The sequence below is a fragment of the Cydia fagiglandana genome, chromosome 3, assembly GCF_963556715.1.
Source record: "Cydia fagiglandana chromosome 3, ilCydFagi1.1, whole genome shotgun sequence".
In the NCBI taxonomy this organism is placed as follows: Eukaryota; Metazoa; Arthropoda; class Insecta; order Lepidoptera; family Tortricidae; genus Cydia; species Cydia fagiglandana.
The window spans coordinates 9,168,625-9,745,340 of record NC_085934.1 but is presented as its reverse complement, the minus strand read 5'-3'; the positions used below and the strand labels follow the sequence as shown (position 1 = coordinate 9,745,340).

The 576,716-nt window shown below is 38.1% G+C and overlaps 18 protein-coding genes across 25 annotated transcripts; 10 read left to right on the top strand and 8 right to left on the bottom strand.

Annotated features, from left to right (window-relative positions):
* Positions 1 to 46,442: 46,442 nt before the first annotated feature.
* LOC134680004 (integrator complex subunit 6) lies at positions 46,443 to 72,880 on the bottom strand. The gene is made up of 16 exons (XM_063538974.1): positions 72,599 to 72,880; positions 72,428 to 72,505; positions 71,543 to 71,782; positions 68,607 to 68,787; positions 59,592 to 59,812; positions 59,172 to 59,354; positions 58,236 to 58,388; positions 57,322 to 57,552; positions 56,795 to 56,989; positions 55,941 to 56,150; positions 53,241 to 53,441; positions 52,340 to 52,672; positions 51,311 to 51,473; positions 50,058 to 50,236; positions 48,397 to 48,523; positions 46,443 to 47,804 (listed from the first exon to the last, which is right to left on the bottom strand). The coding sequence occupies exons 1-16, from the start codon at positions 72,713 to 72,715 to the stop codon at positions 47,575 to 47,577; spliced, it is 3,042 nt and encodes a 1,013-aa protein (XP_063395044.1). The 5' UTR covers positions 72,716 to 72,880; the 3' UTR covers positions 46,443 to 47,574.
* A 2,550-nt stretch (positions 72,881 to 75,430) lies between these two features.
* Positions 75,431 to 85,929, top strand: LOC134680003 (snurportin-1). The gene is made up of 8 exons (XM_063538973.1): positions 75,431 to 75,742; positions 75,997 to 76,087; positions 76,560 to 76,730; positions 77,518 to 77,709; positions 80,447 to 80,577; positions 81,820 to 81,968; positions 84,242 to 84,393; positions 84,984 to 85,929. The coding sequence occupies exons 1-8, from the start codon at positions 75,591 to 75,593 to the stop codon at positions 85,182 to 85,184; spliced, it is 1,239 nt and encodes a 412-aa protein (XP_063395043.1). The 5' UTR covers positions 75,431 to 75,590; the 3' UTR covers positions 85,185 to 85,929.
* Positions 85,930 to 110,486: 24,557 nt separating this feature from the next.
* LOC134680099 (sialic acid synthase) lies at positions 110,487 to 410,760 on the top strand. 2 transcript variants are annotated; one of them, XM_063539144.1, is made up of 6 exons: positions 110,487 to 110,492; positions 400,915 to 401,072; positions 402,421 to 402,636; positions 402,769 to 403,116; positions 403,388 to 403,538; positions 409,346 to 410,760. In XM_063539144.1, exons 2-6 carry the CDS (start codon positions 400,935 to 400,937, stop codon positions 409,549 to 409,551), a joined length of 1,059 nt encoding a protein of 352 aa, XP_063395214.1. In that variant the 5' UTR covers positions 110,487 to 110,492; positions 400,915 to 400,934; the 3' UTR covers positions 409,552 to 410,760. The 2 variants fall into 2 exon arrangements, with proteins under 2 accessions (XP_063395214.1, XP_063395213.1); XM_063539143.1 differs by lacking the exon at positions 110,487 to 110,492 and having other exon boundaries at positions 400,772 to 401,072.
* LOC134680105 (uncharacterized) lies at positions 214,688 to 349,011 on the top strand. Of its 2 annotated transcripts, none has more exons than XM_063539151.1 (5): positions 214,688 to 215,031; positions 334,935 to 335,101; positions 338,490 to 338,623; positions 345,238 to 345,420; positions 346,236 to 349,011. In XM_063539151.1, the coding sequence occupies exons 1-5, from the start codon at positions 214,912 to 214,914 to the stop codon at positions 346,352 to 346,354; spliced, it is 723 nt and encodes a 240-aa protein (XP_063395221.1). In that variant the 5' UTR covers positions 214,688 to 214,911; the 3' UTR covers positions 346,355 to 349,011. The 2 variants fall into 2 exon arrangements, with proteins under 2 accessions (XP_063395221.1, XP_063395222.1); XM_063539152.1 differs by lacking the exon at positions 214,688 to 215,031 and adding an exon at positions 308,958 to 309,300.
* LOC134680104 (uncharacterized) lies at positions 349,733 to 353,250 on the bottom strand. The gene is made up of 4 exons (XM_063539150.1): positions 353,195 to 353,250; positions 352,445 to 352,925; positions 351,941 to 352,059; positions 349,733 to 349,869 (listed from the first exon to the last, which is right to left on the bottom strand). Exons 1-4 carry the CDS (start codon positions 353,220 to 353,222, stop codon positions 349,751 to 349,753), a joined length of 747 nt encoding a protein of 248 aa, XP_063395220.1. The 5' UTR covers positions 353,223 to 353,250; the 3' UTR covers positions 349,733 to 349,750.
* Positions 368,081 to 370,415, bottom strand: LOC134680522 (uncharacterized). Its single transcript, XM_063539645.1, has 3 exons — positions 370,309 to 370,415; positions 368,858 to 369,055; positions 368,081 to 368,192 (listed from the first exon to the last, which is right to left on the bottom strand). The coding sequence occupies exons 1-3, from the start codon at positions 370,378 to 370,380 to the stop codon at positions 368,121 to 368,123; spliced, it is 342 nt and encodes a 113-aa protein (XP_063395715.1). The 5' UTR covers positions 370,381 to 370,415; the 3' UTR covers positions 368,081 to 368,120.
* LOC134680088 (rab11 family-interacting protein 2) lies at positions 391,359 to 394,548 on the top strand. The gene has a single exon (XM_063539127.1). It carries the CDS (start codon positions 391,474 to 391,476, stop codon positions 392,911 to 392,913), a length of 1,440 nt encoding a protein of 479 aa, XP_063395197.1. The 5' UTR covers positions 391,359 to 391,473; the 3' UTR covers positions 392,914 to 394,548.
* LOC134680116 (protein KRTCAP2 homolog) lies at positions 394,609 to 396,394 on the bottom strand. The gene is made up of 4 exons (XM_063539164.1): positions 396,265 to 396,394; positions 396,017 to 396,171; positions 395,484 to 395,611; positions 394,609 to 394,770 (listed from the first exon to the last, which is right to left on the bottom strand). The coding sequence occupies exons 1-4, from the start codon at positions 396,266 to 396,268 to the stop codon at positions 394,662 to 394,664; spliced, it is 396 nt and encodes a 131-aa protein (XP_063395234.1). The 5' UTR covers positions 396,269 to 396,394; the 3' UTR covers positions 394,609 to 394,661.
* Positions 396,655 to 400,646, top strand: LOC134680101 (hydroxymethylglutaryl-CoA lyase, mitochondrial). The gene is made up of 6 exons (XM_063539147.1): positions 396,655 to 396,879; positions 397,055 to 397,200; positions 397,840 to 397,963; positions 398,570 to 398,782; positions 399,367 to 399,555; positions 400,274 to 400,646. Exons 1-6 carry the CDS (start codon positions 396,832 to 396,834, stop codon positions 400,544 to 400,546), a joined length of 993 nt encoding a protein of 330 aa, XP_063395217.1. The 5' UTR covers positions 396,655 to 396,831; the 3' UTR covers positions 400,547 to 400,646.
* A 364-nt stretch (positions 410,761 to 411,124) lies between the features above and the next one.
* On the top strand, positions 411,125 to 465,223 carry LOC134680056 (myosin-11). 5 transcript variants are annotated; one of them, XM_063539061.1, is made up of 41 exons: positions 411,125 to 411,988; positions 422,344 to 422,450; positions 423,072 to 423,224; positions 426,361 to 426,458; positions 427,336 to 427,506; positions 427,602 to 427,754; positions 428,206 to 428,460; positions 435,541 to 435,704; positions 436,076 to 436,229; positions 436,632 to 436,808; positions 440,574 to 440,705; positions 441,567 to 442,377; positions 443,059 to 443,189; positions 443,263 to 443,451; positions 443,563 to 443,687; positions 443,772 to 443,919; positions 444,064 to 444,309; positions 444,867 to 445,020; positions 445,098 to 445,421; positions 445,494 to 445,654; positions 445,776 to 445,901; positions 446,147 to 446,371; positions 447,105 to 447,422; positions 447,500 to 447,671; positions 447,757 to 447,883; positions 447,975 to 448,089; positions 448,962 to 449,120; positions 449,322 to 449,543; positions 450,974 to 451,105; positions 451,459 to 451,623; positions 452,061 to 452,216; positions 452,309 to 452,407; positions 452,608 to 452,760; positions 453,147 to 453,284; positions 454,236 to 454,396; positions 455,168 to 455,285; positions 457,961 to 458,070; positions 458,260 to 458,422; positions 458,503 to 458,603; positions 463,431 to 463,548; positions 464,656 to 465,223. In XM_063539061.1, the coding sequence occupies exons 1-41, from the start codon at positions 411,783 to 411,785 to the stop codon at positions 464,716 to 464,718; spliced, it is 7,200 nt and encodes a 2,399-aa protein (XP_063395131.1). In that variant the 5' UTR covers positions 411,125 to 411,782; the 3' UTR covers positions 464,719 to 465,223. The 5 variants fall into 5 exon arrangements, with proteins under 5 accessions (XP_063395131.1, XP_063395130.1, XP_063395132.1 ...); XM_063539060.1 differs by having other exon boundaries at positions 458,500 to 458,603; XM_063539063.1 differs by lacking the exon at positions 441,567 to 442,377 and adding an exon at positions 442,528 to 442,618 and having other exon boundaries at positions 411,129 to 411,988; positions 458,500 to 458,603.
* Positions 465,224 to 465,449: 226 nt separating this feature from the next.
* On the bottom strand, positions 465,450 to 484,965 carry LOC134680121 (cullin-associated NEDD8-dissociated protein 1). Of its 2 annotated transcripts, none has more exons than XM_063539171.1 (24): positions 484,672 to 484,965; positions 484,419 to 484,588; positions 484,059 to 484,272; positions 482,850 to 482,984; positions 482,031 to 482,188; positions 481,155 to 481,317; positions 480,720 to 480,893; positions 480,119 to 480,227; positions 479,667 to 479,797; positions 478,703 to 478,863; positions 476,460 to 476,674; positions 475,629 to 475,813; positions 474,829 to 474,957; positions 474,331 to 474,462; positions 470,474 to 470,645; positions 470,000 to 470,148; positions 469,410 to 469,570; positions 468,486 to 468,684; positions 467,998 to 468,117; positions 467,732 to 467,869; positions 467,143 to 467,331; positions 466,601 to 466,844; positions 466,246 to 466,392; positions 465,450 to 465,732 (listed from the first exon to the last, which is right to left on the bottom strand). In XM_063539171.1, the coding sequence occupies exons 1-24, from the start codon at positions 484,711 to 484,713 to the stop codon at positions 465,599 to 465,601; spliced, it is 3,771 nt and encodes a 1,256-aa protein (XP_063395241.1). In that variant the 5' UTR covers positions 484,714 to 484,965; the 3' UTR covers positions 465,450 to 465,598. The 2 variants fall into 2 exon arrangements, with proteins under 2 accessions (XP_063395241.1, XP_063395242.1); XM_063539172.1 differs by having other exon boundaries at positions 476,469 to 476,674.
* Positions 484,966 to 486,010: 1,045 nt separating this feature from the next.
* On the top strand, positions 486,011 to 490,496 carry LOC134680002 (probable ATP-dependent RNA helicase Dbp73D). The gene is made up of 7 exons (XM_063538972.1): positions 486,011 to 486,159; positions 486,249 to 486,579; positions 486,869 to 487,150; positions 487,734 to 487,911; positions 488,381 to 489,035; positions 489,293 to 489,473; positions 490,288 to 490,496. Exons 1-7 carry the CDS (start codon positions 486,137 to 486,139, stop codon positions 490,477 to 490,479), a joined length of 1,842 nt encoding a protein of 613 aa, XP_063395042.1. The 5' UTR covers positions 486,011 to 486,136; the 3' UTR covers positions 490,480 to 490,496.
* Positions 490,497 to 491,642: 1,146 nt separating this feature from the next.
* On the top strand, positions 491,643 to 493,360 carry LOC134680001 (ankyrin repeat domain-containing protein 49-like). The gene is made up of 3 exons (XM_063538971.1): positions 491,643 to 491,923; positions 492,247 to 492,552; positions 492,954 to 493,360. The coding sequence occupies exons 1-3, from the start codon at positions 491,755 to 491,757 to the stop codon at positions 493,208 to 493,210; spliced, it is 732 nt and encodes a 243-aa protein (XP_063395041.1). The 5' UTR covers positions 491,643 to 491,754; the 3' UTR covers positions 493,211 to 493,360.
* LOC134680000 (uncharacterized) lies at positions 493,241 to 500,190 on the bottom strand. Its single transcript, XM_063538969.1, has 2 exons — positions 499,386 to 500,190; positions 493,241 to 498,532 (listed from the first exon to the last, which is right to left on the bottom strand). Exons 1-2 carry the CDS (start codon positions 500,136 to 500,138, stop codon positions 493,820 to 493,822), a joined length of 5,466 nt encoding a protein of 1,821 aa, XP_063395039.1. The 5' UTR covers positions 500,139 to 500,190; the 3' UTR covers positions 493,241 to 493,819.
* An 866-nt stretch (positions 500,191 to 501,056) lies between these two features.
* Positions 501,057 to 546,384, top strand: LOC134680061 (histone-lysine N-methyltransferase, H3 lysine-79 specific). The gene is made up of 17 exons (XM_063539069.1): positions 501,057 to 501,283; positions 504,165 to 504,205; positions 517,743 to 517,881; positions 527,076 to 527,216; positions 527,506 to 527,691; positions 528,565 to 528,993; positions 530,439 to 530,584; positions 533,911 to 534,080; positions 535,349 to 535,509; positions 536,036 to 536,263; positions 537,090 to 537,296; positions 537,746 to 538,183; positions 538,739 to 538,972; positions 539,640 to 539,948; positions 540,723 to 540,918; positions 542,140 to 542,319; positions 542,761 to 546,384. The coding sequence occupies exons 1-17, from the start codon at positions 501,200 to 501,202 to the stop codon at positions 543,198 to 543,200; spliced, it is 3,729 nt and encodes a 1,242-aa protein (XP_063395139.1). The 5' UTR covers positions 501,057 to 501,199; the 3' UTR covers positions 543,201 to 546,384.
* LOC134680521 (uncharacterized) lies at positions 506,733 to 510,882 on the bottom strand. The gene has a single exon (XM_063539644.1). It carries the CDS (start codon positions 508,508 to 508,510, stop codon positions 507,251 to 507,253), a length of 1,260 nt encoding a protein of 419 aa, XP_063395714.1. The 5' UTR covers positions 508,511 to 510,882; the 3' UTR covers positions 506,733 to 507,250.
* An 806-nt stretch (positions 546,385 to 547,190) lies between the features above and the next one.
* On the top strand, positions 547,191 to 551,564 carry LOC134679999 (uncharacterized). Its single transcript, XM_063538968.1, has 4 exons — positions 547,191 to 547,484; positions 547,775 to 547,946; positions 548,193 to 548,340; positions 548,985 to 551,564. The coding sequence occupies exons 1-4, from the start codon at positions 547,376 to 547,378 to the stop codon at positions 549,549 to 549,551; spliced, it is 996 nt and encodes a 331-aa protein (XP_063395038.1). The 5' UTR covers positions 547,191 to 547,375; the 3' UTR covers positions 549,552 to 551,564.
* A 1,153-nt stretch (positions 551,565 to 552,717) lies between these two features.
* On the bottom strand, positions 552,718 to 575,370 carry LOC134679998 (carbonic anhydrase 1). Its single transcript, XM_063538967.1, has 5 exons — positions 575,056 to 575,370; positions 562,260 to 562,451; positions 560,096 to 560,313; positions 556,204 to 556,425; positions 552,718 to 554,679 (listed from the first exon to the last, which is right to left on the bottom strand). The coding sequence occupies exons 1-5, from the start codon at positions 575,090 to 575,092 to the stop codon at positions 554,551 to 554,553; spliced, it is 798 nt and encodes a 265-aa protein (XP_063395037.1). The 5' UTR covers positions 575,093 to 575,370; the 3' UTR covers positions 552,718 to 554,550.
* Between the last annotated feature and the right edge of the window lie 1,346 nt (positions 575,371 to 576,716).

The following is a 576,716-nucleotide window of genomic DNA, read 5'->3' as shown; positions in this document are numbered from 1 at the left end:
TCTTAAAAATATTTTCAATGTTATATTAACAACCAATATAATGTTCGCTTGAAAATAATGGGAGTCAAATCGGTAGCTCATAAGGTCCTCTGCCTTCGTCTAACCATAGTGGAGACACCGTGTAGTCCGTGTATGTAGGTACTCAATCACTTGCATATACTGTTGTTATTCGACTTACTAAGTGCCAGTTGCACCTACCACATTTGACAGACTGATCAACGTCGGCCGGCGCGCCCCGGCGCCTTACTATGAAACTTTCCATACATAAAAATTTTGCGAACTCTTTAACGATACGAACAGTTTGGTGCAACCGACCCTAAGATAGTTAATCTTCGCCATTTACTAAGTATTCGTTAATCTTAATGCGTATTAGAATTGGCGGTTTACCGGCCGTAATGTGCGCTTACCCCAAGGTGTATTTACCCCAGAATGTCGCGTCAATCAGCCGTGTAGACTGAGCGTAAATAGCTAATGAGCTCTCAGAACGGTAAACTGGGAATTGTGATCAGTAATTATTTACTAAACTTGTTGTCTGATATTTAGAACTATCCGTGTTTGCGTACAGTTAGTTCCAATATTAAGGTATTGATATATAAAATCAAACTTTCTATTCGAAAGGGAAGTACTAAGAAAGATGTAGTAATAAATAAAAAGCTATTTGCCCATTTAAAAAAAATGCTGCATTGCTGTTCCGATTAGAACGTTCAAACCGGCACACAATTTTATCAAAGCCTGGCGAGCAGTAACGTTGCAATGGTAACGCGGCTTTAGTCGCTATCCTAATGTAAGCTTTTTGCAGTTTTGCATCCGAATGGAACCTTAACATACATTAATTTACAGTTAATATGATTATTTTATGTATAAACATAAGCGGACAACACAAAACAATATTACCTACTTATTTACTCGACATGTTTTCTTTGACATGTTTGATCTAATTAGTGTCCATTTCATTTCCACTCATTACGTAGCTACCGACTTAATGGTATAATGTAATTGAATAAAACAATAGTAGGCTTCTTTATTAGTTACTTCTAGGCGAGCCCGTAGGTACAAACCGGACTCCCACAATCAAACGGCAAAGCGCTGAGACCACCTTTTTTATCTTCCTCTTTTCGCATGGCCGACTCCTGTGAGAAAGGAAATTATTGCTTCGTAGAAAAACTCTCAAGCAAAAGAATTAGTGGCGGTTCACAAATGAGCATACAAAGAGGGGTGGCAAATTCACTGAGTTTAAACATATCGAATTAGGTCGATAATGTTCCCCGATGGTTTTCACTGTTCATGTTTAACAGTTGCTGGAAACGAATAAAATTCAGAAAGTTTGTTTGCGAAATTTTGAATTGCGTTATTTTGTATTGTGTTGGACGTTGCCTGTGTTTTAAAATTGAAATGGATGTGACATGGATGTGAATAAAATGTGCTGACAGTTGATGACGTGAAGGGTCCGTGCGCCTGAAACTACCCTTGCATTAAATAAGTTCCGTATCCTGGAATTGCTGTGTCATAACGAAACTTAACTTTACATTCACTCGAATAGAGACTCAATCTCGAATGTTCTGTTTGGTTATACGTTATAAAGGATGACTCAGGCTAGACCGGGCCAGGGCAGGGCCGGAGCTTCCTATGAAAAGACGCGCCAGACTATCAACCGTCATAGAAAATGACTGAATGATACTTGTAGCGTAATAATTATGTGCAAATTTTACATAAATACCTTCGTAGTCATATTTTATTGTTTTTTATTGGATTACTGGCACGATATACCCAATAAGAAAACCAATTATTTTTAACACAACACTACTTTCAGCCTAGGCATACACATATATTACATATTAATACAACACAAATAATTGACTTATGAGATCCTGAACCCATCATAGCTAATTAGATAGTAGCTCTGCTTCTCTGATATCAACTAAACTAGCCTAACCGGTCGATAGTCAAAAGGATCCCGAATTGAATGGTAGAAATTGACAGGCAATGCTTCTAGGTCTCGCGCCGCAGATCTCAGCGCAGCGCCGAATGAGGGTTAATGGCCCGATGATAATGCGGCCTGGCGCTCGTACGGGGCTTTGCACTAGAAATACGGAGAGTGCATAGGTATGCACGTACGTAGGTACGTACCTACCTATACTAAGTTTTGTTTGTGTTATTCTATTTGCTAATCAATATTTCGATATAATCCCAATTGGTTATAATTACGTTACGGCCATCATTTGTTTTCTTACAAGCTAAAAGACCAATGATATACCGGGTGTGGCCTGTAACATGAGCAAAAAATTAAAACATAGATTGCACTCCTCAAACGGTGACACTTTTGTTCAACAACTTTTAAAACTTATGAAGTATTTAGACTCCCTATATTTCATACAAAATAAATATTATCTTCAATGGACGCCATCGCCACGCCATTTCATTGTGATTGACGTTGCTTGTCACGCCTTAAACATAACAAAATTCGTAATACATTGCGTCTTAGAATAAACTTTAAAGTGTATTTAAAATCAAACCAAAAGTTATTTTAAAAAGTCGCTGAACAAATGTTGGTCAGTATGAGGAGTACAGCCTACAGTTTAAATTTTTGCTCATATTACAGGCCACACCCGGTATAAACCCTATATCGTTTCAATAAGTTTCACTAATTTAATAGTCTTAGGTTTCGGCACCTGGCATACTAGCTTAGGAAAAATTTGGATAATGTTGAAAAATAAACTCACAGGTTTAGGTCAAACACATAGGTCTTTTCGTACGAAATCATAGAAAATTAAGAATATTAATATCCTCTATATTACTTAAGTCTTGTCTCCAAAGGCACATATTTACGCCTGCTGGCGTCAGGAGATAGAGATATTTCCATAAAAATCTGGCGTCTACGAGTAACACGCCCTCTGTATTACTCTTTTAAGGAACGCCTTTTGTTATTAAATATTGTCAGTTATCAATAGCATAATAATGTGAAACAACACATTTCCTACAAGTGTGCACTGTTTTAGGTGCTTATACATTATGCACGCATAAGACACGTAGCACCGACAAAAGCGCATTTCACGGTATAACGTTGCCAGTGTCTGATTGCAAACGCCCAACGCCAGCGTCGCAGCCCTTGACACTCATTCACATGCACGTCGGCAAGCATATTCTGTAATTGCGCCAAACTTTATGTAAATACACGTCGGAACAGCTACGTCGCACCTGAGGTCCGACTAGCACCAGCTTACTAATTAACGGCGAAACTTTCAGAATACACGCTATTAGAATTGTACGGTGCAAAAACGACGGCACAACTCTCTTTTAGATGTTAATTTTGTTTAATGAGAACTGATAATTAAAGCCTTTGTTAGGGAAGTGATAGGCAGCAGAGTTTCCATTGCTAGGAAATCCGTTACTTTACACAGAATTACTTTATGTACAGTCCGCTGCAGCGAAAAGTCAAAACGAATGGTCTAGCTTGATCTAAGTTGAGATTCGACCAGTGATCTAGAAGTCGTACGTCGTAATTCGCTATATTACCACCGTCCTCCTATCCTGTAAAACGTTTATCAACATACTTTAATGTAATACGAGACATAATGATTTATCTGCCGTGCCCCCGCCAAGTCGATTAGTATTACTGGCTTAAAGATGAATCAAATCGTTTTTGGTTTAAATATCATATCAGTTATTTGGAGTCAATATGATAGTATCTCTAGATAAGTTAGTTGTAATTAAGTATCGCTGTAGCGACTAATTATTACATAAATAAACATTAAGTACATCTATCGGACACAACACAATTAACCCATACCCTGAAAAACTTCGTACTGAAACGTCCTGACCAACTTTATACGAATAGCGAGAACTGTACTCGGACAAAAAGAATTATGTAGCTTTTGTCACGTTTGTGCAAGTGTTATACGTAATTTAAAATGTACAAAGTTTCTTTATTAAGCACGTTGCATTTCCGCAAGCAGAAAATGGTTACATATGTACTAACTAGGTTATACATATAGCTAATTTTACACGTGATGTTACATACTGGTTGTGATAATATTGCTGCATGGAATTGCAGTCAAATAAAAAAAAATACGTTGTGGTTTTCCCTTTACGAAGCATTTCCGCTACATACAGGAAACCCGTGCTATCGACTACAACGTAGCGCTACAACCGTTAGCTCAGCGGTGAATGTGTTAAAACATATCGTCAACCTTATAGCACCTACTTACCTATAATGGTTTGAATGTTTGTAGGTGTGCAAACTTAAACTTAGTCGAAATTCCATATGAATCTTCAACATCCTGTGCTTGTTTTAGAAGACATGCAATATCAATAGTTGGAATCTACCTAAGTTTGATGCAAGTAACGTGCATGCCAAACTCGCGGCCAGCAGTTGGTTCCGCGCGTATTGACTCTGTAGAATACAATAGGGCAAGTTTGAGGTTCCTCGACTATGGAGGTCCTCTTTAAGATATGAGAATGAATGATTGTATTGTTTAAGGATAAATAAATGAAATTTAATGAATTGCCAGGAAATGATAGCTTTCTATTTTTAAAAATTTTTAATTGTAAGTAGTAATAATAATAGTTACCTAACGACAAACACCAAGACAAATATTTATACGTACATATGGTGCTACTTTACCGCTCTAGGGCGGGATTTAGGACAATACGTGCCTATGACAAAAATTAAAAAGTCCATATGTACTGTAAAACGTTGTACAATAAGTACACGTGCGAAAAGGTAATTCGCAACTCGTATCGATTTAAAGCATTCCCTTCGGTCGTGTTTCATTTAATCGCCACTCCTTTCGAATTTCCTACATTTCGCACTTGTATCGTATTACACGCCCCTTCATTTATAGACAAAATTCGATATGAAAGTGCTACGAGTAAATACATAAGACGAATGTTCAGTATGCATGAACGATAATGAAAATAGCAACACTAAATCGTAAACATGGAGTTAATTGAGACCATATATTATAACATACTACATACCTACATAAGAGTCACTAATTGTTTGCTACGGTTTCATTAGGAACATTGTGAAAGCATGTTAGTAGCAGTTCTCAATGATATCATACGCTAATTACCGGCAAAATTGTCTGGTACCCTTACTAACGTACTCGTGAATTCCCGTTGGTTTCGCGAGTGCGGACGAACCAGTGTAAAGGTTTGGATACACCGTGGGAAAATTCTCGTAATCGGCGTTGCCAAGGAGGAGAATTCAGAGAGCAGCCCCCTCTAGATGTAAAAATCCCAGCCAAATGAAAGGCAACTTTTACATTGCCGATTACTGGTTATGTGTCATCAATTCAATACAAATATATGTCCATACATCCGCTATATCCATACATTCGATACTAGCATGCGAGTTTTCTCATTGTCTGCTCTAAAAAGTGTTAAGGCAAATCCTCACACACATACACGATTGGTACGATTGGCTCGAATTTATGTGCTTGACACGGCTGTACTGGTCCCATTCTTATTTCCCGTAAGGCCCGTCCTTAGATAGGATAATTCGCCAGTAACTTTACTGGCCGGTTTTAGTAACGGGCCGCCGCCCAAACCTAAAATTAATTCTATTCACATATAAACAGAATTCATTTTAGTATAAGGCGGCTAGTTATTGAAGGCTGGTCAGTTATTGAAAACTTATACTAAAATGAAGTCGGTTTATAGGTGAATAGAATTCATTTGGTGGCCACTTACTAAAAAAACCGGGCAAGTGCGAGTCGGACTCGCGCACGAAGGGTTCCGTACCAAAATGCAAAAAAAGGCAAAAAACGGCCACCCATCCAAGTACTGATCCCGCCCGACGTTGCTTAACTTCGGTCAAAAATCATGTTTGTTGTTTTTTTTTTATTTTTTGTGTAATTGAGTAATTGATTTGAGTCAAACGGTCCTCGCTAGAGATATGGGCGGCCGTTTGCTCTTTGATTCAGTAAGAGCTGTGTTGGTAGTGGATTGCGGTGTCTGTTTAGTGGTTTTGAACAGGTTCCCACAATAGTACGGGTGAACCTGCCCCAAATGTTTGTTGTATGGGAGCTAGGGATTGCAATCCGGTCCGGCGGATCCGGTAATCCGGCCGGATCCGGCTCATTTTTCATGATACCGGATCCGGCAAAATTCACCGGATCCGGTCCCGGATCCGGTAAAGTGAAATAAAGCGCTAAAATATAAAATAACAGCTTAAAACACTACTAAAATTTAAAAGTTCTCGCCAGGATTCGAATTTTCTCGCTCGCAAACAGCAACACAACAACTTGTTTGTTAGTTGACGCCAGTCTTCTAGCCGACGAAATATGTGTCGTGAGATTTCCGTGCACCGTAAGTACTGGATTGGTTTATATTCAATTTATTGTGTTGTTACATTGTAATTTAATGTACATGTTCTTTCGTTTTATTTTGTACAAACCATTTTAGCCCACTTATAATAAGTGTTACCTGCATTTAAAATATAATGAATAAATATTTATAAAATTAAATAGAGAAATATATGTTGACTTTTGACGACCGGTCTGACCTAGCCAGTGGGTAGTGATCCTGCCTGTGGAGCCGCGATCCTGGGTTTTCGAATCCCGGTAAGGACAATTATTTGTGTGATGAGCACAGATATTTGTTCCTGAGTCATGGTTGCTTTCTATGTATTTAATTTTAAGTATTTGTATATTATATATCGTTGTCTGAGTACCAACAACACAAGCTTTCTTGAGCTTACCGTGGGGCTTAGTCAATTTGTGTAAAAATGTCCTATAATATTTATTTATTATTATTATTTATATCATTTTATTTTGTTATTATTATGCTACTAAATGTACTTGTATAGGTATACACGTTTATTGATTTTGTTTGCTAAAAGTAAAATGGTTGAATTGAGAGCACCTTTTTGTTGGAAATGTGGGTTGGGCTATAGATATTTTAAGAGAAAAAGAAGGAAGATTTTATTTGTGGTTAAGTAATGAAAACGTTGATTTTTGAAACTTAAAACAGCCGTCATCAAATTAAACTGTTGTGAGACATACTAACATTGAATAATTTACGGTTTAGACTCACTTGTTTTTAGTCACTCGCGCGACATGTTTCGGAGAGCCTAGGTCTCCTGTTAAGACACCCGTTTTATTAATCCATTAAAAATATCCTTCACTTCGCATATAACGCTAAAAACATGATAAAATACGTGACTTGATGATTTTTTTTATCCGCAATACCAATCCGGCCGGATCCGGCCGGATCCGGCCGGATTCAAAACCAGTCCGGATTGCAATCCCTAATGGGAGCCCCACTTAAATCTTTATTTTATTCTGTTTTTAGTATTTGTTGTTATAGCGGCAACAGAAATACATCATCTGTGAAAATTTCAACTGTCTAGCTAAGTATCACGGTTCGTGAGATACAGCCTGGTGACAGACGGACGGACGGACAGACGGACGGACGGACGGACAGCAGAGTCTTAGTAATAGGGTCCCGTTTTACCCTTTGGGTACGGAATCCTAAAAATGGCCAGTTACTGGGGAATTACCCTATATGTTAAAGCGTGTAACCGGAATATTCTTGGTGGTCTGAGCCTCCGACTCGCCTAAGCTCGGTAAGCAATTTAGATGACACCACTATACATGGCCGCAATACACTATTACTGCCTCCAACTTATGTTGCTGTACAATTTTAAACCCTCGTACAAAGATATAAGAGTGACAATATAATTTTTCTTGAAATTGCTTGTTAGTTCTCCTACCGCGACGCTATGTATGGTCGTTAGTGGTTCGTATATGAACAGTGATATTAAATGATACTGCTTAATAGTAGCAGTAATTGCTTAAATAGTGGAGGCTTCGCCAGTTGTAGCAAAACTTTAAAATCGGACGGGACTAGTATCATAAGCCAAAGGCTCTTTATTATTTTTGTATTCCATGTTAACTGTGTTAATACCGTTTATAGTACCTATCGTCTGACTTAACGTTGGTATTTTATTGTGTGACGTGTAATGAATTCGCAGAATTCGATAGAAAAGAAAAAAAACTGCACCTGAATAAAAAATAAATTTCGAACCGCTGTCAGTTTTCTCTTTTGAATTCTGGATACCTATCAGTATAAACAAAATTGTGTGTGTATCTTTTTCCATTTATAACCTGCCGAGCTAGCACATGATTGGCGCAACCGTATCTCGCGGCGAGACAGACTACCCATCCCTCTTTAATTAACATAGAAAGTAAGAAAAGGGTAGTCTATCTCACCGCGAGATACTGTCGCGTCAGGCCTGGCATTTCAAAGGGTCCATATTGGGTCGCATAATAATTGATTGTCCTAATGTACGCATAAAACTCATTTCGCATAATTTTTATTGTACTGAAAATATTAATATTTCTGAAAAATTATAACACAAACCTAGTCTACACAACCTATGTAAAATATTTTCTAAAATACTTTCTGTTTCAGCTGGAGAAAAAATATGCGAAAAAAGTTTTATGCGTAACATTACATTATGACAATCAATTATTATGCGACGAGATAGAATCCCCATTTCAACATATCGATATTTTACTTGTCACCCGAAATTGTTTAATGACACGCCATTTTGCGCTGAACTTATTGTTAGTGCCTCAGTGCTCAAAGTTACAAAACTCAAATCTCTATAATTATAGCCTTTTACCTTTTTGCTTATTTAACTTAATTGATCTACTCGAAATCTTAATATAATCATGAATGCCTTTTGGTTCCTATATAAATATTCACTGGTGATAGATATCTAATCCAAAGTTCGGCTATTATTTGTTAAGCCCAAACCTTGGGCAATATGTAAAGCAATCTCAATCATATAACAAGGTGTACCCCTAATGGGAACGACCCAATTTAGTTATGTACAAGTTTATTTGGGTATCTATCCGTAGGGCATTATAATAAATGGGGACAAATCCGCGACCTTATTGAAATTTTATTAAGTTTGTGAAATGTATATTTTGACCTAATAAGTGAACATGGTAAGTATGAAGTTCCTGGAGATATTATCGATTAAAACAACACAGTAGGTATGACCTTGATATTAGTTTATTACCTTCCTGAATCCGAGGACTTATTATCAAAACTAATGTTTTATTTTTGTTAGTACATGAAATGAATACCTACTTTGCTCCGAAATTTAAATTTATTTTAAATTATAATAGTTATTTACGATACAAGAGCGGAAAAGAGGAAATTCGAAACGAGTGGCGATAAATTAAAACACGACCGAAGAGAGTGTTTTAAATCGACACGAGTTGCGAATTACCTATTCGCACGTGTATCATACAACGTTTTACAGTACATATGGTCCTTTAAACTTTTGACATATTACGCACGGAAAGTGTCCTTTCCCGCGCTAGTTTGGGAAAGTAGCACCATTTTGTTCTGTAAAAGTATTTTATTGTGATATGTAGATATAAATGCCAATTTAAAGTGAAGAGTCACTTCTATCATGTTGTAATACTTAAAACTGTTTGAGTGCAATTCCCCAGCAGGGCAGGGGAGCAAAGTATTACAAAACACCATCATCGCAATACAAGTAGGTACGGCAGAAACAATACCGCAATAAAGCAGGCAATAATGAACAATTCGTTAATCCGGCTCACGGCTCTATTACCGCCCGCAGAAAACAACGGATCAGAATTAAAGAAAAGATTACTAATTCGCCGACGAGCGGCGCTGAAGTGAAGTGGCGCAAACGATAAATCTTGGCCGTTCTTACGGATTCTGGCCGTTTTCTTACGGATTCTGTTCTTCGGCCGCCATTGCAAAAACGGCCACGCGTAATTAATTACCAACCCGGTCGGGTCAGCTTTGCAAAATCCTATCCCTGCTTGTGACTTTTTTGGGATTACAGGAAAGTTAGCTGTAGGTAGTTCGTTAATTGATTGTGCGCCAAATTAGGCACGAAGTACGTCGTTATCATGTCGGCACCTTGGCAAGTATAATAATATTGAAGTAAGGTCAGTGTGGGAAAGACCAGCATATACCAACCTTCCGACTGAACACCTAGCGACCTTCACCAAGGAGGAGTTTTGGCCGAAGAGTGTCAAGTTCCGGCGGTTCCGCGGCCGGCTCCCTGACACTGCGGGGCTGCGAACTGCATCCCAGTCATAATTGTGTGTTTTTAGTTTTAAGATACAGGTTTTTTTATAATAATATGTGTGCTAGTTTTATTAGTATTAATTGGCCAATATTTACATGCCCATTAAATTAAAGTTTTTCATTTAATTTATACATAATTTATACATTAAGTACTGATAATTATAATATTAGACACCTACAATTATAAATAATGAAAAGCATACAACTTCATTCAGCGAAATATCTGTTGAAAAAATATGTTAATCGATCCCAAGAAAACTCTTATTATATTTATTTAATAGCTCCGAAGAAAAATATTTCAGCAAGTAGACATCGCAAACAGTCAACGTGCCTTATTAATTTCCATCGAAGCAAGAAAGAAAAACGTGTTTCTCTACAAATTACTCCGTAGCTTCTACAGATACAAAAAACATTAAACGTCTTTGAAGTCGAAGATCTCAGTAATGATCTGTAGAGAAGGATCGCTCAGAAATTGTTTTCATTTAGTTTCCGTGCGGCGTCCGGGTATTTCACCTCACCTAACCACCTAATGTACCAATAATGAACTGTAATAATAATATATGTAATGTCTAATGGTGTTAGTCACCTAATAGACTTAACTCATACCCTAATGGAGTCAACTCAACTCAAACTAAAGCTTTAATTAGGTACTTATCTGTCAATAATCTATTAGATATATTGAGCGGAGTTTCAAATTAAATAGTACCTACCCTCCAAACAAATTTTAACAGGGGTATTAAGTTAATTAAAAGCTATTTTAGAACCATCGCTGGTGTTTCATAAATCCTTAATAAAAAAGGTACTCAAATCGGTTCACCCGTTTTGAGAGCTACGACGCCATAGACGGACAGATACACATGTTAAACTTATCCACTCCAGTTTTTGCGTAACTATGTGGGGTTAAAAACCGTTTACTTATTTAGGCAAACAACCTTGTGGTTAAGAGACCAGCCTACTAGGCTATTCCTCAGAATAATAAACATTATGGCTTACCCTTGTCGAGTCATCTGTTCTAAAGTCAGTTAAATACCTGGCCCCTATTTCACCACGGTGACAGGTGCGGCAATTGTCGACATCACTGTTACTGACGTCACAGGCCTCCATAGATTACGGTAACCGCTTACCATCGGACGGGCGGTGTGCTTATTTGCCACCAATATTTTAATTTAAAAAACTTAATATTGTCACAAAAACACGACAATTGTCACGAAATTCCGACACAGACAGAACTCAACTCATTTCCTGTCAAGAATTACCGAAAGTTCTTTTGACGGCCCGATTCAAACTTTAAGATACGTCAAATATTACGTCTAGTAACGATATGGATTATGTCAAAAGTGACTTATCTTCAAACAAAAATGTCACCTTTGACACTGACATAATAATATCTGATTCATATCGTATCTAGACGTAATATTTTACGTATCTTAAAGTTCGGATCGAGCAGTGTGACAATTGTCATCATCATAAATTTCGCAAGAGAAATAGGTACTTACCTGTTTTTTGCCGATATAATATAGGTTTTTTTTTAAATAATACAATGATGGTGGCAAACAAGAATACGGCCCACCCGATGGTAAGCGGTAACCGTAGCCCATGGCTGACTATGACGTCAGCCAACAGTGACATTTTATAATTGTCGCACCTGTCACCGTGGTGAAATAGGGGCCCGGTGTTTCTCTTTGCGATATATATGTGCTAAAGTCGTTTTCCCAACTGGTGTCTCTCGTTTATTATGCCTAAGAAAAATAAGTGTTAATGAAAGATTTTTAGCGATAGTATCATCGGCTAATCATTAAATAGAGACAGTCCAAGATAACTATGTGGTAATTTTTATAACACAGACGTGCAAGTGTTATTTTAAACGTCAATTTTCTATGAAATTATGACATTATCTTGGTTTGACTCTGTGCACGTATGTAATAAAATATGAAATTAAAAAAATTACACGCTAATCTTTTCTTGCAATATTAAATAACAGTATTAAACATTTTAAATGGCACTATCCGCCCACCATAATTTTGGCAACTTCATACCTACATGATACCCATGTTACGTTACATATGTTACATAGTATTGAACAATTATCCAAAATGCAGTAAATCCCAAACGCAGCTCCCAAGTGAATAGTCAAACAGAATCGTTAATAATAATTATGAAAGTTACTCGACTGTGCTCGGTAACACCCGTCCAGGTAATATCCTAGTTCATAATTTGTTTAAAACACTGCTTCGCGAAATTAAGCTCGCGAATATGGTGAAACGTACGTTGAATCATGGGATTATACGTTTCCTGATTCTTCCTGAAACTCGTACTGGTGTGAATTTAATAGTAGTACTCACGGCTTTGTTAAAAAAATATATTTCAAAAACTTAGAATGTGCATCCGACATAGGTATTGTATCTATATCGACGTATACCTACAGGGTGTAATCCACACCCTGTATACATGTACCTAAATAATTGTATCATCACGGTCCGCGATTGTTGTGCCATTTAGGGTTCTAAGCTAAATTGGTTTGTCAATACTTACGCTATAGAATTTCCATAATTGATGGTGTTACAAAACATCAAGTGGTTTGGCAATCCAAAGAAAAATCTTCTAAAGGACCCAAAATGTAGGTATGCACACATGTAGGATTGCTCAAACTTGGATTTTACATTACACGCATTTAAAACCAAATGAAGGTATTAAAATGACTTCCAGCTCGCTGGAAATTAATTTCTCAAAACGCTTTTTATGTAGGTGTCTAATTTGATTGGCCTATACCTGCCTATACTGAGCTCCCGACCAGTTGACAGAATATTTCCACCAAATCCTTCACATGCCTCTTAAGAAGGCAGTGAGTTTTTTCACTTTGCCTTTATTTCTAAGCATTGTGATATCGTTTGCAGACGTTTCTGCTAAATACATATTAATTATTTGTTTTACAAGGGAGCAAAGTTGTTGTTTAACCACTCGTGACAATATTGATACTCGAGGAAGCGAAAATTGGTTCGAAAAATTTCATATTGGCGGTGTTCGGGGTACCTATTAGGTACCTAATCAAAAACAACAGCCTGTGAGCCGCATGCATTGTCATAGCACGTCTCCCGTGATTGTCAACTAATTCTGCGCACTCGGCTGAAGGCTGTACAACGCAATAAATTCTTGGCATTCAGACGAAGCAGCCAAGCGAGAGAGCTCTGATAAAAACGAGATGACGTGGCTTCTGACACATTTTTTCCTTAGAAAGACAATTCTCGAGACCTCTGAGGCGTAAACGACAGGAGTTGAGAAGTGAAACTAGAGGTTTGTCCTGATTGATATGTACACATTTGATTTTTACACATATTACACACTGCTTTACAAAAAAATTGCATACAAGTTTTATTTTACAAATTGACTTTGTATTTCTCTAAAGGTTACATTTCGATTGCGACTTGAATTCGACAGTACCATAGCTCATTTTTCTGCTACAACACTGCTGTGAGCTTGCTGTATGAGCAATGGTAGGTACAGCAGTCGCTAACATAATGTCACCTTTACGAGATGAGATTTTAACGGGTCGGCTGCTGACAAACCCACGAAAAACTAAGGTCATGGCCTGTTTTTCGATAGGTACTGCGATACAGTACAGCCGCATGGTTGTGAGTGCTATAGGTACCGAACGCACAACCGAAATATAACCTCTAGGTAACGACGCCGCGACGGACGCTAGTGTCTGTCTCGGTAGGTACGATTCAGCATGAGATCACTTTAAACAGGCTCAATGAAATTAAATTTATATTTACTTTTAGTTCCATATTATTTTACTACAATAACAAGACAATGGAGTCTTTAAATCAAAACCAGCCAAGCTAGTAGATAATGTGGCACTCGTTAATATGACAACAACTACAGCTCCGATAGCACTATTTCTGAAAGCCGAAAGCGCTCCAATTTTATTTTCACGCCTGCAGCTCGGCGATACGATGAAACTTTCATCGCAGGCTTTCACTAGACGCGAGCGAAACATAAATTGTGGAGCCAGTCGCGGTCGCCGCCCTTATTTCGTTACCATACTATTCAAACCGCGTACCTTACTCATTAATATTACAGGAAAAAAATCCTTGCCCCGATCATAACAAAGTTCATTTTCGAATACAATAGAAACGTGAGATGTGCGCTGGATAGAGTTATATTTTCAACAATGTACGCCATTTTTCAGCGATCCTAAGTATTGCCAACAATGAACACAATTTCATGGAGACAGTTAATCTTGACGCGATGCAAAAGATGATGGGTTCGGTTTAATATGAACGGCTCAACTTGGCGATTCTTATTTAAACCGCAATGAATAAGCATAATGGATTTTAAACAATCTACTACTGTAGTTCACCGATAAATACTGGTAAAGATATAATGACTGATTGGCCGTCCAATAATTCCAATATTCGGTAACCTACTATCCTAATGAATAAAAATTAATATTAACGGCAGCAAATACTCGGACAGTGCCAATTTGCACATCAACGTAATAATCACTACAAAGACCCCGGGATCCATTAATAGATTAAATTTTTGGGAGTTTAGACATATCCAGAAATTACACCGACTTTATTGCAGTAGGAAAAGCAAACGCAATGAAATCATCTCTCTAACCGAATTAATTCGAAATTCGATCACCAAAACACACACGGCGTGAATTAAGTGGTTTGCTTATTTAACAACGAACATTATAACGTTCATAATGCTCGACCACGCTCGACTAACCGTACTCGCACGCCGAACATGTGTTTACAGGACAGATTACATGTACGCTAGATGGAGCATACAACAGAACACGGCGGTCGTGTTCAACACTCATCTTCATTCCTATAGTGATAAAGTAAGGGAGTGCGACCGCTTATTTCAGTAACGTTTTTAGCATGCATTCTTGGCATTAGAACTTGAAAAAGTTATATTGTTAAGATATTGCTGTCAATATCTAATCCGCGCCTACGCTTCAGCTTGTGGAAAAATGCTTTCGTACATTCGGCTATTCTCCTCTGCGGGTCGCATTTCTTAACCGTTTCTTGTGAAAATTTGTAAGCAAATTTAATATTATAGTTATAACACTTATAACATAACATATGTGGTGAACATGTGGCTTCAAAATTAACAAATATACCGGGTGTGGCCTGTAACACGAGCAAATAATTAAAACATAGATTGTACTCCTCAAACGGTGACACCTTTGTTCAACAACTTTTATAAATTATGAAGTATTTAGACTCCCTATTTTTCATACAAAATAAATATGATCTCCGAAAGTCAAGAGATATCTACTGCCACTGAATGAGGAAACTGGCATAGGTCCCATTAAGTCAGTATGAATCAGACCAAGTTTCTCAGTAGCTCTGGTATAAGACCTTTTAGGGAATGGTAATCGACTTTGTTTCCCTTCAAGACATGCTACACAGGGAGTATTTTTTACTTGAGTCAATCTCATGCCCAATACATGCGTAGCACGACCAAGATCCTTCATCTCAAATATTCTCATCAGTTCTTCCTTCAGCTTTTTCTTCTCCGGCGTATCTTTACTGAAAATCAGAATGTCATCAACATATAGTGCCAATATAATGATGTTACCACTATCATTCGATTTTATGTAAACACAGGGCTCGCTGAGTGATTTTCTGAACTTGAGAACCTTCAGGGCATTATCAATTTTGTCATACCAGGCCTTCGATGCCTGTTTCAGACCATAGACTGCTTTGTTAAGCTTGAATACGTAGTTTTCTTTACCTTTTACTTTATACCCATCTGGCTGTTCCATATACACAGTCTCCTTTAGATCACCATTAAGAAAGGCTGTCTTCACATCCATGTGATCAACTTTCATGTCTAAGTTGACTGCCAGGGCAAGTAAAGTACGTATGGTTGAGTATCTTACCACAGGAGAGTAGGTCTCATTGTAGTCTACGCCATATTCCTGGGTAAATCCTTTAGCTACAAGTCTAGCTTTGTAACGAAGTAGCTGACCTTCCAGTCCAAGTTTCTTTTTGAAAATCCATTTGCATTTTACAGCTTTCTTTCCAGCAGGCAATGTTGTCAATGTCCAGGCTCTGTTCTTTTCAAATGACTTGTACTCATCCACAATTGCTTCCTTCCAATGTTCTTTTTCGGGTCCTGACAGCGCTTCATGAATTGTCTTTGGTTCAGCACCTTGGCAAGCAGCTGTCATTGCAATCACAGCATTAGCGGAGTCTGTCATTTCTTCATACTCACTGGAGCCTTGATCCGTAGTCATATCAGGATTCCAAGTGACATCGTTAGGATTATCCACAAAACTGGAACTAGAAGTGCTCGATTCATTTTCAGATACTTCAGGTACTTCCTCAATAGGATCAGCTGGCAAAGGATCTGCCGGTAAAGATTCTGCATTTCTAGTAGTATTATCCATGCCATCACTAAGTAAATGTAACTGACCGTCAGTAGTAGAATTTTGCTGATTCAGTTTTATATCTTTATACATTTTCTCTTCAAAGAACTGTACATCTCGAGACTTAATACATTTAGACGGGTTTTCAGGGTCAATCAATCTATATCCTTTTGATCCATCGCAATATCCCACAAATACATACATTTTGCTCTTTGCATCTAATTTCTTACGTTTTTCACTAGGGATCATTGCATAGGCAACACAGCCAAATACTCTCAAATTGGATAAATTAACTTTATTACCTGACCATAGCTCTTCAGGTGTGGTCCCTCTTACCGCCTTACTTGGTGACTTATTCTTGATGTATATTGCTGTATTCAACGCCTCGGCCCAGAACCTCGGGTCCATTCCAGCATCCTGCAGCATGCAGCGTCCTGCCTGCATAATTGTGCGGTTGGCGCGTTCCGCGACTCCATTCTGGGCTGCAGAATATGGTATGGTTGTCTGGTGCTGGATGCCGTGCTCTCTCAGAAACATCTGGAACTGTTTATTCACATATTCAGTGCCGTTATCTGAACGAATTGCTTTTATCTTTAAGTCAGTTTGATTCTCAACAAAACTCTTAAAGGTTTTAAATACAGACAATACTTCATCTTTACTTTTAATAAAATATCCGAAAGTCATTCTAGAATAATCATCAATGAAAGTCAAGAGATATCTACTGCCACTGAATGAGGAAACTGGCATAGGTCCCATTAAGTCAGTATGAATCAGACCATTTTCTCAGTAGCTCTGGTATAAGACCTTTTAGGGAATGGTAATCGACTTTGTTTCCCTTCAAGACATGCTACACAGGGAGTATTTTTATCATTAGTGTAATCAATTCCACTAGCCATACCTTTTTTCAGTAAATCCATACTCCTTCTGTTCAGATGTGAAAGTCTGCGGTGCCACAACTCCTGGGATGGCTTCGTTTCACACAGATTAGCAGCTTCCGGATCCCTTGAAAGAACCTCAGGCACTCGCTCACCCAAATCCTTAGAGTGACATGCCGCAGCTTGCTTGCATCCACGTGACGGTTGACTCGCCATGTCCAGTTCATAGACGCCATTCACCATTCATCAGATTCACTGGCAATTACGTCTTTGCCACAGTAAATATAGCACTTTTGCTTCTTAAAAAGCACCTCAAGTCCTTTGTCTACCATCTTGCCAACAAAAATAAGATTTGTTGACAATCCCGGCACGTAAACAACGTCGCTTAGTTTCGTAGTTTCACTGTGTCCTTTTAACAACAATTCCACGGTTCCATGTCCCTCACTATGCAACTTTTCTTTATTCGCCACTGTTATTGAACGCGGAGTTTCCAAAACATAATTTTGCAATAAAGTTTTGTCGTTTGACATATGGCTTGTTGACCCGCTGTCAACGTAGAATGAGTTTGACTTGACGTCAACTGTCAAAGCGGTTAGCAACGTTCCGTTCCACGCTTTTTCACTCTTCTCACTGCGTTTCTCACTTTTATTGGCTTTGTTCGGACAGTTTTTCGCATACTGATTCGGTTTCTTACATATGAAGCACTTAACCTTCGATGGATGTTTGTTGACACTTTTTGTACTAGAACCCCGGTTTGTAAACATAGAACTTTCTTCGGTCTTATCGTCTCTTCGTAAATTTTCTTGTAGTAATTTACTTCTTACTGTTTCACTGCACAATGTAACGTTCGAGTTTTCCAATGCCATAATAAGTGGATCATAGTCTGGTGGTAGACCACTTAACATGATTACTGACAGGAAATCATCATCTAATGGAGAATTTATGTCTCGTAGTTGTTGATCGATATCCATGATCTTCAAGAGATACGCCTCCATATCTTTACATTTCTCTAGTTTCAATCCAAATAAAGTACGTAGCAGGCCTAGTTTTCTACATAGCCCTTTATCTTCGTAGGCCTTTTTCAAATTGTTCCAAGCTTCGAATCCAGTCTTTGCGTTACGTACATGTGAAAACGATGACGGTTGCACCATCAGGCATATTTTTGCAAGCGTTCTCTGTTGTCGACGCTCATCGCTGATCTTGGGAACGCCAGGTGACGCTTCCTCTGTGCAATCCCATAGATTCTCGTGAATCAAATACATACGCATCGAAAACTTCCAGTTTCCATAGTTAGCTATGCCACTGAGCTTTTCGAAATTGACAGCGATCCCGGAACTCGACCCGGAAGACGAGGTCGTCGTCGGCAAATTTTCATTCGACATTTTCGAATTAATTTTGTACTTTTTGCCGAAAACTATTTACGTACTAATTAATCGCGTATCCTGGGCCCAAACCTATTGGGTTTGTAGTGGAATTCTACCAGGATTGATAGAGTAAAACATTATTTTGTGCAGACAGAAAGAAACGATATATATTCATTTGTTCATGTATACTGACAAAATAAAAAACCACAGACAAAACAAAATAGTCGCCAGCTCATGGCATAAGGTTTACAACCTGTTTGGTTTATAAGTTCCAACACATTGCCACGCCATATCATTGTGATTGACGTTGCTTGTCACGCCTTAAACATCAAAATTCGCAATACATTCCGTCTTAGAATATACTTTAAAGTGTACATATTAAAAATCAAACCGCAAGTTATTTTTAAAAGTCGCTGAACAAATATTGGTCAGTATGAGGAATACAGCCTGTAATATGAGCAAAAAATTAACTGTATTAATTTTTTGCTCATATTACAGGCAACACCCGGTATAACCAATTCATAATGTGGAGCCTAAGGGTCGTTGTCTAGAGCGTACAGGTAACGAGTATACTCGTATTCATTTAGAACAGCTACCCTTTAGGTTGCTTCATTAAATTTTAATCATAGATAGAACAATAATAATTGTTCTGTTGTTGCTCTGGCTTGTATGTATATTATATATTAGTGTTTATTTGTTCTGTTGACTTAATAACACTTGCCCGTCGTCTATTTGATGACTGTCTATAATAATGCGTTATATATTATAACAACTGGGTTGTGTCAACAATTTTGTATTTTAGATACCTCTACCTAACCTACCTCTACCTTAGTAAGCCCATTTCATTCTAGGGTTCATTGGTTTTTTTTTAGATTTCACTAGATTCACCCACGACTTCGCTCATTTTGGTCTGGCGTGTTCGCTTCATAGTAGTGATAATAGCTATAATTCGTTTTTTTAGCATTAAAAATAAGGTATACAATCTTTATATGTCTTTAATAATTGAAAAACACATTTTAAAAATAAGTTACGGCAAATATGTAACAACTATGAATCTAATACAATCATTTATATTGTTCTGCTCTCAGAAGTAATAGTGATTGATTTTTAAAAAGCGTTTTTTAATTAAAAGACATGACAAGATCGCTTACCTTCTTTCAAGTTCTTTCTAATGCTAAAAAAACGAACTATAGGTATATAGTTAAGCTTTCAAACTATTTCTTCAATACAGTAATTTAACAGGAAAAAGCTGTCAGACAAGTGTTTACAATGCCGAATCTCATTTGAAGTTTGTGCTTAGATAAGCTAGTTAATAGTTTTCACTCTTTAACGGTTCGGCGTTATGGTTTATTTAAAGTAACTTGTTGAATTTTGTGCACTTGTTTGGGATCTTTACCGCCAAAAATCAAAAAATACAGGATCCTAAAATATAAAAAAACAGGCCAAGTGCGAGTCGGACTCGCGTTCCAAGGGTTCCGTATATTACACAATTTTTAACAACAGTGCCGGTTTAAGATATTGATGCCCTAAGCATTTCTAGGTGCCCCCTCTCCCTAGGGTCATCAAGATTACATTGATTTTTTGGTAAATTGAGAAAAATTTATTGCCGCATTAATACAGCTGAGAATGGAAATCAGTCACATCATTTTATCACGAAAATTGACAGTGCCACAGCAGTAATGTTGCAACAGAGTAGCTAATGCTGTTGCAGTCGCCACTCGAATGTCACCTTTATCATAGCTTAGAAAGTAATAGAAACGCGAGCGAAGCGAGCGCGGAAATTTTTCGATATAAAAACGCAATTTTACTTTTAGTCCCAACCAGGCGCGAATCCAGGATTTCATACAGAAAAGGGATGGGACAGTTTTCTATCAGCCTAGCTTCGCATAGGGCAAGTATCGAGCCCTATGCGAAGCTAGGCTGATAGAAAGGGTCTCAGCGAGGTTGTTTTCATGCATAAAATATGCAGCAGCAGAGCTTGGAATTGAATTGGCGAAGTGTGAGAAAGGCAGTAGGCCCAGCTGCGAAAGAGGAAAGCTTGGATTTGGATCCACGCCCAAGTGTAATTAAGGCAGAAGATCAACTTTGCCGTAAGGCAGAAGGCCTCGCATAAAGACCTAACGCCGAACCGCAAAAGAGTGGGTTGAAATCGAATCTATGCATGTAATCACGACTCTTCTACTGCTACCGATTGTTTCCCAAAGAATTACGCGCCATTATTTTTGCAAATTAGCTTTTGGACAGCTAAAATAAATCGTGTGGTAAAAACGATGTGTCTGTCCCTTATTTTAAAATTTGTTCACCTTTTTCAATCCGGCATTTTGGTGCCCCCCCCCCCCCCCCCTGAACGTGGTTGCACGCGAGGCACGTGCTTGTTTTGCTTATTGGTTACAAAGTCTTTATTAATTCAACCATTAAAGTCGACGAGTACAAAAATCTTTAAGCTCTCAATTTAACTTTTTTTTAAAACATTATTTTTAATTTGACCTTACAATTACTCGTAAGTAGGTAAGACCGTTAAATATTTAAAATGATTATCTTATCAGAAAATTATCACCAATTACTCTAAGAAAACTACTACTCTAAGTAATCCGGCACTGTTAACAATGTATTTTTTATGTGAAACGTGAGTGAAATCTCTTTAAAAAATCCGTAGGGGTCGGATCAAAAACTGTAATTAAGTCCAACTCACGCTTGACTGTACATTTCTAATAGGTTTTCCTGTCATCTATAGGTATAGACCTATTTTATGTATTTTTTTCAAAATTTTAGTCCTAGTAGTTTCGGAGATAAGGGGGGGGGGGAATGGTCATTTTTTGCCTATTTTCTTGAATAACTTCTAAACTGTTATTCGAAAATTATAAAAAAAAAATATTTGAGATCCTTACAATAAGCTCTTTCATTTGACATGTAACATGATATGGTTTGAAAAATTTATTTTTTTCTTTTTTTCATTTACCCCCAAAAGTGGCCCCCATTTTTAAAATTCATTTGTTTACGTTACATGTCCATATTTGGGTCACAAACTTACATATGTGTACCGAATTTCAACTTGATTGGTCCAGTAGTTCCGGAGAAAATCGGCTGTGACAGACGGACAGACAGACAGACAGACAGACAGACGCACGAGTGATCCTATAAGGGTTCCGTTTTTTCCTTTTGAGGTACGGAACCCTAAAAATACTTTCTGCTTACGATCAGGCGGACAGGCGGCATGTATGCTTGTTTGCTACCGACGTGGTAAAAATAATAATGTTATTAAAGGACTTTATTACGGTATAAGTTTAAAAGCTTAAAGGTTAGGTTTATAAGAATTGTTGTAGTAAACTAAAGACTAGGCCCTATTCTAATTGGTGAACACGCATTAAAGATCCAGGGGGTAAGAAATAAGAACAGAGAGGCTTAATTCCTAATACTCGTATCGTTAGTTGTGTATTTCCTACAATTAACAAATTGTAGGAAATATACTATGTACACATACTGCATGAATTTACCTAAAATAACTAGGTACCTACATACATAGTAACTCGATATTACGTCCGAGCTGCGCAGATCTCAAGTACTTGTTTGCATAGTTTTCAATTAGGTTAGAGAAGGCAAACTATTTACCTATGAAAATTCTCGTACTTTTACACTATATTGTCAAGAGATATTTCAATATATTCATTTTCATTTATTAAATCCTTTCATAACAACATCCTGTTCACGTCTAAGGTAAAATACCCTTTTATCAGCACTCAAACTAACTATACTTTGTATGCATGTAATATACGTAAATATTTATTACATGCATACAAAGTACTTAGGAATGATTGGTACTTTTCAGTAACATTTTACCGGTTTTTGTCATGATGCCCAGAGCCTGGACACAAATCGAGCTTAAAAATAGACCAGTTTCAGTGTACTAAGTTTGGAACGGAAATATAACAACTATCATTGCTTTTAAAAGTAGATTTATATCAGTTTTAAGCTGCATAAATATTATGCCATCTTAATCAAAAGACTATCATTAGTCTGCCAGATATTACTTTAAGCAAATCTTCCCAGATCTAGGATTATTAGTTATTACGTCGTCAATTTACCCCATCGGCCGATTGTGTTTTATCAATTTGATATGGCTGCTTCTTAATTTGATACGACCTAGAGTCGTGTAAGAGCAGTTTCACACTGTCCGATCCGTTATCGGGTATCGTATAAGACCACCAAGTATAAAAAATGTATTAAATGTATCAGTAAAATGTATTAAGTGTATTTTCATATCTTTTTATCCACGAACCGCGAACCACGTTCGACGTGTTGCCTCTTGGTCGCACTTGTAAATTCGTACGTAGTGTGACAGGGAGGCACCGCATCAAACGTGGTTCGCGGTAGGCCCTTTCGCACCAATGAGCGCAAGCGAAATGCCTTCACTATTATGGGATTACTGATCGCATTTCGTCAGCACAACAAAGCAAGAGCCGTTAACACTGTGCACTGCTTGTTGCTCAAGGTGAGAATCGTACAAAAATATCAAAACCATATCATACTGTTTAAACAGAATCGACCTTCTGATGTAATAATTATATTGAGGACCTTCGCCCAGATGATTATTTGTCACTCCCTATTTGCATAGAGCCGGTGAATCAAATCACGTAATGGCATTATGGATATTAGTAGATAGAATAATAGTACATTTAATTATACCTATAGGTATGTAAAGCATGTGGTAACAGTGTATATTTAAATAATTAATTATTCATTTATTTGCTGGGTGATATTCAATCCTTAAAACCTTTAACCAGTTATGATTAAAGGAGCAGTATGCACTGATATTCAAATGGAATCAATATATTTCTGTTTTTAAAATTGTACACAGTCACAGCCTCTGATTGAGCATATCGCTTCTCTCAGTTGACACTACAGTGAAAACGTACCAAGTGACATACCTACTATGTTATTTCGTAAGTAGTGACTTTATCCAAGGTATCGAATTTCTTATAATCTTGTTATTTAAAAAGGTTTTCTTGCAAGAAACATCAAATATTATGTTTATATTTCTGTCGCTGTTAATATAATTTTAACAAAGTTTGTTTAACATTATTTTATGTTGTAGGGGAGATAGGGGACTATTGGGCAGTCGGAAGGCTCGGGCACCCGAGGGACCCTTAGAAGAATCAGGACGATTTACAAGGGTAAGGATTTTCCTTACCTCCCCTCCCATAAAATTTAGACACACAGAGACCTGTCATTACAGGCCACATGAAAATTTAAGCCCGAAAGCGCCCTCTGCAATGAACAATTGGCAGTTTTAGCAAGCCACAAGCAACGGTATCAATAACAGCAACACAATTTATCAAGAAAATAGACAGTGACATCGCCCATCCCTCGCTCCCGCAACGTTGCACCTGCAATGTTGCTGCAGTCGGCATCCAAAAATCATCTTTAGGGTTACATTCCATTTCTGATCGCAGCTGCACTACTGGTACAAACGCGTCTGTTATTGTCAATTTCCATAGTAAAATGAATGGTAGTTCTGCTGTCGTTGGAAATGGACTGTCTCGGACTTTAGATGTGACCCAACTCCATTACCAGATACAGCAAATACCTATAAACCATCAATAAGAATCTAATTATAATGGGCCGGACACTGTCATGAATAATGACATTACTTTTAAGGAATGCCATTTTTAGTGATAGTGTAGGGATTGTCTTGAAAGAATGACGGCAAGTAATGAAGTTTATTTAAATATTGCATTGGAGTTCTTCAATATTGGAGTTATGTCAAAGTAGTGACACTAGAAATTACATTACTACTGTACTGTAGTGAATTGATTAGAATGATGGAATCTCAAATGACGGAAAGAATAACGGAAGATAATGAAGTTATTAAAATATTTTGATATTTTTGAAGTAATGACAAAGTAATAACATTATACTGATAGTGACTGGAGCGCATATAGGAGCTGTAATAGGTATCTACTCCGTTTATATATAAAGAAGCCATTTATCTAAACGTTAAGGCAGGCTGCGCCTAATGATACCCGGCGCTCAGTAAACAGCGATAGGAATTGATTCCTGCCTCGTTTTCTCTAATTGAACCATGTTACACAGCGTATGTAATGTATTTACATACAAAGTCTTAACCTTAAATTTGTCTTTGATATCGTCGATTCCCTCATTACACCGGCTTTATAGCCGTTCCTAACAATATAACCGTTGAATTTACATTGATATGAGGAGAATCGATGTTGTTATGCTGCGATTTCTTGATTATGGTGTAATGTAATAAAATGTGATAGTATTTCTGACAGTTTGCATGTTGTCACAGTATTATTGGTGTATTTATTGGTAATATTGGTAAGATGACTAGTGCATTGTTGGGTTCAAATAGATACTAAATAAACATACCGTCATAATTTTGTAATTCTTCTTCCTCGCGTTATCCCGGCATTTTGCCACGGCTCACATAGGAGCCTGGGGTCCGCTTGAGAACTAATCCCATGATTTGACGTAGGCACTAGTTTTTACGAAAGCGACTGCCATCTGACCTTCCAACCCAAAGGGGAAACTAGGTCTTATTGGGATTAGTCCGATTTCCTCACGATGTTTTCCTTCACCGAAAAGCGACTAGTAAATATCAAATGATATTTCGTACATAAGTTCCGAAAAACTCATTGGTACGAGACAGGGTTTGAACCCGCGACCTCCGGATTGCAAGTCGCATGCTTTACCCGCTAGGCCACCAGCGCTTCTTCATAATTTTGTAATTCATAACATAAATTAAGCAAATTTTTGTTATGATATGATCATGATACATGTATTTTAATGTACCTCTAGTTACCTACTCCTATATAATTAATAATGCTCGGAAGTGGACCTGAGGGACGCTAGGGCTGTCAACACTGCTGCCTACTGGGCATCCATCGTAAGTATAAAAAAGGAAAGGAAGAAGAATTGAATCCTTGATTTTATATACATCCAAAACATTGTGTGCAAATGTCAGGACATTATAAATATTACATTCTAACAACATTGAGTACCTATGCCACTCGTAACTGACTAAGAACTAATTTAATATGTGTTAAATGCATTTATACATAATTAAAACATATTAAACATATAAAACACGTACCTATGTTTTGCTATTTATTTTTTCATATAATGGTTTGGATAAATTGATGAAGCTATTGACTGATAAAAGCTATTACAGTGTAAAAGATTTCCTCTCTGAAGATATACAGCCAGATTTGTAGTAGTTTTAAGATTTTTGCATGCTAAGTACAACCTGTATAGTACAAATAGCAGAATAAGCAACCAATTGCCACTTACCACCTAAGACACTATTGTACCTATTTATTCTTTGCAAATAAATACTTACTTACGCACGAGATAGTACAGGATCCGATCCTATTTTTCCGTACCTAATTACACAAGACTCCTGCACGAGTCACGAGCACTATTTAAGTGCAGACGTAGTCGGGACAAGTGGCTTTACACGTCGCTGCCTTCGTTAACTATGTACCTGCGTTAATTATTTACCTACTCCGGTATTGCTAAGGTGTGTTCTTATTATATTATGTATTCAACTTGATATCTGAAGATACAGTTATTCCGTTATGCTAGGCTGCAAATTTGTTTTTTGATGAGAGTTCTGCATAAAATACATATCAACATCCGAGCAAGTGGAGAGTTGCACGGAAAAATCAACGCAGTTAGTAAAAGTAGTTTCATTTAATCCACGTTATGCAAAAAAAACTTTTTCACCTCATCAGCATACCCCGGCCGGCGAGAGCAAAAATGCGTCTGCTCCTAGTGCTTAATTAAATATCGACTATTCTATCGACATATGGATGTCGATAGAATAGTCGACTTTTAATTAAGCACAATTTTTTTTTTAACTGAGCCATTAGTATTTGTTATTTATTTCAACTTGATACCTCCACGCGTTTCTAAGAATAACCCTAAAACAATTTTCTATCAACATAAAATTATTATTATTATAAAATTATTCACAATAAGTATCAGAATATGTTGAAGAAGAACGTTGGCATTTTAACTTTAAACAATTTAAATAAATTGATATCTGGCAGAGAAGTGGAACTACCTAATACAGAACAAATTCATAATCACTATGAATTATTTCGTTTTGCTCCGATTACTACAGTAGATTTAGAACGGTCCTTTAGTTGGATGAAATGGATTTTATCGGCAAGGCAAGTTTAAAATCAGAAAATTTAGAAAAAATGCTAATTGTATATTACGAAAATTACATAAAATACTGAATAAATACAAACACTTGGTTTTAATTTTGTTTACAACAATAATTAATACTTCTGCATATCATAACAGTGGTCCAGTACATCGTGTTGTTTTTATCGACATCGACCAAAGTGTGTGTCCTCGCACTATTAAGCTGTCAACGCATTTTTGCTCTCGCCGGCCGGGGTATGCTCATCAGCACGAACAAGGGCACTTTGCTTCTTAAAAACAGTGAGCAAAATGCGATTTTTGAAGACAAAATGACATTCAAGTGACCTTTATAGTCAAATGTCATTTCAACATGCGGGGCCTAATACAAGTTCGAAATACTTGGGTTCTATTATCTCTGTCCCTTTCACACTGTTAGCAAAAATAAACAGACAAAAAAAATTTAAACGACATTCAACGGTATATTGACGGTTTATAATAGACCCCCGAAAACATCAGACCGCATCGTTTCAAACCACGTACGAGTATGAATTCTTAATAATTAATTAATAAAAATAGTTTAAGATTTTAAAAAACACTGATAAAATACTATATTTTAGGTATTTTAGTGTACAATTAAAACAATGAAATCAAAAAATACACAGATTATCACCCCAAATTAATTATTTTACTTTTAAGAATTTCTACCATAGTTGACAAATAGTACGTATCCGCAATTCGGACCGTATCTTACAAAGTTTTTTTTACAAAAACAGTAAAGTTGTCGATTGAATTGTTAGTTGATGTTCGTTATTTCCATATTAATTTACTGAAATGTATTATTACGTTTTATTTTTGTGTTGGATTGCGGTAATTAAACTTAATTGTATATCTAAGGAAAACATGAATGCAGGTATTAAGTGATGAAGAAGAATTACATTTTTCAAATTGTCTAATAGGTATGTTCTCACTGCTTAGAGTGAAAAATTTTGTGTACTACACGAGATCAAAGTTATTTACATCTCGTGCGCTTTTGAGTCCCTTACTACGCTCAATATCCTAAATTAGATTATAGAATCTTTCGCTTGCACGGGACTCAAAATAAGCACTCGAAGAAATATCAAACTTTGATGTCTTGTTGTACAAATAGCTATGGCGCCAAGCGAATATTGCAAAACACAGTTCACTTCGCCATAAAATTTTAAAAAGTCTGTATTTTAACTGATATTTTAGTGCAAACCAGACTAGAACGTTCGATCAACTTTTAGTTTATGCTAGCAAATTGCTTTGGCGCATATATTTTCATGAATGATAAAAAACCCTCTCTGCATTTTTTTAAGTTAAAATACCTACATGTCCGCATAGTCTAATACTACAAATATGTTGATTTTATGATGACTTAATATAATATAATTATAATACCTACATTAGGTACCTATACTGTTTGCGTAATATTTGTAAGCATAATATGTAAAGTTCATAATGCATATGAACCTTCATTACTTACACCAACTTATGTTAGCTAACTTTCCCCAAAAACTGTCTGAGCTTTCAGCCACGCACGAATAGAAGTCGAATAAGTGTCTTCATAAATCAAAGGTGTAATACCTGATGAAAGCCTGACGAACTGTGCTCGGCTTCGCATTGAAGACGACTCCATTGGGGGATAAAAGGATTATGGCGTTCGATCCGAGGCCATTATTACTCCCGGTTGTATAAACAATGAACTTCCGCCCTCGCACACCGATCAACTTGAGTGACCACTTAAACTTGTTTTCTGGTCTGATCTTGGACCATAGGGAATACTTAACTTCTTTGTAGGGATAAAATACATGTCCTTGATTGCCTTACTTTAGAAGATGGCTATAAAACTAAGTAACTACGATTTTTAAGTACGTACGTTTGAGTCTTTTAAATTTAACTAATGTCAAAAACGTGCAAATATCGGCTTTATTTTCATGATAATACTCGTAGACCATAAATCGTTTAATTCAAGCCATGTAACGAAATATTAGCAATCGATTTTTATAGGTATAAATAAGTAATATATCTAATCCTATAAATTCCGTGCGTGCTGCTTATTAAACACCACGCTAGTTGCATTAAACATTAACCCTTAATCGAATTTTTCTTTATGCCTGATATATCATAATATATCTGTGATACCTACGAAATTAATTACTAATTCCTTCAAAAATAAAACTATTTTCACCGCTAAATCCGTGTTAGTAAGTAATAAGCTTAAGCTAATCCTGTTTATGTAAATGAAAAATCTTACCACCAGAACAGTAGGTAGTAGGTCCCTACACTTACACTATTTGTTATATTATTGCGTATAATAAAGTGCATATTATTGAATAGAAACTGAATATATGTCCCATGGAAATAATATAGGTATAAAAACGAATTAGAGGTTTTAGTTATGTACTTAGGCTGCATCCTACAGTACCTAAGGTCTGAAGTTAAATTTAAAAGTGTTTGTTATATTTTGATCTGTCTCGTCTTTTCTCAGAAAAGCCTCGATCGGACAGGAAGCAGGTAATTGCCTATCTTGTACTCGCACATAAGTACTGAACGAGCTAGCTTACGCTCCACCATCTACAGCAAACTCGGCAGTCAATTCTATAATACTCTTTTCCTAAAACTATTGAATTGCCTGTTCTTTTATTGTTTTGCAATTCGTTTAATACTTTCATAACTTGCGATATCATAATATTCCCCGTCCAATATAGTAGTAAACGCCGAATTTATGGCCAAATCAAGTTATTATTGAGTCAAAAGTCTTTCTTAGGCCGGTGAATAATGTTGCGTCGACGAAAACGCCAGTTTGGGGTCGACGCTTGGAGGTAATATCGAATCTAACGGTCAATAAAACTGAGAGATATGATCGCTTTCAAATTTATCCGCTACCCATCAAATATCCCTAAAAATTACACGGGAGGCTGGCTAAGAAATATTATTTATAAGGAATTTGGGTTGGCATTGTTGTGGAATAATTGATTTATGACATGACATGACTTAGGCCGACAGGGCCTATAGATTTTACTTTACTGAATATCGTAGAAATATTTAGTTCAATATGACTTAAATGTTCAATAAGGTGAACTTTTTCACTTATTCGAATATTAACATGTGAAAAATAGATCGAGTCTACATTTGCTACCCAAAGTTCAAAAATTAGATGCTTGACAGTTAAATTAATTTGTAATTCGCAATGTAGGTACTACTTATCTACCTTGACATGTCGTTTTGAATACATGATTCATTACGAAATTGAACTTACATATAAATGTCAAAATTATCATTTTATTATAAGTATTATCACTCGCCTGTGCGTCTCACTCAGGTGGCGAACGGTTAGCTGCTAGCAAAGTTAATACACAATAAGGTCGATGACTATTAAATATTTTAATACCTAGGTACCTACTAGATTTCTGGGCGTGTCAAGGTATGCATAATACAGTACAATACAGTGGGATACCTTACCTAAAACACTTCAAAATGTCTTCAACATATTTATCAATTTTTAATGAATTAATAATAATTACATACATTAGTTTTATGAATTTTAATAAATTAATAATAATTCATTCATTAAAAAATCATAAAACTAATAAGTAGGTATGTATGACATTTCATAGTCCTAGTCCTAAATAGTTGTAATAGTTTTTAAAATATAGCAAAGCCCTCCACAAAGATCCACCTGTATTAAGGAGCTATGGCGCTCATACCCCTTAGATAACATATTAAGAAACTAGAAGCGAAGATCAAACAAGAAAATTGTCTAAGGGCCTTTACCTAAATAAATACCTATTTTTCCTCTAGACGGCTAGTTGGTCAACTGACTGACAGCTTTATCTCACCCCAGAATCTTTGACGTTAATCCGTAGGCGTAAGCCACAAGGAACTTAGAAATCAAGTATCTGTACTTGGTATACGTGTCAGTGCATGAGCATAGAACTTCTGTTCTACGTAATAGTAGGGCACACAAAGATCAGATGCAAAATATAAAATGATTTGACGTAGGCAATGTTCCAATACCTTATAGCGCTCTCATACTGAAGATGTAGGTATTATTCGGCCGAGCTCCGAAGCACTCACTCGAGCGAAAGTCTCCGTCAAAAATGCTTTCGTATATCTGTCCGGTCTGACTCTCCGGTTGTTCACATCTATATATCCCTGGTTCCATATCTTTGGATGAGGAGGATTTCACTATGGTTGAGTACGTACACCAAAAGACCGGTTACACGCTGAGGGCGTTCACTCGATCGCACCACTACGTGCACTTCCACTCTTTTGTGGTGCGCGTGCCGCGACCGCTGCAGAAGAAGCCCATCGTCGTGTATTGTGTTTCTGGGGTTCCGGAGCAAACTGCCGAATCCGGGAAAAGAGCAGACGATTCAACGGCGCCATGCCCTTTTGTAACCTAAATTAAAAATTAAGTACCTACCTATAAAATGCAATACGACAGATGCCTAAAAATACAGAGAAAAGGTGTTATAATATTTATTCTCTTATCTAAAGTCAAGATACTGCAATGAGTTCGTCTGTGCGTCCCGGAGAGGATAGCTATCTGTCTTCAATGACAAGTGCAGATAGCGTTACGTAGCCAGCCCGAGTTAAAAAATATCCCGATGGAATTGTAAGTCCTTCCGTTGTGTCTATTCCACTGGTTGAAGAGATGTCAATTTTGCCACTGATAGATCATATCAATAACAAATCCAGATCAAATTCATAACCTGTTATTATCATGCCGCGATCAGAAAGGGATTAGAAATAACAGATTTCCATACACTTACGTCAAAATCAATATGGATTGACAGCTATCTCAATCCCTTTCTAATCGCGATTCAGTAATACTACAATCAGGCCCCTATTTCACCAACGTGACAGGTGCGACAATTCGACAAGTTTCATTGTTGCTGTCGTCACAGGCATCCATGGGCTACGGTTATTGCATCGGGCGGGCTGTATTCCTGTTTGTCACCATCATTGTATTATTAAAAAAACTTTTCACCACACCAGCTCGGAAAGAATTACTTTGCACTTCAAAAACGAATAGCAAAGTTGCATTTTATCCACATGTGAGGCAAAGTAATCAAATGCAAATTTTGAGTTGTTTTCTTATGTTTGCTGATAGAATTGACTTTTAAATGATGATTTTGGATGATAAATATTTAATAACATTCATTTGGATTTGATTTGGTTTGATTTTGTTTATATTTTACATTTAATATTTGCTTCAGGTTGGTGTGGTGAAAAATGTTGTGTTTCACTCGGGGGCAAATTTTGTTTAACCCTCGTGCTTTGAAACCCTCGCAACGCTCAAGATTCAATTTTTCGAACCACTCGCTACGCTCGTGGTTCAATTTTGGAAACTTTCGCTTGCTCTTTGCCCCCTTGTAAAACAAATAACTATTATTATATCGGCAAAAAACAGGTATTTGTCTTGTGATGTTTATGATGATAATGATGACAATTGTCACAAGATTTCAAAGAACTTTCAGTAATTCTTGACAGCAAATGAGTTCTGTGTCGGAATTTTGTGACAATTGTCGTATTTCTTGTGACAATTGTCATTAGCTTCGCAAAATAAATACTTATTTACTGGCGATATAGTGGAGTTTTATTTTAATTAACATGTTGGTGGCAAACAACCACACCGTCCGTCTGATGGTAAGCGGTTACCGTAGCCTATGGAGGCCTGTGACGTCAGTAACAGTGATATCGACAAATGCGACATTTGTCACGTTGATGAAATAGGGCCCAAAAGCGCCTCCTTGTTGACAAAAATCTTCAATGTGTTCTCGTCCCGATATTTGCGTTACAGCACCTGTAGCCACATCTATGTATGTAGGTGCATACAAGATTATTATTATTAGTACGCAAAATCATTTAATGACAATCAAATAGGTAGGCCTAAATAATTACCACTAATAGTATTTATTAAATTAACATAAATTCAATTTTTACATGAAACAATTACATTTAACGACTGTGCATTTAACGAATTAAGTATGCTTCTAATTCTAATTATGATTCAAACTCGTTTCACTGGTTCCACTAATAATATTATTTGTAATAATATCGAATTACTTATTGAATTACTTGTAATTATATTTGTTTATGCTAATACACAGCAAAATTAATATGTATAACTGGTACATTAGTTAAATGGTAATATCTAGTCATGGTTATGATATGAGTACCTATCCCTATTATACAATAGAATGCGAATGCGAAATGTAGGTACCCAGAGTAGTAGGTATACCGTTAACTAGGAATCTCGCTTCAATGAAGGAGCTGCCTTATTGACCTCCTTCACTCCTGTCAAAGGCGCCTAACTAATAAACTCCCACAGATCTTACAAGAACAGCGTGATAGGTAGTTATCATAATATTACATACATGTACCGGGTGTGGCCTGTAACACGAGCAAATAATTAAAACATAGATTGTACTCTTCAAACGGTGACACTTTTGTTCAACAACTTTTAAAAATTATGAAGTATTTAGAGTCCCTATTTTTCATACAAAACGAATATTATCTTCAATGGACGCCATCGTCACGCCATATCATTGTGATTGACGTTGCTTGTCACGCCTTAAACATAACAAAATTCGCAATACATTGCGTCTTACAATAAACTTTAAAGTGTATTAAAAATCATACCACAAGTTATTTTTAAAAGTTTCTGAACAAATGTTGGTCAGTGTGAGGAGTACAGCCTATAGTTTAATTTTTTGCTCGTATTACAGGCCACACCCGGTATATAATTTTGGGTGCCCATGAGTGGAATGCCACGACTTCTGATGTAGCGTTTATTTAACCGACGTAAACACTGCGAAGGAGAAGACTTTTAATTTGTCTGTCCTTTTCTATGTTCCCCGATTTCTCCATTATTTCTTGTTTTAAACCTAGATTAGGACAGGTGATTTCGTTTTATCCATAGTGCCGGTTATCAGTCCACTAACATCTCAACCGAAAGTTCCTAATGTATCCATTCCTTGCAATAATCCTACACTAAACGGGATTTCTTATTGGTTACACTACAATATTAAATTACAAAAAAAAGATTTTGCTTCTTTCCAATATATGCTTAGACCTAGATGTGTCTAAGCATAAGTAGAAAAAAAATTTTTTTTACTAAATACGCGCTTTTACTAAAATTTATTCTGGACAGTAATTACTTAATAAATTAATTACACTCATAAATTTAATTTACTTAACAAAAAAAAAATTGCATTTCGGAAAACTTTTTTAGTTAGGAAAGTAGTTTTAATTAGGAAAACATTTTTACCTAAATATTAACGGGTAACTCATATAAAATTGAACACACCGCTTATATGCAAACGAAAATACGATATGTATTTGTTTTATTTTTAAGACATATCTGATAACTGCTGCCCTCCTAAGCCGAATAGCGCTATATCAATAACAAAAGATTTTGAATATTGAATTATCAGTAATAGTAACTAAAGTATATAATAAGTTAGCTATGAATTTTCTTATGAGATAGCGCTCTTTTAGCTTAGCAGGGCAAAGCCTGTTGACTGAATAGACTACCGTATTCGAACTTCAAGATATTCACAAGAGACGACACGTATATACTAGATCCATTCAAGATACGTTATAGTTTAGATATCAACTAGTTCCCTTTTGCAGCGCAATTCGGGCAACCAATGACACTTTTACGTTAGATAGAGTAAGATATCTATTAGATGTGAATTGGATCTCTAAGTCATATCCTGTGGAAATCGTTCAAGAGTAGATACTCTTGACAATTGCGCATTTGACATTTGCGCGATTCTGGAGATCCAGAATCGCGTAAATGTCAAATTTGACAGATTAGATCTTAAACATATAGTTATCGTATCTTGGTGATGTCTAAAAGATATCTAATGGATGTCTATTTCAAAATCCGAATCGGGCCGAAAACCTGTTGGCTGAATAGAATGTTAGATCTGTCGGTTGCCAAGCTGTGCGCTGGGCCGTCTGTGCCGGGAGATAAAAGGACTAACCACTTTGTATAGGTCGCTAAGCGCACAAGATTATTTTGATTGCCCCCTTATTAACAAGGCTTGGCAACGAGTATTGTCACCTCTCGTGCTATCAAGCAATTGATTTCGGCCCCTCGTGTAGGTATTTAAATTTTTTCATGACCTGCACAAATGAACGGCAGAAAAGATTGAGCAGAGTTGTAAAGGAAATATGTAAGCAAAATTAACCCCGGCTTGCCTATGGATATGTTTGACGCGCCGCCACTGATATCTAGTGTATCTTCTACAAACATTCCAATAAATAAAATAAATGATTTTATGGCTCCAAACATTTTTAATAAAATACCGAATGAATTAAAAATGGATAGGGGAAAATGATTATTTTTTAAAGTTTCTAAGCTTTCGATACATCATAATTTTCTTGTTGACAAAGCATATACATATGTAGTATCTGAATTTGTGTTGGTATAATTAATGATAACTGTGCACAGCATGTAGTCACGGTCAATTACCTAATGACAATGAAATTGTACGCCTTACGTAAAATAAAAATACATTTTTACCACTAAATGATAAATAATATTTAGAACCATTTCCAACAACAATAGACCTTTTTTCATTTATTTTACTGGAGCCGACTGGAACAAACATTAGCAAAGGAATACAATTTTAATATCGACACCTAATGTGTTGCAGAGAGCTACTTGTTCCATTTAACCTAGTTCTAATGAAAACGCCTTATTAAGTACGAAATTAAATGCTGCTCTTAAGAAATAAGACCGGCCAACTTAGTGCGAACTTCTAGGAAATAAGCAAGTGTTTAGGCATCTAGAATATTGCCAGACAAGACTTAATTAAAATAATTAATAGTGCAGGATCCAACGAGAGCAATTTGAAAGCGATGCCGTTACTTTCATTAAATTATACTAGGTAAAATAGGTAATATGTATTATTATTTCCGAAACCGAAGTTAGCATTTTTTAAATCCGTAGTCAACTAGGAACCCTTAGGGTCTCCCCAAATATATCGACGCGCATTCGGCAAAAGCCGATAGGAAAAAGCTTTATGTCCGTGCAATAAGAGCGAAAAAGTCGTCGTTCGGCTCGGCTCGCATCGGCCGGCGCCGGCCGACGCGTCGTCGGCTTCTTCGCTCTTATTGCGTGGACATAAAGCTTTTTCCTATCGGCTTTTGCCGAATGCGCGTCGATATATTTGGGGAGACCCTTACAGTTTCTTCATGTCTGCATGTTTGTCTGTCCGTCTGTTATCATGCCAAGAAAGGAATGATTTCGGAACGGAGGTTTACCGACCGAAAAATAAATGTGTAGAATTACCGAAAAGCAAGTTAAGTAAAAACTCTACAATAGATCTTAGACTATAGGTATAAACAGATACTCGTCATGAGCTCCTCCATACAAAACGTTTACTGATACTTTTAATACTTAGCTCTTACTTACCTATAGGTCGTTTTTTTTAGCATTAGAAAGAAGATAAACAATCGTGACGTGTCTTTTTATTGAAAAACGCTTTAAAAAATTAGTTTAGGTATATTACTTATATAAGAAAGAATGTAAAAGATCGTATAAGATTTAAAATTCTAACATATTTGCTGTGACTTATTTTTCGAGGGTGATTTTTAATAAATAGACCTATCAACATCGCTTACCTTCTTTGCTAATGCTAAAAAAATACCTACGTATAATAAAATGAAAGTTAACTGCATAGAGTGAAAGATAATGTTTCGGTAAAACTTTCAACATAGTTCGTCAAAGGCGGCAGTTTGGCACGGCACTGAAAACAGTGAACTTTTATAATTTTTAAGAAAAAAAAACCGACTTCTATGGGGCCCGGTGAAAGATTATGGTAGATGGTGTAGAAAAGGAGGTAAAACCAGTACTTTCTAGTAGCATTTCGTTTCCGTAAGGGTCGTAGTTCTAGCCTAACTTGACCCACTTCTCTGATAGCAGTTCGGTTCTGTGAGGATCGCAGTTCGAACCTAATCAAACCCACTTTTCTAGTAGCATTTCGTTTCTGTAAGACTCGCAGTTCTAACCAAACCTAACCCACTTTTGTTCGGTTCTGTGAGGATCGCAGTTCAAACCTAACCTAACCCACTTAACGGCGCATGCGGTGCGGTGTACGAGAGTTTGAGCGGGAGGGGTTTGGCATCATCATACCTACATTTTATGGTAGGTAATCATAGTGGTTTATTTAGTTTAGGTATCATAGTGGTTTTCCGGGTCAAGGTCCGGGTCTCTGAGTGAGAGTCCGGGTCCGAGTCCCGGTCCGAGTCCGGGTCCGGGTCCGAGTCCGGGTCCGAGTCCGGGTCCGAGTCCGGGTCCGAGTCCGGGTCCAAGTCCGAGTCCGAGTCCGGGTCCGAACCGGATCCGGGTATGAGTCCGGGTCCCAGTCCAAGTCAAAATCGAAATTCGAAATCACCAAACATGTACTATGCGTCGTTGAAGAGTTCTGTTCTGATCATCATCAGCAGTTCCACTTCATCAAATGCGACAGTTTTTAATGTAAATGCTTGATTTTATGATGAAAATACAAAAAATTCTATACGTATGCCTTTAAGATTTGAGGAGTTCCCTCGATTCCTTATGGATCCCATCATCAGAACTCGAGCTTGACAGAAATGTGGCTTAAAAACTAAAATTGCTTAACAAACATAACGAAGAGGACAAATCGCCAAACGTGAACCATGCGTCGTTGAAGAGTTCCGTTCTGATCATCATCAGCAGTTCCACTTCATCAAATGCGACAGTTTTTAATGAAAATGCTTGATTTTCTGATGAAAATACAAAAATCTCTATACGCATGCCTTTAAAATTTGAGGTGTTCCCTCGATTTCTCATGGATCCCATCATCAGAACTCAAGCTTGACAAGATTGTGGCTTAACACGTTCGCGGACGCTCAGTCACACCGTTTGGACACCTAAATTTTGTATGGAGATTTTGGGACTGTTATAGCATTCCTGTCACTGCAAATATATATTTTAGGTTTGTATATGACGCGTAATGCTATGCAAGGCGAATGCTATGCAATCCGCGTCAATATGAAGTATATTTTTTATACGCTATATGACAACAAATGCTCTACAATTCGGATGCATAAGCATGTCTGTCACATGACGTAGTCAAGATGTGATCTTATGTGACATCGCATGTTATAGCATTCATTCATCGTGGTCGATGACCTTGATGGCTGAGAATCCTGACTGCCTAGAGTCAAGATCTTTGCTCTAAAGACTCATTGCTGGCGTCTTCAAACATTTTTCTACTTCTGTTTTGTTCCCTCATTGCTTATCATTGTCATATTGTATCCATCTCATACATGCCCCATCCCAAGCACGTTCGCTATTCATTCGACCTAAAATTATGTGATACTACACATCCTGCGTTGGAGACCGCATCATATGTCTGAAGAATCTAAAGGCCCACTCATGGCATATTGCAGAGAGCCGAAAGGGCAATGTTGAGCTCTCTAAAATAGAGTGGTTTGTTTTTCTAGCTGTTCAAGGTATACGCAGCATTTTACGCCAACACCACTTCTCAAAAGCGTCAATCTCGTCCGCATTACACTTTTAGAGTTCCCTGTAAGGCACCGCCGCGTTAAGTTCTGGACGTAAAGCGTCCACCACTTTTCCTGCCAGGCGATGATTCACCCAACTTTATATTATTTTTCGAATGCATCTGCACCAAACATAAGGCGTGAAATATACAAGAATTATACCACAATACTTGTCAGAAAGGTTTTTACCTTGTAAGAGGTGATGATCGAGCGCCAGCAGGCTTATAATTCACAATTATACCATCAAAACTATGACTAGTAACGTAATTACTTGAATGATAGGTATACACATTCATGCCTCACTTTTTCACATTCACCGTTATCAAAATTTGATTGTAGCACAATAAACCACTAGTAAATATGTTCGTTTATTAAAACACATTGAAAAACTTAAAGAAATTGTAAGAAAAACATTAATTACGATTTTATAAAAATCCGTCAAAATCGCTATCGCGCACGAAAATCACCCAAATTTCATGTGTCTACTCCCAGACGCACCTGCCGGGCTACTAAGGGAGCTCCCATACAAAGACGAATGCTATAACAGGTGCGTCACAGAAAGGGGGGCCCAGTTGGAGACGTCACAGGATAATTTTTAACTTCGATAAAACTATGTAATATGGCAGTATGCAAACTTTGATTCTGGTGACTAGTAGAGGAAAAGTTGGTGAATAATATTATACTGTGGCAAAGCGGATTGATAAGCATTTCAACGCAGAAATTTAAAACGAATAACGGATGCTATAGCATACGCGTCACCAGGAGTAGTGCAAAAACGGATGCTATGCAATCCGCGTCCGCGAACGTGTTAAAAACTTAACTTGCTTAACAAACAGAACGAAGAGGACAAATCGCCAAAGGTGAACTATGCGTCGTTGAAGAGTTCCGTTCTGATCATCATCAGCAGTTCCACTTCATCAAATGTCACGTTTTTGAATGTATATGCTTGATTTGTTGATAAAAACACAAAAATCACCATATGTATGCCTTTAATATTTGAGGAGTTCCGTCGATTCCTCATAGATCCCATCATCAGAACTGGATTTTGACAAAAACGGGACCAATCTGTATGCATATACATACAATCAAAAAAATAATTTTCAAAATCGGTCCAGTAATGACGGAGATATGGAGTAACAAACATAAAAAATAAAAAAAATAAAAAACATACAACCGAATTGATAACCTCCTCCTTTGGGATTTGGAAGTCGGTTAAAAAATAATTTTTAAGAAAAAAAAACCGACTTCTATGGGGCCCGGTGAAAGATTATGGTAGATGGTGCACTATGTAGAAAAGGAGGTAAAACCAGTACCTACTTTCTAGTAGCATTTCGTTTCCGTAAGGATCGTAGTTATCTAGCCTAACCTAACCCACTTCTCTGATAGCAGTTCGGTTCTGTGAGGATCGCAGTTCGAACCTAATCAAACCCACTTTTCTAGTAGCATTTCATTTCTGTCAGACTCGCAGTTCTAACCAAACCTAACCCACTTTTGTTCGGTTCTGTGAGGATCGCAGTTCAAACCTAACCTAACCCACTTAACGGCGCATGCGGTGCGGTGTACGGGAGTTTGAGCGGGAGGGGTTTGGCATCATCATACCCACATTTTATGGTAGGTAATCATAGTGGTTTATTTAGTTTAGGTATCATAGTGGTTTTCCGGGTCAAGGTCCGGGTCTCTGAGTCAGAGTCCGGGTCCGAGTCCCGGTCCAAGTCCGGGTCCGGGTCCGAGTCCGGGTCCGAGTCCGGGTCCGAGTCCGGGTCCGAGTCCGGGTCCGAGTCCGATTCCGAGTCCGGGTCCGAGTCCGGGTCCGAGTCCGAGTCCGAGTCCGGGTCCGAACCGGATCCGGGTATGAGTCCGGGTCCCAGTCCAAGTCAAAATCGAAATTCGAAATCACCAAACATGTACTATGCGTCGTTGAAGAGTTCTGTTCTGATCATCATCAGCAGTTCCACTTCATCAAATGCGACAGTTTTTAATGTAAATGCTTGATTTTATGATGAAAATACAAAAAATTATATACGTATGCCTTTAAGATTTGAGGAGTTCCCTCGATTTCTCATGGATCCCATCATCAGAACTCAAGCTTGATAAAATTGTGGCTTAAAAACTTAACTTGCTTAACAAACATAACGAAGAGGACAAATCGCCAAAGGTGAACTATGCGTCGTTGAAGAGTTCCGTTCTGATCATCATCAGCAGTTCCACTTCATCAAATGTCACGTTTTTGAATGTATATGCTTGATTTGTTGATAAAAACACAAAAATCACCATATGTATGGCTTTAAGATTTGAGGAGTTCCGTCGATTCCTCATGGATCCCATCATCAGAACTGGATTTTGACAAAAACGGGACCAATCTGTATGCATATACATACAATCAAAAAAATAATTTTCAAAATCGGTCCAGTAATGACGGAGATATGGAGTAACAAACATAAAAAATAAAAAAAAAAATAAAAAAAATAAAAAACATACAACCGAATTGATAACCTCCTCCTTTGGGATTTGGAAGTCGGTTAACAATCTCCGATTGAAACATGAATGACATGATACGATGGTCACTCGACCAAACTTTAACTGACGAACCATTTTTCGAAAATAAAGCTGATTTGAATTGTTATCAAATTCCTAGCTAACATAATTTAGGTATTTTTAGGGTTCCGTATCCAAAGGGTAAAACGGGACCCTATTACTAAGACTTCGCTGTCCGTCCATCCGTCCGTCCGTCCGTCCGTCCGTCCGTCCGTCCGTCTGTCACCAGGCTGTATCTCACGAACCGTGATAGCTAGACAGTTGAAATTTGCACAGATGATGTATTTCTGTTGCTGCTATAACAACAAATACTAAAAACAGAATAAAATAAAGATTTAAATGGGGCTCCCATACAACAAACGTGATTTTTGACCAAAGTTAAGCAACGTCGGGAGTGGTCAGTACTTGGATTGGTGACCGTTTTTTTTTGCTTTTTTTTGTTTTTTTTTTGCATTATGGTACGGAACCCTTCGTGCGCGAGTCCGACTCGCACTTGCCCGGTTTTTTTTAGAGTAACGTTCCAAAATGACTTATCAATATGTGCATGTATTTCCTTGGGTACATAGCGGTAAAGAGTGAAAAATATCTTTATAAGCATTTTCCAGAGCTGCAGTTAACACAAGCCGTAAAATTTTCATAGGCCCCGTCCTGAAACTGCGCGGGAACATAAATTGTAGGCGTGTTAATACACTGGAGGCGGTGTGTCACGGAACTAGCGAGTGTTGACTCGGGTGCGACTAGTGTATGCTCGGGTGTGACTAATCTCTATAAACATACCTAACAGGTTTTTGCCAAAATGCGTTTTTTGATACAAGCTTTTATCACCGACTTTTTGATGAGGATGTTACCGAAGATTTTAATGAGGCCAAATTGAATAAAGCGTTTTGTTTTACAGAATACCATCCACTTGCGAATTCGTCCCCGTAGAAATCATTATTAATAACTTTCAACCCTATTTCACCCCTCAGGGGTAGAATTAAAACAATATTTAATAAAATATATTTGTCTCTGTATATCATTTCAAGCTCATATACTTTAGATTGTGTTTTCTGACAGTGTCTAAGGGTGGTATTTATCCTCTAGCCGCCCATAATGTCAAACTTTGCCAAGCAAAATTAAATTTTATTTTGTCAACACAAAGTTCAAATTAGAATGGAATCGGAGACCTTTTTATAGGACTCTGGGCGGCTAGAGGTTATCACCTGTCCAATTTCTTTGTCCAATGTGTATTTTGTCTCACATTTTTTCTTAATGAGAGAGTGAGACGCAATGACATTGGACCAAGATATTGGACAGATGGACTACCACCCTAAGTAACTCATTTTTAGATTCTTTATGGCCGACGATATACTGCATGCAGCAAGCTCATAGCACTCTATTGTCTTCTATAAGTTTGGGTGGTGCTTACAGCTTCATACTGTTCTACACACTCCGCCATATAAGTACCTAGATTCTCAATATAGGTAGAGCAAATATGCACATGCGTGAATCACTCGTAAGTGAATACTTTACGACACTTTAAAAATACTCTTGCAAATGTTACATTTTAAGACCTTACTTACTTTAAACTGATGTGTGAGGGCAAGAACTTTAGACATGGCTTAGTTTAGCTTGTTGAATAAAATAGACTCTGAAAAAAGACAAATATTTATGTAGGTAAAGGCAATTATCACCTTCACCCAGGTTATCTCTTTATCTCTGTTCACCCAGGTTAACGGTGCATGTATTTATGTAGTAGTTAAGTACAATTGTTATAAAAACAAAACATGATCTTCGTCAAGGGGTTACTAGTTTTTGTTCAATTTTCTTATTGAATAAGCGGCAACAGCTTCTTCTTCCTCGCGTTATCCCGGCATCCTGCCACGGCTCATGGGAGCCTGGGGTCCGCTTGACAACTAATCCCATGATTTGACGTAGGCACCAGTTTTACGAAAGCGACTGCCATCTGACCTTCCAACCCAGAGGGTAAACTAGGCCTTATTGGAATCAGTCCGGTTTCCTCACGATGTTTTCCTTCACCCAAAAGCGACTGGTAAATATCAAATGATATTTCGTACATAAGTTCCGAAAAACTCATTGGTACGAGCCGGGGTTTGAACCCGCGACCTCCAGATTGCAAGTCGCACGCTCTTACCGCTAGGCCACCAGCGCTCCCGAATAAGCGGCAACAGCGGGCAGTAAAAATCACATTAACCGGACAAGCGCGATAAAGCACGTCATTTAGATACTGGAATGGATACAAAACGTAAATAAATCTCTCGCCGCAGTAAATAACAGACGCCATAGAACGCGCCTAATAATGAAATGTGGAGGTTGCAGTAGTAGGTACCTAGCCATAATCGAAATAGGCATAATGCTTTTAGGTAGGTATTGTTGATCACTTAGTTAAAGGATAACTTACCTACGTTAGACCGGGCCGGAGCTTCATGGCTCCTCTACAAGTCTACACGATAGGCCAACGCCGGCCAATCCAAGGGACGCATTTATGCGTTAGAGGGAGCAAGTGATATTGCTATCTCATCCAACCGCATGGCTGCGTCCCTTGGAGTGGCTGGCGTTGGCTCATCGTGTAGAGGAGCCATTAGGCGCATTGTTTTCTATGGAAAGCATCACGTGATCACCTGTCATGTCATAGAAAAGTAAGCCCCGGAAGCTGCGGCCCGGTCTAACGTGAGTCATCCTTAACGGCTCCTTTACACGATGGGCCGGCCACTCCAAGGGACGCAGCCATGTGGTAGAATGAGATAGCAATATCACTTGCTCCCTCTAAAATATTCTAACGCATAAATGTGTCCCTTGGAGTGGCCGGCGCTGGCTCATCGTGTAGACGAACCAACATGTGTGATGTTCAGTAAAGTGAAACCTACTAATTTAATAACGAGCTGATTAGTAACTAATGGTAAAAGAAATCATGATGAAAAACCCCTCACACATGAACGCCCCCTAACGGTATTACTATTTTCTAACTGCTTTGAAAATAGAACACTCAACCTAAGCAGCTCTAAGTTTAAACTGATAATATCATTGACATAGATATAATAATATGTATAGGGACTGGCTTTACGGACAATAATAATGAGGCATGACAGGGGCCAGTACAGCGGTGTGACACCGGTACAACGCGATTGGTTGATGAGTTCGCATCACGCGCGCAATTGGTTGATGAGTTTGCATCACGCGCGCTATTGGTCGCAACTAGTTGCGTTAGACTTCACGATTGGCGGGAATTCGTGAGTCACACCGCTAAACTAGTACCATTTTTAGTGCCCGTAAGGCCAGTCCATACATATATACGTTAATGGATAATATAATACCTACATGGCCGATAACGATCAACTCGTGTGTGTACTTACCTAGGCCGACGTAAAAAAACTAGATAATTTTTGAAATAGACCTGGAAGCGGCTCCAAATGGTTTCCGAAATAGGTGAATGGAATGGACCCGAATGGATATCGTTACCTGTGGTGTGGAGTATGGATGCATGTCTACATAATGTATTAACTTATTTATTTGTGTCAAAGTGGGCTCCTTGGCGTAGCCCGTTGTTATATATTAGGGTTCCGTACCCAAAGGATAAAACGGGACCCTATTACTAAGACTTCGCTGTCCGTCCGTCCGTCCGTCCGTCCGTCCGTCTGTCACCAGGCTGTATCTCACGAACCGTGATAGCTAGACAGTTGAAATTTTCACAGATGATGTATTTCTGTTGCCGCTATAACAACAAATACTAAATACAGAATAAAATAAAGATTTAAATGGGGCTCCCATACAACAATCGTGATTTTTGACCAAAGTTAAGCAACGTCGGGAGTGGTCAGTACTTGGATGGGAGACCGTTTTTTTTTGCTTTTTTTGTTTTTTTTTTTGCATTATGGTACGGAACCCTTCGTGCGCGAGTCCGACTCGCACTTGCCCGGTTTTTGCTACCTAACTAGTGGGTTTTCTGGCATCTGAGTGGTGAAAAGCGCCCGTTACGAGCGCCCACTAAACTGGTTTCTGGCAGTGAATGATCAACAGAGGTTTTATGTTGTTAAGTTTATGGTGTGTGTTGTATGTCCTACTCACAAAACTTTACAAGAATCATTTCAGAGGATCACTTTAGTTATAGGAGTGCGACCTATGAAGGAAAACAGCCGAACGAACGAAAACATTTTGCCTTTGCCTTGCCTACGCTGAACGGAGCCACTTCGCGCTCATTCGATCAATAAGTTCTTAATTACCTATCTAAACTAAATTGTCTATATGTTTTTAGCTCAGAATCCAATATTATTTTACGCTTCATTTAGTACCCGTCCATACATGAAATTAATTAACGACTAGGAGGCGTATTCAGATAATAATAACAGGATATGAATTTGATCTGTATTTGTTAAGGTATGTTAAGGAGATGATCGGTCAATATCAAAAGTGACGTTTCTGGTTGAAGAACATATGTAACTTTTAACACTGACTGATCATATCCACAACAAATCCAGAAGATCCACATCAATACATACACATAACCCGTTATTACAATCAAAATGTCACGCGTATTCGGGAAACGAGATAATCACAAGATCTAGAGACGATATAGTGATCAACTAGATTTACATTAGATATCGACTAGATGTGACTTGAATGTCTAAGTCATAACTTGTCGAAATCGTTTCAGAGAATCTCCAGAATCGCGGAAACGTCAAATTTGACATATCTATCTTACAAATATCTTTGAATTATCCATATCGTAACTTGTTGAGGTCTAGTACAGATCTAATTCATTTTCCGAATCGAGCCGTGTGCCTCCACGACTATAATTAGTTGATCGACATATAAAACGCACAATTTCATTATCCTGTTTATTGTCTATGTACCTACCGCAAATTGTAGAATACAGTGAACGGAAATTTCCGTTCACTGGTAGAATGTCGTTCAAATTATCACTAACTGATGTTTCCGAAATATGCTAATCAGTATTAACATACCATTACCGGGTGTGGCCTGTAATACGAGCAAATAATTAAAACATAGATTGTACTCCTCAAACGGTGACACTTTTGTTCAACAACTTTTAAAAATTATGAAGTATTTAGACTCCTTATTTTTCATACAAAATAAATATTATCTTCAATGGACGCCATCGCCACGCCATATCATTGTGATTGATGTTGCTTGTCATGCCTTAAACATAACAAAATTCGCAATACATTGCGTCTTAGAAGAAACTTTAAAGTGTATTAAAAATCAAACCACATGTTATTTTTAAAAGTCGCTGAACAAATGTTGGTCAGTAAGAGGAGTACAGCCTACAGTTTAATTTTTTGCTCATATTACAGGCCACACCCGGTATATCTATGCTTATGACGTCCCTTGTATTTGATTTCGGAAAACAAAAGACCTAGCCTTGATCGTATCGAACAGATGGAATTACATTGCGTCTCGTCTCTCGTACGACAAATATGGTGTACAAATAAAAACTCGTAATGTAAAAATCCAATAAGGATTATAATTTATTTAGAAAAGATATATACACTTTACAATTGACCAATGCATTGAAGCATCCTACACAGATATTATCATTGGTATAATACATTATATTTATTATATACAATATTTTTACAAATCTCTGAACACTATCTTAGTGTCATTTTGTGCTTTAAAATTCACAATAAAAGAGGATTTAATTAAATGTATAGAAGTTAATATCGAGCTGAATTCATCAAACGAATTAAGTACTTATTGCAAGGTATTTATTTTAAATGATCCCACAAACGAATCACGTCTTAAACTTACATATTGCTTCTTCAATACAACTAGCATTGTGAACACAAAATGACAATAAAATGCGTCCAATTTGATCAAAACTCAGACTGACACATGTTTAAAATGAAGTTCAATGCAATTAATTAAAATAAATGCTTTGGACATCATGCTTAAGTGGTAATTTAATTACTGATGAGACTAGGAAGACAAGGCACGTCTTCCGATGTACTAAGAGTTACTTAGTGATATTAATGGTAAAAGGCGGAAACGTCGTCGTAGGGACCCAACTATACAGTCGTTAACACTGATTGATACCTTTAGTAAAAATAAATAGGTAAATGAAGAGGACTAGAGGTCCATACATCGGAGGATATCTCAATCCAGAGACTGTATTCTACGACCTATTACATCTATTTAATATCATTATTTTTGTGAGCCCGATTTCACTTATGCGTCATAGCAAGATTCACGTTTTTATAAGTACCAAATAGATAGAAAAAGTAGGTCACAGAATACGGCCCGGCAGAACATTCAGAGTGATACATTTTGACGACCACAGAACGCTTAAAGTATTATGGTATACACATTAGGATATTTAAACAAGAACACATTTTAAGTAAATATTATTGCATGTATCACATTATATTACTTCTCACTGTGTAAGCGTTTTGTTCTGTTGCTTATATCACTATTAAGTGTTAAGGCAAAACATACGGTGTACGACGACATTGTCCGATAACCAGGTATCCGATATCTTGTCAGAGATAACCGGGGTTTAAAGTACCCACGTTATGGCTCCAGATTTAGTACGGCGTGTTTCCAAGTCCCGAACGTCCGTCAATATCACGTAACACTAGCTGTAGTTGTTAGTGGAGTTACTATACACGGAATTTGTTAATCTCTTCATGTTAACTGAAGCACTGTTACCGTTCTTCTCTAGGCCCGCTAAAAAGTCTTCCAATAGTTTCGCTAAGGCCTTTCTTTTGAACCTTAACGATTCGTTTATCACTTCACGTATTAGTTCTTTTTTAACGTCAACACTGCCTTTTAATTGTTTTAAATGTTCAAACAATTTTGCGAAATCTGAAACAAAACAGTGTGTATTAGAATATAAAAAAATGATTTTTCAAAAACTTACTAAATATTTAAGTTATTATCAGAAAACGTAATTGATTAAGCGGCCATATTAATACATATTGAATATGACGCTTACGTTAAATATTATAAAATTTTACAGAACAATAAAGAAAACTTATACATGTACATAATATAAGAATAGTGTAACTGCTCTGCGCGCAACCTATTAAGATCACGACTATCACTTATTGTTAGACATCTGAGACGACAATGTTAGTCTTCGAGTAGTGGTTTTCTAGTAGAACGCAGTTTATTTGGTCACTAATTTGTTAATCAAATGAAACCTGAATTTAATACAAAATAGTCGGATGCAGCAAAACCTTTGACCACATCGTACTAATAAACTATATGATTTTCACTAAGCGATGGATTTCACTAAGTTAGGATGGTATATTCCATCTGTCTTGGTCCAATGTGTATTTGCGTCTCAAATTTTGCTCAATGAGAGAGTGAGATGCAATTCACATTGGACATAGAAATTGGACAGGTGGGATACCACCCCAACGCACTAAAATTATGTCAATGCTGATATACTAACCTCTGCCCGGCCGACGCACGGCTCGATACACTTCCGATCTCACGGTGAGGTTGTGTTTCCTGATGTCTGCGAGCTCTTTCCGAGTCGGTTGGGTAGGTGCAGGTGGTGGCGGAGAAGGTTTCTCTACCTAAAAACGAACAAAACAAATGCAATCATTTTTAACGCATTAATATTGGATATAATATAAGTTATAATATTTAATAATATTGGAATTACATTGTATGTATAAATTAAACACAATCTGAAGAAAACAGAGCTAATGGTTCTTTAGTTAGGTAAAGTAGTCTTGAATTCACTGATCCAGAGTTATGGCTTTATTCATAAACACGTTACTGGCCTTAATTAACTATGTATCCTTTGTCTTTAGGGGTCATCCATTAATTAAGTCACACGAATTTCTAGGTTTTTTGACCCCTCCCCCCTCCTTGTCACACTTGGTCACATTTGGCAAACCCCTCCCCCCCTAGTGTGACGTCACATTTTTTTTACGAAATCGCCAAATCGAATTAAGTAAGTACCTAAGTATTATTAATATTTTATCAAAATATTTTTGACGATATAAATATTAGTAATTTTATAACCCAAAACTGCTTAGGAAAGAAAATTAACGAATAAAAATGATTATCGTTTTAAAAACTTGTTATTTAAATGTACAGCGAATAAAATAATTTAAATAAATTTTCGGCTACTGATTAAGTTAAAGTGACGTCACAAAGTTTGTGTCTCCCCCTCCCCCATGTCACAATATGTCACATTTTCTTGACCCCCTCCCTCCCCCTAAACGTGTGATGTAATTAATGGATGACCCTGTGATTTTGACTTATGAATTTGTAAGAAATGGATAAAACATAATTTAACTAAATCGGGCCCGTAAAATTTTATGAATAAGGGCTGATTTAGACGGCGCACGAACTCGTAAGCGATTTTAGTTACATTGAGAACTATTCTGCCCTCCTAACCTAAAAGGCCGTACATATTTTCAAAGAAAACCAAAATGCAAATAAATTGGTTAGTACATCCAATTCAGCCGACCAATCAAATACCGCAATGTAATGAAACTCGCATGCGAGTTCTCGCACCGTCTAATAGTACATAACTGTCGAGGCTCGGAAGTAGCTACTTGCAGGCTGAGGATTCGTTTTAAACGGATGACCTTGGGAGTCCGTTTAATTGAATCCGAAGCCAGCAAGTAGCCTTCCAGCCGAGTCATATATGGTGCTTTTCTCAAAAATGGTGCAAGAAATATAAATATCATATAAATATTACAAAAGCAACGTTCTTAAGTATATATTTTCACAGAAAAAAGCCCTTGCCGCCTTTTTATTTTTTTTTTAATAAAAAAAATTGAAGTGTATTTTTCTGCCAAAAATACGCCAACCTATTTGAGTTCATCAACTAATCATCTGTTTGGCTGTTTAATTGGCCTGTGCCTTCATTTGATATGGTCATTTCAACTTTTAAAAAGTTTGGAACTCGACAAATAAAAGAATTTGTATGCAACATTGCAGTCCCAAAATCGAGACTGCAATGTTTTTAACTTTTTGACTGACCATAAACTACGCGCTTCGCGACCTATTTTTTAGACGGCAAAGTCGACTTTGCCGTCCATTTTTGAGGAAATGAGCCTTAAGGGGGTTATACTATTCATGGTTGAGTTTTACCTTCTTCCGGGGCCGCTTCCTAGGGCGTGCCAGCGTGTTGGTGCCGGCGGCGATGCCCTGTATGATGGCGTTGATCTGCAGCTCCTGCGAGTCGTGCGCGGGCGCCGCCGGGGCCGGGACCGGCGCCGCCTCCGGCGACGGCGAGCGCGGCAGCTTGCCGCCCATCGTCGTGTACGCGTCTGAAGATACATTATACGGTCAATGTTTTACTTACAAGAATGCTGTATTTGTTAACCTTTTGACCGCCAAAGACGTCAACTGACGCGCGCGGTTACAGCCCAATATCAACCCTCGTGCATTCCAGCAAGGTTCACGATGACGTGACGCGCGGCATTCTAAAGGTTAATCCAGCTCAAAAACTAAGTATTCTAAAGATCATTTTTATTCATAAAACATGTATTTATATACATACAATCAAAGTGATTCTATTTTAATTGTCTTTTGTTCAGTCTTTTTTTATAAATATTTCTGCTAGTTAATTTTTCAGTAAAAAGTTAATGTATTCAATTATGTGGTTTAAAAAAATCCCGTTTTGAATTTATAATACCCAGGTTATTTAAAAAAAAGTTGTATTTCGCAAATCTAACACAGAGATCAGACAGGTCAGACGAAACGTTGAACCGTTATTAATAATAATAATGCAAAGTATACGCGACGGCGGCTCCGTACACCGATTTACGTATATGCTCGCAGCTTGTGTAATGAGCTCTGGGCCGACACAATGAATGTGTTATGTAATATATATGTACATAGTTTATAAGCATATTGGTTTGCTTTTATTATTTATTGATGTTTTTCTCTCTGTAGTAATTTTAAGTGTTTTTGTTTGGCCCTATGGTTGACTTGATTTGTACATTGTTGTATATATTTTGTGCAATAAAATTTAACCCCCTTATTCATAAACGTTTACTAAAGTTGACAAGCCGATAATCATCGTTTGTCCCTTTCCGACGTATCGGTATGTAAAGGGACAAACGATTATTATCGGCTTGTCAACTTTTACAAAGTTTATGAATAAGGAGGTTAATAAATAACTAAGGGCCAGTTGCACCAACCACATTTGACAGACTGATCAGCGTCAGCCGGCGCCCCCCGGCGCGCCACTATGAAACTTCCCATACATAAAAATTTAGCGAACTCTTCAACGATACGAACAGTTTGGTTGTCGGCCGGGGCGCGCCGGCTGACGTTGATCAGTCTGTCAAATGTGGTTGGTGCAACTGGCCCTAAATGTCGCATAATAAAGTAGTGACCTCCATTGAGGAAGGGTTTGACGACGGGCGGCAGGTTGGGCGGCGCGAGGGGCGCTACAGGTGCCGCGGGCGCGGCGGGCGCGGCGGGCGGCAGCAGGGCCGGCGGCGGCGGCTCGCACGGCGCCGGCGCGCCCGGCCCGCCCGGCTCCAGGTGGGGAGGCTCCTGCAATATCAAAACAGTATATTATAGTACGTTTTTTTAGCATTAGAAAGAGTTTGAAAGAAGGTAAGCGATATTGACATGTCTTTTAATTGAAAAACGCTTTTTTTAAAATCAGTAACTATTACATAAGTAATAGTTACTGATTTTTAACACTTAAGAAAGCAGAAGAATATAAATAAATGGTCGTATTAGATTCATAATTGTTACATATTTGCCGTAACTTATTTTTAAAATGTGTTTTTTCAATTAAAAGACACATCAAGATTGTTTACCTTCTTTCTACAGTAACAGTAACTAACTATAGTAACAGTTACTGTCTTGATGTTTACATATACCGGGTGTGGCACAGGCCACACCCGGCCCATATTACAAAATATGAGCAAAAAATTAAACTATAGGCTGTACTCCTCATACTGACCAACATTTTTTCAGCGACTTTTAAAAATAACTTGTGGTTTAATTTTTAATACACTTTAAAGTTTATTCTAAGACGCAATGTATTGCGAATTTTGTTATGTTTAAGGCGTGACAAGCAACGTCAATCACAATGATATGGCGTGGCGATGGCGTCCATTGAAGATAATATTTATTTTGTATGAAAAATAGGGAGTTAGTATCTAAGTACCTACTTCATAATTTTTAAAAGTTGTTGAACAAAAGTGTCACCTTTTGAGGAGTACAATCTATGTTTTAATTATTTGCTCGTTGCAGGCCACACCCGGTATAACAAATAGAATATATGAGTAACTATTGCCGTAAATAGCAACATTTCTGAACCACTGTTGGCAGGTGACAATATTTGAGAACAAAAAAAATAAATTGCCGTTATACACGTTGATGTATAGGTACTGTTCTACTGTACGTACCTCAGGCGGGCGGCCGGAAGGCAGGTCGGCGGGCACGGGCGCCAGCGGCGAGGCGGGGCGGCGCGGCGGCTCGGGCGCGGCGGGCGCGGGGGCGAGGGAGGGGGCGGGCGAGGCGGGCGGCGAGGGGGCGGGCGAGGGCGCGGGCGAGGGGCAGGGCGACAGCGGCTCGGAGGGGCGGCGCGCGGTGAAGTCGTGCGGCAGGGGCCCGGCCTTGCGCTTGGGCGGCGCGGCGCGCGGGGGCTCGGCGCCGCGCTTGCCGCCCGCGCCGCCGCCGCCGCCCGCCCCGCGCACGCCGCCCAGCCCGTCGATGTCCGCCTCGTCCACCATCATGCGCTGCAATACACATACGGTATGTGTTAGATACCTCGTAAGGTACACGGACGAAACGAAGCGTAACTTTCAAGAAATAGATTATGAAAATATAAATAATACAGGCCACATAGACCTACGATCTGAAAATTATAGCAGTTCCGACTAAAGATGACCATAATTTTTTTTCAATCACCAATTCGACACCAGTTCCTTTTAGTAATGTTCGTTCCTCTACATTAAAAAATGGTGGAACACAGAAAATATAGGTGTAAACAACTTACTCAAAAATATGTCCCATCGTTTTTAATTCACTAATATAAAAGCTGTAAAACATATTTTTGAGATGATGAGTGCACCCATATTTTTACCACCAAATCGTCTGTTAAGTGTTCGTATCATTTTACTCACCTATGGGAAATTTTAAATTATTATAGTTTACTGTTATGTCACAAATGTCACTTCAGAAATAAAAGTGCAGAGTGGTGTCATGCGCTTGAAGTACTACTGATAGTTGCCCATCTACGCCACCACATAGAGTGCAAGTTGTCATATAACAAGTCCCGTCAAAATGTTTATTAAATAACCGTACCTTATCTATCTTGAATGGATTCCCGAACATATGTTGTCGCACGGGCTGCGTCTCGATCTCGCGCAGCTGCGGCGTCATGCGCTTGAGGTACTCCTGGTAGTTGCCCATCTGCGCCACCGGCATCGAGTGCAGGCTGTCCTCGTCCACCAACCGCGTGTGCGCCAGAGACGGCTGCAGGAAGTTGGCGCGCATTCGGACCACCTGCAAATCAATATCACACTGTAAGAGAATGGAATCCGGGATTTTATGTACGTAAGAATTAGACAGGCGCAGACGTGGCTCACTCCGCGATTTAGTCGCGTCGCAACAAGTACATCCGTTCCACACCAATTTTAGTGGCTACTGCAAATTAATATCACACTGTAAGAGGATGTAGTCCGGGATTTTATGTAAGAATTAGACAGGCGCAGACGTGGCTCACTCCGCGATTTAGTCGCGTCGCAAGTCGCAACCCGTCCCACACCAATTTTAGTGGCTAGCCATAAGCCGCGCGTGGCGCTTGCGCCACCTAGCGGTCATATCTGTCCTAATCGTAACATACGCGTTTTGCTAGAGAGTGAATCTTCTGTACTTAATACTATTATTTATTCTGTGACAGGAGGCAAAGCCACTAGAGCAACCGAAATGGCATTATTCTATTTTACACATTGATTTTTCATTCGAATATTACATATAAGAAAACAGAATATTGTTTTAGGCCGCCTTTACACCTGTAAGTTTTACTTACGGAAGTCACTTACGTAAGCGACTTACGATATTTTTTCAAGTGTAAACAGTTATTGTAAGTGACTTATTGTAATTTCTCACAGCTTACGTAAATTGGAAAATTACAGGTCTAAACACGTTTGAGTTTGTTTACGGAAGCGACTCACAGCTTATCGAACTAAATTGATAAGTTGAGAATGTGACCATAAGTTTCTCAGCTGATGAAATAGCCGGTCGAAAATGTGTATCATTTTTTTATGATTGGTGCAACTTTTTCCAAAAGATATTCAAAATTCGTAGAATTCATTCTTATAAAATTGATAAATTGGTCTCGGTCTTCCAGTCTTAACTCCTTCAAAAGATTTTCAAATACACCTCTTGCCATTCTTCTTTCTAGCCATGGTTTTATTCAGCATTTTCTTTTCTTTTGCTTTCGACTATTGGATAAAATTATGTATGCAGCAGCTGCTTGAACGTGGCGACTGTGAGAAGGCATTTTATTACTGATTTGGGAAGTATAATGTAAATGGGCGTGTAATAATTTTTGCAAGTTTAAACTTACACAACTTAAAAGACTTACGTAAGCATTATTTACGTAAGCATTTATTGCAAGTGTAAATGCAACCGTAAGTAAATTATGTAAATATTACGCAAGTAACTTACAGGTGTAAAGGCGGCCTTACAGTAAGGCCGCCTTTACACCTGTAAGTTACTTGCGTAATATTGCATTAAATGGTTACGTAAATAATGCTTACGTAAGTTGTGTAAGTTTAAACTTGCAAAAATTATTAGACACCCATTTACATTATGCTTCCCAAATCAGTAATAATATGCCTTCTCACAGTCGCCACGTTCAAGCAGCTGCTGCATACATAATTTTATCCAATAGTCGAAAGCAAAAGAAAAGAAAATGCTGGATAAAACCATGGCTAGAAAGAAGAATGGCAAGAGGTGCATTTGAAAATCTTTTGAAGGAGTTAAGACTGGAAGACCGAGACCAATTTTTCAATTTTATAAGAATGAATTCTACGACTTTTGAATATCTTTTGGAAAAAGTTGCACCAAACATAAAAAAAATGATACACAATTTCGACCGGCTATTTCATCAGCTGAGAAACTTATGGTCACATTCTCAACTTATCAATTTAGTTCGATAAGCTGTGAGTCGCTTCCGTAAACAAACTCGAACGTGTTTAGACCTGTAATTTTCCAATTTACGTAAGCTGTGAGAAATTACAATAAGTCACTTACAATAACTGTTTACACTTGAAAAAATATCGTAAGTCGCTTACGTAAGTGACTTCCGTAAGTAAAACTTACAGGTGTAAAGGCGGCCTAAGTAAATTAGTAGAAGTTGGATTTAATGCTCAAAAAGGTCGGAAGATCAATATGACCTTGGCAGCATGTTTACGAATAATATGCAGGATTGATAGTGCACGCACTTAAAAATATCGCTTGCGCACATCCTTATCTACAGGGTATAGTGTAATATTTTAAGCCGCATAATACGCCCAATAGTTTTAATAATCGTAATAATCGTTTGTCTTTATCTATAATTTCGACTTATGTATTTGAAGGAAAGGGATTAAACATAATTTTAACTAAGTAACTCAGGCCCGTAAAGTTTTATGAATAAGGGAGTATGTATTTAAGTATTTATATATTATATTAGCCGAGTGGATATCACGTCCGGCTTTCAACCCAGAGCTCGCGGGTTGAAATCCTGGCTCGTACCAATGAGTTTTTCAAAACTTACGTACGAAATATCATTTGATATTCGCCACTAGCTTTTCGGTGAAGGATAAACCTCCTGAGGAAACTTTCATACATCTGCGAAGAAATTCAAATGTGTATGTGAAATCCCCTATTGGGCTAGCGTGGGGACTATAGGCTGAATTATATATTATATAATATATATCGTTGTCTGAGTACCCACAACAAAAGTCTTCTTAAGCCGAGTCAATTTGTGTAATAATGTCCTATATTTATCCATACCTGATCCAACAGATCCCTCCGCTGTATATCAAAAGGGTTCCTATACGTATGCGCCTGATTCTTGTTCCGTCCACGTGAGAGGCCGACTACGAAGCCCCCGAATTCGTTGAGCTGGTCGCGGAGCGCCGAGAGCTTGTCCTGGAGGCACGGGTGCGTCGTCAGGTCCTTCTTGAGCGGGGAGCGCGGCATCACGCGGACGCTTTCGGCCACCTGCAAGTTTCAAGCAATATTGTTATTTTCAAACACTGAAAAAAAAAATTGTAAAAGATATTTCCTCTGAGTTTCCACAGACACGAACTCAATCCAAGAGGATTTTTTTAGGGTTCCGTACCCAAAGGGTAAAACGGGCCCCTATTACTAAGACTCTGCTGTCCGTCCGTCCGTCTGTCACCAGGCTGTATCTCACGAACCGTGATAGCTAGACAGTTGATATTTTCACAGATGATGTATTTCTGTTGCCGCTATAACAACAAATACTAAAAACAGAATAGAATAAAGATTTAAGTGGGGCTCCCATACAACAAACGTGATTTTTGACCGAAGTTAAGCAACGTCGGGCGGGGTCAGTATTTGGATGGGTGAGCGTTTTCTTTTTGCCTTTTTTTGCATTATGGTACGGAACCCTTCGTGCGCGAGTCCGACTCGCACTTGCCCGGTTTTTTCGGATGTGACGACTACCAACCAATCTGCTGCTGTAGCACACGATCGACAACAGTACCAACCAATAACTAACTCAAATTATTTAGTTGAAAGTTAAATATTGGTCGATCAAAATATTATTTTACAGATTCGCAAGTACCTAGTTGTTAAGACACTATAAACTCGTAAAAAGGTCTAAATGAAACGATTCTTACCTTTTGACTGTTATTCGAAGAAGCCTTATTAATAACATCCGCACACAGCTTCTCAAATTCTATTTTAGCTTGGTTTTTCAGTCTTTTGAGGTAATTCAGTACGGAGAAGCTGAGTGAGTTGTCCTGCGTGTCAGGGATGAGACTTTGGACCAACGGCGCCGAGGCGCCCATCTTCGCCAGTGCTCTTCGTAATGGCTGAAACGTAAAACGTAAGTATGAATTACATGTTGTTTTGCTACTAAGTATTACTAAGTGTTAGAAGCCATTTTTAGAAAACAATTGATTCTTTGCTTAGTTAGAACATAATTTCAAGTCAATTTAAGCAGCAATAAATAAGTTTCGTATTTAAATACTAAAATAAAAATCTTTAAGTTATACGAAGTCAAGTTATTAAACATTGTCCGAAGGTTTTCTTAAGACTTAATTATAAGCCAGTCAGTAAGTTATTCAATTGTTTAAAAGCAATGCATGACTGCTTATGACGCATGATGACCCACTTGCATAACAAAACAGCAGAAGCAGCTTACCGTGACATAATATGAGGGCATCCTATCTAGATACTGCTGGAAAGCCAACTTCCACTCCGGAGTGGGCTTACACCGATGCACTTTGAAGAGGTCATCGAGAAGCGGTAGCAGCACCGGATAGTTATATGGTAGCACAAACAAATTCACACACGTGAGATTCGTTGACGCCTTCAGGTAGCCAAACGGGTGGGTCACTTCGGAGTTCTTGCAACCACTGTTTGCTACGAACACCTGGAATTAGTAAGATGACAATAAATAAAAAATTTAACAGAAATTAATACTATTTGACTCATGATAAGTACACAGAAAAAAAAAGCGTATAATAATATCTGCTTTTACTTTGTACAGCACGAAATTACAATATAGAACATGCTTGCTGCTAGAACTCTTTCAAACAGCGCCATTACAGTAAAATCACAAGATGTCTTTTCGTCAAAGCGTAAGGCAATAAAGTAGAGCTGTCGGTTTTATGGCTCCTCTATACGATGGGCCAACGCCGGCTACTCCAAGGGACGCATTTATATTGTTATCTCATTCTACCGCATGGCTGCGTCCCTTGGAGTGGCCGGCGTTGGCCCATCGTGTAGAGGAGCCATTATAACTGTAACGCTAATACCTAGCTATAAACGAAGCACTGTACACTCTATATAAGACATGTATCGACCTGTATTAAACGCAGTTCGTAACGTAAGGGCCCATTTAGACGATGCGAGAACTCGAATGCGAGTTTGATTACATTGCAGGTTTTGATCGGTCGGTTGAATTGGACGTAACCGACAGTCCGCAGTGTAACTAAAATCGGATGCGAGTTCGCGCGCCGTGTAAATCAGCCCTAAGTGTGTCAATATGTGAACTCCCGTCCTTTCAGGGCAACGTCAACAAGAAGGAGAATTAAAGCCAAAGGTTGCACTGACCTGCCAGCAAATGGTAGGTTGTTTCCTGGCGAGAATGAACTGCGTGAGCGGGCTTGGCTCGAGCTCGTACTTGTCGAACGGCAGGTTGTCGATCACCATCGGCTCCTGGCTCGAGCAGGTGAACTTGACCGCGGGGTGCGCGGACCGCGGCGGCTGAAAACGTACAATACACATCAGTATGTGCCCTCGGGAAGATTTCAACATTGAAAAATTACCACATGGAATAATTTCGGAAACTCCCATATTTTTATGGGGAACGATATTTTCCATTTCCAAAACGGAAACATTTTTTATTTTTTGTGCGTTGCTTCCTGAAATTACCGAGTAAGTACTTTTCTATCTTCTAGAAGCTTTTCGCAACTTGCACATGTGTAAATACAGATGTAGTGTATAATTTGGTTTCCATCGTATTTTCTCTGAAACGTTTGTATTAGTCATGCTACTTCAGTGAGTCTCGGTACAAAAAGTACCGAGGTTATAATAGCAAGGTATAATAGCGAGGTTATAATAGAAATAGCAAGATACGTTCGTACGTTTCCGTGAAAAAACATTAGAAATAATTATGCACTACATCTGGAATATCTGTATACATTATGACACGTATTTCCCATAGATATCATATCAATAACTCTACGCATGATTCATTGTTATTAAATTTAATCAAACAATAATCGGAAACACTGATAAGGCTTTATTAATATGTAAAATAACTAAGCCTACCAAAGTAGGCGCATTGGGGTAAGGTAAGGTCTAAAGATGAAACAAAAAAATCTTAATTCTAAAGGTCGCAGGAATTCGTCAGAATTCGATAGCGAAACCTTTTGCTAGATTAGGGGTTGCCGACTCGGATCAGAAGACCACGCCTAGGATTAGAGTATGTAACATTTGGAACCCCAGTTTACGTTGCTTGACTGGTCTTAAAATAGTAATGCTTACCAAAGTAGGCGCGTTAGGGTCGGGCCGGAAAGACTCTGGGATCGGCCAGAAGCCGACAGCGAAGCCCTTCTGCGAGACGGTCCGCGGCACGTAGATCAGCCGGCGGCAGGAGTGCCACGCCTGGGGTGCGCTCGGACCTTGGTTGGTGGTCATGCTGCTTTGGTACGGCCCGCCGTTCCATCGCTAAAACATTATTTGATTTAGAAATTTTGCTATTTATGTGTTAGGGCTCATTTAGACGATGCGAGAACTCGCATGCGAGTTTCATCACATTGCGGTTTTTAATCGGTCAGTTGAATTGAACGTAACCAATAACCAACCGTCCGCAATGTAACTAAAATCGAATGAGAGTTCGCGCGATAGTAGAGGGGAAACTACGACTATTTGATTTTACGGTAAATTATATTAATCACAACTTACCCCATTCCTTTCATTGTCCCCTTCAATCTCCTTCTCCTGTTCCCCATGAGTAACCTCAGGTTCTGCCGGTTCAGTCCCATCTTTCACTGTCCCTCCATCGATCGGCGGGGGATCGGGGCCGATCTTCTCGAAATTGATCACCACGCCGCTTTGGACCTTTTGGACCAAGCTGTCGATGCATTGCATCAACATTCGGTGTGACGTGATGCAGTAGGACCGACCTGTAACAATCAATTTAGTTAATAAACACATTTAGTAAACTGGGAGGCGTGACGGCGCTTCAAGTACTAAAGGGAAACGACTTCCCTCTTCCCGAATTACCCGATGCACAAGGTGGCGTAATAGAAAACATATTTATTAAGAATTTAGGAAGTATTTTAAGCTGACAAATCAGCAAGTTCTTATAAGCCTTTAAACTCCGACAACACGCTTGTGACACCCCTGGCAGGCGTGGCTCACTGCGCGATTCGTCGATTTGCAATAGGTAGCTACAAGTACATCAGATCCACACCAATTTTAGTGGGTTGCCACCTAGCGGCTATATCTGTCCTAATCGTAACAGACGCATTTTGTTAGCGAGTGATTCTTCTGTACTTAGTACTATTATAATTATTTATTCTGTGCCCCTGAAGTAAAAGTTTAAAAGAAAATACCAAACGCGCGGGACGCACGCTTGTTTACCAGTGCCATTGCAAAAAAGATAACTATACGTATTATAAAACAGTGAGGTAGAGGTCGGGTCAATTGTTAACACAATTTATAACCCATTTATAACAATAAGCATAATTGAATTCCACACCGACTCCACTCCTGATTCCTTAGGGGGTTTCTTGTTTAACGTCGCTTTATTGCGTATAGGTCAGAAACGTACCTAATTATTTATTCAAACACGACCATTTAATGTGGCTGGTATAAGTGATGACATACGTAATTGTTTTTATAGACATATGACGTTATTGGGCTCGCCAAGTATTTTTTGCGCATGTTTATATCGGGTTATATCCAACAGTACCCGCACAAACAGCAACACTCCTACCTTATTACAAAAGGCATAAGGTTCACCAGTGTGGGCGATGGTCCCATGAGTCATTGACAGTGTCAAAACGGACATATACACTAACTTCTCTCACACTAATATGCGAGTACAAGCGAGATGCATAGAAAGTATGTTACATTCTCGATATCGTATATGTGACGTCCCACGGGTAAAGGTATCTTATGGCGGTTGGCGCTTACGCTATTAATAACGCCACTCCAATAGTATTGCGGCGCTATGCGACGTAAGCGCCAGCCGCCATAAGGTACCTTTTGCCGTGGAACGTCACATATTTATGTCAGTGCCAAACTGATGGTAGCCACACAGAACAGCAAAAATTCTAAGGTGAACTTCAGGCCACGTGTCGCAATGGTTTTCATATTTAAATACAAGAGTTTATTTAAATACGAAACAACTTTAAACATGTGTGATTGTTCAGTCTTAAAAGCAACGAATGTTCAAAACTTTGAATAAATAGGCAAGTTTAAACAAAGCTTTTGTTGTTTATTTTTATGTTACTTAAGATTGCTGGCTTGAAGTGAAAGTAAGTATTGAAACAGCATGCAAACTTTTGCACAAACACGGCATTTTAATATTCATCTATGCGCATTTACATAGAAGCTTTCAAACTCGCGTAATATAATGGATGAATCATAATAAAAGTCTAAAAAAGGTAAAAAAATCACAATGTTTATGTGACACAGATCACCTTGACACTAAATGAACCGTATACACATGCAACCACAAAAACTAGTTGGACAGGTTTAGCGTAGAGGTGGCCACTGACGAGCCTTCCAACAGTCCAAATAGCGTGGCTGCAATCCAAAATCGGTCCGTGAATGTCAAAAACGTACAATGTTTAATATTAGGATGCCTTCCATTTGGATGAATCCATTGTAACGGCATCCATTTGGAAGGCTCGTCAGTGGCCTGCTTAGGGCTCTCACTATCCCCTTTTTCGCACGGAGCGCATTTGTTTTAAATAATTGACGTGAGAATCATGCTCATAGGCCCTTCTTTTAGGGTTCAGTGTGAAAGGATCTCTATGAATGCTTATTGAATTTATCTGTCCGTCTGTTTGACTGTCCGTGGTGAGAATGCAACTAATAAATAAGTCTCTCTTTCTAAACCGCTGTAGTATAGTTCGTTTTTTTTTAGCATTAGAAATTAGGTAAACAATCTTGATGTGTCTTTTAATTGAAAAACACATTTTAAATATAAGTTACGGCAAATATGTAACAATTATGAATCTAATACGATCATTTATATTCTTCTGCTTTCATAAGTAATAGTTTTTGAATTTTAAAAAGTGTTTTTCAATTAAATGACATGTCAAGATCGCTTACCTTCTTGCAAGTTCTTTCTAATGCTAAAAAAAACGAACTATAGTTATTTAAATACTGAATTTAAAAATACAAAATTGGTTCAGACATTGAAACACATAGGTTCCTATATACATAGGAACAGACATACGTCTGGTTCAAATATATGAATGTATCAAAAATATGGATTATATTTAGTGTTTTATGTATACACGTCAGTCATGGTTTATTATTTTATTTATATACAATACATCAGCGAAATATGTAACAAAACCGGGTCTAGTATACAAAATAATAAGTCCTTGAGTAAACAAAAACCGGCCAAGTGCGAATCGGACTCGCGTTTCTAGGGTTCCGTACATAAGTCCGACTCTCGCTTGACTGCACATATTTGTAATAGGTTTTCCTGACATCTATAGGTAAAGAACTATTTTGTGCATTTTTTTTTCAAAATTGTTGACCCAGTAGTTTAGGAGATAAAGAGGCCCCCCCCCTCGGGAAATGGTAATTTTTTTGCTATTTTCTTAAATAGCTTCGAACCTATGTATATTAAAATTTAAAAAAAAACATGTTCATATTTCGGTCACTAATTTACATATGTGTACCAAATTTCAACTTAAATGGTCCATTAGTTTCCGAGAAAATAGCCTGTGACAGACGGACAGACAGACAGACGCACGAGTGATCCTACGAGTATAAGGGTTCCGTTTTTTCCTTTTGAGGTACGGAACCCTAAAAATACCTAAATGAATGGCATTAAGAGCCAACAGGAGTGGTCATTTCTCCATACAAACGTACTCGACTGTTTCCTCCGTGGATTTTGATGCTAGAGCAATGATTTTTTCAACACATATTAATAATTATTGTCAATATCTGTGTCGGACCGTTTTGCTTTTTTTTATATTTTTGTTTTTTAAGGCGCTAGAGCCCTTCAAAAATGGCCAAAATGGCCTAATTGACTATGCCGCAATGAGAGGCGTAGTGTTCAAAACTGATATCAATGAGCCAAAAAAGCAAAACGGTCCGACACAGATAATTTCATAATCATTTACTTAGATTTCCAAATTTGGTTACGATTGCTTAAGTTTTGGAGGAGGAAACAGTCGAGTACGAAACCTTGATTTATTAGAGATTTTTACGCAGGATTTTTCGCCTTGTCCTTATCGCACTAGTTTTAGGAGCCGCTTCCGTTAGCGAGACGGGTATATTTACCTAAAATATTTAAAACTCAGCTCCTGTTTCGTCTTTAACACATACGGTACGGAACCCTCGGACGTAAATACGATCCGATGTTAAATATATATTCAGTAATCACTTTTAATAATGTAACTAATTTATGCTTTGTATCTATTTAAATATTTGTATGAATGTTCCGATTACGATCGGGGGCTATTGAAATATAAGATGTAATAGTAGCTTGGTGAATATGCACTAAGGGTATGTGATGAACAGATGTGATGATCATTAGCGTATTATAATTTTTAGGGTTCCGTACCCAAAGGGTAAAACGGGACCCTATTACTAAGACTTCGCTGTCCGTCCGTCCGTCCGTCCGTCCGTCTGTCACCAGGCTGTATCTCACGAACCGTGATAGCTAGACAGTTGAAATTTTCACAGATGATGTATTTCTGTTGCCGCTATAACAACAAATAGTAAAAACAGAATAAAATAAAGATTTAAATGGGGCTCCCATACAACAAACGTGATTTTTGACCAATAGGTCAGGAAATGAATGCTCAAAAAACGTTGTAGAGGGAAATGCTAGGAACACAATTTTTGACTCCGTAACTTTGTTTAGACTAGTTAGGAGGTGAACATATCAAAAGTCCCCGGCTGTAGCCCCGGTGCTGCGGGGTAGAGGGGGGTAAGAAGGTCGAATTTTTCGGTTTTTCATTCATATCTTGGAAACTTTGCATCTTAGCGACATGACTACTAAGACAAACCGAAAGCTCATAAAATTAGTTACAAGTTTTATCCAGTCAAGTTTTTCGATATCTTGAATAGTTTTTGAGATAGACGCTCTTGAAAGTTTATTTAGGGATTTTAATGTTATCTTGATATCTACATCAGTGATGCTGTTAGGCCATGTTTGGCATCATTTTCGTATAAATCGGAGGTGCTGAATTCATTTATGGTATCACATTGACACTATTCCGAAGTAAAAACAAAATTAAAAAAATATATATTTTTTAAAATCCCTCTTCACGCTTAAACCGCTGAACCAATTTCTTTGAAATTTGGTACAGAAATAGTTTCAGTCTCGACACAGGACATAGGATAGTTTTTATAACCAAAAGCATCTTTTGAGGATGTGAAAAGTGGGGTGTAAGTTTGTATGGGGAGTCAGTAACCGCTGAACCGGTTTAGGTGAAATTTAGGATGGTATACATCTGTGATTTAGATGAAAATGATACCTAACATGACTTCAAACCTTACCTTAAGCAGTATGAACCTCAGGAATTCAGTTTCGTCGATGAAGTTGAATTCCCCCCATACTCCATTTCACAACTTTAAAGGATGATTATTGAGATAAAAAGTATCTTATGTCCTGTCTTGGGACTCGAAATATCTATATACCAAATTACAATTAAATCGGTTGAGCGGTTTAAGCGTGAAGAGGAATTTAAAAAAAAAGTTATTTGTTTAAAGTTTATATGTTTTTTCTTAGGAATGGTGTCAATGTGATACCAAAAATGAATTCAGCATCCCCAATTTATACGAAAATGATACCAAACACGGCCTAGCAGCTTCACTAATGTAGATATCAAGATAAAATTTAAAGCCCTAAATAAACTTTCAAGAGCGGATATCTCAAAAACTATTCAAGATATCGAAAAACTTGACTGAATAAAACTTGTAACAATTTTTATCAGCTTTTGGTTTGTCTCAGTAGTCATGTCGCTAAGACGCATAGTTTCCAAGATATTAGTGAAAAACCGAAAAATGAGACCTTCTTTCCCCCTCTCCCCCCCAGCACCGGGGCTACGGCCGGGGACTTTTGATATGTTCACCTCCTAACTAGTCCAAACAAAGTTACGGAGTCAAAAATTGTGTTCCTAGCATTTCCCTCTATAACTTCTTATTTCTTGGCCTACAAAGTTAAGCAACGTCGGGAGTGGTCAGTACTTGGATGGGCGACCGTTTTTTTTGTTGCTTTTTTTTGTTTTTTTTTTTTTTCATTATGGTACGGAACCCTTCGTGCGCGAGTCCGACTCGCACTTGCCCGGTTTTTATCCTGGTAGTTCAGACTGACTTGAAAATGGTATTCTTGGAATTTCAATAAAATGCATGTTTATTTACAATGCTTATTTATACCTCATGAAATAGAAGTCCCACAAACGCATTAATGCGAGCTAAGTATACGGTACTTGGTTGGTAGGTAATCATTGATAATTTAGGTAACGATAGGTGACGTGTCTTAACCCTTTGATTGGCAGAAACGGTCACAGACGTGCGCGGTTTCAATTTAATATTAACCATCATGCATTACAATAAGGCGTCATAGACGTAGCGAAGGGTTAAAGCGGGTGGCCGGAATCCCTCACGGCAGTGGGGAGACACTACTGACTTCGTGCAAACTCGGCTCCGTTCGGCTCAGCATTGCTCCGAGCGATTATTAGGGTTGACAAAACTTGACGTCCCTTTGCGTGCACGACCACAGATAAGATAATGACTTCAATTTTGACAACCCTAAATAGCCGAAAGGGTTAGTGCCATAAATTAGAAAGGGATATCATGATTTGACCCTGAATCGCTGTCGAACTTTGGTTTTGTGGGAAGTGTCCTTTCTGTACGATAGTACTATTACTTATTATGTGCCCACGGTAACCTGGATGCTAGCTAATAGTTACCAATGAGGATAATGGTTGGTCTCAGCAGAATGGTTCTCACAACTCAATGATTTTAATTATATAGCCGTTTTTCCTAGATTAAACATTGATCACTTAAGTTAAACATTGATCACTTACCACCGGTAACTTCATACATGATAGGCCAAGCAATAAGAAGTTATAGAGGGAAATGCTAGGAACACAATTTTTGACTCCGTAGCTTTGTTTGGACTAGTTAAGAGGTGAACATATTAAAAGTCCCCGGCCGTAGCCCCGGTGCTGGGGGGTAGAGGGGGGAAAGAAGCTCTCATTTTTCGGTTTTTCACTTATATCTTGGAAACTTTGCGTCTTAGCGACATGACTACTAAGACAAACAAAAAGCTGATAAAATTTGTTACAAGTTTTATTCAGTCAAGTTTTTCGATATCTTGAATAGTTCTTGAGATATCCGCTCTTCAAAGTTTATTTAGGACTTTCAATTTTATCTTGATATCTACATTAGTGAAGCTCTTACGCCGTGTTTGGTATCATTTCCGTATAAATCGGGGGTGCTGAATTCATTTTTGGTATCACATTGACACCATTCCTAAGAAAAAACATATAAACTTTAAACAAATACCTTTTTTTTTAAATTCGTCTTCACGCTTAAACCGCTCAACCCATTTAATTGAAATTTGGTATACAGATATTTCAAGTCCCAAGACAGGACATACGATACTTTTTATCTCAATAATCATCCTTTAAAGTTGTGAAATGGAGTATGGGAGGAATTCAACTTCGTCGACGAAACTGAATTCCTGAGGTTAATACTGCTTAAGGTAAGGTTTGAAGTCATGTTTGGTATCATTTTCATCTAAATCACAGATGTATACCATCCTAAATTTCATCTAAACCGGTTCAGCGGTTATTGACTCCCCACACAAACTTCCACCCCACTTTTCACACCCTCAAAAGATGTTTTTGGTTATAAAAACTATCTTATGTCCTGTGTCGAGACTGACACTATTTCTATACCAAATTTCAACGAAATTGGTTCAGCGGTTTGAGCGTGAAGAGGTATTTAAAAAAGTATGTTTTTTTAAATTTTGGTTTTACTTCGAAATAGTGTCAATGTGATACCATAAATGAATTCAGCAACCCCGATTTATACGAAAATGATACCAAACATGGCCTAACAGCTTCACTGATGTAGATATCAAGATAAAATTAAAATCCCTAAATAAACTTTCAAGAGCGGGTATCTCAAAAACTATTCAAGATATCGAAAAACTTGACTGGATAAAACTTGTAACTAATTTTATCAGCTTTCGGTTTGTCTTAGTAGTCATGTCGCTAAGATGCAAAGTTTCCAAGATATCAATGAAAAACCGAAAAATTCGACCTTCTTACCGCCCTCTACCCCCCAGCACCGGGGCTAGAGCCGGGGACTTTTGATATGTTCACCTCCTAACTAGTCCAAACAAAGTTACGAAGTCAAAAATTGTGTTCCTAGCATTTCCCTCTACAACGTTTTTTGAGCATTCATTTCCTGACCTAATGCCATCAATAGGCGACATGTCAGAGGGCACGAGATCCGTCCCTCTCAACTGCAGGAGTAGATCAATGAGAACAATCTCTGGTCTCTGGTGTCAGCTTTTAGCCAGTGACATTTGTTGGCAGGTCAAACATAATCACTTACCATCGGTATTTTCGCACATGGCATCAATAGACGACGCTAGACACGTCCCCAACGACGAGTCCCAAGTCCGTCTCAACTGCAGGAGTAACATTGAGAACAATCTCTGGTCTCAGCGGATTGGCTCCCGTGTCAGCTTTTAGCCAAAAACATAGCAGCTTGTTGGCAGGTCAAACATATCACTTACCACCGGTAATTTCGCACATAACATAATTGAAGCGACGTGTCTAGGGCACGAGCCCCGAGTCCGTCTCGACTGCAGGAGTAACAATGAGAACAATTTCTGGTCCTAACAAAACGGCTCGCATGTCAGCTTTGAGTCGATTACATCGTAGTTTGTTGGCAGATTAAACTGATCACTTACCACCAGTTCACACATGGCATCAATAGGCGACTTGTCTGAGGGCATGAGGCCAGTGTCCGTCTCGACTACAGGAGTACATATGACAACAATTTCTGGTCCTAATAAAATAGCTCCCGTGTCATCTTTGAGTTGATTACATCGTAGTTTGTTGGTAGATTAAACTGACCACATACCACCAGTAACTTCGCACATGGCATCAATACGCGACGTGTCTGAGGGCATGAGCCACGAGTCCGTCTCGACTACAGGAGTACCAATGACAACAATTTCTGGTCCTAATAAAACAGCTCCCGTGTCATCTTTGAGTTGATTACATCGTAGTTTGTTGGTAGATTAAACTGACCACATACCACCAGTAACTTCGCACATGGCATCAATAGGCGACGTGTCTGAGGGCATGAGCCTCGAGTCCGTCTCGACTGCAGGAGTAAATGAGAACAATTTCTGGTCCCAACAAAACGGCTCGCGTGTCATCTTTGAGTTAATTACATCGTAGTTTGTTAAACTGACCACTTACCACCAGTAACTTCGACTTCGCACATGGATCAATAGGCGACGTGTCTGAGGGCGTGAGGCCAGAGTCCATCTCTACTACAGGAGTACCAATGACAACAATTTCTGGTCCTAATAAAACGGCTCCCGTGTCAGCTTCGGAGTTAATTACATAGTAGTTTGCTGGCTGGTTAAATATGATGAGAACAATCTCTGGTCTCAACAGAATGGCTCCCATGTTAGCTCTAAGCCTATTACGCTAGCAGATCGTTTGTAGGTTAAAGATAATCACTTACCACCAGTAACTTCACACATGGCATCAATAGGCGACGTGTCCGATGGCACGAGGCCCGAGTCCCTCTCGACTGCAGGAGTACCAGCCAATCTAAGTACCAATGAGAACAATCGCTGGTCCCAACGGAATGGCTCCCGGGTCAGCTCAGAGCCAGGTATAGGGCAGTTCATTGGTAGGTTGAACTGTAAAGAAAGATAAGTTTCCGTTATTCATAAACGCTCATCCACACTAATTTTAAGCTTTTAGCTAATAACTGGTTTGTCCTTATTCAAGTCTCTTTGGCAAGAGACAAAACATATTTTAAACTATGTGAGACATTTTACGTTTTATGAATGAGGGAAGAATATTAATGAAATAAATTGTCTAATTTTCCCCAATTGTAAATAATTTGTTGGCATTTGTTAAAAAAAGAGACAAACATATTTTAAACTATGTGAGACATTTTACGTTTTATGAATGAGGAGGGAAGAATATTAATTTAATAGTCTCATTTTCCCCAATGATATCCTCTAATAATCTCAATTAGTTTGGTAAAATTGACCTAAACTCATATAATTTTTTTTTCTCTTGGCCTCAGAAATGCGTGGTTAAAAGCTCTCGGGTTCCTTGTGGGCACCTAGTAGGTATTGTATATATGTATGTCACTTTATTGCACATAAGAAGGTTTACATAAACCGGACAAAACAAAACAAAAATAAAAATGTTATGTACAAAGGCTAGGGTTTATGTATTGTATACTGCTATCTGAATAAAAGTGGTTTCTGCATATTGCATCACACATACATACGAAATTTTATTTTGTAACCACAGTAGATATGGTGTGGTTGAACCTTCGTAAAACCAACTTCTGATAAGAGAGCTATTACTATAGCCACTACATAGGTAGTAGTAGGTAGGTATAGGTATTAAAATTTGAGGTAAATTTCATTTTTGAAATGAGGACACCTCATTTAAATCACAAGAGATCTGGGTCAAATCAATTAAGGCAATCTTGACTTAAATTAATATTCATCTGTCTGTGAATAACTACCTAAATAAGCTAAAACAATATTGTGTATTAATTTAATATATGTATACTGATAATGGCAATAGTTAATTTTGTATTTTCTGCTGTACCTATTGTATTCCTGATGATAAGTAAAAAAAAAACATGGACAATGTTACTGGCAAAGCTAACCAATAAGTACCAATAAAAACCGGGCAAGTGCGAGTCGGACTCGCGCACGAAGGGTTCCGTACCATAAAGCAAAAAAAAAACGGAAAAAATGCAAAAAAAAAACGGTCACCCATCCAAGTACTGACCACGCCTGACGTTGCTTAACTTTGGTCAAAACTCACGTTTGCTGTATGGGAGTTATTTTATTCTGTTTTTAGTATTTGTTGTTATAGCGGCAACAGAAATACATCATCTGTGAAAATTTCAACTGTCTAGCTATCACGGTTCGTGAGATACAGCCTGGTGACAGACAGACGGACAGACGGACGGACGGACAGCGAAGTCTTAGTAATAGGGTCCCGTTTTACCCTTTGGGTACGGAACCCTAATAAAAACATTGTCAGCTAGGTATAGGGTAAATTGCCAGCAAATTGGCCACTTAAAGAAATGTCAGTCAGATTCAGGTCACTATTTAATTTCTATTACAGAAATCATTATTAAGTTTATTTTAAGCATGGTCAAGTGTATTTCTTGTTGTTGTATGTGTTCTCAGGAATCCTAGAAATTTTAGGTCATTATGGGACTAAGGATTTAATTTTATCAGGACAGGGGTAGACAAACTTTTGAAGAGAAGAGCCAACCACAGTAAAAATCTCAGTTTTAAAGTTTCAAACAGGCACAAAAGTTAATTTGATTGGTCTAAGTCCTACAAGCTTTTATTGTTGACAACCAATCTGGCCTAGTGGTTAGTGACCCTGCTTAAGCCGACGGTTCTGGGTTTGAATCCCGGTAAGGGTATTTATTTGTGTAGTGAGCACAGATATTCATTCCTAAGTCATGGATGTTTTGTATGTAATTAAGTATTTATAAATATAGTATGTGTATCATTGTCCGAGTACCCACAATACTAGCCTTCTTGAGCTTACTGTGGGGCTAAGTCAATTAATTAATGTAAGAATCTCCAATTTTTTTTTGTGTCATAAAAGGCACAATTGAGATTGCAATTTTCACTTTCAAAAGCTGCCTGTGGCTTGCGACCTGCAGTTTGCTATCCCTAGTAATTAGAGGAAAAAAAATGTCTCAATTTATTCATATTATTTTCGAGTTTTTATTGTCACCTGCCGATAGAAAAAGTGTTAGGGGATACTGAAAAGTTAGATTCTGAGAATAAATAACACACAAAGAATACCTGTGATGGTTCCTCTACGATGAGCCAACGCCGGCCACTCCAAGGGACGCAGCCATGATGTAGAATGAGATAGCAATATCACTTGCTCCCTCTAATGCATAAATGCGTCCCTTGGAGTGGCCGGCGTTGGCCCATCGTGTAGAGGAGCCAAGAGAGGTCATTTCACAGGAAAGAGGTTCACATGTCTTTGTGGACATTGCCACGATTGAGGGCCCTAGCATGATATTTTTATTGAACCCTTAAACCACCATAAAGCAGTACTAATGCTCTATTAACCTGTGTGATAAAATCATACTTATATGCACACAAGTTGGCATTATTTAATAAATTTACGGTTAGACTCACTTGTTTTAAGTCACTCGCTATTCACTGTCATTATTGTCTACCGGAGTGTTAACTTTTGTTTTGCACCTAATTGTTTAAAAACTAATAGTAGATTTGGTTTGGATGGGCAATTGTAATTGTAGACACTGTGACACCTCTGGAGTACTCTAGACTCTCCAGAGTTGTAAGTGCTGTAGGCTATAGCTTTTATTATTTAATAAGACAGCTAATATGGTATAAACAATAACAAAAAAATAAGAATACTAACTTCTTCTTGAATGCCAGCATTGCTTGATAGTTTCCCTCCATCAGTTATAACAACAATGACTGAAGGCTCCAAGTAGAAGGGGCACCGCCCCTGGCCATATGTGTCTATGCCCGTCTGCATGCGGTTTATGTTCAACACGTCAAATGCATGTTTTAATGCAGCGCCCATTGTTGTCAGTCCTAGGCATTGCAAGTTTTTCAGCTCATTTATAAATGTTGCCAAATTTTCCTTCCATCCAGCCTGGAACAGCAAAAAACAACAATTAAATATCATCTCACTTCCAAGATCTAGCGGTACTAAAGGTATATATTGTAATTAAGGGAGCTAGTACATCATTATGGTATTTATGAGATTTACCATGGAATCCCAGAAGGCAATGCCTGATACTATATGATAAAATACTTATAGGACCTAATATTACTTTGACCACATAAAGATGATCATTTAAGCAAGCACTTTTGAAATCCAATATGATTTTATGACATTTAAAAGCATAAAAAGAAATACTAATTAGGACTACTCTATTCAAAGAGTACTGAATAACACGATTCACTGCTAAGTGCGTGAAGTACACCGTGGTACAAATTCATATTTCCCTCTCTTATCGCCATTTTCGTCGAGTACCGGATTGGCCAATAGGATTGTGCGACGAGAGCGCAGTCGCGAACGCTATCGCGGACGCAGCAACGGTGGCGGCAGCGGCTTGTCCTGTTTACGTCGTTCTGTCTATTTCAGTAAAATTCGCACCTTCAAAGTATGGACATGAACTGGACTGCAGATCATAGTGGTTCTACTAAGGATGCTAAAAAACCGGCGTCACTATGCCCCTTTATGCACATGATAAAGAAAATAATTTGAAAACGTGTTTACTTCGATAATACTAACCTTGATGTTCGCGGGTGGCTCTTCGAAAGTTAGAAGCATATACCTGTCACCTCTGCTTTCAGGGGAACGTTGACGTACCTATGAAGTAAAATTATGCAGTTTTAGCAATCACGCGATAAACAAATAAATCACAAAACGAGGCGGTTGACGAGTCGATGACACTGCACGTACCTTTACGAACGTTTCCACAGCGCCCTTGGCTACATCGAGCAATGTTGGGCGTCCGCCCAAATAAGCTCTTTGGTTCATAGAGGCTGATGTATCTATTAGAAAAACTATTATAGTCATCGTGAAAATTGCCTAAATATTCTTCTAAATACATTAAAATATGCGCACTGTAATGAACTAAGAACAAAAATGGCCGCTACATCGTACGCAGACTCGTTGAGAGGCGACCGTCCGACAGCCGCTTCGACGAGCAGCTGAACAAGCTACGCCACGAAGACTCCAAAAGTACCACGTGACCTAATCATACGTTCGGCTATTTTCGGTTTCCAATAGAAAAACGTTCGGGTTTGCTCGGAAACTCGGCAGCTTAGCTTTTATGTTGCCATAATATGTAACACATTTTCCTTTTTAATTATATTTAATTATCCTCACGACTTACTTATCGCCGCTGTGCGTAAATGTACATTACTTTCGAGTTTATGATATTATAGAATGAAATACAACACGTATATGTAGGTAAATAATAGTGGTAAGGTAAAGCCCTCGCTAAGTTGATATACTCTGGCACACCCAGCTTGTCAGTAGAAAAATTCGGCAAATTTAAAATTTTGTCTGTTTTTAGGGTTCCGTACCCATAGACTAGGAATCCTCTAGACGGAGTTTAAAGCAATTATTTCATGCAACCGATGCTGCCAAAAATGCGGGGGTGCGCGGGACGAGGTGAGCGAAGTCCCGTGCCGTGATTGGTCCGTTCAAACGACGAACGAGTTCACGGACGTCACACAAAGACACTTTCGACTCTGTAGAGCCGCTACAGGAGGTCTCTGGAGGATTTTATTAATCACTGGAAGGCACTTTAGTTTGTAAACATCTTGTTTATTAATTTAATTATATTCACAACATATGACTTATCATTACGGATGATGGAAGTAGAGTGATTGACAATTCTCAAGTTTCTAATTTGAACATACTTCAAACTTGAGCTTTCTATATTCAAAGAGAATGTCTCAAGCCAGTGTCGATTGCTATATACAGCCTCTACAAACCAACAGACTCGAACATGGAGTAAAATTACCGTATGCGTGGCAGCGGGGGTAGCGCGACTATACTCAGTCTAGAGGATGTTTTGTCTGTGTCCGTACCTAAAGGGTAAACGGGACCCTATTACTAAGATTCCGCGGTCCGCCCGTCCGTCTGTCACCAGGCTGTATCTTACGAACAGTGCTAGCTATTAACAGTTGAAATTTGTATGAGTGTGATGTATTTATGTTGCCACTATAACAACAAATACTAAAAAGTACGGAACCCTCGGTGAGCGAGTCCGACTCGCACTTGTCCGCTTTTTCTACTACCAAGGTGGTAGACCGCGAGCCACGACTAGATTTCCATGATCACCTCCTTATAGTGATTATAGTTGTTAACGGCTATGTATGAGATTTCCATGATCACCTCCTTATAGTGATTATAGTGGTTAACGGCTATGTATGATGAACCCTCGTGAACGTCAGCTGCCGCTCTGTCGGTGGGCTGAGGAATGGCAGCCACCAAAACATGTAAAAAATAAAATAAATTTTGTCATCGCCTCCCGTTTGATACTATGTCAGGATAGTTTAGATGCTATTATTATAAATAAAAAACCGTCAGCCGGTTGTATAGCGGTGGAAAGACCGTCAGCAACTTGCATAAACATATAAAAAATAAGCGCTTTACTTTACCTTTTTATTGTAATGATAACTGTAATGATGAAACTTTGCATGTAGCATTTATTTTTAGAGTTTATTGGAAAACACCAAACAGTGGATTCCAATTTAACTTAACTGTAGACTATTGTTCAAAATAGTGCTAGTGGAATAAGCAACTATACTGTCAAATACAACGTAACTTGATAGAGTTAGATCTAGAAGTGACGTCACGTGATCAATTGTTAATCAAACGTCAAACATCTATGAAATGTGTGGACTATCAAGATCGTCGCAGACGTTTCTAGGTCTACGTTAGTTGCATCTCTTTTTTTAATAAGTACCTAATTCAAAATAAACACTATTTTTTTTCTTTTATGCAGCGCGGATAGCTGCCAAATCATCCTAATCCTATTTCTATGATTCTAATTCATCTAACAACCCCTTCGAAGATAAAGCGTTTTGCTATTTCAGTATTTTTTACCTGAGTGTGGGTGGTCGATTGTCTTACATTATGTAAACATGTTATCTCCAAATGTTACGTGAATTTGAACCATATAAGTAAAATTGCGGTTGAAAGTTTAAACGGACTATTCCTTCTTTATGGTTGAAGCCGAAAAACACACCTCCAAATTTTTTACGATACAATACATTACGATACAAGTGCGTAATTCGCAATGAGTTGCGATCTACCTTTTCGCACGTGTATTGTACAACGTTTTATAATATATATGGCGCTTAAAATTTTTGACATAGGCACGTATTGTCCTTAATCACGCGCTGGGGCGGCAAAGTAGCACCATATGTACTGTAAACTTTATTTTTACACTTACTGCTTTTTTGATTATTATTACTTTACCCTCATCTCAATTTTCCCGATTCGAGGGGTAATCATTAATAATTAGACAACACTATCAAGTGATGGCCGGTAAGTTGAAGGTTTCAAAGTAAAATTATATTTTAGAAAATTTTAATAATCCAATATCGTATTAAAATTTATTAAAGGATTAGTATAGGTTTATAAAACATAAATTATTGAGTTTTGATGAATCCTATTGAAAACAATGAAAATGTAAAACGCCTTTTTTAGCTCTTGCAACATTTTAGGGAACTGTCACTGTCAATGTCACGCTTTCGTTTTTATACAGTAGGCAGACAGACCGGGAATATCAATAGGCATATTGGAATAGAAAAGTGAAATAAAAAAAGAATATCATCTCTAAAATTACCGGTCCATTACTCAACCCTTTCCATTTTATAATTTATCAGGTTTGAACGTCCAAACTCGTACATTTTATTCCTTTACCAAACACAACATGGACGAAGTTTTAGAAAAATTGGAATCTACAATTATAAGTCCGGAAACTACAGAACAAGGAACTAACGATTACCAGGCTCTCTACAAAAATTGGGGCAGATTGGGAAATCAAGAAGAGAGGCGTAAAGAATTACTAGAACAACAAAAAACGTAAATAACTTTGACTGTTAAATATTTCTTTATTCAGGTTTTGCCAATTTTTAATAACCTAATTTCTTATAACATTATTTCTTATAATAAATTATGAACTTAATGAATGCATTATTGAAAAGTATCTTCAAATGTTACTTTACTTATTAGATCTAAAATAAAATAAAAATCATAATATTATAATATGTACACATAAAACACATAAAATATTTTAGCACTTTGTACCTGTCTAGTAAACTTAATATTTATTTCAGTAATCGCAATGACAAGATTGATGCATTTCGAGGTATACTGGAACTTGTGAAAGTGGTAGAAGAGAGAAATATTTTCAAGCCTTATAACCGGGTAATAAATTTTAACTTTATTCCTCATCCAATAAACTTTACAAGCCTCTATTAGTTAATTTATGTTTTATTCCATATAAGGCATAATAACAGCTTTAGGCCCACTTGCACCATCTCAATAACCCGCGGCTAAGCGGTTAAACCGTTAACCCAGTGTCAAATTGTACTGGTAATCATGGTAACTCCAGGTTTAACCGGTTAACCCCAGGTTAGTAAAATGGTGCAAGCGGGTCTAAGACAAACAAGTAACAGCTAATTGAGGCTTCAACAGCTTTTATATAAATAAAGATTTTTGTACATTGATCCACCTGTTGCTATCTCTATTGCACATGCATAATTAATTAATTATATTACTGTCCTACCCATAACATCACTGTGCGAGCGTGACAGCAATATAAATGAGTATACACTAAACAGACAAACAAAAGTAAAAAATATGTGCAAAAACAAACTTATCCAACATTATTTCAAAGGTACATTACCGGCCTAGCATATATGTTGCGGGCTTCAACAGGACCTCTGCCACCTATAGCAATGTTCTTATGTTGTCGGAATGGATAATAGAGAAACCGGCGGACTTCAGTGAGAACTGGATGGTGGTGCCGTGCCCTAAAGGTGTCCGGATGCTTATTGTAGCAAATCAGGTAAGAGCCATTGACCGAATGAGATGCACTTATGGAAATTTCAGTAGGAGTAGCAGAGAAAGCGGTATTATTGCTTGTCCTTGTCACAGTCTCACTATTTGTTTGTTCCCCACCAAAAATTTAGTATGGTTTATGGTGGGCAACAAATAACCCGACCGAATTACGTAGATAGTTTTTGGTATGTTGTCAGAACTGTTAAAACGTTAAAACGTGTTTTTAATATTGTCGCTTTGCGTATGTTTTGTCCCTCACGGAGGCACGCGTATAGCTCATCTATGTAATACTAGGTCTATGGTAAGAGCACACTATCAATATCAATTATTGCTGCAGTCTATTGGTAGTTTGTTCTGTTTCCAGTGCTGGTATCATGGGTACGTTAAGTTAGCAAGTTCCTGTTTGAAATAACTATATTTTTGCAATGTACACTTACAAGAACATAGGTCCTTAACTGCATCAATCAAAGAGGGGTATGAAACAGCCAGGTTTTGAACTACCAACATGCACTTAAAACCTAGAATTGCGTGCATCTTTCTCTGTCATTTTAATTATATTCATATTTAATTGCCTGAATTGGAGTAAAAGAGAAAGATGCCCGCAATGTATGAACTTCGGTGATTGCAGCAGCAGCAATCTGAGCAGGAAATGGGTCAGTTTGGGAAACACATCCAATTATTTGTTTGAAGTTGAACAGACGATGATGATGATGACCTAAAATAGATGTGAATCCCAAGTTTAGCCCTTAGATAATGTTGATAATACTAAAATCGTCATTACATATATTTTACAGGGAAAAACTAGAGCCTACACAAAATACGGGCATTTCAAGATGGAGTTCCGATCTGTTCTCCCCGGTGGCAATGGCAGTGAATACTCGAAAAGTCGCTGCTGTGTGTTGGACTGCTTCTATGCTGAGAAAAAGAAGATAATGTACATACTAGATATCTTGGCCTGGAACAATCAGCCCATGACAGATGGAGAGGTATACATGAATTGCTTTATGTATTATAATTATAAAAAAAAAAATACGTAGTTTACTCACTTGAGTCAAAATTATGAATGAGGCAGTTAAAGAAAAGAGATATCAGGACATAGTTACACAAGTGCGAGCGAAAACTCCGATGTATTAGTTTCATTGGTTTCAATGGACAGATGATATGATGTATACTTCGTTTTTTTTAGCATTAGAAATTAGGTAAACAATCTTGATGTGTCTTTTAATTGAAAAACACATTTTTAAAATAAGTTACGGCAATTATGTAACAATTATGAATCTAATACGATCATTTATATTTGAAGAAACTTCCTACAAAACCGAGGTTTGACAGCGGTTCAGTGTCGAATCATGCTATCCCTTTCTAATATATGGCACTATCCCTTTCGGCTATTTAATAATAATAATAATAAGGCAGGTGTCCGGACCTCTTTTACAATAGCCCAGTCTCATTGTCCACCCAAACATCAATCCATAGACCGGAATACTGTTCACTTTTTCTACAATAGTCCCAATGCCTGCTGCGACCGGTTCATGGGTGTCTATTGTTGCGCCTGTGAACGGGTTCCAGCAGGCGTTCTACATGACATTAAAACTCTCCAAGGGGCCTCTACGTGTTGGATCTATATCCCCACGCAAGCCTATCAAAAGACCGGGATTTATAGGCCCGTGAAATCCAAAAGGAGACACAAAATAATAATAATAATAAAAGCCTTTTATTTCCCAAATATAAATGTTACAATTAAATTAAGAGTTTAAGTATTATTTTGGGTTTACTAACGAATGGGCCAAAATCGTTTCCCAAAGTATCACATCCCAAACTATGTTTCCCAAATTATCATTTCCCAAAAAAATGTTTGGCAAAACAACTTATCGCAAATTTTCAGTTAGCAATAGTCTTTTTTGGCAAGTTATTGTTTAGCAAATAATTACTTGGACAAGTTTCATTTTACCAAATATTATTGAGTCAAATGTATCATTAAGCATAACTTACATGTCCCAAAATATTGCTGGCATACAATTTACATACCAATAAAGTGGAGGCTGCAGAATTTTATTTGTCTGGTATTTAACTGATCATTACATATACATAGTAAAATGTACTTAACGTCAAAAAAACATCCTTACTGCCAAAAATATGTAAAAACTAAAACTCTATTTTAATGTAAAATTATAACCAAATTTGTTACATCTCGCTATTCTATTAAAGCAAATAACACCAAAGTAATCGTTGTAACCCAAAAATAGTAAAAAACCACCAATATTTAAACCACATTTTAGTTTAAAATGTCATGCAAATTTTTTACATCTCGTTATTCAATTAAATTAATTATTCCACTTCGATGACCTTTTTCTAGTACATAGTATTTCGTTTCTGTAAGGATCGCAGTTCTAACCTAACCTAACCCACATTTCTAATAGCATTTCGATTCTGTGAGAGTCACAGTTCTAACCTAACCTAACCCAATTTTCTGATAGCGGTTCCGTTTTGTGAGGATCGCAGTTCAAACCTAACCCAACCCACCCAAATTACGTAGAATTTAACGAACCTATATTAACATAACAAAGAGTACACATTTAAATAGAGATGCCTATTTGTCAAATTTGCGAAGTGACAATTTTGACCAAACATCTTTTTGGAATATAATATTAGACAATAAAAAACGTTTGCTAAATAAGTTTTTGTCCTAATAACATTTGACAAAGTAAAATCATGCCAAATGATAATTTGACCAAATAAATTATATGCGAAGTGTAACTTTGCTAAAGGTTCCTTTGGGAAATGAAACTATTGCGATAAGTTTGTTGGGAAGTGAAATTTGGCGAAATGTATTTGGCCGAAACGAAAGTACACCATTATTTTGAAATAAAGTTACAAAGAAAAGAATTTAAAAACTACTAAGTATTTTTATGTGGGTTTGTCCATTTTTGGACGTAGGCCTCCTCCATGTCACACCATAGTTTTCTGTCGGCGGCCAGACTGGCCCAGGCTATGCCTGCCTGCTCGGTTATGTCGTCTCGCCAGCGGCGGAGCGGATGACCTTGCCCTCGCCCGCCATCTGGTGGGTACCAGTGTAAAACTCTTTTGCTCCACCGGTCGTCTTTCGCTCTCGCCGTGTGTCCGGCCCATCGCCACTTGAGGCGGCATGCCATTTCCGCTGCGTCCATTATATTTGTCTTCTTACGAATATCGGTGTTTCTTACTGTCTTTTATTTTTATACCGAGTAGGCTTCGTTCTATGGCTCTTTGAAATTTCTGAATTTTGTCGATAATTTCTTTGTTTATTGCCCATGTTTGGCATCCGTAAAGAAGGGTCGGTGTCACTACAGTGTCGATAGCTGTTTTTTTCAGTGTGATGCCTAGTTTGGATTTAAAAATATGTTTGTGTGACCAATATGAGTTCCAAGCTTTCTGAATTCTACGTTCCACTTCATTTACATAGCGACCACTAAATGAGATAACTTGTCCCAAGTATTTATATTCAGTCACGTATTCGATACTGGTATTTTCTACGTGTATACTCTCCTTCTTCCTATTTGTCATGACGCATGTTTTTTCGGCTATTTAGGGTTGTCAAAATTCAAGTGATTATCTTATCTGTGGTCGTCCACACAAAAGGAAGTCAAGTGGTGCCAACCCTAATAATTGCTCGGAGCAATGCTGATCCGAGCGGAGCGGTATAAGGTAATATATGTATCTCAAACACATTTTATAAACTTTCAGTTGGAGTTCAGACAGTACTGGATCAAATCACAGCTAATGGAACTGCCCCAGCTGACCACTGTAAGCAAGAAGAACCAAATAGTGTTCCAACTACTTCCGATGGTGCCTTGTACTCCAGAATCATTTAATAAGTATGTTGAATTAGTTATTTTCAATATTCAAAAGCTCATGTTGCAATGATTTACTGTTTTGTGAAACTTATTCCAGGGCTCATTATTGTTTGTTTTTCATGTTGTTTGTCGTGTTCCTATACATGAAACGAAATGTAATTCGAATATTCTATAAAATCACGTATCAGTCGGTATACATTTTAAAACTTGGATGTTTCACATAATAAAGGTACTTACCAAAAAAAAAAAAACCGGCCAAGTGCGAGTTGGACTCAATGGTCATTTTTTGGTGGTAATTTTTTGGCTATTTTCTTAAATAACTTCGTACCTATGTATTTTAAAATTCTAAAAAAAACATGACCATCTTTGGGTTACTAATTTACATATGTGTACCAAATTTCAACTTAATTGGTCCAGTAATACCCGAGAAAATAGGCTGTGACAGACGGACAGACAGACGGACGCATGAGTGATCCTATAAGGGTTCCGTTTTTTCCTTTTGAGGTACGGAACCCTAATAAATTAGGGAAGTAGACATACTCTCACAACGTTTCAAATACACCTAAAGCTTTATAAATATGCAATGTCCTTAACCAAATACAGCGTCACAAGCCACGGGCCACTTGCACCATTCACTAACCTAACCGGTTAAACCTGGATTTACCATGGTTACCTGTACAATTTGACACTGGGTTAGCGGTTTAACGGGTTAACTCCGGGTTAGTGGGATGGAGCAAGTGGCTCTAGGTTGGATAAATGTTTAGTAAATCTGTGTGTAAAATGTCTAAATATATAAAATAAATATAAATATTATAGGACATTCTTACACAGATTGACTAAGTCCCACAGTAAGCTCAAGAAGGCTTGTGTTGTGGGTACTCAGACAACGATATATATAATGTATAAACATGTATTTAAATACATAGAAAACAACCATGACTCAGGAACAAATATCTGTGCCATCACACAAATAAATGCCCTTACTGGGATTCGAACCCAGGACCATCGGCTTCACAGGCAGGGTCATGAGACCCACTAGGCCAGACTGGTCGTCAATCTGGTCTGGTCGTAATCTGTTTTTTTTTATGTAATAGTCAGCAAACGAGCAGACGAGCCGCCTGATGGGAAGCGGTCATCGTCGCCCATGGACATAAGCAACACCACAGGAGCCACTTAAGCGTTGCCGACCCTTGAGAACCCTAAATACCCGCTTCTTGAAGAATCCCATGTCGTAGCGCGTTATTTATCACACTCGTTTTCCAGTTTCATGATGACGTATCCCCCATTCGAAGACAACAACCCCGCACTGGACGGCCTGCTGTTCTACCACAAGAAGGCGCATTACGTCTCCGGCGAGACGCCCCTAGTGGGGTGGCTGTTCCCTTACATGGTGCCAGAGGTGCTGGGATCTGGTGGGTATCAATTATGTATTAGCTATTTATTGGTGCCTCGTCAAATAGGAGTCGAAGACAACAACCCCGCACTGGACGGCTTGCTGTTCTACCACAAGAAGGCGCATTACGTCTCCGGCGAGACGCCTCTGGTGGGGTGGCTGTTCCCTTACATGGTGCCAGAGGTGCTGGGATCTGGTGGGTATCGATTATTAGCTATTTATTGGTGCCTCGTCAAATAGGAGTCGAAGACAACAACCCCGCACTGGACGGCTTGCTGTTCTACCACAAGAAGGCGCATTACGTCTCCGGCGAGACGCCTCTGGTGGGGTGGCTGTTCCCTTACATGGTGCCAGAGGTGCTGGGATCTGGTGGGTATCAATTATTAGCTATTTATTGGTGCCTCGTCAAATAGGAGTCGAAGACAACAACCCCGCACTGGACGGCTTGCTGTTCTACCACAAGAAGGCGCATTACGTCTCCGGCGAGACGCCTCTGGTGGGGTGGCTGTTCCCTTACATGGTGCCAGAGGTGCTGGGGTCTGGTGGGTATCAATTATTAGCTATTTATTGGTGCCACGTCTAATAGGAGTAGCATACTTCCAGAGATACTGATCCACGGATAGCACACAAATCAAATTATTTACGTGTACAGTCAGCAGCAGAAGTTGCTAAGCGGGCCAGGTATTAAAAATGATATTGACCGGACTTTGTTGTTAAGAGAATAAGAGCGCGTCAAGGTAATTTTGAACACCTCGCCCGCTTAGCAACTTCTGCTGCTGACTGTACTAGTGGCTCTGTGAGATGTAGATTTAACAAGCCAATTTCTAAACTATGTAAAACCAGGCGTGTCTCACTCCGCGATTTCGTCGCTTTGCTACAGGTAGCTAAAAGTACATCCGTTCGACCCCAATTTTGGGGTTTGTCATAAGCCGCGCGTGGCGCTGTCGCCACCTAGCGGCCATATCTGTGCTCATCGTAACAGACGCGTTTTGTTAGAGAGTGAGTCTTCTGTACTCAGTACTGGGTCATTCCATAAGAAACGCTACCAAAGGGTTGAAAAATGAAAACTGGTTTAAGAAGTCAAAACTAACCTATTTCCATAGAAAACATACCGAACCTTCATGTCACAAAAAAAAACCGAAAAAAAATGTTTTTTTATGGTAGCTCCTGTACAAAAAAAATATTTTTAATTTTTTTTGCATTTAATCCTGTGATGTGGGGTGTCGTTGGATAGATCTTTCAAAATGAATAGGTGTCACCATCAACAACTTTTTGATTAAGTGAATATTTTCGGAAATATTCGCATCGAAAGAAAAATAATTATGATATCTTCGAGAAACAGTTTTTATTGTTAAGATAATGTATTTTAAAATAATTCAGCATTTATTACTTATATTTCTAATCGAGTTTATTAAAAAGACAATAATTTCAATAAAATGAGCCATAATTTCGTATAAATCTGTCTTAATTTCGTACTCGTAACACCCGAAACGAACCATGAGTAACACCCGAAACAGGTAATTTATTTTATTAAAATTAAATAAGAAGTGATACTAAGTGTTACTTCAGTGTTTCAATAGACTATACTAACTATTATTACTTGACATAAATAAAACTGGAGCTTACTTGATAAAATTCGCTTAATTATACATTTTGGTACTGATGGTCAGAAGTCAGAAGGTATAGGCCAATTCGCGTAACGCCCGAAACAGCTACTTTTTAGTGATTCTCTCGTTATTTCTCTTATACTTTAATAATGTGCGTACAGGAAAGGAAAATATTATCAAAGTAGTAGATGAATCAATAGTTATAATCTCCTAGTTCCTGTTACAATATCGAATAAAACCTTATTTTATGAGTTCAAGTGTAACACCCGAAACGGTGGAATGACCCTACTATTATTTATTCTGTGGTAAAACCTGAATCGATAAAAAATAATTGAAAAATGCGACATGTCGACGAGAACATCCGTCCCATACGAAATAATTTTTGGTCAAGCTGAAACTGACCGTCGCTTTCGCAATTTTACGGCCTCCTCCACTGGAAGATTTGGTCACTTTTGCTTTAGTAGTAGCATTACGGTAGTATAATATGAGTTTACACGTTTTACAAAACTACAGTTTGTAGACGTGGATGCAAGATGCAACTGAAATAAGTGGTCGCGCTCCTGAACTCAATTATTACATTACAGGACTAATTATGACCGCGACTTGTCTGATCCAATCCAATATTTAAATCATATTATCATATATATGTTTAATGTCAATATTATAATGTATTTTTTTCTTTTAGATATAACTGTACACCCACAGTTCCTGAGCGCAAAACCGGCGGGTTACGTAGACCAAGCCCAGTTTATACAAGCATTTGAGGCTAAAATGGACAAGAAGAAGAACCGAGGCAGGAGGTCTAGTTGCTCGATGGATACCAGTGGCAGCACAGAGGTATGAAAACGTATTTTTGACTTACAGCCAGTAATACAAAAAAATTCCTAGGGTGGTAGCATAAGTTACTCGTACATACTAACTTAAGATTTTTATATTTCAAAGGTAAAATGGGAAATTTTTAGTATCGCTCGCAGACGTATGTGCTTGATAAAAATTAGTTTATCTTTACATTGAATGGTGGACACATTTTTAACACTTCTTGATTAACTAGTTTTGCTGTCGACATTATAAGTGACATGATGTTATAATTTAGTGCAGTGAAAAAGAGATGGGTAGTTTATTCCGCATGTGGCAAGACTTTCACCTATGCTTTGAATTCTGTAATCCTTTTAATCTTCTTCTTTTAATTCTTTTTTCTTTTTTTTTTCTTTCTTTTTTTTACTTCTTTTAATCTTTTTTTTATTTTTTATCTAATACTTTTTCTTTTTTTAATGCTATTTGTTAAACTGTAAAACCGTGATTATTTTTGTAAAAAAGCGAGACACATTGATCACTGATAACTAAATTGTATATCGCTTTATCGTTATTCTAAATGGTCTTCCTAGTGTGACAGATTTTTTTATTGTTTTGCTTACTTACCTTTTCAGACTGATCCCAAAGAAAATCCATTACATAGTCCTAAAACTGAGAATGGATCCAAAGATACTGAAGAAATGGAAGCTGAAGTAAAACCAGATGCGGTCATAGACAATAAGCCAGAAGTTATGGACGCGGAAGAAAAAACAACCTTAGGCAAAGATAATATAGACCCAGAATCAGATCTTATAACAGACGAAAAAGAAAAATAGACATTTAAGGTATTTGGATTTACTGAATTAAATAAAACATTTGCTAAAGATACGGCATGATTTTGTATTTTATATTTTGTACTTCATTATAAAACTAAAGTATAACTCGGTAGGTATAAATCAATTTCAGACTGACAGACAGCTGAAAGGAATGTTTAAGGTCACCTACCGGGACGATAACTTTTCCTGTACCTACGATTTGATGTACGTAAATTAAATGTATATCTGATAACATTATACATATTTAATTTGTAATATGAAAGTATCAAGTAGTTTTTTTGTCTTCGTAAGTTTTTGTTGTGTCATTTTTAAACGTAAAACTTATCAGAGTATATTATATTAACCTGGATTTACCATATTATTGTTAAACTTTTTACATATGGCTGCATGTGATCATTGTTAAAAGCAAATTCCTTAAATTGAAGTTTGTATTAATAGGTAAGCTATGAAACTTATGTTATGGTTTTGTATAAAATATCTGTTACTGTTTAAAATTATCCTCCTAAAGAAATCAATAAAAAAGATATGCGCATTCCTTTCGAATAGATCAACGACGTCAGTTTGAAGCCTTACAAGCTTTTACATCTAACGTGGAATATCACACTGATGCGGATCCGCGTTTCGTTCCGGTGTGTGAACAAGACAGCTCTATTCTATGGTCTATAGCGAGGTCCCGCTCCCACACTGGAGCGGCGTGCTGAGTGCCGATCTATATTCAATGTGAAGACCACCAGGGTTTTATTCCATGAAGTACTTTATCTATTTCGAGTGAAAGACAACATGTACCTAATCAAAGACTATCTGTCTCCTCTGATAATAAACGAATGAACCACAAGAAATGTCTATTAACATTACCAAAAAGAACAGATAGTATAGAGGGGTCCTGTCATAGTAAATTTTGTAGTCACAGTAAATTTACTGCCATCCATCGACACACGACTAAAACTCAAAACGAAAACATAAAATTATCAAAAAAAATTATGTATATGGATAAATGATTTTATTATTTTTATATCATTTTGATCCATGTTCATTCACTGATATCCATGTGTTAAATATGCAACGGTATCGTCACGCCATCTAGCCGAGCATAGGCTAAAGGTGTGTGCGGCATCTATCCGAGAATGAGTTTTTCTTGATTTCCGAGGCACGTTGTTTCCTTAGACTTTATTCATCTTATACGAAGTTACATATGTCTTTGACATTACTCATAAAATGTTTATTGGAATTTCAACTCCATTGCCTAATATAAAGGATTTTCTTTTGAAGATAATGTTGTTAGAAATCGAGTAATTGGGCTTATAAAGACTGTACTTGGTATTTTTCTTTTTTCGTATTGACATAACATGTATTTATTGTAAACTCAGCGATATTAAACCCAATTATAGCAAAAGATTTCGTAAACTAAGGTTCATATTTTTCCGAGTGTACAACATACAGAATTTGCTGGCTAATATAATTCAGAGTGTTTAGTAACCATATTGTTAATATAACCTATGATTGATTCCATATTACATATATTAACCATCACAGCAAGATATATTAAAATTCATTACCCGTTTTCTTAAATAAAATTCATAAACCAGACATACAACTTAATTGATGCACCTACCAAGTGGTAAATATGTGTAGAATGTTAAAACATTTGGGTAATCGTTGACAAGTTGGCATGCATCCTTTATATATTGCCATAGAAGTGGTAGTGCATTGAATTTATTTAAACAACGGTTTGCAGCTTTCAAAAGACAAAGTAGAAGTAAATCTTTTTTGTAGTTTGAAAATTCGTCAACTGAGTTCCCACATAACACTAAACCACATCTTATCACTAAAGTCACGTGTGCCTAATACGAAAGTAACTCTTGTCTCTCGAGCTAGTTCGAGCCAGCCTCAGCCAGCGACACAGCCACACACAAAAACCGCCATATTGACCGTTAGCCATATTGTGCGAGGTGATTAGGTAGGTCATACTGAACAACTTTTTCTATGGGACCAACCCCGAAATCCCAAAATAAAAATTAGGCCTTCCCATAGAAAACGTCGACATCCAACCGACCAAAATCTATGAAACGGCCAAAAAAAATTTTGTGATTTCGGAGTTGGTCCCATAGAATAAGTTGTTAAGTATGGCCTACCTAATCACCTCGTACCTACAATATGGCTACAGGGCCAAACATGACCTGTATATCTTGGATCTTATATATTATGCTTCCACTTTTATGTTATGAATTTATGATGTTTGCGAAGTGAGATTTTCATAGCAACTCGTTAAGTAAGTATACCAATAGTAATAAAACCTCCATAGGTTATTTGCTGTCCGTAAAATTATTAATGGCGCAAACATATTGACTGAATTATGTCACAAAAAATAGGTATTAACTGAATTGATCAGGAACTCGGATCAAAGGGTCTGGCCGCAATCCTATAGCACAGTAGGTACTATCGTACAGAAAGGAATCTTCCTATGAAAACGAAGTTTGACAGCGGTTCAGGGTCGAATCATGCTCATCTTTCTAATATATGGCACTATCCCTTTCGGCTATTTAGGGTTGTCAAAAATCAAAAGGTGCACGCAAAAGGAAGTCAAGTGGTGCCAACCCTAATAATTGCTCGGAGCAATGCTGGGCCGAGCGGAGCCGAGTTTGACCGAAGTCAGGAGTTTCGCACCCCATGCCTATAGTAAAACTGCCTCTGGCTGAAGTGTATACCTTGGGTGCGTTTACCAAATTCCAAGCCTAGAATAGAAACCCCTTGGATTGGCTAATACTTAAACGTACATACCTAAGAAAGGTATACACTTCAGCCAGGGCCTTCGCTATAGGATTGCGGTCAGAGCCTTTTCGGCGCATTGTTTTACTAAAAAGGTCGATTTAACATATAGTTAATTACGAGTATGTGCCTATATTTTATACAGTTGTGCCCCTACAAGGCCTTGGAGGTATGAGTGGTATGATGGTAATTGACTTAGGTACCTACCCAAGTAGCTCCTCCTTGTCTAAGCCGTGATACTTTATATAAGTAGGTTCCAAAATATATTTCAAAAATTCGTATTCTCAACTTGTATTCGAAAACCAACTGGCAACATCTGCCCGGATGTTATTCCGAGCACTTGCATTTTTCGCATTGCACTAGACAACAGAACAACACAGGAATTTGAAATGTTTTAGCCGGCTTCCTTGGTGAGCCTTCGACGACAGGGGTCGTTCCCATCGCTGGCCTAGCGCAGACGAGTTGTGGCGAACCCCTACTCCATTATTTTTATTAGGTACCTACTGAACTATACCTATAGGTAAGTACTATCCGCAGATCAAACTGTAAAGTGACCTTATATTGCTGCATACAACTCAGAAATTTTACGACAACGTCACCAGATTGGTCTAGTAACAGTATTATTACCATTAGGTACGTATGGAAGATTGTATTTATAGAAGCATGTATATCAAATACATACCTACTTCTTCCGCCACGCAACGAATCGCAGTCGCAATATACTTAAATTTTAAAATGAGATATCGATTTGATATAGCTCACATTTCACCACGCTCGTGCTTATAATTAATATTGGTGTGTGTAAAATGCACTGCGTGATAGGTCATACAATGAGAACCATTTTTAAAGTGCGTTTCTGTTTCTGGTTGCATCAGACGAGTATTTCGGAAGCCGTTGGAATAATACTAGACTCGAGACGCGCGGCCTAGAAAAGTAGAGAGTAAAAAGAAGTATTTCTTCGTATTTGATCTACAAATTGGTTGTTTACGACTGTTACGAATAACTTACAGTTAGATGGAGGTACACTATGTATTGATAGAAAAATAGACGATAAAATACCGGAATACACTATTTTAAATATAAAATGTGCTTATTTTAATGACATTATCCCGTAGTACCTACTTACACAACTATTTTGACTAGTTAAGCTTCTACGCTATATTATACTACTCTTTGATTCTACCTACGAGTACACACTGGTAGTATTTTGCTCAATCTAACCATATCGCCGACGTGCAATACCTGCGTAAATCATTCAACCCTTGTCTGAATTTTGATTTAATTCCTGCGAGGGATTCTATTCTGAATCGAACCGTGAAACTGATAAGTTCTGAAATATATTATCATGGTAATATTTACCACGAACCCAGCATTTAATCGCAGGGCTTATTTGACTAGACTTAGTTTATATTTGTAGGTATTATTTTTGTTTCTGAGTAGTAAGTATTCTTAAATCATACCTATGTCATTAAATTTTATCGAACAATACGAGTAAATTAAATATAACCTTGTAGATAGAATATACCTACCTACAAAACATGCTAGTCTAAATAGGTAATTGGTGAGATTCATTTGAAAATACTTAAACAAATTTCAAGGCGCGCACCCCAAAAACCCAAATCGCTGATGCGAAACCACTACACCTATCCTATATACTTAAGGCAACTAAAAAAATAGGCAATTCAATCCATTCCAAACGGGACATTCAAACATATCTACGCTCCTATAGGCAATATGTTACGAAGATTTACGATGGAGATTTTATATATTAAATCGGGCACCCCAAAGTAGAGTGAATATACACCGTAGGTACCTACACTACATGAGCTATAGGTAAATTCATAAGAGCTGGAATTTTCATAGAAAATCCGCCCCAGTTTTCGTGCTCTGATCATCAAAAGTTGACGTTTGACAGTACAGTTACCTACTTATGGCACCCGTGTAGCGACATTTATATAGTTCAGTTGTAAAATTCGAGGCACACCTCAGGTATGCCTATTATTCTACGATCATTCACTCTATAGATCAGAGCATAACATATATGGATCACCAAAACATACGAGTTGGCAATGTTGCACCGAAAAGTGGAGTTTCACTAGCTTAGTTGTGTATTAAGCAAGTTGCTTTGGCGAGTGGCCAGTACGAGGTACTTTTGATCCCTCTGGGCTGAAAGTTCAACGGAAATGACAAATGATCGCTGGGAAAAAGCTATCAAGTTGAATGAAGAGAAATTGGTAGAAAGGGATTTATGGTTTAGACGAGTTGTTATTGTCAGTTTTAACTGTGCTTTCTGCGGCTTGGCTTATAAACAGCGATGGGATATATTATGTATGACCAAGCTTAAACTTAGTACATTTTCGACTTTAAAAAACGGTCCACTTGACTGACACTCGTATCACTGACAGTTATCCCTTCTCCATAAAGATACCCCGTCCGCAGCTTTGAATACTTATAGGTGCTTACCCAATATAGTTACACAATCTCCCGCCATTAAAAAAAAGTTGTGATTCAAAAAGTCTAACATTTTGCGCACCATTTAAGAACAATATTTTGATAATAATCGCTCGCGACACAATACACGTGGGGGTAATGTTTGAGCTCTAGTCAAACTTGTACTATATTCTAGTTCGTTTTAGTAGGTACATACTTACATTTGAGAACTTCAGAGTCCTTTAGTAGGTATTAGTTTGTTAAGACTCTCAAGCCCGAACAATATCGCAGCAAATACGAGTAACATTTCACCTAAGTACCTATCTATTGACCTAGTTTAATCTCCCTTAGGTACCTACCCCTAAACTAATGCAACAAACAATATATCCTGCTACTGCACCCTGCCGATGCATTTTGTCTGGGACCGTATCCTATTTTATTTAAAGATAAGAAAAAACTATTTATTTAAAGGATCGGACGGTATTTATTTGTTCTCCGCTTGTTGGCTTTTGGATAATCCTATTGGTTTTACTTTTACCAAAGCAAAACAACGATACCCACTCTAGAATCTATAAGTATAGTGTGTCTGGAAACCCAAAAGAAAGCTGTTAGGTATTACTATCGCGCATTGACCGCTAACGAGCGCTCGACTCATATTTTCCAGTACTTAATTATACATTAGTTTACGCATATAAAAGTAAGTAAGTAAATATTCTTTAAGTATTGCACCAATAATTATACATTTTACATACATGTAAAACTACAAAGAAATAGTTATAGTTGTTATTGTTACGGTGGATCGCTTGAGTTCAACGATGTCCAGCACTCTGTAAGCGATAGGAATCCGATCTCGTTTCAATTTGATCTGGGAGTAGATACTACTTCGTTATTGAGCTTGGATTTAACGTTTTATGTATTTGAACAATCCACCAATTCTGTGACGCGGTTGTGGTTCGATTTGTTTCTAAATTGGAATAACTCATTCACTTCCCAGCAACAAAGTCGCCAGTAGCATTATATTTCTGGTACTTGGGTCAATTTTCAAATAGGCATTTTTTGCTGTCCCACGGCTAAAACTCGAAGTCCATAGGACTAAAAGACTGGGTATGTATATATTTTCATTCAGTGTATTATAAGCTTTAAAAATCATGCACAACTGTATCAAAAATATTATTTGGTCCTGACAAAATCGCATTTGAAGTTCCAAAAACGGCGAAATTTGCCGTTTTTCGCGTGTCCCAGTGGCGGCATCGCGCAATAAAAAAAATCATAACTTTGGATGTAGACAACGTATTATAAACAACTTTGTATTTCTATAAAGAGCATTTTCTAGAGAATTGATTTAATCATATTGATAAATTAATGCGTTATTTAATAAAACAAGGGAAGCCTTTTTATCACTGTCCCGCGCGGCACCTGTTTTGTTATGACTTAAATATACCCCCTATAATCTTCTTGTCTATTGAATAACGGTTAGATTAAATTTACAACGCAATCGTGCGGTTAGTTGGGCATCGATTGACATCAAATGTAAACCCGGAAACAGTTTAATTTATTTAAAAACAGATAAAAATCTCTTTCGATATATTTTGGTACGACTACAACGACATTTGTATGGACGCTGGTTACATTGGTACATAGTTGGAATAAAAATATGTCTTTTATAATAATAGTTGCAAATATAGTGTTAAAATATATAGTAAAATAAATAAGTGAATCTGTTGTATTGTGTAGGAAATATCGCTAAAAAATATTATTGGCGACATGTCGCGACATTTGTATGGCGACATTTATACGGCTATTTTGACCGTATAAATGTCGATTGTGGCATACAAATGTCGACATAGTGCCATACAGATGTCGAGAAGGTGTTATACATATGTGGTCAGGGTCTTATAAATGCAACAAAAATAATAAATAGTGGCATATACATGTTGATACTGCCATATAATGTCGAAAAAATGCCGTATATATGTCAAAAGCGCCTTACAAATGGCTAAATAGTGTCATACAAATGTCGATCTTTAAACGTCCATATCTAGCTAACTATAAAAAGTACAGAGGTGCCTCCTACAGTATATTTTTTGTTGTTAAGAACCCTTCCTAAAACGATGATTATAAATCAGATTTTTCAAAAATAAAAAATTGCCATACAAATGTCGAAAAAACACCCTCTTCAAAAATTGACCCACTTATACCTAGTTAGTGTAAGGGGCAATTTAAGTAAGCCAAGTAACTATATATTTAAGAAATTTCCTTAATTACGTAAATAACGTCTGTTTATTTTAGGATTCAGTGCAAATTTCCACACAAAAAAGAGTTATTTTATATACAAAATAAAATCGTATAAAGTGTTTAAGACGTGCAATTTGAAACGAGTGCCAAATACACGAATTAATAAACAGGCTAAATATTACACGAAATAAATTTAGACATGTAGGTACCTAAATGTAACTTATAACCTACATAATAGGTAAGTATAGTTGCTGTTTCAGTTTCTCAAGTGCCTAACATATTTATAAGTCAGATGCCACATCACCGTATTAACTTATAGCATAGAATAAATAATAGTACTAGGTACAGAAGACTCACTCTCTAACAAACGCGTCTGTCACGATCAGCACAGATATGGCCGCTAGGTGGAGACAGCGCCACGCGCGGCTTATGGCAAACCCCAAAATTGGGGTCGAACGGATGTACTTTTAGCTATCTGTAGCAAAGCGACGAAATCGCGGAGTGAGTCACGCCTGCTTATAGTTAACTACTGAACGCCTAAAAGGATTTCAAGCCTAGAAAATAAGCAGGTATCAGTCATTAGGTTCGTTGTGTTCTTGTGTAGGTTCCTTGTATTCGTTGTATATTTCCTGTTTACCCATCGACGGAACCTGACTATTTCCTCGCCACCGCTTGTCGTTTTTCTCCGCGTCTTGCCTCAGGTGTTGTTTTAACCTAATTTCATTTTATGTGCACAATATAACCCATTTTGTGATTGTGCATGGAAATGAAATTCCGCCTAACAAATTGGGCATAATAACTGGGCACCTCCACAATACGTAAAGGGCGCGAGTGTCACCTATGTACCTACTCTAACACTTTAGATACTTTAGGTACATGAAACTTACCTAAACTTGTTTGTACAGAGTGAAACAACGTCTACCTACTAAACATTTTAAACTATTTTTCGAAATCGAGGGTAGAACGACAAAGTAGAATTATTTATCTCAAAATGCACATTTTGAAACAAGATAGAAATTGATGAGAACAAAAGCGAACAATTTAAACTAAGAATGAATTCTTCCAAACCGATCGGCATCAGTAGAAGAAAGTTGTGTAACGGGCCATCACCGAGTACAGTGACCAGGCCGCGTAGCCAAGATGCCGATCGCTTACGCTCCGTAGCGATCGAAACGCAACTGTCACTATCGCACTAATATGGAAAAGTGATAGAGAGACATAATGCTTTTCGTTGTCGAAGCGATAGTGATTGTAACCTTGGCTAGGCCGGCAGGACAGCTTTGGTAAGAGAATAGCATTTAATTTGTTGATACATGAATAGTTAATTTATTTAGGTACACATTGTTTATTTGTTCAGAATAATTTATGTAGAGTCAACTCATCTCAACACTTTGAATTAAGCATTACCCAATCTTAGTTGAATGGTGCAAATTGATCCATCGCAACATAAAAGGGACGTTTGCCCTACGTATAGCGAAGCGAAAGAGCATTATTCATAGCCCTTCTGAGGTTATTACCATAATAAAATCTGCGGAAATAAAAAGCGTAATTTGACACAAGCGTCTTGCGGCGTATCCAACAGTTAGCCACGCTATATGGTCGCGATAAAAACGTACTTGTTTTTATTATTTAAGCGAAACCATGATGTTTTTATGATAACTCGGTAAAAGAGTTTATTGGCCTTGCATCTGAGTTATGGTGTATGGGTACTCAATAGTCATTGCTTGTTTTTCGTTTTCTTATATAAGTACGTAATAAAGTTAAGGCTAAACAAATCTTTGAAAAACAAATGTACTTCATTATAAAGTACCAGCTTGTCCCACAAAAACTTAACACACCTTAGGAGAAAATATCTGGAATTAAAAAAATAAATAGGTATCCCAAAAAGTAAGAAAATACAGTAAATAAAAGTGTGTGTCAAATTTTATATAAATCCGTTTAGCAGTTTGCACTGCACATACAATCTTCTAGAAAGAAATATATATCTCAAACTAAAGGTGATCGTGGTAAGTGAGTTGTTCAATTAAACTGCCAGGCAAATTCTTCAAACCACGAGACAGGTACTAGTGCTACATCGTTGGGCACTTAAATCGACTCGAATTTGAAGCAGGTGCAATTGGGTGCAGTCTGTAAGACCGTCGAATTACTCATTGAGAGGTGAATTTAGTGCCTGAGAAATGTATCACTTTGTAAATACTATCGGTAGAGTAAGACCAAGAATAGTCTGCAGCGGATTTGATAGCCCACGCAGTGAAAGTGTTATTTTAAACGTCAAACTTCTATGAAAATATGACTTACACTTGCACTGTGTGGGCTATCAAATCCGCTGCAGATTTATTTGGTCCGACTCTAGGTAAGGGGGTGCCTTACCAATTAGTATCCGCAAAATGATACCTACCTTTGACTTTTAATTTATTCTATTGCTAAACTAAAGCTGTACTGAGTTTTAAATATGTAACTAACTACTAGTAGAAAGCCCCTATGTCACTCAAAACAGTCTGCAGTTGTTGGTCATGATCAAAATCATGAAACGGATTTTAGAACATGAGTAAGACTAGCAAAACTCATTATTTACTATTTTACTTCAGTACCTGTAAAACTTAAAACTGGTAACTAGGTAAGCAATTGGATTTGTAAATTATATTTGTATATTTACTCGTTATTAGAGGCAGTAGTATGAGAAACATTAAAAATAATACGTAACGGTACTTACTATTTATTCTGTGAAGCCAAATAATATACCAAGAATAAAAGTAAATTTAATAAAATCTTTAGGTTACATTTGAAATCCGCGTTCAGAGTCGCTCTGCATAGGATAGCTTCATTAGGTTACAGACATCGGGCAAAATTGGTTTTATTATTGTCGCACTAATAAGCTTGAATTTTATAATAAGTTTAATAGAATCTGTGCATCATTCATTTCAAGAGTCATTGAATCTAAGTATGGGTTCCCTTACATTCTGCGACTCTTGTCTTTCCGCACAAAATCTAGCAGGGTGACTCTGCAGTTACTACATATTTTAATACCTAATAGATACATAAAATTATCACTAAGTCCATACCCGCTTCTTGCCTTTGTGTATATGGGTAAGGTTATATGAACCTAAAAACTTAAAAAGAAGTTGACAAACACATATTATAATTGGTATATTATGTACGTGAAACTTGAGAATAATCTTACGTTTTATTCACCTTAATTTTCTACTTAACCGTGCAGCACTTCCACATTTCTCAAGTGGTTTACTTACCTCACTTTATGATACTTAGTTAACAGTGAAAAATGAGCTTTTCCCGCTTTGATGCAGCAAAATTATAATAAATGAGCAGCTAATAATCAGACAAAGTGATCTGCATGCCTGTGTTCAGATAATTTTAAGCTGATCGGCCGCGTAAGGCGTATCTACATTGCTACTGACTGTACCTACTTATATTTAACATAGGTATCTATATCGTAAATTCAAGACAGGATGCGAAAGTTGAGCCAGCGCTTGCGAAAGTGTTTGGCAAATATTTGTCAGCTTTCCTTCGAGAATTTTTGTCCACAAAATAAATACGAAGTGACTTTGCGTCGGTTTGCTCCACAAAGGATGACAACAATGGCGCGTGTCCCCAATAGACGGTGAAAATTAAAGTGTAATGGATTTTATGAGGATATAGCTTGTAATAATATGTTTAGTGTGGACGTCGGAGATCTAGGGTAATGATGCTGGGAATAATAATGTCCTGAGGGGCAGCGGAGGCGCTAGGAAAATGATCAATGTGGCGAGACTCGTGCGTAATTTGTTATGCTGTCATTTTTTCTTAGCAAGGATTAAGGCAGGCTTTATATAAGAGAATAACGTGGTTATTTACTAACCATACGCTATATTTATGAACATGATGAACACATGCTTGCAACATAATTTAGTAGGAGCAAGAAATAACCCGAGAGCATAAAGGTCAATATAATCCCATCGTTACCTTAAATAGGTTCAGTAACCATAGGTACCTAGTTTTCTTTAGTGGATACGGTGAAGCAATAGTATTTAATCTCGGGGCAGCGTGAAAACCGATTTTTATACGATGGAGCGTCGCCTGTCTAGAAGTAACAAATGGCGTAATTTTCTCACAGCCAACACTCTAGTCCGGGCCCATTTCTCAGGATACAAGTTATCGTGCTTTCACAAACTTGCGGAGAGCACCATTTGCATTAAGCTATTTTTATTTTCCGGTGGAATGTGATGTGACAACGAGTTGAATGATGGATGGGACGTGGAAATATGCAACCCATATATTCCAATTTGTAGGTGAATCCCTGGTATAGCTTTTAGTGTAGGTACATTTATTTTTAACTGAACACATATATACCGTACGTTTTTTGGGTCCCTTTTCCTACGCATTTCAATAAATTTCATTCATAAATTTACTATACATACGAGTAACTGCACTTTGGTTAGGTGTGGTTGGATTTTTTATCACCGTGGTAAGAAGTATCAAAGTAAAATGTTAGTTAAGCAAGCCTTTGATTACGCAAACCAAGTGATCTACACTATTTCGTAGCTTGTAGCATACGAATTTCGATAATGTAACAATAATTTATCGTAGCTCATTGCCATCTATCTAAATATAAGACGTAAGTACCTATACAAATATGATAAGATCAATTCGCATTACTTTTCAGTTTTGAGAAATGATTTATTCATAAAGCCGTATAAAACTTAGCACACCTCTGTTCAATTTTGTCCCTTTGCAACAAACACCAATATGACAGATAAGGACAAATGATTATGTATGTATGTATGTATGTAAACACTTTATTGTACATAAGACAGGTTAAATTACAATGGAACAAAAAATATATATAATGTACAAAGGCGAACTTATCCCTATAAGGGATCTCTTCCAGTCAACCTTTGAGCAATTGAGAGTAAATTAAAACAAACATGATAGACAAACGAACACTATGTACAAAAAAGTAAACTAAGGTTCAATTATTACGCAAGTAAATAATTAAAACCTATCAATCAATTATCAAGGGCTCTTTAGACTTGCGTTGTAGGAATAACGTCATTACACTCATTACATATTATAATGTAATCGAATAGGCTTTATTGCTGTTACCATAAAGCATGAGTGCTTCAGATTATATTCAGAGAAATCTTAAAAGTATCACAGTTTTTTTTAGTTTATTCCATTGTCTTACTTCACAGTCATACTGTTACATTTAGACTAAAAAAACAACTTATTCGCTTAAGAATACTTAGGGCTTTATTGCTGGCTCTCGCTGAAACCGTAGAATTATACGTAAACCGGAGACAACTCTCCCTCGACTCAATTAACTAAAAGTAAATCTAAGCGCGCGAAGAATTTTCTTTGTAATCTCGAAGGGGATTAGTATTGCTTGAAGTATGTTTTTCTGTATTCAAATTCATCGTGTATTATATAGTATTACTATACAATCTCTCGATGCAGTAATACATACCTTAATTTAAAACAACCATTAATCAACGAGATAGGTAATCATTAAAATTATCAAAGTAGTTTTTAAATACAAATGGTCATCGAAAGCTTTAAAATAAAACGTTATATTTCTTCTCTCTTCTAAGTCGGTCCCTCACTGCTGAGGATCGTGACTCCGCTTACTAATTTTTCCTATGGCAGCTCTCCACTTCTCCCTGTCGGTTGCTTTGTGGAAAGCGTTGCTTAGTGTGATGTCCATCTAGGCGGATATTTGGTCACACCATCTCGTTGGACTTGGTCCTCTAGGCCGTCTGCCGTCCACCTTTCCCATCACCACAAGTCTCTCCAAGTTGTCAGGGTCTCTGCGAGCTATGTGACCGAAGTATCTTAGTACTCGTTGAAGACAGATGGTGGATAGTCTAGGTTCCTTTTCCAATTTGAGCTGCGCTAATATGGATACATTAGTGCGGCGTGCCGTCCAGGGTATTCGGAGCATGCGTTATATATCAAAACGTTATATATCAACTAAAGTTTTAAGACAATAAAACAGACTTCGCATGAAAGAAATAAGAAATAGAATTGAGAAGATTTTTCCAGGATTCGATCATCAGTATCTGATTACTACTATTAATTAAACACTGTCGAAATAGTTTTAAACTTTGTTGAAGAACTATTTAGAACCTAGTAAGGACTGTATCGTTTATTATAAATACAACTTTACTTAGCCGTTTTTTCTGGTATTATGTTTTTATTAAAAAATTACACATATAGTTTAATTAGTGCTTTAATAATAAGTAACATTTCGTCCTGGGAGATCACGTAAAGCATATGGTTTGGACAATATTTACCCAATCCTCCCGAGTAACTACAACGATTTCGGACAAATACTACAAGAAAATTTACGGTTTGCGAACAAGATAAGTATTACACAAAAAAAATCGTACTATGTAAACAGCAATTACATATGATTCGTAAAGCGAAACATCTGGGCATAGTCTAATCATTTCTTTTAGTTGGAAAAAAAGTTTTGGATCTGTGCTTGGTGGCCTTTTTGAAAATATGGCATGTTACTTACGACAACCCCGACTTTGGTATACAATATAACCATCATGGAGCGTTTCTATCGACCTGTTCTAGCCATGGTTCAACGCCATGAATGTCCGTTAGGCTTTGGATTTCGGTAGATTCTTTTAGCTGTTTCCGTCATTTCCCTGGCGTCAGAAATTGACGGGAATCCAAAATGTTGCATAAAAAGTCGTTTTCATGTAAAGATAAAATACACCACATTTATTCTGTGGATGTTCAATTGAGCAATCATGAAAAGGACACTTAGATGGCATATTTTGGCAGCATATTAACCTTTTGTTTCTTTAAATCGTACTAAGGAATCGGTGAAATAGTCTCAAATTAAGCTCGATAGGCTTGTCCGAATTACATTTGCTAGAAGGTATTAAAATCATCATAAAGTCCCTAAAATAAAATAAATGTAAAACATTCTTATATCAGATATGTCTTAAAAATACCCCCAGATTATACCTTAAGAACATAGTAATACAAAATAATACACACGTCAACAGTTAGACCAGGTTTTATCTGTATTTATAATAAACGATACAGTCCTTACGAATTGTAATTACCTTATATTTCACCTAATAGATAAAGAAGGATTGAATAATCGTAAACAAAACCGTTAATTAAGATCCAGTTGCGCGAGTCTCTGCAGGTAGGTAAATAAGTATTCAGATTTTATAAAACCCGTTTTTGTTTACCCGTCAAGTCTTTGTTTTGAAAACAGCCCGCCATGTTTGATGGGAGCCACTGCGAACTCGAAATTTAATATTCTATTAACTTGGTGCGATTCTCTTTGAATGGCAAAACATTTTTTGGTGTGGACGTTTCCAACAAATTACATTGTTTGACTTCCTCGCCCGTAACAGTTTCCTTTAATAAAGTTCTTAGCAGCAATTTTATATTCTCCGTAAACCGCAATGTGCGAGAATTTATATTGTTGTCGCATAACGGGAGAAAATTTCATTTTTACAGAAATTGCCGTACCCTTGCCGTACCATGTTGCGGAAGTGCGTCACAATCAACATTATTTTCTTTAACGTACTCGTAATTTTGGCTGGCTACAAATTTATAGATACTACCCTAATAGATTATTAATACGCAGGGATTTAACCCGTCTTCCGTGGTTATTACTATGTTATGACTGTTATGAGGCTGCGACAGCTGAAGCGACCACAGCTCCGGCTTATAGCTGGGGCCATGACTGGCCACGCCTCATTTAACAAGCACCTATATACTTAGTTTTTGATCGTCCCTTACGGGTCTTTTTTAAACATTTCACTCACGTTTCACATCAAAATATACATTGTTGAAAGTTGTGTAATGTACGGAACCCTTGGAAGGCGAGTCCGACTCGCACTTGGCCGGTTTTCTTTAAATGTCCCGGTCTGAGCCCCCACACTTATGGCAACCCTATTCTAAAGTCATCGTACCGACATCAGCTGCCGGTGGGCAGGTATATTCCATCGCCCACAGTGTTAACTGAACATCGGTGGACCTTATGCCTTTAGTAATAAGGTCCACCGATGTACAGTCAGGAGTGTTGCTGTTTAATGCAATCACTTTTCGCGAACTGAATTAACATACCTGGCCGCGTAGCCAAGATGTCAATCGCTTACGCTTCGTAGCGATCGAAACGCAATTGTCACTGTCACACTAATATGGAAGAGTGATAGAGAGACATAACGCTTTTCGTTGTCGAAGCGATAGCGATTGTAACCTTGGCTAGGCCGGCTGTTCGGATATGATGGTCGTTCTTGTCTACGTGACAGCGTGATAAAACGGTGTCCGTCACGTACTATAGTAACAGCACCAGTCATGGGACATTTAAGAGGAAATTTGGAGTATTTATGATAAAATGGTCTACCGCTTAGCGTGTTAAAAGATGAAAGTCCTATCCGTCTTTCTTGTTTTAGGCGTGTTGTATCAAAGATACTGCAATTAATTTCCACATATTTAACAAATTAAAACAATGCTTTTTTTCTCCAGTCATGGACACCAATGCTCCAGTAATGGGCCCCCGGTAATGGACGTGGATCCAGTAATGGGCCCCCTATAATGGACATGAAATAGGGAATAAGTTACGGCAAAAAAATCAATTTTTGGTATAAGCTTTTATCGCTGAATGTATTTTTCGTTCCACAGCCAATTATTATTGTATTAGATCCATCGATACAATTCTAATATACCCAAACACAATTAGTTAGGGTTTATTGAAATAAAGTTCCCATGGCCACCTCCTGTCTCCATCATCAGATCAGGTCCATGTTATCATAATATTGCATTATCATCCGATTTGCATACTTAATTACGTATTTACACAAAATTTTAACTGAATCGGAAATCGAAAAGTGGCTCAAATTCAGCAACAGGGCAAGTTAAATAAAAGTTTGGAAAAACGATATTAATTTATCCGAAGTCCGAGAATACCTCCTGATTGACATATTTCGTAACTACATTTTACTTCTGTATTGTTTAAACATGAAATTATGGCATGGCAAGCATCATTCTGTCAATTATCCCATCATAGGAGGTACGCAGTTTTACAGCTCCTATAATGGGATTGGGCCAAATACCACTATTTTTTTTACATCTGTGGAGTCACAACATAGTGTGTTGTGTACCTTATCTCATGGTAAATGCAATTAACAAAACACGTTCTAGTTTTCATCAAGTATTAATTAATTAAAATTTAATAAATTAACTCACCTCTCTTAGCAAAGTTGTTAAGAATTCGTAGTGGTATTTTTTTTCAGTGACACGACAACTTTTGGGTTGACGCCAATTTCTTAAAAAACAACCAAATTTAATGAAACTTAAAACTGAGACAGCTCTAGGACTCTTATTTATGATAATATACAGCCAGTGTTTATAAACTACTTTTAGATTCTTATTTTAGAGGAATTATGTTTTTTTGTCCCATTACTGGTTCCACGTCCATTATAGGGTATACTACTATATTAACCCTAAGTGTTACAGATAGCCCCCTCTGCAGAGCATGCATGAAGGCAGAGGAGACAGCCGCCCACGTCATTCTCGAATGCCCAGGGGTGGCAGAATACCGGGCACAACGCCTCGGTTGACCGGGGTCTTTCCCAGAAGTCGTCGGCAACGTCAAGGGTCTGCTAGGCTTCTTGGTAGAGTTGGGTTGACAAGAATAGTGCCGCCAACCTGCAACGCAAAATAGGCGCATTAATATGACGTCGAGTTGGGGAAACCAAGCCCGTAGAACCTATAACATAACCTATAACCTACCTATGTTATGACCGAACTGCTTATACGCTTACAGTTCTTGCTTTACCAGGCAACTACTTATACCTTTTATTGCAATTATATTTAGTAAAATAAAAATATGTCGGTACCTAACGGTGTTGCCAAGCTTCCAATTCAGGGTGTTAAATTTATTTTATACCGACTTCACGGTCACTCAAGTGTCCCTAAATTCTAAAGCGTGCCGTCAGTCCATCATCTAGTGCCTAAGAGGTTTTGTTCAATTTCGCCTCATGCATATTTCATCTGTGAGTGGTTTTCGTCTATTGTAGACGCGACCCTAAGAGCTGAAGCCGTAAAATCTAAGAATCCTTTTCAGAGAGCTTATTCCGGATACCGTTTAGTTAGTCTAGCTAGAGTCTAGACTTAAATTATATATCCAATTTAAGTTCCTTCGTTTTATTACTGTTATACTCTTAAGTATAGTTGTTTGTTTGATATGCGTTTATGTACCTGCACAAACGTAACGGTGGTGTAATATATATTTTATTATAATTCAGAAAGAGAGAGTTGAGACAAGACTAATAGAAAAAAATATTCAGAAAAAAAAATTGTTCAGAACGCGCGTTTGTGTAGTTTTGTCGTTATTGTGGTAAAACGTCTAATACTGGCCACCTTCCAATAACTGGACACATTATACTAAAATAAAAATTCTATTTATTTATTCACACAATTCAAGTAGGTAAAACAAATAACCTTAATTCTGAAATTTTACTTAGATTGTGTGAATATTAAACAATCTTTTTTAGGTGTAGGTATATATGTCCAGTTATTGGAAGGCGCCTATAATAGACGTCACCATACATGCACATTATATATTTAGATAAAATCATACACATACATATAGACTGCTGAAATCACAACTCTTCCTGTAGTCGGATAAAAATAAAGCGGTGTAGAAATGTAACAACATTTTCATTCTTTGTAGTCACTTTTACCCTTTACGCGTGTCAACGCGCGTTGAATGAATAAGTAGAACACTCGCCTTGGAGCACCATTCAAATAAAAAAATCTGAACTTGATTAATATGAGATGTTGATTTGATTTGAAATTAGTCGATGTATCGCTCTTGCATTCATTTACGAATGAGATGCAAATCATTATCATAAGTGTACTTATATCGAATGATTTTTAAGAAACGTGAGGGGCTATCCGATGTATAAAATGTGTATTTTTTCCTCTAATAAAGCATTTCCAAACAGTGGTACAGTAGTGTAGAGTTATGTTAAAGGTTATCGGTTGTCAAGTGATATGTGGAAGGTGCGAAACTACAATGACATTCCAAGCATTATAAGACCTTTAGGCAACCCTAATAAAATAGTTAGTGGGCCCTCGAGTTACGCGGCAGCACATAAGACAAAAATAACATGCCTATAAACGTAATGGCCGTTTAATTTGAGAGTTAGCCGCTCAATTTGGACTCCCACGCAGCGTAAATGAATGCGAATGCGTAACACATGTCGCGCATGCTCGGTGCACATCTTGATTGCAGCGTTTTCGAAGAAGAAAGAAGTATGTACCATCACGCTCCGTGTTTGTTACGCCACGGTCCTAGCTAAATTGGTTGTCCCATACTTACGCTATGGAATGGCCAATTTAGGTAGAACCCTAAATGGCGTATCACTGCCGTGGACAGTATTTTAAACAATACGAAAATGATATATTACTTGCCGTAGTTGCTAAGAACAAGAAGAAATATAGCATAGATTGGACCTGGGGAGCCGACAATTTCACCCCTCTCCCCTTTTTGGGGGGTACGCACGGTACGAACTTTTGGCTACCGGGGCAAATCAGCTTTGTTTGACCTAAGGAACAATCGTGATAAGCGGCATCGCCTGAGACTAAAGTGCATGCTGTTCCATACATTTGTGTTCCTTACTAACCTACTATAATGGAAGCGGCACCGTCATATAACATACGTGTCTATGGCACCGCCATGAGGGCGACGACTGATGTGACAGGTGGCGGACACTTCAAACATTGGACAGTGGCCAACACCCTCATGTTCACGAGATGAATAGACGGGTAAGTTTACGGAAATTTAGAATTTCAGTGCCCCGTTTATCAAAATCTTGTAGCTTGTAATACAAGTGGAAGTCCCTTTTTGACAGCTTTTGTTAGAAAGGAGCTTCCACTTGTATTACAAGTTACAAGCTAGATAAACGGGGCACATCAGGTAGTGAGAAAATTGTTTGGCGCGGGTCAGGTGAAAGGTAATTTTAATTTTTTTATTTCCTTCATAAATATTTTGGGTGACTTTAACAGTGTCACGAGTGTCACGATACAGAATCCCAAACATAATAGGAATTTTTAAATTAAAGATGAAGTTGTTCTATATAATCTTTAATTGTGCGACTTTTTATTCCTAAGTTATGACTTTTATTATATTCGAGAGGTCAACTCAAGCAAGTGAGCACTTTTCAGGCGATAAAGCTAAGGAGACGTTAACGTTGGTTTTTATTGAGTTTTTTCGCACGGCACATTTGAGCGGCGCGACGCCATACTCGTCAGGGTTAAAAGCTTTCGATAACATTGTTTTTGATGTCGACGGCGATGGCGTAGATGCAAGTGTACAAATGTTGACATATAGTACAATGTACCGCGGTTGACATTTTGTATGTTTTGCGATGCTTACAAGCATTAAATCTATGCTTACAAATATGGTGGAGTGGATCCATAGTTATATCATAGCATAATTAACATAGAGCTTTAAATAAATAAGTAAATAATGCATCTTGAACTTGATTGGTGAAATCCTCCCAACAAGAAGAAAGATAAAAACTTTTTACAAAAAAAAGAAAACCGACTTCAAAAAGGATGAAATAAAATATTATCCTTTTTAAGTCTATGCGTTACCAACTGATATGTTTGAAGTCGGTGCCAAGCCAACTTTTGAAGCATACCATAATTTTGGTGCGATTCGATAAGGATGTACGTTGGATTGCCTTCACGATGATAATTAACGTACTTTCTGTAGGTACAGTCGACGTTAAAAATATGTTTACACTTTTCGTCTTATTACAAAGGAGTAAGGTACAAAAGTGTAAACATATCTTTGACGTCAACTGTACCTAAGAACACACCTCAGAACACACGATCAAACCTTCTTGGCACAGTCCGTATCATGTTTGTCGGCACGCAAGCGTGGGATTGGGACTAAAGTTATTTCCCGCCCCTTATTCAGAGGACTACATTTCAAAATATAAAACAATTCAAGGAATTTACTTTCTTGCCAAATTTCACCTAAAGCGATCCAGTTGTTTAGCCATGAAATGGCGACAAAGTGGCAGACAGAATTACTTACACATTTATAATAGTTATTAGTACAGTTCTAATGGGATTTATAGTCATAAAGCTAATGATTATTTTTGACGGGTATTGTTACTACTTGGCTTGGCACCGACTTCAAACATATCAGTTGGTAACGCATAGACTTAAAAAGGATAATATTTTATTGATCCTTTTTGAAGTCGGTTTTCTTTTTTTTGTAAAAAGTTTTTATTTTTCCATTTTTAGTTTTAACGCATTGTTAAGAGCGCGACGCATGAATGAAGAACAACATCATGATTAACACTAATTTCGTGTACCTACTTTAATAAATATGTAATCAGGAATTTTCTCGAGTCGCGGCGCGATTCTGGAAATGAATTAGAGATTAACTAAATACGATATAGTAAAGATATGGTGTCGTCCCAGGGGTAAAGGTACCTTATGGCGGTTGGCACTTGCGCTATTATTAACGCCGCTCCGGCTCCAATATTATTGCGGCGCTATGCGACGTATGCGCCGGCCACCATAAGGTACCTTTTTCCGTGGAACGTCACATATCTTCACTATTTCATATCTAGTGACTCTCTAATTCATTTCCCGAATCGCGGCGCCAACCACAATAAGGTACCTTTTACAGTGGAATGACACATATCTTTACTATTTCATATCTAATAAGTGTCTAATTCATTTCTCGAATCGAGCCGTTCGTCTGAAAAATTATAATTCCTGTCACTACACTAAATCCATCCTCCGCCCCGCCACTGACCCAATCCCTCAACCCCCCGATCACTCTACCTCACAGCGCATCAATCCCTGATCCATGTACCCCTCGGCCCTGAACCAGCCGCCCTTCAACCACCATTACCCGACCCCTTAATCCCCGACCCCTTAACTCCTAACGCCTACCCCCGATCAGTAGCCTTACCAGCTTACCAAGAGTTTGACATTGATTTATTCGCTAGCGTGTGTGTAACTTACTTTCTTTGCATCTCGCTCATACTGGCATATTAGTGCGAGAGAGATGCATAACAAGTATGTTACGAAGACGTTAGCGTCGCTAAATTAGCGAATATGTCAATGTCAAACTCGTGGTAAGGCTACACTTGCACTACATCAAATTGACGGTGTTAGGAATCAAATGCTCGAGTTACTTTAGAAAACACCGAAATCACTTAACACGTCCCTTTAAAAACTGAGGAGTTCCCTCAGTTCCTCATGGATTCCATCATCAGACCAGAACCAAAAATAATACGAAAACACCTTGGAGGCAACTCCTTCCAAACAAAAAAAGATTTACTCAAATCGGATCACAGGTGCCGGAGTAATCGCTGAACATACTACATTTAAAAATCATCATCATTATCAACAAAACAATCATCATCATCAGGTCCACTTCATCAAAGTGGTGGTTTTCGGGAGAAAATGCTCGAGTTGCTTAAGAAAACACCCAAATCACCATGCATGTGCCTTTAAAAATTGAGGAGTTCCCTCAATTCCTCATGAATCCCATCATCAGAACAGAACCAAATTAAAATGGGACTAACTCGGAGGTAACTCCTTTCAAACAAAAAAAGAATTACTCAAATCGGACTACGGATGTCGGAGTAATCGGTGAACGTAATTAGAAAAAAAAAAATAGCCACAACCGAATACAGAACCTCCTCCTTCTATGAAATGGAAGTCGGTTAATAAATAATGTTAAATGAGCTTTTGACGAGTTCTTTAAAAAAAATTGGTGCCGCTGTTTTGCTTTTACTCACAGCTTTCGCGTAATACGTCTCTTGTATTGTGTATAGGCACCGAACCATCGGATGAGTCAGGCACGGATGACGAAACTCTATTTTTCGTGGTCCAAGACGCTTGGCCTTGTTTTGGTGAGGAATAAATAATATTTCAATTGTATTCGACAAAGCTCATTATGACAACAAGCATAAAGGGTATTTTGAACTTGGGAACCCTCGACCTTAATAAGAGTGCAACAATTAGTGAGACAGCGGCCGAGGTTCATTACTGCTGCAACTTTAATGACCGCCCGAAATTATTCCACAACACTATTGTACTTACAACATTTGTTTTATTTCGGTCTTACGAGGTTTATTCAAGGTATTGTTATATTAACATATTTGAAAGCGGCCCGATTCGAACTTTAAGATACGTCAGTTAATAGATCTAGAAACGGTTTCTTAACCCTTAAACAGGCCTGACGCATTTTTTACTTTTGATTACAGATTCGGGTAGGTAATAGCTTTATAAGAAAAGTAATTTCTTTTTTTTAATTATCACTAATTCATTAAAAAAAAATTGTGGTTTTTATATGCCCACTGCCCGTTACCAATGGTGTTAAAATTTAAGGGTAAGTCACGAGCACATCACATTTACACTTGCGTTACAAAATGCACTAACTCCCAGCACTTCCATGGCTCGCGTGGATATCGTGGCTCATAAGATTGACCGTTGAATAAATATTTAATTTAAAATTCAAAAGAAAATATATTACTTTTGCACCATGAGGGCTCATTCATACTAATAAATCTTTCCCTTAAATTTCATGTAAACTCCCTCCAGGGCAGGGGTCACATAGAAACCACTTGAACGTGCCCAAGACGGGCATAGGGTTCATACGAACCACAAACTTTTAAAGCGCGTATTTTATCAGAAAATAATAACTAAGGTAAATTATGACTTACTACACATACATTATCTAATAATCTACCAAAAAATACAACACAAAAAACGTACAGAATTTCTTTTCGGTGTAATAAACGTTTATAGCAGGGGAACTGCCATTTGTGGTCGATTTGAACTTGACAACTAAAATGTCAAGGAAATTTGTATTGACACCTCCCATTTTTTTACGTTCGGATATCATCCATTTTATAGACTTTATGACAATGACATTTTGCGGTCGTTGTATTTACTCAGCTCGCCAAAAAAAAAAAATTTGCTATGTGGTACTTATAGATACACAACCTGTTTAAGGGTTAAAACAAAAACGTCACTTTTGACCCTGACACATCTAATCCATATAGTTTCTACATTATTTTAATTGACCTACTTATCTTAAAGTTCGAATCGGGCAGTCGGTTAGTTTCACTAGACTTATGTCGACCGGGATATGGACCGTGACCTTTCTGCTTACAACAGCAGCAGAGCAGCAGAGATAGAGAGAGCAAAATAATGGAGAGAAAATTGCTATTATTATATTGTAAGACGGCCTTAGTAATGTAGATAAATGTTACTGATGATGATAATGATGATGATTGATAAAACTGACCGATCTCCTTCCGCGGTCTTCAAACTATTACCGTACCTACTAAGTTACATCGGAATCGGTCGGTTCAGCGGTTTTAGCGTGACGTAACAGTAACAGGGCGACATATTACGGCGCGATTCGGGAAATGAATTAGAGATTCACTAGATGTGAAATAGTAAAGATATGTGACGTTCCACGGCAAAAGGTACCTTATGGCGGCTGGCGGTTACGCTATTATTAACGCCGCTCCAATAGTCAGCGGGGTAATGGTACCTTTTGCCGTGGAACGTCACATATCTTTACTATTTCATATCTAGTGAATCTCTAATTCATTTCCCGACTCGCGCCGTTATTTTTAAGTTACTTTTGTATTTATAAAATACTATAGTAGCGATAGATGACACTGGCCCTGTAGTGCCCCAGAACTCTTCAAGTAAGTCGAAGGGCACGGGGCACGCACGCCACTTTGAATGGAGTTTTTCAAACAGTCTCTATTATTTATGTGGTCGTAAAATAAACGTATTCGGCAAAAGGTGTTCACACATTCAATAAGGTCTCTTTGTATGCATTGGACGACTTACTCAATGAACAGTATGTAAATTTGTGTTTAGATATCGCATTTTCGGCCCGGTATTCAATGCCATTGAAAGAGGAAATTTTATTTCTTGGGCCTTCGTAATATTTAAGCTATTTGCTTTTGGGCATGCAAATGAGAATTTTATGGGAAAATGTTATAGTGTTATAATAGCCATAATTACCTAAAGCCTAGTTGGCAGAGTAGATGTCTTTTGGAAAGCTTTTGATTAGGTATAGGATGACTCATGCACGCTAGACCGGGCCGTGCCCGGGCCGGGGCGTCCGACATGTAATTTTCTATGACGGCTGATCGGTGATCACGTGGTGCTTTCCATAGAAAACGCAGCTACGGAAGCTCCGGCCCGGCCACGGGCCGGTCTATAAGGGTGCTTACACCTACTGCGTAAGAGATGCCTAATGCACGACTCGTAGTACAGTCGAAGTCAAAGATATGTTTACACGTTTGAACCTTATGCCTTTGTAATAAGGCGAAAAATGTAAACATATCTTTGACGTCGACTGTACCTATATTTTGCGCTCACTAATCAGCATGGACCCGTCATCAAGGTCGTATCATTACAGAATTTTACATTTACAAATTGTAAAATCAAATTGTGCCGCTCCTGTTTTATATTTGTGCTAACGAAAGCTGATACTGAGGATTAATTATAACTTTAAATGGCAACTCTAGAAAATACGATTTGTTTTGCTATTTTCAGCGACTAAGGGCCCGATTCGGATTTTGAAATAGACATCTACTAGAGTCTGGCTACTGAAATTTTACCTAATTTTTTGGCGGGAAATTAAAAAAAATTTGGGCTGGTCACACTTTGTGTAGTAGGAATTATAGTTTTGATACTCGACAATATTTATGATATTCTGTGTACAAGTAAGGTACCTAAGGAAATAAGTTAAATAAACGTTTACGTGCACTCAAAGTCAGCTCACATAATTTCTACCACTATTTAAAGTACAGTCAACGACAAACACCTAGTGTTTACGTTCCAATATTTAGATTTTATAGATATTTTTCAGAACTTTTAGTTTATCCGTTTCTTTGTACACTTGTCATATTTATGAGATTCAGGCATTAATAAATTCACGTACTTAATCAAAGTAATACGCAAATGTTAGAACTAGTACTTAAAGTATCAAAATATTTATAGAGGACCAAGCTCCTAATTTGTTTACATTTGGTTAGGAGTTGTAAACATTGCAGTTTTTCGTTATACAACGCTACACGTCGACTTCGCACATTGTCGTAATTATTTACGAGCTTAAATAATAGTTAGCGAACCTCACTCAGTATAGAAATTATTAATATTATTTAAAATAAACCGCAAACTATTTGAATGAATGACATAAATTGACAACTGACTTTTAGCTTTTTTTTAAATCATAGACAATTGGTGATACAACAACAAAATATCTGTCAACAATTTTTGGTTAGCCAGACTCTAGATATCTTTTAGACATCACCAAGATACGATAACGATATGTTTAAGGTCTAACCTGTCAAATTTGACATTTGCGCGATTCTGGAGATACTTTTGAACGATTTCCACAGGATATGACTGAGCAATCCAATTCATATCTAATAGATATCTTACTCTATCCAACGTAAAAGTGACATTGGTTGCCCGAATTGCGCTGCAAAAGAGAACTAGTTGATATCTAAACTATAACGTATCTAGAATGGATCTAGTACGTGTCGTCTGTTGTGAATATCTTGAAGTTCGAATACGGCAGTAATATGGAGTTTGTACAGATTGTACGTACGTACGTACCTACCACGTACGATTAATGTCACACAATATTCGTCAAGGGAATACATTACAAATCTCGCATGAACAATCCTGTTCGAAGATATTCTTTCATCAAAATCTCTTTATCGGAAATAGGAAAATTATCATCATCTTCTTCGCGTTGTCCCGGCATTTTGCCACGGCTCATGGGAGCCTGGGGTCAGCTTGGCAACTAATCCCAAGAATTGGCGTAGGCATTAGTCTTTACGAAAGCGACTGTCATCTGACCTTCCAACCCAGAGGGTAAACTATAGGCCTTATTAGGAGTAGTCCGGTTTCCTCACGATGTTTCGGAAATATTGCAGGAAAAAAAGAGTCTATTCCGCAAGTCTAATATGTATTGAACTGAAAGAAGAAATGTGTTCAATTATCATTATCAATCATTTTTTTTTTTCTTAGGTTAGGTCGTTTATAAAATGAATACAAAAGTAAAATACAAAAACAATAAAAAATAAGTATAAACACATTATAAAAAACTAACCTATGGTGCCGCCCGCAGCGGGCAGGGCCCAAGCTGCCGGTGGTCACGGCCGCATTATTATCATTATATTGTTCTATCCCCTTATTTTTTTTGCCGTCATTTTCTATTGTCTTCTTTTGCTAGCCAAAAACGTCTCTGTACATTATATGTGTCACTATGAGAAGCAAAGGCACATTATGTGTCATCATCATCATCATCATCTCAGCCATAAGACGTCCACTGCTGAACATAGGTCTCCCCCTTATGGGGGGTGAATGCCATAATCGCCACGCTTGGCAAGCGGGTTGGCGATCGCAGTCGAGTACACCAAATTTGAGGGACGCTGCTGCCCGTCCACCGGTGGTCTTGGACGTAGTTTAAGGACATACCCGGGTCCCAAACATTATGTGTGTTACCTACAATTAGAAGCAAAGGTCAGGGGCGTAGCTAGAGGATATGGCGCCCGGGGCAGACACCAAATTTGCGCCCCCGCCCCCCCCCCCCCAAACGAAATGAACTTAAGGTGGCCACTGACAAGCCTTCCAACAGTCCAAATAGCGTGGCTGCAATCCAAAATCGGTCCGTGAATGTCAAAAACGTACAACGTTTAATATTAGGATGCCGTCCATTTGGATGAATCCATTGTAACGGCATCCATTTGGAAGGCTCGTCAGTGGCCTGCTTAACGAAACGAAAGGGTTATTTTTTGCTTTAATAAGTTTACTTTTAATGTAGACAAATACAGTGTAGGTACCTATGTTTTTTTAGTACATCGGTGGCCAACAAGCTTACGACCCACCTGATGGTAAGCGGTCACCGCATTCTATGGACGTCTACACTCCACTACACTACACTACACATGCGCGTTGCCGACCGTTTTAAAACGTATAAACTTCTTTTTTGGAGATCTCTATTCATAGGTACAGCGCGGCTTTGGACTGATTTGAAGGACCCAAGGTGGCATCCAGGTGCTCCTGTCCAAAGGTGACAGCAGTACTCAATATATGGGATCAGTCTACCCCAGAGTAAAGTATGGCGGTGGCCTCCCTTTATTGAGCACACCGAGTTTTTTTTGATACGAGCGCAGCCTACCCAGCAAGGTGGCTACGAAATTATTGGACGTCACTGATGGAGATGTCAACACCGATCGAGGCTCCCAATTAGGGTTTGCACGACGGATCTGAAATGTATGAGAAGATCCGTGGATTCGGATCCAGATCCGGATAATTTCATACATTTCGGATCCGGATTGCAAACCTTACTCCCAATACTCCCTGACATGGGAAGGGTTGTGCCTTGAAAAATGAGGTTTTCTTAGCGGTAAACGCGCAAATTTGAGTCATGGTAGGATTGAATCGGATTAAATTGTCCTGATCCCACACCGAAACTCTGGATAGAATGCCTCGATACCTGACACAGTTATTTCTACTATTATTTTATGGGGTCACTTCCCCATCGCTATTTCAGTTCAGTCCAGTTCAGTTATCAGTGCAAATACCACGAACAATTATTAGAAGGCAGAAAAGCAAAGCAAAGCTTCACTCCAGAATTTCTTAACAAAAGTTATAAGTCTCGAAAACTACGAAAAATCGGCTAACATCTGGTACATGGGGTATATTCTGATAACCCACGACGAGGATTCTAAAAAAAAATTATGGGCGTCAAGGTTTGGACCAGCCTGTAGGTATACAGGGTGGCTAAAAAATAACTGCATTTTCGTTGCCAGGCAGGTTTTTGGATTATACTGAGCAACTTTTACTATTAGTCCAACCCCTAAGTCGCGAAAAAAATTTGGCTGTTTCCTACATTTTGGCTGGTCCATTTTCTATGGGAGGGTAAACTTTTTTTTCGCGATTTCGGGGTTAGTCCCGTAGTAAAAGTTGCTCAGTCCCAAAACCCAAAACCTCCCTGGCAACGGGAATTTAGTTATTTTTTAGCCATCCTTGTATAGTACTGTCGTCCGCATATCGATGAATGTCGTCGATAGACAACATGTCACAGATATGCAGCAGCTATTGAAGCAGCCGGCCTAGCCAAGGTTACAATCGCTATCGCTTCGACAACGAAAAGCATTATGTCTCTCTATCACTCTTCCTTATTAGTGTGACAGTGACAGTTGCGTTTCGATCGCTACAGAGCGTAAGCGATTGACATCTTGGCTACGCGGCCAGGTTCCGTCTACTACGGCTCATATGCGCCTGCCGGACAAAGGGCTAGCGATCCATTTGCATAGGTAGTCTCTTGGAGAGTCCATAAGATGGTAACTTCGACAGGAGACCCCTAACGGAAAAGACGCGCTAACACGGGACACAACTCTGAAGCACTCGGCCCGCTCGCCTTATAAAACGAAAGCATAGCAACTCCCGCCTTGATGGAAGTTTCTTGCATAGAGTATTCGCACTGCGGGATGGTGGGCGGTAGGGCGCTACCGTCGTCTGTCAAGGTCGAGTTCGAGGCAAAAAGAGTAAGAGTAAAAGATCGGCTTTCTCTTTTGCGCTGTGGGCCAGAATACCATCCGCATTTCACACTTCACAGTGGTGGTAAATATGACTGACAAAAGTTTCCCTGCTGCCTTTTAGCAAGGCGGAGAGGTACAGGTCTTTTGCTCATTTTGGCGCCCCCCCTTGGACGGTGCCCGGGGCACGTGCCCCCTCCAACCCCCCCCCTAGTTACGCCTCTGGCAAAGGTGACTGAAGCAATTAATTTAAGCAATTACTCCAAGACCTCGATCTAAGTCAACCGTAGATTACGATTGAGTCGTTTCGTAAGGCGTCTTCATTAACTTCCCGCGACGTTACTACTGGTGTAAGGGGATAAAAGTAATTACCGGAACCTTTTTCCTTAGCAATGTGCTATAGGTTTTAATTTAATGTATTTTTTTCTGTGTACGAGTGTACAAAACAATTGAAAGAATACCTACCCAAGTACCCACTTCTTACCCATGTATATCCCACACACGCACGACACACACGCACGATCCCACAACAATATGGGTGCAGTGCACGATCCCACAGTCAAACCATGTAAACTGTTTTGTGGGACACTGTAATTGTATAAGATGTATATTTTTATGTTAATAAATAAAATAATAAAATATAATAATATGAGTATTACTAAAGATTCCTTGAAAAATTCGTGCTTCGAGTTTGATAGATAGAGGTCGCTGTACGGTTCCGTTAATTATGTGGCAACTCTGGTTGGTGTGGTACAGCCCCATCTTTTTCAGCAGTCTAACTTGGCGGCACGATATTTTCTAAGACTTTACACAAATGTTATACATTCTAATCGTTCTATGACTCTTTGATATTACAAAATATATACCTATTGTAAAAAAAATATTAGTGATCACCGCTTACTTTTTCCAGGATATTTTATACAGGCACTGATAGTATTTGTTTGTTATAAAATCAACGTCAAAGAGTTAGTTACATAACATGCAATTGCATGAATTTTGTCAATGAAATTTATATGTTACACGAAGAAATAGGCTAATTTCAATCGATCTGAGAATACCCAGCATTAAAGTGGATAAAGTTTCTTGCAATAAAAATGTCGGTTAACGACCACGAACGCTGGGATTGCTTTTTTTAACCGTTTTCCAATAAACCCTCTTGATTAATCCTCGCATGTACTTAACGACCATGGCTCAAAATACTCTATTGATTTAAGGTACCGTTCGGATTTTGACGGTTTTGCAACAGTAGGTACTATACTGCAGTATTGCGGCTTGTAATTGCATTGTTGGCTCTTGATTCCAAAACATCACTTTAGTTATAATATAAATCGTAAGCCTTTGATAACTTATATTTAGCCTAAAGTGTCGTACATTTTTAGCCCCTTGGTTATAATTATGACTAACTAAATTTAATGGAATAGGTAGGTAAGTAGCCCGTTGCCAAAAAGTTTAGAAAGCTCGAATTATGTAGTTTTCATTTAATTAGTAGGGTACAATACCATTAATCAGCAGCAATAGTTGCTAAGCGGGCGAGGTGTTCAAAATGGAGAATAAAAGTGACATTCCATTTCCAACTGCAGCTGCAATACTGTTCATTTTACTATGGAAACGCGTCGCTGTCACTGTCAATTTCCATAGTAAAATGAACAGTATTGCAGCTGCAGTTGGAAATGGAATGTCACTCTAAGAGCGCGTCAAGGTAATTTTGAACACTACAACCACTTAGCAACTTCTGCTGCTGACTGTACTATTACTTAGAGTCGGATAAAGCTAGGTAACACTGCATGCGGCGTAGCACGGTCGCGTTTTTATCCCTTGTCATCATGCCTGTCACGTTCTAACAAGTATGTAAGTGCGAAAGGGACGCGCATAGTGATAGTCGATAAAAATGGATCCGTGCTGCGCCCGCATGACCTGAATTCGCTAAGACAAAAGTGTCGTGTCATCATAGACGTGAAATTACTATGAAAATATAATGACACTGCACACTTTGTCCTGTCAAAGTTGGTGCAGAGTTAGATAAGGTTTAGATAATACCTAACAGATCAGTTTAATTTCAAAAGAACCAAAAACTACGTTTATATTGTAGGCATTTGTAGGTACAAGTGTAATATCAACGATGATTTGCATTGTTATTGTAAATTATCGATGAGCCTTCATCGGAGCCTGGGCTTGTGCCGATTGATTACTTTTTAATGAGCGTTTGATGGGAACTCTCTGTTATTGGACTACTCCAAGGAGCTCCTAGTCAGATATTCTTCTAGATTGCATGAAAACGAGCGAGTCCAGTGCTTAAAAGAACTAGTATAATGCAACATCGAGAATCGTTACAATTATTATAATCAGAGAAAGCATTTACGTCGGGTTGCCATAATATTAGACTCGCCCTTGGACGGCAAGCGAAGGGAATGATACCTACCTGTTATTAAGATTTCGTACTAATGAGAAACGAAAACATTCCCACCAATACTTTTGCAATTTAAATGATCGTTAACATGCAAAAATTGTCACCTCCTGTTAAAAGAAAACTTAGTTGATTCTTATTTTGGTTTTTGATATATATTCCTAAGTTAGGTGCATAAGGTAGGTACTTATACTTACATAACTATTAGGTCTATCCTATGTAGGTATCACTACACCTTATAAAACAAAGTCCTCCGTCTCGTCTGTCTGTGTGTATGTATGTTTTTCACCTATCAATAGAATGATTCTTAAAGAAGGTTTAGGACGGTGTAGATAAATTTGTTAAGATTTTGTGTAACCTGTGCGAAGCCGGGGCGGGTCTCTAGTGTAAGTACTTATAAATTTGGTGCTGCCTATATTTACCTATAGCCCACAGCGGACACAGGCTACTTCGAGATAGCTCAGTCCGATCCCGCGGCCCTGAGATACCTTTCAAAATTTTCCTTAATCTTGATTTGGTTACCTACTTCTCAGAACATTATACTTAATTATAATTTAGTTAGATGGAAACTTCAAAGTTAAAATTATTATGCTTGAAACTCGTACCTTTAATGAAAAGCTAATTTGACAGTCGATGAATTTTGACTACCTTTTAGTGGAACGTTTAAATGTTAATCCGCGCTTCAGTAGCCTCATATTACTTACGGGAATTAAATATCTAGTTTGTTCTCGTATAATTACCCCTTTAGGAACAAGTACTTTATGTACTCCGTCGGCTAGCGACTAGAAGTGGGCCCTGCCGGCCTAGCCAAGGTGACAATCGCTATCGCTTCGCCAACGAAACGCTTTGTGTCTCCCTATCACTCTTTCATATTAGTGCGACAGTAACAGTTGCGTTTCGATCGCTACGGAGCGTAAGCGATTGGCATGTTGGCTACGCGGCCCCGTGTCTCCCTGCCCGATTCGAACTTTAAGATGCGTTAAATATTACGGCTAGATACGATATGGATTAGATATGTCAGTGTCAAAAGTGACGTTTTTGTTTGAAGAAACGTCACATTTGACACTGACATATCTAATCCATATCGTATCTAGCTGTAATATTATAATAATAATAAAATACTTTATTGCACACTACAAAACAAAAGATACAGAAAAAACATTGGAGTTTAACGGTGTAGGTAACAACAGGCGGACTTATCGCTAAACAGCGATCTCTTCCAGACAACCTTCAGATAGCTAAACGGCGAACATACTGAGCGTACGGGTGGTGCAATAATAAAAATAGCAAATATAATAAAATACATAAACTACAACTATACAGTAAAACATACACTACACAAATTACTACATACATTATATATAACTAATACCTATAAATGTCAAGGTAGCCATAACAACCGTGGGTTTCAGGGAGAGCACGAAAGGATTAGGACTTAGACAAATAATGTTCCTTTAGACGAGTTTTAAATATAGAGAGCGATTTTGCACGTCTAATATCGACGGGCAGAGCATTCCACAACCGAACTGCGCGAAAACTAAACGAATTGTTGTAGACTTTTGAAGAAGAAGGAGGGGGGAAAAGTAGAAAATTTTGAGAGCACCTGACAGAGTTAAGAAATTTAAAACGCACTTTGAGATAGCAGGGAGTGTTTGGGAGAAACAGTACGGAATAAAGAAGATGAAGAATATGAGAGTCGCGACGGAACCGGATAGGCAACCACTTGAGCTGCGTACGAAAGCTCGAGACGTGGTCAAATTTACGTAATCCGAAAATAAACCTAATGCAAACATTTTGAAGCCGCTCGAGTTTATTCAATTGTTCTTCTGTTAGGTCTAGGTAACTAATATCGGCATAGTCCAAAATGGGCAGTAGGAGAGACTGGGCAAGCGCAATTTTAGTGGCAAAAGGCAGAAAATTACGAACTCGTCGTAGGGAACCCACAGCAGCGAAGACCTTTCTGCTCACCTCATTGACCTGCGGTATCCATGAGAGCGTACGATCAAAGACTACGCCCAGGTTCTTAACCTGGGAAGAGAAAGGTATCAGTACCCCATCAAAAGAGACACCTGGTAAATTATCAAAATCTACTCTTGCTATGGTTCTTGGGCTACCAATTACGATAACTTGAGTTTTTGATGGATTCAACTTTAAACCATAAAAAGAGCTCCAGTTCGAAATGCGTTCCAAGTCAGTGTTAATGGTGTGAATAGCAGAAGGTAAATCATCAAGCTCGCTTTGTGAGTATATTTGTAGGTCATCAGCATAGAGATGGTAAGCAGAAAGGAGATTTGAAGTGATAGAATTGATAAAAATTGAAAAAAGGAGAGGGGACAGCACGCCACCCTGCGGAACGCCAGCCAGCGTGCTGCACCAAGGTGAACGAGAGTTATCAACTTTAACACGTTGCCGACGACCCACTAAATAACTATGAAACCACACAACAGCTTCAGGAGAAATGTTGATAGAGCGTAATATCCCCAACAGAATGTCGAAATCTACGGTGTTGAAAGCGTTGCTGAAGTCTAGCAACGTCAACACCGTAAGCTTTCGGTTATCCATGGCCGAACGGATATCGTCTGAAATCTTGACAAGTGCGGTAACCGTGCTATGACCGGAACGAAACCCAGACTGGAGAGGATTTAGGAGTGAGTTTCTGTTCAGGAAGGAAGTTAGTTGTTGTTGCACAAGCCGCTCTAGTACTTTAGAAAGGAAAGGAAGGATAGATATTGGCCTATAATCAGAGAAAGAAGACGGGTTGGACTTTTTTGGAAGAGGTATGATATCAGCGTCTTTCCAGGAATTTGGGAAACTACAGAGCGAAATTGAATAATTAAAGATACTGGTAATAATAGGAACGAGAAAGTCAAGGAGAGGGATGATCATATTGCGACCCACACAGTCGACGCCGATAGCATTAGATGTAATAGCCAAAATATTCTTCTCGACGTAATATTTGACGTATCTTAAAATCGAATCGAATCGGGCCGTCCATTATGAGTAGGCGCCTGTGTGCCCGCCCGACCCTGTCTGATTTCCTCCTATACCATGGACCTATACCTTAAATACCACATCCGTAATGACACTCTTGGTACTTCTTGTATGTTTTTAATTTTGAATTTTTGTGTCGCTAGTGGAGAGAGATTAACGCCATTAGTAGATTTCTGGTCATAGCTGAATTGTTTCAGACGATCGTCTGTAAAGTTAGATAGACATTAAGTATTAATTTTTATTGATATCAGCAAACGGAAAGAATACTACACTATTGACGAATAACCTTTTCGCTATTTTTATAATAACTCTGAAAAAGTTGTTTTTTGCGTAAAAAGTTGAAACAGGAATAAACAGCCGAGTGGGCGTTCGCGTATTACTCACCACGGGTGTCATTGTAATCGCTTACCAAGCATTGCATCTGCAAAGGGAGGCGAACCAGCCTAAGATCATGCGAATAAGTTCTACGGAGCTCACGATCTTGTTTCATTGGTTCGCCTGAGTACTCCACTCGTCCGCGCGCGTATTGGAAATACCCAGGAGACTTCGGCGACTATTAGGTCAATTTGTTTGACCATTTAGAGGGTTTCTTTTATTGCAGCTACAGATTTGTAGCTAAGATAGGCAATATCTGGGCTATAAATCGGATTAATGATATGAGTGTGCCATTAAATCACTCTATGCTTGCATCCACTGTGTAAGAAATGCATAAATAAATATAAATGAGTAGGTATTAGGTACAGTAGGTATTAATTTGCGACTAATTTGACCAAGTAAAAAAACAACGGGTTGCACTCCGGGAGTGCCGGCAGAAGTGAAAACTCTATGACATTGTAACAGTTTTTCGATCAGGTCACGTCCGTCTTATGAATTCTCAATCTGTCGAATCTGTCGGTCACGTGACCTGTCGCGAGTTAAACATTTTTTCTCCATCACAAAAAGTGCACAGCGCCGCTAAAGAAGTTTTCACTTCAAATGGGTTAGTGTCCGACCATGCGTAATGGAGAGTTCTGTATACCTTTAACGAATACAATACAAATACACGCAAAAGGGTGAATTTTAGCGGCACTAACGCCGTTTTACTCCTCAAAAAAGTCAAATCTAACCTACTTTAAGATCTCACATTTTTTTAAATAACAGCAATTGTTATAGGTATCCAATAAAGCAAAGAAATAGAGTTTAATACTTGTTTATAATGTTATTTTGTTCCTATAAATACATATTTGGATTTTGCATAGAACTTGGTAGTGGCACTCATTTAGATCTCCATTCTTTTTGCGGCGAGCCCCACAGCCAAGCATAATTTTTGTATTGAACTTGGCTCTCCTTTTTTACATTTATGTTTTTGGTGGGATTATGGATAGCTTTATCCATATTTATCCACGTGATAAAATAACTGTCACTTTTTAACACCGTCACGCTGTCACGCTGTCACGTAGACAAGAATGACCATCATATCCGTAGGTACTGAACTGAAGTGGCCTCTAATTTCATTGAGCGTTCATACTACTTGTATAAACAATATTTGTTTGAACTGTTGGGTAGTTCTATCTCTCAAGTGGCGGAAAATAAAACACACGTAAACAGTATTGTGGATATTTTTAGATGTCGAAATCATACGCCTTGGTAAATAAAGCTAAAGCTGAGCCGTGTTTAGTGACGAGCGGTTGCCATGATTCCTATTCCCGAGAATTTCCTAGAAATAATATTATTATCTTTACAAAGCTTCTTTTGTTGCCGTAATAAATGTTTCTTTATTTAAATTTAGGATATCTGGAAGATCGAGATTAGCTCGGGAAACATAAAAACTCAAAGATGCGCGTTTTCCCAGAGATAAGACTTAACTTTGACCCCGAAAACCCCCATATAGCAAATTTCATCGAAATCGTTAGAGCCGTTAGATCGGCCAAATAGGTATAAATAAAATAGGTAATTTAGTGTAGTTTGCATTTGTTTAATTTTTAAATGTTTAGTTTATAGTTTTAATGTTTTTTTTACAAAAATTTACATATCTTGTAATTGGGTAGGTATATTATAAACCTAATATAAATACAGCTTATTTTGATTGTTTTCATTTTTGGATATTTTCATGGATTAAATTTCATCTTATCTGGGCTAGGCCCCCTGGCATTTTATCTGTAACGCTTGTTTTCCTATAGACGTATTTCATCTTCCAATTTTGAAGTGGGCAATGGTACATCAATCTACTCGATGAAATAATACCTGCCCTTACTTTCTTAATACCTATCTGAAACAAAAACAAGACCGAAGTGATCCCATAAGTGTTCAGTAAACAAAGTTTTGTACGGAACACTAAAAATGTCCAAAGTATACCAAATGTCCAAAGAATCATTTTAACAAACATTGCCGCTACCGCTATCCGGAACTCAACTTAAGTTTTAAACTATAATATTGCCTTATTGCGGTAACGTAGACGGGCGCTAGTTGCCAATTCTCGGCCGCAGCACTACTGTGTGCCTCCATAGTTCCGTTCTCCCCAGGGCTCAAGCAGACGTCAACTTCTGTATTTGCTATTTCGACCCGATGCACGAATATGATTACGTTCGTTTGGTTTTATGTACATATTTTCGATGCGATTTTGTTACAGTTATTGATCATATCTTATGTCGAGTGTATTTTACTACAACATGGGCACTTTGACAGAAAGGTTCTTAAAGCGGACAAGTGCGAGTCAGACTCGCCCACCGAGTGTTCCGCACTTTTTTAAGTACCTATTTATTGTTATAGCGGCGTTAGAAATAATACATAATGTGTGAATATTTCAACTGTCTACCTATCATGGATCATGAGGTACAGCCTGGTGACAGACAGACGGATGGACAGCGGAGTCTTAGTAACAGGATCCCGTTTTTACCCTTTGCGTAGCGAGTGGCGAGGTGCCTGCCGTAGAACACTGCTGGTTTATAAGTAATTTGAGATAGTTGAAAACTTATTAGGCCTAAAAAAAAACATTGTTGAGATCTTTGACCAGGATCATGTTTAACTGGTGCGGTATTCAACTCCCTAGCAAATCAAATTATTTAATTAAATATTTTAATTTGTGTTTGGAAGACGCTGGTTCGATCTTAACCTGGGTATCGGAGGCCTTGGTCACTTTCGTATATGACGTTTTTTACAGTTTATTTTCAGGTATTGTGAAATTTTTGGATTTTATTTCAGTGTATTATGTGAAATCTACTATCTAATGAATCTGGAACCTATGCAGGCGAACGCGCTAAATATGCAGAACTGACATAACCATAATTCTGGCAAAGTTTTTCTACCACCAGACCGAGTGATGAACCATTTTATATTACAGGTTTTGATGATGCCAACTCTGACTATAGGTATCATATACCTAATATCGGAGGACACTTTGTTAAACACATTGGCAAAGTGTAAATTTTACTTTATTAGGACGACCCGTGTCAAATATCTACCTCTGTACCACCTCTCAAATTCTACTTTCCAGCCACCAATTTTCTTTGTGATCCAATAACTCTGGAACCTTTCCAAAGTCAACTCCGTAAAATTCTAATATTTCGGCTCTGTCAAGACAAAGCCTGAATTTCGGAATATCTCTTCGTACATAACGCTGCAGCACCCGACGCGGGAGCGATGACATTATCACCGCCTACAGAACAGGGCACGGTAAGGTGAAGACCCAGAATTACCACAAAAAAAATTAAACTGTCCATAGAATAAAATTACTATTAAAAGTTAGCACTAATTTTATATTTCTAACTAAATATTTGGCAGATTACATAATTGCCGGCTTGTTATCTTTGTGAATTCACTCAGAGTGCAGTTAAATATATCTAATGGACTGAGGGACATGGGGATGCAACCCCTATTTAAATAACAATTAATTACAATTAATTTTTTTACACGCTACTGAGGCTTTGTACATTTATCTCTATTAATACCTTTTTAACAATAGACTTATATTACTAGGGTTCTTATGTATGTTTTCAATTACATACAAGGAAAACTGTTTAGAGCTTTTGGAACATAAAACATACGAGGGCCAAATCCTATTACCATGCTCATTATTATTTTTAATAGTGTAACACTGTAACAGCGTTCTCTGATTACGCTTACTGTTACGAATCTTGACCTCACATTATACTGGTTCACCCGAAAACTAAATTCGTCCGCGCTTGAGAAACCTACTGGAATACACTGTCAGATTTAGCAAGTCAAATCGTTCCACAATGCATTTGTATAAAATCCCGCCGGGACTCCTTTGTTTAAATCCCGAACTTCCAATTTACCCTTAATTTTTATGATACAGATCTTTTTTAATGAATTCTCGGAGACGATGGAAGATAGCTTTTAGTACTTTACAGGCGTTTTACTTACGTGTTACAATGGGATTTTTAGGATAAAATTGTGAACTAGGTGAATCTCTCAATACTTGAATGTTGGTTCCAGTTACAATATAATGTTATTAAACTCTTTTTCCAATCCAAATTTCTGAAATAATAGGCCCAAACAAAATTCCATGATTATATATTTTCAAATGGATATGAGAAGTTTCGATGCCATTATAAGGATGACTCACGTTAGACCGAGCCGTGGCCGGGCCGGAGCTCCCGTAGCTTCGTCTCCTATGGAAAGAACCACGTGATCACCGATGCCATAGAAAATGATATGTCGGACGTCGGACGCCTCGGCCGGGTACGGCCCATACTAGCGTGAGTCTTCCTTTGAGTGACATTCCATTTTTAACTGCAGCTGCAATACTGTTCATTTTGCTATGGAAACGCGTCGCTGTCATTGTCAATTTCCATAGAAAATGAACAGTATTGCAGCTGCAGTTGGAAATGGAATGTCACTTTTTGTGCCGCATTGACCTACGTTTACGCCTAGTTGATGGTTGTGAATTAAGCCCCTCACGTCAGCCGAAAGCTCTCTGATTTCCCACATTGACCGCTTGTGTTCTGCAGTTAATCCGCGAATCCCCACTAGTATTTAATCTATGACCAGATCGTCAATCCATCTCATTGACCTTATACGTACCTAATTTAATTACATTTGGTTCATTTAATTAGGCATTTATATAAGCAAAACTATTAACTGCGTACATATTCGTATGCTAAGCTAAGTTTCGCTAACTGGACCTACACTGATATTAGGCTCGTATATGTACATGCCTGATGCCAAATCATGCGATATACATATAGTCTCTAGTACATTCTAATTAACGATCTCACTAATTAGTTGGCCCATTAGCTGCAGCAACGACATAGTTTACCCAAGGAGACGTGTTAAACATAAAAAAAACCGGGCAAGTGCGAGTCGGACTCGCGCACGAAGGGTTCCGTACCATAATGCAAAAAAAACGGAAAAAAATGCAAAAAAAAACAGTCACCCATCCAAGTACTGACCACGCCCGACGTTGTTTAACTTTGGTCAAAAATCACGTTTGTTGTATGGGAGCCCCACTTTAATCTTTATTTTATTCTGTTTTTAGTATTTGTTGTTATAGCGGCAACAGAAATACATCATCTGTGAAAATTGCAACTGTCTAGCTATCACGGTTCGTGAGATACAGCCTGGTGACAGACGGACGGACGGACAGCGAAGTCTTAGTAATAGGGTCCCGTTTTACCCTTTGGGTACGGAACCCTAAAAAACTACATGGAATACAGTCTTGAGATTTAATAGTTTTGTTACAAGCCAAGTTTCGTGCAGAATGCTTCACTTCATAAGTAAAAACTTTGTTTCTTTGTGAGCTCTTCTAATTAAATTCTTAAGACGACACCCGTTTTGCAGGATGATTAACCCTTTAACCGCCAGAGTCTGATATATAAGACATTACATATCCAGCTCATTTCGCCACAGTCTGATAAATAAGACAAATATCTGATTTGGTTTTTACAGCACATTTATAACTCCCGTAACTATGCCAACCTTACTCTGCGTGGTACATATACTGTCGGTGGCGACACGAGCACGCTCGATCAAAAATTGCTGGCGGTTAAAAGGTTAATTTTATTCAACTCAAACCATAGAGAGTACAATAATATAGAGAGGAAACGGGGGAGGGGCCAAATGACCGAACGAGATGCACTTATTACTTTCAGTAGGAGTAGCAGAGAAAGCGGTATTATTGCTTGTCCTTGTCACAGTCTCACTTTTTGTTTGATCCCCACCATAAATAACCCGACCAAATTACGTAGATTGTTTTTGTTATGTTGTCAGGAATGTTAAAACGTGTTTTTAATAGTGTCGCATTGCGTGTGTTTTGTCCCTCGCGGAGGCACCTTCTATGACTCAAACACTAGGTGTGAGTGCGTCTCAAAAGAATGCTTGTAAATATTTAATCTTTTCTTGCTCTGTGTCAGGTGCACAAAGGACGGTTGAACACCTTTTTTGTATCCTTTTGGCAAGATGAGATTACCCTACCAAACCTAACCTTAACCCGGATCTTAGATAAACTTAAATAAATATTAAGGAAGGGATTTTCGTGCTTAAAAACGGAACAAATATATCTAATAGGTAGGTGTCGTAGGTAAGTATTCAGAGGTGCAGTCGTCGCCATGGTGTATCGGAGCGACAGAAGTATTTACAAATAGGTATCTGAATAACATCTCTATTCGGCTTCACATATTTTTGAGTAACTTGAACACTTCCATATATCTGACGATGACTGTACCAAAGTTTTACAATGCTTTAATTATCCTTAGTTTGTACCGTAGAGTTTCGTAGCTTCGCCTGGGTTTTGACACTTTTCCCAAAAAATCTCTCAAATTTGAACGCATTTTAATCCTTTAAGGCGAAAAAACGTTTTTTAGTATTCCTGACTATCAGTACACACCACTAAAACTTTGATTTTCATTGGTTAAGTTGGTAATAAATGGCCCCAAAGGCAATAGGCGATGTTTGGGTATTTTTACCAAACTTCGCCTATGGCATGCCTTGCCGCTAATACTTACTTTTCTGTGACTTACACATGTTAAGTCGTATCTCCTTGGAATGTGCTATTATGCTATGAACCTTAACTACACCAGACTAGGTATATATTTAAAAAACGGGGTAGTAGGCGAAGTTTGGTAACAGTTTGAAGTTGTTTTCATACATTTTCTATAATGAAGCTAGGGCTGCCAAAAATTAGCCAACATGCCAAATAAAGGGGAGTAGGTAATGGTTTATAAGTTAAAAAAATAATTATTTTTAACAAAATTGTTTAATTGTTGCAAAATTGTTGTTATTATCGTAATCGACATCAAATCAACCTTATTTACAAAAAGTGAGACATAAAAATACCTATTTGGTACCTATTCAATATCGGTAAGAGTAGAAGTAAACATTTGCATATAGCGTAAACTAAAATAACCAAACATAAGAAAATATTTAAATTTAGGAACAAGTAATGTCATCCACCAATGAATGTGGTACAAAAAATTTGTCAACCCTAGGGGTAGGCGAAATTTGGCAACAAGATGGACGCAAAGTACCCTCACCAATGTTTTATCCAATTGTGACTTCTAAACGTAAGCTAGCCATTAAATAATAGTTTCATATGAAAAAGAAATAGTTATAGGATATAATCATGTAAAAAGTATACCATTACTGGGTCCGTATAACCATTTAAAATTGAAGTTAAAACACTGGTTTGAAAACGTGTGGTCGACGTCGCGAAAAAACCTCACTAAAGGACAACTGTGTGAAGTTAGCCGCAGAATGTTCGAAGAATCTTGACACCCGTAAAAAATACTTTGTAGTTAGCAGTTATATGTAAGGCTTACATTAGAAACATTTTGTTAATGGCAACTTATGTAAAACTAGGCGAAAATAGGTAGCGCAGGCAAAGATACGAAACTCTACGGTACTTCACAAAAGGTACGTGTGATAATTGGCCATTTTGTATTACTCGTAGTACAGCGCGAGTATTAGTAGGCTATAACCTAACCTACACAAAGTCAACGTTCAACATTGTCGGTCCAATTAGACGCATTCACATTTTATTAGGCAATTATTGAATACTCCATTGGTTACCCATTATAAAAAGCCAATAAACACAGCCATTTAGAAGTTAATGTCAGAGTTGTAACGACAGAGCCACTCATTGTAAAAACAGCGATATTTATCTCCACAGCTCAAGCCCAAGATAAAGTACTAGGAGGTTTCGACAAACCTCCTAGTACTTTTTCTTTGTAAAATTGGGCCTCAGAAACGATTTATCCCAGTTACAGACACGTAATTAGCTTTTTTCTACTATCAGGGAATTTAAATTCTCGTTTAAAATCGGTAGGGTCAAGGTTAAGCGGTAGCAGAGGGGCTACCGCAAAAACCGAAATTCGCAAATTTCGGGGATCTTTCTCTTTTACTCCAATGAAGGTGTAATTAGAGTGACAGAGAAAAATGCTCGCAATTTGCGAACTTTGATTTTCGCGGTTATAGCCCTGCTCAGAATCAGATCGGACGTGCGGTCTGGCGGGACACGGGCCGGTAATTTGCGTCCGAAGAAACGGAACCGTAACACGTGCGTGGGACTGATAAACTGAAGAATGTAATTCTAAAGGAATTCCCTTAATGAGAAAACAAGGAGATAATGTTAATTACTAGCTGCATGTGATTGCTAGAAGTTACAATTAGATATAAAGTTCAAAATTTTATTATAGTGCTTATTTATTGGAATTATTGTACATATTTGAAAATTGACCACATGAATACATAATTATATTTATACCTATAGAGAATATTTTAGTGACAGCTCTAATTTCGGTATATTGCCGACTGATTTCAAATAAAGGTAAAACGCTATTAAAATAACATTTAACTTTGAAAAAGCCTTGTAATAACCGTTTGTTTTTATTTAATTTTTTAACGCTATATATTATATCATAGGAGTATGTAACAATATGGCATAAACTCCAAAATGTGTATGTGGTAAGCATACAAATTTGGGAGGGTTAATATAAGTATAGGTACCTACTTACATACGCTCCAGACGATCACGTGATGCTTTCTATAGAAAACGATGCGCCGGAAGGTCCGGTCCGGTCACGGCCCGGTCTAACGTGAGTCATCCTTAATACATGTCTTGATAAACAGGCTTCCTCATGTAATGAATCGAACGGTAGGTAATATCCTGAATCCTCACCCTTTAACGATCAACCCTGCCCATTTAGTTGGTGAGATTTAATTGTTGCGTGGTTGTTATTTACAGTAACCTACCGAATGCGTATTGTACTTTTTCCTGATCAATACGATCTAGGTCTTAATAACAAAACTTCCGTGGGACATATTATTAAATATCTCAAAACAGATTACTCACGTATATTAAGTCGTAGAGAGCTCGACATGTTTCGCTCCATATCGAGAAGGTTCAACGGGAGCACGTGTTGGCGGATCGACGCAGAATGGGCAACAGCTTTCAGGAAAAGCGACAAACTACTCTCGTTTTCGGTAAGTGTCAGATGGGTTGCTCACAACACTCACTACGTCATTTGCTTTGTTCGTCTAAACCAGCGGTCGGCAACCTTTTAGCAGCCAAGGGCCACATAGTAGTTAACGGAGGTGACGCGGGCCGTACTTTGTTAATATTTATGACTTTATGAGACATTGTCGCTTGTCACTATTACATACAAAATAGCCAAGGCGGCACTCGGGCCGCAAGTGACAGTTTCACGAGCCGCATGCGGCCCGCGGGCCGCAGGTAGCCGACCGCTGGTCTAAACTGACCAAGTGACCACCGATGCAGTATTTTATCACGCTGTAACTGTGTTTCTCTTATATTTTTATTCATATGTAAGTACAATAAAGTATACCTATACATAATTACATACATACGTCGCGCCCAAAAAAGTTTTCCAGTTAGGAGGCACTGACGGTTAAAATTCGGATGACGACAAATTTCAATAACCTCCTGTACTTTTAGCAAGCAATAGCAATTTTCGCCTTGAACTGCGTTTTAAATGTGTAGTGCATATTTAAAACCATGCGAATAGGCTATTACTGAATTACAATGCTACATAAAATAGTAGAAATTAAATAAAATAGAACTAAAAAATTTTTATTCTAAATTGTTGCCATGTTTAAGCATTTTACGTCAAAAATGTCTCAGTTACGTGGAAAGTGGCGCCCTCATTTATTTTCTACCATTTTATGCTGTCGCACTATAGTGAGCCACACATCTCAGGGTCGGTCGTCGCTTTATACCAGGTGGGACCATGGTGGGACTAGGTCAACCGCAGATCAGTTAACATTGCAACAATAATAAATAAACAATGTTATTATGTTTTAATTTCAATTATCTTACGATTATTTATTACCTTTCAAGTATCTACATGTCACACAATTCTTCCAAAATATACATAATATTTATACTGTTTGACTGAAGAGGTCCCCACAGCGGCTGCTTTGCAATTCAATGTATTGAAATAAAGCCTCCGCAGAGTAGGCCGCAAAGTTTCCACAAATCTCCAGTGGAGTTCTCTTGAACAAACTACTTACTGTTTCTCACGTCGTGCGACTCAATAAAATGTTCGTAGAAGTAATTAAAGCGAGGAGTGGGCTTAATCCTTCGACAGACTTTGTCATTCCAACGGTTTGTCGATCGTTTTGCGGGGCCTTGAACTGCCATAAAATTGAAACAATGTTTTGAGATTAATGCGAACATTGTAGTTATAATTGACGCGTTGGTTCGCCTCGTGGAAGCTTAGAGAATATATTATAACCAAACGGAGTGGTCACTAACAGGCGTTCCCCTCTGTCGAAAATAGGCGGCCAATGGTCAACTGCATGTCAACCACATGTATGGACTGACGTTTATCTGACATGGCTATGTTTACGTTACGTATACATTTGATGTGCCCCTCCCCCGCAAAAAAAGGAAGACTATTTTGTACCGAAAATTATAGACATGGCGTCTCCGTTGGTTATATCTTCTAAGCGTGGAAGTCATAAGAAATATTAATTTTATTGATACCTTTTCGATCATTGACTAAGTATGATGTTTCGAGTAGGTATATAATAACTATAATCAAGCTCATACCTATGTATATGCAGGTTGCATGTCACGTATGCCAATTTACATACGTGTGTAGCTATTTCTACTAGGGTCCCGGCCCATGATTAATTAGGTAGGTACTTAACATAAATTATGTAGGAGAACTCCAGATCCATTTTACGTGACATAACTTCAAATATGTGATCATTACTACGCGTTTGAAGGGTGAATTGTACGTTTTTTGTACGAATATCCCTAAAGTTTTTTAAGGGCCGGTCATGGGATTGGCCCATTTGTTACTCCGACAATCTGCTTAGCCAATGCTCTACTGCCTCCTGAGCCTGGGATATTGTATTTTCGTGTAATAGGCTTTTTCATGTAACCGCACCGCTGCTCTGCTTTAAATGAATGACTATTTGTTTTAAGCAGCGGTTTTGCTGTATACCTAATTAAATCGAACCCCGGGGTATTTTTTCAGACGGCAATACCGCTGAATTTTTTTACTATAGGTTTATACTTGGTATGTGCAAAAGAAGATATCTCAAGTGTTGAAAGAAAAACGGTGGAAAGTAACCGTGAGTACTTGTGATTAACGAGCGAGTCGCTTTTAGCGAAGTGTTCCGCACTGTAGTATGAAGAAAAATAGTTCCTACGAACGTAAAGTGGCCTATCAACCCGCAAGTTGTAACGAAAACAGATGAAAAATCATGGCCGACCAAAATAAAGTAATGAATTCCTATCCAGTGTTTTAAAGATAGATTTGAAAAGCGTTTACTTTAAAGAAAGACGTTCTAATAATATTGCCCTACTTAAGTAGATGAGATTATATGGTCAAATGTTTTCGAATAAAAAATAATAAGGAGGAGGAATAAGTATTGGCTGCTTTCTATTCAAACCTATTTTTATTGTTAAGTGAGGTTTAAATTAGCAAGATCTTTCATGCAATCGGGTCAGAGTAACAGTTTCAAAGTTTAAACATCATTATCGATGTTTAGAACGAATGACAATCACAGATAAATGATTACTTATTCAGTTTAGACGGAAACTCAGTGAAACGGAAGTCAGCTGTCGTGTCGCAATGTTCCGGTACACAGTGGCTGTGGAATTATTCAACGCTTTCAGTGGGCTTAATTTGAGTGCTAATGGAGTCGTATTACGAGTTCAAAAACATGATGTAGGTACCACTAAAATATGAGTGCGAGTTATATGAAATAAAACTATTATATACCTATCAAACAATATAACCACCAAGTCTACCCCGGAAGAAGTGCGTGGGCGGGGTAGGCCCAAGTGGAAATGGCCGGGCGACTTGGACACCTTCTTTAACAACTAGCCAAAATAATCATACCAATATTAGGTATATTAAGGAAATTTAAATACGCCTCCAGGATAGCAACCCACCTGATAGCCAGAATTCAGATTGGTTTATTGAAGTTATTTGTAAGCAATCATAACTTTACAGATTTGCGAATCCTTACAAATATCGTCGCTGTGTCTGATAAAAAAAAACGTTTGATCATTACGTAAATTTATATTTATTATAATTTGTTTGACATACTTACTACTTACCTATAGTAACAAAAAGGTATTTTTAGCCGCCGAATTTCTAATCAAAAAGTTATATACCGTAAAACGGGGTGAGTAGGTTTCGCGGGGGGAGTTGGATTGCGAATCCAGAATTTCATTTTTGAGTAGCTACTTTAATTTTTGGGCTTAGGTTGCTCTCAAAGTAATTTGATTATATTTTTAGACATATTTTTTCTTCTTTTCGCAACACTAAGCTGCCAAATCATACAATTTTGAAACACAAATTCACTGTCAAAGTTGATGCTCGAAATCGGCGGATTTTTAGTTGAATTTAACTTTGTTTTTAAGTGATGTTTACCAAAGTAAGTGTTCTTCCACCTTTCGGATATCGTTTATATACTTAAATGGCTTATTGGAAACAGAAAAACTTAAGTTATATTTTCTTTGTTTATAATGGTTTTAACATAGAAAACGATCCAACCGCATTTGAGGATTTTTATAGGGAGAGCAGGATTGTACTGAGGGGTGAGTTGGCTCGACAACGGGGACAGTTGGGTCATGAATGGGGAGAGTTGGTGTTACGAACGGGGTGTACCGGTTTGATAGAGGGGGGGAGTTGGTGTTCGTAGTTCAGGGTTGTCGATTTACATAAGTAGTCAAAAGTGATATAATGGTAAATATCACTATGATATATCATTATGATAAAATGGTAAATATTATCAAAAAAAATATTGAAGTAGTGAAAGAATTAAATAAATTGCAAATTAAATAAATATGTTAAAATTAAAATTTACATTTTATTTATTTCATACAGTAATTATGGAAGCCGGTAGTCGATATTTGACCATGATTTAATGTCAATGTGCAATGTGCTGTGCTGATCATGCGTTTGCATACCTAAATACGACACTACGTCGAAAGACGTCCCTTCTGACAACGCAGTGTCATGCTAGTCATGTGTTTGCACACAAAATTGTGACACTACGGCGATAGACGTTTCTGTCTGTCGACGTGTCATAATGTGTCATGCAGGTCATTAATTTCATATTAATGTTTTGATGGGATTCACCTTACTAATTCCATATAGATCAAAATATATTTTTATAAATTGATCTAAAAACTATTTATATGTCATAAAAATAAGGGTCACTACTTACAGAAAACATTAAACTGGTTTAAATAGGAGCATAAATAAAACATAATTTTGCTATATTAATAAAAAAATCTCTTAACAAGTCGAGCTATTGTCTTGATCCGAAAGTGTCAACCCTAACAATTTTTCCATCTCACCCCATTGCTAGGTCTTACAACCACGGGGTGAGCTGGCTTTGCCTACTATTATGAATTTTCCATTGAAACTATGCAATGAAGCAACAAACTATCATTGACAAACTAAAATTCATACCTCAATGTGCCACATATAAAAATAAACTTTTATCCAGGTTTGAACTTCGATTTCGAGCCAACTCACCCCGTTTTACGGTACTATAACTAATATAATATATCCATCTCTAGACCGTCACATCACCATAGCATGATATAGGTACATATATCAACATAATTTTACGAACGAATCCTTAAAAGTACAAACCTTTATACTTTTGCATTGGTAGGAAGCACCGTCCTACCTAAGTATTCACTGATATGAAACATGCGCTACAATGGCGGCGCATGAAAAATATTTCTAGACAAGTCGCAGTTAACTTGGTTTCCTGAACTGTATGAAATTTTCCCAACTGGCTGAAAAGCCAGACAAGCCGGTTTCCGGTGGGTTCTATGAACGCCTCGCCACGGGTAGGTACTTACTTGCTACCTGTACGGTTACCATCAGTTTGTCACTGACATAAACGCCGTCGAGAACGTAATTTACTTTCTATACATCTCGCTCGCACTCGCATATTAGTGCAAACGGGATGTATAGAAAGTAAATTACGTTCTCGACGGCGTTTATGTCAGTGACAAACTGATGGTAACCGTACTGTATTAATACTTCACATCGTCAATCATCATCAATTCCATAAAAAACCGGCCAAGTGCGAGTAGGATTCGCGTTTCTAGGGTTTCGTACATAAGTCCAACTCACGCTTGACTGCACAGTTCTAATAGGTTTTCCTGTCATCTATAGGTAAAGAAGTATTTTGAGTATTTTTTTCAAAATTTTAGACTCGGTAGTTTCGGAGATAAAGGGGGGAATGGTCATTTTTGGCTATTTTCTTAAATAACTTCGAACCTATGTATTTTAAAATTCTAAAAAAATATGCCCATTTTGGGTCACTAATTTACATATGTGTACCAAATTTCAACTTAATTGGTCCAGTAGTTTCCGAGAAAATAGGCTGTGACAGACGGGCAGACAGACAGACGCACGAGTGATCCTATAAGGGTTCCGTTTTTTCCTTTTGAAGTTTTGAGATACGGAACGATAAAAATATAAATCTGACACCATATATTGCTTAAAACTATGCCACGTTATTTGAATAGCTAACCGCTAATCTATGTGCATTCTCGACCACGACCAGGGAATGGTAGGGGAACCTCGCTTTTCACACCCTCGCCCTCGGTACACGGCGCAGCGCATACCCTTACGATTCATCAGCTTAGAAAATGCCCTAAAGGAGGACTCACGTTAGACCGGGCCGTCACCGGGCCGGAGTTCCAGCGCATCGTTTCCTATGGTGCATGACGTGATCGCCTGTCATGTTATAGAAAAGTAAGCACCGGAAGCTCCGCGGCCCGGACACGGCCCGGTCTAACGTGCGTCATCCTTAATTCTCGGGCCGAGTGTGCAATGTCCACCGTGTTCCAGGAATTACAACCGGTGTGAATACGACGGCAAGGGAGCACTAGGGATCAAATTGGATGGACGCGGGCCCACGTTATCCTAATAAAAATTTATGAAAATTTACCTCCCTTGGGAAATCCCTCGATGATGTTTTTTGCAACATGATTTGATTGTAAAATTAGAGATCAGTGAATTTTTCACAGAGTATGCCTACTCGTAGTTCAAGAAAAAACTCAGTTTGTCACGATTGTTTTCTCGAATATGATCCATTTTTAACCGACTTCCAAATCCCAAAGGAGGAGGTTATCAATTCGGTTGTATGTTTTTTTTTTTTTTTTTTTTTTTTTTTTTTTTTTTTTTTTTTTTTTTTTTTTTTTTTTTTTTTTTTTTTTTTTTTTTTTTGACCGATTTTGAAAATTATTTTTTTGATTGAATGTATATGCATACAGATTGGTCCCGTTTCTGTCAAAACCCAGTTCTGATGATGGGTTCCATGAGGAATCGAGGGAACTCCTCAAATGTTAAAGGCATACATATAGTGTTTTTTGGGTTTTTATCATCAAATCAAGCATATACATCCAAAAGAGTGACATTTGATGAAGTGGAACTGCTGATGATGATCAGAATGGAACTCCTCAACGACGCATAGTTCACGGTTTGCGATTTGTCCTCTTCGTTATGTTTGTTAAGCAAGTTCGGTTTTTAATGCACATTTTTGTCAAGCTCGAGGTCTGATGATGGGATCCATGAGGAATCGAGAGAACTCCTCAAATCTTAAAGGCATGCGTATAGAGATTTTTGTATTTACATCAGAAAATTAAGCATTTTCATTAAAAACTGTCGCATTTGATGAAGTGGAACTGCTGATGATGATCAGAACAGAACTCTTCAACGACTCATAGTTCACGTTTCGAGATTTTTCCTCTTCGTTATGTTTGTTAAGCAAGTTAAGTTTTTAAGCCACATTTTTGTCAAGCTCGAGTTCTGATGATGGGATCCATAAGGAATCGATGGAACTCCTCAAATATTAAAGGCATGCGTATAGAGATTTTTGTATTTACATCAGAAAATTAAGCATTTTCATGAAAAACTGTCGCATTTGATGAAGTGGAACTGCTGATGATGATCAGAACAGAACTCTTCAACGACGCATAGTTCACGTTTCGAGATTTTTCCTCTTCGTTATGTTTGTTAAGCAAGTTAAGTTTTTAATGCACATTTTTGTCAAGCTCGAGTTCTGATGATGGGATCCATAAGGAATCGAGGGAACTCCTCAAATATTAAAGGCATGCGTATAGAGATTTTTGTATTTACATCAGAAAATAAAGCATTTTCATTAAAAACTGTCGCATTTGATGAAGTGGAACTGCTGATGATGATCAGAACAGAACTCTTCAACGACGCATAGTTCACGTTTGGCGATTTTTCCTCTTCGTTATGTTTGTTAAGCAAGTTAAGTTTTTAAGCCACATTTTTGTCAAGCTCGAGTTCTGATGATGGGATCCATAAGGAATCGAGGGAACTCCTCAAATATTAAAGGCATACGCATAGATTTTTTTGTATTTTCATCATAAAATCAAGCACTGATTTAAACTTTCACGATTATTAAACATTATCAAACTGCACAACGGGACTTAATCGCGTATTTAAGTTTTAAGATTTACCTCCGACGTTTCGAGGACGGCGTTGTCCCGCGTGTGGCGTTGTTGACAGTCGATAAATCGAATATCGTTAGTGTTGTGTGTCGACAGAGTGACATCCCTAGTGCGCAAAACGTTCAAACTGATAAACAAGACCAAGTGCGGGTAGTTCGAAAAACTCGCGCGGCTAGAAGATGTTGATGTCAACTTGAGCCAGTCTTCTCCGAGACCACGGGGACAACGCCGTCCTCGAAACGTCGGAGGTAAATCTTAAAACTTAAATACGCGATTAAGTCCCGTTGTGCAGTTTGATAATATAAAATCAAGCATTTACATTAAAAACTGTCGCATTTGATGAAATGGAACTGCTGATGATGACCAGAATAGAACTCTTCAACAACGCATAGTACACATTTGGTGATTACGAATTTCGATTTTGACTTGGACTGGGTCCCGGACTCGGACCCAGAACCGGACTCATACCCGGATCCGGTTCGGACCCGGACCCGGACCTGGACTCGAACCCGGGCTCGGACCCGGACTCGGACCCGGACTCAGACCCGGACTCGGACCCAGACCTTGACCCGGAAAACCACTAGGATACCTTAACTAAATAAACCACTATGATTACCTACCATAAAATGTGTAAGTATATAAGTATGATGATGCCAATCTTACTAGCCCCTCCCGCTTAAACCCCCGTACACCGCACCGCATGGGCCGTTAAGTGGGTTAGGTTAGGTTTGAACTGCGATCCTCACAGAACTGAACTGCTATCAGAGAAGTGGGTTAGGTTAGGCTAGAACTACGACCCTTACAGAAGCGAAATGCTAGTAAAAAAGTGGGTGGTTTTACCTCCTTTTCTACATAGTGTACCATCTACAATAATCTTTTACCGGCCCCCATAGAAGTCGGTTTTTTTTTTCTTAAAAATTATTTTAAGTAAAAAAAAGTACCTATATACGTATCACAGACATGACACCAGTTCATCTTGAAAAACATTCTAAACAAATAATCTTCCACGTTTTCATTCTAGTAAATAAATTGATCCGTTATTATTATAAATTGTAAATACGTTGATTGGATACCTAGTATTGATTTAAGAAATTAAAAACATTGATTATTTATTTAGTCGTATGGCATGCACAAAGAAGCCATTCTCTGATTGTCCAATCAGAGACTGGAGCCATTCTCTGATTGTCCAATCAGAGACTGGCTTTGAGGTTGATTAATAATTTTTAATTAACCTATTAAATATTTTTAGATTTTCACACACACACACACGGTCTATTAAAATGTTATAACAAATCATTGGTCAGAATTATAAAAACACGCAGCGGGCCTTACGCAAGAACAGAGCTGAGAGGTTTATTTTTCATTTCACTTGCCTGCAGCGTATGATAGGAATAACATGAACTGTATATTGTTCATATGTTAAAGGTAGCCAAAGTAAAAGTAGCCAAAGAAATATAAGCCATATTACCATTGGAAAAAGTCAATTATTGTTTGCGATTCTGAATTGTATGTTTTCAATACCGCTTTGAAATAATTGAGGTGCCTTCTCGGTCGACTGCAGACATTTATTATTTCATTAGCCCCTTTTATTCCTCTTGAATGAAGGTAGGGTCTTCTGGAAAAAGAAAACGATTGTCGATAATTGAGTTGAAACATTAAAAGCGACTGCAAACATCCCATCGCTCGCTTCGATAGAACGTTCGAAGAAAAAGTAACCTGATTATGAATAAAAACTTTAGTTAACTGTTGATTATGATGTTTGCTGTATGGATATGATGGTCGTTTTTGTCTATGCGACAGCGTGATAAAACGGTGTCCGTCACGTTCTATCCCGCGGAGTTAAAAAGTGACAGTTAGTTTTATCACGTGGCTAAAGCGATCCATAATACGCCTGCTGATCATGTTTTCTGACATAGTTTATAGAAACTTTTTACTTGAGTACTTCAAAGTTGTGCATGATTCCAAACATCCAGATAACTTCAGAGGAATTCCCATTATCCAAAAAAATAAACATGGATATTGGATATTAAACTAGGTATCCAATATCCATCGTTTATTTTTCATTCTTTATCCAGCAATAAAATACTATAGCTTGATAAGATCGCAAGGTTCTATATAATAAATCACTACCTAATCAGTGTTCCAATCTCTGAAGATTAGTGAAGATTCTACATTTGCATCGTCGCCAATTGATATCTATTCGATTCACCGAGTCAAAAGCGTTCAATAGGGACATTGCTTAATTGTGTACCGTGCCAATCTACGGTGTTCAAAGTATTCAACTGTAACATTTCTTACAATGGGTCCATTTAAACGACCGAGGAAATACAAGAGGCGATTGAAATAATCAGAGCGCGGCAGTAGGTGAGAACGAGTGCCGCGAACCGTCACTAATACAATATATCTATCGAACACGTCAAGGTAGAATAAAACGCGGTGACAGAAAATAACATTGCCACGGAAAAACATCAACAGAGACAGAATTTGGAGCATTTAGTAAGTGTTTTTCTTAGAGTAGGTGTTTTTCTTCATTACTTAGATGGACGGAAAATCGTTTATTACTAGAAGACAAGTAGCATACAACAATAATATTTAGGTTGTTTGTTTTTTGTGTTAATAACTAGTAGAAAAAAGTTGCGCAACAGAGGAATAGAACTGAAGATCAATGCGATATTAGGTCGTGTAAATCTTATAAGTAAAAACTATGGTTCTGACTGAATGGCGTGTGCGTCAATACATTACTACATTCGTCAGTGCAGTCATCTGCAATAATATGTTACTCTTCGAAAGCCGCAAAAATATGTGACGCGCTCCTATGGCTCTACAAATAAGATCGTGTCAGATATTTATGCGGCCGCGGCCTTCGTTGTGTAGCATACTATTGCAGGTGACTGTACCAAATTACATTGTCGGCGGCAGTACGTCGACACTCAACTCAACTCACCAAAGTGTATCCTTGGCCACTCGCTTAAATTCTACTCGTATTTCTCTGACACATATTTCTATGATGGCCCAGAATTTCGTCCACCCCGTCGAGCATTTCTAGAAATAGGTACATAAAAATGTTATAATAGTACTTTTTCTGTTTCAGATGGATCCAAACGGCAATAAAATGTCATTAGATTGCGCTCTTCAGCGTGCACAAATCCAATTTTGTACAAACAATATAGTAGAAGAGCCGGCCGCAAATTTTCTAACCGACTTGATACCACGATGAAATGCACAATGGTTTCCCATAAAAGTGATGCTAAGTCCGAATTCGATAGTCTGCCACGGCGGAACTTGCCGAAAGTACGAAAAAGAAGGCCACTTCCGGTGCGAAAAAAGGGGGCTGATTTAACCCATCTGATACCGAAATAATAGTTATGGCAGCAGTTAGAAATTTACATGTAGACACATAAAAGCGAAGTCTGCCAGTAGTTTTTTTGCCGGAAGTGCTTGGCAGACGCTCTCAAAGGTGGCCAACGGGACCCCTAATTTAACCCATCTGATACCACCATGAAACCAATTCCAGTCGGTAGGTATGAACCCTCATGTCAGGAATATATAAGTCTGCCAAGGCTTTTCCTGCCGAAACACCTTGGCAGACGAGATTATGTAAGCAAGGTCGGCATTGGTTACCCTACACTAACCCATCTGATACCACCATGAAACCAATTCCAGTCGGTAGGTACGAACCCCCATTTTAGGAATATATAAGTCTGCCAAGGTTTTTCCTGCCGAAACACCTTGGCAGACGAGATTATAAACAAGATGACCATCGGTTACCGTACACTAACCCATCTGATACCGCCATGAAACCAATTCCAGTCGGTAGGTATGAACCCTCATTTCAGGAATATATAAGTCTGCCAAGGCTTTTCCTGCCGTAACACCATGGCAGACGAGATTATGTAAGCAAGGTCGGCATCGGTTACCCTACACTAACCCATCTGATACCACCATGAAAACAATTCCAGTCGGTAGGTATGAACCCCCATTTTAGAAATATATAAGTCTGCCAAGGTTTTTCCTGCCGAAACACCTTGACAGACAAGATTATGTAAGCAGCATCCACATACGAGGGATCCGTATTTTGGGATTATACAGATTACGGACATTATTAATAGCTGTAGGCTTATTTATTACTTTATGCTTATACATATTTGTATATAATTATGTTACTAATAAAATATATTTATAATTTATTAAACCTAAACTTAATACATTGGGAATTCATTACCTGCTTACGGCAGTAGTAGGGATAAGTGGGTGAGTTCTGGCTCACTGAGACAGGCCAACAGTCCCTCCCCCTTTTTTCCCTTGTTGAGGCCCTGCAACCTTGCCTTGAACCCAAACTAATGTCATTGTAGCTCGAATCTAACCTAATCTATTTTTATTGCTTTTAGAATATTTCAATTATCTACTTTTGAAAAGTTAAAGGTTGAAATCTCTATTTCGCAAAATGGAATTTTAATGTGACTTTAATGTATGTGTAGTCTACTTAGTAATTGGGTTTAAAGATATAAAAACACACATTTTATTTCCTATCCTAAGTATCCTATCATAAGTTTATTCAAATAATATTCTGAACATATATAGTAATTAGACTGGTCATATTTTTCATAAAATCGATTTCGACTGGCAAAGCATATTACTTTTTGGCAACCGGGTTTTTTAACCTAATTAGACCCCGCTGAATTCGAATTTGCCGGTTGCTCGATCGAAATCTTGACCGGAAGTGAGATAGGTATTTGACATTAAAGGTCCCTTTTTTTCGTTTTTCGTAAATAACTCTTAAACGGTGGCACATAGCAAAAAATGTTCTATTACATAAGTATTCTGCATAAAATTGCCTACAAGAAAGATTCAGTACAATTTTTCGCTAGGATCAATATTAAAAGAGATTTTAACGCGGGAAATTTAATTATAATCACTTCTAAGGTCCCGTTTTTTAGGTTTTCGTAAATAACTCATAAACGGTGGCCACTATCAAAAAATGCTGTAAGGCGTTAATAATCTAAACAAAATTTTGAACAAAAAAGATTGAGTACACTTTTTGCAGGGATCAATATTTAAAAAGATAATAAAGAGGGAAAATTAATTATAATAAATTCTAAGGTTCCTTGTTTTTATTTTTTCGTTAATAATTTGAAAAGTATGACTCATAGCAAAAAAAATCTTATACATAAATAAATAATAAACGTAAAATTTCCTACAAGAAACATGCAGAACACTTTTCGCTAGGATCAATATTTAAAAAGACAAAGCAGCGGGTAATAAAGTTAATTATAATCAATTTTAAAGTCCCGTTTTAGTTTTTTGTAAATAACTCGTAAACGGTGTCCCAGTAGTAGTTAATAATAAAATATTACGAATGTTATACCATGCACTGGCTGACGCTGTAATTGGATACGGCTTGATAGCTTATGGACGCACTTTTAAAACCTATTTGGACAAAATATTAAACTTACAACTGCGGTTATTAAAAAATATAATAGATAAAAAAACTAAAGCTAACTGTAGTAACGATTATATGGTCTTATTTAAGAAATTGAACATCCTGCCAGTGCATGATAAAGTTAAGTACTTAATAGCAACCGATCAATTTAATAATCCCGAATTCAAAACTCCGCGAGTATATACCCGAGCGCCAAGAGGATTAAAGCGTCGTAAATACGTGGAACCTACCGCTAGCAACTACTATGGTAAAAGAACGCGCAGCTATATTACACCGCGAATATTTAACAGTTTATCAATTATTGAAGACGAATGCGGTAGTAAAAACATATTTAAATCAAAAATTAAGAAGTTGCTAATAGGTACAACGCATGATTAACCCTTCGGGTGGCAGCACCTCCGGTTGAACGGCAGGAGAAATGGCGCGGCCATTTTTTAAATATGCCTTTGCGTGGCAGAGGCCGCGAGAAGGTTCGGTCATAACAAGCCCGTAATTGGCAGAGACCGTCTCGCGGCATCTGTGCGACGCTGCATTTCGCGCCTAAAATAAAACCGTTAAAACTATGCCTTGCTTGCTCACTCTTGCAAGATGCATTCGTCAATAAACAAAGATAGTATTCCCTAACGGTCGAATTCCCGCGTAAAACAAAGTCACGCGCCAAATTCGCGATGATCACCCATTGAGGCCCCGCCACTTGACGTATATTTTTCCAAAATGGCTGCGCCACTCAACGGGCTTGTTATGTCTGTCCTCCTCGCGGCCACCGCCACTTACCGTAGAGACCTCGAGGAGGACAATGCCACTCGAAGGGTTAAATAAATAGGTTAGGTAAATATTATATAAAGACAGCTTATACTGTGCTCATATGTTATCATTATGTATTAACCTTAGTAATGTAAGTTAGATTAAGGTACTAACGTTGAAAATGAGTGCATCATGTCGCCGTTAAACGTAAGTTTGGCGAACCTAATATAAGTCTAAAATGTACCATACTTTTCTGAAAAATAAATTAAAAAAATAATAATAGCGAAATAGGTTTTTAAGAATAAATTATCTACATAAAATTTCCTCCAAAAAACATCTAGAACACTTTTCTCTAGGATCAATATTTCAAGCGATATTAAAGGAAGAAAGTTAATTACAATCAGTTCACAGGTCACTTTTTTTAGTTTTTCGTAAATAACTCGTAAACGGTGGCCCGTTGCAAAACAATATTCTACATAAATATTAAACATAAAATTGTCCACAAAAAAGGTTCTGTACACTTTTTCGCTACGATCAATATTTAAAGAGATATTAAAGGGGGTAAGTTAATTATAATCAATTTCCAGGTCCCTATTTTTAGGATTTCGCAAATGACTCGTAAAATAAGGCTCATAGCAAAATAAGTTCTTAATGTTCTTGTAAATAAATAGTCGATATAAAATTTTCTACGAAAGACATATGGAACACTTTCCTCTTTTTAGGGTTCCGTACCTCAAAATGAATAAAAACCGGCCAAGCGCGAGTCGGACTCGCGTTGCAAGGGTTCCGTACATTACCCAATTTTTAACAGTGTATTTTATATATGTGAAACGCGAGTGAATTGCCTTTAAAAAACCTGTAGGGATCGGTTCAAAAACTATAAGTAATGTCCGACTCGCGCTTGACTGCATAATTCTAATAGGTTTTCCTGTCATCTATAGATTCTATTCTGTGTATCTTTTCAAAATTTTAGACCCAGTAGTTTCGGAGATAAAGCCCCCTTCCCCAAAATAAAACATTAAAATACAAAAAAATACCACCCCCCCCTTTATCTCCGAAACTACTGGGTCTAAATTTTGAAAATAAAATAAAATAAAATAGTTCTTTACCTATATAGGTAGACGTAAACCTAAAAATAGGGACCTGGAAATTGATTATAATTAACTTACCCCCTTTAATACCTCTTTAAATATTGATCGTAGCGAAAAAGTGTACAGAATCTTTTTTGTGGACAATTTTATGTTTAATATTTATGTAGAATATTGTTTTGCAACGGGCCACCGTTTACGAGTTATTTACGAAAAACTAAAAAAAAGTGACCTGTGAACTGATTGTAATTAACTTTCTTCCTTTAATATCGCTTGAAATATTGATCCTAGAGAAAAGTGTTCTAGATGTTTTTTGGAGGAAATTTTATGTAGATAATTTATTCTTAAAAATCTATTTCGCTATGGGACACAGTTTACGAGTTATTTACAAAAAACTAAAACGGGACTTTAAAATTTATTATAATTAACTTTATTACCCGCTGCTTTGTCTTTTTAAATATTGATCCTAGCGAAAAGTGTTCTGCATGTTTCTTGTAGGAAATTTTACGTTTATTATTTATTTATGTATAAGATTTTTTTTGCTATGAGTCATACTTTTCAAATTATTAACGATAAAATAAAAACAAGGAACCTTAGAATTTAGTATAATTAACTTTCCCTCTTTATTATCTTCTTAAATATTGATCCCTGCAAAAAGTGTACTGAATCTTTTTTGTTCAAAATTTTGTGTAGATTATTAACGTCTAATAACATTTTTTGATATTGGCCACCGTTTATGAGTTATTTACGAAAACCTAAAAAACGGGACCTTAGAAGTGATTATAATTAAATTTCCCACGTTAAAATCTCTTTTAATATTGATCCTAGCGAAAAATTGTACTGAATCTTTGACCGTTAATGTCAAATATCTCACTTCCGGTCAAGATTTCGATCGAGCAACCGGCAAATTCGGATTCAGCGGGGTCTAATTAGGTTAAAAAATCGGTTGCCAAAAAGTAATATGATTTGCCAGTCGCATCAAGAAGGAGAGCGATTTTGATTTTTTTTGTCTAGTCTAAATATCATTACTTATTCTGTGTACAGTGGAGAAAACGAATAAAATCATGCAATTTGATTTTGTTATTTTTAAATAAAGAGTAACTAAACAGTATTTTCCACAGTTGTTGGTAATGATACCATCTCTTACAATTTCTCTTCATGAACATTTTATGATACCTAAGCTTCCAGTTTTCGCTCGAATTAATCAAAAAATTCACCAACTCCATTTACACCAACCAAATAGAAAACGGGTCCGTGTCCGAATTCGCGATCTCGAGTTCGGGTCCGCGTCCGGGTCCAGGTTCAGGTAGAAGTCGAATTCAAAATCTTGCTTGTTTTGCCAGTGGGGTAACTTGCTTAACAATCAATTAGAAAAAGACAAGTCGTCGAGGAGTTCCGTTCTGATCACCATCAGCAATACCACTTCATCAAATGCCACTGTTCTTAATGTAAATCCTTGTTTGCCTGATGAAAATACAAGAGTCACTATACAATGCCATTAAGATTTGTAGAGTTCCCTCGATTCCTTATGGATCCCATCATCAGAACTTGAGCTTCACGATAATATGACTTATAAATCTAACGTGCTTAACAAACATAACGAAGAGGACAAATCCCCAAACATGAGCTATGCGTCGTTGAAGAGTTCCATTCTGATCATCAGCAGTTTCACTTCATCAAATGTCACAATTCTGAATGTAAATGCTTGGTTTGTTTAAAATACACCAGTATCACTATATGTTAGGGTGGTTCAAAAAACATTTTTTTTCCTAAGGGGCACCCCCTTATTTTGTTACACTTATTATGTTGATAAAATACACCAAGTTTCTTAATTTATCTCAACTATACTTCGTTTTTTTTAGCATTAGAAATTAGGTAAACAATCTTGATGTGTCTTTTAATTGAAAAACACATTTTAAAAATAAGTTACGGCAAATACACTCGCGTGCAAAAGTATTGCATCACTTTGCATTTTTTCGTCCGCACCCAATATCTTTGTAATTCTAGAGCCGATTCTGAAAATTTTGGTATCAACTGAAAGCTTATAATCTAACGCATTAGAAAATTGGGAAATTTAATGAAATTTCAAATCTGAAGACTAAAAAAAATCAGAAACTGAAAGTAGCGACATAATGGTCGAGAAATAAATTTAGGAAAGTTAAGAATAAAAGTCATTTATTTAATACAAAATAAATTATTATTATTAAATTAATACCTGGTGTTGCCACCCCCAGCCCTCCTCACACAAATCAAGCGGTTTTCATAGACCTAATTCATTTTCTAATGAAATCTTGTGGAATAGCGTCTCACTCCTCCAGCAAGGCTCCCTTCAGCTCCTCAACATTGGCCGGGGCAGGATTCCGCTTCCGAATCCTCCTTTTCAGGTAGTCCCACACGTGTTCAATGGGGTTAAGGTCCGGGCTCATCGCTGGCCAGTCCATGGTGTCGATGCCCACTTCGAGAAGGTAGGCTGCGGTGGCCCTAGCGGTATGACACGGGCATTATCCTGCATTTGCAGCGGTCAATCCACCGCCACGGCCCCCGCCAGGCACGAAAACCAGCTCTGTTCGCGCGTCATAGGAAACACCGCCCCAGAACATCACGGATCCACCGCCATAGGCGACCCTTTCGGAGAAGCAACATTGGGCGAACCGTTCTTCTGGCCTTCTGTAGACTCTTCCTCTTCGGTCACATCCATTCAAACATATTCTGCACTCGTCCGAGAAGAGAACTGGGGTCCATTGCTCAATGGTCCAGTCCATATGATTTTCTGCAAACTATCTTCGGGCTGTACGGTGTCGCGCCAGCAATCTGGGCCCTGTTGCAGGCCTCCTGGGTGTCAAGTTCGCTTTCTTGAGTCTTCTTATTGTCCACTCACTGGCAGCCACTCCTCGTATCTCACGCAGACGCTGCTGGATGGCAACGCTTGTCAGGTGTCGTTCTCGGAGAGATGTTGTGACAATGAAGCGGTCGTCCCTCTCTGATGTACACTTTTTGCGGCCGCTTCTTGGTCTTGAAGTAAAGGATCCAGTCCGTTGGAACCTCTGGTAAACTCTGCAAACTGTAGATTGACTTAAATTCAGCGTGGCAGCTACTGAACGTTGGCTACGCCCCTCTTGCAGGAGCTGGACGACTTGGCGGACTTCAGCTTCAGTGGTTTCCATTTTTCACAGGTCTTCTTCACGGGAAAATATGCGGAGATGTGTACCGGTCAACTTTTGATAAGTGACTGATAACAACCCCTCCCCTACCCCCCGTTTTATAGGGGTCAAGGGTAGCGCAACTCGTGCGCGTGATAACGCGAAACCGCTCACAAATCGGGAAAATGCCGATAATTTGAAAAATACTGAGCCGTTTTCCATGTTTTTTAACTTTTCGTAAAGCTAAAACTTCAAGGGACATGATCCCATTAAAATAATTAATGGAAAATAACCGGTTTACAAAATTATTGGGTGCAGTTGAAAAAATGCAAAGTGATGCAATACTTTTGCACGCGAGTGTATGTAATAATTATTAATCTAGTACGATCATTTATATTCGTCTGCTTTCATAAGTAATAGTTTTTGAATTTTGAAAAGCGTTTTTCAATTAAAAGATATGCTAAGATCGCTTACCTTCTTGCAAGTTCTTTCTAATGCTAAAAAAAAACGAACTATACAAGGGGGTGCTTAACCACGTTGAAATTTTGTATGTTGTTTGAAACCCAACAAAAAGAGTATTTATGATTCAGAATTTTATTTAAATATCTGGTTTCACACTATTTGCACATGTGATGTATAAGTTTTGAAGTAGAAAAACATTTTCTTTCAAAATAATATCTTTTAAATCACACTTTCAAATAATGTGAAAACTACTACTTACATAAAAATAAAAAAAATAGTAACTTATTTTTTTTTCATACAATTTGAAAAATTTCAAAGTGTTTTGTGCACCCCCTTGTAGTTAAGATTGTAAGATTACAAACTTGGCGTATTTTGTCAACATAATAAGTGTAACAAAATGAGGGGGTGCCGCTTCTTCTAGCTAGAGTTTGAATTTTCCCATACAAACGTGAACCACCCTTACAAGATTTGAAGAGTGCCCTCGATTCCTCATGAATCTCACCATCAGAACTGGGTTTTGACAAAGACGGAACCAATCTGTATGTATATACTTACAAGTTACAACTCAACTAAAAAAATAATTTTCAAAATCGATCCCGAAATGACGGAGATATCAAACATTAAAAAACCGATTTAATACCTCCTTTTTAGGGTTCCGTAGCCAAATGGCAAAAAACGGAACCCTTATAGATTCGTCATGTCTGTCTGTCTGTCCGTCCGTATGTCACAGCCACTTTTTTCCGAAACTATAAGAACTGTTGAAACTTTGTAAGTAGATGTATTCTGTGAACCGCATTAAGATTTCAACACAAAAATAAAAAAATAAAAAAACAAAAAATTTTGGGGGTCCCCCATACTTAGAACTGAAACTTAAAATGTCTTTTTCATTAAACCCATACGTGTGGGGTATCTATGGATAGGTCTTCAAAAATGATACAATACAATACAATACTCTTTATTGCACGCCTCACATACACTTAGTTTACAATAAATGGACAATAACATAAACAAAGACAATAGAGGTAACAACAAGCGGTCTTATCGCTTATGATATTGAGGTTTCTAATATCATTTATTTCTAAACTGAATAGTTTGCGCGAGAGACACTTCCAAAGTGGTAAAATGTGTGCACCCTCCCCTCCCCCTTTAACTTCTAAAATAAATTTAACTTCGCACTGAATGATGACATCGTACGGGGCTTAAAGCCCCCGTAACGCAGTGAACGTGTTAAAGTCACATTAAAATTCCATTTTTCGAAATAGAGATTTCAACATTTAACTTTGCAAAATATTCTAAAAGCAATAAAAATAAATTAGGTTAGATTCGAGCTACAATGACATTAGTTTGGGTTCAAGGCAAGGTTGCAGGGCCTCAACAAGGGAAAAAAGGGGGAGGGACTGTTGGCCTGGCTCAGTGAGCCAGAACTCACCCACTTATCCCTACTACTGCCGTAAGCAGGTAATGAATTCCCAATGTATTGAGTTTAGGTTTAATAAATTATAAATATATTTTATTAATAACATAATAATATACAAATATGTATAAGCATAAAGTAATAAATAAGCCTACAGCTATTAATAATGTCCGTAATCTGTATAATCCCAAAATACGGATCCCTCGTATGTGGATGCTGCTTACATCATCTCGTCTGTCAAGGTGTTTCGGCAGGAAAGGCCTTGGCAGACTTATAAATTCCTGAAATGAGGGTTCATACCTACCGACTAGAATCGGTTTCATGGTGGTATCAGATGGGTTAGTGTACGGTAACCGATGGTCATCTTGCTTATAATCTCGTCTGCCAAGGTGTTTCGGCAGGAAAAACCTTGGCAGACTTATATATTTCTAAAATGGGGGTTCATACCTACCGACTGGAATTGGTTTCATGGTGGTATCAGATGGGTTAGTGTAGGGTAACCGATGCCGACCTTGCTTACATAATCTCGTCTGCCGTGGTGTTACGGCAGGAAAAGCCTTGGCAGACTTATATATTCCTGAAATGAGGGTTCATACCTACCGACTGGAATTGGTTTCATGGCGGTATCAGATGGGTTAGTGTACGGTAACCGATGGTCATCTTGTTTATAATCTCGTCTGCCAAGGTGTTTCGGCAGGAAAAACCTTGGCAGACTTATATATTCCTAAAATGGGGGTTCGTACCTACCGACTGGAATTGGTTTCATGGTGGTATCAGATGGGTTAGTGTAGGGTAACCGATGCCGACCTTGCTTACATAATCTCGTCTGCCAAGGTGTTTCGGCAGGAAAAGCCTTGGCAGACTTATATATTCCTGACATGAGGGTTCATACCTATCGACTGGAATTGGTTTCATGGTGGTATCAGATGGGTTAAATTAGGGGTCCCGTTGGCCACCTTTGAGAGCGTCTGCCAAGCACTTCCGGCAAAAAAAATACTGGCAGACTTCGCTTTTATGTGTCTACATGTAAATTTCTAACTGCTGCCATAACTATTATTTCGGTATCAGATAGGTTAAATCAGCCCCCTTTTTTCGCACCGGAAGTGGCCTTCTTTTTCGTACTTTCGGCAAGTTCCGCCGTGGCAGACTATCGAATTCGGACTTAGCATCACTTTTATGGGAAACCATTGTGCATTTCATCGTGGTATCAAGTCGGTTAGAAAATTTGCGGCCGGCTCTTCTACTAATAACAGACGAATAATCTAAGGAACGTATAGTGCATCAAACTCGTATGAAATTGTCATATCCATCCCGATATTGCTCCATTCCGCTCAGAACGGAACAGCCAGGTATTCTGATTGTTAACAGATAACAAAGGCAAATCAAAGGATAAGGCTAACCAGTGTAAGTACTAATTCATTACGAAGAAGATTCTTCTTCTTACTGGTTAAGTATACTCTTTGCAGAGTGTCGTGGTCAACTACTGACATCACTGACATCAGGCACAGATGTTGCTTGCCGTACGATTTCTCCCCATTTTCCGCGGTTGGAGGTAATGACCTCCTATGCACCACCTATGTCACCTATGCTATGGAATGCCATAGCATAGGTGGCCTTTTAAGTATACCTGTGTATTATTGACCTTGAGGTCAATGCTATGCTGGTTTGTCTGAGAATTTAATTGGCCTGAACTCGGTAAGCGATTGAAAATATGTCCGGACCTACCCGTCAGACCATTCGGACGGAAAACTGCGAGTGGGAATAAAGGTCGCGATGATATTGGACTGGCCAGACAATATGGATTATGCCATGTGCAGCCGTCAAGTGAAATTACGAATTGATACCGGCGCATTTGTGGCGATAGCAATTTTCTGTTTTATTAGTATTGAACTGTTTATGGGTGATTGAAACAAAGAAAACTTTGTGTTTCAGAAAATATTGTAATATTTTTATTATGCTTAAACCATAAGTAAAAAATTACGGTTTTTTTATCGTACTATGCTTCCTTACGCTTTACAAAAAAACTAATATTTATGCTCATACGAAGAAACTGGCCTGGCCAGCCACATAAGAGCTCATAAGAGGAAAAACCCTTGATTGCCGAGGTCGCCGTCATCGAAATCGATGTGTCCTCCACATTTTCACGGTTTATATATCACGGTCATTTATATATATATAAATATAAGAAACTGGCTTGGATTTGGATTTGGCGACAGTAAAACTTTTTATAAGCATTTAAAAGACATATGATAATCGATCTATGCCTTTGAAACTTTCCCAACTTTTGTGTAATCGACGCTAAAGTGAGACCACACCAAGTTTTCATGCCAAGTCCTACGTCAAGTATGGAGCGTTCTGTAAAGTTAACATCGTCAGGTCAGAATAACCTTTTAACCCAATTTGACATAATACATTTTACAAAACAATTCCTCTATATGTATACGAATCCTTTATAATCTCCAACTTGTTCAGTCGTACGCTTTATAGGTATACGCCGCTAACTAGCACCCGGCCATTTCTCTTTTAAATCAACGAGCAGTAAACAACTATTGAGCCTTCTGCGAAAGGGTCAAGAGAGAAGTGGTTATAAAGAAAATATATGGGCAGCTATACGAGGTCCGAAACGTGTGGAGTAAAGAACTGAGTACACCCACACGGTCGTATGGCAAGAAAAAAAAGTATTGTATACATCATTAATCACATATTAGATTAGTAAGGTAAACGTCCTAGTGCTCGATATGCTAATGCCCAATAGATGACACCTTGCTGTCACCTCGATTGACAATGACTTAAGTTTCATTATGACATGTGGTGGGATCGCGTCGAGCACCAGTACGTATAAGTACCCATGCAATTTTTTTTAAGCAGAGCACCTGAGATATTTCATAAATGATCATTTCTACAGAGTTTACTTATAACTTACTATATTACAAATAATTGACGTACGCGCTTAATGTACCCATGGTTACTTAGGCCATATTTTTAACACGCACCGCCACTGGGCCTTGTAGGTGTGCACAATCTTCTAAGCACGTTCCTTTGCGCCGGACTCCTTGTAAAAGGTTTAATAGCAAATGGTACTGGCTAAATTGTTTCCAAAGGGTTAGGTGCCAATCCTGCCGATTTACACCTTATTGCGACGCCGTTACGAAGCGTACGATATGGGCAAGTCAATGTGCAATGAAATTGGGATACCTACGCCACTGGACAAGTTCGATATTTCGGAACGGGTGTGTGGACTTGTTACTTAAGGCACGTTATATGGGGCACACTGCGGACTATGCGTAGTATCTCATATAAAAGCTATTTTACGGCTACTGTTTACCATAAAAATATCTACTAGTGTATGCTTGTATGTGTGCGGGTGTGTATTTTACTACTACTAACTATTGTTATACATATAAAGTACTATTGTTATACTTATGCAGGACTGTGTGATTCACTGTGAAGGCTGAATCATAAAAACTATCAGGACCATTCGAACGTACCTACACTGACATCAAAATGACATCGTGCATTTCGCTCGTACTTGTACGTACATATACTGACATCATTATGATGTCAGTGAATATTCGAATTGGCCTGTATGTTTTATAAAATTGCATCGAGTCTAAGTATAGTCCGAGTCTCAAGCACTAACTTAGCAGTCCCTGTCCAAACATGAATTCAATAAATATTTTTAAGATGGTCAAGACCAAGAATAAACAAGAACTTATTATTTTTGTAATATCTACGTTATCAGACCATTTAACCGCACCGCCGTGTTCCTTGATATTTTTAAAAGTATCGTTAAACGTCAGTACGTGCGGTGTCTGCTGAGTTCAAATAGCCCTCTGCGGGCAGTCACGTTTGCTGTCGACCACAGATAATTTTCCAATTATATGGAGAATATGAGCATTTCTCAAATAGTTTGTACATTTCATTCTTTCCTACATAATTATTGAGTTACTCGTAGGTACGTGTTGTTTGAGATGCTTCCTCCCATATGCAGGTATATGTGCACGGGTAATTGAATATAAACCGCCCAAGTGCGAGTCATACTCGCCCACGAACGGTTCCGTACCATTACGCTAAAAACGGCAACAAAATCACGTTTGTTGTATGAGAGCCCAACTTAAATATTTATTTTATTTTGTTTTTAGTATTTGTTGTTATAGCGGCAACAGAAAATGTGAAATATTTAACTGTCTATCTATCATGGTTAATGAGATACAGCCTGGTGACAGACAAACAGAGAGACAGACAGACGGACAGTGGATTCTTAGTAATAGGGTTTTTACCCTTGGTTACGGAACCCTAAAAATATGAATAAATCTTAAGACGGACTGTAGTATAAAATGGAGTGTGATGCAATACCAATACACCACAAGGAAAGTATCTCTGCCCAAGCTGAAACAAAGATCTTCGCTAAACGCTCGGTCAATAATAGCTAATTTTTATCCCGAATTTACGAGTATTCCTGCGATGGTGAAATAGTGGTTTATACGGGAATACGATCGACAACTCCATGTAGACAAAATCGCGGGCAAGAATTATCGCAATGCAGCACAATGTGGAGTCTATGGATACGAAGTCCATGTTATCGACCAACCCAACGCCTCGGCTGCTTGGCTTCAAAGATAAGGCATTTTGAGCCTTATCAGCACCGATGAGAGCTCACGTTCGCGGCCATTTTGAACTGTCGCGTAGCACGTGTAAACACAGATAAGAAACGGTTATCCGATGTCATTAGAACGCATTTAGGAAAGGCATTTCTTAAATTAATGCTGGCGAAGCTTAAAAGGCCATTCAAGATATCAGTGGGGAATTAAACTTAAGTGATGAGTAGGTACTTAAGTTACGGTTTGTTCTCTTTATATTCGTTTGTAAGAAAAATAACAATTAAGTACAGTAGATATTTTTAACACCGTGGCAGTCAACACAAGAACTTTGTAGGAATTGTAGGCCACCAAACGAACGTAAAATAGGAGAAATAATTTGTGTATAAGCAAATTTTGGCAGAATTAGGTGGACTAGCAAAGAGGTATGTCAGGATCGTAGCAAGTGGAAATCCGTGGTCTCTGCCTACCCCTCCGGGAAAAAGGCGTGATTATATGTATGTATGTAAATTTTGGCAAAATTGTAGGGAATGGTGCAGTAGTGCTTAGACTTTTGCCGCTTGCGTTCTATGCCCCCGTGGTCGTTCCATTGCAGGGATCGTACTCCGGACCGTAGGGACTTTTGAACAACAAGAAGAGGCAATCAAACTTTTAAATTGATACCTATATTTTTACCTACTCATAACGCACACTGCTATTCCGTTTCTATGACATCTTAATTTGTCTTTTAGGTGTTTCGATTTTTATTTCGTCGATCTCAGCCTCACGTGCGCTATAGAAACTAACATGTTATTCAATAAAAAAACGATGTTAACAGTTTGTATCCCGTTCCTCCCCATACAACCATTTCCAGTCGCCGTTACGACGCGGTGTAGACACATCTTGTGTCGACACCGTCTGTTTCGGTCACAATTCCAGTCGCAGAGTCGTCGCCGTGTCGACACAGTTACCAGAAATGGGGAAGGGTCGACACATGACACAAAGTGACATAAAGTGTGGTCGCCGTGTGCACACATTGTTACTAGTTTGCGACTACTTTATGCCAAAATCATTCGTTCATTCGTTCATTTTGTTCCTGTCAAATGGAAACTGTCAGATGGAAAAATAGTTAAATAAAAATAAGTGACATTAATACGCCATCTCTAAAACGGATTACAAGACGTAATTATATATTGTTTGCATTTATATTACAATAGTACTTAAATTATTATGGGGAATTAAACTGCTCGAGTGATTTCATAAACTAAGTGTAATATAATCAACGCGCCACCACATTGTTTTAGTTTAGCCGGAAATGAAATTGTTTACTTCTCAGTGCCTGTGTTCATAAATATATTATTTGATTCATTTTTAGTACTTCGATGCGTATACTATACTTAAATAACAGAAATAACGCTTTACATACTACGAAACTTGTTAATTATGATGTATAAATATGGTTTAAGGCTGAGAAATATTGCAGTCACAAAGTAGTCGCAAATGTTTCGACTTTGTGTCGACTCTGTGTAGACACATGACACGCGCTGTCAAAAGTAATAACAAAGTTACTGGATTTGCAAAATGGCTCCTTGTGTTCATTTGTTTTTAGATATTCTCAAAGTGTAAAAATGCCGTGGTCAGAGATGGGACTTAATAAATTAACTGTTTATTCGACTAATTAATGGAATAAAAAAAGTTAATCCTCAAATTTTAATCACGATTAGTTTAGTCGACCTAACATAGATTGAAATTGAATTAATCTGAACATTAATCGAATAAATTATCGATTAAATCTCGGTTGGAAGTTGACAGGAGGCCATTTTTGTACGTAAAAATAATAGAAATGTCTTGCATGCAGATGGTAGCCAAACACTTTGTCATAAAAGTCGAGATGGGTGTCGATTTATAGGTTTTAGGGAGTGCCGATTACGAAAATGATGACCATTTTGGAATCCAAAATGGCGGCCATGCGCTGTGTCATAAAAGTCGTCATGGATGTCGTTTTATACGTTTTAGGGGGCCCCAATTTTGAAAATGATGACCATTTTGGAATCCAAAATGGCGGCCATGCACTATGCCATAAAAGTCGTCATGGGTGTCGTTTTATAGGTTTTAGGAGGCGCAGATTTCAAAAATGATGACCAATTTGGATTCCAAGATGGCGGCCATGCAGTATGTCATAAAAGTCGTCATGGATGTCGTTATATAGGTTTTAGGGGGCCCCGATTTAGAAAATGATGACCATTTTGAAATCCAAAATGGCGGCCATGTACTATGTCATAAAAGTCGTCATGGGTGTCGTTTTATAGGTTTTAGGGGGCGCAGATTTCGAAAACGATGACCAATTTGGATTCCAAGATGGCGGCCATGCACTATGTCATAAAAGTCGTCATGGATGTCGTTTTATAGCTTTTAGGGGGCCCCGCTTTCGAAAATGATGACCATTTTGGAATCCAGAATGGCGGCCATGCACTATGTCATAAAAGTCGTCATGGGTGTCAGTTTATAGGTTTTGGGGGGCGCAGATTTCGAAAATGATAACCATTTTCGATTCCAAAATGGCGGCCATGCACTATGTCATAAAAGTCGTCATGGATGTCGTTTTATAGGTTTTAGGGGGCCCCGATTTAGAAAATGATGACCATTTAGAAATCCAAAATGGCGGCCATGCACTATGTCATAAAAGTTGTCATGGGTGTCGTTTTATAGGTTTTGGGGGACGCAGATTTAGAAAATGATGACCATTTTGGATTCCAAAATGGTGGCCATGCACTATGTCATAAAAGTCGTCATGGGTGTCGTTGTATAGGTTTTAGGGGGCGCAGATTTCGAAAACGATGACCATTTTGGATTCCAAGATGGCGGCCATGCACTATGTCATAAAAGTCGTCATGGATGTCGTTTTATAGGTTTTAGGGGGCCCCGCTTTCGAAAATGATGACCATTTTGTAATCCAGAATGGCGGCCATGCACTATGTCATAAAAGTCGTCATGGGTGTCGTTTTATAGGTTTTGGGGGGCGCAGATTTCGAAAATGATAACCATTTTCGATTCCAAAATGGCGGCCATGCACTATGTCATAAAAGTCGTCATGGATGTCGTTTTATAGGTTTTGGGGGGCGCAGATTTCGAAAATGATGACCATTCGGCGATATTCATGACGACTTTTATGACAAAATACGTAGCCGCCATCTTGGTTTATAAAATGATCATCGTTTTCGAATTCTGCACTCCCTAAAACCTATAAATCGACATCCGTGACGACGCAAGTTATCATTATTTTCAGATCTAACAAATTGCTACAGAATACAAAGGACAAAAAAAGAAGCGAGGAGGTAATGAAACAAGCAAAAATACAGATGATTCCTCGACGCAATTGGATGCTTCTTAAATTGTGTCCAGATTTTTTTGTCAAAAATGTTTTTATTTTTCACATATTACTCTCACAAGTTCCGTGACATTTCGACCTTGTAATTTTGAAGGAAATGTTTTTGTTTATCTATGAGGATCTCACTAGAATAATATAATCAAGGTATGTTTATATTTGATGATTGAAATAGTAACGCAAAAAAAAATTATATTTGTGTCTTATATTCCTGCCGAAGACTTTTATTTTTCCTTTTCCTTCTACACAAGTTTGGCCAAGTAATAAGAATTTAGGGCTCTCAATTTTATTTTGACTTCTACAACAGTAAAGCTACGAGGCCATGTTTGGTATCGTTTTCGTATAAATTCGCAGTACCAAATTTAGTTATGGTATCACATTGACACAATTCCAAAGTAAAAACATATAAACTTATTAAAATACTTTCTTTTAAACTCCTCTTCACGCTTAAACTGCTGAACAGTTTTAATTTAAATTTAGTACACATATATTTTGAGTCCCGAGACAAAACATAATAAGTTATCTCAAAAATCATCCTTTAAAGGTGTGAAATGAGGTGTAGTGGGGAATTCAGAATTGACTTCTTCAAGTTAATACTGTTTAAGTTTAGGTTTGAAGTCATGTTTTTTTATCATTTTTAACTAAATCAATGATGTAGACCATCCCAAATTTAATATAAATCGGTTCAGCGGTTATTGATTTCCCGTACAAATTTCCACGCCACTTTTCACACCTTCAAAAGATGATTTTGCTTATAAGATCTATCCTATGTCCTGCTCCTGTTCCGGGACGCAAACTATTTCTATACCAAATTTCAACGAAATCGGTTCAGCGGTTAAGCGTCAAGAGGAGTTTAAAAAAAACCGGCCAAGTGCGAGTCGGACTCGCGTATTAAGGGTTCCGTACATTAAGTCCGACTCGCGCTTGACTGCACATTTCTAATAGGTTTTCCTGTCATCTATAGGTAAAGAACTATTTTGTGTATTCAGACGGACAGACATACAGACGCACGAGTGATCCTATAAGGATTCCGTTTTTTGCTTTTGAGGTACGGAACCCTAAAAAGATTTTTTTTAATTTTGTGGAATGGTATCAATGTGATACCTTAAATGGATTCAGCAACCCAGATTTATACGAAAACGATACCATACACGGCCTAGCACCTTCACTGATGTAGATATATCAAGATAAAATTGAGAGCCCTAAATAAACTTTCAAGAGCGGATATCTCAAAAACTATTCAACATATCGAAAAAATTGACTGAATAAACTTGCAACAAATTAAATTAACTTTCATTTTGTATAAGTGGCCATGTCGCTAAGATGCATAGTTTCCGAGATATAATCGAAAAACCGGAAAATGGGACCTTCAAAGCCCCCTCTCTTCCCCCCGCTCAAGGGCTACGGCCGGGGACTTTTGATATGTTCACCTCCTAACTTGTCCAAACCAAGTTACGGAGTCAAAAATTGTGTTCCGAGCAACACAACTTTTTGGAGCATTCGTTGGCTGACCTAAGTAGCTTATTGCATTTCTTTAAAAACTTTTCCGTAAAAGGTTGACGGGTGTTGGCTGTTTATATGGTTTTGGTCGATTATTATCATTTGGATCGCCCATGATGACTTACTAGAATTACGAGCACACGAGACACTAATAGTAGTTTGACAAACTTTGGTTTTCAAGAGGTATTTTATATTGACATTTGCTGTCACAAATTTGCTGTCAGATTTAGTCGCAAACCGCACGCAAAGTGCACACAAATGTGTCGACACCTTGTTACGGAAAAGTGTACACACGGCGACGACACTTTGTTTCGAAACAATTCTAGACACATTGTGTGGACTCTGTTACGACACATCTGACATTTAGTTACCACTTTGATGATTCTGCGACTGGAATGGTTATATGGGTCCATTAATGGTCATCTCGACTTTTCAAGCATTCCTTCAGCCCCACTCCTGTCTCTGTTTACCTAAGCAGCGATGAAATGCTGTCAGCACCTTCGGTTTCATACCACAGGAAACAACTTTAGAAATCGATTTTTAGTTTTACCTAAATGTATTTTTACCTAATTTTCGGCTACAGACGTAAAGGATGACTCACGTTAGACCGGACCGCTTCCGGAGCTTCGTTTCTATGAAAAGCATCACGTGATCACCGATCACTGATCAGTCGTCAGAAAATTACATGTCGGATGCCTCGGCTCGGGCACGGCCCGGTCACATCGCATGACCGTCAATGAACTCATAAGATGACAGTTCATTTCCAACAACAGCATTCATTTTACTATGGAAATTGACAATAACACCGACGCGTTCGTACTATACAGCTGCGGTCAGAAATGGAATGTTACCATTACAATATATTGAAATAAAGAAAATGTCAACACAGTCATATTTATCAAGCTAGAGAAAATGATTATAGATATTGCTTCAATATCTTTGTTTATTGAAGCCTTGAACTGTAATCATTCCTAAGCCGCGTCATCTTATCACATACATTGTTGCGTAGACATGGTAACTACTTACAAGGGTGGCACTTCTATTTGCATATTGATTGAGAATATACGTCAAGAATATTAATTATATAAACGGCATACATGCCTTAATGCAAGGTGTGTCATTTTACACTTTAAATTGTGTATTTATTTTGTTGACAAACAAATAGATCCCTGCAAACTGTATTTATTTACTTGTCTCCCCTACACATAAAAATTGTTAGTAGATAGGTATAGCATTTCCATTTAATGTAAACACGTGCACATGTGCAATTGTTACTTAAATGTTTGCAGTAGGTAAAGTTTTAAAAAGCGCTTTAAAAAAAATCATATTTTGATTTCTCTTCTCTTAATTCTCTTAACCTTATTTTTAATCTGTTACCTAAGAAGCATAAAGATGTATGTAAAGATAACATGAAACGAGTCAAAGATTTTATTTGTATAGTCTCTGTGGGGGCAAAAGTCGGATTTATATATCGAATCTCATGTAGATGCAACCGCAGACACAGCCAGTTAAATAAAGCATGTTAAAAACATATTAATTTAATTTAATTTAATATAAAATGGCAAGTCAACGGCTTTAAAATATGTATAAGTATATAACTGCGGCCAGAAAGCTGGGCGTCCTAAATAAGGTGAAGCGATACTTCACACCTGGACAGCTTCTAACACTTTACAAAGCTCAAGTCCGGTCGTGTATGGAGTATTGCAGCCACCTGTGGGAGGGCTCAGCTAAATACCAACTCACCGCTTTGGACTCAGTGGAGCGCAGAGCCAGGAGGATGATTGGCGACAAGAAGCTAACGGCTAAGCTTCAGTCTTTGGCCCATCGGCGGAAAGTCGCCAGCCTGTCGGTATTCTACAGGCTGCACTTCGGGGAGTGTGCCCAAGAGCTACACGAGCTTATACCACCGTCCCCATTCTACCATCGGACTTTTAGACGCACGGCCGGTTTCCATCCTTACATGGTAGATATTCCACCAATTCGCACGAAGCGCTTTGCTTCTACTTTCCTTATGCGCACTGCCAAGGAATGGAATTCCCTGCCGGCGTCTATATTTCCGTGTTCTTATAACCCGGCAACCTTCAAATCAAGAGTGAACAGGCACCTTCTGGGCGAGCTCGCTCCATCGTAGGCCACGTCTACGCCTCGGCTAGTCTGTGGCCATGAGTAAGCCCATTCATAATTTAAAAAAAAAAAAAAGGTACCGTAAAACGGGGTGAGTAGGTTTCGCGGGGAGAGTTGGGTTATGAATGGGGAAAGAAGGTTTGAGCCCCCCTTTCAAGAAGGGAATTTAAGGGATTTTAAGGCTACTGCTACAAAAATAATGTATCCCAATTTAAAATGGGGCTATAGTAATACGCATAATAAAAAAAATCGATCCAACAATCTTCCAAAATCACCTTTGTATGAAAAACCCTCTCACCCCAAATACGAGGCACTACGGGGTGAGGTGGGTTTTCCTACTTTTCCTCTTTATCGTCAACGTTATGAAATGGAACTACCCAAAATAAAATACAAACGTCCGAACCACTTATTTTATACACCATTCAGTTTTCACATGTAAAAATAAAATTTTATCGAGGTTTGAAAGTCAAATTTCACCCAACTCACCCCATTTTACGGTAGTTAGTAGTTGCTGCACACCAACCGCGTATGTAACTACGCTTAATTTGTTCAGAGTAATGTTTTTGCATAAATTAAGGATATTTTTTTACTTTCCATTGTTCTTGCAAACATTCTGAAACAAAGGTAAGTGACACAGAATATACGCCGCGATTCGGGAAATGAATTAGAGACTCACTAGATATGAAATAGTAAAGATATGTGACGTTCCGCGGAAAAAGGTACCTTATGGCGGCCAGCGCTTACGTCGCATAGCGCCGCAATAATAATGGAGCAACGTTAATAATAGCGTAAGCGCCAACCGCCATAAGGTACCTATTTTCGTGGGACGTCACATATCTTTACTATATCGTGTCTATAGTTCGTTTTTTTTAGCATTAGAAAGAACTCCACAGAAGCAAGCGTGCAGTTTTTATCAGGCTCTTTAATTGTCAATAATTATTGAATTATCTAATGTAACTTGGTCAATACATATAATTTACTTCAAATTATTACCGCTAAAAGTGCTGGATTTGGAACCACACGCTTACTTCTGCGAAGTTCTTTCTAATGCTAAAAAAACGGACTATAGTTAATCTCTAATTCATTTTCCGAATAGAGCCGATAGTATTGCGTGCAATGCTGGGTGAGAATATTCTTCGGAGGTGGACTAGCATCTAGCGTCTACAGATGACGAAATATGGACCCTGTTTTGACTGTTTGTTTCAATCCGCTTTAGTTTCCTCTACTTATATGGATAACTAACAAAAGAAGCCTAGAGGGAAGATGCCCTCTGAATAAATAGCACTTTATATTTATTCAAAGGGCATTTTCCCGGCATAGTTCACACTTCTGTAAGAACTTTCAATTCCAGATATACCAAAAAGTTATTTCAAAAGAATAACTAACCCTAGTAACCCTCATCTTGATTCTCGACATGCGTGAGTTTTTGAGATAGCACGTTGTATTGTATTTTAGGTCGGTTCAGAAAACATGATACATGAAGCCACTTCGTCATTTCAAACGATAATCGCCTGCTTTGGTTATTCGGATGCAAGCTTTCATACTGATATAATACCAACCCCGAAAAACTAACTTTATTAGTCAAAGCCGCACAAAAGCGTTCTAATGTCAGGCCCGCTACCACCACTACCACCAGTTGCTCCAAATATACCATAACTCCTAAAGGTCTATCTTTTCTATTTCTTTGTCTACAGTCCAAGACAGAATCGCATGGAAGTACTTAATCAAAAACAGTAGCAGAACCAGCAATGAAGAATAAAGTCAATATTTAATACAATTTATGTAGCGTATGAGTACCTACCTAAGCAAGCGATGTACCTAACTAAGCGAATATGACATTTTTCTTCTTCAGTACATGACATCTCTTTCATGTTTACAAGAATTACAAGTCAGCGATATATTGATATCTATACGGAGCAAGTTAGTTGAGTACCAATGTGTTTTTATTATAATTCTGATACATCAAACGGATATCTAAGAATGACGCAGCATGTACAGCCTCTGTTCATTCATGAGACGTGAATTTCACATCATTCCGCATCCGAATGGGTGGCTTAACCCGTTCCTGTGTGATATATTATGAATACTGCGCGTCTTACGCCTATTGTGGCAGTATTTAAACGGCTGTGAGAGAGCGGAGTCGGCAAACGCATAAAGGTTTCGTGTAATTTTTGCGAGTCATACTACAACTATACTAACAACGTTACGGGTTTAACCTTATAGGTATATTTTAGCCGACTTCACTGACTGACGTTTACTTGAGCTGAACCGTCCTCATTGCTTGAGAATGTACGCTTAAGTTGTCCAAATCATATTGGATGTAACTATTCGTCAGTAAAACATTGATACAGTGCATTTAGGGGGGGTACTTAGGTGTTAAAATCATAATATATGGCTACATAGTCACAACACATTTTGTAACAATCGTGACATCGCTAATCCTTCGTGACCTTATTCGACGAAACGCTTATATCTGAATGGTAAGAATTGTGTAATTATATAAGAGTTTTTTGGGACGTATGTACTTATGAATTATTATTAGATATACTAAGTAGTTTCTTGACGGTATAGCTAATCGAACACCTGAAAAGAAGTTTGTTACCTAACTTTCTGCTAACTTTCCACTTCACTTTTGTGTAGATTTTAATTAATTTTCCATGCTTGAATAAACTTAACAAGCGCACAAAAGGGTACCACTGATATTATTTCCAATTTATTTTACCACGCCGGTAATGGCATTCGTTTTAAGGATCTGTGCTTGTTCCTTCTAGTATTGTTTGTGTCTGAAAATTGGAAAATTCCTCAGAATTGAACAAAGCTCCCGCGGGTTAATTTAAGTTAAGTTCTGAACATGGACGCGTATACGTAAAGTTCGCAAGCTATAATAGGTAACTGCAAGTCCTTTTTACTCGTAGTATGAAAATTTGCATAGAGAAGTAAAATGTATATGTGACTCATGGCCGTTTCTCAAAAGCTTATAACTTGTAATACAAGTGGAAGTCCCTTTCTAACAAAAGCTGTTAAAAAGTGACACCCGTACATACAGTACGAACTCTGAGTGAAAACACGATCAGATTTCTAATAAGTTCGGATGCCACATGTACCAAATCCGGGGTTACTGCTGAAAGTAGCAGGCCACGTAGCCAAGATGCCAATCGCTTACGCTCCGTAGCGATCGAAACGCAACTGTCACTGTCGCACTAATAAGGAAGAGTGATAGAGAGACATAAAGCTTTTCGTTCGAAGAAATCGGCTGAGTCGTTAAGGCTCTTGATAAAGATAAGCATTTCCGATCCTCTCATCATTTACCATTAAAGAGTAGATACAAAATTGAAATTCAAGGTGAACTGGGACCGGGGACGACTCAACACTATCAATCAATCTGTTCTATTTGACCGCAGTCACATTCTTTGCAAAAATTTCCATGCGTATGCCACATCTCCGTATCCCTTAGGGCCCCCACATCTAGCGTCTTTCGAGCGTCGGCGTCTGGTCAGCGCTATGGAAAATGATGTCGCTGCGCAGTTGCGTCGACGTTGCGTCGAGCAGCGGCCATAGAGTTGTAGACGCCGACGCTCGAAAGACGCTAGGTGTGGGGGGGCCCTTATGTTGGACTTTACTTGGGTAAGTACATAACCGTATTCACTTTAGACCACAGAATCCTATTAGTAAAGTAAGGCAACATACAATATTCATTCTAAAAGTAAATACAAGTAGTTATAACGAGTAAATCTAAAGTGATCATGCGTATATATTTCTTTAATTTAATCATTTTGCATACCTATTCATGTTACATGATTTTGCGAGCACTTGTAAGTCACGAAGGAATCTCAATATCAATTGGAAGGAATCCGTGTCAAGATTTATAAACGTTATTACCTACCCAAGTGTCTCAAGTCCTTTTAATAAAGCCATCGCTCGAGGCAATGTACGGACATCGCGCGACGGGACAAGACATCCCGGGCATGCCCCGGGATATACACGGTGTAACATGAGGAAACCGAATAATTTTAACCACGCATTTCTGAGGTCAAAAGAAGGAAAAAATGTAATATGAGTTTAGGTCAATTTCGCCAAAAAATAATATTTTTTTGTTTTGTTTTATCAATTTTTTTTAATTTATTTGTACATAAAATATAAATGTTATTGGTAAACTTGTTACTTAAAATTGATTTTCTCAAACATGCAATGAAATATTGATGTTATGTTCCTTATAATAGGCTGCGAAGTATGACGTTTCAGGTTCGGCTAGGACAAGAGGTATTTAATGGAATTTCATACAAATCTTGCAGGCCTAGGCCGGCAAAGTCCTCTTTTTTAATTTCCATTTCACAGATATTTGTGACACAGCATCGTGACATTCAGCCATTAAAAAAAACTAGAGGCAGTATTTGCTTTATGGTTCGTAATGACACTCTGCCACTACGCCTATAAAAAAAAACAAAAAACAATGTTTGCTACAATTTGCAGTTTTATTTGTATGAAATCAACATGAACATAATAAATAATACATTATTAACCAAATTCTATAATTTTAAATTAAAAATTTAACTACACAAATAAATACATTTAAAATATTTCATCTAAACGTTAGCGGTAAAAAGGTCTACTCAAACACGCGTAGTTATTTTTTTAAATTGTTATGGAGGCAAGGTTGAAAAATTTTCATTCTGTTTTATTGGATTTATGGTGCGTTGTTGATTTTTTTACTTTAATATGAGTCCCGACGAAACAATGAAATTAATTTTAATTGTAATCGTAGGAGTTGGAATTGGCAGCGTAACCAGAATTGATTTTAAATAACTTGCTGCCTCTGCCGCCAAGTCAAAGACGAAGTATCTATATGGTTGCTTATGGCAATTTTATTATTTTAGAATCTAAGAAAAATGGCTTACAGTTTATAAGAAACAGTTTTGTGCCATATTTTAAAGAAATGAAAGTAACTACAAAATCGTGAACACTGTGGAAATTATACTTATTTTCTCCATGCATAAAGCAACGATGTATGTGAAACATGATATCAACATGAAAGACTATGTAAACTTATGTGACGAAAACGACAGTCGGACGGATACAAGGCGAAAAATCAAAGATACATGAAAATATACGGGTAGTAAAAATACACGACTCGTGTAAAACATACGCGTGATATAGGTACGTGTTAGTTATATTTTGGGTGTAGTTTACTTTTAGTTTTTTCTATAAATAAAACTTGGGTTTCGTGGATTTTTTATTTTATTTATTTCATTGCATGTTTGAGAAAAGCACTATACATACCTCGGCGGGAAATGGGGTTGCCCGCGCTCAGATCTATCCGGCCTCGCTTCGCTCGGCCGTCTATATGTCTTCGGCCGGCAACCCCTTTTGTCCCGGCCTCTGTAGTAATGTACTATTTTACATTTTTTTTCGTAAAACCTTCATTTTGCAAAGTGTTACTTGTCACTTTTTGACATCTATCAATAAGGATATTTAGACTACGTCCCATAGCAGCAACATTACCATCAATAAAGCCTTTTACATTATGTAACAACAAAAACTTGTTGATTTTTAAATTAATATTATCTCTGAAACTAGGCGTTTTTTAAAAAAGTTTATAGGACATTTTTCTCTCTAAATATGATCAGGAATACGCTGTTAAAATTATTCGGTTTACTCATGTTACACCGTGTATGACGGGATGGAGCGCGGGATGATGGATAGAAGATATAACGTACACGCGATGTATTTCATCCCCTCAACAGGATATGAGTATATAAACTTGTACATACGGAGTCCCTTTCCTAAAACGATTTGCAGAACGTGTCCTGTGCTTTACTTTTTGATTTGAAAGTAAATTTGGTACAATACGTTTTCTTAAGTTGAAATTTATGTGCCAATATATACGTGAGCTATAATTGAAATTTATGTAGGTATAATTAAGTTTGTAGTACCCAAAATAGTAGATAAATACCAAGTGTCAAAAGACATCAAAGAAATTCTCCGTCGGGTAACGTTTGAAAAATATTGGATAGCAGCCGACTAGTCGACGATTTATGATTATAAATTGCAATACAAATTTGCCTGAGCCAAAATTATAAGAATTCACATCACGATCGCGAATACAAAGCACATACCTAGGTAACTAAAAATCATATATTCATTACATAGTTTATGGAAACAGTAGATAAGTTGCATCATTAGGCTGCTGCTGAGACTACTGGAGCAGAGAGCCTACCGCGAACCACATTCGACGTGTTGCCTCCCTGTTACACTTACGTACGAATTTACAAGTGCAACAGAGAGGCAACACGAAGAACGTGGTTCGCGGTAGCCCCTCAGGCCATCACATTTGCTCTAAACTCTGCTCGTCGAGCAGTGACTCCAGCAGTCATCGCTAATCTCGTTTTAGGGTAACATTCCATTTCCAACGACAGCTGCACTACTGTCAATTTTACTATGGAAATTGACAATGACAGCGACGCGTTCAGTACCGGTAGTGCAGCTACGGTTAGAAATGGAATGTTACCATTACTTTCATGGCAGCATTAGGGATTATTTAGACGATGCGAGAACGCGCATGCGAGTTTCATTACATTGCGGTTTTTGATCGGTCGGTTGAATTGGACGTCACCAGCAGTCCGCAATGTAACTAAAATCGCATGCGCTTTCGCGCGCCGTCTATATCAGCCCTTATTGTCTTAATGGAGTGGGTATATACAACTTCAAGGGAGATGGTCAATTAAGGTCCATATAATAGTACATTATTGCAGAGGCCGGGAAAGGGCAATTCGTGGATGAGTTTCGATTTCGACAAAGAAGACGAATCCACGAATTGCTATTCCTGCCGAGGCATATATAGTGCTTTTCTCCAAACATGCGAGGAAATAAGCTAAAATAATTATTATTTAAGCATCAAGCATCACTCAAATCAAACCTTCACATCCAAAATGTCAAAAACAATTTCCCTCTTTAATTAATTTTTAAAAGTTAAAGGCACAAACTTATTCTGCCATTCAGTACCATTCAATATTCGTTCATTCAATATAATTGCGCAATATAGTTTGTCAAACCAACTTTTCAGTCAGTAAGAACCATGAAAACTACACCCATCCTTTTCTTTTGGGTGCTAGTACAAGTGTAAGACAAAGATAGTATGATTCTCTTTGTCTATGTTTGAAATGAGAAAGTCCTTTGACAAACTATGTAAGCTTTATGAACACGGATGAGATTTAAAAAAAATATAAAAATAATCTTTGATTTTATTAAGCAGTATTCGCACGATCATACACGTGAAATGATAGCTGATCGGGTCGTGTAAAAGCGGCTCGCGGCAATAATAATTGGCTGTTTGCGTTTTTTATTATTAAAAAGTAAAAAACACTACAGTAATAAGTTATTACAGTAGTGTTTTTTTACTTCCCGTCCGCTAGAACATGACAGCGATAGTTTGATGTTTTTTAGTTAGAGTTTGACATTAACGAAGAACTTCCCGTACTATTTTTGCTACAGTAAGGTGTACATTTCCGAGCATATTGGAGAAAACGTTATTAACTCTAATTAACCTTCCAGCTAACAATGGCTTTATCGATTCTTTAACTCAGCTATGCTGCCATGATAATATAACGTAATTACCGGTCACTACTATGGACGACCTCCGTTGTTCCATCATATTCACATTCATTTAATTAAGCTTCCATTTTACTGTCTTTTATGCTAATAGGACTAGCCTTCTTGAGCTTACCGTGGGGCTTAGTCAATTTGTGTAAAAATGTCCTATAACTAACTAACTATTTTGGCTCAGCGATCCAAAGAGAAACTTGGCCTCCGAAACGAGAGCGCAATATCCTATAATAAAAATGTCCTATAATATTTATTTTTATTTTTTTATTTTAATAGGACTACAACGGCCTCCTAGCCCAGTCGGTATTGACCATGACCCTTCCTACGAAGCAGGTCCCGGGTTCGAATCCTGGTAAGGGCATATTTATTTGTGTGTTCATCACAAATATTTGTTCCTGAGTTATTGATGTTTTCTATGTACAGTCGACGTCAAAGATATGTTTATTCTTTTGGACCTTACGTCTTTTTAATAAGGCGAAAAATTTAATCATATCTTTGACGTAGACCGTACATATTTAAGTATATATCTACCTATTATACATATCGTGGTGCAGTATCCTCAACATAAGTCTTATTAAGAATACTGTGGGGCTAGGTCGATTTGTGTAAGTAAGATTTTCCCATAATATTTATGTATCATTCCTTATTACACATATATTATTAGAACTTCCATAGCTGTCCAACTTGACTCGCAGCGCATATATTTTCATCTTATCACAGATATCGTCTTTACCATGCTAAATTAGTGCCATGTAGTCTTATCTAAATTGGTCACAGCAAAAAATATGTACAGGTCGTTGTATGGAGATTAAAGGATGACTCACGCTAGACCGGGCCGTGCCCGGGCCGAGGTGTCCGACGTGTAACTTTTTATGACGACTGATCGGTGATCACGTGGTGCTCTCCATAGAAAACGAAGCGCCGGAAGCTCCAGCCAGGCCGGCATGGTCTAGCGTGAATCATCCTAGCTTCTGCTAAATTGCACTTTCATTTTATAACATTTTATTCATCTTTAAAAATTTAAACCCGTTCTCACTTCTCATATATATATTATACTACTCTTTGTTCTCACTAGTACCCATAGTATTTTAACATAATCTTATTAATACACTATACGGCAGCGCATTAGGTTTGACGGTGTTTTAGCGCGCACATTTTTCAGCACATGAACGGGCTGAGATGATAGTGGGATTTGAAAGCGCTTTTGCAAAGAATTATGGGCTAAATTTTAGCCTAAGATAAATGTAAGAAAATTATACTACATATCACCCCTAAGAGAGGGGTGGTGTTATTACGAGTATACTATACTTTGGATGGAGTATAGTTTATTCTAGAGTTAGACCAAGAAAAGTCTGCAGCGATTTTGATAGCCCACGCAGTGCAAGTGTTATTTACATGTCATAATTTCATAGAAGTATGACGTTTAAAATGATACTTGCACTGCGTGAGCTATCAAAATCGCTGCAGACTTTCCTCGGTCTGACTCTACCGTTTCAGGCAAAATTAGTTTGCCAGACTACTCTCTTCAGTGAATCTATATCTTACTTGGAGCCGCCATTAACAGGCGTTCCCCTCTGTCGAAAATAGGCGGCCAATGGTCAACCATATGTCAACCATATGTATGGACTGACGTTTATCTGACATGACGTACCTATACATTTGATGTGCCCCTCCCCCGCAAAAAACGGCAGACTATTTTGTACCGAAAATTTTAGACATGGCGTCTCCATTGGTTATATCCTCTAAGATATCTTACAATCATCGCATATAATAATAAAACTGGCCGCTTGGCAATGGTTTTTATTTTAAACGTCATTCAGTCATTCAATGGCGCGTCAAGTTGTCATGTTATGTTGTTCTAGTTTTACACAGTTCTTAATTTACAATTTTGCATGCAACGTTGAGTGTTTAATCTAATTCTGACTTCCGTGTGTCTAGATTAAATAGGTATTATCAAAACTACTGCAACTAAAGAATAGTGAATTGGACGTCTAGTTTTCTACAAAATAGTTTATTTTTCACGGTAAGCTCTTGGCTTGTGTGGTAAATAGTGGCCACGCCTCGGTCAACATGTTCAACAATTGATTATCGCCACGTGTTTGTCGTTCAACATAAACCGAGCTGAAAGAAAAACTTTGAAGATTGTAAAAATTAAGAAGACAGGTAAGTCAGAATTGTCAGAAACTATTTGACAAACACTACTCTGTAACTATCTGATTTAAATTCGCCGACGAGAACGGTAGATGGTAGCACTTGCTTTGGCAATGTACATGACTGTGCACAAATGTTTCCGATTCTGGCCACAAGATGGCAGACCCTCCAACGCGCACGGTCCCTATTATGATTCTTAAATTATACTAATATAACGTAATATCTTTTAATCCTTAATAATTATATCTATAAGACGCTTTTGGTAGTAATTACCGCAATGTCTTCCGCTTCCCACCATCTCAGACGTAGCCTTACCGTAGGTTTCGTAGCGCGTAGCCCGTAGCACGTAGCCAGTCAGCGATCGCGGTCCGTAGCAGCCGGCCGCGGCTCCGCGCGCTCCCCCGTCTTCCGTGCAACTTCATTCACGAATGAATGACTCGCAAGTGAATGAAAACAAAGACCTCATTGTAAATTAACTTATGCATAATTAAAAAGTTTTCGCGTGTTGAATGAACTTTTAATTGTCCGGTGTTGAATGTGAGTATGAATTAGTTTAAAAGTTAAACTTAGTTAGGTACGCATGGTAGTAATTTAAACTTGGGCGTGAGGCTGTTGGTGCTGATGTATAATACAAACTTTGTTTATTTTTGCAACATCATTTTCTGCGCGGTTATTTTGAATGCGATTATTTATGAATATCGTTTATATATATATAAAAAAACGCCTGATTTTATAATATTTCCATTAAATTTGACATCAAACATTTTTGCTCATTTTATCAATTAAATTTGATATGAAATAAAAAAAGTTATAAATTACCCAGAATGCTACATAATTTAAATATAGCATAAATAAATCAGTGTAACCCATACTAGATACACTAGAGGCCGCTGAGGGCCTTGAAGGGCAGAGTATCATTTTATCTGAATGAGCGATATCAAATATAGATTCTCGTATATCAGTGATGTGTTTCATACAGTCATAGTCTTGTCATCGATACAGAAACAAACAGCAATATTTTGGTAAGGTGCGTTGAGGTAAGATTAAATAGACTGTTGGTGGGATGAACAGTCAACGGTAAAAATATGGGTGTAGACAACTTATTCAAAAATATGTCCCATAGTTCTTAATTCACTGACATTTGTATACCCATATTTTTACCGTTGACTGAACAGTGGTGCATTTTGTTATCGGCTTTATCTATAGTTAGGTATAAACTAGAGATGCCCCGAATAGTGAATTTGGCTGAATACCGAATACCTAATATTCGGCCCCTATCTCGGCCGAAGATCGAATATTCGGCATGACATGTAAACCTATTGAGTAACAATTATTATGAAAACTTTTCTTCAACAAAGCACAACGTTTACTAAGATATATTTTTATGTTGAACAGAATTAATGAATGTAGTTAGAGTCAATAAAATCAGACTCATGATAAAAATAAAATATTTTGTAATTAACAAATGCTCAAAAACGTGCCTTCGTATTTAACTACTTTCCAAGAATACGTTTTAAATATGAAATATACCTATTTTTTGGTTATTTTTTTAGTAGTTTTTCTTTTTAGGTAACAGATATTCGGTATTCGGCCATTCGGCTATTCAGTAGACAATATTCGGCCGAATACCGAATATTCGGCAAAGTGGCCGAATAGGCTGAATACCCAATAGTTGCCGAATATTCGTGGCATCTCTAGTATAAACCTGTCTAGGTTTTTCAACTTAAAACATGTGAATATTCCTGAAGATAAAAGAGAAAAAAGTATATATATTTTACACGGGCTTGACGCTTTTGACAGAGACGGGCGGGAGACTTCTGAGGTAGGGATACGTGGCTTATAAATCATAATAAAATAAAAATCAAAATTTTACTCTTACCCAATCGAGGTATGCAGTAATATGTAGTTTCTTATACAGTAGACATAACGTATTTTTTCCAATAAAAGCACACATTTGAACATTTTGACATAGTAAAATTTTGCTTATTAAAGACAAATTCGAAACGCCTGGAAAAGCTTTAAAGTAAAAACAAAAAACATACAACTCCGAAGAATAATACACTAAAATTGTGGTATCTTTTCAACTAAAAGCATGAAAAAAGCAAAAAGAACTCGTGTGGCATAGTAGGCAGTGAGGGTCGTCTTCAGAGTGCAGTGTCATTGTTACGCGCGGGGCGGTATAGACGAGTCCGAGACCCGCGGCCAGGCCGTATACTAGGATTTTGAAATAGATATCTATTAGATATCTTTTAGACATCACCAAGATACGATAACGATATGTTTAAGCTCTAACCTGTCAAATTTGACATTTGCGCGATTCTGGAGATACTCTTGAACGATTTCCACAGGATATGACTTAGAGATCCAATTCACATCTAATAGATATCTTACTCTATCTAACGTAAAAGTGACATTGGTTGCCCGAATTGCGCTGCAAAAGAAAACTAGTTGATATCTAAACTATAACGTATCTAGAATGGATCTAGTACGAGTCGTCTCTTGTGAATATCTTGAAGTTCGAATACGGCAGTATGGCGTTATTCATAAACGCGTTACTGCTCTGAATTTGCTATTAATTGTCTGTCTTTATCTGTCATTTTGACTTATGTATTTGTAAGAAAGGGGAACATACGAATAATTTAACTAAAGGCCCGATTTGAACTTTAAGATACGTCAATTAATAGATCTAGAAACGATATGGATTACATATGTCAGTGTAAATGTGACGTTTCTTCAAACAAAAACGTCACTTTTGACGCTGACACATCTAATCCGTATCGTTTCTATAGATCTTTTGGTTAACGTATCTTAAAGTTCGAATTGGGCGGCATAGGTATCAGGCCCCTAAAGTTTTGTGAATAGGGGGGGCTAGTACATACTTTTCTACGCGAGTTCGATTCACGTATCCACGTTGACCAGTCGTACTCGAATAACATAAGATAGATAACACTTACGTATTGTCATTGGTTGCGCGACCGCGGGAGAGTTCTCGAAACTACCAGTATACTATATCCTCTAATTCAATAACAACTACACGTACAGTCAGCAGCAGAAGTTGATAAGCGGGCGACGTGTTCAAAATTACCTTGACAAGATGGTATTCTCTTAACAATAAAGTCGCATCAAGATCATTTTGAACACCTCGCCCGCTTAGCAACTTCTGCTGCTGACTGTAGCTAGATGGATACCACATAATACTGGCACAGTAAGCATAGAAATGCCATACTCAAATAGTTTAACAAAATGAGATGTTTCCATGTAGAACAATTAGATTGTGACAGATATTTTTAAACGTGAACTGTATTGATGAATCCTTATTTTATTTGGAAAAATATTCCAGGATGGCAGATATATTGTTTAATTCGCTACTGTTGACATCGACTGTACATGAACGTCACGTCCTGGTAAAATAACACCCCAGATGCGAGTTCCGCGTGTTTTGCTTCGCACTAGCAAAAAATATGAAATACATACAAACAGCAACACTCGTAACTGTAACTGGACCTTATTACAAAAGGCATAAGGTCCACCGATGCACAGTTAATAGTTTGAGCGATGGTACAGCGACAGAAAAAGGACAAACAGTTCCAAAGTAAGATGGAAGGGGAACTTGACATGTCATCTGTTATTAGGGTTTACAAGGTTTCACTTGAAGGGTACACGGAAATAACATGTCTACGTCTAGTCACTGTGACAACATTTTGAGTTATCGCGGTTTGAAAGGAACGTTGTAGGTAATTAACCAGAAGTAATATTATTATCGTGTATAGGTGTTTGTAAAGTGAGAAAATACAAATTAAGTCCTTCTTTTATGTAGTATAGCCACGGACTTATGTGTATGTTTTTTTTGTTATGAAACTATAGGGCTATTCTTAATTGTCTCTAAAATATGTTCATAAACCATGTATGACTGTTTGTTTCTGAATAAAAAAAGGAATTATATTTATGATCACAAAAGTAACAGTTATCGTTAATCGAGGGCTTTAAATTTTGAGATTAAAATCCAATTTTCCAACAAAAGTGACCAGACATGTTCCTTCCTTGTATCCTTCATTTGTTGTAGGTATTAAAAAATGCTGTGGTCGATTTTTTTTGTGGTGTACAACTTAGTCGTAGTGTAGGGAATCGTAATGTGTTACTTGAAATTATTTTATTAATATAATTAACTCCAAATTGACGGTTCAAAATAAAATTTCCTCACAGTGAAAAATATATAATTTTTCTACATTTCTAATAATTTACTAGTTGAAGAAAAACTGGAACGCTGATTCTAAGTGGGATTAATCCAGGAACAACTATTGATTTGCCGGTAACGAAATATCTTCGTAAATAATTAAAATATGTAACATAGAAACCCAATCGTTCCCTGTGTACGAAATACTCTAAGCCACCCGTGAATCGTGATTTGATTGCTTTTTTTGTTTCAAAGCTTGTGCCATTTCCCGCGCCACGTTTTATTTCGATCAAATACAGACGACAGGTCACGTGCAAGTTGTTAATGTGAATGCCAAAAATATGAATCTCATTTGTTTTGATAAAAACTCGACTCGACTTTATCGTTAATATGTATGTGTAAGCCTATTTTGTTCCCTAGAAGTTATTTGAAACTATGTATAGTTATCAAAGCTGCGATTATCTTTTGCCACGACAATAGATCAATAGATCTATCAAATAAGGCCTAGATAAAGCCTCTGCCAAGGATTACCACAGCCATCGGTCGCACTCAGTTCACAACCCAACATAAACGAACGATGCACTTAAAACTTTACAATGTCTGTTTGCTATATTTTATTCAAATCTGGTGTCGTTTTTGCGTGATCGTTTAGTTTCATCTATACAGTTACATTACATAATGTACAATTGCTAATATTCCTATAGGTAATGTATTTTAAGCACAAACTGATAATATTAACAAAAAAATGTACATGCTTACTAAGAATAAGTACCTACCTAATATAATTATCAGAATTTTTGTCACTTATATTACCACAAAATATCGGTAAATGCATTAAATTCCCATTTGGCGGTCAAACGACTGTAGTATCTCAAATGTTCAATCATCGAGTGAGTGAGTGCTGCACTTTTCTCGTTAACAGTATTTGTAACAGATTTAGACATTCGTAAACTATTTTAAGGCCCCTAAAAATAACGGTCGCGCGATATTGTCGCGTAGGTACGTCGTTAACGACAAGACTCCGCCTCCACTTGGCACTGTACTAGAACTGAGTCGAATCATAGATTATATAAATTAAGAAGGTACGCCACCCTTAATAAAATAATTCATCTCAAAGAATTACTTTGATTATTGTGGTCGTCATGTCACAGATATTTGGGGTCTCAATCAGTATTATGCATTTTTTTTGCTTGCAACAGTTAAATTTTTACAATGAGTAGTTAGGTATAACAATAAATAAATATTATTTGTTTATCCATTTTGGAATTCACGGGCCTACAAATCCCGGTCTTTTGATAGGCTTGCGTGGGGATATAGATCCAACACGTAGAGGCCCCTTGGAGAGCTTTAATGTCATGTAGAACGCCTGCTGGAACCCGTTCACAGGCGCAACAATAAACACCCATGAACCGGTCGCAGCAGGCATTGGGACTATTGCAGCTAAAGTGAATAGTATACCGGTCTATGGATTGAAGTTTGGGTGGACTATGAGACTGGGCTATTGTAAAGAGTTCGGACACCTGCCATAACAATGCTAACACACGTTATCGAGGCAGGTGGTGACTTGCCGCTGACTAGATGGGCCCCTGAAACTGCCGTCGTGAAGACGACCAGGGGCAACATCGGTGTGAGCGGCTCAGGGGTGTCGAGAGGTGTGCGCCGCTTTCTACCCAGTGGCTGTTACCAGCCACTGTGCCAACTCGCGTCTTATGCATCTTTCACTTCCACCCCTGGAGCATATAGCTCTAGCGACTCCTCTCTGGACGGCCAATTAAGGCAAGCCAGAGCTGAGAGTCCTGCGGGTCCCCTTGGGGTCCACTCCGACCGACGAAGACACGCCGGAGACGGAGACCCTGATCGACTCTCGGGAGCACTCGGGTCCGTGGGGTCGTTACTCCCCAACAGCTCGCCACAAGCTGCCCTGCCCTAATATTATTATTATTATATTATTTCGAGCCCATTGTGTACCACTGCTGGGCAAAGGCCTCCCCCCTCTTCTTCCATTCTTCCCGATTTTGAGCTGCATCTGGCCAGTCTCTCAAAAAGGAGTCTAAGTTATCCCGCCATCGCCGACGAGGCCTGCCTCATCTCCGGTTCCACTCATGGGGCACCCACTCCGTGGTTATCTTGGCCCATAAGTCATTGCTGGGCATGCGGCAGACACGACCAGCCCAGTCCCACTTTAACTTGGCCGCTTTAAATAAATAACAAAAAAAATTACATTTTGGGAACAATCTTACGCAGATCAACCTATCCCCAAAACTAAGCAAATTTTGCGAAAAAAGACATGACATATTTATGACGAACACACAAACGATGAACGGAATTCGGACCGCGGACCTTCTGCTTCGTAGGCAGGGTCACTACTGAGACTAGAGGGTCGAGAAGCCATAGCTATTCAAAAAATAATAATAACAGGTACCTATACAACCTACACGGTCTATGAAAAACTTCCGTTGTTATTTAGGAGTGGCATATTTGTTATTTAGTGGTCTGTGGCCGAGCGTCGTTAAAATACCTGCCGAAATTCTTACGGGAACATTTTACTGTCATCGTCTCCGCAACATTTAAATCATGTGGCGAATAACATTGTAATATATGATGTCACAATTCGAAAGCTCTAGGTACTCTCTCTCTCTTTCTCTCTTCCGAGCTTTATATCCCACATGGTGATGGGGTCAGCTTTCCGTGTTATTTGCTTCCACTTCGCCCTATCCTCGACGTCGTTTTCGGACACTTTGCACTCAATCATATCTTTTAGCACTACGTCCTTCCATCTTGTTTTCGGTTTACCTCTGCCTCTTTTACCGGGGATGGAAAGTCGTAGTGCTAAACCGACGTAGTCTGGTGGTCTCCTTTTAACGTGGCCATACCATCGCAGCCTACTCTCTTGCATTTTGTCGGCGATGTCACGCACGGTCAAGCTGCCTAGCACGTACTCGTTGCGGATTTTGTCAAGCCTCTAGGTAGTAGGTACATTTTAGGTACTATATTAAGTACTTGATGGAAAAATAATACACAGGAAATTATTATCAACTGTCAATGTTTAATGACTCAGCAACTACTAATGGTAACTACTAGTTAAGTTGCCATTTCTTTTGTGGTTACATGGCAGCCATATTTTTGTACAATTGTGGCTGGTGTTTGCACCTACATTTCATATAAGGCTATCAAAATATATCAAATATTTGAAAAAGGCAGCCGGCTTGTATGAACGGCGTTAATTATTGAATCCATCACTACGCTCAGGATTCAATGTTCTTCGTCATGTAAATACTTGCATTAATTGCATATTAAAATATTTATTTAATATTCTAAATAGACAATAAAAATTGCACTTTGATTATACCAAAATACGGACGGGAAAGTGTAGTGTGGGTCTGTGGGTAGGTCATAAAAACATCTAAGTACTCGTGAAATATACTTACTAGTATAGGTACTGCTTATGATAACGATAATGGATCTGAATATCCTAAAATAGGTCTAAATATTCATATTATAGAAATAATATAACCAGCAGTTAGAAGGCCACAGGTCACCCTCGCGCAGGCAGCTTTCTCGCGCAAAGATTGGCCATAGCAATTCAGCGCAGAAACGCTGCCTGCGTGATGGGCTCTCTACCAAGGGCACAAAAATTTGATGGATATTTTTAATTTTTAGCTTTAGTTATTTTGACTGTAGTTAGTTTTAGTTATATATTCATTTTATAAAAAAATAATTTCGACCAGCTATTAATCGAGTAAATGTCAACGAAGAAATAAATTCAGTCTAATTTTCCGTAAAATTGTAGCGTTAGTTTTGCAGCTTTGTTATTTCCAACTAGCGCTTCGCTCGAAATCGGATAAAGAGTATTTAGCAACGGGTTTAGTTTTAAAACAGTTTTATGATTGGCCAACTCTGTGAAAATAAACATTGAAATTGGCTTCATATAATCCTTAGTTATTACTTAAGTTAAGAGTTTAGTACATTACTGGTGCTATTAATTTTGAAAAGAATAATTTTTAAGTGAATTAACTGCAATTGCATTTGACATTTGACAAATGTGAGGACATTTTACCATCACATTTTTCATTTGTTTCAAAGGTGAACCGTTCATTAGACAGTTTGTTTTTATTGAAACATACATTGAGTAAAATGACAAAGTAAATTTACATTTGGCAAAAAAACGTTAGAAATCATCGATTACCTTAAAGTTTATGATTGTATTCAGTCTTGTACTGTATCAATCAGGGATGCCAACTTAGTGGTTTTACCACTAAATTTAGGGGGAAATAAACCAGCTAGGGGTTTTTTTAGGGGCTAAATATTTTTAGTGGTTTTTTTAGGGTTTTTTTTTAGAGTAGAAAAGTGCGGCAAATTTGAAAAAATGTAGGCGCGAAGGGATATCGTCATCGTCCCATATAAAATTTGAATTTCGCGCCTTTCTCTACTGACAAGCTTTTCTTGACCATCTATGTATAACGTTCATATGTATGATCATTAAAATGTCGAACCGGTTGAAAATCATAATAATGTTCTAAATTTGGAAAATCTATAATAATTTCTTTTATTTTTTATTTAGTGGGTTTTCCAAAATAATAGTATAGTTTTAGGGGTTTTTAAGTTGAACTTAGGGGTAAAAAAAAATTGGAGTTGGCAACCCTGGTATCAATAATAGTTGAAATAACTTTTTGTCCACTCAGCTTCGCTTAGCATGGCTTTTTTGCCTGTCAATCAGTAAACAGACACCAGTCGGAAAATAAAATTTCTAATTGGAATTGCTGCTGTATAAAAATGGTAAATCGTTCAGAATATATTTTAATACGGCCCTTCCAAAACGCCACTGAATTGAGAAATCTGACAACAAATTGATTTCCAAAGAATTTGATTGGCTGAATTGTAATGCGAAAGCTAATAAAATTCCTCGTGTTTCTAATGTCCTGTTTACGATTCTCGAGGGGAGAATATTCCGTAAAAAAATTGCGTTACAGTCGTAAGGCAAAAGTATGATTTATAAATAATTTTACTAGACTGCTTTTGCACTGCCGGCGCGATTCGGGAAAAGAATTAGAGATTAACTAGATATGATGTAGTAAAGATATGTGACGTCCTACGGGTAAAGGAACCTTATGGTGGTTGACGCTTACGCTATTGTTAACGTCGCTCCAATATTATTGCGGCGCTACGCGACGTAAGCGCCAGCCGCCATAAGGTACATTTTGTCTTGGAACGTCACATCTTTACTATTTCATATCTAGTGCATCTCTTATTCATTTCCCGAATCGCGGCGCCAGCCGCCATAAGGTACCTTTTGCCGTGGAACGTCACATATCTTTACTATTTCATATCTAATTCATTTCCCGAATCGAGCCGTGCTTTTTACTGTGTTGACACTTTTCAGGCACACTTTTTGTCTTCTATTATATTTCAGGTGCATTTGGATTCTGTTTACAATTAAATGGTACATACAATAGGCTCAGAAAGTATCACTTTTGGTGGTACTGAAAAGTAATTGGGCATAGCCTGCACGGCGCGCTTGTTCAATGTTCACGCGCGGGCGCGGCGTGTTGTATGGAACATACGTGATATTCTGCCGTATACGAACTTCAAGATATTCACAAGAGACGACACATACTAGATCCATTCTAGATACGTTATAGTTTAGATATCAACTAGTTCTCTGTTGCAGCGCAATTCGGGCAACCAGTGTCACTTTACGATAGATAGAGTAATATATCTATTAGATGTGAATTAGATCTCTAAGTCATATCCTGTGGAAATCGTTCAAGTGTATCTCGAGAATAGCGCAAATGTCAATTTTTTTATTTTCATAATATTATTATATTGTTATGAAACACTGATTTAAACTTTCACAATTATTTAACATTATGAAACTACACAACGGGACTTAATCGCGTATTTAAGTTAATTTAAGTTAAAACATTGCAATTTTAATCAGGACGAGGGTTTTAAGATCTCATCCACATGGAATCCAGTCATTAGTAAATGTAAGCGGAAAAGAATATCGACAGTCGATAAATCAAATATCGTTAGTGTTGTGTGTCGACAGAGTGACATCCCTAGTGCGCAAAACGTTCAAACTGATAAACAAGACCAAGTGCGGGTAGTTCGAAAAACTCGCGCGACTAGAAGATGTTGATGTCAACTTAAGCCAGTCTTCTCCGAGACCACGGGGACAACGCCGTCCTCGAAACGTCGGAGGTAAATCTTAAAACTTAAATACGCGATTAAGTCCCGTTGTGTAGTTTCATAATGGTATATTGTTATGTTTTTAAATATAGAATTTATGAAATTAAACTATAGAAACCGATAATATCGCGAATTTAAAATACATGCCGACATTTTGAACCCTTTTACAGCGTTCGTGGTCAATGAGGGACGACACGAGTTATAATCCTTTCCCATAGTTTTATTCCATGAGTAATTGCCGCGGTAACCGAGGACAATATTATTTTATACTCGTAATTATCTATTATTAAATAATGCATAACGCATTATACAATACTTATAGCAACAACACTAGTTTGGATATTCCTTACAGAAGATTTATTCATTATTTACTTTTTATTCCGTGGAAATCGTTATTTTTTTAACTACATATTTACAGGTTTTTTATATGTCAAAGTATACGTATACCATTAACCTGCCTTATTTAACATGGAGGGTAATGTTGCCATCCATTAAAAACCTATTTAGCTTAATTAGACCCTATATACCGTAACTAAATCAAAATCAAATCTCGAATGAATCGGTAATTTCAGTTATTTGCTCATGATTTTTCAAAACTACCCTCTGAAAATTACGGATTCATTATAAAACACTGATTATCTTCTCCCAGACCACGGGGACAACGCTGTCTTCGAAACGTCGAAGGTAAATCATAAAACTTAAATACGTGATTAAGTCGCGTTGTACAATTTAATAATGGGTTCATTGTAATCTTGTTCTCTACCAATTAAATAGTAATCTTTAGGTAAACTAAATGGATTACAAAGTGGCATTGTCGTGTATAGTTTCGCGTGGGCAGCTCATCCGGCATTAATGTATGGCAAGCCGGGATTACTACGGAATATAGATGACAATTTCAATCTCCGCTGGTACAACATGGCAAGTTAGGATTTGTCTGAGGTATTGTCCGATGACTAGTCGAAGGGATAGTTACCTATTCAAATTGATCCTTAATAGTTGTATTGTGATACTAATTGTTGTATAGTCGTTTTTGTTCGAATCGAACGTTTTACACTAAAAGTGTAGGTATATTCGAATAATTACAGATATTATCTATTAATCATTTGTCAATATTTGTAAACTGTATTGTATTTTTATTGGTCGGGTGTGTCGTGAAATATTAGTTTGTAGTTTAGGGATAAATACTTTTGATTCGTAAAATGTAATTTTGGTAAATTTACAATTTATATGATAGTCTGTTATTCTCATTACAAATTTCTCGCACGTTACATTGGTGCCTATTTAGCATAAGGGAGGTAATGAGCTAGAGGGCGGAGTACCGGTGGCAAATTTCACACAAAAGGTATGGAGTCGTTTTTATAATTATTATTTTAGGCTTGAATAATAAAATTATTCATTTACCTAATGTACTTAGTATGGTACCTACTCGTAAATTGGAAGTAAGTACTTAACACTATGCACTAAAATTCCGATAGAAGAAAGTTTTCTGGTAATAGATATAGTTAGGACTATTTTAAGCCTCCAAGGAAGTGAAACCATGCGAAATAAACTCGAATTGGTTCTAGATAGAAACCCAGAGGCTGACGAATTAAGGAATATGCTTACAATGGAAAACTATAAACAAGTCCTTAAACATGCAACCATGACATCGGTAGATGTAGAGCGATCATTTTCCACTCATAAATGGATCTTCAATAAATTAAGAAACCGATTCACTCCGAAAAACCAGGAACACGTGGCCATAGTCCAGTCATTTTATAACATGGATACGCACTTAAGTGTAGATTGTGAGGAGGACCTAGAACACATAATTGCAGTCCTCAATTGTAATTGAATGGTCTTGAAAATAATATATCGTTTGGCAGGTATAACTTCTTAGTCTAGTATTTAGTACCTAATGAAAATGTTTTGATAAGAAAACATATTATTATGTATTATAAATATTAACAACATATTACATTATATTTGTATGCTCGTAAGATAATTTCTATGAGTTCCTAAAAATTATTATGCAAAATTAATCATTTATTCGTTATTTATTTAATCATAAGAATACTTAGGCGACTCCATACATTTAGTGTGAAATTTGCCACCGGTACTCCGCCCTCTAGTAATGACATATGAACTTAATACATATATTCAATATCCGTTTTTATTACATCTGATATTCATGAAGTAACTTAAAAAAACTGTAAATTACACGCGTATTCGGGAAACGAGATAATCACAAGATCTAGAAACGATATAGAGATCAACTAGATTTACATTAGATATCGACTAGATGTGACTTGGATATCTAAGTCATAACTCGTCGAAATCGTTCAAGAGGACCTCCAGAATCGCGTAAACGTCAAATCTGACATATCTATCTTGTCGAAATCGTTCAAGAGGACCTCCAGAATCGCGGAAACGTCAAATTTGACATATCTATCTTACAAATATCTTTAAATTATCCATATCGTAACTTGTTGAGGTCTAGCAGGGATCTGATACATTTTCAGAATCGAGCCGTTAGTTTATACAAGGCTTAACTATATATGTAGGCTACATATTATCATCTTTTTACATGAAATTGTAGGTCATCCTTTGAATCGCGTGTCCATTTATTTGGTCCGTCCATGATAAATCAGCTTCTGATTATAACGAACGCGTAAGGAATATAGCAAGTATTATTATGTGTTAGAATAGGCCCATTCTCACAAATGACTTGCATTAGACGTGTTGAAATTACGTAAAAAATGCAGGTATATTGTATATTACTTGTTCAACGACGATCGATTTGGCCTAGTGGGTAAAAGTGACTCTACTTGCGAAGCCGATGGTCCTGGGTTCGAATCCCGGTAAGGGCATTTATTTGTGTGATGAAAACAGATATTTGTTCCTGAGTCATGGTTGTTTTCTAGGTAGGTAAATAAGTATGTTTTTACTTATATAAGTATGTTTATATCATCGCCTAGTACAAGTTATGCTAAGTTTGGGGCTAGGTCGATCTGCGTAAAAATCCCCAATATTTATTTAACCTAATTTAATTTAAGTCTTATGCCAGAGCGACGCAACAAATGGCATTCATATTGAACTAGCATTTAATTTTCGTTTCCAAATATGGTATCGAACATCGTACTGTAAAAATCTCTTAATTTCCGTTTAGTGTAAAGAACCGTTTGAGGTTAATTTCTCGCTCAGATCTTTGTTAACTAGTCTTGCTTTGTGAAGGAGGCTCCGCAATCTCGTTTCACTCCATTCTAATGTAATGGGACGAAAAAGGTTCAGTGATCTAGCTTTGTACGAATGATCATGAACATTCGCAGGGAAAAATATTTGCGAATATTTTGACGTCTCAATTCTTGATCATTTATTAGGGTTCCGTATTGTAATTTATTTATGTAAAGTATTTATTTAAATATCTTGGGTACGGTGACAACTGTTATCTATATACCGGGTGTGGCCTGTACTATGAGCAAAAATTTAAACCGTAGGCTGTACTCCTCATATTGACCAACATTTGTTCAGCGACTTTTAAAAATTACTTGTGGTTTGATTTTTAATACACTTTAAAGTTTATTCTAAGACGCAATGTATTGCGAATTTTGTTATGTTTAAGGCGTGCCAAGCAACGTCAATCACAATGATAATGGCGTGGCGATGGCGTCCATTGAAGATAATATTTATTTTGTATGAAAAATAGGGAGTCTAAATACTTCATAATTTTTAAAAGTTGTTGCACAAAAGTGTCACCGTTTGAGGAGTACAATCTATGTTTTAATTATTGCTCATGTTACAGGTCACACCCGGTATATAATGCGTAAAAACTGTAACAGACGAACAGTCTGTTATATGTGTTGTAAACCCGGTGACATTTTACACTTGACTGTACCACAGAATAAATAATAGTCAAATAAAATCAAAATCAACGTCAAATATCATTTTACTATCAGGCAACTAAGGCCCATAGCCACTCAACCGTCCGGCCCGCGTGACTGTTTTCCTGTCAACCGTCCGGGTTTTTTTAGCGACGCACGCCCCGCGCAGCGCATTCACAATTTTCTCCAAAAATTATAACTACACTACCATCTAATTTTTTTTAGAGCTAACTACTTAGTTAGGCTACGTTGTCACATCAAGAGAATTAGTAAATAATCCCGAAATATTCCGTTAGATGGCTCTGAAGTCAATTCTTTCTTCCACCCCTTTGGATAGTAAGGTTCCCGCGGACGGTTAAGAGCATATTTTTTTCGGATACTATGCTATCGTCGGACGGTCAAGTGGATAGATACATACCTTACAAACTAACATACATACAATAGTAAATCTTACAAGCTAAAAAATTATCATCATCAAAAAATTATCATTATTAATAGTACTAGGTACAGAAGACTCACTCTCTAACAAAACGCGTCTGTTACGATCAGGACAGATATGGCCGCTAGGTGGCGACAGCGCCACGCGCGGCTTATGGAAAACCCCAAAATTGGGGTGGAACGGATGCACTTTTAGCTACCTGTAGCAAAGAAATCGCGGAGTGAGACACGCCTGACTGTACCGAATTGCTAAATGGTTGACATAAATTAGACTAAGGGCCCGATTCGGATTTTGAAATAGACATCTGTTAGCCCACTGATTATCAGTCCGCCGGACGGTAACGGCCTGTCAGTTGTTCGGAACTGTCAAAATGTCGATATCGTCCGGCGGACTGTTAATCAGTGGGGCCCCTTTGACATCTTTTAGACATCGCCAAGATACGATAACGATATGTTTAAGATCTAACCTGTCAAATTTGGCATTTGCGCGATTCTGGAGATACTCTTGAACGATTTCCACAGGATATGACTTCTAATTCACATCTAATAGATAGGTACCTTACTCTATCTAACGTAAAAGTGACATTGGTCGCCCGAATTGCGCTGCAAAAGAGAACTAGTTGATATCTAATCTATAACGTATCTAGAATGGATCTAGTACGTGTCGTCTCTTGTGAATGTCTTGAAGTTCGAATACGGCAGTAAAGCTTAATATGTATAGTTGAATTATCGAGAAGATGGAATTGCATTTGTAGTGGTTGTACCGTTTGCAACAAAAGGAGAATAATTTTCTCTTAACTTAATAAAATGACATACCCAAGAAGTGGAATAAGTAGTAGTCCTCTGTTTTTTTCTTTTATTCGCTATCATGTTCTTCATCTGAGCTGTCACAAGTATTGATAATAAAATTGTCTGTTATTTGATCCATTTCTCCTTCCTGACATCGATATTTATTTTCTTCACTTTAACTTCACTTAATATTTATAACAGTTGAAAATTATTTGCTTACTTTGACTCTCAATAGGACCAAAATTACTTACAGCCATATTTTTTTAAAATATAAAAATTATTCGTAGTCGTACGGGCGGACACAATAATTAATTGAGAATACAATCAAATCAGAGTTAAAAATATACGCACAACGTAAATGATATTGACAATTTCACACTGACATTATTTTTGTTTTTAGTTCTTCGATATATATATAACAACCTCTTTGTATGCTGATAGTACAAGAAAATAGAAAATTCAAATATAGAATGCCTGTAAACAAACAATACTACTACATATGCAATTCCACGCTCTCGATGATTCAACTATACAGTAGGTACCTGAAAAAGTCTGATCATTTATAATTTAAATATAGCAATAAATTATATTCTCGCTACTCTTGACGTCTCTTGAACAGCTCAAGTTTATATCAATGCCTAGGTAATGTAGGGCATATACTCTGGAATTTTTCATTAAGTAGGTGCTTTTGTTATATTTTGTGGCTTCTCTTTCATGAGTAAATATTTTATTTGTGGTTCATTTGATATATGGGCTTTTAGGAAATTAAATTATGTTAAAAGAGGCGTATTGGATTAATGCATGTAAAATTCGGCTAAGAAAATATAAAGATTTCTAAAAGGCTCCACGTTTATATTATATTATGTACTACTACTCTGGAGAGAGCGCTGGTGGCCTAGCGGTAAGAGCGTGCGACTTGCAATCCGGAGGTCGCGGGTTCAAACCCCGGCTCGTACCAATGAGTTTTTCGGAACTTATGTACGAAATATCATTTGATATTTACCAGTCGCTTTTCGGTGAAGGAAAACATCGTGAGGAAACCTGCATACATCTGCGAAGAAATTCTAAGGTGTATGTGAAGTCCCCAATCCGCATTGGGCTAGCGTGGGGACTATAGCCCAAGCCCTCTCGCGCTCGAGAGGAGGCCTGTGCCCAGCAGTGGGACGTATATAGGCTGAGATGATGACTACTACTCTATATTTTAAAACAAGTAAATATTCTGTTCTCCAAAAACACATATATATAATATATTGTATGTATTTAGTATGTCCCCACTTTTAATTAATTAGGATTATAACCAATATTGCTTATGTCGTTTGTTGCGCACGTCGCACCGCAGTGTAAGCGAGACAGCGCTATGTACGTATATAATGTCCCACTCTACACCTTGAGCGTCGTACACTCGTATAGATACGCAAATAAAATATGTATGTAAATAAACACTTTATTGTACTCGTACACAAGAAAATGTTTGGCATGGTAGGCAATGTCGCAAAAGTTTGCTAATTTACTAGTTAAATGCTTCATGGTCTTCCGATTCGAGCGCCACCTTGTGAGTAATTCCTTTGTTTTTTGCTCATTAATATTGTTTAAAATGTAATATCGATAGCCTATAATACAGTAAACTAATGTGGTAGTGTGCAGTGAATGGAGAATTAATATTGAAATGCGTTTAACCACCATTTTGGAGTCAACGGCCGATAGTCCACATGCTACTTTATAAAGTTTTCGCTTTACAAGAGCTAATAAAATCACCGTACACTAATACTTACCTTGATACTGGCGAAATAGTCCCACTGGACTGAAAGCATAATTTTAAAAGAAGTGAAGTGAAGTGAAATCCTTCACGGATAAGAACTAAATATTGTCCTTATTTAGGTACCGACTCTTCGTATATAGCAAAGCTTCACGTTTGTTCACGTTCACGCTTCTAACGGCGCGATTCGGGAAATCAATTAGAGATGCATTAGATATGATATAGTAAAGATATGTGACCTTGGCGGCCGCTATAATATTGGAGCGACGTTAATAATAGCGTAAGCGCCAACCGCCATAAGGTACCTTTGCCGTGGAACGTCACATATCTTTACTACTTCATATCTAGTGAATCTCTAATTCCCGTGAATCCCGAATCGCGCTGTAATTGTTTCATCTTCACGTTTCTACCTTTACGTACCTAATCAATACAGACTTGACAGATTGAAATGTGGAAACGTAAATAACTGGTCGAACGTTTAAACATTTAAACCAAACGGTGACACTTTTGTTCAACAACTTTAAAAAATTATGAAGTATTTAGACTCGCTATTTTTCATACAAAATAAATATTATCTTCAATCATAGATATAAACTATGGATGAGCGCATGCATACGAATTGCCTGTTGCGATCTTCATGTCAGCAAAAAAGCGCCATCTGTTACACACTGCGTACAACTACGTAAGCTCGACGCTCGACGCTCGACGCGATAACTTTGTATGGGCGTACAAGGCTTGTTAAGTTCATTCGCGGTTTATATCACAGGAGCGTCGAACTCCTCGCGATAAACTTAAAAGCTACTGAACGGATTTTCATACTGTTTCACCTATCAATAATTCTTGATAATGGAAGGTTTTGGTGTATAATTTGCTAATAATGTAGAAAAATATGGAATAGCATGAGTCCGTGGTCCGGGTTTAAAATAAGGGTCATTACGTTGACGTCGAATAATACGGCTCCAAATTTGATTTCGTGTTGGATCAAAAGGATTAATTACATGTCAAGATTTGTTACATAATATTGGATGAAATTTAACTAAATGTAAAGTATGTAATCAGTTCAAATACAAATGTCAATCAGAATAATATTAAAAATCATAAAAATGTATCTTAGATTGTATGTATGTATAAACTCTTTATTGTACAAAACACAAATTTATGGCGCAGGATAGGCAGTACAAAGGCGAACTTCTCCCTCTAAGTTTCCGTTATTCTACGTTATTTTGTGATGTCATTATCGTCTCAGGCGGCAATGCAATATTTTAAACATTCGCGCCGTGCGGTGTGCCGCCCTGTGTAAGCCGGCTCTGTCAAGGTCAACAAGTTGGCCGAGCTACTATAGTTCGTTTTTTTTAGCATTAGAAAGAACTTGCAAGAAGGTAAGCGATTTTGACATGTCTTTTAATTGAAAAACGCTTTTTAAAATTCAAAAACTATTACTGATGAAAGCAGAAGAATATAAATGATCGTATTAGATTCATAATTGTTACATATTTGCCGTAACTTATTTTAAAAATGTGTTTTTCAATTAAAAGACACATCAAGATTGTTTACCTAATTTCTAATGCTAAAAAAAACGAACTATAGCTACAGTCCGATAAGTACATCCCGCGCTTTCGCGCGTAAAATGCGGCGAACAACTTTTTCTATCAGTTTCTTGCTTGCAAAACAGGTAGAGTAAAAAAGAAGGAATCTATACAGCGATACAAACATGATGCAAAAATATAAGTAGGCAATTAAAAGTAATAAATACAGCGATGTGAATTAATCGGTGTTTGAAAATGCGCGCTTTGTTTCTAGCGCTTACCTATTAAACATTTTTGAGTTTTACCTACATTTAATTAAAAACTTATACCTGACAAGAATTAATATAAATACCGAAATTAAAGTGCGTATAGGTCCCTAATGTAGCGTTAATTTATTTTCTTAGCTAAATAAATAAATAAATCTTAACAACCGATAAGTATCGATGTCGATGTGGTCGATATTATCGACTTTCCCAATCCCGGCTACTAACTTGTTTACGCGATAGCCGGCGCCATGTTATAACGGTCCGCCACAGCCGGGCATTGAAGATCTGACTGCAGCGCTGTACGCATGTCGCTCTTGCGGCCGCGGCCTTGTCTCGCGATGTCGAATATTAAATAATTTAATAGGGAACAAGTGCTCTTCCACTGCCGTGCCACTAAGTTTCCGAATATAATCGAGTGTATCTGTTTTTCCCCCGCTTTGGGTAAGTTTGAACACATAAATACCTCTTCTAGTTTTAAGTTTTTCTCTGTTCCGTAGCTGCTACTATATTATACAGCCTAATGCTTTACGCTACGCCAAATGGCGGACTCTGATTTTGAATGCTAATGTACCATGGATGTAAATTATATTCTTAGCCTAAGTAACTTCATTCGTAATGGTCATGCGTAAGATAATAACTAGATATAAATGTCCTAGCTTCCATAATATCGCACCTTGCCAATTGCAACCTTACGCTTATGTTCCTAAGCCTTATTTATCTCCGTTCTGAATTCCATGTACCGACCGCCACAGACAAACTGAACTTAGATATATAGCCACCAGAATGTCGTATGCTGTCAAGACATGAGCATTATAAATAAGGCGGAACGCTCCATGGAACTGATTTTACTGCGTAGCCTTAACACAGTGGAATAAAATTCCAGGGTCTACCCTACGGGCTAATTGCTAGTCCAACCTCTGCGTCTGTGCTCCTCTCGCTGCCAGTGCTCAGCGCTAAACGCCGGGTTGCCACTACGAGCCACGCCAAGAACGCCAGGACAGTAACGCCCAGCTACACACCGATCCAAGTGCCGCCACCACGTTAGGCCAACGACCCACGTTATATAAGCCCAAATAAAACCACTGTGCATTTTGTAGCCTAAGCCTTATTGCTCATTTCTGCCCTAGATACCTAACGCTACAAGTGGCGCCTTCAACCTGGTATCAAGGTGGTTTTTGTGGTATTTTGGATCGTTGAGTAGTTTGTTTTGTGTGCGTGTTGTTTTGTGAAGTCTTGTTTTTAATTTATTTGTGCTTAACAACTTGGGTCTAGAGAGTGGACACGGTACTTATCGATATCGATAAAACCTAGAATTTGTAACGACACTCTAGACACAAGTTGTCCTTTTTATTTTGCCTTTTCGTAGTTAGCTTTTCTTCTAAATTATCTTCCATCTTCATTTCTCTTACTTTTCTTATCTTTCGGGTCCTTACAACTTACTTGCTATTTCTTTTCTATCATACCTTTTAACAATAAAAACAAGTCACTACTTTCACTTTCACTATTCTTTGTAACAGAGCGGAGTAGTTTAGAATAACCTTGTTTTTAAGTGTACAAATTTACCCAAACATTGTATGAAATACTCTTACAATCATGGCATTGGATATAAAGTTCATGTCACTGCAAAAGACAGAGCTCGCGTATGAAGTAGAGATTAGAGGGGAAACCGCAGCTGATAATGTGTTAGATTTACGCAAGCAAATTACGAAACTTGTGCGGCTTTATCCTTCCGAGGACATTTTGGTGTCGCCATTTGATCCAACGGTAGACACAGCGGCAGTAGAGGAAAGCTTGTCTAAGATTGCTAAAAATATCAAATCTCTAAACGATAATTTTGATAAGAATCTTTTAGCTCGAACAAAAAATACCATGAATCACATTTTCCACCGCTTAAACCGGATTGATTGCTCACTACAGCCGGACGCATTATCCGCGTGCAATGAATGCCTTAAGCTGTACCAAACGTATAAATCAGCTTTAAACAAGTTTGATACAGTTGCTTCGGGTTCGGGTTCTGACGATGTTCCGGGTCATATTACTGTAAATTGCGAACGTGCATTGACCTCTGAACTGTCAAAGCTTAAATTTAATGGTAAAACGTGTGTACGATCCTTCATCCGTAGTGCGTCTGATTTTATTAAAGCCAGATCGCTGTCGTCTAGCAAAATTTTATCTTTCGCAACCGAGATATTCACCGATGATGCCTTACATTGGTTTCGCAGTATAAGGGACAGTGTGGATTCATGGGAGGACGTCTGTGTTAGGCTTAAAGAGGCTTTCAGCACTCCGAATTACGACTATCGTTTTCGTGATGAAATTAAGGCACGTACTCAGGGCCCGCGTGAAAATATTACAATCTACCTTTCCATAATGTCAGGCATGTTTTCACAACTTGACAAACCTCTACCAGAAGAGGAAAAATTACAAATATTACTTCATAATATACGTCCTTGCTATGCCAACGTGCTCACTTCTTGCCCGGAAATCAAAAACGTCGAAGAATTGCAAACCGTATGTAAGAACTACGAGAATGTTCAATCTCGTATGGCGCAATATCAGGAACCTCCCAAAGCAACGTCTGAGACCCTAGCCCCGGATTTTGCTTATTCTCATGCCTCTACTTCTACAAACAATACAAATAAACCATTTTTACAGAGACAAACCTACCCAAAAAATTATGAGTTTAAGCCTCGCTTCGCTACCTACGCAAATAAGCCGAATACCGGGAATAATAATCCTGTCAATGCAGTTGCTGCTGCTACACCTGTATATGCTATTAATGTCAGGTCGAAGTTTTGTCCGCGCTGCCGTGTTGACACACACTCGTTGAGGAACTGCACTGCAGAACGTGTTATTGTCTGTTTTCGTTGTGGTCATCCAGGGGTTAAGTTTCATGACTGTCCAGACTGCCAGAAACATTTATCGTCTACTGCACAACAACAAAAAAACGCATAGAGCAGAATTGTAGTTACTCCGACGCTAGTGACTGGAAGGACTGGTTAAAATTTATAAAGAACTTCTTTCGTGTCTATAAAGTAACTTCAATTCTGCAATCAAAATCAATGAATCATGATAACCGAGTTTTTGTTGATGTAAAAATACAAGATAATAAAACCTCGGGACTTCTGGATTCCGGTGCCGCTGTAACGGTAATTGGTAACGGTTTTCACAATGATCCTATCTTTTCAAACTTTACTATACATAATGATGACAAAGGTAACATGGAAGCAGCGGGCGGGAATAGGTTACCAAGTATTGGTTATATAAATCTACCTGTAGCCTTTGAAGGACAGAATCATATCCTTAAAGCATATATCTCTCCAGTGGTAACAACGCACCTTATCTTGGGTTTGGATTTTTGGCGAAAGTTCAACTTGTGTCCTAAATACATTGCCTCCCTAAATATAGATGAAACTTCCGATTCAGATCAGACTAACCCAAAAGATGCTAATCACATTACATCCTACCAAAATTTAAATTCCAATCAGCGCTCGGTCGTCGATGATATAATTAAGAAATTTAAAGCTATATCTTATGAGGAAAAGGGATTAGGTCGAACCTCGATGATTCAACATAACATAAATACAGGTAATGCGTCCCCTATTAGACAGCGTTACTACCGTATGTCACCGGAAAAGAGTAGAATTATTAATGAACAGGTGGACGAAATGCTACAACTAGATGTGATAGAACCCTGTGAAAGTTCGTGGTCATCCCCGGTACTAGTAGTTAACAAAAAAAATGGAAAACCAAGGTTTTGTCTTGATAGCCGGAAACTTAATTCAGTAACAGTTAAGGACGCGTACAGTCTTCCGTATATGTCAGAGATCTTAGACAATCTTAGAGATGCGAAATACTTAACGAGCATCGATTTGTCTAAAAGCTTCTGGCAAATTCCTATAGCCGCGGAAGACCGTTGCAAAACTGCTTTTTTTGTACCTAATCGGGGAACTTTTTGTTTTAAAACAATGGCTTTTGGCCTCACTAATGCCCCTGCTACTCAGCAGCGGCTGGTCGATAAGTTATTTGGTCCGGAATTTGAACTCAGAGTCTTCTGTTACTTAGACGATATTATTTGCGTAAGTAACAGTTTTGAAAGTCATGTTTCCTTATTGTCACGTGTCTTAGAAAGGCTTCAACAAGCTAACTTGACTATTAATTTTGAGAAGACACAGTTTTTTAGGGAAAGTCTAAAATATCTCGGGTACGTAGTCGACTCCGAGGGGTTACGCACAGATCCTGAGAAAGTAGAGGCAATTCGAAATTATCCTACACCAACTACAAAGAAGGATATAAAGAGTTTCTTGGGTACCGCTTCATGGTATCGACGATTTGTTCCGAACTTCAGTACCATCGCTGGTCCCTTAAATAGATTAACCTCAGGTAAAAAAGGTGGCCCCCCCTTTGTTTGGACTAAAGAAGCTAACGATGCTTTCGAGGAGCTTAAAAAAAAACTAACTTCTTGTCCGGTCCTGGCGTGCCCTCATTACGATCTTCCATTCGCGGTTCATTCTGATGCGAGTAATTACGGCATCGGTGCTATGCTGTGTCAAACAATTAACGGTCATGAACACCCCATAGCATACATGAGTAAATCCTTAACGGGTGCAGAGCGTAACTACAGCATTACCGAAAGAGAAACCTTGGCCGTCCTAGTCGCTTTGGAACACTGGCGTTGTTATTTAGACAACGGTCGGACCTTTACTGTATACACGGACCATGCCGCCTTAAAATGGTTTCTGTCACTCAACAACCCAACCGGTAGGTTAGCTCGTTGGGGCATACGATTGTCTACCTTTAACTTTAATATAAAACACCGTCGGGGTGTGGATAATATCATACCTGATGCCCTTTCTCGCGCTCTACCCATAGCTTCCATTACAACTACTGATTCTATCTCGCGTACGGCTGATCCGTGGTATATAAACAAATATAATACATGTCGCACGTCTCCTTCCAGTCTCCCTAACTTCACTATCAATAACAATGTTCTTTACAGACTTTCTAAGAATAAGTGTGCACTAACGTCGGAGTTTGCTTGGAAGGAGGTCGTTCCTCGCGAGATGCGTGAGCAAATTATCATAGATAACCATGCTACTCCAACTGCTGGTCACTTGGGCATCCACAAAACTTACCACCGTCTGGCTCTGCGGTATTTCTGGCCCGGTATGCATTCTGATGTAGTTAGGATTGTTTCTAGCTGTTCTGTGTGCCTGGCACATAAGCTACCGAACCATACTACGTTAGGGGTCATGGGCAGACCTAAACAGTGCTCACGACCCTTCCAAATGTTATCAATTGATTTTATTGGTCCTCTTCCTTCAAGTAGGAAACAGAACACATTTCTACTCGTAGTAGTGTGCTGTTTTACGAAGTATTGCTTCGCGTTCCCACTACGACGAGCGAATGCGGAGGCGGTAATCAAACATTTAGAGGACTCAGTATTTCTTGTTCATGGAGTTCCCCAGACGATTTTTTTAGATAACGGGAGTCAGTTTATAAGTAAAAATTTAGACTCATTTTTTAAGAAGTACAAAGTACCCAACGTTTTCTTTACCCCTCGTTACACTCCTCAAGTAAATACTGTCGAGCGTCATAATCGAACCCTTATAACGTGTATTTCGACTTTTATAGAAAACGACCATAGGACTTGGGACGTTAATCTACCAAAAATAACTTTTGCTATTAATAATTCAAGAAGCGAAGTAACAAATTACACGCCGTCTTTCCTTGTCTACGCACGAGAATTGGTAACATGCGGCTCGCACTACGTAGATAACGATCTGCCTAACGAGATTATTTTTCTACCACGCAGTATCTATGCTGAAAATATTGGTCAAATGGCAAATATATTTGATGAGGTCCAAACTCGTCTTTGGCAAGCTCATGCTAAAAATACCTCCCGCTACAACCTCAGGCGACTACCAACTGAATTCAACGTCAATGACATAGTTTGGAGAAAAACCTACTACCAAAGTGACAAAGATCAGTATTTCAGTAAGAAGTTAGCACCTAAATTCTTAGAATGCAGAATAGTACATAAGAGGTCCCCTCTAGTCTATGACTTGCAAGATATGTCCGGCAAAGATTTGGGTACTTGGCATATTAAGGACCTTAAACTAGTAAGGCGCTCAAGATAATGCCAATTCATCTTAGTTTAGCCAGTAGAATTTAAGTAGATATATAAAAATTGTAGTTAGTAAATCGGATTTTTTTTTTTTTTAAGTTAGTCAGGTGAGCAAAAATCCTTCCCAAGGGAGCGGGGTAACTGTAGCGTTAATTTATTTTCTTAGCTAAATAAATAAATAAATCTTAACAACCGATAAGTATCGATGTCGATGTGGTCGATATTATCGACTTTCCCAATCCCGGCTACTAACTTGTTTACGCGATAGCCGGCGCCATGTTATAACGGTCCGCCACAGCCGGGCATTGAAGATCTGACTGCAGCGCTGTACGCATGTCGCTCTTGCGGCCGCGGCCTTGTCTCGCGATGTCGAATATTAAATAATTTAATAGGGAACAAGTGCTCTTCCACTGCCGTGCCACTAAGTTTCCGAATATAATCGAGTGTATCTGTTTTTCCCCCGCTTTGGGTAAGTTTGAACACATAAATACCTCTTCTAGTTTTAAGTTTTTCTCTGTTCCGTAGCTGCTACTATATTATACAGCCTAATGCTTTACGCTACGCCAAATGGCGGACTCTGATTTTGAATGCTAATGTACCATGGATGTAAATTATATTCTTAGCCTAAGTAACTTCATTCGTAATGGTCATGCGTAAGATAATAACTAGATATAAATGTCCTAGCTTCCATAATATCGCACCTTGCCAATTGCAACCTTACGCTTATGTTCCTAAGCCTTATTTATCTCCGTTCTGAATTCCATGTACCGACCGCCACAGACAAACTGAACTTAGATATATAGCCACCAGAATGTCGTATGCTGTCAAGACATGAGCATTATAAATAAGGCGGAACGCTCCATGGAACTGATTTTACTGCGTAGCCTTAACACAGTGGAATAAAATTCCAGGGTCTACCCTACGGGCTAATTGCTAGTCCAACCTCTGCGTCTGTGCTCCTCTCGCTGCCAGTGCTCAGCGCTAAACGCCGGGTTGCCACTACGAGCCACGCCAAGAACGCCAGGACAGTAACGCCCAGCTACACACCGATCCAAGTGCCGCCACCACGTTAGGCCAACGACCCACGTTATATAAGCCCAAATAAAACCACTGTGCATTTTGTAGCCTAAGCCTTATTGCTCATTTCTGCCCTAGATACCTAACGCTACACTAAGTCAACGAATAAAACAATAACAAATACTTGATCTTGTTATTTTGAATGTTTTTAATAATTATGTAAAACAAAACGGGAACAAACTCTGTAAAACAGACAATAGGTACTTTAATTTCAGTAATTATATCCGGTAGGTAATCAACTAATCATATTTAAGTAAATTTACCTATACAAATTACGCATTATGCATTTCTACTTCATAATAACTTCCAAAGAGGAATGACGTCCTTACAAGGTTAATGTATTAGGGCTATGACGTACGAGCGAACATCAGTACCGCGTGAGAATGAAATAAAATTATCGTTTAAAATTGGGTTTAAGCAATAAATAAACGTAATTGGAAATTACTTACCGATGATATGAGATCCCATCTTTTTTCTTACACTTCCGGTAATGGTTTTTGCACCCTTTTACAACGCAATGAGGCATTTTTATGTTATGCTGCGTGATAACTTTCTACTGCGCAACTCGCCACACGACTGAGCGCCGTGGTGTGATAAATGCGATTATCACACCCATGTAGCGGCCCCCTTTTCAGTGCTCGTTAACCGCGTCCTTACGAAGTAATATATATGTCAATGTCTTCAATGGACGCCATCGCCACGCCATATCATTGTGATTGACGTTGCTTGTCAGGTCACAATACATTGCGTCTTAGAATAAACTTTAAAGTGTGTTAAAAATGAAACCACAAGTTATTTTTAAAAGTTGCTGAACAAATGTTGGTCAGTATGAGGAGTACAACCTACAGTTTAATTTTTTGCTCATATTACAGGCCACACCCGGTATATATTTTTAAATAAATGACCGATGACACCAAATCACCAATCAACCTAATTTTTGTAATTGTGGGATTGTTGTATGCTGAATCTAATAGTTGCTGCTATCGTATGCGCGCTTTTCGCGCGATAAGGATGAGGTAATGTATTCATCACGTGCTGACACCGCTTGATAGTAATAAACTTACGACGCGATTCGGGAAATGAATTAGAGATTAATTAGATACGATATAGTAAAGATATGTGACGTCGTACGGGTAAAGGAACCTTATGGCGGTTTACGCTTACGCTATTATTAACGTCGCTCCAATATCATTGCGGCGCTACGCGACGTAAGCGCCAGCCGCCATAAGGTACCTTTTGTCGTGGAACGTCACATATCTTTACTATTTCATATCTATTGCATCTCTAATTCATTTCCCGAATCGAGCCATTACACTATCTTGTCATTACCACGCTGAAAATGTACCCATAATACGTATGCTGAGCTTATTACCAACGGCACATTATTACTAGGAAGATAAGAGGTATAAAATTCGATCATAGGTGGCGTTATGTCAGCAGATACAAGGACTTTATACTCTCTCTTGCCGAGTATTTCGCTTAAGGGCAACCAGCTTAAGTACTAACTACTAATACGCTAGTTGACACAGATCTACAGGTCTAGTTAGTCTAGTTACCCTAGGAATGAGCTCGGTGTCGAGGCAAATGGTTTAGGAATAACGTAGGTGGAATATTTCGAGATAGCATCGCATTTCGACGTTTTACGCCTCACACGCCACTGCCTCGGCATCAGGGAATCAAATAACCATTAATTACAACCGTTACGAATGCTGAGATGAAATATATTATTACTCGTTATACTAAGAGCAGTGTTTCTAGACGAAGGTGTCGATATTGATTAATCGTCATCAAGGGTGATTTTTGGCGGCGCTAATATTACGTACTTACCTACTATGTACTTTTTATTATTTAAGAAGATAGAATATTAATATATAACTACATATAATTATATTATTTAACATTCAAGTATGAAATTACGTAGAGGCTTAAGTATAGAATAGAATAGAATAAAATAGAATAAAATTGATTTATTCGTAAGCACAAACAATCGGTACAATACATTATACGTGACGTTCCACGGCAAAAGGTACCTTATGGAGGCTGGCGCTTACGTCGCATAGCGCCACAATAATATTACAGCGGCGTTAATAATAGCGTAAGCGCCAACCGCCATAAGATACCTTTATCCGTGGGACGTCACATATAAAAGAAAACACAAAATAAGATTAAAGTGCCACGAAATGGCCCCATCTCAGCATGTTGCTGGTGGCTTCCATCGCTGATCTTCCGATGAGAATAGGTAGGTATAGGTACGAAGTAAGTACCTATACCTACTAAACTACTAAGGACACATTGACCTAGTTTTTTGTTGTTATACTTATTTTAAGTTGAAAGAAGTGACTTAAAAAAACTTAAGATTTAACTTCATTTAGTCAGTTTGAATGCTCCAGGCAAATAACTAGTTTGAGTAGTTTGTCAATACTCTTGGAGTTCGGATTGTCGGTTGAATACAAGCTTTATTTCCTTTATTTACTCGACCAGAAAATTTGCTAACCCTTTGCACAGATTAAGTACCGAGACTTAATCAAGGCTGCCCTGGCGGCATTACCGTCGGCTGATCATGTGGCTCTGCTGGTGACCTACATACACAGACAAAACATCCTCCAGACTAAGCATAGTCGCGCTACCCCCGCTGCCACGCATACGGTAATTTTACTCCATGCTCGAGTCGAAAGTGTCTTTGTGTGACGTCCGTGAACTCGTTCGTCGTTTGAACGGATCAATCACGGCACGGGACTTCGCTCACCTCGTCCCGCGCACCCCCGCATTTTCGGCAGCATCGGTTGCATGAAATAATTGCTCTAAACTCCGTCTAGAGGATTCCTAGTCTATGCCTACATACAACTTACTTAAGGGACCCACTGATTAACAGTCCGCCGGACGGTACCGGCCTGTCAGTTAGAACAAAATTTTTACAGTTCCGAGCAACTGACAGGCCGATACCGTCCGGCGGATTGTTAATCAGTGGGCCCCTTTACACCATGACTCCCATTCTGATTTTACAATTTGTTACGGTTTTGATTTTGTCTTGTTAAGACCGCTCACGCTGAGCGGAATGCACTGGAAGTCTTGTCATTAGATATCTCGCTCGCGCTTATTGGTGCGCGTGAAATGCACAGTGAGTCGTGTTAATACAAGATCATGAAGTTCGAATTGATTGCGCTGTACCAGTAACTTGCCAACAAAATGTTAAAACATACCTAATGCTGGCTTTTGGATGAGAACTGATACTGAACCATTACATTCCATTTTACTCGTAATTATACTTACGACCAATAATTTATAAGTTGAAGATATTTAAGACGAAATGACCCAACATAAATGTATTACCTACAAACAGCTCGAAAATGTTTACAAAGATGTCATTAAGCACCTATAAACAAGTTTGTCAAATACACAAATTTACTCGGCAAAGTTCGCGGTGCATTCGAAGGAGGAAGACGTCGTTAATTTCCATTTGAATTTCAAATTACTACATTCAAAATGGGAATTTGAATGATGCAGAACCGCGGGTAATTACATAATTATGTAATCACTTCTTCATCAAACAGGGGACATGTTTAGAGACGTAAAATATGTTACTAATGTGTTGGATGCAATGTTGTAGATAATTTAATCTAGAATTTAAGGTGATTTTTCGTCATAAAATGTTTATACTTGTATACCTCAAGGATTTTCGAGTCCTGGGTTGTTCACTATGTTATTTTATTACCTATTAGCCTTTACTTGCTTTGGAATTCCGGAATCATTGTCTATGGAAATATAGTTATTCTTTACCTATAGATGACAGGAAAAAGTCGGACTTAGTCGGACTCAATTACTTAGTTTTTTATCCGATCCCTACGGGTGTTTTAAAGACATTTCATTCACGTTCCACATAAAAAATACATTGTCAAAAATTGGGAACCCTTGGAACGCAAATCCGACTCGCCCTTGAACGGTTTTTGTAAAGTATAATGTGATAGGACTCATAGGCCACCTCTTTGTTTTATATTTGTCCATTGCAAAACTTATTTAGTGACCTGTGTAGATATTTAAAGTTTATGAAGCGTATTATACTTTAAATATCTACATACCGAGCCGAGGGCGTCCTCGGCTCGGTTTTTCACGTGAGATTAAGCCGGTCCCGTCGCATCGGAAATTGGATTTTATAAGCTTTAAAGACAAATTTATCTCTGCCATACTGGATTCTGGCCAAACTAATACTGAAAACTACGAATTCATATGAACGTTCTCATATTTTTGATGTCTCATCTCGACGAGATTTTTATAGCATTATTCATTCCTAATTTTATTATTTACGAGCCATATCATATCTGTGATCATATGAAACTTGTTTACTATCCTCTGGAATGGATATAATGAGTGTTTTACTGACGTTAACCACTGACTAATTTGGACCTACATATAACAGATACAAACTTAATCAGAAACAAGTTTTATTGATGAAAACATGCAATTGAAAGGTCTTTAAAATATTTCTTAATTTCCCTGAAAATAAAGTACCTTCATCTTTCGATTACTTAGATATTTATTTCGCACATTCCCTAAATCTCATAACACATTTTATTTATATTAACTTCAATATCAACATTGATTCACGACTAAATATGAGGAGTATTTTTCGATCCAAAATACTAAAAGCTTTTTCAGACAAAATTTAAAAGTCGCGATGGCAGAAAAATAACTGACTGCCCGATTCGAACTTTTAGATATGTCAATCAATAGATCTGATACCGGAATTTGCTTCACCGTAAGTAGGTTTATATATTTGTACTCAATGGAGAACAAAAAACTAGTAAGTTAGTAAGATTTTAGCTTTGTAAAACGGCTCTGTTGTAACCGATATTTTTTATTCCATTTTCACTCGATTACGGGAAGGGTTGTGATTTTAGCAGTATACGTACGTATACGTATGTATGTGGGTAATACTACGTGTAATCCACCGTGCTGCCTAAACTACTAAGCCAATCGATTGTTAAGAAAATGTGTGAGATTTTCAGATTTATTTTCTAGGGTTTGTTTTGTACTTTAGGTATAAACCAAATAAAACATAAACAATGATTTCATTTCTTCACCGAGATGTAAAAACTTTACTCTTTGTAATTTATTCGTTCTAGAGTCATCTCCATTACTCTAAACTTAACCACATTCATCGACTAGAAGGGCAAGCCACTCGGCAAAACGAGTGGAGCGCACGCTATTCTTTACTCAGCACCACAATGGCGAATATAGGATGAATAACGAATAAAAAGGAATGAAAATCTTATTTTTACCAGAAACGTATTTCTCTAATCACCTGTCTCAGTGTCCCATTTCCTCGTTTTATGTACATGTTAGCAGTTAAGTATACCTACATCAGTTGATGTATTTCCTTTTGCTGCTAGTTTTGACGTTTGCCTGAATTATTGAGAACGAAGCGTAATGTTTTACGAAAGTTGGTATATAATAGGAGAAATAGAACTCATTTCTAGAGTTGAGTGCACTAGGTAGTACTTACGTAGACTATAATTGATCGGTGACTAGTTTATATTATTTTTACACTAATATTCTGTGTATGTAGGCGGCCGATTGTAAGATCAGGCAGACTGTAATGTTCCTGTGTAATGTTTTGACGATAGTCATATTAAACCAATATATAGGCAGGATAGATTCGTTAGGTTGCTTCAGACGCCAGAAGGGCAAACTGCCTAGAAATAGGAGCCCAGGGGGTTCCGTCGACTCAGGGAACTAGTCAAAGATTTTCAAGATTCACGATATGCCTAGGAATTTCACGATATGCCTGATCTTACGATCGGCCGCCGATATGTACACAATATATCTGCTGTAAGGGCAATTTATGTGATTTCATCAATTCCACGATACTAAGCAGATAGGTATATAAATATGTATTTCAACATACCTATAATTTAGTACAAGGTACCTACAATACTAATGGTAATGTCTCAGTCGCAGCATTAAATATTAAAAGGCTTCACTGTCAACTCCTTTATTCTCACACGTGCCTCCGTCGAGTGGATGTAACTCACTCGACATAGATGCTAACTTTAAATATAGCATCTCTACAAGAATTTTAAGAAAGGCAGGATAGTTAGCAGTTTTAGACAGTTCGGTGAGGGAAAGAATAAATAAAAACGCAGAAGATATAATGCACTAAATTTATTTTAACAAAATCAGAAACATTCGAATGAAATACATGTACCTAAGTCTAAAGTTATTTGAGATAATTACGCGGTGCCATTTTTTCACGACGAGGTCCCGACAATTGTAAGAATGTAAGAATAAATCTTACGTCAGCACATTGGTGGGAACTTACTATAAAAATACTCTTGGCTGCATTTGTGGTGATAAAATTAAGGGATTTCCATCTGCGTAGGTGACTCATCGCTGCAGAAAATGATATCTACCGAAAGCGGGGCAACTACCGAAATAATTTGAAAAGTTTCCACAATTATGGAGCCTAGGTATCTTTTAAAATTCATCATCACTCATCAGAAGTGAATTTTGACAATAACTAAACCACACTAAGAAGTACGTATACGTCGTATGCCTACCCATTTAATTGAAAGAGAAAAACCAGAATTAGTTAGAAAATTACAAAATTTCTGAGCATTAAAAAAGCATAAATACAAACAGGGGTTATTCTTAGGGGTTATACAAGTATTATTATATATTTATTGTAAAACTTACTTTGGTAGGTACCTACTTAAATCGCTCTTTGCCCAGCGAACAATTTTATTGTTGTAGTTTTATTCTTAGCTCCTCCTACAATAGGATTAGAATAAGTATTTTCATTGGACATAATATTTTCTAGACGACCTTTAACCCGCTCACAGTAGGTGCCCGGATTCAGTGAACTGAGTAGTTTTATGCTTGGTTTGATTTATTACGAGTTTATTCCCTAGTTATAGAGATTTTATTTGCTGCACTTGTAGGTACCTAGGCTTGGCTACAATAGCTCATTACTAAAGTTAATTCATGTTAATACCATATATTTGCTTTATACCTACATTTATGGTTCTTCTTGTGTGGTAGGTACTTATAATAAATAGGTCATTCATTCATTGATACACTGAAGCCTTTGTTCATAGGTAGATCACAGTGGCAGCGCACAGAACGTACTTATTCATTCATTTCAATCGGATTTTTTTGTAATGTTATGCAGTTTATATTTTCCTGGTGTTTGTGTGGTGAAAAATATTGTATTTCACTCAGTTTGTTTCACCCTTGAAACCCCCGCAACGCTCAAAATTCCACTAAGCAATGAAGAAATGTCAATGAATGAACTAATTTTCCTTTAGTTGTAGCGTATAGCTGCTACTTAAGTACTTTCTAAATGTAAAAACATTCAGGTGAACCTTTGTGACTTCACAGACTGTGCAAAGATAAGACCTCGGTATTACTTTACTATTGCCATAATATAATATTAGACAATTTTAATAACAATAAGCCCGTGAGACACAGTCATATTAAATAAAAAAAGTAAGAACGGGTCACACGCGTAGGTATTATAAGTCGAAAAACGCTCGACATATTTTACTCCGTACCGAGGAGTATTATCAGCGACATGTTGAGCGTTTTTCGACTTAAAATACGTTAATGACCCGTTCTTAATATATTTAATACCTAATATTATAGGTAAGTCGTATGCCAACTATTTATCTGGTGGATACACCTTGATCACTCGAACCCGATATGTAAAAGCTAGTAATTAAGTTATAAACTCGATTAATATCCTTTGTCCACGTTTGCGTAGAGAGGCGTGATTCCCCATCACGTAATGGAGTTTGATTGTATCGCGCGAGAATACAACCCATCAATTAATTAACTTTTTCGTGTAGAGCCATATGCGTTACAACTCCACAACATCATAAATTGTGATTCTTTAGGGTTATCCGCAGATGGTCTAGAACGCAAAATGACTAGTGTGTTGTTTTTCCTAACTCGCAATTAGTCTACATCGCAAACGGTCTAGAACGCAAAATGCCCGAATTATTTTTTCCGTTTTATTTTAACTTTATAGCGATGTCGACGGAGCCCCGCTTCCGCGGGGCTCCTATTCTTTGCTGTTTGGCCTTCGGCCATTTGAAGATACCCAACGAACCTAATCTACCTATGTAAAATGTGGTGATATAAAAAGTGGGCATTTTGCGTTCTAGACCGTTTGCGACGTAGACTAATTGCGATTTAGGCAAAACAACACACTAGTCATTTTGCGTTCTAGGCCATCTGCGGATAACCCATTCTTCATGCAGAGTTCCATAGTTCATGGGTTTACGGCGCGATTCGGCAAATGGATTAGAGATTGCAACGTCACATATCTTTACTATTTCATATCTAGTGAATCTCTAATTCATTTCCCGAATCGCGCCGTTCTGCCCGATTCGAACTTTAAGATACGTCAATGAATAGATCTAGAAACGATATGGAATAGATGATGCAGTGTCAATAGTGACGTTTTTGTTTGAAGAATCGTCACATTTGACACTGACATATCGAATCCATATCCAGTCTAGATCTTTTCATTGACGTATCGTAAAGTTGGAATCGGGCCAATAATCATTAAATAATATTCTTAACGGGTCCGTCGTGTATTTGTTTACCCTTGATTTTATTCTATTTCTGATTGTACCTACATAATTTCTTTTGATAGAGCTAAGTGTTTGCAGCCGTCAGTTTAAGCAGTTGATTTAATTTGCACCTTTTCAATAGCAATATTCGTTTCGCTGAAATCGAAACGAATCTGGTACAGTCGCCATCAGATATATCGAAGCGGCCGAGATTCTCACAAATATCTGAACACGCACTCTAACGCCTTGACAATAGAGGCGTGATCAAATATTTGTGAGCGCCTTGACCGCTCCGATATATCTGATGGCGAATGTATACGTGCCTTTGCTGCACTGCGGTCACCCGACACACGCGAGAGCATTCCATTCAAGCATATGCTCTAACATGGTATGGGGACAATCAAATGACAGTAACCTATCTTCAGTCCTTTAGGAGTTTCGCGCGGTCATGTTCAACGTTTTTATTTTCGAATAAGATGACCGCTTTGTAAAAAATTAAGTGAATACAGGTGCTTTGGTAGGACGTAACAATTGTACATATATATTGCCAGCCATACATGAACCTGACAGATAAATTACTTTATGTAATACAGTCAGCAGCAGAACTTGCTAAGCGGGCGAGGTGTTCAAAATTACCTTGACACGTTCTTATTCTCTTAACAATAAAGTCGCGTCAAGATCATTTAGAACACCTGGCCCGCTTAGCAACTTCTGCTGCTGACTGTACTTTTCTGGTTCTATACATATGTACTGTATACCTATACATATTTACTGGTATAACTACTCAAATTTTAAAGACCCATTAATTATTTATTAATTTATAAATACTTTCGCGTTTACCAACCATATATTTGGTATAAACTGGATGACCAATGAGAATATTTTTTAACTATTATTAGACAACAATGAAAATACATATTCAGTTTTGTATTATTAATAAATACATTTTATATTAATGTATAGTGCCACTTACAAACAGCTTTTGAAACCAATCTGTTGTAAACCCTGCATACGTGCCTGGAGGTCCTAGGTTTTAATCCCAGTAAGAGCATTTACGTGTGTGGCGAGCATTAATATTTGTGTTTTATTTATGGCTGTTTTGTATGTCTTGTACAAGCTTTGCTCATATAATTTATATCAAATTGTTCCGTAAAATATTTATTTAGAACAGAACAATAATTCATCAGAAGTAGTAGCACATTTTTTAGTAGTTTTAACGATTATAGATGTATGTTATAAATGATTTGCTGAACTCGTACATATGTTATGAGAAAATTGCTCTGAAAATGCTGCATGCAGTATTTACGGAATCTGCACCGCTGCCATGATGGCATTCAGGTATAAGTATTCCATATAAAGCATTCCTCCCTCTCGAATTTGTCATATTTGCTAGTAAAAGACGAATGCTCAATATGCTACTGTGATATATTGATAACTATCTCGTGGGAGAATTGTACTAAAAAGATTTGTCACAAACAAATGAGTACTTAAATACAAGAGCTGTATTTGGAAAATATGCGGTAGCATTCACAATAAACAACGGGTGGAGTGAAGATAGGTCGATAGACGGCTAAGCCTAAGCCAAATCTTCGGCGACCCTAATCCCATCCTATTAGCTATTCGTGCATTCAATATGACCCTCGGCGTTCCGGCGCCCAAGTACGAACACATCGCCCGATAAGTACGGCTTGCCTTGCCTTTGACGATAAGGAAAAAGGTACGAGGAAAGATTTCTAATCTTAAGAAATATTTGCTCTTTTCATGTCAAAATGGACTACAACAGGATACAGATAACAGAAAAAAACTTGTAGCGAATATTGGAAAAGCACTTTCAATTCTATCGAATACAATTACACCGCTCATAACTCACGTCACGGAGCCGCGTGGTTTTAATCAAAGCCAAAGTTTAGGTTCGGTGGTAATCCACTAATGTAAGGATGGGAAACTTGGTCGTTGAGCGCCGCGACGGCAGCGGGAGAACTCGGAATAACAAATCCTTTTTAAGACGAATTCTCGAGCCTTGATTAACGATACAATTGTCACGTACGCCATTACGAAGGGAAAAATACGAATTTAGCCTGTAATTATTTTTTCACTTGCAAACAACTAGGTATGACAATTAAAAAGACTATACCCTAGACCAGCGGTCGGCAACAAGCGGCCCGCGAGCCTCCCTGGGTATTTTTTATATAATATTGACACACGACAATGTCTGATAAAGTCATAAATATTAACAAAGTGCGGCCCGCGTCAACTTCGGTAACTACTATTTGGCCCTATTGGCGGCTAAAAGGTTCCCGACCGCTGCCCTAGACCCATACCTCTATATCAATAATACCGATAATATCTCATCCTTTTTAAAATATCGAGTGTCTACCCATCTAATTTAGTTTTTTATGAATATTATACCCCTTCATAGGAATAGACTAATTTCATTCCTAATGGGTTCAAGCTTGTCAGGTAAACATCAAACGATTTGGGAATAATCGAACGGTTTTACGGTATTAAAGTAGCACATTTTAGCTTGTGTAAATAGGAACTGATAGCACTCGAGAAACACGTATAAAGAACACTTTGAGAACATTTCAGCAACCCGCTTTTCTCCGACTAAGTTTTAAGCCGCGCTTGGCAAAGAAGACTGACCGCACGTAAAGAAAGTGGACTTCGAGTGGATATCTACTTATGCTTCTTTTTGGACTTTAACTTTGCGAAAACGCAAAAGCAGGATCTATTTTATCTACGACTCTGTTTGAGAACGAAATAATTATATCGATTCATATGTAGTAGGTAGATACTTACATATGTATATACATGCATATGAGAACACACCGCCGGAATTGCAAATAAGCATAAAAGTGGACGAGTAGGTATATTATGATGATATTATGATATCATTACATGATTAATATTATGTGTTGCAGCCAGTTGAATCATTTTTAATTTAAACCATGATGCTTATTTGTTCTTTCAATTACCACAGTAAAAGTCTACTCTCTAACTATAATAACATTACTAAGTACTAACATTTATTTGCGCAAGCCATCAATTTTACGATGAAAGGCGTGTGAGCGCAACGCCGGTGCCGGCGCCTCGTCTCTTTAACTAAGAACTGGCGGAAAATTAAGGGGCACACGGCACACCGGCCCGCGAGCTCCATACCGTCATTGCCCATTAACCTCATAATGGGTTAAATATGCTAAGGAGAGGGCTCGGGGAATAATAGTGGGCTGCTCGGCGGCAGCCTTATACTTGGCGGCTCACACCTCTTCTAGATTACGCGTGTTTACTTCGCTATTTACAACGTGAAATTAACCAGACAAACACATGCGTGTACGATGTAACAGTAACATTCTATGTATTCCAAAAATGGAGATTTTGGGTTACTCCCTATTTGTTTTCAGGTAGTTTTTCCCTATTAACACATTGTAGTAGACAGCTAATAAGCAAAATAAACCAGCATGTGTGAGCCTATCACCACATAAACTGAAATGATTATTACTTACAACAAATTTTGTAGAATATTTGCAAATACAGATATCAGTGCCAGTAAAAATAGAATATCCAAATAATCTGCTCTCAACTTTTCACATCTATTTATAAATTATAAACGATAAAGTAGTAAAAGATAAATCAAAATATTCGTAATACAAAACGCCAAATCCGTGAGTTGCGTCAGCAAAGCGTTATTTCAAATGAGCGGTCTATTTCACCGCTGCATGCGCGCTGATAAAAGCTTTTAAAAACCGTAATCGAATTTGTGGCCTTTAATTCTATTCATATCGGTTTAATAATATATAATATATATTTGAACAAAGTAACTGTGGGTATCACATACGCGGTATGCTTTAGGGAATTTATTGCTATACCTAACTTATATCGTAAGATCGGGCAGATTGTGAAATTCCTAGTCATTACATGAAACGTGAAAATCTTAGTCTCATTCCCTGAGTCAACGTACTTAGCCGCGCTACACGGGGCTCCTATTTCTGGACAGTTGGCCCTTCGGGCATCTAAAGCAATCTAACGAACCTATTATACCTATTTACCTATTGGTTTATTGTGTCTACCGTCAAAACATTACACAGGAACATTATGATCTGCCTGATCTTACGATCGGCCGCCGACATATGCATCATAATAGGATTAATAGGTATACCTTAATAACTGAGAAGATAATTAGTTACTACCTATAGCATACAGTAGAAGCCTTTTAGATAGTAGTCCGGGCCTGAACTTCCCACTTTATTGTTTTTCTAGTGGTTTTTCGCCGAGCGTAACTTTACTAACTGCTGATCTTAACATCCCATGCGACTAAATTATGTTAAATCTGGTTTATAGATCTTAGAATCATCCTTTAATCAAAACCAAGAAAAAACAATAACAGTATACCACTAACCAACATTTGTCTACCGTATGTAAAATATAAACACAAACATTGCACGCAATCTCGTATGAAGAGCCGTATCTCTTTATTCCGAAGTCAAGGAAGAGGTCAGAGTGTAAATGGAGTCATTTATTTGCAAGTGTTTATTTTTACGCCTTCAGGCCGGACTGCCGGACGATCCGGCCGGACCGACTGAGGTCAGCTGTCCGGCAGTCCGGGAGTTTAACGAGGGCGCCGCTTATGATGCTCGCAGTGTTTGATGTTTAGCGCTGGAAGTAATTGGTGTTGGATGGATGATGTGAGCAGTTTTTTTGCACAGCGGTTTAAAGGTTGTTTATTATTTTTATGATGGGTTTCAAGGCAATTTGTAAGACGATGTGTTTAAGGGTCGAGAGTCGGCGGTCGCATAATAAAACTATTCAGGTTTTAAAGTGTTGAATGTCGAAAACAAATTTAAATTATTGTGAACTGTTTAAAATTGCACAGCAAAAGTATTTTGGTAAATATGGTTTACACATTCGTAAATTTGGACCATTCTTGTGTGACGTATGGTTCACATGGTAGCATACTTACCCGAGTTATAGCATGACAATAGCAGTATCTGTCACTTGCTTCTACCAAGCGTTGTTAAATAAACCGGGCAAGTGCGAGTCGGACTCGCGCACGAAGGGTTCCGTACCATAATGCAAAAAAAAAAACAAAAAAAAGCAAAAAGAAAACGGTCACCCATCCAAGTACTGACCCCTCCCGACGTTGCTTAACTTTGGTCAAAAATCACGTTTGTTGTATGGGAGCCCCATTTAAATCTTTATTTTATTCTGTTTTTAGTATTTGTTGTTATAGCGGCAACAGAAATACATCATCTGTGAAAATTTCAACTGTCTAGCTATCACGGTTCGTGAGATACAGCCTGGTGACAGACGGACGGACGGACGGACGGACGGACGGACGGACGGACGGACGGACGGACAGCGAAGTCTTAGTAATAGGGTCCCGTTTTACCCTTTGGGTACGGAACCCTAAAAATGATAGTTGTTTTGTTACGTGGAAAATATCATCCACGGTACGTTCCCGTTAAGGACAATAAAACTACTGACTTTATTTTCAGGTCAACCCTTTAATTAGTACAACCAACATACCGCTTTATATTTTTATTTATGGTTCATTTATGTGCGTTCTTATTTTCCGATTATGGATGCTAAAACATTATCTCTACGTAATACCAACCAAATTTGGCGCGCGCCCGTGTATCGCAGGCAGCACTACTTAACCCTGCCAGCGCGAAATCCGCACTAAATGAGCTGTGCGGAAGCTTTCACGCCCATTTGCGGAGCTCACAAACCTAGAAAAAAAAAACATTACTTCACTCGCGACAAGCTTTCGCTCTGTGGCCTAAGTGTACGCTTTAGGTTGGTACTTTATTTATGACACTTGGTTGCTTATGACAGTAAATGCGAAATTTCGTACAAACGCGAGGTAATGTAATTTATTATATTAGTCGGCATAGTGGAAAGAAATATTCCTTATCCTGAATTGAGTTAACGGCCATGAATCCTTGTCAAGGCCAAAAGAGGCAGTAAACAGATATAACAGATGACCTTTCCTTGACACTTTGTACAAAAGTATAAGGTATTCTAATGAAAAGTTCGTAAATATTTAGGTATGTGCCTACTCATTTTGCGAGACACAACACCGATGACGTGCCTTGTAATCTAATCATATTACTAAACCTACACCGTTGTTCCATCTGTTTGACTTTGATTTTTCGTTTCTCCGGCAGCTTTTACATATGAACATCAAATTTGGTGTAATAATAAAACAAAATATACAAGGAAATTTTAAAAAATCGGTAATACTCGTACCTACTCATACTCAACTCATGCATGACCGATTTTTAACCTAATGTAGGATCAGAACAGTAAGTCTTGGCCTAATCACTTTAAGAAAACTCGTGAATTGTGACTTTGGAGAAAAGTCAAAATATCACCGGTAGGCTACCAGTTTTACCTGTAGGAATGTTATAGCCATCTCAGGTTACGTAATGAGAATGAAACACGATTGGACATATTATTAACTGTCAACGAACGATTAGGAATTACACCTAATAGATTGAGTATTTAAATATATGTAGATATAATATCAAAAGACTGATTTTTTAAAATCTAAACGCCGGTCCTTATTTGACCGTTATTGAAATCTGGTTAGGTATTTACTGGTTATTTCACATTTTTTTATTTATGTTCTGACCGAAGGGTAGATTTCTAATGGCATCGTTCTATTAAATGCAGTAACAGCGAAATTTAAGGATGCACAGGTTTTCATGACGTCTGGCGTCTCTGATAGGACTCGAACGTCGTGTGTAGATATGTGGTTTCCACGTCTTCAATTAAAGATTTACATAAAGTCAATAGTTGGTTCTACAATTCCGCAACGTGATTGGATTTGCAAGGTAAGTAGGCACGAATATGCAGGGCTTGAATTAAATAGTTACTTTATGTAAATTAACTGCTTTTGGGCAAAAAAGTATTCTCTTACTAAAGGTACGACCGGTATGTCTAGTGAATAAATGCGCATAATTTTAATTAATTTCCCATTTTTAAATTCAGTTATCTACATACAGAAGAAAATAGCGGGTTTAATTTGTATTCCGTTATGACTTGCTCAAAACTAACTAGGTACTTACATTTTGAACGTACAATTAGATGATCAACGCTGGACTTCGGCTAAAGTGAATCTGGGGACACCATACCTTGATACAGAACTCAGGCGACACTGCTGCCTCAAGCTGAGGCAGCAATAGAGAGCTCATTAGTAGAACACTGCGATACCGTGGCGCTCGAATGGTCCTACTTTTACTTCATCTAACACTTCGCTCGTACTACAAGCCGGATTACAAGTGTTTAGGCGGTTAATATACAAGAAACGAACGCTGCGGGTGTTATTCTCGGGCGAACAAAGTTGACCTCGACATCCGTTTGAGAGCTCTGCTTCATGGGAAAGCGCATCTGATACTGGTTACCCTAAGCATTAGTAGCGCTTATGCTGGGCAGGAAACACCACTGAAAGTGGTGTAGTAAGTATTGATAGGTATCTTGTGTGTTACACCATACGTTACTTACTGACACCGCGCAAATGTTAAAATCCAGAATGGTCACAAATTGCAGCCAGCTACATTATCACTGGAATTATCAATTTCTTTGTCAACGTATTTGATAAGTTGAGTGACAATGACAATCCCAACCACGTTTGAAATGCGATCAGGAACGTCACTCAATTTATCAAGGACTATGACATTTCCCGCGTTTCACCGCAATAATTCGGCTGACCGCAATGCGGCATTGCTTGTGGTAATTCTTACTTTCGACTTATGAGAAAAGTCAAATTGCATAAAGATACATATATATATATTCGCCCAAAAATTCCCATTACGCATTTTCTCAACTATGCGTTAATTACTCTTCTCTTCTTCCTCGCGTTATCCCGGCATTTCGCCACGGCTCATGAGAGCCTGGGGTCCGCTTGACAACTAATCCCATGATTTGACGTAGGCACTAGTTTTTACGAAAGCGACTGCCATCTGACCTTCCAACCCAGAGGGTAAACTAGGCCTTATTGGGATTAGTCCGGTTTCCTCACGATGTTTTCCTTCACCGAAAAGCGACTGGTAAATATCAAATGATATTTCGTACATAAGTTCCGAAAAACTCATTGGTACGAGCCGGGGTTTGAACCCGCGACCTCCAGATTGCAAGTCGCACGCTCTCACCGCTAGGCCACCAGCGCTTCCAGCAGCGCACATTTTGGGCAGCGCGCGTTTGTTTATGCGTTAATTACTATTAGGCATATTACATTAGTTACATTACATATTAGCATTATGAAAGCATTGATCTAGAGTTTGACCGTAAAAAGTCTGCAGCGATTTTGATAGCCCACTCGGTATCGTCTTGGGTCGTCCCATTCGTTTTTCGTCAAGTTCTTAAATTAGTCCTATTCTGCTTTCGTCATTCATTCTATAAATAAATAAATAAATATTATAGGACATTCTTATACAGATTGACTAAGTCCCACAGTAAGCTCAAGAAGGCTTGTGTTGTGGGTACTCAGACAACGATATATATAATATACAAATATATATATATATATATAACACCCATGACTCAGGAACAAATATCTGTATCATCATACAAATAAATGCCCTTACTGGGATTCGAACCCAGGACCATCGGCTTCGCAGGCAGTGTCACTACCCACTAGGCCAGACCGGTCGTCCAAAATCTATATTCGTCACAATCGACGGCGGCTTTCAATGTAGAATGAGTGACGAAAGCAGAATAGGACTAATTTAAGAACTTGACGAAAAACGAATGGGACGACCCAAGACGATACCGCCCACTCAGTGCAAGTGTCATTTTAAACGTCAAACTTCTATAAAATTATGACGTATACTTAACACTTACACTGCGTGGACTATCAAATCCGCTACAGACTTTTATTGGTTCGACTATAGTTCATATTCATTGTATTTAGGTACCTATTGAGACCACGTACAGATTCCTGGACTACCTATTACAAGTTACTCAAGCTGAGATACGCTCGCCCACCTAATTTATTTTTTGCACGTACACTTACGAGTAATACAAAAGTTGTAGGTGCCGACAGGAGGTAATATACGAACCATTTTGCCCGTCAGGAGCGCTCGAGCGACCGCGAGGTCAATTTGTCTCAGGACCGGGAAACGTGCTAATAAAATGCACCAACTTTTTTTCCTCTCATAAAATATGTAGTGTAAAAGGTTACCTAGTACAAAGGTGAAGTGTACACAGCGAGCGATATTTCATGAATATAAATGCTGCTACACTGGAGAATAAGTAAAGTCAAAGTTTTGGTATATTTTTTATGTATACAAAGACTGGCTCAAATTCTGGAACTAGTTCAAATTTTATGTCCGATATTTTTTATGTTTTTTTTACGGAACAACCTGATATAAAAAAAAGTATTAAAAACAAAGCCCAAATTCAAAATTATTCAAGATAGTGCTTCATGGGCTTTTAACAACAAATTAACAAAATCTTCACGCAGGTAGTTAGGTTAGGTTATAATTTCAAAAGTACCCCACATTAAGAGTTGTTTGTTATTTACATTTTTTTTCTTTTAATAGTAATAGTCCAAAGAGATACAAAAAATAATAACATTAATAACCATTTCTTGTTACAGGTACCTACATCATATACAAAACCTACATCATGCTAAAAGCAAGCCGCTAAAGTAAAAATAATAAGTACATGTGCCTATAGAAATTCTTAATTACTTAGTTTAGCAAATATAATTGATAAATGTATAGGAAAGTGATTCTTAGATTTATTATTTACGTATGAAATTAAAATTTTAGCAAATTATGTGATTTTTTAGTAACAAAATTTAGAAGCAAACACATTTTTCCTTTTTTTAAACCTCACATTACGGAGTGTCTTAGCAATCTAATAAATAAAATGCTTGCTCACATAAAAGCGATTCTTAGTGAATGGTGAAAAACTGTGTAAATAAAATTCAAAATTCAATGAAACCGTGATTTGCCTGTGAAAGAAGATACCCACCGGCAGAATGTTGCCCGTACCGCAGGACCGAATGTCGGGGCGCCGGAGCAGCTCCATCGTGAGCCGCACGCTGCTCGGCCGCCGCGCGTCCGTGTATGCCACGGGCAACCATCAGGACCCCGCCAAGGTATGAAACATTTTATATTTAGTGATGTACTCCTAGTTCGTGAAATAAATCTATTGAAACGGATTACATCGCGCATATTTAATTCATCCCGACGTTTTGAACCCTTTACAGCATTCGTGGTGGCGTTGGTGGTTGTGGTACGTCGGGATGAATTCAATATACGCGATATAATCCGTTTCAATAGTTTTATTTCATGAGTAACTATCGCGGTAACCGAAGACAATATTATACTCCTAGTTCATTCCACAAAGGGACACAAAGGACACAAAGGGGCTGGCTTTGGACCGACCAAGGTGGAGACAACTTCATCACGCTGCACCGACAAGAGCCCGGCTCTTAAATTGAAAGAAGAAGTTCATTTAGGAATGTGTGCCATCGTCCACACTGTTCAATTCAGAGTTCAAGAATTCGTAAGCCTTGTTGTATATACATAAGATCCACCACAGGCATTTGCGTCTATTGCAGACGATTTATGCATTACTGTTTAGACAACTGAGCAGACTGAGCAACTGAGCTGAGTTTGGCAGAGGAAGCTTTCTTTCTGCGATACCTTGTGCTATCTAAAGCATCCTCCCACGTTTTTGGCAGAGAAAGCTTTCTTTCTGCGACACCTTGTGCTATCTAAAGCATCCTCCCACATTTTTGGCAGAGAAAGCTTTCTTTCTGCGACACCTTGTGCTATCTAAAGCATCCTCCCACATTTTTGGCAGAGAAAGCTTTCTTTCTGCGACACCTTGTGCTATCTAAAGCATCCTCCCACATTTTTGGCAGAGAAAGCTTTCTTTCTGCGACACCTTGTGCTATCTAAAGCATTCTCCCACATTTTTGGCAGAGAAAGCTTTCTTTCTGCGACACCTTGTGCTATCTAAAGCATCCTCCCACATTTTTGGCAGAGAAAGCTTTCTTTCTGCGACACCTTGTGCTATCTAAAGCATCCTCCCACATTTTTGGCAGAGAAAGCTTTCTTTCTGCGACACCTTGTGCTATCTAAAGCATCCTCCCACATTTTTGGCAGAGAACGCTTACTTTCTGCTACACCTTCAGCTATCTAACACATTAAACCAGGCTTGTTCGCATAGCTTTCTTCCCTCCACAACACCCATGACAACACCAATGATCAGTTAACTGTAGTTATTCCTGTTAATTGAGAAATATTCTTAGAATCTTGTATCATTCACTCTTACCTAAATAAGACGTCTCTGCGTAGCATAACATATGAAATATGGATGTACAGATTTACTACTTTTATTATACACGTTCGTGACCTTCGTCGCTGATAATCGTAAAATTTTGTTTATTTTAGTAACACTGAAATATCATGTTAAAAGCGTGCCGGTATCTACCCATTGTTCCTTTTGAGAATTATAGGAATTAATAGTTTTATCTTATAAATAACAATTAAATGCTTAAAATTTAAATTGATCGCTTGATATTAATTATCTATATTAGATATATATTTTCACGTAGGTGTCCCGAAATACCTTCCTGGATTTTAGCTCCAACTCCAAACCTTACCATTACATAATGACATTATTAAAATTATTCAACTCGTTATCAAACTACACTGTAACCATTAACTAAATGTCAATTTCCGATCGACAATTGTACTTCAGAGCCATTACAGCGAACAGTCCCCACATTATTCAAGAACGCAAACAGACCCGACCTAACCGAAGGCATTATATTATTTATTCGATCAATGGCAGTTTTCCCTACGACCACAAGCTGGCAACAGCTGAGCGGAATTTGCATTATAAATGGCGGGTACATAACGTTCGCCAAATTGGTCTATTAGTGAACAGGAGTCAATTAGCTACAGGCGTTTACCGATCTAGATTGCGATGCGTATTCAGTGAGACGAGCGTTCTAGGAGTCGCTATTATTCTAGTTCCTCCACATGCGGGTTCTATAGTCTGGTCGGAAAGAGAAGAGTCGTAGAATGTATGGGGCCCAATTCATCTTCTATAGTGCGTCTCACTTTCGCCAATATACCTACTACACTTGCGAGCTTGCTTGTATGTGTAGGTACTAGCGAAATGCAATAACTGAATTACCTACATTATTTAAATGTCATATTGATGTCAGTGTCAGTGTACGCTCGAATCATTCCAACGTATCGGAACGGAAGCCGGTCTTGCTCGAAGCTCGAATCAGCTTGTTAGATATGTCTTCAAAATCAAGCTGTAACTCTTGGAAGAATATATCTTATATTAAGTTCAGTCTTTTACATTTTTAACATTTCCGGTACCTATTATTGTATTGCGTATGGTTCGAAGGTTTGTTTATAAAACTTACAAACTTCAATCGAGACATGTCATAATCAGCGAAAAATGTTTACCTATAAATCAGTTCTAGATGATATGATAAAACTAAAAATATAACGGGAACCTATATCGGTTAATGGAATAAAGCTCTATGAAAAACCAGAGACTATAAAATGTTATCATCACTAATATCAAAGAATATAGACATAATACCCTTTAGGTACCTAGTAAAAATGTAATTATCGCAAAGTCAGATCATAATTATCTTCCTTGCTTCGTGTTCTAGAGTAGAAATAAACACAATTTAAATATTATATATGTGTGCCTATAATAGTATGGATATTCGATGTGGACCATATGAAAGATGTTTACAAGTGGAAAAACCTTTAAACATTGTATTTCATTAAGATTTATTTGCCTGAGAAAAAACAGAATGAGGACGTGCGTCGCTTGCAAAGGGAAGAACTTTTATTTGTTTTCAGAGTGTTCGCGTGTTGAGCGAGTATGTACTTACGTATTGCTTTGCGATTGTTACTTCAATTCAATGTCAGTATTTTTAGCGCTGTGCTTGTGCGATTCTTTTTCGGCGATCCAGGAGCCGTGAAAAAAAAGTTTTCAGTTAAGGGGCCAATTTTTGAATTTCGACCACTCGATTTCGTGTATTTCGTTAAATAATATCTCCACTACTAGGCATTTAAATTCTACTAATAGAATTGAAATCGAGTGGTCAGTACCAATCGATTCCAAATTTCGATAGCTCGTATTTCGAAAATTTGCATTTCGGCGTTTTCCACCGATTATCGAGTGACGAAATCGTGCGATCGAAATTCAAAAATCGGCCCCAAGTATACTGATATACCTACATAACTTTTTAGCCAAGATATAAGTAGAATACCCGTTAGTAGGGTTTGCACGACGGATCCGAAATGTATGGGAAGATCCGCGGATCCGGATCCAGATCCGGATAATTTCATACATTTCGGATCCGGATTGCAAACCCTACCCGTTAGGTCAGTTATGTGTATTACCTTAGTATATTTTTTCCGGAACATCCATAATGATGCATGGGCCGATACGTAACTGCCCGGTTTTTTAAATATATTTTGTTTTTTTTTTTTAATATATATTAGTATTACCTAACTATTGATTTATAAAGTTTTCCCGACATAATCGACATTCTGACATAGCGGCACCACGGGTTCCAAAATTGCTTTTACATAATAATGTTATTATAAGCACTCACCGAGGTTACATTACGGCATGTAACATTTTGTTTACCGGCTATTATACAGCCCGGGCTTTTCACTCCACGCTTACCCGTACTCTATTCATACGGAAACATAAACAATGTCTTATTCATATGCCTAACAGTTAAATCAAAATCGCGCCGTGCAATCATATTATCATAAGAAAAGTGCGCCGTAACCCGTAAACAAAATTAATACAGCCTCATTCTTGAACTTTCGCGAAAGAAAACAGGTTCTTGCTTTTAGATGATCATTTCATTTGTCACACAAGTTAACAGGCTATTTACGAACGAAAAGTAAGTTTTAACCGAACTTTTCGTAGCGTACTAAATTGCGTTCTGCGTTTCAGTTAACAGCTTTGTGGCATGTTTCTGTTCGCTGTGTCGCTTCTGTATGGGTATTAATTTCCCGGTGTTATAGTGAAACTTTGTGAATGAGAAATGAGGTCTCGTTTCTCTCAACTTAAGTTTTATTAGAGCCCTTACAGATAATAGAGCGGCGATTTTTGAATTTCGTTCGCTCGATTTCGTCACTCGAAAATCTGTGGAAAACGGATAAATGCTAATTTTAGAAATACAAGCTATAGAAATGCGGATTCGAGTGGTACTGACCATTTATTTTCACTTCTATTAGTAGAATAGTAGTGGAAATATTATTGAACGAAATACACGAAATCGAATGGTTGAAATTCAAAAATCGGTCAACTGACTTCTGCGCGTATAAACTTTTTTCTCGTTAACATGATTTTACCTTAATATTCCCGCTTGCAATCCGCTTATCGTTTTAAATGGGAAACCAAATGGATTAAAACCATCTGTTAGTTGCTTGCTTTGAACTTCCTGTAATCCGATGTCTGCTTGACAGAATTCATTCGCATTTGCAATAACACACTCAACTATACACGCTTATAGAAATCAAATAATTAAGAGCCAACAGGAGTGGTCATTTCTCCATACAAACGTACTCGACTGTTTCCTCCGTGAGTTTTGATGCTAGAGCAATGATTTTTCCAACACAGATTAATATTGTCAATATGTGTGTCGGACCGTTTTGCTTTTTTGATATTTTTGTTTCTTAAGGCGGTAGAGCCCTTCAAAAATGGCCAGCCGGCTATGCCGCAATGAGAGGCGTAGTATTCAAAACTGATATTAATTAGCCAAAAAAGCAAAACGGTCCGACACAGATAATTTCATAATCATTTAGATATCTAAATTTCGTTACGATTGGTTAAGTTTTGGAGAAAGAAACAGTCGAGTACGAAACCTCAATTTTTGAGATTTTTACGCAGGATTTTCGCCTTGTCCCTTATCGCACTAGTTTTAGGAGCCGCTTCCGTTAGCGAGACGGGTATATATATTTACCTAAAACGTTTAAAACTCAGCTCCTGTTTCGTCTTAACAATATGTCAACATTTTGTATTAGCAGGCAAAAGATGAAAAGGAAAATAAATAACAATCAAATTTCCCGATGATTCAATCATAATTAACAAATTTCGTAAATGCGGCTTGTATTAAATACAGTAATGGAAGGAAATTATACCTAATTTCCAATTATAAAGGACATTATTACTAAAGCAAAGCCCGGTCGCACCCGGCGTTCATAAGTAATGGAAAATGGAGCGCAGATTGTTTTTTTACAATTTACTCTCTAACACCTGGACAGTAGACACGTGGCCGTGACAGCGAGGAGGGTCCAGCCGGATTGGGATTGCTCGAGTATAAATTAAAACGACATAATGTTTGACATCGAAACTTTCCTATCCAATGTTGCCATCTATCTGCTTATCCGGACCTTTATTAATACTTATCTGTTACATCTTGTATATATATTTTGGAAACGGTGTTTAAATTCGGGTATGTCACTGCCCAAAACATTGAACGTGGAGGAAAATTTAATGGCTCCTCTACACGATGGGCCAACGCCGGCCACTCCAAGGGACGCATTTATGCGTTAGAGGGAGCAAGTGATATTGCTATCTCGTTCTACCGCATGGCTGCATCCCTTGAAGTGGCCGGCGTTGGCCCATCGTGCAGAGGAGCCATAACGCTCCCAATGATCTTTTACCCGAAGGGCACGCTCCGACCGTCACAGGCGTGCACGCTCTGGATGCTCTTGTTGCTCTCTGAGCGTGCGTTTCGTGGCCGAGGCATCAAACCATGCACTTCCATGTAGAACCAGCCGGGAGGGCTGCTTAGTCTATCTCAATGGCAGAATGAGACGGATGTATACATGTCATCCTGCTTGATCCCACGTAGAAACGAATCCATAGGCCGGAAACTAACTACTACTCTCACAATCGCTTTTTACAAAGTTCTTTAACAATGAAATAACTGAATCATTCTTGCTACTCCAACTAAGGAACAAATCGAACATTGTAATAAGCACTTAAATTAATGAAGGCAAGAAATCCACTTCGGCAGTTGTGGACGTAGAAAATATAAACGAGTACGATTCTTTTTTTGCTGATTACTCTGTTTATTACTCGTATCTAATTGCATCTTGTTTTTATGTTTTTAATCTTACCTAACTGATTTAAACCTTAAATATTGAGGATTGTTGCACCTTACATTTGAGATTAACAACTAGAATGAAGTATTTATTGATATTAGCCATTTATTGACATCTTTAAAATTGTTCCTCTAAATTGTATGGTTCAGAATTAATTTCTCCAAAAGAATATTATAATAGAATAATGATTTTTTTTTATTACATGGTTCCCACGAGGTGGTTCTACACTTTAAAGTTGACTGAATACATACAAAAATGAAGCATAAAGTAAACTCCTGTTCTCACCGCTAGTTACGCCGCCGGAATACTTACGGACTTGGCCACTAAACTTACTCGTACCTGCAGTAAATTTGCATAGTCAAGTACTTGTTCAAGGAAAGTTTATCGGCGAGGAAAGAATACCTACATCAAACCTTTAAGAAGTAATAACTAATACAGCATACAAATTTGTTTGCACCTATCTATTATCCACCCATATTATTATGATGATATTATTTTAGCATTTAAGCATTAGCACACAAAACTGACATGAGAAAAAAATAATTAAAAAAACATCCATTACTGAAGGATAATCCGTAATTTGAACAGAGAGATAACGCATTATGCAGTACAAATATATAAAAAGTTAAAAACCCTTTCATAAATTATGAGTTTTTGGTTGGCCTGGTTTAAACCAAATAAAAAGCTCTTCCATTAAGGGTTCATTTAATGCAACATATATTTATGTAGAAAAGTATATATTTCATGTTGTTATTTATTTTTATTGTGGTTCGTTCAGGATTCAATGTAAGCCCTCTTCGTAAATATGTAATTTTGCTCCCTTGTAACATCATCTACTAATTCTTACCTGGCTTGTACACCCTATAAAGAAAGATCAAAATTTACATCATTCCACTTATTATGAAGCTTTCGATATAAACCAACAAGTATCCTCGAAGTATCCACGAGCGCTGAGAGCTGAGAGTCATAAGTGTCATAACTGCCGCTTTTCAAGTTTATCTAATTTAAAAATATATGAGATGTAAAATTCCTATGTTGTAAATAAATTATGTAGATTTAAAAATTATGCAATAACATTATCTCTAATTAGACGCACTTCCTGGATTATGGAGCGAAGCTTAGATGGCTTCATTATAGATACATACACTTCCGAAAGTCCTCAAGTCACTTGACACTTTGTCTCATACTTTATGCATAATTTACACTCTCTGGATTGACTTACGTGCGTTAATAAGGGACATATGACGTTGAATGTATCTATAGGTACCTACATATATTGGTTTTTCTAGTACGTAGTTTAATTACTTACTGTTAGCGTAAAACAGAGTAATTTGTCAGGATCCGCGTAACATCGTGGATATTTGCTGTCGCTATGTTGTTCGTTTATTACGCGACCTATATCCTATATCCGGTGGAACAGAACGAAGGACTTTTACGCAAACGGGGAATTGTTTAGGCTACGTATTTTATTTTTCACTTATCACGTTCATATTTCTAACCTTTTTGAGATACAGTTTATTCAATATTAGTAAAAAAGTCTGAATGTTTCAACCCTAGCAAGTAGATCCTATTGAATGACATGACGTGTGTCAATTTAAAATGCCAGTAACTTTGTAAGGTTGTCACTGATATAAAGATATTTCAAGTTAATGAGTTTTTTTTACTTTTTAATCCAGATTTACGATTATAATAACTCAATTGTAGATCACTTAGATAACGATGTCCTTTCAGCTCAGTCTCTAGAAATGTTCTATCCTGTATAAAGAATGATTTAAGAATTACATGTAGTACAACCTCGCTGGTGATGCAATGTAACCCCTTTAGATACCCGTCTATTGGCGACGGTAATTGCTTACCATCAGGCGATTCGTCTGCTCGATTGCCTCCTTTATCATAAAAAACATAGCGTTTTGATACAAAGGTATACTCGTAAGGTACTAATACAACTATAAGAAAGTAATCAAATTGACAGTATAATTGAAATGAATACATTTCTAAATATTATAGTTTTTGTGCTAAATATAAAAATAGGTATGCTTCTTGGCAAATTTAAAATTTTGATTCCCATTTTCTTACAGTTTCGCCATTTCTCAGTCTGTTTCCTGATCATCAGATAATTTTTTTATACCACATCGGTGGCAAACAAGCATACGGCCCGCCTGATGGTAAGCAGTCACCGTAGCCTATGGACGCCTGCAACTCCAGAGGTGTTACATGCGCGTTGCCGACCTTAACCATATTGTACTTATGTTAAATTTCATAACATAACAAAGAACCAATACCGCCGGTACTGAGGAATGTAAATAAAAGCTCGTAATATGCAGACTGTTGAATTAGTAATCCTCGAAACCTCACGCCACGCACGTTTTTAGGGTTCCGTACCCAAAGGGTAAAACGGGACCCTATTATTCACAGATGATGTATTTCTGTTGCCGCTATAACAACAAATACTAAAAACAGAATAAAATAAAGATTTAAATGGGGCTCCCATACAACAAACGTGATTTTTGACCAAAGTTAAGCAACGTCGGGAGTGGTCAGTACTTGGATGGGTGACCGTTTTTTTTTTTGCTTTTTTTTGTTTTTTTTTGCATTATGGTACGGAACCCTTCGTGCGCGAGTCCGACTCGCACTTGCCCGGTTTTTAAACAACAGCCAAATAGGAATGAGGTTCTCATTTCGACTGTTTTATTAATGTTCCTCCCCGAGAAGAATTTTATTTGCTATCATACCTGTTAATATAATATTAAGATTTACGGTAAGTACCTATTGAAGAATAAAAATACAGAAAATAATAAATACAGGTTTTATAAATATTCACTTGAGCAAAATTTGCAAACGTATGATATAATAGACGTCACTAGCAGTACTATTTGTATTTAGCACCTACCTACCTACGATATTTTTTTTTGTGAAATAGGGAATATTACGCGAAACTCTGCGTAGGGGGCGTCACTAACCACAATCCATCACGTCGAAAGAGAGTTGCGAGCAGTTGGACTGAGCTGATGTGAGGCCAAAGATGTTTCTCGAGATATAAAGGCGTGGCGCGAGCTTATAAATGCGTTTTGCACTTCTGAGGGGCCAGAACAACAACATATACATAATAGCGGAGCGAAGGTATTTTGGAATAATAATTAGGTACTGCTATTTTATTTCTTTTCACGTATATGCTAGCACATTAGGGGCTGTCCATAAATTACGTCCTCGAATTTTGACCCCCATACAATCATCCAAAAATCATGCTTCGAATGACCCCGTTTCCTCCTACGTCATACTACCATCATCCGATGACCAGACCCCCCCCCCCCCTAATTTGAAATGACGTAATTTATGAATAGCCCCTTAGAAGCATGGATTTAATAATAAATACGACATGATATAATATGTTTGTTTAACGGTTAGTCCTCTATGCCAAATTTTATGCTCTCTCAGGGACCTATACCCTTCTCACGATAATAATCTATCTATACTACTAGTATGAGGGAATTGAGGGGCCATAGCTAATATTATTTTGATACTTTAAAAATTTGTAAAAACCAATAAAATTTCTCATTATCCAGATCTCCTGGACTACATTTTACATTACTTTTGTGGACTTAATGTTTTTTAACAAGGAACGTGTAAAAGTAGGGCGGCTTCGGGATTCGGGAATTTTCAGCATCTTACTTAATACTTTAGTACTTCTTTATTAGGGCATAAAATTGGAAGCTCATTTAGATACCTCATCCAGATAAAAGAAATAATTAAAAAGAAAGCTACCTTTAAGATACTTTTTCTTATAATTTTAGAAGAAGCTGTTACTTACACTCTTGGCTAACACGCGTACGAGTATGCTAATGCTAAGACTGGCAGACTTGGCCATTTAATTTCCTAGCCGCTGCAGGAATTTGGCAGACAAAAGGATAAAAGGTTATGAGGCGATCTGTCAGTGTCAAAAATGTAATTTATTCAACCAAAAACGTTACTTTTGACACCGACACATCAGATCCGTATCTAATCCAAATGTGATTCATAACCTGTTAATAAAAATAGAATAAGTACGCCTGTAAGTACCTAGGTGTAGTTAGTAAACGATTTTCGCTCAAAAGCAAGCTATTACGAGCATGTTGAGCGACTAGGTATCAGGACTGAGCCAGTTCCGACGCTTATCGATACGCCGCAGACAGTACATTGTACTGCTAGTGACGTCTATATACCATACGCTAGTTATCAACGACTGAAGGGTTTAATTTCCCCGTATTTAGCTCTTGTATAGTTTAAAACGTTGAATGCGGGTAAAACGAGTGTGTACCTATGTCGTACCTTTTCGTATTCCAATGACGAAGTATATTTAAAATAAGTTCTAGATTTCGATACCTTATCAAGAAGAAATTTAAAACCGACCAAGTGCGAGTCGGCATGGCAAATAATCACGTTTGTTGTACGAGAGCTCCTCTTAAATATTTGTTATTTTCTATTTTTAGTATTTGTTGTTATAGTGGCAACAGTCTCAACAGAAATACATCATCTGTGAGAATTCAAACTGCCTAGCTATGACAGTTCATGAAATACAGCGTGGTCACAATCATGCGGATGGACAGACAGACAGACAGACGGACAGTGGAGTCTTAGTAATAGGGTCCCGTTTTTATCCTTTGGTTAAGGAACCCTAAAAAGATATAGTTATACTATACCAAAATATTTTGCCGACGTTGAGCTTCGAAACCCAGCAAAGGCCGGAGGTCGAGCTCCGCGTAGGGCCGAAGGCCCGGAGCGTCCCTTACGAGTTCCCAAAAACGCGAGGCCGAGGGCCGAGCTGCGGGAATGAAGTGCTCGCATGCGGATCTTTTCTTTCTAGCAAAAGTACAACTTTATTTCTTTTTCCCTTTGGAAAACAAACTACTACTACTGCCGCTACAACAACAACAGCACAAACAACAATAACAACAACACATCAACAACAGCACTAACAACAAACTACAAGATTACCGTGGGGCCCTCGGGCCCCGCGCACCAAGCAACCAACTAAGTAGTTATAGGTATAAGCGGGAAATTGACATGTTCTGGCCCTCGCGCACGGTTTCCTCGACGTTCAGATTCGTGTGGTGATAATGTAAAATGCGGGTAAAGTGTCGCCTCTAAAAGGTTTCGCGTTTACATAAGTGCACCAAGACACGGTTGTATTTATGTGCAACAACTAAGGCGTATATTTTTATTTCCTCATAATAAAATCACTTTAGATTGAAAAATGTGGTTAAGTTTTTTAATACCTACCTACAGTAACATTTAGGTGGCAATAAATCATCAGGCCCTCCTGATGGTAAGCGATCACCATCACCTATGGACGGCAGCAGCCACTGGTGCGTTAGGTAGGTCAATAAATACATGCGCGTTGATGACCCTTTAAAACCCCGTCTATCTCTCAAGAAAACGCGTGCTCTTGTTACATAAGGTAAACGGCCCCAAGTTCGTGTTAGTACGTTATTTCGTTAGTTTTTTTTCTGGCGCAAATAATAAGGAATTCAAATATCTTTTATTCAAATTATACATATGAAAAAAATTTGTATTATTTAATTTCTTCAATAAAATGATAACCAATATTTTAGTGATTAAACTAAGAGTAATACGACGGTCGAAACTGTTAGACGGCCGCGAATAGCTGTGTTGTATGCGTGCACTTAGGCGTAAGGTGCGCGCTCTCACTTGTTAAGCTTATAGGAAGGAAAAGCTAAACCCATTCGAATAAAAGTTTTTGGGAGTATTTCTGTGGGTTCCTTAGTAATTGATTTGATAAGAAAAAAGATTGAATATATGCATAGAAATAACTTAAAATTGCAATAAATCGACTCACGAAATAGCGGTCATTTTATCTTTCGTGTGTCTCCTATCGTGCCACTAACGAATCAAGGATTTTCTAGATACATTTTGAGTGCTTGTTAGGGTTCCGTACCCAAAGGGTAAAACGGGACCCTATTACTAAGACTTCGCTGTCCGTCCGTCCGTCCGTCCGTCCGTCCGTCCGTCCGTCTGTCACCAGGCTGTATCTCACGAACCGTGATAGCTAGACAGTTGAAATTTTCACAGATGATGTATTTCTGTTGCCGCTATAACAACAAATACTAAAAACAGAATAAAATAAAGATTTAAATGGGGCTCCCATACAACAAACGTGATTTTTGACCAAAGTTAAGCAACGTCGGGAGGGGTCGGTACTTGGATGGGTGACCGTTTTCTTTTTGCTTTTTTTTTTTGCATTATGGTACGGAACCCTTCGTGCGCGAGTCCGACTCGCACTTGCCCGGTTTTTTTTTTAATATAACAACAAAGATAATTAAAAAAATAAATTAGAAAACAATTAATGTATTGCATGAAGTTTCGTATGAGCGAAATTCGGTATATGTTTTTTTCACTAGAATTCTCATAAAACCAGTTTGAATGTGACCCGAGTTAAAAATTTTAAGGTACTATGTTCCACGTATATTCTCATATTAACTACTAGCACAATTTTATTTATTATTGAAATTTGATTTATTTTCTTGTATGTTTATTTTTAACGTATAAGATAGTTTAGATAGTACTTAAATTATTTTTTGTAAATAATTTTAATTTTTAATTATTTTTTATTTTTTTTAATTTTTATTTTTTTATTTATTTAAATTAAATAGTTTGACTTTTAATCAAGTATTAAAGTACCCATATGGTTTACCTAAGTCTTAATTCAACCATTAAAGTCGACGAGTACAAAAAACTTTAAGCTAGCTCTCAATTTAACTTTTTTTTTATTTATTATTTTTAATTTGACCTTACAATTATTCGTAAGTAGGTAAGACCGTTAAATATTTAAAATGATTATCAGCAAATTATCAATTTATCACCAATTACTCTAAGAAAACTTTATGCCGAAACAGGGGACACGAATTCACGAATTTAGGAGCTGACCTAAATTTGTATCACGAAATGGGAGCCAAATAAGAGGTTCACGAAAAAATTCATATAAAAAAAAGTTTCAACTAAAACCCTACAGTTTATACATTAAATTATTAACAAAGAACTAATATAACCAGAGCTCGGATAGGGTGAGCTATTTGCCTTATAATTTGACATGTCTTATGTCATATATAAGGCAAATAGCTCACCCTATCCGAGCTCTGAATATAACATATTCAAAAGCTTTCAAGGTATTGATATGCTTAGTAATATTTTAAAAAAATACACAAACTCTCAACTCACTCTCAAGAGCCTTAACCTGCCGAAACAGGGGCCCTTTACCTTTATTTATCTAGTTCTACAATTCTTTTTTGTATGATTCCCTCGACTCATAGGTAGGGGACGATTGGGTAGACGGGAGGGAGGCACGGGCACTCCCTTGTAAATCGTCCTGATTTACAAAACCTCCCGACTGCCCAAAGATCCCCCTACCTCCCCTATGGCAATGACATTTAGTGCGACAGAAATTAATCGTGTTTGCATGAAATAAATATATTGTTCCTGTGGTGTAGGTGTATAATGTACTTAAACTAGTAAATAACGCAGCCCATAAATAAAGTATGCATTAACACAAAAAAAGACCGAGTGACGCAATCGGTACAATTATCAAATATTATTCCCCGCCACACAAAAGAAGACAATTTCTATATCATGTCCGGTTCTCCGCCCATATCTATTGATATTTAGGTACTTTTATGTTTTGTTTTACTCTAGGTAGGTATTAGATACACAACTGTTTTATCGACATTATGTTAGAGTACATGTTTGTACCTCATTCTGCTGAAATGAAACGTAAACTGTATAGGTACGAGTACATATATTTGACGTCGGTATCACTATGCCTTTTTATGGTTCTTATGTACAGTGAAATATATTTTCATACCCGTTCGGTGTTCACGAACTTTCAATAGACTCGAAAAATTTTGCACGCGAATGGAAAATGTAATGTAATATTGGATGATACAAGTTTGTTATTTGCATTCATGATTGTGAAAATTCAGTTTCACAATTCATTCACCGAGTAAACTAGTTTTGTGACTTTTGCGAAAGTTTTTGGGATAAAATCGAATGGATTACATTAGATTTCTATATATATTATTTCAAACAGGATACAAGATTTCAAATAGGCACCTAATCTAATCAAAACTAAAGTCATAACTCGCCGTACATATCTAAAAGTCAACGTTGGTATCATAGTATTAACGAAGGAAAGACTTGAAGACCAATAAGACCATCCTTCATTGTCGTCCCTGCGTAACATAGGTAGCTATTTACTTAAGTAGAACAAGAAAACCCTTTCACCCCTACGAAGCTCTTTGACTAGATCCCTTTTGCCTTATACTCATATTGAACAACCAATTAAAAATGTGGTTCGTTATGAAAACCTCTCGCTTGCTAATAACTACAAGACACGTAAGCACATCTGTAAGTAGGTACGTCTAGAATACAGGGGTTACCATGTTTAATAACTTTGCTTATTGCGTATATAGATAGAAAAGATACCGTAGTTTTATCGTCATTCGGCGCCATCTTGACGATATTAGAAGAGAAGAGACTTTAAACATCAGAATGCGAACTTTATGGTTGTTCTAAACTTTTTCCAAAGAAATTACTTAAGGCAAATTGAAGGCGGCTAAATTCTTTCAAACTAGATCGTCAGCTTCAGACCAGACACGGTCAGTGGAGTTAAATCGACGAAGTTGCTGAAACGAACTGTGCCATCCGCCATTCATAGCCGTTCGGAACACAACGACAAGTTTGAATGAAAGCATTCAAAACTTGTGCGGCTACCGAACCGCCGCCGCCCGCCCGTCCCCACACTGTCCTTCTTATAAGGATTTGGGGACAAACTTACGCAATTTAACTTGAGTAACCTATGAGAAAAGAAATATCAATACGTTTTGAGTGATTTATATGTGTCGTGGGATTTCTTTTTATGTCAAATAACATACGGTACCTAAAGTTACAGAAGTATCCTACCTAATACTTTACATTTGGAATTCTTCCAAGATTAGATAAGCAGCTATTCTAGTTTTATTGAGGCCAGGACCAATGATTATGAATAGGAACCTACACATGTGCTACCTCACTTATTTAAATAAAATGAATTGTTTAGGAAGTTTAGAATATAATGAACCATGAACGAACATGTCTTTTGTCAACTCAGAATCTATAGTTGACTTGATATAAAATGTTAACTTAATATAGAGCACTCCTGCAATCACTGAGCCTTGCCTGTGAACTCCAACTTCCAATAAATGGGAAAACATTACTGTCAGGAATGTACAGGGAGGGAGGGTGCCTCCTGTCTTTTAATATTTGTATCTAACTTGATATATAGATTTTTTTTTCAATAAAGTAAAATATATTAAAATTTGACGTTCACCGTACAATATCTACACTAGTAGGCACATACTGCTTCAACTAGATATGTTTTCGTAATTTTTAAGCTATAAATCCAAAAGCTACAAATCAAAGAAAACTTGAAAGAATATCTAACAAAGAAGAGTCCATTCGTGATAATCCAAAGCTGGGCCTGGCACCCGGGGCCAGTGGAGTCCCCTAAAACCTTTTCAATCTTTCTTGAAGTGAATGTACTTGGACCTATAAATCCCGCCGTATTATGATAGTAAATTTTCCGTGTGTCAATAAGTACTAACGCGGCTTCGCTTTGCCTAAAATGCTAAATTCTGTAGACATTTCTATATAGCAAACCGTACATTTTGAGGCTGAACATTCTTACTAACGAAGTAGTTAGCTGAATGTTAAAATTCACGTTATCAAATATTTCTGTATACGTCGCCTGTTGTTACCTCTACCTAATTGTCCCTGATGAGATAATGTTTCTATAAGTACATGTATTGAAAATTGTGTGAGATGTACCTATAATATAAAGTGAATATTGTATTATTTCAAATTAAATAACCAGCATCAGCAGTATTAGGAAGGACTTTAAATTTTCATTAACTAGTAAAAGGCTAAAAGGAATATAAACAAGTTAATTAAATAGAACACTATTTCGAGTATAGTAGAAGAGTTTCAGTACCTATTTATTTTATGCGAATTAGCATGTTTAACGAGTTATCGCGAATACTACATTACGCCTTGATTGATTAAGTAAAAAGGGCCCAAAAGAATAACACTCTAATCTAATAACTGTACAATAATGTATTAATTTCTTTAGAGGCATAACTGTTCTATAAGCTTGATACTGATTAATATCAGCCAGACGTCATGTTTTGCAGAAAAATCTTAATACCGCGAAGTAGAAAATTTAACACATGGTACAACGACATCTAGCGGGTAATTTGGACACAAAATTAACTTCTTGCAAAATAATCCTAACAAATACAAACAGAAGTTAGACCATTACTAATTACTGTTCGATCCATAAACATGAGAAATTACAATTTACAAGTAGGTGTCGTAAAAACCAATAAGCAAAATTTTGAACATTATGAACATTATATGAAAAATTATGGACAGAAGTAGAAAGTTTCCATTAAAACTACTTTACAGTGACTACTTCCCTCTCTAGTTAAAGTCGAGGTATACGTAGAAAACACCTGCAGCAAAACTTGGAAGCTTACGACTAGCCGACTAATTTGATAGAGGTAATTAAAATGCAGTTCAGTCATGCAGGGTTAGTTCGTGAAGGCGTGGCGGGCGTTGTGTATGACAACCAGAATTATTGCACGACGGAATCAAGTTACGGGGACAGAATTAAACAGAAATTTATAGCCAGACCCGTAGAATAATCAAGTTAGGATGTAGAAATTTGTAGTAGAACATTAACCAAATTGTTACTGGTACTGATTTTGACTGGTAGGTTGTAATCAGGCAATCAAATTGTATGCCTATATTGTATATAATGTGTGTTTTTACCCTTTTGAAATATTTCATGTACTAATAATATGACTGTATTAGGCTCAAATATTCGTCTTGCATCTTCATATGAAAACGAATAGCCCCGACTGCGATTGTTATGCCATTTAGTGTCCTAGTTAAATTGATTGTTTAATACTTAGTCCAATTTTGCTATAACCCTAAATGGCTCTACATTCACGAAGCGTGACTGTACAAACGACGAAGTCAATTACTGGCAATAGGTTGTAACATACCGTAGAGTTTCGTATCTTCACCTGGGTTTTGACACTTTTCTCAAAAAATCTCTCAAATTTGAAAGCATTTTAATCCGTTAAGGCGAAAAAAACGTTTTTTAGTATTCCTAACTATCAATATACACCACTAAAACATTGAATTTCATTATTTAAGTTGGTAATAAATGGCCTCAAAGGCAATAGGCGATGTTTGGGTATTTTTCCCAATCTTCGCCTATGGCATGCCTTGCCGCTAATACTTACTTTTCTGTGACTTACACATGATAAGTCGCATCTCCTTGGAATGTGCTAATATAGTATGAACCTTAACTACACCAGACTAGGCATATATTTAAAAAACGGGGTAGTAGGCGAAGTTAGGTAACAGTCTGAAGTTGTTTTCATACATTTTCTACAATGAAGCTAGGGCTGCCAAAAATTAACCAACATGTCAAATAAAGGGGAGTAATGGTTTATAAGTTAAAAAAATTATTATTTTTAACAAAATTGTTTAATTGTTGCAAAATTGTAGTTATTATCGTAATTGAAATCAAATCAACCTTATTTACATAAAGTGAGACATAAAAATACCTATTCGGTACCTACTCAATATCGGTAAGAGTAGAAATAAACATTTGCATATAGCGTAAACTAAAATAACCAAACATAAGAAAATATTTAAATCTGGAAACAAATAATGTCATCCACCAATGAATGTGGTACAAAAAATTTGTCAACCCTAGGGGTAGGCGAAATTTGGCAACAAGATGGACGCAAAAGTACCCTCTCCAACGTTTTATCCAATTGTTACTTCTAAACGTGAGCTAGCCATTAAATAATAGTTTCATATGAAAAAGAGATAGTTATAGGATATAATCATGTAAAAAGTTTAACATTACCGGGTCCGTATCACCGTTTAAAACTGAAGTTAAAACACTGGTTAAAAAAAACGTGTGGTCGGCGTCGCGAAAAAACCTCACTAAAGGTCAACTGTGTGGAGTTAGCCGCAGAATGTTCGAAGAATATTGACACCCGTAAAAATACTTTGTATTTAGCAGTTTTATGTAAGGCTTACATTAGAAACATTTTGTTAATGGCAACTTATGTCAAACTAGGCGAAAATAGGTAGCGCAGGCAAAGATACGAAACTCTACGGTATTGTGCAGCAGTAACGTATAGCCCTTTTAAGCCTTTACGTAAGAAACCTTTTGTCTTCAAGAATCCGATCAGGATTTCTTTTTCTTAAATGAAATCCGATTCTTCTACTGTCGCTCGTTCGGAACCATTCTCTTGACTAATTTGAGCTTTCGTTCACTTCCTTCTTGGATCCGTACCTACTTACTTACTTTTTTATTCCACGATATTTTTAAGTAACTTAAGCCTAGTATTATTACATAATACTTATTCATGAAAGCCTACTAATACATTAGAGTTGCTATTACTACGTTTTCAAGTAAATTTTGCATGCAGGAAATATAATACAGATTACAATTTGCACGTAATGGATTACCTACGAGCGGATATAAATGCAAATATGGTTTTAATGCGTTAAATGAGTTAATTACAACGTTAACGTTATCCCATAATCCCACCCTGTATAACGAAAGAAAGAATTGAATTTACCTTGCTATAATTAAGTAGGCACTTTCGTTTTTTTTAAGCATTAGAAAGAACTTCGCAGAAGTAAGCGCGTGGTTCGGGTACATTTTGCAGTAAAATTTTGAAGTAAAGTATACGTATTAACCATGCTACATTAGATAATTCCATTGTTATTAACAACCATTATTATTGTTTCTGGAATGTTCATGTTGCTGCTCATATTTATTTATTTATGTCTTTAGGAGTAATCAAACCCTTACGTATAGAACTTATTATTAACTAACGGCCCACATAGGAGTATGTGCCCCTTAAAGCTGGCCATTAGTCGACTGTAACGTCAAGATGTAAAATCAGTCCAAAATAAATTAGTTTAGTATATTAGGCATATTTAAGTATTAAAAACGTTAAAAATAATTTTGGCCAGCTTTTTGGGTCAAATACCCCTATGTGCGGCCCTATTCGAACTTTAAGATACGTCAGCTAATAGATCTTGAAACGATATGGATTAGATATGTCAGTGTCAAATGTGACGTTTCTTCAAAGAAAAAATGACACTTTTGACACTGACATATCTAATCCATATCGTTTCAAGATCTATTAGCTGACGTATCTTAAAGTTCGAATAGGGCAGTAAAACAGACTTACTTAACAGTGTTCCATATTCTGAGGGTGATTGCTAGTGGCATCAAGTATTATCTCATTTATCCGTCAAGCCGCAACTCAACGCAACTGCGAATCCGATTGCTAATGAATGGTACCCTGGAACGTCTTGAGGCCGATTCTGTTGTTACACTTTGATAAACTTTTAAACTTATTTTGATATGACCTTGAGTCGTGTCATCGTGTCGTGTGATGACACGCGAAGTCTGAGGGTGATTGCTAGTGGCATCAAGTATTATCTCATTTATCCGTCAAGCCGCAACTCAACGCAACTGTGAATCCGATTGCTAATGAATGGTACCCTAACGTCTTGAGGCCGATTCTGTTGTTACACTTTGATAAACTTTTAAACTTATATTGATATGACTTTGAGTCGTGTCATCGTGTCGTGTGATGACACGCGCACCAATAAAAGCGAGCGAGATGCCTCAAGAGACGGCTCCTAATTGTATTTCGTGAGTATCAATCAGGCCCCAATCGCATGCGTTCCGTAGCGAACGAAACGCAACTGTCACTGTCACATTAATATGGAAGAGTGATAGAGACACAAAGCGAATCTTGGCTAGGCCGCCAGCAGTAGTTAGCAGCAGCGCACGCTGCGCTGACTCAAGGTCGTATCAAAATAAAATGTAAACCATATCACATTGAGGCAATGAGGCAACGTGATAGGGAAAGGCTGGAGGCTTTTGAGATGTGGTGCTGGCGTCGATTGGCAAAGGTCAGCTGGACGGAGAAGAAAACAAACGAAGAGGGTTTACGCATGGTAGGAGAGAAGAGGAGTTTGTTGAGAACCATAGAAAACAGAAGAGGAAAGATGCTTGGTCACCTGCTACGACACGACGAATTTATCAAAAATATCATTGAAGGGAAAGTTGAGGCAACAAGACGGAGGGGGAGACCAAGGAGAACGTACATAGATCAAGTAAAGGAAAAGCTCAACGTCGTGTCGTATCAGGCTGTCAAGGAGAAGGCAGAGGACCGACATACATGGAAATCGCTCCACCGACAAGAGTCTAACTCTTAAATGAATGATGATGATCACATTGTTAAAACAAAATCTGCCTCTTGAGCAGCGGTAGGAGGCTAGGCGTGAACGTTGTCTAACGGCAGTTATGAAGCCATTTAACGGCCGATCGTTAGATGTTTTGCAGTAATTAAGATGGAAACCGTCTGAAGTGCTTCTGGTTACAATTAGATGTGAACTGTTCCGTACTTGTCAGTCTTTGGAGTGCCATAACATTTAAGCGAATGCTTGTAGATAACAATTATTGTTGATAAGTTTTTGAAAAGAAAGATATAATAATCCTTATGGAATTATGTCTAATAGAGCTTTTTGGAACATGAGAAAAAGTAGGTATTTTATGGAAAACAACATGGATGAGGTTAATTTGTAATTCATAATTATTCTTATTTATTGTTTTGCAGTAATTAAGATGGAAACCGTCTGAAGTGCTTCTGGTTACAATTAGATGTGAACTGTTTCGTACTTGTCAGTCTTTGGAGTGCCATAACATTTAAGCGAATGCTTGTAGATAACAATTATTGTTGATAAGTTTTTGAAAAGAAAGATATAATAATCCTTATGGAATTATGTCTAATAGAGCTTTTTGGAACATGAGAAAAAGTAGGTATTTTATGGAAAACAACATGGATGAGGTTAATTTGTAATTCATAATTATTCTTATTTATTGTTTTGCAGTAATTAAGATGGAAACCGTCTGAAGTGCTTCTGGTTACAATTAGATGTGAACTGTTCCGTACTTGTCAGTCTTTGGAGTGCCATAACATTTAAGCGAATGCTTGTAGATAACAATTATTGTTGATAAGTTTTTGAAAAGAAAGATATAATAATCCTTATGGAATTAATGTCTAATAGAGCTTTTTGGAACATGAGAAAAAGTAGGTATTTTATGGAAAACAACATGGATGAGGTTAATTTGTAATTCATAATTATTCTTATTTATTGTTTTGCAGTAATTAATATGGAAACCGTCTGAAGTGCTTCTAGTTACAATTAGATGTGAACTGTTTCGTACTTGTCAGTCTTTGGAGTGCCATAACATTTAAGCGAATGCTTGTAGATAACAATTATTGTTGATAAGTTTTTGAAAAGAAAGATATAATAATCCTTGTGGAATTATGTCTAATCGAGCTTTTTGGAACATGAGAAAAAGTAGGTATTTTATGGAAAACAACATGGATGAGGTTAATTTGTAATTCATAATTATTCTTATTTATTTTTTACTGTTTTGAATATTCGGTAAGTAATAATTCATCCTTCAACAGTTTTAGATTATATGTACTATGCATATAAATGCATGACCAGGTTTCAGTATTTTGTGCTTAGATTTTGGTCATAATCAAATTTTCCGCAAGTGTATAATACCTACTATCGAAGATATTTATTGACTCTCAACCATTTCAGTCGTAACGTGTTTATGGTTGTTCCCCGCCTCCATTTCCATCATAATTGTACACTTCCCTTCCGGCCCATAAATTCATGATTTCGAGCGATATGAGAACCTACGGGTTTCCATACCAAAATATCTTGAACCTTTGATTTCAATAATTTGACAATTAGTTTTGTATAACCTCGTGCCGCCCACCATATAAAATTATAGCCAAGGAAATTAGAATCTTGTTGTATTTTCAATTGGGTTCATTTTCATTTGTTCGAAAATTTTACGAGACAAATGAAATGCTACCTACTTTCTTATTAATTAAGGTTGACATTCCATCGAAACTGAGTGTACATCCTACTGTACATTGGGCGGCACGAGGATAATTTACCATTTGTAAAAAGTGATAAAAATTACTAGTTTTTTGTGATAAAAACCGGTCATGCTCAACTAAAGAGCCCTAAACAATGACTGCATTTTATATGCACTCACCAGAAACAATTCAATTTTTTATGAATAAAATATATATTTTACGCGTCAAATTTGTAACAAACAACATATTTTACATTATTAAATCTAGGTACATACGTATTTATAAACGATGAGCTGGGCCCGAAAAATTATTACCTATTTCTAGAGCAACTAAATCTGTTTGGTTACCTTACTATTATATCCTTATATAATGGATCCAGGCGTGTGACAGATGTTCAGAAATGGAGGTCTTAGTCTAGTATTGGTTAGATGACCTGAGGGCCTACCGCGAACCACGTTCGACGTGTTGCCTCTCTGTCGCACTTGCTAATTCATACGTAAGTGTAACAGGGAGGCAACACGTCGAACGTGGTTCGCGGTAGGCCCTCTGTATATGCTGCTTAGTATCGTAGCGCGACTCAACCTCCTGTAACATGGCCAGTCTATCCTGCTAATAGTTGCGCTGGATAAAGTTGGCAAGGATATTGCCGATCATTGTAGGAGGCCATCTCCGGCTCCATAAGTTTTTTATGCTTTGAAACGGAAAGGCAATAAACTAGATCTTAATAAATATGCGCGCCTATAATTCCTTGCGTAGAAACATAACGGCATGGCAAAAGCGAAAATAAATAAGTAAAAATAGGAAAATAGGTCTGAATAGAAACTACTTAGGTACTTAAACTATATCGTCTAGTCTAGAATCCATCACGTCCCTTGACGCCGATGCAAAACTTTGAGTTAGTAAAGTGTTCCACTGCAGCAAAATCAAACTTTACTCTTCCCGCCATTTCCCTTGAGATCTAGTATAAAAATAAAAGATATACCTAAATATAGTACATACTGCGGTTCATATACCTACTGCTTTTTTAAATTATAAATATACAGCATTGACGTACTTATGATGGAGCTTAATTCTTAAAGCTTTTGCGGTGGACATGTCCGAACTGGATACAAAATAAAAGAGACATATACAGGGCGTCCCACGGCTATGCCACATGGAGGGAAAGTACCCTAAATATTGTAGATGGAACATTTTACTGAAAGAAGACATTATTTTAATTTAAAAAACAATTTAAACTGCATTCATAGATGTTTAAATAATTACATGGTTGAACCGGGAATCGAACCCGCCGCACGAGAAAAAAAATCACCCTGTAGCTTTATCATACCGATCGAAAGGCTTGATCATAAGGATTATTTTTTGCTAAAGAACATAGTGTCAGAAACAAAAGGAAGACCATGAATTTTAACATTTGATGTGAAATTTAGCGAAATAATCAAAAGAGTGCGGCTTTGTATTCAACAGAATGAGACTACATTTTGAGCATTTGATAAATTAAATTGATTAATTTTGAATTAAAAATGTTAAAATTCATGGGCTTCGTTTTATTTCCGACACTATGTTATTTAGCAAAAAATAATCCTTATGATCAAGCCTTTCGATCGGTATGATAAAGCTACAGAGTGATTTTTTTTCTCGTGCGGCAGGTTCGATTCCCGGTTCAACCATGTAATTATTCAAAAATCTATGAATGCAGTTTAAATTGTTTTTTAAATTAAAATAATGTCTTCTTTAAGTAAAATGTTCCATCTACAATATTTAGGGTACTTTCCCTCCATGTGGCATAGCCGTGGGACGCCCTGTATAATATATATTTAAGTATTTACTCGTACCGTTAGTTTAAACATATTCTATATGACACGGCATGTCTACAATTAGCTAGGTAAGATTGAAAGATAGTTGTCAAAATTGTTTTTTTTTTTCATTTTTTAAATTCTTCAGAGCATAGTAAAGTTTAAAGCATATCTTTGTTTTTGATCCTACAAATTCTCCTCCCAGTATTATACATATACCCTAACTTAAACTACGAGGCTGATGTTCGAGGCAAAGTACAAAAAGCTATAAATTAGGTAGCAATTACAGTGGTGTTCGGACATTGACTGATATACGATCTCCTTGCTGCGCTCTTGCTCTCAGAATGATCGTACCGGAAAAAAGCTCAGGCAAGCGCAAAACGGCTGCCTAAAAGGAGTCCCGCTGACGATCGGTTTAAATTACGGACTCAACATATTTGTAATAAACTTGACAAATATTATATTAATGTCACGACGGTTTACTAATGTATCGGCATAAATTGTATCGCAAATTATTACTCCCCACACAATTTTTTCTATAATTTGGACAAATTATTACTCCCCACACAATTTTTTCTATAATTTTAATGGTTTATTAGATTAGATAATCTAATGTATTTTTGCAAGTGATTTTGAAGCAAACAATAGGTAGCTTCATTTTGTTTGGGGCAATAGCCCCAAATTCGCCCAAATGAAGTTTCCGAATTATTAATTTTCACATAACGTCGTTTTCTCCACTTCAGAAATAAATATATTTTTTTGCGATAAGTTCCAAAGTTGGCTGGTTAGTTTAACCCCTGGAGCGCCCTACGCGAATAACCGTATGCAACCGTGCAGTTTAAATGAACATAGGTACGGTACGTTCCTTTTTTTACCTGACTCTGACAGGGTAGCAATTTGGTGTGGCTGTCCAGAAGCAGAGAGAATCAAATTATTTTGAGACATTTGCAAGCTATGTTGGAACCAGTTTTCCATTTTGTCTATGGTTGATATGATGGTAGTGAATGCCTTAAAACGTTAAACTGCCATTTGTATAGTTTTATATCCTGATATAAAGTTTGAATAAATAAATAATTAAAATACCTCGGCGTCTAGGCGTTATGTAACAAAATATAAAAAGCGTACCATTCCTAGCAAAATTCTTAAAATAAATCGCTTTATCGAGCTTTCCCTAAATTCTTTCCTCTAGCTTAATTGTGATAGAATTTATCACATTTTATTAGGGAATCCCAAAATCGAGACTAAACGGTCTCGGCACAGCGGACACGCCCTTGGTGGAATTTATCGGTCACATTACTAAACTGTAAAATTAGCTTTTTTATAATTTGCGCCCTGAATACAAAATGATTTTAATGAAATTCGTTATATTCTCGAGTCAACCTTTTGCTTTCGATTCCCGCAGTGTGAAAAGGAAATTAGGAAATTAATTGTTCGATGAACAATAATTATTTAAGTATGTACCTACTTTTTTAACAAATCAAGATATACATATACAGTTGTGATATTTCATAAGATTTTAAGAATAAATTATAATTATTTTGCGTGAGTTATGTTAAACTTATGGCATTCAGTGGGTAGTGATTAAAAATGTGATTTGTGTTTACCCGAATATTTGTTAATTAATCTGTGGGTAGTCGCGAAAATGACCCTTCCCTCCTACCCGCCAATTCTAATGAGGGAAAAGTATAAAATGTAACATACCATGGGATGGGGGGATCATTCTCGCTTGGCGCTTGAACCAGTAACTTGTAGCACGAAGGTTACGGCTTGTTAACTAAATATTGTTAAAGAGTGTTGAAGTAAGAAGTTGGAGTAAAATAAAAGTAATTGATTGTACGAAGGACTTTGATTCATCACACAGTTGTATTCAAGTAATTTTAATTTCTGCCAGAACGCAAATCAAAATATGTAATAAAATAAGTATTAAGTAACTACCTAGGGTACCTATGATTAGTTCCCAAGTTGTTTATTTCCTGTATCCCAATAGCTATACCTATGCAGTCCTTTTTAGTCAATGCAGTGTATGTTATGAAATAACTCGTATTTTATAAAAGGTAACATTGTATTTTAAATGTGTAGGTAACTACGAGTATATAAAGGTAGCACAACTCGTTGTAAAGTAAGTATCTGTATCCCATAAAGATGTCTGCTGGAGTGAGCGCTAGTCATTTCGTTTCGTCATATCCATTCCTTACGAGCTCGTTTAAACTTTACTACACAGTTCACGCGATCATACTTTAAGGTGGAATGAAAACAACTACCTGTCTAAGGGCCATTTGCACCAATCACTAACCCGGGGTTAACCCGTTAAAACCTGGAGTTACCAGTACAATTTGACACGGTTTAACCGGATAACCCCGAGTTAGTGGGAGGGTGCAAGTGGCGCTAGGTACCTAAGATTTTAAATTGGTTAGGTTGTGATCTTTTACATACATATACAGATACGATAGAGATCATAGAGATCAGTAAAGTGTAATTATTGATTATATGGAACTTGCTAACTATGTAAACAAACCACCGTATTGAAATTTTCTCTGAATGATGAATTTACTAGTGACTTTTGTTTACATAGTTAGCAAGTTCCATAGAATGACACTTTACCTCTTATCAGCTGTATCATTACGTAACTTACTTTCTATGCATCTCGTTCGTAACTATAACTAATGTGCGAGCGAGATGTATATAAAAAAAATAAAAATAAAAATTAATAAATAAATAAATTAATATATTAATAAATTTATTAATTTATTAATTAATAAATTAATTAATAAAAAAAATTATAATATAAAATTTGGAGATGTATATAGAAAGTAAATTACGTAGACGTTAGAGTATATGTCAGTTTTGACACTAGTAAATTGTCAAACGACTGACATATACTCAGACTGAGTATATGTCAGTCAGTGACTCATGGTACGGGTACTGGTCAAAGATTTGACCAACCCTAGTTTTACCGGTGTTACATATATGAATTTTCTGCCCAAATGGTTTAATTATTTATATTTTATTTAAGTAAACATGATTTTGCGCAACCTAGCTCTATCTAAAAGATTAGTCGGTTGGTGGATTTTGACTATTAATTAGTAGACAATAGTAGTTATTTTTAAAATTGTTGTTTCACTGCTCCTGCTAATATTGATACCCAAGCAAGCGAAAGATTCTAACATTGGAATCTTGAGCGCTGCGAGGGCTAAACAAACTTTGCTCCCGAGTGAAACACAAAATCTCTAAGCATACTTGGACGTTAATTGGTACCATCTGTCCTGATTGTGTTGTTTTGTGGTTGCACTTTGCCTCTGTGAAGCGTTTTATTCCTATTTTCATAAATAAAATTCGATCAAATCCATCGAACCCATTGATGCATGCGGTCGTGTAGTAGTATCGACATGTGTTTTTATTTTTGTTTCGAATGTAATAGCGCTGCCATATTTACTCTGTATACCTAGATATATTATAACTTTAAATTCAGTTGATTTAAAGTCGAATATTTTGTAAAATATAAAGTGGACTCAAATCTCTAGTCACCCTGGTGGTGCATGTCTTTTTTACTTTCCAATGTCGCCAGATGGTTTTTTTTCAACTTTGCATTGGGGTAAATTTGGAAATATTTTTGAAACTTACGTGACTAGGCTAGAACAATAACGTTTACTTGGGCTTAATGCAAGCCTAATGTCTTTTTTGATACCTATCAAGTTGAGAGTTTGTCTGTTTGGTTGGAGTTATCAATCTAATCATGTTTACTCTTTCTTTAGGCGAAGGTTCAAATTACGACGAATAATTGAGGAGGGTTCAAATCAGTTAATAACATATACTAATCTATGGTTCAAATTCTAATATTAAATGTTTAAAAGACGACAGCAAGAGCCACCTAGTGGCGCTTTCCCGGAATATACAGAGGTGGTGGAAGCGTGTCGAGTTCAGCGAACCCCTTTCAAATGGAGATGAAACGTGTGTACAAGCTTTAAAGGCTTACCGTGAGATGGCGTTGTTGTCTAGTTACTGAAAAACGATATATTATAATCCCATTTTAATCGTGATTTGATAATATTTGCGTAAGTACCATCTTACTGCTGTATTATAGTAATAGTTAATAGCCTTTATTTCATGCATTTTTGTTTTACACTTCCATTGTTCGCGTGTGCGGAAATGGTCTCTCCCAGTTTTTCCCATTCCTTCCTATTCCGTGTTATCCATCACTAACTCATAGGGGTCATCCATTAATTACGTCACACGTTTAGGGGGAGGGAGGGGGTCCAGAAAATGTGACATATTGTGACATGGGGGAGGGGGGAGACTCAAACTTTGTGACGTCACTTTAACTTCATCACTTTCATCAGTTAACCGAAAATTTATTTAAATTATTTAGTTCGCTGTACATTTAAATAACAAGTTTTTAAAACGAAAATAGTTTTTATTCGTTTAATTTTCTTTCCTAAGCAGTTTTGGGGTGTAAAATTATTAATATTTATATCGTCAAAAATATTTTGATAAAATATTAATAATACTTAGGTACTTACTTAATTCGATTTGGCGATTTCGTAGAAAAAATGTGACGTCACACTAGGGGGGGAGGGGTTTGCCAAATGTGACCAAGGTGTGACAAGGGGGGGAGGGGTAAAAAAACCTAGAAATTGGTGTGACGTAATTAATGGATGACCCCATACTTGTAGACAAAATAGTTGAATCACGTTGAATCAAATGTCCTTTCAAATTAAGCGTAAAATGGTCTTGTTTACATTTTTTTTATAAATAAATAAATTGTATTCCTAATAAAATAAACATGACTGTTTTAAATATGTACATCGACAGGCGACAACCAAATTTCACTAATTACCACCACAAGTTTTTAGATTACTTTTTTCTTAACTGTAAAGGGGCCCACTGATTAACAGTCCGCCGGACGGTATCGGCCTATCAGTTAGAACAAAATTTTGACAGTTCTGAACAACTGACAGGCCGATGCCGTCCGGCGGACTGTTAGTTAATCAGTGAACCCCTTTAGCCTACGAATTGTGAATCCGGCTGCCACATTACTGGCATAGTCATCCATCAGTTTGACATTAACATAAACGCTATTGTGAACGTAATTAACTTTCTATGCATCTCGCTCGTACTAACATATTAGTGCGAAAGAGATAATATAGAAAGTAAATTACGTTCACGATAGCGTTTATGTCAATGTCAAACTGATGGTAGCCTTACTAGTGTGGGGCCACAAGATATTGATGTTTATTGTTAACAAGGTTTTTTGAAATAAATATTATTCTTAATATAAGTTCATAGTCATAGTGAACCATACTATTAAGGTTAATTTTGGTTTAATTCTTTCTTAGTAATTAGTGAGTTTTGGTTGTCACCTGACGATATATCAATAGCCAATTACCTACCTATAAAAATATGTTCGTATAAATGCCGTGTCACTGATTTGGAAATAATTGCCATCAGGCACCAGTTTATTATCAAGGTGTGGTGCTCAATTATTATGCTTGAATATTTTAGTATTTAACAACTAAGTAGTACAATGTACAATAAACTAAATTATTAAAAAAAGTTAAAAGTGGAAAGTTGGCGGCAGCAGTTAACAATTTAAGAATACTAATGACTATTTACAAAATCGGCCAAAAAAGTCGGGGGGAGTTATTATATTTGAAAAAATAAACATAGGAAGTATTCATAATTTTATTTATTTAATGTATGTAATACAAAATGAAGTAAAACCTTATTAATTTTACAATCTCTAAACAAAACATGGCTATACTTAGATAGGTACATAAATAAAACAGCGGCTAGTATGCAAAAGGTTCCTTTCATACTGAAATATATATTATGATTTTATTTGCTGTACCTCCTCATACAGCTTTCGGCTTTACGTATAGAATTAATCCCCACATATCGCGAATGGTAAACAGTCCTTTTGTCATTTGTGCTCTTAAAATATGGATTCTTCCAAACTAATTTTTTTACCAAACGGTTGTGATGAAATATCGTAATGGTTGTTATGATATGTTAGTGGTGAATGAAATATTTTTTTATACGAGAATTGTTATATTTGACAAACGATATTCGTAAAATAAAATTATTCTAAATTACAACCAGGCGTGGCTCACTCTTACAGGTAGCTAAAATTACATCCGTTCCACACCAATTTTGGTGGCTAGCCATAAGCCGCCCGTGGCGCTGTCGCCACGTAGCGGCCACATCTGTCCTGATCGTAACAGACGCGTTTTGTTAGAGAGTGAGTCTTCTGTGCCTAGTACTATTATTTATTCCGTGGTAAAACGAAGGCTAGTGTCTATGAAGTTGTTAATTTCCGAATGAAGTTGTTAATTCAGTACAGCGAGGCATCAACTAAGTACTTACCCATAGCAACTATTTATGTCTGAGATAAAAGATGAGCCGCAAAACGGACAGGGGATGACGGAGAGGAGCACATCGAGAGCGCGATTAGCCATTTAAATAAGTACTTTATTCTTTAAATAGATCAAATAAGTTATATTTTTGTAGCATTGAAATTGAAATTAAAAAAATATATTTCGTCAAAAACATGGTTAGGTACCTACATGAGATGATAAAAAAGTTTAACACTAGGTAAAACGGCACGCAAAAACATCACTCTCTCTCTCGGGAAGTAGTTTTTAAGAGATATTCTTCAGTGAACTTTAACATAGAGAACATCCTATACAATTCCGGGGTGTTTAGAAAGTTATCCTCTAGGCTTTGACCAATCAATTTCTGTATTCGGTCTGTTGAGCTCAGAGCTTTCCAAAACCCATGCTTTTACGTGCAGTAAAGCTGAGCCGAACTTAGAGGTAAGCCTCCTTGACGCGTTTGATGTTGATGTTGGATTTGTGATAACTCTTACGGGACCTTAATCTGCCAGTTATTTATTAGAACCACTGTACAACGGTGTACGTGTCGCATTTACACTTGCAAGTCTAGCAAGTCTTGCCGCTTGATGTGTGAAGATGAAACATGCTAGAGATGCAGAAAAAACACTTTTAGACTTTTTCTGTGTACTTTATCTCCAAATTGAAGGTTTGCCAGCGAGCAATGGTGCGCAGCATTCTAGGTGTCATAAGGATTGATCGCACTGCACTGCGTTCCAGAACACGCATAGAAAGACCGCCAGGCTGAAGTGGAACTGGGCTGGTAACGTCTACCGCATGCATCCGGATAGGTAGGCTAGTGTAGCCACCAAGTGGATGCCGTAAAATAAGCGCGGACGTGGCAGGCCCAGACGGAGATGGTGGGATAGATTTCAACGAGTCGGGTAAATCAAGGAGAGAGATATTTGCCCAGTAGTGGGACACTATAACAGGCTAAAAAAACTTTTATCTCATTATCATATATCGGTTGTTTACGTTTAACGTGCTTAAACTGTTGCATGCGGCTGCCACGGTGTTCCGGCCATCGTAAATTTAAACGAACGCTATAGCTTTACACGCGAACCCTAGCATTTCGTGTATTTAGATGTTTCAACTGCTTAGCAAGCGCAGGCGAGTGGAGTTCTAGAGCATTCCCGTGTATGCGACCCTTTCAACTATTTACACACGGAGAGCACTCTTGTATTGGTTTCCTCATTTGCGCTTGGCACCTGCTTTGGATTTCACACATTTCATATGTTTGTGTACACAAGTGAAAGTACTGAAACGGCACGCCATACTCTACATTAGACTTGTGTAAGTACTTTGGTTAAAGGTTATGAAATAAATATAGTTTACTCACGCTAAATTAACGTTTGTAACTGTTAATACCTACCAACTAGTGAAACGCTCTACATGCATGAAAAGTAAACATAACAACACACCACCCCTACCTTACTATATACATCATCATCATCATCATCTCAGCCATTAGACGTCCACTGCTGAACATAGGCCTCCCCCTTGGACCTCCATAAGTGCCGGATGGGGGGTGAATGCCATAATCGCCACGCTTGGCAGGCGGGTTGGCAATCGCAGTCGAGTACACCGAATTTGAGGGACGCTGCTGCCCGTGGTTTTGGACGTAGTTTAAGGACATACCCGGGTCCAGGACATACCGGGTCGTTAGTATATACCCACCTGTTTAATTGTAGGTAATCTGAATTTATTTACCGATGATATGATGGATATGAGATGTCATCTTTCTTTTGAATGTTTAATTGTACAACTTTTTTCAGCGTAACTAAGATTTTTTATACTGTGCTGCGTGACAACTGCAGTGCGGCACACGACTGGATTACATTGGGGCGATAAATACTACTACTATACACTGTACTGTGATTCATGCGTGTGTGTGTTTGTGTGATATTGATATTATAATTTACCTCCCTGAATACGCCTATTTTAGAATGCGTAACATCATTACTAGTATTTACTTAACCTAAAACAATTTATCTTGGCCTAAATGTGCCATTTATTTGTAGCACGCGAGCTAACAGAGTTTCCGCGGCGCCCTTTGTGTAAAAACGTTTTATGAATACCATGAAACAAAGCCTTTTCGATCGTTATAGTGCTTAATTATGTAGGTAGTTAATAAAAGGTTGTTTTATTTTATCGCACAGCTGCTTAAAAGTATACTGAAATCGTGCTTATGCCCGTTATTACAAAATAGGTAGTTGTTAAAGCCTATTTTGAAATTAACGTAATTTCTAAATAATAGTAACCTACCCACTTTCACAAAGGCGAACTTATCCCTATATGAGATCTCTTCTAATCAACGTTTGAGGAAATTAGTAGAAAATAAGTAACGACCGCGCGCGTAGTAAGTGAGTTGTCCGCGTAGAAGTCTTTAAACGCGTGACTTTCACATTGCCAGTTATCATTGGTGGTTTGTATTCAAACATTGTAATTAAACATTTAATTTTCTATATATAATTTCGAAAAAAAATAACGTTCGTTGAAACTGTTTCTAGCTACATCTGTAAATATTTCACTATGTAGATAATGGTCATATTCATATTGATATGCCGATGTCAAGTAATGTGGATTTGCACCCCCCATTGAAAAATGTCGCCATCTGCAGTTAATCCTCCTGTATGTTTGAATGAATGAATGCTCTCTGACTGTAGTCTCCATTTATGGACTACAGCATGGACCAGGGATGTCATTCCCATCGCTTTGCCAAGCGTAGGTGAGGTCAAATTTACTCTTTCCGAAATAGCTAACACTAGGATGTCGTTAAAATTTACTAACGTCTAAGCGAATCAGTGTTAAAGCGCTTTCGGATTTACTTAATATATTGATTAATTGATTGAATATAAATTATTTTAGCGATTTAAGGCTTAACCACATTCAACTTTCATTCGTTTAAATGCAGCTTATTGTTGTGTTGGACGTTATTGCGTAAGTATGTGAGGTTACGTACTCTCGCTCCGATTTTTACCGCTTACGATTGCTGATATCTGGATGCCACAAAGACGATTTCCCCAGTGACTCCATCCATCCATCCGTTATAGTGAAGTCACTTCACGTCTTCACATTTAATAGTAGGTAACATATTTTATATTGTGTAGGTCATTTGGTCCTGATTCCAATAAAGAAACGTCAATACGCCACTGATTTTTTTTTTTAATTGTGTTGGTATCACAAGATCAAGATCACATTACATTGGTTTGCCTAAGAGCTCGCCTCGCCCAGGCTAGTGTAGCCAATGAGAATACCCGGTTAGTAATTGTTTGTGACTGGCGTCCTGCCAACACCAACAGTTATAGATTAAGCCTTCGCTTCAATGGCGATGTCGACGATTTGGGCGCCGCTGCAGAATGTGTGCACGAGGAATAGACTGCTTTAGAAATGGAAATGTACGTATCCATCCCAATATTATAAATGCGAAAATAATTCTGTTTCTCTGTCTGTCTCGTCTTAACACTTTGAATCGATTTAGATGGGATTTGGTATGGAAACTGTTTCAGCCCGGGAAAGGATAAAGAATAGTTTTTGTCTCGGAAATCAAGGCAGTGAAATAGTGGTGTAAGTTACTATGTAAGGGAAAGTGGGGTAATGGAAATTCTAATTCTAAATTGACGAAGTCGCAGGCAGAAATTAGTAACTATAGGCATAGAGAAGTATAGTGGCGGCCCACGAAAATTGTATTGAACAACAATTTACAACTAATATTAGAACCAGCAGAAGGAGTTGAAAATAGAGTTCCGGTTAATCCGTTTATAATAATATTAGCTGAAAATTGTTGAGCATTACACTTTTCGGTCGCCGCTACATCTATTGTCAAGTAGCGGTACTGATAATTCCGCTACTCGATGCTAGATGTCGACTATGAAAATACTAATATTTTTTAGTACCAAAACTGATGTATGGAGTGAGCACTCTTGTCTTACTATATTTCTCTATGCTATAGGTACATACGAGTATATTGAACAAGTACTTAGTTATCGATTGTATATGGGCCCTCTCCTCTTTACCCATTATTTAAATTGACAAATTTTTTTCAATTATTTTTGACATATTATTATTCGATGTGACGCTGCCTACGAAGCAGGATGTCTCGGGCTCAAATCCTGGTAAAGTCATTTAAACACCGCACCACAGATAATTTGTTCCTGAGTTATGGATGATTTCTATGTACTTTATATATGTATAGATGTACATTGTTTATCTATATACCTATGTATCGTAGTAGCCAAGAAGCCATCACGCAAGGTCTATATAGGTCACTGTTGGACTAGTTGATTTATGTATGGTCGATTTATGTCCAATAATATTAATTAATTATATGTAAGTATTACGTGGTATTACAAGAACCTATTTATTATTGTTTTCGCTTAACCTATATTAAACCATCAATGAACATAATGTGATTGACATAATAATAATAGTAATACTGTTTAGGATCCATTAAATAAATGAAGGCACCAACCGCCTGGTAGAAAAGGTAACTAATAACCGCTTCAGAAGTGTCACATGTGCATAGCGAACATCTCCGACCTGGTTTTCCAATACGTTATTATTAGTAATACCAAACTAAACATTAAAATTAAAATCCTTTATTGGTACGAATCAATATATTTCTGAACACCTAAAACCAGCAAATTGACTCGGTTAGGTACCTTCTCTCATCATTTGTTAGTCAAATAAGTTTGGATCCGAAAACTATGCCAGTTTCGTATCTATCATTAATTACCTCTTAATTACAGTTTACAAGTAATTTTGCGAGCCCAAACTCATTATATTATGTTATCGAACTTATCGATTAGAGATCTCCCGCATAGCCAAGATGCCAATCGCTTACGCTCCGTAGCGTACGAAACGCCAATGTCTCTGTATAGCACTAACAGGCACTAATATGATAGTGATAGAGAGAGTACCGTATCGTTCATCACGGAGCGAACGATTGTCATCTTAGCTACACACTAGGTTATTAGGGTTCCGTACCCAAAGGGTAAAACGGGACCCTATTACTAAGACTATGCTGTCCGTCCGTCCGTCCGTCTGTCACCAGGCTGTATCTCACGAACCGTAGACACTTGAAATTTTCACAGATGATGTATTTCTGTTGCCGCTATAACAACAAATACTAAAAACAGAATAAAATAAAGATTTAAGTGGGGCTCCCATACAACAAACGTGATTTTTGACCGAAGTTAAGCAACGTCGGGCGGGGTCAGTACTTGGATGGGTGACCGTTTTTTTTTGCCTTTTTTTGCATTATGGTACGGAACCCTTCGTGCGCGAGTCCGACTCGCACTTGCCCGGTTTTCGATTACTTATCGTTTAAAATGCAATATACTATGTAATGTAACTAGGATGTAACTAGGTACCTACCTAAAGGTAAAGTAACTTTTTTTTAATAACATGCCTAACTTCCGTGACTTCCGTGAGTCGTAGATTGCTCGACATGTTTCGCTCTGTAACGAGAAATTTCAGTTGGATGCATGCGTCGGCGGATCGGCGTTTCCAGTCTGCGTGACGATGGCGACCCGTTTTAATATACAATTTAATGGGTACAGTTTTGCCTGTCTCGATTGTTTGAACGTTCTCGCCTCGGGGTGAGCTAGGACGCGAATTTTCAGCGCGCATGCTTTTGACACGAATATCGCAGAGCGTTCAGTTCATGCCTTGGGGGACTCTGTCACTTTCTCCAATACGTATATTTTTGCCGTATCCTTGTGCCGTATGCTACATGTTAAAAGTTGACACACCGACTTGATGATTCCAACTTTGACTGTGAAAGCTTTTGTTCGTTTAATTTATTAAACGATATTCATGTTTAAATGCAAGATTCTAAACTTTATGTTTAATAAAATTCTTATTCTGATATACTTGAATACAGAAAAAAATAATTCAAGCATAGGAAATAGTACCCACTTATGTCTAATCATGTACCTATAGGTACTGTAAGCATTTTGCATCATTTCTATAAAGATCTGTCAGTCCGTTGGTCAAGACTTTTCCAGGGTGGTGGTAAAATAAACACACCATGTACAGTAAGACACCGTGGCGTATACTGAGGTGAGAGTTTGAAGGAAAATGAAAAATCGCAACCAGATGATACGCTAACATATGTGGTACCTATATGCGTATCTACGAAGTCCGCAATTTTTTTCCGCAATCGCAAACAAAATAATGTTTATTGTGTTAAATTACGTGGTGAAGTTAAAGTTTCCAGTAGCAGAGCAAAACCAGATTGAATTTTATGCTTCTATTCATCCCCAAATCGGTGACAAGCAAGGTCGCAGCTAACTTGATTTTGCAAAATCCCATACAAAAGTATTGTTAATAAGTTCTCGTGACAAATAAGTAGGTCTTTGGCGGACACCGGGTGGATATAATCCCATGGATACCCGACGTCACATCAAGAGACTTATGGTGGATGTGGCATATTGGAATTAAAATGAGTCGGGACCTAATTTGGTTGGACTTTATTTGTAGGTATGAAAGCATTCAGAAGATATACTTTCACAGAAAATCCAATCACGATCCAATCCAAATAGTTCACGTATAAAATGTTATCAATTATATCGCAATACCACAATATGCGCTATTTTTTCATCACTTGCCTTTTATAAATGCAATAAATAAATCAAGGTATAGTAGATTCTATTACTAAATTAATAGGTACCCCGGATTTGAGCTGCGGGAATGTTTTACACTAACCAAAAAAAAGGTTCCTTTTAACTGTAAAAACAGAAACTATTTTAACATTTCTAAGGACAATTCGAGCTAGCTACCTCAAACCCCAAAAAGAGCCCAAAAAGATACCTGTCCGCCCTCGGAATACCCAACTGGCGCGAAGCGCAGAATAGGGCAGAGTGGCGCTCTCTTGTGTCAGAGGCCAAGATCCTTTTTGGGTCACTGGGCCAGCGATGTATGTATGTACCTATAATTTTTTTTAATTTTGGGCAACTTTTTTTACAATTTAATTAAACTAAACTAAAGTTATACATACTTACACAAAATCATTTCCGCACTCAAAATTCCGGGGTATGCTAACTTACGAACTGCTAACAAAATTAACACGGATCCCGGTGAAGAAATGCAAACTGTACAGGAGAACACCTGGACATACAAAATCATTTTTGCTTGAGGTCAAACGCTTCAGCTTCTCGTGGAAAATAAATTATATTTCGTTTCAAAGTAAAATTTATAGAAAGGTACATATAAAACGGCCCCCTAAAACCCGTTATTTAAAAGAGTTCATTTTTTACTATTGAACGTCACCCACGTAGAAACATTCGAGTATATATTAAAGCTAAAAGTTTCTCACTTGTGTATATAAGGTAAGGTGCCTCGACTAATTATTTCAAACGAATGTAAACTTCAGCAATCTAAGCAAGAATCAGGGTTCTCTAATTACGAGTCAGTATCGTAGCAGGTACCGACCCTAAAAGTTTGATTTTGTCTGCGAAAGTTTCAACCACACAACCATTTAACTTTACGAGGACTTATTTAGATCCCACACTGCCGTATTCGAACTTCAAGATATTCACAAGAGACGACACGTACTAGATCCATTCTAGATACGTTATAGTTTAGATATCAACTAGTTCTCTTTTGCAGCGCAACCAATGTCACTTTTACGTTAGATAGAGTAAGATATCTATTAGATGTGAATTGTATCTCTAAGTCATATCCTGTGGAAATCGATCAAGAGTATCTCCAGAATCGCGCAAATGTCAAATTTGACAGGTTAGATCTTAAACATATCGTTATCGTATCTTGGTGATGTCTAAAAGATATCTAATAGATATCTATTTCAAAATCCGAATCGGGCCCACACTCCTTACGCGTGCAGGGATCAGGGAATTCAGGGATCGTGTGATTTATTGATACGAATACCATGTGCTACTTATTTAGGTAACTAAGTAGCGGAAGGTCTAAAGAGAAAGTATTTTTTCATTTCTCATGCTCTGAAAAAGGGTCATTGTTGTTCTTAAAGGTGTGCAGAAAATGATACGTTTCTGCACTAGAGCATTTTAGGTTCCAAGTACGATTTTATTAATTTGTTACGATAAGCAATTGAAATTTGGGTATAAATAAATTGAAATTTTTAATACAATTTCCATGCTGATATTTGACTCCCCGTCCCATTTTAAGTATCGTTATTTGATACTTAATTTTGCCTAAATTAACCCCTTATTGAACGTACCCTCAAAAAATACTATATAAATTTATACTTAGCCTTATCATTTCATCCCTTGGTTAACAATCTACTATTTAAAGTCTGCTTAAAAACTGCAATGCTTCTTTGTTTACTTGTGTCCTCAAGAATATTATACCTTTTAAAATTTAGTTACCTACTCGTATTATGTCGATGTAGGTAAAAGATAACCAGCAGTAGGTATATTATTTACTTTCTTATTACATCAAATTCACTTAAGTATATAACCCCTATTCTAATTATATTAAAACTCAGAGGCTTACATTCTAATCTGTAAGGTTTCGCAATATTGAAAGCGCCATGGAAACTGGTCATTTTCTTTATTCACTGAATTCCTTTTACTTAAGGGTATTTCTTTGATCATGCTGTAACCTAATATCTCGTAGAAGAATGAGCACATTTAATAAAATAAAATTAAACGGATCCCGACGGCCGTATTACGGTATTACGGTTTTATTTATTGTTAAATTGCAAGCTATAATATGAACACAAAAATCATCGAAATTTTTCTACGGTTCGTATTTTGCTGCATCGGGTCACTCGGGTGACGCCCGAGCATCCATATTAATATTCTTCATGCGAACATAACTACCTGTCTGTCTGTTACCTCTTCACGCTTTAATTGCTGAAGCAATTTAGATGTGGTAAGGAACAGGTAAAGGTACACTATGTATCAATATAGTCATTTCTTGAGGAGGTCAAATTTACATTGCGAGTGATGTATGGAAATACTAATTCTACGCAGGCGAAGTCGCAAGCATAAGCTATAGATATCCAACAAAAGTGTTTTTTTAATCTTTTTGTCTTGTTGGGGATTGCCCCCGCAAAGTGCTTCCTTGCTACCCTATACTTTGTTTTCTTGAGAAGAATGTTGTACAAATATAAACGTAAGTACTTCTATATTATTACTGCCCAAGTAAATATGGTTATATAGACTACCTACTTATCTTTAATCGTGAAAAATAAAATATATATAACGATGTAATTTTATCTAGAAAGATTTTACGAACTCTGACGTTGACCTCTAAATACCGGCACACAATACAATTTTAATGGAACGAACGCCAAAACGGATAAATTTAATATTTTCTTCTCCGAGTAGAGCAGCCTTATAGCGTTTTTCATTTCTTAACGGAATCATATTATTATTTTACTTTGAAATTCTACAACTATGCAACAAAAAAGTACTTACCTATGTTGATAAGATTTTTCGTAATTTTTTTTTCTCTAAATGGAATTTTTTTTCTGATTAAATAAGTATAGAATTTTCTCTCTCATAAAAACGGAACTAGATCGAAATAAAATCAAATCGACTTGCACATTTGATTTTTTGTCCGCTCATTCTCATTACCATAAACTACAGTCAAGTTTAATTAATATTCAATCATACAAGCGCAAGTGAGATTGACGAACCAATCGTTGGCACGTATGTAGGTATAGGAAAGTGGGCTTCAATCAGCGGCTGTTTCGGATCAGCAGTGTGCGCGGCGGTGCATGCACAATGATTGGCCCTTGTTGGTTGATTTACTCGACCTGCTTGGCGTCGCCAGAGACAGGTTAATCATTAAGACTCACGATCAATGGCGGTAACGGCTATAATGTTATTAGATAATTGTATTTGAACTTTAAGATTCAGTATTACGGCCAGGACTGTGCTTTAGTAAATTCGACAATTTACTTATGCTTGTCACCCGACGGTGACAAGCAAAAGTCACTAAATACTAAAAAAAAATTAAACAAAAATCGACTTTCTTTTAGTACTAATATGGTTCACTATGGCTATGAACTTGTGGTGGTACTTAGTGACTTTTGCTTGTCACCCGACGAAATACTGCTGGCATACGTATGTGGCGTACTCATGTTAAGACTAGTAATCACAAAGTTGCAATTATTTTTTATGAAATTTATTTTATACAAAAATATTAAGCGAAGGTCAGAGAGCACAGAAAACATTAGTGGCGAAGTGTCCATACCCTCATGCCGCCCAATGTACATTACTATTTGCACTCTGTTGGGTGTAATTTCAACTCCCATAAAAACAAACAAAGTAACATTTATTTTGTGTCATAAAATTGCCTCACAAATGAAAATACAACTTCCCGAACTATAATTTTATATGTATGTGGGCGGATAAGAGGATAGAACTAAATTCCAATTTCTTATATTCAACCAATTCTTTTGTTTTACCGTGCACCACTACTGGACGCTATTAATATAAAATAACAAAGACTAATTGGGTCTGGGGACTGGTAAGGCCTCGCTAACGCGTAATAGAGTCTAATGTACTATTGCAACTTTTTTGTTGAGATTGACAGTCATTTTTATTTACTTGCCTCTGAACCCACGTTCCACATTGCCGCCTCGCTGCTTCGCTCGCTCATTTGTATTTGTATTCCAATGTTAGTTCGGCCAACACTGTATGCGCTCCTTCATTTCGCGAAAATGTAGTACAAGAGCTCACAGGCTGCGTTTAAATGTTATAATTTCCTTTGGACGGTCTTTATATAAGCCTTAGCCGATAAAAGACGATTTGCTTGGTGCAGAAACGTAATGAAGTATCATCGTTTAAGGGAAAAAACACAAAAAACCATGAATCTATAGTACACTCAAACCAAACGGACGACTGGGATTATATCTCTATCTCTCTCACCCCACCTTCAACCATGCGAGCGTGAATGAGAAGATTTATGACCCCGGTCCCGGTCGTCCGTTTGGTTTGGGTCTACTATAGTATATGATTACCTAGTATACAAGGACTCCTGTGAAAATAACCAGATCTTTGGGCCGCCATCGCCATGTTGGGGGCATTCCTATGTTGAATTTTCTCGTAGTCTCCACTCGGACTTCGTATACGTATGTTTATTTATTTTATTATTTAAAGACAACAATGGCCCAAAATGATTAGTAACAATTAAGATTAAAGACTAACACTCTTATTCATAAACGTTTACTAAAGTTGACAAGCCGATAATAATCGTGTGTCCCTTTCCATCACACCAATACGTCTGAAAGGGACAAACGATTATTATCGGCTTGTCAACTTTAGTAAACGTTTATGAATAAGGGGGTAAGTGTATAGATACCCGGGTCCAGTAGGTCCGGGTCCGGGAGTAAAACCATGGTTATGAAATATTTTGTGTACCTAGTCGAGTTTTCTTTGTTTTGTATTTCATAACAAAAAAGGTTATTTTTTATTGTGCTCTAAGCAAAGCTCAGTTAGTTTCTATATAAACAAAAGTCACTAGTAAATTTAACATTCAGAGACAATTTCAATATGGCGGTTTACTGTATAGTGTGTGTAAGCTTTAGCTCCTGGCCTCAATATTTAATCATACATAACACTTTGGTATAGTTTAGTGCTGCGCAATGTCTTGCTTGAATAACTTCAGAGTATATGAACTTTCAGTCAACATTAAGCATTGCAAGCTACAGCTAGTGTTAATAAAACATAATATGCTCTTAACAGCATACTTAAGTAAATACATTTCTGAGAGCAGTGTTAACACTAACAGTACTATTTATTATGGATTGCTTTTCATGGTGAAAAGCATTTCATTTATTAGGCAAGTGGGTGTTTATTGGCAGTTCAAGTATAAAGTAATTACCAGTGGCGTTGAATAGGTACTTACTATCAAAGAATATATTGTTACGTACCGAGGTCAGATTATTTAAGCTTATCTCGATTGTGTTCAATATGATCTCTGTTCTCAATGTGTCATCGATAGCTCATGTCGCGCTCTATATCCTGTGATCTGTACGTTGCGCGAGCACGAATAGTCGTGTTTCGGATGAACCAAAGGAATCAAATCAAAGAGCACACATTGTCTAAGCGCTAAATACGAGATTGTATACCTAATGCACTAATGATAAATATTCTCATTTAAATACACAAGTAGCACTCCAGCAAAGTTCTTTTAAAATAAACCGATAAGTATTCAGAGATCGATACAAAGATAAACAAGATGATGGATTTACGTTTTATTGTGAGGCGGTGAATTAACAAATGTGTATTGCTGATGGGATTGCTATTGGTGGGCGTTTCACGTTTGTTTAACAGGCCATCAAAGGGTGGAAACACAGTGTTTGTATTTTTGGGCGGACCTTCTTATACGAGTAATTATCCTACAATTCTTGTCTACCTATATAGCGGAAGCAGTTATAAAGTTGACCCAAAAATTTTTTATTAAGCTATGAGCTTCATCACATATGTTCCTTGAGTAATTCTAAGCATTTCAAGCCTGGGAGGCAATAAGAAATGTGTGTCTACTCGGATTTGTAATGGATTCAAACTTTCAACCCCTTTTTAACCCTGTTAGGGGATGAATTTTACAAAACGCTGAAATTACTTTTCCTGTCTTTTAATAATATCCCCAAATACAAAGATTCAAGTCCCGCGTTCGAAATTTTTTTTGACATCCATACAAACTTTCAACTCCTTTTTCACCACCTTAGGGGATGAATTTTCAAAAACGCTGAAATTAGTTTTCTTGTATTTTAATAATATATCGTTTTACGAAGTTTCAAATTCCTAGCTTAAAATAAAACTTGAACCCCATACAAACTTTCATCCCCTTTTTAAACCCCTTAGGGGTTGAATTTCTCAAAATCGCTTCTTATCTCTTGTACACTTTATAAATGTAATCTAGTGTGCAAATTTCAACTTTCTATCTTTTGTAGTTTCGGCTCCGCGTAGCAAAAATCTCCAACCAAATTTTTCACCTTTTTACGTTTTTCTTGTAAAATTACTATGAAATTGAAAAAACAAATATCAGCAATGAATTCTACGTCTTTGGTTTATACGAAAATGATACCAAACTTGCCCTAGTACCCACCAGGATCAGAGTAGATTTTTTTTAAAGATGACGGATGGCGGCCGTCTTTGTACCCCACCCTCCCCCCCACTTCAGGCTAGAAATGCTTAGAATTACTCAAATATCAGATGTGATGAAGCTTGTAATAGGGGAGGGTGAGCTCTGGGTAAGTGGTCCAGAACCCCCAAGATCTACCTACTTAAAAATTCAAAAATGCTTACGGCTAACTACGAGCATAGATAGGGTCGTGGTTTCTGCCACTATGGAGTGAGAATAGATATCCAAATATTTAAAGTAGGACGCCAGGATACTATACTCATCAAACGTATGACATATCCAAATGAAAATACAAATTTATTTACTAAATACTTTTATTCACTTTACATCACAATAAGACCTGCTGCGGCCTCGAGACTTAACATTTAAATTACGTACCGTAACTATTACTAATTAAATTTAACTTAAGTACATCTCAGGCATATTTGGGCCTGTAATACACACAAAATCCTACATAGGAATTGCAGGTTTCATATTAATAATAGAATTTACCATGTAGAAAGTTCACGTTAAAAAGAAATTCAGACTTAAATATTGTTTATCCTTTCCAGCAAAGGAACACAGTCACTAATGTAAATATAAGTTTTTAACTCACAGTTTTATCGAATAAACACTTCACCTCGAGTCCAAAAATTAAGTGGAGAAGACGGCTTCCCCTCTAGCATGGTGCGACACCACCCTAGATCTTCCAAAAGCCATAGGGCCAAGAGCCAAGGGAAGAGACAGGCCTAGCCAAAGGAACCCTAGAAACAAAGAGAATGTTCTAGGTTTTAGAGAGGTTATGTTATAAAAAGTTATATTTATATTTAATTGGGACAACGCGCGATTTAGCTTGCGGAAATAATGAGATTAAAAAAATCCTTACCGGTTTCTAAGCCGAGTCCCTTATATTAGACACCAGACGTGGCGACGTATGCGCACGCGGTGAAACAAAATGATGTCTCATCTTTGTCAAGGGATTGCTGGAAAATCACACCAAAACATGACATTAGCTAATTGCAATTGACAATAAACAACTTCGCCTTTCCTTCCGTATATTTAGAAAGTGTGGACAACTCACCAAGTTGGTTTGAAAGAGGTGAAAAGGTTATGCCGCCATTACCGGCGCATAGGAAGCTAGGTTAATCATATTTTGGGCCAAGCTGGAACAAAATATATCAACGATTAAAACATTGAACACCGAATTTAACCGAGTTTTAGGAAATACAATCTTTAAATAAAATACATACCCCATGAATTAATTGCCGACCTGATGTCGAAATTACGTCTTACATCTTGTCACGCGAAATCAAGCGAAAAATCAAATGGCAAAAGCCACAGACAAAGTGGTGAATGGAAAACCTCCCATTCAATGACATCGCAACTGACCGGATCCAATTTACAGAAAACCGAAGTCACCAAAAATAAAAAGAATTACTAATTTCGAAAGCTAAAAATAAGGACATTATTTATAACTACGAATTGCAAAATATAAAAGAACACATACCAAATGTTTATTCATAAATACTCTTTATGTATGACTGATTGTCTGTGCAAAACCACAGACAACAAACCAACTGTCATTGACAGACGTCAATGTTTACTGCGACAGTAATAAACAACACCGATTCAACCCGCTTTACCAAGTCAAAGCTATTTATATGTAGTGTAACCATGTACAAATGTATTTCAATTGTGAAATGTGTAAACTCCAAAGAAAACAAGGTATTTATGTCCCAGCACAATGCAGGAACGAACAATGGATGCGCTAAATGCGACGATTTATAGATGATTGATGACCTACCATTCCGGTAAGTTTTATCCTCTAAATATAGCCAAAAGCGTATATGTGAAGATTAAAAACAACATTTCTGGTCTCCGACCTTGACCTATCTACTCTAATACCCGTGTAGAACGTATATTAACCACCAAATTCTTACCAAACAAACATCTACTTTTCTAACCTATAAAGTGCCTATCTATAATAACATTCAGACGTTTATAACACTGGGTGCCTACCCTAAAGTGTTACAGTTCATCTTTAGTTGGGTTAAAAAAAAAATTTTTTTTTTGAAAAAAAAAATTTTTTTTTTTTTAAATTATGCGTCTAATATGAAGTTACACCTTAACCTACCAAACTTAACCACGAGAACACAGATAATCCGTAAAGAAAACACCTTATGACAAAAATTATACCTATGACTTGGTGAATGGCCAATTCAACCAAGGAAATCTAACAACTAATTTTGAACCGGATCTACTTATTACTAGTGAATACTTACCTAAATCTAGAAGAGGATGTCAAAGACGGCAACCCGAGAAAAAAAAACTTTCCCTTTATTAAAGAAATTGCCTATCACCGACAAAGGTGGAACTAAGTAAAGAGCTGCATCATCTAGCCAATACACAATTCCTATATCGACAAACAAAAGTTTGGACATAGTACAGAGTTTATTGAGAACGTAGTCTCGTTTCACGATTTAATAATGTTTTATAGAGTAGTCCCACTTAAGGGTTTATAAGTAAAGTAAGTTTCTGTAGTTTATTCAGATTATTTACTGTTTTATGTCTTTATAAGGACATATCAAAGATTAAGATTGGTCCGTATGCATCCGGTACCAATATATATAGAATCAAATACATGGAACAATTACCCGGTCTGATGAAAACAAGCTTGCGCCAGGCTGCATTCAGTTCAGTAGGTAAGTTCAGTATTTTGTATCATATAGGATATTTCAAATTTAAATATTGAGCCAACAAGTGAAAAGACGAGTACCGCTACGAAGACGGCTCGGCTTCACCAGGACGTACAATATCTTTTATATGAAAGTTACCTAGAAGTTTTCCTTCTAAGGATTTTAAAGAGTATACGAGAGGACTTAATTTTTTATGAATGACACACTTGTCATAACGGGGCGCTAATTTAGCGGAGAAATGTTTTGCTGCATTTGACAATGGGAAACATCTTTTATAAACGATTTGTCCTTCTTCTAGTTCTACGTGACGCTTCCTCATGTTGTAATACCTAGCGTTACGTTCATGGGAGGCGATCAACGAGTTACGCACTTTTTGATATATAGTTTTAAGCTCTTTAAGTTTTTCAGAAAACTCACCGCTGGTATCTAATTCGAGCGCGTTTTGATCTATAGGACCTTCACTATTATAAAGAGAACCATCTAGAATCATCTGACGACCATGTGTTAGAAAATACGGTGTATTTTTAGTTACTTCGTGACGAGCTGTATTTAATGCACATTGTATTTCCGATATGTTCTTATCCCAGTTACGGTGATCAGAACGCACGTATGAAGCAATAGTTCTTACAAGTTCACGGTTCACTCGTTCCGTTTGATTCGTCTGAGGATGATATCTAGGGTTATAGAAAATATGAGGGACATTATATTTGGACATTAAGTCTCGAAAGTCTTTTGAAGTAAATTGAACACCATTGTCGCAGAATATATATTTAGGAACCCCATGTATAAGAAATATCCCTTTTTCCATACACTTAACTATAGCTTTTGCAGTTATGTTGCGTAGTGGAAACAAAGTCACATACTTACTGAAATAATCAGCACATACAAAAAGATACTGATTTCTCAAATAAGACGGAGGAAAGGGACCAAGAATATCACAAGATATGGCTTCGCCTGGTGACGATATACGTCGGGGATTACCCATCAAGCCAGGACGAGCTAAATTAACAGGTTTATAAGTTTTACAAATTTCACAAGAATCGACGTATTCTTTCACGTCTTGAAACAACGTAGGCCAATAATATAAGTCCGCTATTTTGGAATGGGTTTTAGCCACGCCAAAATGACCGGCAGTAGGATCATCATGATACTTATTTAAGATTTCATTTCGGTGCTCATAAGGGAGTACCAGCTTCCAGTCAAATTGAGCTGTCAGACGATACTTATTCTTAGAGTAACGGAAAAGTTTATCATTTTCAATTTTAAAGTTGGGAAAGAGAGAAGGTTTTTCAGATACCTTTTTATATATATCAAGATACCAAGGGTCTTGAGTAGTAACAGAATTTATAGAACTGACATGAATACGAGAAAGACAGTCAGGTATGACATGTTCTTTGCCCTTCCGATGAATAATTTCAAAGTTAAATTGACTTTATATTAAAAGTCCTATCCGTTTTGTAAATAATCTCCCTAACAATACGAGATTCGTTAGGAGATTGAAAGTCATCATCCGAACCAGACGACGCAGAAGAGCCTTGCTCATTCAACCGATCCAATAAAGAAGTAATTAACGTTTTCAACAGAAGTACCGCTTCGGTCTCCTGAGGCAACCGTGAAATACGACACAATAGATATTTGCAACGCGAGGATAGCCTGTCGATCGCCGCTGCTGATAATTCTCCTTTTGCTTCTAACTCTATCTCCTCTACCTTATGCTGACAGAGTTCTAATTCGGAAGCTTCATTACTTATTACCAAGTCCGGGAACTTTAAACTACCCTTTTTGGCTAAATCTGCAGTCTGTTTTAACGCTTGACACAGACTGGATCTACGTGAGATGGGATTAACCGGAAGTCTGCGAATCGCTAATTCATGTGACATTTCGTCTTTATGTAAATGGGTGATTTTACAACCAGCTTTTATGAAATCCATTTTTCAAGATTGATATGTAATATCAGAAGTAAGTCAGTATAGAGTTATAATATTTTAAAGATAAGTTAAAACTTTATTAGATTTTAACCCTTTTAAAGTATTTTAGAATATTGAGAAAATCTCTTTAAGTATAGCTAATTATTTAGCGTATAAAGTATAGCTTTATTTATAAGTTGGTTAAATTAATAAGTTTAACCTCCAACACAAACAACACTTTCAAACAATAACTTGCAATTCCCTTTACATATAAAAACCTTAATACTAAAATATTTCTAAAATGTTTCACTTGGAAATGTCATACTCCATAGGCCATACGTTGGGCACGCCACTGTAATAGGGGAGGGTGAGCTCTGGGTAAGTGGTCCAGAACCCCCAAGATCTACCTACTTAAAAATTCAAAAATGCTTACGGCTAACTACGAGCATAGATAGGGTCGTGGTTTCTGCCACTATGGAGTGAGAATAGATATCCAAATATTTAAAGTAGGACGCCAGGATACTATACTCATCAAACGTATGACATATCCAAATGAAAATACAAATTTATTTACTAAATACTTTTATTCACTTTACATCACAATAAGACCTGCTGCGGCCTCGAGACTTAACATTTAAATTACGTACCGTAACTATTACTAATTAAATTTAACTTAAGTACATCTCAGGCATATTTGGGCCTGTAATACACACAAAATCCTACATAGGAATTGCAGGTTTCATATTAATAATAGAATTTACCATGTAGAAAGTTCACGTTAAAAAGAAATTCAGACTTAAATATTGTTTATCCTTTCCAGCAAAGGAACACAGTCACTAATGTAAATATAAGTTTTTAACTCACAGTTTTATCGAATAAACACTTCACCTCGAGTCCAAAAATTAAGTGGAGAAGACGGCTTCCCCTCTAGCATGGTGCGACACCACCCTAGATCTTCCAAAAGCCATAGGGCCAAGAGCCAAGGGAAGAGACAGGCCTAGCCAAAGGAACCCTAGAAACAAAGAGAATGTTCTAGGTTTTAGAGAGGTTATGTTATAAAAAGTTATATTTATATTTAATTGGGACAACGCGCGATTTAGCTTGCGGAAATAATGAGATTAAAAAAATCCTTACCGGTTTCTAAGCCGAGTCCCTTATATTAGACACCAGACGTGGCGACGTATGCGCACGCGGTGAAACAAAATGATGTCTCATCTTTGTCAAGGGATTGCTGGAAAATCACACCAAAACATGACATTAGCTAATTGCAATTGACAATAAACAACTTCGCCTTTCCTTCCGTATATTTAGAAAGTGTGGACAACTCACCAAGTTGGTTTGAAAGAGGTGAAAAGGTTATGCCGCCATTACCGGCGCATAGGAAGCTAGGTTAATCATATTTTGGGCCAAGCTGGAACAAAATATATCAACGATTAAAACATTGAACACCGAATTTAACCGAGTTTTAGGAAATACAATCTTTAAATAAAATACATACCCCATGAATTAATTGCCGACCTGATGTCGAAATTACGTCTTACATCTTGTCACGCGAAATCAAGCGAAAAATCAAATGGCAAAAGCCACAGACAAAGTGGTGAATGGAAAACCTCCCATTCAATGACATCGCAACCGACCGGATCCAATTTACAGAAAACCGAAGTCACCAAAAATAAAAAGAATTACTAATTTCGAAAGCTAAAAATAAGGACATTATTTATAACTACGAATTGCAAAATATAAAAGAACACATACCAAATGTTTATTCATAAATACTCTTTATGTATGACTGATTGTCTGTGCAAAACCACAGACAACAAACCAACTGTCATTGACAGACGTCAATGTTTACTGCGACAGTAATAAACAACACCGATTCAACCCGCTTTACCAAGTCAAAGCTATTTATATGTAGTGTAACCATGTACAAATGTATTTCAATTGTGAAATGTGTAAACTCCAAAGAAAACAAGGTATTTATGTCCCAGCACAATGCAGGAACGAACAATGGATGCGCTAAATGCGACGATTTATAGATGATTGATGACCTACCATTCCGGTAAGTTTTATCCTCTAAATATAGCCAAAAGCGTATATGTGAAGATTAAAAACAACATTTCTGGTCTCCGACCTTGACCTATCTACTCTAATACCCGTGTAGAACGTATATTAACCACCAAATTCTTACCAAACAAACATCTACTTTTCTAACCTATAAAGTGCCTATCTATAATAACATTCAGACGTTTATAACACTGGGTGCCTACCCTAAAGTGTTACAAGCTCATAGCTTAATAAAAAATTTTTGGGTCATGTATGGCAGCGTTTCATAACTGACTCCAGTAATAGGTATATTCAGCATGTCTCTATCCTTGGCAACTCAGCCCAGGCCAGGCATAGGTCAGGCTTTTCCTTATTAAGCCAGTCTCCTCGGTCCTGTGCTAATCTAATCTACTACGTACTTGCCGTTCGCCGTTGGTCTATCTTTTGGCATATTTTTAATTAACCATTATTCAAAGACCTATGTACCGCAAACTACTTACTAAAACACATGTCATAGATTTACATGCTTGCTTGTAAAAAAAAACCATTAATGTAGGGAACTTACTAACCTTTATAAAGCTTAAATTATTTGGACAACTTGTTACGTATTTATTTGTATAACCTCCAAGGGCATCACGTTGGCCAAACAAATTCCTTGCTGTGTTGAATTACAGGGTAGCCCACAGGAGACTTGAAGGGGGTCACTAAAAGGTTAAGCTAACACGTTGCTGCCTCGTTTATTCCTATTGCATACTGACTACTGACGAGTCGAACTGTAACATGTTTAACTTTCATGTAAGTATATAAAGTCGACTGAAATGAACAAAAGGTCTACCCTTTTATCCTGCAATTTTTTTTATAAACTTACATTATTTATAAGCTTAACAATAAACTGCATGTTTTTATTGGTAGTCCACACATTCATTACCCGTCAATTTCATAATATAAATCAATGTGAAATGGTATTAAAAACACTTAAAAAACTTTTATTTTTATTTTTTATATTACATATAAATATATGAATGGAACAAATAAGTACAAATTGAATGGAATTGTATATTAACTAAATACGAAATTTATATTAACTAAATACTAAATACATGACAAATATTTTATTTAGGTGCATCATAGAAAGCATCATGAACAAATATATTTTTTTAATTTATTGTAACTTCTTGATAAATGAGCAATTTATTTGGGAACAGCATTATCCATTCTTGGGCCACGTGTAGGTTGACCTCATGATCGAGACATAATAGCCTTGACTCTTTGATTTTCCCAATCTGCCAATAAAGTCTGCTCTGGTAATAAATTCGCAGATATTTTCGTTTTATTTCTTATTCCAAATTTCTAGGCCTCACAGTCCAAATTTTGTTGAATCAAAAATCGGACTAATCTCTTTAGGCACTTGGAGACTGTGAGTAATCAGTTAATCACTGATCAGAAAAAATAGGATGATACCTAGCTTAATGCGGGCCCGGTTGGAATAGTCCGCTGTGTATCCGCGCTGTGTTTACGCGACGCGCGGGGCCGGAAACAGCGCGCCGCTGCTTCAACAGGTAGCCCGCTGTCTTTACTTTGTTTATGCACTACGTTGGTTACGTTGGTATCACGGTCAATGGGCTCTTCGCACACTAGGCCGAGCAGTACCAACTTGGCTTGTGGTACTAAATTGCATTTTAGAACCCCCATGGCCAGATTCTCTCACATGTTCGGTAAAATATTATATCGGAAAAAATTGCATTCAGTCCCTGGTTGACATCTACTATGGTACTCATAGCAGATGTTAGACTAAATGTCATCGGCATGACTGATTTAAACATGTCAGGTCGACTAGCCACAAATACAATCTTTCATCGACAAAAATGCCAAACGAAATGTATCTGGAGTGATGCTACGAAAAGTAGTAGTAGTAGTAGTAATCACTTTATTGTACACAACACAGGTTTACAAAAATAAATTACAGTAATGGAAGTACAAAGGCGAACTTATCCCTATAAGGGATCTCTTCCAGCTAACCTTCGATTAGATGAGAGGAAAACTCCAGTCAGGTCAGATAGACAAACTTACGGGATGTACAGTAATATTTAGAAAAAGTAAACTAACGTATTGTCAACTCATAAAAGTCACATGACTATTTCCATTTATGAAAGTTTAGCTAGGCGTTTTGTATTGACGATTGTCATCTTGGCTCGGCTTCCAGGGTGCGTAGCCAACTTACCAATAGTTAACGCTGTAGCGAACGAGATAATATGGAAGAGTGATAGAGAGAGATAACTATGCTACGCTGCGGAGCGTAAACGATTGACATCTTGTCTACGTGTGCAGGTGTTATTATAAGATTAATTCCAGTTAGATTGAAATAATAACTGTTAAAACATTGTATTTTTAGTGAACATTCAAGCTTAATTCTTAAGAAATTTCGTCCCCGAAAGACTATTGGTACAACGCTGACAGACTTTATTATCTGCTCCGTTAAGCTTTGGCGCAGTTTTAAAGCAAACTGAACTAGTTAAACTTCGTTAACTCCAACAGAATCCTTGTTATTTAAGATATTGCAATAATGAATGCTCCAACTTTGAGGACCAGGAATATAATATCAATTTTGTAGCTTCACTGACAGTACAAAGTTACAGATGTAGCTGAAATTAAAGGTTGTTTTGTTACAAATTGTTAGTAAATCCAGAAAGGTATATATGGCACCGTAAACTAATGAGTGTTTACAATTTTACGGTGACATCTTACGTTATCATATATAATAATACTCTGGCAAACCCACTTTGCCAGTAGAAAAAGGCCTGAAATTCTATTCTCCTATGGGCGAACAGCCGCCTATTTTTTTTTAACTTACGGACGATACTTACGGTGCTGCGGGCGACTTCTTTAGCCGTTTTCCAAAAGTGCAGTGTCCGTTACAAAGTAACTTGTATTTTATCTGTGCCGCGGGGCATCGCGCTATCTGCGATCGGCGCGAAGAAAATGTTACGAGGACACCGCATTCGAGCCGGTGACATTTAATGCATGCGGAAAAATCTATATCCCTTCTAGAAATAGCAAACCTGTACTCGTACCTATATTTGCTAACATACTAGTTTACGTTACATTTTAAAAGATTTATTTTGCCTTTATGGAATCAGTGTAAGATATAATTCCCTATACTCGTCGTAAGTAATTAATGCAATGAAAATTAATTTTTTGAAAAAAAAATAGGAGTTATTAAACATACATTACAGTGTGATAAATTTCAAGATTTTTCTACAGATAAATTAAAGGGACCTGATCATGAAAAATGTATTGCTGTATTTATTTATTTATTTTATCCTAATACCTAAGCAAGTTAAGTACTTATGAAAAGTGCACACAGATGCATATACCTAATCCATTTGTTTATAATCTGCAATACAGGTTAGCTTTTAGTTTCTCCCAAACAACGATACCTACTGAGCTTTCTTAGATTGGAGTGTTTTCAATCTCTCACGTTTCACAATCATCACGAAAGCTCGCTCCAGATTTAAATACAATCCGACTCCCTCGAGCTTGACGCTTATTTTGATGCGGGTTTTGCTTTTCCATGAAATATAATTCCCTAAGTTTGCTAAAGTATTATACATTCATCGCCCGGGGGTTTAACATACGAAATGAGCAAATAAAACTTACTTTTACTGGCAATGGCCAACCGAACGAGGTCACTCAGAAATGCAATCCAAATGTCAGCGTGTTTTCAAATGGGGCAGAACAGAACTAATAAATGTCAATACTTCGGAAAGTTACGAATTAGTTTTGCAAAACGAACCGTAAAGCATTTCGCTAGCTCTGCGAAGTTACCATCAAATGATATTTAAATTTAAAAGAGGGGTATATAGTCGGTTATTTTTTTCGGATTAACGATACGAATGTTATGACCTAAAAAATATTGATTGATTGATTGAAACGGTCTAGTTAAATACACTGTTTTTTTTTGGGCAGTCGTGTAAAAAATAAGTCCTGAACCATAGTACTTGCTAAACTAATTCAGGGTTTCCTTTTTTCTTATTTGTAAGTAATGATAATATCTTTGCATTCACAAACCACTATTTAAAATACGAATTACAATCCACAATACAATGCGCGGCGCGGTATATATTGCTTTATGAAACGCCTAATGTTTTATGAAATAGATTCGCTTTTGAATAGGTAGGGTAGTTAGGTACCTGTATTTACTTAACTTTGATGAAATAATGATGTAGGTAGGCACAAATCTACAATCAATTCAATCAAATTTAAACAAATATTTCATACTTTATTACACTTCACAAGTAAATTTTTTATTTAGTCCAATTAGATTGCTCAAGCAAGATTAAGCTTAAAATATTACGTTTACCTTCCGTGTGCTACTAAAATACCTTATTAAGTGCTAGTTCGTACGCCCACAGTATAACTCGTGTGCAAAATCGTGAACATAATACTTTCAAAATCCTAACTATGATCTCAAGTGCCTCCACACACGCAATGTTAACTTTATAAATACCCTCGAAATGGCAATCAAATAAAAAAATTCTGAAATTACGTTCATAACGTAACCCAGTTACAAATACCTCCCTTTGTGCTCATCCGATGATTAAATATCAATTCGACGTTTAAGCCTCCGTATATTTTTATGCCTATTTCAAATATTTCCTGCGCAGGGCGCAGAGTTTCTTTATTTTACTCGAAAAGTTATGTTTTATGTAAGCCGTCTTTGTTGATCAATGAATTTAAATGTAATAGGTATTCAATGTCATATAGTCTACTTATATATTTAGTAAATCTTTTAGGGTTTTGTACATCAAAAAGTAAAAACCGAATCCTTATAGGATCACTCGTGTGTCTGTCTGTTTCTCCGTCTGTCACAGCCTATTTGCTCCGAAATCCGAAACTGCACGCTAGCGAGATAGCCTTCTTGTAAGATTACCTCCCAAATATTTTTGATGCATCTTTATTTATGAGGCGCACCTGCCGCACCAGCCGGCCTAGCCAAGGTTACAATCGCTATCGCTTCGACAACGAAAAGCATTATGTCTCTCTATCACTCTTCCATATTAGCGCGACAGTGACAGTTGCGTTTCGATCGCTACGAAGCGTAAGCGATTGGCATCTTGGCTACGCGGCCTGAATCGTGATTGATAGTAGGTATTCATAAATCCCTATGAAAATTATTTGATCACGTAATTCTACCTTAAAAAACCGGCCAAGTACATATCGGGCCACGCGTAATGGAGGGTACGACCTACCTTCATTCGATATGGTAAAACCATACAAGTAAAAGAGCGTACCTTCACGGCATGTGCGCCCTTTTAATTAAAACAGAAGGGTTTTGTTAAAAACTCATTAACGCCTCAACCGATCATGTTCAGAAAAACAATTTTTATGGAAAGTGTTTTCTCTTTTTTTTATACGCTTGGTTAAAAAGTTAGAGGGGGACACATTTTTATGGACTTTCGAAGCCATTCATTAAAAAAAATGTTCACTCGATCAAATAACTTTTACATAACTTTTAGAGGGGGGACACTTCATACGTGTATGTTATTGATCTTTTTTTTTAACTTCTAAGCTAAGTAGTGGGTAACAAAATACACATTTGTTCTAGTCTCATTAAAATATAGGAAATAGTTTTCGAGTAAGATGTCTGTGACATATAGACAGACGGACGTAACAAAACTATAAAGGTTCCGCTTTTGCCATATAAGCTACGGAACCCTAAACACCGGCTTTTGGCTAGCATAAATAATAAAATGATGTATGTATTTTTTATTAAGCCCGCTCCACACTCGTGCGCGAATCGCGGCGCGAAGCCGCGAACGCGAGTCTGGAGTCGATTTCGCATATCAGCGAACTAGACTCCACACTCGCGTTCGCGGCTTCGCCCGCGATTCACGCGCATAGTCTGGAGGGGGCTTTACACACAAATCAGACCATAAAACTAGTGAAGATTTATGTAAGCATCCCCGCGTCCCGGCACATTGTAGGTATGTTAGTAAAGCGTTTCCGAGAGGTCGAGATGTATACTCGTATTGTTATTCTTAAAGCATACCGAGTGGCATCGCCTAAAGGCGGAATTGCACCAGTGTGCGACACTGTGCAGCACAAGCATAATATCCTGTACAAAACTGAGAGTCTACCGCGAACCACGTTCGACATGTTGCCTCCCTGCCACACTTACGTACGAATTAATGCGATAGAGAGGCAACACCTCGAACGTGGATCGCGGTAGGCCCTCTGCTCGTGCCGCTTAGTGCCACACAGTGGTGCAATTCCGCCTTAGAACTAACCAAAATAAGAATGACCGCGAAATCGGTAACAGTTACCCGTAACACAAGGTAGATCACCAGTTTGTCTGATGAACTCTGCACGTTATAGGAGTAACAATCAGCATTTAGATTAATGTGGAAGTTAATTAAGTCTCAAAACATGCCCACAACGCTGCGGCACCAAGTGTTGACAAATAAACAAACTAATGTAATCTTGGAACTACCAGGATTCAGAATAAATTCTGAAACCTTTCCAAGAGTTTCCTAACATTACGTAGGTATAAGGTAAGCTAAGGTAGGTAGGTTTCATAGGATTACTTCTTCATTCCTTTTCGAGTTCTTCTATTCACATTTTCATAACGCTCGAACACAATTAAATCCACACAAACTTGTACATTAACGTTACATTACACTTTTAGATTTTACTCACACACATTTCACTCCCTCCTCACATAAAGTTACACAAGTACAAGTTCACACTCCTCTTTCTTTTCTATGCTTACGCGTGTGTTTAATATAACTATAATATTGGTAAAGTTCGTAGCTTTGTAATAGAGCCCGGCGGCTAATCCTATTGACTATTGTTAATTAAACCGCACGTGCTACTGACCTGCAAAAAAGGGTCTATATATTCTATTTGGCACCTGAGCGCTGGCTAGTCCAACGCTCAAAAAACCAGTGTAGGTACGCTCTCCGATAACGCGCCTTTGTTACGCATCTCGATGCCACATTTTAGACTGGTTCCGTAGCGTTCGACTCGCCGGCACTCAGTAACCGAAGTACTGTACTTTTTATGCAGGTGGTTGTGGCACGTGGCACGAGCGGTTTTACTTAACAATAGACAATAGGATTAGCTCGGGCTCTATTAGAAACCTACGAACTATAACTTGTGATGAATAATCCTGTCCCCAACGATACAGGCCATGCCTATAGTCTGTATCTTCAGGTATTTGAATAAAAGTAAACAATCAATTTGTACATTTCCAGGTACCTAGGAACCTAGTTATAACACTTAAATATTGGTTAACCGACCAAAATAAAACCGCCTGGATCAGTCACTGAATAACCTGACTTTAACGTAGGTACATTATTTGATCGTGTAATGTTTTCATCTACCCTCAAGCCATTTGAGGGTAGATTTTGTTTACTTTTATTTAAATACCTAAAGATACAGAGTATAGTGCGGGGTTCACTGCAATGTGCCTCTGTTCAATCACGTTTAATGCTAAATAAATAAAAATATTAAATGTTTCAATCAATTACGAGTTCAGTATACTAACAATGTTAACTGGTTTGGAGTTAACATAAATTTCTAGTTGGCATTATTGGTCTTGACTTGTTTTTCTCATGTCGGTGCACAAGAAAACGACTGTTATGAAAAATTCAACAAACTCAAACTTTAGTTCAAAGGTCGGTAAGGAGGTCTATTCGAAGTAAAACAATGTTTTTATATTGATATAGTTACTCGTAACACAAGTCTAGTGAGAGAGAGAAAGCGCTTCAATAAGCCCGAGCAAGATGCCCTGTGTTTTGTTAAATGAGTATCATATTGTAACAACATTTTTTTAAAGCCTCATAGGCATTAATATATTTCGTTTCTAATATAAAGGCCATCTAGCGTTGAGCGTTGGTAATACTGGTTTTATTACTTGCATTGATCGACAGAGGGCGTGAGTTAGCTCGCTATCTGCATTTTCTTAAATAAAAGGTTTTCTTTTATTAATTTACAAAAATTAAAACCTAATTAAAAGTATAATTGCTGTTCTTCTTTCCTTTTTGGAAATTATTATTAAGTATCTTTTCTTATTGAAACGAGTTTTGGAAGCTGTATCTACATCGTGCGCGCAACGAAACGCAGCGCAGCAGTGGAAGTATCTTCAGTTTGATCTGTCAGCTGTCATTTTCAATTCGGATGAGATGGTGTAGTTCGATTCGTTTTCTTCAAAGGCCAGTGAGCCACATTGTTTTTAAATCGCGGCTTAAACCGCTTAATCGTAAGTATATTTCTTGATCTACGTATCAAATTGTTCGAGACGTGTTCAGTACTTATTGTTTTATTACTTATTTTCAGGGAGAATATTATGTTCCTCGTACCATAACCTCTGAAGGCCCCATGCATCGACATGAAAGCACGGACTTACAAGCCGGCTTCTTTTCTGCATTGGGTAAGTTGCTCAACCGTTCTGGCGAATTTCAACTCTCGTCGAGAATCGGCAAAGCCACATACTTATTGTTTTTAAATTATTTCCAGGGCCTTCAGGAACGGCCTTCAGGCAGGATCTTCAGGAACGGCCTTCAGGCAGGATCTTCAGGAACGGCCTTCAGGCAGGGCTTTCAAGAATGGGTATTTCAAGCTGAGGTATTTCAAGAGAGGTCTTTCAAGATGAGGTTTTCGTTTACCCCTTCAGTACCCTAGTTAGTCAAAGGCGTCGGCATGGGCGAGGTTGTGCTCCAGGCTGCGCTGAGCTGGTGCTTCCTTGGCGGCTTGACTAGCATAGACGTTCGGAGGCGGCGGCTGCGGCACCGGGGTGGTTGAGCTCACCACCACGAATCTGCAGGGCTCGTTTCTCATTCCTTATCTAACTGGAGGTCAGACGGTTTTTATTATTTTATAAAGGCGCCCAATATTAAATATTTTTACCCCTAGTTACCAAGGTCTTCCAGCCTGTTGAAACACAGACTCACCCCCTGTGCTCTAAAATTAATACCTATTTATTTAAGTTACGACTGAGCTAGTTATTATTATAATATTACCACTTAAATTTCTTGTCGGAATGGTAAATATACTTGTTAGTACCAATTTCTTTATTTTTTTATTTTATACCACTATAGGGCTTTCCCGAACCGTTACAGTGGCGCCCAACGTGGGGCTCTAGTGTGTTCAAGCTGGAAGACCATTATTCTTTTAATTATTTCATTTTGTAGTTAACACGGTTGAGTACCATGTGTTGTGTATAATGGAGGTTATAAAGCAATAGCCATTCTTGTATTCTTACAATTACTTATTAATTTACCTTAGTGTTGCGGTACTGTGTAATTAAATCTAAATATTTTATTTGTACTTTTAAGAGTGTTATCTTGTAGTTATGAAGGTAGTAAGTTAAATAATTTCAAGTAGAATGTTATGAACAGGTGTTACAAGTATTTCTGTACCTATTTTAGTGTACATTTATCCTCATTGGTATGGTTGGCAAAATAATTGTTAAAATATTAGTTAGAAATAATTAATTAATTTAGAATGTTTTGTTGTAGGAGGTTTCTTATGTATTAAAAGTACAGTCAGTTGAAATTATTTACCTTTTTTTTAGTGAGTTACCAATTATAATTATTCAGTTTTGCTTATTAATTGCTAAAAGTGCTGACCATACCTACCTATTTTATTCCTTTACCGAAGTGAAGTGTAAGCAAGTTATACCTAAATTTTCTTTCAAATAGTACTGCAAGCTTATCTATTCTTTTTATGCTTAATGGTTGAAGATGAATTTCTCTTTTTGACGTGAATGATGTACAGTCAGCTGTTTTTTTTTTATGTTGTTCTAAATTTATTACTGTTTGTTCCGGAAGGTGGTACATTTTATATTAAATAATATTACTTACTATAGATGTGTAGGAGAATAATTAAGTACAGTCAGTCACATATTTGGTGCTGTTTTTACCTTAAATATATTATTACTAGCTTAATGATAGTGAATTGCGGTTTTTTAAATGGTGGCACAAGATATTCACATTAAATATGTAGTACTTTTGGAACCTTAACACAGTAAGTTAAACATGTGAAGAGCATACAGGGTGATTCTAAAAAAAAAAAAATGTAACATCCCTTTAAGTTTTAAATAACTGGGTGACCTCTTAGTTCTTTAATCGTTTAACTTAGTCCAGCGTGCGCATTTAATAATAACCGGGTTCATTTCTTTGAGGTTTGTCTTTATTGTTGAATCTGTAGTTGTTTCGTACGGGAGTTATGTTTATTACCTACTTTTCCTTATCTATTATCTCGACTTAAATCGAGTTTTTCCTTATTGTTGTTACTTTGGATGGAGTAAATATTTACTTATTAGTTAACTATCGGTGATTGCGCGTTTTTTTTGTTGATGTTCGGTAGGAGTTTTTTTTTATATGTGTTGCGTGCGGGAGTTTTGTTTACGTATTACTTTCTTTCGATCGTGTCTGAGCAAACGTAACTCAGGCACGTGGTTTGTTTGTTGTTGGTGGGCGGAGAGGACGATTTAAAGACTCTTCGCGTGTTTACCGGGGTGCTGGCGCTTTAAACCAGCATTCCAAACGGCACTGGCTGGTCGGGTTTTGGCGGATTTTAAACCGTCAAGCTCTTAATAGCAGTGCCATCTTCTTGTTAACGCTTTGCGGTATGACTTAAATCATATGCGTGAACATTAATGTTGATGTTAGGGGGTTGTTCTGTGGTACACGCCTTAAAGCGTTGTCCGCAGACATCGGATTTTTGTGTGTCAGACTGACAGACTTGCATTGCCTGAAATGGAGCCTGTACAGTCGACTTCCTTGTGTGTCTCGTGTTGTTTCGAACGTTACCGTCTGCTTGTCGTTCAGACACAGCTGGTCAACGTATCATTGTTGTTGTGTTATTGTCTGATTACCGCGTTCAGACCTGTGACGTCTGACAGTCACGGCCTGATATGCGCGCTGTATATATATTTGAATTAGTTGTAGTAGCAGTCACCGATCTTAGTTAGTAAATTTCACTTGGCTATATGCCGTCTTCCGCTGTATCTCTTGGACGCATAACCCGCGGCCTGGGCCGTTCGTTATGTCACCAAGAAATATTACGCGATGCGACGTTTTGTAGTAATGTAGCTTAGAGCTTTACTTGCGAATGTCAAGTCCTTATAAAGTAAGTATAGTTTAGTGCGTGGGTTCGATTTGGGTGGTTGTTTTTTTTATTAAATTTATTATTTTGTGCGGGGTAACTATTGTTTACTTTCTGCGGATGGATGTTTGGAGCTGGAGACCAGCTCAAAATTTTGCCTACGTCAAAATTTTATTCGGGGAGGGATGTACTGTAACAACATTTTTTTAAAGCCTCTGTCCACGCATGTAGGGGTGGACGAGAAGATCTTGGGGTCGTGGATGAGGTGAGTTGAATGAGACTCGTAGTCCAATACATGCACGTATAATTAAATACTTTGGTGATACATAGGTGGTAAAATATCACTAATGGTAAGCGGACGGGCACGACCGTCCGTCGCAAGATTGCTGAGAGAATGGCCGCTGCCGGCCCCACTACTCCGCGCCCCGCACCATGCATTGCGTCGGCGACGGCTCCCGAAGATTCCCGAGCAAAGACGAGGCGTTAACATCCTCCGCGGCGTTGAAAGCATACTGCTTTCAAGGGATCAGATGCTGAAGACTGAATTTTAGGGATCGGCTTGATCATCCTTTGACTTGTTGTCCTCGTCATCGGGTTCAGGATCAGTTGGCAGAAGACACATCTTGTTTACGGCCCTTTTGATTGGACCTTTCTCCGTCAATATATCGGCGACCCGACAAACACCGTCAGGGCCATTGTAGAGATGAATGACGCGCCCCATGCGCCATTGTAACGGCATCAGATTGTCTTCTTTGAGTAGTACGAGATCTCCAATCTGGATTCCTCTCTGGTTGGTTTTCCACTTCACGCGCTGTTGAAGCTCAGCCATAAATTCGCGACGCCATCTTTCCCAAAACTGCTGCCGAAGAAGCTCGATGCGCTTATATCTGGTAACTGGATTGCCCGTGACGGGTAGAGATGGCACAGATGAAGTCAATGGCCGAGTAATCAAAAAATGCCCTGGGGTAAGGGGACTCAGGTCGTTGGGATCTGATGAAAGAGGAGTGATTGGACGAGAATTTAGGATAGCCTCTGTTTGCACAAAAAGAGTAGTCAGCTCCTCAAACGTCAGGTTTGCGTTACCAGCAATACGTTTTAAATGAAACTTGGCTGCTCGGACGCCAGCCTCCCATATTCCGCCAAAGTTAGGCGCGTACGCGGGAATGAATTTAAAGTCAATCGACTCGTTAGCTGCGTAATCCGAAACTGGATGACGGCTGGACCGTAAAACTCTACCCAGCTCATTGTGCGCGCCTACAAAGTTTTTCCCGTTATCGCAGTAAATTACTTCGGGCTTGCCACGACGCGATACGAACCTGCGCAGACACAATATGAAAGCTTCGGTGGATAAATCGCTAACCACCTCAAGGTGAATCGCCTTGGAGGCGAGGCAAACAAAGACACATAGGTAGGCCTTAGTATTACGACTGCCGCGTCGCTTCTTATTAGCTATCATGAAAGGACCGGCGAAGTCAATCCCAGTAGAATGGAAAGCGGAACTTGTTTGTACTCTTACGCTCGGTAGATCACCCATTATAGGCTGAACTGTTTTGCCTCGTTGCCTAACACAGTCAACACATCTTTGAGATATACTTCGAGCTAAATACCTACCACCTACTGGCCAGAACTCTTCACGTAGTGATGATAGAATCAACTGAGCACCGGCGTGATACAAACGTAAGTGCTCGTATTTCATAATAAGCTTCGTAAAATGATGCTTAGCATCTAACAAAATTGGATGTTTTTTATTAAAATGATAGTTTGAATTACTTATTCTCCCTCCTACACGTAAAACACCACTAGGATCTACAAAAGGGTTGAGAGACAAAAGTCTACTTCGATTATGAAGTGTTTTACCTTGGCTTAAATTTTGAATGTCTTTTTGAAACGACTGCGCTTGACATTTTTTAACTAAAAACGTCAACGAGTCCTTAAGCTCCTGAACTGATAAAGGTCCCTTAAGTTTGGCATTGTACTTTCTACAGTTATGTATAAACCGGAAGACGTAAGCATAAATCCTTTTCAAACGTACGTAACTCGAATGTCGATCGAATGTTACGACGGGATCACCAGAGCTTAAGGTTTCGTCTTTAACAGTTAATAACACCTTGACCTCAGGTAAGTCAGCAGGCGTTTGAGGCTGTGAGGGCCACTCCGTATAATCCTTCTTCAGGAACGAAGGACCTTCCCACCAGAAAGACAAAGACGGCAGATGCTGCGGATCTACGCCCCGCGACGCTAGATCTGCCGGATTTAAGTCCGTAGGTACGTGTTTCCACTCGTGACCTTGAGTCAACTCATTAATTTTATTAACTCGATTGCGTACGAAAGTTTGCAGAGTTTTAGACTGCGATTTAAGCCAACCGAGAACGACCATACTATCGGTCCACATTACATGTTTGACAATTTTAGTTTTTATAGACTCAGCTACTTTCGTGCACAATTGAGCGCCCAACAAACTAGCGCATAGTTCGAGCCTTGGGATACTTAAAACTTTAATTGGGGCCACTCTGGCCTTTGCGCAAAGCAATCGAACTGTCACATGATCATTGCTATCAACTGACCGCAAATAAACACATGCCCCATAAGCCTCTTGGGACGCATCAACAAAACAATGAATCTCTGTGCGCTCAGTTTTAGGTACATCACACAGAACATGTCTACTTAAACTGATATTTGATAAATAATCCAAATTGTTGACAAACTTCAACCATCTTTTTTCAAAATCCGAAGGTACTGGAGTGTCCCAGTCCAATTTGGCAGACCACAAATTCTGAAGAAGAATCTTAGGTTTTACTATACAGCAACATAGAAGCCCCAATGGGTCAAACAATTTGCAAGTTGTAGATATGATAGTTCGCTTTGTTATTTTATTTGGCGGTGCAAAGTCTATCGGAAAATGCAAGGTATCCGCCTGAGGGGACCATTTTAGGCCTAAAACTGAAGCATCATTATTAAAGTCAAGGCAATTCGTAGACCCTGACTGGTCTTCTAAAATTTGTGCACAATTCGTGCGAAACTTGCGCAGGGGAAAGCATGCAGAATTTAGAACTTTGACAACATTTTCGTAAATATATTTTAACTCTTCTACTGTTGACGACCCTGTGTTAAGATCATCAATGTAAAAATCATTTTTAATAACATTAGAAGTGACTTCATCTTGACATTCGAGAGCTAACTGCTTGAGGCACCTTGTTGTGATAAAAGGTGCCGAAGCCATTCCATACGTAACAGTGTTGAGCTGGAAAATCTTGACAGGCTGATCAGCCTGGTCTCTCCACAGAATGAGCTGAAGATGGCGCTGATTTTCGCTAAGAGAGACCTGCCTATACATCTTTTCGATGTCAGCTGTTAGAACGAACTTATTAGTACGAAAACGCAAAAGTATTGACAGTAGGTCACTTTGCACGACTGGACCTACTGCCTGAATGTCATTCAGAGACTTGCCTGAGCTCGTAGGAGCTGACGCATCATAAACGACTCTAAGCTTAGTAGTTTCTTTTTGCTCACGAATAACACAGTGGTGGGGCAAGTAACACCCGAAACTTGGCCGTGCCACTTCAGCCATGTGTCCTAAATCCGCATACTCCTGCAAAAAATTACGATACTGTTCTTTTACGTTAGGGTTTTTATCTAACTTCTTTTCCAAGTTAAGAAAACGTCTCATAGCTATAGGATATGAGTTTCCGAGAGTTTCCTCGGGTTTTTCCTTGAATGGCATCTGTACAGAGAATCGACCATCAGGTAAACGAGTAGTATTATCAACATAATGAGTTTCACAGAACTCTTCATCAACAGACAAAGACTTACAATCGGAAGGCAAATCTTCCACCTCCCAAAAACGCTTTAGAGAATTATCGACATCTTGTAGTGACGTCTGGCGCCTTGTAGTGGCTAAATGACAACAAACATTATTAATTTGGTTGTAGCTTTCGCCCGTACGACCAACTACTAACCATCCTAGCTTAGTATCTTGTAGCATAGGTTTTCCTTCTCCTAGATCTATTTGATCTGGCTTAAGAACTCTAAAGAATTTGTCCCCTGACAACAAAATATCAACCTGATCCGGTTTATAGAACAGCGGATCAGCCAACTCAACATGGGGAAAATCTAATTTTTCGACATCGATTGCCACATTTGGCACGTCATCTGAGATTTCGGGGACCACCCAAAAATTAGCATCTAATTCGTAAGAATTAAAGCGAGATCTAACTTTTAGTTGGATACGTTCAGATATCTCCGTTTTCTGTTTATTGATCCCAGTGATATCAAACGGTTCAATTTTATTTGTAGGTAGTTTTAACTTTTGCTTGAAATTTTCTGAAATTAAACACGATTGACTACCATTGTCCAAGAGTGCACGAGCGACATAAGTAGTGTTATTCTTAGGGCAATATACTCCGACTTGAGCCGTGCACAACATAACCTGACCCGATGCGTCAGCGTCAGTGGACATGTGAACAGAAGAGTTTATATTTTTTACAGTGTCGGTAGGTGCAACATTTTTATTATTACTACTGACGCTGTCGCAATGCAAGAGAGAATTATGTTTTTTCTTGCAACTACGACAGGAAGCTTTCAAAGTGCATTGAGAACCATCATGTCCCGCGCGTAGACAATTGTTACAAAGTGTATGTTTTGAAATCTCAACAAACCTGTCTTCCAGACTCATAGACTTAAACTGCACTGATAAACATGATGGTTCTGGCCGCATACCAAACACGGTTTAACTCGTGGTGCCTCGCCAGCAGAAACAAAAGACTTATTATTTTTATTTTCCTTAAAACCAGGTTTACTTTCATTTGACTGATTTGACCGACTGCAAAACATCGTCTCTAAAACATTAGCACGATTACGTAAAAACTCTTTAAAATGCTCCAACGTGGGTACTTCAGAAGATTTTTTATTTAAATCACCTGAGGGTAGGCACGAAAAATTACCTTTATACTCTTCCCACTTTCCATTTGTTTTGGGATCTAACTTCGCCGAGACCAAAAATATCACCAACGGGTCCCAACCCTGAGTTGAAATACCTAACGTATCCAAAGAACTTAAATTTTTCGAGACAGTATCAATTAAGTACCTTAAAGCCTTAACCCTTTGACCGCCGTTGTCCGGTATAGAAGACAACGATAGAACGATACGCTGGCGCCGTCGTCTTGTATACAAGACACAAATTCAACCACTGAGTTAATGTGAAAATAATAACAATTGCAATTTCATTTACACTCGTGTTCATATTTAAGGTCTTTGTTTTTTCATTTATTTGCTTTTTAAGCCGCTATATAAATCCCTTCTTTTATAATAAGGCATTTAAAAAAATTGCTCCAATTTTCAACATTTTTCATGTTCCTCGTCGCCGTTGTCATGTATAAAAGACAGCTAGGGATGGGAATGTTAACTCGATATGGGAATTTTTAAAGTAAATATAAAGTCAGAAATATGTTTCTATCTAAGTATTTGAACACTTGTTAATCGCCAATTTTTTTCAACGTATAGTAGGTAACTACTTACTAGAATACGTAGAATGAGAGTCAGATAGGCATAACTATATTTAAAGTTCAGGTAGCTTCTTTAGCTCTATAAAGTAGAGTCAGACAAGTAAATTTGCCATTGTAGATTGTGGACTATTTAATTGCAGAAGAGATAAATAAAAAAAATAATTGATGTTATTTTATAGCTTAGTGGGAAGGGATACACCGCAGCGACCGCTTCGCACAAGTGTGGTACAGGGACATACCTGTTTATCAGACTTTACTTTTATTGTTATAACATTGAAGTTAATGTGTAATTTTTTTGTAACAAGTCGTTGAACGTTTTTTTGATAAGAGTTTACCTATAGATTAATGTAAACCAAACTGAAATTATAATGATAGATTCTAATTCCGGAATAATATCTTCACTCATTAAAAATTCAACCCACGTGTAATTTTCACTAAAACAGTTCCGGTATATTGACTTTATCGACACATGATGCGCAGCTTTAACGTTACGCCAATAAAGTTTACGTACCGACAAGCGCTTACGCCGTTGACCTAGAGACTATTATTACATGATCCGCGCGGAAACAGTCCTTGTCGGTCTGCATTGCGGGCAGTCCATGGGCGCCGTTGTCTTGTATAAAAGACTTCTCGTACAGCCTAGTGCGGCGATATCACGTCTTGAATCGACATTGTTTAGTGGTTGTTTTTTATGTTAAATCCCTATATTTTAAACATTTTCGGGTGTAAAACATATGTTTAATTTTGGCAATTTGGAATGAAATTAAAACAGGATAAGAACAAAGCTAAATTAAAAAGATTTTACCATAATATTGTAAATATCGATATCACTATTTGCAATCCCTAAACTTTTTATTAGTTGTTTACTTAAAATTTGCTCTGGCGTGTGAGTGAGCGTCTTTGCGGACTAGGTCCGGCGGCCAAAAGGTTAAAAGACTCCTTTTGTATAGGATTAATATTTACGATCGCACTTAAATGATTATTTATTAATATATTTTTATTATCGTATCTTTCACACAATGTTTTCCACGCAAGCTCGTATCCGCTGGCAGAAAAATCAATTGACCTTATTGCTAAACTAGCACTTCCTTGTAACGAATTCCTTAAATAGTGGAATTTATTTATTGGCGCAATTGACTCGTTGTTGTTGATCAACGACTCAAATAAATCTTTAAACTCTAACCAACGCGTGTAGTTTCCATCAAACGTCGGCAAATTTATTACTGGTAGACGAACTGACGAATGTTTTCCATGATAAGAACTTGACTTAGTTGAGCCACTGTCCCCACTATCTTTGGCCGAAAACGAATCAATTATATCTTGCGCTAACGCAATTTGCGAATAGAAATGACTTTCAGTTTGAGTTCGTTCAGCTATTTGTTCGTCTAAATTAGAGGAAATATCTTCAAGTTGAACTTGCACGGCGTCATAATCAGCCATTAATTTACGAAGTCCATCCAATCGCAAACTGAGCTCCTTTATTAATAATGACGTGTGCTCAGACCCTTGTACAGTTTTTACAAAGTCTTTAAAAACGGTCAACTGACTTTTAAGTCCACCGCGCCTTCTATTTAATTTTTTAATTAATTCCTCAGCCATTTTAAACAACAAACAATGAGCCAGGTAAATAAAATGGTGCAATCAAACCGGTAACACGATCCAGCCGTCTAGTCCAGCACAGCTGCCGCCGAGCCCGCCAGCAGCACCGGCCGCGTCAGGCGAACCCGTCTCCACAGCGCTCGTACTCGCGAATAGCCCGGATACCGCGTAGCAACAGGCTCCCGGTAACAGCGCGCAGCGGTGTACACTGGAATTTACCACAATAGACTATGAACCCTAGGAATTTACCTCAACGGACTTTGAACCCTAATCGTAATTACCTTTTAAATGCAAATAAACAACTAAAATGCACCTTTAATGAGTCGAAACGAATAAAATGTATTAATCTTTATGCACAATAAAGAAGGCAAACCGAAATTATTGCATAGAAGTAGCAAGCGTGGCATAGAAAAAAAAATAACGGTAGGTATTTATAACGGTACCTACAACGTGCACTTTTTAAACATTAAACCTAAATTATCGTATTTTAAAATAATTATTACTAGCGTATTGTTATTGCATAAAACTTAAAAGACGAGCAACTTATTGATTTATATAGAAATCCTTTATGACGAAGCGATAAGATTGAAATAACGGTGCACAAAAAAGCCGGCAAGCATTATCGAGCTAATTACCGAATGTAAATAACTTCTATTTGCAATTTTAAATGCATTGATCTATATGGAAACCAAGCAAAAATAACTTAGTGCTAAAAATAGTGCAAATTGGCTAGTACGCATAAAGCTAGATACATAACCTGACGTTTGCAAGTAGGCTAGCACTAATTATAGCAAACAGAAGTTTTAAAATAAAGGGAACAAAAGGAACGGGCTTACTTCACATCGGCATTGACTTTAGATGTCTATTTCAACTTGTAGTGTTGTAGAATCCACAGCGCCACGGAGCAATTCCAATTTCTTTGTTCTTGCGTAGTCCGTTATTTCTCGACAGTCGCCATTACAGTTGCTCGAACTCCAACGGTCGCCTCATGACCGTTTGATTTTGAAAGTCACGGTCGCCACATGTCCACGCATGTAGGGGTGGACGAGAAGATCTTGGGGTCGTGGATGAGGTGAGTTGAATGAGACTCGTAGTCCAATACATGCACGTATAATTAAATACTTTGGTGATACATAGGTGGTAAAATATCACTAATGGTAAGCGGACGGGCACGACCGTCCGTCGCAAGATTGCTGAGAGAATGGCCGCTGCCGGCCCCACTACTCCGCGCCCCGCACCATGCATTGCGTCGGCGACGGCTCCCGAAGATTCCCGAGCAAAGACGAGGCGTTAACAGCCTCATAGGCATTAATATATTTCGTTTCTAATATAAAGGCCATCTAGCGTTGAGCGTTGGTAATACTGGTTTTATTACTTGCATTGATCGACAGAGGGCGTGAGTTAGCTCGCTATCTGCATTTTCTTAAATAAAAGGTTTTCTTTTATTAATTTACAAAAATTAAAACCTAATTAAAAGTATAATTGCTGTTCTTCTTTCCTTTTTGGAAATTATTATTAAGTATCTTTTCTTATTGAAACGAGTTTTGGAAGCTGTATCTACATCGTGCGCGCAACGAAACGCAGCGCAGCAGTGGAAGTATCTTCGGTTTGATCTGTCAGCTGTCATTTTCAATTCGGATGAGATGGTGTAGTTCGATTCGTTTTCTTCAAAGGCCAGTGAGCCACATTGTTTTTAAATCGCGGCTTAAACCGCTTAATCGTAAGTATATTTCTTGATCTACGTATCAAATTGTTCGAGACGTGTTCAGTACTTATTGTTTTATTACTTATTTTCAGGGAGAATATTATGTTCCTCGTACCATAACCTCTGAAGGCCCCATGCATCGACATGAAAGCACGGACTTACAAGCCGGCTTCTTTTCTGCATTGGGTAAGTTGCTCAACCGTTCTGGCGAATTTCAACTCTCATCGAGAATCGGCAAAGCCACATACTTATTGTTTTTAAATTATTTCCAGGGCCTTCAGGAACGGCCTTCAGGCAGGATCTTCAGGAACGGCCTTCAGGCAGGATCTTCAGGAACGGCCTTCAGGCAGGGCTTTCAAGAATGGGTATTTCAAGCTGAGGTATTTCAAGAGAGGTCTTTCAAGATGAGGTTTTCGTTTACCCCTTCAGTACCCTAGTTAGTCAAAGGCGTCGGCATGGGCGAGGTTGTGCTCCAGGCTGCGCTGAGCTGGTGCTTCCTTGGCGGCTTGACTAGCATGGACGTTCGGAGGCGGCGGCTGCGGCACCGGGGTGGTTGAGCTCACCACCACGAATCTGCAGGGCTCGTTTCTCATTCCTTATCTAACTGGAGGTCAGACGGTTTTTATTATTTTATAAAGGCGCCCAATATTAAATATTTTTACCCCTAGTTACCAAGGTCTTCCAGCCTGTTGAAACACAGACTCACCCCCTGTGCTCTAAAATTAATACCTATTTATTTAAGTTACGACTGAGCTAGTTATTATTATAATATTACCACTTAAATTTCTTGTCGGAATGGTAAATATACTTGTTAGTACCAATTTCTTTATTTTTTTATTTTATACCACTATAGGGCTTTCCCGAACCGTTACAATATCAATAACAAATTATTATTTTAAAACTTCGAATAGGCTTCAAGATAAAGTAAACCTCCTTTGCCTTGGTTGATTACAAACTGTTTATTATTATTATCTGAACAACAACAAAACTGTAGTGTACTGGATAGAAGAAAACCGGCCAAGTGCGAGTCGGACTCACGCACGAAGGGTAACGTACCATTACGCAAAAACCGGCAAAATAATCACGTTTGTTGTATGTGATTTACCCACCCACTTCAATATTTGTTTTATTCTGTTTTTAGTATTTTTTGTTATAGCGGCAACAGAAATACATCATCTGTGAACATTTCAACTGCCAAGTTACCCCGGTTCATTAGATACAGCCTGGTGATAGACAGACGGACAGACAGACAGACAGACACCGGAGTCTTATTAAAAGGGTCCCATTTTTACCCTTTTGGGTACGGAATTCTAAAAAAGCAGCGTAAAAATCATCTGCCTCCTCGCAACAATAATTTCTTCAGAATCGCCTGCTCACCCTAATCACTAACAAAGAAAGTTCCTAACTTGTTGGCGAATTTAGGAAGGTTAATAAGTATTATTCGCTTCATCTCGTTAAGGCTCGTTAAGGTTCTACTCTCACTGAGCGTAAGCGCGAGCGAGATGAATGTAAGGGCTGATTTAGACGGCGCGCGAACTCGCATGCGAATTTAGTTACATTGCGGACTGTTGGTTACGTCCAATTCAACCGACCGATCAAAACCCGCAATGGCATGAAACTCGCATGAGAGTTCTCGCATCGTCTAAATCAGCCTTTATAAGTGCCCTCAAAATAAAAGTAAACGATAAGTTAAGTTATCAAACATGATAATGCTGATATTTAGAAGCATATTTCATATTTTTAGCTTTTGTGCAAAATTAATATCGTGCATTTTAGGCCTATGTTCGTGATTTTTATTTATCGATCGTAAGTCAAAAATCGATTAAGTCCCCCGAGAAAAACCTCAATATTGCTAATTAAATTTATGGCAGCCGTATTGTGATCCAAAACAGAACTACGACATTTTACAATCTCCGTGTTTTGAACCTGCGGCACCTTAAAGATGATTATACTTTTTGTCCCAACTCAGACAACACAGTAAAATTGTATGTATGACGTGGCGATACGTCAACATTGCGTTAGGGATAACTTACTAATTAGGTTACTTATAAAACACACAATTAAATAATTATAAATATAACTATGTTTGATATTATGTAATTATAACAATAATTATAGTTATTACCGCCAGGTTCGGCCTTGCATGAGTTGCTAAGCGGTGCGCAGGTGATTCAGCTGTCATCGCAGAGATGCCCGTGAGATGGATGGGGGCTCCGGTGCCGGGCCCGTATATTTTTATTACCCTCTAAGAAGAAACCTTGCATTTTCAAACTCACATCTGACTCTAATAATACTTTCAATTCTCAACTTTATTATTTAAGCAATAAAGTTGTTTTTTCAGTCAAATATTACGCGACGTGTTAAAACCAAGTCAGGATCCGTAATCGGAACGGGCTTGACTGATTTACAGCCCCCGGCGTTTAAACAAAGAGTTGCTTTATTAATTCAAACGAATGTTTAGGTAAGCCAAAGTAGTACAGTCACCGGCAATAATATATTACACAACGAAGGCCGCAATACTATGTGACGCGCTCTTATTGTGCTACAAATAAGAGAGTGTACTGTCTCTTCCGAAAATCGTGTCTGAGGGCCTACCGCGAACCACGTTCGACGTGTTGCCTCCCTGTCACACTTACGTACAAATTTACAGGTGCGGCAGAGAGGCAACACGTCCAACGTGGTTCGCGGTAAGCCCTCAGATATTCTTGCGGCCTTCGTTGTGTAACATATTATTGCAGGTGACTGTACTTATGCTTTTGCATGTTCTCTTGTTCAATGAATATACCGGGTGGAATAGAACGAGGGACTTTTACGAAAACTGAGAATTGTTCAGGCTACCGTACTTTATTTTTCACTTATCAATCACGTTATAATCACGATATAATCACGTTAATATTTTTAACCGTTTTTGATATATATACAGTTTGTTAAACATTAGTGCGAAAATATGTATGCTTCAACTCTAGCAAGTAGATCCTATTGAATGAGTGTCAATTTAAAATTTAAATAACTTTGTAGGTTTGTTACTGATATAAACATATTTAATTTTAATGATTTTGCATTACTTTCAAATCCAACTTTACGATTATAATAACTCGATTGTAGATCACTTAGGCCGCCTTGCACCATTCCATTAACCCAGGGTTAAGCAGTTAAACTGTTAAACCAATGTCAAATTGTACGGGTAACCATGGTAACTCCAGGTTTAACCAATTAACCCCGGGTTTATAGAATGGTGCAAGTGGGCCTTATAGATAAGATAATACTATCCTTTTAAGCTCAGTCTCTAGAAATGTTCCACCCTGTATACATTATACATATGGTGTACGGAAATTATTGTTGCTATAGTTCCGTAATTGAATTTACGGTAGCGGCATTTCAATTATCGGCTTCCTTCATCAGAAAACGGAGCCTTGACAACCAATAATATTCATAAATTAATGGGTAGGTACGTTTAAGAGAACGAGAGTAATATAAAATCAAAAAATTAGTAGGTAAATACTTAAAATTTTCGCATTTTGAACACATATTAACTCACATTTAAGGTGACAGTCCATCTCCAACGACAGCTGCATTACTGTTCATTTTACTAAGGAAATTGACAATAACAGCGACGCGTTCAATACTAGGAGTGCAGCTGCGGTTAGAAATGGAATGTTACCATTATAGACGGGTCTATCGCGAATTCATTTTATTAGCTTTATTTACCGACGTTACGTGACCGACGTATGGTAATAAAATAAATTCCTGATAAAATTGTTGGTAATAAGATAAAATCCTGAAAAAGTTGAAGACACCGCTAATATTTAACTTATATTTTATATGTAAATAAATGAATTATACCAAAAAAAACCTATATTTATAGTATAAATCGATTAAGTATTTAAAAGTTTCTACTATTACCTATTTTTTCTCAACAAAAAACATGTATATCGGTTAAAATTGTATTATTTAATGAAGCCAATAATTGAGCTGCATTTAATCAAACATCGTTATTTCACCCAACTGAGATAAATAAATCGTTTCAAAATGAATATTCATTCTTACTTTTATTTATTCATAATTACTTATCTTTCAATCCTCTCCACATACGTAAGCTACGTGTATAGTATGATACGTAAGCATCTTTTCCTTAAATGTAATAATTCACATTCCTTAAACATGTTTTCCTCGTGGTTTTCCTGATACTCTACATATTTTGTATTAAACTCATCAATTCTCACGTTTGCAACTTATAAGGAAAAATAATACATAAGACACATATTGCACGTTTCTCTTGTCACCTACTCATCATCATCACCATCATCATCTCAGCCATAAGACGTCCGCTGCTGAATATAGGCCTCCCCCTTGGACCTCCATTCGTACCGGTTGGAAGCGACCCGCATCCAGCGTCTTCCGGCGGCCTTAACAAGGTCGTCCGTCCATCTTGTGGGTGGACGTCCTACGCTGCGCTTGCTGGTCCGTGGTCTCCACTCGAGCACTTTTCGACCCCATTGGCCATCTTCTCTGCGCGCAATGTGGCCTGCCCACCTACCAATAATAAACCTACCTCTACCACCTACCTACCTGTCACCTACTAATAATAAAAAAAACAATGTGAATATTTTACAAAGATTGTGGTATTTATATGAACGACACAAAAAAAGTACATTTATTATGAATACTTTTGACTATTTCTTTTTATAAAAAATTGGCCTGTTTTTTTATTAATTTACTTTATATATCCCAATGAAGCTCTAGCCCGGCCTTGATCTCAGACATAAACAGTAACAACCGCAATGCGACTCTATGTAGGTACGTGCGTGTAAATAAGGAAAATACTATTAAAATAACATTCTATAACGAGATGTTTATGCGTGTGTTATTGTAAGAAACAGGTGAAGTATTTTGTCAATCATTAGGGGGGGCGGATTTGTGGGCAGCTGGTAGCTAGCGGGCAGCCGGCCGCCCGCTGCGGCAGTCGGCTACGCTCGCTACGCACCGCCGCGCGGCCCGTAGACGCGCTACGAACACGACGCGCGCGAAAATATCACATGTTGCAAACTGTTCAGTAATCAGTGAAATATTGATAGCATTTGTTTGAGCTTTATGGTGTTTTATGCTTGTAAATGATAGTATTGTAGATGAAAAAATATAGTCAATTTATTTATGCGAAAAATTCAGTTGTAAGTACAAAGAGCTTTGTCTAACAATAATATCCGATTATTTAGATAAATGACGTTATGTTATTTAATTTACTTTATCGTTTAGCTGAAAAACTATCAAATGTGTAGTTAGGAATAAAACTGTTTTTCCGTATTCAGGGTCCCAAACCGTTCGTCAGCTGTTTTGTACAGAATAGGGTTTTGTAAGAGGGTCAAGAATAAGTCGAACCAAAAGCGACCACTTATTACAAAGTTGAGAGGTCATATATCAATTCATTCTTCAGTCGGTCCCTCAATACTGAGGATCGTGACATCATATCCTTCTGTTGAAGACCAGGTTCCTCCATAGGGTTCTATTCCCCGCCATGCACATGGCCTCGCCACCATACCACCACCATATGGCCTGACCATATATCAATATGGTTAATATAATTCATATTTTTCATACGACATAATTATTTTTGGTCCAGCTAATTAATAAGACGAGCGGCCCTAATATATAATGTTACATGTTCATGCCCCTAGGCTTCACGAAACGGGCCCCAAGCAGGTACCTACCTATACGAAACTCGTCATTATAACTCATTAGTCTCATTACTCTACAAGTTCATAGCTACGATTGTTTTGCGTAAGTAAACGTACAGATATTTTTATGAAAAATAATATTTTTTGGTACCGATTGAAAGTCATAGCCTTTTCATAACCTGTGAATTATTTCAATGGAGTACATAAACGTAACATAGTAACGTAAACTAGTGTTGACATCCAATAAAAGTTGTAAGACCATTAGACCAATCATCAAATGTTTAAAATTATGATGTAATTACTAATCACTTACCTAACTTGGTTAAAGAACAAACCTTTAAAAATCACGAGTACATAAATTCGGACTCTATTCAGGTATAAGAATTTAATTATTTACCAAATTACTTGATACGAAATAACTAACCCTAAAATTGTATAGTAAATGCAAACAATATATCATTTTACAGTAAAATAACTAATTAGGGGCCTGTTTGTAATACCAATACAAATTCAGTTCAACTATAACCAAAAAATACACTTGTTATAAAAAATATTAGAAACGGGGCAAATATCGTTTCCCGTTGGTCAAACAAAAACTCTACGAGGTACACTACGTAGTTTTTAAAATAAGAAAAATGTTTCAAAATAACAGGAAGATTATTCCTGGTCGATGCTATTATATCGAAAATGGGTAAAAGTATCAGTTCGGGAAATCATGGTTCGTTAAGCAATATAATACAAGGGTCAGGCCTTAACGATCCTTAATTATGAAATGTTGGTCAACATCTTTATTATTTGAATCTCTGGGAAACCGAATTTATATACGAATTAGTATTCGTACGCTCGTTATGGGACCGGACTCAACATCTCTACTAACATTATAAAAGTGAAAGTAAGTCTGTTTGTCTGTCTGTCCACGTTTAAACCGCTGAACCGAAAATAAAATTTGGTATGGAGATAGATAGAGGCCAAGGGAAGGACAGTGTTATTTTTTTCAATCATCATCATTGCTCGCAGACGATGTCGTGGGCAATAGCTAGTAGAACATATAGTTACTTACGTGCAAGTGTAAAAAGGTACAAGGGGGACTGATGACCTGGTAAAGGTCGCGGGAGTCCGCTGGATGCGGGTGGCGCAAAACGGGTGTCATTCTGAATCCCTAACAACGTTTGTCCTAAAGTCACTTGCCCTAACTGGTTTGTCCTAATGGTCACATGCCCTAACGATCAATTGTCATAATGATTATTTTCCATAACGTAAGGTTCTGAAACATGGTTAGGTTTTAGAACTTGCTGCCACAAAATTAGGTTAGGTTAGGGTTAGAACTGCGACCCTCGCAAAAATGAAAATACGCTTAATAACATTAGGATAAGTAATCAATAATTAGGGAAACCAAAATTAGGGTTTTTAGTGTTAGGACAACTGATCATTATGACAAAAAATATTAGGGAATGCAAAGATAGGAAAAAAGACTTTAGGGATTCAGATATAGATCCGCGCAAGACCGGTCATTATGGCACTCATTGGGGAAGGCCTATGTCCAGTAGTGGACGTCCTCTGGCTGATATGATGATGATGTGTAAATAGTACTGCTTTATTCCTAAGTACTCAAGACGCCAACTCAAACATATTGCACATGATTAAACGAGAACGCTCCGGGAAAGTATTTGAAAGACTTAACACCACCGACCTATTTTATTTAAGCAGTTATTAAGTAGATATACTCGCTCGTACGCTCGTGTGGTTTTATTATGAAAAGCTCGCTTAATTAAATTACTTTAACCTAATTTTGCTCAAGTCAGTAAGTACTTTTTAAAGTAAATACATAAACATTCAAAATCAGATTATTACAAACTTTTGAGGACCATCCTTAATATAAACCAGACTCGTAGCTGTACAGAATGCTATAATATCACTATATGCACAGAATAAGTAATAGTTACTAGGTACAGAAGACTCACTCTCTAACAAAACGCGTCTGTCACGATCAGCACAGATATGGCCGCTAGGTGGCGACAGCGCCACGCGCGGCTTATGGCAAACCCCAAAATTGGGGTCGAACAGATGGACTTTTAGCTACCTGTAGCAAAGCGATGAACTCGCGGAGTGAACCACGCCTGCTATATGTTTGATTTGTAAACTATAATATGAAGCGTTCTACTAGCTGTTTTGAACTAACTCCTATATCTACAGTCTCAAAATAATTTGCGGAATACAAGCTAGACAATTTCGTGGAATACTCTAAACATACAATAGTAATAGGCATAGGGTTTATTTATAAGTTAGCTATTTAAACTATTTCATATATATGTATAATCACGTAGATTATTTAAAGAGTTTCTATATTCATTGTTTTGTTCTCCACTGCCCAAAAATCTTACCACATTTCGCTGTGATGCCTGCGCAAATATGACAAGGCCTTTTTCGTTAGCTATATCAAAGACATATGTAACTTCGTATAAGATGAATAAAGTGTAAGGAAAAAACGTGCCTCGGAAATCAAGAAAAGTCATTCTCGGATAGATGCCGCACACACCTTTAGCCTATGCTCGGCTAGATGGCGTGACGACACCATTTCATATTTAACAATTTTAACACATAGATATCAGTGAATGAAAATGGATCAAAATGATATAAAAATAATAAAATAATTTATCCATATATATTCATTTTTTTGATAATTTTATACGTTTTCATTTTGAGTTTTAGTCGTGTGTCGATAGATGGCAGTAAATTTACTGTGACTACAAAATTTACAATGACAGGACCCCTCTATACTATCTATTCTTTTTGGCTATATTAATGTAAAGGAAAGACATTCAAGAGAAGTACAAACATTTTATAAGAAACGTATACCTAATAGGTACCTTAGTAGAAATATAAGTCGTGAATTTTTATAACAATATTTTGTTACGTCTGTACTTATTATTTCGTTTCGTTACCTAATATTGCCTCATATATCCTTCATATATATATCAACTTCTTATTTCTGCCAAGTGAGTAGGTCTTGTCGTGTAATATTTGAAGAAGGTTAAATACCCCACTACAGAGTGGCGATTAATGTACCTAACTAATATATATTATTTTATAGCTAGTTACCTTCTTGTTCTGATATTTTCTTTTATCTTATGGCTCCTCTACACGATGGGCCAGCGCCGGCCACTCCAAGGGACGCAGCCATGCGGTAGAAATTAGATAGCAATATCACTGGCTCCCTCTAACGCATAAATGCGTCCCTTGGAGTGGCCGGCGTTGGCCCATCCTGTAGACTCTACATTATACACTGTGGGAAACAATTAACTTGTGTTTGTCTTTTACCTTGTGTAAAATAGAGGTACTCGAAGCTATGTTCTGTATGAATGCAAAATACCGTCAAAAAATATATACATGGGTGCTCAAATTCCCGATTCTTGCCAAATAAAAGTTATCAAAAATATTTTTTGATATACATTTTATTGCCAACTCTGATTTCTCTGTTTGGCATGTCTATCAAGTACTTCTCGACGTCTTTCTATTGAGCCTAAACTAAATGTGTCCATGTTTTTCCCGATCGTAGAGTTCCTTTGGCTACCTTCCGAGAGCATCATCAGATCAGCTCAATATCAACATTTCATAGTCATCGGAAATACGGAAGTATGCCAAATTTCAGCTTAATCACATAATCACACACTGGGAAGTTGTTCAAATTTAAGTTAAAGTGCACGCAGTGAAGTAAAATAAAGGTGTGTAAAAAAACTTTATTTGGACATTGGATTAAGACTGCGTCGTGCAAAATCAGCGAAAAAGGCAGTCACCGTTTAGTCGCTAGCGTCCACATCGCTTGATAAAAAAAATTATAATAAATATCATTATTATCCCAAAGAGTGTGTTTACAACGAATCACCCTTGAAAATTTGAAATCTTTTACAATATAATAAATACACTCATGCAAAGTTGTACCTAAAACGTGATGAACGAGTGTCAGCGTTTAGTAAAATTTGTATAAAAAAATCGATGCTCATGCTACAAAATCGAGTGATTTCGAAAGCCAGATAACTAGACTACAACGAATCAGGCTTTTCCTATTTTTCCTCTTAAAGGCTACAGAGAAATTCAATCGTAAACGTAAACTTTCGTAAAATTTCCATACATCCGCCATATCTGTCAAATTCTCCTTCTCCTCAGATGCCCGCTGTGGGCCGTTGGAAGCGGACGCGTACATGTTTTTTCCAAATTGACATTTCAATTTGTCATATATATTGACAGAAATTCATGTCCGTATACGAATGATGATACCAGTGAAAAACTGTGTTCAAAATAAATAGGGTAAATGAATAATGTCACACGGAGATCCAGAGTCATTAAAATTTTGATTTGTTTTTATTCATAAGTCATAATACTTTAAAAATATAACAAAGTATTTAAAATATATACGAACACAACCAAATCAGTGTAATTAGTTTCTTCCTAATTCACTAAAAATTAAAAAAGTTTGAAGATTTGTTTTATCTTATTGGAATAAATTTTCATTGTGCTGGCATTCATATTACGTCATCTTAAAAACATATATGACATAATGTCAATATACTAGATAGACAATTTATCAACAAATTTCTTCACATTTTAACGTAAACAATATAAATTATTAAAATTTTATTTATGAAGACGAAGCAATGTTGTTCACATAATATCAGCAATAAAAATTTTAGTTTCAACCAGTTTTGTTGCTATTCTGAGAGCTATCACGTGCTTTGAAAGTTAATTCAATGATATATCATCAAGAAATTGAAACCAAGACTCGACCTGCAGTCTCAGCGAGTTTTTGTGGCTATATTATCAGTTGAAAGAACGATATTTCCATCGCAGTGGTATGGTTTACGAGTACCTATATTGGTTTCATGTGACGATGTTTATATAAATGTATCTATCAAATAACAACGTGCTTTTATTTCATTGATATTCGGTGCAAAACGATAACTCAGTAACGAAAAATAATTACTTATCACAAATGCCTTAAAGTTTTTTCAGTGAACGTTTATTTATAGGTATTTATGAGGTCTTATGTCTTATCAGCGTGGCTTTGGCCTTTGGACATTTTTGTAATGCTTTGTAATAAGGTAGGTGAGGTATCTATATCCCTCATTTAATAACCTTTTTTTGAATGAATTACAATTTAATTATTTAAATAAATAAGTGGTCTACAAACATACATATCCGCTCGGTCCGCTAAAATAATTTAAGTGCCCTACATAATAGGTATATTTAAGATTAACAATCAGTAAACATCATTAATTACGCTCAAATGCTTGTTTCAGTACAAATTGGCTGAAATACTTCCGACATAAAACCTAAAGGTATAAAAGTACAATTTGCTAAGTAAACTGTCAATCTACATTAATTATAATAGATAGACTCTTAGAAGTCAGCTTACTGAAGATTATGAACAACATATAAGTACTTTCTAAATAAAATACAATTTGTTTTTCCATGACTCATGTAGGCCGTATTTTACTATAGACCATTTTAAATTGAAGATGAAATTAATTCATGATAAAAGCTAATAAGGCCCGGTAATATTTTCTGTTATTCTTGAACTTCTGTTCAAGTCAGTGTTCAACTGTCAGTGCAAGTAACAAGGCCCGGTTCCGAACCAACATGGTATGGTTTTTAGGGTTCCGTACCGTTCCGTTTCAGTTAAAATAAAGGTGGGCCTTATATGCTTCACCTGACCTTATTCGTCCACATTTAGATCCTATAGCTATATTTGGTCACTTTGGTCAAATGAATCTAGGCCTTAATTTACTATACAGGGTGGAAAGATAAGTCGGGCCCTGGAGGGAAATTACCTTAATTATACCTTATTTTTAAAAAGAAACAAAACTGCATTCAAAGATTTTCTAAAACTCGCTGGCCTCGCCCGGGACTCGAACCGACTAAAAATTCCAAAAAATAAAAACTCGCAAGTTTATTCTACTAGTCGATACAGTTAATGTTAATGATAACATTTCTCCAAGAAACATTAGGTCTTACACTCGTCTGTCGTACAAAATATCCATAAAATCTAATATTTAGTACTTAAGATTTCGTTTGATAAGCCAAATTGAATAAAAAAAGAAAAATACTTTTAATGCAGTTTTGTTTTTTTTTTTTAAATAAAGGAATGTCTACTTTAAGTAAAATGAGCCAGCTTAAGGATTTAAGGCCTCCAGGGCCCGACTTATCTTTCCACCCTGTATTTATTTATATGAGCCTAGAGTGTCCCACTGTTGGGCAAAGGCCTCCCTCCTCCCTTTCCACGCATCCCGGTTTTGACCCGTCTCCCACCAGTTCCTATCAAAGGCGTCAAGGTCATCCCGCCAACGCCGTCGAGGTTTGCCGCGACCCCGGGTTTGATGTGGGACCCAATTGGTTGCTGTTTTTGCCCACAAGTCATCCGGCATACGGCAAACGTGTCCCGCCCAGTCCCACTTCAGCTTGGCGGCTGTTTCAGCTACGTCGGCTATTTGAGTTTTGGAGCGTAATACAGTATTTTTGATGCGATCGGTCAACTTCACGCCGAGAATACTACGCTCCATGGCGCGCTGACAAACCTTAAGGTTGGATTTCTGAGCTTTTGTCAAAGACCAAGTCTGAGCTCCGTAGGTCAGGATGGGAAGAATGCACATGTCCATGAGCCTTCTTTTTAAAGATATAGGGAAATCTCCCTTCATCTGCTCCTTCATGGACCAATAGCTCTTCCAGGCACTTCCGGTTCGTCTTGCGACCTCCTTGTCCTGTCGTGCCTGGAAAGAGACTATTTGGCCCAGGTAAATGTATTCTTGGACATATGACATTTCTTCTCCATCCACTACCACTGTTATTTTTCGGCTGTTAGTCATGAGCTTGGTCTTTGACATGTTCATCATTAATCCCACCTCAAGGCTTGCCCTACTTAAGTCTTGTAGCATGGCACCGAGCTCCGTAGCTGAAGAGGAAAACAAAACTATATCGTCAGCGAAACGGAGATTTGTTAATCGCCGTCCACCGACGTCAATACCTTTGTTCTCCCATGCAGCCGCCAGCTTCCTGAATATTTGCTCAAGGCTTCGGCGATAGCGGGTCACCTTGCTTGACGCCTTTCTTTATATCAAATGATGGTCCGGGAGACTGTAGTTTTATGCAGGCAGTACTTGAGGCATAGATATTGTGGATGAGCTGTATGTATGTAGATTCTATATCTTGTTCTTGCAGTGCGGTAAATATAGATGAATGACTTATGCTATCAAAAGCTTTGGAGAAATCTACAAAGGCTAAATAAAGGGGGATTTTGAATTCTATGTATTTTTCGATGATTTGGTTAATTGTTTGCAAGTGGTCCGTAGTAGAAAGACCAGGCCGAAACCCGGCCTGTTCGGGGGGTTGGTGACTGTCCAATTTTCCAGCAATGCGACGTTCTATTATTTTGATAAAGGTTTTGTAAAGGTGTGAGATGAGGCTAATGGGTCTGTAGTTATTGATATCAGATTTATCACCTTTTTTGTGTAGTAGGATGATGTTGGAATGACAAAAAGTTTTTGGGAATTTACCGGATTTTAAAATAGAATTAATGAAATTGGTGATATGAGGTAAAAGTGTTGGTTCCCCTATTTTAAGTGCTTCCGCCGAAATACCATCCTCGCCGGGGCTTTTACTGTACTTCATCTTCGCTAAAGCGAGATGAACTTCGTGCCCGGTAATGGGCGGGATAGATTCCGGACAGGAGTAGCTGGCTGCGGGTGGGCATGCAGGCACGGGGTTCAGGTCGGAGTACAACTGTCTGTAAAATTTTGTGCAAATATTTGTTATTTGATCCCGACTTCCTTGTTTTATCCCTCTATCGTCACGTAAACATGTTATCCAGGTTTTACTGTTTGATGTGCCTTGCTTGGCTATTCTAAGAGAGCGGTTCTTTTCTAAAGCTATTTGTATCAATCTATTGTTGTAATTTCTTATGTCTTTTCTAATACTCCGCTTTACTTGTCTATCTATTGCTCTATATTGTGCGCTGGTAATATTGGTTCTATGTGCTTCTCTTTCTTTTAACAGGTCTAAAGTATGGTTTGTTAGCTTCTTTTCTTTATGTCTCTGCTTTTGGATTTTTCTGCTTGCTGATGTAATACAGTTTTGTAGTTTCAAATATTCATATTCTACGTCGTTGCTTACAGTATCCAGTTCCAAAGCATTGAAAGCGTTATGTAATTCTAAATTAAACAGTTCTTTATTAACTAGCAGAGTAGTTTTATCTAGCCTTTTGATTTTACTTTTTATGTTTCTATGACGCTGGATTTTTAAATTTATTCTTACTTGAACTCGAACTGGTCTATGGTCTGAACTGTATTGTATTTTATTAATTACTGAAACATTATTAACAATTTGTTTACTCGAGGTAGAAGTTAAGACATAATCTATTTCATTCTTGGTTTCGCCATTAGGTGAAATCCAGGTCCACCTGCGGTGTGGTTTTTTGTAATAGAAAGAGTTACAGAGACTAAGGCTTTGACCAAAAGCAAATTGGATAAGCCTGGAACCACGTTCGTTTCGGCTTCCTAGCCCGTATGGCCCCATTACGTTGTCGTTATCCAATTCCTCTCTTATTCCGACTTTCGCGTTGAAGTCACCCAGCACTATATTCCAAGTACTGCGGTGTTCGTCACAGGCCCGGTTCAACAAATCGTAAAACTCCTCTACTTCTTCGTCTGGGTGCGTGGATGTGGGGGCATATACTTGGATAATGGTGAGAGCTACCTTTTCAGTGATACGGAACTTAAGCACAGCAATCCGCTCGGAGTAGGCAATGAACTCTTGTATATTATCTTTCCAACGTTTAGCAACCATAAAGCCTACTCCGTGAAGACCGCCAGCTTCCCCGTAGTGGTAGAATATGTTATCCTCACGCTCGATTACATCTTCCCCTTCTCTCCTCACTTCAGCCAGACCGACGATGTCCCACGAGATGTTGCCCAGTGCGTGTTCTAACTCTATTAGTCTTTCTTCTGTTCTTAAAGTTCGTACATTATACGTGAGGATATTTAGTTTTTCATCAGTGTTCCTTTTAACGTTTGCCTTTATCGTATGACGGTTAAGAGAAATCGCCGCCTGGGGATTCTTAGCACCCCGATCTCCACCGTGATGCTGCCCACCGTCATCAACAGCACCGTCGCTGGAGCTGCCAGGCACTTGGGGCCGGTATTTGGGTTTTCGTTTCATGTTGGAGGGGTTTGGACGTTGAACTCACCACGCTAGTCCAGTGCGTGTTGGTGAGTAGACAGTAAGCCTGCTAACTCGGCTCGAGGGCGCCACCGTTGACATACTAGATGTTCATCCGCTGCCACCCTAAACTGATACCCTGTCTTAGCACCAGTAGACCAAACTAGGCCGCACATATGAAATGCGCCCTAATTTGGTAGAATACACTTAAAAGTGCACGACAGTTTAACGTCATATCGAGGACGAATACCATTTTAAATTTAAGGCGTAATTAATTCCAGATGAAGGATAATAAGGCCTAAAGGGAAATTTTGTAGGCCTTATTACCCACGAACAATGTATATGAACTGAATAGGATAAAAAGGAACTAGATTATAACATATTGTTCTCATGTTTAGCACAGTGTAATAAATAAATATTTTTTTATAACAAAAACCATCGTTATATGATAAGTACCTACAAGCTGAAATGTATGTACATTTTACCTGTGTGAAAATTGTATAATTGAGATAAATAAACTAAATTATACTTACTATATTCTCTGTTATTCTTGAACTTGTACTTGGGCTAAAAAGGCCCTCTGTCTGTGCGGGTGACAAGGCCCGGCCCCGGGCCTTATTGAACGTGAGACGAAATAGTAAATTTAATTATTTTTATATAGGTAATTATGAGTTCTTTGATTTCCCGATAAGCATCACTTACTGACTTACAAAAGTATAAATGTAGTACATATGTAGTAGATATGAGCGCCGCGCCGGCGCGCCGCCGCCGCCGACGAAATTTTCGCGCCGCCGCCACCGACGCTGCGCTATCGGCGTGGCATCGGCGTGACCTTGGTAGATACTAACTACTTTCAGAATCAGATTTTATCTAGTTTAGATCTTTAACGGCACCACTCTGAATAGCTTATAGACATTTAAAAGGTAGTTTAGGTCCATATCATCATCATCTCAGCCATAAGACATCCACTGCTGAACAAAGGCCTCCCGCTTGGACCTCCATTCGTACTGGTTGGAAGCGACCCGCATCCAGCGTCTTCCGGCGGCCTTAACAAGGTCGTCCGTCCATCTTGTGGGTGGAGGTCCATATAATTCAAAAATATCGAAGGTAAATTCAAACTTTTCTGTCTGGTAACCGCGCTACTAGTCTTAGGACAACGAAATTACAAATTTTGCCAGCTGGTTAGGTAATCCGTCATTCGCCGCGAAATTAACCATTGCAAGCATGGCTGAATGTTTTTAAAATGTATAAAAAGCGGTTAATATCAGATATTAAGCGTTTTCGCGTCCAAAGGAAGGGCGTCGGAAACGGCTCTCATTTAAACTTGGCCGTTGTTCAAATTTCAAACTTTCCTCTCTCGAAGCTCAATCTTTGGCCTCGCATCGCTCGCATGGAAGTATGCCGCTATCTGAATCGCCAAGTTTTCGGCTCTGTTTGGAGCTCAACTTTCGGCCTCGCTTTTAAAATGTTTGGTCATTGGTTTTTGTCCGATCTTAGCTCCACTGCAGCACGGGCTTTGGCCTCGCACGAAAGCGCCTGTATGGAGATACAGGCGCTTTCGTAGTTTTTAACATTATGGCCTCGGTCTTTATCGGCATTCGGACTTGCTTACACTGGACCACTAGTTCTAAGCTCTGCTCTCTTGCAGCTTGATCTTCGGCCTTGCACAGAAGCGCACCACAATCGGCGCTCCAGGCATTCGGCCGTCAGCGAAGCTCACAATTGGCGTTCGATTCTAAGCTGTATGCTTAATACCAGCAGCTCAGCCTCTGGCCTCGCATGCTCGCATGGGAATGCGTCGGAATCAGGTCTTCGGTGTTAAGTGGAGCTCGGCCTCGAGCCTCACCTTTAGATATAAATCGGTTTTGTTGGGTTGATTTGGTTAACGAAAAAGCTTGATTTTCCTCACTTCGGCTCTTTAGAATATCGACAAGACGTTTTCCTGAGGATACAGTCAATCTGCTACTGTTTAGTTAGCACAAAAGATAAGGGCCTCGCAAAGATCTTCCGGCCACGGCCTCACCAAGATTAACACTGGCTTTGATGAAGCGCGATACCGTTTATGCGAGTGTTTATACTATATAAAACTATTTTCGTACGTTTATTCAATAAATTATCCTTGAAATTAAAAAATGCACTTATTTTATAAGTTTCCTACAGCAAAAACATGTTTTTTCGGTAAAATTTCGGTTGGAATTATTTTTTCATTAATCAAAGGTGTTTCAAGGCCACGCCGCCGATTCGCCGCCGCCGCCGACCGATTTTGACCGGCGCGCCGCCGCCGGCTAAATGCCTATCGGCGCTCATATCTAATATGTAGTACCTGAATTTTATTAGAGGTTTTTAAAGCCTTATTATCAATTAAGTTATAAGTGAAATATAATAAGCGTCTTTAGTTGTAAAAAATATTACAAGCCCTATAACTAATGAGGGGATCATTTTAGATATAGTCCACTTTTTTCGAGTAGGTAAATTCGGACTATGTTTACAAACCGCATACCATCGCCCATGACCACACTGTTAACTGATAGTTCGTAAACCTTATTACAAAAGGCATAAGGTCCACCGATGGACAGTTAAGAGCATCGCCGTTTGTACCTATTTTAATACAAATAAAAGTCAACAACGAAAATAATTAATTACCTAATACGTCACATACCTATGACATGACATGAACAAACAAGGAAAGCTATATATAAAAAGTGATTTTTCTCTGTCTTCTCACAAAGGAAAGCTTTGACAGTTTAAATTCCTCAAAGAAGGTCCGTAGTTAACACTAAACTCGAAACAGCACCTTTAAAAAAACATTAGGGGTCACTGACCTGTCCCAGTAAATTGAGGTAGTGTGTGTGAGCTGCGTTTGTGTGTGAAATGGGGTAATTTGACAGAATCTGAAAATTTACCCTCCTCGACGCCCTCTTAAGCGATTTGGAACCGACCGTTGAAAACCGTTTTTTCACCATTATTGCCAATGATATAACAAATTCAAAGTTGTCATAAGAAATTTCAAAAAGTTTTAATTCTCTTTAGCGATTCTATTAGCCCTTAGAATGAATAGGTCAAATTATACTTATTAGCTTAGGTATTAAATTACATAATGCTTCAATTAAAGTACTTCGCGCTGGCACTGGTGATTAATCGCTATTAAAGAACATTTTAAGCAATCACACCACATAAATTTCAAATTCAGCCCGTTTTGTAACCAAGTTTAAATCTGAACGGAGTCATTAATTAGGCTGTTTGTTCGATCACATGGAATTACAGGATTACTGACAGAGCCACCAGCATCGGCGTTTTTATTCGACCTGCTTACTAAGGGTTTCTGTTGCCAAATATTTTTATTTCAGCTACGGGGTACCACGAGCAAATAATCTCCATAATTACGGCTAATTAATACAATTTTAGCTTTGTTATGCGAATTTTAATCAGCCGGTATTCAAAGCAAATTAAGACTGTTCAATAAATGAATTTATTTTACTAAGTAGCTGTGCTTATATTTAATGTCGAGTTAATAACTATGCCTCTTTTTCATAACTATACAAACTTAATGGACAGAGACATAGGTTTATGAATAACGACATAAAATATTAAAAATGCTTCTTTATAAAACAACACCAATGTTACAAAATTTTTCCATATTTTTTAACAAACATTTTTAAAGTGTAGGCAGAACTGCGCTAAATATCGTTTATAATCGTTGATAAAAGTTTTTGGCAAAAATTTCATTTTTGGTACAAGCTTTTATCGCTGACTGTACTTTTCTTCCCACTGGCAACTAATACTCATCGAGAAAATTCTAAAAACCCCAAACACAATAAGGTTTCGTTGTTTTATCACAGAGTTCCTATGGCCACCTCCGGTCTCCATAATCAGATCAGCTCAATGACATCATAATATTGCATTGTCACCCGACTTACGTATGTATGCAAAATTTCAGCTCAATCGGAAAGTGGATCAAATGGATCAAATTTAACTTGCAAGATTTGATTACAGACAGACAACGGTCAGGTGAAAGTAAATAAAAGCTTGTAATAAAGTACAACTTATTGGAGGATGAACCCATATTTTTGGTTTAAAAATCAGACGCGTTCACATAAAAGTTGACCCACGCTAGACAGGACCGTGCCTGGGACGAGGCGTCCGACATGTCATTTTCTATGACGGCTGATCGGTGATCACGTGATGCTTTCCATAGAAAACGAAGCTCCGGAAGCTCCGGCCCGGCCACGGCTCGGTCTAACGTGAGTCATCCTTACATATGTAAAATTCATTCTAGTATGGGGTTGCTGACGACTGATCAACTGATCACAGCTGCAAGAACTTTGCAAGTTAGTTAAAGCGGTTTCTGATACGAGGACTCCTACGCGGTCAAATGTATTTAAAGTTATAATTTTGTAGACAGACTTAGAGCGGTTTCATACTAGCGTTTTATACGCGCCTATAAGCTCGTATTTGGAAGCGCATGTAGGTGCGTATAGATCAAATGTAGTGAAATATAGCGCGCCTGTAAGCGCGTCACGCCGAAACGACTGCGTGTACCTACGCAGAGAAAAACGGTAGTCTGTAACTGCCCTAAGCCAATAAACAGCTCTACAAATTCATTTTCTCCTCATCTTATTTTCATTTCAGAATAAAGCAACTTCCCAGTTTAATTCCAATTTTTCGACGCCTTCAACTTACTGAATCATTAATTTATTGCGTAACGATTTTTGCGTACCGGTTCTACCATCCTCTTTTCCTGAATAATTATAATGAAGCCGCCCCTCCGCTGGAAACCCTTTGGGATGTTGTCATCTAAGAGTAATTCCTGGGAGCAATAAATATACGGTGTATTTCAAAAGAAAATTCCAGGAGAAACGGCTTTCTTATAAAGGAGGAAAAAATTCGTCAAAAGAAAAAAAAAGTAAATGAAGATACGGATTTTTAATCGGTCAAGGATCCATCGATCAGCAAAGCATAGCAACCTAAGCTCGAGTATCTAAAAGGGACGAACTGCCCGATTCGAACTTTAAGATACGTCAATTATTAGATCTAGAAACGATATGGATTAGATGTGTCAGTGTCACACTTTTGTTTGAAGAAACGTCACATTTGACACTGACATATCTAATCCATATCGTTTCTAAATCTATTAATTGACGTATCTTAAAGTTCGAATCGCTCCGATAGAATATCAGAAACTTTTTCCGCAAAACTATAAATCTTACTCACATGCCGACGTTATAATAATATAACTCTTGTACGCGTGTCCGGGTTGTTCGTAAAAGCCTAAGTAATCTTTTTCATCTACCCCGCAACTTTGGGATTTTTTGTTAAGTAGGTTCTCTTGGAGGGTGCTATGGGGAATGGCGTTGCCAGGCTAAGTGTCCGGGGCATGGTTGCCATGGTGGCCTTGCCAATACCATGCTTACTTGACAATACGTCATAGAATGGAATAATGGGTCCAAAAATTGTGAACAAAAATCGTAGAAATAGAACTTAAGAAAGACATTTAATGAAAACTGAGTTATTAACATGATCAGTTTAGCCGTTTTTGAATTATCGCAAATCTCCCCTTCATAGTAAAAAGACGTACAGATAAACTTAATTACGACATAAAATGGGGCTTTAAATTTATGTCACATTATTCATGTAAATAAAGCAAAATGTAAGATAAACATTGTTTATTTAATTTGTTGTTCTTAATATTTGATTTCTCGAAAACAGTTTCATTGGCTGAATGAGGAATGCCGGTGCCTATTTAATGCAGTTTTAGAATAAAAAATGTTAATAATTCATAAGTAAGAGGCAATCCCGCAAATTTTCATACTTAACAAATCATTTTAAAATTACTGCAGTTTCATCCTTCCAAAAGTTGTTTGTTCATAAATATTGCAATTTTATATTTTTCGCTATGAATTTTTGTGACCAGACATGCAAAGTCTGCAATTGAAAGTAAGTTCTAAGGAAAAAATCATGGCCATACATCTATTACTTTAATTTTAATTACTCATTATGCAAGATTTCCTTGTCTTTTGGTTTCCTCGTATTTGATAGTAGATTTTTAAACTCGGGTGAAAGCCACCAAGCATAATTTTCATCCCTTTGATAACAATATTACTTAACTAATAGCTCCTAATAGCTCCAGTTTAGCCTATTGTGACGTAAGGGTAAGTACGGAAACCTATACTGAGCATGGCCCGACATGCTCTTGGCCGGTTTTTTTTATCATTTTTTATTTTGACAAAAAGGTTAAAGAAAATGATACATATATGATTTTCAGAACAAAAAAGAACAAGCTCTAAGTTTGCAATTCTGCATACATCGTTGTAAAATAAAGTTTAAGTTAAATTTTCTTGAAAGTAAGGTAGGAACAATAGTAGAACAATGACGCAGCAGCTCAACTTTATGCCACGCCATGCCGGTAGAACTTTGCCAGCACACAGAATACTGCTAACTCATAGTTACAGCTGGTTCAACGGGTCATGCGCGTTCTTGTGCGTGTGTGTGTGTATGGGAGCGTCAATTTTTTTATCGCGATTTCGGGGTTGGTCCCATAGTAAAAATTGCTTATGATGTATGTTCTATACAAACCCACCCCAACTGTATAGGTATTTTTCTAGTTAAGTTTGAAAGATTTTAGGAGCTAATTTCAACTGTATGATAAAAGTACAACTTATTGGAGGATGAAACCCATTTTTTTTCATACCTACTTGCCATAATGTATGTAACTAAGTAACTATGTGTGTCAAAATAAACTTTGACAGATCATTAATAGCATTGCCACTTTTCACAAAATTTGTAAACATGCCTATTTTGTAAAAACATTCCATACAATTAAAAAAATAAATTTAACCAACAAGAGGCATTGCTCCTCTAAGATATTAGTATACTATAAAGATATTAGTGGAATTTTTACAGCCTACAATATATCAGTCATAATATTACTTCATTTTCGACGTCCATATATACTGCTAAATGTATTTACTTATAAGATAGTAGGACGAGGACTGCAGTTTTTATAACTCTTATATTTTTAATTTCTATACACTAAAGGATAAAGTACACTATTTACCGTGCTAGCCCAGCAACTTCTAATTACAATAATATGATCAGTTTAGTTACAATTTGCAGAGGTTACGCGCCTTTGAATTCACAGAATTAATTTAATTGTCCCCATTTCCGCGCGCCTCTAATAGCAGCTAGCCACACGTTCTCACGCCACCTACAGATCTAAATTAGTAAGCTACACAGAAGGCACACTCTTATTACACCTTGTGCCCTACCACACGTAAAATACCCTTTACACACATTGGACAGCCCATTCATCTGTTTGTCGTATTCTGTCGAAATAAATTCCAAATTCAAACCGATTTTCCAATAGATTTTAGGCTTATAGAACTTTATTTTTTCTCAAAGAAATTATACATTTCACTTAAAAGGAACTTAACTACAACAGAACTAAATATAAATAATCAGTAAGTACCTAGTCATTTTACGGGCGTTATCGTAGTGGAGAATAAATAATATAAATACATTCACTCCATGTTGTTAAGGCCCCGAAGGTTCATGGCCTTCTCTCACCAAAAGCATATATTAATCTACTTACTTGACTCAGTGATTGTATTTTTTTCGCAAGATGTAAATGTAAAAGGGTACTTCAGACTTACAGATTGGTGCTTATGCGAGCGTATACTTAACTTAAAACCGATTTATAAAATTGAAGGTCAAGATCAAAATGAAAGGTCAGTTGGTACCTACATAAAGTAAAATAGTTATTTGTTTTACAAGGGGGCAAAGTTGTTGTTTAACCACTCGTGCTAATATTGATACCCGAGCAAGCGAAAGATTCCAAAATTGAACCACGAGCGTAGCGAGTGGTTCGAAATGGAATCTTGAGCGTTGCGAGGGTTTCAAACCACGAGGGTTAAACAAAATTTGCCCCCGAGTGAAACACAAAATTTTTCACCACACCAACCCGAAGCAAATATTAAATGTAAAATATCAAACAAAATCAAACCAAATCAAATCCAAATGAATGTTATTAAATATTTATCATCCAAAATCATCATTTAAAAGTCAATTCTACCAGCAAACATAAGAAAACTACTCAAAATTTGCATTTGATTACTTTGCCTCACATGTGGATAAAATGCAACTTTGCTATTCGTTTTTGAAGTGCAAAGTAATTCTTTCCGAGCTGGTGTGGTGAAAATAATATTTTCATTATTGTTAAAACCAGTGGCCCTACTAGAAAAATTGGAATTTGAATCAGTGGTAATATTAGAATTAAGATAGGTATGTTGTTGTCTCAAAATCGATCAAAATCAAAGAAAAGCAACTCTGTTCGATTTAATAATAATTTCAGTTCCATTGTACGTAATTAGTTCTAGTATTAGGATGGGGACGCTAGAAGTATAACACTTTATATTATTTGCAGAATAACACCACTGATACTCGAGTTACAACTATTTTAAGCACCTACTTATCGCTGAACTTGATATCTATTGATCCGCCCGCAGTTAGCACGAACCTATATGATGTACTTAAAAATACCTAAATTGCAAAAATAGTGGAAAATTCCTACACTTTCTGCGTCAATTTATTCTGACATATAATCTCAATTAAGGTCCATAAATACGTACCTACAGGTGATTTCAGGCAGCGAGCGTGATAAGTTCGAGTGGGTTTGTTGGCTGAGATGCCTAAACCACATCCAGTGTAGAAGGGAGCAATGTCAGCAGCATTATAACACACAAATACAACCTTTTAGAGCTCGGCTATACGGCTCTTACCCCTACCCACGATGCCACCCAATTAGCCGCAATATTGTCAAGGAAACTTTTATTCAAATTATTTCGTAACCCTTTAGAAGGACACTTTAATATAATACAATTTCAAGATTAAATTAATTAATATAAGAATAAGTAGTCCGTCTGTTATTGTACTTCGATTGTAAAATTTAACATTGTATTTCTTAAAATATATACCTATATATTTAAAGGTAGATTTTTACAATAAAAGACGTTAATGGACCGCGAACAAAAACTATTTTGATAAAGATAGGCTTGCTTAGGTTATAATATAGACCTCATAGGTAAGTAGTCGATAGATTCCAAAAGAAGGTATTTAATTTAAAAAGTAAACCTAATCAATAAAATTATGTGCATCATTTTTCAATAGATACAGTAAGATAACACGGACAAAGTGCCAAAAATTTGTATACACGACCTTATTGACTATACTTTAAGCTAGTGTGTAAATATTTATGGCACTTTGATCGTGTCGATAGTTAATACCTTGACTGTAACTAAACTATATTTTACTGTGGAGCTGTGGTTCTTAAAAAACCTCTTAATACTTTGTTGATATTTTCGAATATAGATTAATTGAAAAAAAATGGAACTCGGAGTGTTAAATATGAAGTTTATAGAACTAAACAGTGTACTCGTATGGTGATATGCATGGCGCGCGGCATGTAGGCAAGCGACGGCGGCATGGCGGGGACCATCCGGACCTATTCCACCTACCACGAGTCGGAGCCTTCCGTGCCCTCGGTGAGTTCATAAACAACTGAACTATCTACTTGTAGTGATATGCCTAATGGTAACATTCCATTTCCAACGACAGCTGCACTACTCTCAATTTTACTATGGAAATTGACAATGACAGCGACGCGTTCAGTACCGGTAGTGCAGCTGCGGTTAGAAATGGAATGTTACCATAATGCTCTAGTTTCCTAGGATAGCGGTGCCGTCATATTGCGGCCGTCTCCATACAAATACTACGACATCCATAATTAGCCGTATTATTTAGTATGGAGACGGCCGCTATATGACGGCACCGCTGTCCTAGGGAAACCGATCTTAACACAGGGCATGCGGGCATTTCCCATCTACCGTGAGTTCATAAACAACTGAACAGTCTACTTGTTGTCCACCTACCACCTGTCGGGTCGAAACCTACAGAACCTCGGTGAGTTTGTAAAATGTGTCAGAATTTTTTTTATTCCACTTCTAATAAAGGAAAAGGTTTATTTCACGTCTACGTTAAACTGTAAGAGCGATTTCGCACTACGTCCGATCCGAATCCGATCCGAACCCGGGAAAGTATGGTCCATAATAATAGCCGTAGAACTATTTCTATGGTAAGTTACGCACCACACACGTTGAATGACGGAAAGAAATCGGATGACGGAGATCGGATCTAGTGCGTAACTTATCATAGAAATAGTTCTACGGCTACTGCGGACCTTATTTTCACGGGTTCGGATCGGATTCGGATCGGACGTAGTGCGAAACCGCTCTAAGTGATGGCAGGTCTTATCCAAAAAAATGGTTATTTTAAAATACACCAATGGTGCGATTCGGGAAATGAATTATAGATTAACTAGATACGATATAGTAAAGATAATCTTTACTATTTCATATCTAGTGAGTCTCTAATTCATTTCCCGAATCGAGCCGCTATCTACAGATTGTAATGGAAATTAATTAAGAAGTAAAGAATCCCATCACACCCTCAATATCCATTGCGATAAACAAATGGATGCCTAGTGCGTTCCTTAGGGCTTACGAAACGCAATTAACTCCTGCCTCAAGTAGGCAATCAGGGTCTAATCAAAGTTCAAAGAATAAAATGAAAATGTTTTAATTTTAATCCTTGTAAGAACTCTTTCACATTATTTTTAACGATAGTCTGCTACCTATCATAGAACCGACATTAGGCTAATATTTTCTATATGTGAAAACAGACAGACAAACAGATATGCAATATATGAAACAGTTATCCAATATTGATAACTTTGTTGTAAGCGCCATTTAACGAAATTATTATTGGAAAAATGTTATTATAATGTTAATGATTTTATTAATGATATTAGTTTTTAAGTCAATGTAGTAGTAGTAATTATTGTTATATTTGTATTTTAATTTTAAGGAATGTCCACAGGTTAGACTGTGATATTAATTATTGTACATATATTATAGATAGGTATACTATATTTTGTACGCCGCGAGGCAAAGCATGAAGGACAACTTTGTACAGTAACATCTCTATTTTACTTTACTCATGTTTGACAAATAAATTATCTTTATCTTTATCTTTATCTTATCTTTGTTGAAGGACAAAAATCATATGACCGGTGTCATTGAAAATATTATGTACCTACTATCGGATATAAAACGTAAGGTGTCGGACCCCGATAGCTGACACCGTCGGCGCGATTCGGGAAATGAATTAGAGTCACTAGATATGAAATAGTGAAGATATGTGACGCTCCACGGCAAAAGGTGCCTTATGGCGGCTGGCGTTTACGCTATTATTAACGCCGCTCCAATATTCAGTTGGGGCAATGGCACGTTTTGTCGTGGAACGTCACATAACTTCACTATTTCATTATCTAGTGAATATCTAATTCATTTCCCGAATCGCGCCGCGTGTTTCTTCTTAGATCGATTTCCGTTGTGTAGTTTGTTTTATTTTTTCACCCCCAATACAGCAGCTCGAAATAGGACCAAGCATGTTTGAATTCAAATTCAAAATATACCTACTTTATTCATGTAGGCCTAGGAACAAGCACTTATGAATAGTTATTAGTTATTAGGTATACATAGGTCACAGGGTCGCCAGGCTAAAATGGGCCTGGGCAGGGCATATGTGCCGACTTCGCGACGAACGGTGGAGCAAGTGTGTTTTGGAGTGGAGTGGAGACCCCGGCTAGGCAGAAGAAGTGTAGGCAGACCACCCGCCCGATGGTCCGATGACATAAAAGAGACTGCGGGACCAGTCTGGATAAGAGTGACCAACAACCGCTCAAAATGGAGAGAGATTGGAGAGGCGTATGCCCAACGGTGGGCGAGCACACGCTAAAGAAGAAGAAGAAGAGAAGGTATACATAGATACTTATTATCTTAATCTAATTATCAGAGCAATTTATTAATGTTAATATTACCTATTCCATAATAACATTGGATTATTATACAGATCAAATATCTTTGGATCCATTGCGCAGCTTATAAGATTTTTGTATTAAACGTAAGTAATCGTCCGGAATAGGTCCCATTTTCCGCAACCTAAGCTAGGAATTGCATTGTGGCAACAGACTGTCTAAAGTCTATCTGCGCATTTAAGAGCCAACAGGAGTGGTCATTTCTCCATACAAACGTACTGTTTCCTCCGTGGGTTTTGAGGCTAGAGCAATGATTTTTTCAACACAGATTAATATTGACAATATCTGTGTCGGACCGTTTTGCTTTTTTTGATATTTTTGTTTTTTAAAGCGCTAGAGCCCTTCAAAAATGGCCAAATTGGCTTAATTGACTATGCCGCAATGAGAGGCGTAGTATTCAAAACTGATATCAATTAGCCAAAAAAGCAAAACAGTCCGACACAGATAATTTCATAGTTATTTAGATTTCCAAGTTTGGTTAGGATAGGTTAACTTTTGGAGGAGGAAACAGTCGAGTGCGAAACCTCGGTTTTTGAGATTTTTACGCGGGATTTTTCGCCTTGTCCTTATTGCACTAGTTTTAGTAGCCGCTTCCGTTAGCGAGACGGGTATATTTACCTAAAATATTTAAAACTCACCTCCTGTTTCGTCTTAACAAATAGGGAGCTAACAATGCTATAAGTCCGCGAGGGACTGTATTGTTGTTAATGCACTTCAGGCCCAGATTAAGTCCAGGTTTCAAGTTAGTAAGTACTACGATATTATTCGATTTAGGATCCTACTCAGATTACCTGTAGCTAAAATAAAAAAGGTCATTGACGAAATGAGTTAAGGTCTGAAAAGTGACTAGGTACCTAAAATGTTATTTCTGATACAAACGCTGGTTGTATTACGTATTTTCCTTTGTTCGGATATCAATTACTCATTGAATCATTTGATCATTTTATACCTTCGCGTACAAACTCGATATACAGGGTCATTTTTGGACCGTTAGCCATATTGTGCGAGGTGATTAGGTAGGTCATACTGAACAACTTTTTCTATGGGACCAACCCCGAAATCCAAAAAAAATGTGGCCTTCCCATAGAAAACGTCGACATCCACTCGACCAAAATGTATGAAATGGCCAACAAAATTTTTTGTGATTTCGGAGTTGGTCCCATGGAAAAAGTTGTTCAATATGGCCTACCTAATCACCATACATCGTTATCGCGGGAGCAAATACGATTTGACAATACTGAAAGATTATAAAAAACAGTCAAAAACAGAAATGACATTCGTATAGAGAAACGTTTATACCTACGACCTTAAAATGTATAATTATTTTATTGAATATCAATGCTATCTTACCTCCATACTTGACTTGATTGGTACTTAAAAAGATTACCTATTAGGTACGCAACCTTATCAGTCAATTTAGACATTTGTCAATCTTGACTGATCTTTATTTGTAACAACATAATCAAATAGAAGTTGCCTTTAAAATGCCTCGAAGGAAAATAACATGTGATGAATTTGTGGGGTTGTTTATACAGGATTATCCTGAGCTAGAGGCTCGCGATACAAATCTATTTTGCTCGAAGTGCAATATTAGTTTTTGTAAAACTAAATCTTCCGTGAAACGTCATTTTAACTCTGAAAGACACACTTCTCTCAAAAAAGATTTTAGGTTGGAACTGACAAAATTTCTAGTAAGCTGTAACATACCGTGGTCTCAAATAGAGAACCCTGTATTTAAAAATTTCATTGAAGATTGTCTATCTGGAAAATTTGAAAAAACTGTTCAGGTCCCTTCAGAATGTTTGCTGAGGCAGACTTGCGTGAATGAATTATACGACAAAGAGATGGATATAATTAGAGACGAATTAAAAGACGCGTATATATATGTAAGTGTTGATGAAACCACAGATGCTATAGGTCGTCAAATCGCTAACGTTATAGTAGGTGCTATGCTTGAAGATGATGTTGGAACTCCACACGTGCTGTCAAGCAAATGTTTAAATGAAACGAACAATATCAGTATAACTAATACTGTAAAAAATGCCCTGGATGATTTGTGGGGCCCTGGTCACAATAAGCATGACAAGGTGTTGTTGTTATTGACTGATGGTGTGGGGTATATGTTGAAAGCTGGCAGAAATTTGAAAACACTTTTTCCGAACATTGTCCATGTTACATGTTTAGCCCATGCTCTTAACAGAGTTACCGATCAAGTTCGTGTTCTTTTTCCAGAAGTTAACCTATTAATTTCAAATGTAAAGAAAGTATTTCGCAAATCTCCGAAAAGAGTAAAAGCATTAAGAGAAATGTTTAATGGAATTCCTTTGCCTCCAAACCCAACAATTATTCGCTGGGGAACATGGATCGAGGCTACCACTTACTACAACAAGTATTTTGATGAAATAAAAAGCGTTATAGACACATTTCGTAATTCAGACGCACAGTGCATCGTCAAAGCAAAAAAATCTTTACTCAGTGCAAAAGTTCGAAAAGATGTAAATTTCATAGCAAAGTATCTGCAAGTAATACCAGATGCTATAAATAAACTGCAGTGCCAAAATCTATCTCTTAGTGAAAGTTTGACCATAGTACAAAATACATACAAACATATATCCAAATTAATTTGAATAAAGATGGAAAACAGATTTTAAAAAAGTTCAAAGTGGTTTTGCAGAAAAATGCCGGATATGAAGTTATGAAAAAAATGTGTGAACTGATATCGGAGAAGGAGATAGTACTAGATTCAACGATATATCGTTCTACATTTGATTACTTCCGTCGTTTTAAAAACGCACCCATTACAACAGTAGCAGTCGAAAGATCATTTAGCCAATTAAAATGGATATTTATTGCACGACGCCGCAGATTAAGAGTAGAAAACATAGAGAAAATTTATGTCGTATATTACGAAAATCACTTAAGATCAACAAAAATTAAATAATGTTGTACAAAATAAATCATGAATATTTATTTGATATGTCGATTCCGGGTCATTATTTACTAACAGAGTGTAAAGCAAGATTTATGAACATTATGCAACAAAAACTTCGTGCTATGTATGATGAACTTCTTGGAGGCTTATAATGTGTAGGCAGAAAGGTCTGTTTTTACTAAACGGGCAGTCTGTTTTACCACTTCTTTAATAAATTTATATTTGCTCCCGCGATAACGATGTATGCTAATCACCTTGCACAATATGGCTAGCGGTCCAAAAATGACCCTGTATGTGTTGGTTTATAAAACTGAACACGGAATAGTTATAATGAGCATGTAATTATAATGAGTATAAAGCATGTACTAACGTATGACTCGTTCTGTTCTGACTGACAAAAAAGTGCCTGCGCCTAGTATTGTTATTTTGCTTACATAATATATAAAATGTAACATAAGTATATCTACAATTTTCAGTAAAAAAAGGCGTATTTAATAAATGATTCGGCTAAAGGTTCTTAAGCCCCAGCGAAAATATAAATTGTACTAGCAATCCAGCGCGGGAACGCTGCCTGCGTGATGGGCACCTTATCAAGGGCGCAAAATTTTGATAGGTATTTTTAATTTTTAGCTTTAGTTTTTAGTTATAGTTAATTTTAGTTTTGTATTCATTTTATAACACTTATTTTACAATAAATGAGTTTTTTCAATTGTACTTATTTCTGATGTTTTTCATTGTGCAATGTTAACTTGGCTTTATCCGGCGTTGGCGGGGCATAAAGAAAAGGCAATTATAAATTAAACTCCGGCGTCCGTCTCGACGAGCGGCGCGACGCGGAGCGCATATATCTCGCTATGCAATTCCCTTTTGGCATGCATTTACCCGTGCAAAGTAGCTAGTGAATGTTAATTACGTCTCTGCTTAGTTTGCGTAAACAGTATACTTATGTATTTGGTGTGCTTTCTATAAATATATGTAAATACTGTTCAAGTAAATAACGCCTATGATTAACTACGCGTATAGATGTGCTAATTGCATTTTTATTTAGATATTTAATTGAATGGCAAATATGTAGGTACTTGATAATTGCTAGCAACAAAAGTTAGTTATATAGGTAGCCAAGAAAACTCTACCTAATATATACAAGTACAATACATACTCGTATTTCCTAGCGTGTCTCGTTTGTAGGTACTCGTATACTTGTATATACGAGTATTTGCAGGTAATTGCAGAAAAGGTAGTAAAAAGAATTAATTATTTAGGTACCTGGAAATGCCAAGATTTCTCTCGGGGCCCTACGATAGAGGTTCTCGCGCGTCGAGTCTGTGGGGAATGCTTGTTTAACTGCTGCAATTTTTACATTTTAGATGCTGACATTTCTTTTTTTATACCTCTACGGTGGAAAAGTGGCGTGTGGATAAGCTATACTGAACAAACTAGGTACCTATATTTAGAAATATCACAAGATCACAACACTTGCAGCTTTCTCGCCATCAAGTCAGTGCATGCTCGGGAGATCTGGCAAACTCTCTCGTTATGAGGCATACACTCATACAGGGCATCAGGACTGCATACGTATCAAGTAGTTCTACTGACTACTTACTAACACATAATGAATAGATAATAGTAATATGTATTATATTACTATCTATTATTATGGCCGAGACCTACTCTACTTCCTCAGTTGTGATGCTTCATATTTTCTGAAAATTGTAAAGACAGTGGATAAAATAATACTACCTTTACATGTGTAAACGATTTCAGTATATTACATTTTAAACATACATTAATATCGAAGGACCCGGCAGTACATTTATTAATGATTAATGCCACAGGTTTCTACCCAAGAGACGAACCTCGATTTAATATGCAAAGATCAAATTAATTTCACTAAGTGCCCACCTATTAATAATCACGTCAGGGAACATTTTAACCCTTTACCAGGCTAAGGGAAACCTTTCCCACAAACGGCACTTCCAACATGTGTTCTGTTTTCGATGAGTAAGACTGACATTCGACTGTTATTTTCGAAATATCAGCCTGGTAAAGGGTTAACTGTCAACCTTAGCAAGCAATAGGAACCTTCATCTTATTAACACGGTATTGCCAATGGACAATGCGTTTCACTTGGGAACCTTAAATTTTCAAATAATCAACATAAAATTTACGGTCTCTCTATTTTATATTTATATCCCCCAGACACCGCGAGCTTCGACGTATTAACTTCTGCGATAATACGTTTACCTGAGGTACGCGAGAATTGAAATTGACTTGCCAATATGGAGCTGTCAGGCTGACTTGAGACCAGCTGATTTCAAATATTGAAAATTAATTATATTTTTAGTTTAAAATTAGAGTTATGGTGAACTTTAATAGATTTAAGTAGTAAAGAAACATCAGTTATATAATTTATGTGCAATTGACAACGATACATCGAGTATTTACTGTACTTTGGGGCGGAACTACCTAGCTGTCAACGAGTGATCGCCGTTGGATTTTCGTGTTTGAAACCGGGAGAGTATTTTGTTCTATCTTACTGTTACCACACTGTTATTATTATATTATACCATATATTACTTAGTATTACATTTGTACAAAGCTCATTGTACAGCCGTGAGCAACGTCAAACCACAAATACATTGGCTCAGTGCAGTTTCTCTTTGCTTGACGAACTAGTGGAAGTAAAAGTTGAGACAAGGCACATTCGCCACAGACACAGCCCACTACTGACACACTGCATACATCGTTCATAGTTCATATGTTCTAGCTTTCATCTCTCTTGTCCTGGCAAAATTCCACTCTCAATTTTATTGAGATAAGTACTCATCCTTTATTATTTACACCTTTCAGAACTCGTGACAAGTGACAATGACCACCAAAAGCGCTGCCAACACTCGCAAGGCAACTGCGCGCCAACTAGAGATGCAACTTAAGACTACTACACAAGATCTACAGGAGTCGAGGGCCTTGTCCAAGCAGTTGTTGCAGGATAGGGAGGAGAGCGAACTACAGTTCAAGAAATTGGTCGACACAAACTCAGATTTAAGACGGGACCTGGCAGACAATGATGTGCAGTTGACTGATGCCCGTGGTGAAGTGGACCGTTTGCAAGAGGCAGTAGACTCATTCAATCAGTGCGCTTCTACGCATGAAGTGGCCTTAACCCGCATCACACATTTGGAAGAGGAACTGGGTGCGGCTAATGATGAACTTAATTTGTTTAGGAGAGAGCGGGAGCACTATGATGCTTCGGAACTACAAAATGTGTACCAAGAGTTGGCAAGCGGTGAAACTCAAATTAGTAAGGACTCTAGATATTTAGTATATTTTAATAGTAGTTTAGTATAGTTTAATAGGTATATTAGGAGAACCCAGAAGCTTATCAAAGGCCAGGCATGCATTAAAAAATATAGTAAATTAAAACATGCATTATCGGTTATGAAAAATAGGGTTCAAAATTGTCATTTGGAGCTTGAAACCAAGGAATCAAATTTCCAGAAGTTACATGCCGATATAAATAGGTTAAAAGATGAGCTTCTCGTAATAACCACCATGTATGAAACCACCAAAAAACAAGTTGAGGAGCACATCAAGGCTTTTAATAAATTGCTGCAAGAAAATCAAAATTTAGAGGAGCGATGCAAGTCATTACTTAATGGAAATATTTGTAATTGTGGCCAAATGCCACCAGCAAAAGTTGTTGAAGCCGATGTGGCCCTCAACACTTCTAGGCCAGCTGTACCAGTAGTCACACAGCCCCCTAGAGCAGTCAGTAAGACTGTTGTTTTTTCAGATCAGATTGGGCTAGGAATGGGCCCATTATTAAGCTACAGATTAGAGCAGAAAGTCTCAAATTACTGTTATCAAAACATTACTTTGTCTCACTTGTGTGACCTTATTTCAAAGGGATGTTATGATAGCAGTACTACACTTGTAATTTTATTAGGAAATAGCCTTAATGTAGATAAGCCTAGCATAGATAAGTTGATGTCCACTTTAAGTATTATTGAAAAATCTGGTGTGGGGAAAATCATTTTATGTGCACTGCCTTATGCAGAGAATATGTCTTATGACTATAATAGTAAAGTAGCACACTACAATTCTTTGATGTACCATGCCATATCTGTCAATAAAAAGTACCATTTCTTTGACTTAAATAAATTCATTGAGCGCTTCATGCTAGCTCCAAGGAAGGTATTTCTGCCAAAGAAATATTTAGTATACCTAGTGGATTTATTGGCCTATAATATTGAGCCAAATAGATTTAGTAGTGTTATAGCTAATTCTCAGTCAGCTGACAAAGTCAAGGACCCCATGCCAAATTTAAACTAGATTGTAAGACAGCGGAAAAACGCCTGAGTATGAATATTATTCACCAGAATATTCAGGGTTTTTCCAGCAAAGAATTAGAAATAGGTTTATTTTTAGATAATAATAATGTTGAAGTTATGTGTATCACTGAACATTGGCTGAAAGATGGGCAGTTTTTATTTGATTTTGTTAACTTTAAATTAGTCAGTTTTTTTGCTAGACAGTCTGCTGTTCATGGTGGTTCCCTGATAATTGTTAAAAATTGCATGAAATCTAAAGAGCGTAAAGATATTGTAAATTATTCCATAGAAAGAATTATCGAAATTTCCTGTGTAGAATTAGAAAAATATATTATTGTATGTGTTTACAGACCACCATCAGCTGACTTCAGCACATTTGAAACTACAATGGAAAGTGTGCTGAAATTAGTATGTAAGGGCCAAAAACATGTTATAGTCTGTGGAGATTTTAATGTTAACTTGCTCGAGTCCTCTAGTAACACTGTTAAAATGCTGTGTTTGTTTAAATCATTCAATTTATTTAACTTGTTTCTTGAACCTACTCGGGTAGGGGTAACTAGTGCAACATGTCTGGATAATATATTTTGTAATTGTGAATGTATAGATAAGCAAATATTTAACTGTTTTTATTCTGATCATAGCGGTCAAAGGGCTGTTTTCTTAAGCGATATTCGTGATACTCCACAAACAATAACATATAGACCCATTACTAGTAGTCGCTTGGAATTATTCAAAAATGAAATTCAAAAAAGTCTTTGTAGGTTACCATTTTCACATTACAACTGTAATAATTTGTATGAAGATGTTTTTAACGTAATTCTTTATCATTTTAATCAAAATTTCAGTATGAAAACTATTAGTGGGTCAAAAACTAGAACAAAGTTTAGTGAATGGGCTACTGCAGGCATTTATAAAAGTAGAAAAAGGCTTTATGAACTTTATAGTGAGAGAGAGCTGAACAAAAATACAGATTTCCTGGACTATGTGAGGAACTACTCAAAAATCTTCAAGAGAGTGTGTTTAACAGCCAAAGCAAACTATACAAGTTCTAAACTGAAAGTGTCGGACAACAAAGTGAAGACAACATGGAATATTATAAATAAGGAAGCTGGTAAATGTAAATCACGCGATTGTCAAGTCAACATTGTCTCGGATAAACAACAGACCATGTCAAACAACGATGTTGCCTCGGCATTCGAAGATTATTTTTCTAAAATAGCTATTAATACCACGAAATGTCTACATTCATCTTCGTCTCGAGCTCATTCCTTACTTTGTGCTAATGTTAAGAAATGTAATATTAACTTTGAGTTTAGTCTAGTAGATTCAGCAATTATTGTTAAAACATTCAAGTCACTCAATTTAAAGAAAACGGAAGACTTATGGGGAACATCCGTTAGAGTCATTAGTCATGTCTTGGACGTAATAGCGCCTTACTTAGCCGTAATTTATAATATTTCAATTTCACAAGGAGTCTTTCCAGATCTTATGAAATATAGCAAAGTCATACCTCTTTTTAAATCGGGTGATTCGAGTGATATGGCTAATTACCGTCCAATATCAATACTTCCTGTACTAAGTAAAGTTTTTGAAAAGTTAATGTTAAATGATCTACTGGGTCACTTCAACAGACATACTTTACTCACAAGCAATCAGTTTGGTTTCACAAAGGGCCGTTCCACGACCGATGCTGCTTCGGTACTTATTAAACATATTTATGATATTTGGGAAAATTCTTGTGATGCAATTGGCATATTTTGTGATCTTTCTAAAGCATTTGATTGTGTGGATCATGGAACGCTCATTTTGAAATTAGAACACTATGGTCTGTCAGTAAATGCCCTAAACTTTATGTCTTCTTACCTTAGCAACAGAACACAAACAGTTGTTGTAAACAAAACCCGGTCTAGCGGTACTGTAGTCCAATTAGGAGTGCCACAAGGTTCTATTTTGGGTCCATTCCTGTTTTTGGTTTATATAAATGATTTGCCATGTGTAGTAGAAAATCTTTGTGAAATTGTTCTTTTTGCTGATGACACATCATTACTTTTTAAGGTTGATCGTAAATCTACCGATTACAGTGTAATTAACAGCACACTCGTTAATGTACTAAACTGGTTTACTATGAACAATTTGCTTCTTAATGCTAAGAAAACTAAATGCATTCGATTTTCTTTGCCGAATGTTAAACCAGTCGATACTAAGATACTTTTGAATAATGAATGCTTAGAGATGGTAGATAAAGCACTGTTTCTTGGTTTAACATTGGACAAAAATCTACAATGGAGTCCTCATATAAGAACACTAGCAAACAAATTAAGTTCGGCCGCTTACGCTGTGAGGAGAATTAGACAATTGACTAATGTTGAGACAGCTCGCCTTGTTTATTATAGTTATTTTCATAGTGTAATGTCATATGGTATTCTGGTTTGGGGCAAAGCAGCTGACATACAGACTATATTTGTCTTACAAAAGAGAGCCATTCGTTCTATATATAATTTAAGGGTGCGTGAATCATTAAGAGAACTTTTTAAAGAAATTAATATTTTAACTGTAGCTTCCCAATACATATATGATAGTATTATTTATGTTGTTAAGAATCTAGACTCCTTCACTAAGAATTCTGATGTCCATAACTATAATACTAGAAATAAAAATAAGCTTGCTATCAGAAAGTTTCGTGTTCGTAAAGTACAGAAGTTATTCGTTGGGCAATGCATTCATTTTTATAACAAGTTACCTGAGGATGCTTTAAGATTACCCTTTCCAGCTCTTAAGAATTACTTAAAAAAGTCATTGATGTTGAAGGCTTATTACAGAGTCGAGGACTACTTGACAGACAAACATGCATGGTCCAAACCAGAAACTGTAATAACGACAAGTAGCAATTAAAAACATTGTATTATGTGTAGAGTTAAAGGTGACTCAGCTCAGGTAAGAAAGCACATCAAATTGTATGAAAGCATCTCATAACAATCAGTTAGATTCATATAATATGTATTCTCATTTCTTTTATTGATTTTATTTTCTTTTCCTTTTGTAAGATTTGATTTGTTTTCTGAAAGAGCTACGTATTTGTGATTTCATGTGCATATATGTTTATTTTTTATATCAAATTCTATAAAGTTATGTACTCACTGAGTATAATTGCATGAATTCTATAGTAATTTAAATTGTATTAATTACTCGTAATGCATGTTAATTATAAGATGTAATAATGTTTTGAAAAGATGTGTCCCGCCGAGTTTGTTGCCGGTCCCATATTGGGATACCCTCCTCCAATTGAGGGGGGATTTAAATCTTCTCGGGGCAGAGGTGTACGGTTGGAGCCGGTAAAGGTTTATTTGACGTTCATAAGCGCATTGTAATATGCCTACTTGAATAAACTATTTTTTATCTTTTATCTTTATCTCTAATATAAATTTGGGCCCACTTCAGGGCTATGGAGATTCGCTAGCCAAACTTTTGATTGTCTGCCGATGGCATATAGATACGAGTGCTTTTTATTTCTGCCCTATTTCAATGATATAACTTGGACCTCCCATTACTGGAACCCTCGGCGTGCGATTTCGACTTGCACTAGGACAAATTATTTAATAAATCTTGTATAGTTTTTCACTGATATCGGCACTCTCAAGACCCCATTTACCGCGATAAAAATGCCATGAACGTTCCCATTATTTATACCCGTATCGTGCGTTACGTTAAAGCCATTTATAAGCTCTTTAATGGAAGAAATATTTACATGAAAATGTAAATTTTTCACCATACTTAATCATTTACATACGTAGGTACTTACAAAGCTTAAATCCTGTATTGTGCAAATAATATCCGCACTGACTGCACTGCATTGTTGGTTGTTGGTACTTAAATATAAACTTAAGTATGTTTTTTTTTTCAGGGCCGATTACACAAATACTTATATCGTCGTCTTGTACTGAATTTAGATACTTACTCGATATTTCAAGTGAAATTTGACAACTTTTGTAATTGTTTAGGTTGGTACCTACGAGTAGACGTTCGTTTTACTAAATAATTTTATCTTGCATTGCATTTATTTGCCTTGCGTTACTAAATAAAACATTATGCAGTAAACGACGAATTCGAGATTTATGCGACGAATTATGCGACAATTTCGGGGTCGGACTCATGAACTTAAGGGCCATTGGGTTAAAACAACGTATTAAGTCTACGCAGACTAAAGTTAGGTTATTAGACTAATTACCACGATCTACTCATAGTTTTAACCCTTAATTTGCATGATTTTAATTTATACTGTGATTTTATTATCACTAACTTACTTACACTTTGCATAATTTATTTTCTAGAAAATTGGGATCATTTGTTCACGTAGGTAATATTGCGAAGTTATGGTATTGACCTTTCGATTAAATTATGGCTAGAGATTTAATCACAGCAGAGTAATTAAGAGCCAACAGGAGTGGTCATTTCTCCATACAAACGTACTCCTCGTTTTCCTCCGTGGTTTTTGAAGCTAGAGCAATGATTTTTTCAACACAGATTAGTATTGTCAATATCTGTGTCGGACCGTTTTGTTTTTTTTTGATATTTTTGTTTTTTAAGGCGCTAGAGCCCTTCAAAAATGGCCAAAATGGCCTAATTGACTATGCCGCAATGAGAGGCGTGGCATTCAAAACTGATATCAATTAGCCAAAAAAGCAAACCGGTCCGACACAGATAATTTCATAATCATTTAGATTTCCAAATTTGGTTACGATTGGTTAAGTTTTGGAGGAAGAAACAGAGGAGTACGAAACCTCGATTTTTGAGATTTTTACGCAGGATTTTTCGCCTTGTCCTTATCGCACTACTTTTAGGTGCCGCTTCCGTTAGCGAGACGGGTATATTAACCTAAAATATTTAAAACTCAGCTCCTGTTTCGTCTTAAGATACTGATAACACAGTAGGAGGAATAGAACGTGCAGAAAGCAGCACTATCAATAATAGTTACCTATACCTACTGAAAAAAACCTTGTCAACGTGATGAATATGTTTAGCTACATGCGTACCTCTTCCTGTACGGATATGATGGTCGTTTTTGTCTATGTGACAGGGTGATAAAACAGTGTCCGTCACTTTCTATCCCGGTGTTAAAAAGTGACAGTTATTTTATCAGGTGGATAAAGAAGGATAAAACCATCCATAATACGCCGGCTGAACAGCATACTCGTACCTACTCTTTTTTGTGACAATCCGGTGAATGCAATAAGATCATAAGTTAAATATGTATATCCAATCCACTGTGTTACTTACTATTTCAGCACAGCATATTTTTAGCTTAGCATTTCCTAGGACTACTTATATTACTTCAATATGAATATATGTAATAACACGTAAGTACGTGTTATTTAGATAATTGGCAAACTTGTAACTAGGTCTCAGAAGCTAGACATTTATCTCCGGCTACAAAAACAAATCGCTAAATCATTTCGCAGGCAGAAAGCCACACGAAGTTTTTTTTTATATTGGCCGGCTCTTGGCAGGCCGAATATAAATTAAATGTTGCTCTACCTCAATCAACGGGGTAGTTGACCCAGCAGTAATTCGACCGTCCATAAAATTCAGAAGAAAAAGTGGAGTAAGGTGGAGTGGAGGTGGTAGCATACAGGAAAGGGGACATTCCAATCCATCGAAGGTAATGCGTTACCTAACTGTTTTTCTTAGTTTGGGCGCAAGAGGAAACTGTCGCTAAATGAACCACATTCATTTTCTCGGTCGTCTAATCACATTCTAATCTTATTACAGAATAAATATATCACGTTTTCCTTGTAATCCTAATGGTTTTGACAAATTACCTATTTGACGTAAAAATAAAATGTTTTATTTAACTTATACGAGTTTGCAACATCTGACGTTGTTCTGCTGATATTTTTCGTACATTTTGATGAGAACATGTGGTGGGTACGCGGCGTAACAGTAAAAACTATTTCTGATGACCACTTAGCGTTATTTCATAATCTAGCTATCTAGCCTTTAAAATATTACTAGCACATTTGCAACCAAGTACCTATGATTACCACAGTAAAAATTTAAGTATCTTACTTAAAAATGATAAGTATGCATGAAACTCATGTTTATATTGTATTAGAATTATTTTATGAGTCCCTTGGTTGGAGTACCTCACAAAGTAGGTTAACGAAACACACGCAAATATAATGAGGAAGAAGGTACTTTAGAAAACCGACCTCACGCAATTTTCGGGGTTGTTTTTAAATTGCTTTGTCAGGCACTGTTGAATTGTCATTTCCTATGATATGGATATAACAATCACTTTCACCCGTCAAACGCCCGCCACACAACAAATTGATGCAAAGTAATTTGACCCATATTGATTTGTAGTAACACACGTCTGATACTGAGTCGCTACGACCCAAATGCAGTTAGCATCACGCGTGTGATGCTAGGGTGCTCCACGGGTTAAGAAATGTGAGAGTGAAAATAACGTTGTAATATGAATGGAGATCAAAAACACTATGAAATATACGGAAATGAGACCTACCCTAATTGTAATGTATTGCCTCATTCCATCAGGCGTAAAGCTCATATTCATCTGTTAGATGCAGCTGCAATTGGCGGGTTATATATCCTCACACACAAACAAAATATATAAAACGTTGTCGATATATCACACAAATTGCAGCTTTCTAGTACGATCTCGGAGAAATGCCGTGACAGACAGACATGGGGAAACTTTAAGGGTTCCTAGTTGACTACGGAACCCTAAAATGTACATGCTCACCAGTGAAAGAAAAGGTTGTGTTAGTTTCAAGTCCAAATATACATACTTAATATAATATCCGCATTGGGCTAGCGTGGGGACTATAGCCCAAGCCCTCTCGCGCATGAGAGGAGGCCTGTGCTCAGCAGTGGGACGTATATAGGCTGAAATGATGATGATGAATATAATATTAACTTGAAAGAGATACATATATACATTACTTAAGTACATTTGTTGGGTGTGGCTATAAGCCAATTTCGCATAATGATTAAGTAATAACAATTATTTTAGAAATGTGAAATTAGTTCTCTGAGATCAAATAGGTTAAATCATTTTTCAAAAGAAAGTATCTGTTATCTAGTAAGTAGTGTGTCATCTGTGATAAAACTATGTAGCGTAGTGTCTCATAAACTTCCTCGTGACTTTAATGTACTTAGGTGACTTAGGTGACAGGATATGTTTATGAGCCCTTCAAATTTCCAATTTACGAATAGTAGCATTTAACATTGTCAGTAACTTAATAGGAAAGGTACATTGTAACATTTTCTATTCAATTTTTTCAGTTTTATATCGCAGTCAAGTTGCAGTCACAGCACGTTCATTGTTCGATAGAAATTGGCGTTGGTCTCGAAGTTAGAGTACACATCAAACATCAGCTCATCAGATTAAATTGGCAACCGTAACAATATAATATAACAGACCTTATTTCCTCGTGCCGACACGTATAAATGATACTCATACATCAGTGCTGTACAATCGGTATTTTCCCAAGCATAAAAACTAGTGGACTTGTCGATTGAAATTGACCGATCTTCTGACCATATATTCCTATCGGTTGGTTACACACGGCCGAATTGAGTTTTTTCGTGGACCAGTTTAAAGTTATCCCGATCCGCAGCAACCATGCATAAATGAAAGGCCCTCAATACACTGTTCTTTTGAGCTTAATAGCCCAAACTCGGTAAGTAATTGGAATGGTCTGTTACAAAAAATACGTTTTCGCACTGTCCGTCTGGATCGAGAGTACTATGATAAATCGGCGGACTTGGTGATAAGTGGTTGGGCGTTTGTTACGAATTCGTGTGTTATTATGAGTAGGTACCCTACCCATTGGATAAAATTTTCTACATACGCCCTTTTTATGGAACGTATAGAGAATTTATATCCGTCTGGCCTGCCCATTTTCTTGTTAATTTTCATTCGTTGTTAACAACCTTCATGATTTATTTTCTCAATTTGACTCTTAATGATCAGTTTTTATCTAATACTAGACGGGCCCGCAGCTCCGCTCGCGTAAATGAAATAAAGAGTTCGTCTTATGTTTAGTTAAATACCGATATTATTAGTTATGTATTCAACCCTGCCATGGTTTAAAACTGTGATAGGGATTTCTTATTTGTAGCCGTTATTTGGATAACTCAATTCGCAAATTTGTCAAAAAATTATGTGATTTGATAAAAGGCAAGATTGTATTTTTTCATCTACACGTATTTATTTAAAACTTGTTTCAAGATAAAATCATTATTTGTTCTTATAAGCCTAGTTGCAAAAACGTTCATTAGATTAATTTTCGCCTTAAGACGAATATGGACTACCACCGCCCTTAAATCGCCTTTTCATACAAACATAGGTAGTCTAGTCCTCTCGGTCTTGCGATAGCTCTCGCCAGTCGCCATGGCCGAGGTTGAGCAGGTCTTGAGCAACTACGTCGTTTCAGCGGTACCTAGGACGTCCACTCGGGCGTCTCCCATTTTGTTGTCCCAAGTACCTGCGCTCTCTTCACGGCACGATCCTCTCCCATTCTCTCTAAGTGTCCGAGCCACCACTGAATTTAGCCGCTTTTGTCTCTCAATATTTCGCCACTATATCGGACCACATCCTTATTTCTATGGCAACAAAATTATATTACGATATTTGGCTGACTGTATATTTGCTTATTTTTATCAGGTCGCTCAATAATATCTGAACATGCACTTTAATCTACCTACATAACTTACTATCAACTTTGTATTTTTGGCCCATCTCAGCATTCTTAGCCCGTTCCCCGGACGAATGGCAATGTTTGCCGAAGCCGTGAAAGTCAATCTGAATAATATAACTCAAAAATAAATTTAAAACAACAAAATACAAATTGATAACAATAATAAAGTAATTACTTTGATTGATAAGAATGATAAGTCATATTTGACATAGGTATATCACTCGTATGGGCTCTATAGACTAAGGTTGAGGTTGACAGCACTTTTTATTTTACTTCGTGTAAAAAAACTCAGAAATACCTGTATACCAACATGACAAACATAATTTAGTTTACTTTAACTTACGGATTTTTTGGTCTAATCTGTAGCACCGCCAAACGAAAGCAACCGAGAGTTGCCGAGAAATGGACGATGTCGTAAAATGAAGATTGTTTTCAAAATTTCATTTCCTTATTGTAAATTAAATACGCATCGGAAGCGATAGTTTTTATGCTCTAGTCGTATTCCCATATGTAGATAATTGATTTGAACAGTTTTTTCTTATCATACGTGCGTCGTATTCGAGAAACGTGTCAAAAACTTTTTTAGAAATTTGTAAGGCGCCATCTCGCTTCTTCCCTCGTTTTTTATCCCGTTCTGGTTTTTCAATTTTATATATATGATAATTATTTATTTTAGGATTTGACTAGCTATTCTGCTGCTAATTAACACACCCAGACTACCAATTTCGATTACGATATCATTTTTACCGGATCCCTTTGTTTGACATAATTATTGAAAGTCATGATGTAATGATTGTCAGATTCGTTAGTCATTATTCTGATATCGTTAACTTTTCAGGTTTTCGCAAGGTTATCCTATAGATAGGTTAGGTTACGTTAATATTATAATCCTTAAAAGTTACGCGTTTCGAGAAAAACCTAATTATGTATAACAAAAATGCGGCCAAACAATACATTATGACTTAAAACTTTATGGGAAACAATAGAAACCCCATTTTTACACGTCATGTGCATATTTGAGAAGACGGTTCCTCGATATAAAGCAGGGCTGCCAGATCGTATAATAGGCTACGAAATTCGTATAATGAAATTATTTTCGTATACATGTCGTATAGTTGGTCAATCGGTATAATTGGATACGAAAAAACACCGATGTTAAACTACTGTCAATGCTTCAAAAAACAGTGTGCCAATACTGTTATACGATTTAATGGAACGGCAACTACTTAAATACACGTCGTCGCGGGCTATAACCGCGAAAATCCAAGTGCGCAAATAGCGGGCATCTTTCTCTGTCACTCTTATTACGCTGTCATTGGAGTAAAAGAGAAAGATCCCCGCAATTTGGGGGCTTACCGCAAAAATCGATTTAAAATAATAGTTTTGTTTTGTACTCGTATAATGCGATCGAATTTCGTATAATTGCGGGCACAGGATCGCATAATCAAGATTTATGTACTGGCAGCCCTGATATAAAGCAAACTTGACTAATGAGGCGGCCACAGCGTACCGATGTGTGAAAAGCCTCCTCCACACTCGCGTTCGCGGCTTCGCCCGCGATTCACGCGCATAGTCTGGAGGGGGCTTAACAAATCGTGGGGGAAGTTAGAAATAAAACGATCCATTCATTACCCGACCGGACGTCGGACACAATTTTAAGGGCTCATTTAGACGATGCGAGAACTTACATGCGAGTTTCATTTCATTACATTGCGGGTTTTGCTTGGTCTGTTGAATTGAAATGGGCTTTATCAGCAGTCCGTAATGTGACTAAAATCGCATGCGAATTTGCGCGCCGTCTAAATCAGCCCGAGGGACCTCGTCCGAGTTATATACAAAAAACCATTTGGTACATTATACCCGTATTGAGCAATATTCCCTTTTGCTAAAAAGTCAAACAGGTTTTTGCTGTTACGTGGTACAACTTTAAATAATAAAATGGCGTAATACTCCGCGGTATTTTTTTAAAAAGTGAAACTTCTTTATCGGCGCTGTGCACTTTTTGAGGTGGGGAAAAAATGTTAAGCTCGAGACAGCGTAAGGAGTAAGGCGTAACCCTCTCTTTCTGCCGCGCGGCGAAAATGTATGTCTGTGCCTGCTGTTTCGTTTAGGCGGCGCAGGGCGCTTGCGTGACGTTACGTGTGACGGACAGTGTAATTGTGTTTTTCATTTTTGATTTAAATGCCATCTAGTGAGTTTCCCTCAAACTGGTATTAATATAACTGTAGTACTCACAGTGATGTGCTTAGGGGTTTCAAGTAATGCGACGAAATAACAGTAGATGGCATTAACCTCAGTTATACATAGTGCTGCAGATATTTTGCACTAGATGGTTATTAATATTTTGAGTTACAATCGTTTTCACTTCTGCCGGCACTCCTGGAGCGCAACCCGATGGTTTTTTTAGTTTGAATTGCTTCAGTGTGAAACATTTAAAAAATCTTCTATTTTCAAAAGATGAATTATTACGAAACGGAGCCCTATTTGGAGTGTAGCGTCTACAAGGAAAATTTGGTCTTCTACCAAGAGCAGAAATAACAAAGTCTGTACTATCACCCACACTCTTAACTGTACATCGGTGGCCATTCTGTCTTTTGTAATAAGGTCCACTGATGTACAGTTAGGAGTGTTACTGTTTGTACCTAAGTATTATGCGTATGGCCGATGAGTTACCACGATTTATGCAATGCCCACGAATATTCTCTGTAAAGTTGGTAAAGGTCACCGGTCGTCTGATAATGAGTGGCGTAAGCCCACAGACACAGATCACTAACCTAGATGAAGCGCGTAGCCAGACTCGCGGTCACCGCACATACCTAGATGATGTTTTACTTTAATAGCATGAAAATACCACCGCTTACTTCGGTCACTTCACTGGGATCGACTTTGGGATTTATTTGCGTGTCAATTAAAAATACTCGTATTAACAAAACGAGCTCGGTGCGTTCGATTGGACAGCGGAGCTAGACAGAGAAGCATGGCGTCCCTTAGTGTGAGGCCAAGATCCACTTCGGGTCGCTGCGCCACGGCAGTAAGTAGGTAAGTAACAAAAATGGAGTTCTACAATTATTTTTGTGGGCTGGGTTACAACTGAGTGGTGTTGTTTGCGACGTACGAGCGCCTATGTAGGTATGGTAAGCGCGCGTATATCAAAACAAAATATGTGTTTTGATGCGGAACTTTTGGAAGGTAGTCTATGTATGGCTGCTAATTACCCTAGCGCGCCGCAAGCCTGCCGGCATCGGCACTAACCATCGGAATTGATTTATGTCTGAATTACACCTCCGTCAATACCTTAACGCAATTTTCATTGACAACAAAATTAGGCGTTTATTTTTACAAGAAAAAATAATAATGCAATGAATTTACTATTAAAAATTTGTATAATTGTACACGTTTATTTTTTAGATTGTGTGCGAAACCTAGACAAAAAAAAGTTTGCCAGACTATCTGTAAGGATGAGGAGAATTATCTGCTATGTATGTATGTGGTGCTGCCATGTCATTTCATCACTATAAGTACCTTATAATTTTATAAAACAAAGTCCCCCGACGGCCTGTCTGTTTGTGTGTGTATCATTTTCTCAATAAAGACAAAAACTATTGAACGGATTTTCATGCGGTTTTCACCTATCAATAGGGTGATTCTTGAGCTAGGTTTTAGTGTGTACCTGATTTGCTAAGGTTTTGTGTAACCCGAGCGAAGCCGGGGCGGGTCGCTAGTAAAACTATAATTAAAACTTGCCAGACAGCCAATTAGAGTGTAAGTTGTTATTCCATTACCTTAGCTTAAGAATAAATGTAAAATTCAAAGCCACAAAATTTTCAATGTGAATTCATAAACACCCCAAGCTTGTTTGCATTTTAGACCGGTGCTGTGTCCAGTATGAAAGGAAACTGTTAAAGTAAAACAGTAAATAGAATTGCTAAAGGATGGATAATTTTTGTTAAAAATATTCTTTGTTAATTTTTGTTTTGGTTAAAATTGTTTTTCGGCAAAACCCTCAACGCACCTTTTTTGGTAGGTACCTATTTCTAGATAACAAAGTTACGTATACTTTTAAGTTATCTTTTAAAAGTAACATTTTTCTCTTATGAAACCCGTGACTTTAAAAAATAATTTTTATCTCTTAACAGTGCCTATTAAAGTTTAAAGGTCGAAAATAAAATTGGCCCTACAAATGTCTTTTTACTTCTTTTATTTGGAGTGGCCAACTCACGTCACGGCCCGCGGTTCTTCAACGTTGTTCTAAAAAGAGAGCACCACTCAATCATTTGTTAGCTTGCAGGCTTTTAAAGAGGCATCATTTACCAGACAACCTAGATAAATAGCAGCTATAGCTACCATACTGTAACTGTAATTTTTATTTTTTTATATGCGTTACTGTGAGGACAATTTGTGTTAATCAATACTTAGTTACATAAGTAACATTAAAACTATACTGTGTTTGTCAATGCAATAAAAGCATCGATTTATTAACTGTTTATTAACTGTTTATTATTATTTTGTGCCACTCGCCTTCGAGGTAACGGGGTGTTGGGGGTCTGACGCCATAGCTTTTATAAGGGAGGTGGGAGGTAGAATCAGGGAAAGGACCTCTGATGCTCGCGCGGGTTCGTACCTGGTGCAAAGGCTGGCCCTCGCTATCCAACGTGGTAACGCGGCAAGTATCATGGGCACCTTTGCACCCGGTTCAGCCCGCGGAGGTCTTTTAGATTAAAATATTTTAATATTTAGATATATTTAAGTTACTTTTGTATGAATATTTATGTACCTTTAACCTTTTATCAAAATAACTACTCATATATGAATGTAGCGGTTCGCTACCAAATTATCTAACTTGCGTACCTACCTACAAATCTCCAGGTTCGATTGGAAACCACGCAAACTGTAGTTATACCCATTGCTTAGCGATTGTTCTTCTTCGTTAACCAGCTAGCCTAGCCAAGGTTACAATCGCTATCGCTTCGACAACGAAAAGCATTAGGTCTCTTTATCACTCTTTCATATTAGTGTGACAGTGACAATTGCGTTTCGATCGCTACGGAGCGTAAGCCATTGGCATCTTGGCTACGCGGCCTGTACCTACTAGATTAATTTCGATGCTTACAAGCTCTATTTAGAGATCAAATTTATATTTGTCTAACTCGGGCTTATACTAGCCTACACTTGGTAAGCCTATAAAATGAAATCCCTGAAGCCCAATGCTATGAGTAAGCAGTATTGACGACCTATCGATGTTAATCGCATACGCTTACCGCACCAAAGCGAGCACTAAGCGACACCCTATCGCGGATGGTTGCAATGGGTCACTCCGAAAAGAGACACTCGATCTGTTTCATGCTTTCAGGCCTCCATAATGAAAGAAACGATTGGTGTAGCATGACAGTAGATGCCATTTAGAGATTTAATAGCTTTTAATTACTTCTTAAGTACCAATAGGTTAACTGGAAGAGATCCCTCTTAGGGGTAAGTTCGCCCTCGTACTATATTTATGTTCTATATGATATACTTTTTATTTCTTTATTAAGGGGCTTTTTCGATTTAACGAATATGTCGCCTTCTAAAAATGTACTTACCGTTATTCCTGTCTTCCGTAGTAGACCGGGAGATAGTGACACATTTTACTGGGTCATTTGTACCAGTATGGCAGTTCGTCAGGGGTCTAAGTACGTAATGAACGAAATAAAAATGATGGTCATAGCGCTGGTACCGGCGGCCCAATCGCGTGGGCGTTAGTCGAACGTGTCGGATAAAATACGAGTGTCGAACGAATTGTACCACAAAAATCCTCGTATTATTCTATAGTCCATAAAAAAGAAGTAGACGGTAGCGTAATGCCATACTTCTTCGGTGTGACTTACAGCCCGCCATACTGAGGCGAACACATTAATTAAAAAAAAAAAACAATTCAATCATTTGTGCCAAGCTAATTTTTGCACAGGTGATCATCGTCGAGCAGCCATTCATGGACATCACCATGCCATACTTTTCGGATGGTTCCAAATGGCCGCCATACCGCCGCAAAGGAGTTAATTTTTTTTTATCGCTAAGTCACACCGGAGAAGTATGGCATTACGCTACCGCCTACTTCTTTTTTATGGACTATCGAATAATACGAGGATTTTTGTGGAACAAATCGTTCGACACTCGTATTTTATCCGACACGTTCGACTAACGCCCACGCGATTGGGCCGCCGGTACCAGCGCTATGACCATCATTTTTATTTCGTTCATTACGTACTTAGACCCCTGACGAACTGCCATACTGGTACAAATGACCCAGTAAAATGTGTCACTATCTCCCGGTCTATAGGTATAGTAAGTGTTTACTTACTTAGAGATCTAAAAAGTAGACCTGCGGGGTTATAACATATATTATTATATAGGTATTATACGGCATTCCATCACAAATATACCTATGAGAATTAATATTAACTCGCTTTTCCGTCTTAGATTTCTTTGTTCAAGAAGGCCCGTTATCGGAATGGGGTGCAGGCATCTTCTGAAACGAATTGATTTGGAAGAAATCCTTTTATTAGTTTATGAAGAAAAGTAGGTTTTATCTGGGAAAGTTCATCTCATATGTAAGTATTACAGGAGGAAACGAGCATTTGTTTTCAAACGACTTGGTGCCTATAGATTTTGGCGAAATCACCTAATTTAGGACTGCTTATGTAGTTTAGTCCCTGTAATAAAAAAAAAAACAATTTTATTGAAGTACCTAACTCTCTCTCTTTCTCCTGCCCTTATCCCACGTTATGTGGGGTCGGCACAACATGTTTTTCTCTTCCATTCTCCTCTGTCTTTCGCGTCCTCAGCACTCACTCCTTTCTTTCTCATATCCTCTTTCACACAATCCATCCATCGTTTTTTGGGTCTACCATACGCTCTCCGTCCATCAACATTCATCCCTAACATTCTTTTGCCTATATGGCATTCATCCCTCCTCATTACATGCCCATACCACGCTAACCTAGTACTCCTCATTTTCTCCGTTTCCAAACGTTAACAGTTAAATAATTTTGAATAATGTCTGTACATATTATACTTAACTATTAGCGCAAATTAATTAAGATACGCAAATAATGTGAGCCATAATAATATTTAAAAAAACCGGCCAGGTACGACTACGAGTCGGACTCGCCCACCGAGGACTCCGTACAAATTTCACTAGTTTTTTCTTAGGGTACTAAATTATTTTATAAGAATCAAGTCACGTCATAACAATTACTTATATTATTTTGACGTTCAACAGCTAATAACGGAGATCAACGTGCAGCTGGCGCTGTTCCGGGACCTGCTGATCCACTTCGGGCAGCCGCCCGACTGCCCGGAGCTGCGCGAGCGCGTGCGCCGCCTGCGCCGCGCCTGCGTCGAGGCCACCAAACAGACCAGCCAGCTAGTGCTGCCCAACTGCAAGAAGTAAGCTACGTAAACCTACCTTAAATCCCCTCCATACTCGTGCGCGAATCACGGCGCGAAGCCGCGAACGCAAGTGTGGAGTCGATTTCCCAGATCTGCGAAAACGAGTCCACACTCGCTTCGCGCCGCGATTCGCGCACTAGTGTGTAGCGGGCTTTACACCGTACACTTTACAGTACAGAAAACAGTAACTACTCCTTAAGAGGGAAGTATAGCTACTGACAAAAGTAACATTCTTCATACAATTTCCATTTCCACTAACGTTTCCACTAACTAAATCTTAACATACCTACATAACTTTGATTTTGATGTCGATCGCTTCAGCATAATATAGTCTCAGGTTAATAGGTTTCGCTTTTTTATTTTACTTTGTATGGCAAATTTTGAAAAAACGAATATATATGATATAAACCTAGTTTTTCATTCTGTCAATAACATACTAAATAATCATGGAGAATGGATTTTTTTTAGAAATGGAGAAACCTTTTTTTCTTTTTGTATAGGCGATCTCGTGCTAAACTTCCCTCTTAAATCAGCTTACATATTCAGGAGGCTCATCCTGACAAAAATCAACAGTAACTTAAGCAATAAGTAATTAACAGGCTGAAATTTGCCTACCTATATTTTTAGTAAGCATTCAATCTACAATCCAGCAACGACCGCTTATATTAGTTAGGTATAAGACGGGAATGAGTTTTCTATTTATTACACGGGGAACTAATAACTGACTTTATACCTATAGGTATTATAAAATTTGTATTTGAAAAACCAATTTCATACCTATATTCCAAAATTCTCATTAAGAGGACAATCAGGTTCATTATAAATTTTATTTCGATTCCCTCTTCGGAACTGTTCATATTTCATATTTTTTTCATGTAGGTGTAGGTACTTAAATGTATTTAATTGTACCTGAGTCCTGAAAATCGACAATTTTACAAACATAATGTAACTTAAGGTAGGTTAGGGTGATAAAAATCTCATTTGTTGAACGCTCGAAGAAATAATGTTTAACTTTCCTCGTTCAAGTAATAATTAATTGCGCCAATTCTATATTTCACAAGGTAGGTAACATAAGCCATAAATTTTTAAGTGTGATCCGAACAATGGGCCCATTGTATCGGATTCAACAATCGGGTGCTAGTTCTGAACTAAATTGGCCCTCGGGGCAACAGATCTGTCTGCGGTTAAATTAATGTTCTTTCAGAACTAGATAAATGGCACCCTAACCTAACTAATAGAAAACGAAACGTGCATAATTTATTTAGTCAAGCAAAATGTGTTACGTGGTTGCTCGAATCGGACCTTAGGTTGATTCATGTAGATGTTCATGGTTTCAATCCCGATTCTATAGCCTTGCGGCAACACAACGATACCTTGAATTGAATATAAAAACATCACTTTAAAAGTACCGCACACGATTCAATGTTTCTCCCTCGCCAAAGCCAAAACAGACAAATTGGGTAAATTTGAGTCGCCCGATTTATGCAAACTCTACCCAATTATTTGCATTTCAAAAGACAAACCAGTCGTTATCTGGGGAGTCAAAAGCGAAAGAGAACTAATTATGGTAGTACTTTTCTCTGAAACCGGTAAGTGAGGAGGATGATGATTGACGATCGGACGAGTAGCAAACCGAACACGATTTTCATTTGCACTTGATGTTAGAAATGTTGAAGAGTCCTGTAGCGATCAGTGACACAAAAACGAGACAGATTGAACACGTGTTCTTAAGATTGAACTCGAGAAATCGGTCTTCCGAATTCCTTCCAACTTATAATTTATTTATTATATTACCTCCTTTTCTTACACGGTTCTATTCTTTCATGAACATGGACAAATGACATAATATAAATAGACTGAACTCCAATTGTTTAAAGCAAACAAAATGAGTAACAGCGCAAAGCACAAGCAGTAACATGCTATCTACAATAGTAAACTCATAGTCATAATAGTAGTTGTACTCATAAAGGATTTAATATTCTTTTACTTCTTAGGTACCTACATGGTACGTTATGTGCGGATATATCACCTTTAAGAAATAATATTACTATTAGCAGTGATGTAATTGAAATTAAATGAAATATTACCAAACGAAGTCTTTCTTTATGTTCTCTGGACTGCATCATGTTCAATTGTTCATAAAAATTAAAACGTCGCGTTTATAAAACAGACAAAAAATAATCGTATCAATGTAGGTATGTTTTATGATAAATGAAATCAGGCGCCCAGCTTCTTAATCTATTTATTCCGCACAATCTTGTCTCGTAACCGTAACGCAGGTCGTCAGGTCTTACGAGCATTTGCTGCTAGTCCCGATAACACTTGGGCGCTCATTACTATCGTATACGCGCCTATTCAGCAACCTAAAGGCAAACAGTGAAAGATAATCCGGCAACCCGGGGCGGAGCTAGGGAGCAAATAGACCCGGCTCTATTTGTCATGGGATTATTCTGAATCTAATTAATCAGCATGGCGAAATTTTGCAACTGATGTTTCCGAATCAATTCCTAGTTTGCATTTTTTAATGTTAGTCTTTTCTTTTATAATATGGATCGAATACTTATAAGGTCAATATTTTCAGATGGCTGATTTAAAAAAATATTAAAATAAACAATTAAAATAGGTATTTACTTATGTTCTATGTGAATTATTTGTTCCAGTTCGTATCGTATCAATTGAAGAATAGACCATTAATCTAAGAGCAAATAACGTAAATATTTTTTGCAAAGATAAGAATTACATTTGAAGTGTACTTACCAAGTTTTTTGGTAAATTGAAGTTTATAATAGAAAAGCGAACAATACCTATTTGCTTTTTTCTTCTTCGGCATTTATTTACTTAAAGCTCAAAGTCACGAGTAAATTTGTAAGAATAATATGCTACATTATTATCGTACTAGGACCGGGTTTATACACAGCTCAGCTGGGTCACAACATAGACTATTGTAACACAATAACCCACCGAGTTATTGACAACATCTATGGTATTCAGAATACCAGAGTAAACTGGTGTTTTGGACGAACGAGATTACTGTATTATCGTATGAATGAATAATACCTACTTTATAAATTAAAATTTTATCTAATTTAGTTTATTCAAGACCAACAAAGGTTTATACTTATTTATATAAAAAAATAAAAAAGGAGTAGGTAAAATTTTAGTTGGTGCAACTGGCCCTAACGCGGCGTCTTACGTAAGTGAACTACTCGCGAACGCGACGCGGCGCGGCGCGGTGCGGCGGGCCCAAGGCGTTCGCGTTCGCAACGAAATCGCCCACCGCGCCGCAACGCTTCGCTTCGCATTCGCGTGTTGTTCGCCTACGTAGTACGCTGCGTAAGCCTAATAACTGGCGGATGAAGAATCTCACAATAGAATGATAACGCAGGTCTACGAGCGAGGGATGCGTGGAGCAGCCCCAGCTGGTGCTGCTGTACTTCATGGCGCAGCTGCTGCTGCGGGAGCTCGCCAAGTGCCACCGGCTCGTGCAGCTCGTGCCCATGGACATGACATCCTACTACGGTACGTATATTAAATATGTTGATACAAAATACAGGGTGGAAAAAATGTTTAGGCCCGGGAGGGAAAGTGCCTTAAATACTTAAGTTATTAGCTCAATTTACTTAAAGGAAACATTCTTTTGTTTTAAAAAGAAACAACACTGCATTGAAAGATTTTTATTTTTCTTTGGTTCCTCACTTTCGCTTGTCTAGAAATATTCTTGAATACTAAATATTCGATAATATGGATATTTTGTACGACAGACGAGTGTAAGACTAAGACCTAATGTGTTCTTGGAGAATTGGAATCATTAACATTAACCGTATCGACTAGTAGAATAAAATAGTGAGTGTTTAGAATGTTTCAAATCACCCACCGACTTGAAAAATAAAAGAAAGTTTCCTTCAACAAACACTACAAACACCTATCGGCGCTATCCGTCGCTGGCAGGAAATACAGCCCATGAAAAATCCTAATATATATGACGGAGGCACCACGGGCAGCACGGGTGTTTACACAGGATGGCGGGTGGGCGTAGTATCTCAATGTATTACTTCACAGCTAAATCAGTATGCTACCAGTGCATGAAATAATCTTTCGGACTTGTTAACCATACTAGTGCCTACTAAAATATCTAGTCACTATTGGGATGTATTTGGATTGCACTCAAATAAAAGGATCGCATAAAATCGTTCAAGTCTTTATTTAAATCAAGCTAGGCCGGCTCCAACCGTACACCTCTGACCCGAGAAGATTTAATTCCTTCTCAATTGGAGAAGGGTATCCCAATATGGGACCGGCAACAAACTCGGCGGGACACATCTTTTCAAAACAACACTTCTTCTCTTCATTTTACAAAGGTAAGCTTCTAATCACACGTAAGAAATCAAAATAACACTTGGAATAAAACACTTAGCTAAATGGTTAAAGAACGTTGGATTCTATAAGCTTTCAGAATAATCCTTCAGGTATAAGCCTTCAAAAACGTGGCGAATTAGGCACGAGGTTGGCTAACGTCCGATCTCTAGCGCGGTCCGATCAAGTCTGATTACGGAGCCTCACCGCTCCCGCCTTTTAAGTCGAGCAGGCACACCTGCTCGACCGGTCCACCAACATAACGACAAAACTACCAACTCGTGCCTACCTTCACCCAAGAGAACCCTCTTGACGTTCCAAAGCCTTCTACCTGTCATCTTAGTTCAACAACACGCCAATAGATGGCGTTAATCTCTACGCAACATTATGAATTTCGTTACAACCCGGTAATACGTAGCCAAACATTGCTAATCGACTTTAAACAGGCTTCTTTAACTATGAACTGTAACGCTGCAATACGTCCTTCTGGAGTCACGCTCCGACACGGCCGTCCTGCGGTACACACGTCCTCGTGTGTGGGTGTATGCATTTGCTTCTGAAACAAGGTACACAGCACAGTATCATATCGCTCGGTCACTCCTGACCAACAATTTGGGTCTCATTCATCATCGAATAAAATCAATGATCACATTTGATTCTTATTGCTCGGCTAACCTGACCAATTATACGGTCGGGGTAGATAAAACAAAAACAGGGTCACCAAAGACAGTCTTTCAATCAATCTAGATCTAATGATCGCAACAGCAATTGCACAAATGTCATCATCATCTCATCATCTCAGCTATAAGACGTCCACTGCTGAACAGAGGCCTCTCCCTTGGTTCACCATTCGTATCGGTTGGAAGCCACCCGCATCCAGCGTCTGCACAAATGTACTGTGTTTAAATTATACTCGTTAAATCTATAAAGCTCACAATGACCACCATCACCATGAACTCGTGACTGGACCACCATCCGATCATCTCGCAATGCTACACTCACAATGACCACCATCATCATGAATGCATGACCGGACCACCATCCAATCATCTCGCAATGCTACACTCACAATGACCACCATCATCATGAATGCACGACCGGACCACCATCCGATCATCTCGCAATGCTACACTCACAATGACCACCATCATCATGAATGCACGACCGGACCACCATCCGATCATCTCGTAATGCTACACTCACAATGACCACCATCATCATGAATGCATGACCGGACCACCATCCGATCGTCTAGCAATGCTACACTCACAATGACCACCATCATCATGAATGCATGACCGGACCACCATCCAATCATCTCGCAATGCTACACTCACAATGACCACCATCATCATGAATGCACGACCGGACCACCATCCGATCGTCTAGCAATGCTACACTTAGCAACACCAGCCGATGACACAGACCAAACGCACGCCACCACGTGTGGCCGCACAGCAACGGAAAAGAACATAAAAATCTACTTCCGGTGTTTTACGCCTACGTCTACGCTTGGTAAGTGTAATCTGACTGACTGTAATTGAGCATTATGAACTGCACGATCACACATTTTAACCATTACAACTACAATAGACAGTAACTTCGCTCGGTTATTCTGACCGTGCGCACTTGAGACCTTGTGACAACTCCAAATGATCGCATTTAATCTCTATTCAAATGGTATACCAACTATACCATACACATTAAATGTCAACATCCATTGTCACAAAATTATCTTAAATCAACATCAAATAGCGCCGCACCAACGGCTCATCTTACTTTCGCTTTCTACTTTAGCTTTAAACAGAAACTCGCTCAAGAGTTCCAATCTGAAGTAAAACAACTCAAAATAACCCCAACGAAATGTGAACTGCTCACCAGATAATAAAGTATGATGCACGTGTCCAAGTCAAAGGTCGTGGTGGTGAAAACCAACCCAAGCACGAAGGCTGACGCTTTCCGCCTTGCAGTTGCCGTTACTGTGGCAGATGGCGAGATGCACGATGTGGTTTATCGTAGCTGGCTGTTACTGAAATCATCATTTGCACTGTATCAGTTCTATCATGTATGCAGCTTAAACTCCAAGGTTTGTGAAATGCCCTAGTAGCGCACACAAAAGGCATGTTACCAATGGATACAGGACTTTAAAAAACTCAGAATAAGATTTAAACTTCAATGAGTGTGTTTTATTTTACTCCATGAACAAACACGTGTTCCTAAAATGAGTAAAAAGGTAAAAGGGCCAATACGAAAAGTGACAGCTAATTAGTTACGTTCGACTGTTATGCTTCGCCATTACACTCAAAATAAAAATCACTAATAAATAATCAGAACGAAACCCGTCCTTTTATTTCCAAATCTCCATCACAGAAGATTCTGCACAGCTGCTTCTGTGTTACAGGCGTGATGGCATCTGTAAGTTGTCTCTGCTCAGGTTGCAGCACACTGTAACATTAGTTTTCACATGCGTAGCTCATGTTTTCAAAGTAAGCACGATTTGTTATCTATCACGCCATTACGGGCAATCATTTGTCACAACTTGTTAATTACAAAACGATACAAAGGATGTCATAATCTTAATAGGAACATTTTCTACCGGTGCATATGTATCTTCATTAAAAATCCATTTTTGAGGGTAGATTCACAAGTAAGCGATGAAATAATATCACGTCGTGATAGTCGATAGTTGGTTTCAATTAAGAATATGGATTTCACAACAAAATAACTAAAGATCACTATGATTTACATGGATTATAAAAAAACAATTATAAAGAAACGTGGCGATACCAGAGATAACGTCACGTCACGACTGCTCTGTTCGATTGTCTCAATCATAATTCACAATTTCACAATAATTCACATCAAAAAACATAAAGAACTACACTCACCTTTCAATTAAGGCTAGACACGTGAGCTTACCATTACCACGTGTCTCGATGTAGGTCACCAAAAACACACCGTAAATACACCGCACTCCCACGTGGCTGTGTAAGCAATACATGAGACTCGGCATCCCACTTCTGATGACGGAGGCACCACGGGCAGCACGGGTGTTTACACAGGATGGCGGGTGGGCGTAGTATCTCAATGTATTACTTCACAGCTAAATCAGTATGCTACCAGTGCATGAAATAATCTTTCGGACTTGTTAACCATACTAGTGCCTACTAAAATATCTAGTCACTATTGGGATGTATTTGGATTGCACTCAAATAAAAGGATCGCATAAAATCGTTCAAGTCTTTATTTAAATCAAGCTAGGCCGGCTCCAACCGTACACCTCTGACCCGAGAAGATTTAATTCCTTCTCAATTGGAGAAGGGTATCCCAATATGGGACCGGCAACAAACTCGGCGGGACACATCTTTTCAAAACAACACTTCTTCTCTTCATTTTACAAAGGTAAGCTTCTAATCACACGTAAGAAATCAAAATAACACTTGGAATAAAACACTTAGCTAAATGGTTAAAGAACGTTGGATTCTATAAGCTTTCAGAATAATCCTTCAGGTATAAGCCTTCAAAAACGTGGCGAATTAGGCACGAGGTTGGCTAACGTCCGATCTCTAGCGCGGTCCGATCAAGTCTGATTACGGAGCCTCACCGCTCCCGCCTTTTAAGTCGAGCAGGCACACCTGCTCGACCGGTCCACCAACATAACGACAAAACTACCAACTCGTGCCTACCTTCACCCAAGAGAACCCTCTTGACGTTCCAAAGCCTTCTACCTGTCATCTTAGTTCAACAACACGCCAATAGATGGCGTTAATCTCTACGCAACATTATGAATTTCGTTACAACCCGGTAATACGTAGCCAAACATTGCTAATCGACTTTAAACAGGCTTCTTTAACTATGAACTGTAACGCTGCAATACGTCCTTCTGGAGTCACGCTCCGACATATATTTCAATACGAGGCCGTAACACTTTATGGCATTTTCAATTTCTTTTTATAATTGTATGAGCAGGTTCACCCAATACTTAAACATACATACATACATTTTGTTGCAATAGCACGCACGCAGGTCATCATTCCAATAAAAACGTTAAAATATTCAATCCGAGCCGCAAGCTTGGCCACTTCCACAAATGTACCTACAGCTGCGGAAAGATGAAATATTAATTTTCAATATACCCCGATTCAGGGCATTAACGGGAAAGTATTTTGCTTTCCTCGTTTACTACGCTTCAGTGGAGTCAGCGTTCAGTCTTGATTCGAAGGAAAGAGCTAAATACTATTACAGAAGAAACCATTTTGTTGTTTTCACCTTAATGCAATTGGTGTGAACGTGATTGAGGCCAATTTAGAGATGAATAAGATTACACTAAACTGATTTAAGATACTTTACAAAACGGAGAAGGTTAGGGTAACATGCCATTTCTGACCGCAACTGCACTACTAGAAGAACGCGTCGGTGTTATTGTCAAATTCCATAGTAAAATTAATGGTATTGCTGCTGTCGTTGGAAATGGACTGTCACCTTTAATCAAGGAATTGACGCCGCAACAGTTATGCAGCTGCAGTTGTCATCGGTCAACTCCACCTATATTTTGTAATTAGTATTAAATTATTATATTTATTCAAACCGCTGCTTTACTGGTCACTACCTAATACATAACATACCTAATTCGTATTTTGGTACCGCCCATTTGACCAATACATCAGACGCAGGAATTGTAGGACGACAAGTCAGATTAGTACCTAATTAGTACAAGTACACACATGAATATTGTTATGTCAACAGCAGTAAGCATTTGAGCAATGTAATCAACAATATTGAGTATGAGTATGCAAACAAGTGTTATTAGTTATTACATTACTGTGAACTTTGTTTCTATTTATCACTTTGAGTTACATTCTTATAAATGACTGTCACTTTATTACTTGTTTTAATCTGACACTAAACCTACCCTATACCTATTTAATAAGTATACCTACTAACTACATTTTTAACTTGGAGTATAATAATATAAATAATGCTTGTGGCAGTTACATAATACGGATACAAAAGCCTAAAAAACATTTTTAAGGCAACACGTATTAAAAAGTACCCAGTGAAATTAATTCCACTCTCCATTCTCACGGCCTATTTTAGGGTTCCATTAGCTCGTGTTACACTTAGATATTAACTAGCGATTAACCCCCTTATTCATAAACATCTACTAAAGTTGACAAGCCGATAATAATCGTTTGCCCCTTCCGACGTATCGGTATGATGGAAAGGGACAAACGATTATTATCACCTTGTCAACTTTAGCAAACGTGTATGAATAAAGCTGGAAACAAATTATCGGACGCGGCTGACGGACGCGGCTGACGGGCGCGACATAAAAGTGTGCACAGTGTTCGGGACGTGGCTTGCGGACGCGCAACAACGCTTATTTTTGTAATCCTTTAATTTGAGATTATACAGTAATTCCTTGTTGCGAACACACTCGATAATTCTTTCCTCCATTTTTACCGTACGCACGTCCAAGCTCTCGTGTAGTCCACGTCCTTCTGGCGCAGTGACGCGTCCCGCACCCCGTGCATACTACTGCATATACCGTCCGCGGACGTTTTCGGCTGACAGGAACATCCAGCGCGCCAGATTTCTGTCGGATGTCCGAAGGCTCAAGGTCAGCACAAGGTTACGTCCACGGCTTACCTCCGATAGTTTGCACAGTTCAGTGTATATTCATTATCTAGATACCTATAAGTCGCGGCTGTGAGCCGCGTTCGTCAGCCGCGTCCGATAATTTGTTTCCAGCTTAATGGGGTACTGTTTTCCGCACACAGAGAACCGCGCCGGCCCGTCCAATTTTGGGAATGTGATCAGTCAGATCCTACTGTGCAAGCAAATCACGCCAGACTTCAACCAGGAGGAGCTCTGCAGCATCGCCAAAGACACCCAGGAGATCACCAGGATAGTCACCGACATACAGGAGTACCTGCCTCAGCATGAAAACCTCAACCACTTAGGTTGGTATTGATACTATTGGTACACTTAACAATGGTCCGATATTTTGAATTCACCAAATTTATTCCTTACAATTTTATAAAATTAAATAACTAGAATAACTTGCTACAATGCTAGTAGGATAGCATCACTTTCACACAAACTCTAGCTCAATGTTCCATTTGTTCAAAGTCAATAAAATATGTATATATACTTAATTCTCTTTGATTTGATTGAGGGCACACGCCATACAGTGGTGGTATGAATTTCTTTTTCATTATTTGTTACGAAATGAAACTATAAGAAGCCCATTTAATATTGTATAATATTTTTTTCTCCTCATTCAGCCGTTACACAACACTTTTATCATTGCAAAAATATTCGTGACGGCTAATTGACAACGTTCTAAAACAAAAGTGGAAAACCATGTCCCATTATCATAAAAAACTTTTTGCGTGCAACGCCTCACCAGTCGCCCGCCTACTTTCATTGACATTAAGAACATTCCGCAAAGGAGTGCGGCGAAATGCCTATTCTCTTCTAACCTAAACACAGTTTCATGTATATTTAGGTATAGGGACAACAGTCTTCGTTGTATTGAAAGCGCTTGTAAGTTCACGAATGTATTAAAGTAAGAAGTAGTTAAATAATATTACTGTACTCTTCCACCAATTACTTTATTCCCACTAACGAAGTAATGTATACCTACACACTTAGTTGGCATTCAGATTCGGAGCGGCTCAGTAATCACACTTCATCAAGTAGACTGCATGCTCATTTGTCGCTATTGTTAAGGGGCCCATTCGCTGAAAGTAAATTATTCCGCGGATTGTTGCAGAGACCAACGTCGCGTTGAAAGGAGAAGAAATGAGCGGACTGTGGCGGAACAAACGAAGAGGCTCGCTGTACAAAAGCATGGGGGTGCTCTGTTGCGTTTCGCGACCGAACTATCTCTGAGGGTGACGCGTCTCGCCCCCGAGGCGGCTCGACTAACCGACTTCAATATAGCTCAAACACATAACAAGTGCAAGGTGCCTACCAGTCACAATAACTCAAGTGTTCAGAAGCAGTGTGAGTGTGTACGGAGTTCCGTATGCTTAGGGAAACGTTACGAGTGCGTGTGATGTGTACAGATTAGACAATGAAGGGGTCCATTATTATTGTCTAATTAATAGACGAGATAGCGTAGAGGAACATGAGGTGGATTAAATTTCTCATAAATTATGTAAATCACAATTCATAGGTAGAGATCATCGCGCACGGTAGATCAATTATAAACGTTTCTGTATCGTGTAGTCTAAGTAAAGTAATTATTATAATATATAACAGATAGACGGATTTAATTAATAAATATCGTGAATTGCCTGGAATGGGATCAACTGTTGTGTTTAAGTAGAATAGATTTAAAATATTCAATGCTTTTTGCACAAAATCTATATTTTACCTGCTAAATGTCTCATTTCGATTATGCATAGATAATTTTACCCAAATTAAGATAGAAAAGTACGATTCGCTTCAGTACTTACGGTACTCATATTAAGACTTAATTTCATCAGTTTCATCCATGTTTCATCAATCTTTGAAGCTAATCACTACAGTAGTACCTAGAACTGATATGAAAAATTCATACCGCAAGAGGCGGCGTCAATGTCGATTGTGTAGTGTTATGTCCCACATGTCGAGTCGTTGGTTTACAAAAATGTCCGCCATAATTATTACTGTTCCCATTATCTTGTCTTCCAATAAGCTAGTTTCACTTTTAAAAGAATTCAGTTAGATGAATATAAAACTTCCACAAGTCTCATTACATTAATTGCTTTTTCTTTCACAGAAACTTTCTGAAAAATGAGCTCTTCTTCATTTTTATACAATTGGCAAACTTACTTATCAAGTGTTACCTACGGGCCCACTGTCTGGACTTTCCTAAAGAAATAAATATGGCCTAGTCACAATTATAGATGACACCTTAAGCATTCTAGTCAATTATAAATTTGAGTAATGATATTATTTTCACCATAATATAATAGAATTATATTTATATATTGCTAATAATAATACAACTGACACCTACGAGTATGTATCTTAGATAATTATTAAAGTATTTCTGTAATTATGTACCTAAGTATTAGACTTTCATTGATAATAAATTAATAATTCTATTAGGAAGAAAACTGAAGATTATATTAGATACACATACTCGTATTGTATTGCAATACGCAATACTTATACGCTATTCGATTATATTTGATTGTTTATTAAATCGTTGTCATTTAGACTTCTCTACATTTTACTAAGTATAGCCATAAGTAGATACCTAAGAGATAAACTGATATCAAAGATATTGTGAGCATAATATTAGCTTTAATATTGTTTGCGCATGTATACTACTTGAGACGTATCTAAAGTAAATAGAGATCACAGGTATATTATAAAATGTAGATATCAAAGTAGCATTTTGTGCACTATGTACGCTTATCCGTTAGAGCAGTTTCATATTTTCCGATACAACTTTACACTGATATAAGAATATAAAAAAAATATCCATCGCATCACACACGTAAAGGCAGAAACATTTCATGCGTTCAACTTGCCGCAATATCAGTGTAAACCGACGTGGATCGTGTGACGGAAAATCACCCTTATGCCACTTTAAAAGTCGACTTGATAAAACTTTTAAATTTAAATTAATGTTCTTACCTTTTGGCAGCGCCTGTTTTAGGGCTGATTTAGACGGCGCGCGAACTCGCACGCGATTTTAGTTACATTGCGGACTGTTGGTTACGCTACCTACACAATTCAACCGACCGATCAAAAACCGCAATGTAATGAAACTCGCATCGTCTAAATGAGCCCTTATTACTGAGTCAAAAGAACTAAGTAGCGGTTTAGCATTTTACTAAATAAATTACCGATCGACCGGTCAAGGAACCCAGACCGCAGGCTTTAAATGCAATTAAAACTCACTCTCCAAACGGCACCTACTACTTTTCGCAGAAAACTTTTTTAAATTACTAGTCATATCATGGATTATATTTGACATAAGTAGTGATGGGCACCTTTGGACCCGGCATGGCTCAGAACGGGTTTTAGTTTTTTAAGTTTTATACATATGCATGTATACATAATAAATACTAGCAAATTAAATAACGAGATTAGTAGTCAATAGTTATTTTAACATGCAAGCGAGGAATAAAGAGACGACGTCCCGTCCATTGCACTACTGGACTGGATACGCTATTCTTGTTATCCAAAAGCGGTTTATTTAATATGACATTAAAATATGTCTAGAAATTATGTGTATTCTAAAAGTTGTGCAGCAAAACTCTTGTCATTAGAGGAGTTAGGATGGTTCATGCATTTAAAGTCCAAGCCAAGCTGCCAAGGGCCATGATTTCCTGTATTAATTAGCTGTGTTCTAACAAAGTCTAATTTTATCATGTACCCAATTCTACCCGTCTGTACTGTATCATTTCATCTGTGTGTTAGTTGTATAGTACCTAATCTCATTTTCTGTAAGACACATTCTACTGTATGCATTTACTAAAATGATGACTGTGATATACTCATAACATTAAATTATAAAAGAAAACATGCATTAAAATATGATTCAAACGTAACAACGTTTTTATTGTACCTATTCCCTATCAATCTCAAAAAACTCTATTTTATTGTAATTTAGAGCGAGAAATTATAATAGATACCTATGGATTTCAGTAGATATATTTTTAAGGCGCCAGTGACCTAAAATTTTAGCAAGACAAAAAAAATATTATCCGTCTATTTAATTTCAGTGTGAGGCCAAGTAAACGCGGGTCTGCCTTGTAACATGAAAATTAGATTAGTCCACCCGCTTGACGCAAATTAAATATTGAGTAACAGGCAGCCCGGAGGCTTTTTGGCTTCGCAATATGGTTTTTAGAAAAGGTAAAAAGGAAAATATTGGGAAATTCACGATGGCGTTATGAAATGTCTTAAGTAATATGATATTGAAAAAAAAACGCGAAATGGACAAACTTATAAGGTAAGTAACTCATGTTTCAAAATTAATAACTTATAATCTTGGTTCATAATAACTAGACAATTATCATGTCACCTATGGAAGTTAAGTAGTTTAGAGAACGGGCAACTTGGTTGACTAAGGGCCCGTTTAGACGATACGAGAACTCGCATGCGAGTTTAATTACATTGCGGGTTTTGATCGGTTGGTTGATTTGGACGTAACCAACAGTCCGCAATGTAACTAAAATTGCATGCGAGTTCGCGCGCCGTCTAATCAGCCCTTAATCCTGTTATTAAAAATAGGTAACAGATGTATTTAGAATAATAACACCAATGCAATATCTGAATTTCTGTTTAATTATCTTTTTCGTAGATGTCTCCACGATGTTTGATGTAGGGGATGGGGGTCCGGCCGCCACTGTATGCCCGCTGTCGTGTAGGGCGTTTCTCCTCGACTTCGCGTGAAGAATAAGCTAAAGGTGTAATACAAAATTATATAAATATGGGGGCCGTAAAATAAGGGTGCCACCCACCACTTTGATACCACTTAGGCACTACTTTATTAAAGCGCCGATTTAACCAAAAGGTCTAGCTAAGATGACAATAGCACTTCGACGAACGCCCAACAAAAAGAAAAAATGTACCGGTATGACTATTTCTATACGTTGTAAAAAAAATTCTATCAACGATTGTCATATTCACTATAGTGCTGCATCAAAAAACGCTGCAAAATGTGTTAAATAAAAGCATAAAAATAGGTACGATTGATCTTTAGGTCATTTGAACCAATTTGACCCGTAGCACTAAAGAAAAAGGAATAAACTCCACGTTACGTCGTCATATTTTTATATGAGAAAAAAATGTTCAGAAACCTATTGCGTGTGAAAGGGCTTTTTGAGCCGATTCTAAAAATATATCACCTCATTACATTTCAGCCATTAGTAGTAGTAAAATAATATTTTAATTATGATACATAGGTATAATTTCCTGTGTTCGTCCGACATACAATATACTTACATAAATTAAGTAAGTTTTAATTAAAATTACTGAACTTGTGCCAAAAAAACTGGTCAAGTGCGAGTCGGACTCGCGTTTCAAGGGTTCCGTACATCACACAATTTTCAACATTTTTTTTTGTACCTACGTGAAACGTGACGTGAGTGAAACGTCTTGAAAAACCCGAATGGGTCAATCAAAAACTAGATGTAACATGAAGTTTTCTGGCGTGGTGGCTTATATCTCTACATCTCTGAAGATTAAATGCCGAACAATAGTACAAGTGTCCAAAAGTCCAAATGCGTAGAGCTGTCCTAAACTCGAGCGTCCGACGGGTCGCGCTTCCTACAACTTCCGAAAGTGTTTTAAAAGCGAAGGCCGAAGAGAGATATTACCTACAGGGTGGCCAAAAAATAAGTGTATTCCCGTAGACAGGGAGGTTTTGGGATTATACGGAGCAACTTATAGTATGGGACCAACCCCGAAATCGCGAAAAAAGAAGTATCCTCCCATAGAAAACGGACCAGCCAAAATGTATGAAACAGCCAAATTTTTCTTCGCGATTTCAGGGTTACACGTTGGCAACGGGAATACACTTCGTTAATTTTTTAGCCACCCTGTATACCTATAGTGCTTTTTAAAACACATAACAATAGTAACCTAATCAATCAGTACAGTCAGCAGCAGAAGTTGCTAAGCGGGCGAGTGGTTTAAAATGATCTGGACGTGACTTTATAGTAAGACAATAAGAGCATGTCAAGGTAATTTTGAACACCTCGCCCACTTAACAACTTTTGCTGTTGACTGTACTACAAGTACAATTGCGGCTATGTGCCAGATACAGCCTAGTCGCATTTTTTGTCTTCAGTTCGACTGACGCTTGAAGCTAAAGGCACGCCTCTTTGGGACGCTTCGGGCCTTCGGCCTTATGCGGATATCGGCCTAGGGCCTTCGCAATAGCTGTCTACATCACGTTTCACTTAACCATTGCGGCTGTGTCCCTAAAAAACATAACTGCATTTTTGTTCTTAAATCCGACTCACGCTTGACTCTAGATTTTTAATAGGTTTTCCTGTCATCTTTAGGTAAAGGACTATTTTGTGTATTTTTTTCAGAATTTTAGACCCAGTAGTTTCGGAGATAGAGGGGGGGGAATGGTAATTTTTTGTCTATTTTCTTGAATAACTTCTAAACTTTTTATGGTAAATTTATAAAAAAAATATATTTTAGATCCTCAAAATAAGCTCTTTCGTTTGATATGTAACACGATATAGTTTTCAAAACTTTGTTTTTTAATTTTATCGTTTACCCCCCAAAAGTAGCCCCTATGTTTAAAATTCATTTGTTGACGTTACATATCCGTCTCTGGGTCACAGACATACATATGTGTACCAAATTTCAACTTAATTGGTCCGGTAGTTTCGGAGCAAATTGGCTGTGACAGACGGACAGACGGACAGACAGACGCACGAGTGATCCTATAAGGGTTCCGTTTTTTCCTTTTGAGGTACGGAACCCTAAAAATAAAAATTATATTAGTTAACTTACTTTCACTAGAGTCTCTTGCTCTCCTATAGGGCTCCCTCACTCGAAATCCTTTGTAACGATCCTCTTGCCCGATATTGCTACGATCCTTTTGACTAAATGACTTCAATAGTGATGAAAACCTTGCAAAAAAATATTCCTATCAAATCATTCTAATTTAAATAAAACTTAGAAATGTTGTGAGTATATGAGTTGCAGGCAACTTGCGCGATCCAGGGTTGACCAGCCAACTCCGAGTTAACCGTTAAGACAGGGTTCAACCGGTTAACTCCGAGTTAGTGGCTAACCCTGGATTGCATAAGTGACCAGTAAACTAGTCCTGAAATCAAATTGTGAAGGAAAATGTTTTGACCCCATTTGTCTTAACTGGGACGGCGGCATTCGAGATCTAAAAATCTCATCTCGATTTGTGTCTAGTGCAATCTAAATAAAATGTGAGTTAATTTAGTTGTTTTTTGAGAATCAACAAGAACTACTTAGTTATTTAAATGTTTATTAGTAACTTACACGTTATTTGAACTCTTATCAGTTCCTCTCTTTAGGAGATCATCGACCCTGGCTATAACATATACGGGCGAATTATCATCTTCATCTTCTTCGTCGGGGATGGTTTTATCGTAAGAAGATGATCCTAACATGTCCAATAATCTATGTTTCTCTTGTTCAGTATTTACTGACTTGTAGCTATCTGGGTCATAAACTAGAACATCATCTGCATCCAGCCCGGTCAATTGATCAAATAATGTTGGTTCATACTTTTGCCTTATCTTTCGATTTGTTTCTTTTCTGCCGACAGTTTTTTGCTTTCCATATTTGTCACTAGCCTTGAGCGCAACTTCAAGCAACGCTCCAAGATCTTGGGGATTCAAAGAACGAAAGCTATCGTCATCATTATCATCATCGTCTTTTAACTGCTGCTGTTGCCATGCATTTTTGAGAAAATTCTGAGCTACAACTCGACAGACCGTTATATCCGCTATTGTGAATACTGTAAAAATCAAAATGGGTACACAAATCGATAGCTAAATATATTTTTTTATCTTCATAATTTCATAATTTTAAACTACACGCCCTCGCAATATGTTTCAAAGATAAATGACCTATATTGTAAATAAATTATTTTATACAATATGTTTTGTTTTGCTTTTTTCTCACCTACATAAACTACATACATGCCAACAATACTTCACATATTTGTTAGGGAAATTAGCTATCCTACTCGGACTTTTCCTATATAGGCTCATTAGGCTCACTTACCAGCCAATATTAGTATCAAGCCCGTCATCGTCCAAACGAACCCAGCCAATGGTAACCGATAATAGTTTTTCCTGAACACGAATATTGTTTTAATTAGTTCCACCTTAATTTTTAATTTTCTCTTATCACATATAAGAAACCCGTAAAACTAACATTTACGATGCGACAAAATTAAAATGAAAAGAAAATCCTAACAAACCTTCAGCATTTCTAAATAGGCATTATGAGAATTCAAACAAGAATAACTGCCTCATAAAGAATTGCTTCTCGTCGACATTGTTCTCTGGAAGCAGGTTGTAGGCCGACATTTACTAAATAACGTATCTCTGTTTTCTATTTTTCGGAATACTTAACCTGCATTGCAGTCGTCGTAGGTATTCATTTTAAACAAGAAAAGGCTAGGAAAAGACTTTAAATCTTACAGTAGCGGAATATACTTAGCTTATCGTGGCTTACATATAAGTATGTTATGTTATAATAGGTATTATTAGCATAAGTAAATTAAAAATAATGAAATAGCCTCTTCCAGTCAAAATTAAATTTCTATTAATCATTATTTACACTTCTGTGTATTCTTGACACGCGAAAAATTAATGATGTTTTTATATGATAGTTAGATTAAGTTGATTTATCAACTTAATCTTCTTTTATATCATGTAACATTTCTAACTGAAACATTTGTGAAGTACTATATCGGCCTAAGGTCTCTTTTAGAGATGGGCCGAATAATCGTTAATTATTCGGTAGCGCATATTTAACAAGTTTTCCAATGTTCGTATTCTGCTGAATTATTCATAGCAGTATTTTTTTATTATGTTTGTCTTATTGCAGCATTGTAAAACGTAAGCTCCCTCGGATTGTTTTAAGTTCTCTCTTCCATCAGGTTACGTTGTCCCGAAACACATGATGAGATATGATGAATCCATAGAATGTTGTGATTATTTTGAGATTACTGGAAATTTGCCGTTGACTTTTGTGCCTTTCTTAGAATCGTAGCGTAATACTGGCATTTCAAATAGTTTATTAGAATGGTATATTATTTTTTTGCAAACTCCATATTCGGCCCATCTCTATAGGTAGTCTCTTTCCTATAAGGAATACCTACACACGTACCTAGGTGATGGAATACCTACCTAGATATAATATATTATTTATAAATGCTGTGGTTGCGTGCGCGTTTAATGACATCCAACAAACTACCTCCCTACTTAGTAATAAATACGTTATAGTTCAGCGGCACGGCAATCCGCTAGTAATTAAATCGTTACGATACCTCATGACCAAAACAATGAAGTTATTATGTTTTGTACACTGCTAATACAAACAGTTTTGCATAAGGTACCTTATAAAATTACGGATGATGGACGGATGCAAGCAGGAAGATGAAAATGGGGGACTTTTGGCTAACCAAACATTCACGATGAGACAGCAGCGGGTCTAAAAAAAATATCGAGTTATACATTCAACATTAACGCAGTAGAAACGCATTACTGGAAGACGCATGATGAGGATACGCTGGACTATCAACCACTTTTGCACCTATTTACCAATCAAAACCTGACAACGCTAAGCCAGCAGCAAAACTGCCATATAATACGAAAGGTTGATGAAAGCCTGGAAGACTAGGGGCAACTATCGAGGCATGTACCCTACTCTCTTCCTCAAAACATCACTTCGTTGTAAGAATGAAGCCGAAACATACGAAGTGGTGATCATCTGATGACGACCATGTTCCTCGTTAGCATAGATCGGGGTTTTTGGTGCAGGAATGATTTCGTGTATTTTATAACTTTGTTTATTGTAAAACATGTAATTACCAAACTATGAATTAAAAATAAGTAGTAAGCTCCATATATGCTCAAAAAAATTTAAATAGTATTTTTTTTACATTTTTTACCTATTTTTTCTTACTATCTTACTTAGTTTTTACCTGTTTTGGCTAGTGAAAAACATTTTCGCACCAAAAATCCCGATGTATGCACATGAGGGACGACCAAAGAGAGAGTCAATAAAAACCCTTTTAGTTTCGCCATGTCCATCTGTCTGTCCATCCGCGATTTAGTTTAGGGATCTAGACACGCGGCAGCGTGTCAAGCCAAGTTCAAGCAAAGGAACTGGCTAGCCAGCGCCAAGTGTAATATTACACGAACCACTTGGTGCCACTTTTGACCCTTCTATAACTCAAAACATCTTTAACGTAAACACATAAAACTACGTGTGTTTAATTATATCCATAAGGACATCTAGAAGCCCAAATTTCATGAAGCTAGCTCAAACGGTTATAAAGATATGAAGGTCAAAAAGTCGTAAATTTTAAGACTGACTGACATACCTATAGTACCTAAACCTAACCTACTTCCAGATGACCTAGAAGGATGAAATTTGGAATCCAGCTCAGTTATTGTGTAAAAGCGTAGGAAAAAATCTAAAAATTAAAAAAAGTTATAAAATAGGGGGGGTCCCCATACAAAAAAACCATTTTTTATTGTGACTGACATATAAGTACCTAAACCTAACCTACTTCCAGATGACCTAGAAGGATGAAATTTGGAATCCAGCTCAGTTATTGTGTGAAAGCGTAGGAAAAAATCTAAAAATTAAAAAAAGTTATAAAATAGGGGGGGTCCCCATAGAAAAAAACCATTTTTTATTGGGACTGACATATAAGTACCTAAACCTAACCTACTTCCAGATGACCTAGAAGGATGAAATTTGGAATCCAGCTCGGTTATTGTGTGTAAGCGTAGGAAAAAATCTAAAAACAAAAAAAAGTTAATAAATAGGGGGGGTTCCCATACAAATTTCTTTTTTATTGTGACTGACATATAGTACCTAACCTACTTCCAGATGACCTAGAAGGATGAAATTTGGAATCCAGCTCGGTAATTGTATGTAAGCGTAGGAAAAAATCTAAAAATAAAAAAAGTTAAAAAATAGGGGGGGTCCCCATACAAAAAACCTGTAATACGCGCTAAACAACCGGCCCACGGTGTGTCGTTGGCGGCGCGCGGCACCACATAATTAATACAAAGAACAGAAGTAAAAAACATGCAGCGGAAACACAAGAAAAAACATTAAATCTCAATACCTGCCTAGTTTTCTTTACAAAAAGTATTGATATCCCATCAAAAACATAAATGTAAAAAAGGAGAGCCAAGTTCAATACAAAAATTATGCTTGGCTGTGGGGTTCGCCGCAAAAAGAATGGAGATTTAAATGAGTGCCAAGTTCTATGCAAAATCCAAATATGTATTTATAGGAACAAAATAACATTATAAACAAGTATTAAACTCTATTTCTTTGCTTTATTGGATACCTATAACAATTGCTGTTATTTAAAAAAAATGTGAGATCTTAAAGTAGGTTAGATTTGGCTTGGCCAGTTTTTATCAGAATTACAAAATATATATGTTGAATAACTTTATAAAATGATTGATGTAATGAAAACTGGCCAAGTCAAATCTAACCTGCTTTAAGATCTCGCATTTTTTTTAAATAACAGCTATTGTTATAGGTATCCAATAAAGCAAAGAAATAGAGTTTAATACTTGTTTATAATGTTATTTTGTTCCTATAAATACATATTTGGATTTTGCATAGAACTTGGCACTCATTTAAATCTCCATTCTTTTTGCGGCGAACCCCACAGCCAAGCATAATTTTTGTATTGAACTTGGCTCTCCTTTTTTACATTTATGTTTTTGATGGGATCATTATTACAAAAATGCTGCATTTGGTGATAAAGGAAGCGACTGATATTCATTTAATCTCTGCTCACCGCGGCAGATTGTATAAATGCACGTCATAAAGATCTTTATGATCAGATAAAATTAAAATCAGGATGGATGGTGTTCCAGTTTACCGCGCAACAATTATTAGCGATTCTAGGCATGCACCCAAACCGCCCTGATGCCAGCAGCGAGGTACAAGATGCATACCAAACAATGAATTTGCGGTGCACAAAGGTAACTTCATCCGACAAATGGAAAACGTGCCCTACGAACTCACTATAACTTTAAACATGATAAATTGCAGTAGTTATCTACCAGCCAAAAATATCTTAAGCCAACCTTAATTTACGACAAACAGATAAACGGAAGTGACTTTTTAACTCGACTTATTAAGAAATTTCCGCATGCATTTGTATTGTATATGTCAGGGGTCACCAAATAGCGGACCGTCGACCAATTATTATTTTTTGCGTATTTAGGAAACTAAAGTAGAAAAGGACCGCGACGGTTCTTAAAATAAGATGAATGGTCACTGATAGACGTGTTACAAACTCCCAGAAACTCGAACTTGTCACTCAATTAAAAAAAGCCTCAAATTCACCTCATTAGATCTAAAAAAATACATTTGGAGTTTAAAAAAGTTTGAATCATAAAATATTTATTGTAATCGTTCCGTTATTAATTTCCTTATAACTGACAAAAATAAACCGACCGAGGTAAACATTCGCTGAAACAAATTTTCAATTATTACCCATGACCCGCAGGGAGACGTCTATTGCAAGTACAGAACGATACCACACAAAGGGACCACATTAAAAGCGTCAAACGTAATAAAAGGCGAAACCGGTACATTCCCGTCGGCAATAAATGACGACTCAAAGCTAGTTTTCAATTTTAATTGAATAATTTGTAAAGTGTATCTATTGAGGTTTACCCGATAGGGTTTGGGCGAGTTAAGAGAGTAGGTAGGTACCTAATGTTAGTGATTTAACTCAAAAATCACAATTTTTACCCTAATCTTAACATTTGACCACAGCAAATTTATTTATTTATCGTATGGCAATTACACACTTTTTAAATTTACACTTAAAATCATATGAAAAGGCCTGGGCTGGCCTTCACATGATCTTGAATTTTATAAAATTGGTGAAAATATCGAGTAAAAATAGAAAACACGTTACATTGTCGAAGGTTAGAAAATGATGTATATTATATTAAGTTTGTATGCACTAATGAAATCAAAATTTATAATTCCGCAGTAACAAACACGGGTTTTTGTCAGGTTTTTAAAATCCTCAACTGGGCCATTAAATCTAATAGGGCACTGAAATACCATAGGTATACTTAATGTATGGTAATTTTTTTATTAATATGTAATAGGTATGTTTAATATAGAATAAATTGTGTAAAAATATTTTCAGTAAGTAATGTCTTTATACAAGGATGAAAATGGAGACTATGTTTGTATTTAAAATCCTCTTAAAGCGTTTAGTACAAAGCAATTATCAGTTACCACGTTTCTGAAAAAAATCCCAATACACGTTACGAAAACGGTTTAATGAGCATGAAGTGGATGCAATGATTAAAAAGCGTTACGTACGTCAGGCTGGGGTCGTTATTGCTTCCTTGGAATTAACACCCAGCTTCCAGTCGATTTCCCGTGCAGGCTGCCTCCGAATGTCTTACGCGTTATTGCTCTTTTATTCGATTTTGTCGTAAGTAATTCATATTTTAACTATTGGTTAACTGCACTGTGCCAACATTAGTTGTTAAGAGTATATATCTTAATAGACAACACAACTATGTCTAAAGAAAAGTTGGCGATCCAGAGTTTTGTAAGACATATTTTATCCTAGCTTTTGCCCGCGACTTCGTCTGCGTGGAATTAGTGACAGCAGCTAAAGTAGGTATAGCGCCTGGATAATGCTAATAGCAATCATTCAATTCGCGCAGTGCTTACTTCAATTATTAGGCAATGCATCAACTTTATGCATTAACTTTCAATTCCACCCCGCTTTGCACTCTCTTCATGGATGATATTTGATATCCGAAAAAAAAACTATCCTATTTTCTCCCCCGGGACTCAATCTATCTCAATACCAAATTTAAACTAAATTGGTTCAGCGGCTTAAACGTGAAGAGGTAACAGGCACACACTTTCGCCTTTATAATATTATATTTATATTATATTTATAATTTATAATATTAATAATATGGATTTAGACGATGCGAGGAAGTGAACTTCGATGAAGTAGCTAAGGATACAACCGGGATTAACGAAAAGATGAACGATAGATGGATTGGTGTAGTAGGAAACAAAATTCATCTGAACTTTTTTTATGTTTCATTGCGAAAAGCTATTTTTTTGAGTTTATACATCTGTCGCCGGGGCAAGCCGCACCATATCAATCATGCGTTAACAAAACCATATCGCATGACTTCACCCCACCGGAAGCACTTTCTGATATCATAAATACGATTCTGATATATTTTTCCCTCTTAAAATACATGAATGCGATGGAGCGCGAAACGAATCTCAAGTAAATATCCTATTTTTAATGTAAATACTCTTGAGCGAAGTTCCGGCCTCACTGAAAATATTAATTAAATCTCGTTCGAGCAATATGGCGCAGAAATGAGTTTATTCTAATCAGCAACAAGCTTGTCTTTATTCTCTTTGAATAATGGACCAGAAATTCGTTTGTCGGTAGATTATAATCAACGCACGCCTGTTGATGACATGGAGAGTCGTTAATGGCGTCTTAATGATATCGCTGTTCCTATTTCCTATGATACGCTTACAAATACAAGTTTTGTTTAGACTTATGTAACAGGTACCTACATTGAAACCTGGTCAAAATGCCATCAAGGGGACCTTAGGTATACGTACCTAATAAAATGCTAAAAAAGTTCAATTATATCGGTCGAAACTATTTTGAACTATGAACTATGTTATGTTGTGTGCTCCTTATCGAAAGTCTTTTGTACATACTAATATTATTTCCCTCTGAAATCAAATTGTGGTCCCTTGAGGTACCATTCCATTTGTCTTCAGTACTTCTAAATATTCTACGTAACCCGGCCGCTAGTTTGTGAGTGACGGGTAGTCTTTATACACTCGATTTTCTACCTTATCGGTTTAAGTATAAAGCTTACGTATTTCAAACATCATACTAAGTAGGTACATAACGCGGAGGGCTTTCAATATCGACTTAATTCTGTTTGTGTCAAAGTATAATAAACCAAATGTTCACAGACCAAAATATCAATCATTTCCTGTACATACAACTTCAAAGAGATGGTGATGGTGAAAGTATACCTTTGTTGTCATTAAAATTAAATTCCGTTCCGATACATATATATGGTAACTGTGGCCATTTATATCTAAAGTTTGGCAAGCCATTCCGTCAGCAGAAAAAGACGGCGTTTAAAAAATCTAGGGGGAAGTGTTGTCCTTCCATAGAAATATTGAATTTCGCGCCCTTTTCTTCTGACAAAGTGGATTTACCAGAATATATTTGATGCTGACTGTACCCTACAGCGGGAAACCTAAGCGGATTAACACCTTTCAACCTTTACTTAGCAAAATGTCGATAAAGATCAAGCATAAGGCTATCTTCACATTGGATGCCGACCCGTACAGTATGCGAGAGTGCGTGCAGGACGTCGCTATTTACGCGCAAAGCACTGTCTCGCTCACGAAAGAGATGTTGAAGTTTAAGTTCTTGTCAAGATACAGAAAACTTCATTATATCTCTTTCATTCTACCGCCGTGTGTCCTGCAGGCTTTCCGTATTGGCAAACATGTGAACATACCGTAGTAATGTTTTCGTACAATGTATTTTGCAGCTTACGTTACGAGTGTCTCTCATTAAAAATTTATGAAATGAAGTGTCAAGTCTGGTTACAACTAAGAGGTTCTGGCAATCCTTCAGATTAATTCGTTTCTACATAATTACAGATTTAAGCAGATCGCGTAGCTCGCTGACATTTTACTTACGAATAGATCCCAGTTCTGGCTGCTTATGAACATAATTATTGTCGAGGTTTACATGTGTAGCACAAGCGGTAAAAACGAAACCCTTATTTATAAGACCACCTGACGCGTCCTTGTACACATACACGTATTTCTACTCATACCTCAAAAGCAGGGATATTGCATTCTAAGTACATATTAGTATTATATATGTTTACTTATTTATATTTTAAAAGGTTATTGCCTGTTTCTCTCTGTTGCCTCAAGATGTTTAATGCGAATTTTATCGGATGATTAGCTGATTATTTAGGTACGAGAACATACATTTTTATTTTCAAAAGTATGGATATTTTTCCCTAGGGCCTAAATAATTCTACTTACCTGGAAACTATACCCACTTGAAACGTAATGCCTTATCCCGGGATTTGTATAAGGCTTATACAAATCCCCCGAGATAGTTAGCCCGTAGCCGACATTAACATAGGTATAGACTCAGAAGCTGATTATGAAAGCAATTATAAATCGTAAACACACAAGGAAGGTCAAAAGCACTAACGTCTCGCACTGTAGGTATTCTTATCGCTCAAGAGAAGGCGAGTCCAACGCTTTAACGAGCCACAGGCCTATTCAGATTTCGAGATTATCACAAGATCTAGAGACTATTTAGAGATCAACTAGATCTACATTAGATATCGACTAGATGTGACTTGGATATCTAAGTCATAACTTGTCGAAATCGTTCAAGAGGACCTCCAGAATCGCGGAAACATCAAATTTGATATATCTATCTTACAAATATCTTTAAACTATCCATATCGTAACTTGTTGAAGTCTAGTAGAAATCTAATTCATTTTCCGAATCGAGCCGCCGGTCTCATAATTCTTCACCAGTATTTCTGGCAGTAAAGTGTGGGCGGGCGGAGCTTGAGCGACAAATGTAGAATTTGCAACTTGCAAGTCATAGAGATGAACATGCTGCGCTGCTATATGTGGAAAGAATATCAGAAATTCTCGAATTCGTGGTTTGGGTATTAAACTGGTTAGTCTAACACAAACTACAACTAGGGTTGCCAGATGGTCGGGATTTGGCGGGATTCTCCAGATTTTTAGCATGTGTTCCCGATTCCCGACAAAGTGTAAACTGTCCCGAAAAACAGCTTCACGTTTTAAAACAATAATTTCAAGCTCCGAACTGTCGTCGAGCGAGCGAGCTGACGTAGTGCCAATAATGTAATAAATCGTTGTTTTTAATACAATTATTTGAATGTTTTTTTTTCCCGACCTAAGTCCCAAAATCCCGAAAAAATTCTATTGTTTACCGATAATAGCGCCTTATGATCTGGCAACCCTAACTACAACACAGACGACCTTCGATGACGCATCTGCGATTATGTACCTCAATATCACGTTTATATTGGTTTGCCTTGGAAATTACCTGCGATGAGAATATACCCTTGTTTGTGTAACCCGTCTACCTATGCACTAAAAGGGGCTCTGGGACCGAAAAGCTCCATACAGCACATCCGCCAATTAGTAGCCCGCTTTATTGCCCAGATTTGGTAGTGTGTTCCCGCTCGGATGAGGGCGAGCCGAAGTCCCAACCGAACCATTCTAACTAGCTGATCTCAATATCCTTATCCACCGCACTTAATCGAAGAGCACATTTGTTTGCTTCGACATTCCGATTGAAATAAAACCCTTTGGCTATGCACTAGCTGCCATCGCTAATCTGTATAATGTGTCGCTTGGGGATACATCCATGTTTATAAGTCATGTTAAGTGAAGCCAAATGCGCTAACAGAGGTTCCGTGAGCGAAAATTCCCCCAATTCGACAATTAATGGCCAGCCCGGATTTGCTCGTGTATTCCCTCGCACGAGTACTAGCAAGTCGAATTCTCGGGCGAGCTGGTGTAACGCGATTTCGAGTCTATAACAACTAGTGTTCTACCGTAAATGGATTTTTTGCTGAAACCGAAGGTTCCGTTTTGCTCTACTTTTGGTACATAATACCATTTATGTTTTGTTTGACATAAAACTATGAGAGCAATCTACTGCGACATGTATCACGCATATCAGAACCACTACAACAGGTTCGCCTTTGGCAAGAACTGGCTCATACAAATAGAACCCCGTTTGTGAAAGCCGTGTTGTGCTGAAGCCACACGCGCTAACAGGGACTCGGGTCAGGAGGCCGACTCGAAAATAAAAATATAGGACAATTTTACACAGATCGACCAAGTCCCACAGTAAGTTCAGGGCTTGTCTTATGGGGAGGCGACGATATAATTTATATAATATAATAGTTATATAATTGTATATCATTACATGTAGGTAATACCTATATAGAAAACATACATAACTCAGGAACAAATATTTATTTCTCTCTCTCTTCAATGTGACAATTTCAATGACCTGTCATCGGGCATTTCACTAGCATCTCAAGCACTACAATAACTGCAAAAACCGTATCAAAATAAGATGAAAACCATATCACATTGCCAATACGGAATCGGCTCCCAGGAAGCTCTATACAGTGCATCCGCCAATTAGTGGCCCGCTTTATTAACTCCGGTTCTAAGGCCTAACACACTGCAGTTGCAGCCAGAGTAGACACACATGGCAGACTTCGTAAATGTGTTAGGCACATAGCACAGGAGCTGAATTTTTCAGAGCCTGAATCTCTGTAGTTGCTTAATAAATTCAGATAAAAATTAGGAGATTACGATTATAAACGTTTGAATAGAAATGGTTTACGCTACTAACTCTTAAATAAGCTAAAAATAGCTGGTATGGTACATACCTACTTGTATAAACATTAAATTACGTAAAATATTTACCTGCCACCAAAAACTGTTACCTAATACCTGCTAACAAATCACGCAAGATTTGTATCAACCGATGGAAACCAAAGGTTAACCAGAGGTAACATTTCATTTCACCTGATGTGAGCGACAGGTAACAATGTTTTCTACTTTGAATAATGTGTGCAATGCAAACATATAAGGGATCTGGGGCTTAATCGACTCGTCAAAGTGATAGATGTGTCATGGCCACCATAATACTATACTTATAGAGTACTGTTTGATTGTTTATAAAACGATTTGCCATATTTTTTACTTACGGGCCTTAAATTATAGCTTATAAGAACCATTTCTATGGATTAATAATTTAAGAACCTTTAAGAATTATAAGAACTATTGTAAAATCTATCAATTATATAACCGCAGCCAATTTAGCTACATTAGGGTTTTCGTGCTAATAATCGAAATACATTACTGCTCCACCTCGTAAAACCACTATAAAATAGGTAAGGTTCAAACCAAAAATCATTATTTTGTTTGTTTGAATTTCTTGTGCAATGAATTCCAAGTTCAACCAAATTTTCTTGTGTGACTTTCCTACCTATATACTGTTGTTTACTTGTTATGCGTATCGTAATGCAGAGTAAGTACAGTCAACAACAGAGCTATGAATACAGGCAAAGAGCCAAAAATATGTATACACAACCTTAATGTACAGGCAATAAAGTACTGTATACATATTTTTGACACTTTGCCTGTATTCATAGCTCTGTTGTTGACTGTACATTTATTTTGCCGTTGAAATTGGTCTCCGTCAATTTATTTACGAAAGATAGGCTTGACGATGCATTTATTTTCCACAGGATATTATCCAATAAATTGCAGGTGCAGTCGATTTATTTAATCGAGTTCTGCTAATTAACACCCGAGCGCTGTACCAGAGACGAGCAATAATAAAGACAAATCATACAAAGTTGATTTATTTTTCATTGTTGTATTTAAGATCAGTTAAAGAAAACCTCGGTATCTTGAATGGCGCTTTGAAATAAGTACGCTTATTGGGATGTAAGTAGTGGGTGGATTATAGAAATATAATTTTTGCATCACTTTTCCTGGTAATTTTTTTTAAATAATAGGCATAATAACTATGACTATACAAATACGTTTGAAATATAATTTGAATGATATAATATAGCAAGGTACCGGTTTAAAGGGGACGGTTAAGTATTGTACTTACCTGAATATTTTTAGCAAGTTGATCACACGAATATTTTTAATTTGGGATCATGGATCATGGATGGTGCCATTTGTTTTATGCGTTTTATCGACATTGACAGTCTTTAATATTTACCCATATTTGATTGCACCTACATACACCTATGGCGGCCAATTGCCAATTTTAACTGCTATATTAAGAGGAATCCACACGTACTCAGTAAGTACGTGTGATTAAATTGTCGAGATGCGACGGAAATAAACGATTCCCAATATATGTTACCACCGTATATTCGCTAGGTGCTGTCCACATTTTATTGGTTTTTCTACGTTAAATCTTATCGAGTAAAATTAGTTAATGCGACAGCATTGATAAAGCGTGTTTGTGACAATCAGCGCCACTTCTCTCTCCACCGATTTCGTGCCTTTCTCAGATAGCAACTGCTGCCGCCAAGTTCTTAACCACCACTGATTGCTTGTGAAGGATTTTGCAAGTGCATTCAGAAATTACAAACTGATTAATTAAGTGTGGGTCAAACATTGCATAACATTCTTTTGTCGCCCCGTCGATAGATCCTGACAAATTAATATCAACAAATTAATCTCACTTTGACATTACTCGCCCGTGCAACTCACTTGTACTTATACCTACATTTCTGCAAGCAAGGTAAGCTGCGAGCAAGTATATTTTACGAATAATATTCAATAAATATTTATTTAAGTTCATAAAAGGTCGCTTAAATATTACTCTTTCAGTGGCAGTTAATTTCGTGGCGCTACGTTACTAAGCACGTTTTATGTGTTTCCCGCTCTGTAACCAGAACTTGCCGTAGTGATTTCCCGCGTTATCATTGTCAATGAAGTGTCATCGGAATTTTAACAATTGTTATTGATATTTTATTATTATTACTCGCAGTGTAGCTCAGTCGCACCTAGGGTTACCAGGAAATTCTAAATTTGTATCTGGTAACCCTACTCGCACCAATAAATAAGGAGAGTGATTATCACGTGCGAGTGATAATGATAATATACCAATAACAGATCAAAATGAGCTCAAAGTACATTTATTTGTAACATCTACGGACACCACTAAAAACTTTTTAGATTATTCTATTTCTTATCGTTCCAAAATTACGTTACGTCATTGCTATTTACCTAATAGGTACCTATATGAAATACGTTAATTCAAAAGCTTTTGAATTAACGTTTAATAAAGGAAATTCTACCGAAAAATTAGGCATCGGTAAAAAGAATACTAATTACGTAGTGCCTAACTTTTTAATAGGCTCTTTATATGTTGGGTCAAGCCGGCCGCATTGCATACATTCGTATTCGTACTTATTGAGTTTCAAGGGGTTTGTGATATTCAGTAGAATTCATTCATCTATTAGATACCTATATGATTTCCAACCATGAACCCACGCAAATGTATTAGACATTATATTTTTAATATCATTTCTACAGATAAAAGAAGTGAAGTGAACTCGTATGTGTACTCGAATATGTTTCTTCAATTATTCATAAGTACGTCTTTGATATTTAGAAGGTAATTTCATATGTCATTTGGGACCATATCAACTCGACTAATGTGTAAAGTTTTTACTTTAGTGGTTTCAAAGAAACGAGGCCTAGTTTAAGCCTGGTGAAACGTGAGGTTGAAGTAATCTACGTGTTTAATTTCTCTTACCCTGGTGAAATTGAATATATCTACTGACGATTTATTTGTTTTATTATGTTTTACTTGTAAAAACTGATACATGTTTCTTGCTAATTAATGACAAAAGTAAAATAAATGACAAAAAAGGTGCTGGCGGCTACCTCGCACAACGTATCAGTATTGCGATACAGCGGGGAAATGCCGCCAGCATCCTTGGTACAATGCCCCAGAGGCCTATTTTAGATTTAAGCTAGTTATTAATTTCGTTTAGTTGTACCACTGTATATATATTGTATGTAAATAAATCATTTGACTAATAAAAAAAATAAAAAAATATGACAAAAAATAAACAAAAAAAGTCTTGTCTGATTTTAATAAGAGTAGGGGCATAATAAATAAATTGCTCGTTGTTTATGGAGTTAGAAAAACATATTACGGTTCACGACTTAAATGTCACCATTGAGATTGATATTTTGTATAAATATTCACTCAGTTTTGCACTATCAATTATTTTTCAGATGCTTCAAAATCGAAAAGTGTATTCTGGTTTATATGTTTGATCTTTCATTTAAAAGATATAATCTCAGAACTCCATTATATTATATCAAAATCGATTTCGAGTTAAAAGCTACTGGGACCCAATTCGACAATCGAACACTGACGTGGCTCAGCGGACATCTATAGGACATCTATTTCGCTTCGCTTTCGAGGTTTATCGACACGCTATATACAGAATAACACTTAATTCAATGCCGAATAAATTTTAAATCTAATAAAACTTGCGGTTTGCAAACACGAGTTTGCTTTTATTTATTAACGCTGTGTTTGCTCGCTGCTCGCTGCGATGTTCTCACTCGAACTACGACTGCAAACACGCATTTATAAAACTGAAAATATTGAAAATACAGCCAAATAAATCAATCATTAGGTATAAAACGTGCAGTTGATTTAATTAAACAAATGTTGACGAACCATCTATGTATTAAGTCTAAGAAATATTGGATTTCAGCCTTTCAGTCACTTGCCACTTAGATTTTTGCGTTTGATAAAACGAAAAAAACAACTACAAAGGTTACGAATAAATAAATATATTAGAACCATTAGAAATACGGAACCAGGTGCACGACTCTCGCCGTTCGCCGAAATAAAAGATTAAAAATCAATAAATAAATAACTAATTTATTTAAGTTTTACTACATTTTAAATAGTATTAATTTTATCAAACATTACAATATTCTCAATGACAAGTAACCGTTTAATCCAAAGTCAGTTTCTCTACCCAACTCTCTCTTCACAAACCGTTTCGTCTGTAAACTAGGAATCCAGGGCTATAAACGCGAAAATCGAAGTTCGCAAATTCGGGATTGTTTCTCTGTCACTCTGATTACGCCTTCATTGGAGTGAAGGAGAAAGATCCCCGCAATTTACGAATTTCGGTTTTCGCGGTAGCCCCTCTGTCTCGAATCGCTGATCGCCACGTCCATTTACAGAGTACTTCTAAGCGTCTTGCCCATGGATTTCTGGGTCCAAACGAGGGACAGCAGGTCACCGCTCGGGGGCTACGAGCTCATCGTAGTTGTGAGTGCCGTGGCAATTCTCGCAAACCATTACGAAATGCTGTGAAAAACAAATGTGGCTTACAGTATATGTATTTAATATAAAACGTTAACAATATTCATCTCAATGTTCATATGAACGAGGTAGGAAAACTGTAAAGAGAGTTTCAAAAGACGTGATCTGGAATAACTAGAGACTGATGCTATTAAGATTGTTGATATCAAACTTGCGAAATAAACCGAAGAAAATTTAATTACACTACAGTACCTTAGTAACCTTAGTTAAACCGTGTTATATCAGTCGCCAAACTGAATGCGTCTAAAATTTTAACCAATGTGACCGTATTGCTGTGTCCAAATTGTTTTACATTTTTCTCAGGGTTGATAATTATTTCAAGGTGACAAGGATCTTTATGTCATGAGGTAGCGGTCTTGTTGCAGCTCTTAATAGACAACTACACGGCTATATGGCTATAATGATACTACTACTACCTACTTAATGGCGCAGCGACAGCGAGTGAGTCTTGGCCTCCGACACGAGTAAACGCCAGTTGTCTCGTTCCTGCACAATCTCACGCCACTTATCGGCTTGAAGATCGCACAAGTTGGCTTCAACCTCATTGCCCCAGCGACACCCGGGCCGATCTCGATCTGACGTCCCAGATCACCCCGACCGTCAGACCGTCGGGCGTGATGGTTATAATGCTGCATATTCTAAATACTTACGAGATTATGCTGCATCCGCAGCAGCTGCATGGCCATGGGGAAGTTGTTCTCCGACCTGGGCGTGTACTTCTCCATCAGGGCGACGGTCTTGGCCGCGAGCTGCTCTAACTCGAGCAGCGAGGCTGGCTCGGGCCGTTGCCGCATCTGCTCGCGGCGCCGCCCGTAGCGCGCGCCCCACTGGTGGTGACTGCGCGTGCCCTGACCAGAGAACCTACTGGTTAATTAGGGAATTTCACACATACGTAGAAAATGTGAGGTCTGTTTTATTGGATAACACTAGCTAGTTTAATGTTTAAATATTAGGTATAGTATTTTTTAGAGCTCCGCACAAAACTGTTCGCGGAGCTCTTATGGGATCACTTCGCGCGGTCTTGAAAATCGGTTAAATGTGTTTTTCTTTATTTGTAAATTATTGTGACGGCCTGCGGAAAAAGAAGATTCTGTAACATATCTATCTTAAACTGTACTTATCTAGTACATCAATAAATAACTGGAAGCTTTTGCAACCTACCTGTCCTTCCAGCATTAATTACAAGAATAAATTATACCAATATGTCATTTCTCTTATGATATGAGGAATGAGGAATAATTTATTAATAAATGTTTGGCTTCATCTGTTATGTTGTTTTGTGTTCACGTCACTGACATATCATTAATTAAGCACATATCTAGTTAGGTAACTATCCGATTACCCTCAAACTTGGCATGTGTGTGCCGTTAGAATGATAATGCAAAATCTAATATTGTAGGGGAATATTACGTTTTGTAGAATTTATTCGATCCTACTTTCCACGTAGTATTTATTTAGTCATTGGATTGTATATAGTACGATATGCATTTTAAGATAATTTAAATCACTGATGTCATCATTAAATAGAAAACATATCTACATTTTGGGACACTTACACAAGCCCTAATCTCAAACACTACTGGAACATTTCTAGAGACTGAGCTGAAAGGATAGAGTTACCTATCTAAGTGATCTACAATCGAGTTATTATAATCGTAAAACTGGATTAAAAACTAAAACAACATTATTAAAATGAAATTTTTGTATCAGTGACAACCCTCTAAATAAGTTATTAATATTTTATGACACATAGATAACATACCTATATTTAGATTTTTTGCACTAAGTAATGTTTAACAAACTGTATCTCAAAAACGGTTAGAAATATTAACGTGATTACTAGGTGAAAAATAAAGTATGTAGCCTAAACATCCCTTTTTGCGTAAAACTTCAAACTTCAAATATTTTATACACAAAACACTTACTAACTAATACATATATGTACTTAATAATTAATTAATCTATCTTACCAATTACAAAAGTGCTTCGTACTGTTCCACCCGATATAATTACCTATACTTAGTGTAAGTACAAAACTTAAACATTACAACCCAACAATCAGAACATTATATTCTGTTCAAGTAGGTATGTTTAAACTTACCTGGAATCGTTCACTGCCTCTCTCTCCCACGGGTCTTGCGACTTGTTCTACGGGTCGAGGTAAATTCACCATGATTCAATGTATCTACTTCTTGGCCAACGATAGATACACTACTAAATATAAATAGGACCTAACAACGATTTTATACTTCAAGAATTCAAAAACTTTAACAAGTACTTCTTAATGAGAATGACCCACAGTATTAGATTTCTTTTATTAATATTATCAATAAGTTCGCGTGTGCTAATTACCATCTCATTATGTTATTACGTTATGCAGAGACTGCTTTACTAATAAGTGTGTATTTAAATCATGTCAAAACAATTGAACCCATCAAATTTAAAGGGGAAAGTACAATGGAACCTAGTTAGTAATTAATATACTTAAGTTAAATATATTTTAGGTAGGTAAATAAAGGTATTTTCTTAATAACACCAACCAAAAACACGTAATCACATCATCAATTCTTAACCTGTTATTAAAATCAGAATACGCCTGTAGGCCAAGCACATGATTGGCGCGACACTATCCCGCGGCGAGATAGACTACCCGTCATTTTCTAACTAGGTTAATAAAAGAGGGACGGGTAGTCTATCTCGCCACGAGATACTGTCGCGCCAATCATGTGCTAGCCCGGCAGCTACGTCTCACATATGCGCGTGCGGCGCATTTGTACCTTCAGGGTTTATAGACGCTATAATTTGCAAGTTATTCATGCACTGTTATTTACCTAAATAGCACATAACTTTTAAATTTGAAATTGATGAATAAATTGAAGCTATTCATGTTAAATTTGTAGGTATACACACGACAACAGGTGAAATAACAATATCACAACAAATAAGATTTTTATCCTTGCAAAACATACAAATTAAAGCCAGAAACACATGTCGCCGACGTTTTATTTGAACCGCAAGGAGGCTCAAGGGCATATTCCGATTTTTGAAATATGATAGTTATATGATACTGTGTAGAGACGGACGCAACTAAATAGGTAGACACCTATCATATATTTTAAACGCTTTTATTGCCCTTTATGGAGTTTGTTTTATTTACATATCGAATTAGCCTATGAGTATTTGATACTCATAGGCTAATTCGAACGTGCACTGACATGATAATGATATTTGAATCGTATTATTTAGTTATCATGCTTCTCGCTCGCAAGACATATACGAACAAGTACTAAATGCACGATATTTCAATGACATCAGTTAGTTGTTAGTCTGATATCGGTGTACGTTCGAATTGTCCAGTTAATTACATAATTATCTTAGGTATATTAAGCTAAATAAAAATCACTTCCCGCTTTTTGGTTGTACTGTATTTAGTAAGTACTCTTATCTCTACTTCCGTTATTATGATTTTATCTTTTTTGAAACAATTTTTTTCGATTGTTTTTTTTTGTTAAATATTTGGGGATAGGTTATGTTACTAATGTTACAGATCGATTAGGTAGTCTCAAACAAATGAAAAGCTCGCAGTACTAATGGGTACTAGGCAGATACATAAACACAGAAATACAAATACATACATACCTACTTAATATACCTACACAATCATGCCGTTACCGGGATTCGAACACAGAAACTTAAGCTGCAGAAGCAGGGTAACTTATCTACGTTAAGTTCGGACTTACGAGTCGGAGTGAGGTTGGTATTATAACAAATTGGTCATTTCCATCATTACATCAGATCATTACATCAATACACCTTCCATAAAAAATCGTATTAAGTTCCTAATATTTTGGCACGGTTCTAAGTACCTACTATCTTCACAGACGTGCGGTGGATTTTAATTTTGGGTCTACCCAATTTTATTTTTGACTTGTTAATACCTGAATACGCCCTAAGTCTAGCGAAGCTGTCGCTATTCGTCATCTCGCGATTGACAAACGGCCGTCACGAACAGCCGCCGCGTGACTCGCTCCCTCGGTCGCATAAATGTTCAGGCACTGATTTTAAAACAACTACCAAAAAGATGTTTCTCTAGACTCTCCAAGGCGTTTCTCCAAGTTCAATTCTAAGACAGACCAATCTTAAATTTTCCATATGGCTAATTTAATTTTCGCTGAACATACTTGGGGGTAAAGTTGGTAGGTTTTCAGATCAGTACTAAACGCAGCACCGTGAATAAAATAGCTAATTAGAAGAATTTTTACGTTTCTATTCGTGGCAATTTTGTAAACTTTGTTTCAAGAAGAAAAGAAGGATTTGAGCAGAAAGAAGCGGCATTATACCAGCCAAGACCAAGACCTCGTATTCAAGTCACTTACTGCGCATTCGTCTCAGGTTCCTAACGATGTGTCAATATTTTGCTGCGATTAACTTCAGGGAGCATGTGGGAACCGATCGCCAATCTAGATAGTCATAAGATTAGCACATAGGATTTTACTTTTGACTAAAGCTACTAGGTACTATGTGCCCTCCCAACCCTAAAGGGAAACGAGGCCTCTTGGGAGGTTAATCCGATTTCCTATCAATGTTTTCCTTAACCAAAAAAGTTATTTAGTTCCTTAACATTCAATCATACATAGATAAGTTTCTCAAACCTCAATGTTATTAGGTACGAGACCTCCGTTTAACCTTTCATATGCTCATGTCAAAAATTCGTCATTTAAATATATAGCAATCATATTAAAATTAATAAAACATGTTTAAGTTGAATATATACGGAGCAGATCTGCTCCTAAGCATACCAAAGGTTAAATGTCGCACGTTTTATCGCTATACTAATATACCAACGCTGTTTTAACTATTATTTATTACCCTCTCAACTCGAGTTACCTATGTATTTGTATATCAGAGGGTACCGTAAAACGGGGTGAGTAGGTTTCGCGGGGAGAGGTGGGTTATGAATGGGGAGAGAACGTTTGAGAGGGGGTGAGAAGGGATTTTAAGGCTACTGCTACAAAAATAATGTATTCCAATTTAAAATGGAGCGATAGTAATACGCATAATAAAAAAAAATCGATCCAACAATCTTCCAAAATCACCTTTGTATGAAAACCCCTCTCACCCCAAATGCGAGGCACTACGGGGTGAGGTGGGTTTTCCTCTTTATCGTCAAAGTTATGAAATGGAACTACCCAAAATAAAATAAAAACTAAAATACAAACGTCCGGAACACTTGTTATATACACCATTCAGTTTCCATATGTAAAAATAAAATGTTATCGAGGTTTGAATTTCAAATTTGACCCTTCAATCCATTTTACGGTATCTCGAGGTTACACTGGTTTGCTTGAGATAAAAGCTATCGCAATGGGAATGTCAACGCTCAGATAATCCGGATGAAGCCGGCAATTAAAATACTTATCCCTCCGTTATTTCATCCGGCCGCAGCCGCGACAAACTCTAGCTTTGCCCGCCCGCAGACAATCCAATTTTTGGCCGATTATCTATTATGCTCGATCCGTGCCTAAGTAAATCCAATTTGTTACCGAATTGTTAGATTTATCTATACATCTATCTAAAGGCATAATAATTAATACCTTCTCTATTATTCTATACGGCAATTTCTCTCCGATATTGCTTTAAAATTATAGTTTATTTATCCATCTGTCCAAATCTCTGTTCGATCGGTAGACCGTACGAAGTATATGTAGGCAAGAAGATATAGACTGCCGTAAATTATTTGATACCGTATAATCAATCTATGAAATCTCAATCATATGAAAATCTGCAGATTGCAATTTTAAAATACCTAACTGATTTGTATTCAGTATTCGTACCTATACATGGTTTAATAAGACTCTCAGACTGAGAACAAACTTTACAATAATCCTTAAAGCTGAGATTGCTATTAAATCTGTGGACAAAAAGTCAGGACACAACCCTCTATTAAACCAAATGTATAAAAGTTACCACAAACTTTTCCCATTAAAATGTCCGAATCAATGTTTAACAGTATTATAGCAGTAGGCATTGTTGTAGGTAAGTACTTATATTCAACCCGAGCCGATACCTCACAACAGTCACAACGTTGCATTACTATCAGTTCCTCAAGTTTAAGGGATAGTTTACCAAAGTGGGTTTAACCTGTTTGCGTTGGAAGTTGGTTATCAGAGCCCGAAGTAAAATATTGACGTTGTCCGGGAGCTTGCCGCGATGCCGTGGCCTAATGAATTTTCTCCTTAACAAGTTTATTTAAGTTGGGGTGATTAATGAATGACGTGCTCGATGTACACGTAATGAGGTGAACGGTCGCGTCATTGGAAGCGAGGGCGGTATCGTGACGGAATAAAGTTCCGTTGATTAAACTGCGCTCGGAGGTCCTTAAAGCGGAATGAAAAAAGGACCCTGCCGAAGCAAGGTATTCATTAAAAAAATACCTTTCTTAATAAAGATATTTTGAAAAAGTTTAGTTTATTTTTCAAGCTTTTTCTTTTACCTCCATCATGGATGTCTTAACAAAAATAACTTTTTCACCCATTATCGAAAAATGTCCATGAGGTGCTTAAATAATACTAAATATTTTTGATATATTTCCATTTTTTCCTTTTCCTTTTCCTTGTTTTTAGATAATTTCCTGCCCCTAGGAAGCAAAACTCAATACTGCTCTCTACCGGGACGGGCGTGCGCGATGCGTTAGCTGCGACCATACAAGATACGAATTTTACTTCTCATTTTATTTACATACTCGTACTTTCTCATATGAAGAGTGAAAAACAAACGTATTACAGTCACAAGCAACATTATTTCTTCAATACCTCGCAACACTCAAGGTGTGGAGCAAGAATCTTTTGCTACTTGATTCTAAAATCTCATGCGTTGTTTTTTGTTCTAAGTAGATTCCACATGCTTTCCTCGATAAAATATGAAAAAAAAATCATGAACGTAGAGCTCCATAAAAACTTATCATAACTGCTATTGATCGTGATTAGTTAAGTGAAGTTGTCGTGAAAAGTCATTCCCTTTTAGTAAAAGCACGAAACCTTACACAGAACCTTGCACGAGAAACTGTGACCGGTTTTTATACCGGGTGTGGCCTGTAACACGAGCAAATAATTAAAACATACTCCTACTCCTCAAACGATGACACTTTTGTTCAACAACTTTTAATAATTATGAAGTATTTAGAGTCCCTAATTTTTATACAAAATAAATATTATCTTCAATGGACGCCATCGCCACGCCATATCATTGTGATTGACGTTGCTTGTCACGCCTTAAACATAACAATATTCGCAATACATTGCGTCTTAAAATAAACTTTAAACTGTATTAAAAATCAAACCACAAGTTATTTTTAAAAGATGCTGAACAAATGTTGGTCAGTATGAGGATTACAGCCTACAGTTACATTTTATGCTCGTATTACAGGCCACAGACTGTATTTACATTAGAAATAATCACCTAAAATTTATGGAAAGAGGTATGTCAGGTTCGTAGCAAGTGGAAATCCGTGGTCTCTGCCTACCCCTCCGGGAAATAGGCGTGATTATATGTATGTATGTATGTAATCACCTAATTAATTTATGCTTTATTTGTTAAGAATTGTAGCAGTACCGTTAATCCATTTACTTCTTCCTCGCTGATCCTAAAGCTTGCTGTAATTTATACAACAACAAAAAAGATCTGACATAATCTTATAAAAATGCAAAAGTCTTTTATCGTAACTTCCACACAGGAACCTTTGTTGATGTTAAGATCGAAATCCCTGTTTGCGTTTGGGATGATCCTTTCAGCAGCGGCTGGCTCTCTCATCAATCAGCTAGTACTCATGACACTCCCCTAAAGTGGACTCTAGTAGCCATTTTGTAATCCTGCACTATGTGAATTAAGCTATCTGTGATACAAGACAAAACAGAATATACTACTTACTGCTTACTTTATTTATTTATTTATACAATATATATACAGTGGTACAACTAAACGAAATTAATAACTAGCTTAAATCTAAAATAGGCCCCTGAGGCATTGTACCAAGGATGCTGGCGGCATTTCCCCGCTGTATCGCAATACTGATACGTTGTGCGAGGTAGCCGCCAGCTCTTCGGTGACCAGTTACGTCAACCAGACGCTTCGCGATTTCTGCGAACAACTTATGCGCGCTGGGACCCCATGGACCTAGAGTTTCAACTCCAAATGGTACAAAATGGTACTCTCTACTGCTTACTTACTTACTTGATACTTAGTGCTTTGAAAACTGAGCTAGCTAAAATTTTATAAACTACCTACAATCTACATAGGTACGAGGGCAACAAGTAAAAAAGGAAAAACCTATAGCTAAAGGTTCTTATAACCTTACTATGAGGTTTTGTCCTAAATATAAATCATATTTTACAAAGCATAACACTGTTGCAAAACATTCATTCCATAAAAATTCGTTAACGAAATCTAGTGTTACAATTATGGTTTTCTTGTTGTAAAATAACGTTTATCATGCTTATTGCAAGACATACCTTCCATTATTGTGTTCATTGGAGCGTATCTACGCATACGGTCCCTCCTACACATAAGTATAGTGCAGAATTTCGTTTATCAAAAAAATAGACATACGTCCCACGCCTCACTCGAAAAGATTTATTTCCCCTCAATTATGTAAATACATTCCTCCATCCATACAGCTACAATATAATAGCAGCTACAATATAATGGAAATATCTATCGATAGACATCAGCGCTTAGTTCAGAAAATTGTAAATTACCCTTTAATTGTCCATTAGAGCGTACGCTTATGGAGCGGAAGGACAGGTAATTGCTTGTGTGATTTGATCCAAACCCCTTTTTGACATGACTTTGAATGGAAACTAAAAGTTAGTCAAATGTTACACGTAAAACCTTTTAACGACCAAAACAGACGGTCAGTATCCTTTGCTTGTTGTAATGTAAACTGAACTTGTTGTAATCTAAATCAGAAAGGTAATTGTAAGTTGTGTTTCAAAACCTTGGTGCATATGAAAATAATAATATTATGTTGAACGGGTCACTGACGTCATTTTGAACAATTTTTTTTTTATTAAGTAATTACTTCTCGATGTTTTACACTTATGTCTTGTTTGTAGATTGTACAATGTACAATGGACACCATATACTCGTAGTACTTCGTATCACAAGTATGTTATCGGTGTACGAGTACGTATTTGTTCAAATATTATTTTCTTTTCTATAACAATACAACATTGGATATGATAAACTTCAATCAAAGTAATAATTGTAAATTAAACGCTGATATACATATTTCCTTGACCCTTGTCCTTGTCAAATGCCGTTACGTTTTTCAATCGGTTCCCTAACAATTTTGGAGTATTTCCCTACTCTTGAAACTCGGGTCGGTAATCATAATTTCGTGATCAATCCACTGCCATTAATAAAGTTGCCAACTTGTTTAATTAAACATTTATGCTTCGTGAAAGATAGCTGTTAAAGTTAATTTAAATCATGATGAAGTCATTTCACTTTTCTCCTGGATTTGACAGCTTTGATGATTTCTACTTTACCCAACTTACAAACGATTAATCCAAAAGTTAACGATAGATACCTTCATAACAAAATATTAGGGTAGCTAAATAGACCCTAGTTCTGTAGAAAGCGACCAACTTTTTATTTTTGTCAAAGTGACTTAAACCCTAACTCAGTTGCTTTGGTCGCTTTATGCATTGTTTAAAAAATTTTGTTGGTCGTTTTCTGCATAACTATGGTCAATATATATACATTGAACACAGCTATTGCGATTCCATAGGTATAACAATATCTTTACTCGACTACGTTTTTTTTAATAGGTAGTATTAATGAATATTACCAAAAAGGTACACCCATTCTAGTTCCATTCCAATATAAGTGTGATCAAAAAGAGATGAAAAGGATAGATCTGGAAAGGCTCTTTAGATATATGTACAAAAAATAGCGTCCCTCATAGATTATTTTATATGTACCTATAGAATAATAATAAGTATACATATTACTTTTAAATAAAGTAAAAGAGGATTTTTGATGATTGGCGACATTTACCCTCCAGGCCGAAAAGGAATAGATAGGCGGTATCGGAATCATATAAACACTAAATACTACTATTATACTACTAAATAGTCCCAATAAACTCATTATTTCACAGGAACGAATCCAGGGATTCCCTTACGTATATGGAGAAATAACAGTTCATATATACATATATACTTAATCGATATTTTTTTTTCTCTTTCTCTCTACCCCTATGGGTAGGTACCTACGTAATGGGCACTCTTATCTCCTAAATAAGATAAATTCATTGCCTCGCTAGAGTCGCTAGGGCGACGCGGCTTCCTTGTTAAAGATTCACAATGGATTAAAATGGATTGCATTAAACTGGCGTAGTATTACCAAGTATGTATTAGCTAAGTAATGTTTTTGTGGAACGTGGAATTCTACGCACTTACACACAGGATATAAAATTACGGCTGAACTAAGTTTGGTTCAATGAAATATGGTTTTTCCCAATTTCCACATGCTCGTAAAGCAAATAACGCCTTTAATTTTTATACGAGCAATTTTGAGGACCAAGATAGGTAACTCGGCCAGTTCTGATGTTATCAAAATCGAGGGCATAATAAATTAGCAGGAAAAAAAACAATATCGTAATTGTAAGTGTAGGTAACTCTACTAATTTAAAAAGTATATACAATTAGCACATCTCCAATCGATCGGCTGCAGATCGGCTGTGGTTATCGAGCTCAAACTAGCACAACAGAAATGTTACTGAAACCTTAAACTCGCTCCATCGATCCTCGTAAAATTCGAGCCGAGTAAACTTGACATAAAAGCTTTTACATCACACTATCATATGAGATACGTAGACTTTAGTTTACAACTATGTATGTTACGGTGCTTTGCTTACCTACATGCCTGTCTTTAACAGATGACAAATATTGTCGTTGCATAAATTTTCTATACTTCTAGGAAAATTAATATCAATGGGGTTGGCGGGTCGAAGTATAAGATGGCGCCAGCATAGGTTCTCCCTGTCAATCCTACCAATAGTGTCAAATCCTTTTTTTTTTAATTTTATGGCTTTGATGCCCTTTAATCCAAATCCCACAGAAAAAACTAGAAACAGGGAAAATGTACGCTGGGAAATATCTATAGGTACACCTACCGGGTTGGTCTCGGACTGTCTAGAACACAAAATGACTAGTGTAATATTTTGCCTTTTTAGTCTACATCGCAAACGGTCTAGAACACAAAATGACTACAATTATTTAGACCTTTATTTACCTGCATTTCGTCGGTTTATCTTTACGTTAGTGATGTCGACGGAGCCCCGCTGCCGCGGGGCTCCTATTTCTGTGCTGTTTGGCCATACATACATACATACTTTAAGGGAAAATTATCGCGCAAAGTTTCATGGAAACATCCTCGCTCGGGTCATTGGCATCAGCTGGATATGATCCTCTCCAGAAAGAAAGACCTCCGGGAGACACTCCACACCAGAACCTTTCACAGTGCAGAATGTGACACCGATCACTCCTTGGTGGTGGCGCGCGTTGCCTTCACTCAGAAGAAAATCCATTCGTCCAGACCTCCTGGTAAGAAGAAAGTCAACGTTCTGAATACTAGGAATGACGAGATGGTCAGTGAATTTGGGGAGTTGGTAAAAAGCGCGCAATCAACCTGGAGTGAGAATGCACAAGTAGATGACATGTGGAGGAGCATCAGAACGTTGCTAACAGACACTGCCTGCTCAATTTTCGGTTACCAGGAAACTAAAACCAAGGATTGGTTCGCCGAAAACTCAGAGCATTTAAAACCTCTTCTTGACTCCAAGCGTGAAGCTGCATTGAAACACCGCATGAAGCCCACTCTTGAAACACGGGAAGACCTTAAAAACGCCACGTCAACTCTACAGCGAAATGCACGATACTTTGCAAATGTGTACTGGACGAACCTGTGCACAAATATTCAAAAGTGCGCTGACGTCGGTAACTTCAGCGGTGTTTACTCAGGCATCAAGCAGGTCCTGGGTCCTGTACCTAAAAAGACAGCCCCTCTTAAAGAAGTGGACGGTACTGTCATAACTGATAGCTGCCGCCAACTCGGACGATGGGTGGAACATTACACCAAACTTTATTCGAACCCAATTGCTATTGACCCAGAGGCCCTAGCACACACGCCAAAACTAGCAACTTGGGTCGAACTAGAGGCGCCACCTTCTATAGAGGAATTTCATAAGGCTGTGCAGCAGCTGAAACGCGGAAAGAGTCCTGGCAGTGATGGTACTCAAGCAGACATCATAAAGCTCGAGTGTATGGGTCCAATTCTGCATAGTCTGTTGTGGAAATGCTGGGAGGAAGGAAAATTCCCACAGGATATGCGCGATGCGAACATCATCACATTGTACAAAGGGAAGGGAGACCGCGGTGATTGCAACAATTACCGGGGCATTTCCCTCCTTAGTATTGTGGGCAAGTTATTCGGTCGGGTAGTTCTTTCAAGGCTACAGCAACTTGCCAATCGCGTATATCCCGAAAGCCAGTGTGGATTCCGTGCCCAGCGTTCTACAACGGATATGATCTTTACACTTCGGCAGATTCAAGAAAAGTGTAGAGAGCAGAGAACACCCCTTGTTGTCGCGTTCGTTGACCTGAATAAGGCCTTCGACACCGTCAGCAGGGAAGGGCTTTACTCCGTACTAGAACACATTGGATGCCCCCCAAAACTATCGAGTCTAGTGAAGTCGTTTCACGAGGGTATGCAAGGTGCAGTGGTATTTGACGGTACCGTGTCTGACCCGTTCTCTATGCGTCGAGGTGTTCGGCAAGGCTGCGTACTGGCGCCTACCCTGTTTGGTATTTTCTTCTCGTTACTGCTGAAAACTGCGTTCGGTGACGACCAACAGGGTATCCATCTTCATACGAGGGCTGACGGAAAACTATACAATGTGTCTCTATTAAAGTCTAAGCAAAAACGAGACGATTTATTCGTTGACAGTTTGCTTTTTGCCGACGACGCAGCCTTCATCGCCACATCGCAGCATGAGCTTCAGACCATTATGGACAAGTTTTCGCGTGCCTGTGCTCTATTCTCTATGTCCATAAATCCCCGGAAAACTGTCGTACTGGCTCAAGGGTGTGCGGAAACACCGACAATCCTGTTGGATGGCGCCCCGCTCGAGTCAGTCGACAAGTTTTGCTACCTCGGGTCGACGGTGACTAACAATCTCTCGCCGGATGCAGAAATTGACGTTCGAATCGGGAAAGCGGCTACGATGTTTGGGAAGTTGAGTACAAGAGTATGGCCAAATAAACATCTTACCAGGAAAACCAAGATGGTTGTTTATCAAACGTGCATCCTGAGCATACTCTTGTACGGGGCTGAGACCTGGACCTCGTATGCCAAGCACGAACGTCGTCTTAACGCTTTCCACATGCGCTGCATCCGGAACATTTTGGGCATACACTGGAAGGATAGGGTCACAAACGAGAGGGTGCTTGAGATTGCTCAGCTGCCCAGCCTCTTTGCGCTGCTAAAGCAGAGACGCTTACGTTGGCTGGGGCATGTGCATCGAATGCAACCTTCTCGTTTACCGCGGCGTGTTTTGCTTGGTGCCATAGCTGATGCCAAGAGAAGCGTCGGTCGGCCAATGTTACGACATAAGGATTGCGCCAAGCGAGACATGCTCGCCTTCAACATCCCGGTACATAAATGGGAGGAACTTGCCGAGGACAGAGTCAAGTGGCGCAAACTGGTTTTTGACGGGCGTAAAATTCACGATGACGCTTGGTTTAAGACACTCGCAAGTAAGCGAGCCAAGCGACATCAGCCCAACACATGTTCACCACGGGCACATTACACCTGCCAGGCCTGTGGGCGTGTTTGCCGCTCCCGTATTGGCTTACACAGCCACGAAAAACGTTGTCTCCCTACCTGACACTGTTTGTATAGTCTGTAATAGACTCGAAGGCCGATGATGTTACGGTGCTTTGCTTACCTACATGCCTGTCTTTAACAGATGACAAATATTGTCGTTGCATAAATTTTCTATACTTCTAGGAAAATTAATATCAATGGGGTTGGCGGGTCGAAGTATAAGATGGCGCCAGCATAGGTTCTCCCTGTCAATCCTACCAATAGTGTCAAATCCTTTTTTTTTTAATTTTATGGCTTTGATGCCCTTTAATCCAAATCCCACAGAAAAAACTAGAAACAGGGAAAATGTACGCTGGGAAATATCTATAGGTACACCTACCGGGTTGGTCTCGGACTGTCTAGAACACAAAATGACTAGTGTAATATTTTGCCTTTTTAGTCTACATCGCAAACGGTCTAGAACACAAAATGACTACAATTATTTAGACCTTTATTTACCTGCATTTCGTCGGTTTATCTTTACGTTAGTGATGTCGACGGAGCCCCGCTGCCGCGGGGCTCCTATTTCTGTGCTGTTTGGCCTTCGGCCATTTGAAGAAACCTAACGAACCTAACCTACCTATATGTGGTCATTTTGTGTTCTAGACCGTTTGCGATGTAGACGACTAAAAGGGATATAGGCAAAATATTACACTAGTCATTTTGTGTTCTAGACAGTCCGAGATCAAAGCCACCTACCTTTAATACTGAAAATGTTTGGACATATCATCCGCAACGAAAAGTCGATGGAGCGGTTGGTAGTGCAGGGTAGAGTGGAAGGTCAACGTTCTCGTGGCCGATCTCCTACAAGGTGGACGGATCTCATAAAGTCCACGACGAAATGTTCCCTGACTGAGGCTGCTCGGAGTGCCACAAACAGAGAGAGATGGAGGAGTATCGCAACAGCCACAATAAACATAGAAAAGGACAACCCATAACCACGACCACTCTGACAAGAGTGTACGACTAAGGAGGAGGAGACCTTTAATAATTGCCTTCCCCACTACAGCAGATGCTTACCTATGTACCTACGTAGATTTCTTACAGAGAAAATTGGTCTGACATCACACGTCGAATATAGGTAATGACTCGACACATCCCCGGACACATCACCACAAGCGTGACGCTAATGATCACCATGACTCTGTACGTTTTAAATTATATATTTAAAAGGTATGGTATTAAAAGTTGCATAATTTTTTTACATCTTAATGTTACTTACCTACCTAGGTACGTAGTTACGTACAGGGGGCCGATTTTTGAATTTCGACCACTCGATTTCGTGTATTTCGTTAAATAATATCTCCGCTACTAGGCATTTAAATTCTACTAATAGAATTGAAATCGAGTGGTCAATACCAATAGATTCCAAATTCCGATCGCTCGTATTTCAAAAATTAGCATTTCGCCGTTTTACACCGATTTTCGAGTGACGAAATCGAGCGATCGAAATTCAAAAATCGGCCCCCAGGCTTTTTTAAAAATATCGCCAGTGATTCCATCATATTCTGAAGATATAATATTAAATATTACAAAAAAATGTTTTTAGGCCATGTGAACACATTTCTACATTATGCACGGAAGTATTTCGAAATATCGTCTGTTATTGATTCCCTAAATCCCTATATACTTTTTACTTGGGGGACAAAATTTAACAAAATTTTGCTAAGTTTTATGATTAACCCCCGTAGATATTCGATTGCCCCCTGAAAATATAATTTTACAGAGTATATATATGTATAGTAGTTTATGTGTTTTTGAAAAGTTATGAGTTCACTTCACACGTCTAGAGACATAAACATTAATGTCAACATTTCCACATGGCTGATTTTAGGTAAGTACCTACCTGAAAGCACCACAATCATAACTTTGGACGACATTTCAGAATGTTAGTGTCTCTTACTCTATCCGCTTTCGTATACCGATCTATATTACTTTATCTATATTATGTTATGAGAGTCATGAAAATAAGGATAGAAATAAAAGAAAACTATTAAATAAGCTGACAGTTCGTGCTGCCATTAATGATAGAGGTGTAATACGACGTCTGCTTAGCTGGCGGTTACATTTATTATCGCTCTGTAATAAAACATTAACGATTAAGAACGAAAAATAATCTGATGACCGCTGGCTACGCCTCGATAGCTCAGTCAATGTCACCAAGAACTTTCGGTAAGTAAGTGCTAATATTTTTATTTTCGTTTATTTTCATTCAATGCGGTGTAAATAAGTATATTAGGTGCCGATTTAGACAGAGATTACTCTGGACTTACTCTTAACTATTTACTCTGGACAATTAACATTCAAAAATTCTAACGCCTAGGAAAAGAAGGCAAGGTCTTGAGCTGGCAATTAGCAATTCCAACATTATCTGATACGGTATAACGATATTTAATAGACTTATAAATTCTCACAAACTATTCTCTGTATCTTGTTTTATGTATAGCAATACAATCCAGCTCGAATTCAATTTTCAGAGTGTACCTCCTAAAACATTCAAGTGCGGTATGACAGGTGCCACATAATATCTACATTGACTGTATAGCATGTTTGTAAATAAACATATCCATAACAAAATCGGCTGTTTTTTAAGTCTCCTTTTTATTATTTTTCTCTTTTAGGAAAAGTAAACCTTAATTTAATTTCACAGGGTTGAAAACACAACAAACATAATTAGCGTGGTACGAGTTTGTAAAAGCAAGTGGTCTTAATTTGACTGTGTATTTTATTTTGGAGGTCAAATAATTTTGTTCTGTTATTCCAGAGGCTTTGTTGTGCCGCGTGTTTGCTCGCGACAAACCTACCGACATTGTACCTACATGCCTACTCGTGTCGATTTAGAACACTCCCTTCGGTCGTGTTTCTATTTATCGCCACTCGTTGCGAATTTCCTTCTTTTCGCACTTGTAACGTGATGTACTATTAAACTATTATGTATTAAAATAAATTGACAGGATAATAAACCTACTCAACCCGCAAATTCTTGGTAAGTGCGTTGTTTCAGATTCGGAGCTGTCATCCCCACATTCTGGGCGTTCATAATGTTGCATGTATCAGCGAGCATGTTGGTGACAGTGACATGTTAGGGTAATGTTCCAACTAATGATTTAATTAAAGCAAGGAATGAAGGAATGTAATGATAATGCCCGCCGCTTAATATTTGCACTGTGGTATTCGGAATGTTCTGGTTTGGACAAACATTTCATTTGTTTGGTAGATTTTGTACAGTTTTAGTAAGTAGGTGCTAAGTTAGAATAGAACCAATAATATGTACCACCGCTGAAACGTCATAACCTCTATACCTCGGTTGTATCCTAAAGAAACCCTGAATCCGTTTGGCAACCTACATAAACATAAGGAGATTACGTATAACAATCAGTAGTTAATTTATTACCTATTTATGTATGGTGCAGGCACTCATTTTTAGGGTTTAAGAAAAGCCCTGCTATCGTACCTATGGTAAAAATTAAGTAGTATGATCAAATAATTAAGTACATATTACGACCAAATAAATGCTTAACTTAGCGAAGTCCCGACTAGTCACTAGAGCACCAAGAAAGTTTAACTAACATAACGTGACAAGGAGCAAACAACTTGAACTCCGAGAAGGTATTCAGGCAAACGAAGTGTGCCACCTACTCCACCAGATAGTTTGTGATATACTCACCGTTTGGAGCCACTTGGTAACAATTTTACGACCACCCTTGTGTGATTGGTTTATTGCCAAACTAGCTTTTGCCCTCGACTTCGTCTGCGTGGAATTTGTGACAGCAGCTACTCGTATAGTAGGTATAGCGCTTGGATAATGCTAATACTTAGCAATCATTTAATTCACGCATTGCTTACTTCAATTATTAGGCAATTCATTAACTCTTTCAATTCAGGGAGGTGCCATTTTGCATTCTCTTCAGAGATGATTGCCGACATAAAAACTATCCTATGGGCCCGATTCGGATTTTAAAATAGATATCTTGTAGACATCACCAAGATACGATAGTGATATGTTTAAGATCTAACCTGTCAAATTTGTCATTTGCGCGATTCTGGAGATACTCTTGAACGATTTCCACAGGATATGACTTAGACATCCAATTAACATCTAATAGATATCTCACTCTATCTAACGAAAAAGTGACATTGGTTACCCGAATTGCACTGCAAAAAAGAACTATTTGATATCTAAACTATAACGTATCTAGAATGGATCTAGTACGTGTAGTCTCTTGTAAATATCTTGAAGTTCGAATACGGCAGTATGTCCTTCCCCGGGACTCAAACTATCTGTATACCAAATTTCAACTAAATCGGTTCGGCCTAAGCGCGAAGTGGTAACAGACCGACAGACAGACACACTTTCGCCTTTATAATATTAGTAATTGGATATATATGTACCTATTAGTTGAGCACGTGCTCTCTCCCTCGTCGCCAGGCATATAGTAAGGCTAAAGTCAGTTAAACTTTTCGGGCCCTAATCTCTAACTAAACTAAGCCATTTAAGATGAGGGTCCGAACCGAAAAGTTCACCTGACTTTTTAACTCTTTTATACTAAATATTTTATGTCAGATAGGATACCTATTGTAGGTGGTCGTGGCTGCCAACTACCCGCTCCCGTTATCTTTGAAAATGTTTGAATTTTGAGCCCCCGCTTCCAGCTTTCGCAGAGGTATGTACAGTCAACAACAGAGCTATGAATACAGGCAAAGTATCAAAAATATGTATACAGTACATTAAGGTCGTGTATACATATTTTTGGCACTTTGCCTGTATTCATAGCTCTGTTGTTGACTGTACTTAACATTTTATAAAGATATGTACATTACTGCCATGGACGTGTGTAAAATGTGTAACTATTGACGATGGTACCTGAGAAAGTTAGGTAATTAAATGAGCATTTCTCAAAAAGTTTGTACATTTCGATCACCTCTTAGATTTCTATAAAAATTGGTATGCTGGTAACTGGTAAAGTACATGAAGCTGAACAACTTCCACCATATTTCCCAAAATGTCCCAGAAAGTTTCTATGAAACATTCCTTTTTTGTTACCAAATGTGTAAGGAAATCTGGTAACAAAAAAGTGGCCAAGTGCGAGTCGGACTCGCCCATGAAGGGTTCCGTAACAGCAAGTAACACAATAAAATTGCGGTTTACGGTTTATGACGTATTTAAAAAAAACTACTTACCAAATCTTGTTCAAACCAATTTTCGGTGGAAGTTTGCATGGTAATGTACATCATATATTTTTTTTAGTTTTATCATACTCTTATTTTAGAAGTTACGGGGGGGGGGGGGACACATTTTACCACTTTGGAAGTGTCTCTCGCGCAAACTATTCAGTTTAGAAGAAAATAATATTAGAAACCTCAATATCATTTTTGAAGACCTATCCATAGATACCCCACACGTATGGGTTTGATGAAAAAAAAATTTTGAGTTTCAGTTCTATGTATGGGGAACCCTAAAAATTTATTGTTTTTTTTCTATTTTTGTATGAAAATCTTAATGCGGTTCACAGAATACATCTACTTACCAAGTTTCAACAGTATAGTGCTTATAGTTTCGGAACAAAGTGGCTGTGACATACGGACGGACAGACAGACAGACAGACAGACAGACAGACAGACAGACAGACAGACAGACAGACAGACATGACGAATCTATAAGGGTTCCGTTTTTTGCCATTTGGCTACGGAACCCTAAAAAGGAATGTTTCATAGAAACTTTCTGGGACATTTTGGGAAATATGATGGAAGTGGTTGAGCTTCAAGTACTTTACCAGCATACCAATTTTTATAGAAATCTAAGAAGTGATTTTGAGAAATGCTGAATATTATCGTATAAAAATCCTGAAAAACCTTTAAGTTTATTATGGTCGCCGTAGCCAAAGCGTACCCAACGAAGTGTGGGAATTCAAGTTGTAAGTAGCAGTTCGAAATCGTATTATACCTTTAAAAACGAGCAATTCTTGTTTATATATGTCACCGTAAAAGTTGAAAGTTGAATTGTAAACTATTTCTGGGATCTCGGAAACGTCTCTAACGATTTCGATGAAATTTGCTAAATGGGGTTTAACGGGGGCGATAAATCGATCTACCTAGGTCTTGTCTCTGGGAAAACGCGCATTTTTGAGTTTTTATTTGTTTTCCTAGCAAAGCTCGGTCTCCCAGATAGTAAGTATACCTAAATGAATGATGACTTATTAAGCAGGTTACTGGACGCAAATATATCAGTAAAAAGAGTTAATTTTATAGTACTATGTACTTACTATATTATGTGATGTAATTTTCCTGGAAAGTGTAGGTATGTCCTGCAAAATCCAACAACGCTTGATAAAAAGCGCCACCGCCATCATGTGAATAAATAGGTATCTACTTACATAAATGCAGTAGGAAGCATATAAATTCGCCATAATAAATGTGTTTCTTTTTTCGCCAATCTATTGTTGAGCCCATCCTTAACTTAAACTGCTTTGTCTTTTTTCCACAGCAGTCGGCATTAGCATTAGGAAAGAGGAAGTGGCTCTAAGACGTCTTTTGTGCAATCCGTTTCCGTAATCTGGCTGGCGATAACAAATGACGACCTTTCAGGGCCTAAGTAGCACCTAACGAACGTCTGTCGAAAATCTTAAAAAATACCTTTTCAGGGTCTGTAGACTTAGGGTCGGTTGCACCAAACTGTTCGTATCGTTAAAGAGTTCGCTAAATTTTTATGTATGGAAAGTTTCATAGTAAAGCACAGCTGGGCGCGCCGCCGGCTTACGTTGATCAGTCTGTCAAATGTGGTTGGTGCAACTGGTCCTTAGGATTAGGCTGATCGGCGGTATCAAAACGTCCAAAGCGCAATTAAATTTGTTAAAATTGTATTAGGTATATTTTAAGTACCTACATTAAACGATCATTTGCCTAGTTATGTACCTATGGTGAAAGATATAAAAAACATCTCCATCGTGTCTCGCGTATTACGGCGCGGTCCGTGCCCTGCCAGGAAAGCGTAACAGGCTTATACTAAGATCCTTAGCCCCCATTCGCACAAGAGCTTTACCAACGCGCGTTAAAAAAGCGTTTGAATCTGTCCGCACTCTAAATTTGATTTACCGACCCAGGCTTAAAGTCGAAAATCCAACAACGCTTGATACAAAGCGCCACCGCTGTCGTGTTAACTTAAGTTAGAGTCTGTGCGGAAAGAGAAGAGTCGTGGGATTTGAGGGCGCGCCAGTGCTATTTTATGGTTTTTGCTATGCTGACAACACTGGTCACGTGATTATAGTATGACACTATACTTGAATCCCCTTTGTTCCGGTTTTTTACCACGGCTTACTAAACGGAGCCTGGTGGTGGTGTCGGCTCGTCAACTCAATCCTCTGATTTAGCGCAGGCACTAGTTTTCTTTTTAAAACACACTTGTTTTTATATCTCAGATACTAAAAAGTGACTGCGATTGACAAAACTGCTAAAACTATTTAAGAATCTGCCCAATACAACTGTAATTTTAGTACCAAACAAGATACGAGTCTCATTTATGTACTGCCTAATCTGTCCAACAGTTATTAAAACCGGGTAGATCTGGTAGAAATTGGGCAATAGAACTGTAATTTTATCTGGGATATATTTCACCCATTGTAAACTTGACTTGTAATGTATGTGTACATTATTAATAATAAATATGAATATGAATAAAAATAGTGCATAAGTAGGTAGGCCTTATTGGGATATGTCCGGTTTTCTCATCTCACGATATTTTACTTCGCCGAAAAGTCACTGCTAAATATGAAATATAATTTCGTAACTAACAGAACCTACAAATAAAGTAATATTTTATTAGAAAAAGTTTTATTCTTTGTAATCGAAGTCTGAATTAAAATATTCAATGTCACTTATGTTTGAGCTAGCTTCAAAACAACCAGGGACACTCATAGAACTATCTTCATCTGAACTGGATGTGCTTGAATCCGGCATGTAGATTACGAATTCTTGCATATCACCTACTTAGCGGTCTTTTATTCGAGATACCGTAGGTACTTTTACACAATCCTGAAAAAGAAATTACATATAAATATGCATAAAATGGCAAGTATCAAGACTATTTGTCAGTTATTTTAAAGATTATGAATGACCTGCATATTTATGAAAATTAATATATTTTGAATGAATATACTTACCGATTATGTACCGGAGACAAGTTACTTAGGGGGCTTATTAAATAGGTAATTATTTAATATTAAACACAACATCAATACCCGCGGCGCGAATAGCGGAAACACGTTCCGCGACTTTTTGTAAGTCGATAGTCGGCTTTTAGCCGTTTTCTTCCCGCTGACAAAACCGAACAATGTTAACTATAATTTTCCTTGTGGTTTTATGTACGGTTTTATCGTGTTTTGAAAATATTTTATACATAAAACTTGCGGTTTTTGTTAATAAAAATATACATTGACAGAAGTTTGTTTACTTTTTACAAGACAGGTGTCAAAGGTTTGATTGCCATATAAAATTTAAAATGTTAGTTCCCGTTTCTGCCACGACTCTTCTCTTTCCGCACAGACTCTAACTTCTCTTCTCTATTCTTTGCTATCCTTATTCTGTAAATTTCATTTCCCTTTCATCCTTGGTGGTGACGTGACCCTTTCGGCCACGACACCAACCTCTTCACACCAAAAGCAGTCGCTGGTCACTGTGTCGACCAAACTGTGTAACCACTTAAAAAAAAAGAAAAAAAACCGCTGTCGTGTGAATACATACATATTATATTGTGTCATTCGACCGCTTTTTAACGCGCGTTTAAAAAGCTCCCGTGCGAAAGGGGGGCTTAGTATGTAGTCTGTCTGCACTAACTAGGAACTTTTAAAGCCCTAACAGACTCTACTACCGCACCGCATCGCGACCTTGGTGCAGTGCGGTAGTGTATTACGACTTTAAACCCTGGATCAGTGTGTATCATGCCTTAATACCATAAACAGCCACTCCTCTCCAGTTTTATTTTAGTGAAATGAAATCCTAATTTTTAGTCATTCCTCTTTGTCGTATCTTCGTAAATGTAGTATTGTTGAATATTTTTATGCGCTTATTATTATTAACTATTATAATATTAATAAATTGGATTTTTCAAAATTTTAATGACAATAATTGCAAAAAAAAAAACATTTGACGTCAAAATGTCATCAGCACCATAGACAAATATTGGGTGAAGTGTGGGTGAAGTACCGAACGATGCAGCTGATGACACATTCAGTCATTCATTAGTTTATACCTCGATTAAGACGAATAAATTTAGTTTACCTAATAAACGTTATTAAATTTACCCAAATACCCTGTCAGTGTTAGTGATTCTGGCACTTCATATACGATGTGGGATCCAACGCACGTTCAAGTAACGGTCCAAAGAGCCCGTGGACTACTAATTAAAGGTAAAAACGGTACTAACAAATGTTTTGTTACCATTGCCCTCGGCAAAGAAAAATTCCAAACATCCGTGAAACACAAAGCCACTGAGAATGTAGAGTGGCTTGAGGAATGCGAGTTGCGTATACCGTCCCAGGGTAACACTGCAGAAATTGTTTTGAAAGTGTATGATGAAGACATTGTTAAAGATCATTTACTAGGTCAAATATCGATTCCGTTAAAAGACCTCGATGTTTATGAGAGGCCTAGAAACCGTTGGTACACTTTGCAGGGCAAGCCGGGGAAGGAGAATGACAAAAATAGAGGAGAGTTAGAGGTCAAGGTTGCATTTACTGTAAAGGAGGGCAGTTTGTCTGACCTCAGCAAAAAAGACAAACATAAGTCATCCTTATCTAGCATCGCCCAAAATGTAGGTGGTAGTCTTATGAGCATTGGCAGTATCGAAAAACGCAAGGGTTTGAAAAAGTTTGCTAAGAACCTAGGATCTAAAATGAATTTGACTAAAAAAGATAAGAAGAGTGATTCATCATCTCTAAGTGGAAGCATTGGAAATCTTAAAAACTCTGCACTGTCCACACCGGACCACTCCACCCCTAAGACTTTAGCAACAGAGGCAGACCCAGGTGTCATTAGTGAGGATGAAGATGAATTTGCTTTTGATGACTTATCTCACAAAAGTTCTGGCAGTTCTCTCAATGTCAATACACTACCGCGAGGGCATAAATACACACCTTCCCCAATGAATGCTTCTCTTGAAAACCTAGGGGGTGGAGAGTTTTTGAGAAGATCTACTAGTAGTAATTTAGCAAATTCTGACAAGTCTGTTCCAGTGCCTCAAAAACCTGTGAGGCTGAGCCTCGACACATTTACTCCTCCGAGGCCACCTTCCCAAATTATTGACAAGGATGATGAATGGTCCCAAAAGCTTTACTCCAAAAAGCAATCTCATACAGTCAGCCAAACTATGATTGACAGGGAAAAATCTTCAAGCCTTGAAAGAAATAAAAAACTTGACAGCCCAAGCTCTTTAAAAGAAAAACCAAGTCCAAAATTCTTTAAAAAGTTTGGTAATAACAACAAACCTAAAAAGTTGCTTGAAGAAAGAATTATTGTTGGGGAAGAAAATATTGTAGAAGAAGACTCCATCAATCCTGTGTACAACAGCATACCCAAAACAGTTCTGCAGCAACTTGAAGGCAAATCTAAAGAAGATCTGATTGTAATGGTATATAACATGCAAAGAGATGTGGAAACAGAAAAGAAGAAAACCAAAGATTTGGAAAATTACTTAGATGAACTACTATTGCGAGTGATGGAAACAACTCCGAGAATCTTGCAAAACCCTTACTCTAGAAATAACAGCATGCACATAAGGAATAAGTAATTCTTGTCCTAATACTGGAATGGACATGTTTTTGATAAATTATTTTCATTATTAATTTATATTTAAAGTATTGAAAACAATTATGAGAAATAATGCTAGCCTTATCGTTCTTTCCAATATAAAAGCCCATTGTTCTAGGTTTTTTCCATTATTACTACAGGTATCTTATGAAAGAGAATGGCATATGTCTATTTTCTAGAATTTTAACTAAGCGTTGTCTATAGGTTAATGCTCAACTTTCACTATGTGAAGGAGTGCAAACAGGCTGGTCTAATGTACCTAATCATCTATGTGCCTTACATGTTTGAAAAAGTCTGTGATACTAATTGGTTATAAATCAATTTTCCTTTGTTTTATAAAATATGGTCAATTGTTAACATATCTACTTAAGAAATAAATATACTTTCCAGTTTTAGTGCCAAACTCACATCATCCACATAAATTCTTTCTAAAATGTATTTAACAGTCTGTTGTTCCAATCTTGGATTTGTATAATGTAGGGTTTTTCAAACATGATTTTATTATTATTTTGTAGTTTTTAAGTTAAAGTTAATGTATCCACTTTGATTAACACCTTACTTTTAAGAAACAATTAGACTTCTATTTATAAGATGCCAGTGTGCAATATCTGTGTAGGTTAAGCATTGTAAGTAACTGCACACTACTTCTAAAAGACTAATTGATATTTAAAACTAGATCTTTAATTATATTTCTAAGCCCACGGGCCAACATACAATAATTTACAAAGGATATTATCAAATTACATGGTTATTATCTCTTATAATGTATCTTGGTATTTTTTATCATTTCTTAAATGCTTGTGAGGCATTTACTAAATATTTTCTAAACAATGTTGAAGTTTTTTTTACCTATTTACAAAATTTATTTATTTCCATATTAATAGTAAGATTTTCCCTATTCAGTTGAAATTGTTAAATATCTCATTGACTTGTTGGCAAAACTGGACCTTAAAAGCTGTAGCCCATGATCTATGTTGGCAGTGGCAACTCATTGATTGAATTTATTACTATAGTTCGTTTTTTTTAGCATTAGAAAAAAGGTAAACCATCTTGATGTGTCTTTTAATTGAAAAATACGTTTTAAAAATAAATTACGGCAAACATGTAACAATTCTGAATCTAATACGATCATTTATATTCTTCTGCTTTCATAAGTAATAGTTACTGATTTTTTTAAAGCAGTTTTTAATTAAAATACATGTCAAGATTGCTTACCTTCTTTGTACTTCTTTCTAATGCAAAAAAAACGAACTATACCTATTACTTTAATTTAATACTGTTAAGTTTACCCCTAAGGATTTTTTTTTTTTGGTTTGTGATAGTTTTGTTCAAAAGACAAATGGAACAAAATATAAGAGTAGGTTGTATTCGACTCATAGTTATTAATACATAACTTATGAGAGTATTTAATTAATGGCTGTATAAAAGTGCAAAAACATGAGTAACAGCCAAAATTAATTATTTGTTTTTTGATGATTAACAAAATGTTTATTTTTCCACATTGGTGAACTACTAACTCTTAAATTACTTTAGTGTTTATATCTAAAAGTTAAGAGGCAGATAAGTTTGCTATAACACTGAGTATAATTGAATAAATTATATACTAACAAATGCATTGATTGTCGTTTCTTAAATCCCTTTGTCCTTCACTCAGTTTGTAATAAAAAAAAAACAATATGAGTGAATTACTTTATTATAAAATATTATAAAATGGACTTATTGATATAATCACTTGTGACGACGAGCCTTTGTTGGTGCAGCAACTGGTGCAGTAGTCGCATAAGTCTTCTGTGACAATTTGTTCATGTAGTAAATGACGATTATTGAAAATATCAAACTGAAACAAACAAATGACAATCATAAACAACACAAAAGAGAAGCTATTTAACTTAGTTAGGTCATCAAATTCTATAATCTTATTATCTTATCATAGTCCTTCAATATGGAGGATATGAGTCATTATGTCAGCATTATTCAAGGTAAATAGGTATGGAGATGAGCTAATTGATACCACGGCAGGAGACAGGCTAAAGTATACCTAATTCCATTGAAATTAGTTTTGAAGGTGCATCTCATCTTTGCCTGACCTCTTAGCTGTTTTGGCTTGTGAGATAAATTTTTCTTTAAACCTTTAGAATAGCCAGACTGCCCTGTCAGTTTGATTTATCAAGCATTTGAATCTCCTTATGTCATACTTAAATAAATCTAATAGACAACAAAGTATATCTCCATTTTTAAGCTTTGCTTAGTTTGGGGCTAGGTTGATCTGTGTAAGATGTCCCCAATATTTATTTATTTTATTTTTAGGGTTTTTTAGTCGACTAGGAACCCTGTCCATCCGGCTTTGTTTGATGACTGTTAGTGCTAGAGAGTTGCAATTTGGCACAAATATATAAATCAATTATGCCAATTATTATGAAAAGCGGGGATGAATTTTTTTTCCACTTCAACCCTGTGGTATTGGGTGTCATTGAATAGGTATTTTAAAACAAAAAAAGGTCTTTAACAACATTTTTTCGATACAGGTAATAGTTTTTTATATAATCTTACCATGTTGTGAAGCAGACCCTATGCACCATTCCCGCAGCAATAAGTGACACTGCCATAGACACCACTATCTCTGGCAGTTTCAACTGGAAGTTTTTCCCAAACAAAGTTGCCTCTAGATTACCTATGGCCTGTACTATTGTTTAGGAAATGAAATGTTACAATAATTGTACAACTGACATAAAACTCATAATATAAAAATAACCAAATTAATATTCTCATAAGATGTTTTTAATAAACCAATCTAGTTTACAGCAATGGAACCAATCCAAAATCCAATTTAATTGAGCATACCTAGTTTTAAACACTTTTTTCCTAATCAAACTGGAAGAGATCCCTGAAATACTTTGTTCTCTTGAAGTGTTTTGTGGCTTGTTAGTATCTATTTAGAGTATTAAGATTTCTTATAAGACTCAGATTAAGAACAATTATGAGGTTTGAACTTATATGCAATATGGATATCGATTAAACCATAGCGAGTTCGTCGTAGTCGACGTAGTCACATCTTTAGATGCATTTTATTTTATAAAGGATACAGTAACGAAGAACATGAACATGACAGATCCAAGATAGCCTCCGAATATAATGGTCATGGGCGACCTAACCAACCAAGGTTTGTACATTTGCATTCCCGAAAATATCAGGAGGGTTAATATCGATGATATGACGAAGGACGTCGCGCTGTTCAAAGCTAAAATAATAAAATATTACTTGAATGTATATATTACATTTTACCATTAGTCACAAGATATATTAGTATTGTCAATAGTTAATCATTATTTACCCATTTTGATTCAATGAATTGATGCACTTTGTACGTAAATTATAAAGCCGACAAAAACACCGCTTTTATTCCTCTTTTCGTGTTTTTCGACACCGACCACGTCAACTTCGCTTCACTTGTTGACAGTTCGTTCAGGGCTATCGGCCTAACAAATCAGCATTTTTTCACTTGGCTCAAATATCGCGTTATATTAAAAGCCATTACAGACGACCGCACCAAATTGCGACCATGCTGTAGTCAGAATATCTCTTTCTTGCTCTTACTTAAAGCTGTGTCCATATGAGTCCATGTTTAGTTATAAAATACGACCTATAGACCGTACCGACCATGTACCGACGTATGATCTCAGTTTGGTCGTGTAGATGATCTTTTGAACGGACGTCAGAAGAAAAAACAGATGGAAACTACTGATAAGAGATTTAAAACTTTTGTGATAAGAAAAAGGCTCAAGCTAGAGTTAATTAAAAGATAGTAATAATTCGTCGTGGGACGTGGGTGATTGTTTTCTTTTTGTTCGCTATTTATTTGGTACAACGTACATTTTTTTAAGTGAACTTAATATCAGTCATGTTTTCCAGTAAACTGGCTCGACCTTTAACATATTGCAGTAAATACGTAAGTAATAATTAACAATTAAATTTGTAATTAATATAAGAAATTAATGCCGATCGTGTTTGTGAAACTCTCAAGTAGCTTAAATTTTAAAGTGTTATTGAATATTGTTTTGACACTAAAAAAACATATGTTCAGTAATAACAACCATACATATATGTACATTCATTTGTTTTAGAGTACTAAAGCCTCTGAAATCAGAATTTATGAGGTGGGTGTCAGAGATGGTCTACAAAATGAAGCCAAGTTTGTTCCTACAGAAATTAAGGTTGAGTTGATCAGCAAATTAGCAGCCGCTGGAATTAAGGACATTGAATCTGCCAGGTATATCATTGGTTACTTGTTGAAAAGAGTTTTTTAAGCTGCTATTTTTTTAAGTCTTTTTTTCAACAAGTCTTTTTATGCTAAAGGTAGGGGACGATTGGGCAGTAGACTGGACTTCCCAAGTCCTCTACCTCCCCTACTACATATTTTTTAGAGCTATGTACAAAACTTTGTTCACGGAGCTCTTATTATTCCCATTACATAGAGCAGATGCTGCCCTAAAAATAATATCATTTGAATTTAACACTTTCGCAACCGGGCAAAAAACGGCGCACTACCCCAGAAACCGGTCGTCTATATCTGCGTACAAAACAACCCGCTGGGCGGGTTGTCCGGCATCTGAGCAAACATTACGAGTGCCTACCATGCGGGTTCTCGGTAGTCAAAGTGTTAACATTTTAAACATGGTACACGTCACATTAGAATGTTACATCCCTGTACTTACATGGGGATGAGATGCATGTATACAATACATTATTGTTATTGTATAGACATTATAGTAATCCCAAAAGGAAATAATAATAAAAAAATTAAAAGCAACATTCAGAAATGTTAATAAAAAAACAAAATATAAAATGTTTTTCTTTAACATTTAGTAACTATTATTATTAAAATGATTTGTCATTTTATTCCCAACAGTTTTGTGAGTCCCAAATGGGTGAAGCAAATGAGCGATGGAGCAGAAGTGATGAAGACCATTAAAAGAGAGCCCGGCGTTAACTATCCTGTACTAATACCTAACATTAAGGGCTATGAATTAGCTGTAAGTATTAACTAAATATATAACAACACCTCTCTGGATTCTTCATTGTAATTCAGTCTCCATAACTTTAACTTGGTTATAATAGTTTTTTAAGTAGGTATATTGTTTATTTTGTCATTTGAAAATGGTTCAAGTCTCCCTGACTCATCTACTAATTACTTTAGTTATAGCCTTATTTTGTCGTGCTACTCTCTACTAATTACTTTAATATAATTTTAATCATTTTCAGAACGCTTCTTTTGTTTTTTTAGGTTTCAAAGCAAAAGAAATTGAAACTTATGTCTTATTCAATTGATATCAAAATCAACTGCCCATTTTCCTTGTATGGTGGTTAGGCGGATATGTATTGCTGTCTAGTATCTAGATGACTAGCCCTATTGAGATAGAGCTAACTGTGGGACTAGCTAAATGTAAGAATAGTTGTATAATATTGTCCCATGATATTTATTCATATATTAGATTGATAGATACTTAATCCATTTATAGGTTTGCCAGAACACACACACATATATAAAAGAGAAACAAAACAGATACAAAGAGCATCACTAAGATAAAATAAAGCAGTTATAAATACTGTACTTTTCATATTAAATATTCTACCAACAGAAAAAATGCAACATCGAGGAAATAGCCATATTCCCATCTGGTTCGGAATCATTTTCTCAAAAGAACCTGAACTGCTCAATGGAGGAGGGTATGGCGAGGTTCCGAGTGGTCGCCGAGCAGGCGGTAAAGGACGGGATCAGGGTCCGCGGCTATTTGTCCTGCGTAGTCGGGTGTCCATACGATGGACCTATATCTCCTAAATCTATTGCTAAGGTAAATAAAGGTAGTCGTTTAAGGCCAGAGCACACGGTCGCGTGTGGGTAGACGTGCGCGTGCACTAAAGTATTGGAGCCGTGAACGCACGCGGTGTGCAGTCTCTCATAAGGATCTGTACATTACAACGCACATGTTCAAGCACGTCTACCCGCACGAATCCGGTGTGCCCGGGCCAGTGGCCTTAAGTGTTTGAACTTATTAAATCATTATTTCGATTTCAGAATTTCGTGTGCACAATTCTCTTAGGCAAATTTGCAAATTTTAGCCTACGATAGTTTACATTTTTGCCACGTTGAGCGCGATCTTTGCTTTTAGTTTTAGCGAAATTAACTACCAATTTATTTGTAACTTTTGCCGCCCGTGCCGTTTTCCTTTTCCGCGTAGTAATAAAAACCATGTTACGTTATTGGTATTACAAGAAAGTTTAAGTTCATAGGTTACCTACATAAACTGCCAAATAATTGGCACTTAAAAGTATCAGGAAAGTCTTCTATCTTAGAATATTGGTTAAGTACTTATTATTCTATTATGAGGTTGAATTACCCATTTGTGAGGTGAAATAAAAATGTTTTCTTAAACAGCTGTCAGAAGAGCTGCTGGCCATGGGTTGTTACGAGATCTCCCTGGGAGACACCATCGGCGTGGGTACACCGGGCTCCGTCCGCCGGCTCTTGAAGGAGGTGCTGACTGTCGCGCCGCCAGAAAAGGTCGCAGTGCACTTTCACGACACCTACGGACAGGGGCTCGCGAATCTTGTGGCTGCTTTGGAGGTAAGAAAGTTTAGCATAACCATAGAGAAATAGAGAGTGGAGAGTGGGAGAATTATAATCATGAGGCAAATTGCCTAAACTAAGAGGCAACACACACATTGATACAGCTAATTAGTGAAGCCTTTAAAGGGTCACCAATGCGCATAATAAAATACTTATCTCAGGGCAATCAGGCAAAGCATACCTACTCTTATTTGATTCCATTGTTGCCAACTAACAACAGCTGATAAAAATAAGATATTCATATCGTCTTATCTACACTTCGTTATTTGCTTAGATTTTTGTTTTGGAATAGGTACCTACTTGTACTTACATTATTTTGCTAAGTGTCGGCCTACATTTATAAATAAATGTGTTATGCCTACTTCAACGATTATTGTTGTACCTAACCTAAATAGTACATTCGGCCATCCGTCTATACAAAATACAGTAGGTAAGTAAATATCATAAAAAAGAATTTCAACAAAGTTGGTAACTTGTAATTTCCATAGATTTGTTACTAAGGTACCAGGCTTCATTGGCACAGTTAACTATCAACCATCCAAAAATCTTATGGCATTGACATAATGTCTTCTAATCAATAACCAGTTAACCGACATGCTGTTGCTACCTACTTAAACCGGCTCAATAGAGTAATGGCGCGCAAAGATTACATCATCAACATTGTAGACACTAGGTATCATTAACATAATAATATCGAGACACCATGTGTTCGCAGTTTGGGTGCACGACTGTAGACTCCTCGATCTCGGGCCTAGGCGGTTGCCCTTATGCACGAGGCGCTAGCGGCAACCTCGCTACTGAGGACCTGGTCTACCACCTCTACGGTCTCGGCGTCAACACCCACATAGACCTCGTGAAGCTAGTTGAGGCGGGCCGGTACATATCCAACTTCCTAGGAAAACCCACCGACTCCAAAGTGAACAGAGCTCTTGGTGACAGATTCAAAAACCACCAAGATATCGTCAAAATTGCAGCTTGTGAACTTTAGCACTATTACTTAAGGATGTCTACAATATGTTATTCAGAATGTAAATATGTACATGATACGCATAGGTAAATAATGATATTAAAGTTTTATATGCTTATCACGTTGTTGTTTACTTGGTTGTTGTTGCGTTGTTGTGTTTGTGTTGGTGAGCGTCGTCCAATAATACAGGTTTTTATCATTTATCATGTGAGCGGGTACGCCGCGCCTCCCCGGCTGCGCCGCGCCGCGCGCCGCCACTAGTGATGCGTGCGCGCACCAAGCTACTCGCTTTTATATTAAATTGACCTTATTTACTTTGCTGGAGGTCGATAAACCTTGACACATGAATCTAGTGTTACTCTAGCCACAAACCGCTCGTGTTCTCCTAGTGTTTTTAATTTTATGGACCATGTCGAATTCGGTCGAAGTTACGATAAGCCCGGACGTCAAAATTGGCGGCGCTAACCCGTGTTTCATTATAGCAGAAGTCGGACAAAACCACCAAGGTGACATTGAAATAGCGAAAAAGTTGATAAAAGCCGCAAAGGTAAGTTGTCTATTACCTATTCAAGTAGTGTTAATGACGAATTTTCTGCGACAAAAGATTTGCTAATAAAGAAACAAAGCGGAACTGTTTACAAACAAATGTAAAATTCTCCTCCTTTGTTTTTTCAACGTTAACCAATTTCCTATAAGGTAGCTGTTGACAATAGTGATACGTAGGTACATTTATTCCATAGTTTACGAATTGGGTGTTAATTATGTGTCTTTGGGATGTTTTTGTAACGGTCTGTTAATTGTCAAACTATTTAAAAAGTAGAAGGCCAGTACGTATGTAGGTAGGTACTTTCACTTTCCTTTGTGACGACTTGTTTACATATATGCTGCCACCCAGCCAATAATACTTTGTTTTCGTACATGGCTCATGGTAGGTCATTATACATTGACGTTAAATGTTGGATATGTAGGTATTTATTTAAAGGCAAAATTCGATTAACACATCATTTGCGTCGCAGGGCCAACTAGGTTGAGTGAGACATTAAAACATCATTTAACTTACATGTAGGTAGGTACAATGTTGGCGAGTCTTTGTTTACTTTATTTATAGCACTTTGATATTCCTTTGTACGAGTAGATATGAATATATATACATAAATATAGGTATCTGCTTACATACAAATGGTTTCTCGCCAATCGCTATCATAAATACTTATTGATACCTCTGCAATAATCTAAGGTAGGTACTAACCTAATAATTGGGCCCATGTTAGCATTAAGGGTGACTCACGCTAGACCGGGCCGAGGCATCGTACATGTCATTTTCTATGACGGCTGATCGGTGATCAGATCACGTGGTGCTTTCCATAGAAAACGAAGCTTCGGCCCGGCCTCGGCCCGGTCTAACGTGAGTCATCCTTTACCCTGTGTTTACTGTCCACGAGAGCCCGTGCATCCTACTTATGTTAATTGACTACTATTAATTTAGAAATAATTTTTATTACTTAGGTATAAGTACTCATATTTGTAGGTAGATGCTATTAGCTATTAAATAAGTAGCTAGGTACCTATGTTGAGTTCTAGACTTAACCTCGGTTTGTGCCGATAAATTGTACAGTCAACTTCATTGATAACGCAACTTAAGTACATATTTATTTATAGGCGGAGTGAGAACCTTGGTAAACAGTAGGTATCTATATCCTTTGTTGTCAAGAGTCTTCGGTCGTTGACGTAAAATACCTACTAATATCCAATACTAGATAAAACCAGAAACAATCAAACGGAGAATTCTCTGCTAAAGTAAATGTATCAAAATATTACAAACCAAATAGATAAGTAAACACTTACATTGAATTGAAGCTACGAAATATAAACTAATTTTTACTTGACTTTTTCAGGAAGCAGGCGCCAGTTGTGTCAAATTCCAAAAAACATGCCTTAAAGAAAAATTCACAAAGAAATATTTGGAGCGGCCGTACGATAACGCCAACTCATGGGGCAAAACCTATGGCGACCATAAGAAGCACTTGGAGTTCTCGGAAAGCCAGTACAGAGAGTTGTTCAAGTATGCGCAGGAGGTTGGCATCTTGTGCACTGCTTCCGCCATGGACATGGTAAGAACCCTTAAATTCTTCCCAACCAACGTTCATCATACTCAGTGATATAAATGCGATGTGATTTATGTAAAGCTATACTTGAAACAGATGTTAACTAACTGTGCATACCTAATTGATATAACTTTACAGGTGTCCTTTGATTTCCTAGTCAACATGAAGGTACCCTTCATCAAAATTGGGTCCGGCGATTCAAACAACTTGCTGTTCCTCAAATACGCAGCTTCTAAAAAGATCCCTCTCATCATCTCAACCGGGATGGTAGACAAGACTGCAGTGAAGACTATCTATGACATCATATCCGCGCAACACAAACAGTTCTGCCTGCTTCACTGTATCTCGGCTTACCCTGTGCCTTTTGAGGACTGCAATCTGACCGTGCTGCAGGATTACAAGAACACATTCGACATTCCCGTCGGATACTCCGGCCAGGAGTTAGGCACGGCTGTAGCTTTAGGTGCCGTTGCGCTGGGTGCTAAGGTTAGTATTTAAAACTATTATATATACCTACCTAATATGAAGTACGTACATCAATTATCAATGAATTCAGAATCGAAATTGCACCGTGGCCTTTTCAATTGATATCATTTAAAACGAAGCATTCAAGGTCTGGCAGAACCATACGTATCAGACATAATTTTGTAGAAGTCTGCATACATTGTCACAACTATCCTTGTAAACTTACCGACTTTGAGCACCTAGGTAACCTACGAACGTGCTATTCAAATTGTCATGTATTTTAAAATTACAGGTGCTGGAGAAACACATAACATTAGACAAGAGTATGAAAGGCACGGACCACGTGTGCTCGCTGACACCGACAGAATTCTCTCAGCTGGTGCGCGACGTGCGCGTCATCGAGGCCTCGCTGGGCACGCCCATCAAGAAGGTCGTCACCTCAGGTATGTGTGCTGACCAGTTGCACAGGGTATGAACCACGTGTGCTCGCTGACACCGACAGAATTCGCTCAGCTGGTGCGTGACGTGCGCGTCATCGAGGCCTCGCTGGGCACGCCCATCAAGAAGGTCGTCACGTCAGATATGTGTGCTGACCAGTTGCACAGGGCATGAACCACGTGTGCTCGCTGACGCGGACAGAATTCTCTCAGCTGGTGCGTGATATGCGCGTCATCGAGGCCTCGCTGGGCACACCCATCAAGAAGGTCGTCACCTCAGGTATGTGTGCTGATCAGTTGCACAGGGCATGAACCACGTGTGCTCGCCGACGCCAAGCGAGTCCTCGCAACTGGTACGCGACGTGCGCGTCATCGAGGCCTCCCTGGGCAAGCCCATCAAGGTCGTCACCTCAGGTATGAGTGTGCTTACCAGGTGCACGTTAAGGGCACGGAACACGTGTGCTCGCTGAGGCGGACGGAATTCTCGCAACTGGTGCGCGTCATCGAGGCCTCGCTGGGCACGTCCATCAAAAAGGTCTTTACCTCAGGTATGTGGTGTGTATTTAGGTACCTACTGCACATAACATGTAATACATACGTATATACTGGTATGAGGTGTGAAGGTGGAGGTGGAGCACATAACATTGAATAAGGGCACCTGCTGCTGCTTCTGTATACCTACTTGCTGCTGCTTGTAAGTAAATAGACGATGTGTGAGCCCAATAGGACGAAGCACCCATGACCGACAGATTTGCGTCACAAACCAGGTAATTATGTGGTGTATTCATAATTTGTCCCCGCCGGGCACAGATGGGAATAGGTGCATTCATATGAATTATTCCCGCCTGTTGTACTTATATATTTAGTGGCGGTCACATGGGGCGGGGACAAATGGGAATACACCAATTATGTAGGTACCTACACAGAATCTACGTTGATTTTAATTTTACGGGTTTATCGCCTTCTTGCACTATCTTTGTTAGCGACTGGCTGGCACGCGGCCTCCTTCGAACGTATTGTTTGTGAAGTATTTTAATTTGTGTTTGACAATCAGTCTGCCTGTCACCGCCTATCTATTAAGTTCTTGTTATTCTTTCATAAATAATTTAATTATAATATTTGTATAATATCTACGTGTTTCCATTATATCACCAATTCATCATACAGTCCACTTCACTAGCTATCATTTTGGTCCTTCGAGCCGGATCGTTACCTGATCGAACACGCGCGAGCCGTGGAACCCTTAGGGCTTCGCGCACGATATCCAGACACGATTAATATCACGGATTACGATCATCTGTCAGGTCTGGCAAACGAACTGTCATGTGACATTGCTTACCCCACCGTCCTAATCGGCGCGCCTGACTGGTATATATCCATAAGTCGCGAAGTGCGGTGCGGAAAAAAGAACGACCCTGTTGCCTCCAAAACCTTATTAGGCTGGGTACTCCATGGCGCACACTGTTTGTCGTCGAAGCCATTTGAATTTATAAATCACGTCACGGAAGATTTGGATACACTTATAAAATGCCAATACGACATCGACGCCTTGGGTATTACAAAAAAGGTCCCACGTCAAAACAGCGAGGATCAACGGGCTGTAGACATCTTGGAATCATCCGCTCACCAACTTGACGATAGCCATTTTGAAGTTAGCCTGCCTTGGAAGGAGGAGCTACCGAAAATTATACCAGATAGCTACCCACAGGCACTCTCACGCTTCAAGGCACTCGAGCGACAGATGTCAAAGGACCCAGCGTTTGCCGCATCCTTTCAACAATTCATAGACGACATAATCAGCAAGAACTATGCCGAAGAGTGTGACTCGAAGACTTATCACCATCGACCCGCACCAAATGCCTCTTGCGTCAACCCAGATGGCTCCATTCGCTGGTACCTGCCTATCTTTGGCGTCTATCATCCTCAGAAGAAGAAGCTGAGAGCAGTCCATGACGCGGCTGCCACAACAAAAGGCGTAAGCCTCAACAGTCTGCTTCTGCAAGGTCCTGACCTATTGTCGCCCCTACTTGACATCCTGTTCCGTTTCAGAGAAGGTGCGGTAGCCTTGAATGGCGATATCAAGGAGATGTTTCCCCAGATCAAGATTGCCGCAAGGGACAGGGATGCTCAACGTTTTCTCTGGCGTGACAAGAACGGCGACCTCAAGGAATACCGCATGTCGTCAATGATTTTCGGCGCAGTTTCGAGTCCTTTCATCGCCCTCTATATAAAAAACAAAAACGCGAAGATGCACGAGGTTGACTATGCCGCTGCCTGCAAAGCAATCATTGACGACCACTATATGGACGACTACCTTGGGAGCCACACAAACGTTGCTGACGCAGCTCAACTAGCCGCCGACGTTGTCACAGTGCATAAGAATTGTGGTTTCGAGATGCGAGCGTGGACGTCCAACCATCCAGAGGCACTCTCTCTTGTCCCGAAGGAACTTCGGAGCGACGCAACTTCTGACGTTTACCTGCCTCCTAGTAGTGACGTCGGCGTCTTGGGTGTTAAATGGAACCCACGTCAAGATTTATTAGGGTTTCGTGCCGTACCCCAGATACCGACCAGCACTTTGACAAAACGCATCCTTTTATCGAACGTCATGAAAGTTTATGACCCTCTTGGTTTTTTGATGCCGGTCGTCATCTGGGGTCGCATTTTGATTCAAAGATTATGGCGGGCAGGCGTTGGCTGGGACACAGACTTACCTGAAATGTACGTAAGCGAATCTAAAGACTGGTTTGCACAGCTGCAGATTGCAGCCAATATAAAAATCCCACGCTGGTACATGGTCAGGTCAGACTTGTCTGACGTCCAGTTGCACGTAATCGCCGACGGTGGCGAACAAGCCTACGCCTGCGTCGCCTATTGGCGTTTCACTTACAGCGATGACTCTGTATCGACAGCTCTCATCGGTAGTAAGGCCAGAGTCTGTCCCCTAAAACCGGTTTCCATCCCAAGATTAGAATTACAAGCCGCGCTTATCGCATCGCGTTTTGCGCAAACAATTCTGCAAGCCCATCGTTTTGAGCCCTCCGCAACCATTTTCTGGACTGACTCAACCACCGTCCTAAAGTGGATCCGGAGTGACGCTCGCGCGTTTAAACCTTTCGTGGCACACAGGTTGGGAGAGATATTGGAAACTACCAATCCATCCGATTGGAGGTGGATCCCTACCTCTCTCAACGTCGCTGACGATGCGACAAAACCAAAACGAACTGACTTTACCGCAACTCATCGGTGGTTCACCGGTCCACAGTTCCTTGTTGAACAGTCTTGCACTTGGCCGACCGAGCGCGTCATTGACGAGGGAGAGACCTCATCAGACCCCGAGTTAAAATCGGATCTGATGGTTCTGCTCCTCGACACCCCACTCTCGAATTCATTACCTGACCCAACGCGTTTTAGCTCCTGGCTACGCTTACTACGTGCCACTGCCCGTTTTCTCCAAGGCGCACGCCTATTCCGGCTTAAACTGTCTCGGCCAATAGATCCAAATTCCAAACTCTACACTGACAACACCACGTCTCCCCACCAGCTTCACGCGTCAGACATGATAGAAGCGGAGAAAATGTTGGTCCGTCAAGCACAAACAGAGAGTTTCCCTGAGGAATTATCGAACTTACGATCTTCGAAGTCAGTGCCCAATAATAGTCGGATTAGGAAATTGGCGCCTACACTGGATGGAGAAGGCCTCATACGACAAAACACGCGCATAAGTTCCGCACCGGGAGTGAACGACGAGATGAAATCACCCATGATTCTCGACGGCCGCCACTACATCTCACGACTCTTGATCCTCCACGAACATATCAAAGCCGCGCATCAATTTAACGAGCTCGTTTTGAATGAACTTCGGCAAAGATATTCGATCTTAAGAGCCAGAGGAACCATCCGTAGCGTAGCAAGCGCCTGCTTGAAGTGTAAGAGATGGAACACGAAACCTATCCAACCTCAGATCGGCAACTTACCACCAGAGCGTCTTGATCACCACAAAAGACCATTCACTCACGTAGGCCTTGATTACTTTGGCCCGATTCTGGTAACGCTATATCGACGGAGCGAGAAACGATACATCGCTTTATATACGTGCCTCACAACCAGAGCGCTTCACCTCGAAATCGTGAACTCACTCACTGCAGATAGCGCTATAATGAGCCTCAGACGCTTCATTGCTCGCCGAGGATCGCCCACCACCATATTTTCCGATAACGGGACTAACTTTGTTGGCTCTTCCCGCGAACTGCGCTCCCTACATGACAACTCGGTCGTAGAATACGCCACTAACCACAAAATTGACTGGCGCTTCATCCCACCGGCATCTCCGTTCATGGGAGGCGCTTGGGAGCGGCTTGTGCGGACAGTGAAAGCAGCCCTCAGATCTTGCCTAACAAATCAACCACTGAAGGAAGAGGTCCTGTCAACACTCCTACTCGAGGCCGAATCAATTGTGAATTCCAGGCCACTTACATATGTCCCGTCTTCCCCAGATGCTCCAGAGGCGTTGACACCATTCCATTTTATCCTCGGCTCCTCATCAGTCGTCCCATGGACCACGTCGCTGACAGACGCAGACCTATCCCGACGATGTGACTGGCGGAGAACGCTGCGCCTAGCAGATCAGTTTTGGGCACGATGGCTACGGGAATACCTACCGATGCTACGTACAAGGGGACCCAACAACAACTCGCGGAACCTTAGTGAGGGTGACGTGGTGCTGATCGCCGATCCTACCCTCCCTCGTGGTTTGTGGCCACTAGGAAGGGTAGCAAAGGTCTACCTAGGACCCGACGGAGCGGTCCGCGTGGCAGACGTCCACACCAGAGGGGGCATGCTGCGCAGACCGGCCCGGAAACTTATCCTGATGGAGGCCGCGCCTCAGCCAGTAGCCACCAGTGGTTAGTGTTCCACTGGGGGTCCGGTATGTTAGCGACTGGCTGGCACGCGGCCTCCTTCGAACGTATTGTTTGTGAAGTATTTTAATTTGTGTTTGACAATCAGTCTGCCTGTCACCGCCTATCTATTAAGTTCTTGTTATTCTTTCATAAATAATTTAATTATAATATTTGTATAATATCTACGTGTTTCCATTATATCACCAATTCATCATACAGTCCACTTCACTAGCTATCAATCTTGAAGGAATGTTTTGTCTAATTAAGTTGACCTGAGTTTTAGGTATTTACACACCAGCTGCTCTTATCTGCTTTTCAATACATTTAAGCTTTAAACTTTGATATAAGTAGGATGCAAGTCCATAAACGCAATAGCCAGATTAAATATATATGAACGAGTACTGGATACCAATTGGGTTCATGGTCACTTTACTCATATGCATAAAGACATTACATACACATACATACGAGTACGAGTATGTAGGTACCTAAGTAACTCTGTCTGTGTGTAATCAAATCTTGCAAGTTAAATTTGATCCACTTCCCGGTTTCCGATTGAGCTGAAATTTTGCATACATACGTAAGTCGGGTGACAATGCAATATTATGGTGTCATCGAGCTGATCTGATGATGGAGACCGGAGGTGGCCATCGGAATTAACTATAAAACAACGAAACCTAATTGTGTTTGGGGTTTTTAGAATTGTCTCGATGAGCATTAGTTGCCTGTGGAAAGAAAAGTACAGTCAGCGATAAAAGCTTGTACCAAAAATGAAATTTTTGCCAAAAACTTATAAAGATTTGGTACAAGACGACGCACATATAAGGTAGTCGTTGCGAAATAAAAATAATTTACCTACTGTGACATGTATCTATACTTAGCCCTTTTTAATATTGTATACTTTATTTTCAGAAATTCCATGCATCGACAAGCTTCAGAAGTCACTAGTAATGGGCAGTACGAAGAACAAAGGTGAAATTCTATACCCCGGAGACGTTAAAATCAAGGTCGCGGAACCGAAAGGACTCAACGCGCTTCACTTCGAGGATGTCATCTACAAGACGCTAGTGTGCGACAAGAAAGAGGACGAGCCACTCAACGAGGGAGACTTCTGCTAATGATTCCACGGGGTGTCCCGTACAAACCACTGACGTATATCTCAGGGCTATAACCGCGAAAATCGAAGTTCGCAAATTGCGGGGATTTTTCTCTGTCACTCTAATTACGCCTTCGTTGGAGTAAAAGAGAAAGATCCCCGCAATTTGCGAATTACGGTTTTCGCGGTAGCCGCTCAGGACCGGCCTTACTCGTAGTAAGATAGGGCATGAAGGGGGCCAGGACACCGCTACAACGCGATTGGTTGACGAGTTCGCGTCACGCGCACGATTGGTCGCAACTAGATGCGTTAAGCTGCACGATTGGCTCGATTTCGTGAGTGACACCATTGAACTAAATACGATTTTAGTGCCTAAGTATAAGGCCCGTCCATATACGTCAATGGTACAAACGCATTTTATTTTATGTATTATTAGATATGTTTTAGCGTTACAACTTTTTATATCTTTCATCACAGAAAAAGTAACTCATACCAGCATATTTTCAGAAACCTACGCATTTGTACGGGAGAGCGGTAGACAATGTCGTGGAATGTTCCTAATATCTTGTACAAACAGCAACACTTCTAACTGTACATCGCTGGATCTTATTACATTTAAGGCTTAAGGCCCACCGTAACAGTGTGGCCGATGGTATCTTTGATGACACAGTTAATTGACAGTGTGTAGAGTTAGACCAAGCAGCGTGTAGAGTTTAGTGCAAGTGTTATTTTAAACGTCAAACTTCTATGAAATAATCTTCGTGACCCTCCTTAACTTAATCTTGCCATACAACTCAACAAAATTGTTTAAAATAATTAGGAAAAAGTTCTGATAGACGTACCTACTAGACGTAGACCCTTAGGTACTCCTCGGCTAGCGTTACCTAGTTATATTAAAGTCACATTAACTTCTTGTGCATAGGCATAAATTTAATACCTTAGTGTTTAACAGTGTTGTCGGCGAAGTTCTGAGTTTGTAATAAATATAATCACAGAATATGTGCCTGTGCACAGGTATCACCATTTTTATAATAAGATATATAATAGAAATGTATATTATTTTCCAAACAATGACATGCTACGAATTTATATAATTAAATAAGTTATAAGTACATCTATAATTAGACTACTATGTTAACCGCATATTACCGAATTGTAAATGTAAATATGTATGTATACCTACCATTACCTAAAATACTCATTTTATGAATATATTTAAATTTTTTGTTAAGCAGCAGGTTTTTTCGTCAATCCCCTTTATTTGCAGGAAACAATACCTATGGTAGGTACCTCCGTATAGCTTTCTAGATAAAAAGCAACCTATTCTTGTTTATGAGGCATGATGGCGTGGGTCGTTGTTGGAAATAGAATATCGAAAAAAATCGGCACTCGCACGTTTCATCATGACGTCAATTCATTCATAAAGTTATTACGGTGATGTGCCAATATTGCGCGCCAGTTTCATGTCCAACTCTTATGACTATTTTCGAAAAAATGTGGCGTGCATATGCACGACGGATGTGTGGTAAATGCACCGCAGTGCATCGAGCAGCTGCCCAAGTTTTATTAGCGATTGGTTTTATTTTGGTTGTCGGGTCGAGCGGGGAGCAGTAGAGAGCCTGGCCGCGGTGTGGTGTAACAGAGCTAAGTGGCGCAGCAGGCGCGCGGCGAGTTGGCCCGCTGCCCGGCGCGCGCGCCAGTCCCCGGCTCGCCGGCCCCGCCGCCGCCTGCGCCCGCCGCCCGCCCCGACCCCGAACGACACGACACGACTCCAGCACACCCGCTCTCCAATATACTACGGCGCTGCCCTCGTAAATTAACCGCGAGCTTTCCACACATAAAAAAAAATTCTTCGGTAATCTAGTACTGTTTGTGTTTACGCGCCTAGAGTCTGAGAAATAGTGGCGAGGAGCTGCCGATTTAGGTCGCCCGGTTCAGTGCTAAGCAGCGGGATATTTTTATTGCTACTGTTGGGTGCAGACGTACGAACTCCCGGAGCACGTTACTAGTTAAATAAATTATTATTTATAGCATAGAATCGTAAAGCTCATTCCATAAACATATAGTAATCCCTAACCGTGTACCGCCGTTTGATAGTCGAATGCGCGGAGGATTTACAGTGATTGACTCGGTTAAAGAGCTATGATGACGCGAGACGGAAGAACGATGTGATTGATGTGTTGGTGTAGTTGCTGCATTTAGGTGAAATCGTTGACATTTTAGTGCATTTTTGTGAAGTGTAGTGTTGTGAAGATGCATCATTTGTATGTGCAAAAAGGGGACCCGCTGTGCCCGCTGGGTTTCCACCCGCAGGTGCGGTGGCCAACGCGCTGCAAGCGCTGCTTCCGCGACTACAAGGAGCACGGTGGGGGTAACGGAGGCCGCGGCAGCACCAATCGCGCTGAAGACTTCACTGCCTCCACTCCCAGCCTTTCCAGTTGGAGCTCGCCTGCGTCACGGTAGTAACCTTTTCCCCAACACTTGAAAATAGTAACTAGTCTTCATATCGTTAATATTGAAAAATGGTTCGCGCTATGCAATCATGTAAGAAATGGACTGTAGGTTTCGCCAATCCGATGAGGCTGTAGTAGGACGCAAGAGTCACATGTTGACATAACTTGAGTTTCTACGTAATTGGGTCGATCAACTATTTCTATAGTAGCATAGTTTCTTAGAAGAGCTGCTGTACCATGTTCTACAAACGTGCTTAGTAGATGTCCCATTATGGAAAGGCTTTGTAACTACCAAAAATGCAAGTTTGGTTCATTTAAATACGAAATAACTAGTATTCTAAGTGTGACCCAGGAGACCGTAACCATGGCAACTAATGACAAGAAAAAGTTGATTCTACCAATTAATAATTGCACCCTTGATGTCTGAAACAAACCGAACATTAAGCAAATGAGATAATGGCGTACGAGGAAGTCGAAATAGAATCCCTTCTTGTTTCAGGGCGCCAAAACAAAATTCTTTCTGGTTAAAAAGTATTTCGATGGGAAATAGGTCAATTTTTTAGGCCGAGTTGTGGCAGAGACCTTGGCTTATATTTTGACGATGACAAAATGATGGGTTGTAGAGTGATTAGCAAAGTCACAGAGCAAATAATGAAACTGAATGCTGAGGGCATACGTAAAATCTAGAGTAGGGTTACAATTACTTACTTATACCCAATTCTCAGCTAACTTTGCTACATGGTCACTATGGTCAGGTCAGAGTTATTGCACCTAAACGTTATTTATATTTATGCCAGATTTATATTAGTTGATTTTTATTTACCTATTTATTTATTTTTTTATTTATTTGGCTCACAAAACAAGTTACAGACATTTACACTTACAGTTCAGATCTGGACTATAACTCCAAACATGTGTGCACAGAAGGATATGAACATTCAGTTAAAATATAACGCTAGAGGGATGAGATGTCAAGAAAAAATATATAAACAGTAGTAAGATTTACACATTAATTGAGTTATCTATTGATTGGTCTGTTTAGGGTGCTTTAGGTCCTAATAATTTGATTAGGTTACGTACATTGGTAATTTAAGTTTGTACATGCTCTTTTTAAATACTTATCAATAACACTTGTTTTTACTGAGCCCATAACCTGATATAAATATATAGACCGGTAATTTTGTTGGTAGCGTAGTTCAAATAAACCAATCGGTATAACCAATTTCAGTTGAAATTATGAATACGTTTTATGTTAAATATAAATTAGAGAAATTGTTTTATTTTTCTCTTTTTATCTGTTAATCCTTTGCCATGAATAAACTATTACTATTTAATTTAAAGATTTATTTTTTAGTGTAATTAAATAAATATACACGGTGTAACATGAGGAAACCGAATAATTTTAACCACGCATTTCTGAGGTCAAAAGAAAAAAAAACTTTTTTTTTTGTTTTTTCAATTTTTTTAACGTATTTGTACATAAAAAATTAATGTCATTGGTAAACTTGTCACTTAAAATTGATTTTTACATTTTTTTTTTCGTAAAACCTACTTCTTGCAAAGTGTTACTTGGCACTTTTTGACATCTATCAATAAGGATATTTAGACTACGTCCCATAGCAGCAACATCACCATCAAAGGCCTTTTACACTATGTAACAATAAAAACTAGTTTTTTTTTATTAATATTATCTCTGAAATTAGGAGAATTTCAAAAAAGTTTATAGGACATTTTTGTCTCTAAATATTATCAGGAATACGCTGTTAAAATTATTCGGTTTCCTCATGTTACACCGTGTAGATACAATGAAGATACAATCTTACACGAGTCGACCTAAATAGTCACCAGTAAGCTCAATGAGACTTGTGTTGTGGCCGTTGTGGGCCTTGTGGGTACTAGACGACGATTAATATGAGTTAAATATCGTTCTTATTGTGGATCTTAATTGATCAACGTCCCTTGATATTGCTTCTATTTTAACGAATATTGACACACTTAGTTTGTAATTGGATTAACACATAAGATACTTACGTACTTTATATTCAGAAATTATCTTGATGTGAAATAAGGAATACAAGTTGGTTTGGATCTTACTAGTTATTAACCAGATGCATATGTCAGTCTACTTCAATACTAAAATACTTGTATTGTGTATTTTGAACCCACCTATAGGTACTCAATGGATCTTAGTGATCAAGACGATTAGTTATTTCAATAAATAAATTCAACATTACAACATTGCCCTATAAATAAATATATGTTTTTGTGAAATATCTACTCGTAAACGGCCGTATCTTTTTAGGGTTCCGTACCTCAAAAGGAAAAAACGGAACCCTTATAGGATCACTCGTGCGTCTGTCTGTCTGTCCGTCTGGCACAGCCCATTTTCTCGGAAACTACTGGACCAATTAAGTTGAAATTTGGTACACATATGTAAATTAGTGACCCAAAGATAGGTTCGAAGTTATTTAAGATAATTTTTAAGAAAAAAAAACCGACTTCGATGGGGGCCGATGAAAGATTATTGTAGATGGTACACTATGTAGAAAAGGAGGTAAAACCACCCACTTTTTTACTAGCATTTCGCTTGTGTATAATGGCTCCTCTACAGGATGGGCCAACGCCGGCCACTCCAAGGGACGCAGCCATGCACTATCACTTGCTCCCTCTAACTCGAACTCGAGCTTGACAAAAATGTGGCTTAAAAACTTAACTTGCTTAACGAACATAACGAAAAGGAAAAATCGCCAAACGTGATCTATGCGTCGTTTAAGAGTTCTGTTCTGATCATCATCAGCAGTTCCACTTCATCAAATGCAACAGTTTTTAATGAAAATGCTTGATTTTCTGATCTAAATACAAAAATCTCTATACGCATGCCTTTAAGATTTGAGGAGTTCCCTTGATTCCTCATGGATCCCATCATCAGAACTCGAGCTTGACAAAAATGTGGCTTAAAAACTTATCTTGCTTAACAAACATAACGACGAGGACAAATCGCCAACCGTGAACTATGCGTCGTTGAAGAGTTCTGTTCTGATCATCATCAGCAGTTCCACTTCATCAAATGCAACAGTTTTTAATGAAAATGCTTGATTTTCTGATGTAAATACAAAAATCTCTATACGCATGCCTTTAAGATTTGAGGAGTTCCCTTGATTCCTCATGGATCACATCATCAGAACTCGAGCTTGACAAAAATGTGGCTTAAAAATTTAACTTGCTTAACAAACATAACGAAGAGGGAAGCATCCTTGGGCCAACGCTCTTTCTTATATATATGAATGACATTCTTTCAATTCAGCTGCAGAACACAGAGTTGATATGTTATGCTGACGATACTGTGGTCCTCTTCAGTGGGCGTTCGTGGCCTGAGGTAACCTCTATGGCAGAAACTGGTATGTCATGTGTAGCGGACTGGCTGGATAAAAATTTACTCACCTTGAATACTAAAAAAACAAAATTTTTAACTTTTTATAAAACACTTTCGTCAGCACCTCTCTCTTGTAACACTTTGGCATTGTCGTCCAGTCACGGTTTATGCGACTCCATTGAACGCGCTGAGACGGTCAAGTATCTCGGAGTGGTGATTGACCAAAAGCTGTCCTTTAGACAACACATCAAAATACTATCTGGTAGGGTGAGAAAAGTTATTTATGTTATGAAGCTTCTAAGGGGTGGGGCATCCCGGGATATTTTAAAGCTTGTGTATTTTGCACTCTGCCAATCTATTATTCAGTACTGTATTGCGGCCTGGGGTGGCGCCGCCAAATGTGCAATGATAGAGGTAGAAAGGGCGCAGCGAGCTGTGCTGAAGGTAATGCTGAGGAAACCTTTCCGCTATCCTACCAACGAGTTGTACGGAGAAACGTCAGTTCTTAGAGTTCGTCAACTTTTCGTAGTAAAAGCTGTTACTGAATCTCATCGAACTGCTGTAGCTTCTGTAGACCACGTCAGACGTCGTCAAAAACGTCTTAATCACCTGACTGTCTGTTGTCCTCGAGTTAACACTGCTTTCGCCAAACGCTTTCCATTCTTCCTGCACCCCATAGTCTACAATAGGGTTTCTAAATTATGTAAATTTGATGACTTCTCTTGCTCTGTATTAAAATCGAAAACTAAGAAATGGCTTCTTACACAGTCTTACGATCAGACAGAAGAAATTATTCGTACTTAGGTAGCGTATACACACACACACACACACACACACACACAATTCACTCCTTAAATTTAAATCCACTTACGCTGCATGGTTTATTTCTGATTGTGCTTTTTGTTTGTATATATTCCTGCATGCATTTTTTGTACTTAAATTAAATTTATATTAGATAGTTCTTAAAAAAAAAAAACGGCCATCATATTCAGTTTTGTGAAAGTCTCTCAGTAAATTCTATTTTTCCGGTTCCCGAGATACAGGCTGCGCCTAGTTTGGGGCCGATGGATATTAAGTTTAATTGTAAAATCAAATTTTCTGCTAAGTTCAATCTGTGATGTCAATTGTAAAAATATTTGGTCAATAAACGATTTGATTTGATTTGATTGATTTGAAGAGGACAAATCGCCAACCGTGAACTATGCGTCGTTGAAGAGTTCCGTTCTGATCATCATCAGCAGTTCCACTTCATCAAATGTCACTTTTTTGGATGTATATGCTTGATTCGTTGATAAAAAACCAAAAATCACTATGTGTATGCCTTTAAGATTTGAGGAGTTCCCTCGATTCCTCATGGATCCCATCATCAGAACTGGATTTTGACAAAAACGGGACCAATCTGTATGCACATACATTCAATCAAAAAAAGAATTTTCAAAATCGGTCCAGTAATGACGGAGTTATGGAGTAACAAACATAAAAAAAAATAAAAATAAAATAAAAAAAAACATACAACCGAATTGATAACCTCCTTCTTTGAGATTTGGAAGTCGGTTAAAAATAGCCAAAAAGTGGCCATCCCCCCCCCCCTTTATCTCCGAAACTACAGGGTCTAAAATTAAAAAAAGAGGTAAGCTACAAAAAGTCTGCAGCGATATTGATAGCCCTCGCAGTGCCAGTGTTATTTATACGTCATGATTTCATACAAGTTTGACGTTTAAAATAATCCTTGCACTGCGTGGGCTATCAAATCCGCTGCAGACTCTTCTTGGTCTGACTCTGGTACCTAGCCCACAAGGGTGCTTTCATAAGTCGAGTTTCACAAAGACTAATACTCAATCATCGACAGTTTTATCCTTTTTGAAGTCGATTTTACTTCTTTTTATTAATTTTAGAATAAAGAAGAATATTTAGAGAGCGTTTATTCGTGGCAAAATAAAAGAATTTACCATTTTCAGTTTTAAGTTTTTTATTCTGCAAGAGTCGTTCCTGTCTGGCCAAACTATCATGGCACTACACATTTTTGCGCTTCTGGTACGTTTCAAGGTCTGGATCTGACGTATGTTTGCGGAGTTGGACCTCAAGGAACCCATAATATATAGACCTTAACACAAATGTTCCTTCAGAACTTATAGGTATTTGACACTCTTCGGCCAATACTCCTCCTTTGTGTATAGGTCGCTAGACGTTCATTCGGAACCCTCACCACAAAATAATTAAGAGTCACATTGTATCGAATCGAGCAACTTCACGCCACTCAGGATGAATCCGACCTTGACTTGTAAATATAGGTTACGATGTCCTCGACCTTCGTAAGGTATACATGCAGCAGCGTCGCACCGTCGATGTTGCAAGACGTGTACCGCACTGATTCTGAAGAGCTGGCTTTTTTGACTTCTCTACTTTTTTAAAATCATCTCTGTCGCATCGCGATTCCCATAGAACGTCGTCTTCGTTGAAATCGTCTAGCCTTCGCCTAGTCGGCTGTGATTGATCCTTATCGAAAGCTCTGGACCCCTATTCGACAAGCGACGTTTGACGTTTCGTGTTGATCTCCCGTTGATGTGGGAAAAATCATAAGTTCTCGAATACGTACAATGTCAAAATTTGACATTAACAATCCACAGTTAGGGTGACAAGCAAACCAAACCGAACCACCCTTAGTTTAGAGTTGAGTTTTGGTTGTACCAAATGATATTATCCACCGTTGATGGAATCAAGACTCAGTATGCAATAAAATCAACTGTTGATGTGACGTGGATGCGAAATCTGACAGTTGTACGTTTCGAATTTGGCCCCAGCACCTCTTTTTTCGGCTGCTGCTTAGACTTGGACACAGCAGGCGGCTTAGCGGCAGTTATTAACGGGCAGTAGAAGAGTAGGTAGCGGTGGAACGTTTTGGTGTGAACGCTATGCCCGAGAGCATAGCTTAACTAAGCTTGCATAATTGATTTTGTTATCACAAATAATCATTTATCAATGATAATATTTATCACGGCCGAAGTGATTATACCGGCCGTCTGTAGTTTTAAAACAAATACAGTAAGATTGATAATAACAATTGCCACATAAAAAACCAGATATAAAACGCAACACATTAATTCTGACCATGTAAATTAAATACTTACGTCACTTTCTCGATTTTAAATTTTAAATTGCCTCCCTGGTACAAATGGTTCAATTAGAGTTTTAGTCTGGTACTTAAATTATGGTACTGTTAGGTATCCATAATTATTATAATTTACTTAAATTACTTATACTAAACTTATCATAATGGACCAACCAATCTACTTTACAAAACAACAATCGTTCGGCACACAATTCATATACTTAAAGCGTAATCTACGTAAGTTATCCATTTTCGTGATTCTTTTTCTGCCTTTTTCATTGAAACAAAAAGAGGATGTGGCACATTTCCAAATTCCAGAGCGTCTTTACGAATTGTTTGCATTGCGCTCGGCAGCAGTGACGGATTGACGCACCGTACGCACAGTATACATATCGTAATCAGTATAACATAGGGACTCATATCGTGAGTCAAAATTATGCCTTCAGGGTTGAGTTTTCCACCCAATCTTTTTTTCAACTCTTTACTCTTTAGCTATGATACAGAAACACAACGAACGAGCGAAAAAATATCTTCCATGGGTCCCAAATTGCGCATGAGATGTAAGGCTGTGACATTGTATTATTTATTCTGTGACGTTGTCTAGTAAGACGAAAATGGCAAAAATAATACTTACTTACCTATAGCGGATTGCCGAAATGAAATTTGGTTTTGAAAAATGCTCTTGTAATTTTTACGTAAAGAAACTCGTCCTCAGAAACTATGAAATTAATGTTAACATAATACAAACATACCTACCTATTTTTCTGTGTTCTTACACTACATATTTTCATTAAACGGCCAATACATTATGCCTAAGCCATGTTATGTTCTTCAAGATTAAGTAGGTACCTACATAAAAGTTGAAGGTTGTTGGAAATAATTCCGAAAGCAATGAGAACCTACTTTGAAAGATCCCTACATCCCCTAGAAAGGAATTCTTATTAATACGACATTTAATCAAGTTAGATCTAAGGATGTACCTACTAACACTTAGTGCAGAGTCAACGCCAATTTGTATTAGTATAGGTACTTATTATCTACTGTCTACAAACCCGACCTCGTGACTGTCACCTCCACATTTCGGTCAGATTTTGCACCCAACCGATACAGGGGTAATTAATCAACTATTGATTGATCAGTGGGCTGAACACTAAATTCCTGCTGCGCGCAATTTGCTTTGGCACGAAGCAACATCTGAAATCGATACCTACACAAAAAGTGAACTAATCAATACGTAGGTACGTAATATATACCTACTACGTATCTCCCTATACGTATCTAGAGACAAATCCTGGGTGAAGGAGTAGTTGCACACGATGAAACGTGGTTTAGCCTCCTTCACACTAGGCGAGAACTGAGACCAGCGCGCCGCTCTCCCACCTTCGTCACCGCGGGCACGGCATTCTCCTGCCAGCTATGCGGTCGGCGTTGCCGTTCTCGCATTGGACTTAATAGTCATTTGCGGAAGTGCCGCACTCTTAATATGGACGCTGTTTAAACCATCATCTTATTGATGTGACAGGCCAATGATGATGATGATCTCCCTATAACTAGTAGGTATATTATAGTGAGCGAACCTTCTTCTTCTTACTTGCGTTATCCCGGCATTTTGCCACGGCTCATGGGAGCCTGGGGTCCGCTTGACAACTAATCCCATGATTTGACGTAGGCACTAGTCTTAGTAGTCTTTACGAAAGCGACTGTGCCATCTGACCTTCCAACCCAGAGGGGAAACTAGGCCTTATTGGGATTAGTCCGGTTTCCTCACGATGTTTTCCTTCACCGAAAAGCGACTGGCCATTGGCCAATATCAAATGATATTTCGTACATAAGTTCCGCAAAACTGATTGGTACGAGCTGGGGTTTGAACCCGCGACCTCAGGATTGAAAGTCGCACGCTCTTACCGCTAGGCCACCAGCGCTTAAAAGTGGCTTAAGATACAAAGCAATTTTATCTCCGAAAAACGCTCTCATCATAAACATTAATATTTTCTTTTGTTTAGTTTTCGACCTTTTGTTAAGAAGCATCGTTGATAAAGTTGTAGCTTGTAGAGAGCCATTCAAAAAGGACTCATATACCTACATCATCATTGCCAAATGGGGACCCAAGCCGAATTCAAACCGCTTCTCTTAGGGCCCGATTCGGATTTTGAAATAGACATCTATTAGACATCACCAAGATACGATAACGATATGTTTAACCTGACCTGTCAAATTTGACATTTGCGCGATTCTGGAGATACTCTTGAACGATTTCCACAGGATATGACTTAGAGATCCGATTTACATCTAATAGATACCTATCTTACTCTGATAATGTAAAAGTGAAATTGGTTGCCCGAATTGCGCTGCAAAAGAGAACTAGTTGATATCGAACTATAAAGGCTTGGTCAAACAGCCGGCGCGACGCAGCGCCGCGTCCGCGCCGCGTGATGCCGACGCGATGCCTGTTCAAACAGGGCGCGCGCGGATCGCGCCGGCCTCACGCTCTCAACACGCCCTCATCGCGCGCGCGAACGCGGCGCACCGCTCGCTGCCTAACGTCCGATCCTACTGATGTGACCTTGCGCGACGCGGCGGGCCGCCGCGTCCGCGCGGCGCAGCGCTGCGCACGCGCCGCGTGGACGCAAGGGGCCGCGCGGCGCGGGGCGCGACAGAAGCGAGGCGTGATACCGGCGGGACGCAGTCTGTTTGACGTCGGTAACCTGTTAGCATGTGCCGCGGTCGCGCGGCGCGGACGCGGCGCTGCGTCGCGCCGGCTGTTTGGCCAGGCCTTAACATATCTAGAATGGATCTAGTTCGGATACGGCAGATATTTTAAGTTTTCGTAAATGCGCTCTTACATACTTTATTTTGATATCCGTCTTCATTTTCGTAGCACACTGGTCGGACAATATTAGATGGATGGACAAGGGATGAAAGGCACTCATTTCTGGCGAGGTAGTTTAATAACTGCCCAATAGTCCGAGGCTGAAATGATGCCTTCCAACCGAGTTAAACACTCTACTTTTCAATTAAAACCAAAATATTACTTTGCTAATCCGCGTAAAAAGATAACGTGCTAGTCAATCAGTGCTAACCCGTTATACTTACTTGCGTATTTTTTGCATGCAATTAATTTTCCCACCCTCCCACCGCAAAAATAAATACGCAAATAAATATAACAAACCACCACCAAAAGAATAATACTCGACACGTGTTTCGCCTCTCTACGAGGCATCCTCAGGAGCTGTTGACGGTCTGACGTCCGGCAACGGAAACGGTTTTTGCGGTGGGAGGGTGGGAAAATTAATTGCATGCAAAAAATACGCAAGTAAGTATAACGGGTTAGCACTGATTGACTAGCACGTTATCTTTTTATGCGGATTAGCAAAGTAATATTTTGGTTTTAATTAATATGGATTTCCGCAAAGTAACGCCTGATTCTATTAACTCTACTTTTCATTTCGAATACGAGGGAAGCAAAATGCATGTTTTTTTTATAAAACATCATTCTAAGTAAGTAAAAATAAGTTTGTATCGTATTTTTTGAGGGTAGGTACTTTCAATTAACAATTTAGGCAAAAGTATCGTTATTTGTGGAATGGGGAGTCAAATATTAGGATGGAAATTGTATAACAAATCCATTTATACTCAAATTTCAATTGCTTTTCGTAAAGAAATTAATAAAATCGTACTTAATTGGAACCTAAAATGCTCTAGTGCAGAAATGTATCATTTTCTGCACACCTTTTAGAACAACAATGACCCTCTTTCAGAGCATTAGAAATGAAAAATACTTAGCTGACCAAACGCCGGCCAACGGTCGTATCGAGCACGGCACGCTGTATCACGAGTTAGCCTTTTCAAGCAGCTGAATTACTTACATATTTGTTGCAGGGGTCGTGACGAGGAAAATGGCGCAGACAGGGAGAGGACGGGCCGAGGGTGGGCGTCCACCACCAACCTTAGCACGGAGCCGCCCAAGAAAGACGCCTTCTCCACGGGTAAAACTATTGAAAACATTAAAACATGTACCTAATATTAGCTCAATTTCTTAGGATGTAATGTAACGCATCGGAAAAAACGAAATAGTTACTCAACTAATCTTTACTTATATTGACATGCATAGACACCAAACAAGAGAGGTACTTACATAAATAGGAGCCTCTTATGGTAAAGAACCTACCTCGCTGAATAAATACGTTACGTATGTGTGCACTTGCCAAGTAATTTTATAAATGGGGTAAGGGTCAAAGGGCCGATCCCTTCATCGTCCCGTGGTCGATAGAGCCAGCCGACCTTCAATTACTTAAGCTTGTAATTAATTAAATACAGGTTAAGTAGGGACGATTAACGCCACTAGCTTACATAACTTTAACGGCTCGGCCACGACATTGAGCGACTTGCGACGGCGGTAGCGATAACCATAGGTTGGAGCGAGACACAGCGATCGGACTACATATTTAGTGTATTATTTTATCTTATGTCGAGAGCTTTTAAAGAATGACTCCCTGTATGTCCTACATAATGCCATGAAATCAGTTCCTTACTTGAGTCCCACCAACTACGAGAACACTCCCTGGTAAAAGGTGTACAAGAACACTACTGGACAGCGTTGTTTGCAGGGTTCGGTAAACCGAAATCATCGTGGACGTCGACGCCGGACCTTGCCGCGGAGGAGACGAGCAACGCTGTGACCGTCAGTTTGAAGCTGCCCAAACGGCGGCTTACGGGGCCGCTGCCCGCCCTCGACACTGGCCAGACCGCCGTCGCTACAGGTAGATTTCGACATTATTTTTTAACGCCATCATCATTCTCTTGCCCTTTTCCCATTCACTTGGGGTCGGTGCAGCATGTCTTTCTCTTCCACACCTCATCATCTCATCATTAACTTGCGTTCGTTTCATATCATCTCTCACGCAGTCCATCAACCTTTTCCTCGTACTTCCCTCCACATTCATTCGTAATACCTTTCTCGTCCACATCGCTCGTCACATGCAGAGGCGTAGCTAGAGGATATGGCGCCCGGGGCAGACACCAAATTTGCGCCCCCCCCCCCCCCAAACGAAATGAACTAACGAAACGAAAGGGTTATTTTTTGCTTATTAAAGTTTACTTTTAATTTAGACAAATACAGTGTACCTATGTTTTTTTTAGTACATCGGTGGCTAGCAAGCTTACGACCCACCTGCATTTTAAATCTTATAAACTTCTTTTTCGGAGATCTCCTTAGACTTAAAGGTTCAATATCGCTTGAGTTTGGGATCGTAGACTATTCATTGGTACAGCGCGCGCCTTTGGACTGATTTGAAGGGTCCAAGGTGGCATCCAGATGCTCCTGTCCAAAGGTGACAGCAGTACTCAATATATGGGATCAGTCTACCCCAGAATAAAGTATCGCCTCCCTTTATTGAGCACACCGAGTTTTTTGGATACGAGCGCAGCCTACCCAGCAAGGTGGCTACAAAATTATTGGACATCACTGATGGAGATGTCAACACCGATCGAGGCTCCCAATACTCCCGACATGGGAAGGGTTATGCCTTGAAAAATGAGGTTTTCTTAGTGGTAAACGCGCAAAATTGAGTCTTGGTGGGATTGAATTGGACTAAATTGTCCCGATCCCACACCGAAACTCCGGATAGAATGCTCTCGATACCTGACACAGGCTTTTCACGACATTCTAGTATCACAGACCGAGTGATATTGGCACGGCATGTGTTATACAGGGTGGTCCAAACCATGACGTAAAATTTTTTTTTCGTTGCTCACGCTTTGGGCTATTAGAATAGGTATGTATGTTAGCCGACTTTTCGTACTTTCGAGTTATGATTTTTATTACTTTAAACTTTTGTTAAGAAATTCCGGGGTGAAGCAATTAATTTATTTAAAAAAAAACGATTGAACTTTTTTAATTGTTTCTTTTTGTAACATAATCCTTGACAAACGGCGCAGTTGCAAAAAAAAATCAGCATCCTTACTTGGCTGAGTTGGGAAAAAAAAGACAAGTTTTACGTTCAAGCATGTCAAGCTTAGATGTTGCCCTTACCTAAATAAATAAAAAATACAAGCGATTTCAAGGACTTTTGGTTATATTAGAAACTGCTAGACCCTAAGTTTTTTAAAAGGTCAAAAAAGTGATACTCAATAGTCATAATTTGTCAGAGACGCCGGTCAAAGGAACTGAGGTGGAAAGCTTCCAAATTAGTAATTCATTAAAAAGTCCTCTTTTGTTATTTCTACTATTATTTTATGGGGTCACTTCCCCATCGCTATTTCATCTTATCAGTGCAAAGAAGGCATAAAAGCAAAGCAAAGCTTCACCCCGGAATTTCTTAACAAAAGTTAAAAGTCTCGAAAACTACGAAATATCGGCTAACATCGTACATGGGGTTTATTCTGATAACCCACGACGAGTATTCTAAAAAAATTTTTGGGCGTCATGGTTTGGACCAGCCTGTATACAGGGTGGCTAAAAAGTTGCCAGGGAAGTTTTGGGATTATACTGAGCAACTTTTACTTTGACTCCAACCCCTAAGTCGCGAAAAAAAATTTGACTGTTTCCTACATTTTGGCTCGTCCATTTTCTATGGGAGGGTAAACTTTTTTTTCGCGATTTCGGGGTTGGTCCCGTAGTAAAAGTTGCTCAGTATAATCCCAAAACCTCCCTGGCAACGGGAATGTAGTTATTTTTTAGCCATACCTGTATAGTACTGTCGTCCGCATATCGATGAATGTCGTCGATAGACAACATGTCACAGATATGCAGCAGCAGCAGCAGCTATTGGAGCAGCCGGCCTAGCCAAGGTTACAATCGCTATCGCTTCGATAACGAAAAGCATTACGTCTCTCTATCACTCTTCCTTATTAGTGTGACAGTGACAGTTGCGTTTCGATCGCTACAGAGCGTAAGCGATTGGCATCTTGGCTACGCGGCCAGGTTCCGTCTACTACGGCTCATATGCGCCTGCCGGACAAAGGGCTAGCGATCCATTTGCATAGGTAGTCTCTTGGACAGTCCATAAGATGGTAACTTCGACAGAAGACCCCTAACGGAAAAGACGCGCTAATACGGGACACAACTCTGAAGCACTCGGCCCGCTCGCCTTATAAAACGAAAGCATAGCAACTCCCGCCGGTCAATATCCCTCTGCTCGATAGAAGTTTCTGGCATAGAGTATTCGCACTGCGGGATGGTGGGCAGTAGGGCGCTACCGTCGCCTTTCAAGGTCGAGTTTGAGGCAAAAAGAGTACCTAAAAGATCGGCTTTCTCTTTTCCGCTGTGGGCCAGAATACCATCCGCATTTCACACTTCACAGTGGTATGGTGGTAAATACGACTGACAAAGGTTTCCCTGCTGCCTTTTGGCAAGGCGGAGAGGTAGTCTTTTGCCCATTTTGGCGCCCCCCCTTGGACGGCGCCCGGGGCACGTGCCCCCTCCAACCCCCCCCTAGTTACGCCACTGGTCACATGCCCTTAACACGCTAGACAATTTGCCCTTACTTTTTCTGTTATGGGTGCAACTTTCAGGCTTTCTCTTATATACTCATTCCTTATCCTATCCATTCTCATCACGCCACACATCACATCCATCTTAACATTCTCATCTCTCTTATTTTTTAACCCATAGGTATATATGATACATATATAGGTATGTACTTATTTATATGTCACACAACACAGCCATCTTCAGTCTACGCACTGCAATGGGACCGACTCTTGTTCATAATTGCGTACGGATTCCTACTCTGAAAAACAACGCTCGCATTGATCGTTCCATTTCCTCTCAAGTCTGACGTCAGTGGCTTTTATGAGCGTTATAAAAAGGATTATCTGAATTGTGTGATTTTAAGAATGTGTTTAACTTGTAGACTAGGTTTTATTTAGAAGTAATAAATCATTTGCATTATGCAGACACGGTGACGCTGCGCCGGCCGTCAGCGTCGCCGCCGCCCGCCTCCGCCAGTCTCACCATCAACAAGAATGATTCACTGGCCGAACGCGTGCGCAAGGTAACAATAATATCCTGCAAGCGTTATTCGACTGCGTTTTCCGACAGCTCCTGACACTGCATCTTATTACGGGGACGTCGTGAAATGATGAAAGCCGAGTCTACTTCATCTAGGGGCTTTCGAATATGTAGCAAAACTTGAGAGCTCTCTATTGACAGTACAATTTTTTATCAAGGTGAAAATATAGTCGCCGTGTCTCGTGTTATTATTAAATAAGTCGAATTTTCCTCCAGTCCAGACTTCTACAAGAATAACATTCCTGAAACCTGTCTGTACTTAGGCATTCTTTTGATGTTTTACAATCAAGATTATGCCCGTTCTACTATGTATTTTTAAATTTTTAATATCCACTCTAACTGTTTTAAGAATTATTGCTACACGTCACTCCTTGACGTAAAAGTGGTACTATTCTGATGAGATGAACCGGATGTATCACATCAGTTTTATAATAGTCATAAAAGTGTACCTATGTTTAAAACGGGAGCGAAGACAGTATCCATTAAGAATTCCAAATCATTTACGATACAGAAAATATTTTATCACTTGAGAATGCTTACAAACAATATCGGCCGATCTATAAGTGTTTAGTTTACGTTTTAACTGAATAAACACAAAATCTATAAAAGAAATATAAAGTGGGTCAAGATGCTAGAACTGTCTACCACAGCTCTTCAGTCTGTTGCGAGGCCAGAAATAAACTTAAAAGGTCATCATCAAAGCGCGTGGTTGCGCGCCGTGCGTTAAAGTTAATCGAGGGAATGGTATTCACATATCCATAACTATAATAAAATAATATATCCAAAACTATTAATCCTTTATTAATAAGCTCTACTAAATTACAATCCAAGTACATCGATATGTTATTGGTCTGTTGCAGATGAACTTATTAAAAGCTCAAAACAGTTTCGAAAAAGAATCAAGCCTAGAAAAGGAAAAAGAGAAAACAAGAAGAAGTTTATCAAGAAGCAAAGAAGAGGAAAAACCATCGAGAGTAAAGGAAACCCCACCTCGGTCTTCAAACAAAGAGGACGTTAATTTTATGATGCAGGTAGGTACAAACAAAAAATAAAATATTTTAAACTCTCTAACGACATTGCAAATCAGTAGGTTATTATTATTATAAATTTTATTCTGGTATTTCAGGTAAAAGAATCGAGAAACTCCTCAAAGACTTCCAAACCGCCTTTACGCGGCGGGCCTTCGAAAGAGAAAGAGGAATCTGACGACGACGCAAGCACAGCAGGCACCACGACCACAGAGGGGACCTTAGTTGACGCTAATGTTAAGGACTACCAGGTAAATATCACTCCGGACACACAGAGCTAGGCTGCGGCTGGGCCCTGAACATGGAGAACTCAAAAAAAAATCTGGACTCGTGACGATTTTTAACATTTGCACTTTGCAAGTTGTCAATGATCTAAATGGGTGTGTGTGGGATTTTAAAAGTGTGTAGAGACGTCTTCACAACACGTTCATGACAATTTTTTAATTTGCTGAAATTCTCTCATTGAGAATAGTTAGGTATAAAATCATAATCCATTTAAGTACTAAATTTTATATTTTATATTAAATGATGCTAACGTGTTTTGTTAAACTTCTGAAATCTAAGGATTCATGTTTTCTTGTTAACGTGTACCTGCCTAAAATCAAAAAATAAAAATGTTTCGCTATTGCGAAATACCTACTGGTCAAATTTTGAACTTAACATTAAAAGCAATACAAATTGTAAATCATCTGTATATTTCAGGACCAAATAGAAGGACTAAAGCAGGAAGTAGACATTCTTCGTAAACGTTGCGAGCGAGTCGAAAAGGAAAAGAGCGACATCTTGCTTCGGAGGCTCGCTAACATTGACACGGCTAACAAGTACACCACCGGGCGCTCGTCAGAGGTCCTCAAGCTTCAGACGAAGGTCAACGAGCTGACCACGCAGAACGAGGATCTGAAGGACGAGAAGAAACATCTGTCGTTGAAGATTAAGGAGATTGAGTGTGAACTTGAGGTACCTACAATAACTGAAAAGAGGACGCGGAACTTTTATTAATGATGGTTTATTATCGATCGCGAAGAATTATGAATTCATACTTAGGTACATACTCGTATGCCTCGACCGAGATTGAATCCCGTTCCAAATTGAACTAGGTTTTGCTTTACCCACAAAACCATCGCAAAGATACATACAATTTTTACTCATTTGAATTATGTAGATTTGCTAAATTACTGAAAAGGTCCCCGGGCGCCGTCCAAGGGGGGGCGCCAAAATGGGCAAAATACCTCCCATAGAAAATGGACCAGCCAAAGTGTAGTACACAGCCAAATTTTTTTTTCGCGACTTGCTCGTTATAATCCCCAAACCTCCCTGGCAACGGAAATGCAGTTATTTTTTAGCCACCCTGTATAGGTACAGGATGGTCCAAACCTTGACGTCCAAAAAATTTTTTTATTATCGTCGTCGTGGGTTATCAGAATATACCCCATGTATGTTAGCCGATATTTCGTAGTTTACGAGTTTAACTTTCAACTTTTGTTAAGAAATTAATAATTGTTCGTGGTATTTGCACTGATAACATGAAATCATCATCATTCTAGCCTTCAGTCGCCCACTGCTGAGCATAGGCCTCTCTTCGTGTACGCCACTTATCCCGGTCCTGGGCTAGTCTCATCCAAAAGTGCCCCGCAATTTTTCGAATGTCATCCACCCCACGAGCTAACGGACGCCATAACATGAAATAGCGATGGGGAAGTGACCCCATAAAATAATGGTAGAAATAACTAGTGTCCGACCGAAGGTTCGGTTTCGGTTTCGGCCAGTTTCGGGTAAAAAATCATGTTTCGGCTGTAGTTTCGGTTTCGGCCAAAAAACGGCCGAACCTTTCGGCCGGGCCGAAACATACGAAAAAAATAAGTAGGACAACAATATTAATACCTATATATTATACTGATTCATGTATAGGTACAGAAATTAATTGGTTTATTATAAAACACAATTCCACTAATGAGGGCGCCACTGGACGGTCGACGCAGTCTTAAGAGGCTGTCAATAACTATAACGCGCACACTGTCTAATTGTTTCGGAACGAATGAGTGATTTTATCTCAATTTACTATTGGTTTGTGTTAATTCCACATGTCCTCTACTTCAGCTTAGCCTTTGGCCTCGCTGCGCCGTGCTCGGCCTGCGGTCTCGCTTTTTAATACAATGGACATTGGTTGGAGTCTGTGCTCAAGTACTTATCCTGAAGCCTGAAGCACGGCTTTGACTTCACATGAAAGTTTGCCTCACTGGGGCACTTCGGACTTTTAGGCCCAGGTGAAGATTGGTACCCGGCCTTGCGATCAACAAAAACTTTCGCGTTCGCGTTTTTGGTTGGTTTTTTGGATGACCCTGTATCTACATGTTAACTTGACTGGTGAATGAATAGAGTTAGACCAAGAAAATTCTGCAATGATTTTGATAGCATACGCAGTGCAACTAGTGCAAATGTTATTTATACGACATAATTTCATAGAAGTTTTGACGTTTAGAATAACACTTGCCCTGCGTGTGTTATCAAAATCGTTGCAGAATTATCTTGGTCTAACTCTAGTAATTTTCTTAAAAAATTGCTTAAGTAACATCAATTTCAAGGATATTGGGTGTTGACAGCCCCATAATATGTGTATAAAAGAGGTTTTATGACATTTTTTCAACGATTTTAACAAGTCTACAAAAGTTTCGGTTTCGGTTTCGGTTTCGGCCGAAACTAGAGCCAAAGCCGAACATTCGGTTTCGGTTTCGGCAAAAAAACATGTTTCGGTCGGACACTAGAAATAACAAAAGAGGACTTTGATCGGCGACTCTGAAAAATTAGGACTATTAAGTATCACTTTTCTGATCTTTAAAAAAAACTCAGTTTCTAAAATAACAAAAAGTCGTTGAAATCGCTTGTATTTTTTATTTATTTAGGTAAGGGCAACATCTAAGCTTGACATGCTTGAACGTAAAAGTTTGTCTTTTTTTCCCAACTCAGCCAAGTGAGGATGCTGTTTTTTTAGCAACTGCGCCGTTTGTCAAGGATTATGTTACAAAAAGAAACATTCAATAAAGTTCAATAGTTGTTTTTATAAATTAAATCTTCACCCCGGAATTTCTTAACAAAAGTTAAAAGTAATAAAAATCATAATTCGAAAACTACGAAACGTCGGTTAACATACATATATTCCGATAGCCCACAGCGTGAGGAATTAAAAAAAATTTGGACGTCAAGGTTTGGACCACCCTGTATAAGACATGCCGTGCTAACATCGCTCGTTCAGTGATACTAGAATGTCGTGAAAAACCTGTGTCAGGTATTGAGAGCATTCTATCCAGAGTTTCGGTGTAGGATCGGGACAATTTAGTCCAATTCAATCCCACCAAGACTCAATTTTGCGCGTTCAGCGCTAAGAAAACCTCGTTTGTGACGTTCCATGGTAAAAGGTACGGTAAGGTAGATAGGTTATGGCGGCTGGCACTTACGTCACATACTTAGCGCCGCAATAATATTGGAATGGCGTTAATAATAGCGTAAGCGCCAACCGCCATAAAGTACCTTTACCCGTGGGACGTCACATTTTTCAAGGCACAAGCCTTCCCATGTCAGGGAGTATTGGGAGCCTCGGCGTTGACATCTCCATCAGTGACGTCCAATAATTTCGTAGCCACCTTGCTGGGTAGTAGGGAATGCAAATCTGTTATTTTTAACAAGCTTTTATTAGGTCGACCTGTATGTAACTAACTATGTAATGGAATCTAAGGTAACTAATTTAACCATCTTCCAACGATCATAGCGTCATGAAAATTGGCAGCTGTATGTAGTTCTGATGACAATACAATAATATGGTACTGTCGAACTGATCTGATTATGGAGACAGGAGGTGGCTATAGGAACGTCGACCTGTATGTAACTAACTATGTAATGGAATCTAAGGTAACTAATTTTTCTCAAACATGCAATGAAATATTGATGTTATGTTCCTTATAATAGGCTGCGAAGTATGACGTTTCAGGTCCGGCTAGGACAAAAGGTCGTTAATGGAATTTCATACACATCTTGCAGGCCTAGGCCGGCAAAGTCCTCTTTTTTAATTTTCATTTCACAGATATTTGTGACACAGCATCGTGGCATTCATCCATAAAAAAAACTAGAGGCAGTATTTGCTTTATGGTTCGTAATGACTCTCTGCCACTACGCCTATAAAAAAAAAACAAAAAACAATGTTTGCTATAATTTGCAGTTTTATTTGTATAAAATCAACATGAACTTAATAAATAATACATTCTATAATTTTAAATTATAAATTTAACTACACAAATAAAAACAATTAAAATATTTCATCTAAACGTTAGCGGTAAAAAGGTCTACTCAAACACGCGTAGTTATATTTTTTAAATTGTTATGGAGGTAAAGTTGAAAAATATTCATTCTGTTTTATTGGATTTATGGTGCGTTGTTGATTTTTTGACTTTAATATGAGTTCCGACAAAATAATGAAATTAATATTAATTGTAATCGTAGGTGTTGGAATTGGCAGCGTAAGCAGAATTGATTTTAAATAACTTGCTGCCTCAGCCGCCAAGTCAAAGACGAAGTATGTATATGGTTGCTTATGGCAATTTTATTATTTGAGAAACTAAGAAAAATGGCTTACAGTTTATTAGAAACAGTTTTGTGGCATATTTTAAATGAATGTAACTACAAATTCGTCAACACTGTGGAAATTATACTTATTTACTCCATGCATAAAGCAACGATGTATGTGAAACATGATATCAACATGAAAGACTATGTAAACTTATGTGACGAAAACGACAGTCAGACGGATACAAGGCGAAAAAATCAAAGATACATGAAAGTATACGGTAGTAAAAATACACGACTCGTGTAAAACATACGCGTGATAATGATATAGGTACGTGTTGGTTATATTTTGGGTGTAGTTTACTTTTAGTTTTTTCTATAAATAAAGCTTGGGTTTCGTGGAATTTTTATTTTATTTATTTCATTGCATGTTTGAGAAAAGCACTATACATACCTCGGCGGGAAATGGGGTTGCCCGCGCTCAGACCTATCCGGCCTCGCTTCGCTCGGCCGTCTATATGTCTTCGGCCGGCAACCCCTTTCGTCCCGGCCTCTGTAGTAATGTACTATAACCATCTTCCAAGGATCGTAGCGTTATGAAAATTGGCAGCTGTATGTAGTTCTGATGACAATACAATAATATGGTACTTTCGAACTGATCTGATGATGGAGACAGGAGGTGGCCATAGGAACTCTGTGATGAAACAACGCAACCTAATTGTGTTAGGGGTTTTTAGAATTGTCTCGATGAGTATTAGTTGTCTGTCGTGAGAAAAGTACAGTCAGCGATAAAAGCTTGTACCAAAAATGAATTTTTTGCCAAAAACTTTTTGTATGGAAATAACCGCGGTTTCGGTTAATAACCGATTATTTCCATACAAAAAATAACCGATTTGCATTCCCTACTGGGTAGGCTGCGCTGGTATCCAAAAAAACTCGATGTGCTCAATAAGAGAGATCTTTATAAGAGAGATAAGAGATAAGAGATAAAGGGAGGCGATACTTTAATCTGGGGTAGACAGATCCCATTTATTAAGTACTGCTGCCACCTTTGGGCAGGAGCATCTGGAGCACCCTTCAAATCAGCCCAAAGGCGCGCTGTACCTATGAATAGTCTACGATCCCAAACTCACAAGCGATATTGAATCTTTAAGTCTAAGGAGATCTCCAAAAAATAAGTGTATTAGTTTTAAAATGGTCGGCAACGCGCATGTAACACCCCTGGAGTGTAGACGTCCATAGGATGCGGTGACCGCTTACCATCAGGTGGGTCGTAAGCTTGTTAGCCACCGATGTACTAAAATAGTACATTTCGATGCTAGTGCGGAAGGTATGTCATTACTTCACGAGTACCGAGATATCTTGCCACGAGCCGCAGGCGAGTGGCAAGACTCGGGACGAGTGAAGAATGACATTTCCGCACGTGTATCGAACGACGTTTTTTAATACAGTTGCGAAAAAATAAGAAAAACATTGTTAATCGTACACTAAACAAAAGTGGTAACAGTGACAGATCGGTTAGACGTCGTCTTTAAGTATATTATATCTATGGGCGTTTGGCAGCTATTCCGTTCCATTCAGTCAACTTATTAACCCTTATCTTGGCATCGTAACACCCGTGATACATGGAACTTAAAAAAATCTAGCAGGTTCACTTTATTACCTAACAAAATAATTCTGCCATCAATATGTCGAGCTACCCTCCTTATTTATAGAAAAAAATAATGGACACGAGTGTCATTGTAAATTAATTAGTAATAATCAACATGGCGCCGCGGAAACAATAGATTTCGGTTCGTACTGGAAGTTTTGCATTTATTTCTTATGTTAGTATATATTTTTCCATAATCTATATTTTGATATCTTTACTGTCTCTTAGTGCATACATATTTACAATGCCTTCGAATTTAAAAACATTTAATACACAGAACCTTACATGAAACTGTTATGTATTATATTTGATACACTGCCAAGAACTCAGAAATGTACATATCGAAAGGATTGTATTACATTTAATACATTGCCAAGTTATAGTCTAAATAGTTTTACATGATTTTTTAATTTTTTTATTTTTGTGGGGTGACAAAACATGCTTTAATTATTTAATATTAGTTGTTGTATTATTTAGTTATTAAACTTTAATTTTTTTAAGTACTAGATGTTATTTAACTATATATTCGTACGCTGTAGCATTATTGCTACGCCGTAGCCCGTAGCACGGAAAAATATGTGTATGGCAAAAAATGGCCCCAAAGTAAAAAAAAAGTACTTTTTTTTACTTTTAATTATTTGTTTACTTTTCATATTTTACTCAACTTTTTGTTGACGACTTTTTTGAAACTTTACGGGATCAAATTTTCCGCCCATGTGATCAGGTATTCGTCGATATAATTTATTTTTACAGGTTTAATAGTCATCTGATGCTTTAGATTGCGTTTAATTAGCAGTAAATGCTAATTTCTGTTGTATTACATGTTTTATTTTCATTAAAAACTACATTTTTCTTCTATAAAGTAGGTAACTATTTTGTCGAGTTATTGGCATTGTATCAAATATGATACATATGGTTTTCCGAAACTGGAAAAACCTGGATTTTTTTCCTTATTTTTTAATAGTCTAGTATGCTCACTAGGTGACATAAAACTAAACAAATGTTTATATTTAAGATATTTTGAGCCTTGCCAAGATAAGGGTTAAGAACGGAATTTTCAATATTGAATATTAAAAAATAAACGTGTTATAATGATGAAGAGGTAAGTAATTAAATATGAAATATGTAATATTTTTCGTATTCTTACATTAACGGTAGGTTTTTATGCTGATTACGACGTTTAAAGGAAACTAATATTAACACTCATCAATAAGTAGTCGTGAATTGGAACAAGTATAAATTTTTAAAAAAATGGAAAAGTAAAAAGCACTAGTTCGAGATAACCAACTTTCCGCACGCTAAACAGCTACGTAAAGTAGCACTTTTTGAGCAACTGTATTAAAAAAACACTTATTTGTCTCAATTAAAAGTAAAACTTTGATAATTAAAAAAGTAACCCTTTCGTTAGTTCATTTCGTTGGGGGGGGGGAGGGCGCAAATTTGGTGCCTGCCCCGGGCGCCATATCCTCTAGCTACGCCACTGGGTCATTGAAGTTCGTTCGCAACGCCCCGGTTTTACCTATGTACCCAATAAAATACCAAAATACAATCGAATAAGCCGGATACTCATTAGCGAGCCGTAACCGTAACCGTTGCATGTACTGTAACCAAAAAAACATAGTGTGTACGTGGTTCGCAGGTTTGCGCAAACTCGCTAATGAGTACCCGGCTATACAGACTTGTACTGGTACAATACATAATTAAACGAAATATTTCCATACCAGTGAAGCACGTACGGAGCGATTACCACTATCAGAAAATCTAATTATGACAATATTCATCACTTTCATCAGAGTCAAAACATTAACAATGTATATTTTACTTTGTTTAAGTCCCGCCCATCGGGTGAATCACTGACTCGGCAAGTAGAACAGCTGCGTGCCAAGCTGTTGGCCGCCGAGACGCTATGCGAGGAGCTGATGGACGAGAACGAAGACATGAAGAAGGAGCTGCGTGACCTTGAAGAGGAGATCGAGGAGATGCAAGATAATTTTAGGTAACCATAATAATTGCTGTCAACAGCAATCTCCTCTGTGGCGAGGCCCGAATCGGGCCTCTGTTGCTATGCAATTCTAAAATTTTTGACAAGCCACGGAGGACATGATTTGGCAGGTCCGCAAAAATGAGCTCCGTGTGTTGCCGCCCGAAGTGACGCGATGTGGCATCGTAACTACAACGGATTGACCGATTTCCATGCGATTTTTTTATGTGACAGCGAGTTTCTTTCGTGGTTCTTAGCATGTTTAGTAGAAATCAATCCAGCAGTTTCATTTTTGGCTTAAAATTTGCGTTGGAGGTTTTTAGCATTTTTATTTTAATATTTATTAGACAATTCTGGCCTTATGATAATCGACGTATTTATTTCAGAGAAGATCAAGCGGACGAGTACTCATCCTTAAGAAGAGAACTGGAACAGACTATAAAAAACTGTAGAGTATTATCGTTTAAGTTGAAAAAGACGGAGAGGAAAGCAGAGCAATTGGAGCAGGAGAAATTGGACCAAGAGAAGAAATTATTAGAGGTGAGTCAAATACGATTAAAACACGCCACACCACATTCAACTTTGACAAGGGGACCATGTTAATTGAGAGTTTGAATAGCTTAGAGGACCTTATATATCGGATATCTTCATATAACTCACTCACTAAGGCCCACTTGCACCAATCCACTAACCCGGGGCGGGTTTAACCGGTTACACCGTTAACCCAGTGTAAAATTTTACTAGTAACCACGGTATCACCAAGTTTAACCGGTTAACCCCGGATTGGTGAATGGTGCAAGTGGCCCCAAGAGATAGATCAAGTCGCATAGTACTAGGGGGTAAACGCAATTCTAGGGTAAGTCATTAGGCTAATCAATCAGGATCGAGCGTTAGAACGACAAGGGACCTAACACTTTGGTAACCATCTCAATTATATTTCAGATAGTAGGCGGTCAAGGCGGCCTAGACCGCGTGCATCGGATCAAGGAGCTTGAAGTGGAGCTGGCCCGTTCCAACGAGGTGGCCCTGCGGCTACAGCGCGAGCTTGCCGACGCCAAATCCTCCCTGGCCGGCGCGCCACCCGCCAACCTCAAGAAATCCACCATGCCGGTTGAAGGCGTAAGTAACAAATTTCGTTTCAAACTCACGAGGAACTTACGACTCACGATAGATTAAGGACAAAATTAGTGCCAGTAAGTGGGTTTCGAAGTCTACTGACGATTTCCCGGTAACCTAGATTTCACGTGAAAACTTGGTTGTTTTTGATTTTTAACCATCTTAATCTTTACGTTGTGAGGTAGGCATATTAATCGAAGTTGTTTCAGAAGATTTATTAATTAACTAAGTAATTGGCCGTTTAATTACCTACTTACTCAATTCTGCTATTGATGACTGCTGCAAAGTCTAAATGAAAATTTAAAAGTAATGTGTGTTACATGTTTAGTTAGAGCCAGCAATCCGTGGCCTATTATTTAGCTACGTGATTTCACGCACAATGTAACGAACGTTAAAACGTACATAATCGGTTACACGTAGGTATTATATTATTACATTCTAGTGTTCTCTGGCTGTTCGTACAAGCCCGGCGGCAAAATTAATCACGGGCTAACAACAACTTGTCACTACCAACCCGTAATATATTACTCCTGCCCACACAAATTCCGCTATTACCTACTGTATTTCAGTTTAGATTATATAATAAATCGGAAAAACTCTGCAATTTAATGCTATTCTATTAAAACGTGTTTACAATTACAATTTGGGCCAAAAATACGCCAAATATGATCACATGATTTCTGGACGACCCCTTTCTTCATTTTTATTGGGGCGCTTATGGTGTAGATATGTAAGATATGTCACCGTGAAAACCCGTTTTCCCCAGTCAAAACTATTTTCCGTATCGTACCTATAGTGGATTCATGTCGTAAATGTTGCAAAAACATCAAAAGTAGTAACAACATAGTAGTTATTAATTATTTTGAGCGCATCGCCAGTATCGCCACGTGCCATAGTTGCAATGACCTTCACTTGCTTATATTTTTAGCTTGAGACAATGATTTACAACTTACGAGTAAATATACGAGAATCTTTGCCTGTTCATACACAATTTTGATAGTTTAACACCTTTAAGATGTTTACAACGAAACGTGAAGTCCATAAATTTTGTCTTACATTAAATTAAAAACATGCATGACGTAAATACGAGATTTTTTATCTACTAAAGGCACACAGTAAGCGTAAATAATACAAATACAAATACAAATACAAAATCGTTTATTTGTCCAACATAGGTATGAATAGTACATAAGTACAGATCTTATAGTATTACTGTTGTATCACTATGTTGTGCCATAAGGCGTACAATTTTTTGTCATTAATGGACTGTGACTACATGCTGTGCACAGTTACCATTAATTATAGTCTAACAAAAATTCGCTTACACTATAATATGTTTTGTCAACTAAATATTTAAAAACTTTACTTTTAAAACTTGTCATATCCTCTAAATTTCTTAATTCACTCGGTATTTTATTAAAAATTTGTGGGGCCATTCCAAATATACTTTTCCTATATAATGCTGTTTTGGAAGGCATTGAATTTATTCTGTTCCTAAGACGTATACTCTTAAACTGTTGAAATAAGTGGGGATTACTTTTAACAAAAATTACAATTTCGAAAATATACAAACAAGGTAGAGTTAATAGTCCTAATTTTTTAAAATATGGTTTACATGAACCCAGTTGCTAACCCAATTCCACACAATGATCTAATGCATCTTTTTTGCGCTTTAAACGCTACTTCTCTGTCAACTGAGTTTGCCCAAAATATAATGCCATACCTTAGTGTTGATGTTACATAGGCTTGATATGCCGTCAAAACAACTTGTTCACTAACAATCTTTCTTAAATTATATAAAACATATGAAAATTGATGCAGTTTCTTACATATAATGTCTATTTGATTTCTCCATGTCAATTTATGATCTAAGCTTATTCCTAAAAATTTTGTCACATCCGTTTTCTCAATTTGTTGTAGTTTAAATATGAAATATTTAAACTACATTTATCATTTCGCCTTTGTTTAAATGTCATTATTTTAGTTTTTTCTAAATTGATTTTTAAATTATTGCTAGTTAACCAGTTTATTACTGATTCTAATGTCTTGGATATTTCAGTTTCATATGTTTCTGGATCTTTACAAGTGAACATTATGGTGCTGTCATCAGCAAAGAGTACCATTGGATACTCGATGGCTTTTGGCAAATCATTTATATAAATAATAAACAATAAAGGGCCTAAAACGCTTCCCTGAGGTACGCCATAATGAATTTGTCTAACTTCCGATGAATAAGTGACCTCAGTTTTCATTTCAACGCATAGTCTATTTATTTGAGTTAACTGCTTTCGATTAACCAAGTAAGACTTAATCAAATTATGCACATTACCTCTAACTCCATATTTATATAATTTATCTAGCAATATTCTATGATCTACAAAATCGAAAGCTTTCGACATATCCATGTAAAGTGCTGATACCGGAACTCTCTTGTCAACATTTGTTACTATTACTCGCATAAGGTCAAAAATAGCCATATTAATAGACTTACCTTTACGAAATCCCATTTGTTCTTGCGTGAATAAGTTATTCTTTTCAAAATATCCGTAAATGGAGTTATGAATTACTTTTTCTATAATTTTTGAAAAAATGGAAAGCAGTGCAACTGGTCTATAGCTGGCTAAATCTTCCTTATCGCCTTTTTTAAAAAGCGGTTTAACAATACCTATTTTTAATCTTTCCGGGAATTCTCCCTTTTCTATACATAAATTAGTAATATGACTGATCAAAGGTGAAATTATACAGGATACTGCCTTTACTACTTTTGTACTAATTCCGTCGTAGCCCGTACTGTTACTGTTTTTTAAAGAATTAATTATCATTTTAATGTCATGGGAATTTGTGGGCTTCATAAATATAGAATTAGGTAAATTGCATGTCATCGTATTCATATAATTATAGTTATCATTTTTAGCACTCGCAATATTATTTTTTTGCGTTGATTGTATGTGATTCTGCTGTTTTGACTTACTAAGAGTTTGGTCAATAAAGTACTGATTAAACGCTTGCGCAATTTTTTCCGGTGATCTTATAGTTTTGTCATTAAATATTACCTGTTGAATATTTTCCATCGGTTGTTTAGATTTGTGTTTATTTATAACGTTCCATGATGCCTTTGTTTTATTATTCGATTGTGTAATAAAGTAGTTATTTTGTGCTTTCTGGGTAAGTTTAATAATTTTTTTCAGGCGCTTTGAGTAATTTTGAAAAATTATTTTATCGTGTAGTTTATCTTTCGATAATCTATATTTCCAAAGTAATTGGCGTTTACGCTTACAACAACTCTTTATTCCTTTGGTAATCCATTTAGGTTTTGACGTTGAAGTAACTTTAACTTTTTTAATAGGAAAACACAAATTGTAAAGTAATTTGAATTGATCTTCAAAACAGTTGTATGCTTCATTTGGATTAGTAGCCAAATAAACATCATTAAATTTTAACTCTAATAAAATGCAACACTGCTGCGGCTCCTTTCTCACCTTTTTTGCCATTATTAGGATACCCTAACCTATCGTTCCATTATAGAGGTCTCGAGAAATAACGCAATATGTGGCTGGTATTTTTTTTTTCGCAATTCGACAACCCAGGCTGAATTCAAATCCGCCGGTCTGGTATTAATTTGTTCATTTTACTGTTCCGTTGAAAACTTTGTTCACGGAATACTTATGGGATCACTTCGGTCTTGCAAATCAGTTATTCTTTATTAAATAATACGACAACTGCATATTAAGCAATGAGTATCGAATCTTAACAAAGCTCTTACCACAGCAAAAGGTGTCCCGCGCCATGATGACCCGCGGCGGGAGCCAGGAGGACCCGGCGCAGCTGCTGCGAGACCTGCAGGACTCGCTCGAGCGCGAGGCCGACTTACGCGAGCAACTCAAAAATGCAGAAGAGGAGGTAATTTCTTATATACAAGCTTTTATTTTATTTGCAGTTAATCATGTTTATTTGGGTAAAAACGGTCAAATACGTACTGGAAGTAAAATTTGAACCACTTTCGTCAGTTTGGTGGGGCTCTTCGGTATACTTAAGACCGATGGCAATGTTCTTAAGGCATTAAGCTGTTCTGCTTATGATTATTGAAAGTGCCTATTTTTAGAAGTGAAAAAACAACACAAACTTATGGAATTTGGAATTGTTTGGTTCGTCTAGCTAGATAACTGTTGAAAGAAAGATGCCAATAGCGAATCAAAAATTTATATTACAACTTGTACAAAGGGACGATGCGACAAAAATAAAACTCTTAGTAAGGGTGTTTTTCCACGTGTTTAATTTCTTGGTCCAATGTGTGTTTACGTTTCACATTTTGCGTAATGAGAGAGTGAGCCGCAATTAATGCATTGACTTCATATGTATGGGAGCGGCTTTTTGGCGGCGTTCCATTCTGTAACTAAAAATCATTCTATCAAATATCCTTATCTGGTTTGGTTTCTGACAAATATTTGACTGCCAATAATTTACGACTCGTTAACGGTTTAAAGCCGGTTCCACTTATTAAACCAATCAGTTGGTTTTACGGGGGAACAATTGCATTTAATAGGGCATTAGCTCTCGAGAGTCGCCAACTGGCACCGAGCCAACGTGCGGCTTAGTCATGCGGCGACGCAAATAGACAAATGTTAGACCAGCTTTCGATAAATAATTAACCTCGACTACTGTGCCGTTAACTGCAACAGACCACCTACTCGAATAGATATTGATTATTATTGACGATCAATAAATTAAATGTAGTCACGAACATATTTTGTCTTCGAACAGGCTAGCCGATATCGGCAACGCTTCGGTGGCAGAAGAATACCGCCGCCACCCAAAGTCATCATCCAATCATCTCATCCTGATCTCATCCCTTCCAATACATCCACCAAAGAATCCCTCGATGAAAACACAAACCAAAGACTTCGCATACTTGAAATGCAACTCGCGCTAAATAAATCTATCTCCGCTTTAGATGTAGACCACTTGTCCATTGGAGTTAATCAAACTACGCAGGCACCTCAAGATCATTTACAATGTTTTTCCCAAGGATGTCAGACGGATTTAATAATGGTTCACGATGTAGCAACTGAAACTCGTGTTATAACACTTGATTCAAGTACACAATGCGGTATTGAAACCCTCGACACTGCCGCTCAGACCGAAGCACCGTTTATGAAAAATAAATGTATACAGACAGATGGGTTCAGAGAGAATGGAACTCAAACAACAAAACCGAAAGTCCGAAATGCTAGTGTACAAACGCCAAACCAGATAATCAGCGATAAAGGTCAACAAGTTACAAGTTTCCTATTAAACTGCGTTGATGCTAGTACACAATTCGAGCCAATTATGGTATTTCATGAAGGAACTATGACAGATAATCTTGAAGTATACGATCTCGACTTGCCTGTTGTTAAAGTAAATGAAAACAATAGTGAGGAAGGAAGTAGTATTGTAAAGAGCCACTCAAAAGATAAGTCTGACAGTCCTCCACTTGAGCCAGACAAAACTCCAGCAGATACGTCAGCAAGTCCTCTGTCCTTCCCCTTTGTCTCCATATTTAATCCATTGGCAGTAAGATTACCAACAATAGGTATATATTGTTTTTCCCCGAAATGTAAATGTTGTTTTTGTTTAAAGTGACCTCTTTGTTTTTAACCTACATCCCTGTAATGCAGATGTAAAAGAAGATCTCCATGAGATTCCAAATGTACAATAATGATAAACTAACGAATATTTTCAGGCAAATAACTTGCGTAAAACAGCATCACGGGTCGAGGACGACAATGAAACTTTGCTTCAACAGCTGAAGAAAATGGCTACCAAAGCCAGAAGTATGTCAAACTATACTATATGTTATAAAACAACCATTTAGTTTGTGTATCGCCACTTCCCTGACGCCACCCAACTGCATCTCTGAATAACCAATCACCAACAACTCCTTCGCTCTCGAACTTCTTAGCCGGATCTCCTAGTTTTCAAATTTTACTAACACGCTTTATCGATAATATCAACATACGTTTCGATGGTAGCCATTTTCTCCAGTTCAGTTCAGTGATACCATATTATGCTGAATTCAGTGTACCTATTGTGTAATTATTATACTCGATTTGTTTTCCATTGAGCTTATGGGTTTTAAGATTGTGAGTGCCCTTAACGAACATAATGTAACAGCATTAACCAACTGAATTTAGTAACATTATTATTGCTTTGTCTTTTGTTATCTCGAACCGATTAATAATTTTCAAAATAATATTATATTCCTAATTCGCAGCGGGCCGCAAGCTATCACCAACGCCTCCGCCGAATAGACTTTCTATTGAAGCTCCAAATGAAAAAGATGAAGGAATATCCGATGAAGAAGATCCCGCTGAGTTACGTATTCTTCTTGAACTCAATGAACAGGTAAGTAAGTGTTACAAAATATGATATATATTACAAAAAAAAAACAGTTTTTAAAATACGTATTATTTATAAGGAAGCTGCGGTTTTGCGGCGTAAAGTAGAAGAATTAGAACAAGACCGAGATTCCTTGAAGAAACAAGTAAAAGAACTAACGGATAAAGTTGCTGCATCTGCCACGAAAACCACAAATAATACGAACTCATCATTCGGTCTAAGGCGAAATGCACCAAAGGGCAACAACTTAGCTGAAGAAAAAGTAAAGGTAGATATGCGTACTTTCCGTATTATTATTATCACATAATTAATATGCTCTACCGACACTGTAACTATAACATCAGAACGATCACAAATTATAACATGAAATATTTACCAGGTACTTGAGGACGAAATAGCAGAACTAAGAAAGAAGCTTATTGAAAAGGAAAGAGATTGCGAAAGGTTACACGCTGAAATCAGTTTAATGCAAAAGAAACCAAAAGCATCATTAATGAAGAGCAAGTAAGTTTGCTGCGTGGATTAATATCAAAAAGTATCAGGTAATACTAATGCCTTCTTAATACTTTTAACGATCTATTATGTCAGGTCCTTGGACGGTAGTAACGATCAACAAACTGTCGATTTGAAGAGACAACTGCAAGTGATTGAGCAAGAAGCCACCGTTCTTAGATCAAAAACGCAGAGCTTGGAAGCTGACAATGAAAAACTACAAGCTGAAAATAAGAAATTACAGGTATACTTACTACTTTATTTAACTTGCAAATATTGCAATGTTCGTATGTAAATATGTCAACAACTATGTCTTCAATATGTGATACAATTTCTATAACATTCCTTATACTGTCTAATGACCCGAACATTAATGTTTACTTCGTAGCTATTTAAAAACACAAGGACGTTAAGGTCCGAAAAATCATCTGAACAAGCTGCAACAAAGGTTAGCAAACTGGAAAGTGAACTAAAGGAAGCCCTAACAAAAATAAAAGAACTGGAAAACAATAAAGATGCAGATGATAAAACGGAAAAGAAAGTTCGTTTCGGTGGCGAAATTACTAAAAAAGATAGTGATGCTCTAAAAGTGAAGCAAGACGAGTTAGACAGATTAAAATTAACCGTCAGCAAGGTAAGTAAATATATAAAAAATAGGTAAACATATCACATACTTACATTAATTTATTTAAATAAATATATATAACGTATGTAACTATGTACGTAATACGTAACCTAACCTACCTATATGTATACAGAATGATTTTGTTATACTTGACTATATTATGAGATGAGGGGTGGGTCATACTGAACAACCTTTGCTATAGAGCCAACCCCAAAATCGTAAAAAAAAACATCTGCTGTTCCATAGATAAAACGGACAAAATCTAAGAGCCCTCATTATAGACGGTAACGTTGAAACCTAAACGTGGTAACGTGGAAACGTCGGTAAATAAAGGTAATTGAATATAATTCGCGTTAGACCCGTCTATAATGTGAGTTAATATGTATTTAAAACGCGAAAGTTTAAAATATTATAAAATCTAAGAGACAGCAAATTATTTTTGCGATTCTCGGGTTGGCCCCATAGTAAAAGAGTACCCCTCAAAGTATGGTCTAACCTAACAAAACAAAATCACTCTGTATATTATAATGATTTGCGCCCAAAATCATTCATATAATGTTTACCAGTTGGAGAAAGAAAATGCGAAACTTCAAGCATCCTTGAAAGCTCTTAAGGAAGACGCCATTAAGTCGTTCAAGCCACGCACACCAAAGAAATTAACGGATTTGACTACGAAACTACAAATGAAGAAGATGGTTGAGGAGCTTGAGAATGAAATCGGTAAGTAATAATAAAATTATAAACATATTTCGCATAATTTTGTTGCTAATACTAATGGCATTTATTTGATTTCACAGGAGAATTATACGTGGTAATGAAAAATGCTGGCCTCTCAGAGAACACGATAAATGCAAAAACACAATTGGAAAAAGATATTGAGGAAGCTAAATCAAGATTGAATAAAAACGAATCAGATTTCACAAACGAAAAAAATAGGTTACAAACTGAAATTGCTAATATGAAGGATCTCAATAAAAAGTTAGAGGCAGAGAAATCAAGTTTAACTGAGAAATGTAAAACCATTGAGCAAACTAAAAACAAAGCCACAAATGAACTAAAATCCCTGAAAGAAGAAAAGAAAGAATTGGAAGCAAAAATAAATAAATTAACCGATGACCTGAGTATGCAACTTAACATTAAATTATATAATTCAGTCAATAGCAGCTGATATATATTGAATTATTTTGTTACAGAAAACTCTAGTACTCAACAAATAGCAATGGCAGATTGCCGGAAAAAGATTGAAGATCTCAAAAAGGAAATGGATTCTAAAGATAAAGAAATAGACAAACTTAAGAAACAAGTAGAAAACATTAGTAAGCTAGAACAAGACAAAGACAAATTGCTAAAAGAGGTGATTTGTAGCGATTATCTTTGTAATTTTTTGTTTCTCCACTTTTTAATTATACTATAAAATATTGATAAAAATAATCATGTGTATATTTATTATTAATGTTTAACATGTTTCATTGCAGGTTGGTGATAAAACAAAGAAAATTAATGAGTATGAAAAGAAATTAAAGGAAGCCGAAGAAAAATATAAGAGAGCAGAGAAAATGCTGGCATCTCGAAAAGAACGTGTTTCAAAATTAGAGAAAGAGGTACCTAATAGTTTCAAATAATCGATCGAAACAACTAACAAAACTTATCCATCAATAGACTTCTAGCGCGGCACCGTTTAACGCTGACGTATAATTATATCATTCATCCTTCATGTACGCATGATGTACAAATGAATCCTTGGCTGGAATAACACGTTGGCAATAAACGTTATCGTGCAAAGGGAACTGTCGCTTGAGTCCCTTCAGTTTAAATTTATTTTAAAGAAACGTGTTTTTTATGTCAGCTATCAGAGGAAAAGGAGCAAACTGAAGCCCTCGCCAGCTCCCATAGACGTTTATCTGTAGAATTTACAAGCGAAAAAGACGAAATACAAACAAAACTGTTTCAAAGTGAAAGCAAACTTATAGACTTAGAAACCAACATGAGAGAAATGAAGATCGACTACGAAAGTAAAATCACCCATTTAGAATCAACTGTAGCAGCTAAAGATATCCATATAAAGCAGCTGGTACTTAAATGATGATTGGAGTGGACCCAATTGCCACTGCACGAAATATAGCGTCCTGAATAGTTGTCCTTTAGAAATTCCAATAGTACACTATTTACCTGCCTGTTTTTCACAAAAACACTGAGCATGGTTTTTGCACGAGCACTACAATCCTGTTTATTTGCAGATGTATATCTTTGTACCAAGTTGCGACACCTAAAGCACCCACGTAATTTGGTTAGCTATTCAAATATGAAATCTCAAATAGTCGTAAAACATAATTAATAATGATAAACCATCATTTTGGGTTCTAAAATTACTCACATTAATCAGAAATCCAAGTCTGGTTCTATCTAGACGAAATTCGCTCATTGAGAATTTACAATGTAGGCATTATGAATTAACATATTTTGTTATAAGAAATCACAATATTAGGCTTTCTATATCTTTGTTTAACACTTTCGCAACCGGGCAAAAAACGGCGCACTACCCCAGTAACCGGTCGTCTATATCTGCGTACAAAACAACCCGCTGGGCGGGTTGTCCGGCATCTGAGCAAACATTACGAGTGCCTACCAGGCGGGTTCTCGGTAGTCAAAGTGTTAACAGAGATGAAATTAGACATTGATTAAAATTTGTTCTGATCTTCGACATTTGGTTTTGCGACTTTTAGAAATCATACTTTTCAATAGCTAACCTGTGATTGTCTCTCTTTATTCTATAATTCTTATTATTTTGTGACTGGGTTATTCAGGAGGACGCGCTTCGAGAAACATCAAATCAAAAATACGACGAAGCTGTAACTGCCGTAGAAATTGCTCACTTGCAAGAAAAGGTTGAAAAGACTACAAAGGAGCTTCAACAGAAGGAGGACGAATTAGAAAAGGCAAAACGAGACCTAAGTAAAGCGGAGAACGAGTTATCCTCATTGCAAGCGGAAACCTCTTCACTTAAATCTGACTTAGCAAAGGCACAGAATGAAAGAAAAGACCTTGAAAATAAGATACAATCTCAAAAGAAGGATGCCAGTTACTGGGAAAGTAAAGCATCTGAATTCGATACCGACCTACAGGTAAGTTCATCCACTATGCATTGTAGCAATGTGATACTTAATTTGAACATTGGATTAAAAGTTTTACAAATGTACAGGCTGAACGTAAAAAACTGGAGAGAATGCGAATTACTCATGATAAGGACAATAAGAACAAAGAAGCTGAATTAGCAACACTGAAAGGGAAACTAAAGGTTCTGGAACAAAGCTCTGGCGCGGGCGCCAAAAGGATATCTGATCTCAAGCAAGAGTATGAGGAAACTGTCAAAAGTAATACTTTATGAACATTAATCGCCTAATATTTTTATAATTGAAGGTGACATAGTACTACATTTTTATCACTTTGAAATTTCAGAATTAGAACATTCGCTAGCTGTAGAAAAGGCAGAGTATGAAGAGTTGACGGGTAAATACGAAATGCTAGAAGAAGAGCATGTAGTTACTAAAGCAAGACTGACGGTTGAAAAGGAACAAGCGCAGGGGTAAATCATACAAATATTTTTTTTGAATTCTATCTAGTTTAATTGTGACAGATTTAGTATAATAAAATTTATAAATTATAATAATTTTCAGTGAATTGATGCACGTGCAAAAAGAACTAAGCACGACTTTAACGGAGTTAAAAACAATGCAAGATAACTATGAAAAGCAGTCTTCTGCGTGGACCAAAGAGAAGTCGGAATTGCAAGTACGTAACCAGAAATTTAAGTATAATATTAAAGTCTGGCTACTGAAATTTTACCTAAATTATTGGCGGGAAATTCAAAAAATCTTGGGCTGGTCACACTTTGTGTAGTAGGAATTATAGTTTTGATACTAGACAATATCTTTGATATTCTGTGCACAAATAAGGTACCTAAGGAAATAAGCTAAATAAACGTTTAAGTGCACTCAAAGTCAGCTCACATAATTTCTACCACTATTTAAAGTACAGTCAACGACAAACACACATGTTTACGTTCCAATATTTAGATTTTATAGATATTTTTCAGAACTTTTAATTTATCCGTTTCTTTATACACTTGTCCTATTTATGAGATTCAGGCATTAATAAATTCACGTACTTAATCAAAGTAATCGGCAAATGTTAGAACTAGTACTTAAAGTATCAAAATATTTATAGAGCACCAACCTCGTATTTTGTTTACATTTGGTTAGAAGTTGTAAACATTGCACTTTTTCATTATACAACGCTACACGTCGACTTCGCACATTGTCGTAATTATTTACGAGCTTAAATAATAGTTTGTGAACCTCACTCAGCATAGAAATTATTAATATTATTTAAAATAAACCCCATAAAAACCGCAAACAATTTGAATGAATGACATAAATCGACAATTGGTGATACAACAACGAAATATCTGTCAACAATTTTTGGCTAGCCAGACTCTAGCCTCACAATAAATTAATGAATAATGACTTACATAAAACGAATACGAGAAAATATAATCGGAAACATCTTCCCGATCACTTCACTGCTGCAATACGAGAGTGGCTTGGGCTGTTTTTTATCTACTACTGGAAACATATGTATTGACCGACGATGGTTTATTTTAGAGCGAGATTTCGTCCCTTCAAGAGCGTCTCTGCGGCGGCGGCTGGGAAGTAGAGCGCGCGCGCCTGCAAGCTCGCCTCGATCAACGGGAGCGAGAATTGAAAACTGCTCAAGAAAATCGCGACGTGTTGATACACCAACAAGACGCGACTAAGAAGGAGGTCGGAAAATACCAAATTTCCTTGTTTTGTGTCAGAATTTTTACTATTCTATATAACAGAGTTAAAACATTTTTACCTAATTGATCATAAAGGAAATAGTTTAGGATCACCATTCTACAAAGTATATTTTTATGAACTTTCCGAAAGAAGTTTCCTATAATAGTATTTACATTGCAATGGAAATCTTTTCTGGGATTGCAGTTGGAAGAAGCTAAACAAATGCTGGAAGACTATGAGAGAGTATCCAAGATACAGAGGAACTTGACAACTGAGAATGCAGAATTAGAACAGGAGTTGACGAACCTGCAATCGAGACTGGAGCAAGCTGAAAAAGCAAGGAAGGCCGAAATCACCGACACCAAGACGCGATATGATGGCCAAATGAACACCATGAGAGATGAACTCAAGTCCTTGCAAAATCAGGTGACTTTTTATTTTTATTTAAACATAATTTTAGAAAGAGGATGGGGACAAGGGGAGGCCTTTGCCCAACAGTAGGAAACTCACATATGGGTTTCTTATAGGCACCATGTTGTTCCAAAACCAATTTATAGATTACGGATTATGTTTGACAAGCGGAGATTTAACGACCTTATTTATATTCTTATCCCTGTTAGGGCTGTTAGCGATAGCGGTACAACCTGAAATTCGGGAATCAGCTGCAAATGGTGTTAAAGGTATGAAAATCGGCACGATTAATCTTTAGGCCATTTGAATCAATTTGACCCGTAGCACCAAAAAAAAAAAAACGAAAAGGAGTTATGACGTCATCTTTTTTTTGTATGGAAAAATAAAAAAAATTGTTCAGAAACCTATCGTGTGTGGTATTAAATGAAAGGGCATTTTGAGCCGGTTCTAAAAATATATCACATTATTATATTTCCGTCACTTGCATTCAATTAAAATTAAAATAACTTTCAAAACATACCAAGTTTGGGCTCCTCCAGATACGAAACCGTTGAATTATTTTTTTCAAAATATACCTCAAGTAATACCCAATATCCTCATATCTAACCCCAAGAAATTAATTTCGAAAATATTTAGTTTTAGTATTATTTTAATTTCTTTTATTATTACAAATTGTGATCTGTCAATCTATCAATGAAATGGCTTCCTAGCCTAGTCGATAGTGACCCTGCCTATGAAGCAGGCAGTCCCAGGTCCGAATCCTGGTAAGGGCATTTATTTGCGTGTTCATCATCATCATCACACAAATAAATGCCCTTACCAGGGCTTGTATATATTTGTATATGGGCATTTATTTGTGTGATGATGATGATGAACACACAAATAAATGCCCTTACCAGGATTCGAACCTGGGACCTCTTGCTTCATAGGCAGGGTCACTATCGACTAGGCTAGGAGGCCGTTTCATTGATGGATTGATAGATTACAATTTGTAATAATAAACATTTAAAAAATAATACTAAAACTAAATATTTTCGAAATTAATTTCTTGGGGTTAGATATGAGGATATTGGGTATTACTTGAGGTATATTTTGCAAAAAATAATTCAACGGTTTCGTATCTGGAGGAGCCCAAACTTGGTATGTTTTGAAAATTATTTTTATTTTAATTGAATGCAAGTGACGGAAATATAATAATGTGATATATTTTTAGAACCGGCTCAATACGCCCTTTCATTTAATTCCATACACGATAGGTTTCTGAACATTTTTTTTTTCCATACAAAAAAAGATGAAGTCATAACTCCTTTCCGTTTGTTTTTATTTTTTGGTGCTACGGGTCAAATTGATTCAAATGGCCTAAAGATTAATCGTGCCGATTTTCATACCTTTAACACCATTTGCAGCTGATTTTGGTCAACCGCTACTACTGTGTGATGTTCTAGGTATCGAGATTCAAGCGTGAACGAGACAATTACAAACAAATGCTGGATGCAGCCCAAAAGTCAATGAACGAAATTAAGAACGGCGACAAGAACGCACGCGCAAAGAGGACTTCCATATCTAGCACTGACGAGGTAACCATTTCAATTGACATGATTCTTAGTGTATTTTATGGTCAACATCATTCAGCGTTGACATTGCTAAAAGTGATTAGAAATTCATCACTAAAACTTGATGGCTCTAAATGCACCGAACTTATGAACTTTACTAGTTGTCACTAGAAAATCCAAGAAATAATTTTGCGTGCATTTCGCGTTTTGCTTAGACCATGCTTATATCTCTATAAGGTGATCGAAGATCATCAAGAAAACAGATATGAGTCGTCTTGATAGCTTTACGAGGATATAGGCCTCTAGCTTATTGTCAATCAAAAAGGAACTATGCCGAAAAAGACCTTGCAACTTATTACATTTTTATTTACTTTCAGGAGGAGTATCGCACAAAGTTAGCGACATTAGAACAACAAGTGGCGTGTCTCGAGGACGAGCTCTGTGAGTCCAGACTGAACGCATCTAAACTTAACACAGAACTCATTAGCGAGAAGTCTTCGGCTGAAGTGCGCATGGCAGAGATGCAATCGAAGCTAAATGAGGTAACGTGACATTTTCTCTTTTCAATTTGATTACTCTTTTCACCAAAAGCCTTATTCGGATTTTATACACAGCGGGGAAGGCAATCTTACATTATTTCAACTTTCAGAAAATAAACCGACACACGCTAGTTTGCGTCTTTCATGTGAACTTCCTACCTTCAAAACCACTATATTTTATAGGGTTTAGGTATTGGCAAGTGAACTTTTCAACTGGCGTTTGTTATGCCGATCTTGGTCAGAGATGACAACCTTTATTAGAGATGACAACTGGGACCAACAGCTGAGCATCCTTTCCAAATATTATCTTAGTCTCGCCTTACTAAACGTTGCCGACAACCAAAAGAATCAAAGATCATTGCCGTACACTCGTAGGCTGTGTACACTGGGCAATTTATTTTTTAAGTATGTAATTAATAATGATTGATTTCTTTTTACAGTATGAAGAAGACAGGTTGCTTTCGTCTGGGCGAGCCCGTATAGCTGGTTTAGCGACGCGGATGGAGCTTGCATGGCATAAAGAGAGAGACGAACAACAAAGATTGTTACAAGAAACTTCCACGCTCGCTAGAGATTTACGGCAGACGCTATTCGAGGTAACAACTCGCTCCAGTTGATTTTGAACCATATCAACTTATAATAACTGCATGAATTTGAACTTATTTACTATGGTTGCCAACATTTCCAGGTGGAACGCGAAAGAGATAAGGAGAGGTTAGACATGAAACGAAGAATTGATCAATTGAAGAGGACCACCGAAGAAGAGACTGAGGAAGCGAAGAAGAAGGTACTTGACATCAAAAATATTACTATTTAATAATACTGTAACTACTATAAGTTCACCTTGCATTAATCACAAATCAGTCAAATCGACTAGCATACAACATAGCAATTTTACAGCCACTCATCACCTCCTCTGCTTTTGTCAGACAATGGTGATTCGCAACCGATCAGCATATTAATGTAATGTACATTTTTATCTGGCAGGTTACGGAGCTACAATGCGACTTGCTGGAACTTCGCGACGCGCACGCTAAACTGCGCACAGCCAATGAAAAGCTGCGTAGAGACAAGGAGCGCCACGACCGCGACCGTGACCAGAACAAGCTGCTGGTCGCATCTCTCAAGCGAGCACAACAGGTCTGGTCTATGTAACATATTTCTCATTGTACGACGATATGAAAATAACTTTAGCTTTAGAATAAAATAGATTTGGGGATCGAGAATCTCTGGGATATGGAGGAAACAATTGTTAAACCAGGACAAACTGTTGAGAATAAGAGCCAACCGCAGAAGATCACAAGTTTTAGAAATGGTGAACGAATTTAGGAAATGTTGTTTTCAGTGGTCTACTCTAAACCCTCTAGAAGTTTATAGCTATATATCTATATTTATGTATTAAAAGCCTCGCGAGATCTGGAAAAATAACACCCAAAATACTTATCTACTTTATATCCTAACTTTCTATTCCTAACCTCGTATTTCTAATACTAAGTCCCTAAACTTACTAATGATAATACTAACAGGAGGATGACAAAACAATAACGCAACTGCTGGAAACGATTGACGACCTGATGAAGCAGAGCCCTAACCTCTTCAAAGAACCTATTCCAGTGAAGCCGGAGAAGAATTTGATGACACCTACGCCACCTAGAAGGAACCGGGTAAGTCTCACGCTTAGGTAGAACAAAAAAAAACAGTTACTTTAATAACCACCTAATTTAAATGGATACAAAGGATTTAAAAGGAGATGTATATATATAAATACATAATGTATAATTTCCCCGAATATTTTTATACATGACGTAACGGCCCTAAGAAGTATAAAATAGAGCAAGAATTGAAATGATCTACACTAGAAAGAAAGAAAATACATGTATTATTTAGCCCCAAAATTATATACACCATGTTTTTTTTGATTTCCGTTAATTTCAAGGGTGCATTCCTGAGCTTAAATCAAGTAACTTTCTCAAAGACACCGATATTCTAATTAACTCCATTTCGGAGATAATCAATAATTTATTTTTTTCCTCTAAGGCCTCTACAAGTGTGTACTCTTGCCTTAGGGCCGGTTTACATATTGATTAGTGTTTAGAATGAGTTCATACATTTGCTACTAAACTTAAGTACAATCTCGGTCGATCGATGTACGAAATGACATTGATATGTCACAGATTTCAATTGTTTAGTTGAGTTAAATGTAATGCCCATGTTACAACAACGCTATATGCTACATTTAATTAGTTTTTAAACATAATTTTTTTTCTAAAAAAAGCAAAAAAAAAATTAATTTTTTTTGAGATATAACTATGCCATTTAGTTCTCTTAAACGTACTTAACCATACCCCGAAGTTAACGGAATTCAATAAAAACACGGTATATAGTACATACATATAGAGAAAATACATGCAGACATAAAAAAATACTAATAGTAAAAAACTAAGTATTGCATGAGCATTGCAATATAATTATTGTATAAGCATGAGATGTTTTCAGGTCAAAGCTACCGGCACCTTATCTCTAGCGAAAGCAATCAAAATCAACAACAGAGCAGGTCATATAAAAGCTAATGCAATTTAAAAACAACTTTGTTGACCATTTATATCACTCCCCAGTCATCCAAGTCCCGGTCGAGGTCGGGGACGCCGGAGAGCGCAGAAGCAACCACCGCAGAGGCAGCGGCCGCCACCGCCGCGCGCCTGCGCCGCCTCACCGACGAGCTGCGCGCCTCACGTATCGCTGAGCGCACGCGCCGCCAGCAGGCCAGCCAGAGACGGTACGTAGTTGAACATTTATATCACTCCCCAGTCATCCAAGTCCCGGTCGAGGTCGGGGACGCCTGAGAGCGCAGAATCAACCACCGCAGAGGCAGCGGCCGCCACCGCCTCGCGCCTGCGCCGCCTCACCGACGACCTGCGCGCCTCACGTATCGCTGAGCGCACGCGCCGCCAGCAGGCCAGCCAGAGACGGTACGTAGTTGAACATTTATATCACTCCCCAGTCATCCAAGTCCCGGTCGAGGTCGGGGACGCCTGAGAGCGCAGAATCAACCACCGCAGAGGCAGCGGCCGCCACCGCCTCGCGCCTGCGCCGCCTCACCGACGACCTGCGCGCCTCACGTATCGCTGAGCGCACGCGCCGCCAGCAGGCCAGTCAGAGACGGTACGTAGTTGAAAATTTATATCAAGACACAAGCCCCGGTCGCGGTCGGCCACGCCGAAAAGCGCAGATGCAACCAGACCTGAGGCAGTGGCGCGCTGTCAGCATCCCAGCTAGAGACAGTACGTAGAGTTGAACATTTGTATCAGCCCTCAGTCATCCACGTCCCTATCGTGGTCGACCACGCCGGAGAGCGACTTATATTTTTAATTATTCATTATTTTGTATCATTCGTCCAAGATCGTGGTCGGTTATCTTGCGTCGCCTTATCGTCAAGCTGGCACGTGCCTCTGTGTCGTTGCTCCAACTACGAGTATATGTCTAATGTGCAATCAATTGATACAACTATGCATTCTGAACTTGTCTAACTTTCCAACTTTTGCTCCAGGGCGATGTCGACAGAACCGAGGGACACCTTGTCTGTGACGCCTTCGTCGCGAACTCCGTCCCGCGCCCCATCGCTCAAAAAGCGGTCCGTTTCGCTGGAACAGACTACCAAAGACCAGGTAAACATAACTACTAGCCAACCGTACCATAAGTCAGCACACCGACGGTACTTAAAAGTTGGTTTAATTGCATTATACTTAGCTATTAAAAAAAACATAAAACTAAATTTAGACCCATGCTTTTTTTATTAAAAAATATCACGGCATTTATAGGTAAATCACGAACCGTCAGTTAATTGGACGTAATACAGTGGAAACTGGATAAGTGGAATCGCAAGGGACCGGCTGTTTAGTTTCGCTTATCCAGGTTTTCCATTTATCCAGTTTTCCACTTAACCAGGTTTAAATAAAACGTTTTCTCACTTACAGAGGCTCTCGCTAATAGAGGTTCTGGATACTAGTAATGTCGCTTTAAAGCGGGCCACAGACCATCAGTTTTAACTGCACAGTTTTAACTGTTCAGTCGAACTGTTCAGTTAAAACGTACGTGTGTAGGCAAATCTTTGAACTGTGCAGTTGAACTGACGATCTAATCAAAATTTCATAAGCGGGCCACAGACCATCAGTTTTAACTGCGCAGTTTTAACTGTCCAGTCAAACTGTTCAGTTAAAACTGACATCCCTTGTGACTACACACTTTAGTTTTTTTAGTTAAGTTATCTTTTTCGCTTGAAGTAGACGTTCGACGGAATCATGGATGACACTTTGGCAGTTATTGGATTATTGTGTATTTAAAAAAAAAGAAGACAAAGAAGGAAAAGAATGTGGTGTAAACATTGGTTATTACAGAGAAAACAATATACGCATAATAATTTACTAAAGGAGATCAGAATTACTCCAAAAGATTATCGTAACTATTTAAGAATGGATGAAAAAACTTATTTGCTTTTGTTCGATTTAGTCACACCTAGAATAATCACCCCCAGCACACCCCCTACCCTCGGGGACTTTTAGTATGTTTATTTGGACACCACAAGGTATGCCTGTACCAATTTTCAAAACTACACGAATTATTTCCGCAGCTTGCCCAAATTCGGCTTAATGTGCTTAGGCTATCTTTACTTTTAACTTTCCACAAGGAAGGTTCAGAATGATATAAATCGATAAATTCTTCTAACCATTCACGTTGATTAGGCATGGTTACAAAGATCGCAATAGAAAACGTGTTCGCTGCAATGAAGATTCGTCAAACTGACAACAAAACAGTTTTTTGCCACAGACCATCAGTTTTAACTGAACAGTTTCAACTGTGCAGTTTTATCTAAAGCGGGCCACAGACCATCAGTTTTAACTGCACAGTTTTAACTGTTCAGTCGAACTGTTCAGTTAAAACGTACGTGTGTAGGCAAATCTTTGAACTGTGCAGTTGAACTGACGATCTAATCAAAATTTCATTAGATAAAACTGCACAGTTGAAACTGTTCAGTTAAAACTGATGGTCTGTGGCAAAAAACTGTTTTGTTGTCAGTTTGACGAATCTTCATTGCAGCGAACACGTTTTCTATTGCGATCTTTGTAACCATGCCTAATCAACGTGAATGGTTAGAAGAATTTATCGATTTATATCATTCTGAACCTTCCTTGTGGAAAGTTAAAAGTAAAGATAGCCTAAGCACATTAAGCCGAATTTGGGCAAGCTGCGGAAATAATTCGTGTAGTTTTGAAAATTGGTACAGGCATACCTTGTGGTGTCCAAATAAACATACTAAAAGTCCCCGAGGGTAGGGGGTGTGCTGGGGGTGATTATTCTAGGTGTGACTAAATCGAACAAAAGCAAATAAGTTTTTTCATCCATTCTTAAATAGTTACGATAATCTTTTGGAGTAATTCTGATCTCCTTTAGTAAATTATTATGCGTATATTGTTTTCTCTGTAATAACCAATGTTTACACCACATTCTTTTCCTTCTTTGTCTTCTTTTTTTTTAAATACACAATAATCCAATAACTGCCAAAGTGTCATCCATGATTCCGTCGAACGTCTACTTCAAGCGAAAAAGATAACTTAACTAAAAAAATTAAAGTGTGTAGTCACAAGGGATGTCAGTTTTAACTGAACAGTTTGACTGGACAGTTAAAACTGCGCAGTTAAAACTGATGGTCTGTGGCCCGCTTTAGATAAAGTTTTAACTGAACAGTTTGACTGAACAGTTAAAACTGTGCAGTTAAAACTGATGGTCTGTGGCCCGCTTTAAATAATCATCTTTTATTAAATATGTATGTAGATATACATATATGTATTAACAAAAAATAGGTATGTAATCCTGACTTTAAAAAAAGCAATATTGTAAATAATCCACAGTACTCGTATACAATTTTCAAAATTTCAAAAACAAAATCACTCCTAATATTTATTTATGCAAGAGCAACCAGTATGTACTCATACAAAATACGTAGTTAAAACACGAACCATAATGTTAACGAAACAAACTACCCTCCGTGTGACGGTTTATTAAAAATACAGAGCTATTCCACTCATAGAGGTTTCGAAGACGGCTGCTTCCAGTTACAGAGGTAAAAATAAGAAATTTTCGAAAAAATGGATTCCGCTTATAGAGGTCCCAAAATTCCATTTATAGAGGTAATTCGTTGCCAAGGGACTGGAACCGAGAACTTCGGTCCACTTAAAGAGGTTTTCCACTAACCCAGGTTCCACTTATCCAGTTTCCACTGTAATCAATTTTTCAATTGTACTTACTCGATCTTTTTCTTTACCTTGCATTTATTGTTCCACAGAGCGTGATATGGAAGACGGTGGATGATAGTAGCGTGTCATCGATGCAATCCTTGGATGGTGATGGTGACGGCCGACTGTTCACAATGCAACGCGATGCTAGCCTTGACAGGTATTTATTTCATAGCATAGTAACGTAGACCTCGAATAAATGTTAGAGTACTCTATCCTGGTCACGGCACCAAGAATGTAAAATGTAACCAAGACGAGCTCTTTAATTGGTATAATTAAATAAAATATGAGACTTCAAGACTAGTTTAAGTTAAATGTTGTATATTGTATTGCCTTATTTATTTTGCAGCCGATTATCTGGCGGATCAGCCCAAAGCGATATTTTACCAACAGAGAAAAAGAAAAAGAAGAGTATATTCGGTAAACTCAAGAAGTTGACCAAATCTCGCTCCATTGACGATCAAGCTGATCCTGAGGTCGTAGAATTCAAACCTATAGGAACTGTTTCACAGGTAATTAATCTTACTAAAGCAACATTTAACTAATTAAATCGAACATAATTTTAACAATGCTTATAACTAATTCCTTTCAGGGCTCTGATTCGGATATGAGTGCCGCTGGCAGTAAACGAGATTTACGTGGTCGTCTATCGGATATGTTCAGCAGAAAGGGCCAACTTTCACGCGGAAATAGGTTCGTTATGTTCAGTACGTTTTAATATTTACGTCATAATTATCATTTTCGTCTTTAGAATGGCAATTTTAATCTATAAAAAATATTTTTCTGACTGTTAATCAATTCAACATGAAAATTAACTTTCAAGTATTTTTACACAATTACCAAAATTACAAACGACACGCGACAATAACCTATCTTGCTTTTTTGACGTGAAACGTAGGTAAACGTCTTTAAAAACCCGTAGAGGGGCTCGGATCAAAAACCGATGTAACGAAAAAGTGTTATGGCGCGGCGGCTTATATCTCCGAAACTATAATACCTATAAACATAGTTTTGATACAGATGTGTAGAAGAAAGTAGCCATTACTCGGAACAGCACGTGCCGCTGACATAGATGGCGCTGATTCTGCGCTAGACACGACGTATTCGGAGCAAAAATGACCCCTATTTTCAGTGTTCATTTAGTAATGACTTATCAGCCCATTAACCGATTTCGGTAAAATTCATGTCATTTGATAGATCTTACTTTATTTTAATGAAATATGAGTAAAATAAAGTACGTGGAATTATAATAAGCTGTTAAAAAATAAAAATGTGACAGTTTTTACAGAATTTTTATCACTGCTCTTGTTTGAGGCCACCGTGTGCGAAAAATAGAGCGCATAACTGACAAAATATACCTGAAATAGTAAGATAAAGCAATAACGGTTCTTTTAATACCACATTCACCATAGTAATACATGCTCATCTCCTCAAATAATGCATTAGCATCTATGGCGGCGCGGCGGCGTGAGTTATATATAGAACACATATAACGTATGACGGCTGCTTGACAATCCCGAGTTCCTAATGCTAGTAAGTAACTATATAGTAATCTTAGTTAGGTACTTTCTGATGTAATGGGTAAAACAAAATTTAGAAAAGGTCACTTCTGTGGACAATAGGTACTATAAAAGGTAACGACTGTGGTTCATATATATCCCGTTTTTCTCATTTGAGTCTCAAGTATTGAATGAAATATTCTGCCCGTAAAGGTGCTGCGTAAAAAAATGCTTTTAGATTCCCTTAAATGCGATGGCTACAGGAAAGACACGAACGAGTTTGCTATAAAACCCGTATAAAATATCTATTCTCGTAATTTTGGTGTGTTATTTACAAAAAAATTGTACCTAATCGTTACATTCATTACTCCAAAATGAATTGATCATTTAATTATTTAAATAATTAATTATTTTAAAATTACCCATCAAATGCTGCATTCAAGTTCATCTAGATACAGTGAATCATTATGACCCCAAATAATCTTTACAGATAAAATTTAGATATTATCCAAAATTATTATAATACATCACGCATTCGCGAGATGTGCGACTTCGGTATTCAAACACAAAGCAATAGTACAAGAGTCTAACTAAATGCGAAGGTCGAAGGCTGCGCTCTACGTAAGGCCGAAGGCAAGAAGTGTCCAGGATGTCAGTGCTTTAACACAGAACAATATTACAAGTGTCTAAATGCGAAGGCCGAAGGCCGAGCTCCGCCTCCTCTTCTTCGGCCTTCGCATTTAGACACTTGTACTATTGTTCTGTGTTAAATCACTAACATTCTGGACGCTCCGGGCCTTCGGCCCTACGCGGAGCTCGGCCTTCGGCCTTCGCATTTAGACACTTGTTCTATTGTTCTGTGTTATAGCACTTAAATCCTGGACGCTTCGGGCCTTCGGCCCTACGCGGAGCGCGGCCTTCGGCCTTCGCATTTAGGCACTTGTACTATTGTTCTGTGTTATAGCACTTAAATCCTGGATGCTTCGGGCCTTCGGCCCTACGCGGAGCTCGGCCTTCGGCCTTCGCATTTTGACACTTGTATTATTGTTCTGTGTTATAGCACTTAAATCCTGGACGCTTCGGGCCTTCGGCCCTACGCGGAGATCGGCCTTCGGCCTTCGCATTTAGACACTTGTACTATTGTTCTGTGTTAAAGCACTAACATTCTGGACGCTTCGGGCCTTCGGCCCTACGCGGAGCTCGGCCTTCGGCCTTCGCATTTAGACACTTTTACTATTTTTCTGTGCTAAAGCACTGACATCTTGGACGCTTCGGGCCTTCGGCCCTACGCGGAGCTCGGCCTTCGGCCTTCGCATTTAGACACTTGTACTATTGTTCTGTGTTATAGCACTTAAATCCTGGACGCTTCGGGCCTTCGGCCCTACGCGGAGCTCGGCCTTCGCATTTAGACACTTGTATTATTGTTCTGTGCTAAAACACTGATGTCCTGGACGCTTCGGGCCTTCGGCCCTACGCGGAGCTCGGCCTTCGGCCTTCGCATTTAGACACTTGTACTATTGTTTTGTGTTATAGTACTTAAATCCTGGACGCTTCGGGCCTTCGGCCCTACGCGGAGCTCGGCCTTCGGCCTTCGCATTTAGACACTTGTACTATTGTTCTGTGTTAAATCACTAACATTCTGGACGCTCCGGGCCTTCGGCCCTACGCGGAGCTCGGCCTTCGGCCTTCGCATTTAGACACTTGTTCTATTGTTCTGTGTTATAGCACTTAAATCCTGGACGCTTCGGGCCTTCGGCCCTACGCGGAGCGCGGCCTTCGGCCTTCGCATTTAGGCACTTGTACTATTGTTCTGTGTTATAGCACTTAAATCCTGGATGCTTCGGGCCTTCGGCCCTACGCGGAGCTCGGCCTTCGGCCTTCGCATTTTGACACTTGTAATATGGTTCTGTGTTATAGCACTTAAATCCTGGACGCTTCGGGCCTTCGGCCCTACGCGGAGATCGGCCTTCGGCCTTCGCATTTAGACACTTGTACTATTGTTCTGTGTTAAAGCACTAACATTCTGGACGCTTCGGGCCTTCGGCCCTACGCGGAGCTCGGCCTTCGGCCTTCGCATTTAGACACTTTTACCATTTTTCTGTGCTAAAGCACTGACATCTTGGACGCTTCGGGCCTTCGGCCCTACGCGGAGCTCGGCCTTCGGCCTTCGCATTTAGGCACTTGTACTATTGTTCTGTGTTATAGCACTTAAATCCTGGACGCTTCGGGCCTTCGGCCCTACGCGGAGCGCGGCCTTCGGCCTTCGCATTTAGGCACTTGTACTATTGTTCTGTGTTATAGCACTTAAATCCTGGATGCTTCGGGCCTTCGGCCCTACGCGGAGCTCGGCCTTCGGCCTTCGCATTTTGACACTTGTATTATTGTTCTGTGTTATAGCACTTAAATCCTGGACGCTTCGGGCCTTCGGCCCTACGCGGAGATCGGCCTTCGGCCTTCGCATTTAGACACTTGTACTATTGTTCTGTGTTAAAGCACTAACATTCTGGACGCTTCGGGCCTTCGGCCCTACGCGGAGCTCGGCCTTCGGCCTTCGCATTTAGACACTTTTACTATTTTTCTGTGCTAAAGCACTGACATCTTGGACGCTTCGGGCCTTCGGCCCTACGCGGAGCTCGGCCTTCGGCCTTCGCATTTAGACACTTGTACTATTGTTCTGTGTTATAGCACTTAAATCCTGGACGCTTCGGGCCTTCGGCCCTACGCGGAGCTCGGCCTTCGGCCTTCGCATTTAGACACTTGTATTATTGTTCTGTGCTAAAACACTGATGTCCTGGACGCTTCGGGCCTTCGGCCCTACGCGGAGCTCGGCCTTCGGCCTTCGCATTTAGACACTTGTACTATTGTTCTGTGTTAAATCACTAACATTCTGGACGCTCCGGGCCTTCGGCCCTACGTGGAGCTCGGCCTTCGGCCTTCGCATTTAGACACTTGTTCTATTGTTCTGTGTTATAGCACTTAAATCCTGGACGCTTCGGGCCTTCGGCCCTACGCGGAGCGCGGCCTTCGGCCTTCGCATTTAGGCACTTGTACTATTGTTCTGTGTTATAGCACTTAAATCCTGGATGCTTCGGGCCTTCGGACCTACGCGGAGCTCGGCCTTCGGCCTTCGCATTTTGACACTTGTATTATTGTTCTGTGTTATAGCACTTAAATCCTGGACGCTTCGGGCCTTCGGCCCTACGCGGAGATCGGCCTTCGGCCTTCGCATTTAGACACTTGTACTATTGTTCTGTGTTAAAGCACTAACATTCTGGACGCTTCGGGCCTTCGGCCCTACGCGGAGCTCGGCCTTCGGCCTTCGCATTTAGGCACTTTTACTATTGTTCTGTGTTATAGCACTTAAATCCTGGACGCTTCGGGCCTTCGGCCCTACGCGGAGCTCGGCCTTCGGCCTTCGCATTTAGACACTTGTACTATTGTTCTGTGTTAAAGCACTAACATTCTGGACGCTTCGGGCCTTCGGCCCTTCGCGGAGCTCGGCGTTCGGCCTTCGCATTGAGACACTTTTACTATTTTTCTGTACTAAAGCACTGACATCTTGGACGCTTCGGGCCTTCGGTCCTACGCGGAGCTCGGCCTTCGGCCTTCGCATTTAGACACTTGTACTATTGTTCTGTGTTAAAGCACTAACATTCTGGACGCTTCGGGCTTTCGGCCCTACGCGGAGCTCGGCCTTCGGCCTTCGCATTTAGACACTTTTACTATTGTTCTATGTTAAAGCACTTAAATCCTGGACGCTTCGGGCCTTCGGCCCTAAGCGGAGCTCGGCCTTCGGCCTTCGCATTGGCGGTCCACACCACGTTTCACGTCAGCCATAGCGGCTGTGTCCCTGATACAGCCTCTCTCATTTTTAAGACGTTTACACTTGGTTACTAACGTTTTACAAGATTTAAGTAAACTTTATGCCACAAAATACATACAACGATGTACAAATGGTGGAATTCAGTACCAACCAACCAAAATAACTCATTAACATTATGAAAATGCTTTTGTATTCCAGCAAGGACCTCGATGACACCGGCCCCGAGCGGCCCGCCAGCGCGCTTGGAGTAAGCACGCGCCCCATGCTGCGTAATGCCAGCTCAACAACACTACAACGCGCCTCGCCCGCAAAACCGGTAAACAAATACATATACTTTTTTATCTACACACATATCATAAACTGTCTATGATGCCTTCAAAATTCGTAAATAATGGCCCACATTACGATAAACTGTTTTGTTACAGCAAATTTCTTATCTGTGAAAATGTGGTAATAGCTTCATTACTATATCAAAATCGATTTGGTAATGCATTTCAAATTTCGAACATCTCTGAAAAAAAAGCAATTTGATTTGACCCCTATTCTAATATCAGTTGAGATGAAGTTTTATTCGAAATCAAATGACAATTGCATACAATATTGACAAATCTCGCATGTAAGTTGGTATCGGACGATATGGTAATCGACCCCGACTCTAGTTTGTCTCTGAATTAAAAAAAAACTACGGATGCGTGACGTGCGTGAAAAAAGTTTTCATTTGCCGCCATTTGACGTACAGTTTATCTTTTAAAATAATTAGTTATTATGTAAAATATGATTTGTTTTGTTGTTTTTAAAGGAACTATAATAAAAGTTTCGTGCAAAATGTGCGATAAAGATATTTCGGAAACGCCATCTCATATCCGCGAGTTCCGCCAGAGAGCAAAGTCGGCTGTAATATGAAGTTAGTGAATATATCATAGAAAGTTTATAATATGTGTGTAGATAAAGCAGTGTATGTAACTGTACATAATTAGGCATTAAAACACTCGTGTGATACTATTATGAAACTCATTTCATTCGTTTCATAAACCCACACTCGTATTTTAATGCCTTTCATTATGTAGCAGTCACATAAACTACTATAACAGAGATCTGTATATCGCACTATTGTCATTTTAGTTAATGACAATGACAGATATGATACTATTGATAACGCAGTCGGGGATAAGGGATACTTATCAGAAATGTTTAATCAATGTTGGTTTAGACTGTAAATAGGTATTATGGGAGAATACTACCTTGTAATTTTTTACGTTATGAATAAAGGGTAAAGACGAGAATATTAAAACTTGGATAGATATATAACACTTAAACGATTTGGGAATCTAGCATTAAAATTAATGAATGTATTTGAATATTGTAAAATTTGTACAATTTTATCAATAAATGTATCTTATCTTATTTGTTCCTTTGTTCTCAGAACGACGCCCAGAGTTTGCGGGGATCGAGTATGACGCCCGCCGTGAAGAGGAAAGGGAAATAATTGATACTATTCATGTTTCACATCACTATTTTGTATTTATCCTTCTTCCTTAAACTTTTCCATAGCTTGTAATATCACAATACATATCAGTATACATTGTATATCTATCGACACTTCTTATACATTTACAATAAACATTAGCCATGATATTGTCTATTACGAAAATGCTTTTATGAAATGCAAGATGTTATATAAAGGACTAATATTGAAACTTTAGTTGTATGCGCAACGTTGTACGTTTTACAAAGAATAGCGCAAAGCTTTGGTGTGGCCCTTTAAATAATCTTACGAAATAAAGAAAACGTAATGCGTTTCAGTCGATAGCTATACAATGTATAGCGTCACAATATATATATACAGTGACCGCTCAACTATTTCCTACTTCCTAACGTAGTGCGAATTGTGAGGATCCCTTCCTTCCATACATCTATCAGGTAGGGAAGTTTAGCAAAGTTTGTAGTTATTTACTTGTAATTTTATAATAAAAAAATGTCGGTTGCAACTTTATTGTTTCTTTTACTAATATACGAGTAATATCAGGGACAAGCACATAACCAATCTCCATATAATTTACAGTCTCTATGCGAAGATTACAAGTTTTACGTACTTATCTCAAAAACAAAGGTTCATGCTGCATAACACCAACCAGAAAAAAATAATTCGGGGACCGCTACTCAATAGGTGTTGGTAGATTATTGTAAATTCTCCTCCAGTAATAATAAAAAATCGAGTATTATTAGATAGATATCTATTGACTTTCAATCATTTTTACAACAGGCACAAAAAAATGCGGTTGGTATAAAACCGAATAACGAGACTAAATAAAAATGGATCAAACCTCAACGGAGGTATATTCGCGGGCGCGCTTGAGGCCGCGCGGCTAACTCTGGTCCATGAGGTTGGAGTCGACGGCCGCGCCGCCCGACGAGTCCTTCAGGATGGACTCGAAGATGGGCTGCAGGTCCGGGAACGACTTGATCTGTGTCACGAAGTCCATCAAGTGGGGGTTCTTGTCTGGAAAATGAAATTAAATTTATTAATGTATGTTGACAATGTGTTACATAAGCTTAAATTAATTGCTACTCTAGTAGTCTCACCAGACTCTACCTTTTCAGGCGTACAGTACAAAAAAAATAGATAAAAAGAAAAAGTCTTTACAACAGTTATTCCGTAAAATTATTTACATATTGGAAAATATCAACTTCAACATGTCGTTTTTAAATGGATGAATCGTTGAAACATCTTAGAACGAGGTTTTATACCAAAAGTTATCATTTGTCAATCACATAACTAATTAGATTCCGAAACGTGCCAGGCCACTTTATAATTAAGTGAACATGAGTTGCCTATTTATTATTCAACTTTATTGACACCTGCTAAACGGGCCGAATAGGTTGATACACGGATCAACTGTGGGTTCAGATATTACACATATGCACATATAAATGAGACTATGTGCAGCTGGCGCGCAAAGTAATATCAACCTTCACATATTTCTATAAGGTTTAGATTTATTTAACCACTTACCAGCCTCAGGTATGTGCAGCAGCGCAGCGGCAGCGCGCAGCGCAGAACGTTTGAGCTCGTCTTGTTTCTCGTACTCTTGTTTCACAGAGTTTGCTTTCACTTTCATTGTGCAGGTCGCGCGCAGCGGCTCGACTAGGCTCTCAAGCCCTAGAAAACAAAAATGGGTTAGATATATGTATAGAAATAGGTGCCTAGCCACGGTTAGGTGTAGTATTTAGACTAACGCTTAACCCCAGTCACTAACAGTCTGCAGCCATAGCTTTCGTTGTAGAAATAATTCACCGACTGTCGACGCCTAACCGACCGTTAGCGCTAGTCTAAATACGATCTTATAATGCCACAGAAAAAAACCTACTCTGTAAGACCACCGTAGGACAGAGCTGCGCCAGCCTCGCGCACATGAGATAAGTGAGCATCTTGATATCGTAGTGGTCCCTCAGGCCATCTTCCACGTGCCGCAGGAACTCGAACACGTCGAGCCGGTCCAAGCAGGTGCCCAGTAACGTGTACATGCATTCGAAGGCAGCTTTACGCAGGTCCAGCCCGTCGTCTACGGAATGCTTGAACGGACCCATTTCTACTTCGCGGATTAGTTCTTTCTGTGAACGGAATACAAGCGTATTAAAGTTGATGAGAAATAGTAAGCAGTTTTAGAGGCATGTGGATTTTTTTTAAATCCAATTTTCCTTATAAATATGTGTATGTGTATTGGTTTTAGATTAACCTACTCGTAAAATTTTTGGCAAAGATGGGTGAGAGTACGGGATGGGTCTCTATAATTTGTATATCAAACAAAGGAACCCCGTGCGGGGTAGAGTCAAGTAAGATATTGTAATACAATTAGAAAAAAATTGTCGGTCATTGTCATTACTTAGCTTTGCGGAAACACAAGTGTACCTTGACTTTAGTCTCCTGGTATATGGTGGGCAGCACGCTGGGCAGCAGGTCGCGGATGAGCGAGGGCTTGTTGTGCGCGGCCGAGTTGAAGGCCACGAGCGCCACGCGCCGCACGCCGAGCGACGGGTCGCGCAGCGGGACCAGCAGCTCCGACATGCACGCGCGGAGCAGCGGGTCGATCGCTTGCGGCTGAATATATAACATGATTCTAGCAGGATTTGTAAACGGAATTTAAAAGTGAGGGCACCACTGGTAACGCCAAAAGGTAGCTAGCTAACATTTATGCAGAGGAGTTAGATGTCTCTGCAGCTAAGTTTACAAGATGTTCATGAAACACTACAAACTTTCCCCGTTCCACTTCGGCGAGAAAACAATAGTTAAGTGTATTACCGCGGAAAAAGCATTGGTTTTTTTAAGCAATGTTTCTAAAATAGCTTCACGATTTATGTACTGTATTTCTGCCATGGTAGTAAGACAAAAAATTAGGGGACATAGAGTAAGATTGACAGATAGGTTGTATTTTTATCATGATAATTATATATACGTATCACTATTATTACATCGTATTACTCATGCTTTCGATAAATACCTGATCTGAGATAGTGAACTTGACAGCAGTAACGGCCGTTGTTCTCGTGAGTGGTTCAGGCGACTGGAGGAACTCTTTGAGATGCGGCAGTAATTCTTTAGGCTCTAACAGACACAATTTTCCTAAACATTCAGCAACCTGTAAGAGAAAAAGTATAAGGCATTATACATTGACCCAAAGTTAAATTTAATGGTGGTGGTTTAATGGTGGTCTAGTTAATCTTATTTTTCTTCAAATTAACAAAATTAATAGTATGATATACTTACTACATTACGAGATCCTTCCTCCGCACATTGGCAGTGTTTCGATAACTGTACCCAAATTTCGGGTATGAACGGTCTGAGCGCTTCTACGCCTTCTGGTGTACATGATTCGCACGAGATTATCTGAAAAAGTAACACTTCTAAGGATGGTATTCCACATGTCCAATTTGTAATTGCGTCTCACATTTCGCTTAGTGAGAGAATGTGACGCAATGCACATTGGACCGAGGAATTGGACAGGTCGAATACCAACCTATGATTGAGATTGCCACACAGTAGATCTTCAATTTAGTCAACGCATCAACATACATAAAGATTCATGTCTTAGGGATCACCCTATGGATAGGTGGAATACCAATTCCTCCTATCTAATTTCTTTGCACAACGTGTAATGCGTCTCACATTTTGCTTAAACGAGAGAGTGAGACGCACTGACATTGAACAAAGAAATTGGACAGGTGTAATACTACCCTTATGCACATTAAACCGACCTCTCTAAGCGAATGCAGGAGTAAATATTGTCGTTTCGGCTGCGCCTCGATCTCCCTCAGGATGAATGGCAGGAACTCTGGCAGGTTGCCGACGGCCACCGACCCCAGGGCGTAGCTCGCTGCCGACTTCACCTCCTCTGACGATGGGGCGAAAGAGGCCAGGAGGACTTCCTTCAGATTCGGGATGGAGCTTAAATCTCTGTGAAAAGTACGATCAATATTCAAAATTGTAGTGACTGAAATTCTGGCGGGCCTTATGCTTGTTTGCCACCGACGTGATATTAAAAAAACTGGACGAGTGCGAGTCGGATTCGCCGACCAAGGGTTACGTACTTTTTAGTATTATGTTGTTATAGCGGCAACAGAAATACGTATACATCATCTGTGAAAATTTCAACTGCGACAGACGGACAGTGGAGTCTTAGTAACAGGGTCCGTTTTAAACCTTTGGGTACGAAACCCTAAAAAAATTTGAGAACGGTTTCCGAGAAATAAATAAAATATGTGTGCCCACAGGATAAAGACCATGCCGTGGTAGGCGCTTGTCCGTGTGAAACGTTCTCTGTTTGATTGTAATCCTCTGTATGTCACATAACTCGCTTTCGTGTACGTTTTACAATTATGGTAAAGCTGAAGGATGATTGTCTATGAAGGGGAGACTCACGGATGTCTTCCACCACGGTCGCCACTTCAACAGAGAGTGTAATGTTGTCCTCAACAGCGAGTGTTTTAACGCATGTGTTTTAAGGAGCGCCGCGATTAATCGCGCGAGTAGAACAGTGTATTTATTTATTTATACAAGGAATTCCAATAGCTATGAATGATACATAGACTTATGGCTAGAGAGGGCAACATCGCGGCAGCGTGAGGAGCGTAGTGTGGTCGTACTATAATTACAGCCAGTGACACGAAGTTGGTACTCACAAATGTCGGCCGATCTCAGCGACGGCGAGTAGCGCGAACATGTGGTGCGCGTCCGAGGGGGGTTGCGTGGCGTCGCGCAGGAACCCGCGCACCACGTCCAACGCGTCCGACCCGCCCTCCGTTACAACGGCCGCTACACACTTCGCCAGCGAGTGGAATGCCTGTCACGAAAATTATGGTTAGTTCCGAAGAAAAACTGGGTCCAAACTAGGCGAGACGCTTTGTCAAATCCTCCCAAGGCGAATGCGCAATCAGCATGAATTTGCCGAAGCTAAGTATGCTCTTAGACCTTATTATTCCTTTGAAATTGGGCGTCGTCCATATATTACATCACACAAATTCGATTTTTTGGACCCTCCCCCTGATGCTGTGATGACCAAGGGGTCATCACGTTGACAATGTTCTCAGGCCAGGCCTTTGCTCTATGGAAATACGTATTGTTGATAATGAGTTCAGTCAAGGAGACCGAAACGACTAAGCTTCTCCAATGGTTCGCTGTAAGTCAGCTGGTGCGTTCAAAGTTGAAAGCAGGCTAAAGGAGCCACTATCCAGGGCTAGAGCAATAGAACAAGATGGGTGGTCAGCGTCACCTGTTTAATATGGTGCGCGGTTGCGTTGTGCTCGTGCACGCGGTGCACGGGCGCCACCAGCAGCGCCAGCAGCTCGCGCCGCGAGCAGCCAGCCACGTCCGCCGACACGAGAGCACTCAGCACGCCCAGCATCGCCTTTAGTGCTCCACCTGCGCAAAACTTACATTATAGTGTTAACCAAATGTGGCACCTAAAATCAGCATCAAATAGATATAGCCGGCCAATGTGGCCAAATATATATGTATGCATACGTCTATGGTGGCAAAGGTGTGTACGGTATATTTAGCCACTTTGGTCAATGGCCAATCACTGTATCAAAACTGACTTTCATATACTTCGGCTAATCAAATGTCGATGTATTTATGGAAAAGCCAAAAAGTTATTCGCCATTTCGGGGTTGGTCCCATAGTAAAAGTAACTCAATTTAGTGAGTAGAATCGAGCACATGGGAGTTATAGTATAGATGTGGCTAACCTTGCAGCAGCGGGGACTTGGCGAGCGCCAGGATGTTGGGCGTGAGCGCGGCGCGCGCGTCGGCGGTGAGCGCGGCCGGGCAGCGCAGGCACGCGCCGCGCACCAGCGTCAGCGCCGTCTGCGCGCAGTGCAGGTCCGCCTCGCACACCAGCGGCGGCACCTCTACTAGCACCTGCATACATCACCTAACATGACTAAACGAACATGTAACCTACGCATATTAACCATTTATCAGGCTGAGGGAGATATATCTGAACTTTAGACATTTATATTTTCCATGAGCAAGACGGGCATTAGATTGTCATAATTGAACTGTCATCTGATAAGGGGTTAAGACATTTTCGGAGTTATAAATATCATGTGAATAACAGTATAAAGAAATGAGAGTCCATCGACTGAAACTTGTAGCCCGCGTCTCAAAATGCGCCATGTGCAAAATCCATAAGTTTCTATTCTTAGGGTGGTACACACCTCAAGATTAAATTCGAATGTTTTAAAAATGTACTATAGTGCGTCAAGCAAATCTTGTCAGTAGCAATGTAAAGCAAACTAAAGTAGGGCAACACTCAAAGAGCAGTATTGCACTAACAAAAGCAGCAATGTATAATGTACATCGAAATAAAACTTTTTTTTCCGCTGAGCGCGCCCTGTTACGTACGTCAATTCAAGTTGTCACTCGTGGATTCTCTATTGAAAATGTTTAAAATTGTTATTAAATGGTATGGACGGACAATTTACAAGCGGTGTGTGGTGAATTTGAAGATCTCAAAATAAAATTAGAAGTGGAATATGCCGTTAAACAAGAATGTAATGAATAAAATCATTGCTTCAGCAGATAGATGTCCTATTGGATTTTAATATTTTATTAGATTTATCAGTTGGAACTGTAGGCATTGTAGGCACCTTATCTTTGATTAAGCACAATTTTATTTAATATATTGGTATTTAATGGTGACACAGCAGAAATATCTCTTGAAATAGAATCGATTCAGAATGTAAACAAAGATGATGGCTGTCATTCGCGATCCACATTCCACAGATAAAACACAGATGACACGCGATTTTCGAATTATTCGAACACAAGTGTTGCTAACCCGCGATTTTTCAAATTTGCCGCCGTTTGCTACTGACAAGATTTGCTTGACCCAGTATAGTTTAATTTTTATGAGGTTTTCAGGCATAAATACAGTCTCATCTAACATCAAACATGGCATATACGAAGCTTTTATAAACATGTAACAAAAAAAGGTGCAAAAGATTTGATTCATGATTTTTTATTTATTTTGACTCTTCTGTGAAATGGGATAGGATAGGACCGAATTTCCTAGGATGTCTATATTGTCTATTTAATTCTACCAAGCCCCGTCTTGCGTGTGTCCACATAAGAACAATCGACAATTCTCTACACATTTTCATTATAATATAAAAGTAAGGTAAGTTAAGTAAAGTAAGTTATGTTTTAAGGTGGTTCGATTTTCATACAAAATTCAATCAAAGCTCATTAAGTAACTACACACTATTAGTACATAAATATTTCCGCATTTATCTTCCTTCGAATATTCGTTTGCGCGAAATTAACAGGAAAACAATGTTTCATAGAGAAATCATGCAAAAATCATAGTTAAATTTTCATCAATTTTACGTATGTGTGTGTCACAAATGTCGTGTACAGATACATTTGCGACGTTGCCATACCATTTCCGACGTTGCCGGGCTGACCACGGCGCGAATTTGGAGTGCCGTCATGTTTAGTGCAATTTTGTTGACACTGACGTTTGACAGGTACTTAATTGACCTAAGCGAGAATAAGTACCCGAAGTTCGTCAGCTTAGCTAAGAACTATCATGGCGTGTTATGCAAACAGTCGCTTTTTTGCTTACAAACGGAAGATTCCCGGTTCGATCCCCAGTCAATTGTATGCTGGAACATAACTTTTTGTATTTTTGTTACATCTAAATTTCGTATTGTTTTTTTATTTTTATTTAATTTTTCTTATTATCATAAATCGATTGATTAAGTATGGTATGGGCTACACGTATTCGTTTATTTTTGACAAAGAAAATTAGAAATTATACTCTACCTAATCTCTCTTATTTTTACAATCAGGACATCCTCACTGCAATAAAAAAGAGATATATAAAATTTCCTGTGGATAAAATAATGGATTTTGTCTATGAATGAAAAACACAATTATTACTATAGTTTGTTTTTTTTAGCATTAGAAATAAGGTAAACAATCTTGACGTGTCTTTTAATTGAAAAACACATTTTAAAAATAAGTTACGGCAAATATGTAACAATTATAAATCAAATACGATCATTTATATTCTTCTGCTTTCATAAGTAATAGTTTTTTGATTTTTAAAAAGCGTTTAAATCTGTGTGCCTAGCCAAGATGCCAGTCGTTCGCTCCGTAGCGAACGTTAGGGTAATACCTGTCTCTATCACTCTGCCATATTAATGCGACAGACACGGCTGCGCTTCGGTCGCTACGGAGCGTAAACCATTGGCACCTTGGCTAGGCACCCTGGTCATCTGGAAAGCGAAACACATACGGAACGCGTTTCTATTACTCAATACAGTGGCCAGTTGCAGATTCGGCGGTAAACTTAACTATACCTAAATCTGGGTGCCTAGCCAAGATGCCAGTCGTTCGCTCCGTAGCGAACGTTAGGGTAATACCTCTCTCTATCACTCTGTCATATTAATGCGACAGACACGGTTGCGCTTCGTTCGCTACGGAGCGTACACCATTGGCATCTTGGCTAGGCACCCTGGTCATCTGGAAAGCGAAACACATACGGAACGCTTTTCTATTACTCAATACAGTGGCCAGCTGCAGATTCGGCGGTAATCTTAACTATACCTAAATCTGGGTGCCTAGCCATGATGCCAGTCGTTCGCTCCGTAGCGAACGTTAGGGTAATACCTCTCTCTATCACTCTGCCATATTAATGCGACAGACACGGCTGCGCTTCAGTCGCTATGGAGCGTAAACCATTGGCACCTTGGCTAGGCACCCTGGTCATCTGGAAAGCGAAACACATACGGAACGCGTTTCTATTACTCAATAAAGTGGCCAGCTGCAGATTCGGTTTTAAAGTTAACTATACCTAAACCTGGGTGCCTAGCCACGATGCAGGCTAGTAGAGTTCTCTTTCACCTTCAGCAGAACCGGGAGATCCAAACCTACCTACTTTTCATCTAATAATCTCAAGAATCAGTGCATGATTCAAACTTTACCGGTTGCCGTGGTAAGACCTAGGATTTACCATATCGGTGTTGGTAAAAGCCCGAAGTAAACTAGTAAGATTTAACATTTCGGGCTTTTACCGATCGGCATCGGTAAAACCTAGGTTTTACCGGTAAATCCTAGGTTTTGCCGTACTTCGGGCTTTTACAGTAACATATATATAATAATTGCTCGTTTAAAGGTAAGATAACACAAAGGAGAAACAAAAAGAAATTACCTACTCGCACCAGTCTTGAACCCCAATCCTCTTGCACGTAGTTATTTCCACGAACATACCGTTACGCTATTGCAATGCAACATACTTACGTTGTGTGAAATTGTCTACTACAAGGATCACGGAAACACTGTTTGCATGTGTGAGTAATACTAGGAAAAAGCGTGACAGCAACACTCCGTCGAATTAAAAAGGTGGTTTTTGCACAATGAAGTATTCAATGTTTACTTTAATTGTTCAATATTTATTTAAAGAGTGCGCGAAACATACTTTTAAGTATACAAATACCATGACCATTTCACAAAAAAATAAAACCTCAAATTTTGCAAAAGTGGTGCCATCTAGCGAGAGTTAAGTTTTGAGTAACCTAGGCGAACCACCTTAACTTACTTTTGCAAGAAGTTCTATGCTGATATCGTCGCTGTAGTTTTGCACCAACGTGTCCAGTAACACCAGTGTCGATAATTTCAGTGCCCTCTGGTTCTTCCTTAGGAAGGATCCTAGAATCGGCACAGCTTCAGACTGAAATAAAATTAATAAATCAGCAAGTGGTAGTTTACAAAACCATTTTAATATAGCAGGGGCGTATTCGGTTCAGTTGGTTATTTTATTTTTATTTCAATTAAAATTGACGATGTTTTTTATAGGAAGCATGAACTATTAGGTGACAGCACAGGAGCCCATTGTTAAATAGCGCCTAGCATAATGGCATGTTTAACTTTTCGATGGCACACCCAATAACGCGCAATAGAGCGTGCGTGAACTGTAGAGGGCAGCACCTGATTTTAAGTTAATTGACAAAAGTTTTCGATTCAGGTCACAAGGTGTCAGATCCTCCAACGCGCACGATTTATGTTTGGTACTGCTATAAACGTGTTTAATACTTACCAAGATAGGCCTCAAGTCGATTCTCAATGGAGATGCAGCCACTTTAGTTAAAGCCTTTACTGTAGTTAGGCGCGTAATTTCGTTGCGTAGGCGTTCCAAGAATATTGGCAAACATACGGGAAGCTCATTCTAAAACAAAAGAAAAACATTAATATGCATGGTAGCCGTGTGCAGCATACAAATTGCCTTAAACCAGCAAATAATCACCGAAATGGCACAGCAGCTGGCTGCATATTGTGATGTCGCTCTCCTTGATTTATTGTTTCATTTCTGTGGCCAGAAACCTCACGATAGTGCACATATACAAAGACAGGTCGCGATGACGCGCTCCTAAATCTATTATTCCCTCACATGGATGCACTCGAAATGGGCAACATGTATCAAATGAATAGAAACCTTATTTACCTGTAAATAGTCACCGATGTGGCACAGCAGTTGTCCGCAGGTAGCGATGGCGCGCTCCTGAACCTATTATTCCCTCAGAAGGATGCACTCGAACATGGGCAAGATGTATCAAATGAATAGAAACCTTATTTACCTCTAAATAATCACCGAAATGGCACAGCAGTTGTCCGCAGGTAGCGATGGCGCGCTCCTGAACCTATTATTCCCTCAGAAGGATGCACTCGAACATGGGCAAGATGTATCAAATGAATAGAAACCTTATTTACCTCTAAATAATCACCGAAATGGCACAGCAGCTGGCCCCATGTCGCGATGACGCGTTCCTGAACATTCCCTCACAAGTATGCACTTAGAACATGGGCAAGATATATCAAATGAATAGGAACCTTATTCACCTGTAAATAGTCACCGAAATGGCACAGCAGTTGTCCACAGGTCGCGATGGCGCGCTCCTTGACCTCTTGGTCCATGTCCGTGGCCCGGAGCCTCACGAGGGTGCATTCGTACATGGGCAGAATAAACTGTTGCAACTCTTCTGGCGGCGGCTCGATTGTGGAATCTTCGATGTCTTCAGAGGGTTCTGCAAGTGAATCAAAGTAAATTAATTTTTTAACCAGTTATTTTAATAAATGAGCAGTAAATAACTTGAATATTTTCCATAACACATGTTCTAATAGGGAATATTACGCGATTACTGCGTAGGGAGCGCCACTACCACAATCCATCAGAATACGAGGGTCTTAGAGTGTATAAAAATAATACTTCATTCTATAATCCAATTACAATGTGCCGCCGATATAACGATTTAATAGCCGGTGATCGTTGTGGTAGGGTCCCTCACATTGCTAGGTTTAAGAAGTGCTTGGCTGGTACCCTCTTCTCTCACTGACTGATAAAAGCTGCTCTTGCATATTCGATCGATAAAGACGCAGATAACGAAATTTCGATTACCGCGTTTCCCGGTAGGCCTTTTGTAAACAAACCGCCTAAATGTTTCAATGTTATATTTTATCTGTGAAATCTTTAAAAAAAACAGTCATAGGCACGAGAATTGGTGAAGAAATGAGAGTGAAGCAATCTGAAACGGAGACCTTGCTAACGTTTGGTCTATAAATGTATGGTGGCGTCGGTGACAGCGTCAGCGTCGGGCATAAACGTTTGAAGTGTGCGTTTCGTGGCCGAGGTGTAAGGCTAACACGCAGGGGCGAATAAACATCGGTTCGTACCGGACTCACCGAGCGGGCGCATGACCTTGACGAGCGTCTGCAGCACGCGCAGCGCCTCGGCGGTGACCTTGTAGAAGGGGTCGTGCACGCAGCCCAGCACGGCCGGCATGAGCGCCGCCACGTGCGCGCGCATAGCCGCCGGCGAGTGACCGCGGACTAGGCACACTACGAATACTAGGGTTTCGATCTTCATGGATGAGGCGGTGGTCTTGTCCCTGTATAAATACATGATGTATAAAATATCATCCAAAGGCTTAGAACAATACTTCTTACCAAGCTTTCATATTGGCAGTAATAGTAAGACATGCGAACCAAGAAGATTATAAGACAATATTTTGTAAAACAAGTTATATTAGTAAATTATGCGATAAGCGAGATGAAACTAATTTTGTTCAAGTGCGAAGTGCGTAAGGGGGGAAATACACGCGACAACTTCCAACTGTATGACTGAAACCTGGCCCTAAGTGCCAGTTGCACCAACTACATTTGGCAGACTGGTCAACGTCAACCGGCGCGCCCCGGCGCTTTACTATGAAATTTTCCATACACATAAAAGCGAACTCTTTAACTATACGAACAGCTTGGTGCAACCGACCCTAAGGGCTGATTTAGACGGCGCGCGAACTCGCATGCGATTTTAGTTACACAGCGGACTGTTGGTTACGTCCAATTCAACCGATTGATCAAAAACCGCAATGTAATAAAACTCGAATGCGAGTTCTCGCATAGTCTAAATAGGGCTTAAGGGTGGCCGGGAAGTTGCGGGCGGCAGGCGTACGGAGCATTTAAGCGGTCGGTCTATAGCTTTACTGGGGCTGAACATACGTGAGCGCGGGAGTGAGCGCGCGGATGGCGCGGGAGTGAGCGCGCGTATGACGCGGGCGGCGTGCTCGACCAGGCAGCCGGGCGCGGCGGCCAGCAGCTCGCGCAGCAGCGCCAGCGCGCAGCCGCGGGCACGGACACTGCGACCGCGGACTGTGTTTACTGTAGCTATGTAACATACGTGAGCGCCGGGGTGAGCGCGCGGATGACGCGGGCGGCGTGCTCGGCCAGGCAGCCGGGCGCGGCGGCCAGCAGCTCGCGCAGCAGCGCCAGCGCGCAGCCGCGGGCACGGACACTGCGACCGCGGACTGTGTTTACTGTAGCTATGTAACATACGTGAGCGCCGGGGTGAGCGCGCGGATGACGCGGGCGGCGTGCTCGGCCAGGCAGCCGGGCGCGGCGGCCAGCAGCTCGCGCAGCAGCGCCAGCGCGCAGCCGCGGGCACGGACACTGCGACCGCGGACTGTGTTTACTGTAGCTATGTAACATACGTGAGCGCCGGGGTGAGCGCGCGGATGACGCGGGCGGCGTGCTCGGCCAGGCAGCCGGGCGCGGCGGCCAGCAGCTCGCGCAGCAGCGCCAGCGCGCAGCCGCGGGCACGGACACTGCGACCGCGGACTGTGTTTACTGTAGCTATGTAACATACGTGAGCGCCGGGGTGAGCGCGCGGATGACGCGGGCGGCGTGCTCGGCCAGGCAGCCGGGCGCGGCGGCCAGCAGCTCGCGCAGCAGCGCCAGCGCGCAGCCGCGGGCACGGACACTGCGACCGCGGACTGTGTTTACTGTAGCTATGTAACATACGTGAGCGCCGGGGTGAGCGCGCGGATGACGCGGGCGGCGTGCTCGGCCAGGCAGCCGGGCGCGGCGGCCAGCAGCTCGCGCAGCAGCGCCAGCGCGCAGCCGCGGGCACGGACACTGCGACCGCGGACTGTGTTTACTGTAGCTATGTAACATACGTGAGCGCCGGGGTGAGCGCGCGGATGACGCGGGCGGCGTGCTCGGCCAGGCAGCCGGGCGCGGCGGCCAGCAGCTCGCGCAGCAGCGCCAGCGCGCAGCCGCGGGCACGGACACTGCGACCGCGGACTGTGTTTACTGTAGCTATGTAACATACGTGAGCGCCGGGGTGAGCGCGCGGATGACGCGGGCGGCGTGCTCGGCCAGGCAGCCGGGCGCGGCGGCCAGCAGCTCGCGCAGCAGCGCCAGCGCGCAGCCGCGGGCACGGACACTGCGACCGCGGACTGTGTTTACTGTAGCTATGTAACATACGTGAGCGCCGGGGTGAGCGCGCGGATGACGCGGGCGGCGTGCTCGGCCAGGCAGCCGGGCGCGGCGGCCAGCAGCTCGCGCAGCAGCGCCAGCGCGCAGCCGCGGGCACGGACACTGCGACCGCGGACTGTGTTTACTGTAGCTATGTAACATACGTGAGCGCCGGGGTGAGCGCGCGGATGACGCGGGCGGCGTGCTCGGCCAGGCAGCCGGGCGCGGCGGCCAGCAGCTCGCGCAGCAGCGCCAGCGCGCAGCCGCGGGCACGGACACTGCGACCGCGGATCACGCGTAGCGCGCCGCGGACTACACCGCTCACCTGCCAAATAAACACGATATTACAGCTTGGCAAAAAAGAGTACAAATTAATAAGATAGGTGCGACGACGAGCGAAGCGAGGAGGAGCGTGTTAGGTTGACCATGTAGTGACAAAACAAAATATTTTAAAGACCATTTTTTTTAATTAATAGATAGCCGTTATATTTTTAAAATGTGCTTCATAAATAGTCTCCAATAAAATAATTCAGTTGCCAAATAAATATTTGGTACCTGCCTAAAAATAAACAAAAGCTGTAACGGCATTAAAATACAACTCATATTGATATATTTTAAGGCTCCGTTTTAGTCGCCAAACTGTTAATTTTAGTCCCCATTTCTATTATTTCAAACTACCCAAATTCTATTAATTAGTTGACCGGTTAAATACGTGCCAATAAATAATAGTACTACCGTACAAAAAGGAATCTTCCTACAAAACCGCAGTTTGACAGCGGTGTTCAGGGTCGAATCATGCTGTCCGTTCCTAATATATGGCACTATCCCTTTCGGCTTTTTAGGGTTGTCATTATTCAAGCCATTATCTTATTTGTGGTCGTGCACGCAAAGGAACGTCAAGTTAAGTCAACCCTAATAATTGCTTGGAGCAATGTTGAACCGAACGAAGTCGACTTTGCCCGAAGGGAGGAGTTTCGCACCCCTGAAAAGGTGATTTTGTAACCTTTAGCCATATCTTGGGTTGGTATTCCACCTGTCCAATATTTGATCAAATTTGTATTTGCGTCTCACATTTTGCTTAATGAGAGGACGAGAAGCAATGCATGTTTGAATGCCAGTAATACTTGCCCGCTGCAGTAGTAAGGCCTGCGGCGAGTTGTCGGCCGGGGTGATGGACTGCAGCGCTGGTGGGGGTCGTGTGGCGCGCAGCAGTGCTGTGTAAGCGCTCAGGATGTCGCATTTCACGTTTTCTTCGCGTTCTAAATAAAAAAATCACATAATTATTTACTAAAATCAAAGATTTATAGTTTGTAACTACCAAAATTATCAAGGACCAACTTTTGACAGCCAAAATTACCGCATAATAAACAGAGCCGTACAGCGTACATTCGCTTTAGCAAGATAAAGAAAGCACATTAGTAACTTATTTTCATCAAACCATAAAAAGTTCTGAAAATTATTTAAATTAATTGAACACTCCACTTGAAAGTTGCTTTTGAACCACTCCAATAACACAACACAAAAGAAAATATAACTAACCTACAAAAATAAAACGTTTTAAAACTAAATTAAATAGTTACCTTTAAACCTAGCGATCAAAGCGGGTGACACCGTCTGGTACATCTCAGCCAGTAGTTCGTGCCGAGTTGAAATGACGGACTCGAGGCACTTGGCTGCCGCGCGTCTCACCTAGAAATATCAACAGCTTAATAAAATGATACACAACAAAGCACATTAATCGTCTTTAACTAATGGCGGAAACCTAGTAACCATCTCTCTTATTCGAATACTCCTCAGAGTCGGACTCGTCAGTCTGTCTTCGCCGCCGCCTTCTAACTAATGTTATAAAGGCGAGTGTGTCTGTCTGTTACCTCTTCAAGCTTAAGCCGCTGAACCGATTTAGTTGAAATTTGGTATAGAGATTTTGAGTCCCGAGGAAGGACATAGGATAGGTTTTATGTCGGAAATCATCCCTGAAGAGAGTGCAAAGGGGGCGGGAATTGAAAGAGTTAATGAATAGCCTAATAATTGAAGTAAGCAATGCGCGAATTGAATGATTGCTATTAGCATTATCCTAGCGCTATACCTATTTTAGCTGCTGTCACTAATTCCACGCAGACGAAGTCGCGGGCAAAAGCTAGTCTTCTTATACGTCGGTGCTACAGACCTAGCAGTAATTACCTTCCAGGACATATCGTCGTCGTCAGAGTACTCCTCGGAGTCGGACTCGGGGTCCGCGTCGGGCGCCGCAGTTTCATCTTCCATCTCTTCGTCCTCGCCGCCGCCGCCTTCTTCGGAGTCTTCGTAGTTGTAGTTCGGGTCGTATGTGATCATCTTGAGGCATAGCTCGATGATCTAATAGAGGCAAATTTTGTGATTATGATTAAATTTGTGAAATTTGTGATATGATTTAAATGATAAAATAAAATATATTCATTGTTTTATCTAACTTAGACTGAAATAGTTTGTCGGTCAAACCCAAATTAAGGTTCTAATCTGATAATCTTTTTCTATCCCCGAAAGTGTAGAAACACAATCAAATTTTTGTATGACTTAAAAATTTGGCTCCAAATATGGGACAGAACAGACAACTTAGGCCTTTGGACTGGTGCTTACTGTCGGGATATGCGGCTGAACTTCCTTAGGGCACTTGAGCACAAACGCCTCCAGGGCTTGCAGACAGTGCTCGCGGAGCTCCTCGTCTGCGTCGTTCGAGTGCTCGAGCACCTGCGGCGCCACTCGCCACAGCTGCTCACCGAAGCGGTGACCTGCTTGACGGCTGAAAAAAAAAAGCAAAAAACAATTTAATAAAATTTAAAATGGAATTGAAACTTGTTTGTCTTTCCGGTGCATTCGGCACTAAACCAAACTCACCATTAGAATGTTTTGGGAACAATGCATTATTAGATTAGAAATAGGTATATTGCCACCGTAACCAATATGTATGTAGTCCCAGAATACGCTTATACCAAAATACTCAAAACATACAGGTGGACTATTTAGAGTATTTTGGTAAAAGTGTTCTGGGCCTGCTTCCCAATATAGTTCGTTATTTTAGCATTAGAAAAAGACTACGCAATCTTGACGTGTCTTTTAAATGAAAAACGCTTTTTAAAAATCAGTAACTATTACTTATGAAAACAAAAGAATGTAAATAATCGTATATGATTCATAATTGTTACATATTTGCCGGGACTTATTTTTCAAAAGTGTTTTTCAATAAAAAACAACACGTCTAGAGTGTTTACCTTTTTTTCTAATGCTAAAAAAACGAACTATAGAAATAGTTTATATTAGAACAGATGCTGTTAACAATAATTATGATAATTTAGGTTATTTATTATGAAAAAAAGTAATACTAGACTTTAATAAACAAACAGTGTACTCTAAGTTTAGTACTGTACGCAACAGAAAGACTACATTTACATTTGTTAAAAAGAGACAAAAATTAGTAATTGTCTTATGTAAAATGGAGTTAGAATTTACTCTTACCACACCGAGGCAATACACTGAATATGAGTGCGACTGACACTAGACGATGTAGATGAGCCCAGTCCCTCCAGCAGGTGATCAATAAGCTTGTTATAGAGAGCAGCGTTGCATGACATCACCAGGTGGGACAGTGCCACTATGGTGCGCTTACGGACGGCCTGGAACCAATGGATATTTAGAATAACTAGGGGATAAAGGGTAATCCATTATGAACATCATTCATTAATACATTAATTACATCATACTTTTAGGGGGTGAGAGGTGGTCATGAAAATGTGACATGTTGTGAAAAGGGGAGGGGAGACGCAAACTCTGTGACGTCAGTTAAAATTAACGTGTACACGAAAATGGTTATGAATAGGCTACACAGATAAATAACTAGTTTATGTACTGAAAAGATTTTTTATTCATTTTTTTTTCTTATTGGTTTCCGTTCATTTTCTAATGTTACATTTACCAATTAAATTTTTAAATATAATAATTAAAATGTCGTATTGATGTTTCTGTTAAAAAATATAATTGCCAAATATAAGACATCACACCCAGGAGTAAGGGGGTTCCCAAAATATAGCAAACAGGGGAGGGGTAGCAAAGTCATGAAATTCCTAGGGCTAACATACGAAATTCTTATCAAAGGAATTTTCGTCAATCTGGATAATTCCAAGATTATTTAAACTTAAGTCTGAATCAGTTGAAGTTGATAAGAATTTAAAGTACAGCAAAGGTCATACAAATAAATAATATGAACACAAAAATTCCTATGAATGTATAATATCTAATAGACTAAAACATATGATAATGTTTCTTGATTTTCTTTACCTGACGTGGAGAAGCTAGTTGGGGAAGCAAAGAATTCAATAGCACCGGGTGGAATGAAATCAACAACCCGCCAAATCTGCTCAACAGATCTGCCAAAATATCAAGAGCTTCCAATTGCACTGACACATCTTCTTGCTGAAAATATAAAATAGCAAGCAGTAAACAAAAGCACTAATTTAACACATTCATTACCACTAAGTGCTACGGGTTACGCTCGTAGCGCGTAGCCACGGTTTCGCCGTATGTAGCGCGTAGTCGCTACGAACAGTGTACCCGACAGTCGGGTTCTTGGTGTTGAATGTGTTAACAAACTTTTATCAAAGTATCATGCCTACAATTTTAGTAGTTTAGAGATCATTTAAAGTTCAGTAACTATCCTCCTAAGGTCCTAGCTATGGTGCTTATTAAGTTTGATGGAATTTAATAAAAATATCATTTTTACCATCATGCCAACTGCCAACTGTTACATCAAGTATAGCTCTCCCCCAGGTTGCCAAGTTGGAACAAACATACACCCTTATTCATAGAACTTTACAATCCTCATTAGTTCATTTAGAATTCATCCCTTACTTATAAATAAACAAAAAAACCGGGCAAGTGCGAGTCGGACTCGCGCACGAAGGGTTCCGTACCATAATGCAAAAAAAAAAACAAAAAAAAGCAAAAAGAAAACGGTCGCCCATCCAAGTACTGACCCCTCCCGACGTTGCTTAACTTTGGTCAAAAATCACGTTTGTTGTATGGGAGCCCCATTTAAATCTTTATTTTATTCTGTTTTTAGTATTTGTTGTTATAGCGGCAACAGAAATACATCATCTGTGAAAATTTCAACTGTCTAGCTATCACGGTTCGTGAGATACAGCCTGATGACAGACGGACGGACGGACGGACAGCAGAGTCTTAGTAATAGGGTCCCGTTTTACCCTTTGGGTACGGAACCCTAATAAATGACCGGCTAAAACAAACAATAACTGACTGAGGCATGTTGCAGATTTATGAATAACACAGCAGCAGCAGGTAGCATATATAACCATGGCATATAATATTTAAGATTAGTTTATTATAAATTCCATAATCTGTAACTTGCCAAGTTAGTGCAGAGTTAACTTGGACTTACTACATTAAGTACTATGTAACTCATATTGAAGTTAAATTGCTTAATTTTTATCTTATAAAAAAATTATAAATAATGATATAGTAATAAAATACCTTCTCAATAGCACTGCTCAGCCTGCCAGTTATTTTCTTGCACACATTAGCGGCCAGTGTGTTGGAGCCCAGAGGCAGTTCCGATATCACAGTCTTGAGACCAATGCTGCTGATGTCCCGCAGCTGTTCCGTATCCGATAACATGTTGGCACACAGCGTCTCGACTATGCCTTCCACATGATACTCCTTTACTTTATTCACAAGCGGACCAAGGCTGAAAGTTTGAGATAGATAACACAATGTAAATTAACTGAATATAACCCATATGCACTTTAAAAAAAAAGTATATTCTCTTATGGCATTAGAAAAAACAAACATAAACAACAATATAGGTTTTATAGGTTATTGATTGAAACTCACCATTTGACAGCCAAGTTCTGAACTTCGCCGTTTTTGTCTTCAAGCAGACGGAGTAGCATCTTCACAACTTTCCTCTCCGAATCATCATCCAACTTGATGCTGTCCTTTTGCAATTCGGTCATCAAATCATTTGTAGCCATAAACCGAAAATCTTTGTCGTTAGACGTCATCTAAAGGTCGAAATTTACATTAATTGCTGTCTTCAGGAAATAAGAACCATATTATGTGTATATTTCAAGCAACACCGGCTTACCTTCTCGAGAAGACTCGCAATTTGATAAGATACAATAGCCATTTTGACAAGTTTGCGGCTCTTCCAACAGAAAATTTAACAACTCCAGCGAACTGACTACTAACAAAAAATTATAATTTTTACACAACACACACGAGGATGGAACATTTGAACATTTACTCAAAGCAGTCGCAAACCACCGAAAATAAAAAAGATTCCGCCTGGTGATGCTCCAATGACCAATGAAAATGAACAGATTAAAAATGCAATGCAAGTGACAATGACTTTTGTGTGGAAAAAAAAATACCGTCAACTGGGGTGAATATGGATAGCTGGGGTGAATAGGGAATAAAAATGGGCTACTAGCATGGGGAAGATGTCTGCCATTCAAACTGGAAACTGGACCTTGCCTGGAGAATTGGTAATAGCGAAATATTTTTTTGCCATAGCCATAACAAGCTGTCGCACCACACCGCGACCTTGATTTTTATGCGTTAATTTTTATTCTGTGCGTGCGTTAAGGACATAGATATAAGAATATATACAGATGCCTTCCAAGCGAGCTGTCAGTGGGACCACTTTTTGTTTAGTGTACGATTAACAAAGCGACCCACTTTGCTGTAGCCATGTCGATAAAGTCATATCGATAAACTACCGACATTTCTTGCAATTTTAATTTTACTTCAAAGGTTTAACTATACCTAAAATGAACAAAAACGCTTTTTTTCTTTATTGTGGTTATCAGATCACAATTTTGTAGTCACGCCCCAGGAGAGAACCAAGGGAAAGTTCAGATATTTAATTAAAATACATAAATACCTATTAAAATAGGTGGTCCTCAATAATTGAATTATTTTATTACATTATAATATATTCATTATCTATTAGCATTTCAATTATGTTTATGTTTAACGAAGATATTGAAGCTTCAATTAATCGCTATTTTGTTCCGCTGTGTAGCGTTTATCGATATATAACATGATTAAAATCGACTTTTCACATCCCTAAAAGAGCACACATATACGTTTTTACGCACACATGCACAACCCGGGTCGCCTAAAAAGGGGCCACTTGGATTTGAAGTCCATCTTGTCAACAGTATAGTTGTCCTTTTTTGACAAATGGCATTTTAAAAGAGCGAGGAGAGAGAAATGATACTAGTTGCTGCGCCGTCAAATAGAACAATAAAGGTAGGGGCCTTGGTTAAGGACGCAGCTGAAGGCTAAAGCAGCTAAAGGTAAGAGCGAGGAGTTTTTTTGAGCGCACCAAGATAGGATACGGTGCGGTAGTCTGTTACGGCTTTAAGAACCCCCCAAAAAAAATTGTAACTGACAGCTGTCAATTCAACGTGTATATATATTGACATATAACCTAATGTAAAGCAAGTGACAAAAGGTTTCAAATGTTTATAATTTACGAATAATTTAATAAACGACATTATAACCTTGTGTCTGAAGTGGGGAACTTGATAACTGTTAAACTAAGCATGGATTTGTTTACTATAAACAGGTAAATTTTTAATTAGAGTAGGTACTTCATGTGAAATATAAAAAAAGTTCCTTACACTAACTTAAATAAAATGTCCTTTACTTTGCAAGGTACCGTGATCCGGGAGAAGATATAGATTTAGTTACTCATGAAACAAAACAGTTACAAAAGTTAAAACAAAAAATTGAAGAGAGGAGAAAAACACACAGTACCTTTAAGCAAGAAGACGTTATCACATTGAAACAGGATACAGCAGCATCTACAAAAAGCGATCATTCTTTTGATTCAAAACCTGCAATCAGTATACAAACAGAAGAAGACAAAGATGAGACAGTTGACTACAAAGTTGATAATACTATCCAACCACAGAAAAATGTGGAGAACAAACCTAATTTTGAGTTTAAAGTCTTGGGCACAGACAGTTTTGAGAAAAAGACCAAGGTAAGAATATGAAGAAATTACAAACAATTTATTCCAAAAAAATTACACTTTGGTTTTAGTACAGTCAGCAGCAGAGGTAGCCAAGTGAGTGAAGTGTTCAAAATTGCGCACTCTCTCTTATTTTTTGAAACATAATGTTTCACCAACTTAATTTCTTAAACCTCTCCCATTTAACACATTCTGCTGCGAAATGTACCATCCAATTCTATATTATAAAGGCTCAATTTGACTTGTTTAATCCAAGCAGTACAATATTCATGAAAGTAATAATTTTCCTTTCGTTTCTCAGGTTAAAAGGGTGTTACCATACTGGTTGTCTCATCCCTACAGTTTATCCACAAACTTACAGAAGTTGACTTGTGTTGTAGATGAACAGGTTTGGTTGAATAACACTTTAAAAACTACTCTCAAGGGTGAGGGGGTCACACATTTCTTTCCAGTTCAGGAGCAAGTCATTCCTTTTATTATTAAGGAAAATAGATTGCCTCATCCATTCTGGCCGCATGATGTTTGTGTCTCAGCTCCAACGGGGAGTGGTAAAACACTAGCCTTTGTTTTACCAATTATTCAGGTAAATCACAAAAAAACACATACCTATACTAACTCTTTTATTGTACAGTCAAAGTATTCAATATCAACATGGAATAAGTGCCAAAAATATGTACACACTAAAGATAATATATTTTTCCTTTTTTTTGTGGGACATACCATGTTGGCCAGAGTTGATCATCATTGATTTTTTCATTGTGAATGGCATCTGTACCTTAATATATGGGCAATATATATATACAGATATTTGGCACTTTGTCCTTTTCAATATTTTGATACCTTGAATGTAACTGTGTTTAAAAGATTTGTCATTCTGTAATTAATTATTTTTAATTTAGTGTTTAAAAAAACATTGAATGCAGTATGTGCTTTTTAGCAATAAGACTGCCTATTATACAACATCTTGATTTTCCGTATTCTTTGTATTGATGCAATAAAGAATATTGTATATATAGCAATTCTTGATAGCAGTTTTCCATGACACTGCATTATTTGCATAGTTAAGACCTCTCAATAATTCACTCTAAAAAAAATTTATAAATAGATTTGCTACTGTAAAGTGTACTCAACTATTAGCTCTTATATAAAACCTTTTATATTTTCAGGTTTTAATGAACAGTGTTGGTCACCATGTAAGAGCAATGATTGTTTTACCAGTCCAAGAATTGGCAACACAGGTGTCAAAGGTTTTCAAAAAGTATTGCACCAATACAGGGCTTAAAGTTGTACTTTTGAGTGCATCAACTCCATTACGCAAGGAACAGCAGCAAATTGTAAAATACAGTATGTAAATTTATACAAATTACAAGTTCAAGAAAAAAAATAGCTTGGACAAAATGATGATCATGTTATTCTTCTATCTGTCATTACTTTTAATTAAATGTTTCGTTGTTATATATTTTCTGGTAGTTTTTGGAGTCAATATTGTCATGAAGCTCTGACAGGTCTTAAAATAATTCCGCTCTCTGGACTCCAGCTCCGCGCAGAAATTAAAGTACTATTAGCACAGAATAAATAATAGTACTAGGTACAGAAGACTCACTCTCTAACAAAACGCGTCTTACGATCAGCACAGATATGGCCGCTAGGTGGCGACAGCGCCACGCGCGGCTTATGGCTTTCCCCAAAATTGGGGTGGAACGGGTGTACTTTTAGCTACCTGTAGCAAAGCGACGAAATCGCGGAGTGAGCCACGCCTGCTATTAGGCATAAAAGCCTCAACCAAAATTAAATAAATTTATTTCTATTTCAGCCGAGTCTGCAGGTTGGATCAGTGAAGCTGATATCATAGTTTGTACAGCAGGAAGATTAGTAGAACACATCCAAAACACAGAGGGTTTCTCATTAAAGCATCTCAAATTCCTTGTAATAGACGAAGCTGACAGAATCATGGACCATATCCAAAACGACTGGTTATACCATTTGGATAAGCACATAAAACTGGAAAATGAGCTAATGACAGGAAAAGTGGCCAATTTAAACTGGAACAGCCTGAATGAACAGAATCCTCCTCCTCATAAACTACTTTTCTCAGCAACACTTTCACAGGATCCTGAAAAATTAGAAAGATGGGGACTATTTCAACCGAAACTGTTCTCTGCTGCTCCAATAACCGATTTTGAGGATGAAGACAGTATCAGAAAATATACCACACCAGATGAGCTGACCGAACAATATGTGACCTGCGGTGCTGAAGAAAAACCACTTATACTTTATCATTTCTTAGTAGAACAGAAGTGGGATAAAGTCATATGCTTTACTAATGCAGCTCAGTCTGCACATAGGCTCGCTGTGCTTTTAGATGTCTGGGGAAAAGGCAATCTAAAGGTTGCTGAATTGTCTGCAGCGTTGGATAGATCAAACAGAGACTTGGTTCTAAAGAAGTTTACTCAATCAGAAATCAATGTGTATGCACTTACGTATCTTAAATAATTATTTGAATTGCTGATTTATTTAATGCCTTCCTCTTACATATTTTTTCCTATAAATGGCTCCTCATATCAAGTTAATTTTGTAACGCCGATTAAGTGGCGCTATCTACAACTAGTTACTTTCAAAGAACGCAAATGTATATCTAGAAGGACCTATACTTATTTTTAAATGTCTATTTATCCATAGTTATTTAATTATAATTTGATCACATCACTTGAATTTTCTTTTCCAGCCTGGTCAGCACTGACGCCTTAGCTAGAGGTATAGACATTCCCTCCTGTGACTATGTCGTGTCTTACGATCCCCCGCGGAACATCAAAACGTACATACACAGAGTAGGCCGCACGGGGCGAGCTGGACGGATAGGCCATGCTGTTACTATCCTACAACACAATCAAATGAATTTGTTCAAGGTAATCACATAACGACCAATTTTTTGTTTTCTATAAGTACATGAAATTTTGATTTGTCACAATAAGGGCCCCCCCACATCTGGCGTCTTTCGAGCGTCGGCGTCGGTCCAGCGCTATGGAAAATGACGTCGCTGCGCAGTTGCGTCGACGCTGCGTCGCCGTTGCGTCGACGCTGCGTCGCCGTTGCGTCGACGTCGGCCATAGAATTGTAGACGCCGACGCTCGAAAGACGCCAGATGTGGGGGGGGCCCTAAAATGGAATGGGAGACCTTTTTATAGGCCTTTGGGCGGCTAGAGATACTTCATTTACCTAAAAAAATATAGTAAATTTGACAGCTGAAGTAAATGGCGCCGTGCGCTGTTGTATAACAGTTATATCACAAGGCAACTATAGACTATCAAACACACAGCGCCATCTATCTATTTCAGCTGTCAAATTTGGGCTACAATATTTAGCCCTACTTTACGTTTTTTTTTACGGAACACCTACGAATAAATACTAAATTTCGTTCTTCGTAGACATAGCATATTTTGATAAGGATAGCTGAGCATTAGTTTCCCAAAGATACCCCATTTCATTAGGCATCAGTGACCCTATACCGCAAACATTGAAAAATTTAAAATATTCGATTTTTCGATCTTTGCGGCAGGCCCTCAGGGCTATAACCGCGAAAATCGAAGTTCGCAAATTGCGGGGATCTTTCTCTTTTACTCCAATGTCGGCGTAATTAGAGTGACAGAGAAAAATCCCCGCAGTTTGCGAATTTCGGTTTTCGCGGTAGCCCCTCAGTTTATAAAGAAATACTTATTTCAGGAGCTACTACAGTCTGGAGGAAAATCGGAATTAAAGCAAATAAAAATTGAACCTGATGTTTTCGATCGCTTATCTTCAGATTACCAATATGCAATTGAGGAAACAAAGAACGTCATCAATACAGAAATAACAACGAAGGTTAAGAAATCTGTGGCAATAAAGAAAGGTTGTAAGAAAAGGAAACATGAATAAATATTTCTTATTTTTAACACCTATTTTTTTTTACTAAAAAAATAAAATTGAAAGCATCAGTAGCAATGTAGAAGAAGAAGCAGATACAATACCTACTCGCACCATATGGTCCATAAGAAAAAGGTTTACAATTGCTTTTTAACTGCTCTCATTTACATAACTTAGCTCTCATTTAAATGCTAAACAACTTATTTCAGAGTATAGGGCAATAGTAAATCTTTTAACCCTATCCTATCCTACTCGATCTAGCCGGCAACAGTAGGTACGAACGTGTTAAGCCCCACATTCACACTCCTACCGTGTAGGCCACCTCGTAGTCCGCCTCGTTGAGTAGGATTGTGTATGGGGGTTGCGGACTACGAGCCGTCCTACCGTTTAGCCGTTTGTAGGACGGCTCGTAGTCCGCAACCCCCATACACAATCCTACCCAACGAGGCGGCCTACACGGTAGGAGTGTGAATGTGGGGCTTTATGCTATTACGTGTTATTTCAGTCTGGCTACTGTACTGTACAGTCAAGTGTACAAATATGGGTGTAGTCATCATACTCAAAAATATGTCCCATAGCTCTTATGTCAACGAATTAAGAACTATGGGACATGTTTTTGAGTATGTTGTATCAGTTGTATGCACCCATATTTTTACACTTGTCTGAGGTACAGAGGTTGACTGAACTGGCGTAACTGACTAATACGAATGTTTCCGAGAAAATACGATGGCAAACCATTTTAACACTAGGTACATCTTGTCTATAAGTTGGCAGACAAGTGCTTATAAATAAAATCAAGAAAAGTCTGCAGAGATTTTGAGAGCCCACGCTATGGGCTATGAAAATCGCTGCAGACTTCTTGGTCTTCTATGTTCTTGCCAAAGTTCCTGCATATTCAAAATAATTACAGCTTGGCAAAAAGAATAGAAAAATTAAAAAGAGGCAACACTGTAGTGTCGTCTCGTTTTCTTATATTGGTTTGAAAGGGACGACACTTTATAATTTCTGCTCTTTTTTGCCAAGCTGTAAGTTGCGGTAGACCGGGTAGGCCGAATAGAGGTTGCCTTGCGACCGCGTGTGCGTATGAGCCCTTAAACTTTGTTATATGGCAACCTTGAATATAGTGTCAAACTGACAGTGACATGACATGGACATGACATTGATTTGATGCTTCGTGAACTGAAGACATGCTGAAGACCCAAGACCCGTGTTTTTAAGTAGTTTATTCATAATTAATATTAAATTTATAGGTGTAAATCGCGGATTAGGTATACTTTTATCTCAGCTATGTCAGACTCTGAAGAATCAGATGTGTTTAATGAAGAGCCTATCAGGTCATTTCATGATATTCACGACGAAATAGAAAGATGCAAGAAAAACCCGGCAACTTCGGGTATGTTTGTGTCTGGCTGGGATGATGCAGACGAGGGCGTGGAGGAAGTAAAGGATCCTAAAGGTAACCTTCAGTGTTGGCACTTTTAATGTCAATATTTCAAAACCCGGCTTGTTAATTTTACATAAAAACCAGTTTTCTTGAGGCACTAACCAATTATTTATGTTGACATAGCAAAAAAAATTGATTAAAAATGATCAAGTTTAGATACCTTTTATTTACTTTATTAAATTAAATATCTAAAGGTACACACAAGGTCAATAACACAAAGATATTTCCTCCTAACCTTGGAAAGTAAAAAAATAAAAATCAACAGCACACACAAAACTCTACAGTAAACATAAGCAGTAAGATATGTTATGACACTGTGTATATTTTTCTTACAGCTAACCCTGTAGACCATGTTCTATGGGCTGCTGAAAATGCTGACATTGCAGCTCTCAAAGAACTATTGGCTGCTCAACCAGATCTAGTCAACGCTAAAGACAGCAATCTGTACACACCTCTTCACCGTGCTGCTTACGGAAACCATGTGACTACCATAACATATCTGTTGAGTGTTGGCGCTAAGTTGGATGCTAAAACTGAGTTTGGCTGGACACCTCTGCATTCTGCTGCCAACTGGAATAACTACTGGGTTGTTGCGAGACTACTAGCAGCTGGTGCCAACCCAGCTGCAGTGTCTGAGGGAGGTACACTATAATTATATTTTTAATTAATAACCCCTGACAAAATTAGAACAGCATTAATCTAGTGGCTTAAAAGTTAAAACCTATGCTACAAATATATGCTATTTTATTTACTATTTTCGCATATCCAAAGTCTGATAGAGCTGAAAATAGGTATACTTCTACTCCATATTTTCAAAGACACTGCAATTATGTATGTTATAATTGACAACATGGAGCTGACCTTACAATGCAGTTGGAAGGTAGCTAAATTGAGGAGACTCAATGAAAAAACCCAACTAGATTGACTTTTCATTACAGGTGTTACCAATAGCACAGTCAGCAATAAAAGCATGTACCAAAAGAAATATTTTTAACAGTAATTTCACTTTAATTCAGTAACAAAAATGTCTTTCTGATTTCAGACCAAACACCACTACATTTAGCAGCAGCAAAAAGTCACAGTAAATCTACCATTATCACATTGCTCTTTCAAGAAAACAGTGTGCAGGTGGCTCAGATGGTTAATAATGTCGGAGAAAAACCTGAAGAACTAGCTCGTGGGCATGGAATATATGCTCCACTATTTGAAATGGTAATGCCTGCTGCTTCTTACATTAAGTCAATTGGATTCACTTGCAATCCATATTTAAGAATGGAAAAACTATCAGAACCCGAGTGAGTGGGAGTGGGACAAATGATAAGTACATAATTTTACTACAGTAAATTTATTTCCATAGTACCTAAGCACTTATTTAACTATAACTATGTAAGTGATGTTTACAAGTATTTTCATGATTTTTGAATACAGCAATCTAACAAGGTCTATCAATTGGTATTTAATTAATAATTATTCTTCATAATTACATGTTCACAAAACATGAGCATGACAATCTCAAGTATAACTAATTTCACAAACCCCCTTAAATTATTTTCGTTTTTTTTTTTTGTATATAGTTTAATATATCTCTCTTTGCTCTCTGCTGAAATGCATTTGTACTGGAGCAAATTTTAATATATATCAACAGCACTATGATCCCTTCTTCTTAAGAATGTCATTTGTTCGTAGTATTTAATTTGTCTAAATTACTACCTTATATGTATATCGTATCTTATATTTAGGATAAAATAAGCTTATGAAGTAACACAGTCTGTACCTCTAATTTAAAGAGCAAATTTTTTTTTTAATTTTAGCACCTACATAGTTTAAGCATACATCATTTAAAATCTTAAGATATTATAAGAAATCTCAAAGAAGTAAGTATACAAATAAATAATTATGAAATACATTTTACGTCTTTTGACTTCTTCCGTATGATCGACTTGCCATACTTTCTAGAACATGCATAGCACCAGGCACAAGGTATGTTTCAGTTTGCAAATTCTTTAGGCTAGCTATCAGATTTCTCCTATCGATTTTTTGCAATTCCGATAGTATTTGTCTTGATTCTGTGGTCATGTATGGCAATAATAGGCAACCTATGCCAAAACATTTACACCTCACACAATTTTTCCATATTTCAATTAGATCTGCATCTCTAATGACTGGACATACAGGTAATAAATTAACAGCGTTCAAGCATTTTGCTCTCTGACGTTCAGTGATAGGATAGTCAGCCTGCTGGAAAGGCGATAGAAGAACGGTTCTCCAGGCGTCGCATACAGTCTTGTCGGTTGCAGATGCGACCTTTAATAACAAAGGAACTAATTCGTCGTAAAGTCCAGCACGCAACATTGAAGGTATTACTTTCTGAATTATTTTGATATTCCCATACCTCCACGCGAGTTCCCCTGTTATTTTTAAACCTTCCACATTTCCTCCGACTGCTTGTAATAATTGATCAAGTGCTCCAAGCTTATCATTCATAAACGTGGCAACGATCCAAGGCATGTCAATATGTTCAAGATTAACAATGTATAACAATTCCAAAAGGGTATTCCATAAAGAGTCTCGCTCCCTGTTAGTGACTTTTGATGCTGTGTCAGAGTCTATAATGCTCATAAGGCATTGGAGTGCTCTTAATTTTTTACTTTTATTATAATCGTTTTCGTCATCGAGCGCAATACGAGATAAATAAATCGCTCCCATTTTTGGACAAGTAGCTTTCAGTATGTATTTAGCGGTCGTCAAGTCTTTATTGTCAAGACCAAAGCTAGTTTTATTTTTGTTTTCTTCTTTTGATTTTTCGAGAATATTTTCCAAAATTTCTATGCGGATAGAGCTGATGTTGATCGCATTTTTGTCGGCGATTTCATTTGCAGCCCGATTTATATCGTGTCGAGAAATCTTTTCAACGAAGTTTGGATGCAAGTAAAGGTTTCGAATAAGTTGCGTTGGCTCTGTTGAAAGTCTAACAAATTCTTCACACGCCCATTCCACCTTATGCAAAATATGTCTCGTTGAAAGAGTGGAATGCAGACGTTCCATTTGCCGGACTGCTCGATTACCAGGCTGAACAGCAGACCAACGTTGAGCAAATTGATAGCACAACTGCGCCGCTGCCACTTGGTCGGCCCCACGAGCACAACCTTGAAGAACGTAAAAGAGGCACGCGCCAGCCCATTCCATATTTGCTATATGCTTCACACATCTGTGTGCTGCGCGAAGCAGAGGCTCTTCCCGTGTGGTTAGGCGCCAGGGCTCGCTCTCTTTTTGTTCAGGCTCTAGCCCTTCACTCTTCTTTCTAGACGTCATAGTTTGCTTGAGAGCGTTACTGCAAATCATGTCTCTCGCGGTTTGGATATCGGCATCTAGTGAAAGTAAAGCAACTGCAGGCAGCCACTGCTCGTAGGTTTCTAATGTTATTTCTGACTTCAAATTCGCCCACATGTCTTCACGCATGAAAAGGTGAAAGGGTAAACGGTGATGTCCAATTTCTGGGAACATTCCTTTGACAGAAAACAGCTCAAATTCATGTTGTTTAGGAGCGCTTTTCCTGTTATAGTTTTTAAGGAAATTTAACAGATAATATTCTTTCACGTATTCTGAATCGGTGGACGACCCATACAATAAATGATATATGCATAAATACACTTCGTAATAATAGGGATTTATGGAAACAATACGACCATGTAACGTAACTTCACCGTTTTTCCACAAATCTGTTAAAACATCTTTGATGAAATCTTTGTCTTTTATGCTTTCCCATAGTTTTACACAGTTAGGCAGCAGATGGCTTTCGTCGTTTTCAAAGAGTGTTTGACAGCAACCTATGTCGTCATTGAATATTTTATATTTTAACTCCCAAGTAGTAAGCAAAGAGATAAGTTGAAAAGATAGACCTTCATTGACGGGTATGTGTAAGGTGCGGCACAATTCTATAAGGCGCTCAACCGAAGTTTCGGGGTACTGTTTCAAAAAGAAAAACAGCACAACTTTAGTGTCCCAAGTATCATCATTGTTAATTTCCGGCAAAGCCAAGTCTGCCACGTTAAATTTAAATTTGGTTTTTAACATGTATTGAGGTGAATATGCTACTGTGTTTTGGGTTAAACAGAATGCCGAAAATGAGCGCCTTATCACTGGTTGTGCCAGGTACGCGATAGCAGCATGGGACAGCGACTCATTCTGACCTCGTAACATGTCTATAATCCACATTTTATCGGCTTCATCTTTGCTTAAAAGATCCAATAATATCGTTACCAATAATTCGTCGAGTTCTTGAGATGCGACAACTTTGTTTAAAAGTTGCTTACATATTTTGTTTCTTATTTGAGGTAATTCGCCAGGTAAATCTTTCCCAGAGGAAGAAATGTCTTCTGAAATATTTACAACTATTCTGATTGGAATGAAATCGCCCCTACTATGACATATTCCGGGATTACGTGCCAAATAATTATGTGGCGAAATGTAAAAATCAATCAGATCATTCAGTGTTGAGAGTGAAGACATAGGTAAAAACATGTAGTGGAATTTCCATGCTATGGACAGATTTTTAACTACTATATTAGCATTCACTAAGGCAGTCAGCATTGATAAATATTTGATTACACGATGGATATATTCTTCAGTACAAGTTGATACAAGTTCGGTGAGAACGTGGCAGCATTCCATGAGAATGGCTGAATTGTTTCCATCTCTGAAATTAGCCAATACTGAAGCAATCTGTGTATTACAGTGTTCCTGGGCTTCAGCTGTTAAGAGAGCTTCGACTAGTTTGCGAACTTCATGATTTGAAGAAGTGCGGTGGAGTAATGCTATCAATGTTGACCGTGAAGTTTGGTGTGCTCGCGTAAGCTGAGCCAAACACCCGCTCATTTCTGTGTCACAAAAAATCATAGTAATATCCGCTTCGTTTGCACGATTTTCACAATACATATCGTTTATACTTCGTTTTGTCTCAAAGGAATTTTTCAAATAATACATGTTTTCAATCGTATTAATTTCTAAATCATTGAGCATTTTACTACCTTTCAAGAAATCGACATAATTCCTTTCGATAATTGCATCGTTTGAATTTCCCTTTATGATTTGTTCGTATTTGATCATAACTGATTTCAGCAAAATTTTCTTTTCCTTGTTTGGCATCTGGTTAAAATATTCCAGCGCAGCTCTCGTTTCACAATCGCAAAGACATCGGTTTAAATATAATAAGCTGCCGTAATTCGCGTAATCTGTCAATGCACTGGTAATAACTTTCAAATCGTCCAAATTAATGCTCGGTGCTGTCATCAACTTATGCAAGACCAATTGATAATCAGTACATTTTAGGGAAAATTTATATTTCTTTAAAATTACTTTAACTTTCGCATAATTCAGTTCTCGCTGGATTTGCTCAGCGAGAATACGATCTGTAACGGTTGTTGTGAAATCTTTTTTTCCTGAAGAAGCAGCTTCTACCGCGAGTTCTAGTACTATTGGATTCCATGGTACATCTAAAACCTTTAGAACCTGAAGGAAGCATTCTAGTTTGTTAGTGTGTAATCGAAACGAATTAAGCAATATTTTTAAACGGGCGCCATCTACGTCACCGCCACTGCCTGCAGCTTCTATTTCAATGAATGCGCGTAGAGTATCGTCAATTTCAAAAGAGTTTCTAGCACTATATGAAGGCAAATAATGCTGCAAGAAAGGCTCTAAATCTTCTGTGTAGCATCGACGTAGCATAATTAACGCGACTTCGCTGGGACTCTGTGAACTAAGCTCACCCAGCAACATATTAATTTTATGTTTTTCTTTTAATTCAATTATATTTTTTATATGCGTTTTTAGCATATCAAGATCATCCATTGATATTGGTCGTAAACAAATCGTTTTTAATGAGATTTCCAATACTATGCCTATATCTTCTATAAACTTCAATCCAATTTTTGGCCAGTAACTAGATTTCTCTAGTGAAAAAACTCTTTCTGTCACCCACCTCACAAATAAATCTATATAAAAGGGGTTTTCATCTAGAAGAGGTGGGAGAAAATTTCTTAACCAATTTATTAAGGCACCCATCTTAATATTGTTGGGAATAGCATTCAATATGCCCATTATATCGTTCGAATTAATTGTTTGTTTTACAGCCGAATATTTGAGCCAACTTATGGAAGATAAATCAAAATCGCCTTTTGAGACAAATGTCATGCATAATTCCACAAAGCTCAAATCAAATATGCTTAGGTCTTCATATAAATGACTTCCTCTGAACTCAATGTACTCCAGTATGTCTATTTTATTCATGATATCACATAATGATTGAATCAGGAAATCATCAGCTGATGCAAAAACTTTCTTTTGTAAACTATATGCAAGTGGTTTGAATGCCAAATTAATCTTACACAGCTTAAGGGCCGTATTGACAAGGAGAGGTAAGTCTTCAATGGTGTCGAAATATGGTTGTATTTGGGGTAATACCTGATCTGGGTCTGTTGTTGATGTCAAACTGTCAATGATAGTTTTCAACTGAACTTTGAGTGTTTCTTGAGATGAAAGTTTTTGGATGGTAGAGTTGTTATCACGCTGGTCATTTGTTGCATCAAGTAAAAGTGATTCATCCCAAGCACAGCAAACATACACCTGGAATATGGAAATTTAGGATTATATATAGTTAAATACTTATACATGATGTTGTTGGTAAAAATCAATTATTTTCGTAAGGTGTTGAGGCTGTTGAGGGGGTCTGAAATAAATGAAAGGGTTGTTTTTTTGTTTGCCAACAACTTATTAAAGTTCTTACGCTTACAAAAGCGGCTAATTTTAACATTTTTGCTGCCATTGACTTGGTATAAAGTCAGTACATTTTGTGCCCTACATGCCATCACTTGATGTTATATTGCATTGTAGACTACCCAGTTACAATACAATTTTTAACATGGCGTTGATGACACATTATTACTTCATTTCATTAATAAAATCATACATTGCGGAAAGGTTAAAGGCAAAAAATAAAATGTAGTTAGCAGCAGCTTAAACGAAAGGGGAACAGGAACATAATATGTTATTATATTTTCTTGTAAAGAGTTGTATCACCACTGTGCTGGAAAACTAAATGACAAAAGAAAAGTTAAATTAAACATGTTGACTTAGTAGCAAATAGGTGTACATGATCAATCCGTGGTGGACAAGACTAGTTCTGCCGTCCTCAAGAACATTCTTTGTTTTATATGGAAAATATTCTTGCGCAAGAATATTCCCTAAAGTAATTGGAGAATGTTCTTGAGAACGGCACAGAAGACTATAGAAGACCAGCTCAGACTTCACCAAATTAAAACTTAATATTCTCTTTTGTCACGAAAATTTCTTTAGTGTTTTAAATCAAGGCATTGAATTCCTGACCCTGATAATACTGTGTGTGCACAAATACTTAAAAATAATCATGTACTTAAGATAAAAGTAAAACTTGTATAAAACAAGTGTATTTTTATCTCACCTGCATTTGATCCCATACCAGATAGTAAAAGTCATTGTTATATGACCCCAATGGATAATACGTGGTTCCATTTTCTTTAAATTCATACATAATGTGGGAGTCTTTAATATCTACCAGCCACATTGTTGCTCCATCAGAAATTATCAGTGAATCAGCCCATGGAACTGCGTAAAGGATTTTCTTTGTTGAACTCATAACTTCATATAAACCAGTTAAAGGACATTTTAAAACTAAAGTTTCTCCCTCGATGTATGCAATCAATCCGTTTGTGAGCAAATGAGATTCCACAGCTAAGTAAGAGCCACCATATTTATCTATTGATATAGTATGTTCTGCTTTGCCATCTATAATATCTTGTTCCAAATCTTTTCTTGAAAATAATACCACCAAACATTCTCCACTTTTACTGATGAGGATTACATTTTTCTCATTGCTTCTTAACTTTTGGATCTTATAGCTAGCCAACTTTTCACATGTTACCTTTATTTGAGTTCCTGTCTCTGGGTTTATTACTATAATATCTCCTGACCTCAAAAGGACCCACAGGAGCTCGCCATGTACGTGAGTGTTTGAGATTTTCGCATCGAAATTATAAATCTTGTCGTTATTGGGGTCTTCTTCAGTACGCGCAGTTAGATCACATATTCGCACTTTTTCCGTATCTTCTTGTATTATTAATTTGCGATGTATGAAATGAGCGTTAACTAAATCAAAACTAGGAAACTTTTTTAATCTGGAATGCGTGATAGACATGATTATTGAACCGCACAATCTTTTGCATTAAAGCTCGTTACGTTATGACAAATTCAAAACTCAACGAAACAACAAACTAAATAGTCTAGTAGGTACGTCATGTCATTACCGTCAACGGCGCCAACTTTAAAACGTTGCCAATAGTGAAATATTCGTGCGTATGTAAAACCTGGTACTCACTAGTAGCTTGTTCGTTTATAATTTGCCTCTCTCTCTCTATTGCGCAAATATGCAAGAGGGATAGAAAGGTAAACATACGAATGAACAGAGAGGTTGGCAGTAAACTGCCTGGTACGATTATTTTCATATAGTTTATGATACATTTGCATACAATTTGTTGCAAGGTTTGGGAGATCTTTACAGCCGTAACAGATTACCGCATATCGCAGTTGCACCGCGACAAAGAATATAATACTGCACCGCGACCTTAGTGCGCCGTATCCATAAGTGAGAGCGAGAAAGAGATATTTGAGAGTAACACTGGTTTACTGCGACATAAACGCATATTGCTTGTGTAAGCGCAACCTAAAGTGTATATATAGGCAGGCATTTAGAGAATATACGTTCTTATACTATCACACATAAGGTGTTTGACTTCTACTCCCATCACCCTCTCGACACCATATACAACAAATCCTCACTTGTTATTTGAGTGTGGTAGTCTGTTACGACCACAGCTTTTGAACGGTAGCCCAATGTGTATACTATGCATTATGTATAATAATTGCACACAGTGTAATAAAATGCTGCGTTACGTAATGCTTAAAATTGTATGTGATTTTTATTTCGTATTACCAAAAGCACTCTTATTAATAAAACGAAATTATGCAAACAAACTAATAAAATTTATCGAAAGCATCGCCGCCACATATTTATTTTTTCAATCAGACAACACAAAGATGTCCGCCATGATTAATATAATTTCAACATGGCGCCCGGTTGTGCGGAGTGTGTATGTGTGTGAAAGTGCAGTGAAATTATGTTAAAATATCAAGTGTTTTTAGTGATAAATTTAGTGTTTAAGTGAAAAGTGTGTGCATTCATGCAGCGGTTTTCCTATAATGGCTTTGGATTTACGCCTGCACTCTCCTGCAGGCGCAGAACCTGTTGTTTATACATGGCCCCTCACTTCAGGTCATGGTTCGGTAAGGAAATCGTGTATATTTTACTTTGGTATCTTGATATGTCAATGCTTACAATGTTTAGTTTATCATTATGATATTTTTGTAGGAGGAACTGCTCTTAGTTGCTATTAGTAACAGATATTTATATCGCTATGAAACACAAATTTTCGCTTTAAAAATGTGATCGAAGCATTTATTCGAAACCATATCGATTATACCAATATTATGGCTATAAATCGTCAGAAATTACTATTAGGTGTTTTAAAACTTACAGAACAATGCAGCATGTTGGTCCTTATATCACATGGGTCTTTCAGCCGGAGTGTATTGACCTCGTGTTTTGTCAAGGTGTCGGCTTTTTTTAGATGGGTTCTTAATACAGTGCCCGTTGTAGTTGTAGATCATCGTCATTCCCATTTTGAGCGCATACCAACAGTAGTATGATAGAATAACATTGTTATCTCTCAGCTCGTGTTGCTTGTGTACTCAGTACGTGATCATGTTGTGATCGAATTAATATCATTAATAATGTTTAATATTGAGATTATGACCTTTTGCATAAACAACTTCAATGAGAAATGTGGATTTTTATTCATAATTTATAGGTTAGGTATAACAAAATAATAACAACAACTTTTGCTACCATCACAGAAATTGTTACTTTTACTTTTTAGGCACTTCATTATAATAGCAAAATTAAACTATTGAATTATCTCCTGTGTTTGTGTTTATCCAAAACATGACAAAATATTCTACTTTAAAGCTCTTAACTTTGAAATTTAATACAAGCACAATGATTGTTTTAAAATAGTGTAGTGAATGATGATATTAATTTTGTTTACATTCCACATAGCACAAGTGTAATGACCTCATTGACTCATCAACTGCAAACTTTATGGTTATGTTGTTTTGTGGCTGACTTTAATCATCACCAAAAATTTATTCAAATCAAGAGAAGGTATCTACATTTAATAAAAGTGATATGCTGTTCTTTCATAGTAACCATGTATTTATTTGCCATATTAGCAATGTTATACTTACTGTAGTTTGAAATAAAATTCTAGTGAATAAATATCAATGATTACCATATTAAATACATATCAATTCAATTCCTTATCGGAGTGGTTTTTTAAATAGGTATGTCAATGCCATATTTATTAAAACATTACATTGTTATCAAATATAAAAATATGACATGCATACAGGTCAATTTTATTAAAATTACAAACAAAATCTAAATACTAAGAGTTCTTGAAAATCAATAATTTGGAATAAATAAATTACCCTGACAATAACTCTTTACACTTTCTCACATATGGCTTTTCACATCACATATGAGGAAATCATTTTGATTTTGATGTTCAATAAACATTCATGGAACATTTAGTTGGAACAAAGTTAAGGTACCAATGAGTTTTTTTGGAACTTATGTACAAAATCTCATTTGATATTTACCAGTCGCTTTTCAGTGAAGGAAAACATTGTGAGGAACCAGACTAATACCAATAAGGCCTAGTTTACCCTCTGGGTTGGAAGGTCAAATGGCAGTCGCTTTTGTAAAAGCTAGTGCCTATGCCAAGTCTTAGGATTAATTGTGAAGAGGATCCCAGGGTCCGGTGAGCTGTGGCAAAATGCCGTGACATCGCAAGAAAGATGATGATATAGTATAAATTAACACAACACACAACTATACATATAGATAGGGAGTTAATTTATTTTGTATTAAACTATCAACACTTTACAGCCTATATCTAGGCATTCAGAAGCATAGACTATGACAGTGCATTTACATATAATATGTGCACATATTTACTCCCTATTTATATTGTGTGTTGTTTGCCCAGCAGTGGGACACTCTAACTCAACAAATAAATAAATAAAAGAATCACTCTATTGATCGGTGAAAACCACATGAAAATCCATTCTACTGAATCGATTTTACTACTGGATACTGATGGAAAAACTACCGTTTTTGAGTTTATTGCGAACATACATACACACAAACAGATGCTGTGGGAGACTGTTTTATAAAGCACAAGGGTTGAACAAAATTTGCCCCCAAGTGAAACACAAAATTTTTCACACCACCAACTTGAAGCACAATAATTGTTTAAAAATAGATTGTTTGATTGAGTTCTCGGTTGTGGCTTTATTTAGCTTAGTTTTAATTTAGTTTAATTTAGAGTTAATTTATTAATTGATCGAGTGTGTTTAGGTATAAGTTTTAATTTGTAATAGGTTTAGTTGTTTGTATATTTTGTTAAATAATAAGTAAATATGTATTATTAAATTGAAAAAAATGGTTAACATCCAAAAAATGTAATACTTTACATCTGCACAGCTTCATTTTAATAAAATTTACTCTACTTGAAGCAAATATTAAATGTAAAATATCAAACAAAATCAAACCAAAACAAATCCAAATGAATGTTATTAAATATTTATTACCCAAAATCATAATTTAAAAGTCAATTCTACCAGCAAACACAAGAAAAAACTCAAAATTTGATTACTTTGCCTCACATGTGAATAAAATGCAACTTTGCTATCAGTTTTTGAAGTGCAAAGTAAGCCTTTCCGAGCTGGTGTGGTTGCTTAACCTTAAAAGTTTATATCCGTACACGGCGGGAAGAAGTTGATATCTGTCGGGAAAAAATTGAAGAAATTTGAACCTTATGTAATTTAATTTAAAGTTCAAATTTCTTCAGTAGAATATCTCGAGTTATCAACTTCTTCCCGCCATGTACGGATATTATCTAAACTAAATGTCATTCCTTTTAATGAACAGGTGCGTGAAGTGCCAATTGTTTTGCTCTACTCGACCATACTAGGCGACGTAGTAATACTGAAGCATACTAGTAGTAAAGCCAATTTACTTTACTAAGGTTTTCTTTTGTTGCAGGACAAACACGATGGGGCTCTGGAAATAGTAGAAACAATAAGGTAAGACTAGTTTTTTTATTGCAAATAGTAAGTACCTATCATATTTCATTCATAATTTTATCATACAATAAGCATTATAGATAAAATGTAGGTAGAGTGAAAATAAATGGATCTAGGTTAGATAATTTACTAATTAGGTATTATATCCTTATTTATAATTCCAACTCCTGTTTTTATATAAGGCTGTGTTTATGCTTACAATGCAATAGTAAACCCTATGATACACAAAAAAATATAGTGGTAAAAAGGGGGGAACCTTCGCATATGCGAAACTGATAACTGCACGGGTGCACATAATTTCACCCTTAAACCGTACTTTTTAATGCGTAGATTACTCAATTAAATTGTTTTGAATACATTATCGTTATCGAATTTATCCGTCGAGTGGATTAAACCTATAGCTGCTTCGTAATGACCGTTTGCTTTTCCGATATGACGTGCGTGTGTGAACCGTGAAGGACGTGGGGTCAATGACCGAGGCGTTGCGCGCCGATTAGTTAGGTATGAGTACAAACAACTGGTGCTGTGTCGCCCTACTGCCCGCGTCCGACCTACAAACTCTATACATTATGTATGTATCTTTTCTATCTAACTACAATACAATGTATACATGCCACACAGGTAAACTACGGTAATGAAGTAAACGGTACAATTTTATGATTTCCGCAAATTACAAAAATAAATTTGGCGTTTGGTGTTAACTGACTGTGAAAATGCGTAGTAAAAAACAACAGACCGGCAATTGATAGGTACTTGTCTCAATTGCTGGGAAGTATTGACAGCGTCAAAGAAGAGATAGGCTATAGTTCGTTTTTAGGGTTCCGTACCCAAAGGGTAAAACGGGACCCTATTACTAAAACTTCGCTGTCCGTCCGTCCGTCCGTCCGTCTGTCACCAGGCTGTATCTCACGAACCATGATAGCTAGACAGTTGAAATTTTCACAGATGATGTATTTCTGTTGCCGCTATAACAACAAATACTAAAAACAGAATAAAATAAAGATTTAAATGGGGCTCCCATACAACAAACGTGCTTTTTGACCAAAGTTAAGCAACGTCGGGAGTGGTCAGTACTTGGATGGGTGACCGTTTTTTTTTTTGCTTTTTTTGTTTTTGTTTTTTTTTGCATTGTGGTACGGAACCCTTCGTGCGCGAGTCTGACTCGCACTTGCCCGGTTTTTTTAGCATTAGAAAGAACTTGCAAAAAGGTAAGCGATCTTGACATGTCTTTTAATTGAAAAACGTTTTTTAAAAATCAAAAACTATTACTTATGAAAGCAGAAGAATATAAATGATCGTATTAGATTAATAATTGTAACATATTTGCCGTGACTTATTTTTAAAATGTGTTTTTCAATTAAAAGACACATGTATCAAGATTGTTTACCTGATTTCTAATGCTAAAAAAAACGAACTATAGCTAGACCGTCGTATTGTGGTCGTAATTATCAGGGAGTACAATTGAAGGAGCGAAGAACCGAGCATCTGATTATAGACAATAGATAGATACGAGTAGGTAGGTAATAGGTATAAGATCTACTTGTGGTTAGTGAAGTGTGCCATCTCCTAATCACGTAACCACACCCACAACGCGAATAGCTCGATGCTTACCTGCTAATAGTGCTAATCACGTGTATTATCGTTATAGGTAGATGTTACGTTACGTAGCCATCGTGATTGTGAATTTATATCCGAACAAAAGAAATTTATAAGTTTTAAATTTTCATCACCAGTTTTTTTGTCATTACATTAAGTAGGTATAGTGTAGGTACATATGTACCTAAGATATGTACGAACGTTTGCAACCTACTAACCCATAATATTTGTAACTCAAAACAAGATCATGCAGCTGTGGAGACGAAACGAGGTCAAACGTTTTCGAGAGCAGACGTAGACGCCCCTCGGAAAATCGATGGGTCGAGTTAGAAATACCTATTACAAGATAACCTTGAAGATGTTTTATAAACGTTTAAAAGCGTTTGGATTTGATTGGGTCAACGACCCTAGGCATAATTTAGATCTCATTTTAATAGCAATTAGGAATCCAATTTGCACTTGTTTGTTTTAATAAATGCTTAAATAAATCCATTTCACAAACCGTTTTGTGTAATGTAACATGTTAAAGATATTTTGTACCAACGTTTATTTACAGAGTGTCCCAGAATTCGACGTCAAGCCGTAAACGGATGATAGACCAAGTCATAACAGTTATCATAAAAATACAAAAAGAAATCCAACTCATGTTCTTTAAAAATTCACTAAAAAATCCACACCCTGTAATTATTCAAGATTACACAATAATAAAGAATTAGAATAAATTATGGAATCTGTAGTAACAAGAGTTAAAGAACCATTACAGGGTGTGGATTTTTTAATGAATTTTTAAAGTGACCATAATTTTTAAAAAACATTAGTTGGATTTTTTTTTGTATTTTTATGATAACTGTTATGACTTGGTCTATCATCCGTTTACGGCTTGACGTCGAATTCTGGGACACCCTGTATAACCACTCTATGGATTGGCAAACCGATAGCAATCGAAAGAATTGAGTTTTTTGCGACTGGTAGATACCAATAGTTCGTTTTTATAGCATTAGTAATAAGGTAAACAATCTTGATGTGTCATTTAATTGAAAAACACGTTTTGAAAATAAGTCACGGCAAATATGTAACAAATATGAATCAAATACGATCAGTTACATTCAGTGCTCGGAATAGGTAGTGCCTATTTACCTAAACTTCAGATGAGGACCTAACTAAGAGTGGTTACAACCACCAAAAAATATTATTTATTAATATTGTTCGCGGGATTTCCCGGGATTCATAAGAGTACCTAATCGACATATAATCAGACTAGGCGTCAAATTATTAGTAAAATTCAATAGTTTAATTCAGAAAAATGCGTGTCGTGACATATAACGTACTGTGTAGAAAATCGATCAAAAATGTAATGTGTATGTGTGTAACGAGGTAATTGAAATAAAAACTGGTTATCATATGTTTCAAACATTTAATGTATACAAATTTGTACTAAATAAACATCTTTCAATCGGTATCATCATCATCAACATCAAAAATATCATCAGTATCAGTACTATTATCATTAAAGTTATTGCTTAAAGAATTATAATAAATAACCATAAGTTTTTCCATGTTTTCGACTTTCAGACAATTTCTTTTTACATTTAAAATCCACTTATACATAGAAAAAGACCTTTCAACATCAACAGAGGTAAGAGGTACAAAGTTGTAATTCGATAATGACGGATTCTCTTCCTGCTTATCCAGTACAATATCGTCACGGATGCCTCTAATTACATCGAGATCGGGATTCCTATTTATGACATATTCAAGTTTAAGCTTGACTAGTTCAGATGAACACCACCCCAGCACGGCCCTTACTTCGTCAAATATATCCAACGCTTGTACTATAGACAAGTTTGATGTTTGTATGGACTTTAAAGCAATTGGAATAATTCTATAATATTCGTCAATGTACATTACGTCATTTTTTAAATTCGCTTTTTTAAGAATATTTTTAGCATTTCTAATTGATATTGACTCGGAACTTCTTAATAGCCCTACAACTGTCTTAATTTCTTCATAATATTTGGCATAATATGAAGCTGCTTCCAACCAAGTGCCCCATCTTGTTATAACAGGTTGAGGTGGAAGAGGCATATTAGGAAAATTCTCCTTTAATATATTTACCCTGTTAGGGGCTTTTAAAAATACCTTCTTTACATTTGATATTAAAACATTAACATCTGAGTATTCATCCCGTATTTTCTCTGATACGCGATGAAGAGCATGTGCTAAACATGTAACATGCTTCATATTTGGCAGATATTGCTTTAGAAGTCTCCCTGCTTTTAACATATATGCTACGCTGTCAGTACACAAAACTAAAACATCTCCTACTTTGTCTTCATATGAGTTTTGCCACTTATTTTGTAGACATTCAACCACAAATTCACTTATTGTATTTCCATTGACAACTTTCAGAACTTTACACGCTATTAAAAATGGTTTTTGTGAGCAACCATTTAGAGGTTTTACTAAAAAGTTAACAATATATCGACCAAGAAAATCAGTGGTTTCGTCCAAAGAAATCCAAAGCTTTTGACCAGAAATATTATCATAAATTGATCTTAATTTCTTTTTGAAAAAAAGATCCAAGTAAACTTTCCACAGTAACGATTCATCTGGAATAGTTTTACGATTACTACAATTGCAGCAAATATATTTTTGGAAAAAGGATTTAAAACTGGGTTGATTTACTTGAAACCAAGGTATGTTGCACATAATTAAAAACTCTATAAGATCAAAATAAATATCTTCATTCGGTTTCTTACTGGTTCCTTGATGTTTCGGTCCATTTATATGCCTCTTGAGACTGCTTAGTTTTGATGTTATACTGCTCTCGCACTTTTAACAGTAAATCGTTTTACTAGCAGGGTCATGATAAAGTTCAGGATAATCTTCATCATCCAAATCATCATCCAGGTTTTTACAGATCCATCAGAAGCCATCTTGTAATTCACGCTGCTAGCGTAAATTCAGTAGTACTAGAAAAAAAGTAACAAACAAACTGAGTATTTTTTGACAAAATCATTACAGTATCGTTTGTATACTTAGACACAAATCATGAATAAAAACACAACGTGTTGTATAGAGTATTAACGCTAAGCCTACACAGGTCAAAATAATCTATTAAAACCATTTGGGAAAGTAACACCAAGAGGATTAATTAATTTTTACACTTCGTAATAGTTCAATCGTTTATTATGTGTCTAAATACCTACTGAAATAAATTAGTCTTGTACAAATAGATCTTTTTTCAACTTAGTCGTATGTCGCGTGGTAATTTACATATATTTAAAGTATTATATTTATATAATGTACAGTCGACGTCAAAGAGAAATTTACAGCCAAAGTAACAAAAAAATGTTTACACGACCTAAATGCTATGACAATAAAGTCGTGTAAATAATTTTTTGTAACGTTAGTCGTAAAGATCTCTTTGACATCGACTGTACAAGTACAAAACATTGTTTCGTTTAGTTTCACTATACTAAGTCCTGCAAGACTCCTGAATATGTATTTCAATAGGTATGTAGTCACATTTAGCCCTTTATACAAGTAATATTAGTAAATTTTACTTACCGTATAAATAGTTGATCCTCAGGCACAGCAATATCTATAGTCCTTAAGTCACGCCAATTTAATCGTATGAACAATATCCAAGTCCGTATAACAAGCCAATGTCAAAACAAAATCCACTGTTCAATTAAAAAAACACACACAACAACAAACAACAAAGGTTGAAGAGCGAGTAAACTTAAGTAGGTTCAAATTGAAAACAAATGGATTAGCAATATTAGCATCGTGTTATCTCGTTCGCACTCGTACCATCTTATAGAGCGTCCTGTTATCAGCAGGGTTGCATAATGCAGGTAGAAAAGTAAGTACACGGCCGGATGACGAAGAAAGTAGCGAAGAAGATTAAAAATTTACTTACGTTACGTTATAAGGTTGGTAAACTTGTTTTTATTTCAAATGGATAGTTTAACTTTTAACTAATCAGGAACAAGCTATAAAATCACTTAAAATATGTGGGTAGATTTAGATTTTTTTTGCTGGTTGTCATTTTATTTAGAATTAGTGATCTTGCTGAGCTTGTGACTGTTACGGAATAATTAAATATAATAATGTCAAACAGAGAAAGATCTACATCCCCAAGTATTCTTTCCGGAAGTTTACCTTCGAAAAAAATCAAGTTATGTGAACAACAATCTTCGCCACTAACGTCTAAAGCTGATAAGAGTGATAAGGCTACACAAGTTGAGAACAATAATATTTTGGATTGTGCTATTTATAGCAGGAATCGACGAGACCCTTCGGATGTTCGAGCACAAACGTGTTTTTTGAAATTGACTCAACCAGAAGAACAACCGGACCCCAGGAATATTGAGTTCTCAAAATTGGTTGCATTTGAATTAGATCGTATACCAATTGAAAAACGTACCATGACGTACTCCAAAATTTTGGACTTAATTAGAAAAGTACGAAATGAAGACAGTTTACGTGACGTTAATTTGCCTAGTTTTAGCGATTCAGAGTAAGGTACTTACCTAATAAACCGCATAAATTATTAGTGTTGTTTTATTTACTTCATAGTGCTGTGAAAAATAATATGAATATAAAATGTGTGTCAAAAACTACATTTGTACTGCCTAAAACAATGACCAATATAAATTGGCCTTCACGCGTGTAGTAATTCTTAGTACCAATAGGTCAGCTTATACTGGTTTTTAATTTTAATGTGATTTTGTAATTTCTTTCATTTCATTTCTATTTTGACATCATAATATGACCTACTAGAGTCGGTTTTGAGGCTTAAATAATATTGTCCACCTAGATCGGGGTTTCATCGCACTGTGCGGCCGTGCGGCAAGGTTCAATAAAATGAACTAGTATGTATGTAACAAAGATCTAAATATTTATGAAATACTTAGTAATTCTACACTTATTTTACAAAAAATACAAATAAATCAGAATATATCTGTAATATCTTCTATATTATAACACAATGCAAAAAAAAATAAAGGCCAAAAAAATTAATTTCGGGCTCATTTTGATGTTCGACGACGGCCACTTACGAGGTCGACTTTTAAGTTTTCAACGTAACCATTCAAACTATCGGCATTAAACAATTGCATTTAGTTAATAATTTGACCCCGAGTCTGAGTATATGTCGATTAGGTACTCTTATGAATCCCGGGAAATCCCGCGAACAATAATAATAAATAATATTTTTTGGTGGTTGTAACCACTCTTAGTTAGGTCCTCCTCTGAAGTTTAGGTAAATAGGCACTACCTATTCCGAGCACTGGACTTATATTCTTCTGCTTTCATAAGTAAAAATAATAATTACTGTTTTTTTAAAAGCTAGTTCGATTAAAAGACATGTCAAGATCGCTTACCTTCTTTCTAATGCTAAAAAAACGAACTGTAGGTACAGTCAGCAAGTCAGCATCAATAAATCAGTGACTGCCAAAGTGGCCAAATCTTATTTCTACAGAAATACACATACATTGTCATTGTCATGATCTCATGATATATTTGGTCACTTTTGCCTCAGTATCTATTTGATGCTTTGCTGACAGTACCTAGTTCCTGGTTAAGGTATGTGTTCACGCTACGCCGAGGGCCTACCGCGAACGTAGAAAATCGAAGCTTATAGCGAACAGGTTTTATAGACCGATAGCGAAATATTGGTTATCGATGTTCGCGGTAGGCCCTATGCTAATCCAGTAAGGCGTTAGGTATTATTGAATTCATCATTCGAGTAGACCGCGCGACCTTGAACTCTGGCGACCTGGTGACATTAAATCCTGGTCTGCGGTTCTGCCTAAGCTACCAAATTAGCGTTTACTGGAGTTATGTAGACTCGTTTTAGTTTCTGTTAATTATAAGAAATCAGCATAATATACTTAATAGTAATAGCGGAAGATGCTGGGCCTATAATACGGCGTTGCGTGAACAAGAGATTTCCTTTGGCAGGATTGGTCCTTAGGACCCAAGGATGGATTTAAAAAGTGGAGGGGAGGGGGCTCTCAACTTGATCTTGATATCTATGTCATTTAAGCTACTAGGCCAAGTTTAGTATCGTTTTCGTATATATCGGGGATGCCGAATTCATTTATGATATCATAATGACACCATTCCGAAGTAAAAACACATAAAATGTGAAAAAAAATACTTTTTTTTTAAATTCCTCTTCACGCCAAAACCGCTAAACCAATTTAGTTAAAATTTGGTACAGAGATAGTTTGAATCCCAGAAAATAACATAGCATACTTTTAATCTCAAAAATCACCCCTTAAGGATGTGAAAAGGGAGGTGGAAATTTGTATGGGGATCCAATAACCGCTGTACCGATTTAGATAACATTTGGTATAGAGCTATTTTGAGTCCCGGAGAAGAACATAGGATAGTTTTTATTAAAAAAATCTGTTGAAAGTGAAAAGGAACGTGTAAATTTGTATTCAATTCCCCATACAATACAATGTATTGTATGGGGAATCAATAACGGCTGAACCGATTTAGATGAAATCTATGTCTACATCTTTGATTTAGTTGTAAATGATACTAAACTTGACATAGAACCTGTACTGAAAAAAATATTACCCTCACTCGTCACCGACCCTTAAAACCCCCCACCCCCCACCTGCATCAAAAATCTGGGTGGCTCCACTTCTTAAATACATTTTAGGAACACAAAGATTGATTCTGTCAAAGGAAATCTCTTGTTCAGTGAACGCCGTAGTTGACCTTTTTATAGCCTGAGCACACTCCACTATAATAACTGTAATAAGCAAAAAAATGTGGAACTAAATATTTTTTTAGCCAAATATTTTATGTAGCCATTATTACATAAACCAAACCCTTATTTCTTATTTAACCATTCAGTCATTATAGGGTGGGTATTTCCATATAGGTACAACATAGAGGTATGCCTATGCATAAAAGTAATCTAGATCAGATCTCGAGGAGTCGGTTTTAGTGTTTTTCTATTTTATTTCTTAATTAGGTACCATTTCGTCCTGGGGATCAAGTGGACGGACCTTCCTTAGCCAGCTGAAAATTCGAACACGACTCTCCACTATTTGCACACAGCGCATACTTCGATTCTTCGGACACGTGGCTAAACGCGAAGATAGTCTACCTAGAGGTATTGATGATGGTCGGTCACGTAGAAGGGAAGAGAAGTAGAGGAAGAGCGCCTACCCGGTGGATAGACACAGTAAAGGCATATGCAGGACCCAAGGCCCAGACCTGCCTGCAAATGGCGCAGGATAGGAGTGCCTGGAAGAAAGTGGTATTAAGCGTTGGTAATCACGACCCTCAGCAATGAGGATACGACTGGAAAGAAGAAGACCATTTCGTACCTACCTTGTCACAGTAACAATCAATATGAAAGTTGCCAGGGACCTCATACTATTGTCACTGTGACAAGGTATACATAATGTCATTGCGTCTCACTCTCTCATTAAGCAAAATGTTAGGCACAATACACATTGGATAAAGAAATTTGATAGGTGGACTACCATCCTAATAAACATTTAAAGATCGCCAACCAAATAATTTCTTACGATTTCGTTTGTTCCCTACTGCCATGGAATCTTTTTACCTTAGACCTTAGATAATTTCTCAAAACTATAATGTATATAATACCGTTTCTTGAAACTTACCTAAAACTAAAAACCCTTAACGGTTCCGTTAACCGTAAACCGTACCCTTGGCCTTCCTTGACCTTTATTACAATTACAAAAAATGGCAAGGTCTCAGTTATTATTACACCATGCTGAATAATGATCTTATGATGTGGTATTTCTAACTGTACATTTATCACATAAATACCTATACAAACACAATGTGCAATTTATATGTAATAGATTTGTTACGGTACCTATATGTCATGTGTTTTATAGTTGTATATTATATAGAAGGGATATTCCACGACTATTTACACGACGCGCACGTGGAGGAAAAGTACCTTAAATATTATTGATCGGTATGAAATTACCTCTATGCATAGAAAAACATTATTATTTTTTTATTAAAATATTCGTAGATGTAAGGCTTGTGCACACCGGCTTGCGTGTGCGTGATGTGCACGTGCGCGTACGCTAAAAGGTTCCGTCACCCAGGCGCGTTTTCCGGGCGGGGCGTGAGCGGTTTGTATGTAAAACGCCCGGAAAACGCGCCTGTGTGACGAAGCCTTTTTGGAGCCGCAAGTGCATACGTCACGCAAGCGGTGTGCACAGACAGGCCTTTAGGCCGAATAACCCATTATCTGACTTGTTGGATTAAACATCTTGCTTCCGTGTAAGGCAAGATTTTTCTTAGCTGAATCTTTGTACATATAGTAAATAGGTATCAACGGAAAGCAGATAATCAATATGCAGTGTATAAAAATCTGAAAAACTGAATTTGCAATGGACCAACTTTAAAAAATTACATACTTACTGCTTTTTGTTATAAAAAAAAACACTCCCTGCTCTTATCATTATCAAACTAAAAGAAGAAACCGTTCGCGTTCAGGCACTTCGTTAATTAGGACCAGTTTGATCAGCAAGCTAGCAAGTACGTTGGGTAATAATTGAGTAGATATCTACCTATATTTAAATTACCTACCTGATAGCGACAAATGATGACATTGGCAAACACTTCTTCCAACTCATTGCCCGGAAATCGCTAAAGCGGACCAAGGTCAAGAACCTTATGAATGTTGTATCGGCACGGCAGTAATATTAAAATATTCTTGGCTGAAAATGTGAACTAAGTCTAATGCAGACCAGACACTATACTATTGGAAGTCATTATTAAAAGAAGTAAAATTCATAGTTCGGTAATGCCATTCCTGAACCTCCTCAGTCTCACACACTTCTCAATATTCTACAACTACATTGATAGCCACGGGTACTAGTTTAAGTAATTATTTTCCTAACCGTTTGGCTTAGTTATGGTGGAATGAATTGTCGCCATCGTTATTTCCTTCCTTAGACCTTCAAACCTTCAAGATAAGAGCTTAGTGATAGGAATCTCAAATGGGGGTGCCCATGCATGACGGCAATAGCTTACCATCATGCAATTAGTCTGCTCGTTTCTATTCTATCATTAAAAAATCGGACTTTTTTCTCTAGGTTTTCATTCTTTAAAACTTTATTTATGTCTTCATTTTTAGGGTTCCGTACCCAAAGGGTAAAACGGGACCCTATTACTAAGACTTCGCTGTCCGTCCGTCCGTCCGTCCGTCCGTCCGTCCGTCTGTCACCAGGCTGTATCTCACGAACCGTGATAGCTAGACAGTTGAAATTTTCACAGATGATGTATTTCTGTTGCCGCTATAACAACAAATACTAAAAACAGAATAAAATAAAGATTTAAATGGGGCTCCCATACAACAAACGTGATTTTTGACCAAAGTTAAGCAACGTCGGGAGTGGTCAGTACTTGTATGGGTGACCGTTTTTTTTGCTTTTTTTTTTGTTTTTTTTTTTGCATTATGGTACGGAACCCTTCGTGCGCGAGTCCGACTCGCACTTGCCCGGTTTTTATTAAAGATCCTTATGGGTTGAATGGGTTCTTTCGCAACCTGTATATGATTTCGGCGGGCTAGCACTTTTAAGACCAGGCCTACTGTCCACGGAAGCGTAGCTGCATAGACGCGTATTCGTCATTGTACGCTTGGTGTACGCTTGCTTGCAGCCTACATACAAAACCGCACAACTCTGTCCACGGAGCAGCAACGTCGCGTCAGCGACGCTGCATGCAAGCTTCATGCCGCCGGGCGTACTGCGTGTTATACGCCGGGCTGCATCGCACGGACAGCGCGTTGAGTATTTGTGAGAAAAAATGGCGGGAACGGCTGCAAAGTTTGTGCAAATAGTGGAAATGTCCTTTTACTCATTCTATAAAATGAATGAAATACGTTGTCATTTGCTGATAGTTCTCATGCAGCTACGAACAGTCTACAATGTATGTTTCTTTCTATATATGAATGTATCCAATATAAACGGCGTCGTCGCCGACTTCGAAGATAATAATAGGCCAAAATAACTTCTTCATCACTGGACGACATCATCACGAATGAAAGAAAATGCAGGCTACGATACGCTTACGCTACGCTTCGTGGACAACGTCAGTACGCCGGGCTGCATGAATGCTGCACGGCGATGCGTGCAGCGTCTATGCAGCTACGCCTCGTGGACAGTAGGCCTCAGGTTTTTGGATAGTTTCAGACGTGTTCTAGATTATACTATTACGAAACCAAGGGGTTAGAATATTGTTGATCCAAACTATTCTGGGTCTATGTCTAAGACGCCAACCCCTTTAGAGTGAAATACTAAATTGGACAGTCAACTTGTGTCACAGACTTTACAGACGTATACATATTACCTACTTCTACATTTAATAAAATAGTTCAGTCATTATAGATTTTGACCCGTGAATAATTAGTTCGTGGATTTTTTTTCGTAGGTCCCTCGGGGGTTCACTGGGAGTGTAAATTCAAAAAGTAGACTGAACTGAGCTCCTGCGTATATTCGAAAAAGGGTTTTTCTTGAATAACTCGGCCATTTGTGATTTTACAGTAAAACCATGAGGACAAAAATTGTAGGAAATTTGATTCTCTGTCGCTTTTTTCAAATTTAATTTCCAAAATATCGATCCTTGAAGAAAAATTGTGAGGACCAAACTTGTAGAGAATCAAATTTCCTACAGTTTTTGTCCTAACGGTTTTACTGTAAAATCAAAAATGGCCGAGTTATTCAAGAAAAACCGTTTTTCGAATATACGCAGGAGCCTGATTCAGTCTACTTTTTGAATTTACACTCCCAGTGACCCCCCCCCCCCCCCCCCCCGAGGAACCTACGAAAAAAAAATCCAAGAACTAATTATTCACGGGTAGGGTCGGTTTTTTGGATATAATGACTGAACTAAAATAGGTGGCACCTACGTTTTTGAGCTCCACGATGCAGATATTTTGCTCAGTTATTATCCCAGTTCGGTAACAAACAAGGAACCAGTTTTGTTCGGTGTTAGCGTTTAGAGGAGAGGGTCTTCGTGACCTCTTCGCGACCGACTCGGCGCTCGGCGCTCGCCCCGCCCGACCTTGATACTGTCCTCGATCCTGATCGCCCGAACTAATCTTATCTTAGGCGACTTGAATACCAATAACGAATACTTTGCCTTATACATTTTTAAAATACTTACAAGATTTTTAGTAGTGACTTTATATTTTGCAGTTATTATCTAAATTGGTACCTACATATTTTTTATATAATACATAATTTAGTCTTAATTACCCAAAATAAAATATTTTTAACTTAGGTAACCGCGCGAGTTTGGGAATACTATAAATATGAGAAGATACATGCGGATAAATTTATATCAATTATCAAAACACTCTATAAAATAGGCCAATCGCTTTGTTTCAATGTCACAGACGGTCGTTGTCCTCTTCGAGCCGATTCAGGCATATCAACTAGGTGGTTAAAATGAACCCGAACTACGCACAAAGTCTAGTAGAATGGCTGTCTGTGCCATTACACCTAATAGATATATTGTATATATTTATAATTAAGTTAAGTATACTAAGGACCACCTTCATTAGTTTGATGTTAGAAGGACAGTAAAGTTCAAACACACGAAAACCTCTTGAATTATGTCGCCGGCGTAATAGATAAATGTCATAGACCTTTCATTGACTCGTTGGAAAGGGAACTACGGCCTCGACTGTGGTGCTTTACTTCCTTGTGCCTTAGTTTTACACCTATCCTATCACCTAGGAGAGGAAGAGGAAGCTAAAGAAGCTGGCTGAGGACCGCAGAAACTGGCGCATACTCCAATTACTCCACCAACAAGAGCCATGCTCTTAAATTATGACGATGATGATGCTATCACCTATCTCCTTATCACCCACCAGATTGTGTTTATATGAATATACATAGAACATTTGTTTGTGCAGGTGGGTATGCGACGACGTGCCGGACATGAAGGCCGCCCTCGAGAACAACATCCTGAGCGACTACGACACCCACTCGTACGAGAGCATGCGAGCTCTCTGCGACCGCTACAACCGCGCCATCGACTCTGTCGTCGCATTGGTAATTGTATACACATTCTTATTGACCATTATTGTCAGTCATAACTTTCATTAACTAAAGAAAAAGTCAACATGGACTCGTATCTAAAGTCGGGATCTAACCGTCATTTCTGATATCGCTAGGGCACCTGTTCACCAAAGTAGGTATGTTTCTATAATGCAATATTAGTGCTTGCTTCCTTGTATAGCAGGACTACTTTTTCTTTAGTATACGAGATCTCTCAATTTGTAATTGTATTTATTCATTAATCCTTTATCGCCGAACAAAATCAAAACATGTTAGGTAAGAGGTACATTGAACCAGCACACGTGACAGGTTTATTACTAGACTAAACGGGCTTTATTTGGACTTTGGTGTAGGTAGTTATATAACGGCTGTGTTGTGGGTTGCGTTGCGTCATCCGCGGCCTGACCTCCGCGCAGAAGTTGTCCCAATGGCCGAACTCGCCCCCGCACCCTCCCGCATTCCACTCAATTCATATTTCAGGCGTTAGCGAGCTACTCTCGTCTCGCATTCTCGCGCTGAAACCGCGGCAGCTATCGAAAGTGAAAAGCTCCCGAATAGGGCGTCTCTTCGCCCCGAGCTGACGCTTGCTTGACCTACATACGTCGCAATTGTTCGTCCAATTACACTCGCGGAAAGCTAAACTCTGCTACTTTTTAACCTTTTTGTCATTGAAATAAAGACGAAAACTAACAAAAGCTTTTTTCTATACTGTTCCTGGTCATATTGTTCGCTGCTGTTGGTATACACTTACAAAACAAGTTACGACAGCTAAACAAAACAAAATTAACATAAACAATCCTTACTAATAAATTAAATACACATATACCTATTCAACCAAAAAATGCTTACGTTGCTAGTTATGAACAAGCAAATCGGTCAGCCACTTGAGATAATACTGATAAAAAAGCGTATCAACTTTTATCGTACGAGTTTATTCAGGTCATAGTCTCAAATCAAATGAACTGATAATGAAACGTCATCACATCAAGTTCGCACACTAGCTATACGAGTGTAATTGTGCTTTTAGGCGCAGGCAGATCAGTCATTTATGTAATTCTGTTGAGTGACTGGCGGGGGTTACGCCCTCGGCGTGCGATCGATATCGTACTATTATAAGCTAAGGGCAGCAGACGGCTGGCGGTCGGCCGGTGCACCCGGGCTATTCCCATCACACTACTTTAATTATTCACTTTTACGTTCACCTTCTATTTGACGATAAACATTACTATTTATTTATTAGTGGACTCATGGCCCAAGACAAGCCAATATCCTGATTTTAAAAATAGAAGACTGCAGCAAATCATCGAAGATACTGAATAAGCTAGACTATAAGCTAGAGCTATTTTAGAGGTTCGATCAATACTTCAATACCAAATGTTTAAAAACACAGCCTCAAAAATGTCTACGTGATTCGAAGAACCCCGGTAGACAGATGTTCTCAAGGAAACAATAAAAAACAAACAGTTGTAGGCCCTATTGTACATATAGTGCAATTAGGATTGATTTACCTGCCACGTGGGCCCTTTTTTCCGTCGGTTTGAGCAACATGCCGTTATGAATGGCTCAGGTAGAATTGTATTGAAAGATGCCATGTCACTGCGTAACGAGAAGCCCTTGCCAAGCGCCTGACGTAGGTACTTGCGCTAATCTGTGTAACGAGTTACGTGATTTTGATCCTTAATTTCTTTCGTAACGTTTCTGGAGCGCTGTAACTCGATTATTGAAATTACGCCACAGGTGCCATATTAATGTTTACTTGAGTGAATGAAGGGATCCACTTGTTTTACATATTAAACAAAAACTATTGACTTATTAGAAAATCATTTCAGAATTGAATTAATTTGGATTCCAGGACATCAAGGGATTCTTGGAAATGAAAAAGCTGATATTGAAGCTAAAAACGCTACTAAAAATCAACAGATAGATTATTCAATTAAATCCAGCTACCCTGAAGTTAAAAAACTAATCAATTCAGCTATCAAAACATTTTGGAATAATTATTGGAAGAATGGTAACTCAAGTAAATTATCGTGTGTTAGAAAATCAGTTTTTGAAACCCCACCGATACCCTTCACGTGTAGACGAGATCAGATCGCTATCACTAGGTTGAGAATTGGACACACAAACTTAACCCATTGCTATCTTATTACTAAGACTGAAAAAAATAAATGTGATAAATGCGGTTTGGAGTTGACTGTGAACCATATTTTAATTGAGTGTTTAGCATATAAGAAAGAAAAAGAAATCTGTAAGTTGCCTAAGACCTTAAATGATTGTTTAAATGACGGATATTTACATGTACTTAGATTTATAAAATTAATCGATATATATAAAAAATTGTAATTATCTTGTGGTCGCTAATGACCTTTGTTGTTAAAAAGCGACCTTAAATAAATCAAAAAATAATAATAATAATAATGTGTCAAAATTATTGGTACTCTCATGTTGCTTCAACGTTCTAGCTACCTATGTTCTGAAGATGGTAATTGCTAGCCATTGTAGTTCTTACACAACTACATGTACGAAGTCCAGCCAATTTGATCCTGTATCAACCAAAAAAAACTCATTAGCGTTTCCGTTTCGATAAAGTTATAATATTTCACTTTTTACGTGACCTCAAGGGGCGTCTTACTGATTAAAGGTTTTGTTAAGGTAGAGATAAGTTATACCCGCACAAGAGGCCGGTCGAAGCCGGGTGCGTCGATCAGACGACGCGTGCACCCGTCACCGCACCGACCCTCCCTTGTCATTCGCGTCACGTGCCTCTTATGAACAGGTCCATCGATTACGATCACATTGGCCCTACTAGTTTCATTCATTTCAATAATATGTACATCATACCTACGTCATGCGTGAACATTGGCCTTTATGTTACATTATACCTTTGAAAGTTGGCATGTTCATGTTAACATGTTGTCGTGCGTAGCTCTCAGGGTGTTATCGTGAGTTATTAACGTTGTTATCGCGGAAGGTCGAGTCGACTGCGCTCACCTTCGCAGTCATGTACCTACTCATACCTACACAGTAGTTTGCCCTAGCGAGTATCAGTCGGTTAATGCAATGACAATGATGATATGCACAATACATGTAGCTACTAGCTATAGTACCTATACATTTATTCATTTATAATAACGGTACAGCTATCATAAAGCCCGTCAGAGACAAGATATTTTATAGCAAGGCTCTTAAGATACCTTAAGATGTTATAGCACGCTATATTGCGATATATTTTGGTATATTACATTTCGTCTCCCTCACAATGTAGGTGCTAGACAGGAAAGCGATATATATTTGGATATCGTTGTCGTGTGTGGTGCTTACCTATATGCACTATAAGATATATTTCGGTATCTTACGGTATATTAGTGTTATTATCTCTCCGTCAAGTCAATATGTTATACTGTATTGAATTTGTTTCCCTTGGACCCTTCTTACTTTGGTGGACCCTTCTTACTTTCCGGTTACAGTGTGCTTACGAAACTCTTTGATTCATTTGTTTATGTGTCATAAACGTATGTAGGGTCAGACCGAGCAAAGTCTGCAGCGATTTTGATAGCCCACGCAGTTGGTATAACTCTAGTGATCAGTTGACACAGCGTGATTTAAATAAGTAAGTAGGCTAGTTTATCGAGTGGCAACACTGTCCCGTACCGGCGGCGTGCCTAGCGCGTTGCGGAAACATCTTCAATGTCACCTTCATCTATTTACAGACTTCCCACATTTGTACGTCCACACATTTCGCAACGTTCGTTTTGTATTTTTTAAACATGGGTGCTTTAGTAAATTTTCCACTATTTTGGTGCCAATTATAATCATTTAAATATCTTTAATTTTTAATTGGTTTAGCTAATACCGTCTATACTACTATATACATACTCTCTCGACTTGTTTCCGGGTTTAAGGTTGACTGGCAGAGAATGCCTTTTTGCATTAAGCCTGCCTTTTGTACGATAACTTTTATTTTTGTGCAATAAAGTTTAAATAAATAAATATAAGCCTGAAATTCTTGCCTTCATAAAACTATAGTAACTATACAAACTACTTTAACTTTGACAAAACGTCACATAGGCATTAGTCAGACAGTATACCTCAGATCAGACCTCTTTATAAATAAAGATCAGGTACTAGTATAGACTAGTATGGTCTTAAATTATTTGTGCTATTACTTCACATGTCTATGTGAAGATTTATGGTAATATTATATTCTTCCAGTTTAAGACTAGCTACATTTAATGTGGCTATAATTAGATCCTATTATTATGTATTTCGGAAGTTCGGATCTAGAGATGTCTATAAAATAGCGATGGTCTTTCGGAAGTTCGGATCTAGAGATGTCCATAAAAATAGCGATGGTCTTTCGGAAGTTCGGATCTAGAGATGTCCATAAAAATAGCGATGGTCGTAGAGCTAGCAACAAGAAACAAACACGCCGCCGTGCGCCTACAGCCATGCGAAACGATGCGGTGAATGTGGGGCAGCGCGGGGCAGCCACGGGGCGCGGGCGCGGGCTGCAGGGAAACACGAGGGCCAAGATGGCGGGCGACGACGCAGCGATCGATGTCCGCTGCAGACGCAACCGACCCAACTCTATTTATACCCCTTGCACATCTCATTTCTCTACATGGAACTTCTAGTTATAGGCTAAAATCACGACAGTACCTGCCTATGCATACAATTTATAAACCCAATGTTCAGTCTATCTATAGCACACTCAGACGCGTGACTACGATGAGTGTACGTGCCAACGTCTGTTATACCCGTAATTATTGTTTACAATTAGCTTCCTTGGTGACAATGTACATAACATATGTATGTATCTGCAAATCTGCATCTGTTCTGTTCCTTCCATCTTTGACATTTTCTAAGGTCAAACAAACATAACCGACGTGATCAAAGTCTAGCCAGTAGTGCAATGAAGTAAACAATTTATTTTAAGCATATAGGAATGGATAATTAATTAACTGGCAGGCAGGAAGGTGCCTGGCACAACTAGTTTCTCATAAAGCGATGCACCTGTTGATTAAGCGATACACTTTTACTTTCCGCCAGCCGGCAGTTAATACACTTATTAAAGTAAAAACAAAGGCAACGGCACAAGAAAGTATTTTGATGCTAAGTAATTACAAGTATGGGGTCTATAACTTTTTTTTTAAAGCGTAAGCACAATATGCAGTAAACTACATACATAGAATTTATGATTAATCAATGGACACTCGATACTTTCTAGTTGAAGCTTCTTCTTGGACAAAACGTTGGTAAACATTTTATATCCAAGTTGCGAATTTTGGTCAGTCCAGCGTGCAGCGTGGTTTGACATTGTTTTTAGCCGTTTAGTTGGATTTAACTTACCGAGCAAAAACAGTTAGGTTTTATTCAGTAAACTCAGTGGACGACTGAGCTGTCGATCTTCAAGTTTAGTGACCCTGTTGCGCAGAAAGTTTGTACAGCAATCGTTTGAGAATCTTCGTCATGCTTTGATGCCACTCAAACACATGTGTGAATATTAATATTGAGTTACGTTGTGTATGTTTATGAGCGCTGCCCGTAGCCATTTCACGTGTGGGGTAGATGAATAATGAATCGAATTAAAAGTAGTGTGGCGATATTGGTAGACTTGATTTCGTTGTGGGCCGCGTGTGGGGGCGATGACCGCAATATTGAGCGAACGCGAATGTCTCACGTAGTGTTAATGACCTTTTTTTTGAATGCGCCATTGTAGCTTAGGCGAGATTTACTTGTATTAGAGATAGACCGTTTTGTTGCATTGCTTTTATAGCTATGATTTATTGAAGATGTTTTATACCGTTTGCTTAGGATGGATCTAGTATTAATCCACGATAACTAGAGACTACGTTTTGCGAACGTGATTGCTGACGTAATTCTTTACTGTAAGGTCTTAAAACTTTAAAAAGATTCAATAATAATTAGACTTCGTTTGTGATTATAATACATGCCTGTCAAATGTAGGTTTTTCCTAATATCTAATTACTTATTCCTACGGTTACCTAACCTACTACTATTGGATATCATTAAATTATATTCGTAGCTACAAAACTCCCCACTACGATGTTTAAATAACCAAAAATCGTATTTAAATATAGCATTGAAAGTCTCCTCTATCTCCCGCATAGTTTTAGTTATGCTAACATCAGACACAATCCGAAATAGAAACGAAATCCATCAACTATAAATACACATACATATTTATTTGACTCATGCGTGTCTCTGTCTTATAATATATTCGTGTTAGGTGCCATTTCCTGCTTGTTATACATATTTTCCTGCATTCAATGACTGTAACCTCACACCGTTGTACACGCAGTGATGATTTTATGGGAGAGCCGCTTTCTAATTTTCATCGGTTAGCTGTGACGCAATTCTAGCGCCAACCATACAGAATGGGCTATTTGGGCAACGGAACGGCCCTTCGAGTACCTACGCAGGTACTTGCCTACGGATGGTTGCGTCACTACTAGCGCCGCCTTACCGTCAAATTATTCTTGTATTAAAGCGCAGATCACGTCCCTACTAGATGGAGCATAGACGACTCACGGTCACCAACACTATTATAAATACATGCATACCAAAAGTAGTTCTAGGGCTGTGATATAAAATGGAAACAATACATCTGATTGGTCTATTTAACTCCTGTGAAATGGCACCGTGGTGATATGGTCAGCGACTCTTCATGTACGCTTCATAATGAGAAATTAGAAGTCCATCGAAAGTTGTCTATGTATTAAACAAACTGCTAGTGGAACTTACATAACACGACTTGGAACACGCTTCCCACTTGCATCGGCCGATGCTACAGTAACGCACACACCGACACTCACGCAATCAAATATTATGGAATTCAGAGTACCGTACTGTTAATGAGATGTTAGTACAACTAACAAACCTTCACAATGAAGAACCTACTAATAAAAGGTTCACGTTAAACAGTTATACCTATACCGTTGAATCGGAATCATCGGATATATTTGTTAAGTTCCATGTTCTGGTAAATATTTGTCAATCAATGGCACAAGATTCCCCTAACCTAGTTTCTTAACCTTTCTCCCACGCCTAAATTGATGTGGGGGGTTAGAAAGGGGTTACCTTACACCTATATATGTATCTACCACTTATTAGGTTTTTGATACCCTCTTTCACATAACATGGCTGTTTATTGAAAAGGGACCTTTATGATAATTCTGGAATAAATGCCACACTGGTCAATTTTGGTAACGCTGTAAGGGTAATCACAATTATGTTTGTGTAGACTGTAGAGTCAACATATAGCCTGAATAAAAAACATTATGGTTATAGTATGGTATTAACGATAGAGATACATCGCTGGAGTATATGGTATGACAGTAGGGAAGATATATATGCACGCTAACCATTGAAACATCACTGCATTTGGTCCAGAAATTCCCAAACTACGGGGGAATATAGTCCCAAATTATGAATTATTAAAAATAGACATTGTTGAATGCTCGACCTCCTTTTCTTGAACGCCGGCTGAAAAATACAGATACTTAGGAATGCACGTAAACAGGAAGGTGGGAGTATTTGCGCTTTGTTTAAATTAGACGATCCCAATACCTAAAATTAGGAAAGCGGAGCTCGACACAAGTTGCAATTTCAGTCCGTCCCAGCATTATACAATATAGGTAAGAGTAAGCACGCTGCACTGAATGAAATGCCCGCGGAATGTAAACAAACAAAGAATATCACAAGGCCACCCGCCTGTGGGAGGAAGGAACGGAACGCCCGCAGCTTATGGAGGCCGTTATTGATTTTCTTCAGGCCTGGCTGAATATACACTCGGCTACATCTATTATGTGACGTTACACCTAATTAACTTAACAGTTTCCTTAAAAAAATAATGATAGAATCTCCTTTTTAATGCCATATTTGAGATAGTGATTACTTGCTGGAAGCGTTGTCAAGAATATTCACAGATCATTAAGCATATTAATGATCGTCGTAGTTTCTAACTAAAGTTTTTATTATGTATGACGCTATCGACGCTGTTGGGTAGTTAACCTGAACGTCGAAGCATGTTAAAATGTCCGCGCGAATAAATCAAGTGTCCTACTGGCCCCGCCTGAACCGGGGTCACGATCGCTGTAGGTGTAGATAGGAGCGTGCGTCAATCATTCAGATAAAATACTATATTAGCTTATATTATATACCACCAGTTCATAGTGAATCAAATCAAATTGTTAACCCTTATTTTTGTCAAAATTAAGTCTCGTCTCGTACAAACCAGTTTTGAACACCATCGCATAAATAAGTTTAATGTTATTCGATGACCAAAATCAAGAGTCAACCAATGCTCAAAATGATCTAGTGAAATCTAGGGTATTCAAACATACGAACCAAAATGACGCTACAACATGGAGCAAATTTGTACTGAGATACGCGTATTTTCTTGGTTTCTCCATAAAATACTGCGTTTAGCAGCATATCCTTAACCAGACTGGCCTCTGACCGTTTGTTCATTTTAATAGCTTAGCACGAAATGTGATTTTTAAATTATTCAAAACTTACTACATATGTCGATTCGATAATGAATACATATAAGGTTACCTAGTTTACGCATTTAGTGGTTGTTTTAAGTACTTTTTACAAGCATAAAAAAGTCCCCTCTCCTCCAATGAAAATTATAACTAATGTCGAATAAACTAAGAGATTTATTTTTAAAACAAGTAAATGGAATTTTCTATTAAAGTGTCGAGTTTTGCACGAACGGTCTGAAATACACGTGTATCTAAGTATTGATCTGGCGTAAACTCATGCCCGTCTGACATTTTCGGCGCAAAGTGATTGTGATAATGTTAATGACCTGCGTTTTTTATACCGAGCCGCTAGTAATGATTAATAAGAGCTGCGTATAACCTTGAGCATTCAAGGCAATCTTGGTTCTCGAAATAATCATACCTATTTATCGATACTGGTTTATTAGGTGTAACGTCACAAAATCAATGTCAAGGCAGTAAATCTTTTATAACTGAATTACTAATTAAATAACAATAAGTATCTATAGTGCTACCAAAACTTCCAATCACAGGCCTTTATTTGTTGTTTAATTCAATAGAACAAATATCAGAATATGTCAGGGGTCTTCGCCAGACGTTAGAACTAGATTTGGTCTTACGATTATTCGTTAGTTTTAATTGTATACTTATACTTTTCAGGAGAAGGGAACATCACTGCCAGTTCAGCGTCTAAACAAATATCCTTCTCGAGGGCTGCTAAAACACATACTCCAGCAGACGTATAACCAAGCCGTCGCAGACCCGGACAAGCTCAATCAATACGAGCCCTTCTCACCGGAGGTTTGATTTCTTAATGTTACCATAATGCCCATGCCTCTATTTGGCAAATGCTTTTTTTATTTTAGACTCACATTTGTTTTGTTTTGATTAAAATCCCTTCCATTACACCTGTACCTTTTCCGGTATTGCGGGAAACATAAGTTCTGGGTTAGCAAACTATTTGTTAACTATGCTGGTCTCTAAATTGTGGGGTTCCATCATATCGTTTAGCTTACGTAACAAACAAGCTTACCAGTAATAAATATGCGTTTACCGTTAGTTTATGACTCAACATTTGAATATCGCGCAGGTATACGGTGAGACGTCATACGAGCTGATAGCTCAGATGATCGATCAGATCGACATCACATCGGAGGATGTGTTCGTGGATCTGGGCTCGGGCGTGGGGCAGGTCGTGCTGCAGATGGCGGCCGCGACCCCCTGCCGGATCTGCTTCGGAGTCGAGAAGGCGGAGGTGCCGAGCAAGTACGCTGAGGTAAGACCATCATCATCAGGTCATCACACATCGGCGCTATTACGGTGAGGCGTCATACGGGATGAAAGTTCAGATGATCGATCAGACCGACGTCACTTCAGAGGATGTGTTCCCAGGCCCGGGCTCGGGCGTGGGGCTCAAAGAAGCCAAGTAAAACAATATTAGTTCTTCAACACTATATTTTACGGAAAGCTCTACTGTTTAATCCTTGTTAAACAAAAAAAGGTTATAGCAGTGTCGCAATGTAGTAACATAACATCTATACCTCGGTTTTTTTAGCATTAGAAAAGGGGTAAACAATCTTGAAATGTCTTTTTATTTAAAATCGCTTATGAAATAAAAGTTACAGCTAATATATAACAATTATATGTCAAGGTTATATATTTATATTATTTTGGTTTCATAAGTAATAATTACGAGTACTATTTTTTTAAAATCGTTTTAAATAAAAAGACATTGTCAAGATTAACAAACTGGTCTACCGCGATATAATTTCATTGTTTTTACCTTTAATTCCGACGTTTCAGCTGAGTTTAATATCTCCGTTGACATTTGTTGGGACGTCAGTCTTTCCGTGACCACAGCTGGTGCAACTCAGCTGAAACGTCGGAATTAAAGGTAAAAACAATGAAATTATATCGCGGTAGACCCGTTTGTGAAATTAAATATGTCATGATTGTTTACCATTTTTCTAATGCTAAAAAACGAGGTATAAATGCCGATTAAAGACTCGTGACATTATTAAAAACCTAATTAAGGTGTTTTCGGGTTATTCCGAAAGGAAAACCCAGTAAATTGGTGACCAGTATCACAAATAATGTAATCGTGTGTTGATATAATAGCCTAAAAATAATAATTTTATTTCAATTCCAGTGTATGGATTCAAACTTCAAAATGTGGATGAGGTGGTATGGCAAGAAGTATGGAGAGTATAAATTAATAAAGGGCGACTTTCTTATGGACGAACACAGAGAGAAGATAAACGCCGCGACGATAGTGTTCGTGAACAACTTCGCCTTCGGGCCCCACGTGGACCATCAGCTCAAGGAGAGATTCGCCGACTTGAAGGACGGAGCCAAGATCGTGTCGTCCAAAAGCTTCTGCCCACTCAACTTTAGGATAACGGACAGAAACCTGAGCGACATCGGCACGATCATGCACGTCAGCGTCATGTCGCCGCTGAAGGGCTCCGTGTCGTGGACTGGGAAGCCAGTCTCGTACTATTTACACATTATAGATAGGACCAAATTGGAGAGATATTTTCAAAGACTGAAAAATCCGAAACTCAAGGTCAGCATAAGTGTCCGTCTCCAATCACATAATATTTTACTTTAAATGTATTTTATTTATGTATGATTTTTTTAACTTATTTGTAATATTTTAAAAGCACATCATTATGCATGGTTTTCCCACAATATTTCTCGCCGTCAAGCGTTCAAAGGGTTTTTCTCAAAAATGGACGGCAAAGTCGACTTTGCCGTCTAAAAAATAGGTCGCGAAGCGCAGAGTTTATGGTCAGTCAAAAATTAAAAAGTTAAAAACATTGCAGTCTCGATTTTGGGACTGCAATGTTGCATACAAATTCCATTATTTGTCGAGTTCCAAACTTTTTAAAAGTTCAAATGGCCATATCAAATGAAGGCACAGGCCCATTAAACAGCCAAACAGATGATTAGTACCGCGACTATTTAGTTGTCTCAAATAGGTTGGCGTATTTTCGGCAGAAAAATACACTTCTATTTTTTTTATTAAAAAATAAAAAGGCGGCAAGGGCTTTTCTCTGTGAAAATATATACGTAAGAACGTTGCTATTGTAAAATGTTTCTATGATATTTATGTTTCTTGCACCATTTTTGAGAAAAGCACTATATATGACTCGGCTGGAAGGCTACTTGCTGGCTTCGGATTCAATTAAACGGACTCCCAAGGTCGTCCGTTTAAAACGAATCCTCAGCCTGCAAGTAGCTACTTCCGAGCCTCGACAATAATGTACTAAAAATAGTTATTTACAGTATATATGGTGCTATTTTACCGCACTAGTGCGATAAATGACTATGTCGAAAATCGAACGACACGAGTTGCGAATTACCTAAGTATTCGCACGTATATCGGACGTTTTGCAGTACATATGACCCTCTAAATTTTCGACATAGGCACGGAAAGTGCGGAAAGTTAGCACCTTATTACAACGTTTCTTTTATTTTTTGCCATTTTTATATATTGTGACCGTTTTTGCCACTTTTGTGTTATTTCTACTCAGAACCACGAGCTCTTTCGATCCTAATGGGATAAAAAAAATGTCCCAGAGTTTCTTTCCTATTGTGCTACCATTTGTGCCCATATATGTACTTTGTATGGCGGTAACAAAAAGGAAAGTTTGAAAAATGTATGGAAATTTTAGGACACTTTTTTCTCCTATAAGGATGAAAAGGGCTCGCGATCCTGACTAGAGATAACACAAAAGTGGCAAAAAAGGTCACAATATGTGGTGGTGGTGGTGCACATATGTGGTGCGTAACCTTAGTATAAGTAGTACCTGTTAGTTTAGTATTATGTTACTACCTGTGAGTTCCTATAATTGGCTTTCTGTATCCACTATAACTTCTATGGTGTTGTCATAGCCGTTGGATCTCCAAATAAATAAAATAAAATAAAGTATATAAAAATGGCAAACAATAAAAGAAAGCTCATTAACTGGGGAAGTTCTGCGGCCTGCATAGTGCACGTTTGTCCCGTAGGGTGCGGAGGAGGATGGCAAGCGCAACCTGAGCGCGCCGCCGACGCGGCAGCCGACGCCGGACCTGCTCAACGGGAACAGCAACCACAGCTCCGCCTCGCTGCCCGAGCGCCGCCGCAAGGTCACCCGGCCCCGGCCCCGGCCCCAAGCTGGCAGGTCAGATTTAGATTATCTTCCCTCTACTTCTTTTCTGCTCTGTGCGTCGTATATGACTGCAGTCTTTGATAGACTTCTGGGCGATGGGGTCGTCATTGCTGTGCTATAATGAAAGATGCGTTTCTGAATGATGCGCTGCACGGCGACGCTGTCGTGGTTATAGTAGATCTCACGTAGAAATGTTTGGTGATTCGTTCTATTCCGCACCTCAAAAGGACAAAACGAAATCCTTACTCTACCCTTACGGGATTACTTTGTTGTCCGTCCGTCCGTTCGTCTGTCTGTCAAGACCCCATATCTCGGGAACGCGTGTGGATGTATTGAGTTGAAATTTAAACCATATACTAAGAATTCCCAAACACAGATGTACAAAACATCCATGTGCAATTTTAAATCTTGAAGGTCTACATTCCCTTGAAGCTCTGAAAATATCAAACTTCAAAGTTAACGAAAAAAAAAAGAGATACCGCCATTTAGTCATAGTCATAGTCATATTATTTATTATATTTCCAATATAACAGGTCAAATCATAATACAATTTATTTATTAACTGTAAATGGGTTAATAAAATAAAATAGTTAAAATAATGAACTAAACATTTATAAATTCATGCCGCAAGAAACGTATATTTCGACACTAATCTAAATTGATAGAGTACTTCCGTTGACCTAGAACTATGATATTTGGCAAGTAATGTCGTCTTACACTACAAATACAGGAAACAATCTGAGAAATTTTACTTTGTAAAAAATAAAAGAATAGTTGTACGGAACCCTCGGTGGGCGAGTCTGTTTCGCACCTGGCTTGTGTTTTTAACACTAATATGGTCACTACCAATAATAATAATAATATGGTACTGGTATGGTATGGTGCTTGAGAGGAGGCCTGTGCCCAGCAGTGGGACGTATATAGGCTAAATTATTATTTTTATATTATTATGGTCACTATGCTTAGATGCTTTAATAGAATTAATCATAAGGGTACGATCGTTTTTATCTAAGACAAGACAAAACATGTATCTGTTTCTATCAAGTGATGTTAGAGAGAGATTAATGTTTTCTTTTTTCTTTATCGATAATCATGACCGGCACCATCATCGGCCGGCGACTCAAGGTCGACTTGGTCGAGGTGGGTGATTCTTTAGAGTTTAGACAAATTACCCCGCTTAGTTCCCGCTTGCTTCCTCAATTGCTTAAGTACCCATATTTATTAATCTCGTAGGGCAGCCGTCCCACAGCCGATGACAGGTATACTAGCTATTTATTTGTTCGATTTCAATTTGACGTAGTTTTAAACGCTTTTGAACATGAGGTATATACCATAAATATTTGTTTTAATCAGTGTCTGATATTTCGGCACAGTTGAACATCACGTAGTAACTGACTAGTTGCGAGTTTAATTGTGTTTCTTTGAAATATAGGCAATTCATTCATTCAATAAATATACCTAGTTACTTGGTAAATACAATAACCCCGTATTCAAAAGTATTAAGAGTACCTATTTATTTATTTTCCCATCAAAAAGTCTCACGCAATTTTTGAGACAATTCTCATTCTTTCCTTCATACATAACGTATGCGGAGTGAAATTTGGACAAAGTTCAATATTATTTGAAATAAAAAAAACACCATCCTTTTTTAAAATAATTATGTTTTTATAATAATGTATATATCAAGGCTTAGTGTAAAAAATAGGTTACTCCCATGCGAGATGCTTTACGGCAGTTCTGTGGTACTTTGTCCATCGCTGTCGAAAACACAGATGTCGGCATTTTATTCAGCTCCGATTTTATTTTTCGAATCAAACTCTGTAGATTTTTGGGACGAAAATTATTGCAATATACTCGCCTCTTTAAATTTGCCCAAAAATCTTCTAAAGGGCGAAGTTGCGGAACATTAGGTGGATTTGATGTCTTCGGTACGTATGGGATGTTTAACTCCGCCATTTTGCAAAGGGTTTTTTTGGAATAATGGCTTGAGGCTAAGTCTGGCCAAAACACTAAATTTTCTCCTCTATGACTCGTATTTATGAAATCCCGCACTAATGGCAAACAACGCTCTATGTAGCGGTCGGCGTTCAAAGCTAAACCTGACTCAAAGAATACAGGCTTAGGCATTCCGCGTCGACTGATGGCAAGCATAGCAAAACTTTTTTAGGAAATTTTGTATGCTCCACATATTTCACGTTCTCATCGGTTGGACCATTGGTGTTCTCAAAATAGTAATTGCCTTGCCACTCGTTTCCATCTCACGTGAAATATGACTCGTCATCCATAACGCAAGTGACATTGTTTTTAGCGTAAAATATTTCTTTGACTAATTTACACAACCGTACTTTCTGAGTGATTTCTTGGTTTTCAGAGACAGTGGGCTTAACTTTTCTACATCGCTTATCAATGCCCATGTCTTTAAGATATTTTTTAACAGTTTTGCCGTCAGTTTTTAATTTTCTTCCGAGCTCTCTATAAGATTGTGCGACACGGCCGGCCGTAATTTTCTTTAATCGAGCTCTCTCAGAAACCTTGCTCAAGCTGGAATAGTTTCCAGAACCAGGCTTTCTGGCAGTGGTTTTCATCAAGGCAAAGGACGCCAGAATATTGTAAATAGTGCTTCGACTCTCACCCATTTGCACAAAATGTTCCACCACCATTGATTTCGGCCATAGGGGATGGCTACTATAGAAATTACATACTGTTTGACGACGGCGTTCTTGTTGATTTACCATAATTACAAAATTAAACAACCAATCTTTATGAGACTTACCAAACTGATTGACAGATATATTGGCTTTACATTGACAACACATATTTTTTATTTAGATTTTTGTGTTTTTATATTTTATATAACAAACTTTGACCAAATTTCACTCCGCATACGTTATTACCTCACTCTTACCTAATGGCGGCGGTGGGACGTTGCCGTAAAGCAGATTAATCTTAGATCTGGCAAGAGATATCCTGTAATAGCTTCGCTATATTAGATCCGGCCTCTGCTGTTTCACCACGGTAACAATTGTCACCTGACACTGACAATTTCCATAAATTGTACAATACCGGTCCGACAAGCAAATATTGACGGTAAGTACAAAAAGGAAGTAGGAAATTGCCAGGGTCAGGTGTCAATTTGAGCGCTGTGAAATATAGCCCCTGAATGCGTATCTATGTGGACAGCGGACAGTAAGCGCCACTTGCACTATCCCACTAACCCGGGGTTAACCGGTTAAACCGTTAACTCAATTTAAAATTGTACCGGTAACCATGGTAAGTCCGGGTTTAACCGGTAAACCCCGGGTTAGTGAACGGTGGTACTAAGTATTGTATGTGTGCAGGGGCGAGGCGGGGCGGACGCGCGCGCGCGCGGCGGCGGCCAAGCGGCGCGTGGCGGCGCGGCGCTCCAGCGACGACAGCGACGACGACTCCTCCGCCACCGACGACGCGCCCGGCCCCGAGCCCGCGCCGCGCGAGTGGGGCGCGCCCTGGGCCTCCAGCTCCGACTCCAGTCAGTACCCTCCAACACCCCTCTACCCCAGAGTGCTGCGAGTCCGGGTCGCTTCTGAACCGAGGCGGCCGGTGGGCCAGCGAGTGATCTACCGTTAACTGTATCACTGTTATAAAACTTGTGGTTTTTGAGAGCGAGTCGGCGTAGTAAATATCATGGTACAGTCGACATCAAAAGTAACGAATCAGGCTACGCGTCAAATGTATCTACCGTTCTCTAGTAGCTCAACAAAAACGGATATGACTGGCGCGTTGTTTCGTCTGTTACCGTTGATGGAACCTTCCTACATTTTGTAGTGTATGTATGTATGTATGTATTGTTAATGTTTTTCCTTAATCTTTCCGAAATGTTAAAAAAAACCTATATAATAATGTGTTCAAACAAAGAATAAATTGTATTTAGAAATGTTTCAACACATTACCTGTAGTTTTAATACGATTTTAATACATTTCCATTGGCACGATTATAATACCAAAAAATTATAATTTTTATTTCAACAACGAAAATCACAATACCTACCAAATTAACATTCAAAATTGAGAAGATTGAAAACCACGAGTTTTATAAAAATACCAATAAAAATATCAAATAGTAAAGTAAGGTAATAAATTTAATGGGTGATATAAGGACTTACAAACTTACATTAGAAAAATAACTCGATTGATTCGTAATAATACTCAGTAGATCATTGATATCAATGCGAATTAGCTTGCACGTTAGTTTGAGTTGAAACAACTCCCATGCGATTGCAATTTGGTGTTGCCGGTTGATTTAATTTTTAACAATTTCTTAGTAAACAAGTTCGAAACACCTATCAAATAAATTACAAGAGCAATATTTATATTTTATAAGTTTGTAAGTTTAAGAACACGTGGAGAATGGGAAGTATTAATTGCATAATACTGAATATGGCACTGTGTTTTTTTGCACACATACTATGTATATGATTGTACAAGGTACGATTCACATGCGACGACGTTGGATCGTAGCGTGACTTACACAGCTTCTGGTCGGAGTAATTAGATTTCATATTTGAGCTTATCCAACTGTGTTGATCCCTTACGTACCCGGCTGTGTTCGAAATCATCTGACCATGTCACCTACTCTGTTCGGCATCTACCGGGTGACGTCGACTTGCCGATGCGATGACCGCGTCGAGCGCTCGGGCATCGCTGCGATCCCGCAGCAGCCGACTGAGCCAACCCGGCCGATGGCACATAAGTTCCACAGGCCACCACTGTAATGTGTGTATGTGTATGTGTGTGCAGACCGCAGCCGGCGCGGCACGAGCAAGCGCAGCGCGTCGGCGGGCGGCGCGCGGCGGCGGGCGGCGCGCAGCAGCAAGCGGCGCCGCGCCGCGCCGCAGGCCATCGCCGGCCTCGACCTGCTGCACGACACCACGCTCGCCTCCACCGAGCGCAGCGGCGCGGTAATATTACTTTTGTTTTTTTTTTTTACAGAAGGGCTAAGATGGCCGGCTCTTTATCATCTGTTACCATGCCTGTCACTTTCTAATAAGTATGTAAGTGCATTTGACGCATAAGCATGAGATGACAGGTGATAAAAACGCGACCATGATACCTAGCCAGATCATTTTATTTCGAGCTGCAATTCTAGTGTCTGTGATAAAACTCAACTTTTAGCCTAACATGCTGTATTACTGTATCGTGGACATACAGGTGGAACAGGAAAATCAGGCAGTTAATTTTGATTGATTATTGAGCAAACTTTTCTTACATGTTTGCTAAAAAAAGTTTATAATGAAATTTAAGAGCTCGTGATTTCAAGTCTGTATTGTACACATTGTAAAGACATGCGTCGCACTGTCGGGTAAAAGATCCTAATTTTTATTAAATACTTCCTTCGAACCGGTTACGGGTGACTGAACGCAAAGAAAAATCACCAAAGATCGTTTTATACAATCGTTCAAAATCTAATCATTTTTATCCTGACAGGAAACGGCACCGCCGCCAGGCTGCGTAGGCCAGCGCCTGTCGGCCCTGGGCGGGCTGCAGTCGGCCGAGCGCCTGCACTCGGAGCTGGACATCCCGCGCTCGCCGCACACGCCCTACAGCCTGCAACTGTTGCTCGACATGTTCCGCGATCAGTACCTCGCCTTCATACAGCGCATGAACTCGCCCGAGTTCGCGCACGAGATCCGGCACCAGATCGACAAGGAGAAGGTAAGCTGGACGTCCCCCCTCCCCGCACACGCCCTACAGCCTGCAACTGTTGCTCGACATGTTCCGCGACCAGTACCTCGCTTCATAGAGCACACGCACACGAGATCCAAAACCAGATCGACGAGAAGGAACGCTAATAATCTTTTAGATCTGCTCTCTTTGTGTCTTGCGTCATTTACACATACGGTCTATACGTGTTTTTATTATGTTAACAGTATTAGAGGCCGTTGCAACTTGCAGCCGATGAAATACGGCGTTTCGTGAACCTAAACTTAAACACATTTATTGCCGACTGCACCTAACGCTCCCAAACAGACGGCCGGGCTCATCAAAATGATTCAAGTGTGAATCCAATCTCAAGGGGTCTACTATACTGCAAAACGTAATTCAAGACCAAAAAAAGTAAGAAAATGTTGCCACTTTTTACTAGCGTAAGAGTAAAATTACTAATGAATAAATTATCTTAGCGTGATTATTTATCAAAAGGAATTTACTATTTTACTAACAAATTATTGCAGTGGCAATTAACATTGTTTTTTTTTGGTCTTGAATTACGTTTTGCAGTTTAGTAGCCACCGAAGCCAGAAGATAAATACTGGCTCCATCATCATATAACATTTACTTTACAGTTACTTAGTTACAAGGAAGGTTAATATATGTAAGTGCATTAAAAAAAGTAATGGTGCTCCCGCATTGGCTGCTATAAAATGTTATACCTATATAACATAGTGTTTTCTTAAGTGTCACACAATGTTATGTAACATTTTATAACAGCCGACGTGGGAGCACCATAAGCAGCGCCTGCTAACACATGTATTCCTCACAGGAGCGTAACCAAAAGCTGAAGTCGCGCGCGTCGCAACTGGACAAACAGATCAACGTGCTGATAAGCGACAGCGTGGCGCTGCTGAAGGCGCGCATGACGGAGCTCGGCATCCACGCCAACAACACCGTGGACCTGCTGGCCAAGGCCAAGGAGATCGTCGGCCGCCACAAGGAGCTGCAGAGCAAGGCCAGCAAGCTGCAGCAGCAGGTATTTTACGACACTAGAATTTTTTAGAAGGTGCTTGGTGTATAAATAGGCGTGGCTCACTCCGCGATTTCGTCGCGTCGCTACAAGTACATGCGGCCCATACCAATTTTGGTGTCTAGCAGTAGTAGTTGCCGCGCACCATTGCGGAACGGACACCTGCTCGCGCTTGCGCCACCTTGCAGTCATATCTGTCGTATTTATTCTGTGGTATAACTTTGGAAGCAACGCGATTTGGGTAGTCGAAGATAGATGAAATTTCGTTCAACTTTACAGTTGTAGTTTTTTTCTCTCTCTTTACTAACCGACCCTTCTTGAAGTCCTGCGGATGTAATTGAGCTTTTGAGGTTATTGGGATTCAATTAGTGGTTAAAATTCTGGTCACTGCAGTGTTTTATTGTTTCTTCGTACTTCAAAAAATGTGGAATTATATTTACTTATTATTGTTACAGGTGAACAACATAGAGGCGGAACAGGCTATGCTCGTTAAACAACGGACGTTTGAAATAACAGAAAAGTATCGTCAATTAGGCCACATACCGCCTGACATCGAGATCACTCAGAACATAGCACACGACTGCATACTCAGAGAGATAACGGCCACGCTAGCTCACCGGAAAAGGTTACAAGCTCAAGTCGGGCACTTACAAGGAGAAATCATCCAAATGGAAAGAGCGAGCGAGCATCAGAAGGTGAACGCGCCGTCCGTTCCCGTTGCGACTGTGAAACCCCATACGGTGAACTCGAAACCCCGCAAGTCCCGAGAGCACCGCTCGCGCTCGCAAGAGTGGCCCGACGTGCCCGACATGGGCAAGATTGAGGAGCAAAACCCGGAGCTACTGGCGCAGAAGATTCTGGAAACCGGACGGCAGATTGAGGCCGGCAAGAAGGTAAGTTATTTTATGTCACTGTTTTTTAATTATTATTGTAAATGGCTCATTGACAAATTACAAGTGAACTGAGTATCTTGCCGTGCTCCTTTGTCTTGTCCTTCAAGTTACTTGTCGCATAAATAATGAATGTTCAAATAGCCTGGTGGTTCTAATAATACATATATGTAAACGTTAGGGAAGCAGAATAATAATGATGGTAAAAACAGGACCCTATTATGTATTAAGCTTCCGCTGTCCGTTTGTCTGTCTGTTACCAGGATTTGTCTCATGAACCGTGATAGGGGAAGGTAGTTGAAATTTTCACAGATGATGTATTTCTGTTGCCGCTTTAACATCAAATACTAAAACCAGAATATAATATGTAAATATTTAAGTGGGGCTCCTTTACAACATACGTGATTTTTTTTGCCGTTTTTGCGTAATCGTACGGGACCCTTCGTGCGCGAGTCTGACTCGCACTTGGGCGGTTTTTTGTATGTCTATCGTCATTCGGTTTCGTCACGACTTGGCCTATTCTAATCTTCTCGTAACATTAACATTCCAATGTGTTAGACGCCGAACGTGATCGTGAACGGGTACCTGCGCGACGAGCACCGCGGGGGTGGCGCGGTGTCCCCGCGGCCGCGGCCGCTGCACCGCGCGCCGCCGCAGCCGCCCCGCCCCGCGCGGCCGCGCTCGCCCGGCAAGCCGCTCAACGTCGTCGGCAAGGTGCAGGAGTCCCCCAAGGTCATCAACTTCGAGGACCGCCTCAAGAGCATCATCACCTCCGTGCTCAATGAGGATCAGGTACCTATTACTCTAAACATCACCTTCTCTATTTTGGTCCGCAGCACACGCCAGGTTTACTGGAACGGTTACTATAGACAGGCGTGGCTCACTCCGCGATTTCGTCGCTTTGCTACAGGTAGCTAAAAGTACATCTGTTCGGCCCCAATTTTGGGGTTTACCATAAGCCGCGCGTGGCGCTGTCGCCACCTACGCCATCTCTGTGCTGATCGTAACAGACGCGTTTTCTTAGGGAGTGAGTCTTCTGTACCTAGTACTATTATTTATTCTGTGCTATAGAATAGACGTGTCGTCTATATTTGTCTTCGCATGCGTTTCTTTTTATTTTATTTAAAGACATTCTGTTTTATAAATACGTAAGGAATTTAGTATAAATTGCCAAAACCCATATTGATTGAATAATTGATAGAACAAAGTCAAAGACATTAAAAACTGCTAAAAGTGTACCCACGCCAAAATCTTTCCTTTTATTTATGTGTAACTTGATTGATACGGCTCGAAGTGTAATTCATTTGTTCATTGAATCATGCAGCTTTGGGAAATGGATGTATACATACAAGTAAGCCGACAGTCAAAATTTACGTCAAAAATTTAATGCTGCATGATATCGATGTTCCGATGACTATGTAGGTAGGGTACGATCTAACCGCCCCTTAATTGATTCCAGGAGCAACGTAAAGCTTCGCGGCAGCCGCCAACTCCAAATCACGCGTACAGCAACGGCTACGTGCGGCAGCCGGCGCAGCAACCCCACCCGCCGCAGCACTCGCAACACTCGCAGCACTCGCAACACTCGCAGCACTCGCAACACGCGCCGCACCCGCCGCACTCCCCGCACGGGTACTCGCGCGCGGCCGCGGCGGCGCCGGGCTTCCCGCGCTCGCGCGACTACCGCCGCGAGCGCTACTCGCACGCGCAGTACGAGCGCCGCGCGCACCTCGAGCGCGACCTGCGCCACCAGCCCGACTACACGCAGGTAACACACGCACACTTGTTTCTATAACCACACACATGTATCTAAATAGATATACCGCGACATGAAATTTATTCCTCACTCGCCACCGTAAATGTTGCAAGGGTGTCACGGCCACGAACGAAAGACCGACGTCTTGACGTTATCCAATTCTCATCTTTAGCATTTCTAGCAATAATCAAGACACTGGTCGCGTTTATTTCTCTATAATGGAGTAAACTGTTCGTCTTTATTCTTACTTCGCAAGTTATATTTAGGGAATAGGAATACAAATCGGTTATTTTTTGTATGGAAATAATCGGTTTTTAACCGAAACCGTGGTTATTTCCATACAAAAATAACCGATTTGCATTCCCTAGTTATATTTCTACCAAATGAATGGATGGATGTTCTTCCCATTTTTATCGCGGAATAGACGCGGCCACGATGCCTTTTTTATCAATTCGAATCTAGACGAACCAATGAATAATAATTTTTTAGGCATCAATTTAACATATAGATAAACTTTTATACCTTACGTACTCTTCTTCCATCTTCAGAAAGGATTAGAATTGGACAACCCTATGTGTTTTGTAGAACATATGTGCGTATGGGTGTTCTACTTAGATATATGTTTGTGCTAATCACGCTCCCACTATCTCTAACATCCCCATGCTACTCCGCTAACCGATCGAACTGTCTCATAATCTGACGAAAGTCCCTGCCCCTCGACTAGTCGCTATAAGGCTCGATTAAAGAACCCCTCGTCCCGTACGCGGGTACCGCCACACTACACAGGTATCGCCAGCGAAGCTAGCATTGCGGCGTCATCTGTCGCAGGAGCGCCTGGCCACGCCGGCGCCTGCGCGTACCATCGGCGACCTGGTCAACGGCGAGATCGAGCGCACGCTCGAGATCTCCAACCAGAGCATCATCAACGCCGCCGTGCACATGTCCGCGCGCTACCAGGACCCGCCGCACCAGCCGCTCGAAGGTCACTATCATACGCTACACGCTACCGGGACTTCCCCACCTGAGGGGCGAGCCTCCCTACGCTGCAGTAGCGAGATGGCAACAGAGGCGTGGGGTATGATTGAAATAAAATAAAAAGCGTGATATCTCTTTTTTAGTCACGCCAAGCGTTAACTATTTACTAAAAAAACGCATTATGTTTGTTTTTGGTCATGAAAAGCGTATTTCCCATTTCGGGAGGCTCGTCGCAAAAAGGTTGGGAACTCTATCCTTTTTTTAGTTCGTTTTCAGACCCCAGAGACTGAAAATGACACTGTTCCTAATTTTCATTATTATTAAGCAATTGCAATGTCGAAGTATTTATGTAATTTCAGTCTTTGAAATAAAAATCGGACTTTATGGTCTCGTCCGGGCGTTTGCTAACGATCATTTGTGTATATATTAGCGCCTGTACATATGAGTTATACAATATGGATATGGGCGCAGTTTGGCGACGCCTGAACGATATATTGCATATCTAATCCATAAACGTAGAATTGATCAAGCATGCAAAAGGGTGGAAGACTGATAGGTGGATGCAACCTTATTTTATTTTTAGTTCTTTGTCGTACATATTGAGTTTCGTTTCTTTGTATATTTAATTACACAAACGGGTCTACCGCGATATAATTTCATTGTTTTTTCCTTAAATTCCGACGTTTCAGCTGAGTTGCACCAGCCGTGTGTCAAGTAGACACCCGTAGACCCGTTTGTATAATGAAATATGTGTACCAAGCGCGAGAGTTTAAAATGTTATATTTCGTTTCTTTGGTTTTAAGGTTTTGTAAAGTTTATTCGTCTACTGTTTTTTTTTGTTGTTTTGCTATGTTGAGGAAAAATGGTATTTTTAATGTTTTGCTCATGCATGCGCAACATTCATATTTCACAACTGCTTTAGTAACTCATGCCCCGGATAGATGTTTAACATATTTATATTTACCAACATTAACGCATTAAAAACAAAGTGGCATTATAGCTATAGTTTTCATTTTGTTGCTTACAATGGATTGCTATTACACATTATAAAACAACATCATAATTTTCACAAGATTTTCGTTCAAATTTCGTGAAGGCCGGATAAAATTAGTGTAATCCAAATTATTTATCGATTCGTTCATAATCAACTTTCCCGAGCCCCGTTATAAATTTGAGCGGACATCTGGCGGCACCAAGACGACGCCGGCTCACGTTAAAAGGTCGACAGGTCTAGCGGCGTGCCTGCAAGCGCGCGTGCTGGCGTCGGAGTACTGGCGCGGGCGCAACGGCGGCGGCGCGGCCCCGGCCGGGCCCGACGACGAGCGCCGCCGCTCGCCGCCGCCCGACCCGCACTCCAACACCTCCACGCCGCTCGTAGACGAGTTGCCCGACGCGTCGAGGCCCAACGGTACGTATCCTAAGGGCTCATTTAGACGATGCTGGAACTCGCATGCGAGTTTTCTTACATTGCGGTTTCTGATCGGTCGGTTGAATTGGACATAACCAACAACAGTCCGCAATGTAACTAAAATAACACGTGAGTTCGCGCGCCGTCTAAATTGGCCCTAATATTTATTGCTGCTGGAGTCGGCCTCCGATAACTCTGCACAGATAGACAGAGACTGTGCTAGTGACAGAGTGTAAACATGCCAGCGTATACATCGAATTCCTATGAACAGTTTTTTGACTGAAAGAAAATATGTCTGAGTTTATACAATGTGTCAGTAGACGAAGATACATATATGAATTTGAAAGGGCACCAGCCTTCTTATGGTTTTTTAGTACAAGGTACAAGAAAAGTCTACCAACGCTCGTATTAGGGGAGATTCTTATTTGCAATTTTTTTCAGAAGGCGAAGGCGGCGAGGAAGTCGAGGAGAGCAAGTGGCAGGACCGAATAGACTTTCGCTTCGACCAGATAATATCGTTCGCGTCCACCGCGATCGACGACAAGCGGCGGCGGTCGGACGAGGCGTACAACACGTCGCCCGACTCGGGCATCGGGCACGGCGACACGCGCTTGGGCGCGGCGGGCGGCGCGCCGGGGGCGGGGGCGGGGGCGGGCGCGCGCGCGGCGCCGGGGGCCGCGCCCGCGCCCGCGCGCGCCGCGTCGCCGGCCGCGCCGCACCCGCACCCGCACCCGCACCCGCACCAGCACCAGCACCAGCACCAGCACGCGCAGGCGCAGGCGCACCACTTCAAGAAGCGCTTCTTCCGGCGCGAGCGCTGGGACGCATGGTCGGGCGCGCCGCCGCCCGCCGCCGTGGACTGGGAGCGGCCGGCGATGTGACGGCCGCGCACCTAGCGCTGCCCGGAGTGCCGCTTCGTCCACCCGTGCCCCGAGGGGCCCGCCCTAGAGTAATTCCTGTCGGCCCGCCGCCGCCGAGAGAGGACGCGGCGGATCTATGTAAATAGTGCCCCGCGAGTCGCGAGCGCTTTTCGCCCGGCGCCCGAGGTCGGCCGCTTTCGTGCCGACCGTGACGGTTTTTTTTTGTTATATTTTCGAATATATTATAATGTAATTATGTATATTATTGAGTTTATCTTATGTTTAAGAATTGTAATTATGATAATTATAAGTTTACGCGGCCGTTCCATTCGGGCGCTTCGTAGGTCGACGGCACCTCGACGGATCGTATTTCATGTGTTCATTTAGGTCCTAGATTCTGAAATACGTGGGTCGCTAGTGATGCGGCGGTCGTTCTTTCGCCGGTCATTCGATGAATGTTTGTTGTTTTATGAGTTTTATTTTTTGACGTTACGGATGGCTCAGTCTGAATAATGTTAATCATTTCTTTGGGGAATCTTAAGAAATAGTGTGTATCGATAGCGAGTTGTACATATAATGAACGTAGACTATTATAAGTGATGTATGTGAAGGATCATTGTGTAGTCTCGTTTGATGCCTGTAATACTGACAACTGACTGGCGCCAAATTACTGACTGAAACTGCAGTTGTTGCCTTAGCCGCATTCGTAATGTTATTTATTACACTGCGACGACGTTAATTTTTTATTTAATCTACAAAGAAAGAAGCAATAACTTACGCGAATTAGGTTTCTATATTACCTCGGTACGGGTCGACTAGAAAATTAGTTATATGTCAGCGCAATTAAAAATAAAAACTAGCTTGTAAATAGGATTATGAAGTACTCTTTCAGCCAAAAGTTTCTTAACACTAGCATGGGTGGCCTGACATATTAACTGTGATGTTTTATACTATGAAACTGGATCAGATTGATCTAAACATGATTACCTGTAACAGACCGGCAGCAAGATTTTAGTCCATTTCTTTAAGTGTGTACGTATACGATGTTTTTAACAGTTTAACTAGCATTATAGGGTGCTGTTTTATTTATTTTTTCTTATTAGGATTATTACGTACGTCTAAATTGTATAGTGCCAAATGATCATGTGGTCTTTTAGAAAATATTTAATTTTTTGTAAGATAAAATGTACATTTTAATTTGATTTTGTTAATTTTGCATGGAAACGCACAATTTTATTAGGTTTGATTTTTTAAATGCGGCTCTACAGATCGTGGCTACATTGTTTTAGCAATGTTTTTAAGTTACAGCAAGCTATAGCTTGGTTCTTACACATGATAGGGTTCAACAATCTTTGATCTCTATTCCTAGAATAATCTTACACGTTTTAAACATGCCGCGGCCACGGCTATCTATGAAACTCGTTAGAATATCGCTTTTCATTATCAAGGAACTGCCACATTATACACTCAATTAGAAAAAGTCTACACTAGTAATTATTTAGATTTAGAGGTCGCGAAGACGTATCAATTAGACAAAACGTTCCGTAACCCATATTGTTCAATAGGTAAGGGAATCCCAGAAGTAAGTGGAAAAAACCTAAGTGTTCATGTCTTATATAGTTCATTTTTTTTTTTAGTTTAAAAATGTATCTGTCTAAAATGGATTTTAGTACCATTTTATTAACGTAGGTTTTTCATATGGCTAAAACGTTTTTAATGTAAATTGCAAGTTAAAGTATAGAATCGGAAGGTGTTATATTTAACTGAAATGTATATAAAAGAAAGCTACTCACTGCCATCATCGGGTATTAGGAAAATAGTTAATTATTTAGGTGAATTATAATTTTTTACCTTGTACTTATTTCTGGGACAACCCGAAGAATAGATCGGCTAGCAAATTGATTTTAATGTAGGTGTACAATATATAGAACTATTTTCATAAAAAGAAATAGGAGATATGAGCGATTTCTAGTTGCAGGTTGTTATAAAAACAAAATCGGTGTATGCCAGGCAATGTTGCATGTATTGAGTTATAATTACAAACCATAGGTACCTGTTCATAAACACTAAACTTACTTTAACGATTGATTGAATCTCTGCTGATATTAAATCAAAAACATATTTTCCTAGTAAAAATACTTCATTGACTATCTTAATCTCGTATTCTCTTAAGAACAATACAAGTATATATTTCACGTGTTAAATGTTTGTGAACAGGCCGCGTCCACACTGCTTTTTCGGCTCAGAGTCGTGCATCGAACACATTTACACGGCGCCACGCGGCGGTCGACGTTCGGTGGACGTGCTCTCACTTGCGCCAAATCATGGATCAAACTAAAGGGACAGACACAATTAAGTAATTTCGCCCACTTGGACTAATCCGCCTTCTAGAATTAAGAATTCCATACTGGAAGATATGATGTCTATCAAGCGAAATATTTTATAAATCTAATATTTTGATAGAATTCTGCGAGTTTATGTAACAATGGAATAGGTAGTTTTTGTTACAACATTCTTGGCGAAACTAACCTTTTTTATATGTATATGTTACACCGCATAATTATTTCGAAATTATGAAGTTGTTTTATCACTTCATTGAATTCAATTGGATGTGCACCTATTGTTACAGATTAAAATTGGCACAACATTGTTCTGTAGTGTTATGGGTAATTTATTATAGTAACATGGTAATAATAATAATCAGAGACCATGAACGATATTGGGCTTATTGAATGAGATTTTCAAGATTTAATGTTTGTAATACAGAAACGACTCTCATGAAATTACATGTTACAAGTGCAGCTGAATAATATTTGGTGATGATCTGTTTTTCTGGCGTCGTTTTTTGTATTTTGAGCATTGGACTGCACTGGTTTGATTGTGCCTGAAAAAACTCATTAATGCCGCTCCAAACCTCAAAATTATGTATTTGATGAATACTTTATAAGTTAGTGTTATGTCAACATGTGTTGACCAATTATACTCTCGGAGAGTGATAACATTATTCAGGATTAGCTAAGTTTTATTTTTTGATGGGGAAATGAGCTATAGTGTGAGGTCATAGTGTCTAAAATAGTACAAATGAGAAGACTTATTGTGGTAAGGCTCGGACTATTCAACATTGCAAATGCTAGGTTTGAGATGTATCCCTGTGTACTAGTTTTATTTTGTACTAAAAGTTAAAATAAATTAATAATTATACTCATTGTGTTTTTCATTGCATTTATGCTCACATTATTGTAAGAACCAAATACTTTGTGCTACATGAAAACAAGTTTGTCAGTAGAAAAAGGCGTGATGTATAGGACGATGAGCCCACAACTTTTAAAGATGGTCAAGCAAATCTTGTCAATAGAAAAAGATGCGAAACAGGGCTCGGAACCGGTATTGAAATACCTGTTAATATCGTTCCAAAACCGTTATATTATTTCGTTCATTAAAAAACCGGTTAATTGATGGAACGCCAACTAACAAATTACGTTCGCTCTCCTAACCGGTAAGAAGAGGGAACGGAACTTTATGGTTCCTCGAGAACGAAATGAGAACGTGTATGGCATAAACCGTTATCTCAAAAGAACAGTTATTTAACCGGTAACCCCAAACGGAAACGAAATCCTTTTCGTTCCCGGGCGAATGAATGAAACCGGTTTGACAAATGAGAACGGTTTCCGAGCCCTGGTGCGAAATTCAAATTTTCTATGAGACTATCCCTTCGCGCCTACATTTTTCAGATATGCCGCCTTTTTATACTGACAAGATCTGCTTGACAAACTATAAATTTACTGTTTATTTCTACTGACGAAAATGGCTTGACAGACTTTAAATTGCCTAAAACAACCTGTCTCTTAAGGGCCCTCCACACTCATGCGCGAATCGGCGCGAAGCGCTTTTATAACGCGCGTTGAAAAAGCTCTCGTGTAAATGGGGCCTAACTTCTATTTACTTTTTTGTAAATAAAGTATGACAACACTGCACGTCTCATGTCACTGTCATTATGCTGTCAATGGAGTGTCAAATCAAATTCATTTCAGAGGACAATATCATCAAAAAAATTTACTAAAATTGAGAAAAATATGTAAAACACAGTCTAAATACTTTTTCTGAATTACAATAATACTGGAATTTCTCAAATAAAATGAAAATAGTATAAGAAGGGTAACTTTCTAGCTGAGAGTGGTGTTCTACTGCGTGTCCTCATGAAATGCAACATCCGTGAGCTCGCTCACTTGAGCGACCAGCCTTGTGTTATTGAGGGGAGATTAAACTACAAAAAGGTCTCCAATGGGGGTTATCGCAATCAAGCAGGTAAAGATGCTACTCATTTTACTAGGATCTTCTCTTAGTACGCAAGTACAAATTTCCGTTGTCAATGTTACCATCTGTGTTAAAAAGTTATTTTTAAAGGCTAACTTGCAATAGGGTTTTGCAAGCACAATCTCTAATTAACCATTTCCTGGTTACATCATAAGCCAATTGTATTTGATTGTATCTTCAAAATATAAAGCCAGAAATAAAGTGATCATTTAAAAAATATCCGTTCAGTAGTGAATAATATTCTTTGTTTTAGTAATTAGGCTCATTAATCAATCTTTCAGTGTTCAAGGAGAGGTGGTTTCGGCTCATCAACAATTACTTGTTCTACTTCAAAATAAGTGAGATGGGCAAGTTTGATACAAAGAATCCGGCTGGTGTCTTTGTTATGGAGAACTCGTCTATTCAGATGGAGCATGGGCCAAATATATCATTTTCATTTTCCATTTCATTTATGTAAGTAAATATTTAGCTCTTCAAGCCTCCCAAATAATGATTAAGTTTCATAGAACCAATTTCTGACTGTTCTTCTTCTCAAAAGGGTATGCTGTACAGTCACATGTAGTGATATACTCAATTTGTCAGTAAATAATAAAGAAAAAACTATACTTATCCCTTTTTTTGGATGCTGGTACTAGCACAAGAAGAAGACAGTATGATTCTATCCAGCCTCTTTAAAACAAATTCTGTTCTAATTTGCAGTGACGAGCCAGAGAAGCGCCACGTGTTCGCGGCGCGCGCCGAGGACAACGTCGTGCAGTGGGTCATCAAGCTGCGTGAGTGCTCCTACGAGTATCTGCGCGAGCGCCTGCACACGCTGCAGTCCAAAATATACTCTATTACTGGCAAGGTTAGACTTCATTTTAGATTTATGTACTGACCCCTGAGCTGCTTCAGAAATTAAACTGTGTACCCTACAACATTTGATAACAATACCTGTTGGTATAACTATACCAACAGGTATTGTTATACCAACTGTTAATTAACTAAATAAGGTGGTATTCCATCTGTCCAATATCTTTGTCCAATGTCTATTGCGTCTCACATTCTGCTAAATGAGAGAGTGAGATGCAATGATATTGGACAAAAAAATGGTGTGGAATACCACCTGTCCAATTTTTGTCCACCCTGAACTAAGTAAACAGTTGCTTGTATCTAAGAGCACTTGAAATAAAAAGTAAACCAAGTTAACTCCTCCTAATCAACATATTTCATAATATACATTCCCATAAAAGTAAAACACTAAATTTTCGGTAAAAAAGAGTAAAATATAGCACTTAGGAGTGGTGGCTCAGCAAACATAATAAGTTCTTATAAACTTTCCACTAAACATGTGACGAATTTGCAAAAAAAAGTATTTAGGGTTAGACAACCTGCAATTGCACCATATAGAGTCTGTGCAGAAAGAGAAGAGTCGAGGAATGTATTGTTTCCCATACAATTCACAACTCGTCTCTTTCCGCATAGACTCTTAACGGTTTTCCAAATATTTAGGATCCTCTACTATTAGTGCCGCGCAACGAGGGCGCGTGTCTCTGGGCGCCGGCCGTGCCCTTCTCCACGGCGCCCGCCTGCACCGTCAACACCAGCTCCTTCAGCTGCCACCTGCACACCGGCAGCGCGTTCACGCTCGAGCGGAGCAAGTCCGACGCGAACGCGCACAGACACCTACGCACGAACAAGTCCACTTTTTACACCGACGAAACTAGTGGCGAACACAAAAGTGATACGAAAGTTTTCTCCCTGGAGAGGAGCAAAACGTCCGCACTGTTTAAAAGTCACATCGAGTCTACGGAGGGGTCGATATTCGACAGCGGTAAGTTGAGCGTGAGTTGCGCGCCGAGTCCGCCGGCGCGGAACCGGCTATGCCCCCAGCCGCCTCGGCGCGAGCTGGCCGCGGACGTGCAGGCGCTGGCGGCCAGCGGGCGCGCGCTGGGCGCGGCGGGCATCCTCGGCGACGCGCCCGTGCCGCCGCGCCGGAAGACCTCGCCCAAGCCCGCGCCACATGGCAACAGCGACAGTAGGCGATCGCAGGAATCCGAAGATCTTATTCAATTTTAGTCTATTTATTTTACTGACGTCCCACCTAGTTAAATTACGGCACGCAGGCTTTTGTCGGTGTAGAGATTGTATATAGGGTTTTATATGCTAAGAAATTGTATTTTGCCAGATTTGTGATATTTGTATAATAGAAGATTGTATGATACAATAGAAGAGCTTTGTATGTATTTCTCTAAAAAATGATCATTGCTATTTTTATATAAAATTGGTATATTATTTTTTTATAACATATGATATAGCAATGTTACTGAGGACCTATAATTGTACACGTATTACCGAGGAACTTGTTAGGAACGTTTATTTCAGAAAGAAAAGTATGTAGAAATGTTCAGTATTCTAGTCAATGTAACCAGAACACATTAGTGTATGAATTGCTGCCTGCTATATTAAATCGACATTAATTAATAGTAGTAAGTATTAAACAAGAGGCATTTATCGAACACTTGTTATTCATACAAGTTGTATGTCAATTTTGTCGTAACCTAGGTTTATTTTTTTTCTACCTCTCTGTTATAACAATTTATCCTTATTCTTCATTACGATATTAATACATATTGTCACGCTCAGAGCAAATTCGCTTGTTAAAATACACGATTATATCACAGTTTACTTTAAGTTTTAGTTTGTATTGACTACTCAGTGCTCCTTAATTTATGATAAAACTACAATGCTTGTCAAGTTTAGTAAATAATCACTAATTGTGAAACCTTAGTTAAAATAATCTAATGTTAACGATTTGTCACATTGTGCTGTAAAATCACCATTATTAGAGTCAGCGCGGAAAGAGAAGTGTCGTAGAATGTATTGGATCCCATACATTTCACGACTCTTCTCTTTCCGCGCAGACTCTATCATCAATATCTCCATAATTCCAACTGAAACTGTCGTAACAGTTGGTCTGCAATGTAGATAAGACAATAATCTATACTTACATAGTTTGACTTTTAACTATACAAATTAACTTATCTCCTACAGTTTTTTTCAAGTAACTTTTTCCTTGTATATATTTTTGATATAATGCGGTCGAATCATATTGCCAGTGTAGGAAAATATATAACCAAAGCGCGTTTTTTAGTGCCTAGTAACTAGTAGCCATGGACCCATTGAGATCTATTAAGAGGATAGTAGACGACAGCCTCTACATACAAACGTAGTTCCGATTTTCTTTTCTGGATACCCTTGGTTATTTCAAGAATTAGGTTCACTTGCACCATTACTCTAACCCGGGGTTAAGCGGTTTAACCGTCAACCCAGTGTCGAATTGTACTGGTAACCATGGTAACTCCAGGTTTAATCGGTTAACCCCGGGTTAGTGGAATGGTGCAAGTGGGCCTTAGTGGCGACAAATAAATTCCATACATTTTTTTAAAGATCTCAACTCTTTAATAATTATAAAATTGAAATGTTAATGTCCAGAGAGAAAAGTGTGGACGTTAGTATGGAGACGCGGTCGCGGTTGGTCGTTTATGTACGTATTAATGGGAATTTCGAATTATGAGAGTTCAGTTTGCTTGCTTTGCGAGTTCCAGATAAAATGTTCAATTAAATATTCTAAATGAGTGGCACTTAGAATTCATATTGTATATCTGAAATCAATGAATGCTTCTTAGGTATTTGAAAGCAGTGGTTCACACTACCAACGTTATTGCGTTCATATAACGTTTTTATAATAAGTAATTATCAATTAATCATTATGTGACGTGTGACGAGGAAACTGTAGGTACAAAATTACCTTATCTCGATGTTTCAAGGTTAAAAGATTGCCTATTTTGGAAGGAACTAATTTGATATTGATTAGCATAGGTACAACGAAAAATGTGACTTGACCTACTGATTAAATAGAATCAGTATAATGTTATGAATGGTATTATTGTCCCGGCCAAACTTCGATTATAATATACATATATCTATATTAAAGCCTTAAATTATATCTAAATTATATATTAAAAATGTATACTTTTAAGTGTTTTTACCTTTGTAACGGAATAAGAATATATATATATTTATCAGATACCTTCCGAGTTTTTTTTTATAATCATACTTTTATTTAGGTCTTTTAACGTGCAAAAAATCCGAACCACACTATTATTAGGTGTTAGGTTAGACTAAATACCTAGTATTTAATCAAAAAGAAAGTTTGCATGTATAGATGCTCAATCAAAACTTGTCAGTAGAAAAAGGCGCGAAATTCAAATTTGCTATGCGACGCTATCCCTTCGCGTCTACATTTTTCAAATTTGCCGCCTTTTTCTACTGACAAGATCTGCTTGACCAAGTATATGCCTCTGTTCTCCTTGCACCATTTTTACATGTCTCTGTTTGGCCCGATGGTTGACTGGTAGAGAATGCCATTAGGCATTAAGTTCGCCATTTGTACATTATTTTTATGTTTTGTGCAATAAAGTTTAAATAAATAAATATAGTTAACTGACTACACAGTCTGGTCTGCCCATAAAATGTTCAGTTGATAAATCTACTTACACCCTTGTCGGCCTTGTCGCTTTGAAATGAAAACTCGACATGAAAAACATCAAAAATTAACGATGTATTGTATTGTTGCTGTTATACTTTATCACTGCGAAGTCAGTACAGTCTGACAAAAAACAGTAGAAATTAAAAAGTGGCAATACTGTAGTGTTGTCCCTTTCAAATCAAAATATATAAGAGAACGGGATGGCACTACAGTGTTGCCACTTTTTAATTTCTACTCTATTTTGTGAGACTATAAAGTTAGCTTAGACAGGGTAAAGGTACTCATTGTGATAATTGCTTTAAATTTAAAGTCACTAGAGTCGGACCAAGAAAAGTCTGCAGTGGATTTGATAGCCCACGTAGTACAAATGTCATTTGAGTCGCTTAACTTCAAACTCGGGTAAATCCATCTGTCAGATTATGCGATTTTGGTATTAAGAAAACGTAATAGGGTAGATATTTGCTGAGAGGCTCCAATGGATTTACCCGAGTTTGAAGTTAAGCGACACATTTATGCATCATAATTTCATAGAAGTTTGACGTTTAAAATAACACGTGCACTGCGTGGGCTCTCAAATCTGCTGCAGACTTTTCATGGACTGACTCTATTATGATAAGACAGGACTAAATTGTTTGCATAACTTTCAAAGACAGGAAGGAATCATACTGTAACAAAAAAATATAAGACGTCCAGTTATGTGTAACATATATATTTTTCTTTTTTTTTTGTAAATTACTTATTACAAGCACATCTCTGAATAGCACGTCTAATGTAAACTTACTAGCGTCACAGTTAACATAACTGCGGCACATATATCGAGGCACGGTTCTAGCATACCTACTACTATAGCTACACAAACACATATAACAATTAATGCACGTCTATATCACTTACAAGATTGTAAAACTACTGCTAGCACTGATACATAAATATGGTTAACAGCGTTCAAAAATATGGACTAGTAGGCATATATAAAATAACTACCTACTTCAAATTTGTATACTTACAAAAATAACTTCATCAAAATTTGTAAATTCTAGTAAAATTGTAGCTACCATATAACTACAATTATAGCCAATCAATCTAATGAGACTCTGAACCTTCTCTTTGCTCTGTACCTAACATTCAATCCATGGTATAATAATATACTCTGCCTGGTACTCTCTTCCCGTCTTTTCTAGGTCACCTGACTGACACAAGCCTACGTCATCATGCGACAGCGCTAAATGATAATATGCGATAGCGCTATATATAGCAGCCATGTTATTGTGACGTAAGCTTGTGTCACTCTGGTAAGAGAAGACCATGTTTTATTAGACTATGAGTCAATCTGATTTTGACATTGCAGATGTGATAAAAAGCTCGTATTCAGGATGCGTAGCCAACGTGCAATCGTTAACGCTCCGTAGGCGTAGCAAACGAAACGCAACTATCACTGTCGCACTAGTGGGGAAGAGTGATAGAGAGAGATAACTAACACACGCTACGGAGTGTTACCGATTGGCACGTTGGCTACGCGCCCGTTAATAAAAGTAGGTAACGGTATACAATGTATACTATACATTCTATTCTATAGGTACCTACTTTGCGAGTACCGTCAACTGGGGTAATTGGGGACACGTGTCTATCAGACAGTAATATTTTACTATGGACTAATGTACCTACTAGTACTAGTCGAAAGATTCATCATAAAATATGTGACGTTCCACGGCAAAAGGTACCTTATGGCGGCTGGCGCTTACGTCGCATAGCGCCGCAATAATATTGGAGCGGCGTTAATAATAGCGTAAGCGCCAACCGCCATAAGGTACCTTTTCCCGTGGGACGTCACATATAACAATGGTAGTTCTAGATTCAAAGATAGAAAACATGCCGCATTCATATAATTTGTTTGTTTCCTTTTACCCCTATCGTTTTGTTCCCTTGTTACCCCATTTGACTATACCCTTTACTTAGGTAAGGGTAGTTATACTAAATACATAAAATAATATAATTTATAGAATATGGTTAATTGCGCTAACCAAGCGTTTTCCTTCTAAGGAAGGTCAAATTACAAACAAATCAATCTTACATAAAATGAGAATTCTAAAACGTCTTACAATTATTTTGTTAAGATTACAACTGATAGCCTAAGGCACTTGAATGTTCATAATATGATTTCCACTTATCGTTTTAACCTTCGACCCGCTCATATAATCCGTCGTCACCGAGCGGACAAAACACCCTGTAAGTACCTGAGGCGACTAATAATAATACAACGGTATAAAATACTTGTGTGCAACTAGGAACTCTAGTGCATCCCGCAACTCGCGGGCATGGCACTGCTGGTGGCTACCAACCGCCGCGGTACTAAGTAGCTGCCGTTCGACGTTGTTCTTTCGCACTTGTCCGTGATAATCCAAGAGTGAAAGAATGACATTAAGTATATCCTCGGTCGTCCGTTGGTACCGCGGCAACTATAGGCGAAGCTCGTGAGTTGCAGCGCTAGCTGTCAGTGCGGACAGTGGGGCGGCTTGGAGCCCGGTGCTAGTTGCCGCCGTAGTCGCGCAGCTCGCGGTTGCCCAGCGGCAGCGTCGGCCTGAAATTGTGGAGTAACTCCATAGATTCTTCTCCGCACGACGCCTCGCCGCACCGTAATTTCCGCATCACAGCCAACTGAAACCAAACAAACATTATCTTTAATAATTCCGTCAAAAACGAAAGAAAAGTCTTTGGAAGTTTCAGCTTAGATCTTTAGGATGAGATACAATCGACATGAGATATACCTACCTATCAGAGCGGACGAGGTGCTCAGAAATATTTGAACAGGAACGCCTTGACAACACAGATATTTGTGAGCACATTAGCCGCTCCGATATAAGTTGTCGCTCGATTGTTCCTAAATGCAAAAATCTTAAAAGTTATCGTACCTACGTACCTACCATATGCCTATTTTTTTTTTATGGCTTTCCCCTCTTGTGTGTATTGGCAGGAGGGATATATGCCTATTGATTGTTGACATTTAGTTGAACGTGTTGTCAAAACAAATTTGCAGGCTCTTGGAAGAATTTAAAACGTCACATTTACGTGTTATGCGATAAGAGCCTGCCTATTACGACACGCTTATCTTAACGATTTCGAAAGTAAAGATTGTAGGCCGTGAACATCGGTAGGTAAACAGGTAAACAAACACACGGGAACCGGTAGGCGCCGCAAGCGGCTCGACTGCTGACTGAATGTATCCAAGGAACTGGTTTGACTTAACTAAACACTACCGTTTAATGTAAAAGTTGTTTTTCCAACTGGAGCATTTATAGCATCTAATAAAGTGCGCAATGAAATGCATAATTGCGTGTAGTCTTCATTACTCTTGATAGTCCCTGTATTTTTTTTAATTCGAAGGTAATGTTACTTATTCCAGAAACTAACTTGAGTAAGTACCTAGTCGTGAATAAATACACTGGTTGTGCTCATGATCGATCAGCAGTTCATTTAATAAATATATAATTAAAGGTACTTAGGTACTTCTCTACCTAAAGCAATGTGTAACATGACCATCAGTTTACGGATTATGAGGATCTTAGTTATCTACATAGGAATGTCTATATTTGTGCCTAGAGGTAAAATACTTACTTATACTGCTGTATGTCGCGTAACTAAGTCCATGCTCAATTATTTATAATGACTGTACGTGATCTCGATATCTTAATACTACCTGTTTCTGTCATAGCTACTTATATAATCCTAAAAATTATATGTTTAAAGTCACATCAAGGGTAATGTAATTTAAATTTGTAGGTAGGTAGATACTAAAAAAGAACTACTGTTTTTTAGGACTTGTAGACCTTCGATGGACCACAAACGAAAGAGAGCAAAAAAGTGTTTTTTTATCGTTTGTTTGTTGTTTGTAGAGTCTGCGGGGAAAGAGAAGAGTCGTGAAATGTATGGGCTCCCTTATACATTCCACGACTGTTCTTTCCGCACAGACTCTAGTTTGTTTTGATACTGCTTTAGCTTTCCAGACCCAATAAAAGGCGACCAGTTGTCACAGTGCATGGTGAACCCGCTTTTCAATTGTGCAGAGCAGTCCAAGGTTTTATATATATATTTAACTAGGTACCTATTTCGATTAGGTATTGACAGTTGATTGATCGTGATAGTCGTGAGGTGCTATAGAAAGAAAATAATAGGTTTAGTTACCTGTTCAGCGGAGACCTCAACGGGCTCCTTAAACAAGATCCAGGTGACACACTCAGTGCAGGGTGGCGTGGTCAGCGAGCCGGGGTACGTCCAGTAGGCAGCGCGCGCCGGCAGCAGCTGCGCCGGGTCCAGCGGGTCCGACATCGTCACCTTGTCGCCCTTGTGTCGGATGAAGGGGAGGAGGCGCACCACCTTGTCTAGTTCCGAGTGCTTTCTGCCGACCTGCAGAGGATTACGTGTTACATTAGGTAAAAATGGAATGAATTGCTAAGAGTGGGTATAGGTCTTTTAAACTTACTACGCACACGCTGACATTTTTGACCTATTTGACCAGGTTTGTACACGAAGATTTATATTTATCGATAAACTTGTTTTTTCTGCATCGAGCCGTACTTACTCAATAGGATAATCAACCATTTCCAATTCTAAGCTCATAAGATTATGAAACTGTTCGGCTTACTTACCCAATAGTGATAAATAGTATGAATATCAAGCAGGTCGGAGTTTCGAGTAGATTTTCTTAAGCAAGTGTATGGACTTAAACTGCTATTTTATTTGGTGATAGTCAGTCAGTTGAGACGGGTTTGGTGAAGTCGTGGGTGAAACTACTAAGAAAGCGCCAGAAAATGGTAAAGATAAATCGCTATTGGTGCAACAGGTTTATCACATATTTTTTATTACAACTGCATGTCCGGCCAATTTATTTAAGTACTTTCGCCTAGTTACATAAGATAAGCCTTTGTATTCACAATTTTCACCTTGGACCCTACCAAGATATTGATGTAAATAAATAGAAACCGGATAAATCCAGTATTGTGACTATCCATCATGATCATGGCGTGTACTTACTTATTTCAATGAATACTCGGTTGACAAAAAAAAGCCCCAAACAAGTATTCTGATAGACACGCGGAGTGTGAGGAGTGTGGGTAAGTAAACGTACAATCGATATGAGTTGAGTTATACGTTTTTACGTAAATTTTATGCATGTGTTCATCTCTTCATATTTATTTATGGGCACTTATTCATAGACACGTACGTATTGTGATGCAAATCTTATTCAGATATGTAATTCCTTTGTATTCAGATTTCGACCCAGAGCCGCCGGAGTTTGTTATTCATTATTGGGTATTATAACGTAAAGGAGAGTATTGACATCACACCGACGCAGCAATCCCAAGTGATAAGATACAGAACGAATAAAAACCAACCTAGGGTATGCAGAGCCTGCTCAGCGTAGGTTTCAGTAGTTGCCCGTTTTTCACAAAACGACGAGTGACGATTTGCTATCGGAAACTAGTGGTCTCGGAGGCCTTCAGTTTTTTGTTGGTATAGGTCGTAAATAAAAGTGTAAACACGCCCTTATAACTAATTACGACCAAACCGATATCATGTGATTCAGATCTAAGTTCGAATTAGGCTTTAGGCAATACGACTCAAACGTTTAAAGTGGGTAGGTACCTACTTAGGTAGACATGCCAATCATAAAAGGCCAGACAACCTAATTCTATGCGTTAAGGATGACTCACGTTAGACCGGGCCGTGTCCGGGCCGGAACTTCCGGCGCATCGTTTTCTACGGAAAGCATCACGTGATCGCCTGTTATGTCATAGAAAAGTAAGCGCCGGAAGCTCCGGCCCGGGCACTGCCCGGTCTAACGTGAGTCATCCTTTATTCACTCTCAGGCAGTAGGTATTAAATAATGAAGTTGCGTGTCACTATAAAAGGATTGAGCGTCCCCTGAGAGGCTTCAGCGCCGTACGAGTATCTAATCTACCTATTTACGTTTTTCTGTTCATTTGCACAACGCTAAAGGCTTAGTTCTCGAGTAGATGGAAGCCTGTTGTTTAACAAGATCAGTGTAACATAATAATGCGTATGAAGATTTTCTAACATAGTATACCTAAAGTGTATAAGTATACATAGGGCACAACGGAACGTTATTTCGCTTATGGCTATATTAATAAATGGATCAGCCTAACTGATGGAAGAGTAGGTCCTGTACTGGTTAATTATACCTCTGCTGCCTTACAGAAGACCGAACCATATTACCTAATCATAAAGGGTGCACCTACGTAAGCGCATCTATATTGTATGATCGGATACCATAAGTATCATAGGGTCCATAGCCTATGGACCCTATGATTACCTATGATACTATGGACCATAGGTCATATAGGTGCTTGTAATTAGTGTAAAAATAAATTTACAGTTACGATTTTTTTGCAATAGAGCACATAGCCCAACGACGCGCAATGGTGAAAGTTTTAAACAGAAGCGGCGCGCCGCGCGCCATTCTCTGAGTAGTTAGTTTGCTCTCTTCTCTTTCTAAAATGTACTCATTATTTAAATAGTACGAGTAAGGTATTAAAAATGCGTAAATATAATTCTGAGGAATGAGTAATTTTAATGTAAACAATACGATAACGCGTCTTATGTAATATTAAAACGGGGAGTGCGCGAATGATCAAGTGTCAGTGCTACTCGCTATGGCTACCTATAGGCGAATAAAATAATTTAATTTCTTATAGGTACCTAGAATTCAATTTTTTTTTTCAGTAAACAGCTAAAATGAAATCGACAGAACTAACCGCTGCACTAACATTTTTACGGGATATAAGTGTACCTACATACACATGTATATCTACACAGATATAACGGAAATTTCAATCAACGCAGCGTTCGGTTCGCGTAATGTGGCCAATCAACGACTTACGTAGTAGGTGTAGGTGGGAAAAATACATTAATACTACCCAACCATTCAAGTACCCTAACATATCTGTAATAAATATTCAACTCTTCAAATACAAAAACTGGTAATTTGATAAGCACGCCAAATCGCTCAAATCAAATTACTGGACAAATAACGCCGCCGAAAATTATCATCCGTGTCGTTGCGGATCGTGATTATTGTGGCCTCGCGAGATATTAATATATCTCGTTCTCATCGTATCGTAGCCTTTTCCCGGTTGCATCCTTAAGAAGTCCGGCAGATTTTAACTCATCTAACAAAAAACCAGCATCTCTAACGTTGCAAAAAAACCGCCAAGCTCAAATGAGACTGGGCCCGCCACGTCTATCAGTGTTGCCAACTTGGCATTAATGATGCCAGATCTGGCATATTTTCACTCGCTTTGGCACCAAAATTTTCCATTTAGCATCTGGCATATTTTTTTGCATAATTTACTCTAAGCCAAGTTTGCAGCAACAATATGCGCCATCGCCTTATGTGGTTCATATTTTCATATGAATTTTGACTTTGGTGGACGGATGGACGTCAACGGACTATATAAAGTTGGTCAAGCAGATCTTGTCAGTAGAAAAAGGCGGTAATTTTGAAAACTTTATGTGTTTTAAGTGTCTAATTTCAAGTGATATTTTAGCATTTTTTTAGCATAGGTGGTTAAAAAATCTTTGGCATAATTTTGGCATAATCTAGACATTAGTCTAGCATTTTTTCAAAATCCGAGTTGGCAACACTGACGTCTATCGCATGCATCCGGATAGGTGGGCTAACTTAGCCACCAAGTGGATGCCGATAAAGAAGCGTGGGCGGGGTAGGCCCAGGAGGAGATGGCGCGACGACTTTCACACCTTCCTTTACAACTGGCCGGAGGAAGCACAATATCGGTAGTTAAGGAGAACCAGGGGAGAGGCCTTTGCCCAGCAGTGGGACACTCATATAGGCTGAGAAAAAAAACATGAGAAGAGCCGGAGAAGATCATACTTAGAAATTTTCCTAACTATGCATTGTATTCTTAAAAATCTGATTATTAGTGGTGTACGGGTCTACAACATAATAATAATATACATATCGCGCTCTATCTAATACATAGTTAACTGCATGGTAAATTTTGCCAGTCAGTACCATATAAGAAAGAAATCCATTTACCATCAAGAGCACGCCAAGCACAGCGAGTCCGTCAGCCTGTCCAGCGGCCTCGGTGAAGCTGTTGTACTTGGTGGTGTTCCAGTGCACGAGATGCAGCTCGCCGGAGAAGGAGCGCCCGTCCACCGTGTGCTCCGAGCCCACGCCGTTCTTGGCGCCCCAGTGGCAATGCCACTGCTCCAGCTTGTAAACGTCATTTCCGAGCGGGCCGCCGCGGAGTTCTGGAATTGAGATAGTTACCTATAATCAGCATTCTACCAAAAAAAAGTTTCTTTCGTGATTCGCTATGCTAAGCAGTTTGTTACCTATTTAGCAGTGGCGGCGCGTCCATAATAGCCGATTCCCACCGGCTTGCCTGTTTTTGGACCTTTGAGCAGAGTTCTAAAGGAAATATGTAAGCCAAATTAGCCCCGGCTTGCCTATGGATATGTTTGACGAGCCGCCACTGCTATTTAGGTACATTGATTAGGTAATGTAAAGTCTATCATGGACTTTATTTGTACACTCAACTGTAAAAATATGGGTGCACAAATCATCTCAAAAATATGTCCCATACCCGCCAACGCCAGCCACGCCAGCTCTTATGTCAGCGAATTAAGAACTATGGGACATATTTTTTTGTACAAGTTGGCTACACCCATATTTTTACAGTTGACTGTACAAATGTTTGGTACTCGTCTTTTGAAAGTATAACGATACCTGGACAATTAGATCATGCGCAGGCAGAGCCGTAGAACTTATGTTTGATCAGTCAGAGCGACTATCCGACAAGTAGCTACGTAGATAATCAGCCGGCCTAGCCAAGGTGACAATCGCTATCGCTTCGACAACGAAACGCTTTATGTCTCTCTATGACTCTTCCATAATAGTGCGACAGTGACAGTTGCGTGTCGATCGCTACGGAGCGTAAGCGATTGGCATGTTGGCTAGGCGGCCAGCTGATGTAGGTGAGTCACCAATTCTGCGACTTTGGGGACGGCGCGATGGAAATGCAAATTACATGCGTTTAATGCACCTGACTTATTTACAATTCAAAGTACAACAGTACGAAACCATTATGATAAGTTTTAGTTATATGCACAGATGATAAGCATTTGTATTTAGGCTTTGAAAATTAATAAGATTCACCATATACTGAAATAAATGTCATATACTTGATATATATACTTACTAAGAAAAAGTGACCAAGGCCCCCAGTGCCTCAGGCTGGAATCGAACCAGCATCCTCTGCTATCGCGGCAGGTGCAAGACTCATCATAACAAACGCAAGAAACTAATTTAGGTACCTCTACTGTACGATCAAATTGAGCAAGACTACCTACCTAAATATTTACAAACATTTAAAAATACCACGTTTTAATAGTTTGTCTTTGTATTTTACGCGCGTGCGTAAGATCTTGTATGGGGAAATCTAAATATAGATGTTGGTTAAAAAAACCGGCCAATTGCGGGTCGGACTCGCGCACGAACGGTCCCGTGGGTACCATTACCTACGCAAAAAACGGCAAAAAAACACGTTTGTTGTATGGGAGCCCAACTTAAATATTTTTTATTGTTATATATGTATACGAGTATTTACAGCGGCAACAGAGACACATCAGCTGTGAAAATTTCAACTGTCTAGCTATCACGGTTCATGAGATACAGCCTGGTGCGGGTGACAGACAGACAGAGGGACAGTGGAGTCAGTAATAGGGTCCCCGTTTTTACCCTTTGGGTACGGAACCCTAAAAAAGGATTCTTAGAATTGCATTAGTAGGAAAACTAAACTTGAAAATGTGCTAATGTCGACTAAGTGAGGATAAATAAATACCTGCTCGAAGCAGATTACTTAGAGTAATGGATATTGTTGAAATAACGGTACATCACCAAGTACTATCATTCCAAGCCTATTGGTATGCCAAGATAATTAATAGGTACCTACTGGGAAAACTTAACGACAGATACTTCGTTCCAACCTAATGAAAAGCAAGTAGGTAAGTAAACTATACATTCTGTCGTTCTCTATTCTCTACGAAAAAGGGTTTTCATGAACGTAGAGTTCATAACCAAATCGGAAAAAACAATGGCCACTATAAGCGACATATGGAAAATAGTCTGCACACTAAGATCCCTCATGTAATCTGAACGACAACGTTACGGGTGACGCTCAGTGTTAGTCTCTTACCAGAATCGAATCCATTCTCATCTACCCTCCAGCAGTACCCTGGATTGAGGACGGAGCGCGTGTGGTTGACGGAGTACCGCCAGGCCAGGGGCGGGGCGCTGCCGCCACTGCTCGCCAGCGAGGTGTCGATGTCCACGGGGCTCTGCCGCGCGCCTCGCGCCTCTGGGAATTTCTCTGTCCACGTCGACGGCCCTGGGGACAGGATGCAACACTTAGATCAATATCACCGTGTGAAACGGGATGGGCGCAGGAGCCCCCATCATAGAGATATGACTCCCCTACGAGACCCGCCTTCGGAGTTTGTCACATTTAAACACATAGGTACTTATGAGTTTGATAATAGGTACATCTAGACACGCGGCAGCGTGTCAAGCCAAGTTCAAGCAAAGGAACTGGCTAGCCAGCGCCAAGTGTAATATTACACGAACCACTTGGTGCCACTTTTGACCCTTCTATAACTCAAAACATCTTTTAACGTAAACACATAAAACTACGTGTGTTTAATTATATCCATAAGGACATCTAGAAGCCTAAATTTCATGAAGCTAGCTCAAACGGTTATAAAGATATGAAGGCCAAAAAGTCGTAAATTTTAAAACTGACTGACAGACTTATAGTACCTAAACCTAACCTACTTCAGATGACCTAGAAGGATGAAATTTGGAACCCAGCTCAGTTATTGTGTGAAAGCGTAGGAAAAAATCTAAAAATAAAAAAAAGTTATAAAATAGGGCCCCCCCTATTTTATAACTTTTTTTATTTTTACCCCATACAAAAAAACCATTTTTTATTGTGACTGACATATAAGTACCTAAACCTAACCTACTTCCAGATGACCTAGAAGGATGAAATTTGGAATCCAGCTCAGTTATTGTGTGAAAGCGTAGGATAAAAATCTAAAAATAAAAAAAAGTTATAAAATAGGGGGTCCCCATACAAAAAAAACATTTTTTATTGTGACTGACATATAAGTACCTAAACCTAACCTACTTCCAGATGACCTAGAAGGATGACATTTGGAATCCAGCTCGGTTATTGTGTGTAAGCGTAGGAAAAAATCTAAAAACAAAAAAAAGTTAATAAATAGGGGGGGGGGGTCCCCATACAACCATACAAATTTCTTTTTTATTGTGACTGACATATATAGTACCTAAACCTAACCTACTTCCAGATGACCTAGAAGGATGAAATTTGGAATCCAGCTCGGTAATTGTGTGTAAGCGTAGGAAAAAATAAAAATAGTTAAAAAATAGGGGGGGTCCCCATACAAAAAACCTGTAATACGCGCTAAACAACCGGCCAACGGTGTGTCGTTGGCGGTGCGCGGCACCACATAATTAATACAAAGAACAGAAGTAAAAAACATGCAGCGGAAACACAAGAAAAAACATTAAATCTCAATACTCAATACCTGCCTAGTTTTCTTTACAAAAAGTATTGATATCCCATCAAAAACATAAATGTAAAAAAGGAGAGCCAAGTTCAATACAAAAATTATGCTTGGCTGTGGGGTACGCCGCATAAAGAATGGAGATCTAAATGAGTGCCAAGTTCTATGCAAAATCCAAATATGTATTTATAGGAACAAAATAACATTATAAACAAGTATTAAACTCTATTTCTTTGCTTTATTGGACACCTATAACAATTGCTGTTATTTAAAAAAAATGTGAGATCTTAAAGTAGGTTAGATTTGGCTTGGCCAGTTTTTATCAGAATTACAAAATATATATGTTGAATAACTTTATAAAATGACTGATGTAATGAAAACTGGCCAAGTCAAATCTAACCTGCTTTAAGATCTCGCATTTTTTTTAAATAACAGCAATTGTTATAGGTATCCAATAAAGCAAAGAAATAGAGTTTAATACTTGTTTATAATGTTATTTTGTTCCTATAAATACATATTTGGATTTTGCATAGAACTTGGTACTCATTTAGATCTCCATTCTTTTTGCGGCGAACCCCACAGCCAAGCTTAATTTTTGTATTGAACTTGGCTCTCCTTTTTTACATTTATGTTTTTGTTGGGATATAATATAAGCTATTTTGTTTGGCCTTCATAGTTTTGAAGTTAGAGCGCGGCCACACTAGCGATATGTGAGCGAGTTGGAAGCGAGGCGAGCGCGCAGCGAGTTCGCCGCGAGTTCGCTGCGAACACGTAACGACCCATTCCAGTGAAAGGGACAGCACGATTAGATCCTGAACCGCTGTCAAACTTCGGTTTTGTAGGGAATTTCCTTTCTGTACGGTAGTACTATTATTTATTCTGTGATTATAGGTATCTAAAGGCCGAGTCTCCGTTTGATAGATTTTAGATTTTCCTTCGGGTGTGTGTAAATGAACACTATCATATTATTAGAAACAGATCCCTAAAAAATCGATGTACCTAGTTTAATCAATTCTTACCTCATAAACCTCATTCAGCAGTTGACATATCTATAATACATGCACAAGCGCATATTAAGTATAGGAGTGGAGAGATAAATTGTTCTGAATAAGTGAAGGGTAAAGTAGTAAAGTACCTACCTACGTGAAGGGTAAATGCGATCAGTCATTAGCATTTTATCAATTTATTGCAAATTACATTAAAATATTTGTATTAATAGTACTTAACTGATTTTTGTATCATTAACTACTTTTAACTGTAGCGGTAACGCAAATTACAGGTGCATGGTTCATAAAATTAGTCCAACAAAGAGCATTAATTAATTTCTGTTATAGTAAGTAAAATGGAATGGTTATTAAAATGTTCCAAATATTTTAGTAAGTAGGTAGTACGCCCGTTTCCGTTGCAGATGAAAAAATCTCGGTAGCTCAGTTGGTATTTAATGGTGGGCAGGTATATTGCAGTTACGAGTTCGACGCTCGCCCAGGACAGGGAAATTTAAAATTGAAAAAAAAATGTTTTTTTGATCTATTGTATACTTTTGAAATTTTGGTGCTTCTGATGTTTCAAATGTTTCTAGGTTACCTATCCAATCTAATCAATCGTGACCCTAACACATTAATTAAAATTTAATAACGATAAAGTAAGTATAATTCAAGAGACATCGCAAGAATAGAGTTGGAGTTGCTTGAAAATCTAATAATAGCTGAGAATAATAGCTTGAAAATCTAATAAAAGATGTAATTTAGTTAATGGACTCTACTTAGATGTGGGCAGGTAAAGTAAGGAAAATGCTGCATGATTTGACTTTGTTTGGATACTTTGGACTCGGAAGCTGAATGGCAAATCGCGTGTGAAGGCCTCTGTCGCCAAACTGTGACCGTTTTCACTCGAGTTGCTGCCGGCGGCGTGACACTGACGTGGCATGCGCCCGCGCCTTATCTTATCAGCGCCCGCGGCGTGGAGAGATGAGACAGCGGGGAGAAACATTTTTATAATGATAACTCTTAAATTACAACTTCCTGATTACCAACAATTCAGGCCAAAATTATTTGTTTTTCACGTCAAAACAGAGCGCAAGTGTGATCAAATAAATAGAGCGTCAAAACCATATAAACTCAAGTGAATGCAGTTATTTCTCATAAAAATAAGGAATCGTAAAATAAGGCTATTATTCGTTTTATTTTCATTTGTCTGGATTGTTCGCCAGATGGTCGCCACTCGCCAGTTGGTAGCGCAAGAAGATTAAAGTGAAGCGCGGTGTTATGGAGGCACAAACGACGCTTTGACTAAAAGCGCGAAATGTTAGATGCTCTATAAAATGCTATTCTTGAACTTTATTCGCAACATGATATAGAATCTAGACACGTAATTGTTTGCCGAACAAACACTGAAAAACAAAATCGTTGGCCTTCATAATTGCTGGAAAAGTCGTCAACAAGAAAAATGTGATTACGGCTCTACATTTTTAACTAACGGTTTTCTACGAATAACAAACTGTTTTTCTTCCCTAAGTAGGAACTTAATATTGATACCTTTTAACTAACGGTTTAAGTCACATTACTGTGTTACAAAACAATCCAATTAGAGTTAATTTATTTATTTTAAATAGTCAGGTAGCTTCTTACATTACAGATTCCTCGAATAATGCTGCAATGTATGTCCACGAAAACCTATTCTGCAATCAGTATAATAATTCTTAGGTAGTTAGAGATGCAACGGATAGTTGTTTGGCCGGATACCGGATACCGGATATTCGGCCTGACCATCAGCCGAATATCCGGTATCCGGCCGCCGGATATTCGGCCAGCTGAACTATACCTACATTTCGGTTTTTCAGGTGCGCATTCTGCAGATTTGACCTGTTTCCTAGTGAACGTTCGCGCGGACTCATTTCTAGGTTCGAAATGAGTGCGCGTGCAAGTCAATGGAATTATTAAATTGTTTTAATATTAGTAAAATCATGGCCGGATAGTAAAATCATGGCCGGATAGGCCGGATACCGGATAGTAACCGGATATCCGGTGCATCTCTATTAGTAACTGAACGGGTATCCTTATAGTAGGCCCTTTCACATCGCTTTAATACTTATCGTGAACAACTAAATCCCCCTCACAGAACTCCAAAAGTGTTTTTGTGGATTTATTCCCCACGGTGAATCAGCAGGTAGCGAATATTTTTTCAAGACTAAGTACTACGCACTTGTATATCTGAATACTTATATAGGTATCATTATGTCAAATCATTACCCATTTTGAACTACTTTAAATAGGGCCTTATTACTGTTCCAGGGGCAAAAACAAGGACAACGGGACCAATCTAAGATATTTATCATTTATTAAAAGTAGTGACATGTACGTCTGCAAATAGGTTTGGAGTACTTACCCACCTACATACATGTAATGATGTGCTGATTTTAAGGCGATAAAAAAGAACACACGCCATTAACGCTAGATGTTTATATAAATATCAGTCGACCGCTGACAATCGGGAAAATAGCAGAAGTGTGAATTATTGGTTTGAACTTCGTCATAAATCTTTTGATGGACATTAACGTCATATGATCATCAATGAGCGCGACTACCTATTTAGCAGAAAAAACATTAGACGCTGATCAATTCTGATTTAGCACTTCAATGAAAGGTGGGTGTTGATGAAAATATATGCGGTAATTTATCAATTGAGGTCGCTTTGGTACCGGATGTTCGCAATACAAATTGCAGAAGCTAAAAACAGTATTGAACCAATATTGCCATGCTTGTTGGGAACCAGTAATTCAGTCAATTGAAGGTTCAGTGCACTGTACTGTGACTACGGCGACCAGTTAACTGGCGCTCTGGACCGACCTGCTATATTATACACCACACGTGGGCACTTTATTCAAATCATACTCGAACTAGTTTATCATCCATTGACTACAAATTGATGTAGGTAGTTCATTTAAACTAGGTTTGTTGTAGCTACGAATATCAACATCGTGCACATGTCCAATTTGACAAATGTGTTGATTTTATTTGATCAATAAATTATCCTTCCCGTTTATATTTGCAGGCGAGCTGCGTTTATTTTCGGATAAGGTTCATCGCGCTGTTTACTCTTGCGTCCTTTATTTTTGGTTCCTGCTTAATTGTTGTTTATATTACATGTACAAATGAGTTCATCCCCATTCGGTTGTCATTGCCTTTCTGTATTTGTTTACTGTTTATTTAATACAGAAGATGTAATTTAATTTAATTATCCGACAATCACTGTATTTTATGGTAATGTATAAACCACTGGCCACACTAGTCAACAAAATAGCGTCTACAGCGGACGTAACCGTAAGCCGTGCGGCTGCATTTCTGTGCGACCTCGGCCTTGCTTATCTCGCCCAGATTTTATTTATCTCGTGTTTCATTAAGTCCTCGAATTACAGCTTCAAGGCGCTTGTCCTTTTAGGGAACCCGTTTTTGCGTATCCATTTTAAAATCGCGTTTATACAGCACAAACCTAAAAGCTGCGCTGATTTGTCAATATATAGTTATTTGTTTTACAAGGGGGCAAAGTTGTTGTTTAACCGCTCGTGCTAATATTGATACCCGAGCAAGCGAAAGATTCCAAAATTGAACCACGAGCGTAGCGAGTGGTTCGAAAATTGGCATCTTGAGCGTTGCGAGGGTTTCAAAGCACGAGGGTTAAACAAAATTTGCCCCCGAGTGAAACACAGAATTTTTCACCACACCAACCCGAAGCAAATATTAAATGTAAAATATCAAACAAAATCAAACCAAATTGTGGCGGACTGGCCTTTTTGGCCACACGTCTATGGTTCAACGAGTTTTAGGCTGAAGCATGACATTCAGAAACAATCGCTGATTTTTCCGTGTCATTTGAATGTTATTGAATTTATTAATTAATTATAGGAGATTTATTATAACGGGAAGTTTCATTCGACTCCGCCAGTAGGTCTCCTATAAAATCATATCCAAATGAATGATATGAAACATTTATCATCGAAAATCATCATTTAAAAGTCCATTCTACCAGCAAAGATAAGTAAACAACTCAAAAATTGCATTTGATTACTTTGCCTCACATGTGAATAAAATGCAACTTTGCTATCGGTGTTTGAAGTGCAAAGTAAGCCTTTCCGAGCTGGTGTGGTGAAAAATACCTTACTAGTAGGTGCCATATGCATTGACGTTGAATTAATGGCCTTACGGACACTACGAAGTGGGGCCAGAAAAGTGGTGCGCAAATGGTGTCTGTGCACATTTCGTTCGTGCGCATGTTCGCTCGGCGTATGAACGCCCTATCTTTACTTTTGAACTCTTTGGCCAGGTGCCTGTATACTAAGAAAATTGTTTAATCGGCGTAGTGCTAATGCCTATTTAGCTACCAAATTATAATATTATATTTTATTGAAAATTTTATTAATATTAAAGCTATATGAAATAAGATTACCTAGAAGTTAATGGTTGCTTAGGTACTCGTACAAACATCGTTGACAGATTTGTTGTGGTCTGATTAGTCAGATAGTTAAAGAAAATTGTGATTATATTTTCGGACATTTTGAAATCTACTGATATCAGGCACCTCTTTAAATACTCATGTTAATATTATTTATATTAATACAGTAAAGTTAATGTTCAAGTCTGCATTGAACGCGGGTACGCCGCGCTGTCGGAGGCGAGCCGGCGAGGTCGACTCCTCTACGAGTTCTACGACTCGCGGCAGTGATCCTGCGCGAAAGCGTTACTACCTGCGATTGTTATTACTAGTTACTACACTCTTATATGTATGTATAATACCTATTCAACTATTGTCATTGTCATATTCATTTGTTACGCATTCAAAATTATTTCAATTTATACGCAACAAAATTAAGCATTTACTTTTCAACCTTTATACCGGAAACGTTTATAATTTTAATTGACTTCCTATTCGAAGTGGAGATATATTTATAACTGTGTTTTTCTCACTATTGTCATGCGCTAGGTGTGTCGCTGAACATAGCGGGTATGTAATTTTGTAGTTAGTTAACAGTGATGAACACCGACCACCAAGTAAGGTCGTCTCATGTAATCGCACCGTGAAGAAGCATTCTGGTAGAGCCTGGGTGCAAGGCGGAGTCGCTCCTCACGTTAGAGATGTCATTACCGTGGCCAATAGACTACTCGACTTAATAACCCTTTATTATCTGCACGCAAACAATACGTAGGTAGCTAACCCTATTGACATCGAAACACACTCTGCAATCTTTGCCTACTTAATATGCAAGATTACAGATGCATTCTTGACGTCACTTTTGTTTAACTGACGGTGGTAAGACATGGCGCCCTTCGTATAGTTAAGCAAGTGGTGCAATTGGAGAAGTTATCTAAAATAATATTGATTTGAAGAACCAAAGAAGGTACCTAATACCTATACCTAATGTACTTAATAGTTACTTATACCTTTTAGGTTCGAAAGCAGAAATCGGTAAATTTTAGGTATTAAATTCCAGAAAAGTTTGCAATTCCTTTTAATTAAATCTCAAATTTGTTTTGTTTAAAATAAAGAAGCCAGTTTTTATCGATTATTCATTAAAAAAAACAAACCACCCTCATGATCGAAGCCATCACATGCCGAAAGTTAAATACGGAAGCGTATCTGGCCCTGACTAACCTTTGCATTCTTCGGTACCTATTTCCCGGCAGTCTAATTATTTCGAAACGCGTCTAATCATCGACTTTATAACCGATACAATTGATTGTCTAATAATGCGTAATACATTTCGTTCTCCTCCAGACGATCGAGATATGTATTACTTATTTATGTTATTCCATTGAACACGGTAAGGTACAGGCACTTAGGTAATGGCGTCTCACGGAGACAATAGATTGGATGTTTTATTAATGTGAAGCTATGATTAGATAAGATGGATTAGAAAAGGCATGCTTTCTTTGTTAGCAAATAGTCACGAGTTTGGCTGAGCGGCGACTATTAAGTAGGTATTTGTTTACTTAATGACTCCTACCTAGTAAATAATTGTACAGTTTAGCTGAAGTACAGATTTTCAGGGCTTTTTGGTATTATACATTTATCTCGAACGTCAGACTTTTTATTTGTACAACGATAAATAGTACTTAACATAATATGATCTACTTACAGCTTTTTTAGTTGACTATACGAAAAAATATTAAAAAATCCTCACTACAGATAGAGTACCAGTTGTAGTTGTAAAATACTAACGCAAACTAGTACTAAGCAGTGGGTTACCTATTTGATGAAAAATCGTGCCTAACTAATAAATAGCTCCACCATCCAATTTTTATCTATTACCTATTTACTTTACCATTAACTTTACCAATAATTTGCGTTCGAGATGTTCAAATGTATGTAAACTATAGAGGCAACAATAGAATAATTGCTTGGACAACGGAAATACACGTTCTACTATACTGAAACGATTGTAGCTTTAGTCGTAAGTATATGTTCTTATCTCAATAACTATGAGGAGAACATTTCTTAAGAACAATAGTAAAAAGGTTTTTTTTGCACAATTGCTTAAGTACTTATAATTATATAAGTAATTAGGTAGGAGTAGCCTAACGTTATTTAAATATTGTATGATCAGATACTTAATAAGTATATTTATTGCACCTATCAATATAATGATTTTTATTATTTGACCAATCTGCTGCCTCAACTTCTATTATAGCACAGAACCAGACAGGTTGTTCGTAGATTAGGTTAGGCAATCAAATTGTCATTTTGAAGCTGGGAACTAAAAACCGACCTTAGACGTGGACACAAATAAACCGTGAATGAGGGTGCGGAAATATTCCCGACTCTCCCAAGTAGTAGCACAGTCAATGATATGAGAATTTCATAATGCGATTCCGGCCGTCGGCGTAATTGCAATAAACGCCCGGTTATCGGCGTTGTAATAATTCCTCATTGACGTCTCTTAGCCAGATGAGACAATTGTTACGGAGCCGCCTCTATCATTTTGTTAATACATATACAATTTATCGACCCTATGAAGAGCACAATCAGTGATAATTAAATTTCTTGCGAAGGTGTTATCAGTGTGTGACTTAATTTTGTAAAGTTTTTATACTAGTACATAGTTATTTAGAGTATGAAAAATATAGACAGGTCGTGCAATTTCCAGGCAAATTATAGGAATTTAATTGAAACTTAATATTTCTGTAATCCGTAAAAAAAACTCTGTATCATCAATTCATCAGTAACTCTCTGTAATCATAAAATGATTAATATTAATTTAAGCCTAAGTACTACATGTATGAAGGTGGACGCAAAACAAAAACTATGACATCATCACCTTTTAATATAAGTTTTTGTTAGCTACATAGTTGAATAGGCAGCGCTAACTTAAGTGTGGTTTTATTTATTTTACGTTTTATAATAACTTTGATATGTACCAGACGCTTTTCGGTGAAGGAAAAATATCGTGAGGAAACCGGATTAATCCCAATAAGGTCTAGTTTACCCTGTGGGTTGGAAGGTCATATGGCAGCCGTGGCAATATGCGGGGACAATGCGAGGAAGATGATGACGTTTTATAATAACTTCATTCAAATGACTTCACGAATCTACACTAAAATGAAAAATAATAAAGAACTCATTATGAATGCTAATGAAACAAAGTCACCGAATTTTAGTATTCAGTCGAATAATTACTACGTCTGACGATGGCCAACGAGATTATGCTGAAAGGCTTCGAGATAATGAGCTACGATTAAAGTTGACATGACGACGTTATTATTAGTCTTTGGAAGAATAAAAATTAACATAAATTTCAAGGTTGTTGAAAATTGGTGTATTTTTCAGAAATCATTAGACACGCGTTCGACGTCTGCATAACTTGTATTATTTCATTTATATCTCCAAGTGTCCAAGTATTAAAATTGGAGTTATAGGCTGGCGCGTAAGTACCCACTAGTACATTTAGGTGTATTGTATAGGTTATCATTATCACTGTTTTCAGCGCAGACGCTTCAGAAACCAGCCTAGAGTGGTTAAGGTTTCCTTCCTGTCTAAAATCTATGTAAATTGTAACCCATGACAGTACCCATAGTCTATGATTTTGAAATTTTTAAATATACTCAAACTTCTAAGTTGCCTATTAAAGTCTGTGCGGAAAGAGAAGAGTCGTAGAATGTATTGGGCCCCATATTATAAATATAATCTGCGCTTGCACTGTGTTTGGATTATATTATTTTTTTATTTCTTCGCAGCTTATCAGTTGAGAAGAGAGGATGTTGATTTATAATGTTATCTTTTATCTATAAGTAGTTCGTAGTAAAGATGTATGATGCATATTATAATGCAATCAAACGCAACTGAATTCTTCAGCGGTGATGCGCTTGGGTGATTAAACTTTCCCTGTCTGATGTTGATACATTTTAGGAGATAAAGGGTTTCAAGTGTGCACTTATTGTTTATCTCATCGATCAGTGCTTAGAACTTTCTTATCTGTATTGAATATCTTAGCTTTGTAGAGAGTACCTATACCTACGCTTATGACGTTAAGCGTCGCATAGGGGTTATATTAATGTAGGAGAAGGTAGAGAAACAAGTCGGGTTAAATTGACATAGGTATGTGTATAATTTAAAAAAAATTAAGGTACCTACGTCGAACGGTCTTTCAAAAAAACGTACTTAACCCATATTACCCATAAGAGTACCGCGAACGTTTTGTGTCGTGCCATAGAAAGAAAAGAAACTATAAATATATAGCTGGCATTGGCATGCTTAATTTGAAGTGTTTTTTAATAATGTTAATATATAGTGCCTTTAACTTAAGCACACCACTGGGAACTCTTGGTTCTTGGTAGAGTAACTTCTTTGCATGCATGATAGGTTAGGATACCCAGCAGAAGTCAGGAACACAAGTCAGGATCAGGACACGTCAGTCAGTCAGTAGATATGTCAGTGTCAAATGTGACGTTTCTTCAAACAAAAACGTCACTTTTGATTCTGACACATCTAATCCATATCGTTTCTAGATCTATTAATTGGCGTATCTTAAAGTTCGAGTCGTGCAGCAAATCGTGCCCGCGCGTAGTGTGAAAATATGAAGAATTAGCGGTAAAATCTGCGTTCGCGGTGAACCATTTTTAGACTCTATTCCAGTATATTAAGGTTCAAAAGTGGAACACCGTGAACGCAGGCGACTGTACAGAAAGTGTTCGATGGAAGAAGTTTCGTTGGAAGAAGTTTCGTACCGGACTGATCTAGGCCAACGCTCGGCGCACGCAATCTCTACCACTTAATTTGGCACTACTTTTGCTGTGTTCGCGATTTACTAATCACTCAATTATAAAGTCGTATCGTGAGTATCATTTCATAACACCCTTTACAATCATTAGGAATACAGCTATTTTTATTGTGATTAGAATGGTTACTCATAGAGTGGTAATGATTCATTTATCATTTTTGATAACCGAGAAAATTCCCAAACAGGGCAAATCGCTTTTCTTAACCTACTTGATCGGCAATCGAACGCAGAATCACAGCAGGCACTTATTTATTTGTCAGATTGCAATAAGAATCATCTTGATTATATTATATAAACATATACATACACAGCAACGTACAGCGTGTAAATTTTATACGGGCGTATATTTTAAAGACTATTAGTATCGGACCTAAGAAACCTATATCTACATTTCATTAAAAATCAGATTTATTTTCATATAAAATAATTGAGCTGCAGTGTAAGGCAAGTTATAGGTAGGTACTAATTTAGGTTCCCCTAATGAAGTAAATGAGGAGGGGATTTTGGTGATATAATACAGTAGGGCTCTAGTGCAGGTTCAAGTGTTTCCTCACAGAGATCGATGAGGATGAGAGGGATGATAGAAATTATCAATGACTTTTTGATGTACCTACCTATTACATATATGTAGACGGTACTAGATATGTTTCTTATATGATCCTATCGAATTTTATGATCAGTGCATAACTATGAACTTACCCAGAAAATGAAACCTATCTAGTTAGAAAGGTTTCATTTTCTGGGTAAGTTCTGAAAGTACTATGCGTGTGTTACATGTTTTTAATTTATACATTTGTAGTATTTCTTTATTCCAAATGAGAAGTAAACAATAGCTTTACGTTGTAGCCTTGTGTGTTATATTATGTAAATAAGCAGGTGTATCATAAACGGAACGAAATTGATAACTCATTCATAAACCGCAGAAACACGTCAATTTTATGTTATTTAATTATTCATTTAAATATCTTTTAAAAGTGTGTCTTACTTAAATGTAAAAGTATCAGGAGTTTACAGAAGTGCTTCAGACCCATAAGAAAATAAAAACTATAGGTACGTTTTGTTTATAAGGGTCACGTGCGGCGATGTAAACAAAACCGGTTGCGAAAACCTGTTCATCCGTAAACACATTCAAAACTCACCATTCGCGCCTGTATATCCCCATTCCTGTTCTGCCATTGTCACTGTAGTCACTATATCGTAAGTAAGTAAGGATTAGATATGCACGTGCGGAGGTCGGAGTGCACTGAGCGTGGTCGGGTCGTGACTGCGCGCGGGCGGCGCGGGCCTCCGCTTTATACGAGTGAGCCGGCTGCAATGAGGTGCGGCGCTCGGTGTCGAGCCCGAGCCGGCACACGAGCACTCCCGCGCTGAAGCAGCGCGCGGGCGCGGGAGCTGCGTCACCGACCCACCGCCTCACCGCCGGCGCCGCCGCCGCGCCGCTCGCCACTGCTCGCTGCGCCGGCGACGATGCCTCTCCGCCCCTCTACACGCTCTACACTGCTTTCTGATTACTGAAATATTTACATTTTAATCGCAATTGTCACATGTCAATGCTATAAAAAGTATCTCCATAGAAAAGGTCTGTTCATTTTATGTTAGTTAGTGATAAGAGAAAACCGTTTAATACATAATATAATGCATTTATTTTATAATTATAGTGATAAATCGATAATTATGTAATTTCAAGTGTTTTCATATTATCATTTGCGTGTTATACCTACATTAATATTTTAACTATCTATTATATAGACTTGAGTGTATAAACAGTCATGTTATATTTTATGTACCTATAGGTAGGTAGGTATACAAGACTGAATTACTGAGTTATTACAAATGTGAATAATTAAATATATAATAATTATTAATTACATTCAAATTATTAATATGTTTAAATCTTAATCAACCGCTATACCTTCCTCTACGAGGCACGCTGGTATTTTAAGATTAAAAGCAGGAAAAAAAATTAACAATGTTTTTAGTTAAATTATACCGTTCATTAAACAATAGCTCGATCAGTTAGATCGGTTTTTGCGCTCTACGAGCAAACAAATTAACATTGACCTTCGTTGTACTTTGTAAAAACAAATTTACATTAAGTATCAGTGTAATTCAACCGGTAGCTACTTAGTCTGATATAATTTAATATACTTAATAGAAAATAGAGGACACAAAAATTTGAACGAATGAAAATGTTGATTTTTACCATGGATATGGAAGCCAATCGGCAAATGTTGAGAGGCAGCAAACTCAAAAAAGTCACGTCATTCAGCATCCAATAGATAGTGACGGCCATAATGACGAAAAATATCCGATATGTCCGATATATTTGGCCACTTGGGCCATTATCATTACTATCCACTTGATTTTGACTGTAAATACTAAATAATAAACAGTGATGTCTTTTAGCCTAATTCATAAGTTATTTATTAGTAAACCTATTTAAAAGTTATAAATTATAGAACATATTTAAGTTATGTTGTAAAAAAAACATTAGACGCTGATCAATTCTGATTTAGCACTTCAATGAAAGGTGGGTGTTGATGAAAATATATGCGGTAATTTATCAATTGAGGTCGCTTTGGTACCGGATGTTCGCAATACAAATTGCAGAAGCTAAAAACAGTATTGAACCAATATTGCCATGCTTGTTGGGAACCAGTAATTCAGTCAATTGAAGGTTCAGTGCACTGTACTGTGACTACGGCGACCAGTTAACTGGCGCTCTGGACCGACCTGCTATATTATACACCACACGTGGGCACTTTATTCAAATCATACTCGAACTAGTTTATCATCCATT

Excerpts from the sequence above, each read along its gene's own strand:
- LOC134680004 (XM_063538974.1), bottom strand. The coding sequence starts at position 72,715 with ATGACTATAATAGTTTTTCTAATAGATACATCAGCCTCTATGAACCAA. Across the intron at positions 71,783-72,427 it reads AGCCACCCGCGAACATCAAG|GCTGGATGGAAGGAAAATTT; the intron begins GTTAGTATTATC and ends TTGCTGTTCCAG. Across the intron at positions 56,990-57,321 it reads TGCCCTCATATTATGTCACG|CCATTACGAAGAGCACTGGC; the intron begins GTAAGCTGCTTC and ends TTTACGTTTCAG.
- LOC134680003 (XM_063538973.1), top strand. The coding sequence starts at position 75,591 with ATGGACGAAGTTTTAGAAAAATTGGAATCTACAATTATAAGTCCGGAA. Across the intron at positions 76,088-76,559 it reads TTTTCAAGCCTTATAACCGG|GTACATTACCGGCCTAGCAT; the intron begins GTAATAAATTTT and ends ATTATTTCAAAG. Across the intron at positions 84,394-84,983 it reads ATACCAGTGGCAGCACAGAG|ACTGATCCCAAAGAAAATCC; the intron begins GTATGAAAACGT and ends TTACCTTTTCAG.
- LOC134680105 (XM_063539151.1), top strand. The coding sequence starts at position 214,912 with ATGTTGCCCGTACCGCAGGACCGAATGTCGGGGCGCCGGAGCAGCTCC. Across the intron at positions 335,102-338,489 it reads GTGCTGCCCAACTGCAAGAA|GTCTACGAGCGAGGGATGCG; the intron begins GTAAGCTACGTA and ends ATGATAACGCAG. Across the intron at positions 345,421-346,235 it reads TGAAAACCTCAACCACTTAG|AGACCAACGTCGCGTTGAAA; the intron begins GTTGGTATTGAT and ends GGATTGTTGCAG.
- LOC134680104 (XM_063539150.1), bottom strand. The coding sequence starts at position 353,222 with ATGACGGGCTTGATACTAATATTGGCTG. Across the intron at positions 352,926-353,194 it reads CTTGATACTAATATTGGCTG|TATTCACAATAGCGGATATA; the intron begins GTAAGTGAGCCT and ends TGATTTTTACAG. Across the intron at positions 349,870-351,940 it reads AGCAAGAGACTCTAGTGAAA|CTTATTCTTCACGCGAAGTC; the intron begins GTAAGTTAACTA and ends TTACACCTTTAG.
- LOC134680522 (XM_063539645.1), bottom strand. The coding sequence starts at position 370,380 with ATGGTGAATTTACCTCGACCCGTAGAACAAGTCGCAAGACCCGTGGGA. Across the intron at positions 369,056-370,308 it reads GAGGCAGTGAACGATTCCAG|GGCACGCGCAGTCACCACCA; the intron begins GTAAGTTTAAAC and ends TTCTCTGGTCAG. Across the intron at positions 368,193-368,857 it reads TGCGGATGCAGCATAATCTC|CATTTCGTAATGGTTTGCGA; the intron begins GTAAGTATTTAG and ends TGTTTTTCACAG.
- LOC134680088 (XM_063539127.1), top strand. The coding sequence starts at position 391,474 with ATGTGGGATCCAACGCACGTTCAAGTAACGGTCCAAAGAGCCCGTGGA.
- LOC134680116 (XM_063539164.1), bottom strand. Across the intron at positions 395,612-396,016 it reads TGTTCATGTTCTTCGTTACT|GCCATAGGTAATCTAGAGGC; the intron begins GTATCCTTTATA and ends ACAATAGTACAG. Across the intron at positions 394,771-395,483 it reads AGGGTCTGCTTCACAACATG|TTTGATATTTTCAATAATCG; the intron begins GTAAGATTATAT and ends TGTTTGTTTCAG.
- LOC134680101 (XM_063539147.1), top strand. The coding sequence starts at position 396,832 with ATGTTTTCCAGTAAACTGGCTCGACCTTTAACATATTGCAGTAAATAC. Across the intron at positions 396,880-397,054 it reads TAACATATTGCAGTAAATAC|AGTACTAAAGCCTCTGAAAT; the intron begins GTAAGTAATAAT and ends CATTTGTTTTAG. Across the intron at positions 399,556-400,273 it reads ATCTTGTGGCTGCTTTGGAG|TTTGGGTGCACGACTGTAGA; the intron begins GTAAGAAAGTTT and ends ATGTGTTCGCAG.
- LOC134680099 (XM_063539144.1), top strand. The coding sequence starts at position 400,935 with ATGTCGAATTCGGTCGAAGTTACGATAAGCCCGGACGTCAAAATTGGC. Across the intron at positions 402,637-402,768 it reads CTGCTTCCGCCATGGACATG|GTGTCCTTTGATTTCCTAGT; the intron begins GTAAGAACCCTT and ends ATAACTTTACAG. Across the intron at positions 403,117-403,387 it reads CCGTTGCGCTGGGTGCTAAG|GTGCTGGAGAAACACATAAC; the intron begins GTTAGTATTTAA and ends TTAAAATTACAG.
- LOC134680056 (XM_063539060.1), top strand. The coding sequence starts at position 411,783 with ATGCATCATTTGTATGTGCAAAAAGGGGACCCGCTGTGCCCGCTGGGT. Across the intron at positions 427,755-428,205 it reads CTAATGTTAAGGACTACCAG|GACCAAATAGAAGGACTAAA; the intron begins GTAAATATCACT and ends TGTATATTTCAG. Across the intron at positions 428,461-435,540 it reads AGATTGAGTGTGAACTTGAG|TCCCGCCCATCGGGTGAATC; the intron begins GTACCTACAATA and ends ACTTTGTTTAAG.
- LOC134680121 (XM_063539171.1), bottom strand. The coding sequence starts at position 484,713 with ATGGCTATTGTATCTTATCAAATTGCGAGTCTTCTCGAGAAG. Across the intron at positions 478,864-479,666 it reads AGGCCTTACTACTGCAGCGG|GTGAGCGGTGTAGTCCGCGG; the intron begins GCAAGTATTACT and ends TTTATTTGGCAG. Across the intron at positions 470,646-474,330 it reads GCATAGAACTTCTTGCAAAA|GTGCTAGTAGAGGTGCCGCC; the intron begins GTAAGTTAAGGT and ends TGATGTATGCAG.
- LOC134680002 (XM_063538972.1), top strand. The coding sequence starts at position 486,137 with ATGGATTTGTTTACTATAAACAG. Across the intron at positions 486,580-486,868 it reads GTTTTGAGAAAAAGACCAAG|GTTAAAAGGGTGTTACCATA; the intron begins GTAAGAATATGA and ends TTCGTTTCTCAG. Across the intron at positions 487,151-487,733 it reads TTGTTTTACCAATTATTCAG|GTTTTAATGAACAGTGTTGG; the intron begins GTAAATCACAAA and ends TTATATTTTCAG.
- LOC134680001 (XM_063538971.1), top strand. The coding sequence starts at position 491,755 with ATGTCAGACTCTGAAGAATCAGATGTGTTTAATGAAGAGCCTATCAGG. Across the intron at positions 491,924-492,246 it reads GGAAGTAAAGGATCCTAAAG|CTAACCCTGTAGACCATGTT; the intron begins GTAACCTTCAGT and ends TTTTTCTTACAG. Across the intron at positions 492,553-492,953 it reads AGCTGCAGTGTCTGAGGGAG|ACCAAACACCACTACATTTA; the intron begins GTACACTATAAT and ends TTCTGATTTCAG.
- LOC134680000 (XM_063538969.1), bottom strand. The coding sequence starts at position 500,138 with ATGTCTATCACGCATTCCAGATTAAAAAAGTTTCCTAGTTTTGATTTA. Across the intron at positions 498,533-499,385 it reads TGGTATGGGATCAAATGCAG|GTGTATGTTTGCTGTGCTTG; the intron begins GTGAGATAAAAA and ends TCCATATTCCAG.
- LOC134680061 (XM_063539069.1), top strand. The coding sequence starts at position 501,200 with ATGGCTTTGGATTTACGCCTGCACTCTCCTGCAGGCGCAGAACCTGTT. Across the intron at positions 527,217-527,505 it reads ACGAGCCCTTCTCACCGGAG|GTATACGGTGAGACGTCATA; the intron begins GTTTGATTTCTT and ends AATATCGCGCAG. Across the intron at positions 536,264-537,089 it reads ACCAGATCGACAAGGAGAAG|GAGCGTAACCAAAAGCTGAA; the intron begins GTAAGCTGGACG and ends TATTCCTCACAG.
- LOC134680521 (XM_063539644.1), bottom strand. The coding sequence starts at position 508,510 with ATGTGCAACATACCTTGGTTTCAAGTAAATCAACCCAGTTTTAAATCC.
- LOC134679999 (XM_063538968.1), top strand. The coding sequence starts at position 547,376 with ATGAAATGCAACATCCGTGAGCTCGCTCACTTGAGCGACCAGCCTTGT. Across the intron at positions 547,947-548,192 it reads TCATTTTCCATTTCATTTAT|TGACGAGCCAGAGAAGCGCC; the intron begins GTAAGTAAATAT and ends TCTAATTTGCAG. Across the intron at positions 548,341-548,984 it reads TATACTCTATTACTGGCAAG|GATCCTCTACTATTAGTGCC; the intron begins GTTAGACTTCAT and ends CCAAATATTTAG.
- LOC134679998 (XM_063538967.1), bottom strand. The coding sequence starts at position 575,092 with ATGGCAGAACAGGAATGGGGATATACAGGCGCGAATG. Across the intron at positions 560,314-562,259 it reads TGAGAATGGATTCGATTCTG|AACTCCGCGGCGGCCCGCTC; the intron begins GTAAGAGACTAA and ends TCTCAATTCCAG. Across the intron at positions 556,426-560,095 it reads TGCTTGGCGTGCTCTTGATG|GTCGGCAGAAAGCACTCGGA; the intron begins GTAAATGGATTT and ends AATCCTCTGCAG.